The following is a 576,716-nucleotide window of genomic DNA, read 5'->3' as shown; positions in this document are numbered from 1 at the left end:
TCATATGAGGAGTATAGTGAAGAATCATTTAAAGAGTTATAAAAATATCAGGATGAATCTCTTATTTCCATAAAAATGTCAGTACAAGATTTGACAGAAATGTACAGTAGATCCCAAAAGACAAGGATGCAGTTGGTGCACACACAAAGGTTCCAGTGCTTTAACTCTTAGGTATGTAAAATGCTCTGGTCCATTTCCTTATTTTTTCCTTTCATATACACTCAAAGAAGCCAAGTAGAGAGGAAAAAGAGGAGAATGAAAGAGCAGTGAGAGAGAAGAGATGGGAAAGTATAGGGAGAGAGAAGGAAGAGGAAAAGGGAGAATGAGGAAAAACCCATAGTAGTTGTGTTTTGAGGTTTTAGATAATCTACTAAAAGTTACTAACTCAAAGAGCATTTCCTTAATTCCTCCCTTCTTGAGAATAGGCTGTGGATTCACACATGTAAGAGGCATGGCTGTCCCTGGTTTTGGGCAAGGGCCCCTGCCTTTGTGAAATGATTTAAATGGCTCCAAGGGAACTCCTTGGTAGAAACACAATCTCTCCTCCTTGCCTTCTTCACCCTGCCCTCCTCAGTGTCTACAGTTGTACACCATAAGGTCACTTTTTTTTTGGTTTAGGCCCTTGGGAAAAGGAATGTGTATTTGGAATCACACTTTTTGAAATAATTTTCTCATTTGCATTCCTTTATACTGACCACCCCCTATTCTGCCAAAGGCATCTATTTGCCTAACAGAAGTTTATAATTATTACAGCAGGAATTCAAGGAGAACAGACACATTCATATTTGGTTTATAATGTCTGATCTGGGATTTAGCTGGAAGACAATAAATGCTGAAGCCAGGCTTTGTTGAGAGAGATGGAAATTTCTAAATTCTTTTAGCTCTCAGATGATAGAATTTCCTCTGTAGCTGGAGAGATGCCTTCACCATGCCATCCCAGTCATGAGACTTACTTCTTTAAGAAGAGGAGGATATTTATTCACTTGTTAAACCACTTAGTGTCTGCTATGGGCTGGGCATCACTCTAAGTGTTAGGGATACAGCAAGAGAACAAAAGAGGCAAAAATTCTTTGTTTGTTAATATACGTATACATATTATATTCTGGTAGGTGTCTAATAATTGGCTCTCTGGAGTAAAAGTCCCTGCTGTGTACCTAATTTCATGCTGTAAATAAACCTGCTGTGCAACTAAAATAATATTACTAAATGTGAAGTTGGGAAGATGTGCCCACAGTTGGCTCTCTTGAGCTGGTTGCAGCACACCAATGCCTATATATGACATAAAGCTGTGGGTTTCTGTGTATGAGTGAGAGGGAAGGATGGGGTCAAGAGTTAGTTATTGGTAATGTTTTAGTTATTGTGTTGAGTGGTGTTTCCATGATGTGCATTATATTAATACATGAACAACTAAAATGAAATAAAAGAAGGACCTGCTGAAATCAATGAAGACTACATTATAAAACAAAGATTCTGATTAATCCAATTCTCTACACCTATAGACCATAAAAGAAAAGTGAGACATGACACAAAGAATGTCAAAGAACCCAAACATCCCTTTTTAGCCAGAGGAATGGTATGAAAAATGTACAGTAGCTATGAACAAGGATGGGCACAGGCTGGTATGCAGTTCCTTGTACTTCCCAAAAAAGTCCAACTTGGTGGGTGCTGTAGAAACATTCCAGTAGATCTGAGAGAGCACAAGAGCATCAGGGCACATTACCCATTTCCTCAGAAGAATCAGAGAGAAACTGTTCCAATCACCACTGGGAAATGGTGATTCTGAGGAGAATATGGGAAGGGTGGAGACAGATGGCCCTCCACTGCTCTCCACTGTACTTGCAGCTCCCCACAGATTGCTGTGGAATTCGGAGGATGGGAAGTTCTCATGTGCCCCATGAGAGACTACGAGGTGCTGAAAGCTGCCCTGAGCCAGGATTCTAACAACAAGAGAAAATGGTGTGTGTCCAGCACTTCACTGCCCTAAACCTCCATAGAATAGAAGCAACAGTGAGAACAGAGGGGACAGTGCTGGGAACCACATATTCCCCCACCTCCAATCACTATCCTACCAAAAAGGCATGAAAGCCACATTCGGTGCCCAACTCTGGAGGAGAAGCCGGAGGAAGAGGAAATCTGAGTACTTGAACTCTTTAATGAGATGGAGGAGTCACCTACAGGGATTACCAAAGGTGTGCAGCCAGAGGAACTGCAGGGTTGGTTTAATGCTCTGCTGTTGCAATCTGAAATTTCTTAATAATTTTTGTGGTGGTTTGGAGCTGTATGTACCCCAGAAAAACATGTTCTTAAACTTAATCCATTCCTGTGGGCATGGACCCGTGGAACAACCATGAGGTTACTTCAGTTAAGATATGGTCCTCATTGATCAGCATGGGTCTTAATCCTATTACTGGAGTCCTTTATAAGCAGAATGAAACCCAGACACATATATAGAGAGAGCCACAGGAAACAAGAAACTGAAATTTAGTGGAACCCTGAAGAAAATGGAGAGGCTGCCGTGTGCATTGCCATGTGACAGAGAAGCCAAAGACCAAGGATGGCTGGCAGCCAGCGCCAGGAACACCAGTCTTCATGAAGAAAACGTCAACTTGATGATGCCTTGATTTGAATTTTCTCTTAACACCAAAACTGTAAGCAAATAATTTCCCATTGTTTAAGCCAATCCATTGCATGCTATTTGGTCGAGCAGCCAAAAAAACTAAAACAATTTTTAAACAATGGGTCCTGCATTTTCATTTTGCACTGGGGACTGCATATTACAATAAAATTGGTCCTTCTTATTACAATGTGCTAAGTTTACTTAGCGAGTAAACGAAAATTCACAGATTTTTCTTTCCTGTTTAGGGAGTAGGGTCCTGAAGAAATTGAAATGATTTGGAGAAATATAAAGAAATATTTTCTCAGCAAAGTCTGAGTATAGTTGGAGAAACTTGACCTTGTCCCGAGCACCTGAAAGTGAAATCATCCATTAACAACTCTTCCAACTCTTGGATCTCAAGACTCTTTCTTCGCCATCTTGTTCTTGGCCTCCATTCTCATTCTGGATCAGCAGCACATCTGCATATTCACCCCCTGGAACTCATCATGAGATTCCAGAATTTACATTGACTCTCAAGCCACAACATTCTTATACACATACATCTTCCAACCCACCACCTGTGTGGAACTTGCTCTTCCATTAGATCCTCTAATCATCCAGCTTCAGTCATTACTTACTCTTTTTTTTAAATGCAATTTTATTGAGATATATTTATGTACCATACAATCATCCAAAGTGTAAAATCAGTTGTTCAAAGTATCATCATATAGTTGTGTGTTCATCACCACAAGCAATTTTGAACATTTTCATTACCCCAACAAATAAAAATAAAAATAAAATAAAAAAAGAATGCCCAAAACATCTCATACCTCTCCACCCCCCTATTATTCATTTACTTTTTGTTCCCAGTTTTCTACTCATCTGTCCATACACTGGATAAAGGGAGTGTGAGCCACAAGGTTTTCACAATCACATGGTCACACCGTGTAAGCTATATAGTTATATGATCACCTTCAAGAATCAAAGATTTTGGGATGCCGTTCAACAGTTTCAGGTATTTCCTTCTTGCTATTCTAATACACTAAAAACTAAAAAGGGATATCTATATAATATATAAGAATAACCTCCAGAATGACCTCTCAACTCCATTTGAAATCTCTCAGCCACTGAAACTTTATTTTGTTTCATTTCTCTTTGCCCTTTTGGTCCAGAAGGCTTTCTCAATCCTACAATGCCAAGTCCAGGCTCATCCCTGGGAGTAATGTCCCATGTTGCCAGGGAGATTTACACCCCTGGGAGTCATGTCCCACATAGTGGGGAGGGCAGTGTGAATTTACCTGCAGAGGTGGCTCAGAGAGAGAGGCTACATCTGAGCAACAAAAGAGGTTCTCTGGTGGTGACTCTCAGGCACAGTTATATGTAGGCTTAGCCTCACTTTTATAGTAACAAGCTTCATAAGGGCAAGCCCCAAGATCAAGGGCTTGGCTTACTAAACTGGTAGCCCACAATGCTTACAAGAATATCAGGAATTCCCAAGGTGGGGGAGTTTAATATTTCCACATTTTTCCCCAGTCCCTAAGGGGGCTTTGCAAATACTTGTTATTCTCTAACCAAATTACTCTGGGATGTATTGGGGCTTCACACTAACCTGTACAAACCAACCAGATCTCGCCCTCTATTCAAGGTTCCATGTAATTATGGTGTTTGAATAAACTGACCATATGAGTTAAATTATATAGTGTGCTACAGAAAATATAGATTTTGCACCAAATAAACATCTCTTCTCTTGGTCTCATACAGAAGTTGAAGTTTTAAAACATAGTCAATATTATCCTTTACCCTTTAGTCTGATTTACCTTACTCCCAACAAAGTCTATTTCATTCCTATCTCCAATTGAAGTCTGATCTCTTTTTATTTTAGTATTTAACAGTTGCTGTATGCAGTAGTGCTGACATTCATACTGCCAAACTCTGACTCTGAGTCTCAGGTGTCACATAGATACCTGAAGTTCCAGGGACTGACCAGATTATATACAAACAGCTCAGCATCTCAGAATCTATAAATAACTTTTACAATTCATTAATGGATGTGACTTCTGTAAGCACATACAATCTAGGAACCTTTACAATAAGGCTTCCTCTGATAACCTATACTCTCAGATTCAATTCTCAGATGTCTAGTATCGGAAATAAAGCGGTACCTGTAAGGGAATAAACGCTCTCTCAATTCTGGAGGAGAAAAGAATTTATTTACGATCTTGCAAGATAGGGCGTCCAGCCAAACACGTGGAAGGCTGGCGCGCCAGAGGAAGAGAATGGCGATCTTTAAATCTCCTACTCCTAATTCGCAAGTCCCTCCCCTGTTTCCCCATTGACTGGGTACTACAGAGGTTACAGCCTATCCGAGAACACTAACTAATTCATCTTTTGAGATTTTAATTTGTACGGCCTATCCCGGAGAGCCAACTAGCTCATTATTGAGATTTTGAACTGATCAGCCTATCCCCCTCAAATTTTTATTTTTTTTTTGCTGTGAGTTCCCACCTCTGATATTACCTCATATCTCTTTACATTCCAGTAACTATGGTTACTTTTCCATATAAGGAGCAGGCAGATTCTCTCTTCTCTTTGTCTGCGGCTTGTTTAAACTGGTTTTGCCTCCATTTCCCTTATTCCATGCTGTCTCTATGAGAAAACGAAACTTATTCCTTTCTTACATCTAGGTGTCTGGTTTCCTTGATTACCCAATCAGCTTTTTCCAGACTAGATGGGCCCAGGTCTCAGGAGGAGGGTGTAATCAGTATCAGGTTTCCCTGAGGATGAGACACCCAAGATTGTTAGACTTTCCTCTGAGGCCTCTAGACTCTGTGCTTTTCCTGTTCTGCCCAGCAAGTTATGCTTTTCAGCCCACAGCTCCCCACCAATAAAGAGGTGTGGTACATTTAATTCTCAGCAGACCCTGTCCATGCCAGGGACTGAAGTTAAATCAGAAGCCAAGATTAAACTGTTTCTGTTCCCCTCCCCCGCCCAGGCCCTGAGGTCTGAATTCTCTGTGGGAGGGCAGCCCCTTGAGCTGGGCCCTGCTTGCTCACTCTTTTCTTAGGGAAGATAAGCCCTTTAGGGAATTATCTCCTTCACTTGACTTCTTCCTTTGTCTCTTTAGTTATCTTTTAACTCCATCCTTGCCTGGGTCAACACTGACAACTGAAAATGCCTGAGGCTTTCTCTAATGAGCTACTTAGAATGAGAGGGAAAAAAAAGAAAAAAGAAATAAATCTCCTTTTCAGAGCCAATCCCCAGCCTCCCAGTTTTGCTGGTTGACCGGAATGGGTACCCAGTTCTATATGCCCCTTTTCGTGGGACACAGCCCTTTTCCAGTATTCTGAGCTCAGCCAACTCCAAAAGCCTTTTTATTTATTTGTTTGTTTATTTCCATCAGCCCTGCCTTCTCTCTGCTGAGAGAGACCTCAGGGTTCCTTTCTTGCTTGCTTCCACTTTATCTGTGTTCATGGCTTGTATTCAGTAGTTAAAATTCATTAATTAAAACCACAATTGGAGCTTTGATTGAGCTACTTTTCCTTGCTCCCAGCAGAAATTGCTTCTTTTTCCCACAGGGAAGTGTTCCAATTCAACCTGCCATGCCAGTGAGGGGTGGGTGGGACCAGCTCCACAGTTTGGGGATCTTTGCTTACAGTTCTGTGCTGCAATCTCAGCTGTTCCACCCATTCCAGGCTGGTGTGTGATGTATGTCTGGTCATAGATGTTCTCCAAACAGTTGTTACAGACTATTTACTAGTTGTTCCTGTCTATATACTAGTTGCTCTAGGGGATTAACTAAATTCCACACTTCCCTAAGCCACCATCTTGCTATTGTATCTATTACTTACTCTTGACCAATGACAAGTCAACACTAGTCTGGCCTCCCTGAAAATCTTCTCCTTTACCCACACTGGATTGCCTACTTTTCAATACTCATGGTCAAGTAGGAGATCAAGCCTGACTTGTGCTCCTAGCTCACATTTTAAAAAGTCATTTCCTATTGATCGTTGGAAGACAAGGGGCTTCTTGAGGAAAGAGACCATATTTTATTCAATTTGTATAAGTAACACCTAGTATTGTGGTCAGTGCAGAGCAAGAGCTCAAGGAATTGAACTTCCATAACCTGCTGGCAAACCCACAATCCTAACCTCTCCCTTGCCTTTACCATCATCAGATGACCTCCTCTCTTACTTCATGGAGAAAATCAGGCATGGGATATGATACACATACCTCCACCTTCTTCCTCTCAGCTCCTGAGGGTCGAAGCTTACCAAAGTTCTCTCCTTGGTCCTCTGTTCATTTTTCCTCGTGATTCCGTCCACTCATGTCTCTTCTCTACTCATCACAACACAGTTATGATAAGTCTGGGCTTCCAAGGACCTCCAAAATATGGCTTTATTATCCTTATGCAACCTAATTTCCTGCTGCTCTTCTCTCTGATCATGCTGCTTTCCCTCAAACCCTCTACACTCATCTGTGCCCCGTGCCTGGAATGCCTTTTTCCTCTTGCAACTCTGTCCTTTATTCTCCATTCTTCAGTGCCAATACTGAAGAGGAAAAATTTATATGCAGCAAGCATCCCTCTTCTAAATTTCATGACACCTTCTCAGCCCTAAATTTTCAAGCATGTAGGGATGAAGAACTGAAAGAAATGAAAACAGAAAATTCCAATCCCGTTGTTCTTTTCTGTTCTCTGCAGCCTTCTCTGCATTCTTGCTCTCCACCTCCAAACACAGTAACAAATTCTGTGGGTGGAATCCCTGAAGAGGATGGAATTATTTAGGACTGTGGGGAATTTAAACCCACAAACTCCTCATGCTTTCTTCCAGCTCTGACTCAGGTTATTGTTCTTACTCTTACAAGACAGAGTTGGCAACAGTGTAAGGGAAGGGTGAGATATTAGGAGCTGAAAGGAAGCAATTGGAAAGCTGGAATTATTAAGAAATTCTGGAAAAGTGACCCTAATAATCCCAGAGATGTATGCTATTGTTCACAGTGACTAATAGGGAAGGAAATGTCATATCATTAGAGCTCCTTGGAGAAAGGAATTTTGCCAGCTTTACTAGCAATGAAAATTGCTATTGATTTGTAACACCTCAGTTGGAGATGAAGCATCGATTTCCCTTCTTAATACCCATAAAGAGAGGGAGCCAGATTTTAGTGTGTAAAAGACATAATAATTTCTGGCTAAGCCAGAGAGAGAAGAGAAGCTGTGTCTCACACAGCTCATTATAGGGCCAGTCAACTTATCCTGACAAGCTTGAAATGGAACATGGGGTGTTGAGATCTCTAGAGGGACTATCTGGCCATCCTACATAAGCTAGGAAACTTCCCTGAAGAGCATTTTCACAGTATCCCAACACTGACCTGCTCCCATCCAACCTTTAGAGGCAGACCATTCTAATATCTTTATCTCCCTTGGAGAAAAATAACAGGCATAGTCATAGAAAAGGAAAAATAAAGCCAAACGTAAAATTCATTCTGAAAGATAATGAATTTCATATCACAATATGAACTAAATTTAGTACCAAAAAAGAGAAAGGAAGGAAAAAGAGAAGATAGAGAAGTGAAAAAAAAAAACTATAAGGAGAAGGAGGAGACAAAGGAGGAGGAGGGGATGGAGAAGGAGAAGAAATGAAACTGTTTAGATGAGCAATAGGTCTTTAAAAAAAATCTAAAACAAAAACCAGGGCAGCCGTCCAGGATGAATCAATAGGTTGGCTAAGCCCTTTTCTAGTAAAATGACATTCCGTTGTAAGAAAACCAACCACAAAGGGCTTTTTTTCTTTTCTCTCTCTCTTTTTTAACTTATGATTTGTACACTGTCTATTTCAAAGCCTCATTTAAACTTTCTATAGTGAATCATCCTCATCACATTTTTTCTTGGTTATGGTGGTGAATCACTCTTTTCAAATGTTTCAAGTACTCAATGTTCCTTAGCATTCAAAACACTTAATAAATATTCTAAATTATACTATTTCTTAATGCTGCTAGATAGCATTATGAGATAAATATTTTCCATAGAATTAAATGAACATTTAAATGAGGTAAGAAAGAACAGTGTCTGATTTTTGACATTCCTGCAAACATATTAAGAGTTTACAAGAACAGAAAGGAAACAGTATGGTATAAAAAGCCCTGAACTTGAATTCAAAAGACCTAGATCCTAGTCCCAGCTGAGTCCCAGTTTCATTTTGGACAAAGCTGTTTGTTATCTGTGAACATCAGTCATGGTCTTACCTGCAATAGATGAAGATTATTAGTAGTATTCTATGAGAGATATATTTTATGTGGGAGTGCTTGGCTCATCTACGTTGGTGGTATCTAGGGAGGAGTGGAATCAATAATGTTATATATAGCAAAAATACATGGCAAGAAGAGTGACAGAGTCAAGAGTACGTTGCAAGGGTCTGGCCCAGAAACCCTGGGCTAAGAACAATGTGGTGTGAAGAGCCAGTTGACTGCTCTGGGCTGAGAGGAACAGCTATCACTGGGCCAGTGTGGGTTTTCCCTCCAACCTAGGCTCAGCGGGAGGGGCTTGCGAAGTCTGGCTGCAGGATGTGGCTGAACCCAATGAGAAGTCACTCGTGGATGAGGCCACCTTCCTGAAGGTCCTTGTTCTCTCTGATGGCAAGGGGCAGAACTGAGCCTCTGGCCTGCAGGACCAGAACCGCTGGAAAACTTATTTCTAAAGGAGTCCCAGCTCTTCAGGGAATGTTGCCTGTGGAAGAAATGGTTCTTGATATCAAGAAAGTCATGTGCAGATAAAAATACACATTTCTGAATTGATGACAGGATGATATGTGTAAAGGATTTAGCACAGTGCTTGGGCCATAGTAAACCCTCACTAAATGATAGCTATCATTATGTTTACTGCTAACATTATACTTGTTAAGTGAGAGAAGAAAGTGAGGGAAATTAAAGCCCATGGGAAAGAAAAAGGAGGGCCCTATGTAGATTATTTCTGAATTACTCGAGAAAGAATTTAAAAACACTTGGTTTTCTCTGGATGAGCCGAACGTAATCATAATCTTCTGCAGGGACTCATGTCAGATGTAGCTCAGAAGATTCGTCTTCATTATCTGAATTGCATCCAGGGGTGGGGCAGGGAAGCCTCCAGATCTGAGGCTTCTAGAATTGTCAGGGTTAGGGGCTAATGACCTCTACAGACCCATGCTCACCCAGCTCAGAAGGCCCAAGTATGTCTAAGTGTGCACATGCAAACGAGTAGATGATTGTGTTACAGCATTTAATCAGCATATACTTACTTAATCATTAATTTAAGTAGAAATAGTAGAAAGGGTAACTCAGAAGTTCCTCTAGAGTGCAAGTTCTGCGCTTAGTGCTTTACCTATTTAAACTTATTTGCCACTCATAACGATCTTATTAGGCACGTATCCTTACTCCCGTGTTATATTCAAGCAGACCGAGGTGAAGAAATTTTAAGAGCCTTTTCCTAGCTGGATTTTGAAACCTGGAATGAAGCCTGGGTAAGTTTGTTTGCCAAACCCATGCATTTTCCTCCACACTGTATAATTTGGATTGTGTAGGCTCCTTTCCATGCCTTGCCTTTCTTGATAGAATTATTTGTTCAGCATTCCTCTACTTAGAAACATTTTTTATTCTATATGATGCTTTACAGTAAAACTGTCCTCTTGCAAACACTGACCTAAGTTTTTGAAGTGATTTCCTCCTGATTGTCATTGACAGTTAGTGTGTAGCCTGTTGCTTCTCAGAGTGCTGATGAGCATTGTTGACCACACACAATTAAGCAGTTGGCACTTTCTTTGGCGGCAAACCGCTTGTACCACCAAACAGAAGAAGAAACAAAGGCAAGCCATATATACAATAAATATGCAAGTGTTACATGCCCCAAATTCCTTGTTTTACCTCTGGTGGAAACTCTTCTATAATGTGCTCCACCTTCACTGTTTTATTTACAGATGTGTCTTACTTCATTTACCCACTAACATTAAACATATTTTCTGCTCACTAAATTGGATATTTTTTCTTCATTTAAAATAATAATGTATCCAAACTGAATATGTTGTTTAAATACTTAATATAGTGCTGATCATTTCTGCAACTCCATGTACTGTGAATATAAAAATGCAACCAGGCAGAAAAAAATAAGTTCTAGTTAAATTGGCAAGAGTCATATCCTTTTTAAAAATGAAGAAGAAAGTTAAATATGAATCTTCATATTGTTTTTCATTAATTCTCATTTCAACATTACAAGAATTAGTTGGAAAGAAACTGTCTTTTAAGTACTCTGTAATTTCAAATATATTCATCTTTAATTAGAAATATTTCCAGTTAACTAAAATTAGGTCACACCAAACTTTCCAAAATATGGCACTTAGAATTTTGGTTCACTTTTGACATACCCATAACTTCTCTATGCAAGGTGAAGAATAAACCTTATCATACATTTCAGTAATTTTTATTCTGTAAAAACAAAGCCAAACATTTGCTGTAGTTCCTAGCGCTTCCTCTACATGTTCATAAAAGAATTACTTTTTGAGAGAAATGTTCAGGGAATGTATGAGTCGTTTTCCAAGCAATCACCCACTTCTTTCTCTGATGGTTGGGAGCTGTATTTCACAAGTAAAAACACCACTTATTCTTATTAGTATACAACCTGGATTTTGAACATCGAGGCTCAACACAGCAGATTATTGTTGGTAAAGGGTGAAATGCTAGAAACCATTCTACTACCTTTCACGGCAGTGACTTCCCACCACTTTTTTCACTGATGTATATGCTATGGGTGCCGCCTTCACAACTTTCCACTTGCGTGGAATTCCATCTGTTTAATCAAACCGAAACAAAAGGTAGTGTCAAGGTCCTTGTACCTTAAAAGATTTCCTTCCTGATATAATATCTTGTTAACCCATTGCATCATTCAGAAGAATAAATACCCCAGCTCAGCACACAGGAAATGTAACCTAAAAAAAGGAAATAGAAAATATTATGATATCTACATGTGTGTATCACACACACACACATGCACACACACAAAATACATAGCCCATGTAATAGAAAAGTCAATAATATATGAAATGTATGTAATGATATTTTCCCAGTGCATTTAAAATTATAAATCCTGCCAATTAGGATTTGGATTTTTTCCTCATTTTTCAAAGAAACTAATACATACTCTTGAATTTGTGGTAGAATTGTGTCAAACAAAAAATATGTAGGAGGCTTCCAAAATCACTGACAGTACTCTAAGATGTGCAAAGAAAATGTAACTTCTTCATTTCTCTACTGCTGGTATCCTCCTAGTGAGCTCCCGTCCTGCTGGATGGATCAGAGAATTTAGACACATCAACAAATAATGAAACAGTATCCTTTCAGTTTAAATTTCAATATACTCAAATATTTCCCAATCTGGGCTGGTTTTAATGGTTTCTGTTTGGTGATTCAGTCCTTTGGAAAATACTGACTTTCTGAGTTCTGCCAGCTGACTCCTCTCTTACCTGTAATAGCTGAGTGTTAGAGGGGTTTACTGTGCAATTAGGGCATTGTGACGGGGTGGGCTGGGGTGGGGGAATAGAACATCATGGTCGCTAGCCATGCCGTGGCTGTATGGTCTGTGATGTGCCTTCCCCTGGGCGTTCTGCTGGTCCTGGTCCTGAAATCTGAGGCTGGTATAATTAGCGGTTTGTGCTCCCTTAGCTTGGCCGGGTCCCATGGCTTCTTCCTGTTGAATTGGCCTCACCTCCGGTCTTGCTGGCACTATGTACCTCCCTGAGGGTTGCCTGTGACCTGGCTTCAGAGCCATTTGCTCTATCCTGATGTTTTCTGCCAAGTTGGACGACCAGGACCACCAGTTTCCTTCCGCAGTCCTCTCCTGCCAGCAGGAAATTCTGAAGACTCTCCACTTGTCTGCGTGCCAAGGGCAGCTCAGTAGACTAGTTCAGACTCTGCCTAAATGCACAATAGCTCAAGGTGCACTGCATGCCGGTCTTCTCCCATTGTCACAAATGGGAGGGAGGCTGCTCAGCTTATCTAACAGGTCTTCCCTCTCTGAGACTTCAGCCCAGAGGAAGAGGCCAGGACGCAGTCTCTCCCCACCTGCCTCCCTTCCTCTACCCTCATCCCCTTCATGTCTTTCCACAATCCTTAGGCTTTCTAAGCCCCCTTCCGTTACACCAAACCTCATGATCAAGCCACTAGACCAGGCTCTTCCTATGTTAATACGATAAAAAGAAGTTTAGAAAAAGTGTTTTCTTTTTCAATAAAACTAGACTTTATTTCCTCAACTAAAAAAAAAAATCTTATTTTGGTATTCAGAAGCTGAACAGTAAATCTTTTTCTTTGCCCTCCTGCTACAAAAAGTTCCAATACACACACACACACACGCACGCACACACACACACACACACACACACACCGCCCTGTTTCCCAGCACCGAACAGGAAAGTGCATTAATACCCTTCCAAAAGATATTATCCACATTCCATGTACAAAAAGGGGGTGGAATGGTAAGGGTCTGTCAGGCTAATAAACTCATTAAGGGGTCACATTTTATGCTGAAAGGTAGCTCGCCTTAAAATTTGAGAGATTTCTAATTATAGTCCTTGGATGTGTTCCAGCATTTAATGTGGCAGCGGTAGAGAGATGGCTTTTGAGAATTTGACAGCTGATGTAATTGCTGTTTTTCATCTTACTTTTTGGATTACTTTCCTCTTTTATGTCCTGTTTGGGTATCCTAAAATAGCTTAATGACTTCCTCCATACTAATAAAAGATGAATTATATTTTTTTAAGCAAGAAGACTTCAAAATAATTCAACATTTCATACTGTATTTGGGAGGTGATCTCAGACTTTGACACCGACATAAGATTTCAAATTCATTCTTTAAACACAATATGAGGCTTTAGGTAAGTCCCAAAGACTCTGTACATAATTTCCTAGTTAGAAAAAAACTGTTAAAACAAAATAAAATTGTCACTTGATTGTCTATATAATTCTTGAACACAGGAATTTTTTAGAGTCCTGTGAACCCCTGGAATTGTATGCAATACTTTGTGAGAAGCTACATTTTTATGGGAGAGAACTCCATAGCTTCCTTCAGCTTATCAAACTGGAGATTGTGATTTCCATACAAGTTTAGAATTATTTCCATGCTTTGTGCCTAACAATATTCAGTGGGCAATCAATTACTTGAGAGAAATAGAATATAAATGACAAGTATCACTTTGCAATGAAATATGTAAGTAAAATAGGTCCTTATTGTAAATAAACCATTAATATCCATGTAGCTATATAATTTTTCCTTCACCAAAGATGCAAAATCAAATGAACTCACTCTCATCTTCCTTAAGCCCTTACAGCCAACTGGACAAAAGTCCAAACTCCTTAGCAAAGGAAACATTGCCATTTACAATTTAACCCTGTCCAGCCTTTTCAGGTTTATTTTGGTCACTTGGCCCTCACTCTGTACTCCAGCCAAACCCAACTACTCACTGCCATCTGAATCTCCCACGCATCTTCAAGCCTCTCTGCATTTGCACACACCACTCTCTCTTGAAATTTTTCTGTCTGGCAAACTCCTACCCATCCGTCAGTGTCTCTTCCCCGTCCATTTGCATAGTTAGTCATCTGCTTTAATGGTCAACATACTAGATTGCAATAGCTTATTTCCATGTCTTTCTCCCCCTACAAACAGTGAATATCCTGATAATTGGGACTGTACCATCTTTATCTCAATCCCAGGACCCAGCATAGTGCCTGGCGTAGAAGACAGACTCAATAAATGTTGGTTGCCTTAACAAATTAAACAGGAGGATTCAAGAGAGTCGATAAAGGACTACGAACAAAGTACAGTCCCGTGGGAGGTGCTCTGCCTCTGGACAAAGAGCCTTGAATTCACGATAGTCTCATGAAATTACCTAGAATGACACTTTATTGTCCCAGCAAAGTTTTTCACACGTCAGCTAGGAATGGGGGAAGTTATGGCAACCTGGACCTCTTGCCAGGGTGGGGTAACTCTCCACAAGGAGGCCCGACTACATCAGCGCTCCACAAGGCCTCCCACCCCTGCCGCAGCCCCATCGCTAGCCTGAACTGCTCTCCCTTGTCATTTCTTCTCTTCTTGCCCCCATTACTTTCCCTGTCATCACAACCCACCTCTCCTCATCACACACACAAGCATGCACACACACACACACACACACACATCATCTTTTCAAATACAAGCTACTGAAGAGGACCAGAACCTGCATGATTTCAACCAAGTTGGGTAGTTCTGGGAATTCCTTGACAAGCCAGTGTTATGGACCCACATGTAGGAGTTTACAGTTTTCAAAGCACAGTCATATATTATCTCCTTGGATTTTAATTTGGGCCCAGTTATCTCAGGTTAAATAGTCTAAGGTAGGTGCCCTGATGAGCCCAACCTGGAACAAGGTCTTTTTTTTTTTTTTTTTTTTTTTGAGGAAATTTATGAATTATTGGCTAGTCTTTTTTAATCAACTTTTTATTTTGAAATTAATTCAAACTTATGGGATGGTGGCAAAAACAATACAAAACCCATACAGAGAATTCCAACATACCCCCCTCCCAGATACCCAGATACACCAACTTCTAACATTTTGCCACATTTGCTCTATCTCTCCATCCAACCATCTGTCTGTCTGTCCTTACATCTGTTTGTCCGTCCATCCATTCATCCATTCATATCTATCAATTTATCTATCTTCCTAATCTTCTAAACATTTAAGAGTAAGTTGTAGAATAGTTGCATGTACTTTTCCTAACCTTAAGTACAGTTATCAAGTTCAAGAAATTAACATGTTTATAAAGTTTACAATCTACACTCCAATTTTTTATATGCCCCAATAATGTGCTATTGGGCATTTTCTCCTCCATTATTAGATCCAGTCTGTGGATCATGTATTGTATTTAGTTGTTATTATCCCTTTAGTCTCGCTCTGTTTTTTTTTTTTAAGTTGTGAAAACATATATAAAGCATGAACTTTTTTACCATTCCCTAAACAAGGTCTTTTAACTCTATTTGTACTTTGGAGTTCACACCGGCATACAGATGGTGGAATCCTTAGCATAGTCAAGCATTAAGTTAAAAAGTTCTGTTGTTTTAAAGGCAATAAATGGATAGTGTAAAAATTTAAAATATATGAAAGGCTAAAATAAATAAAATGTTTCAATAAAATGAAACACAAATGAAACATAAATATTCCCTTCCCTACTCCAGCCCAGAATCCCCATTCCCACTCCACCAAGTAACTGCTAAGAAAAATTTCTTGTGTATCCTTCCAGAAATGTCCTCAATGTGTATATACATATACAGATATCTATGTATTCTATTAAAATATTTATTTATATGTATAAGTATATACAAATAAATATGCATGATATATATTTACATATAAATTATATAAACATTATATATAACCAAACCTATATGTGTGTATGAATACTTATTACATATATAAAATCCTATATGTCATGTATATATAAATGTAAATATATTTATATATAAATATAATGCTACCCATGTACACAGCAGTACACTAGGTGTTAAAGGGGTGGCTGGTGATGGGAGGATGGTGATTTTGCAAAGAGGAAGAGACAGTTCTATACAGACTGTGGCATTATTTCTGATGATATGCCAAAGTTGGTGACGTCAATCAGGTGGCAGTTTTTTTGTTGGTAAAAATAGCTGTTTTTCAGTGCCATAGTCCTTCTTGGGCCCAAACTTGTTTGGTCAGAGGATCCTTTTCCCCAGGATGCTAGGTCTTTGACTCTTTGCTTGTAACAGCAACTACTTGTGACCATTTGACCTCCAAGTCTGCCCTGCTGATCTTTGAAACACACCCATCCAAGTGCTCAATGGAGTTGTCTCTGGTGGTATTTGACTGTTTATTGACTCATTTCCATCTTCTTGCCCTACCAGCCAGTGACTGGAGGGCAAAGACAACATTTTATTCATCATTGTCTCCCCAGCACAGACTCACACCTCAATAATCAGTTGTCAAACAAACCTGAAGCTGCAACTGGCACTTAACACAAGGTCTCACTTGCAAGGTCTCCACAGACTCATGTGGAGAGGTAGATGCCCTTTCTTCCTGAATAGTTATCAAGAGTATTCTCTGTTCTAGACACCATTTGGAAGTAGGTAATCCATCTCTAGTGCCTCTAGCTTCCTCTTTTACCCTCATGCTGCTTTTGAACTGTCAAACTAAAGCAAGCTATTTGGTGATATCTATGCTTGGCACCCAGGTTATTTAGGGTGGGGTTAAAGGGACAATTTATTGCACCATTGCTTTATGTTCTGAAACCTTCATGCAGAGTCCAAATGTTTACTCTGCTGGGAAAGAAATAGTTTAGGGTCCCTTAGGAAGTATGCAGTGACAAAGAACAAAAAACCAACAGAAGGAAAGATAGAATACCAAGAACTTCAAGACTATACACTTATATACACACATTCTTTAATAAAACATCTGCTAGACTTGCAAGCAGTTTGATTTGACTGGAAAATATCAACTGGAAAACCTGCTTTCAGTCCTGGCTCAGTCACAGATTCACCAGGTGGGAGTGCTAATCTTCTAGCTTCCACCACCTCACCTGTGGCACGAGTTAACTGTAAAAGAGAAGACTGAGAGACGCAGCAGCTGGCATTGACTCTGGTGTAGTTCCAGGTGGAAGAATCACCACACTTATCCTGTGCATGGAGACTGAGGAGAAGTCACAGGGATACGGATTTTTTGACTCAATTTAAGGATGAATGTTCTAATAATAAAGTTTTCCAAAAGTGGAATAGGTCACTTTATAAAGTGAGACACTTTCTGGTACTGGATATATTTGAACTGTCCTGAGAGAAAAATGTATTAGGTGGTTTCCAAGGTCCCTGACATCTCTTAAGACTATGATTCTGTGACTATTTGGTTCGTAAGACAGCACTAACAGAATTTTCTCTGGTGATGGATATGTTCTACACCTGCTCTGTAGACCCTACTCATGTGTGGCTATTGAGCACTTGAAACATGGCTAGAATCACTAAGGAACTGAATTTTAAATTTTATTTAATTCAAATTAATTTAAATTTAAATAGTCACATGCAGCTAGTGGCTGAGTACTGGACAGCGCTGCTCTAAAGTCTTTCCCAGCTCTAAAATTCTCTATTACTCTTCTAGTTCTCATGATCATTGTCTATCGTGTTACTAGAACATACTCTGTCCTGTTCATTGTATATAAAATTGCTGTTTTAAGACATGCCCTTGCCTTAGAGAAAATTACCTCTGAGAGAGAAGTAGAGCCTATGGAAAAACACTGAACTGGGATTGGGAAGAAGACTAGATAACAAATAAACTATTGTCAAATTGGAAAGTGCACAAAGCCAGAGGGTCTACTGGAGAGCCCCAACAGAAACACTGGTGTTTCTTAGAAGCTTAAAGGTGTGAACAGCAGCTTCTGTCTTTTCAGTCTTGCTAGAGAGGTGGGGGGGGGGGGCAAGGGGGAAGAAGGAGCACGGAGTTCAGTGCTCCCCCTGAAGTGCTGTTGTGCTGAATCGTAGCTCCTTCTCTGGGTCGGCACTCAGTGGGCGGCTACCTTTTTTCCTATACGTTTTAAGAGTGATAGAGATTTAGAACAATGTGCTAAATTAACCTCAGGCTTCATGTTACTTCACCAGAAAGAGGAAGTTGTTTGAATTAGAATTTATCATTTTAGAGCAGGAAGAGGACTTAGAGATTATGGAAGCTAGTCCCCATATTTTACAGAGTAGAAAACTGATGCCCAAAGCCCAGGAGAGTCTTGTGTCTTGCCAAGGTCATACAGTTATTTAATAGAACACGTCATTTGTGTGAATAAATTAATATGGAGTAGATAACAAATGGTTACCTATCTAAAATGCAACCTTCTTCTTAAAAATAAAGCAAAAAGAGCGCTTCCTAAGAGCTTAGAGTCGAAGGAGAGTCAAGGAGGTCATCCAACCGATTTCCAATGGACTGTTTCCTTCTCATGTTTCTCCAGGGTGTGACGGAAAGTTTATCAGAAACCCAGTTTTGGACTGGTCTGAACTTCTGCTGTGCTTACCTCAGCTAAGACTGCATCTCCCCACACTTGGTCCAGAGAAAAACCACCACATGCTCACAGTTCGCTTTGGGGCCATATTCTCTCCACACATCTCCCCGCAGCAATTCTCAAGAAGATATTCTTCCCCCTCATAGTTGATCGAACATCCTTACAAGTCCCCCGGAGAATGCCAAAATCTAAACAAACAAGTTCTATTTTCTATTTGTCTTCTTGAAAACCATCCTTCGCCCACATGAAACTAGCTAGCATACCTCAAATGCTGAAGGCTTCTAGGTACTTTCTGAGTTTGCTCTGACTCATGTCTTACCTACATATTTATTCTCAATTTAAAAAAATAAAATTAAACAGTGAAGTGAGGGTTCTTTTTCAATGGAAACTATTTGATTCTTCCCACATTCCCATCTTGTCTCTGTTACCATCTCTAAACTCTTTCTCTTTCCTTTAAAAGGACTATAGAAACCAGATATCTAACACATTTGGAAGAGACTTTTCATGGAGTATTTAGACTTTAGAAGCACAGCAATTTAATAAAAGGTCTTATGATCCAAATAGAGTTCATCTCATAGTGACTAATAGATTTTCATAATGTCATTTGCCCATACAAAAACCTAAATTGGCTTTCTACTGTGATCCTTTTGGATTAAATATGACTTCCTAAGCCTGGCAGCCTAGTCTGTCATTCACTTTTTCTTCACCTCTACCTATCAAACTACATCTTTTATTCCCCCTACAGCCCCCATTCTAATACATTCTCCTTTTCAGCCCAGGTATCATGTTCCCCTCCCTGAAATTCTTCTTGTTTATGATTTTCCTTATGCCTGCCTTGCTTAGCATTCCAGCCTCATTCCCACCATTCAGGACCAGCCTCTCCTCCAAGAATGGACTTAGAGCTGCTCCTCATCTAGAATTCTTCCCATCTAATCCCACCCAAGACTTGTGTTCTATAACTTGTCCATTCTGAATTTTTTTGGTCTTACCTCTATGCAAAAAGCAGTAAACTTTTGGAGCTGTGGATGGGAGGGTGACTCCACAGATACCAACTGGCTTTAACCCCCTCATCCTGCAGATGAGGAAACCAGGGTTCAGATTGACTGAGTGATTTGTCCAAGATCATACAGGATTAGAAGCCACATCTTCAAGACCACTGTTCTTTTTCACATACCATATTGCTCTCAGTTTCATATCTGTGTCATACTAAAAAAGGAGAAAAATATGATATTATATAACATATAGAGAAGAATTCATAACTGCATTGTCTAGAAAGCTGCTTAGGTTCCTATTACTAAAAATTATGGCTTCTACCAGTTTTGGTCACTTACAGTGAAGAGGAACTGAGCCAATTGCTTTACAGACCTTTATTAATTGGTGTACTGCGGCAAAGACTGCTAGACCGTATTTCCCAACCTTCCCTGCAGGTAGATGCAACCATGAGTCTGAGCTCTGGAGATGGAATCAGGGTGGAAGTGATGTATGCAGTCTCCAGGCCTGGTTCATAAAAATCTCCTTCCCAAACCTCCACGCCCTCTCCACCTGCTCTTTTGACTCGATGTTGCACTCCAGGATAAGCCAGAGGTTGAAGATGGTGGAGACACAAGCCTGTTCCCAGAATCACTGCTAGGAGGAGAGCTGCTCGATGACCAGAAACATTCACTTGATTGTGATGTGAACAAGAAATAAATTACCACTATATTAAACCACTGAGATTTTAAACCACTATATCCTAACTAATTTGCACTCACTACTTAATTCTTAGACATTCTTATGAAATAGATATTATCCTCAGTTTACAAATGAGTTCTGACTCCATGTTCCTTACTTTTTGATTTTTAAAATCAACACAGAGATTCCTATTATGAAGTTTCAACTTAAGGACTTTGATAAATATGAACCAGTTTACACACCTATGCAGAAATGCGTCAACTCTGCTCACCACCAACAGATGGCAGTAGCAGCGCCTGTAGACTATCACTGAGAATTTATGAATAAATGGATTTTAGGAATATCATAAAAGAAAACATAACGCATACTAGTATAGAGGAGTTTCTGCCTTTTCTCTAGTGAGGGATAATTTTACCTTCTTGAAAACTATCATTGCAAGTTATTCAAAACCCTGTGTGTCTAGTTTTCTCTGGAAATAAGGAAGTTGGCCTAGGATCATTTGACAATCAGTGCATTCCCTTCAGACTCTGACATTCCATTGTGCCAATGTGAGAAAATACCAAGAGCTGGACCTCATCAAGAAATGTCAGTCATCCAATCCACAGGCGGCCATCCTTCTCTCCCTAGGAGAGAAAGGGTGAGAAGTGCAAGGCATTGTAAGTTATATTCTGTGATTCCTCTTGACAATGGGTGGATCAGGTGAAAAAACAATGCCAAATTTAAGCTCCTTTTCTTTTTCCTTTTTTAATCTTTGTTTGAAAATTTCTCCAATGAACACGTTACGGGGTACTTAAGATAATATTTTAAATAAATCTCACACATAGATACACAAAACCGAACCAGCAAAGGTGAGGAACATGTTATAAAGAATGAGCTGGTAGAGCAGAATAATTGAAGAAATTGGATCACAACAGACCTGGTTCCAAAGCTCTTCCCTGCCACTTACTTTCAGTGTGGCATTGGGTTAAGTTTTCCAGACTTTCTAAGCCTTTGTTTTCCATATGTAAAAAAGAGATAGGGGAATAAATCTATACCATAGACTTTATAAAGATCAGATGCTTTGTGAGCTAGAGGGCCTGGGGATGGAAATGTGAGGGTGCTGAGAACCAGGTACATGGGTTTATGTTAAAATGGTTTCAACTGACAATAAAATCACAAAAAGCAGTTATGTGCTAATTATTTTCTTTAATATTAACCCAAGTTATTTCTGGAGAATTTTTGGTGCAGCCCAAATTCTCTAGTTTTTGCATTCTTCAAAACTGAAGTCAGGTTTTCTTCATTTTCTCCTGCAGCATGCCTGGTTTATGAGAACAGGAACAGTGTCAGTCAGTCAGGAAAACAATTAAGAGGCCATTGCCTTAGTCAGGACATAATAAAGGTAGGCGAAGAGTCGAATGGTGGAGATGGTAGAAATAGAAGAACATTTAAAGGAAGAAGAGTTATTATTCAGGGACTATTTGGATTGGGGAGAAAGGAAAAGGGAGGTGTGTTTTCCAGCCTCTAAGATGACCCCCAATGGAGCTGGCTTCCTGGCATTCATGCTTTGGCGTAGCCTCTCCCACATTAGCAGTGACTTGGGTGATCAGTAGACTGTGTGGAAATGATAATGGTGAGTACCAAGGATAGGTCACAAAAGACATTTCAGCTTCTGTCTTGCTCTCTTGGAGAGAGCCCATGCTGGGGGCAGCCAGCTACCATGTCTCAAGGCCACTCAAGGAGTCCTGTAAGGGGGGCCACCATGGGGATGAGACTGCAAGATGTAGGAAATGTTTATTACACATTTAGCTGCTAAGTTTTGGGGTGATTTACTATGCAGCAATAGACATCTAATACAGAAGGTATTAGACTATTTCATGATTTCAAGCTTAGGTGGCTGGTGGAGATAATTATGCAGGTTCCTTCCTTTCAAATCAGAATCCATACATGCAAGCCAATTGTGACCCAGTCCCATATGGACTCCCATTCAAAGAAACAACTGTTTGGCAGCTGAATAGTAGATAAACACCATCTGCAGCTTTACTGCAGCCTTTCCTGAAAGTGCCATAGCGGGGATTACATTCAAGACACTCAGCTAAATTTCTTTAAAATCTTTCCCCATCTTCGCCTCAACACCACAGTAGCTCCCAAATCCATCCCCAAGATCTTCTGAAGAAACTACACCATAAATTCAAGCCTAGAAGGCTTTAATCACTCTCTTCTTTGATTAGATTGGTATTATGTGGATCTATCTTAACCTCTGTGTTTCATCTCCCATCTTCTTATTATTTGTATTTTGTGCAACAAAGGAAAGTCCAGAAACTATATCTGAAAACAAAGGATCGTTCTTTTTGTGGTAGGGGGAGAAAGAGAGAGTGAGGTTGTCCTTGTCACAACTACAAATAAGCCGTCAAAAATTTACTACAATTTTTTCTCATATGTATACTCACCAAAGAAACCTGTCACAGGAGACAGCCTGGTTCAGGCCAGTCTGTTTCCTACCTGTGTGACACTGAGGATGTTGGATAGTGTTTCTGTATTTCAATTTCCTCATTTACAAAATGACAGCATCTACTTGCCCGTTTGTGGGGAGGATGAAATGAGTTGAAGCATATAAGGTGTCTCACACAGCACCTACCACTACTGGAGTCTAAGTGTATCTAAGCTACTGGAAATTCAGCATCCTTAAATGTCACCCACAAAAGGTAGCTGATTTCAGATACTGTACTTGAGCATCCCTTCTGAAACACGATCTCTTTGCCTGTTGGTATTTTGAGTTGGCTTCTGTCATTGTTAGCACAACAAGATGGCCATGTGAGGCTGGTGGCTTGATCTCGGTGTAGCATTGAATAACATCCTTCACCTTGGACACAAAAGCTGTAAGAACTTGAATTCTGGTTTATATGTTTGCCATATATGACAGATAACTTCTATGACCTAGTCTTTTTTTAAAAACTTCAGTGTTCTTCAGCTATATTCACATACCATACAATCATCCATGGTGTATAAGCTACTGGTCATAGTACCATCATATAGTTGTGCCTTCATCATCCCAATCCATTTTTGGACATTTTCTTTACACCAGAAAGAATAAAAATAAAAATAAAAATAAAAGTAAAAAATAACACCCAAATCATCCCCCCCCATCCCACCCCAATCTTCATTTAGTCCCTGTCCCCATTTTTCTACTCATCCAACCATGCACTCAGTAAAGAGAGTGTGATTCCCAGGATTTTCACCATCACCCTGTCACCCCTTGTAAGCTACATAGTTATGCAGTCATCTCCAAGAGTCAAGGTCACTGGGTTGGAGTTTGATAGTTTCAGGTATTTACTTCTAACTATTCCAATTCACTAACACCTAAAAAGGGATAGCTATATAGTGCATAAGAGTGCCCACTAGAGTGACCTCTTGACTCCATTTGAAATCTGTCAGCCACTGAAACTTTGTTTCGTTTCATTTTTCATCCCCCTTTTGGTCAAGAGGATGTTCTCAATCCCATGATGCCAGGTCCAGGTTCATCCTCTGGAGTCATAACTTGTGTTGCCAGGGAGATTTATACCCCTGGGAGTCAGGTCCCACGTAGGGCGTAGGGGGGAGGGCAGCGAGATCACCTGCCTAGTTGGCTTAGCTAGAGAGAGAGGGCCACATCTGAGCAATAAAGAAGCACAATTATGAGCAAGTTTAGCCTCTACTTGGCAGCAAGAAGCTTCACAAGGGCAAGCCCCAAGATAGAGGGCACGGCATACTAAATCATCAGTTTATGAGAATATCAGCAATAACCCAACGAGGAAGTCCAACCCTTCCACATTTTCCCCCAGCTCCTCATATATATTTTTATTTGCCGCCCAAATTACTCTGGGATGTGTATGACCTAGTCTTTTTCATATCTTTTTGCGCATTTGTTTTGGATGCTGAATATATCATAACAAAGTCCATTATCCTACAGCTGCTAAATCTCATCATCTTGCATTTAATTCAACTCCACAAGCATTTATTGAGTCCCTACTATATGCCAGGCACACTTCTAGTTACTTTGGATGCATCAGTGTACCAAAAATCTAAGATACCTGCCCCCATGGAGCTGACATTGTAGTATGAGGATACAGACAATAAACAATAAACATAATACATAAGTAAATTACATAGGATGTTAGAAGGTGATAATTGCAAGGGAAAAAAGAAAAAGTAGAGGAGAGTAACGGGGGATCAGAGATGAGGTGGCTGGTGGAAGTTTGCCATATAATAGGGCTGTCAGTGTAGCTACATAGACAAAGTACAATTTGTACAGAGTCTTGCAGGAAGTGAGGAAGTTGGCTAGGCAAAGGGAACAGCTAGTGTAAATGCCTTGGGGAGGGAGTGTGCCTGGCATATTTGAGTAGCAAAGAGGCCAGTGTATTTGGATGAGAGTGAGAGTCAGAGATCTAACGGGTCAGATTGTGTGGAACCATGTTGTTCCTTACAAAAATTTTAGCTTTTACCGTGAGGGAAAATCATTAGAAAGTTTTGAACAAAGCAATGACAGAATCTGACATATTTTATAAGAATCCCTTTGGCTGCTGGGTGCTGTGAATAGATTATATGGGGAAAGGTAGAAGCAGGGAAACCATTAGGAGGTTACTGTAATGCTCCAGGCATCAGATGATGATGGCTGGAGGGGGATAGTATCAGTGGAGGTCGTGAGACATAGTCAGATAATACTTTCCAAATAGTGCTTAAACTATTAGTGCCTCACTAAAGTGCTTTAAAAAGTCTTTTGAGGTTAATGGACATGAATGTACTCATTTGTCATCTGGTTATGTAGCTGCTTTTTATAAATCATTGATTTCTAGATAATCAGTTGACAAGACAACTTTCTGATACTCTAGGAACGAAGTCATAACCTATTATCTTAACATATTTAGAAAATGTTCATACACTCGGGAGTCATTCTCATCCAATTGGAAAAAAACATCCTTTTAAACACATGCGGTGATTGTGAGCTATGCTTCAAATTTTCATTTCTAGACCAATGATTAGACCAATTTCAGTGTCACTCCTCTGAATATGCCTCTCAGAGAAAAGACACTCACGGTTAGCTGGGGTGGAGTTATGAAGGAGACTGGAATTGAAGTCTACGGAAGGTTGTTGGCTCTCGGTAGCATTCCCCTCTGTGAATTACCAGAGAGCCATCTGGTGGTGGGCTTGGGATCACTTTCGGTCAGCAGGGCTGGCAGTCAGGAAGGAAAGCTTGGGAAATAGTGAGGAAAAACTAGAACCACAAGGATAAACTAGAATTCACGAGGAGAAATTGGAACTCAGTTTTGGCACTCACTGCATCTAGCCCTCATGATCAGCACGAAAAGCTGGTACTGTTAGCCTGCGAATTGCACCCACCCTCGGACCAGCACCTGGAGAAGCTGAAGGAGATGGGTGGGAGCTAGAGAAGCTCTGGGTCGGCTGTTGCCCAGGTGAGCCAGCAGATCAGTGACAAAATGATGGCGGCTCTTTCACTTCCGCCTTCCGAATCACACCCAAATGTCTCTTGTGGCCACCTTAACCCAGCTCCATACAGGAAAGAAAATTTGGGGAAATATAATTCTAGGTTAGCTAAGTAGAGTACAAAGCCAGCACACCCATTACATATAATTGATTTTGATTCTTACAGGTTTCTTACATATGTCCTTTCCTATTCTTCTCTACTGCCTGAGAAGTAAAGGACATGTTATCCTTCTCTAATACACTGAGAACCTTGGCCTTTTTCTCTCCTGGCCTATTGGCATAGCAGAGATACAAAACATTTGACGACTTTCAGGGTCCTGGCTGTAGGCACTTCAGAAAGTCAGGCAGCTAAGCTAAGAGCTGCTGCCTCACCTAGCTGCTTGGGGCACCCAGAAATCTCTGGAACACCTTTGAGATTGTTTGGCTTCACCATTATTGGTGAGTATCTTTGGCATCAACTTCTCTCTCCTGCTGACATATAATCTTGTTAGTACACACACACTCAAACTCATGTGTGGACCAGAAAGGAGAGGGAAAGCAGGTAACAATAATAGCTAGCATTTACTGTGCTAGGCATTTCATTTTATATATTATCTCTTAGCTTCATAACAATGTTTCAATTAATTCTCTCATTTTATAAAAAAAGAAAACAACTCATAGCAGCTGTCTTAGTTTGCCAAGGTTGCTGTAACACAGTACCATAGACTAGTTGGTTAAACCACAGAAATTTATTGGCCCGTGGTTCTAGGTCCAAATTCTAGGTATCAGCAGGGCCGTGCTCCTCTTCAAGGACAGCATCTGTTCCATGCCTCTCCCTTGGCTCCTGGTGGGTGGCTGGCAATCTGTGGCATCCCTTGGCTTGTGGTGGCATCACCCAATCTCTGCCTCTGCCACATGCCCTCTCTCTCTGTCTCTCTGTGTCCAAATGTTCTGTCCTTACAAGGACACCAGCTTAATCCAGTTTGTCCTCATCTTAACTAATATCATCTCTAAAGATCTTATTTACAAATAAGTTCACATTCACAGGACCAGGGGTTAGGACTTGCACATGTCTTTTTGGGGGGCACAACTCAACCCATAACAGAAGATAAATAAATTGCTCAAAGTTAAATTATTGGCAAGTAGCTGAGTTTAGATCTGGACCCAGAGGTGTTTGTTCCCAATGTAGATGCTCTTTATACTTTACCCAAAGAGCCTGGTGCAGCCTAGACCCTGGGCTGCCCTTCCTTTTAGGTCTTCACAATTGCCAGCAGGGTAAGATAGTGCTTTGAATTGGGGTTCCCATCAGGCTGGGTTGAGTTCCATTTGTGTCAACTCGAGAGAGATGCCTGTCTTAGTTTGCCTGAATTGCTATCACAAATACCACACAATGGGTTGGCTTAAACAGCAAGCATTTATTAGCTTAAAGTTTCAGAGACCAGAAGTCCAATATCAAGATACCGGGAAGGCTTGCTTTCTTCCCTAACACTGTGCCATCTGATGCTGGGGCTTGCTGGCAATCCTTGGGGTTCCTTGGTTTTTCTATCACATGTCCATATCCTCTCTTTTCCCTTCAGGTTCCCTGTGACTTCCTGCTTCTGGCCCCTTATAAGGACTCCAGTAATTCAGATTAAGACCCACCTTCACTTAGCTGGGCCACACCTTAACTAAAAATAACATCTTCAAGTAATCCTTTTTACAATGGATTCATCCCCTCCCCCCAGGAATGTGGATTAAGAATGTGTCTAAACAGGGATACATAATTCAATTTACCACGGCGCCCAACATAAATGCTTCCATGAGCTGTGCAAGAAGCATAAATGAGAGAAGAGGCAGGAAGTTGGGGATGGATAAAGAGTGGTGGGAACTGTAGCAAACTGGAGAGACATACACTGTTGGAGGAGCACAGGACTTCACCAGCTGTAGCCAATGACTGCCCTGCTGGAAAGCAGACCCAGTGTGACATAAAAGAAATTGTGAAGCCTCCCAGTTTTGAATGTTGCTTCCATTAAAAAAAAATAATGTAGCCCCAACAATATTTTTACAATGCTAAACAGAATACTGACCAGAGGCAACTAAGTGCTGCTTATTTGCAACTTCCTCTCCAGATGGCATTGTCTTGAATTCCTTGGATTTATGTGTGTTGTTGTAGGATCCTCCAAAAGTTGGTCCAAATGCTATGTAGGGAGCCAGGAGGGTCACACAGCAACCGAATCCTGTGGTTGGTTTGGCTGCTTTGTACTCAAAGAAGCTTGCAGTCCTGTAGACTACTGCTGATGAGAATCAGACAAAAGCTTAAAACCAAGGCAGCTGGACAGAAAGGGGCACATTAGGAGTGCACAGTGAGTAACTGTGTGGGTGATTGCGAGAACGTTAAGTCAGTGATTGGCATGTGGGAGTGTGAGGCAAGTGTGAGTATGAGAAGTTAGTGTAGATGACTATAAGCAGGAAGGCAAAAGGGAGGAGAATGACAGCAAATGATGAAGGAGGGAAAGGAGAGAAAAGGGAGAAGCCACATGCACTTTCATCCTGTGTCTTCTCAGATACGTTCTATCTGCCAATATTTATTTTCCCCTAATACATGCAGAGGCCTTCAGGCATTAATGCTCATTAGGCCAGAGATGGGCAGTTGCACACCCAAGTGAGATCAATTCAGGAATTTCTTCTGGTTACTGCTTTCACCAGAATCTTTTTATCCTAACAATTTATAAATTGTTCCCCACTGTCTTTGTTCGGCTGCCTAGAAAAGTCATGGGCTTGGGTTGGGCATCCCAGAAACCCAACCGAACAGAAAGAAAGGGTAGCTTAAAGATGGAGAATTGATTTGAAGACATTCCCTGTCTTCCCAATCAAAGGGCAAAAGGCAGCAATGAAGGAAATAGGACCATCTAAGTGACATTGGCAAGCATTTTACTAACTGAGTAAATTTATAAAAACCAAGTACACTAGGGGTCTAGTTCTCACACGGAAGTGAAGGAGCAGGAGAGTGGGCACTGCAGGCAAAGTCGAGGGGCACTTCACAATCACAAAGAGGGCAGGTAGCCTCAGAGTCCGCCGACATCCGTGACCCCATTTTTTTTAAAAATTCAGTTTTATTGAAATATATTCACATACCATACAATCATCCATGGTGTACAATCAACTGTTCATAGTACCATCATACAGTTGTGCATTCATCACTCCAATCAATTTTTGAACCTCTTCCTTACACCAGAAACAATAAAAATAAGACTAAAAAATAAAGGTCAAAAAAACACCCAAATCATCCCTCCCCCATCCCACCCTATTTTTCATTTAGTTTTTGTCCCCATTTTTCTCATCCATCCATATACTGGATAAAGGGAGTGTGATCCACATGGTTTTTACAATCACATCATCACCCTATGTAAGCTACATAGTTGTAACATTGCGCGACCCCATTCTTAACCCACCTGGTTCCTACAGAAGACCAGAAGAGGTTGAATGCATATTCTGAAACTTATTTTTTCCACTTTGTGCAAAAAATGATACAATTTGAGGTAATGCTCATTTGGTGGATGTGCAGTTTTCAGGGTATAAAGATGCAGGTGCTAAGTGAGCCTGCTGTGTGCACCACTCCTACGCAGAAACCAGCAGTGAGAGAAAGCCCTGGGGTGGGTTCCCCTGCACAGTCTGCAGTTTTAGAGTACGGCCAGGGAGTTCAGGAAGGATCTTGGATGCACAGAGCACTGGTCTAGCCTCATGGAATCTACTTCATGGGTATTTCATAGCCCTGATGATGTTTTAGAAAGACATCATCAATTTTTACTCAATTCCGTATTCTCCTTCCCAGATTTTAACCAACTCCCCTTTTCCAATTTCCACTTCTATCCCCAGTGAAAAAGATTTTGAAAATTAATGAAGCTATTTTTTTCTGATATAAGAAATAAGAAGCTTAGTCTTAATCTTCTTGGGTCAGGAATATTTTCAGGAATATGATGACTATAGACCATTCTCCATAACAATGCACAGGCTCAGACACACTCAGACATTGTCAAACGATTCCCCAGGGCAATGTTTCTTAATTTGCCAGCTCATTAGAATCACCTGGAAAGCTTTAAAATATTACAGATACCTGGGATACACCCAAGAACAATTCCATATCCAAATAATTTTACAAACCTCTAAAGATCATTCTAATGCGCAACCAAGGCTGAGAATTCGTGTTCCCGGTCACTAATTTGGTACAATAAGAAAAAAGTTCAGAAGAAAAGAAAAATAAGAAGCAATATGTTCCTAAAATACCTATCTGGAAGGGCATATAGACATTGCAAGGGATAACGAGGAATGGAGAGAAGATGGCATATGACTTGCTCCTCATTGCCAATTCTAGACAATTCACAAAACACCTGCTTTGAATTGAATGACAAAGGCCTGTAGCACTAGCTACTTCTTACTTCAGTCTTTTACATTCCCCCACTGCTGAGGTCACTTTCCCTCATTCCTTAAAATTTTAGCTCCTGGCTAACTACATTAAAGAACTCCTGGCTAACTATCATTCCCTTTCCAAAACTGCTCTCCACAATTCTTTGTTATTTAATTATCCACTAGATAATCTTCCATATATTCTGGCTTCTCATTCCTTGACCTCATCTGTTTCAAAAATCTTGTCTACATCTTTCCTCTGCCCCCCACTTCCATGACCGTAATCTTCTACACCTTTGTCATTGGAAATTGTTTAAATCCCTCCCTAACCTCAATTCTAAGCTTTCCTGTGCCAATCAACACCTCTGACCATCTTTTCAATGTACTCTCCCTAGGACCCCAATTCCAACAATCCTTCACTCCACTAATGACAATCTAATGATCCTTTGACCTATGGATTGTCCCTTACCCCCATCATCATGTCATCACATCCCTCCTTATCTCCCATTATCACCACTCCCTTTTTCACTTCATTGTCTTAACCAGGCAAAAGTATAACTGTGGTTAGATCCAACCTCTCCACCTACTCCATGCCCACAGGCACACAGCTAAGCTTGGCTGGAGAAAAACATACATCCAGGCGAACTGGTCTCACTTAAATGCACAAACACCAACCTCCAGTGGACCCTAGGGCTGCTTGATAAACCCACTAAATTCCCTAATCCATTCAGCCTCCCCAGGTCTTACATGATTATTTCACTTCTTATCCTTTCTTCCAATACCTCCTTCCTCATCTTCAGTCTCAGCTAATGACCTTGCTTCCATTCTCTTTGAGAAAACAGAGCAATCAGAAGAGAACTTATTCATACTCCCACCACCATACCCATGCACCTGCCTGCATCTGTGTCTGAATATTGGCTTTCTCTCATATTACACTGTAGGAATTCTTTATGCTCCTGTCTAAGGGTGAGCCCCTAACTTGTGCACCATATCCCATCTTCACTTAACCACTCAAGGACATTGCTGCAGCAATTCTCCCCTTCTCTTCTATATCACCAATTTTCCCTTGTCAGCGGGTCATTTCCATTAGCATAAAAAGGCTCTTCTTTTCCCATGTTTAAAATAGTTTTGACAGCTCACTCCTCTCCATCTACTGCTCCATTTCTTTGCTCCATTTCAGCAAAATGCTGAAACTATATCTTCTTGCTGTTCTCTGTTTTCTTTCCTCTCATTCTCTCTTGAAGCCACTTTTAAGTGAGATTTTGCCCCCTCCTAATTCACTGAAATAGCCCTTTAAAGTTCACCTATGATTTCCACATTGCTATATCCACGCCACTTTGCAGTCTGCATCTCACTCTATCCATCTGCATTCCATCCCTCCCTCTTTCCTCACTTGGCTTCCTCTCTTGGGTTTTCTCCTTTGTCAGTGCCCACTCCTTTGGTTTCCTTTGCTGATTCCTCCTCATCATGCCATATTTTAAACTTTGAAATATCCCAAGGCTTAACTCTTATACCTCCTCTTTCCTCTGTCTACACTCACTTCCTTAGTGATCTCAGCCAGCTTTTCAGCTTTAAACACCATACGCATGGTGATCACTTCCAGATTTATGTTTCTAGTACAGAACTCTCTCCCAAACTCTAGACTTGTACCTTCAGGTAACTGCCTACCCGACATCACCACTGGCTATTCCCTCTGCTTTTGAGATTCTTCCAGTAGATATTAGCAAGGCTTTCTTCCTCACTTCCTTATCTGTAAGGCCTTTCCAGTGCACGCTATGAAAAATAGTACCCACCACAGCACTCACCCCCATTCCATATCCTCCTCTGCTTTTTTCTCTCCCAAGTGATGATCAGACCTGATATACTGAATATTATCTTAGTAACCATTCATTATCTATCTTTACAAATTACACTAGAGTATCCATAAGGAATGGGATTCTCAGTCTATTTTATTCACTGATCTATTTCCAGAGTGTGAAATGGTGCCTGACACAAAGTGTAGATTCAATCAATAGTTGTTGAATGAATGAGTGATGACCTAAAACTCTAGATTCTGAAAATTAATGGGAAAAAGTTTAGAAAGCTGGGAGCATGCTAGATCAATAAAAAAGAAATCTAAGGACGTTTAATAGAATCTCCCTATTTGAGTCTGAGTGGTGGCAGCTGAAAGTCAGCCTGCTGAGACCCAGTGACTACAGGAAAACCTGGCCAGCACCCCTTGGGAGCATGTGTGTGTGTGTGTGCGTGTGTGCGCGCGTGTGCATTCTACATCTGTGCTGGGGATGAGACTTTGACAAATTGGACCAGTGATTCTCAGAGTAGATCCTGTGCAGGACTCTTTTTTTTTTTTTTAATTAAATTCAGTTTTATTGAAATATATTCACGTACCATACAGTCATCCATGGTGTGCAATCCACTGTTCACAGTACCATCATATAGTTATGCATTCATCACCACAATCTATTTCTGAACATTTTCCTTCCATCAGAAAGAATCAGAATCAGAATGAAAAATAAAAGTAAAAAATAACACCCAAATCACCCCCCCATCCCACCATTTTTCATTTAGTTTTTTTCTCCATCTTTCTACTCATCCATCCATACACTAGATAAAGGGAGTGCTATCCACAAGGTTTTCACAATCACACTGTCACCCCATGTGATCTACACTGTTACACAGTCGCCTACAGGAGTCCAGACTACTGTGTTGGAATTTGATAGTTTCAGGTATTTCCTTCTAGCTATTCCAATACATTAAAACCCAAGAGGTGTTATCTATATAGTGCATAAGAATGCCCACTTGAATGACCTCTCAACTCCATTTGAAATCTCTCAGCCACTGAAGCTTTATTTCATTTCATTTTGCATCCCCCTTTTGGTCAAGAAGATGTTCTCAATCCCATGATGCCAGGTCCTGATTCATCCCCGGGAGTCATATCCTGCATTGCCAGGGATACTTACACCCCTGGGAGTTAGGTCCCACATAGGGGGGAGAGCAGTGAGTTCACCTGCCGAGGTGGCTCAGTTAGACAGAGAGAGGCCTGTGCAGGACTTTTACCACTCAGTGCTCCTGAGGAAGGGTCTCTGTGGTTACACACCCACTGTTGGAGAGTCACAGACATAATAGCATATTAAATGGTCAGGAAAGTCCTGCAGTAAAGGAGCCTGTTTTAATACATATTTAATCATAATAAAACTTTTGTTCATAACCCATACTATTTACTTGAAATACACTTTAGAAACATCAAATTAGACAAAATAGGATGAAATATATTAGAGGCAAGTATGTAAAGCAGGACCTGTAGAGATATCCCTCCTCTACATCCACACAACCAACCCACTTCAGTTACTTTTGTGAGAAAATACTAAGGTGGGAGTAGTTAAGAGAAGAAAAAAAAAAAAAGTGGAGGTGGGGGAGAGGAAGAAGAAGAAACAAGGAAAAAAGAGCTGGGAGCTAGAATAATCCAAAGCTGAATACAGAGAGCACTGGAGTATTGGAGAAACATGTGTCAGGCTGCATTATTAGAAGGATGACTTGAAAATTGAAGATTTATCCATTGCCATTATCAAAGTCTTAATAGATTTTGATTACCACCTGGGATTATGGTGGTTGGTGCATCAAGATGGGAGAGTAAATCACATCATTTGGTGCTGACTTTTAGTTTACAGGTATTCTCTTGTTAATAGTGAATATTAGGGGTGAACTTGGAAGGGGAAAGGAGTCTTAGTTGGACACATGCATCCTGAAGAGTCTGTGGAAAGAGGAAAGGCTGTGCTTCTATCTTTGCCTTGATAAGGATGAAGGATGTATTGACTGAGTACGCCTATGTACGAAACCCTCAAGTTTTTTCCCACACTCGCTGCTGGAAGCCTCTTCTTGCCCTCCACAACTCGCCCTCCTGAGTCATTTCCAGGCCACCTGCATTATAATGTGGGGGACAGGAGTAGGGCCTGGGAACTGTCCCACTTTACCATACCTGGGAGTAACGCGGTTACCACATTTAAGAGCATGTGTGGCAGAAATCTGCCAGGTCTGGAGAAAAGCAAGAAAAAATGATGGTATTGTTGGAAACTAGGTCTTATAAGAAATAACTCTTTTAAAAGAGTTTGGTTAAAAGGTTAGAGAAGAGCAGACCACATGGTGTTTTCAAAAATGTGAAAGTTTATTTAAGGATCTGAGAATTGCTTTGCTGTGACAGAATATGGAGGCACTGGATAAATTAGATGATAAAGTTGCCAATTTTGATAGCATTTTTGCAGATCCTAGAATTGAGGTTCAAATGAGAATTATAAAAGACAACTTACACCTTGGAGAACTTGCAGGTCATAATACCTGTGGTTTTGCAAACCAGTTGGAAACAGCTCTTGGATAGATGCCTTCCTGCCCTCTTGGAGTTCGTTTCTGTGTAGCCAAGACAGTTATGAAAAGGGGAGCTCAGCTTCCACACTGTATAGAGGCATTTCATAGCAAGCGAGTTAACTGCATAATTCATTGCTTCAATCTTACCTCAGTAGGAAAAAATTCACGTTTTTTTTTTTTTTTTTTTTTTTTTTAATCTACCTTACAAGGACTTTGGCAACTGATTTCTAAAACTTCAAATTCGAGGATGTTCATGAAGAGAACTTTGTCAGATTTCGCTCAATCTTTAACACGCCTTAAATGCCTGTCTATTTTCTTCCTTTCTGTTCTGAGTCTCTTGGGGGCAATCGGTGGCTTTCCCAGACTGAAGCCTCCATAAGAGCAAAGTATTAAGCCCAGGGAAGCCATTTGGCTGCTCTGACTGCTGGTGGCAATTACACCTTTGTGACAACCACTGCCACGAGGACCCTAACTAAGCAGTGCAAGGAAGGAGAAAACAAAATAGAATTCTTCAGACATGATTTTATCATTTAATTATAGATTGGGACCTCATTTTTGGGTTTTGGGCTGCTTTTCAAGATATTTCCTGTAGCTAAAACAAGATAAAACTAGTATATATATAAACTATGATAGCGACTGAATATTGAAACTATGAAGCAGATCACTAGATGAGTTTATAAACTAGAAATCTCTAAAAAACAATATTTATCTTGCATGGCAAATTATAATAATGGCCCCAGTTTTTCACACCTCCTTGTATCCATACCCTTTGGTGGCTTCCTTCCGTGCTGACTCTGGATTGGCCATGTGATTCGCTTTGGCCACTGAAACATTGGTAAACTTGACACAAGCAAAGACTTGGAAAAGTGCATGCCCATTTCCACTTCCTCTCTTGGACATCTGCCACCACCAAGAGAACATGCCCAGGTAGCCTGTTGGAGGGATATAGAAAGCCATGTTAAGGATACCTGAGTCATCCCAGCCAAGGCCAACCTAGACCAGCCAGTCTTCAGCCAATCTGCCATTGATCGCAGACATATAAGCAAGCCCCCCAAGATCCGTCAAGCCTAACCCAGATCAACAAAGCAGTTAAGACATCCCATAAACTCATGAGAAATAATAAATGACTGTTGCTTTTAGCCACTAAGTTTTAGGGTTGTTTGATACACTGCAATGGCTAACCGACATATTGTGCTGCTTCTTAGATACTTCAGGAATTCATCTACTAGGGGGATAATTTCTTAAGAATTTCTAGAAGCCACTTTTGCAAAAGCATGTAAAGTGTCAGGATTACCACCAATCATTTTATTCCAGAAAAACTGTCTGCCATTTGACTCTCCCCTAATGAAATGTCACATATGCGTAGGTTGATAATGATAGTATTAGGAAAAGGAGGGATTAGCTTTGTAAAGGCTTACAAAATGCCCTTATTTACTATAGATAAGTGACCCAGACAGTATCGCGAGTGGGTGAGTGACAAGTGCGGATAAATTGTCATATGAGTGATGCTAACTCTGTTGGGTAGAAGATGGGGATTGTTAGCCCTTAGTTTTTTGGCAATGTGGAATCACATTGACTAATAATTATAATGATAATAATAGCCAATAATTTTTGAGCACTTACCAAGTTCCAGTCATTGTACCAAGTACTTTATATGTATGACCTCATTTAATTCTCATGAAAACTGGATGAGGTAGGTGCTATCATTATCTCCATTTCACAAGTAAATTGAGGCTCGGAGAGAGTCTCCAAAGTGAAATTGCTCTAAGTTACAGAGCCAGGACTCAAACTCAGGCAGTCTGACTTCAAACCCATTGCCCCTAAACTCTCTACTACGTAATCAAAATACTGATTGTTTTAGGGCAAAAACTAAAAGGAACCTTGTCTAATCCCTTCATTTTGTAGATGGACAATTGAGACCCGGAGGTCTTTGGTATAGAGATTCTTTAGCTAATGTGGGCTGAAGGGACTCTTCCTCCTCTTGGTCCAAACCACCCACAGCTACACAAAACCCAAATTGTTCTGTGAGGCTTCACCTTAGACTACCCTCCTCAGACAAGGATGCCTTTCGTGTACTGCAAAATGGTGCCCAGGATAGACACAGGTAGAAGCTGAAATCCAGAGCGCACTCCCCTTTTCAAGCGCTGTGCTCTAACTCAGGCCTTCTTCTTCCTGAAGGAAGAGGTACTTTTGAAAATAATTCTTTTGCATAGAGAGGGAGGTGTTCTCACCATTTCTACAAAAACACCATATGTGCTAAAGCACTTGCAAGTTTTGCCCAATAAGATGCAACTAAAGAGAATCCAGAAGAAATATGGAGAAAGAGTAACTCGGTGATACTTAATAAATAATTGCCAATTGAATGAATTTTAGATAAACAAAGATGTCCTCCCTGTGTACACTTACATCGATTCCCTGCCCAGGGACCAAAAAGCAAGGGGCCTAACAAATTCCTAACTGGAGCCCAAATCTATGGCACCAAATTATCCATGGGACTTGATTTACACAACTTAATTTTATGCACACTTTTAAAAAATAAAAAGTAGTGTATACTCTGCTTTCCTGAGGTATCATCTTATTTCTATAAGTGAGGCTTTCATGAAATTCATACCCAAAGAAGTTTTAGGGCCATATTTAGTCCCCATATGAATGTCCCCCATCACCCCACCCGTTCTAGAGCAGAAGAAACCAGTCACCCCCGCCCAGTTATGTGGTGTGCAGTGCAAATTTTAATGCTTCACAAGAAACTGAGGCAACCCAGTTGCCTCCTCCATTCTCACATCCTCCCTTCATGCCCACACCTCTGCTGACTGCAGCAATGCAAAGTGAATGCTCACGAAGGCCACTCTTCCCTCTCTGCCTCCAATAACCCTCATCTAACAAAAGTGGTGAGTAATTTCCTTACCACTTCTGTTGTTAACAAACGCTAATAATGCTGCGTGATACAGCTCCGAGCATGGCTACTGAAAAAGAAACTACACAAATTATTTTTTAAAGTTATCATCAAAAGAGATGCTTTTCTGTAGGAAATTCTTTTTAACTGCTCAGGGTGTTTGCCTAGCCTTGCTTAAGTGACCGCTCCTCTTGTTAATTAACAAACGCTTCTGTTTCACAAATGGAAATAGCCTATCTTATCTTGGGTTCACTTGAAGGCTTCTTTGGGTGGCTTTAATTGCAGGGAAGCCATCATCCCTTTTAAAGAACCTGCGTTTCTGATTTCCTGATGCCTAGACTGTGAGTGGTCTCTTCCTGTTTTGATGCCCACTAAATATCATTCTGTTTGCAGGAATTAGGGTTGAGCTGGTGATTAGTTTCCTGCTATATCTATTCATGCCAATAATCCATTCATTCATTCAACCAATTGTCATATATTCAGGCAACAAATATTTTTTAAGTGCCTTTCTGTGTGAGGACTTGTGCCAGGCCCTGGAAAGACAGCAGTGAGCAAGACAGACAGACACACAGGGTCCTTACACTACACAGTGGCAGGAAGCAATGATCTGAAATTCTCCTTTCTAAAAACAAGGATGGTGATGGGGGGAGGGGGCAGATGACCAAGGAATTAACCCAATCCTATCAAGATGAATTCTAGTGCAAAGGAATTGCACAAGCATCTTAAGCAGCTGAAGTTCTTGTTCCAAAATAATTCCCCCAATTGATCCTCTCAGATAGATTAATTCAAATCTAACTAATATTGTCATGGACTTTCACATCTTACTACCCCCTAATGTGTATTTTATAAGCCTTTCCCCCAATTCATATAAGATTATTTTACAGAAGCTTCAGTTGTAGTATGATGCTAAGTGCTTGCTCATGGTTCTAATTACTATCAAGATCTCAAAGACAAAACCTGTTTTTATGAACAAAGGCTGCACTTCTAACTTTTGCTAATCATCTCAAAATGATGACATGGGTCACAAGTAGTATATGTGCTACAGAAATCATGGAAAGAAAACTCAGTGCAACTGAAAAGCAACTTCAAATACATCTTTGTCTGATCGTGATTTAGTGTCATTTTCATACATAAAGGCCCATTCACTTTCATTTTCTCAAGCACACATATGTAATTAAGGTTTGTCTTGTGCCTTATGGAAGTGATATGTCTTTCCCTAACACCGTGACCTGATGGTGTCTGGAGAAATATCAGACCCACACGAGCTCAATCAACATTTTCTGATGATGTAATGCTTCCTATCTACTGTTTTAAATAGCAAATCATTTTCTCTTTCAGATGGTAAATTTTTACACTAAATTCTGAAAAATGAATTCAAGAATCCTCAACTTTGAGTTAAAAAAAAATTCCTTGAAAGCAGTTCTGTACCTTACCTCTGAATTTTCAGCATGCTGTTTAATCTCCCGGTGACTAAGCTGTAGGAAAAATCTCTTTGTTGTTATGTAAAGGAAAATGTGGGTGGAGGGAATCAGGCCTGGTTTGTATCTGCCTCATGATTTGGACTGTCAGAGACAGAGGAAAAAGGAAATCTCAGCCCTCACCAGGTAGGGATATGAGGTTGCTTAGAATTCCATTTTTGGGGAAGTCCACGATCAAGGTGGTGTAAATTCTAAAGTAACAAGTTGACTCAGCATGTTCCTAAGCCACAGACCTCTTGGGTGACGTATGCTAAATACACGTCATTTGCCCATTTGCTCTTACTAGGTAACAGGGAAACCATGTATTTTCCCACCTCATGCACACACAAAGCAGAAGTACACTGAGTTGCTCTAGTTCTTATTCATGTTTCTAACAATCCAGACATTCTGCACCTGACTATGACTATTAAATTTACAATTTTCTTCAACTTTCCACCATGGTATTCTGGCATTCTTGTGGTAAATGACTGAAGATGAACCTCCTTTGTCAAGAATGCTTTTCCTATTTCTTGTGTATTTAGGAAGGCTGTTTGATATATTATGAATCTGTTTAGAAATCACCTGGGATTGTCGAAGCTCTAAATCCAATATTCCCTAATGCACACACTTCTTTTTAGCTAATAAATTTAACACTAGAGGTAGCAGCCACCCATTAGCACATTTTTAGTGTAGGGACCACAAGAAAGTTGGATTATTATTTTTTAAATCCCTGAAAAAAGAAAGGAAACTAAGATTTAGCGAGTTCCTGCAAGGCACTATTTTAGTGAACTTACATATGTTATATCCTTTAAAGAAAGAAATTTGCTTGTCAGCCTTTTCATGAAAAGACTCATAATTTTGACCAAGAATAATGAAGTTAGTTGGAGAGGGCAGAGTTGATAGAAAAGAGACATCTTAGACTTTTTATTCCCGCAAGTTACACATAATTTCATAACATGCCAGTGATATATCCCGACCCTCTTCCCAGCTCCCATCTCACATCATTTCTATTCCCAACACTAACAGGAATCATCCTAGGCCATCTCATCACCTTCCCAATAGCAATCTGGGTGTTTTTCGCCGTGGCTGTCACCACTTAGAAGTGTGACCTTGGGCAAGTTTCTTAAACTCTCTGGGCCTCCATTTTCTCAGTGCTAAAATGGATGATTACAGTAATTGCCTGACAAACATGAGGATCACACAGCTAATTATACCTTCTTGACCCTAAGTCACCATTGATTTTAAGAGGCAGCCTGGTTTCAGAGATACTAATACATGAACTTGGTATCTAAGAATTGAAGAAATACAGTAGTACATAATATATATAATAACAAGTATTGTGCCCAGACAAATGTTAACTGTAATTATCTATTAACAACCATGGGCCACAGCATAAACATAGACTTGCCAAGTATCCTCCCCTCCCCAAATCCTGTAGGCCATGTTATGGCTTCTTCATCGGAGAGAAAACACTGAGTCCTTCCTTGTTGTGTCAGCCCAGGCAGGTGACTCCACCAATCTGGGCCTCTGTAAATAGGGGGGGCTAGATCAGACATTTCAAAACTTTTTTTAGCAGGTAAAACTTTTTTTAACATAGGACCCAATGCACAAGACAGATAAAAGTGCTGCTTTGAACAAAGCAGGGTTAGAGGGGCACAAACTCTGCTAACCCTCTCTCCCCAGGTCAAGTTTCACCTAGCTGAGTGGAATTACTTATACCTCATAAGAGCATCACACAAAACACACTTTTAATTTACTTTTCTCACCTTCCTCCACTTTGGTCTCCAAACTTCTCCCAATCCGCCACATGCAAATGAGACCATTCTTCCATCTCAACCAAGTCAATGCATGTCCAAAATTTGTTTAATGTTCTCAGAGGAAACCACATCAAGGATGCTAAACTTTTTTTCCCCTAGCGTGGTGGGTGGAACCCAGGAGAGTGGCCTTGGTTCCTAGTTTAGCTCTGTCCCTGAGTTATTACGCAGTTTTGGCAAGTCTCTGCCCTTCTCTTTCTTCCTGCTCCAGTGTTCTGTGGTTCTAAGCTCGTGGTATGGAACTTCGCAACTTTTAGCAGTTTCTGCCTCTGTTAATTCCACCAATAGAACAGGATGAGGTGATGAGCCAAGAGATGCAGTCAGGGCTAGAAGCCAGGGCTTTCAGGCCTCCAGCTGAATATATACCTTCCTTTCAGAAAACCCCCAAACCTGGTCATGCCCCACTTATTCCCCAGTGAGGTAGATGATTAAGACAAATTCAATTATTTTTGAATTTGTATCAAGGTAATACCAGAGGATAATTAAAAAAAAATCCAATAATAAAGGAGAATTTATAAAGAAAAGTAGCAGTCCTTTCCCCACCCCTTTCTAGCCCAATCCTGTTACTGGCAGGCACTCACTTTAAACTTTTATGGCTATTGTAAATGCATTTTTTTTTAAACTCCAGTATTTGTCTGCTTTGGTTTGGGGACCAGATTTTAACTGGAGCATATGTGGCAGCCAGAGTGCTGGTCTCTGTGCACATTTTCATCCTGATAAGTTTTAGGGCCAATTGGCTGGTGCAGCCCACAAGCAAGGGACTGAGGGCTGTAAAGCATTTGGTTCTGTGTCCTTGGATCCATACATTTTGGGCCTTGTGTACTTCTCTTGGGGAAAGTGCAAAGTGGTGAGGCCAACAGAATCTGTAGAGCATCCGGACTCTACAGAGCCAGGCCCTGAATTTTGGGTCTCCCGGAAATGTAAGCTGAGAAGAATTTTCTGGTATGAAGTCCTCTCAAGGAGGGGCAGCTAGGCTGCACTGTTCAGTTTGGTTCACAAGGGCTCCAGCTCATAATCTTCTCACAGTTGTCTTCCAACTTATGAAGGCTGAGTTGGGAAAGGTGAGCCGGATGGACATGGAGCTTTAAATGGGATTGTTTCGCTTCCACGTCTCTTTGGTCTCCTCCTTTTTTTTCTTTCTTTTTTTCTTACATGGATGTTTCTTTTTTTTGTTTTTTTAAATTAATTTAATTTTAAGATTTCCCAAATTTACAAACACTCTACACCCACCAAGCAGCAACTTTCTCCTTCCCCCTGCTTCCATCCGCTTAATACTTCTAGTCTACTTTCTGTCTCCATGAATTTGCTATTTCTAGATACATAAGTGAAATCTTACAGTATGAGTCCTTAAGTGCCTTGCTTATTTCACTCAGCATATTTTTTTCAAGGTTCATCTATGTTGCAGCATATCTCAGAACTTTATTCTTTCTTATGACTGAATAATATTCCATTGCGCATGTTTCATTTATCCATTCATTTTCTGATGGACACTTGGGTTAGTTTCACCTTTTGGCTATTGTGAATATTGCTGCTATAAACACTGGTGTGCAAGTGTCTGAGACACTATTTTCACTTTCTTTGGGTATATACTCTCACCTTCTTTGGGTATATATTTCACTATCTTTGGGTATATGTAAGTGGAATTACTGGGTTGTGTGGCAGTTCTATATTTAACTTTATGAGAAACCACCATATTGGTTTCCGCAGTGGCTGCACCATTTTGCATTCCCATTAACAGTAAGCTAGGGTTCCAATTTCTCCACTTTCTCTATGTTTCCCCCAACACTTGTTTTCTGCGTTTTTGTTTTTGTTTATAAAATAACAGCCATCCCTGTGGGTGTCTTATCCCATTGTGGTTTTGATTTGCATTTCCCCAATGGGTAATGATGCTGATCATCTCTTCATGTATTTGTTAGCCTGTATATCCTCTTTGGAGAAAATTTTTAGTTCAAGTACTTTGCCCATTTTTTAATTGGGTTGTTTGTCTTTTGTTGTTTAGTTGTAAGAGTTTTTATATATTCTGGATAGTAGGCCTTTGTCAGATACATGATTTGCAACTGTTTTCTCCCTTTCTGTAGGTTTTCATTTTTTTTGAAAATACCATTTGATGCAAAAAAGTTTTTAATTTTGATAAAGTCATATTTATCTATTTTTGTTGTCATTGCTTGTGCTTTTGGTGTCATATCTAAGAATCCATTGTTGAATCTGAGGTCATGAAGATTTGCCTGTTTGTTATCTTTTAAGAGTTTTCTGATTTTAGCTCTTATATTTAGGACTTAGATCCATTTTAAGTTAATTTTTGTATATTGCATGAGGTAGGGGTCCAACTTCATTCTTTTGTTTGTAGATATACAGTTTTTCCAAAATCATTTGTTGAAGAGACTGTTCTTTCCCCCGTTGAATGAACTTGGCATCCTTTTCGAAAATCAATTAGCCATAGATGTGTGGGTCTATTTCTGGACTTTCAGTTCTATTCCATTGATCTATATATTTATCTTTATGCCAATACCACAATGTTTTGATTACTGTAAATTTGCAGTAAGTTTTGAAATTGGGGAGTCTGAATCCTCCAACTTTGTTCTTCATTTTCAAAATTAATTTTGGCTATTTGGGGCCCCTTGCAATTCCATATGAATTTGAGAATTGGCTCTGTCATTTCTGCAGAAAAAGCTACTGGAATTTTGGCTGTGATTGTATTGTATCTGCAGATTGTGTTAGGTAGTATTGATATCTTAACAGTATTGTCTACCAGTCCATGAACATGGGATGTCTTGCCATTTATTTAGAGCTTCATTAATTTCTTTCAGCAGAGTTTTGTAGCTTTCAGTGTACAAGTCTTTCACCTCCTCGGTTAAATTTATTCCTATATATTTTATTCTTTTAGACACTATTGTAGATGAAATTTTCTTAATTTCCTTTTGGATTGTTCATTGTTAGTGTATAGAAATACAACTGGTTTTGCTGTTGATCTTTTACCCTGCAACTTTGCTGAACTAGCTTATTAGCCCCAGTAGCTTTCTAGTGAATTCTTTTGGATTTTCAACATATAGGATAGAATCTTCTGCAAATAGAGATATTTTTACTTCTTTTCCAATTTGGATACCTTTTATTTCTTTTTCTTGCCTTATTGTGCTGGCAAAGGATGTTGAACTTTTATTTCACATAAAACTTTCTGCTATCAAAGACTTTTTATTCTAATGTATTTGTCTTGAAACCTTCCTTTGCTCTGTCTCAGGAAGTCTCCACCCAATAGTAAATCCAACTGAATTAACTATTATTATATATAAATTATGTGCTTATGGGAAACATAAGCCTATAAAAAACCTTATCTTCCTGGATTATCCACATGAAATTTAGTTGATGAGGGAAATAAATGAAAATAGAAATACTATATTTCTATTGTACACAAAATTGTACAAAGTTTTTCTTTCCTGATGGTGTCTGCTGCATATGTGTGTGTACAAATGTCTCAGGTTGGGTACATATTATATGCAATGTGCAATGTAGGAGTGAACTGCATGGAGATTCCCACTGAGGTACTTAGTTGTAGCATGTCACAGACCTTTAAACCCAGGGCTCCTTCCCTTCCAAAGATCTAATGGTGATTTTTGTTTGTTTGCAATTAACACAAGGTAAGAGAGCTCTTTCTAAAATAACCCCTTATAGATTCAGAAACTAAACATAAGATACTCCCAAATTATCTTTTCCCCAGGTACTATGCAGATATTGCCTGTTTACAGTTTTCCCAACTTACTTACCATAAAATCAGGAGAAGGTAAGAGTGTTGTTTGTTTCCTATAAAGGATCATTGATTTACAAATGGAAAACTCAAATATCAGATACCAAAGGCAATTTTAAAGAGGCGCTCCACACTCTTTATGGAGCATATAGCATTTACTTCACTCTACTTCAGTCTAACATTTAAGGTAGAGACTAGGAATCTTTATTTAATAAACCAATTGCAATTAAATATATTTTGGTTTCATTTTATGAGGCATTAACAAGAAACGTATATTCCAGGATGGAAGAAATAGCTAGGAAGAGAGAAGAAAAGGGGAGAAGAAACCTGGAATATATGAGCAACAAAAAGAGAAAGGAGAAATAAAGAGATCTAGAAAGGAAGCAAGAGGGAGTCAGAAATGGAGAAGGAAGTGGGCACTCAGAATTTCCCTAGGTTCTGTGGTTCATTTGAGTTGTTACCTACTGGCAATTATCCTGTTCAGTAATTAGTGTTGACCTTCTTCAACCACTTTCACTGACTTGAGTCCTTCTCCAGAACACATGTAAAAATAATGTGTAAATATGACCCATATGTCCATAACAAGGGCAATTTCTTCTAATAGTCCAGTTTAATGACTCCAAGTCACCACTGTCCATATTCATGATAGAATATTTCTTTCCTTTCCAACCTCCTCCCTCTCATGTAATCAGTCTGCACATGTTCAATAATTAGATCATCTCTAACTTCATCTCCAGGCACTATACTCATCCTAAAACCTGCCCATGTTTTGATATTATAAAACTATCAGAGTTACTGCAGTTCAGGGAGATAGATTGTAGACTGATAGGTCGTCTGTTCTCCTTGCTTCATGTAGCAATAAATTCTTTCTCCCTTTAAAACCCTGGTGTCAGAGGGGGTGATCTTCCCAGATGCACCAGGGACTGGACAAAAATTCAGAACATACACAATGAAATGGTTTCTTCTATGTGAAGGACAGTAAAAATCACCTACAATTCTACTACCCAAGATGACCATATATTGAATCCTACTTATCTGAGAAATGCAGTTAACACATCAGCTGGAACTAGTTCCTGAATGCAGAGTAACCCTTCTATTATTTGAAGATTTAAAAAATGCTGGAGAGTTGAGAAAAAAGGGCATGGAGGATGCCATCAACAACTCATTAATAAATCCTACAGTGATTGTCGATCCATTTCAGATACTTGTGACAGCAGATGAAGCAGTTCATCTCTACAAACTGGGAAAAATGAAGGCAAGAGCTCTATCTACCAAAATCATTTTCATCCTTTTCCCAAATAACAATACTTCTGAGGCTTTGAAAAAAATTATCTCAGCAAATGACACTTCAATTATAATTGTTACTTTGAAGAGGGAGAAAAACAAATGCATCAAGAATATCTAATAGCTCAAGTAGATGGTCATCAGATTTCTCCAAAAAATCTACCTGAAATATCAAATATTACAGAAGTCAAAAAGACATACAAACTTTCCTCACAAGAAGAAAGTATTGGGACGATATTGGATGTTATTTATAGAATGTCAACAAAGACATTTTGTGAAGTGTGAGAAATATTAACACAAATTTCAGTATTAAAAAAATTGATTGATTTTCCTTACCTGGTTTTAAAATCAATATGTTCACTGTAGAAAAATTTAAAAGCACAGAGTAGTATTAAGAAAAAAACACTCTGTAATTTTTTAATATTTTAAGAGATAGTCAGTTTTGTTTTTATTTGTTATTGTTTTCTAGCCTTCTGTTTCTATTCAAATATATTTTATTTTTATGTAACTGGAATAATAATTGCAAACATTTATTGACTCTTACAATGTACTAGAGTCTTGCCTTATTGATTCTATATCCACCAGCTCACATTCCTACCCTTATTTCTGGCTACTCCAGTATTTCCCTTCCAAGCCTCTGGCATTTGTCTGATCCTGTTTTAAGTGTTGTACATACAAGAATTCATTCAATTCTCATAACAACCTTATGAGGTATATACTGTTACTATTCCTTTATTATACACGAGGCAACTAAAGGATTACAGAAACATTAAGTAACTTGCCCAAGGTCATATGCAGTCATGTTTTATAAATGATTTGCTATTTTTCTTTACTCAAAAAACAAAACAAACAAACAAAAACAAAATCAAAAAAACCTGGCATCATAGATTAGCTGTTAGGCATATTGAGCAGAGAACCCCACATTTGATCAGTATCATTATCACTGGAAAAAATAAATGAAAATGAGGCAATTGACTATTCCAACCCAGATTGGAAGGTGGCTGTTTAACTAACCCAGACAAGACATATATTTAAATTCTGCATACCACCAAGAATAATTTTACAAAAGGAATCCCCACCTTACCCCAAACCCATGTATCAGAGGCATCTTCTTTTGGGGTCCAATCTCTTTACACGGCCTCACAAACTGCACAGGCTGCCCTGATACAACCAGAGTGACACTGGCAATGGAGGCAGTTTCCTGCTGTGGAGAGAAGTGGTCGGGCTCTGGAGGCGGCTCTCCCAGTCCACCGGCTCGGTGACGCCTTTGTGCCTTGGTTTCTTCATCTGTGAAGAGGGCAATCATAGTACTCAGTTCATACACTGGTATTTAAAGTGAGATGTTTGTAAAGCCCTTAGCTATTTAAGTGTTATAATTACTACTAATACTATTAACTTTTTGATTGGTTAGCAGCAGAATAGTTTATCAGGTATAACTATTTCTCAGTTCAAAGGCCAATTCCAGGGCAGCCTTTGAGCGCTTTGGACAAATTTCACAGAGTCTGTATTCTCCTAACCTCTGCTTTAATCAGTTACTCTCGATTCTAGAGCTACGATGCACATTGTGCGTGGGGAATCCGTATTTAAAGAATTCAAGTAAAATGAAACGTAAAGCACTAAAACTATAGTGAACACAGTTGACATTTGGTGGTCAGATGCCAATTCAGGATTATATGGTGCCTTGTACCCTGAGTGTAGTATAAGATTGGATTTATATATACATGATAATTATGTATTATATCCAATCTTTGTTTTAAAATAATGGTCATCAAGGGGCCCAGGAATCCATAGATGTGCAGGACATTTGTCTATAAACTGACTAAACCATGTCCAACCTTATGTATATTATTATTTTTTCAAAAAGTATTGTTGCTATTTTTGTGATGAATAAAATGTAAATTCATTTAAAGCACTACTAATTCATAGTAGCTCCTTGTCATTATGCTTTCCTTGGTCAAGAAAAACACACTAATCCAATTAATACCATTTACTATTGTGGGAGCAAGGTCAAGAATTTTTTATATTAAACAAGGGTTCATTCTATGAAATATAAGGTGGTCAGAGACAATAACATATAAAATTGAAAACTCTGTATAGCAAAGGATATCACAGTGAAAATAATTTCAACATATTTAACATCTCTTTAATAGAAAAAGAGCCCTTAAAATAAATAAGAACAACCCAACAGATGGGCAAAGGATATGAACAAGGAGGTTTTCAGAAAAAGAAATACATTGATAAACATATGAAAATATGCCATATCTAACTGTTGATCAAAGAAAGTCAAAGAAAGACTAACGACAGACCAATTTGCCTTAGCAGGTTGGCAAATATATAGAATATTTGTAATATAAAATGTTGATGGACGTGTCAAGGAAAGGAAACTCTCATGCTATTGGTGGGAGTGTATGACATGACACACCCAAGGGCAATTTGGCAACTTCCATCAAATTTTTTAAAGGATATAATCTTTCCATTCGGGAAATTAAATTTGGGCCATGTATACTAAGGAATGTAACTCACATATGCTTAAAGATATAGATGTCTAAGGATGTTCACTGCAGGATTGTTTGTAAGAGGTAAAAATCAGAAACAACCTAAATATCTGCCAGTAGAGCTATGGATGTATAAATTACGGTACAGCTGTACAATGGCATATTAACCCAGTCATTAAACAAGATCACCCTGCGTATAAATGCTATATGGATTGCCATCCCTGATGTATTGTTGGGTGAAAAAGTAAAGTGGTAGAATATATATGATATGACTAAATTTTTATGTAAAAATGACACATTTCTCTGTCTGTATCTCTATGTCTCTTTATTTATATGTTTCTATCTCCAGATATAATGCTATTTCCATCAATCTCTATGCATCTATTAAATACATAATTTATATAATATTTATCTTTACTGCTCTATGGACATAGAAAAAAAATATAGAATAATATATATCAAACTCTCAAGAGGACCCCCAAGGAGGGAAAATGAGGTGGGGAAGAAAAGGAACTAATTTTATATTTTGCTCTTCACTTTCTCCAATTCTATGTTCTTTAAATTTTTGTCTTACAACACACATATTACTTTTATAAATAAAAAGATGAAAAGTCATAATTTTACAAGAAAGAATCCTCATTCCTAGAAACAGAAATAACAGAATGTGGGGCCACATTGTGCCCTGGACTTGCCTCTACAAGATCCTGCTGTGATCCCTCGGGAGAACGTGGGAGGAGGTTCCTTTTCAGGTGATTAGCACGGGCTCGGCACATACCTTAGGAAGAGGACACAGCCAAGGCCAATGTAACATTTAAAAACTTTCATGACTGCATTTTGGGGGCTGCAGGGCCAAGACAAAAGGTGTTGCATCCACCCATCACCCCAGGGAAGGAGATGGGGGTGGCCCTTGAATCTGGAGGAGAGCAGAGCTTCTCTGGTCATAGATACTAGACAGGAAGTTTGGAGAGGCTGGTGGAACTCATCTCCTCTTGCAGTATTAGGTTGGGATGAAACCTGGAAAGATCTTCCAGTTCCTTCTCCCCATCCTTCATGCTTGCTGGTCATGGAATGAAGGACACCTGATCTTCAGCCTCACTGATGGGTATCAGAGGAAACCATCAGAGGATGAGTGGCGGCTGCTGGAACTCCTCATGACACAGCACTTAGGCTGCAGGGCTGAGTCAGAGAAAATGACTGTGTGTGTGTGTGTGAGAGACCTGTGTCCCCAAAGGGCCCAGACTTATAGTATCACAGGGTAACCAGCCTGGGTCTAACACTGGGATAGACACCCACACTTCCCCCAGAGAAGCCACTGCAGGATTAGCAGCATGAGTGTGTGCCCTTCCACTGCCCCACACTGACCGTACAGTCACCGCTAAACCACAGGTCACTGCAACAATAGCCTGAGAACAGAGCAGCCTGAGAAGACTTTTGTTTTTCTCTCTTGACATAGCAGTGATCAGGACTGACCCTTTGGTCTACAAAAACCTCTGGCCTTGTTGGAATTACACTGAGAGGGAGGACTGTGGAAAGGAAAGAAATATTCTATCGTGAATAGGGACAGTGGTGACTTGGAGTCATTAAATTGAACTTTTAGAAGGAATTGCCCTTGTTATGGACATATGGTTATATTTACACATTTTTTTTTTTTTTTTTGATTTTGCCAATTTTTATTGTTTGTTTTACAATGCACATGTATTTTATAGCTAGGAAAAAAGCCTTATCAAAAAAAAACCCCACCACGCTGCCCTCCGGAGGGGCTGCACCGTTCTACTTCCCCAAAAAGAGTGAATAGGTGCATCTTCCTCTCCTCTTCTCCAACACTTGCATCTTTCTGTTTATTTTTAAAAAGTTTTATTCGCACACCTACAATCCATTCTAAGTGAACAATCAATAGCTCCTAGTATAATCACAGTTATGATTGCATCATCCCAATCTATACGGAACATTTCTTTCATCAATAAGGAGAAAAAAAAAGAAGGATAAAGAATAAAAAAAATAGATTGTAAGCTCTTACAGCAGTCATCTATTCCTGAGTTTTCACTATTACTTAAGAGGTGTTTATTTGGTACAAAATTTATATTCTCTGTAGCTCATTTTCCAATTTAACCCGTATGGTCAGTTTATTTAAACAACATAATTACATGGAACGTAGAATAGGGAATGAGATCTTGTAACTCTGTACAGGATAATGTAATACCCTGATACACTCCGGAGTATTTTGGGCAGAAAATAAAAAAGTTATCTGCCAAGTCCCCTTGAGGGACCAGAGAGAAATGTGGAAATACTAAGTTTTTTCACCTGGGGAATTCCTGATATTCTCACAAAATTGAGAACTACCAGTTTAGTAAGCCAGGCCCTCGATCTTGGGTCTTGCCCTAATGAAGCCTGTTACTGCAAAGAGGCTAAGCCTACTCACAATTGTGCCTGAGAGTCACCCCCAGAGAATCTCCTTCGTTGCTCAGATGTGGCCTCTCCCTCCAGGCCACCTCTGCAGGTGAACTCACTGCCCTCCCCCCTACATGGGGCATGACTCCCAGGGGTGTAAGTCTCCCTGGCAACGTGGGACACGACCTCCAAGGATGAGCCTGGCCCTGCATCATGGGACTGAGAACATCTTCCCGACCAAAAGGGAGAAAAGAAATGAAACAAAATAAAGTTTCAGTGGCTAAGAGATTTCAAAGGCTGGAAGTTATTCTTATGCATTATACAGATACTCTTTTTTAGTTTCTAGGGTATTAGGATAGCTAGAAGGAAACACCTGAAAATGCTGAACTGCAACTCAGTAGCCCTGACTCTTGAAGACAGTTGTATAACTATATAGCTTATGCGGTGCAACTGTGTGGTTGTGAAAACCTTGTGACTGACACTCCCTGGATGCAGTGTATGGGCAGGTCAGTAATAAAATAAAGATAAAATATACATAGCTATAAGGGGTAGGGGATGTTTGGGTGTTCTTTTCATTTTTATTTTTTTCTTTATTTTGGACTAATGAAAATGTTCTAAAATCGATTTTGGTGATGAATGCACAACCATATGATGACACTGTGAGCCACTGATTGCATACTTTGCGTGGACTATCTGGTGTGTGACTATATCTCAATATAATTGCATTAAAAAAAAAACAAAACATAAAACCAAAATCTGTCCACATCCATCCCCTCCCTGTTGGCTTCCAGATGCCCTTCTCTCAAGAGAACTCTCTCTGCTCCTTCCCGTCGTGTCCCTGGTCCCACGAGGACGGTGGCAAGGGCCTGCCTCCTGCCCTGACAGAATCCCAAGGAGGTCAGGAGTCTGGACGAGTGTGTGCAAATCCTTTCCCTCGACAGGTAAAAAATGAGTTCTGTGGGCGCTGAGCTGGGTGGCCGGGGGCTCCATCTTGGGTCTGCACAAGCCGTTCCCTAACTTGCAGTGTGACCTTCAACACGTGCCTCGCCCACTCTGGGCCGAGCGCGTTGGGCTGGACGCCGGTGAAGGGCCGTTGGAGCTCTGAGTTTCCATGAGACCCCTCGCTTGAGGCCTCCCGACAGGAGGTCAGGAGTCACGGATGCGGCACTCACCCCAGCCCGAGGATCCGGAGACGGAGCAGGCCGGGAGCCCCAGCGCCGCCATCTTGACCTGGGCTTCACTACACATTATTTTTACATGTGTTCTGGAGAAGGAAACAAAGTGATATCATCAATAACTGTGAAAATCACAAAAGTGATATCATCAATAAATGCCCTGAGTTCAGAGGAAGGAGTTAAGTTAGAATAGTGAGTTCAAAGCAGGCTTTGCAGGCAGGGCTTTAGCAAATCCTTGAGGGTTCTCCTCCTTGATTTCTCTCCCTGACGTCAAACAAGTTTAGATATTTTCAGCTGGTCCCTAAGAAGTACAAGGAAAAACTAAATGTCCTCCAGTTAGACATATAAGGTTCATATCAGATTAGAGACAAGCTCCCTGACTATGTAGGAGTGTTCACTATTATAATAACTTAATATCACTCTAAACACTGGAGGTCTTTCCTCCCAGAGTTATCTGTGCAGAATATCTAATTCTATCCATGTAGGGCCAAAGGTAGTAAAAGCAGAGAGTATTTAATGCACGAGTCACAGTGAAGAGCTTTGAAGACAGGACTAGGGAGCTAGGTGCAAATACTATCCAACACAGTTTTATATCCAGCGCAGCTTTCCCCATACATAACCATGAATTGGCAGCATTTCATTTTCAGATTTCAACTCCTTCCCTTTATTCCTCTTACCCCAACTTGCCTTTCCTGGCTTTCAGTTCCCTGACCTCATTCCTACCCTGACCAGGTATTCTGTAAGTATAATCCATTACAGAAAATTCTTGAAATATGTCCATGAAGCTCCTTGGGTAGATGAATAAGGTTTCAAGTTTTCATGATGATGACCTGGGTTATAGTCCTGGAAAGAACCCAAGTAGCAATCTCCACCACTTCACTCCAAGGCACCAAACAAATGTGAAAGCTAAGGAAAAGCAGCATGCTTGCCATAGAAATGTGGCTTCCAACCAGATGGCTCTTCCCAAGCTTCCCCTTTGTAGAATTTCTGGAGCTGTCACACTCATGTACCTGGTGTGAACATGCTAAAGAAACATGATAAGCACATGCTTCGCAGAAGTCTCTGGAGGTTGGAAAATGAAAACCACAGTTGCATGACATTTTCGAAAGCAGTAGTTCTTACCCTTAGAGAATCTGATAAAAGTTAAGTTTCTCCTCTTCCCACAAACATAAACACAAAAATTTGCAAATGATTTCAGGAGGCTCAAGGATTTATAGAACCTGGGGGGCCACAGATCTCAAAAGAAGCTTCTCAGTGCTGCTGGGAAGGAGGAGGAGTGGCCATCAGGGCTTTTAAATACTTGGGTAAAAATATAAAATAAATAGTTTGCTTTTCATTTTATCTCCCTTCCTCCATCATCTCCATTTTCTCTCTCTGCACTTAAAAATAAATCCTAGTCTTGCTCTTTACTTGGATGTAACTAATTGCCATTGATGCTTATGTGTGACTGCTTCCAGACAAAATAGTCAGTTCTGCTATAACACAACATATGCGTTCCTAAAAAAATCACTGCACTAGGTAAAACCACACAATAAAAACTACAGCCTTATGGGGAAAATGGGGCTAGGGTTATGTTATGGGTTGAATTATGTACCCCCCAAAATTTGTTGAAATCCTGCCAGTATGTCAGAATGTGACCGTATTTGGCAAAAGATTGTTATAGATGGAATTAGTTAATATGAGGTCATACTAGAGAAGGATGGGCTTCTAATCCAATATGATTGGTGTTTTTATAAGACGAGAAGACATGGACAGATGCCAGGAGAAGGCCATGTGAAGACAAAGGAGGCAGGGATTGGAGTGATGCATTTACAAACCAAGGAACACTAAGGTTGTCAGCCAATGCCAGAAGCTAGAGAGAGAAGGAAGGATTCCGTCCTATGGGTTTCGATGGAGCATGGCCCTTTTGATCCGTTGATTTTGGACTTGCAGTCTCCATAATGATAAAAGTTTAAATTTCTGTGGGTTTTAGCCACCCAGTTTGTAGTATTTTGTTACAGCATCCCTGTAAGAAAGGGATAAGTTTAGTTTTCACATAGAGACAGCATGGAATAAGGGAAATGGAGGCAAAACCAGTTTAAACAAGCCCCAGACAAAGAGAAGAGAGAATCTGCCTGCTCCTTATATGGAAAAGTAACCATAGTTACTGGAATGTAAAGAGATATGAGGTAATATCAGAGGCGGGAACTCACAGCAAAAAAATAAAAATTTGAGGGGGATAGGCTGATCAGTTCAAAATCTCAATAATGAGCTAGTTGGCTCTCTAGGATTGGCTGTACAAATTAAAATCTCAAAAGATGAATTAGTTAGTGTTCTCGGATAGGCTGTAACCTCTGTAGTACCCAGTCAATGGGGAAACAGGGGAGGGACTTGCGAATTAGGAGTAGGAGATTTAAAGATCGCCATTCTCTTCCTCTGGCGCGCCAGTCTTCCATGTGTTTGGCTGGACGCCCTATCTTGCAAGATTGTAAATAAATTCTTTTCTCCTCCAGAACCGAGAGAGCGTTTATTCCCTTACAGGAACCACTTTATTTCCGACAGTCCCTCAGAAACTAAGACAGGGCACAACACTTAAGAACCTCATCAGTGACCTATAAAAAAGATGAGAACCTAATAAAAAAGATAGCACAGTTTTGCATTTGTTAAATGGTTAAGAAACACATAAATATTGCCATAAATATGGCACTTCATCTAGAAAAAGACCTGTGTTTGCTTGTGGAGGTGGGTGTAAGAAGAGTTGTAGCTTGTGAGTTGTTGAGAAATGGTGGAAGGAAGGCTGTCTGGGATGGAAAGTTGTAACACCAGATGTGGAGGGAGTTCACAACCTTTCTTACACCCACCTCCACAAGCAAACACAGGTCTTTTTCTAGATGAAGTGCCATATTTATGGCAATATTTATGTGTTTCTTAACCATTTAACAAATGCAAAACTGTGCTATCTTTTTATAGCACACCAATGTTCTGAGGTGCTGGAAGTGTTTGGGGTGTGTTCATGCGCATTTTGCTCATTCCTGTGTGGTTCAGTTGAGCTGGGTGCTACTTTCTGCATTCACCACGTGTTTCTTGTAGAGAAATCACACATAAGCAAACACAAATTTCTCATTATACTCAGATTGTTCCCTAATATTTAATCACATTGGTTGGGATAAATTTGCATTTCTAAAGTAAGTGTCATAGCAGAACTGATTATAAAAATGATTTTAATTAAAGAATAAAAAGCCATTAAAACCCCCCAAAAAATGACGCTGTAAAAGTAGCAATAGGGTTAATATTTCTTAGCAGAGAATAATCTACTTTATCTATAGAACTCAAATAAACCCAGGCCTCCTTGCTTCCCCAACTAAGGCTAATTGGGAAATGCCAGTTAGTCTTCATACCTTTGAAACAGCTTGAGCAAAGGCTTCTCAGGGCTACGAAGAGGTTGTTATAACTTGCACCAAACTTCCTGGAAAGTCCTCAATATGCATTTTTATCCCTAAAATCCCACACCATGTAGCAGTTGCATTAATCTTACTTTCTTTATGTTTGACTTGTTCCTGCTCCTTACACCCTCCAAAACCCAACAGACAAAATTTCAGCCTTTGTTGGTTTTCACTTCATCATTCTTTCTTCTCTTTCCCACTTCTGCTTTTTTTCCAAGAGTAAAAACTCCATGTAGCACCAACTAATTATTTTACAGTTCTAGAGGTCTGAAGTCCACAATGGTTAGACATCATTTAGTCAGGTTACAGACAATATCCCACCCATCTGTGGATCCATGGGCTTCTTGAACACCATGGTTTTAGAACAAAGATCGGATATAATATATAATTACCACATATATATTCATCTGATCTCATACCACAGTGTCCCAGGGTGCACAATCCTGAAATGGTGTCTGAGTCATCAAAAGTCAATTGTGTCACTACAGTTTTAGTTCTTCTGCACCCTCTTCCAAGATCAGCATGCAAAGTTCCTGGGATTTTATCATGATGTGCACTGAGCCCTTATCTGGAATGTCTCCTTTAAGCCTCATGATAACTCTATGAGTAGATACTATACTTATTTTCCTTTTACAATAACCTGCCCAAGGTCACATGTCCTATTAAATGTTAGGATCTGGATTTGAACTCAAGCCCTTTGCTTTAGTAACTGAGCTCTTAAACACTGTGGTTAGTGTCTTCATGGAGATGTAAATCTATTTAGGAAGATAAGGAAAGCATGTGCAGAGAACATGCCAGTACTGTAGAAGTGACAAGGGGCAATCCCTAGCCCATGTACACTCACAGGCTTACATGACCCTCCTCTCTAGAATTTAACTGTGGTAGGGAGGACTTTTTGATCACATTGTAAGAATTCTTATCCACTCTGTAAGACCAAACCTATATACTCTTGAACAGATATTTTATGATAAAAAGATTAGTCAACCTTCAGAGCAGATTAAGTGCAAACTTCAATGTGTCTTGGCTACATAAAATTCTAGAGTAAATTATGGTTATAAATATATCATTAAATAGATGTCTAATAAGTGAATAAATAAAATCTATACCAAGAGTTTTATTTGTAAGACATGACTGACAGTGGTACAAGATTTCATTTCTTGCTGAAATATTATATTCAACATTCTCAAGTGGGTAGAGTTGCAGAAGGACAGTCACAGAAAAGAGGAAGATGATAAAACCATTTCTGGGCTTTCAGTCTTTTATTAGCCTCTCCCTGAGCTTAGATACAGTTAGAAATGTGTCACTCATACCCTTAAGAAATAATAGCTAAAGAAATAAATAACACTACCCAAAAATAAGGAAAACATTTATGTGTGTTTTTGGTTTTGTTATTTGAAAATATTTTTGGATAGGAATGAGTATTATAACTTTTCTCTCATTTAATTCATACATTATATAGAGCAGATGGACATTAGAGTTTTATTTTTTAAATGGAGGTAGAGTGATATCTAGATTTGGGGGGTAGGATGGAGATAAATGTTCTATGAAGTCCCTTAGAATAATTTATATTTAGACATCAAATTATTAAATAAAATGTTAGAGGTCAAGGTTAATGTTATTTAAAGATGTTTTGGTGAAGAGTTATAAGCAAATTCCATTTTAAACTCTTATAAATTGGTAAGAACCTAAAATATTCTTGCTAATTTCACAACAACCCCAATATAAAGTTTCCTAAAAGGTAGCTTCTCCTTCTGGCTTTACAATGGAATACCGGATGAGTTCAGTCAAAAGGCATCTTTATTACCATAAGAAAAAGTCCTGCAAGAAAGCACATGCCGCCACTTTACTCATTATTGAAGTGCCCTTATGAGTGTACATCTTGACTGTCAGATACAACAGGTAAGATGCTAGCAGAAGCAGATAAAAAGAGATCAAAGTGTTTTTATTTACTTCTTTGAAGTTTTGCAATACCTACTGTTTACCATGCACACTTCTTGATTCATGCTGAAAACTGGAATTCACCCAGTTCTCTCTTTTTCCTGTCTAATGTGCAGAATGGGCACATTTCGTTGACTCCATCAATCCCTGCCCCCCACGCATTAGCACATGCACACGTATACCTAGCCAGTGGAAAAGAAAAAAGAGTTACTCACATTCATCCATTTTACAAAGATTTCCAAGCTGCAATGGGAGGGCTTTACCTCTCCCTGAAGGATGAATAAATAGGTAGCTTTACTGACAACCTGTTCACAGTTTAACTGAAGTTTCATCAAGGTCTTGTTCTACCATTGATACTTATGAGATCCAGTACTGGCAATATGGAGAGAATAGTTATCTGCCTGATAGTCGTCTTCTCTGGGACAGTGGCCCATAAATCAAGCTCCCAAGGGCAAGATCGCTTCATGATTAGAATGCGTCAACTTATAGACATTGTTGATCAGCTGAAAAATTATGTGAATGACTTGGTAAGACCATCCTTCTCACAGCAAAATTTGAATAATATTTTTCAATTAGTATAAAAAGAGACTTTTGACTTATAAAAATAATTCAGAACTGATTTCTTTTGCTCTAGGATCCTGAACTACTGCCAGCTCCACAAGATATAAAGGTAAGACCAGTTAAATTTATTTCTGAAAAAATTTTTGATATAATTTTAATGCAATTAAGGCATTAACATGATTATGTAAGAGGATATTTAATTTTAATGAACTTTGGGTTTAATAATTGGTAAAAATATTTATTTCTATTTTGCTCAACTATTCTTTGATTTACCCCATAAACCAACAAATAAAATGCTACATTACATTAGTTCTAAAATAAATGTTTATCTTCAAGTATCTCTAAGAGTACACTCAAGTAGTACCGTTGAGACAGAACAACAAAACTAGAAACTAGTGTATACTACGATCAGATTCTGAACAATGAACAACTAATTGCACTTCAAGAGTCTTTAGGCATGAAAGTTCCCAAGCCCTATTTGTAATTCTATTAGAAAAATATGGATACATCCATAAGAAGCAGAACTCATGTCTGAATAGCAAACTAAAAGGTAAAAGAATTAGATTAAGGGGCGATATCGAGGAATGGTGGTGTGCAGATCAAAGCCCTCCTTTAGAATAAGTATAATTCGCATATACCTTGGTCTTAGTGAGTCTTGTCTTCTGAGAAGTCTTTGAAAGGACCATTTTGAATAACTCATCCCATTCTCTTAAGCCATTGAAATCCATTAGAATCACAGGAAGGAGAGGCCTGGTAGATAGATCAAGAGGGCTGGGTGTAGATCTTCCACGGAGCTTACATCTAGGCTTCTGGTTTGGTACCCTGAGAGTATAAATGCAAATGGGCAAGATGTTTTCATTGTCACAGACTTTTAACTGCATAAATAAGCATACCTATAGAAGTGCTGCCAGTAATTAGGATGCAACAATGAAACTTATGAGGATACATTGCAGAGAAAACAATTATTGTAAATGACTATAATGTGTAAAAGTTTAGAAAGTGAATGAGTCACAACTATTGCTTTTCTCTAATACTCTCTAGCTCTGAATCTGAACCACTCTCATTTACTAGGCCCTTTTTTGAATAAGCAGCATCTAAAATGAAAGTAGCACATTCAGTTTTTTGGAAAGACTTTTCCAATAAGTGAAGATATTTCTTAATCAATGTGCCTAATTATCAAAACAAATATTTTCAGCATCTCATGCACCCTGTTTAACTGCTGTGGTTTGAGTACTTTCTGGAGTTCCACAGTTGTAGTTTAAAACTTGCAAAATAAGAAGGCTATACCACTTCCTAACCCATGAGCACTTCCTTTATATGCTTTGTTAATGAAAGATATTTTTTATCTTACATCATAATGAGAGGATTTTGTCTCAGGAACACTGTATCCATCTGATAGTCTAATTGAGCAATGCTAGCTATGATACAAGTGAGTAATGCTATAACTGAGATCTTGAAGCTGTGCTGGCAGGCACACTCAGGAAGGAAGAAATAGTTTAAGGCTTCACTAGCATTATATCAAGTTTTCCAGGGCTAGCATCAAAGCAGTGTCTGTAAGAAATTTAAAGAGAATAAAAAGTTTAATGAAAATAAAACCTTTTAAATGTTGCATCTAAGGTATTTTATTGGCCGAGTCAGGCATCTTTTTCTTTCTTTCAAATCATATAAACCAGGGGTTCTCAACTGGTGGTAATTTTGTCACTAGTGAGGGGACTTTTGGTATTTTCTGGAGACAGTTTTGGTTGTTGTAATTGGAGAGTGGGTGGTGCTACTGGCATCTAGTGGATAGAGGCCAGGGATGCTGCTAAACATCTCACAATGCACAGGACAACCCCAACAGCAAAGAATTTCCAGCCCAAATTGTCTATCATGCCACTGTTGAGAAACCCTGATGTAAGCATAGTTTGTGTGGGGGACATAGGTAATCTTGACTACTTAGCAAGACTTCCTATTGTCAATGGTGCCTAGGGCTTTTTTTTTTTTCCCCCCAAAAGACATAAATGTAAGTAGGTTAAAAATAGCCTTTAAAGAGGGAAATAGTTCCAAATATTCAATTGCAAAAAATCAAAACCTAGTATGCCCCTTTGCAAAAGCAGCTTTTGACTGGTTCTCTGGCTCAAGAGAGGAGTGGTTTGTTACTCTAGCTGTTGACTTCCTTACTGCTCCCTGTATTCTCCAAAACTAAAATAGGACCAGATAATTCTTTGTGTTTTCATGTGTTAAAGGACAAGGGAAACCCAAAGTCTTGCCCTTAGAGTCTGTTGTCACCAAGGCACAGTAAAGAAAGCAATGGTTGTTCTCGCAGGCAGTGCTAAAAATGAACCTGTCCCATCCTGTAAATCCCTCTGTGTCAACACCTGAGGCTGTCTGAATCAAGAAAAACATCTCCACTCCCTTTCTCCGTACATCCAAAAGCAGTTTAACAATGAAAGTTTCTTGCCTTCTTTTCCCCTTTGATGTGCATCTAGAGCCAACTCCAGCAATTATTTGTCCTGACTCTTCCATTGCCAGCGACAGCTTTGCCTGCTTGCAGAACAAAAGCAAATAAGACACCAATTTCAGGTTGACTCTTAACCCAGGTGAACAAAGAAGGGTGGGAGAGACAGCTGCAGCTCCATCAATATGGCTTCGGTGTCCAGATGCTATTCAGATGCTTTCAAAAAGGCTTTCTCAGGGGTAAAATTTTTGATCACTGCTCTTGACCATTCCTGGCAACAGAGTAGGGAGTTCATTCAGCAAGGCCCTCGTACTTCTTTGGAACCTAATTTTCTTTCAACATGCACATGCAAATGTTAACTCAGCAAAATGGGCCTCTGTGAGAAATGCTGGTTTCTCAGATCATCACGGATGAAGCAGTTAGTGTTTTCAGTTTCAGCTGGAAAATTTACCTCTTTAAATATGAATATTATTTTTTTCCAGTAAGTTAAGCCGGTTGTGGTCAAAAAGAAGAGAAAAAAAAAAAACTTCAACAAATATGAACATGTGGTTTTCAAGGAAAAAAAGTGCTATAATGAACATTTATAAACAGTTTCTATTAAATAAGCATTTTGGCAAACATATGGAAAGGACACCGCCTTACCCTGATGAGAGGCAAGCTGCACTGATAGAAGGAAACCAGATAAGCTGGTTCTGGGCTTGTGGCTATATATGCAAAGCAAACCTGATGGTTTTGTGTCTTAAAGATGCATGTTATTAATCAACATTCAAATTGGGTATATATATGAGTTGGAAAATGCAAAGCAGGTCAGATGCTATTTTCAGCTGATTGCCCTCGAGAAGAGTCAGGTAATATTGCTATATATGGGACTCCCTTGAAGGGACTGGGAGGGATTGGGATTTCTGGTTATATGGCAGTGGCTTCCATACACATTAGTGAAATGAATATATCACAGCCTCAAGGGAGAATATCATCACATACACATATTCACTGAAAGAAAAAAGTAACTTGGACACAAATTCTTAGATTAGCTTTAAAATGTTTTCAATATGTCAATATAAATTTTGCTTTTCCAATCAATTGCATTTTCTCTTCAGTTTGGTTTCTAAGATTTTTGGCTTGTTCTGATAAGTTATTTAACCTAAACAAGAGACTAGTCCTTTGTTTCCTGTTCTGTCCACTTCTCCGTTCTCTGAGACACTGCTCTTCCCCTTCTAAGGAAACCGTTTTTCCTCCCAAGGTTGAGCAAGCCTCAAATTCTGTTCCTTGATGGCTTGATTGAGGCACACTCCTACCCTAACTGACTTGAGAGTGCAAATAGGATTTTAGAGGAGTCGTGCACGTGCTATTGCAGGTATATTGAAGCTTAGATGTGGGACATGCCATCAGAAGTAGGTACCCTACTTCCTAGCCCCCAAAAGAGGGACTCTAATTCATTTACTTAATTTACTCATCCTACAAATATTTGTTGGACATTCACTAGCAACAAGACACCATGTCAGGCATTGCCCAGAATAAGATGCTGCACAAGACATAATCACTGAGAGATAGTCCTATATACATTGCAGAGGAAACAGCAATCCAATGAAAAAGATTCTTAACTAGACTGTAACACAACACACCCAAAGCTGCCACCAATCCACGGTGTAACTTTCAGAGACTCATAATTCAGAAAATGTGTTCTTAAACCAAACTAACTCTCCTTTGTGAAACACAAAGGTCCTCAATATTGTCCTCAGTGCAGCATTAGGAGGAAAAAAATCTGTGGGAAATCCAGGGCAATCTCCTCTATTCTCTGTGACACAGGGAAATGTCCCTTCTTCCCTAAGAGAGCGTGAAATTTTACACACAAGGGTCTCCATCTCTTCAGCCCCAAAGAGTAAGTGGGAGGTGAAATCATTCCTCACTAATCTGCTGAAATGAATGTGATCTAAGACACCGGAGAGAAAGTAGAAAAACAGGATTGGGAAGGTCATTTTTACTTTCTGAATAATTGTCGTTAACATATATACAAATGATTTCTCTTTCAGAAACATTGCGATCGGTCAGCTTTTTCATGTTTCCAGAAGGCCCAGCTGAAGTCAACAAACACAGGAGACAATGGAAAGATAATCAATATGTTAATTAAACAGCTGAAGAGGAAACTACCTTCCACAAACACAGGGAGAAGACAGAAGCACAGACCAGTAAGATTGTTGTTTGTCAACTCTCTTATTTATATTTATTAACTATTTTACATTACACATACATACACACATATTTGTATCAAGAGCCTCTAGCACCTTCCTTTATAGTTACACCTTATTATGCATGGGATATTTTGAGAAGTGGAGTCCCGCATTTTAAGTGCACAGACTTGAAGGTGCTTAGAAATCCAATTAGAAACTGCTAATTGTCCCTGGTAGCTGGAAAAAGTTATGGCTTCCCAGAGTGAAGGAAGTCATTTAGGCAGAAAATCTGATTATGATTTAGGAGTTAAGAAATATTTTACTCCTATTACATAGTCACATATAATTTGTATTCTTATTAATAGAGGCTAGATCCTAGTTTTCCTACAAGAAAAGAGACAGACTTTAAGGAACCAAGATGAATCTCAGACTTTGCTTTCTTTTCTTAAAGAACATTACTGTCCTGTACAATAGCAGATTCAGTATTGAATTTAAATAGGTAGGCACCATTACTTGGCTAAGGAATTTCAGTAGTCCCTCCTTCTTTGGGTTCTGGAAACCATCTTGTATATCTGTTTTTCTGCCTACTCTTAAGCAATGCCAATACTCAAGCACTAAGCAATTTCTTAATTAAATCAGTGGATAAACATGTAAAATAAATGACCTTTTTTTTGGTCACTTCTCCAAGGAATTTCACATGTGAGTTCAAATGAAATCTTAATCCCATTATCAAAATGATTCTTATTTCTTTTGGTTGCTTGGTCTTTTCCCAGGTTGCCATGTGAAAAACATCCCTCTGAAATATCCCTCAAAAAGAAAGCAACTGAGCATGTCTTTGAAATCTAATATCAAAGGCTCTTATAATGGTAGGGTTGACACTGAACTTAGATCTACTCATTAAGCACATTCATTTTACAAATGAGCAAACTGAGAGCTGCTAAAGAGGTATCCTGAGCTGCCCAAGTCCCATAAATACTACTAAATGGTAGAATGAGAGCTAGGGTGTATGTCTCCTACCCTTACGTCAAATGCTCTCACCACAACATCAAACTGACATTTGAGAGGCCAAATAACTGGTGTTTGGTATCTCAACAGGAATATGGGCAAGGAACATAAGCCAATACCTTCATAAAAATAAATATAAATGGGCAATACCCATATGAAAAATCACTTGATTTCACTAGTAATCAAATAAATGTAAGTTAAAACAAGGAATTCCTATTTTTTGCAATTAAAATTTTTAGTAATACCTAATAATTGTAAGCATGCTCTAAGTGACTAGAAGTAAAACTTCTTGGCAATGTATGTGAAATGCCTTAAAATTTTTAGTCCCCTTATTCAGTAATTCTACTTCTAAGAATTTATCCAATAAACTCAACAGAGATGTACATGAAAAATTACTCCCAAAGATGTTCTTTGCAGCATTGCATACAACAGTGAAGAGTTCTGTCTAAAACAGCAACAGTTCCCTCTTATGTTGGAATACAAGGTAATCATTATATGGCTTGCGTTTGAAGAATATTCAACTCCTAGGAATTGCTTATGATATGTTAAGTATAAAAAGAGCAAATTACCAACACGTATAAACTAAGATAAATGCACAGAAAAATAATTACTGGGAGGATAGCCACCAAAACATTGCAGTGGTCATCTTCTAGGGCTGGGATTGCAAATGAGTTTTTTTTCCATTGTTATTTTTGTATCCATTTTCTTCACTTCCCAAATGTTCTTTAGTGAACATATTTTATTTCTTTAATCTGAAGAACTAAATTTTAAATGAAAGTTTTATCAACTAGGAAAAATGTTTTTTAAAAAGAATATTACTTTCTCAATGACTTCTAGGCATGTTCTTCATGTGATTATTATGAGAAAAAACAACCCAAAGAATTCCTAGAAAGACTGAAATCACTTCTCCAAAAGGTATCTCATTTTATACGTCTGATTTTCGATCTCATCTTCATCTACGCAGGTTGTGTATTGTGTTTGGGTTGCTCATGGTGTGCTATTTCCACAGATGATTCATCAGCGTCTCTTAGAGCACGGGATGTGAAGGTTCCCGAGGATCTCTCCTGAAGCTGGACACTATATTACGTACTCTAAAACAGTAACAAAACTCACTTCTTGATATTACCAGTGGAGGTACACAATATACTAATAATGAAAAAAGACTCAGATACGGGTTCAAAGTCAGGATTCTTTTTCCCAAGTAATTATACAGTACTTAAATTCAATCCACATGCTCTGTGTTGGTTAACTTGAAAAAACATTCTACTCAAAGTGATTTTCTATGTAACAGATTTCTAGGACTTCTGAAATGTTTACTTTATCCTAATGCCCAACAATAGCATTTCTTGACTGGAGGAGAAGGTTAAAATTTTTAACCAAACATATGGTTTGGGAATTTTTTGATCTTGTGTTAACCTTGATCTTGACTACCATAAGGAATTACCAATGAAGTCTCTTGTGATCATAACTTAAAAGTTGTATACCTTCATTCAAGCCTGAAAAGTAGAAGCACAGTGTTGAAATGAAAGTTGAAGCCTTTTTTTCAGGAAATGAAAACTGAAGTTTTAAAAAATTATATCCCAAGAGTTTATTCTCTATCTCAGCATGTGCAACATATACAGTATGTAATTTATTTATGCACCAGGGGAATAGCTTTTCCAGATGGCTACTAGAAGCCTCCCTTCTTTATTGGGATTTATCAAAATATTTAAAACTGTAGATATGAATGTATTTACGGAATAGACTCTTTTAAGTCTTTTTTTAAAGGCAAATAGGATATTAAGAAGTAGGTATAGTATTATCCTTCCCTGATCCCAAGTCCCCTTATAAGCTGACATTTCAAGCTTGTGGAAATGGCAATTAAAAGCTATAGAGGGACATATGTAAGTGGTCCTCTGAAACCAAACAGAGGTAAAAAAAAAAAAAAGTCTTGCAGCTCTTTCCAAAACTGCTATAATGATGGTATGTGAGAGAGCTAATAACGCCAATGTCTTGTCTTCCTTCTTTCCTGTCCCCCTCCCTCTCTCCTCCCTCTCATCCTCCCTTCCTTCCTTTTCTTTTTTCATGAAGCTTCTGCTATGAAGAAGAAACTTCAAAACATTTTATGCATTTCACCCAGATAAAACCAAAATCAAGAGACAAATCAAGTGGCCAGTACTGTTTTCTTAATGGAAAACAATTTCATGCCTAAAAATTCTAATCTTTCAACCACGGGTAGTGAAAACAAGCAGCCTGCTTTATTTGCCATTTCATATCAACTCCAGCAGTTTATTTAAGTATGAAGTTGAAAACTCTAGAAAAATAAATCTTTTGCCAGAACATTATAAGCTATTTGAGAATCTCTTCTTGTTAAGATGGCTGTGAGTGTGCAAGAGGATGTGGGACGGGAAATGCCTTATGCTCTGAGAACAAAAATTATCTACTTAAAAGTGTTTTTTAAAACAAGTACAGGCAATTAAGAATTTGAAAAGATAAATTAGTAACAAATGATTTCATCAAATCTCAAGGAAATGTTTTATCATCAGAAACAAGATACTCAGCTATGAAGTTTTAAAATAGGTTATTACCAAGGAGATAAGTACCTAATAACAATATGCAGCTAAAATCTGCCTAAGCGTCAAACAGCGCCAGCCCAGAGTGTTGACATGAAAGTTGAAAGTAGGCACGAAGTTGACTTGAGAAAGAGTCTGTATATCTTGTTCCTGGCTTTATAGTGGTTGATTTCTTTAACATTGTGATTTTATGTTTAAAATAATGTATTTATTTTGGTGTGTTTACTGTTAGAAATCTCTGCTCTAATCCTTTTTGACTAGGTCTCTACTACAAAAATAAAAGTTATTTAGTGGGAGCATTGGCTAAGAGCCTTCACTAAACTGAATTTAAAGACACAGGTAAAGATGAGATGTGGAAAACCTCACCAGCATCCCAGGAAAAGCAATGCATCGGAATAAACAAGGTGAAAAAGGGAGACTGAACAGCACCATCTTCACTGCTCTGTGTTCAAGACTTAGCCAGCCCTTAAAGGGGATAGAAGGATAACCTATAAATATTACCATTTACCTTATGGATGGTGATTTAGGAGTCCTAGGAGTCCCAAATTCTTGTTGGGTATGAAATCATGGTCAGTTGCATAAACATGTTGGATTCCCTTTCCTTTTTTTGTAGAATGAGGGCGTTGGACTTAATCACAAAGCTCTATTCTGCCATGTATGTCTGTGAATCTCTAAAGTTCTGGATACTCTTCTGACCACACTTCTGAGTGTGTGGTAAAAATTTCTACTGACTCTGATGTTCAGTTGCTCAACAGTATTTCAACAGGTTTTGTAGCAACAAACCACTGCAGAAACAAGGGAAAAAATATTTTAGCTGAAGGTGTCTTCTTTGGACACATATAAAATGGTAGCATTATTATTCTATATTATTGCTCTGTTGTATTTACATTTGCATCTGAGAATTTAGTTTTGATATGAACTATGTACATTATAACTTAATGATTATTTATTATATATTTGGTTTTAAATGTTTATGTTCATGGCTTCTTATTTAAAACCTGATCATATTAAATACTTCCCAGTCAGTACAACTGTCTTTTTTTATTCTCTTGATTATCCTCTCAGTTTCTGGAAGCATGTAATTTTTTACATGTACATAATAAAGACTATCTTCTCTCCTTACTGCTTTTCCTGTCCCTACCTCAAGGGTTCCAGTTCCTTTGAAGCCCTCCCAAATGTACAGCAGGTCCAAGAGGAGTCTAAGATACTCTTCCCAATGCCCACTGCCACCATTACATGCACATTCTTGTGCAAACCTGCCCCCTACTTTGAAGTTTATCCCTTCTAAGTTTTCTGTCCTTTCACTTCTTGTTGCTGTCATCCTCCATGTTCACTGAAGGCATAGGCACGATCTTGCCCTTAAATCTAACTTCTGCCATCAACCTGGGTTATTTCAGTGCTGGTGAGGATTCCACAGACAGCTTCCCGGGCTCTTAGCTTCCTCAGTTTGGAGGACCTACATCTTTATACCCCATCATCAATCCATCCCCGAGACTATGCCGCAGACATTATCACTTGGAACCATCCTCTCTATGAAATCTTTGCAAACATAAAACCACCACCTGCTAGTCTTTTTGCTCTCAAACTGCCCTGTTCTACTATACTTGTTCTGAGAACCCATCATGACAGCCAGGCTTTGCCCTTCTCCATCCTCTCAGCTCATTTGTTTCCCACCCTGCCCCCCCCCCCCCCCCCCCCCCGTTGAACTATGTGCCCAACAACACATGCAAGCTCTTCCCCTGCCCATTTTTCTTGAGTACCTGCTTACAAACTCCCTATCTAGCTGTCTTATACCTGGTCTCATGATCCAATTTCAGGCACTGGCACTGGCCCCCCACCTACCTTACCAGAGTCGCTTTCACACTTTTCTCTCAGCTCTGAACACTCACCTGCTCTCAAATTTGCCACAGCTTTGGATAAGAGGCCCCTTCTATCCACTTCAGTCCAAAGGTCAGTGAATACATAGCCTCACCTTATCTAGAGGAGAGGGATTTGGATATTCACAAAGTCATTGAAAGATTAGTCTAAACAGGTATCTATACTTGTTTACCTCCTATTCATTCATCAAACCACTATAATCTGATGTCTACCTATCCCACACCCCAACACTCTATCACTGAAATTGCCCTTTCTTTATTCAGCAATGACTTCCTATTTACCCACCTCATTACTGTATCTTCTCTTTATCATGCAATTTATGTAGTGTTTATTTTCCCCATTAAAACTTGTCCTACATCTCTGGGTTTCTCGTATTTTCTGCAAATTATTTCCCATTCTCTTATCATGTGATCATACCTCTTCTTTGTTTCTGAAATTGGCCCTTAGCAATTTGGAAGATAAAAATGGAAGCATTCTCCCACTCATCATTAAAATTTTAACAAATATATTTTTCTAAAGAAGTCTTCTGGGTTTGTATTGTCTAGAGTTCTCTTGCTGACAGATAAAGCATCTTGATGTTTTCCAATTGTACAGCCAAAACTCTTCCATATGACATCTCTAAACCCCTTACAAAAATAGAAAATTCAAAGTGCCCGTACATCCACTTATGAGTCTCCAAACATGTCTTTTCCTACATTCATTCATAATGAAATATTACTCTTTTCAAGAAGGCTCCCTCACATGTTGTAAATTATTTTATTGTTTTCTCATTTTCTTTAGTTCCCCTTTTCTTATGCATTCTGAATGAGAAGCAAAAGTTCTATGGAGAAATGCTATGGAGAAACACAAGCAGGGAAGGCGGACAAGGAGAGGCCATGTGTGGGGTGGGTGAAGAGAGCAATTTTAAATAGGATGAAAGCCTACTTCCTATGGAATCTTTGTTCACTCCAGTGAGGTTAAATGATGAAGAACATAAAATTGAATGGTAATCACATGATTACAAAAAAAGATCTGAAGGGTAATTGTTTCAGACAGTGCTGAAATGGACCTCAGTTCGAATGAATTATTTATCAAGTGTCAACAAATTGCCAAGAGGTTCTTAGCTCCAGTTATACATTATAGTCTTCCAGGGAGCTTATAAAAAGTACTAGTGGGTATTTAATTAAAATAAAATCAGGATGCTTGAGGATAGGGCCTTGGCCATTGGTGTTTTGTAAAACTCCCCAGGTGGTGCTAGTGTTCAGTCAAGGCTGAAATCTAAGGCTGACACATTATAACCAGGAGAGCGATATCATATGTACTACAAAACTATTGTACATTAATGTACTTTTTGCAAGTCATTTCCTTTTGTGCAACAATTAAATTCTCTTTAAGGTCCTCACAATACAGATAGCATTCAAAAGAATGTGTTTATACTTTATAACAGAAAGATAATTTTGGAGATTTTTTTTAAAGATTTTTTTTTCATTTAAAAAAAGATCAATAGATTGTAGAACAATCATAAAATGGAATTCAACACAGCAATAAATAAATGAACACCAGTTACATCCTGATTCTCAGAGGCATAATTTTGAACAAAAGAAGCTAGACAAAAAAGCATACACATCTTATGATTCCATTTATATAAAGTTCTAAGTGAGGTAAAACAATTTGACAATGTTAGAAGGTCAGTAGTAATTATCTTTGGAGAGGAGAAAGGAGATAGTAATCAGAAGAGGATATGAAAGGGGTCTTAGTTTGCCGGGTTGCTATAACAAATACCACACACAGTGGGTTGGCCTAAAGAAGAATTTATTGGCTCATGGTTTTGAGGCTAGAAGAAGTCTAAAATCAAGTTATCAGCAAGACATGCTTTTTTCCAGAGTCTGTATGTTATGATGCTGGCTGTCAGCAATCCGGGTTCCTTGGCTTGTATCTCTGCCTCCCGTCACAGGGTGATGTCCTCTCCTTTCAGGATTCTGTGACTTCTGGGTTCTGTTTATAAAGCCTCCTGTAACCTGGATTAAGAAACACCCTCATTCAGTTGGGCCACACCTTAACTAAAAATAACAAACACCTTCAAGAGGTCCTTTTTACAATGGGTTTACATACACGGGAATGTGGATTATAATTAAGATCATGTGTTTCTTGGGGTACACAATTCAGCCAACCACAGTGGGGCTTCTGGGGTGCTGGTAATGTTACATTCTTGACTGAGGAACTAGTGCTCACTTTGTGATAACTCACTGAGCTGTGTGCACTTATGATTTATACCATTGTCTCTATGTATGTTATATGTCAATAAGAAGTTGAAAATAAACAATATTAAAAGTTGTTTTAAAAAAATCCTATCTTATGAATGATGACACGGAAGTTCTAGAATTGAAAAGTTGAAGGCGGCTATGGACAGTGGAAAGGGTTGGCTGAGGGCAAGGAGAGTGAAGGAAGAATCCAATGGTTCCACAAAAGAAGATTCTAAGATGTGGTATTTTTTTACCTTAGACAAAAGTAAGCATCTTTAAAATTATCTTTTTAAACTAGCTCTGATCCTGTCGCCATTTCCTTATTAGACTGAGAGACAGTTGACTGGAGAAGAAAAGTTTGTTACCAAAAAAAGAATGAAAGAGTAGTGGGGAGGAGATGAAGGAGAAATAAAACAAACAATGTGTCCTTGGTCAGTGTTATGGATCGAATCAGGTCTTCCACAAAGACATTTTCAAGTCTTAACACCCAGTCCTGTGGTTGTGAACCCATTTGTAAATAGGATCTTTGGAGATCCTATTATTTAAGGCAAGGCCAAACTGAATCAGGGTGGGCCTCAATCCACTGAGACTGGATTCCTTATAAGCAGAGGAAATTGGATGTAGTAGTAGAGACAGATGGACAGAAAGGTGGTTATGGGAGGAAGCAGAGGTTGAAGTTGTGGATTGCCTACAAGCTACCGTTAGAACACTACAGACTTCAGAGAAAGCATTATCCTGCCAACACCTTGATTTTAGAATTCTAGTCTCCAAAACTATGAGATAATAAATTCCTGTTGTTTAAGCGAATTCATCTGTGTGTTTCTTATATCAGCCCTGGAAATCTGTGACAGTTGGGTTCTCCCAGAAATCGACCCTGAGCCAAGGATTCAGGTGCAAATGATTTACTAAGGAAATGTTCCCAGGAGAAACCAGTAAAGGAGAGGGGAAAGGGTAAGATTTCAGGGGAAGCCCCTGCTGCAGGGAGCCCTGAGCATACATTATACCTGAATTTGCTTCTCATCCAGTCAAAGGGACTAGGCCTTTTACTCCCACACTAGTCCGTCACCATCTAACAAACTTCCAACATCTGTTCCCGGTGAAGCTGCTCTAGTGCCTGAGGGCAATCCTCTGAGTGTCTCAAGTGTAAGCTGTCATCAAAGCATGCAGAAGATGGGAGATGGACCTATGGAGCTGGTAAGGGTATCCGGACAGTCTGCTACAGTAAGAGTGCTTTTTGTTTTCTTTTTAAAAGTTTATTTTTAAAATAAGAAGCAGGAGTTTTAGTTTCCTAAAGCTGATGAAATGCAAAATTCCAGGAACAGGTTGGCTGTTTTGATGGGGATTTATTAACTTACAAGTTTACAAATCTGAGGCCATGGAAATGTCCAGTTCAAAGCATCAACAAAATGATACTTTCTCCCTGAAGACTGGCTGCCTGTGATCCTCACTCAGCAACACTGTCACACGGCCAAGCATTTGACAATGTCTGCTGGTCTGTTCCTTCTCTCTCGGGTTTCTTTGCTTCAACTTCTGGTTTCAGTGGCTTCATCTCTGAGCTTAATGTGTCCTTGTCTCTCAGCTTCTCTAGGGCTTCTTTCTGTGTCTACTTTCAGCCTTTTATCCTCTTATAAAGGACTCCAGTAAGAGGTTTAAGACCCACCCTGGGGCATGATTCAACCTAAACAACCTAATCTAAAAGCCCCACCCACAATAGGTCTACACCTATTGGAATGGATTAAAACATGATCTTTTCTGGGGTACATACAGCTACAAACCATCACAGCAGGTTTAGGGCAAAGTTTAATTTTGTTATCACAGTAGAGGGATCTTCATTAAAGTTAGGGTACATAGGCTCACATACAATGATTTATAATTATTTATATTCATTACATAACTTTATATAGGTTATTTCCTTTTTGGCTGCAACTTAATTCCCTTTAAGCCCATTTAACCCAAAGGAACCCATCTTGTGTAGATAAACATATTTGCAGCACAAAGAGCGAGCACTCAAGCGAGAGACTGCGTCTACCAATGTGAGCCCCATGTCCTACGTACCAAGAGGTCCTGCTAACCCCTCCTCACATACTCGCCGTGCCAAGGCAGCATTCACTCCCACGCCTGAGAAGGACATTCATTCACATTTTTAGGCTGTAGGGCGGTCATTTCCACTTCTAGTTTTTAAGTCTGTCTTTTTCTTGTTTGACTCCGTTGGAATCAACCATTCCTGGGAAGGTCCCTTGAGAGAAACTCCATTGTGAATGGAACTAAAATATTTGCATCTGTTGATTGATAAATCAATCCTGAAAAGAGACAAGAGACACAAACTGGTCACTCAGGAAGGTGGAGTAGGAAGGGTGTGGCCAGGATGGAGATAGGATGGAGAATAAGCCACAAAGCAGTGTGGTGGGAAATGCTCAACAGGCTTTTGCTGTTCCAACATAGCAAGAGTCTTCAATGAGGAGAGTAAACTGAATAGCATTATAGTCTGAAGCAGAAGTGTCAGTGATACATTTTTTCTAAAGTTACTGCTAATGGATCAAAACCTGTTAAGTAACTTGATTCATGACCATGACCAATACATTCATGGTGTATTACAGGGAACATTTTTATTGCTAGGAGGTCTTACTATTTTCCTTTATTATTATTATTTTAATTTCTGAACAGAAACCTTTCACTTAATATGTTCTTTTAAAAAGATGCCCTTTAAATGAAAGGACATGCTGCCACCTATTGAAACAACGCAAAAATATATAAGTAAAGATGCCCAAATTCTAATCTAGGTGTCAACCCACGCTCAGCATAAAGCAAATGGTACATAGTCTAAAAGATTTTCTCAGCTCTTTCAGTTCTGGATTTTGCAAAGATTTTCACTACCAAGACCATTTCTAAGAGCAGCGTCACAAAAACCTTTTCTCCCAGGACCCACAGAACTCTGTGAAAAAGGAGAAACTGGGTGCTTGAGCCACTGAGCAGCTGAAAGGGGGGGCTGGCAGGAGCCTGCCATAGGGAGGCCTACCCACTGGCTCCCAGTAAACTGACCTAAATCTATTTTGGGGTCCTCTAACCAGAGAATTATTATCCTTCATTTAGGTTGATGCCAGAAACACAGTCTGCAGATTTCCTCAACTGTGAAATAGTTGTAATAATTTGAGACCATCTAACATCAGAGAATGATCATGGAGATAAAATGAAGTAAGACAAGGGAAAGTGCCTTGTAAACTGTAAAGCATTGGACAATATAGAAACTTGTTTTCAGAATTCTTTTGCCACTAGTGACAATAGCTTGTGCTGAATTTTTGCTCATCTCATTCTGCTTAGGGAATTTCTCTCTTGACAAATAGCCCATGTAGGAACTTCTTTTTTACAGCCTCACTGAACTATATTTTAATACATAGTTTCCTTATAAATAAAGATCATTTAAAAAAATATTCCTAAGGATAGACTCAGAAGAAAGGTATGAGATTGTAGCAGATGAACACATCAATTAAGTCATCTGTTATAGCTATAAAAGGAGGCCTCTGACAATGCCTTCTCCTTCCAAATGGTCACCATTATTCTCTGGGTAATACAGGTCTCTTCAATATAGTTCTGTTGTTTCACCTAATTCAGTATGTGGTTTCTCTCATTTGCATCTGCTCACCTCATCTGCTCCAGCCTAGTAATGGCTCAGAGAGTCTGACCACGGCTACTTCTACTTTTAATACTGAAACTTATTGCTTTCTGTTAAAGAGCAACAGACAACCAGGAAAAGAACAGAATTCTTTGTTTTCACATGCCTAGCATCCATTCTCCTCTTTCCAGTATTAGAAATCCTCTTACCCTTTGGGAATTCTCCCTCCCTCAGCTCTCAGTCCATGTGGCCAATGGGTTCTGGTCTCACCCCACCCCCAGCTCCAGGGATGGGAACACATCACAACCCAGAGCAACAAGAGGCCTCCTAAAAATTTCTTGTAATTATTCAGAGAGAGATCTTCATATAGGATAGCCTATATGAATAAAGGAGGAGATATCAGGTTCTACAGACATTAGAAGAATAATAATATCATGAAAAACTTTGTTAATAAATTTTAAAAAATTAGATTAAATGCATCAATTCCTTAGAATACAGATTTGCCAAAATTGACAAATAGAAACAGAATATCTGAAGAACACTTCTTCTTTAAAGAAATTAAATTCCTAATAAAAATTTTCCCACAAAGAACACCACATGGTTCCCCTAATGAATACTTTCAATCATTTATGGAAGAAATGCTATTATGCTTACACAAACTCAGAAAACAGAAGAAGAGGGACTATTTCCAACTCAGTTTATGAGGCCAACATAAACTTGATATGAAAATCTGAGAAAAAATCTTTCAGGGAAAGAAAATCATAGACCCAGATCCCTCATAAATATACATGCAAACATATTTTTAAAATTAGACAGTTTTATCCAGCAATATATTTTAATAATTTATTGAAGCTGAAAATGTTCAAAAAATTGATTGTGGTGATGAGTACACAACTATATGATAACACTGTGAACAATTGTACACTTTGGATGGTTTGATGCTATGTGACTATATCTCAATAAAATTGTGTAAAAAATGTATTACAGCACAACCAAGTGCAATTCATTTAAGGATTGTTTAACAATTTAAAAGCAAGCAATGTAATCCAACACAGTAATAGAATAAAGGGGGAAATGCCACAAATTATTATTTAAATAGAAGCAGAAAAGTATTTGGTAAATTTTAACACCCACTTCATGATTAATAAAAAAAAGAAAAAAACCTCTGCAAACCAGAAATAGAAGATGTCCTCATTCTGATAAAGGGCAGTTTGAAAAATCCTACTGCTCGTGTTATACTTAAGAGTGAGATACTAAATTCTTTCCCTTTAATATCAGGAGCAAGGCTATCTGTTCTCACCACTTTTATTCAAAATTGTTCTGAAATCCAACCCAGTACATAAATATTGGAAAGGAAGAAGAACTGTTTCAATTTACAGATGACATGATTGATTATAGAGTAAACTCTGTGGAATCTAAGAAGTCTACTGGAGCTAATAAGTAAATACATCAAGATCCTAGGATACAAGGTCAGTATACAAAATCAATTCTATATATATATATACTAGCAGCATAAATTGGAAAATGAAAAATGTTCAATGTCATTTTTACTGGAATCAAAAATATAAATTGCTTAGCAGCATATTTAATAAAATACATATAAGACCCCAACATATCTCTATTCATTTCTCCTATTTGACCTGTGCAAAACACAGATACATTTTGGAGGATGACAGTGGATTATTGTAAATTTAATCAGGCAGTGACTCCAAGTGCAGCTGCTGTTCAAGATGTGGTATCATTGCTTGAGCAAATCAGCACATCTCCAGGTAAATGGTATGCAGCTATTAATCTGGCAATTGTTTTTTCTTGATTCCTGTTAGTAAAAACCACTAGAAACAGTTTGCTTTCTGCTGGCAAGGCCAACAATGTACCCTCACTGTCCTACCTCAGGAGTATATCAGCTCTCCAGCCCTATGTCATAATTTAGTCCACAGGGACCCTGAGCGATTGTCTCTCCCTCCCACAAAACATTACACTGATCCATTATATTGGTGATATCATGCTGATTGGACCTAGTGAGCAAGAAGTAGCAACTCCTCTAGACTTAGTGGCAAGGCATTTGCATGAGAGGGTGGGAGGAAAACCCAACAAAAATTTAGTGACCTTCCAGCTCAGTGAAATTTCTAGGTATGCAGTAGTGTGGGACATGTTGAGATTTCCCTTCTAAAGTGAAGGATAAGCTGTTGCATCTGGCCCCTCCTACAACCAAAAAAGAGGCATAACACCTAGTTGAAGCCTTTGAATTTTGGAGACAAGTAATTTGGGTGTGCCAATACAGCTGATTTACTGGATGACCTAAGAAGCTGCTAGTTTTGAGTGAAGACCAGAACAAGAGAAGGCTCTGCAACAGTTCCAGGCTGCTGTGCAAGCTGCTCTGCCACTGGGGCCATATGATGCAACAGATCCAATGGTGTTGAAAGTTTCAGTTGCAAGTAAAGAGGCTTCCTGGAGCCTTTGGCAGACGCACATAAGAGAACTGCAGTGCAGATCCTTATTATTTTGGAGCAAAGCCCTGTCATCAACTGCAGATGACTACTCTCCTTTTGAGAAACATCTTTGGCCTGCTACTGGGCCTTGGTAGAGACCACATGCTAAACCATGGGCCACCTAGTTACCATGAGACCTGAGTTGCCTATCATGAAATGGGTGTTTTCTGACCTACCAAGCCATAAAGTTGGACACACACAACAGCACTCCACCACAAAATGGAAGTGGTATATGTGAGATCAGGCTACAGCAGACCCTGAAGACACAAGTAAGTTACATGAGGAAGTGGGCCAAATACCAATAGCCCCCACTCCTGCCCCATTTCCCAGTCTATGGCTGCGGCCTCTTGGGGGAGGGGGAGGGGTGTTTCAGTTTGCTAAAGCTGCTGGAATGCAATATACTAGAAATGGATTGGCTTATATAAAGGGGATTTATTAGGTTACAAATTTATAGTTCCAAGGCCATAAAAACGTCCAAACTAAGGCATCAACAAGAGGATTCCTTCACTGAAGAAAGGCCAATGTTCTGGAGAACGCCTCTGTCAGCTGGGAAGTCATGTGGCTGGCATTTGCTTGTCCTTTGCTCCTGGGTTATATTTCTTTCAGCTTCTGATTCCAGTGGCTTTCTCTTTAAAGCATCTGTGAGTTCTCACTTAGCTTCTCTGAGGCAAATTCTGGGCTTCACCTCCTAGCTTAGCTTCTCCAAATGTCTTTCTGTCTGCATCTCCAAGTCACATCTCTGTGGAAATAATCTAATAAAAAAAAATCCCACCCAAAATTGGGTGGGTCACATCTCCATGGAAACAACTTAATTAAAAGATCCCACCCATGTTAGTTTTGCCCCCAGAAGAATAGATTAAAAGAACATAGTCTTTCATGGGGTACATCAGATTCAAACCAGCACTGGGGGTAGGTGAAGTTCTCTATGATCACTTGACTGAGGAAGAGAAAATGTGGGCCTGATTTGCAGATTGTTCTTCATGATATGCAGGTACCACTTGAAAGTGGACAACTGCAGCACTGCAGTCCCTTTCTGGGACATCCCTGAAGGACAGTATTGAACCAAAATCTCAGATATTAAGAGAACACATATCAGAGTTGGGTTCCTCTTTTTATTCTGTTTCATCATTGCTATCAGATGTGCCTCTTCATTTTCACTTTGAAACACTGCTTTAAAAGACTGAAATAAATGGGGATCTTACTGAAAACAAATTTGTAGGAGAGTATTTCATATCTCCATCATCTGGTATATCACATTTACAAATCTTGCACTTTATATACCTTTTCACATCTTTCATACTTGTTACTTCTGCTTTTTAAGGAAATAAAATTTAACAAAAGAATTTCTTTTTTAAAAAAAGGAGTGCGAGAGGCGGGGCAAGATGGCGGACTGGTGAGCTGTATGTTTTAGTTACTCCTCCAGGAAAGTAGGTAGAAAGCCAGGAACTGCGTGGACTGGACACCACAGAGCAATCTGACTTTGGGCATACTTCAGACAACACTCATGAAAACGTGGAACTGCTGAGATCAGCGAAATCTGTAAGTTTTTGCGGCCAGGGGACCCGCGCCCCTCCCTGCCAGGCTCAGTCCCGTGGGAGGAGGGGCTGTCAGCTCCGGGAAGGAGAAGGGAGAACTGCAGTGGCAGCCCATATCGGAAACTCATTCTACTGATCCAAACTCCAACCATAGATAGACTGAGACCAGACACCAGAGAATATGAGAGCAGCCAGCCCAGCAGAGAGGAGACAGGCATAGAAAAAAACAACATGAAAAACTTCAAAATAAAAGCGGAGGATTTTTGGAGTTCTGGTGAACATAGAAAGGGGAAGGGCAGAGCTCAGGCCCTGAGGCGCATATGCAAATCCCGAAGAAAAGCTGATCTTTCTGCCCTGTGGACCTTTCCTTAATGGCCCTGGTTGCTTTGTCTCTTAGCATTTCAATAACCCATTAGATCTCTGAGGAGGGCCCTTTTTTTTTTTTTTTTTAATCCTTTTTTCTTTTTCTAAAACAATTACTCTAAGAAGCCCGATACAGAAAGCTTCAAAGACTTGCAATTTGGGCAGGTCAAGTCAAGAGCAGAACTAAGAGAGCTCTGAGACAAAAGGCAATAATCCAGTGGCTGAGAAAATTCACTAAACACCACAACTTCCCAAGAAAAGGGGGGTGTCCGCTCACAGCCATCATCCTGGTGGACAGGAAACACTCCTGCCCATCGCCAGCCCCATAGCCCAGAGCTGCCCCACACAACCCAGTGTGATGGAAGTGCTTCAAATAACAGGCATACACCACAAAACTGGGTGTGGACATTAGCCTTCCCTGCAACCTCAGCTGATTGTCCCAGAGTTGGGAAGGTGGAGCAGTGTGAATTAACAAAGCCCCATTCAGCCATCATTTCAGCAGACTGGGAGCCTCCCTACACAGCCCAGCAGCCCAGAACTGCCCTGGGGGGATGGCACTCACCTGTGACATAGCACAGTCATCCCTCAACAGAGGACCCAGGGTGCACAGCCTGGAAGAGGGGCCCACTTGCAAGTCTCAGGAGCCATACGCCAATACCAAGGACTTCTGGGTCAGTGGCAGAGACAAACTGTAGCAGGACTGAACTGAAGGATTAGACTATTGCAGCAGCTTTAAAACTCTAGGATCACCAGGGAGATTTGATTGTTAGAGCCACCCCCCCTCCCTGACTGCCCAGAAACACGCCCCATATACAGGGCAGGCAACACCAACTACACACGCAAGCTTGGTACACCAATTGGACCCCACAAGACTCACTCCCCCACTCACCAAAAAGGCTAAGCAGGGGAGAACTGGCTTGTGGAGAACAGGTGGCTCGTGGACGCCACCTGCTGGTTAGTTAGAGAAAGTGTACTCCACGAAGCTGTAGATCTGATAAATTAGAGATAAGGACTTCAATTGGTCTACAAATCCTAAAAGAACCCTATCAAGTTCAGCAAATGCCATGAGGCCAAAAACAACAGAAAATTATAAAGCATATGAAAAAACCAGACGATATGGATAGCCCAAGCCCAAGCACCCAAATCAAAAGACCAGAAGAGACACAGCACCTAGAGCACCTACTCAAAGAACTAAAGATGAACAATGAGACCATAGTACGGAAAATCAAGGAAATCAAGAAGACCCTAGAAGAGCATAATGAAGACATTGCAAGACTAAATTAAAAAATGGATGATCTTATGGAAATTAAAGAAACTGTTGACCAAATTAAAAAGATTCTGGACACTCATAGTACAAGACTAGAGGAAGCTGAACAATGAATCAGTGAACTGGAAGATGACAGAATGGAAAATGAAAGCATAAAAGAAATAATGGGGAAAAAAATTGAAAAAATCGAAACGGACCTCAGGGATATGATAGATAATATGAAACGTCCGAATATAAGACTCATTGGTGTCCCAGAAGGGGAAGAAAAGGGTAAAGGTCTAGGAAGAGTATTCAAAGAAATTGTTGGGGAAAACTTCCCAAATCTTCTAAACAACATAAATACACAAATCATAAATGCTCAGCGAACTCCAAATAGAATAAATCCAAATAAACCCACTCCGAGACATATACTGATCACACTATCAAACACAGAAGAGAAGGAGCAAGTTCTGAAAGCAGCAAGAGAAAAGCAATTCACCACATACAAAGCAAACAGCATAAGACTAAGTAGTGACTACTCAGCAGCCACCATGGAGGCGAGAAGGCAGTGGCACGATATATTTAAAATTCTGAGTGAGAAAAATTTCCAGCCAAGAATACTTTATCTAGCAAAGCTCTCCTTCAAATTTGAGGGAGAGCTTAAATTTTTCACAGACAAACAAATGCTGAGAGAATTTGCTAACAAGAGACCTGCCCTACTGGAGATACTAAAGGGAGCCCTACAGACAGAGAAACAAAGACAGGACAGAGAGACTTGGAGAAAGGTTCAGTACTAAAGAGATTCGGTATGGGTACAATAAAGGACATTAATAGACAGAGGGGAAAAATATGACAAACATAAACCAAAGGATAAGATGACTGATTCAAGAAATGCCTTCACTGTTATAACGTTGAATGTAAATGGATTAAACTCCCCAATTAAAAGATATAGATTCGCAGAACGGATCAAAAAAAATGAACAATCAATATGTTGCATACAAGAGACTCATCTTAGACACAGGGACACAAAGAAACTGAAAGTGAAAGGATGGAAAAAAATATTTCATGCAAGCTACAGCCAAAAGAAAGCAGGTGTAGCAATATTAATCTCAGATAAAATAGACTTCAAATGCAGGGATGTTTTGAGAGACAAAGAAGGCCACTACGTACTAATAAAAGGGGCAATTCAGCAAGAAGAAATAACAATCGTAAATGTCTATGCACCCAACCAAGGTGCCACAAAATACATGAGAGAAACACTGGCAAAACTAAAGGAAGCAATTGATGTTTCCACAATAATTGTGGGAGACTTCAACACATCACTCTCTCCTATAGATAGATCAACCAGACAGAAGACCAATAAGGAAACTGAAAACCTAAACAATCTGATAAATGAATTAGATTTAACAGACATATACAGGACATTACATCCCAAATCACCAGGATACACATACTTTTCTAGTGCTCATGGAACTTTCTCCAGAACAGATCATATGCTGGGACATAAAACAAGCCTCAATAAATTTAAAAAGATTGAAATTATTCAAAGCACATTCTCTGACCACAATGGAATACAATTAGAAGTCAATAACCATCAGAGACTTAGAAAATTCACAAATACCTGGAGGTTAAACAACACACTCCTAAACAATCAGTGGGTTAAAGAAGAAATAGCAAGAGAAATTGCTAAATATATAGAGACGAATGAAAATGAGAACACAACATACCAAAACCTATGGGATGCAGCAAAAGCAGTGCTAAGGGGGAAATTTATAGCACTAAACGCATATATTAAAAAGGAAGAAAGAGCCAAAATCAAAGAACTAACGGATCAACTGAAGAAGCTAGAAAATGAACAGCAAACCAATCCTAAACCAAGTAGAAGAAAAGAAATAACAAGGATTAAAGCAGAAATAAATGACATAAAGAACAAAAAAACAATAGAGAGGATAAATATCACCAAAAGTTGGTTCTTTGAGAAGATCAACAAGATTGACAAGCCCCTAGCTAGACTGACAAAATCAAAAAGAGAGAAGACCCATATAAACAAAATAATGAATGAAAAAGGTGACATAACTGCGGATCCTGAAGAAATTGAAAAAATTATAAGAGGATATTATGAACAACTATATGGCAACAAACTGGATAATGTAGAGGAAATGGACAATTTCCTGGAAACATATGAACAACCTAGACTGACCAGAGATGAAATAGAAGACCTCAACCAACCCATCACAAGCAAAGAGATCCAATCAGTCATCAAAAATCTTCCCACAAATAAATGCCCAGGGCCAGATGGCTTCACAGGGGAATTCTACCAAACTTTCCAGAAAGAACTGACACCAATCTTACTCAAACTCTTTCAAAACATTGAACAAAATGGAACACTACCTAACTCATTTTATGAAGCTAACATCAATCTAATACCAAAACCAGGCAAAGATGCTACAAAAAAGGAAAACTACCGGCCAATCTCCCTAATGAATATAGATGCAAAAATCCTCAACAAAATACTTGCAAATCGAATCCAAAGACACATTAAAAAAATCATACACCATGACCAAGTGGGGTTCATTCCAGGCATGCAAGTATGGTTCAACATAAGAAAATCAATCAATGTATTACAACACATTAACAAGTCAAAAGGAAAAAATCAATTGATCATCTCAACAGATGCTGAAAAAGCATTTGACAAAATCCAACATCCCTTTTTGATAAAAACACTTCAAAAGGTAGGAATTGAAGGAAACTTCCTCAACATGATAAAGAGCATATATGAAAAACCCACAGCCAGCATAGTACTCAACGGTGAGAGACTGAAAGCCTTCCCTCTAAGATCAGGAACAAGACAAGGATGCCCGCTGTCACCACTGTTATTCAACATTGTGCTGGAAGTGCTAGCCAGGGCAATCCAGCAAGACAAAGAAATAAAAGGCATCCAAATTGGAAAAGAAGAAGTAAAACTGTCATTGTTTGCAGATGATATGATCTTATATCTAGAAAACCCTGAGAAATCGACGATACAGCTACTAGAGCTAATAAACAAATTTAGCAATGTAGCGGGATACAAGATTAATGCACATAAGTCAGTAATGTTTCTATATGCTAGAAATGAACAAACTGAAGAGACACTCAAGAAAAAGATACCATTTTCAATAGCAACTAAAAAAATCAAGTACCTAGGAATAAACTTAACCAAAGATGTAAAAGACCTATACAAAGAAAACTACATAACTCTACTAAAAGAAATAGAAAGGGACCTTAAAAGATGGAAAAATATTTCATGTTCATGGATAGGAAGGCTAAATGTCATTAAGATGTCAATTCTACCCAAACTCATCTACAGATTCAATGCAATCCCAATCAAAATTCCAACAACCTACTTTGCAGACTTGGAAAAGCTAGTTATAAAATTTATTTGGAAAGGGAAGATGCCTCGAATTGCTAAAGACACTCTAAAAAAGAAAAACGAAGTGGGAGGACTTACACTCCCTGACTTTGAAGCTTATTATAAAGCCACAGTTGCCAAAACAGCATGGTACTGGCACAAAGATAGACATATAGATCAATGGAATAGAATTGAGAATTCAGAGATAGACCCTCAGATCTATGGCCGACTGATCTTTGATAAGGCCCCCAAAGTCACTGAACTGAGTCATAATGGTCTATTCAACAAATGGGGCTGGGAGAGTTGGATATCCATATCCAAAAGAATGAAAGAGGACCCCTACCTCACACCCTACACAAAAATTAACTCAAAATGGACCAAAGATCTCAATATAAAAGAAAGTACCATAAAACTCCTAGAAGATAATGTAGGAAAACATCTTCAAGACCTTGTATTAGGCAGCCACTTCCTAGACTTTACACCCAAAGCACAAGCAACAAAAGAGAAAATAGATAAATGGGAACTCCTCAAGCTTAGAAGTTTCTGCACCTCAAAGGAATTTCTCAAAAAGGTAAAGAGGCAGCCAACTCAATGGGAAAAAATTTTTGGAAACCATGTATCTGACAAAAGACTGATATCTTGCATATATAAAGAAATCCTACAACTCAATGACAATAGTACAGACAGCCGAATTATAAAATGGGCAAAAGATATGAAAAGACAGTTCTCTGAAGAGGAAATACAAATGGCCAAGAAACACATGAAAAAATGTTCAGCTTCACTAGCTATTAGAGAGATGCAAATTAAGACCACAATGAGATACCATCTAAGACCGGTTAGAATGGCTGCCATTAAACAAACAGGAAACTACAAATGCTGGAGGGGATGTGGAGAAACTGGAACTCTTATTCATTGTTGGTGGGACTGTATAATGGTTCAGCCACTCTGGAAGTCAGTCTGGCAGTTCCTTAGAAAACTAGATATAGAGTTACCATTCGATCCAGCAATTGCACTTCTCGGTATATACCCGGAAGATCGGAAAGCAGTGACACGAACAGATACCTGCACGCCAATGTTCATAGCAGCATTATTCACAATTGCCAAAAGATGGAAACAACCCAAATGTCCTTCAACAGATGAGTGGATAAATAAAATGTGGTATATACACACGATGGAATACTACGCGGCAGTAAGAAGGAACGATCTCGTGAAACATATGACCACATGGATGAACCTTGAAGACATAATGCTGAGCGAAATAAGCCAGGCACAGAAAGAGAAATATTATATGCTACCACTAATGTGAACTTTGAAAAATGTAAAACAAATGGTTTATAATGTAGAATGTAGGGGAACTAGCAATAGAGAGCAATTAAGGAAGGGGGAACAATAATCCAAGAAGAACAGATAAGCTATTTAACGTTCTGGGGATGCCCAGGAATGACTATGGTCTGTTAATTTCTAATGGATATAGTAGGAACAAGTTCACAGAAATGTTGCTATATTATGTAACTTTCTTGGGGTAAAGTAGGAACATGCTGGAAGTTAAGCAGTTATCTTAGGTTAGTTGTCTTTTTCTTACTCCCTTGTTATGGTCTGTTTGAAATGTTCTTTTATTGTATGTTTGTTTTCTTTTTAACTTTTTTTTCATACAGTTGATTTAAAAAAGGGAAAGTTAAAAAAAAAAAAAAAAAAAGAAAAACAAGGAAAAAAAAAAGATGTAGTGCCCCTTGAGGAGCCTGTGGAGAATGCAGGGGTATTGGCCTACCCCACCTCCATGGTTGCTAACATGACCACAGACATAGGGGACTGGTGGTTTGATGGGTTGAGCCCTCTACCATAGGTTTTACCCTTGGGAAGACGGTTGCTGCAAAGGAGAGGCTAGGCCTCCCTATGGTTGTGCCTAAGAGCCTCCACCCGAATGCCTCTTTATTGTTCAGATGTGGCCCTCTCTCTCTGGCTAAGCCAACTTGAAAGGTGAAATCACTGCCCTCCCCACTACGTGGGATCAGACACCCAGGGGAGTGAATCTCCCTGGCAACGTGGAATATGACTCCCGGGGAGGAATGTAGACCCAGCATCGTGGGACGGAGAACATCTTCTTGACCAAAAGGGGGATGTGAAAGGAAATGAAATAAGCTTCAGTGGCAGAGAGATTCCAAAAGGAGCCGAGAGGTCACTCCGGTGGGCACTCTTACGCACACTTTAGACAACCCTTTTTAGGTTCTAAAGAATTGGGGTAGCTGGTGGTGGATACCTAAAACTATCAAACTACAACCCAGAACCCATGAATCTCGAAGACAGTTGTATAAAAATGTAGCTTATGAGGGGTGACAATGGGATTGGGAAAGCCATAAGGACCACACTCCACTTTGTCTAGTTTATGGATGGATGAGTAGAAAAATAGGGGAAGGAAACAAACAGACAAAGGTACCCAGTGTTCTTTTTTACTTCAATTGCTCTTTTTCACTCTAATTATTATTCTTGATATTTTTGTGTGTGTGCTAATGAAGGTGTCAGGGATTGATTTAGGTGATGAATGTACAACTATGTAATGGTACTGTAAACAATCGAAAGTACGATTTGTTTTGTATGACTGCGTGGTATGTGAATATATCTCAATAAAATGAAGTTAAAAAAAAAAAAAAAAAAAAAAGCAGTGCACCTGGTTGTTCATTTTGCTTAGAAGAAGAAATGGCCAGAGGAGAGCTTGTATACTGATTTATGGACTGTGGCCAATGGTTTGGTTGGATGGTTAGGGAGTTGGAAGGAACATGATTGGAAAATTTATGTCAAAGAAGTCTGGGGGAGAGGTATGTGGGTAGACCTTCCTGAGTAGGCAAAAATCATGAAGACATTTGTGTCCTATGTGAATGCTCACCAAAGGATTACTTGAATAAAGGAGGATTTTAAAAATCAAGTGGATGACCCATTCTGTAGATATCAGTTGGGCTCCTTCCCTAACCACACCAGTCATTGCGTAATGGCTCATGAACAAAGTGGCCATGGTGGTAGCGATGCAGGTTATGCATGGGCTCAGAAACTTGGACTCTCACTAACCAAAGCTGACTTGGCTATAGCCACTTCTGAGTGCTCAATTTGCCAGCAGCAGACACCAACACTAAGTCTCCAATATGGCACCATTCCTCAGTTGATTATGTTGGACCACTTCCAACACGGAAGGGGAAGCATTTTGTTCACACTAGAATAAATAAATATTCCAGATATGGTTTTGCCCTCCGTGCATGCAATGCTCCTGCCAAAACTGCCATCCATGGACTTACAGAATGCTTTATCCACAAACATGTTATTCCACACAGCATTGCTTCTGATCAAGGAACCCAATTCATGGTAAATGAAGAGTGGGAATGGGCACATGCTCATGGAATTCACTGGTCTTACTACGTTCTCCATCATCATGAAGCAGACAGATTTATAGAATGGTGGAAAGGCCTTCTCAAGATTCAATTATGGTGTCAACTGGGTGGCAATACCTTGCAGGCCTGGGACAATGTTCTCCTGGAGACTGTGTACACTCAAGATCAGTATCCATGCTATGTTTCTGTTTCTTCCCATAGCCATGATTCACACGTCTGGGAATCAAGGGTTAGAAATAAGAGTAGCACCACTTACCATTACCCCAGGTGATCCACTAGAAAATAGTTTGTTTCCAGTCCCTGCAACCTTAAGTTTTGTTGGTTTACAGATCTTTGCTCCAAAAGGACAGTGCTTCCACCAAGAGACACAACAATGATTCCACAAAACTGGAAGTTAAGACTGCAAGCCAACCACATTGGGCTCCTCATGTCTCTGAATCAACAGGCAAAGAAGAGAATGATTGTACTGGCTTGGGTGATTGATCCTGATTATCAAGAGGAAATAAGATGGCTACTACACAATGGAAGTAAAAAGAAGGGTTTTTCTGTAATGCAGGAGACCTTTTAGGGCCTTCGTACTATCATGCCCTGTGATTAAAGTCAATGGAAAACTGCAACAACTCAATCCAGGCAGGAGTACCTATGGCATAGAGCTTTAGGAATAAAGGTTTGGGTCACTCCACCAGGCAGAAAACTATGGCCTGCTGAGGTGCTGCTGAGAATAAAGGGAATATGGAATGGGTAGTGGAATCAGGTAGTTACCAGTATGAGGCATGACCATGTGAGCTGTCAGAAAAATGAGGACTGAAATGGTTATGAATTCCTTGTTTTGTTATGACTATGTTTGTATATATATTTAAAGCAAATATCTTTGTTTTTCCCTAGCATATCCCCTTATCACATAAATTGTATTAACTTTATGCCATTGTATTTGCATTATAGGATATCAAGTTTAAGAATGAATATTACCCAAGGATTTGCACCCTCTTCTGGGGAAAGAGCTACATTTCTGGTTGTACATAGGAGCATTGTTAGGTAAAAATATGCCTGTTATTATTTTCATTTAAAGACTAAGTATGGTCTAAAGAGATGTGTGTGGGTGCTGAATTGGCAAGGGGTACACTGTGTTGGTTAATTTCATGTGTCAACTTGGCCAGGTTATGGTATCCAAATGTAGACAAAGATATCTTAGGATACAATAAGCACTGATCATAAAAGAAAAAAATTGATAAACTGAACTTCATCAAAATTAAAATCTTTCTTGCCTCAAAGGATAGGTCTGAGAAAGTGAAAAGGCAGGTCCAGGATTGGGAGAAACTATTTTCAATGTTTATATCTGACAAAGGAATTATATCCAGAATACACCCTAAAACCAACAACAAAGATTTTTAAAATGGGCAAAAGATTTGAAAATTCACTTCTCTCTCCTCCCCTTCTCTTCCCCTCTGACTCTCTTCTAACACTCATAAATACACAAAACACCACACACACACACACACACACACACACAGACACACACAGACACACACACACATAATAAGCACATGAAAAGATTTTCAATATCATTAAGCTTCAGAAAAACGTCAGTTAAAACTATAGGACTGAAATAGCTAAAATCAGAAAGACTGAAAACACCAAATATTGGCAAGATTTGGAGCAACTGAAGCTCCCATACATTGCAGGTGAGAATGTTAAATGATCTAACCCCTTTGGAAAACAGTTTGGTAGTTTTTTAAAAGTTAAACATACATCTACCCCATGACTTGTCTAATTCCACTCTTAGAGAATTCCACTCAAGAGAACTGAAGACTTATGAACCAAAAACTGCTAAGAATGTTCATAGTAACTTTATTCACAATGTCTAAAAACTAGAAACAGCTCAAATGCCCATCAACAGAAGAGTGTTTCACCAGATTGTGACATATTCATACAGTGGAACTCTACTCAGCAATTAAGAAAAGACAATGAACGACTGAAACATGTAACAACATGGATGAATTTAGTGACATTAGGTTAAGCAAAAGAAACCTATAGCTCATGTGATCTATTTATATGAGGCTCTAGGACAGGCAAAAGAAACCATGATGATAAAAATTAGAAGAGCATATGCCTGTGAGAGGGGTTGGCTATTGACTAAGATGGGGCACAGAGGAGTTTTATATGGCTTGATTGGGGTAGTAGTTATACGGGTGGATACATTTATGGAAACTCTTTAAACTGTACACTTAAGATCTGTGCATTTCACTGTATGCAAATTTTCCTTAATAAACAATATCTACTATTGGAGCCTAGGGAGAAAAGAATGCTTCCTGGAGGAAGAAGATGTTTGAAGAACAGTAGGAGTAGTTGGCTAAGTAAAGACGGAGGAAAGGAATTTGCAGCAGAGAGTGTTACATGTGGAAAGGCTCATAAGTGTGAATTAGCACCATGCTTTCAGGAGGTGGGGCTGGGAGAGGAGAAGGCAAAAGAAGGAAGAAGGGGCCAGTTTAGAAAAGACTTCATAAAATAAATTTGAACTTCATCCTGATAGGTAGAGGAAGCTGCTGAGGCATTTTATTTTGCCAAGATCAAACTAAGAGCAGAGTAGAGGGTGGGTTTGAAGAGACAACATCCAATGTCAGGGAAGTCAGACTCCAAAGTGGTACCAGAGAAGAAGTGATGAGGGACACAGCAAAGGCAGAGAAAAGGGTGGGTAGGAAAGGGAAATATTTAAATATATTAAGGTAGTAAATCTGCAAGGTTTAATGCAGGAGATGATAGGCTTGGTGAGAGGGAGGTGATAAGGTTGACAGAGGAAATATAAGTCCCAAAGGACTTCATTTCCCCCATTTTTCTCTTAGCCTATAGCATTCAAGACTTGGCACCACGGTGTAGGAGTTGTGAGAAAAAACTGGACAGCAGTTGGGTTTCTCAAGATATCTATAATGTCAATTAAGAGGAAAGACTTGGAAAGCAAAATATATTTTGCCTAGCAAAAGTTAAAGTTTGTACTATAATAGAAGAAAAAGAAGCATTATTGTAACATAATATCTAATTATTTTTTTTAAAAAAGCAGTGGTCAAATAAAGCTAACATTTACTGAATACTTACTATCGACCAGGCACTGTATTAGGCATGTTTTATGCATCATCTTAATTTATCCCGGCACCAACCTTAAAAGAAGTTGATGTGATCATTATCCCATTTTTCAGAGCAGGAACTGAGATTGCCCAAGGTCACAAAGATGTTGAAGCAGGAGCCAACAGTGAATCAATATCTGCCGGTAGTCACCTAAGTTGGTTGTTATCTCCGATGTTACACCAGGTAATTTGCATTTGCTATTCTCACAGTCCTCAAACAGTGATTTGGAGGTAAAAGGTGGGGAGGCTGTTGAAGAGAAGCCAGTATTTAAAAAGGATCAGGATCTTTGATAAGGCCCCCCAAACCACTGAACTGGGACGTAACCATCTATTCAACAAATGGGGCTGGGAGAGCTGGGTATCCATATCCAAAAGAATGAAAGAGGACCCCTACCTCACACCCTACACAAAAATTAACTCAAAATTGGTTAAAGACCTCAATATAAGAGATGGTACCATAAAACTCCTAGAAGATAATGTAGGGAAACATCTTCAAGACCTTGTATTAGGAGGTCACTTCTTAGACTTATACCCAAAGCACAAGCAACAGAAGAAAAAATAGATAAATGGGAATTCCTCAAACTTAAAAGCTTCTGTACCTCAAAGGAATTTATCAAAAAGGTGAAGAGGCAGTCAATTCAATGGGAAAAAATATTTGGAAGCCATGTATCTGTCAAAAGACTAATATCTTGCATATATAAAGAAATCCTACAACTCAATGACAATAGTACAGACAGCCCAATTATAAAATAAGCAAAAGATATGAAAAGACAGTTCTCTGAAGAAGAAGCACAAATGGCCAAAAAACACATGAAAAAAATGTTCAGCTTCACTAGCTATTAGGGAGATACAAATTAAGACCACAATGAGATATCATTTCACACCAATTAGACTGGCTGCCATTCAAGAAACAGGAAACTACAAATGCTGGAGAGGATGTGGAAAAATTGGAACTCTTATTCATTGTTGATGGGACTGTATAATGGTACAGCCACTCTGGAAGACAGTCTGGCAGTTCCTTAGAAAACTAGATATAGAGTTACCCATCGATCCAGCAATTGCACTTCTTGGTATATATCCAGAAGATTTGAAAGCAGTGACGTGAACAGATATCTGCATGCCAATGTACATAGCAGCAATATTCACAATTGCCAAGAGATGGAAACAACTCAAATGTCCTTCAACAGATGAGTGGATAAATAAAATGTGGTATATACACACAATGGAATACCACGTGGCAGTAAGAAGGAACGATGTTGTGAAACATATGACAACATGGATGAACCTTGAAGACATAATGCTGAGTGAAATCAGCCAGGCACAAAAAGAGAAATACTGTATGTTACCACAAATGTGAACACAGGGAAAAATGTAAAATAAATGGTTTATATTGTAGAATGTAGGGGACCTAGCAATAGACAGCAAATAGTGAAAGGGGAATGATAATCTAATAAGAACAGATAAGTTATGAAAAAAAAAAATAAAGAGGATCAAGAGAATTGTTCTTCCTCAACTGGAACATATTCCTAAGGAGTTTAACCTCAGTTTGTTAGAGATAATAGAAATCCACTCCTCCATCAACCCATCCACCCATCCACCCATCCATTCATCCATCCATGACACCAGTCAACTATTTATTTAAAAAATTTCTAACTTACAGAAAACTTGCAAGAATGATAGAATAAACACCCATTTAGCCTTTGTCCATGTTCCTTGGCTACACAGACATTTTGCTATGTTTGCTTTCTATCTATCATCTATCTGATCTCTCCATCTGCTTATATATTTTGCTGAATCATTTAAGATTTAGTTGTAGATATGGCACTTCATCTCTAAATTCTTTAACATGACTCTCCTAAGAACAAAGGCTTTTCCTCCACAACTATGATTATAACTCTTAGGAATTTGACATTGAAATAATACTACTATTTAATACTTTGTTACTCAAAGTGTGGCCCCAGGGCTAGCAGCACCCAGCATCTCCACTAGGAGCTTGTTGGAAACGAAGACTCTCAGGCCCCACCCCAGACCTACTGAATCAGAATCTGCATTTAAAACATTTCCAGGTGATTTGTGTGCATATTCAATTCTGCGAAGCTCTGATTTAATGTACAGTTCATATTCAAATTTACCCAATTGTCCCAATAACATCCTTTATGGCTGACCCTGCCCCCAACTCTGAATCTAGTCAAGGATCACACCTTGCATTTAGTTATCACATCTCTTTAAAGTCTTTTAATCTGGAACTGTGCTTCTCAAACTTTATTGTGCATCAGAGTCTCTTGAATGGTTCATTAAAACACAGATCACTGCTCCTGCCCCACCAGAGCTTTTGATGCAGTAGGTCTGAGGTGGATCCGAGATTCCACATTTCCAATAAGCTCCTTCATGGTGCAGATGCTGCTTATCCAGGACCTACATTTTAAGAACCAACCCGGAACAATCCCCAGCCTTTTGATTTGTTTTGTAATGCATTGATATATTTGAAGAGTTCTGAAAGAGCCCCTGTAACCAAGAAGTTAGGATTTAAGGAATGATTATAATTACTAAATCATTATATAGATATTCCTTTGTTTACTTTCTGGTATATTAGAGTAGACAGAGTGAAATACCTGAAATCTCTGAACTGTCATCCAGCTGCCTTGATCTCTGATAATGATTGTAGAGCCTTTATCTTGTGCCCTTGTGATTGTGAAAACCTTGGACTGACCCTCACTTGTACCCCTTTTATCTGGTTTTTCAACTTTGGAGTCTTGAGATCACTAAAGACAGCCCCTAATGTTTATTAATGAAGGGTCTTGGGTCATCCCAGAGCTAACCCACCCCAATTCCAAGGTTATCTTGATAACCAAACCCGGGTCTAACCAAAATGGGCCACCTGACATGCAGTAGCTTAGACTTTAACCTACAAGTCACCTATACTTCATTATAATACTAGAAATCACACCCATCATCATATTAAGGCCACCATTTTCTTAACATTCATTCTGTGAATAAGTGTGTAATCAACCTGTGCATACTCAATAATTAGATCACTCTAATTACATCATCTGGGGCCATTGTACTCAATATCCTAAAACCTGCCCATCTCAAACTATCAGAATTACTGCAGTTCGGGGAGGCAGATTTGGGGGCCAACAGACCATCTGATCTCCTGCTTCATGCCTAGCAATAAACTTTCTTTCTTTGAAATCCTGGTGTCTCAGGAATTGGTCATTTGAGTGCATCAGGCAGAGAATCCACTGCCTTTGTCCAGTGTCACCCCTGCAACCAGGTCTCTAAGTTCCTAGCTTTGATGACAGGAACACTGTGTTAATCTTTGTAAAAGCCCACTGTAATTAAGTTCCCTAGTCCCCAGCGGAGATGATAACACTATACTGTTATCTTTAACCTCTCCCAGCTATAGCTGACCTTCTGCCAAAGGGAGAATTGGTCAACCTGAACAGTAAACAGACTTCCAGGCCTTAATCAAAGGTTTCCTGACCAATGATTACCCCTATGTATCTTAGTTACATTTTAGCAAACCCAAATAGGAAACTATACTTCATCCCCTTAAACTTTTGATTACAATCCCTGACTTCTCTCATTTGCCAAAGAGTCCATAAATGTCATCTCCCTGATTTTCCTTTGTTCCTCCCCAATTCTCTTTGATTCAAATAACACATATAAACCTGATTCTTGCAGTTCTTTGGAGAGGCAGCTCTTAGACCATGAGGTCCTGGCCTCTGTTGGCTATTAAATCATTTTCCTTTGCAACCAAACAAGTGTGACGAGTCATATAGCTGGACAAGGACCCAAAGACCTGCAGGGTCCCCTTCAGTTCAAGCCAGCTGTTTTGCAGAATGTCTCTCAATTTGGATGAGTCTGATTGTTACCATGTGATTAGATTCAGGTTAAATGTTTTTTTGGCAGGAATAAAATCTAGGTGATATTATTCCTAGATATTATTCCTTACTGTGAAACACAGTAAGGAATATGATTTTGTTACTTTTCAATGCCCAAGAAGCTTCAACTTTCCAGCCTGTCTTCCTCCCCAGCCCACCCACACCCCGAAGCAGGCATGGTGTCAGAGACGGCCAAGGGGACCTGAACCTGTACTCACACTCTTCCTGGAGCTGTTGACAGCAACAACAGTGAAGAACTAGTTGGAAAGTTGAATGTTCCTGGAGAAAGTTCTTTGATCTGTCTCAAACCCCAATGATACAAAATAGTAACAGCCGTGTTTGTGAACGTGGCTCCCGTAATAAAGATGAATCACTGGTTTGTCTCAGAAATGAAAAGGAGGCTGATTCAAACAAGCTCTGTTGCCAAAAATACTCTATGGAGGATGTTAACACCAAAAAAACAGAAAGCAAGCAGAAGCCAACAGAGAAACACCAAAGGTGTTATGATAAACCTGCAAGAGTGCTTTTGAAGTTAAATATAGGTAACAGGATTTGAACCTCGACTGGAAAGTGGCAACCATTTCAGCAAACACCCTTGATTCACTTTCAAAGGGAATCAAAATAGAATGAGAATCTTTAGGTCTAAAGACACATATTTCACATAGAAAGAACCAAAGGTATGCACTGATTGAAGACCAAAATTAAGAATACACTATGTTGTGATGAACAAAACATTATTTCAGAATACACTAATACTGGATATTTTAGGGGCAAAAAAGAAATCAAGGGACTATCAAGACAGAGTTGCAAAACTCACAAGCCTCACAGGCTCACACACAGGCTCAACCACACAGGCCGGGAGCAGGAGGTTACAGTGGACTTGGGGCTGTGCCTTTCTAATGTGCGGGTGGAGCAGCAGCGGTTGGTCAAGTAAGAGTGGGGACTGGGGAGTCTGTATTTGACTTCTGTGGAGGTGTGAACCTGGGCGGGATGCAGGGAGGAAAGGGAGAAGCTGTTTATCTTGTGCAAGCAGGTGTCAGGGGGGTCACGGAGGGACCTAACAACAGGTGTCACAGCAGTATGAGAAGCCCCAAATATCTTTTGATTCTCTACACCCATCCTCTCCTGCACTGCCCCCATAGCATTCTGTTTCTTGGCATGTGTGTCCGTCTCTCCCACTAGACTATATACTCCTTAGAGGCAGAAACCCTGTCTTGTTCACTATTGGAATTCCAGCGTCTGGCCCAATGCCCACCACACGGTATTAATGATAGTGATGAAAACAATGTGCTTTCACCCACTGCTCTAGGTACTTTACAGTGATTTATTCATTTAAAGCTCACAAAAACTTTATGAGGTTGCTACTGTTACTATCTTCATTTTACAGGAAATGGAGACAAAGTATTTAAGCAACTTATCCATGGTCCCATAGCTAGTAAGTGATCACAATTTGAACCCAGTTGGTTTGGTTCCTTGGTCCATGGTCTTAAACTCTAAACTCTATTGCTCTTTTTTTTTTAAATTCAATTTTATTGAGATATATTCACATACCATGCAGTCATTCAAAGTATACATTCAGTTCACAGTACCATTATATAGTTGTGCATTCATCATCAAAATTAATTTTTGAGCATTTTCATTACAAATAATAAGGATAAAAGTTAAAGTGAAAAAAAAAAAACAATTAAAGTAAAAAAGAACACTGGGTGCCTTTTTTTTTTTTTTGCCCCCATTTTTCTACTCATTCATCCATACACTGGACAAAGGGGAGTGTGGTCCATATGGCTTTCCCAATCACATTGTCACCCCTCATAAGCTACATTGTTATACAATCGTCTTCAAGATTCAAGGGTTCTGGGTTGTAGTTTCAGGTATTTCCTGCTAGCTATTACAATTCATTAGAACCTAAAAAGGGTTGTCTAAATTGTGTGTAAGAGTGCCCACCAGAGTGACCTCTTGGCTCCTTTTGGAATCTCTTTGCCACTGAAGCTTATTTCATTTCCTTTCACATCCCCCGTTTGGTCAAGAAGATGTTCTCCATCCCATGATGCTGGATCTACATTCCTCCCCGGGAGTCATATTCCACATTGCCAGGGAGATGCCAGGAGATTTACTCCCCTGGGTGTCAGATCCCACATAGTGGGGGAGGGCAGTGATTTCACCTGCCAAACTGGCTTAGCTAGAGACAGCGGGCCACATCTGAGCAACAAAGAGGCATTCGGGAGGAGGCTCTTAGGCACAATTATAGGGAGGCCTAGCCTCTCCTTTGCAGCAACAGTCTTCCCAAGGGCAAGTCCCGTGGTAGAGGGCTCAGCCCATCAAACCACCAGTCCCCTATGTCTGTGTAAACTCTATTGCTCTTAATAAATATTAGATGGATGGATGGAGATGATGCATGCAAGGATGGATGGATGGACGGATGGATGGATGAAAGGATAGGTCTCTAGCCAGTTAAAGAAGTCAGTGAGCACATGAGAAATGTGCCCACTGTAGGCTTCTTCTAAGGAAGACCTAATTAAATGCAAATTTTTAGATGCAAACTTTTTCACACTAAAACAGGAATCTGTATCCTGGTGAAATACAAATACACAAAAATGGACAGTAAAGAACCCATGAAAATAGCATGAATTTTAGAACCAGATGACTAGAGTTGAACCACGGCTCTGCCAATTTCTATCTGTGTGATTTAGGAACAGTAATATTAGACCAAAGCAGTCTGATAATACCTACTCCACCAGTGGAGTGCCTGGAACATGGGAGTCTCCAATAAACTTTAGTTCCTTCCCTGCTCAAGAGAAATGACCATGTTACAGGGATCTGATTTATCTTAAATGCTGAGGAAAGGACTGAAGGAGCTGGCTCACTGGAGGACAGGGAGGCAGGACTTTTCTGGATTCTTTGCCTTCTTCCTGGGATGGGGCTTTGGATTTTTTGAGGAGAGAGGTGGACACAAAGCTTTCTAGGCTCTATCAATTCTGTAAATTCTAGAATTGGTAGGCAACTCACATTCCAGCTTGGGAAAATATGCCTGTGTATACAAATGTGAAATCCTTGAGGATGGAATGTTAGGTATTTATATTTAAATACTTTCTCTTAGATAATAAAAGTAATTAAAGGCCATTAAAAAATTAAAGGCATACAGAGAAGTATAAAAAATAAATGAAAGATCAGTCCATTGTTAACATCTTGGAGGATCTTTCTTAATTTCTTTGTATGTATGTATACAAACTTTTAAAAATAGGCAGAAGTAGGATTAAACTGTACATAGCATTCTATTGTTGTTTTCACTTGGTGAAACAGGTCCTATTGTGGACAGGCGCTCTGCTCCTCCCCACTTGACACACAGCTGCATCTTTTTGTGCAGTGCTAGCTGAATCTCTGAGACATGGTGGTGAAGGGTGGAATAAATGTATTTGGCCGTATTGGGCCCCTGGTCACCAGGGCTGCTGTAAACTCTGGCAAAGTACAGGTTGTGGCCATCAATGACCCCTTCACTGACCTCAACTACATGGTTTACATGTTCCAGCATGATTCTACCCATGGCGAGTTCAGAGGCACCATCAAGGCTGAGAACAGGAAGCTTGTCATCAATGGGAGCCCCATTACTATCTTCCAGGAGAGAGATCCCACCAATATCAAATGGGGTGATGCTGGTGCTGAATATGTTGTAGAGTCCACTGGTGTCTTCATGACCTTGGGGAAGGCTGGGGCTCATTTGAAGGGTAGTGTCAAAGGGTCATCATCTCTGCCCCTTTGGCCGATTCCCCGTTTGTGATGGGCGTGAACCATGAGAAGTATGACCCGCTTCTTCACCTTCCATTTCATTCTCCCATTTATCATCCTAGTCCTCGTACTAACACACTCTTCCTACACAAAACTGGGTCAAACAATCCACTAGGCATCTCATCGGACTCCAACAAAATCCCATTCCACCCATACTACACCGTAAAAGATATCCTGGGCCTATTCCTCATAACCCTCATCACACTAACACTAGTACTATTCTATCCAGATCTCCTGGGAGACCCTGACAACTACATCCCCGCAAACCCACTCAGCACCCCACCACATATTAAACCAGAATGATATTTCCTATTTGCCTATGCCATCCTACGCTCTATCCCCAATAAACTTAGAGGTGTCCTAGCCCTTATCTGCTCTATCCTAGTGCTAATAATCATCCCTATACTCCACACAGCAACAACGAAGTCTGATGTTTTGACCAATCAGCCAATGCCTATTCTGAATACTAGTAGCCAACCTACTAATCCTAAAACGAATTGGAGGACAACCAGTGGAACACCCATTCACCATCATTGGCCAACTGGCATCAATCTCATACTTCTCCATCATTCTAATCCTAATACCCGCAGCAGGCCTAATTGAAACAACTTGATAAAATGATAACAGCCCTTGTAGTTTAATAAATTACACTGGTCTTGTAAGCCAGAAATGAAACACACGCTTCCAAGGGCACTTCAAGGAGAAGGTCGCTACTAACCCCACCATCAGCTCCCAAAGCTGAAATTCTCATTAAACTACCCCCTGGTTGGTTACATAATAGCCATAACCCCAATGTGCTATACCAGTATTAAGACATCCCACCTGTTCCTGCACCTAGTTGGGCACGGGAACGGCCCTATGCTTTATTGTGCATACATTTATATTCCCCATGGATATCATCTATATACTACATATTATTTACATTACATAGTACATTAAATTCTTGGTTGTACATAGCACATCCCTTGAAATCAGTCCCAGTCACCATGCTTACCCCTCCCCTTATCTTTCCTTAACTAGCAAGCTTCGAGAAACCAGCAACCCACCCTATAAGTACCCCTCTTCTCGCTCCGGGCCCATCAATCGTGGGGGTTTCTATAATGGAACTATACCTGGCATCTGGTTCTTTCTTCAGGGCCATGGCCTTAATATTCGCCCATTCGGTCCCCTCAAATAAGACATCTCGATGGACTAATGACTAATCAGCCCATGATCACACATAACTGCGGTGTCATACATTTGGTATCTTTTTTTGGGGGGGGAGGGATAGCTATCACTCAGCTATGGCCTAGGTATAGGCCTCGCAGCAGTCAGTTAACTTGCAGCCGGACCTAAATTGAAGGGTCGACGCGGTCAACATGTGCAGCCCACAGAACCACTGTCAGTCAGTGGAGCCGGGAAATCTATTTAATGGTCACAGGACATCCGTTTAATGGTCGCGGAAAAGTCTGAGTTAATGGTCACAGAGTATTTATTCAATGGTCGCAGGACATACACACGAAGCGACGCACACGCACACGCACACGCACACGCATGCTCAACAAACCCTCCTACCCCCCATACTTGCAACCGCATCCTCGTACTACCCTCCGTCCTGTCAAACGCCAAAAGCAGGACAATAGCACAAGTGCTTTAGCAAGCAACTACACTCCTATTTTTTATTTCTATCATAGCAATATTTCCATTTACGCCAATACTGACATAGCACTCAAGCATTTTGAAATTTCTACTGTGAAAAAAGTCTATGCCTTGATGAAATTATAATTAAATTCTAATAAAAATTTTTCCGCCCCAGCAATACCACCGACACCAATGCACCTCGGAATTTTGCCACAGGGAAACTCACCCTAGACCGCAACCGAACCTCAATGGGATGTGTCACACAGGTTAATGTCGCTTAAACACAAAGCAAGGCACTGAAAATGCCTAGATGAGTCCACCACAACTCCATAAACACACAGCTTTGGTCCTGACCTTACTATTAGTTCTTAGTAAACTTACACATGCAAGGATCCACGCCCCAGTGAGAATGCCCTTTAGGTCCACCAGACCGAAAGGAGCAGGTATCAAGCCCACAAACCCAATGTAGCTCACAACACCTTGCTCAACCACACCCCCAAGGGAAACAGCAGTGATAAAAATTAAACTATAAACGAAAGTTTGACTTAGTTATGCTAACACACAAGGGTTGGTAAATTTTGTGCCAGCCACCGCGGTCATACGATTAACCCAAATTACTATTCACCGGTGTAAAACGTGTTTAAGGTAACTAGACAAATAAAGTTAAACCAAAACTAAGCCGTAAAAAGCTACAGTCAAAATAAAATAAACAACGAAAGTGACTTTAATAAACCCGAACACACGATAGCTAAGACCCAAACTGGGATTAGGTACCCCGCTATGCTTAGCCCTAAACCTAGACATTTAACAAACCAAAATGTTCGCCAGAGTACTACTAGCAACAGCCTAAAACTTAAAGGACTTGGCGGTGCTTCACATCCCCCTAGAGGAACCTGTCCTATAATCGACAAACCCCGATAGACCTCACCACCCCTAGCCAATACAGCCTATATACCACCATCCCCAGCTCCTTCAAGATCGTCAGCAATGCTCCCTGCACCACCAACTGCCTGGCCCCCTGGCCAAGGTCATCCATGACAACTTTGGCATCGTGGGGACTTATGACCACTGTCCATGCCATCACTGCTACACAGAAGACTGTGGATGGCCCGTCTGGGTAAATGTAGCATTGTGGCCATGGGGCTGCCCAGAACATCATCTCTGCGTCTACCAGCGCTGCCAAGACAGTGGGCAAGGTCATCCTGGAGGTGATTGTGATGCTCACTGGCATGGTCTTCCACATCCCCGTTTCCAATGTATCCATCGTGGTTCTGACCTGCTACCTGGAGAAAGTGGCCAAATACAATGACATCAAGAAGGTAGTGAAGCAGGCACCCAAGGGCCCCCTAAAGGGCATCCTGGGCTACACTGAGGGCCAGGATGTCTCCTGCGACTATAACGTGACACCCAGTCTTCCACTTCTGATGCTGGGGCTGGCACTGCCCTCAATGACCACCTTCTCAAGCTCATTTCTTTATGATAATGAATTTGGCTATAGCAACAGGTGGTGGACCTTATGGTCTACATGGCCTTTAATGAGTAAGAGCCCCTGGCCCACCAGTCCCAGCAACAACATGAGGGGAAGAAGGGCAGTCAGCTGCTGGTGAGTTCTTGCCCCAACTCGATCCTCCAACACTGAGAAACACCCATCCTCCACAGCTTCTCTCCTAGATAAAGAAGGGGAGGGGCTGAGAGCCCTACCTTGTCATGTACTGTTGATAAAGTGCACCCAGCCAATATCTATATATGGTGGACAGCTATCCTAACATAGGTATACATTATTAACCACATAGCATTCCACTGAAAGGATATACCATAAATTAATTAGTGCTATAAATGACATTTAGATAAAACTGTTGTTATAAACAATACTTCAATGAAAATCCTTATATAGACATCTTTGAGCCTTTTTAAAATAATTTCCTTTGTATAAATTGCCCAAGTGAGAATGGCTAGTTTAAAAGAGGAATTTTTATTTTGATACATATTGCCAAATAGCAAGGTTCTATTTCAACAATAGTGTGGGAAAGTGGCCCCACACCATCTCCCGCTCTCATACTGGGTATAACCATTGTTTTTAATGTTTTGTCAAATAGAGTGAAAATATATGGCTTTTAATTTTAATTTACATTTCTTGAATTGTTAGTAAATTACACATTTATAGGTCTATTGACCATTTTCTTTTGTAAATTTTAGTTCATGTACTTGGCACATTTTCCTATCAATTTGTAAGAGCATCTATCCATCTTTACATATGGTTCTTTGGCATGGAACCCAGAACATTGCAGTCATCCAATAAATATTTGGTGAGTCCCCACTGGCTGGCTGCAAAGGCATGTTTATTCGCACGGGAAACAGGGCCAAGGGATCTAAGATTGAATGCTGACTGCCAAGAAGTTGCTCTGTGTCTTTGGGGGAAATCACGTTCTTGGAATCTGAAAATGCTGAGCACAGTCAAACTCCCAGTAAACCTGACACATGTCTCCCCCCAGGCTGACACTTCAGGGAGAGCAGCTGCTGCAGATAAGCTGAAAGATGCACCAGCAGGAAGAGCAGGGCCCAGCTAGAGGTACCGGGGCTGGCCTGTCCTCAGACCTCCCTCTTTCTTGGTCTGCCAGGAACCCTTGACATCCTTCTTCTAACAGACCTTAATGAGTCTAAGAGAACTTAAAGACCTTAACCTAAAGACCTTCATGAAGCTAAGAGAAATCAAGAACTCTTGTTTTCTATGGGATATTTACTAGGAAAAGAAGACAGTGTTTTCTAACAAAATCTCATTGGATTCATGTTGTAAGAAGCCTTGGTCATCCAGACCATGCAGAAAAATCATAAAAATAAAACATTAATTAATGCTATCTTTATATTAAGTGTTTAATTTTTATATTTGTGAGGACAGACCTTTGCTTTTTTCTCTTTTGTTTTAATAATCAAAGTATTTTTATAATACAAAGTGGTTTTCTGAGAACACAACCCAACGTTCTAACATTGTGCCCTTAGGAATGAGGGGCCCATTTGCCCTTTGTGCAGGAACCTATGGGGATGTAAGTTGGGGATCATTTGAATCATCATCCAACAGACAGCAGGCCCTGTAAGAAAACGTCCATGGTATTTTATTTGTCAACATTTATACACTGTAAAGTTCTTTCGCAAGAATTATTGCCTGTGAGGTAGTGCAAATACTATGTATTTTTTTAGTTTTATGAGGCCATTAATTAGAAGATACATCATTGATTTAGTAACAGCTTTTTGGGATTACAAAAAAGGTCACACGACCACATTAAATGCACACATCTAAAAATGTCTCCAGACTTCAGAAATGTTAAAATGCAAGAAAAAAATATGATTTTTGCCTCAGGGACCTAGAATGGCAGTAGCCCCACTTTACATGAGAAAACAGAGAGAAATGGCATGCCTTACCCAAAGAATCAAGATGTGAGCCCACCCCTCCTTGGTTCGGTGCTCTTTAGATGAAATGTTTGCTGGAGCAAAGGGGTTAAGAAAGAGTTTGAGGTTAAGTCAGCCAGAGTGGAGGAAGGCCTGGCCAGGAAGGAGCAGGGGGCTCAGAGATGGGGCCAAAGCCAGATAGACTCTGTGCAGATTGTGGGATTTGGCTTTTGGCCACCTGTTTCTGATCATGGGTTCTTGAACTTATTCCAAATATTCCATGTCATAAATTCACTCTGTTTTATTTCCCCTCTTTTCTTCTCCTTTATCATTCTGTTCTCTTTCCTGGCATCCTGCTCCACCTTCGGATACCTGTTGTTTTTCCAAATTCTTCCAGATTCACTCACCAGAATGTTTGCATTCTAAGAAAGATCAAAAATACTCAAGTCAAAGAAGGAAATTTCCAATGGTGCAACTTAGGATCCATGACAGACAGTGGGAGAGACATCTTTGGCTACACATTCAAATTTATATGTCTATCTACAGACTTAGAGTTATAAGTAAAAGCCATTTGTGGCCTTGGTACTCTACATAATTGAGGGGTGGGGATTGCACAACTTGTTTAATGGCACTGCTACAAGGGGTTGAGCAGAAACACTGGGTAACTTAGCTTCCCTCACAATGTTCTGCACATGCCCAGTTTAGCCTTGGAATCTTGCTGCCATGGACCTCAAACAGCTGAGCTAAGCCGGGCAATCCAGAGCCCAGGGGCTTAAGATGGGGCTTACTTCAGGGAGCTTTGCCTTCTTCTCTCTGGGGGCCTTCTGTTAGTTTGAGCATCAGTCAGCAATTGACAGTGACACAAACACCTATGAGGCATCTATAGCAGCATGGAGTTGCCTGTATGATAAGGGAGAACTCAACAAAAACGTGGTTTTTGTTGTTGTAAATTCTGCCCCGATTTATTGCCCAGCTTCCTCCCCTCTCACCCCAAATGTCTTAAGAGAACAGAGACTTTCTTTCTGATAAAGTTCTTTCTTTGCCCACATGAAAGGGATGTGTTTGCCTCAGGGGAGCGATTGCAAGCTTGCTGGAAAAGAGCAGTTGTCTGTGGAGACAACCACAGCTTCAGTTTTTGGGCCACCAGACCCCATGGCTGCCCTTCTTCCTACCTTCCGTTTGAGCAGGAGCAGTAGTTTGTGCCAACTCCAGAACTTCAAGCATGCCATTTCTGAAACCACAACAAGTCTCTTAAGCTTCCTGAACAAAGTGCTCAGAGTGTAAAGCCCTGAAGCTCTTTTGGGCCTCCTGAAACCACAAAGTTGATTACCGAACAAAAACCCAGAGCATCTGAGTTTGCAGCTGTCTTCTTTGGAGCTCATCTTAGAACATGAAAATCAGTTATTGAGGGTAGTGATTTGGGGTGAGGTGGGAGTCTGCCTTCTTTATTTAGAGCAGTAGCACAATTGAGAGTCCATGGCCTTTCCGAGCACAAGTACCTACGCTTAATATCACATTTTAAATAATTGTATTATTACTAGAATCGAATTAAGAAAATATATAACAACCAAAAGCTGTTGTGAATTCAAGAATTCTTTCTACTCATTCTACTCACCCTTATATTTTTGAAAAATATTGGTATATTTGCATGAAAAACTATTTTTTCACTCCTGAAAGCATGCATTTCATGTGCACTTTGCAATACCTCCACAGCCCACTTGAGGTCCTGCCAGAAGTTGAGAACCACTGAAATGGAAACTACTCATCACAACTTGTATATAAGAGGTGTTTAGTAGGTCTGCCGGCTCACATGGAAGAGGACAGACCATGTATTTGGATGCCTTTTAATTCAGTAGTTATTTATTGGTCTAGGATTACTGAGACAAACTCCTCTTGGAGTGTAATGCCAGGAACTATGTATCTCGGATGGTTATATTTTCTCTTTCCAGGCAATTAAAACTATACAACTTCCTGTATTTCCAGTTTTTCCTTGGTTATGAGAAAATTTAGAACTAAATGCAACTCTTAGTGTGGTAACCACAATTACTGAGGCTACATTTCTCTGAGATGACAGGGAGTGCAGGTGACAGTGGTGGGCTGAGCGACATGACTCATATCACAGCACCCACCCAATAGAGGATGGCAAAGCAAAGCAAAGCAAAACAAAGGAAAGCATAACAAAACAAAACAAAACCTCTTCTGCCGAGGAATTCACGAGAGCTGACCAATGTAGATGGGCAGCAAAAGCATTCTCACAGGCGGTCTCCTGACCACCCTTCCAGGAGAGTTATCTCTTATCTGACTTGTTGCTCCTTTCTTGTTTCAGTCTCTGTTACCCCCAACCTGCTTCTTTCTGCCAGAGGACTAATGTCATGTGTTATTTGACCACCAGGGGGCAGTGCAGAATAAAGAAAATATGGATCCCCAGTCTTGCTGCTCCAGGCTGAAAATTTTCGTTGTAAAACCATTCTCTACGCTGTGCTTCAGAAACCTGTCTTTCTCCATGATTTTTTCTCTCCATTTAAAAACTCATATTCTGGTGAGATGCACACATGTAAATCTATATTTTAATCAGTATTTCTATAAATAGGCTGTGCCTTGGTGTCTGTTGAAGTCCTCTTTACAATAAGGGGTCACTTAACACATGGTGCTGTGACATGTATATCAAACTAGAGCCCCAGAGGCCATTACACTGGAGTAGGGCCTCCTTTGGGTACATGCCACAAGGTTGTTATGAGGAAGTATGTGGGTAAGAATTACTTACCTACAAATATCCAGTCTGCTTAGCAATTTCCCTCGGTGTTATAAACAAAGACCCTTGGGATCTGATCAGTGTATTGTGAATTTGGTTAGTGTGAGTTTGGTTAGTGTGAGTCTGGTCCCTGAAGTCAGCTTTTCTTAGAGTGCTTTACAGGCTCGAGCTGCTGTCCTGCCTGAGATGCAGCTTCCTGGCTCCAATTTATCCAATTGTCTGCCCTCATAACATGAATCCAGTATTTGCTTTTTTGTTTTGTTTTACGAGTTTGTCACTATTAATAAAGGTATCGGCAAAGGGGGGAAGGTGTGTGGTAAATATTATGATGCATATGGTCACTTCTCAGTCATTAATTCAAACTGTGACTATTATTTAATCTTTAATGAGCACAAAAGGGTTATTAGGCATTTTCTAGAAAATAGAGATAAATAAAAGGCCTGCAGATTCATCTTTAGATCAGAAGACAGCACCAGTTGCCAGTAAGGAATTTGACCTTGGCTTCCTTAGAAAAGAACCTAAATTGACCAAGAGACTTAGAATTTCACTAAGGTAGGGGTTCCCAGAAAATCTTTTGGAAATATTTGAAGAAGAGTGTAAAAATGATTTGATATTCAAGCACGGTGAGATTTTCCAGGTATCTTACATTGGTATATAAAGATTTATTAAGATTAAAAAGAAAGGATCAAACAGTTACATAATATAGAGCAGAGCAAAGAAAACAGGTTAGGAGTGTACTGAATATGAGCATGTCCTAAGCTGTGGTAGGTATTATTATTATTATTATCATTATTCCCCCTATAAAATGAAGAAATTGAGCCAGGAAAGGTAAGTAATTTTCCCAAAGTTTTCCAGTGGAAGAGGTGGGATTCCAATCCAGCCCATGGTCTTACAGGCTACAGTTTTCTCCTGACTCCAGGGTCTGCGTTCTTAATGGTGATGCTGTCCACTCTCCGGAAGGTTCTGGGATTCCAGAACAATCTAAAGGAAAGCAGGACGCAGGCTCCACGGAGGCTTTCCTGAGTCTAGCTTCAGAGCATTCCTGCTACACTGATAGATGAGTATAATTTATTTTACTCTCCCTGGTAATAAATCTGTTTCTTTATTCCAGGATGATATGCTTGAGGGTCTCTCAGCCCAGTCATGACATTACTTCTCAAATGAATCAGACCTCAGCCTATAGAAATAATTCAGGAAATATACTGAGTTTTGCCAACCAAACTTGGGAATAAGGAAATCTATAAACAGTTTAATGGCAAGTATACCTCTGGGAACTAAGATAAATAACACCCACCTTCCTCAGTTCAGTCAAAATTATGCAAATAAAACTGCATGCATTATGGGAGAAGGCAAACACACTATTTAGTGAGACTGAAATGTTTATTGAAAGAATTCCTGTTAGAAACAATTGTAGTAATTCAGAATCTGTATCAGAAATAACAGCAGATCCATCCAATGAAGGAAATCTTAACAGCAAGAATGCACAGAGGTTAAAGAAACCACAAAAGATAGAATTAGGGTGGCTATAGGTTATTCTAACTAGTATAATGATGGTCACATATTATTTCTCTAGAGTAAAATTCAATTTAACAAGCATAGAGTGAGCCTAGTACAACATCCAATGGCTCAGAATTATTGTCACGAACCACTGGGGCATGTGAAGCCACTGTCTTGATGCTTTGTCATACTCTTAAATCTTGTGTCTGTCTTGTAAATTGGTTTTTTCTTCTCCTGTTGCTGACAGGCTTCAGCAATGTGCACCTCTCTAGCAGTTGCTGCCAGCAGTAGACACATTGTGTGAGGACGGCCTAACTCTGTGGGAGAACTCCTTAACTCCTACCTGATCCGCAAAAAGTGGTCCCTAGAAGAAGACGTGTTTGCTTATAATGACCCTGCCCCTGTTAACACCTGATTGGATGAAAGGTGGGCACCTGGCTCCAGCTGGACCAATCAGGGTTCCTCCCCAGGTCACGTGGAATCTGGGGCCAGAGAGAGAGTTGAATTCTCTGTCTGACACTAACCAAAACACATGAAGTTGGGAGCGGTGAGGGGCTGTCTTTGCCCAGTATGTGTGGCCTGGTTACTAGAAAAGGCAAACCTCAAAGGAAAGAAAAGAAGTAGATGCTTAAAGAGGACAAATAAGGGGCAATGGCGAAGTATGCCAAGGATTCCCAGTGTACTTCTCCTTGCCGTTCTGTTCCTTCTTGAGGCCCAGATCATTCCTGTCCGGGGTGCTACAAGGCGTCTCCATATCCTGATAATACATTCTCCTTTTCCCCCTTTAGTAGAGTGGACATTTATTGGCACTTCTCCAGCATCTGTTCTTTACTACTCATTCCTAATAGCTCTTCAAATTTCTGAGAATGTGTTTTGGGCAGACTTGATCCCAAACCTTGGCTCCAGAGTGGGCACAGACTGAAGCCAGTTAGCTCACCCCATTCTCCTGGCCGTGGTGATTGGTTCAGGGGTGAGCACGTGACCTAATTTGGGCTGTTTGAGCTATTCAGAGAACTTTCTGGGAGCTTCTGAGAAAGAAGTTTCCTTTCTTAATCTTCAGAGTTAGCAAAAAAGAGGCTCTGAGTTTTCAGTGGACATAAATGAGGAGCTACTTAAGTGTCAGGTGTTCTGATAGTCATCTTACAACAATAAGGGGGTCAGATTTAAGATAAAGTCAAAACTATGCAGAGAGGGGAAAAAAAAAAAGTGGGTCCTTGGTGAGTATCTGAATTAAGCTTTACCTGAAGCCTCTAGACATATTCTTAAAATTGAGTTGATTTGAGTTAGGTTTTTGGTTGCTTACAACTAAAGGCATCTTAATTGATACGCCATTTCAAGAGGATTTCTGTCATTTGTAACAAAAGTACGCTAACTTTGTAGCATTGTAAACCCAAATTTGCTATGACCAGTATATAGAAAAGTCAGACTAATTAGGCACTGAGGCGGGACCCAAGGGTATCCCCTATAAGGTAAAGTACTCAGGCTTTAGTGTAGAGTTTTTAAATACTATCTTTTTTCCATTTTTAAAATTGTGAAGTTTAACATATATACATAATGGTGATAACTTCCAATGTACGATTTCACAAGTTAGAGAGCAAATCTCGAAGTTAATACTATTTTTACCTGTTCTCAGTCCTTTGGGGACTTATTTCCTGATTCTTGTTTGTTTTCTCAATAAGCAAGACTACTAAATAAAGGACTTCAGGATCAGCTTCAGCATATTTTAGTAACAGAGGATACCTTTGAAAGACTAACTAATTCAACTTCCTCATCTTATATATAATCCCTGAAAATTCCTCCTCTCATATATAATCCCTGAAAATTACTGGACGTCTTCGAACATAAGTGTAGCAGGTTGTGAAATGGGTCTTTTCCCATTGTCTTGAAATTTCAGTGAAAACTGAAAGCTGAGGACAGTGAACACATCCCTCTACTTTCTAAAGAGAATCACTGGGCACATCCCAGCATGACTTGCTGAGCAGTGTCCAACCTAGTCCGGTGGCTGTCACCCCCTATGCACTCTATAAAACAAATCTAAGGATTCCCTGGGAGGAGGATTCCTTGCAGAGTTCATAGTAGAGAACATATTTCTCTTTCCCTCCCTTGAGGGAAGAGATGGGGAACGTCTCCCCTAAGCCTAGAGGGAGGCCCAAGAGCAGCACTCCTGGAGGCTGGGCTCACCTGCCAGAGAGCTTCTTGGCTGAGGCCTTGCTGAACTGCAGAACCCCCAGGCCTGCCAGGTGCTGCCACCACCTGAGTGCACATGAGTGACTTTTGGGGTCAAACTCACCTGGCTTCCCAGGAGTTTGGGAGTACATGTGAAGAAGAGACCAGAGTAGCCCAAGAGGCAGGGCAAGAGGAGAGGGCAGCAGTAGAGGTGGGCAAGGCAAGGATCACACATATTCCCTGAGCTAGTTCTGAGTGACAGTGTGGTGGGGCAGCCACAAGAGAGCTGGTCTTAAAGGGCTCCAACCCCAAAGGCTGCCCGCTGGAGCAAGGGGATCCTGCAGAACAAGGCTGCATGGCATTACCCACCAGGGACCAGAAGCTGAAGGGCTGTCACAAGAGGTCATCTGGAGAGGGAATAGCCTAAGTCAAAAACTGGTGCAGGGGGAGGCCTCCGAAGAATTCACTGATGTGCTCTCTGCTGGTTTGAATCTGTTATGTACCCCATAAAAAGCCATGTTCTTTAATGGAATCTTGCGGAGGCAGACCTATTGTGGGTGGGACTGTTTGATTAGTTGTTTCCATGGAGATGTGGCCCACCCAACTGCGGGTGAGACCTTTTGATTAGATTATTTCCTTGGAGGTGTGAGCCTGCCTATACAAGGTGGGTCTTGATTAGTTTACTGGACTCCTTAAGAGAGCTCAGGGGCCCACACAGACCCAGATGCTTGGAGATGCAGACAGAAAGATGTTCGGAGATGCTAAGCTAAGAGATGAAGTCCAGAGCTTGTCCTGGAAAAGCTAAGAGAGGACCCCCAGATGCTTAGAGAGAAACACCCTGGGAGAACAAGCAAGGATGCACAAGAGCTGAGAGAGAGAAGTTAAGAGAGATAGAAGCCCAGAGACATTTTGCAGAAAGCCATTTTGAAACCAGAACCTGGGAGCAAAAGACAAGCAGATGCCAGCCACATGCCTTGCAGCTCACAGAGGTGTTCTGGACGCCATCGGCCTTTTTTCAGTGAAGGTACCCTCTTGTTGATGCCTTAGTTTGGACACTTTCATGGCCTTAGAACTGCAAATTTGTAACCTAATAAATCCCCTTTACAAAAGCCATTCCATTTCTGATATTTGCTTAATGTCAGCTTTAGTAAACTGGAATATGCTCCATGAAAGAGCCAGAATTTGAATTCCCATTGTGGGAGGGCACAGCTAACAGCACAAACTATTAAAAGCACCAATGTTCCCCTTTGTTTCTCATCTCTCCCCTTGCCCCTGGCCCTGAAAGAACCAAGGGTAGCAAAGATGTATGTGTATTTGTAGAGTGAAGAGAAAAGAGAATGAAAGAATAGAGTATCCCACCTCTTCTTTTGCCAGTGCCGGTTTTAGGGCCAAAAGTCAGTTTTAAGCTGGGATAGGAGAAGTTTTAATTAGGCAAAAGATTTAAATTTTGATATTAGATTGGACTTGACTTATTAACAGCTGAAAACAAGATTGTTCTGATATCCCAGAATGATTGGAAAAGATTTGAAATTTCAGTCTTCTATTTTCCAGAGGTGGGGAAGGAATTGCTGATACAGTGTTCAGGGGCAGTGATGGGAGAAGAATAAAGCCATTTAGCCTGCTAAATAAATCAGTCATAGTGTTGTAAATATGCACCAAGAACATATTGTACATTTTGGGACAGAAATAACAATAGATCAACAAATTCAAGCTACTAATTGGGAATCTTAGTATAATAGAGCAACCTACCGATAATGCTGTTTTACTAAAACAGAGCTAGTCCAAAAAATGCAGCAAAGATCAACACAAACCCCTGGCAGAGACGCCTTCCTGCCAAATGCATAAACAGTCATCTTTTAGGGTACCAAAATTCTTACCATGTGAGTATTCTCTCTCTCCCATATCCTGCCCATTATAAAGGAATTCTGGCTTCTCTTTCTAGAAGGTTCTTTGAGGACTTTGCTGTATTACAGAATGTAACATCCTATTCTATGGTCACCAACCTATGAGTAATTCTGAATTATATTATGTGAGAGAGAATGAATATGACTCTTGTTTACATGTATGAGTAAGGAAAAAGATCATGATTAATGCATCTATTAAAATCAGAATTCTTGTGTTTGGTATTTTATTTTAAACTGTCCTTCCTGAGATCTTGCACTGTAAAAGATAACAGTAGTTTATTTTGATAGCTGGACAAATCTATGCCTTATTGTGAATGTATATAGGTATGCAGGCATACATGCATGTATGTGCATATGCCTTTGACTTTTCAGGATCCCAGTTCCCCATCTGTAATATAAAGCATTGCATCTGAGGTTCTGATCTCCATTTCTACTATAGTTATAGCTCCAAACAAGTTATTCTTAAGGCACTGCAAACTCAGCATCAACTTATGCAATTACAGATGCAGTATATTTTGCTCTAAGTATGAAGGTTGGAAAACGTAACACATTTTACAAAGCCTTTCAAGGACCACAAGTGAAATGGAAATCCTGTTTTTGGATCCTAGATTGTCCAGAAAATTCAGTTAACTAGGACATTTTTGGACACTCTGAGTTTCATATACTTCTAGAAATGGGTCATTAGTAGTATAATGGATTTATAATATGGTTACTCCAAATTAATATGATGAATACAAAAAACAATAATATGAAATTATGCTTTGATGTAACATTCTTGCTGATTTAGAAAATCTTTTAAGTTTCAGTTCTTTGTACTGCATGAGATTTTTAATCCACTTTTGGATTTTAAGCGATTGAAAACTCTCCCTTAACAAAATTCTATTTTAGCCAGTATCTTCATTTTAAGAGAGGAATGCTGTCAACAAGATGTATGTACATTTCTTGTCACAGAACAAAGACACTGCAAAACAAACAAAAATCCAGTACTGTAGCATAGTCCAGAATAGATTAGAAATCACCACCATTAACTTCTTCAGAGATTTATAAATTCCATTTTGCAAACGTAGAGTTTTTGATCACCTCTTCACCTTAATAAGGTCAATTATTGTCAAACATAAACATGAATACAATTTTCAAAATTTTGTGGCTCAGATTAGCCCCAGTTGAAAGAGAAATAAGAGGTGTATTATAAAATGTTTTAAGTAATACAAAATTGTGAACTTTAGTGTTTTTGCAACAGCAATTGATGCATAATCCATTAGGTTAATAAATAGATTTTCTTTCCTCACCACAAATTTGGTAAGAAATATAATCATCCTCTCCTCAGTAATTAACAACATTAATCCCCCTTCCATCTTTTTCCCCCGCTGGTCTCTGAAACGTGCTGCCCCAATCCTCTTAATTCTCAGATCTTTCTTTCTTTGTCTTTTCTTTTATCAGCGCTTCCTTTCTTCACTACATGTTAGTATTAGTTATGTTACATTCAGCTGAAAGGAACAGAGACCCAACCATGGTGGCTTAAACACAAAGGGTTTATTTTCCCTGTTATAAAAAATCTGGTTTCAGAATACCCAGAGCTGATATATAACAGTGCCGCAAAATCAACAGGCCAGGTCCTTCGACCCCTTTGTCTGCCATATGTAGCTTCCATCCTCAAGGCTAACTCGGGGTCACCGTGACTGTTGTAGTCAGCCATCACCTCTGCATTCCAAGCAACAGGAAGGAGAAATGGAGAAAGAGGGCTTGCCTCTTCCAGAAGTCCCATAGAACACTTCTGCCCACAAATAATTGACCAGAACTTGGTCATGTGGCTAATAGCTTCATGAGAGACTGAGAAATATTGAATTTTATTCTAGGAGGTGATGGGCTCAGCTAGAAGTTGACATCCTATTACTAAGGAAAATAAGGAAATGGATATTTGGATAAGTAGCTGGCAGTCTCTGCAAACCCTCTTTTATCTCACTGTGTATTCTGTATTGGTAATCTTAACGAATCCCACAATTTCATGGATGGTTTCTCAAATCTCCTCCAGTCTCAATATCTCTTCTACTCTTTCTACCTCATTTGCAAATTCCTGGTAGACTTTTCCAGACCTTCCTCTAGATTAGAATCTCAGATGCGACGTTCTCATAATCGTCTTACTAAACTCCCCAACCAGTTTTCACATTGTTCTCTGAAGCTTAAGGCCTACATCATACGACCAGCTAGTAGCATATAAAGCAGTTTTCCAATACCTCTTAGTGTTTACTGCTTTAGGACTAAACAGCTTGCTGTGACCTGTATCCCACTTCACATCACAATTTGCTTCTGATTTTCTGTGATTCTTGTGTTTTTGAAAAATAATTTTTTTTTTTTTTTTGGTAAATTTTCTGCATTTAACAAAGCCTCTTCAAGATTCAGGACTAGCCCCTTCATATGACTCGCCATTATAAAAGTAAAATATGCATTGCTGCCTGGAAGCATGCAAAACAAGTGGCTGGAAATATGGTTTTGCAAACCAGTTCCGCATTTCTACCAATTTGTCTTTTCAATCAAATTGCTTTTAACCAGATCATCTGGCCTGTACCACATGGCCTTGTGGGTGGGGCAAGGGTCCAATGTGGGTACTATTTGCAAAGTTGATTCATGCAAATTAGAAGCTGTCCACCAGCTCAGAGAGCTTCTATTCAGACAACAGCAAAGTTCTTACTAGAATTTGCTGTGCACATAAGCCAAGAAATAGCAGCATCTCCTTTATGACACACAGAAATCTGTTGGAGGAGAGACCAATAATACTTCACACAGGAGGGAGATAAATCTCAATATGTTTGGGGAGGAGAAAGGAGAAGGAAAAAGGGAAAGTGAAGAAATCTGCTTCTGGTTGTCAGAAGAAGCTGACACAAATAGAAGCTCTAGAAGGTAATGTCAATGCCCTACTTTCATGGCTCCTAAGGAAACAGATTGAGGTGAGTACAAGAACATACTCGATGTCCTTCGTCCACCCCTCTGCTGACACTGATATCACCAAGGTCATCCATGCTGAAGGCTCTTGTCTTTATCCATCGACCTGACCTCTCCACTCTATAAATTGCACCTGCTCCTTAAGCATCCTCTCTTAGCTTCTGAGAAACATTCCCATTTCATGCTTCTCTTACCTCTCAGGTTTCATTGTCGGTTCCTTCTTCTTAACCCATTTATTAAGTCCTACCATTTCTGGCATTTTATTCTAAATTCACCTCTCTTCTCTCTTTCTATTTTCCTGCTGATCTAATTGATTCCCACAGCTCCAACTTTATGCATCAACTACCTCCAAATCTGCATTTTAGTTCTGATTTCTTTCCTTACCTCCAGACCATTATTTCCAACTGGCTGCTACATATCTCCACCTGAGCAACTCAGAGGCATTGTGAATTCAACATAAATCTGTTATTGCCTTCGCATTTTCTGTCTTGGTTAAATATGTCCCATCCACCTATTTCCCAGGCTGGAAAACTGGGAAGCTTGGAGTCATCCTAGATTCCTGTGTCTTGTTTTGTTCCCATCATCCATTTCATCAGTCTTGACGTCTGTAGTTCTTATAACACATACCGCACAGATAATTGTTTGACCTGATCTTCCCCATGCCCCACTTTCACTCCATGAGCAACTTGAGAGCAGAAACTGTGTCTACTTGATTATGGATCCTCAGCTCATACCACTGGACCTGGCACATGGTACGCTGACTGCTCTGTAAACGTTTCTACATTGTTGGCCATTTTCCTGGGCACATACACATTTACAATTCTCAGCCAATACCTGGTCCAATAAGGCATTACAGGTGAAGAACACTCTCTGATATATTTGTTTTCTCCTAACAGAAATACATAGGATATATTTGCATTTGTTTAGTGAATTATTATTCACACAGCTATATTTTAATTTATGAAGAGAAGTCAACCTACTTTCCCTTCAAAAGGGAGGGTAAAGAGAAGGATCCTGTGGAAATGCCAAAAGGTAGAAATTATCATGATCTACTTAAAAGGTTCACTTTAGTTTGGCTTACCCCAAAAGCAGAGCTTGAGACAAGGACACGGGCACAGGTCTAATCATGATTTGTTTGGTGATCCCAGGAAGCAGGAGTAAGGGAGAAGGAAGAGGGAGACAGAGGAGGAAAAACCAATAAAGAGGGATTTATAAAGCTGGTCACCCTGTGAGCAACTGGGACTCAATCCTAGTGGGGACCCTCTAAGGAAGCATGTGGATGCCCCTCAAGATTGCTTGTTCAAGTGCAGGAGATTGGGGCATTTATCCACTTACTCTCATCCACCCTTAGAGAAGGGTTACCACCAGGGAAAACAAATCCTCTACACTTCTGGGCTGCTCCTATGTGGGGGCCAGTAAGTTCCTTTGGCTTGGATGAAAACCTTGGGGCAGGAAAGTGGAGAGATTTATGGTGGGTGCAAGAGGTGGAAGGTTGATGGCATGCATAGAACTGTCCACCATGGCTGCAGGTGAAATCCAAACGGGGCTGCAGGAAAGCACATATGCTGCAAGACTGAACGGTGGTAAAACAAGAGAAACAGATTCCTTGAACAGATCGGGTAGTGCAAGATGAGGTCTTGAGTGGCTATTTCCACTAGAAACATCCTTGAGGGCTCTCTACTTTCTTTTTAGTTGTAATTGTGGTCAGGGGGAAGGGAGAAAGTGGCGAGGAGTGTGTCAGAGCTGGTGGCGGAGATAACATAATGGAGAAAAGAAAGGACTAGAAAACATTAAAGCTCCTGCTCCTTTTCCCTTTTCCCCTCACCTCAACTTCTAATCAGTACCAGAATGAAGCCTGTCATCAGCTTCCTGAAGCCAGCCTCATTTTTCCAAACTGTTATAGCCACCGAGGAACAGGAAGGACCCTGAGACAAAGGTCCTTCTCAGCTACAGTGCTATGTAGGAGAAGCAAAAATCTAGACAAAGCAAGGGGTAAGAAGTTTGTAGGCTCTTTTCTTCAGAAATCACCCTACTCCTTTGATGTTCCATCCATACAAAAATAAATACTTTATTAAATTCTAAGGTTAAAAATCTGAACAAAGAGTTAATATTCTTCCTCTAAGAGAAACCCACAGAAGCCACAAGGGTCAATAACTTGTAAGCCAGTCATCCCCTGAAACACACTTGAGTTAATTCTCCCTCCTCTCCTATGCACTTATCTCCCTGGCATGGGCAGCAAGGGCAGGGGGTTCCATTTCTTTTGTAACCCACAAGAAGCCAAGCCCATTGTAGGAAATCAAGAAAGCTTTAATGAGTTGAGTGTATAGTGTATCACCTTCTTCACTCCAATATGAACATCTTTCAAAGTGATTTAGGCCACTTCTTAAACAGCAATATCCTGAGATGGTGATGGAAAAGTACTGCTCTTTGGTGTTTCATGGGCCAATGTGAAATTTTATGGTAGGTGGTTTCTGTTTAGTTACTGTAGGAAGACAACTTTTCTTTCTGAAGGTATTACCTTTTACAGTAATTAGCACTCCTGGTGTTTTTGGCTGGGAGGCTGAATGAGTCACGGAGGCCTTAAGTCACAATTGAGGCAGGTTTAAAAACCACATGGGAAAAACATTTTACCCAAGGAAATCGAAGTGTATAACTGTCTATCATGATGTCATCATCATCCATCTATTCTTTTATTCATCCAACATATAATTGTGCACCTACTGAGTGATAAATCCCATGCTAGACATTAGGGTACAGTGATGAATAATTTGTACAAGTTCTCTGCCTTTTAGCTTACAGTCTAGTAGTAGATACAGATGAGTAAACAGGAAATTTCAGTAAAGCACAATTACAATATAATTAATAGGCAATTATGTACAGTATAAACAAAGCAAGCCCTGAGAATCCCTATCTTTAAAAATGAGGATGATGGCATACAAGTAGACCAGCTCAGAAGAGATGCAGTAAGAAGTTCTGTGTTTTTCCTAATAGCCAACTAATCACAACAGTTCTTCTTACTTCCAAAGCGCATGAGTTTCAAACTGTTGTCATGTATTATCTCATTTAATCCATCTAAAAACCTTTATAAAATTATTTTATTATAACCCTTTACAGAAGAGGAGACTGTGGCTTAGGGAAGCTAAGACACTCTGAAGGACGACTCACTTTTAAAATGACAGCAGACAGCACATGGCACTGTTTTTACTATGGACATGTTTTGTACTAAATGTATTTCATCATTATTATCTAGCTGTAAATTAAACCCCTCTATTCATAAACGCCATATAAGACTTCTTCTTCCATAAACAGGGACACAATTTACCAAAGTTAAAAGCACCTTATGAGAAATGATTTGGGGACTATGACTAAAAGGCTCCCAGAACTACTTAGAAATTTCAAGTCTCACTTTCTTTTATCTTGGAATTCTTTTTAAGTTTCTCAATTTAAAAATGTTCCACTCTCTCCTACATGGGAAAAAAGTAAAACCCGTCTTTCTATTTTAAGTCTGTAAAAAACATGTTCAATAATCCTTTACCTTGCAGGCAGTGTTCTCAGGCGCCACAATAAGCAAACAACAGCCGCATCCAGCCAGCATTTCACTGCCCAGATGGGATTAAATATACTAGTTACATGAGACACCGTTGTTCCTCAGAACACCACATTTTATAATCACGGTAATATCAATATATATGTATTTTTCAAATTCACTTTTCTTTCAAAGCATAAAGAGAAGCAAAAATCGGTAAATTCTATTTGTAGTGCTATTAGCAGTAGTATTCATAGTGCTGAATGTCCAATATGTATACATTCTGATTCTAGTTTGAGTACTTTCTTATTACCTGTCAAGTCTTAAGTTTTCTTTTTTTTTTTTAAATGGATTAAAGGTTGTTTTCTTAAAAACAGCAACTAGGATACCATATTGTCAACATATAAGTATTTCAATTATTTTAAAAGTTTTTCAGTCACTACTGCAAATGCAGTGGACACTTCACAATGAAAATTTATCTGTAAAAATACACAGTTGTTTTACAGAATCATTTGTCACTATACCTTAGAGGTCACTCAATTTTGAAATAGCAGGAGGAGAGACTAGTTTATATGCAGGGTTCTCACAATCTTTTCCGGGGACTTTTATTAGTCTGTCTCTTTGCTCTTTTAGGCCTGAAATGAGCAAATAACCTGTTTCTTATATTAGGAAATTTGCCTGATTTTCTGAAGGGAAAACATGCTCTGATTTTTACCTTTGCTTTTCTTACTTGTCATAATGACAAAAGTCAAATCATGTTGTCAAGGTGGTGGATTTGCCATGACGTAAAACAGGTTAGGCCCCAGGGCCTTCACATGGGAGGGTCACTACCTGTGTATTCACATGGTCCTGTGTTTCTCGCCCTTCCTACTTGCCCTCCATTGCAATTTTCTTGGGTTCAGTGGTATTCCAATGCATGTGGATGAATATAATGGGGGTATTTTGCTAAGGGCTGGATTCTCAGTGGGGGCAAGAGTACTCTCAATGGTGGCAAACAATCTTGTATTTTATGTATAAAGCGCGCACACACACGGGGTGGGGGTACATAAACAAATATACTAAAATTTCATGGAGGGTAATTAGGAAAAAACTATTTAAGAATGTTCCTAAAGGGATGCAATAATGAAAAAGAGGTTCAGATATACTGGGCTAAGGGGAAGTTGAGCTGGAGATACATTTGGTATGGGTTTAGGCATATGCTTACGTGGTTTGCAATTCCTTTTAGTTAAGCTGTTGTAGGAATGGTCTCTAGGAGTGCTCCTATTTCCCCCTGTACCAACTTTTCTGTGTCAGAACATGAAGAAGCAGAGCTAGAGGTTGTGTCACCATATGAGTGTACCAAATCATGCCCAGCTTCAGAAGATACGGATAGCAGAGGAGAAAAACTGTTTGTAACAAAGTTAGAAACTACTTTGTGAAAAATTCTTCTCATCACCATATATGTAAATGTGTAAATGAAAGACTTTGTTCTTATATAGACAGCTTTAGATTCCTAGGCTGCTTAAACAAATACCATGAAATGGGTAAGATTAAACAATGGGAATTTATTTATTCACAGGAAGATGTCCAAATCAAGGAATCATTAAGGTGATGCTTTCTCCCGGAAGACTGTGCTGTTCTGGAGCTGGCTGCTGGTGATCCTTGGTCCATGGCTTCTCTACCACATGGCAATGCACACGGTGGCATCTCCTGTTCTCTTCATTCTCTTCTGGGTTTTGTTACAGCTTCTTGCTTCCTGTGGCTTTCTCTCTCTGTTTCTGAATTTCATTCTCCTACAAAGGACTCCAGTAAGAGGATTAAGACCCATCCTAATTGAGGCTGGCCACACCTTAATTGAAGTAACCTTATCTCAAAGTCCTACTTACAATAGGTTCACACCCACAGGAATGGATTAAGTTTAAGAACATGTTTATCTGGCATATGTTCTGCTTCAAACCACCACAGACACTAAGTCAAAAATGGAAGTTTTTCCTACAAGAAATGTATCTGACAATGCAACATGTACAATTATAAATGTACCATACATTTTTGTGGGAATCACACAATTAGAATTTACCAGAATTCCCAGATGTGTGGAGCTTAACCTGTAGCAGTACTATAAATGGTAATTATGCCTGTCGGGATATAGTAAGTCTCAGGTTTATACATCGTGACTATCAATAATAAAAAAAAAAAATCAACTATGCTAAGGAAAGAATGAATTATCTTTTTATTTTCTCAATAGAGAACAATTTTAAAAAAGTCATTGTTGAGTATTGTTGGGAACTGTTTCACTTCTATTATTTCCCTGTTTAATCCAAATCTCTCACAGCTGCTGAGGAACTGATGGAGTCCGTTTCATTGGAAATAAGTATGAAGCAATACTTCCCTTGAGTCTGGTGCCCATATCTCTCACTCCCAGGAAGACAAAGGGGGACTGCCCTTGCCCAACTCCACAGACCAGCAATTTGGGGGATTGCTTCTCCCTTTCAAAGTTGCCCTTTTCACTAATGGTGGAATCAGCAGTGAGTTACGAGCACCGGCCCTGGCGCTTGACTCCTTGGCTGTGAATCCTGCATCTGCTACCAAACAGCCACATGACCTTACTTATTGTTACCTATACGAAAGACTCCATTGAAAGAAAGGGACACACACTGTAAATTTTTGTTAGTTTTCTAATAGCTAGTGCATAGCTATACTTATAGCCAGAGAACAGATACTGTGTAGGGACCATTGCAATGTCATTCAAGGGTTCATTCTGCACCAGCTAAAATGCTTGACCAGAGGGGCTGGGTAGTACCTGCGCAGATGTTGTCTGGGTCCCCTCCCTGTCTTCCCATGCTAGATTTGTATCACCTCCTGACTCACTTCTGCCTTCCTTGCAGTCCAAGTCCCTCACTGACCCACCCTGAGTTGCCTCAGCCTGCCACTTCCATAGGCCAAATATCTGGCCCTATTTCAATTGCCTTTAAAATCATCATAGGATATTAAAATCATATTGAATGCATTTGGATTTAGGTTATAAAAATGTAAACATTTAGGCTTATGATTTATTGTTTCCTGTGTATAATTGAGGGGGAGAAGTTATGCTTCTCAGCAGATGTAAGCCACAAAGGTGTTTTAATTGTAGTGCTTCCCTGAGTAAGAAAAAGTAGTTATTAAATGTGGATTTTTGTTTCTAATCAATGGGCTTTGTAGGAAAGTGATCAATAATAAAAAGAATACACCTGACAGTTAATGAGTGCTCATTATGTCAGGCACTGTTCTAAGCATTCAGGTATTCACTTATTCTCCACAAAAACCCTAAAGGAAGACATTACTCTTATCCAATTTTATAGTTACTTGAGCTCTGAGAGATTAAGTAATTTACCCAAGATCACAAAGCTAGTGAGTGTTGGAGCTGGAATTGGAACCAGGCAGGCTGGCTTTAGAGCCTGTGCACCTAACCAGTACATGTGCTGCCTCTAAATAACCAGGTGCTATTTTGTGAATAACAAATCATTTGATAAAATTGAGAGTGGTCAAGTGACTCTTCAATAATTGATGGACTGAGGCTCACCATGAAACAAAGGAAAATCATCTCAAGCGGAACTCGGGCATATGGCTACATCCCAAATAAGGATTAACGTCCACTTCCTCTGAGGCATCTCGGGGAGGTGGACCTGTAAGTGGAAAGCCTCAGAGATAAGAGCGAGGGACTGGAAAAAGACCAAGCACTAGGGCCTCTCAGTTATGCCTGGGCTTTAGAATCATCTGGGGAGCTTCACCAACAATTCCAGTGCCCCAGCTCCACTCCCAGAGAGAGTAACACGGTTAGTCTGGGAGGGGCCACCCTTTGGCATTTTTTTCATAAGCGCCCCAGTTGATTCTAAAGTGCAGACAGACGGGATGGAGACACTGCAGGTTCCTGAAATTGCTATGTTATACGTTTCTTGTCCTGATGCTGACCTGAAGCTCTACTCAGGTAGGCAGCCCGGGCCTGGGGAAGCCCAGCCCACCCAGGAGCAGCTTCTGACACAATATTGAGCCCACCCACCGGGAGGTCGGACCACAGGGAGGAGAGACAGGGAACAAGGAGGGCCCTCCTCCCTACTTACTACCCCTCTGCCCCCAAATGGATTTCACTTTAACTGAGCTGGGTATTCTCAGGGCTTAACTCAGTTTTCCCTGCCACTAGAAGAGAAGCGGATGAGCTGCTGAGAGAGCCAGGACTTCCCCTGAGCCTGGCACCCAGCCTAGGTTTGTAGACTAAGTGGGAAAACCAGGATTCAAACTTGGGGCTGTCTCCTACTTCCCAAGGAAAGGCCATTGTTCCAGTTGTGTTCCTTCTGATTGACTATTTAAAAAAAAAAAAGAAACCCTCTTTAAAAAAATCCTAATAATGTAAGCCACATAACCAAATTACTGTTTTCACTCTCAGTTGCAGAATTTCAACTCCCCCTCAAAATCTCCCACAGTTAATTATGCGTGTTTTGGGCCTGCCGCACTTTCTCCCTTTGCTAGTGTTTCCTTTGGCAGTGACAGTCCAGACGGCCACCGAGAGGAGCATTATGTGGCCCCTCATGAGTCAGTCCTTAGGGCACCACAGCCTTGCTGGGATCCACAAGGAGAGACATCTCTACACCTTGGTGCATACTTTGTCACCAGGTCTACCAAAAAACAGATCCTTTGACTGCTGGCTTTCTCCTTGTACTCAGTCTAAGAGGTGACAGAGAACAAACACCGTCTGTCTCCACTCCATTACCTTGGCTCAAATCCAGTCCAAAGACCTGGACAGGGGGCAGATGCTATACCATCACTCCATTTGCTCAATTTATTTCTTCTGCTATGGCCCAGACCCCAGAAAATTTGCCCCCATCCAGCCACCCACCCAATTCTCCCACTTTTCATTGGATGCTAAGAACCGCTGGGAGACTTAGATGGGAATGACAGGGGAGGATGTTGTCTATGTTAGCAGGGACCAATCCTGGGTTCAAGCAGTCAAATGGCCTGTTCTTTTAAACACTAAAATGCCCTAATCGGTTCCTCAGTCACTAAATAGTGCCACAAGCCATCTTAGGATCTCAGTTTTGAAAACAAGATTGCTGGAGCAGTTGCCAACTCACCCTCCACTGAAATCTTCAACCATGCTTCTGTTTGTATGAAAAAAGATGGGATTTTCCCAATCACATGCAATACCACTTTGGGAATGCTCCTGAGAAAGAAGTGCCAAACCTTGACCAAGCTCTGCCTTCCCAGGTCTTTTACTACACAACCCACCAGGCCTCCAATTGTGGTCAGGTTAATGGCACCTTAAGTTAATGCCAATGGCCCCCAATCCCTACCCCAACTGCTCTTATACCAAAAGCAGACTTTGGAAGACAACACCAAAGATCTTCTTGGGACAGCTTCTGAGCATAAAGCTAATCCAATGCAGTTTCCATGACCACCATCCCCTACCATGTTTGAATTTGAATTTACAAAACAAATTCAATTTGTTTGAATTTACAAAACAATTTGTTTGAATTTACAAAACAATTTGTTTGAATTTACAAAACAAGCAAACAGAAATCCCTGACTTTATTGGGGCCTTTCCCATCTGCCTGTAAGTCAGATGAGCATGTTTTTTCTACATTCCCTTCCCCACCCCATCTGAGAAGTTTTTAAAGGATGAGGGAGAGAGAATGAGGGAACAGGGGCAAGAAGCAGATAAAGCAAATACAGGGATACAAGGGGGTACAGTATAAGTGTGAAAAAAAAAAAAGAAAGTGAGAAGCTATAAAAAAAATATCTTAATTTCCTCATACAGAGGAAATACTTCTAGAAATGCTGATTCAAGTGCTTCTTTAAAGTAGAGAGCCTTGTTCCCAAGACAGGACTCTAGGGAAGTGAGTTTTTCTCTCTTCCCTTGTGGCCACAGACATGGCACTCAGGGAAAGTATTGTCTACTTTGTTTATTTTTATTCTCCCAAATAACTCTACAACTAGATTTAAATTCTCTCATTAAGTGGACCCCATTAAATACAGCCCTAAATCTGGTTGTTGAAAAGTGAAAAATTCATTAGCAGTGAAGAATCGTTTGCAGTAGTGGTTAGCTCCCAAAGAAGAATTTCTCTTTGCTTGATCCTCACTTTCTTTCATGCAGTCACATACACTGACACAAGCCAGGGCACCTGGCTGTGGTTCAAGAAAATGTTTATTGGGCATTTCTTTATGAAAGAAAGTTGTTAACCTGTAGTAACACCCACAGTTCTCTGAGACCAAGAATGAATCAGAAGGTTATAAATAGTTATACAACCCGAACATTTCCTTTTCTGTGTCATCTACAGAGAGGGTGAATAGGTTAATACATTTCAGAGGGTTAAAAACAGGACAGGTAGGGAGCCCCTGAGAACTCCTTCCTATAAACATGTGTCATCACAATGCAGATTACCAAGTGATGGGAAGGGTATTTTTTCTAGCTGTGAAATGGTGCAGGGTCATAGAGCCAGAAACCACTTAGTGAGAGTGATACCTGAAGTCCACCACTAACAAAATGGGCCATGCCCTTCCAAAGATCTCCCTCCACCTCCTTACTGATTGACCTTTTCTTATTGGGGTTCTGGAAATAGCACTACATGGTACTTGCCTTCTCCAGAGGGTGGTAACACCTGGTCTTAGTCTGCCAGGGCTGTTATGAGAAATATCACACCTTGGTTGGCTTAAACAATAGAAATTCATTGGTTTACAGTTTGGAGGCTAGAAGTCCAAAGTCAAGATATGGGCAAGCTATGCTTTCCCTGACGTCTGTAGCATTCTGGTGGTGGCTTTTGGCAATTCTCTTGTCATATGACAATCTCTTTCTCCTTCTCTGGCTTCTCCTGACTGTGTCCCAGTTTCTCTGCTTATGAAGACTTCAGCCATGTTGGATTCAAGCCCACCTTGATTCAATTTGACCTCATCCAAGTAGGATCTTCAGAGGTCCTATTTACAAATGAGTCCACACCCACAGGACCTGGGGTTAGGACTTGAACATGTCTTTGTGGGGGAGATGATTCAATCCATCACACATTGCTAGGATTACACAAACCTAGGATTGCATAAGTCAACGAGACAATAAAAAATGTACAAATCTGAGAGCATGCAAGGTTCTAGTATCTGCTAAGACTTGAGGCCCTCGGGATACCTGTTGTTTCAGTTTGCTAAAGCTGCCAGAATGCAATATACCAGAAATGGGTTGGCTTTTACCATGGGGATTTATTAGTTTACACATTTACAGTTCCAAGGCCAGGAAAATATCCCAATTAAGGCATCAACAGGAAGATACCTTCTCTGAAGAAAGGCTGATGACATCCAGAGTTCATCACATGGGAAGGCCATGGCTAGCATCTGCTGATCCTTCTTTCCTGGGTTTCATTGCTTTCAGGTTTTGGTCCTTTCAGCTTGTGTGGGTCCTTCCTTGCTTCTTCCAGGGCTTTTCTCTCAAAGCTCTCTGTTTTTTTCTCTCCCTGAGCTCTCTGATTGTTTTCTGTTCTTTATCCTCTCAGAAAGGACTCCAGTAAAGGATTAAGACTCACACTGAATTAGATGGGTCACATCTCAATTGGAACAATCTAATAAAAAAATCCTACCCACAATAGATCTGCCCCACAGGAATGGATTAAAAGAATATGGACTTTTCCTGGGTACATAACCGCTTCAAACCAGCACACCTGCTTACTTCCAAGTTTAGTGCGTGGTGCAACTACACCACCCAGGCACAAAGGAGCCAACTCGATGTAAATAAATGAGATAGACAAATATTTCTGAGGGGGTGGCACCATCAAGTACCCAAACTATGGTAAAAACCATAGTTTGGCTCTGTTTGTATCAATTCATGGGTAAAAGGAAACCTCTTATTGCTTCCTTCCCAGAGTGGGGACACTTGACTGAGAATTTCATCTCCTTTTTGGAAACTGACAGCCATGATAAACACTAGTCTCTTTCTGGAAGTCAGATATTGTGCTGGAAATACAAAAGTTTGCTCTCAGACTAGGGAATAGGGATTTATCCTGAGGATCATGATCTTCTGCATTGGGCTGTGACATGTTGCAAAGTTGGGAAATTTCTTCCTTTGATTGAATCAAATACATTTGTGAATTCTAATTTAGCAACATTTCCCCTGACCATATGGGCCTCAGACAGCGATCATGTCCCATAACTCTATATAAAATATCACTCTGGCCCTGTGGAAGCTTATTCTTTTTTTTTTTTTTAATTGATTCAGCCTCAAGACTGTACTGTTACAAGGTAAAACAAGGTGTTATTACCTTCAGCTTAATTCTCCACCACTCTCTTGACTGCTGCTGGCTTGGGTATTCCCTGGGTATTTTTCCTTTTTGTCAGTTTTTTAATCGCACGGAATATATCCAATATGTTAAAATTTAGCCTGCTTTGTTCACTTCATTAGTCAGAATTTTAGGAATCTGAAGCTTAAGGGTTTAGTCAGGCAATTTTTCATTATTTGTTACAGCAAATCTCCATTAACTTAACAGACAATGACCATTATGTGATACTTCCCTCTATATAAAAGACAGGAAACCACAAAGTACCTCATTTTGCATAGTAATTCTGGGCTCTGACTTACTTAGGTTTGATTAGAATCACAGAATCTAAATCTTAAGGGAATAGACAGATCATCCCACTGACATCATTTTTTTTTTTTTTTTTTTTTTAAATTCAGATTCCTTCCCACTTCTCCTCAACCCCAAGGTTCTCACTTTCTAGTTCTGACTTGGAGCTCAGGAGTCTGTACTTTAAAAAGTTTCCCAAGGTGCTTCAGAGAATCGGCTCCCACTGGGAACCACTGGTGGAGTCCCATTTCCCCCAAACGGTGGACTATTTATTTTAACATTCTCGATTTGAGAACATCCAGCTTTGGTAGGAATAGTGTAAGAAACGAAACCTTCCTTGTGGAGTTATGTTCATCACTTCACACACTGACCGTATGGTACATTCCTTACTCACTCTTTCTGTAAGCTGAGTACTACTATTGCTAGGAACTGTTTGTGGAGGTTCTACAATAGGCAGGCACCACACAAAACATTTTATAAATAATATATTTATCTCCTCAACAGTTCTGCAAGGTAGGTTTGTAAAATTGTTCCCATTTTAAGAAGAGAGAATTGAGGAGAACTAGAATTTAAACTCCCATCTCCTAGGGGCTCTATAGATCATGTGTTTTCCAATTTATCAATTTATGGTGCACTTACATGATAATTCCATAGATAAGTAGATACCCTTGGATTTTTAATTAATAGAAGTTTAATTTTCTTAGTCCCAGGAAAGATTTTTTTTCCTAGTCATCTAGATTACGCAAATAATAATCATAGCTAATCATTATTGGCCACTTACTGTGTCCCAAGAACTATCCTATGCAATTTATCTGTGCTAATTCATTTAGTTTTTAAAGAAATCCTATAAGGTAGGTCTTGCTATTATTCTCAATTTGTAGATGAAAAAATTAAGGTTCAGAGAGGCTCAGTAACCTGCACGATATCTTGACTAGCAAGTGGTCAAGTGGAATTTGAATCCAGGGCATCTAGTTGTAAAGCTTATGCTATACTGTCTCTCAACTATAGTGCAAGTAGACACTAGTTATTATGGATTAGAATATAACAAGACATCATTATTAGTAGTAGTAATTATTATATTTACTCCACCAATACTGTCAATCCCTAAGAACCCCATAACGCAACAATGGTAACTGTGCCAAAGGTGAATCAAAGTTTTTAAAGAGCTCAGAGTCTCTGGGACAAACACAAATCAGGGGTCAGGGAGAGGAAAGAAGACTTTTGACATGAAATTATCCTGAGGACAGGCAAAGCCTCAGATGGCATCCTGGGCTCAAGGAAATGTTTGTGGACACGGGTGAAGGCTGGTGTGAGCACAGCCTGTAACTGGTGCCAGGAGTGGCTCTGGGCCCTCAGACCCAAGGACAGAGGGGGGCTTTGGGAAGGAGCTAACGCAAAGAGTCAGCGTGTCAAAATAGACTCAGCCAAATCAGAGGGCTTACCCCGTAGGAAGCTTTTCCAATAATTTCAAGGATACAGACAACCAAGACACTCAAATGAATCTAGGAGGATCTGAGACATTGAGGATTGCTTCCTAGGCCCTATCTTTCCTCTTCAGACATGTGCTCTCTGGCCCAGAATAATGTGAGATCTACAGTTGAAATTTATAGGGTTTCTTTCACACAGCAGGAGGAGCATTTAAGTTATAAGATATCTCCATTTTATACCTCAAAGAATGATATTCTACTATAAATCATCCTAAGCCAGGGATATCCTACTAAAGATATTCAATAGAAGAGTTCTCTCCCTGCTAACAGATATCATCAGTCTATTTGCCCACAGAGCCAGTTGACAAGGATGTCAGACTGGGTCACCTGCCTTCTTTTCTTTCTCCCAGCGGTTGCCCTCCCAATAAAGGGGAAGAATGGATCACAGGCCAGCTACTTTACTTTCTTCACCCCCAGGACATAGTGACTGAGCAAGGGAAGATAATTTGAGAAAGCTGGCCCTGGACCAGCACAAGCATCTCTGAACAGTGGATAAGTGTCATTTTTCAAACTGGGTTGAACAAGGCTTCAACAGAATTTCAGAGGGCTAAACAAACTCAAGTGATCTCTTAAGTTGTTATTTAAAAGAGGTCAGATCCCCTTTGGACTGAGTAAATGAATCTCTGAAAAAGCAAATATCTGACCTTATTTGTACTCTACCTTGAAGAAACAGTTTATGCTTTTTATATTTGCAAGTGCAAATAAATAAATTCATGTCTACACATTGTACCAGCTCTTCATACCAATTTCATAGGCTAGTGCAGTGATTTTCAAGTAAGGGTAACACCACTGCCCTACGGGCATTTGGAAATGGGTGCAGGTATCTTTTTAGTTGCCATAATTGGGGAGCACTGCTAGCATTTACTGGCTAGAGCCAGGAAGACTAGAAAAAGAATAATTGTTCCCCCCCAAATGTCAACAGGTGCTCCATTGAGAGACTCCCACACGTAAGCCATTACATCCTATAAAGTGATGTGCACCACATTCCATCTAAGAAGCACTGTGGTGTGCTGATTTCACCCCAAGACAAAGGGAGAGGGAATTAAGAGTAGTTATGTACATTTTGCAAATCTTTAAGATAATAATCATTTCCATTTCTTCATATGTTACATTAATTATAGTACTGATGATCCCTGTGAGGGATACTATTTATTCATGTCTATAAAAGTCTTTATGATTTGAAATTTCCACTTTTTAATAGACCTTTTTAAAATAGGATAGATTATTACCTTTTGGGGATGGTTCAAACACTGCACAGAGAGTAGATTGATCTCCTGAAGTCCCTACTAGCTCTGCAGTTCTATAAGTAGACTATCATTAGCCTGGAGAGGTCCTGTACTGCAAAACTTGCTATTTCCTGTCAAATTCAAAAATGTTGCTAGGGTATTCACAGATTGAACAGGCACTGTCTGATCATGGTGGTTCACTTTTCCCATGAGTTCAATAGGTTATCTTTAGTATTTTTTGAAGCCAGAAAAAGAGTCACCCAAAAATCCCAACAAACCCCAAAGTGCTCATTTTCAAAAGGGAGTTTTTTTTTTTTTTTTTTTTTTTTTTTTTTTTTTGCCACAAGCAGTGAACTACTTTTCAAGTGATTATTTGGATTATTTGGAGTAAAACTCAGCTCAAGTTAAATTTAAGGTATTGTCTTTTTGTTCCTTCCATTCAGGCTAAGAATGTTTTCAAATGTCTAGATAAACCAGAAATAGTTCTTAACTCTCAGAATAATTGCATGTTTTTTTTAACTGTTTGATTCCATTTATATAAAACTCCAGAAAACAGAAACACATCTATGGCAACAGAAAGCAGATCAGCGGTTGCCTGGGCACGAGGCAGGGCTGGGGGTGGGAGGGGTTTCCAAGGGTCAGGAGAAACCTTGGGCATGACAGATATATTCACTCTCCTGATTGTGGTAATGGTTTCTTGGTGTAAATAAATGTCAAAACGTATCAAATTCACTATTTTATATATGCACAGCCCACTAAAACTGAACAAAGCGGTGTCAAAATCTGTGTAAGCACTCTCTAAACCACCGGAATGACCATCTTATGAGAAGGCACTGCTGTGTCATTCCAGGCTCTGCATTTGTGCTTGTGTCACAGACCAATGAGAAGAGAACAGAGGTGGATTCAGTCACCCCACCTGAAGTTCAAATGGCAGGTCAGTGAAGGTTTGCCCTTGTTTGAATAAATAAAAATGTCGAGAATACAGATCCATCATGTTGCACACATAAGCATGCTAAAAATCAAAGAAATGAACCCTGTAGTTGTCAAAATCATATTCACATTTCTATTAGCAACTTAATTTTACAAAAATATCATGCCAAGTTAGTTAATCTGATGATTTTATTTGTAATGGTTTTATAATTTTGCTTGTATGTAATTTTGAAAAGTAGTTTTACAAATGTAAGTACTATAACAGTAATGATGTTATAATCAACTTTAAGTTAACACATTTAAGTTGTTTTAAATAAGGCAACTGGTTAATATTTAGTGAGAGGGTGGTTGAGTGACTCCCTTAGATGAGATACAACTCTCATTGCTTTGACATACAACCCCTACCCCAACACACTTTGTTCTTCTTTTTATATATTTTACTTGATTTGGATTATTGTTTCTCATATACTTGTCTAAGTTTCCTTTTTGTGCAGGATCTCTCTCTCTCTCTCTCTTTTTAAATTAAATTCAGTTTCATCGAAATATATTCACATACCATACAATCATCCATGGTGTACAATCAACTGTTCACAGTACCATCATATAGTTATGCATTCATCACCAAAATCTATTTCTGAACATTTCCCTTACATCAGAAAGAGTCAGAATAAGAATAAAAAATAAAAGTAAAAAAGAACACCCGAACTATCCTCCCCATCCCACCCTATTTTTCATTTAGTTTTTGTCCCCATTTTTCTACTCATCCATCCATACACTAGATAAAGGGAGTGTGATCCACAAGGTTTTCACAATCACACTGTCACCCCTGATAATCTGCATTGTTTATACAATCGTCTTCAAGAGTCAAGGCTACTGGGTTGGAATTTGGTAGTTTCAGGTATTTACTTCTAGCTGTTCCAAAACCTAAGAGGTGTTATCTATATAGTGCGTAAGAATGTCCACCAGAGTGACCTCTCGACTCCATTTGAAATCTCTCAGCCACTGAAAGTATTTCATCTCATTTTGCAACCCCCTTTTGGTCAAGAAGATATTCTCAGTCCCATGATGCCGGGTCCAGATCAGTGCAGGATCTCTCTGAAGTGAGGACCTGTGCCTGGCATGTTTCTCTACCTTCCACCATGTTGCCTCATGCATAGCAAATGTGTCGTAGGTATTGTTTGTACTCAGGACAGGCGTGTGGTGGTGTGGAGCTAGGTACCCCAGGAAAGCATGTTCTTAAACCTAATTCATGCCTGTGTTTGTGAGTCCATTGAAAGTAGGATCTTTTGATGATGCCTCTTCAGTTAATGTGTAGCTCAACTCAATCAGGGTGGGTCTTAATTCTATTTATGGAGTCTTTTATAAGCAGAATGAAATTCAGATATAGAGAGGGAAAGACATGGGAAGAAGAACCTGAAGCTCAAAGGGACTTGGGAAAGAAGGGAGAGGCCAGGAGAGGCCAGGAGAGGCTGCCATGTGGCTGCCATGAGTCAGAGGAGCCCAGGACCAGGGATCACCATCAGCCAGCCCTAGAACATGAGCCTTTGGGAAGAAAGCATCACCTTGCTGAAGCATTGATTTGGACTTTTCTGAGCCTCAAAACCATGAGCTAATAAATACCCATTTCTGAAGCCAACTCATTGCATAGTATTTGCTAGAGCAGCAAAGAAAAGTAAACCAGCCCTTTTTCAGGATAGCTTTGTTCAGCTCACAGGAGTCTAATGCTTATGAATAGCAATGAGGAGAACAGAGTCGTTTTCATTTACTGGATGCTCCAGAAACAGAGGAAGGGGCTGGATTCAGCATTGGGAGGGCTTTTTGTAGAAGGTGAATGGACACAGAAGATGAACCTTGAGGACATGAAGGTCCGGGTCAGGGCAGGGCAGCATTATGGGGGAAGATGAGCCAGCAGGGTAGAAGCAGCCAGGTCTCTGTAAATCTTCACCAGGAGATGATTTGTTCCACCACGGCAGTGGGCAGGGAAAGATGGAAGTTAGCACTCTGCCATAATTCACTTTTTAACTTGAATCTTTGAACATAATTCTAAACAAACCATAAAGTCATGTATATAAAGTTAGAGAAAAATACAAGATAATGAAAATTCAGAATACACTCCAAAGTTTTCATTTTTTGAATGCTCTTTAATATATGAATGATTCCTTTTTCAGTAAACATTTCTTGAGGTCCTATGATGTGTCAAAAATCATGTGGGCCACTGGGTAAATTGATGAATAAGACAAGGCCCTGCCCTGAAGAAGGTCAGAGTACATTTCTTTCTTTCTTTTTTTTTTTTTTAACCATTTTATTGAGATAAAAAACACACCATACAATCCATCTGAAGTATACAATCAGTGGTTCACAGTGTCATAACACAGTTGTGCATTCATCAGCACAATCAATTTTAGAACATTTTTATTACTCCAAAAAAAAAAAAGAAAAAAGAAAAACAAAACATTCCAGAGTGCATTTCTTCTTTTATTTTATTGTGTTAAATTCTTTATATTCTCTCAAATTTACCAATATTTTGACCTGCAAAAATGGCTATTTCATATGGTTCAACCTATCTAATAGTTACTATATTATATTGCACTAATTTATCATCAGCAAGATAAGCAGGCTTCCCTGTAAGGAGAAGTAGAGTGGGAGATGCTAAGACTTCCTTGTGGCCACGCTATGGAGATTTGACTGGAGTCTGCAGCCAAGAAGAACCCTGGGAGGTTGCTACAATGTCTGGGGCAAAGAGGTGGGGGTGGAGAGCACTATTGGTCTGTGCTACTGAAAAGTCAGGTAATTTGGGTGATAGTTTAAGAGATGAACCCAAGAAAGAAGTTGGAGATCATGAGATTTTTTTTTTATAAATCTCTTCCATCAGTTTAGGTGAAAAAATGATGAGGCCCTGAATTAGCTCTATCTACAAATGTGGCAGAAAATATGTATGAAAACCACAAGACGGCTTTTGCCATTCAGCTGATGAAAATAATGAGCAAAGAACTTTAGATGTTTTGGAGATGGATATATTGGAGTTCTATTTAGGAAGATAGCTGTCCTGAAATTCAAATCTGACAGCTTCCCCCGAGACAGGTCTGTTATATAATTTAGAGACAAGTAGCTATGCAAACTGATAAATTGTTCAGTTTATACAACTGCCATAAAAAATGAATTATATATTTGTCCAGAAATGAACATCTATGGTATGTCTAATCCTTAATTTAGATGTTGTTAAATATTTTTGAAAACTGAATTGGTCCAAGTGTTAACTCACAAGACTAGAAAAAAGTTGGATACTTATTCAAATGATACACAGGAAGCCATTACATTTCATGCCAACAAAAGGCTCATTTATTATTTATCATTATTAATTAAGCAACTTATTGATTAAGCAACTATTAGATGTTGGGGATACAGTCCCTGCTCTCATTGAGATTATAATCTATGGGGGAAGACAGGCTTTCAAATAACCACAGGCACAAAAGGTGAAATTATAATTGCTATAAATAACTATGAAGATGTACATTATGCACACATTTGAAAGAATGTGACCTATTTGAAGCTTTAAGGTCATGTGCTTAATCTGAAGCTTGATCTAGCAGTGTACATTTTAAAATCAAGACTTTTCCTTCAAAATGTTCTTTCTCCTTTTGCTCTTCTAGTATCATTTTGACTCTGGAAGCAAGGTGGAGGTGGGGGCCACCAGTAGCTCTCCTCCAAGGGTGGGGAAAATAAGAGTAACTCTCCGCCTGTTAGTTGAAGGCAGTGAAATTCTACAGAACGGTTTATGTGATTGTTTGTACAGACCTGCCAATGTGGCATAGATGAAGATACAGTCACTGGTTAGAAGGCAAAAAAAACTTGCTCTTAGTCTAACCTCGGCCATTAAATCTCTCTACCTCCCTGAGCAAGTCATTATCCTCTCTTGGCCTCAATTTCCTCTTGTATACAATTAGAGGGTAAGAATATATCAGTGCTTTAGAAATTCACATGGCTATAATATTCTTTCTTTTAGTCATAGAGCCTTTGGTTCAACCAAAATTCTTTGTGAATGCAAAAACAAGTGAAGAGCTGCAGTTTCGTTTCCAACAATAAACTAAAAGTCTTCCAACCACCAAACAAAAAGAAACAGTGGTAGAAATATAACAATACCTTTTCAAGTGTATAGAAGAGCACACCCAAAAGTAAAAAAAAAAAAAAGAAAAAAAAAAGTGTTCCCTGGGAATAAAAAATGAAGATAGATTTTACTGCTTGGACTATCTGGGGCTTGCTGACTGTATTAATTTTCTAATGTTGCATAATTAATTACTACCCACGTTGCAGTTTAAAACAATGCACATTTCTCATCTCATAGTCTGTAGATAAGAAGTCTGGGCACGGCACGGTTATGTTCTCTGTTCAAGGTCTCACAAGGCTGCAATCTGGGTGTTGGCCGGGCTGGGGTCTCATCTGAGACTCAGAGTCCTCTTCCAAGCTTACTCACATATTTTATCTCCTTAAGGATGTAGGACTGAGATTCTTGTTTTCCTGCTGACTGTTGACCACGGGCCTGTCTCAGTTCCTAGAGGCTGGCCATAGTTCCTCACCATGGTACCCCATCCACAGGCCCTCTTACAGTATAGCTGGTTGTTTCTTCAAGGCAGCAGGAGAATTTTTCTCACAGTTTGAATCTCTCTGATTTCAGGAAGGGTCCAGTCCCTTTTACAGGGTCATCTGATCAGGTCAGGCTCACCCAGATAATCAGCTGATTAGTAACCTAACAGTGGGAGTGATAATCCATCATATTCATAGGTTCTGCCTGTACTCAAGGGGAGGATTTTTTAATAAGGCATGCATACTTCAGGGTAGAAATCTTGGGGGCATCCTAGAATTTTTTTTCACTGCAATCTAGGGAGGGCTACAAAGAATCAGCCCACCATCACAATGCTGGGCATGGCAGGGAACACTCTCTCCTCTGAGAATTAGTATCACAGGTCTGCTCTAACACTAATTTAAGACACATTACCTTTGTGGTTCAGGAACTCCCAAATGAGAATTTAATATAAAAATGGATTTTTCTGGTAAACTCCGGGGATATCTGGCAGAAGTAAACACCAAATGGCCTGGAGAGACACAAACACGACCTAGGCTAACAGAAGTCTTATAGGATTCTGCTCAAAATGCAGTCACCATTCAGAATTGTGAAATACACAAGGAAACATTCTACCATGAGGAAATTTCATCAGACAAAATAAATAGCCATGTTAAGTTCTTTTCAAGAACTTTTTATAATAAAATTATCAGAGCATCATTTAAAATATATGTTTAAAATGGTTAGAGAATCCAAAAAAGAACTGGAAAGATAAGACAAGAACAAGATTCTAATTTTTTTTTTTTTTCAGATTTTTAAACTTTTAATTGTAGTAAGAAATATACAACACAAAATTTCCCATTTTAACCACATTCAAGTGTACAACAGTAATATTAATTATATTTACAAAATTATGCTGTCATCATTGACATCCATTACCCCTCCTTTTTCATCACCTCAGAAAGAAACTACTCATCCATTAAGCTTTTTTTTTTTTTTTTTTTTTTTTTTTAGCGATTGGTCATCATCTTTATTCTCCTCAAACAGAACTGGGCACATACATCACTTCATTGTGTATGTCATAAAGGTTCCATTGCAAAAGTCTTTACAACTTTAAATTGCAGTGTCATTTTGCACAATAGTACATGCATTTTATTTTTTTATTTTTTTAATCATCATTTTATTGAGATATATTCACATACCACGCAGTCATACAAAACAAATCGTACTTTCGATTGTTTACAGTACCATTACATAGTTGTACATTCATCACCTAAATCAATCCCTGACACCTTCATTAGCACACACACAAAAATAACAAGAATAATAATTAGAGTGAAAAAGAGCAATTGAAGTAAAAAAGAACACTGGGTACCTTTGTCTGTTTGTTTCCTTCCCCTATTTTTCTACTCATCCATCCATAAACTAGACAAAGTGGAGTGTGGTCCTTATGGCTTTCCCAATCCCATTGTCACCCCTCATAAGCTACATTTTTATACAACTGTCTTCGAGATTCATGGGTTCTGGGTTGTAGTTTGATAGTTACAGGTATCCACCACCAGCTACCCCAATTCTTTAGAACCTAAAAAGGGTTGTCTAAAGTGTGCGTAAGAGTGCCCTCCAGAGTGACCTCTCGGCTCGTTTTGGAATCTCTCTGCCACTGAAGCTTATTTCATTTCCTTTCACATCCCCCTTTTGGTCAAGAAGATGTTCTCCGTCCCATGATGCCGGGTCTACATTCCTCCCCGGGAGTCATATTCTACATTGCCAGGGAGATTCACTCCCCTGGGTGTCTGATCCCACGTAGGGGGGAGGGCAGTGATTTCACCTTTCAAGTTGGCTTAGCCAGAGAGAGAGGGCCACATCTGAGCAACAAAGAGGCATTCAGGAGGAGACTCTTAGGCACAAATATAGGGAGGCCTAGCCTCTCCTTTGCAGCAACCATCTTCCCAAGGGTAAAACTTATGGTAGAGGGCTCAACCCATCAAACCACCAGTCCCCTATGTCTGTGGTCATGTTAGCAACCATGGAGGTGGGTTAGGCGAATACCCCTGCACTCCCCACAGGCTCCTCAAGGGGGCACTACATCTTTTTTTTTTTCCTTGTTTTTCTTTCTTTCTTTTTTTTTTTTTTTAACTTTCCCTTCTTTTTTAAATCAACTGTATGAAAAAAAAAAGTTAAAAAGAAAACAAACATACAATAAAAGAACATTTCAAAGAGACCATAACAAGGGAGTAAGAAAAAGACAACTAACCTAAGATAACTGCTTAACTTCCAACATGTTCCTACTTTACCCCAAGAAAGTTACATAATATAGCAATATTTCTGTGAACTTGTTCCTACTATATCCATCAGAATTTAACAGACCATAGTCATTTCTGGGCATCCCCAGAACGTTAAATAGCTTATCTGTTCTTCTTGGATTATTGTTCCCCCTTCCTTAATTGCTCTCTACTGCTAGTTCCCCTACATTCTACATTATAAACCATTTGTTTTACATTTTTCAAAGTTCACATTAGTGGTAGCATATAATATTTCTCTTTTTGTGCCTGGCTTATTTCGCTCAGCATTATGTCTTCAAGGTTCATCCATGTTGTCATATGTTTCACCAGATAGTTCCTTCTTACTGCCGCGTAGTATTCCATCGTGTGTATATACCACATTTTATTTATCCACTCATCTGTTGAAGGACATTTGGGTTGTTTCCATCTCTTGGCAATTGTGAATAATGCTGCTATGAACATTGGCGTGCAGATATCTGTTCGTGTCACTGCTTTCCGATCTTCCGGGTATATACCGAGAAGTGCAATCGCTGGATCGAATGGTAGCTCTATATCTAGTTTTCTAAGGAACTGCCAGACTGACTTCCAGAGTGGCTGAACCATTATACAGTCCCACCAACAAGGAATAAGAGTTCCAATTTCTCCACATCCCCTCCAGCATTTGTAGTTTCCTGTTTGTTTAATGGCAGCCATTCTAACCGGTGTTAGATGGTATCTCATTGTGGTTTTAATTTGCATCTCTCTAATAGCTAGTGAAGCTGAACATTTCTTCATGTGTTTCTTGGCCATTTGTATTTCCTCTTCAGAGAACTGTCTTTTCATATCTTTTGCCCATTTTATAATTGGGCTGTCTGTACTATTGTCATTGAGTTGTAGGATTTCTTTGTATATGCAAGATATCAGTCTTTTGTCAGATACATGGTTTCCAAAAATTTTTTCCCACTGAGTTGGCTGCCTCTTTACCTTTTTGAGAAATTCCTTTGAGGTGCAGAAACTTCTAAGCTTGAGGAGTTCCCATTTATCTATTTTCTCTTTTGTTGCTTGTGCTTTGGGTGTAAAGTCTAGGAAGTGGCCACCTAATACAAGGTCTTGAAGATGTTTTCCTACATTATCTTCTAGGAGTTTTATGGTACTTTCTTTTATATTGAGATCTTTGGTCCATTTTGAGTTAATTTTTGTGTAGGGGGTGAGGTAGGAGTCCTCTTTCATTCTTTTGGATATGGATATCCAACTCTCCCAGCCCCATTTGTTGAAAAGACCATTATGGCTCAGTTCAGTGACTTTGGGGGCCTTATCAAAGATCAGTCGGCCATAGATCCGAGGGTCTATCTCTGAATTCTCAATTCGATTCCATTGATCTATATGTCTATCTTTGTGCCAGTACCATGCTGTTTTGGCAACTGTGGCTTTATAATAAGCTTCAAAGTCAGGGAGTGTAAGTCCTCCCACTTCTTTTTTCTTTTTTAGAGTGTCTTTAGCAATTCGAGGCATCTTCCCTTTCCAAATAAATTTGATAACTAGCTTTTCCAAGTCTGCAAAGTAGGTTGTTGGAATTTTGATTGGGATTGCATTGAATCTGTAGATGAGTTTGGGTAGAATTGACATCTTAATGACATTTAGCCTTCCTATCCATGAACATGGAATATTTTTCCATCTTTTAAGGTCCCCTTCTATTTCTTTTAGTAGAGTTATGTAGTTTTCTTTGTATAGGTCTTTGACATCTTTGGTTAAGTTTATTCCTAGGTACTTGATTTTTTTAGTTGCTATTGAAAATGGTATCTTTTTCTTGAGTGTCTCTTCAGTTTGTTCATTTCTAGCATATAGAAACATTACTGACTTATGTGCATTAATCTTGTATCCCGCTACTTTGCTAAATTTGTTTATTAGCTCTAGTAGCTGTATCGTCGATTTCTCAGGGTTTTCTAGATATAAGATCATATCATCTGCAAACAATGACAGTTTTACTTCTTCCTTTCCAATTTGGATGCCTTTTATTTCTTTGTCTTGCCGGATTGCCCTGGCTAGCACTTCCAGCACAATGTTGAATAACAGTGGTGACAGCGGGCATCCTTGTCTTGTTCCTGATCTTAGAGGGAAGGCTTTCAGTCTCTCACCATTGAGTACTATGCTGGCTGTGGGTTTTTCATATATGCTCTTTATCATGTTAAGGAAGTTTCCTTCAATTCCTACCTTTTGAAGTGTTTTTATCAAAAAGGGATGTTGGATATTGTCAAATGCTTTTTCAGCATCTATTGAGATGATCAATTGATTTTTCCCTTTCGAGTTTTTAATGTGCTGTAATACATTGATTGTTTTTCTTATATTGAACCATCCTTGCATGCCTGGAATGAACCCCACTTGGTCATGGTGTATGATTTTTTTAATGTGTCTTTGGATTCGATTTGCAAGTATTTTGTTGAGGATTTTTGCATCTATATTCATTAGGGAGATTGGCCGGTAGTTTTCCTTTTTTGTAGCATCTTTGCCTGGTTTTGGTATTAGATTGATGTTAGCTTCATAAAATGAGTTAGGTAGTGTTCCCTTTTCTTCAATGTTTTGAAAGAGTTTGAGTAAGATTGGTGTCAGTTCTTTCTGGAAAGTTTGGTAGAATTCCCCTGTGAAGCCATCTGGCCCTGGGCATTTATTTGTGGGAAGCTTTTTGATGACTGATTGGATCTCTTTGCTTGTGATGGGTATTTCTTCTCTGGTCAGTCTAGGTTGTTCATATGTTTCCAGGAAATTGTCCATTTCCTCTACATTATCCAGTTTGTTGCCATACAGTTGTTCATAGTATCCTCTTATATTTTTTTTTAAATTTCTTTGCGATCTGCAGTTATGCCACCTTTTTCATTCATTATTTTGTTTATATGGGTCTTCTCTCTTTTTGATTTTGTCAGTCTAGCTAGGGGCTTGTCAATCTTGTTGATATTCTCAAAGAACCAACTTTTGGTGATATTTATCCTCTCTATTGATTTTTTGTTCTCTATGTCATTTATTTCGGCTTTGATCCTTGTTATTTCTTTTCTTCTACTTGGTTTAGGATTGGTTTGCTGTTCATTTTCTAGCTTCTTCAGTTGATCCATTCGTTCTTTGATTTTGGCTCTTTCTTCCTTTTTAATATATGCATTTAGTGCTATAAATTTCCCCCTCAGTACTGCTTTTGCTGCATCCCATAGGTTTTGGTATGTTGTGTTCTCATTTTCATTCGTCTCTATATATTTAGCAATTTCTCTTGCTATTTCTTCTTTAACCCACTGATTGTTTAGGAGTGTGTTGTTTAACCTCCAGGTGTTTGTGAATTTTCTAAGTCTCTTAGGGTTACTGACTTCTAATTGTATTCCATTGTGGTCAGAGAATGTGCTTTGAATAATTTCAGTCTTTTTAAATTTATTGAGGCTTGTTTTATGTCCCAGCATATGATCTATTCTGGAGAAAGTTCCGTGAGCACTAGAAAAGTATGTGTATCCTGGTGATTTGGGATGTAATGTTCTGTATATGTCTGTTAAATCTAATTCATTTATCAGATTGTTTAGGTTTTCAATTTCCTTATTGGTCTTCTGTCTGGTTGATCTATCTATAGGAGAGAGTGATGTGTTGAAGGCTCCCACAATTATTGTGGAGACATCAATTGCTTCCTTTAGTTTTGCCAGTGTTTCTCTCATGTATTTTGTGGCACCTTGATTGGGTGCATAGACATTTACGATTGTTATTTCTTCTTGCTGAATTGCCCCTTTTATTAGTACGTAGTGGCCTTCTTTGTCTCTCAAAACATCCCTGCATTTGAAGTCTATTTTATCTGAGATTAATATTGCTACACCTGCTTTCTTTTGGCTGTAGCTTGCATGAAATATTTTTTTCCATCCTTTTCACTTTCAGTTTCTTTGTGTCCCTGTGTCTAAGATGAGTCTCTTGTATGCAACATATTGATGGTTCATTTTTTTTGATCCATTCTGTGAATCTATATCTTTTAATTGGGGAGTTTAATCCATTTACATTCAACGTTATAACCGTGAATGCATTTCTTGAATCGGCCATCTTATCCTTTGGTTTATGTTTGCCATATTTTTCCCTCTCTCTATTAATATCTTTTATTGTACCCATACTGAATCTCTTTAGTACTGAACCTTTCTCCAAGTCTCTCTGTCCTGTCTTTGTTTCTCTGTCTGTAGGGCTCCCTTTAGTATCTCCAGTAGGGCAGGTCTCTTGTTAGCAAATTCTCTTAGCATTTGTTTGTCTGTGAAAAATTTAAGCTCTCCCTCAAATTTGAAGGAGAGCTTTGCTGGATAAAGTATTCTTGGCTGGAAATTTTTCTCACTCAGAATTTTAAATATATCGTGCCACTGCCTTCTTGCCTCCATCATGGCTGCTGAGTAGTCACTACTTAGTCTTATGCTGTTTCCTTTGTATGTGGTGAATTGCTTTTCTCTTGCTGCTTTCAGAACTTGCTCCTTCTCTTCTGTGTTTGACAGTGTGATCAGTATATGTCTCGGAGTGGGTTTATTTGGATTTATTCTGTTTAGAGTTCGCTGAGCATTTATGATTTGTGTATTTATGTTGTTTCGAAGATTTGGGAAGTTTTCCCCAACAATTTCTTTGAATACTCTTCCTAGACCTTTACCCTTTTCTTCCCCTTCTGGGACACCAATGAGTCTTATATTTGGACGTTTCATATTATCTATCATATCCCTGAGGTCCATTTTGATTTTTTCAATTTTTTCCCCCATTCTTTCTTTTATGCTTTCATTTTCCATTCTGTCATCTTCCAGGTCACTGATTCGTTGTTCAACTTCCTCTAGTCTTGTACTATGAGTGTCCAGAGTCTTTTTAATTTGGTCAGCAGTTTCTTTAATTTCCATAAGATCATCCATTTTTTTATTTAGTCTTGCAATGTCTTCTTTATGCTCTTCTAGAGTCTTCTTGATTTCCTTTATATCCCGTACTATGGTCTCATTGTTCATCTTTAGTTCTTTGAGTAGCTGCTCTAGGTGCTGTGTCTCTTCTGGTCTTTTGATTTGGGTGCTTGGGCTTGGTTTATCCATATCGTCTGGTTTTTTCATATGCTTTATAATTTTCTGTTGTTTTTGGCCTCGTGGCATTTGCTGAACTTGATAGGGTTCTTTTAGGGTTTGTAGACCTATTGAAGTCCTTATCTCTAATTTATCAGATCTACAGCTTCGTGGAGTACACTTTCTCTAACGAACCAGCAGGTGGTGTCCACGAGCCACCTGTTCTCCACAAGCCAGTTCTCCCAGATTTCGCTGATCTCAGCAGTTCGACATTTTCATGAGTGTTGTATGAAGTATGCCCAAAGACAGATTGCTCTGTGGTGTCCAGTCCACACAGTTCCTGGCTTTCTACCTACTTTCCTGGAGGAGTAACTAAAACATACAGCTCACCAGTCTGCCCAAGATTCGAATTTAAAGAAGAGAAATAAGGAGAAGGAGTAGAGGAGGAAGGAGGAATAGGAGAAAGAAAAAAAAGAGGGAGGGGAGAGAAGGAGAAGAAAGCAGACAGAATTGAAAAAGAACCAAATAAAACTCTTAGAAACAAAAAAACAATAAAATCCAAAAGCTAGATTATGCCTAGCTAAAGACAGAATTAGCGAACAGGAAAATATATCTTAGGAAATTACTCAAAAGGCAGCACAGATCGGAAGATATGAATGTCAGTATTAGTGCATACAGCCACTGTCAAAAAAAAAAAAAAAAGAAAAAGCTGAAAAAGAGCCCAGACTTCAATTAGTGATATGAATGAAGCAGGTCTGGTTAAGACCAGGGCAAGCCAGGCCAAAGGGTAAAGTTTGAAACTGATTGTGTTTTAAAACTTCAACTTTCATATGAGACCAAGGGAATAGATATCTATTTGGTACAGGATCTAAATTTTCTAAGTGGTACAACTCTACAGTCGATTTGTTCAAACATCACAATTGCATGGAACTTTGAATAGGAAGTGAGATACGGTAGGTTAGTATAGGCTGGAGTGAAATAGTGACACATCCTAGAGTAATTTGGGCAGATAATAAAAAATATATTTACAGCCTCCCCCTCCCCAGCCCCGAGGATCTGGGGGAAGGTGCAGATGTGTTGGACATCCTCACCTGGACTGGTGTTGATGTTGTCACAAACATTGGGACTGGCGGTTTGATGTGCTGAGCCCTCGAGCATGGGACTCGCCCTTATGAAGCTCATTACCACAAAGGAGAGTCTAAACTTGCATGTAATGGTGCCTAAGAGTCTCCCCCTGAGTACCTCTTTGTTGCTCAGATGTGGCCCTCTCTCTCTCTAACTGAGCCATCTTGACAGGTGAACTCGTTGCCATCCCCCCTACGTGGGACCCAACTCCCAGGGGTGTAAATCTCCCTGGCAACGCAGAGTATGACTCCCGGGGATGAATGTGGACCCGGCATCATGGGACTGAGAGTTTCTTCTTGACCAAAAGGGGGATGCAAAATGAGACGAAACAGTTTCAGTGGCTGAGAGATTTCAAATGGAGTCGAGAGGTCACTCTGGTGGACATTCTTATGCACTATATAGATAACACCTCTTAGGCTTTAATGTATTGGAATAGCTAGAAGTAAATACCTGAAACTACCAAACTCCAACCCAGCAGTCTGGACTCCTGAAGACAATTATATAATAATGTAGATTACAAGGGGTGACAGTGTGATTGTGAAGACCTTGTGGATCACACCCCCTTTATCTAGTGTATGGATGAGTGGAGGAATGGGGATAAAAACTAAAGGACAAATGGGGTGGGATGGGGGGATGATTTGGGTGTTCTTTTTTCATTTTTAATTTTTATTCTTGTTCTGGTTCTTTCTGATATAAGGAAAATGTTCAGAGATAGATTGTGGTGATGAACGCATAACTATGTTATCATACTGTGGACAGTGGATTGTATATCATGGATGATTGTATGGTGTGTGAATGTATTTCAATAAAACTGAATTTAATTAAAAAAAAAAAAAAAAAAAGGCAGCACAGAGACCTAAAACAGAAAAGGAAAAAAGCAGACCTGGTCTCTAATGCTAAAGAGGAGGTAGGGCTGTAGCACTCTCATTTTAAACCTTATGCCCTTGTTCCCCCTCACCCCCCCCCACCCCAGCAACTCCCACAGCTCAGTTAACAACAAATTAGACTGGGTGATCCCTAAAGCATATTCTAATTCTTAAGTTCTAGGAATCTAAGGGCCTTCTATCTAGTCAGAGATTATAGTAAAAAAAAAAAAAAAAAAAATCCCACAAAGCTTCTACTGCCACACATATAAAAAATATCAGGTATGTTCCATTAATCCAAAAGAAAGACCACAGAATTTCTACATCTGATAAAATGTGGACAACATATTTTCTGGTTTACACATGAATACCCTTCCTGAATATGAGCATGATATGTATAATTAAGTTCAATGGTTCTTCATTAATTTTTATCTTCTTTCCCCAAATTATTTTATCTTTAAAGTAAAACTTGAAATAACAAGAAAACCAGAAAACTAATCCACTTTCATCCTGTGTTCCTGCCTCTTTTCACTAGCAGGAAGGAGTGCTGAAGGTAAAGATCATATCCATTATATCAGTTAATATCCAGATAGGAAACAGACAATCATACATAAACTGGGTAATATGAGGAGGGTTCAATAAGTGTTCAAAAATGTGAGCAGTTGAGAGAGAAGGCACAGGACTACCCTACCACCCCTAGGCCTAAAAGAGTTAGGAAGGGGACAGTTACTGAAAACTGGAGAGACAGCTGTGGGAAGAGGCCCACTGGAAACTGTGATCTTCAACAGGAGAATTCAACCAGCCTCCTTGCAGGGAAGGATCTGGGGAGTGAATACTCAGATTTCACTCTCCTTTTGTCTAATCTCCTCTTGATACTCCCCGTTGGTAGAAGTCAACCAGAAGTCAAACAGCAAGGGAGCCTATTGATGTAATCAATAGAAGCCACCTCACAATGCAGGACATGGAGACAAAGGGGTAGTTAGTGGATCTGGAGAGATTAACGGAAGATGTGTAGACATGAACAAATCACAGAATGGACAGGACAGCCAAAGACGTGTAATTGAATTCCAGCTTCAGGCAAGAGCTTAATATAATCAGTCATCAGCTTAGCCAACAATACAGAAAAGTCTAGAGTATAACATAAAGACCAGAATTTCCTAAGACTTCTAAACACTAATCAAAGCAGTAAACAGAATAAACTCTCAATTTCTCTAATATGAGCTCTGGTAGGTGAAACCAAAAATTATCTCAACTTTGAGCCCTCAAAATTTCAGAAAGCCCAGGAGTCTAGATTGAAAGTTGTTGCTTTTGTTTTGTGGGCCTCCTTGGTTAACCTGACTCTTTCTTCCCAGCCAGTGGGAGAAAGGAGAATATCAGTAAAATAATAATAGCAAACATTAACCTTAGTAAGCAGTCTTGTGTACCAGACACTTTGTTAGGAACCTTATGTACATGAGCCCACATTAGTCTTGAGGTAGATATTATCATCTCCACTTACAATTGGGAAAGCTCAAGCACAGAGAAAGTGATACCTTAGCTAAGGTCACTCAACTAGAGCTAGGGTTTGAAGCCAAACAGCCTGATAGCAACATCTTCATTGTTTAGTGACCATACTATACTATATTTTTAAAATTCCACATGACAAATGTTAAGATCTCCCTTTTATCCCTGCTATTATTATTAAGAAATTTATATTTCTCCTCACTGAAAAGGGATGAGTGTGATTGGAGGGGTGGAGGGATGAAGCAAGTTGCATAACCAAAAGGTGCTCCAGTTAAATGGGATTTAGTCAAGTTAAATTATTCTAAAAATTAACAATAACAGAGAAGGTGATCTAGGACATTTCCCTTTTTAGAGTCAAGACTTCTAGAGGTAGTATGGTGGATCCCTGAATAGGACTAGGAGAAATTATTTCCTTTATTTCTCACCCCATACCAAAATCTTTCATTTTTTTAAGTCCTTAAAAAAAGAGTTGGTTTAAAGATCTAATTTTCATCAGTAATTCATTGTCCAAGTTTCCCTCCTTCCCACATGAATCATTTCCTCTAATTCCAATCCTTAAAACACTTAGTCTACAGAAAACAGAATTCATAGCATCCTTAAAGTGATCAGATCACTATTTCCTGGAATAGCTAGAGAGTAATTTCTTAATTTATTTTCAAGGGACTCTACCATCTGTTATGATAAAAGCCTAAGTAGTATGAGGGTCAGTCTGGTGGACTCTCCTCATAGATGCTAATGAATCCACTAGTTTCCCTTTTGAAAGCTACTTCCTCACTGGCTAGTAAGCAGAAAGAAGGAAATAATAAAGATAAGAGCAGAAACTAATCAAATATTAAATGGACAAACTATAGAGAAGATCAGTGAAACCAAGAACTGGTTCTTTGAAAAATCAATACAATTCATAAACCCTTAGAGCTACACGGATGAAGTGAAAATAAAAAGGGAAAACAAAACTCACCAATATCAAGAACAAAAAGGAGACACCAGTATAGACCTTACACATGTTAAAAGAGTAATTAGGAAATGCTATAAACAATTTTATGCTGAATAATTTGACATCTGGAAGAAATGGACAAATTCTCTGAAATACACAAATTACTAAAACCTTTCCAAGAAGAAAAAGGGAACTGAATACTTACGTATACTATAGAAATTAATTTCATAATTATAAACCTCCCCACAAAGAAAGTTCCAGGCCCTATTTCTTTACTGAAGAACTCTATTAAGCATTTGGTAGAATCTCTTTCAGAAAGTAGAGGAGGAGGGAACACTTCCAAACACATTTTAAAAGGCCAGTATTAATCTGATACTAAACATATCAGAGTAATCACATAGTGTTTACACAGAGTAATCACATAGATCACAAGAAAAGAAAAATTAAAGATCAATAACTGTCAAGAACATAGATGCAAAAAATCCTTAACAAAAAAATATTAGCAAATGAAATCTAGCAATATAAAAAGGATAATGTATCATAACCAAATTTGGGTTTATTCCAGGAATGCAAGGTTTGCTTAACATTCAAACAAATAATCAATGTTAAGTCACTGTGTTAATAGACTAAAGGAACAAATCATGTCACCATCCCAATAGATATAGGAAAAGCATTTATCAAAAGTCAATACCGTTTCATTATAAAACTCAGCAAACTAGGAATAGAAGAGTACATTCCTTTTCTGATACAGGACACCTATGAAAAGCCTGTATCTAATATCATACATAATGGTGAAAGTCTGAATAGCTTTCCCTTAAGATCTGGAACAAGGCAAGAATGTCTGCTTTTACCACTACTATTTCATATTCTAAGAAGCTTCTAAAGGCTTAAGTGTTTCTCAAACTTCATTCCTTATTCAGTCATCTTCAAAATCTTCATAATTCATGTAAAACTATTTGCTAAATTTCTCATTTACAATCTTTTTCTTTTTTAAAAGAACATTTTTTCATTACCTTCAAAGGCAATAAATAACTACTAACATTTAAACTATCTCACATACCATCGGTGGTGTGTGTGAAAGACTTTGGAAATGGCCAAGATAGAAAAATAATGGAATTTCAGGGGCAGGAAGTTTCTCAAGGACAGCGATTGTCTGAAGGCACATGCACACATAGTATCGACAGTCTTATACATAGTGGCTAGTTAGTTGTCTTAGCCCAGCTTCCTTAGAAAATAGAATCTGAGGTGAAGTTCCACGTGAAGGCTTTATTAGGAGGTCCAAGAACAGAGCAGCAAGTGTGAGGGAGAAAGGAATGTGAGGGAAGGAGATAGAGAAAGCAAATAAAAGAACTAATTATTGTGGGTGATTTCCTAATAGTTTGAAATACCAATTTAAAGTTGGCATGTGTTTTCTGAAATCCTTTGAGATACAGTTTCTCAAAAATGTGTCACACGCTGCTGTTTATTGGCAATACACCTAAAGAGCTGCTTGCTGAGTTTTCTCACATGCTGCCTGGAATAGAACTGATCTAAGAATCAAATCATTTTCCACGACCATGGTCTGCGGCCTTTTCTCCCCATTGAGATGCATGTGCTGAGTGTCCCCGGGCATCACACACTGCCATGGGCTACCCTAAGGTTGGCTGTAACTTCTGCTCTTCTCATGGTCACCTGCTCTGTCTCTCCCTTTCTCTCCTACTGAAGGGAATATCTACTGGGAAAGTCATATAGGAATAAACACTTCAAAAAAATATATACAAATCATCTCTAACAATTATTAGTATTATTAAAAATCAAGTATGGCCAGTAAGCATTGAGACCCCAGGGTTCTTCAGACATTCAGTTGCACATTCTGTGATGTTGGGCAAATACCTCTCTTGCTTCATTTTTCTTATCTATTAAACAGAGATAATAATGATATCCACCAAATTTCATTTTGTGGCAATTAAATGAATTCATCTCTTACACTACCAGTGAGAATCACTGAGACAGAACAGTGCCTGGCACATAGTAAACAATCAATAAACGTAACGAGTAGCTGCAGCTAATTACTTGTAACTATTTGAAAATCATTATTAATGACAAATGACTTGATTTACCAGTGTACCAAAATCAGCACTATGAATCAAAACCACTACTCTATAGGAGAGGCAGGAAATGTGTATTTTGAATTTGCTACAATTTTCTTGGCAGCCAGCAAAAGGTGAAAATTTAAGTCATGGCCTAGTTCAGCATCATCCCCAGAAAGGTATATTTCATTTCTACAAAGTTGTATCTTTAATTCTAATTTTTATCAAGAGCTGCTGTATTCTGGGTTCTTTATTGAAAAGGTTATTCTAGAGTTTTCAACTGATTTTATTGTTGAAAGACAGGATAAGGTAAAAATTGGAAAATATCAGAACCATTGATGGAAATGAACTTGTGTACACAAGTAGGTGGGAGAGCTGCAGAGCGAGGTTAGACAGTGTGGGTGTAAACTTCAGGTTCTCTGAGTGGGCGTTTGTCTTTTTCACATGTTTGTTTTCTTCCTCAGTGTGCATGGTTGTGAAGAAATTGTTTAGTAACAGCCACTATCTGGGGCAACTAATTATACATCTACCTTCTCTGTCAGCAGCAGCTTTATTCTTTGGGACAATCTCCCAGGACAGAAATCATGGTCTGGCTTTTGTTTCATCCCCTTTAAGCCCTGCATTCAATTTGCCACTGTATTCTTTAGTTGTTTTCTCTGATTTACCCAAGACCTCATTCCTTGCATAATTGGTTTTTATCAGTTTCCAGAATATAGTGAAATTATCTGTTTATGTGTCTAACTTCCCCAGCAGATGCAAAGCTTCTCCAGGGCAACGTTGTCTTCAGCTCTGCACCCCAGCACTTAGCACAGTGCCCAGCACGGAAAACTCTCAATCCTTATTAATTGGGCACTGGCTTCCTCTCTTTAACCTCTTTTCTCGGGCTTCTCACAGTTCCCATCCAAGGACCACCAGCCCCAGAGAACAGGAGGAGCTAACTGGCCGCAGGAGCAGAACCTAAAGCCATTCTGCAACAGGAATATCCTTTCTCTGAAGTCTTAGGTTTTATCATATTTGTTTGATATAAAAATAATGTTTTCAGTTACTTACAAGTTAAATTACCTTTCCCCCCAAAAAATGTCAAGCAAAATTAATGCTCAGAGAACGTAGGCTTTGCACCCTACTCCTCGTCTATTGTCATGGATATTTTGGTATGAGAATGTGAGTTGGAGAAGCACAGCTCAATTTTATTCAGTGTGCATCTGTCAGATTAGCGCTTCCCTACATATTCTAATCAGTCCCTCCCTGCTTAATAATCTACAAAATTTCCATGTGTCCCCTAAATCAAGATAAAATTCTCAAGTCCAGCTCTGAAGTGCCTGCTGCATCAGTTCTTCCTTTCCCGGGGGTATATACCATCTAAGCAGGTAGGTCTGTTCACAGTCCCTCAATTTTATCTCTGGGCCTTTGAACTAATTCTCTAAAATGCCATCTCTCCTTGGTTCTGTTCTTCTATATCCTTCAATGACCAACTCATACAATTCATTCCTTAGGGAAACTTCCAGCTGAGGGGTTTTTACCTTCTCTAAAATCCTCACTAAAACAACTTATTACACGGTTACTTTCTCATTGTCTCAGTGTTTCCTTTATCTATTCAGTGACAGTACTTCTAAGGCAGGGAACCAGGTTGTTTTCATATTACATAATAACTAGTGAAGAGAGCATCCTAAAAAGGCAGAGCATTAGCATTCTTCTAGACTTCCTGTGGTTACTTGATCTAACCTATCACTCAGGAATACATTCATTTATTTACCAAACATGAATCAAGTGCTTATTAGGCATAAGTCATTGTGTGTTAGAATCTTCACACTAATAGTCCTCAAGATGAGTTACTGGCCTTGTGCAAACACATGTTGCAACAGAAAGCTTAGTTCCTCACAGGGAGATTTAGTTTATTTTCAGACACCTGTAAAAAGTTCTTTATGATGATCTGGAACCTGTTTTTCTGATAGTAGCACTCTTTCTGGAACAATTCAGAATAAATCTAACACATCTTCCTTAGATCAAGCAGCATGTTGATGTTCATCTCGATTGATTTTTTCACAGTTCTATTTCCAGCTGACATTGACATCCTCTTCTCCTGTGCATCCTAAACTCCAACTCCTTGTATCCTAACCCTTTCCCATCCTGGTTGTCCACTTCTGAACATACTTCAGTTTGTCACAGTTCTTCTTGTAACTGAATGCAGGAGTACAACTGTAATATTACTAATCCAAGTATCTGTGGATTAATAAGGGAACTTTAACATCTTAGCCTGGAGACCAATGATACATAGGCATGTTTTAGTTACCTGTTACCACTGTGGTGGTCTGAAGCTGTTATGTACCCCAGAAAAGGCCATGTTCTTTTAATCCATTCCTGTGGGTGCAGACCTGTTGTGGGTGGGACCTTTTGGTTAGTTTATTTCAATTGAGATGTGAACCACCCATTCAAGGTGGGTCTTAATCCTTTCACTGGAGTCCTTTATGAGAGGATAAAAGACAGAGAAGCCCCCAGAGAAGCTAAGAGATGAAACCAAGAGAAGCTCACAGAGAAAAGCCCCAGAGAAGCTAGAGAGGACCCACAGAGAGGAAGCTACTGAAACCAGAAGCTGAAAGCAACAAAACCTGGGAACAAAGGACCAGCAGATGCCGGCCATGTGCCTTCCCATGTGACAGAGGTGTCCAAGATGCCAGCAGCCTGTCTTCAGAATCCAGGTACCATCCTGTTCATGCCTTGATTTGTACATTTACTCAGCTTAAGAACTGTACATTGTAAGTTAATAAATCCGCATTGTAAAAGCCAACCCATTTCTGGTATATTGCATTCCGGGAGCTTTAGCAAACCAAAACAACCATCAACCTGGTATTGGGTTTCTTCTCAAAGTCAAGCTTGTTGAGAACAGTCAGATCTCAAACTATTCCTTTATTATAAAAAAAAAATGAGTAACAAAAATGTCTTCTCTTTGGAACAGATGGAAATCAATATGTGGCAGAGTTTGCATTCAAAGAGAGGGTCATTCACATTCCATATTTGGAACACCTGGCACTATCCATTCTAAAAAAAAAACATAAATGAAAAGAAGGATAATCCAAAACAGTCACTGAGGCTGTGCCCCTCTGCTCCTTGGAGTAGAGCAGTAGATCCAGGGCTTTTTCTGTGTTCACATAATTAAACATTAAAGTTGGTCAGGAAAACAGATTTTGGTTCATAATATGAAAAAACTTCCCTATAACTGACTTTGGAGGAACTAAGCTTCCCATCTGGACAAATAACCTGTCAAACTCTCGGCCTTCACTTCTTTTTACCTAACACTGGCCTAGGGGTATCAAGAGGATCCCTTGTTTTGTTTTTAGGGACTTGAGAAATAAAAATTGCATCTACCTATGCTCAGCAAGGAAATTAGCACAACATCCTAAAGTTGATGCTTAAAGCTGTGCTTTAATAATAAAGATCCGGAGAGGGATGTTAAGATATTTCAATTCTGTTGATAACAGAGATTGATTTTGTCATCCTTTGACAAGATTCTTGAATATCCTGTGACTTTGTTTACCTAACTGTTAAATGGTTATAAAAATCAATGGTTCTCTTTCCCCTGTGGTTTGGTAACAAATTAAAAATCTGGAAAATCCCCAAAACTGGAAAGGAAAAGTGAGAGAAAGTACCTAACAGTCAAAAAAGGAATGAGGGTTGTCAAAGCACCTGGCAGCATTAAGCAATCATGACTCAATTAGCAGAGAAAATCAATGAGTCAAAAATGAACAGCAATCCATGCCCCTTCCTCTCTGCTCCAGCCACACAGCCCCGTTCACGCCCCACCCTCACTCTCCACACCACCCGCCGTGGGGCACCAGGATATGTTCAACCCCACATCTAAACCTTTGTTCACGGTTTCCTAAGCCTGGAATGCCCCTTTCCCGGGGCAAACAAATCCTGCACATTCTTCATGGCCATCAATTCCTGTTCCCTCCCCTACAACTTTAACCTCAACTGAAAACATATCTTGTCTGTATCAATTTGTTACATGATACAGCATCTTTATTTGATCTAAATCTAATTTTCCCAACCAAATTGCAAATTTCCTGATAGTAAAGACTATGTCTAATGCTTCTTCCATATCTCCTACAGAGTCTATCGCTGAATCAATCACAAACTGGGGACCCATAAAAACACCACTTGACTTGAACAGAATCTCCACTTGAATTGGAACTTTCTGAAACCACCTTAGGACATTCCATGCAGATGGCACCAGAAAAGATAGAGACCATTTTTGTACTTCCCCAAAGCCTCCAATCATAGCTAACTATTTAATGACTTATCCCATGTGCCACACCTCACACAAGGCAAAAATACAGTGAATGCTTCCCAAAATCTATTATTATCTCCATCCTATAGATAAGAAAACTGAGAGAGATTAGGTAATTTTCATCAGGAGTCATTACTTTCAAGCATGGATTTGTAGTTTTCCCTGCATTTAGTTACACATTGTATGGCAACTCCTTTTATCCACCAGCCATGTAACAGAAATAGTCTGCGTTTGTTTAATTTCTTACGTGGAATCTTTGTAACCATAGTAGTCACACACCAGCAATCCACAGTCAAATCTGGCTCACACTTAAAAAATATATATATTTTAAAAGCAGACATTTAAAGAGCAGATTAGGGAGTTAATACTTAAAATGTACAGAGTTTCTATTTGGGATGATGGAGAAGTTTTGGTAATAGATGGTGGATAGTAGCACAAAATTGTGAATGTAATTAACAGCACTGGATTATATATCTGAATGTAGTTAAAATGGGAAATTATAGGTTGCATATATATTACTAGTATAAAATTAAAAAAAAAACTACATGAAATTGTACAACACAGTGAACCCTAAATTAAACTACAGATTATAGTTAATAGTACAATTATAAATACGTGCTTTCAAAATTAAAAAAAAAAATCAAAATGTGTCCTCATGAATTGTAACAAATGTATGACACTAATGCACTAATGCAAGGTGTTAATAATAGGGTGGTAAAGGTAAGCCCACAACTTCTTTAATAAAAAGAAAAGCAGATGATTTCACATAATTAGCTGGATGCCTAGCTTCTTTTGAGTAAATTCAAGTTGGATCAAATATTTGAATGCAAAAAAGCCCCATAAAAGTACTAGAAGAAAACAAATCAATATTTGTGATAGCCCTCTTCAAAATATGAAATCCAAAAGTCATAAAAATGTTCTAATACAAAAATTAAAAACATCTATATAGTAAGAGAAAGAGAGGAAGAGGAGGAGGAGGAGAACTCAAAAGACAAATTAGGAAAAAAATATTTGCAATATACGTAGCAGACAAATGTTAAACTATTCCTAATATATAAGAAATTAATAAGTCAATGAAAACAATAATTAAAATCCCAATAGAAAAAGAAGTAAAGATAGAATCAAGAATTTACAGAAAAAATAACACAGCGGGCCAATAAAAATATGAAAAGATGCTTTAACTCACTGACAGTGAAAGATATTCCAATCAAAGTGAGATACAATTTTCCACCCATCATATTGGCAAAGCTTGAAATGATTAATGATAGCCAGGAGTGGCAAAGTTGTGAGGAAACAGACACTCGCTTACCCTCGTGATGGAAGTGTAAAATGGTCTGACCTTTTTGAAGGGTATTTGACAGTAGCCATTAAAATTTTAAATATACTTTTGCACAGAAATATTTATGGTAGAATATTTGCAATAATGAAAAATCTGAAACAAATCTAAATGTCCAAATCAATAGAAAAAATAGATAACTAAATTATGGTCTAGTCATACAACAAAATACAAAGAAGTCATGAAAAGAAATGAGTTGTTGATATGGAAAGACACCTATAGCATATTATTAGGCGAACTGTATGGTGTGCATATTTGGATCCCATTTAAAAATAATTACATATTTTTATACGTGGGGAAAATCTGCAAGAATATATGCAAAGTATTGACAGTGACCTTCTCTGGTAGGATGGTTCTATATATTTCTGTATTGTTTGAATTTTTACCTAGGATATATTTCTTTTGTCATCCCTTTCCCCCAATAACTATATAGATATTTTATGTCTCCTTTAGTTTCTGCTTCTGCCTTATCTCTCTCTAGAGAGTCATTTCAGGAGACTAGTATATTGGGCAATCTCGACAACAGATTTATTATTTTCTCCATTTCCTTCTCCATTGAAGGACCCCAGGCACCTATATCTTTTAAGTCATGCAAACAGGTGGGTAACAGGGTGTCTCCAGTCTCACATACTCAATATACGAGATAGAGGTGTGCTTTTCAGAAACAAGTATAACATAGGCTGTGCAACCTTGGGCAAGTTGCTTAATATTTCCTAGACTTGGTTTCCTTCTAGGCAGAATGGTCATAATATCAAAGTATTAGAGTTGTTGTAGGGATTAAATGAGAATATAATGCATGGCACATGGTAACATACCTGCCAAGTGATAATTGCTAGTACCACTGTTGTGATCAACTGTGCGTCTTAGCATCAGGATGGTGCCTAGCTATTCACTCAGTTTAGTTTTTCATGTAAATAGGTGCTAAATAAATGTTCCTTGATAGTTATGGCCACAGAGTTCCAAATGATTTCTTTTCACATCAGTTTGCATCACTGGTGAGTCTTGTTATATTTTTCAGATTAGAGACTTCACTTTTATGGGTTGACCCTAAGAAACCTTGACCGCGACTATTCAATGGAAGACTTAATTGCTTAAATGCTAAAATTACCCAGGATTGACTAGCAGTGGCCTGGGAATGAAGGAATGGAATACAGAAATGCAAAAATAAATCTCTCTGCAGACAGAGCATTGTAGAGGGGTAGAGAGGAAGAAACTGTGTTTGCATAAACCCCAACCCAATCTTCCTTTCAGTTTACTCATCGTGATTTCACTAAAGATAAAGGCTAGACATGTCTTTACTGACTTACCAAAAAAAAAAAAAAACCCAAAAAACAAAAAAAGTTAAACCTGTATGCACGTCTTTTCAGGTTTGAGATCTTAGAAAGTTTTTGTTGTCTGATTTTTCTTGCCAAAGGAGTCTCAAAGAAATACGTGAACACCCTTAACTTAATGAGACTCTTAAAGATTTGATTTTTCAAATCTCTTCATGATTGTGTGTATGAGAGATAATGATAATCTTGCATGACTTAAAAGATCTGTTACAGGGAAGAGATTGTTTTTGAGCATGGGCAGGGGATTCCTGAAATGATTGAATCATTAGACTATGTTTTCTCAGGTTTGTGATATAAGAAGGAATTTCATTTCCTCCCCAGTGAGTTTCCTTGCCTTTGTTGATTGCTTTCGATCTTAATGCCATTAAAAATTGAGTTCTTTTTTTTTTTTTTATGATTTCTGAATGTGGAAAAACTAATTGCTTGCTCATTCTCATTTTCAGTGGTGGAAGGTATGACTGAGGTCACTGTGATACACACACCTCCCTTACTTTCAGTTTTTCCCTTGTTAAGATATGGAAAGTAATAAACACAGTAATTTGAATAAAGGTGGGAAGACCAAGTCCCGGGCAAGTTTCTCCATTGCTTTTGCTTACATTATCAAGTTGATGTGAATAAAAACTCCAGACTTTCAAGGTAAAATGAATGCCAGGATTTTAGCATTCTTTCCATTGTATCAACTCTAATCAACCTTCATCTTCCCTCTTCAGAAGGGGAAATACATACCAATGCTTGATGCAATGCTTTGTAACTCATTAAAGTTTCCCATTATTTTTCCCAAGGGTTGAAATTTTTAAAAACCTCACATCATTGTGGTTCTGTCAAAAACCGAGAGCTGAAAATGCACTATGGAAGTTCCACAGCAAACTTCACATTTGATTGGAAGGAAAGTTGTTTGCTTGTTTGTTTGTTTTTGTATGTGCATCTCAAAATTATTACAAACACTACCATCACCAAAAAATAGTGTTTATTTCTTAACTCATAATGTATGGAGGGATCATCTGGTTCAATTCCCACATCTCACAGATGAAGAAAGAGTTTGAAATAGCTCAAAAAGCCTAGCCCAACGTCACAGAGACTCTTGGCAGCCTCGTGAACTCTGCCTTCTGAGTTGCAGTGCTCTGGCTGATCCTCTCCACTAACGAGGGGCCCATCAGGGAGCCGCAGTTGAGGGCAAGAGAAAGGCAAGCATATGTCTCAGGCCCGGCCAGAAGAGCATCTCTGCCTGGCCCAAAAATTTAGCCCAGAACAGATGATGGTCAGTCCAGAAGGGCCGGGCAAACAAGGAGAGCTGAGTTCTGGAGACGGACTCAGATCAAAGAACCAGAAATCACAGCACAAGAACCGGTGAGTGGCACTAGCCAGAGAGGAGACAATCTGGATTAATTCTAAAGACTTGTGCAGACAGGTCCAGCTTATAAAGAGGCCAGGGTAGGACAGTCAACCATATGAGTTCCTACTTTTAAAACCCAGCATTATTTAATATTTTATGAATTAAAGTTAAAAGTATCAATCTGCAGCCTCATTGGAAGCCCTACATTTTTGTGGGCAATATCTCAAAATTAACTAAAGGTGACTGGGCCTTTTCTCTCTGCACGTGTTACCAATACAACTGGTTTTATCAGCTTAGGGTTTCAAAATCAGTCACATTGCAATAATCTTAGCAGTTAATTGTTTTGGTCTCACCTGCCCTCCTTATCAGGAAGTCCAGTATCTCAAACTTGAGCCCTTTCTGTTTCTCTCAGCTGCCTCCCACCCTCGTGAATTACCAAGAAAATCAGGGGCTTCCTCAGTTCAAAACAGTCCACCTTGATTCCCAGCACCAGGCTTTGGTTGTTGCCGGGAGTCCCACACAGGCTCTGTTGGACTGAAGCTCTTGCTGTTCCCACACCCTGCCCAGGCCAAGGTGCTGCCACCTGGGGCTTGAAGGTGACAGCCAGCGCAATTCACTCATACAGAGTTGTTCAAAAGCCGAGCACTAGGCCAGAAGGGCTCACTGGAAAGGTCTTCTAGCCTCAGCTACATACTCTACAGACCTCTCTATTGCCCCAAGAACCCATCAGACCAGACTCCTCTTCCCTTATGGTGTGTGCCCATCTAGGACCTGTTCATTCTTTCAAACTGCAGGAAAATCTCAGTCAGAACCTTCCCAATCCATCCAGTTCTAGAGACACTGAGCCACTCCTTTTCCCTGTGGGGTTGCATGGCATCTATACAAACCTACCTAACTTCTCCAGCAGCTAGCTGTGCACTTCAGGAGTCTTGAGAGAGGTCTCATGGTCAGGCCACATTAAGATTCTGTCTCACCCTTCTGCAGGGGCAGTGGGTGCCTATATGCCTTTTCTTTGCATAACAATTTGGGGTCATTCCAATGCCTACCTTGAAGCAAAAGACCCACTAAATTCTTATGTTTCTACCCCACTAAGCATCTCCTTATATCTGAACCCCAGATCTAAATTTGTGGAGAGCCAGGTGGGAGGTTCTAGGTTTGATACCTTATGCCTCATTCGTCTTGGAATTCAGGCATGTCTGAGCTATCTAGAAGGCAAGCAGGATGGCCCCCAATGGGATTATTTGCCTAAAGTACTGAAGAGCCTTTGGGGGCACAAAGAACTTATCCAAAGATATGCACAAGTCCACCTGCCCAAGTTTGGTTCAAGGACAAAGGATGAGAAGTGCAGGTGAGAGATGGGAGAAGATTTTGAGTAAAGTGTTTATCACTCAGATCACCTTTTTGTCCAACCTCCCATGGACCTAATTCCTGTGTCCAAGGTGAAAGAGGCTGCAATAAAGTGTGAATAAAAACTAAAAGAGCTATTTCACTAAACATCGTGGACCTTAAAAAAACCAAGGCAATGCTTTCCAGAGGAAAACCAGGAACAGAGAGAAAGTTTTGTCTGGCATCAGATGCTTTGGTGGAGACAACAGGGCCTTGATAATATTGACAGCTGCAAGACACAGTAAGCCAGAGAAGAGAGCAGGAATGGCAAGTGCCAGGCGGGAGCAGAGAGCGAGAGTTACCACGCACTAACGAGCTACCACCCTTTCATAATGAGCTGGGAGGGAGGAATTTGAGGGACCAAAAATTTCTGCAAAGCAGGTAGGAGACCAGTAAGACAAACACTGTTCTGTGAAGGTTACTTTGACTTGACTCTTATCTCACACTGGGCTGAGGGCATGGAGCCTAAGATAGAATTGAAGCTTGAATGTTTGCTTCCTAGAACCCATCAGGTCTTCTGCATTCCACTTGTTTTCCATAGATAGCAACAATAAAAAGTTGTTTTCTTTGGGGGAGAAAAACAGTTTCAGCCTTCCCTTTGGGGTCCCTGGGTTGTCCTCAAATCTGATACTCTTCTGCTTTTTCCTATTCAAAAACAATTTGACAGGAATCCTTACAAATGGTAGAAGCTGCCTGGGAACTCCAGGGAGAAATCAATCTGGATAGCAGGCATATATTGTTGAGTAAGAAAAAACCCTTATGACCTGCCTGATGAGGCCATGGGTATATGTATTCAAGATGCTCCCTGTCTTTATGGGAATAGGAGTCTGATGGGACGAGGAGCCCATCAGACCAGGCCCCTCTTCCTTCATGGTGTGTACCCCTCTGGGAGATGTCAACCTTTGGGGCTATTTGCTTGCAAATTTCCCTGGCAAAGAGTCTGTTTATAAAATCCTGAGTTAACATGTTTCATTGTTTTCATTGCTTACACTCTAAACCAAATCTAAATCCAAACTTGTCCTTTTGTGATGATTTTGAACAGTATTGTAATTTGCTTTTTTGAAAGAACTGTTTATTTTGATTCTTTTTGCATTTTTACTGAGCAGTCTTTTAGAAGATTCTATCTTCTTTCTCTTAATTCTCTGTTATTTTTCTTTTGCAAGTGGGGAATAGGAAGAAGCAGAAGAGTATCAGATTTGAGGACAACCCAGGGACCCCAAAGGGAAGGCTGAAACTATTTTTCTCCCCCAAAGAAAACAACTTTTTATTGTTAATATTATAAAGGTAATACTATGATGTTATTTAAAGTATTTATGTCAAAAAATTAAAAAATACATGGAAAGATATAAAGGAAAAGTAAAAATTATTTCCAAATCATACCATTTAGAGATGATCACTATTAACATTGTAGTAAAAAATTAGAAAGAGATCCTTCCTAGGTCCCCCAAGTAAAACCCTGCACTGCCCCTCAACAAACCAGTACATAAATGTTGTGGGGAAGACACACAGCTAAGCAAACCCTATGTTTCAAAATTACCCATATCGCAGCAGCTCCACAGATCAAATTAACCACACAGGACAGCCCTAAAGATCAGTCAGGAAAATTGCTAGAACCACACTGTTATCTTGTTTCCAGAACAATTCAGAACGACTGTGAGGAAACGCGCAAACTATAAAGCATTGCCTTTGACGTAGTCATTTGCTAGGGGCCACAACTCCTGAGTGGCTCAAAATACCACAGAAGTGGGTGGGGAGTGTTTCTACCCAGGGAGCATCCTCTAACTCATTTTCCTTCCTCTGGTCCTGGAGAGGCCAAATAGTTTTAGTTAACCTCTATATTTGGAGGTAGGCATCACAGAACACCTCTAGCAGAACTTTTGGAATCCCATTATTTGTTGCCCTGCATTCAGGATAAACTGACTTATTTCCCATCCAAGCCAGACTTCTAAAGCAAAACAACATAAAATGAAACAAAACAAAACAAAACAAAACAAAAAAACATTTATTAACAGGGGAAGAGGATTAGGGCTGGGACAGTCCTCACCAACACTTTCAGGAGAGGAGTGGTGTTCCCTCATAGTGGCAGAAAAGAAAGAGTTGGACTCTGGGGGGCACAGAGTTCTGAGTCAAATGTCACTCATTTAGGGATGTATAAGCATGTCCACGCAATATGTTTATTGTTTGTGTATTTTATAGTGTTATGTATGTGTCATTTATCTAAAATTCAAATTTAATTGGCTGTTCTATATTTTTATTTGCTAAATCTAGCAACTCTATGCTCATTCACTGTTTGACCTTTATTTCCCAGACCCTCCAGCTCGAAATATATAAGGTGGGGACAACAATAACTAATTAACTCTTAGGTTATTGAGAAGAAGTGCCTAGGATTCATTCAGTAAATATTTAGTGAGTTCCTGGTATGGAGAGGGCTCTTGCCTGGGCCAGGGAATCAGCACCTGCCCTTCTGAAGACTGCATTAAACAGTTAATCTCACAATTAATTATCTACCTTAAATTGTGATTAGCACAGCAGAAAAGTATAGGGTGCTCTGAGAAGGGGGCCTGTACCCTGTAGTTGGAGGTGTGACCTGATCAGGGTCAGGGAAGCTTTCTTTGACAATGTGACACCTGAATTTAGATACATATATCCAAATGATGTACTTGTGTGCTTCAAACTCAAAATGGCCAAAACTGAACTTAGTACCTTTTCTCCCCCAAACTGCTTTTTGTCCTATGTTCTTAAACTTCAGTGAAACCATCCAATGGTCGTCCATGCCAGAAACCTGGGAGTCATTCTGAACTCATTCCTGACACTCACTATCTATATTAATTCAATGAACAAGTTTTGCACATTTTACCTTTCAATTATTCTTCAAATCTGCACTTTGTTCTCCATGTCCACTACCACTCCCTTCATTGTGACCTGCATGGGCAATTTTAATAACTTCCTAACTAGTTAACATGCTGATAGCCCCACCCCTTTAAGTCCATATTTTACACTTGAACCAGAAGAAGCTATTAGATTTCCCTGCTCAAAACATTTCAGTCACTTCCTTTTACCAAAAGTCCAAGCTGTTTAACATGACAAATAGGGTCTTTTCATGAACCGGTTCCTATACTCTCTAAACTGTTTTGCACCGACACTTATATTCTAGGACTGGAAGTTTCATGCATATGGCCTGATGTTTCATGTGTCTGTCTTTATTCAAGCTGTAACCTCTGCCTGATATCTCTTCCCTCCTCAATCAACTCATACCATCCTTTAAGAGTCTGCTGTATTGTCATCTTCTCCAAGAAATCTTCTCTCGGTTGAGTTATGTGCTAGAAAGGGACAGGCCATGCAGGGTGATGGGCAGTTTCACAGACTCCCTTGGGAAAGCTTCAAGGTGTCTGTCTCCCATTCTGAGAGAGGCTTCTTAGCATAATTGCCTTAGTTATTAACACAGGATCCACCACCATGGTTACAGTTGATTGCATTAGGGATGACACCACTCAAAGACAGTCATCAATAGGCAGTGCCTTAGCCAGGAGGCCCGTCATGTGAGCTCCACTTGCCCTAGTGCAGAGCTCAGCAGGGATGAGGAAGGGCCAATCTAGTCAGAACCTCAATCATGTGGAACACTCAGCATCGGAATCAGCAGTCAACAGTCAGGGCAAAAGCCAAAAGACCGGGGGCAGGAAGCAGAAACCATAATAGAGTAGAAGCCACAAGCAAACAGACACCATAAGGACACAAGGGTCAGCTAATGGTGAGCAGCAGGAGCCACAAAAGCACAGACAAGAAGCAGCTGAGTCTCCATAACAGGGGATCAGTCAGGTAAGGGGCAGCTAATGCCTGCTACAAGGAAAAATAAAATTTCCAGTCGCCAGGGCAGCACGGTACCCTCCGTGAGCTTGCTGTGCCTGTTTTTGAGGTCTGACTGAGGGGTTGCAGTTTTTTTCTCAGTCATGTTCCAGTCTTCATGGAACTGCTATGCCTGAGTGCCCCTGATTTGCCACTTGTCCTTTTAAGAAGCCCCTATCTCTTGAAGCAACCTATATGTGTTCTTTGTGACTTGCAAGGGCCAGAGGAACTCAATGCCCTTCTGCAGGCTCTGTGGGCACTTGGAATAGCCTGTGAGAGTCTGTACATTTTCCCATTACAAGAACACGGTCAGCAGTGCTGCTCCCAGCCAAAGCCTTACTTGAGATAATGAAATGAAAAAAGGTCAATGGGATACCACAATCACAAGCATATAAAATTTGTAAAATAAAACCACTCTCATACACTGCTGGCATATTTCAAATAATTACAGGCCTTTTTCTAAAAAACAATTTGACCATATTTATCAGGAATAATCAGATACCCCAAACCCTAAAATGAAAAGAAACCCTTTGGAGCATCTATTCTAAGGCAAGAGTATAAAACATGGAAATATTTATATCATAAACCTGGCCATCATGGAGTTATTTATAAGAAGGAAAAACCCAAAGCAATAAAAATATAATAATCTGAAATGGCTAAGTAAGTTATGTTCATGAAAACTCTATCATGAAAAACGTTTATGATCTAAAGCTTTGTGGAAAAATTTCAATCAGAATTTTATGTAATGTATGATTACACATATGTAAAACATGCAAATTTAAAAGACTGGAATAAGATATGAAAGTTAATATTGGCTAGGTGAGGTCAGGGTTTAACGTAGAGTTCCTCTCGCTTGACATTTTTCAAAATGCTAGTAATGTGTTTGTATTTCTTAGATAATTTTAAAAATGAAACATTTAAAAAGTGGTCAACTGTATTACTATTAAAGACTAGCTAAGGCAATTGATACACATATGGAATTTCATAAAGAAACATTCTTTTTTCAAGGTTCTCCAAGCTTTATTACCTCTGTTTCAAACCATCCATTGATGGATGATATTTTTCAAACTTTATGCTAAATTCTTTGACTTCACATAGCATCCCTTGCTTCCTCTGGGGACCCATAATAGAAATGGAGATGTGCTGAAGATTTCTGAATTTTCCACAACAGTGCTATTGAGAACACTGCCATTCAGGACCAGAAAATCTGTTCCTCCTGGTGAAATGTAGTTTCCATGAGAACATGTCTAGTTTGGTCATCATTGTTTCCCAGCCCTAACTCAGTGATTGGCACATGGTATGTGCTCAGTAAATATTGTAGACTTATTGTGGAGAGAATAAGTGAATTAATAGAAGAATAGTCTTAGGATAATAAATGCTGTGTCGTGTCTCCTCCGCTCACTGCAGCAGTTTTTCCTGGGTTGGGTTTTGTGGTTTCGTCGGTCTCTTCTTCCTTCCTTCCTTCCTTTACGCTTTATGACTTGGTTCCTACCATTTTCCTCTTAGAACAGTCTGACTTTCATTGTAGCTGTTTCTTTTAAGTTGCCCTATATGATTTTGGAAAGTAGAAAGAATATAAAATAAAGTAGTATTTAAAAATAATTAATTGTAAGTACTAATTATTTTAAATTGTAAGCTGTATATTTGAGCATCAAACTACATTTGATCCTCATTACTCACAGATTTCATGTTTGCAATTTTGCCTACTCGCTAAAATTTGTTCAAACCCCCCAAATCAATAATCGCAGTGCTTCTGCTTCATTGCTGGATACGCGCAGAGTGGGGAAAAATTTGAGTCACCCTAACACGCCCATTCCCAGCTGATGCTGAGCAAGGCAATGCTCTGCCTTCTTGTTTCAGTGCTCAGATAAGAAAGAGGCATCATTTTTGCGTCTATCTAGTGCCACGTTTTTCACATTTTGTGATTTGATTGGTGATTTTGATATTTAAAATGCCCCCCAATTTTCAGCACTTGTGGAAAGTGCTGTCCAAAGCATAAGAAGGCTGTGTGGGGCCTTAGGAGACTATACATGTTAGATAAGCTTTGCTCTTCAGACATGAGTTATAATGCTGTTGCTTGTGAGTTTAATGTTAATGAAACAACACCTTATTTAAGGAACTCCAGTTACCTGCCCCACAATGCAACTTATGATCAAAGTACTTTAAAGTTATGTTCAGAGGCTTTGTTTAAATGTTTCTCAAAAATGTTGTAAAGACAATGAAGTTGTTTCAAGATGGGGTTGAATGAGGGCAGTCTTTAAAGGTTGGTGAAAGGAAGAACTTCCCATGGAATTACAGCATGCAAATTTAAGGAAGAAGCAAAAGATATAAGGTGTCTTTAGACTGAAACACACATAAAGCAAGGTTATGTATTGATCAGTTGAGTAAATGTTGTGAGCAGAGGCCCAGGAACCTGACACCGTATTTCTCTTAGGAAATACAGTTCACTATTTGCTAATTCAGTATTTGCTGTAATTTTATAGAACACAACATTGTCAATAATGAGAATCAGTTATATAGGTTATTCTTGATTTCAAAAATCTCACACCATAATGAAATTAAAATCTGTTTGAGAGCAGAAAACAGGCCTAGAATTCTTTATATGCTTTGTAATAATTAGCACAAGACCTTGAACGTTTCATATGTTCAATTAAAAGTCTTGATTAGTTTCATTTTAATCTAGATGTGCAATGAAGGTGCTATAAATGCTGCTAAAATTTGTTCTGAAAAGGGATGGATTGTTATGAGGAGAATGATTAAGTAAATAAATTATGACACACACATCTGATAAAAAATACTAAAATTATTAAGGATGTTTATGAAAAATATTGATTTTCTGAGAAAAGAGTCATGATATAATGTTGAGTGAAAAAAGCAGAATACAAAATCCTGTAGATGGGATGAAAAGGGGAGTGGAGAGAGGGAGGGAACCGGAAAGAGGCACATCAAATTGTTAATAGTGGTTATTGCTGAGTGTATGGGACTGCGGATGTTTTTGTTTTCTTTCTACTTTTTATATTGGCCAAAATCTCTACAGCAAACAATGACATGTTCAAAGTTTCCTTCCCTTTTCCCCTTGCAGTGCAGTGCACTTGATAACCGATTCAGGGAATCAGGTCTGTGTTTTAACACCCAGGACATGCTACATCTCTCCAGCAGTAGACAGTTCTGACAGACTGTTAGAGCTATAACTGCTGTTGAAGTGTTTAGAAAAAACAGGACTGGTTCTAAATAGAGCAAATGTGATATGCCTAGTATTAGAATGAACAAGGCCCCATAATAATTCTGCCTTTCAAACAATCCATGCCTATTAAACTCAGGCCTCCTGGACACTCCAAATAGCCTGTGAGAACACCTGAGGTGTTCAGAGAAAGGAGCACAGGGAGTCCTGGACAGGCAGAAGGCTGTCATCACTTAGCTTCTCTGCATCTGAATACTTCCTGCCTCATAGTCCTCACTAATTGGAGGCTATATTGGCTCATAAGATCTGTGTGTGGATTTCTCAAAATATATGTACTTTCTATTTGTATATCACATAACCATATGAATGCCCAGTTTCCATCAAAAATGGAAAAATGTACCATTTTTCCTCAAGCCCCAGTTGTGAAACGCTGTTCGCTCCCCAGACTCAGAAATCCAGGGCAGTTTTCCGCTTCTCTTTGCCTTAGCACAGAACCACTAGTGTGGGGGAGAAAAAGTTCCATGGCAGGATCCACCTCCCAGATGTGTGGGAGCAAATCACGGCTCAGTGAAAGGCCCAGCTGAATCCTCTTTGTTCCAAACCTGCCTCCCTCCACTGGCATGTTCAGTGCCCCTAACCCCCACCCGTGCTAACTTCCCCTTCACTGCCTAATCAGTAAGCTGTAGATAGGACAGGAGAGAAGATGAGAGAGTTGAAACAAAGAAGGGGACAACCCTTGAGGCCCAGGCAGGAGCAAAGTCCTCTGCATATTCTGCCAGCGTCTGACAATCCTAAAACAACAAAAGCCTCCCCTGGGGTCAGAGGAGGAAAGGGAAACTCAAGGAATCCCTGACCCCTCACACTGGACAGCGTGAAGGGGTTATGACAATAGAGCATGTAGACTATTTGTGGGATAACAGGAAGCCAAGTCAACCACAAGCTTCCTGCAGCCTCTTTTGTGACCCACTTCTCCAAACCAATTGGACTCTTCTGGACAGGAACCCAGGAAGTTGGGCTGAAAACCACGGAGTAGCAGGAGGCATGGAGAACACTCTGTCTTCTGAGTCCAGGGGAGCTGCCACAAGTAGACAGCCTGAGATACTCCTACAGATTGGGGCAGCTGGATATCTGGGCGTATCTAAATCCTTATGCCCACTACCACCCGTAAACTAGCTTCCAGCTTCTGGAAAAAAGAATGTTTACACACTTTATCTAGATTGGGGTATGTGCTTGGCTTACCCAGATCCCTTCTCCATAATCACCTACCAGCTGGGGGTGGCCATGGGATTTTATTTCCGGCTGATAACATGTAAATAAAAGTCTGATGGCTATGGCTTCTGACAAAACTATTCAAACTTGGATGACATTTTGCCTATTACCCTTCCCTCTTCTTCCTTCTTAAAACATGAACTGGTTGTCTGAAATTGCAATAGCCATTTTGTGACCATGAGTTGACACACATATATAAAAAAGGCTGAGAATCACATATGCTAGCCTTGGTACTATGAAGCTGCTGAACCAACACCAGCAAGTACATACCACTAGCTTTCTTATATTATGCAAATAAAACCCTATTTGTTTAAGCCGCACACCTTAAAAGTTTCCTAAATGATACAGGGTATCCAGCTAGCTGTATTGCAGTATTAAAGTGTTGGTTGCTAACAATGGTTTAAGTCAAAAGTGAAATGACAGATGCATAGTTTTGTCAATCTACCCATGCAAACAATGGAGTCTTCACTCTAAGATCTGAGGTGTAGGTGACCACAGGGAGAAACATGGCTAACACTGAAAGAAGAGGTATTAGGAAGATATAAGGACCTTCATTTGTACATGAGCACACACTGGTAAAGGCCTGGTTATCAAGGGTGTTAGAGCTGATGCCCCAATATCCATTCTATCCCAGAGGATCTGTCTAAGCCAGTCATGATAAGTGTAGTATTCTCCTTGGAACTGGTTAGTTGAGGGATGGGCAGGCTTAAGCCAATTTGGGTCAAGGACCAATTTGGGTATCTGGATGGAAAACCCTGTTTTACTAGTTTTACTCTCCTGCTGGATGTGAACAAGGAAGCACAACACTCTCGGTGTGGCCGGCATCTATCGTATGGATGTGAGAGTAGCCAGACTTTTCAGGAAGCTGATTCATCATCTAGCTGAGAACATGGGTCCTTGATGACATCACTGAGCTCCTATGCTCTGGAGTCTCCCTTACCTGTAGAAGGCCTATTATGTGAGATAAATGTCCTCGGCTTTCAGGCAATTCAAAGCAGGGTTTCTGTTACTCGTGGCTGGGAATATCCTATCTGACATGGAATATGGTACCTGAAACAGGTGCTACAAATCTCAGGTGAAACAGTTGAGTGGAGAAGGTGGTGCCAATGACAATGGGCCCCCTTCTATTCCTGGCTGAGAGGTTCTAGAAACTTGGTTGGACAGCAGTTGGTTAAATTGTTTTAGCTTGGGGGACAAGTATATGCTTGCTAAGGCAGTAGTATTCAGGGAAAATGGTAGGAAAAAAATGAGATGTTGGCATGTTTCGGCTGCTTCTCGCTGTCCTAGTAAACCCTACAGGAAAGAGAGAAGCTGGGTCTAAAGATGGCCCATCTGATAGCAGAGAAAGAAGAAAATATAGCTCTTCTCTCAGATGGGCCCTTTTTGGCTATGGCATATGATCCAAGTTCATTGAGAATTCAGTACTTTGAGCCTTCATGTTGAAGAAAACAGAGAGGTGGGAGATTTAGATAACATGGTTACTAAAACAAGCATGAAAACCCCATCTCTTACCAACACCTCTCAAGAATCATTCTCTTCACCTAAAAAGGATCCAGTCTGACTATGAGGAGTAGGTTATAGGCTGAGAAGACCGTTGTTAGGAGACAAACTCATAGACTCAGAGATTTACTTAGGCAATATCTCTAACTATGGTGATTAGCCCATGAAATTGGCCAGAAGCAAGTAGACTAGAAGTCTACTAGGTATGTTAGAAAGCAATATTGTCAAAGAAATAGTTAGGGGCCCTCTTCTTCTCTAGTTCTATCAGCCAGAACAAGGAGGCATATTGCTCTACTGGAAGTTAAGATCATGACGTTATCTGCCTTAGCGTGAAGATAACTTTGTAGTCATCAGAATAGAAAGATGGAAGGAAACTGATGGTATCACTGAACTTCTGAGTTAACCAGCCCTGAGACTTGATCTGCCTCTGGACTTCCTGCTATGGGCGATAAGGTATTTCTTTACTGTTTTAACCATTTTAATTTCTCTTACTCACAGTCAAATTGCATCCTAACTGATATATTGGCCAAAAAGTCCTTTCTTTATCCTTATCTCCAGGGTATCATCTTTCATCTGCCTCATGTTAGCAATGCCTGAAAATCATTTGTATTCTTAGAAATTAGGTTCAAATATGATTGAACTATCCTTTTCATGTGGTTGACAATAAAATGTAAAATAATTTTTCAAATGAAATGATTTGTCCATGAAACAATACATCTAGTTAGGGAAGATTTTTGAGTTATGCACATATTACAGACAGAATGAAAAGATAATGATTGTTTCTAGGAATACTTGTTCATAGAGTATCTATGCCATAGGTTCATGATTTTATCTTTTCTTCTTTCTCAGATCTCATAATACTGACTTAAAATTGTGAAGAGTTACTATTTCTCAGAAAGATTAAATATCCCCAAGGAGGAGCACTTGAGTAATGGGAATTGGGTTTATTCCATGCTCACTAAAGCTGATTTCTCCCCTAAACCCTCCCTGTGTCTTAATGGGGAAACAGAAGAACTAGCAGTGTTTTCAGTTTTTTAGATGCTAAAACAAATACAACACAATGGGTTGGTTTAAACAATGAGAATTTTTTGGATAGTGGTTTTGAGGGTAGAATTCCAAAATCGAGATATCAAGACAACGCTTTCTCCCAGAGTATGGTGGCCTTCTGGGGCTGGCTGCAGGCCAGCCTTGGCCCCTGGATTTTCTGTCACATGGCAATGCACATGATGGTGGGGTCTTTCTCTTCCATGTTCCATTGACTGCCAGATTCTGGCTGCTCCCCATGGTTTCTCTCTCTGTGGCCTTCTCTCTGAGGCCTCCAGTAATAGAATTAAGACATATCTTGATTAAGGGGGCCACACCTTAACTGAAGTAGTATCTTCAAGAAGTCCTATTTACAATGTGTTCACACTCACAGGAATAGATTAAGATTAAAAACATGTTTTTCTGGGGTATATAACTTCAATCCACCATAAGAAGGCCATATAATTTGGATTGAAAGCAAAGATTTTGTTAAAATTTTAAGGCAGTGAGAGGTTAAGCATTTTCATGGACTTAATTTAATAAATGTAATGTTTTACAAACTTTGTTTCTAGTAACAGACTTATTTATGGCTTGGATAGAAACTTCTAGTTCAATCTATGTTACACTGAAATCCAGTGGAATGGTTAAGGGCTGGATATTTGAAGGAATGTAAAAGATATTAGTATGGGGATTTTTTTTTCCTAAGATGTTGCAAAAATTGCAGATGAAAGCTTGGCTTCTCTCTGCATTGATGAAACAGATAATATTTCATCGGAGAAACAGACTATTCCACAGAAATAGAAGAGTAGTAAATGAAATTTCTCTTTTTAGTTCTTTATTTAGTCTCTCTCTGTATTCTTGTGTACATCTGAAAGCACAAACTTTAGTCAACATAACTTGGGAAATCAATTTAAAAATAGGTGTCTCTTGACAATGCTAATACAAACAATTTAATAAACGTTATTTTCTCTTATCCATGAATCCAGTATTACCATTCCACTCTGGAAATAGTACTTTAGGAAATTAAAATAAAAATAATTTCCATGGTATTTACCATGTAAACTCCATGAATATAAGGAAGAACAGGTACAGAAAAATAAACCCAAGGATAAAAGCTCACAAATAAGATAAGTATTCAGGAAGCTTTCCTTTGATGACTATCTGTTCAGCGATGGCAGAAACAAGTTTCTCACTCATCTGATTTTAAACAGTTCTTTCTGTTCTTTTTGGCCATAAAATTCACAAAATGTAGATTAATACAAAGTACAAAAGTATGGAATAGGTTATATGTCTCACCAAATGGTAATTGTGAAATATATATTTGTGAAATATAAACTTTATCTATGTAAATACATATGATGACATTTCTCAAAGTATCTAGCTTAACTACATGAAGAAAATAATGAAAGCATGTAATTTAATTATGAAGGTTAACTTCCAAGATGGAAGAGTTCCATGGAAAGTCCAAAGTTTCATTTCAGATTATGGATAATTATCAAAAGAAAAACATGAAATGAAAAGAAAACCTACAGATCAGGATTAAATAGTTGCAAATCATCTATCTGCTAAGGGCTTAATATCCAGAATATATAAAGAACGCCTACCAACAAGACAAACAACCTGATTAAAAAATGGGCAAAGAACTTGAACGGATTTCTCCAAAGAAGATACACAGTGGTCAATAAGCACATGAGAGATGTTCAACATCGTTAGTCATTAGCAAAATGCAAATCAAAATCATGAGGTACCACCTCACACCCACGAGGGTGACTATTATTTTAAAAAATGGAAAATAACAAGGGTGACAAGGCTGCAGGAAAAATGGAACCTCATATATTGTTGTTTGGAATATCAAATGGTGCAGCCACTGCGGAAAATAAGTTGGGAGTTCCTCAAAAATTTAAAGAGAATTACCATATGACCTGGCAATTACACTTCTATGTATATACGAAAAAGAACTGAAAATAGGAATTCAGGCAGATACTTGTATACCAACGTTCATAGCAGGAACATTCACAATAGTCAAAAAGTGGAAGCAACCCAAATATCCAACAACAGACAAATGGATAAACAAAATATACTATATATATGTACAATGGAATATTATTCAGCTGTAAAAAGGAATGATGTTTTGTTACATGCTACAACATGGATGAACATTGAAGATATAATGTTGAGTGAAATAAACCAGACACAAAAGGACAGATATTGTGTCATTCCACTTATATGAAACATCTAGAACAAGCAAATTCATAGAGACAGAAAATAGATTAGAGGTCACCAGGGGTTAGGCAGAGAGTGAATGGGGAGTTCATGCTTAATAGGTACAGAGTTTCCGTTTTGGGTTATAAAAATGTTTTGTAAGAGATAGTGGTGATGGTAGCACAACACTGTAAATATAATACCACTGAATTGTACACATAACAATGGTCAAAATAGAAATATTATATTATATACATGTCACCAAAATAAAATTTAAAAAGGCAAACCATGCAACATATATTTGACCATACACTAGTGGTCATCAGCTGAAACACAAAAGGGGGTTCTTTGTGATTGTAAGAACCTCAAAACTCGAATCTGGTCAGAGGACACATTGTTCTGCTGCCTTAGAATTTTTTTTGAGATGCAGTAACTTTTTTCATTCAGAACACTATAAAAAGGACATCAACCAAAAGGTGTTTTTTTGCCCCAATAAGAAAAAAGAAAAAGTCGATGTCTTTGCTTACTCATGATAAAACAGTGTGCCGGGACTTTGGGTGGATTACGGCACACATCTTTCTCCCCTACTCCAAATCTCTGCACCCAAACTTTCAAAACTCCTGGTGAATCCACACTACAAGACAGCGTTGCTCCTTTCCAAATCTCTCAACACCCCATGATAAATTTTTACAGAAACCTAATGCTGAACCTCATAGGAACCTCTCTCATTAGCAAAATTTTGATATGAGAGAAAAGTCAACCCATTCTGAGTCCCTCTGATTTCCCCTCCACACTACTACTATTGGACTCTCTATAAAATACAAATATAAATGTATTTATATGATGATGATGCTAGCTCAACATTGTGAATGTGGTTGATGCAACCGAATTGTATATTTGAATGTGGCTGGAGGGGAAATTTGGGGTTGTATGTATGTTACCAGAATAAAAATTAAAAACAAACACTGATAGCTTTCCATTGTACTCAGGACAAATCCTACCTCCTTAGAATGACATACTGCAAATATTTATTGACTGTCAACTATGTGTCAGGTACTGATACAGGTTCTAGGGATATAGCAACAGGTAAAACAAACCAAAATCTCTGCCTTCATAGAGCTTGTATTATATTGGAAGGACACAGGCAATTAATGAATAAATAAGAAAAGTATGCAGTATATTAGAAGCTGATGTTATAGAGGGGAAAAAAGCAGGAAGGTGGGATAGCTATTTCTAGGAGGTAGATAATAAGATGATGGGAAATGGTTTCACCAAGAAGAAAACATTTGAGCAAAGACTTGAAGAAAGTGAAGGAATAAGTCAAGTGGATATTGGGTGGCAGAACTTCACACAGAGTGAACGGCAATGCACTGGCCCTGAGACAGTCACAGCCGGTTTTGTTCAAGGAGCACTAAGGAAGCCAGTATGAGCAGAGGTCATTTAGTGAAGAGAATAGTGGGCCATGAGGTTACTGAGGTCAGAAAGGGGGGTTCTATGGACACTTTAATAACTTTGGCTTTTGCTTTGGGTGGAGATGGGAGCCACTTGAAGCATCTGAGCAGAGTGACATAATTTGATTCAGATTTTAGAAGGATTACCCTGACTTCTGTGGAAAAGAGACTTATTGTGGAGCAAGAACTGGAGAAGGGACATCAGTGAGGAGAACTGCTGAAATATTCAGACAAAAGAGGATAGTGCCTTAGATTAGAGTGCTAGAGATAGAGGAGGGTAGCAATGGTGGAATTACTTTAAAGTAAATTCGGAAGGCAGAACCAACAAGGTTTGCAAACAGATTGAATATGGGGTACAAGAGAAAGAGGGATACAACGATGACTGCAACCTTTTGTGGCATGAGCAATTAATAGAACATGGGATTCCTGTTAATGAGGGAAAGGAAAGAAGAAGTAGGTTAGGGGGCAGGGGAATTAAAAATTTGATTTTGGATATATTAAATTTTAAATGTTTATTATACATCTAAGTAGAGATGTTGATATGCAGTCTACAAGGCTAGAGTTTAGGTAAGAGGTAGGTGCTCGAGATATAAGTTTGGGAATTGTCAGTGATTATGGGTTTAGCGTATTGGGGCTGGATGAAATCCCTAGCAAGTGAATGTAGACACTACAGAAAAGAGGTCCAAGGACTGAGTCTTGGGGGCACTTCTACATTTAGGGGCTGGAAGAGGAGAAGGAGCCAGCAAAGGAGACTGAGAAGGATCCTCCAGGGAAGTGAGAGAATTGGCAGCAGAGCATGTTGTGGAGGCAGGGGGTGGGGAAAGTGTTTCAAGAAGGAGAGAGTGCATCACACATCACTCATACATGGAGAAGCACAAGGACTGAGAAATGACCTTTGGACCCGGTAACATGGCAGCCAGTGGTGAGTAAACACATTTAATTCAACCATGAATGGAATATGACGGTTATAAAATGATGTTTTAGTAAAATACTCCTCAAAATCTATTTTACACATGATTTTCAAGTTGTTATATAAAAACAAATCTCCAAAGAGAATCAGAACTATTTTTTTGTGAGGAAAATCCAGAAGAGATTTCATACATTAGGAAAGATGTTCTATAACACTTAAAAACATGTCAAGTGAATAAATTATGTTACAAAACAACATGCACAGTATTATGCCAATTTTCTTTAGAAAAAATGTTTATTGCTTGTATAGGAAAAAAACTGGAAGAAATACACTGACTGTTGAAAGTTGGAATGTAGGTGACTTAATTTTCTTCTTTGTGTTCTTGCTTTCTACAATAAGCATTTATTACATTTACACTCAAAACAAGTTTTAATGTTTTAAAAGAAATTTCAAGTTAATTTAGCACTAAATTATTAACAGTAATAGTCTTTGGGAGACAAGACTATAAATATATTTTCATTATTTTCACTTTATTTTTACATCATTGAACTTATCAAATGATCTTTACTGCAAAAAATATTTTTAAGGTTTGTTTGCTCTCTTTGCCGATACATAATAGCATTCATCTTTCAAGTTAACTGGATATTTTCCCTTTGGAAATACTGGCCTAGAGACCTGACTGTTCTCTCCTTTAGTGCCCACTGAGGCAGGAATTGCAGGAGGCAAAAAGTACGAGTAGTCAACAAAAGAGAAAAGCCCCTGTCCCCAGGAAGTCTGTAAGGGAGGCGGGAATTCAACGAACAAACACTAACAAATATGTTCTTATAAATTATGAGAACTGCTGAAAAGAAAGACAAGGTCTTTTGAGAGAAAATTAGACTTTAAATGGAATCTTGGAAAGCCTCTCCCAGGAGGTAGCTTCTAAGACCTGAAGGATGACTAGGATCCCTCCAGTCTTTAGTGCACTTATTTGTATACACCCTTGTTTTCCTCCTTCTATGCCTAATGTGCCTTTTCATCCTGAGTTTAGCCCCGTGCCTGACATTTGTTAAATAGTCCACAAATGATGAATTAACAAATTAAATTGTAGAAGTATAAAGGGATGATACCTTAAAATGTCAATATTCATTTTAAATTATTTTATAAAGGTCTCACAGCTATTCCACTTCACTCTTCCTTCTAACTCAGAACTGTAATACCAAACAGGCAACTATAATTCCTTTGCACAAATTATATCCTATTAGATTTTTCTGGGAGTAGACCCTGGCTTCTTAATGGAAGACAGGTGTTCTGCCTAACTAACACCTTGTAACAAACCAGCTCCAGGTCCCTGTCTGTGCCGGTTTGAGTGTATTGTGTCCCCCAAATGCCATTATCTTTGTGGTCTTGTGTGGGGCAAAAGTTTTTGGTGCTGGTTGGATTTGCTTGGAATGTGCCCCACCCAGCTGTGGGAGATGATTCTGATGAGATGTTCCCATGGAGGTGTGGCCCCGCCCATTCAGGGTGGGCCTTGATCGGTGGAGCTATATAAATGAGCTGGCTCAAAGAGAGGAAAGAGAGTGCAGCTGGGAGTGATGTTTTGAAGAGAAGCAAGCTTGCTGGAGAGGAACGTCCTGGGAGAAAGCCGTTTTGAGGCCGGAGCTTTGGAGCAGATGCCAGCTGCCTTCCTAGCTAACAGAGGTTTTCCGGAGGCCATTGGCCATCCTCCGGTGAGGGTACCCGATTGCTGATGTGTTACCTTGGACGCTTTGTGGCCTTAAGACTGTAATTGTGTAGTGAAATAAACCCCCGTTTTATAAAAGCTTATCGATCTCTGGTGTTTTGCATTCTGCAGCATTGGCAAACTAGGACACTGTCCTTCAGGGGTAAACGGTAAGAGGTGGTTCCTGTTTCTTCCTGGACTGTACACATCACAAAAATGATTTTTATTCGTGGAGTAATTTGGCATGTATATTATTAAATCTAGTGGTGCAACATCAAGCAAGATGAAGTTTTTTGAAAAATTATTTTCTTTTCTTAAGAAAGACTTGCATCTAGATTCAGTGCAGCCAAATCAAATGTCCACAAAGCCAGGATCACAATGTAAATGAGAAAAGTAGCTGGTTGTATGTGCACAGGTACCCACTGCATAAGGGATCGGGATGGGGAGAATGGGAGTGTGGATTTGCCATTTAAAGAGGGCAGCAAGCACTCAGCTTCAGCAGATACCAGTGCTGCCACATCTTTAGATTTTTCAAGAAAGGCTGCAATCCAGATTTATTGGTTAAATCTCACAAATTTTAAATATTGGATCAATTAAAATACAAAAATGCAAACAAACAAACAAAATGTCCTTCCTGAAAGTTAAACACATATAGGCCACCATCTGCACCCTCTGACCTGGGTCTTCTGCTGCTTTTCTCTGTGTTCTGCACCGGTCGGGGCTTGGCACACCCTCTGGTGCCCAGATCCAGGTGTACTTATTACCTAAGGTCAGGTCTGGCTGTTTAAAGGCATCCTGTGCCATATTTTTGCTTCCATCTTTTCCTTGAACCATTACCACATTTCTGTAGTATTTTTTAGCACAGTTAATTTTTAAAATATTCTTTCAAGCATTCAATGATATTGAATTCAATGATATTGAAAATATCATTTCAAGCATTCACATATTGAAGGATGCCATTTTCATTTCATACAAAAGAAAAAGTATTCCTACTACTTCAATGTTTGGGACTTAATTAGGTGATGAAAATGGCAATAGGAGTAATGATTGACTGCTATGAAGTATTTGCTATTGAACAATTTAACCCACTGATTTCATTTTTCCTAATGTAATGATATAGTTGTTTCAGAGACACTGGTTTTTATACTCAATTCTTAGAGATGCAGCTAGTTTCATTATGGGACAATATCTATTTCACTATAGCCACAAACCAAAAGCATGCCGAATCTGTTTCGACCACAATTGTGAAGCTAGCAAAAAATTTTTTAACAGCTTTGAGATATTTACATAATTCAAGTGTACAATTTAGTGGTTTTTAGTATATTCACAGAGTTGTGCAAACACCACTGCTGTCTAATTTTAGAACATTTTCAACACCCCAGAAAGAAACCCCATACCCATTAGCAGTCATTTCCTCTACACCCCTCCCATCTAGCTCTGGAAACTATGAATCTACTTTCTTCTTCTATGGATATGGTTACTCTGGGCATTTCATATAAATGGAATCACATAACATGTGGCCTTTTGTGACTGGCATAATGTTTCACTTAGTGTAATGTTTTCAAGGTTCATCCATGTTGTACTTATCAGTACTTCAGTCTTTTTATCGACAAATAATCATTGTAAGGATAGTCCAAATTTTGTTTATCCATTCATCAATTGATGGACACTTGGGTTGTTTCTGTTATAAATAATGCTGCTATGAACATTTTCTTCATACGTACATTTTTTTTTGCATGGATATATATCATCATTTCTCTTGGGTATATACCTAAGAGTGGAATTGGTGAGTCATATGGTAACTGTATGTTTAATATTTTGAGGAACTGCCAAACTGTCTGTCAAAGCAGCTGCCCCATTTTATATCCCCACCAGCAATGCATGAGGGCTCTATTTTCTCACATCCTTGCCAATACTTGTTATTGTCTTTTTATTTTAGCTATCCTAATGGGTGTGCAGTGGTATCTCCATGTGGTTTTGATTTGCATTTCCCTAATGATTGATGATATTGAGCATCTTTTCATGGGTGTGGTGGCTTGGAGCTATGTACCCCCAGAAAAACATGTTCTTAAATTTAATCCATTCCTGTGGGTGTAAACTCATTGTAAGTAGGAACTTTTGATGAGGTTACTTCAGTTAAGGTGTGGCCCAAATGAATCAAGATGGGTCTTAATCCTATTATTGAGGTCTTATAGGGAAAGCCACACAAAGAGAGAAAGCCAGAAGGAGCAGCCAGAGCTGAAAGTCAACAGATCCCAGAAGAGAAGAGAGAAGCCAGGAGAGGCCACCAAGGACCAAGGATCACGCTCAGTCAGCCTCAGAATGCCACAATCTTCTGGGACAAAGCATTGCCTTGATGATGCCTTGATTTTAGACTCCTCCTAGCCTCAAAACCATGAGCCAACAAATTCCCACGTGTAAGCCAACCCATTGCATGGTGTTTTGGTTTGCTGAAGCTGCCGGAATGCAATATACCAGAAATGGATTGGCTTTTTCAATGGGGAGTTATTAGTTTACAAATTTACAGTTCTAAGGCCATGAAAATGTCCAAATTAAGTCATCAACAAGAGGATACCTTCTTGGAGGAAAGGACAGTGGCATTTGGGGTTCCTGTGTCACATGGGAAAGCACATGGTGATGTCTACTGGTCCTTTTCTCCAAAATGTCTCTGTGGGCATTTTTTTTTCCTCTCTCTTAGCTTCTCTCAGCTCTGAGCTCTCTCCAAAATGTCTCTCTCTTGAAGGACTCCACAAGGGGACTAAGAACCACCTTTAATGGGTGGGATCACATCTCCATGGAAACAACCTAATCAGAAGGTCCTACCCAACAATAGGTTTGCCCCACAAGATTGGATTAAAAGGACATGGCTTTTCTGGGGTACATAACAGATTCAGACCAGCACACACGGTATCAGTTTTAGCAGCCAGGAAATGAAAACAATGTGCTTATTGGCCATGACTTTTTTTTTTTTCAGAGAAATAAATATTCAAATCATTTTCCCATTTTAAAATTAGGTTGTCTCTTAATTGTTGAGTTGTAAGAGTTTATATATTCTGAATACAAATCCTTTATCAGATATATGATTTACAAATATTTTCTTCCATTCTGTCAGTTGTCTTTTCACTTTCTTCTTGGTGTCCTTGAAGAGGAAAAACTTAATTTTGATGAAATCCAGTTTATTTGATTTTTCTTTTTTCACCTTTGCTTTTGGTGTTATATCTAAGAAACCACTGCCTAATCCAAGGTCATGAATATCTACTCCTGGGTTTCCTTCAGAAGAATTTTAAGCTTTAGCACTTATATTTAGGCAATTATACAGTTTGCATTAATTTTTGTATATGGTGTGAAGCAGGGGTCTAACTTCATTCTTTTGCATGCAGATATCCAGTTGTCCCAGATATCTGTTGAAAAGACTATTCTTTTTCCACTGAATTGTCTTGGTACCCTTGCCAAAAATTAATTGACCATAAATGTAAAGGTTTATTTCTGGTCTCTCAATTATAGTCCAATGATCTATACATCTATTCTTATGCTAGTAAAAGTTAATTTTACAATTGGCAATTAACTGCTTATGCATCCCCTTGCATTCATTGTCTTATATTAGAGCATCCCCATGTAAGTGTTTCCAACTAAAATATAAAATTCTGGAGCTAGGGTTAGCTACTATGTGCTCCCATAGCCCATGATGGATAATGTTTCTTAAATATTTTGAATTCAAATAACAAATAGGACTTTCTAAAAAGAATATGGCCCAATATACTCATACAGTGTTGCTAGCTACATATAAAGAGAAACCCAGAATAACAATGGCTTAAACAAGATATGCTTGTTTCTCACATGAAAGAATTCAGGAACTAGGCAATCTGAGCTGATATGACAGCTCCAGAAAGTTAACAACATCTTAGCTCTCAGGTCTACCATCCCTAGGGTGTGGTCCCTGTATTCAAGGTCCAGAAGAGCTGCTAAAGCTCCAGCCATTATATCTGCATGTCACACCTCACTGCAAATGGAAACTTAAAAAGTTTACTGTGGAGTAGCAATGTATAAGGATTCTTATTCTAAGTAGGAAGGAGAAATGGCTATTTATTAGGAAATTAGCATTCTCTGAAGCATAAATAAGGGGAAACATTTAAAAATCCCTTTGAGTCTGAAGAAAGTGAGGTATTTAGGAAGCTCCAAGGTAATTAATATTTCAAAGCTGTCCTGTAGGACTGGACTTAGATGAGCATGGGGTGGATGTGGAGCTTGCCCTTCCTTTTCTTAGGTCCTGATGCCCTAGCAACCTGGAACCCTCAGTGGTCCCACCCTCTCCCTTGGAGTATGGCACTTGAACCTATATCCACTAGAAAATAGTACTACACAATCTAAATCCACATCTTCCCTAAATGCATAACCCATCAAAACTTACCTTCCTGGTGTTATATTTCCCTAAGAACTTATTTTAGTATAGAGAACAATCCTTTAATCTCTTGAATTTTAAGAGATGCTAGGGGTACATTATATTAATTCTTCTAATATATGAGCATGTTAATGGAACTTTCAGTGACATTTTAATCCCAAATGTATTTCTAATAGTTGGAATTTTTGCCATCACAGCCAACGTAGCCATCCACAGATGATGAATGTGTGAGTAAAAGAGTGTATTTTACTGGATTACACAGTCTGTTTCCAATATGAGGTAACAGAGAACTATTCTTTGTCTTCTGTATATTCTATACAGATAACACAAGTTATCTTTTGCTCACATGTATGTATACTTTCAATTCTCAAGAACTTTTTCATATTTTTATGCTGCCTCTTACCATATTCATAGGTTGTTTAAAATCAAACAACAAAGTTTCCTCACTTTAGGAGGAATTAGAATTCTGAAGCTTATTATTTTATCTCCTCTATATTCAAAGTATTTCATCGTCACTCTGGTCCATGGAGCAGCCAACCTGCAGCCACTCCTTTTAACACTGTCCTCACAACTCAATCAAATGATTGATCCCCTCTGAGAATTCTTCATGATGTTGCTTCCTCAATACCGTACCCAAACTCAGAATAACCAAACTGTAAGAATATCCATTACCCCCATAGCATCTATGGTGCCTACCAGATGGCCCCTCTCGCCAAGGGTTTACTCAATTACCTTAGAAAAGAAGGAATGCTAGAAACAATTACATGTTTTCGGTATGCTACAGATTATTAAATTAACTCAATGGTTTTGCAAGAACTGCCCTATTTTGCAGAACCACAATGTGGGAAATTTGTAAAAAGTGAACACGAGAGAGATGGGGTGTGGGAGAACTTAACTTCCTCCAGGTTAACTTAGAACAGAGTGTTAATATGAATATTTTCAGTGACTGTGTATCTTCAGGACGGGTAGACTCTTCCTCATATTCAAGTGCAAGGGCTGACACAATGATTGTCAACAAACTGACTTGAAGATTTTATTCCTAGATTAAAATACTCTTTCTTGTCTATTGATGATGATTATGACTCACGATCTATGGCTCAAATGAAAAGGCCCCAGAGATGTGTCACTGCCTTTAAAATCCACAAGACATTCTTACCCCATGGATAAAATTTAACTCAATCCTTAAGAAATAATTATGGAGAGGCCCATGCATGTATGCATCACAACCAGCGGGGGATTCTCTTCTGCATTCTGGTGCTGTCAGCTACTATATTAAATTTACCCAAGATATTCAGTCCTGTCATCTCTTCCCTCATGTTTACCTGAGGGGCCTGCCATAGTTGAAGGTCAATGATTGGGTCTTCTGGGAAAAATATACCCAAAAACCCCCACCAAAAAAAAAAGCAAACAAAAAACCCAGTCTTTGAACCTCAAGGGGAAGGAGGGATTAGGGATTGAGACCCAGAATTTCCAAGACTCTTTCAGACCAGAAATGCAATTTCCTGATGGATGACTGCTAGCCCAAGATCAGCATATTAATAAGTAGATGACTTCAAGAGCTAGACTGCTAACTCAAGAATATCAGAACAGAAATTATGTGGACTGAGTGCAACTGATGAGAAAAATCTGGTTGTGATTCTTTGCCTTGCAAAGTTTTTGTTACTATTAATGGTGTTTTGTATTCTAACAATCTCAGATCATGAAATCCTTCTTAAAATTTCTTCTGTTTAATTCCTCACATTTAATTTGGCAAGCTATCTCTAGTAAACCATCATGTTAATAGTCCATTTACTTGCTGTTACACTACTGTGCTCAACAACTGGACTAACAGTTTATCTTCACTGAGAACTGAAATAAAATAATCTAAGAAACTTTATCCAATTAGGCTAACCTGTAAGGAACAGAAGATCCAACCCTATCAGCAATGGGTTTTCTGTGCAGCTCAGTCTGTAAACAATTTTGGCTTAAGCAGGGAAATGGATTCTACAGGAATCCTAACATCAAAAGAATATTTGACAAATATTCTGGGCCTAGAACTATGCTAGGCTGGTGGTCAAGGATTGGAAAGACAATCAAGAATGGGGTGCATATCCAGAAACACACACACAGAAAAACAGTTTTAAGAGGCAAGCTTGGTGCTAAAATTAGCTACCTGTATAACAGCTTCTGGAAGCTCTAAATTGTAGGCAGCTTCGTTACCACAAGGTTGGTGTGAAAGCTCTCCCTTTTTTTCTAGTCATGGAAACTACAGGTGCTTCTGTTTGCAGAGGCTGATTACTGTCTGGTTTCTCCTCCCATCTGCATGGGTTGAATGAGTGAACACTGGTAGATGGGTTGATCTGCCTTTGTCCTCTTCTTTAGCATTACTATCTTCTATAATAAAAATTTTGCCTTGATATGCAGAAGTTTGAAGTGCTCTCATTTGCATATGTTGAAACAACAAATTTGTTTTATATTAACTATTTGAAATGGAAATCTCTCCCCCTAATATTACATATACTCTAACTTCCTAAACAAAGTAGACATAATTTCAACAGGTTTTGAAGAGGCAGTGTCACCACCACTGTGAGAATGAGCCATTATACTCTGCTGATATGAGTTACCCTCAAGACCTACTGGGGTGCATGGGGTGATTTGACCACACTCCAAGACTTCCAGAATGCTGTGCTTTTCTGTGGCTATATTTACTTCACAAAATGTTTTCTATTTTCATGTCTACCTCATATCCCTTACCCTTTAAAACCGTTAGTTATAACTTTTTTTTTGCAAGCAGACCATGGTGTCTAATCTACCATGTTCTTGGAGATAAATAACACAGCTGGCTAGAGTTGTGCCTAAAGAAAGCACAATAGCACTGAGCAGAAATGGTAAACACTTGGTGTGCAGCCTGTGACTCCATGCTCCAGAGACTACTGCAGACTAAATGTCCATGGCACACTTCCCCATGAGGCCGAGGTAGCTTCAGATTCTTCTCAACATAGCACTTCAAGAAGCCACTGCCAGTAATTCAGCTGAGAGGAAATGCATTCACCATCTTCAAGATGAGCTTCTGTACACCAATTTTTGCTGTTTGGAGGATATTTTTATTCACTTTCTGGTTTCTGGTTGTTTTAGAGAAATGAGTTGCCCTTCAATTCAGATAAGGATAGGTCTATTTTGTTAGGCAGGGATCCCCTTAGATGGAAGTGATATATTAAGGAATAAAATCTCTTTTATACCTCACCTCTAGTAACCTTGTAGAATGATTCAAAATAATTTGATTAAACTCATTTTTTTTAACTTTTTTTTATTCATTTTATTGAGATATATTCACATACCATGCAGTCATACCAAACAAATCGTACATTTGATTGTTCACAGTACCATTACATAGTTGTACATTCATTACCAAAATCAATCCCCAACACCCTCATTACCACACACACAAAAATAACCATAATAATAATTAAAGTGAAAAAGAGAAACTAAAGTAAAAAAGAACACTGGGCGACCTTGTCTGTTTGTTTGTTTCCTTCCCCCACCTTTCCACTCATCCATCCACAAACTAAACAAACGGGAGTGTGATCTCTATGGACCCCCAATCCCAGTGTCCCCCCTCATAAGCCACATTTTCATACAATTGTCTTCAAGATTCATGGGTTCTGGGTTGTAGTTTGATAGTTTCAGGTATCCACCACCAGCTACCCCAATTCATTAGAACCTAAAAAGGGTTGTCTAAATTGTGCGTAAGAGTGCCCACCAGAGTGACCTCTCGGCTCCTTTTGGAAACTCTCTGCCACTGAAGCTTATTTCATTTCCTTTCACATCCCCCTTTTGGTCAAGAAGATGTTCTCCGTCCCACGATGCCAGGTCTACATTCCTCCCCGGGAGTCATATTCCACGTTGCCAGGGAGATTCACTCCCCTGGGTGTCTGATCCCATGTAGGGGGGAGGGCAGTGATTTCACCTTTCAAGTTAGCTTAGCCAGAGAGAGAGGGCCACATCTGAGCAACAAAGAGGCATTCGGGAGGAGGCTCTTAGGCACAATTATAGGGAGGCCTAGCCTCTCCTTTGCAGCAACAGTCTTCCCAAGGGCAAATCCCATGGTAGAGGGCTCAATCCATCAAACCACCAGTCCCCTATGTCTGTGGTCATGTTAGCAACCATGGAGGTGGGGTAGACCAATACCCCTGCATTCTTCACAGGCTCCTCAAGGGGGCTCTGCATATTTTTTTCCTTGTTTTTTTTTGTTTTTTTTAAACTTTTTTTTTTCTAAATCAACTGTATGAAAAATAAAAAAAAATAAAAAATAAACCATAAAATAAAAGAACATTTCAAAGAGACCATAACAAGGGAATAAGAAAAAGACAACTAACCTAAGATAACTACTTTACTTCCACCGTGTTCTTACTCTACCCCACGAAAGTAACCTAATATAGCAACATTTCTGTGAACTTCGTCCTGCTATACGCATCAGAAATTAACAGACCATAGTCAATCCTGGGCATTCCCAGAACATTAAATTTACCCATGATAGCTTATCTGTTCTTCTCGGATTATTGTTCCCCCTTCCTTAATTGCTCTCTATCACTAATTCCCCTACATTCTACATTATATACCATTTTTTTTACATTTTTCAAAGTTCCCATTAGTGGTAGCATATAATATTTCTCTTTTTGTGCCTGGCTTATTTCGCTCAGCATTATGTCTTCAAGGTTCATCCATGTTGTCATATGTTTCACAACATCGTTCCTTCTTACTGCCGTGTAGTATTCCATCGTGTGTATATACCACATTTTATTTATCCATTCATCTGTTGAAGGACATTTGGGTTGTTTCCATCTCTTGGCAATTGTGAATAATGCTGCTATGAACATTGGCGCGCAGATATCTGTTCGTGTCACTGCTATCCGATCTTCCAAGTATATACCGAGAAGTGCAATCGCTGGATCGAAGGGTATCTCTATATCTAGTTCTCTAAGGAACTGCCAGACTGACTTCCAGAGTGGCTGAACCATTATACAGTCCCATCAACAATGAATAAGAGTTCCAATTTCTCCACATCCCCTCCAGCATTTGTAGTTTCCTGTTTGTTTAATGGCAGCCATTCTAATTGGTGTGAGATGGTATATCATTGTGGTCTTAATTTGCATCTCTCTAATAGCTAGTGAAACTGAACATTTTTTCATGTGTTCTTGGCCATTTGTATTTCCTCTTCAGAGAACTGTCTTTTCATATCTTTTGCCCATTTTATAATTGGCCTGTCTGTACTATCGTCATTGAGTTGTAGGATTGCTTTATATATGCAAGATATCAGTCTTTTGTCAGACACATGGTTTCCAAAAAATTTTTCCCATTGAGTTGGCTGCCTCTTTACCTTTTTGAGAAATTCCTTTGAGGTACAGAAACTTCTAAGCTTGAGGAGTTCCCATTTATCTATTTTTTCTTTTGTTGCTTGTGCTTTGGGTGTAAAGTCTAGGAAGTGGCCACCTAATACAAGGTCTTGAAGATGTTTTCCTACATTATCTTCTAGGAGTTTTATGGTGCTTTCTTTTATATTGAGATCTTTGGTCCATTTTGAGTTAATTTTTGTGTAGGGTGTGAGGTAGGGGTCCTCTTTCATTCTTTTGGATATGGATATCCAACTCTCCCAGCCCCATTTGTTGAAAAGACCTTTATGACCCAGTTCAGTGACTTTGGGGGCCTTATCAAAGATCAGTCGCCTATAGATCTGGGGGTCTATTTCTGAATTCTCAATTCGATTCCATTGATCTATATATCTATCTTTGTGCCAGTACCATGCTGTTTTGACAACTGTGGCTTTATAATAAGCTTTAAAGTCAGGGAGTGTAAGTCCTCCCACTTCGTTTTTCTTTTTTAGAGTATCTTTAGCAATTCGAGGCATCTTCCCTTTCCAAATAAATTTGTACCTAGCTTTTCCAAGTCTGCAAAGTAGGTTGTTGGAATTTTGATTGGGATTGCATTGAATCTGTAGATGAGTTTGGGTAGAATTGACATCTTAATGACATTTAGCCTTCCTATCCATGAACATGGAATATTTTTCCATCTTTTAAGGTCCCCTTCTATATCTTTTAGTAGAGTTATGTAGTTTTCTTTGTATAGGTCTTTTACATCTTTGGTTAAGTTGATTCCTAGGTACTTGATTTTTTTAGTTGCTATTGAAAATGGTATCTTTTTCTTGAGTGTCTCTTCAGTTTGTTCATTTCTAGCATTACTGACTTGTGTGCATTAATCTTGCATCCTGCTACTTTGCTAAATTTGTTTATTAGCTCTAGTAGCTTTATCGTTGATTTCTCGGGGTTTTCCAGATATAAGACCATATCATCTGCAAACAATGACAGTTTTACTTCTTCCTTTCCAATTTGGATGCCTTTTATTTCTTTGTCTTGCTGGATTGCCCTGGCTAGCACTTCTAGCACAATGTTGAATAACAGTGGTGATAGCAGGCATCCTGGTCTTGTTCCTGATCTTAGGGGGAAGGCTTTCAGTCTCTCACCATTGAGTACTATGCTGGCTGTGGGTTTTTCATATATGCTCTTTATCATATTGAGGAAGTTGCCTTCAATTCCTACCTTTTGAAGTGTTTTTTATCAAAAAGGGATGTTGGATTTTGTCAAATGCTCTTTCAGCATCTATTGAGATGATCATTTGATTTTTCCCTTTTGATTTGTTAATGTGTTGTAATACATTGATTGATTTTCTTATGTTGAACCATCCTTGCATGCCTGGAATGAACCCCACTTGGTCATGGTGTATGATTTTTTTAATGTGTCTTTGGATTCGATTTGCAAGTATTTTGTTGAGGATTTTTGCATCTATATTCATTAGGGAGATTGGCCGGTAGTTTTCCTTTTTTGTAGCATCTTTGCCTGGTTTTGGTATTAGATTGATGTTAGCTTCATAAAATGAGTTAGGTAGTGTTCCATTTTCTTCAATGTTTTGAAAGAGTTTAAGTAAGATTGGTGTCAGTTCTTTCTGGAAAGTTTGGTAGAATTCTCCTGTGAAGCCGTCTGGCCCTGGGCATTTATTTGTGGGAAGCTTTTTGATGACTGATTGGATCTCTTTGATTGTGACTGGTTGGTTGAGGTCTTCTGTTTCTTCTCTGGTCAGTCTATGTTGTTCATATGTTTCCAGGAAATTGTCCATTTCCTCTACATTATCCAGTTTGTTGCCATACAGTTGTTCATAGTATCCTCTTACAATTTTTTAAATTTCCTCGGGATCTGCAGTAATGTCACCTTTCTCATTCATTATTTTGTTTATAAGGGTCTTCTCTCTTTTTGATTTTGTCAGTCTAGCTAGGGGCTTGTCAATCTTGTTGATCTTCTCAAAGAACCAACTTTTGGTGTTATTTATCCTCTCTATTGTTTTTTTGTTCTCTATGTCATTTATTTCTGCTTTAATCCTTGTTATTTTTTTTTCTTCTACTTGGTTTAGGATTGGTTTGCTGTTCATTTTCTAGCTTCTTCAGTTGATCCATTCGTTCTTTGATTTTGGCTCTTTCTTCCTTTTTAATATATGCATTTAGTGCTATAAATTTCCCCCTCAGTACCACTTTTGCTGCATTCCATAGATTTTGGTATGTTGTGTTCTCATTTTCATTCGTCTCTATATATTTAGCAATTTCTCTTGCTATTTCTTCTTTAACCCACTGATTGTTTAGGAGTGTGTTGTTTAACCTCCAGGTATTTGTGAATTTTCTAAGTCTCTTAGGGTTATTGACTTCTAATCGTATTCCATTGTGGTCAAAGAATGTGCTTTGAATAATTTCAATTTTTTTAAATTCATTGAGCCTTGTTTTATGTCCCAGCATATGATCTATTCTGGAGAAAGTCCCATGAGCACTAAAGAAGTATGTGTATCCTGGTGATTTGGGATGTAATGTTCTATATATGTCTGTTAAATTCAATTCATTTATCAGATTGTTTAGGTTTTCAGTTTCCTTATTGGTCTTCTGTCTGGTTAATCTATCTATAGGAGAGAGTGATGTGTTGAAGTCTCCCACAATTATTGTGGAAACATCAATTGCTTCCTTGAGTTTTGCCAGTGTTTCTCTCATGCATTTTGTGGTACCTTGATTGGGTGCGTAAACATTTATGATTGTTATTTCTTCTTGTTGAATTGCCCCTTTTATTAGTATGTAGTGACCTTCTTTGTCTCTCAAAACATCACTGCATTTAAAGTCTATTTTATCTGAGATTAATATTGCTACACCTGCTTTCTTTTGGCTGTAGCTGGCATGAAATATTTTTTTCCATCCTTTCACTTTCAATTTCTTTGTGTCCCTGTGTCTAAGATGAGTCTCTTGTATGCAGCATATTGATGGTTCATTTTTTTTGATCCATTCTGCAAATTTATACTTCTTAATTGGTGAGTTTAATCCATTTACATTCAACGTTATAACCATATAGGCATTTCTTGAATCAGCCATCTTATCCTTTGGTTTAGGTTTTAAACTCACATTTAAGAGAGATGAATCTGGGCAAAACTAGCACAGTTTATTTTCCTACCTGTTTGTTACTCAACCCTCAGATTAGGCAGATTGATAAACTTGGATGACATCAAGAAATTGTGCAAAGCAAATGCAGTCTTTTTTTTAATTATCTTGGAATAAAAGGGTGGGGATAATGTATCAGAAATACATCATTCAAAGTTAACAGGTTAGTGCTATCTTTCATTTATTCTCTCTTATTCGCCATTCATAAGAGTCCAGTGCAGTCCATATTCACATTTTAGAAATAAGAAAATTTAGGCTCATGGAGGGTAAGTGGTTTATTAAGACTCACACACAGATTTTACTGAATCCTAATCCCAAGTCTTTCTTCTATGTAAGTATAACCTCCAATTAACACACATTTTACTATTCCCTCTCCTTTCTCTCCTGCCCTCTCTCTTATTTGATAATTTGGAAACAATATAGGAGGTTCAGAAAATAGGCTCATATTGCTGATGGGAGTGTTATTACAACATTTCTGAATAAACATCATAAACCTTAATATATCCATACACTTTGACCTAATAATTCCATTCCTAGGATTTTATCCTAAGGGGACAGAGATATGCACAAATATATATGTGCAAAGGTATTAGTAAATTACAGCACTATTTATAACTGTGAATGATTGGAAATAATGTAAATTCCAATAATAGGATGCAGCCATACAGGAGAATGCTATGCAGCTATTAAAATAATGTTTTAGAAGAATACTTAATGATATGTGAAATATTTCCAATACATTATTAAGAGAAAAAAGCAAGTACATATGTACACAGAAAAAAAGACTAGATGGATGTGCCAGTTTGAATGTATTGTGTCCCCCAAATGCCATTATCTTTGTAGTCTTGTGTGGGGCAGAAGTTTTGGTGTTGGTTAGATTTGCTTGGAGTGTGCCCCACCCAGCTGTGGGAGATAATTTTGATGAGATGTTCCCATGGAGGCGTGGCCCCACCCATTCGGGGTGGGCCTTGATCGGTGGAGCTATATAAATGAGCTGACTTGGGGGGAAGAAAGGGAGTGCAGCTGTGAGTGATGTTATTTGAAGAGGAGCAAGCTTGCTAGAGGGGAATGTCCTGGGAGAAGCCATTTTGAAACCAGAACTTTGGAGCAGACGCCAGCCATGTGCCTTCCCAGCTAAGAGAGGTTTTCCGGACGCCATTGGCCGTCTCCAGTGAAGGTACCCGATTACTGATGTGTTACCTTGGACGTTTTGTGGCCTTAAGACTGTAACTGTATAGCCAAATAAACCCCCATTTTATAAAAGCCTATCCATCTCTGGTGTTTTGCATTCTGCAGCATTAGCAAACTAAAACAGATTTTGGTACCAGAGAAGTGGGGTGCTTTTGCTGCTGAGTTTGCAAATACCAAACATGTTGGAACAGCTTTTTAAATGGATAATGGGGAGTTTCAGGAAGAGTTGTGAGAAGCTTGACAGAAAAGGCCAAAACTGCTTTAAAGAGACTGTTTATGGAAATATGGACTCTAAAGATACTTCTGATGAGGCCTTGAACAGAGATGATCAATGTGTTGTTGTGAACTGGAAGGAAGGCGAACCTTGTTTTAAAGTGGCAGAGAATTTGGCAAAATTGAGTCCTGGTGTCAGATGGAGGGAAGAATTTGGAAGCAACAACCTGGAATACTTAGCTGAGGAGATCTCCAGACTACATGTGGAGGATGTATCCTGGCTTCTCCTTGCAGCTTATAGTAAAATGCGAGCAGAGAGAGATAAACTTAGAACTGAAGTCTTGGGTTCAAAGAAACCAGAAGCTGATGGCTTAGAAAATTATAAGCTTCCAGGGGGTGGAATCCCAGAAACTACAGCCCAACATGAGGATGTAACCAAACATGGAACACAGCTGCCATTTCAGTACAAGCCAAGATTGGAAAAGGAGTTAAGCAGAAAGGATTTGTGGAAAGTCCTATTGTCTGATGGCTTTGACCCCTGCGTGCTTCATGCAAAGCCAACAGAATTTTTGCGAGACCTTATAGACAGAGCCATTGCCAGTCTGGACTGGAGGAGACAGACAAGGAACAAACTGAAGGAAAAATTTCTTCAAAGACAGAGCCATGGAGGTTGAGGTCTGGAGTCAAGAGGTCTCGGACTGGGAGAGTGGAGTGGCCCACATGCATGGCAAGGGTGAGTTTGCCCCAGAAGTCGAGGGTGGGCTTTCCGCCTCGATGCTCTGGAGGAGTTTTGCCACCCCAAGCCCCAAAGAGGGTGGAGCATATTCCCTGGGAATTGGGGAGAGCCTGGCTGCCACCACACTGTTCTGAAGGGGTTGAGCGTGTGCACCGGAGATGGAAGGGAATCCGGGAGCTGCCCCGATGTTTGAGGAGGGTGGGGCCGAGAAGGTGGTCTCCCCAATGTGTGGATATGTTGGAACACTCACCCAAGCATTTGGAGAGGAAAGGGCTGCTACAAAGGCCCTTAGGAAGGTTTAGACTCCCGCTCTCTCAAGCCCCAAGGATGCAACGTTGTTCTATAAATGACTCTCAGACTTTGAAATCTAATGGAGTTTGTCCTGCAGGTTTTAGGAACTGTTTTGGTCCTGTTAACCCTGTTTTTCTTACTCTTTCTCCTTATGGGAATGGAAATGTTTATCCTATGAATGTCTCTCCTTTGTATATTGGAAGCATATAACTTGTTCTAAGTCCACAGATCCAAAGCTAAAGGAAAAGTATGCCTTAGGACTGACCACGCCTATATTTGATTTTGATGGGATCTTGTACTTAACTATTGTTACTGAAATGATTTAAGTTTCTGTGGTATTGTGGGATGAATGTATTTTGTATTTGGAAAGATAATGTCATTTTGGGTTCCAGGGGGTGGAATGTGCCAGTTTGAGTGTATTGTGTCCCCCAAATGCCATTATCTTTGTAGTCTTGTGTGGGGCAGAAGTTTTGGTGTTGGTTAGATTTGCTTGGAGTGTGCCCCACCCAGCTGTGGGAGATAATTTTGATGAGATGTTCCCATGGAGGCGTGGCCCCACCCATTCGGGGTGGGCCTTGATCGGTGGAGCTATATAAATGAGCTGACTTGGGGGGAAGAAAGGGAGTGCAGCTGTGAGTGATGTTATTTGAAGAGGAGCAAGCTTGCTAGAGGGGAATGTCCTGGGAGAAGCCATTTTGAAACCAGAACTTTGGAGCAGACGCCAGCCATGTGCCTTCCCAGCTAAGAGAGGTTTTCCGGACGCCATTGGCCGTCTCCAGTGAAGGTACCCGATTACTGATGTGTTACCTTGGACGTTTTGTGGCCTTAAGACTGTAACTGTATAGCCAAATAAACCCCCATTTTATAAAAGCCTATCCATCTCTGGTGTTTTGCATTCTGCAGCATTAGCAAACTAAAACAATGGACATACACCAAAACATGTAAAAGTTATCTTTAGCTAGTAAGATTACAGATGATTTTTGGTTTTTGATTTTTAAAGTTGGGTTTTTTTTTTGAGCTTCTCTGTGTTTCCCAAATTTTCTATACTATGTATTATTTTGTAATCAGACAGCAATGTTGTAAATTTTTAAACAATCAAAGTAGGCTATAATCTTTCAAAAATACATTATTTAGGAAATATGGAACAATGGACTCTATCAATGGTACATCCAAAGTCACTATTGGGGAAGCACAGAACAAACTGTCAAAAGAGAACTTAGAAGCAGGTAAGGCAGGAAAACCAAGTTGATGAAAATAACCTTAAATGTATGTAAATGATAACTATTTTCACAAGGTTTTAATGAAGGTATTTATCTTGGCAGAGGAGAGTTAGTATTTATCTGTAAGTTGCAAGGCTTAATTTTCAATGAAAGATGAAAATAAAGTTCTTCATGAAATATATGCAGACAGAAAACATATTTATTTTGTGGTGAAAGGAGACTAAAAGACATGAAATAAGATAAATGGATGTGAAAATGCTTTATAAATTTGAAGTGCTTTGCAAATCTATTATCATTGTCAGAAGACCAATGATGACATTCCACCTCTAGTCACCACTGTGTGACTTGTCATAGGGGCTTTATATTTACACCAAAAGTAAAGTGCCAGAAGTTTTGAAGATACTCCCCTGCCAAATGCAGGCAACTGCCTAGTGCAATATTCCCCATGTCAGCCTTAGAACACTGCCCTCCTAAAGGCACAAGGCAGCTGACGCCACAATGGATGCAATCATTTCCTTACTTTAAAAACAGGAGAAACTGTTAAGAAATAGCAAGAGCTCTAGTGCTTTTTAAAAAATACTCCAGAAAGAGATTCAAAACCATGGCAAAAGTCCGCTTTCGTAGGTATTGTGTGAATTCATTCTAAGAATGTCTTAGAAATCCTAAAGCTGCTCAGAGATGGGTATTGGTTAAATGAGGATGGATGATGGCTTGCCTGACTCATTGCGTATCACCGATAGTGATTTAGCTTTCACCTTTCAGCCTAATGGGCTTAGAATATGACATTCCTGCTTTACACTGGAAAGAGATTAAATCATGAGGGATCAAGAGGCTTGGGTTTTTGCTGTAATTTCTCTACTAATTAAGAGTGTGATTTTGGACAATTCACTTAACCTCTGCAGACTTCAAATTTCTATCAGCAAAATGTGAATCAGTGAGAAAGTGGATAATAGTGAATTTGCCAATTCAAAAGTACTAAGCAAAGGGCTTCCACCCCAAAAGGCTATGAACATCATTAAAATTTACCACACAGCAGCAGCAGAAGAGCAAACAAAAATGAGACTTAACTATGATCATAGACAGATTTACAGAAGTGTTATTACATTATGGAGGAACAGAGGTCTCATAAAGACAAAGACTGTGCATCAATCTATGCCCGAAGAAATTCATATTTTCCGGGGAAAAACAGACCTCCTACTTGAATTCTCCCTGGTGATATGGAGTTTACCTGGTAATATGTCCTAACTTTAAAGAGAGAACTGAATCTTGAAATGCTAATAGACCTTTAGAGACACTGACAAGAGATGCATTAATATAGGCATCAAGCGCCACACTAAATTCAAGTTTTGCAAAGCTGTTAAAGAGAGCCAGAAAAAAGAAATTCAGTGGAGGGAGTGGGGGTTGGGAAGGGTCCCCGAGAATCAGCCTTGAGGGATGGGCAATAGTGCAACTGACTGACCAACCTTTTTGGTAGACAGCTTCATGAAGTGGGTCTTCCCTTTTTAAAGGACCTGGGCTACTCTTGAGTCTAAGAGACTGAGTCACAAATAATGCTAAGCAACTAAAATAGCTTCTTGTTGAATAGTGAAGTTTTATTTCCAGAGGGGAAGTAGGGGATGTGACACATGTAGTAGTTAGCTGTCTACTACTGACTTTGCAACTACTACAACCAGAAAAGCCCACTATATGTCAGACATATTAAAAAGTGAAAGTACAGTGGTGGCTTTCTCCCTAAGCATTTCAAGAAAGAAATTAATAAGGCTGATTTCCTATTATGCCAGGGGCCCAGAAATGTAGCCATATATTGTCCCATTCTCTAATGGAAATTGCTGCAGAAACATAAATCTCAAGACTGTGGCGACATCAAAGACCTCATTGGAAAAGCCCCCACACAGGAAAATGCGTGGGCCTGAATTCTTCCATTCTGGAAGGGTGAAGGCCTGAGCTGATGATGCTGGGATGAGATGCTGAAGTCTTTAGAGAAGCAAAACGAGTGTAATCAAGTTGACACAAAGATGGCCAAATAGCCTTCCCCTGATACCTCATGTAAGTTTGTGATTTTGATTTGAAAGGTTTGGAGATATATTTTGCATATTTAACAAAAAGAATGTGTTCCTAATCTGGTTCTTCATTTTTACCTTAGTTTTTAAATTTTATGATGTTATATATTCTTCAGAGTATTGCCTAATACATAGGTAAGTATTATTGAACCGTTTTTCTCTGTTCTTCACAAGAGAATACAACTAAGTGTTCTTGGAATGCTTATCACGTCCTGCACTCCTACCCTTCTCCTAACACGAAATTCATACATTTACAGCTTAACCATGGATCAAAGCCCAGTTTAATGTAATTGTTCCTTCTACAAAATTCTTTACATCCACCTCTTTTGTGGCAGCAGTCACCTTCTGTCCAGGACTACAGTTGTCTATGTACATTCTTACCTTTCCTGTTACATACCATGTTCTTTGGGAGAAAATACAAGTCAAAAGAAGGGGCTTTGGAGTCAAAATATTCTGGTTTCAAATCCTTGTTCTGCCCCTTATTGGCTGAGTCGTCTGGAACAAATTACTTAACTCCTCTGAGCCTCAGTTTTCTAATATGCAAAACGGGAACCATCACTTCACAGGTTTGTTGGGAGGCTTAAATTAGACTGTATGCCTGGCACTCTATTCTTTTTACACCCTTTCTATATGCCTGAAGGCATTATAGGTATTAGATAATGTCTGTTTAAAGACAAGGTAAGAAATGATTAAGGTAAAAATGGAGGAGTTAGAAGAAATCTGTTTGATAAAGGGTCTCCTCAACTCTCCCCAGGTTACATTAGAGGTATATACATAGGCCACTGTTCAGGCAGCGCATTGTATCAACTAGGATGAGTTGAACACATATCCTAAGTATCCTACCCAGTATACTGACTAAAAAAATGTTTATCTGATCATATTTCATAGCTATAATCTTTACACTCATTGTATCCCTGCTGTTTCATTGCATAAATCCCAATCTATTAAAGAGGTGAAAACATATAAAGTAGAAACTTACAGATTGGCTTACATACTGTATATATAAGGTCTATTTTTGAACTAGCATCAATACTTTTGGATACAAACCCTTTCCTGAGTATTTGTTTGTTAAACACTATACCCTTTTAAAAAGACATTAAGAAATTTAAACAAATGCAAGAAACATGTTAAAAATAAAAACTGCATAAAATAGTACCTCAAGCTCAAGGAGCATTTTATATATTCTAATCTTAATATTCCTCTAGCTAATTGTATGAAAAGTAATCTATTGCATTGTATGCATTAGCTCGGTTATTATGTAGATAAAAAGTAAAACCTTCCTGAAACAGGAAACCAATATTCTTCCTGTTTAATCAACAAATCTAAAAATTTATTCTTTTCATCTATTTACTCTTGCTCTTGTCCACCGCAACATGCTGCTCCACATGTTCGCATGGTTTTATGACAAAGAGAAAATTTTCATGAGCCACTTTTGTATCCCCACCCCCTAAATGAAAGAGGGAGGAAAAATTGTTTCATACAGAAGGCGTTAGTTATATGAATTAGAACTGCCACCTAAGTGTGGGCTAACATAACCAAGAGGGATTTCACCTACATCCATTCAGTCAGTTTATGGGGGTTTAAAGAAATTCCAAAGAGTCATCAGAAGAGGAAAAATAAAGGTAATGCTTTTTGCCACACAGGTAGAGTCTTTGAAAATATGTGTAATATGTAAAACATTTTGTTTGACACCCCCATAATATTTTTTCCAGAATTAACAGTATAAATTGCTTCTCTTGTTCAAGAGCTTCATATCAACCTCTCTAATCACTACTCACAGTAACCTCAACTCCTGCCACAATGTACAAGATGCAACTCTTGGCTTGCATTGCACTAACTTTTGTACTCATCACAAACAGTGCACCTACTTCAAGCTCTACAAAGGAAATGCAGCAACAACTGGAGCAATTACTACTGGATTTACAGATGCTTTCTAATATGGTTAATGTAAGTATATTCCCTTTCTTATTAAAATTATTACATTTAATTTTTCTAGCTTGAGTTGTTCATTTTAAAATAACAATGTGCTGTTCTTTTTCAGAATTATAAGAACCTCAAACTCTCGAGGATGCTCACATTTAAATTTTACATGCCTAAGAAGGTAAGTACAATTTTCTGTGTTCCAATTATGTTTTAAAATTCAAAGTAATATGAAATGTTTAACACATTGACTTAAGAGCAACTCATCTGAAAGAAAAGAATTAGTAAATTTAGTATCTTGTTTTAAAAATCCAAGCTTGATAATGGAGTTTCTGTTAAAATGGCTTTGCCTACATTTTTTAGATATAATTATGTGTATTTCAGGGGCCAGGGGCAAGGGGGAAGTGGTAAGGAAGAAAAAGAACAATATTCTCACTTTATGGTTGGGACAATTTAAAAAGAGTTTGTTGATTTACTGGTTTGTTTAAAAATGCAAAATTCTAGAGATATTTTATCATTGTACCATGCAAAACATCAAAATTGATTTCAGAGGAGCCCACTTTATTGTTTTAGGAAAGATTCCTAAGAGTCTATTTTGAGAGGTACTATAGCACAGTAATTAATAGCCACATGCTCTAGAGCCAGTCTACCTGACCTGAAATTCCAGCTCTGCCATGTACTAGCTTGTGATCTTTGTGACTCAGTTTATCTTTTTATGTGAATAGTATTTACTTCATAAAGTTTTTGTGACAATTAATAAGTAAATGTAAAACACCCAGATATAAAGTAGTATTTTGGCCTTATACATCTTTTATGCCAATAGACCTGAAGATTTATGGTGCTATATGATTCATTTCCAAAATTCAAACTTCATTTGATTGTTTTGGGGTCCAGAAAGTTAGATGAGCATAGCTCATCTAAGATCTTAGAGCTGTAATAAAGGTATAAAGTTTTCTACTAGTTGTCCCAGCCAGCAGAGAAGGAGCAAAACTTTGAAGAAAGAGCTTGGCCCAGGGTGAAACCAAGTCAAGAAAAAAAAATAGGATTTAATGGGACATAGATATAAACCGGTTGATCTACTTTTATTAATTTAAGAGAGTTTTGTTTCAAACTACTCTTTAGAAGGGTGAAAAGAGACTCATCCAGTTTAATCAGAGCCACATAACCCTTACCTCCAACAACATAAACGTTGGACTGTTTTCTGAGGGAAATAGCTCCAAGTTGATCATGCCAAAACTTAAGCCTTGTAGTAGCAAGTTGAAAAGGCAATAGATGGAAATACCAGAAGATATGTATTGTGTAGTCCTACCTTTCTCTCTAAAAATTGTTAGAAAGATAATATGAGATTATGTGTATAATTGGGGGATGGAGGGTGGAGAATTCTTTGAAATCTAATAGTTTCTAAATGACAACTCAAATTCTATTTGAAACCAAAAGTAATGTGGTAAACTCCATTCACTTGTTCACTTTACTACCATTCCACATTTGCAGAAGACTTCAGAAAGCCATAAAACATTTAATTCAAAAAGATGCTCTGTTAATGTTATAAAGAGAAAGAATTGTAACTTAATCCTGACTCTTGTGCCTTGGGGAAGAGACTTAGTTTCTGAGATTCAGTTTCTGTATTTGTGAAATGGGTACTGTCTACCTCCAAGGGTGGCTATGAGACTTAAATGAACTTAATGAAACTATAATGTACCATAGAAGTATGAAGTATTATCATTAATAAAAAAAATAGGGATAGTTACTTGCAGTATTTCAGGAGGCCTGGGCAGAAAAAAAAATCCTTCAAATATTGTAACCTTTTACTTGGTTTGGGCAAATAATAAAGAAATGCACTTTAATGTCATTGTAGTAGAAAAAGTAAAAAAATTAAGATACAGTTTTATGTAACTTGCTCCATGCTATATTGAGTGTCATTACTCTAGCTAGTTACCTGATCTGTAAAATGCTGGGACTGTGATAAATGGCATATAAGGTCACGTGTTCCTAACAGTCTATGATTCCCAGGTCTTAGATTATCAAAGTTTAAAATTGTAGAATGTGATTTCTATACTTCCACATTCTGACTGCTCTGATTCTAATTATTTCTATGTAGTTTAGAAGCAATAGCCGATAGCTGTGATTTGCATTTAGGTGCAGAAATGTTGACTTTTTACAAAGTCAGACTAAACAGATTGACTCCTTAGTTGTTAACTAACAGTTAATGCTAGTCATGGTTGGTGGAATTCTAGTTTTTCCAGTCTTATAATGTTAGCTATAATATTGGTCCATCTCTACAGCAATGCTGAAAACAGGGAAAATGGTGAAAACTATACAATGTCATAAATAAAATAAATTGCATATTAATTTCTGATTCTGACCTTCAGTCTAGGGTGACTGAGATGATAAATATTTTTTATCATTATTCTAGGTCACAGAGTTGAAACATCTCCAGTGTCTAGTAGAAGAACTCAAACCTCTGGAGAATGTGCTCAATTTAGCTCAAAGCAAAATGGTTGACTTGAGACATAACAGGGACTTAATCAGTAATATCAATGTAACAGTTCTGGAACTAAAGGTAAGCCATTTCTTTATTGCTCTCCCAGAAATAAAATAAATGGAAGCGGGGGGGGGGGGAGAATACTGCCTTTTAAAGTGGTATAACATTTTGGTATTGGTGAAGTACCAATGTATTTGATAAGCTAATATCTAAAATCCACTGTGAACACTATTTTTAATGTTAGATGATGCCTTGTGGAGCTGGGAAGTGTAAGCTAGACGTTCCCACCTGTGATCCACTCTGGGACAAGTCCCAACCCCATATGAATATTCACCTTTGGCTGATCAGCCACACTCCATGCCTGGGCAGTGGGAGAAGGCCTTGAACTGAACTTCACAGAAAGCAGACAGATTTTATTATATATTTTTCAATTCCTTTAGATCATTTACCAGAATAGCTAATACTGATTACCTGAAAGGCTTTCTAAATGGCATCATTTGGTAGAAGGACTAACCATAAATGATTTGTCTCAAAAAACGGCAGCCATCAAATACAATGGCCAATGGAGTAGATAATTAACTCTTGATTTAGAGGTAATGTCCACTTTCAGGACTGTATTTTTAAAAGTACAGGAAGTATAAATTATATAAAGGACTCAGATGATGTGAAAGAGATTCCTGGCTCTCTTTTCTCATCCCACCTGCCAAAGTACAAAATTTATGAGTCAACAGGTATCCTAAAGAAGCAGCATATTTTAATTACAGTAATAGAACCAAATTTCTCCAAGTATGTAAATGCTAGTTGTTTACAGATGAGTTTAGTGGAATGTTTTCAGCCTAATTTTTTAAAAAAACCAACATACTAACATTGAGAACAATGTCTTCTAGACGCCTGTAACTGTTAAGAGGTTTGCTCTAAAATCTTTGACCAACATTAGAAAACTCATGCTAAACCCCTGATAAAAGATAAAGTTACGTGAAAATCTGCAAAATTGTGGCCCAAAAGCCAAAGACTTTCATTTTAATTTAAAAAAGTCCAAGAATAGGGAGTTAATGCTTAAAATGTACAGTGTTTCTATTTGGGATGATGGTAAAGTTGTGGTAATAGATGGTGGTGATGGTAGCACGATATTGTGAACTTAAATTAACAACACTGAATTATATACTTGAATGTGGTTAAAAGGGAAAGTTTTAGGTTGTAAATGTTACTATAAGAATAAAATTTTTAAAAAATCATGGAACTGTACAACATAGTGAACCCTAAGTTAAACCATGGACTATAGTTATTAGTATAATTATAAAAATTTTGCTTTCATCAATTGTAACAAATGTACCACACCAATGCAAGATGTTAATAGGGTGGTATATAGGAGCCCTGTATTTTATTCATGATTTTTCTATAAATCCACCGCTTCTCTAATAAAAAAAGAAGAGTACAATATTTATATAATTGTGTAAGAAGGTATATAACACTACAGCAGTGTTTTTAAAACTGCTCTATCTACTCTATCACACCTGTTTTGTGTTCCCAAGATAGGAATTACTTAAAATGGGAAAAAGCCCTCCTTTGTGTCTCACTATATCAAAATATTTCTTAGCTAAACAGCTTAGAGGCATGGTTGAAATAGCTCCTTTCAGCAAAGGAGATTAATCTCCAAAAAGTTAGTCTGCAGAGAAAAATTTCTAGTGTTTAATTTTTATAAATTGGGAGGCACTGGCATTGATACTGGGGTGGGGTAGGGATGGGTATGAGCAGTTACGAAGATTCCCTAAACAGAAGCTCGTCATGACCTTCTCTGGGCAGGGTCTATCCTTGGGTTCACTCAAATAGAGTATTAGAAGATAGAAAAGAAAGCGTAATGTGCATATCACAGCACACATGTAATCTACATATATAGATATACAGATACACAGTGAAAAAGAGGCCAATCTATTTTTGATGCAGCATTTAATGCAATATTTGTCTAGAACTGTTTTTTTTTTTAATTTATTTAAAATGTTTACCTGAACACAATCCAGGAAAAATTTCCTGTATTCATTGAGATGAGAAAAATCTCAGGTTGCATGTTACTATCATTTGATATCATATAACACAATTTTGACACATCATTTTGATCATTTCAAAAAAAATGTGAATGACTAATATTAACATGCTTGAAAATAAAGGCCATGGGCCTATAAAACTTCAACTGAGGATAATTATGTAAAAGGAAATTACCCTAAACTAAAAAAAACCCAAATTTTCTTTTATAGGGATCTGAAACAACATTCATGTGTGAATATGATGATGAGGCAGCAACCATTGTAGAATTTCTGAACAAATGGATTACCTTTTGTCAAAGCATCATCTCAACACGGACTTGATAATTAAGTGCCTCACATTCAAAATACATCAGGCTTTCTATTTATTTAAATATTTAAATTTTATAATTTATTTCTGGATGTCTGGTATGCTATGTTTTATAACTATTATATATCTCAGATGATGAATATGGATCTTTTAAGATTCTTTATGTAAGCCCTAAGGGCTCTAAAATGGTTTCACTTTAAATTATTTTATCTCAAAGTATTTATTATTATTTTGAATTGTTAAATATAATGTCTATGTTGATCAGTTAATAAAATTATTTAACAAACTTAATAAATGGAAACAAGCCTAGGTATTTGTTATTTTGGGAAGAGCACAGAGTAAACACTAAAATATTTGTGAATTACGTGAATTCTAAGATTTTTACAAGAGTCCTCTTTCCATAGTGAGGTATGCAGACTAAGGGAATGGGCTTTTCAAAGCCCTTGTTTTCTCTTTTCAGGAGCTGATCAGATCCTATCATCTTAGTTCTGGTCTGAGAAAACTTCCTTATAAAATTACTATCTTTTCCTTCTCCAGATCATGCCTTAAATTTAAACCAAGTGCCAAACACTAACATTCTTGAAGTTCTTCATACAACTGGTGTGCCCCTCTACCCATTCTTCACCATCTTGCAGTTTACTCTGTGTCCGCAGGAGGCTGACCTATATTAAAGGCCTCCCGTGCCTTCTGGCTTTCCACTGGGTCTTGTCATTGGGGAGCTCTGATAGGAAATCTAAGTGACAGAGGAGATTCCCTTGACTCCCTTCTGGTAATGTAATTTCTGGATGGTTGTGACTTTTGACCAAAGAATTCAGTTTGTCTCAAGGTGGCCCTCTTAATACTTTTCCTTCTGTGTTCTGATAACTCTTCTCTTCACTTGTCCCTCAAGCTACCAGCTCCAGAGTACTGTACTATCTCTTGCAGGGTCCGTATACTACAACTATAGTTTGAATTGTTCTACTTTGAGTGTGCCATCTGTTTCCTGTTTCACAGATACAATAATTATAGTAGCCCCAGAAGGCAGATCCTCAGAATTGGATTCTGGGATTGGGTTGTTTATATGTTCATTATTAGGAGATCAAATGGCAATGACATTTAGTTGCTACAGCAACAAGAGTTATTAAAACAATAGTGATTATCACCTAGATTCTTATGACGCCCTTTAGTCAGAAAACATGGAAACATACATGGAGAACCAGAAAGTTTTCAAGGAGCCCCTCATCTCCTGTAGTCACAGGGAGATATGGCAAATAACGTGGGGATGAGGTGCAGTCCTACAAGATGCACTGTACGTATTAAACCAGCAGCCAATATATGGTACAACCTCCCCCAAAGCCAAAGTATACAGTTCTGGGAATCGAGGAGTAAAAGTAAGAGTGGACCGTCTCATCACTACACTTTATAACTCACTTGAAGATTACCTCCCATTCATGAAACCTTAGCCTGGTCAGTTTTAAGCCTGAGGCATGCTTGTACCAGGAACCTTGTCTTCTAACAGAAAATGTCTAGTCATTTGAGTGCTTTTCATGCAGTTGAACCAACAGGCACATAAAAGACCACTGCACTGGCCAGTATTATTTATTTTGGTTATGAGGGAGGAACTGAGTTCCTGCTACCCAAGAGGGGGCAATAGCTACATAATAGGTAGCACTAAAATTGGAACTCAAGAAATTCAACTGGGCATTACTGAGATCTCACTTCCTCAATAATACATGTCAACAGAAAACTGTAGCAACCCCCAAAATGCAAGAACATCAAAGACTCAGATACTACAGGATTGAGATTTGGAGTATAACACCAGGTAAAGAACTTCATCCAGCCACAGTAATGGCGGAGAGTAAAGGGAAACATGCAAAGGGTAGTGGAAGAAAGGAGTCATGATTAGCCATTGTCATGATCAGATACCGAGCAAAGACTCCAGCAGTTATTTTTATGTTACTTGTTTTTACCACTTTTTTTTCCTCAACTTTATGTGAAGAATATTGTTGGTGGTTAACATGCTAGGTTTCAGGAAAAGTACTGCTGAATTGACATTAACTCACAGTGATATGAAATCGATGGGATCTTATGTATCTGCTTTGCTAGGTATAAAAACTTTTCACACAAATGAAAAGAATACATGCTAAGAAACAAAGGGGGTGAACTCTGCCAGATATCTTCTATTTTCCCCTACAGAAAAACTTTTCCCATCCTCTCTGATAAGGTGATCTTACATGACTACATCAATGAGTTTTCTTCCATTCTCATTTCTATTTAGGGTTAGTCAAAGAAGAGGCTTCATAAGAGTTGAGCTAAGTGCATAGAATTTGAGGGGCAAAACCCACAGAAGAAGGAGATGCAGAGGAGCCCATACATCTACATACAAATCCTCTCAATAAAATGTTAATATATCAGCTGAACAAGCATAGATTAAGATACCTCCGAACTCCAAGAGAAATGGCAAGAATCAGCAGGTAGAAGACAACTGAGCTATGTAGAGATCTCAGCAGCTGTGTGGTGCTAATGAGATACAGGTAGATACATGGTAGAAGGACCTTGATAAAGACACTAGGATTTAAGATGAGGAAAAAAGGGCCAAGCATCTAGGTGAACTGAAAAATACAATATCTAAAATTACGAAATCATGAGATATGCTTAACAGCATATTGGGCATAGCAGAAGACTGAACTAGTGATCTCAAAGACATATATATATATAATGAAGAAGGGAGAGAGGAAAAAAAGGTAAAACCAAAAGAACAACAATAACAACAAAAAAAGGTGGAACATAGAAGATCTAACCTATAGGTAATTGGAGTCCTAAAAGCATGGGTCAAGAAGCTGTAATTTGAAGAAGTAATGGGTAATAATTTTCATGACTAATAAAAAGACATCTACCTATAGATTAAAGAAGCTCTGTAAAACACAAGCAGAATAAATAGCAAAAAATAAAATAAAAATTCAAATCCACACCTAGATGAATCATAATCTAAATGCTGAAAAGCAAAGACTACAAGAAAATCTTAAAAGCAGCCAGTGGAAAAAAGACACAATGCCTTAGCAGAACAACAAGCCTGTCGGAAGCTGGAAAACAATGGAACAAAATGTAACATGCTAAAAACAAAACAAACTTTCCAATCTAGAACTGCATCCAGAATTCAGACAAATGAAAGCTGAGAAAACTGGTCAAAGATGTATTGAAAGATAAGAAATATGTCCGGTAGAGGACAGACAGTCCAAGCACCTTTTCCTGAGCCTGCCATCTTTCCCTGAGACCCACAAATAAACCCTGTGTTCAGGACTGTGTTAGTTTGGCTTCTAGGATGGGGTGGATGGGGACAATAGGACTACTGTTCCTGGTGGCAGGTACTGTTATGCTATTTGCCACCCTCCATGCAGTAAGCCCCTCTCCTGGAGTTGTTAATAGGAATCTATTTCTGATTGATAGTTTGGCATAGCAAGCTGGATGCTGACAGTTTGAGACAGTGAGCAGGGTGCTAACAGCCTGACAATACTAAAAGAATTTCTTCAGGCTGAAGAACAATATTCCCAGATGAAAGCACAAAACTGCAAAAAAAAGAATAGTACCATATAGAGTAGATATTAGATAATTAAAAAGACAATATGTTTTTGGTGGTGTTATATTTACAAGTAAAATATTTGCTAACAAAAGAAGTAAGGGTAAAGGATGGTTAAGTGGCATTAAAACACAGGATTCTTGCATTGACTGGGAAATGCTAAAAGAAATGATTTAAGATAGACTGTGATATGTCAAAGATGCATATTATAATATACGGTAACCTCTAAAAGAACAGAATAAAAAGTGGTAGAGGAGAAAATGTAATACTAAAAATACCTAAAAGAAAGCAAGGAAGGAGGAATAAAGGAACAATGAACAAATGAGAAAAACAGAAAGCAAATATGGACTTAAACCGAACTCTGACAATAATCTCATTAAATACAAATGAACTAAAAACTACAATTAAAAAACATTTAAAAATGAAATAAAAAATCAAAACCAATTATACACTGTTTATAAGAGGACAAAGAAGGGTTAAACATAAAAAGATGGGAGAATTGTAGTAAGATAGCAGAGAAGGGAGCTCCAGGACTCAGTCCTTCCACCAGAACTATTAAGCAGGCAGAAACTGTCTGAAACAACTATTTTTGAAATTCTGGAGGCCAGAAGAACACTGCACAGCATCTAGGGAAGACTGGGAGGAAGAAGCTGATAAATTACTGCAAAGTACAGCAACTTGCTCTCCCTAGGTAGCAGCTACTGGAGCCCATCCCCCACTCTGCTGGCAGACTACCTTGGGGCCCAACCCCTGGTTAGCCCACTGGTGACAGAAAGGGACATAAAAATTCTCTTCCCCAAGAACAGGAGAGGGCATAGCTGATCATTGATCAAGTCTTTTGATTAGTGAATTCAGATTGCTGGGGGCCTGGCTCTGAAAGCAGCAATTGTTTTCAGCCACCCCACACAGGGGCAGAGGTGGTGGTGACTTCAAGATGCTGTGCTTCCTCTGGGCTACAGGGGACAGTTAACTGAAGGGTTGCATTTGCTGGGCAGGCCAGTGAAGCTCAGCTTTGGAGAGCCATCGGAGAAGCCCTGGCATCCTTCGATATCCCCTTCTCCAGGGCACTTTGGAGCTAGTTGGCACCCCATTTGTGGGGCCCTGGCCCTGTATTGACTGGGAAAGACTTACTTGGGAAACTCCTCTAAGTTGTGCCCTTCTCCCAGAATCTGCCCTCCAGGCAAAAGCAGCATTAGACAACAAAGGAGTGTAAACAACTATAGAAGTGGAGAGTCTGGGACAAAGGCCTGATGGCATCAAACACCTGGGAAATAGAGGGCACAGTCAAACTCTTGTAAACAGGGCACTCCAAAACAACTAACAAGCCAAAGTCCAGAACAAGACAGAGGCCCAGAATGACAGGAAAACCCTGCACATTGCATTCTGCTTTGGGCAGACCTTCCTGATAGGAGGGCTGAAGCTCAAGAAAATCTCTGTCTTATCACCAGCTGGTTACAAAACCAAGAAACAGACATACCAGCAAGTAAAGCCCAGTGTTAACATTTCAAAATATTAAAATCTACGGAGTGCAGCAAAAGGATATAAGACAAAGAAACAAGAAATGATGATCCATCCAAAGGAAGAGGATAAAAACATAGAAAACACCAATGAAGAAAATGAGAATGTGGATGCACATAACAAAGCCTTTAAAAAATGATCTTAGAAATGCTCACAAGATGAAGGAAAGTTCAGAGAAAGAAGTAAAGGATATCAGGAAAACAATGAATGACCAATATGCAAGTCTTAGTAAAGAGACAGAAATTTTAAAAAGGAACAAACAAAACCACTGGAGTTGAAGACCACAATAACAAAAGAACATACCCAAGAAACTTGAAGATTTAGAGGTGGCAGAAGAATCAGTGAACTTGCAGACAAAACACTTGAAGTGAGTCAGGCTGAAGAGCAGCAAGAAAAAGTAAATATTAAAAATGAAAATAGTCCAAGATAGCTATGGGACACCATCAGGCATATTATTGGAGTCTGAGAAGGAGAAAAAAGAGAGAAAGGGGCAGAAGGAATAGTGAAAGAAATAATGACACAGAACTTCCCAAACTTCGCAAAAGACATGAGCCACGTACATCCAAGAAGCTCTGAGAAAACAAAACGGGATAAACATGATGACAAATGTATCCCATCATATATTGATCACATTATCAAATGCAAAGGACAAGGAGAGAGTTCTGAAAACTGCAAGAGAAAAGCAACATGTTACGTACAAGGGAGTCTCAGGTTGAGTGCCAATTTCTCACCAGAAACCATGGAGGCAAGAAGAAGGTGAACTGAAATATTAAAGTGCTGAAAGAAAACAACTGCCAGCCAAGAACTGTATATCTGGCAAAAGTTTCTTTTCAAAAATGAGGGACAGATTAAGACAATTGGATAAACAAAGCTGAGGGAATTTGTCACCAGTAGACCTGCCCTACAAGCATCACTAAACAGAGTTTTTTGGACTGAAAGGAAAGCACCCTAGATAGTGGTTCAAAGCAGTGTAACAACAACAACAACAAAAAGACCTGCAGTAAGGGTAACCATTTGGTTCATTATAAATGCCAATATTATTGTAGTGTATTATTTGGTATGTAATCTACTTCTTACTTCCCACAAGTGCCAAAATGCAAATTCATAAAAAGTAATCATAAATCTAGGTTTCTGGACATACAATGTACAAAGATTTAAGTGGTAACAGTACAAATGTGAGGGGGCACAGGGTTATAGCAAAAGTATATATTCATTCTATTGAAGTTAAGTTGGTATCAACTAAATATGATTGTTATATATTTAGGATGTGAAATTTAACCCCACAGTAACCACAAAGAAAATAGATGAAAAGTTTATCTAGATAGAAGTGAGAAGGCACTCAATTTGGTACAACACAAAAAAGCAAATAAATATAAAAGTAGGCTTTAACAGAAGTGAGGGACAAGAAAGGTATAAGGAAAACTTAAATAGCAAAATAGCAGAACAGAGTCCTGTAGTATCAATAGCGACTTTAAATATAAATGGATTAAACTCTCCAGTCAAAAGGCAGAAATTGGCAGAATGGATAAAAAGGCATGACCCAACTATATGCTGTTTATAAGAGATTCAACTTAAAATCAAAGCTACAAATAGGTTGAGTGTGAAAGGATGGCAAAAAAAAATATACCATGCAGTAGTAACCAAAAGAGAGCTGGGGTGTCTATACTAGTATCTCTATAGATACTATTTTAAAAAATAGACTTAAATTCAAGAACAGTTACAAGGGACAAAGGGGATAATTATATATCAATAAAGAGGTCAACTCAACAGAAAGTTTTAACAATTATTAGTATATATGCACCTAACAGCAGAGCCCCAAAATATATGAAGCAAATACTGACAGACGTGAAGGGAGAAATTGATGGTTCTACATGAATAGCAGGAGACTTTAATATACCACTCTCAGTAATGGATAGAACATCTAGTCAGAACATTAATAAAGAAGTACAAGACTCGAAGGATCCTATGAACCAACTAGACCTAACATACATAGAACATTTCACCCAACAAAAACAGAATACACATTCCTCTCAAGTGCTCACAGATCATTCTCCAGGATAGACCATATGTTGGGTCACAAAACAAGTTCCAATAAACTAAAAAATACTGAAATCAAACAAAAATATTCTCTAACCACAATGAAATCAAGCTAGAAATCAATAGCAAGGGGAGAAATGGAAAAATCACAAATACGTATAAATTAACAAAATACTCTTAAACTACCAATGGGTAAAGTGGAAATCAGAAGTAAAATTAGGAAATATCTTGAGGCGAATGAAAATGAAAATACAACATTCTAAAAATTATGGCATGCAGGGAAGGCAGGGCAGAGAGGGAAATTTATAGCTCTAAATTCTTGTGTTTTAAAAAGAGACTTCAAATCAGAGACCTAATCTCAAAACTGGAAGAACTAGAAAAAGAAGAGCAAACTAAACCTAAAGTGGGCAGAAAGAAGGACATAACAAAGACTAAAGTGGAAATAAATGAAATAGAAAACAAAAAAGCAAAAGAGAGAATAAACAAAACAAAAAGTTGGTTCTTTGGAAATATTAATGTTATTGACAAAATTTAGCTAGAGTGACAAAGAAAAAAAAGAGAGAGGATACCCATAATTAAAATCAGAAATGAAGTAGGGGACTTTACTACTAACCCTGCTGAAATACAAAGGACCACAGGAGGATACTATGAACAACTGTATGCCAGTAAATTAGATAACCTACACAAAATGGACAAATTCTTAGAAACACTCAAACTACCTACATTGACTCAAGAATAACTAGAACATCTCAACAAACCAATTAGTGGTAAAGAGATTGAATCAGTCATCAAAAAACCTCCCAACAAAGAAAGTCCAGGACCGGGTGACTTCACAGGAGAATTCTACCAGACATTCCAAGAAGACTTAAGCCCAATACTGCTCAAACTCTTCCAAAAAATTGAAGAGGAGGGTGTACTCCATGCTCATTCTACAAGGCCAACCTCACCCTCATATCAAAACTGGAAAAGGATACTATAAGAAAAGAAAACTACAGACCAATATCTCTTACGAATACAGATGCAAAAATCCTCATCATAAACTAGCAAACTTTAATATCCAACAGCATAGTAAAAGAATTATACACCATGATCAAGTGAGATTTATCCCTGGTATGTAAGGTTGGTTCAACATAGAATCAATTAACGTAACACACCACCAATAAAAGAATGAAGGAAGAAAAAACACATGATCTCAATTGCTGTGGAAAAGGCATTTGACAAAATACAGCACCCTTTTCTGGAAAAACAAAACAAAACAAAACACTCAGAGCCCTAGGAATAGAAGGAAACTTCCTCAACATGATAAAGGTCATATATGAAAAGCCCACAGCTAAAATCCTACTTAATGGTGAAAGACTGAAAACTTTCCCTCTAAGATTAGGAACAAGACAAGGATGCCCACTGTTACCTCTGTTATTCAACATTGTACAGGTAGTTCTTGCTACAGTTATTAGGCAAGAAAAAGAAAAAAAAAAGGGGCATCCAAATTAAACAAGAAGAAATAAAACTTTTTCTTTTTACAGATTATATGATCTTATATACAGAAAATCCTGAGAAATCCACAATAAAACTCCTAGAAGTAATAAATGAATTTAGCGAAGTGGAAGTATACAAGATCAACATTTCAAAATCAGTAGTGTTTTTGTACACAAGGGATGAACAATCAGAAGAAGAAATCAAGAAAAAAAATTCCATTCACAATGACAAGTAAAATAAGCAAACACCCAGGAATAAATCTAACCAAGAATGGGAAGGACTGTACACACAAAACTACAAAATATTTCTATAAGAAATCAAATGGGGGAACATTCCTTGTTCATGTATTGGAAGACTAAATATCATTAATATGTCAATGCTCCCCAAAGCAATTTATATATTTAATGCAATCTCAATGAAAATTCCAACAACCTTCTTTGCAGAAATGGAAAAGCCAATCATCAATTATTTGGAAGGGTGAGGGACCCCGAAGAGCTAAAGCCATCTTGAAAAAGAATGAAGTTGGAGGACTCACACTTTCACAATTTAAACCTTATTACAAAGCCACAGTAATCAAGACAGCATGATACTGGACAAGGACAGACACATAGACCAATGGAATCAGATTGAGCGGTCAGAAATCAAACCTCACATATATAGCCAAATGATTTTTGACAAAGGGCGAAGATTATTTAATTGGAAACGAAAAGTCTCTTCAACAAATGGTGCTGGGAAAACTAGATCTCTGTTTGCAAAAAAAAAGGGGAGAACCCCTATCTCACACTATAAACAAATAATACAAAATGGCTCAAATACCTTAATATAAGAGCTAGAACTATCCAAACTCCTTGAAGAAAATATAGGGAAGCATCTTCAGGACCTTGTAATTAGGCAATGGTTTCTTAATAGAAAAAACAGATGAATGGGACCTCATCAAAATGAAAAACTTGTGTACCTCAAACAACATTATCATGAAAGTAGAGATAACCTACACAGTAGAAGACAGTATTTGGAAACCACATATTAAAGGCTTAATATTCAGAACATATAAAGAAATCCTTCAATTTAACAACAAAAAGACAAACAACCTAAATTAAAAATGGGTAAAAGACTTGAATAGACACCTCTCCAAAGAAGATATACAAATGGTAAGAAAGCATATGAAAAGATCCCCAACATCATTAGCTATTTGGAAATGCAAATCAAATTCACAACCACAATGAGACACCACTTCACACCCATTAGAATGGCTGCTATTAAAGAAATGGAAAATAACAAGTGTTGGAGAGGAGGTTGGAAAATAGTAACATTCATTCATTGCTGGTCACAATGTAAAATGGTGCAGCTGCTGTGGAAGACAGTTTTGCAGTTCCTCAGAAAACAAAGTATAGAACTACCAGATGACCTAGCAATCCCACTACTAGGTATATGCCCCAAAGAACTGAAAGTAAGAACTCGAACAGATATTTGTACAACAATGTTCATAGCAATATTATTCACAATTGCCAGAATGGATATACAAAATGTGGAATATACATACAATGGAATATTATTCAGCTGTAAAAAGAATGAAGTCCTGATACATGACATGGATAAACTTTGCAGACATCATATTGAGTAAAATAAGCCAGACACAAAAGGCAAACATTGTATGATCTCACTGATTTGAAACAATTAGAATAAGCAAACCCATAAAGTCAGAACCCAGAATACAGGTTACTAGGAGACTGTGTGGGGATAGTGTAAGGAAATGTAGGGCTTTAAATGTACAGGGTTCCTATTTGGAATGATAGAAATGTTTCGGTAATGGATGGGGGTGGTGATAGCACAACATTGTGAACGCAAATAACAGCACTGAAATATGTATCTGGACATGATTAAAGGAGGAAATGTTAAGAACATATACATGGAAACAGAATAAATATTTTTTAAAAACTAGTGCGTCGGACTTTTACTTCCAGGCAATATGGAGTGGTAGAGAATGGATTTGCCCTCCCTTATGAAACAATTGAAAAAAAAAACAGGTCAACTATATGAAACAGCGATTTTCAAGACACACTGGCCATCGGGCAATAAAGGACAGCGAGTTGGAACCTAAGAATTGGAAAACAAAGGAATTAAGGCCTTTGAATACCCTAATTTACTGCCTTGAAAGAGTTTCCAGGGTGCAATACAGGCAGGGAGAACAACCCAGGCACAGCCTGGTGGAGTTCCTGTGTTGAGGATTCAGGGTTGCGAGTCTAGGGAAACCAAGGGGGATAGAATTCACAGGCAGAGTACCAAAGAGGAAAGAGGTACAGAGAGAATGAACTCAGGACATCTGCAAAGGGTCCCTGTGGAAGACTGAGCGTTGTATCCCAATTTAGTCATGTTCTTAATCTTAGTCTGCATTTCTATGGGTGTAAACCCACTGTAAATAGGTCTTCCTGAAGGTGTTTATTTTTAGTTAAGGGGTGGCCCAACTGAATGAGGATGAGCCTTAATCCATATTACTGGAGGCCTTGTAAAGAGAAGAATCCAAAGCCAAAAGTTGGAGAAATTCATCCAGGAAGAAGCTGGAAGTCATGAGAAACCAGAAGAGTTGATAAAAGGAGAGGACACTGCCATGTCATGGGAAACAGAAATAATAATAACCATCGACTGTAGGATTTATAATATACTAAGAAGTAAACTTATGACAAGAATAGCATAAAGGCTGGGAGGAGAGAAATGGAAGTATTCTATACTACTGTAAGATTCTTATACTATATGTGAAGTGGTTTAATATTTGACTGTAGACTGTGATAAGTTAACGATGCATACCTTAAACACAAAAGCAACCACTAAAATAAAAATTGTCTCTAATCAGACAAAGAGCAGTAAAGAAATCATAAAAAATAGCAACAGAAAAGAAGGAAGAAAAAGAGAAAAGGGAAACAAGTAATAAATAGTTACAAATAGGATCACCAAAATGATAGACTTAATCCAAACAATATCAATAATAACATTAAGTTAGATTGGATAAAAAAGTGAGACATTGTCTGTTAAAATGCACTTTAAATATAAAGACATGAATAGGTATAAAGTAAAAAGAATGAAATGTTATAACATGCTAACACTAGTTGAAGATGGAGTGGCTATATTAATATCAGACAAAATAGATTTCAGAACAAAAATATTACCAGAGATTTAAAAAAAGGTTTTCACAGTGATAGACTAGTCAGTTAATCAAGGAGACATAATAAATGTAAATGTTTATACCCCTAAAAAACAGAGTTTCAAAATACATAAAGCAAAAGCTGACAAGTGCAAGGAGAAATAAACAAATCAACAATTATATAGTTGGAGATTGTTCAATAACTTTCTCTCAATAATTGATAGAAAACTAAACAGAATACAAGCAAGGATATAGTAGACTTGAATAGCAATTATCAACCAACTTGACCTAACAGACATATATAGAATATGCCACCCAACAACAGCAGAATGCACATTCTTCTCAAGGACACCAAAACAAGGTATACCACATTCTGGGTGGTAAGACAAGTCTTAACAAATTTAAAAAGATTTAAGTCCTACAAAGGATGCTCTCTGATCTCAACTGAATTAAATTAGAAATAAATTTCAGAAAGTCTAAGGAAAATCCCCCAAAATTTGGAAATTAAATACATGCTTATAAATGAAACCATGAGTCAAATAAAAAAGTATTCTGAACCACAGCAAAACAAAAACAAAAAATATAAGAATTTTCTTGGATGTCACTGAAGCACTACTTAGGGGAAAATTTACGCCACTAAATCCTTATATTAGAAAATAAATTTCTCAATTCACTGACCTTAGCCTCAGCCTTAAGGAATTAGAAAAAGAAGAGCAAACTAAAGCCAAAGTAAGCAGAAAAATTAAATAATAAAGTTCAGTGTGAAAATCATTAAAATAGATCACAAATATAATAGGAATAAAATCAATGAAACCAAAGCTGGTTCTTTCAGATGATCAATAAAATTGAGAAATAAGTATATAAATTTACAGGAAAAAGAGAGAAGATACAATTTACCAATATCAAGAATGACAAGGGATATCACTATAGAATCTACAGATATTAAAAGGATAAGGGAATATTATAAACTTTGTCTATTCTCGACAACTTATATATGAGGTGAAAAACTTCTTGAAAGACACAAACTACCAAACCGCACTCAATGAAAAAAATAGATAACCTGAATAGTCCTATAACTATAAAAGGAACTAAAATTATAGTTAGAAACCTACCCCCAAAAACAACAGGACTAAATGGCTTCACTGGTGAATGATACCAAACATTTAAGGAAGAAATAACAATTCTATAAAAACTTTTCTAGAAAATAAAAAAGGAAGAAATACTTCCCAACTCATTCAATGAGGCTAATACTACCGTAATATGACAAACTATACAAAGACAATAAAAGAGAACTACATTTCAATATCCCTCAGGAAGAAGATGCAAATATTATGAACAAAATTTTAATAAATAGAATCCAACAATATAAAAATAAACAAAAACTTATGACCAAGTGGGGCTTATTCTAGGAATGTAGGGTCAGTCCAACATTCAAAAATCAGCCAATATAACTCAACACACTAACAAACTAACAACAAAGAAACAACACAAAAAACGTGATCATCTCAACAGACACAGAATGAACATATGACAAAATTCAACATTCATTCCTATTAAAAAACACTCCGAAAATTAGGAATAGAAAGGGAATGTCTTCAACCTGGTAAAGGGCATCCGCAAAAAACAAAACAAAACAAAACAAAACAAAACTCTACAGCTAATACCATGTATAACAGTGAAACAATGAACGCTTTCCCCCTAAAATCAGAAAAAGGAAAGGATGTCCACTCTTATTCTTAGCCAATACAACAAAGCAACAAAATAAAATAAAAGGCTTATGGATTGGAAAGGAAGAAATAAACTGTTCCTATTTATAGATGGCATAATTGTCTACACTGAAAACTCCAAGGAATCTACAAACAAACAAAAGCAGTAAATATCACTAACTATGGCTCCAAAAGAATGAAATACTTAGGAACAAGCCCGACAAAACACGTATAGGCTCTGCACGTTGACAACTACAAAACCCTGATGAAAGAAATCAAAGAAGATCTAAATAAATGGAGACATACTGTGGTCATGAATTGGAAGACTCAACATAATAAAAATACCAAATGTCCTCAAATAGTTTCAACACAATTACTATTAAAATCCAAGATTTCTGTAGATATAAACAAACTTATTTTTAATTATACGGAAAAGCAAAGGAACTAGAATAGCTAAGATAATTTAGGAAAAATAGAGTAGAGGAATCACACTGCCTGATTTTAAGATTTATTATACTGCTACAAAAATTAAGACAGTGTAGTACTGGCTAATGGATAAATACCTAGAGCAATGGAATATAATAGCAAACCTATAAATAGACCCACACAAATATATCCAAGAGATTTTTGATAAAAAATGGAGGAAAGATAGCCTTTTCAAAAAGCGGTGCTGGAATAATTGGACATTGTTAGGGAAAAAAATGAACCTTGGCCTAAACCTCACACTTCATACAAAAATTAAGTTAAAATAGTTCATAGGTTTAAATATAAAATATAAAAATATAGAACTTTTAGGAGAGAATATGGGAGAAAAAACCTTTATGACCTAGGATTAGGAAGAGTTCTTTGACATGACACAAAAGCACAATCCATTTAAAAAAAATCAATAAATTGGGCTGTATCAAAATTAAAAACTTTTTCTCCATGAAAGACCCTGTTAAAAGAATGAAAACACAAGTAACAGAATAGGAGAAAATTCTTGCAAATCCACACATCCAACAAAGGACCCGAACTGTATCCAGAATATATAAACAACTCTAAACCCAGAAGTAAGAAAACAAATAATCCAGTTAGAAAATGGGCAAAGGACTTGAACATACACTCACTAAAAAAGATATCCAGACAGCAAATAAGCACATAAAAAGATATTCAATTTATTAGCTATTAGGGAAATGTAAATTAAATTCATGATGAGATACCACTAAAACTCTTATTAGAATGGCTGAATAAAAAAAAGGCTGACAGTACCAAATGCTGGTGAAGATGCAGAGCACAAGGATCTCTCATACATTGTTGGTGAGAATGTAAAATGTTGCAAGCCACTCTAGAAAAGGTTTGGCAGTCTTCAAAAGTTAAACAAAACATGCCACTTACCATGTGACCCCAAAATCACACTTTTCTAGGACATTTATTCTAGAAAAATTAAAACTTATATTCATTGAAAAATGCATGAATGTTCATTGCAGCTTTATCTATAATAGCCCCAAACTGTAAACAATCCCAAAGTCCTTAAATGGGTGAAAGGATAAACAAACTGTGATAATCCATATAAAGAAATACTTCAGCAATAAAAAGGAACAAACTATTGATACATACAACTTGGATTGATTTCAAAGTCATCGTGCTAAGTGGAAAAAAGCCAATTTTCATAGGTTATATAAAACATTTTATATAACATTCTCAAAATGACAAAATTTTATATAAAAAACACAGATCAATGGTTGCCAGAAGCTTTGGGACAGAGGGCACAACTATAAAGAGGCAGCAGGAAAGCATTCCTTTGTGGTGATTAAACAATTCTTTAATCTTGATTGTGGTGGTAGTATATGAATCCACATATGTAAAAATATTACATAAAACTGTACACATACAAAAAATGAGTGCATGCAAAAACTGATGAAATCTGATCAAGGTCTGTGGTCTAGTTAATTGTGTCTTGCAAGCGCCAATTTCCAGATTTTGAGAAAATACTATAATTATGTAACTGAGCCACTCATTGAGGGAAGCTGGGTGATGGGTACCCAGAACCTCTCTATCCTATTTTTGCAAAGTGTGAGTCTATAATTATTTCAAAGAAAAAATTCAAAAATTCCGATAAAAAAACAATTGCTTTACTTATAAAAACACATCAGACTTGATGTCACATAGCTTCTTAACGCACCAGGAAATTCTTGGTCTGTAAAAATTCAAGTCATCTTAGTAAAAATGCACTAATACAGCAAGTGTTATCATTAAAATTTTAGTAGTAGATGATTAAATGAGACTACTCATTTATAAGAATATATAGTTGAGGGATCGATCCAGAACAACTAAATTTCAGCAGAAATAAATTTAGCTCATCCTTGGGGAGAATTAAGCATTTTTTTAAAGATCTCAATAAGGGAATATTTATTATGTACTTATTATAGGACAGTTATTGCCTAGGAAGCAATAATAAATAAAAATTAATAAATTTATAATTAGTAGCAGTGATAAGATATGTAAAAATAATTGTTAAGAGAGGGATATAATATATGAAAGTTTAAGATAAGAGCAATATTTAAGACTAGGGGGTTTTGGAGAAAGTGTCATGGAAAAGTCATTTCTAGCTGTCCACAGAAAAAGAGGAAGAATTTGGATAGGTAAAGATGGAGTGGAGGAGCTGTTAGGACTTGACAAACTGAGAAAAAAGCATAAGCAAAGACAATACAGAAGGAAAGCACAGTATATATTCAAGAAACATAGAATTATCCAAACTGGCTAAAGAACAGGGTATTTTTAAAGAAGTAGGAAGCAGTAAGTACATCGGAAAACTGATTGTGGTAAACTCCAAAAAACAAAATCATCATGGAATTTCCTATGATACAGAATATATGAAATGATTTTTTAAAAACCTGTATTTTTCAGATCTCAAATTTTGGTAAACTTTGCCTCCAGGCTAAAATATACAAAGTTTGATTTGAAAGTGATATAAAACTGTACTTTAAAATATTTTTCTGCTAATGAAACAATTCAAAGAGAGTTGATGGAAAAAACATATAAATATTAAAATTTTGAGAAAGTATCAAGGGATACTACATTAAAATCTTAGAACGTTATCTGTCTAAACAAGGTACATATTAGAATGTTTCTACAACACCTTTTCACTTCTCCCATCACTTAACAAAAATTAGTTTCTATGAAAATAGAAAATAATTCAGACTTTATAAACCATAAGGAGAGGCAATTCAAGTTTAGTGTATTTTTAACAATAGAAACATGTATGTTATTTCCAAGAACAAATAATGTTTTGGGCTCAGGGTACTATTTTGGTACTTCTAAAGCTATTAAGGCAGTGACAGAGTAGTATGTTGTATTTGTATTTTAAATCGACTTAATTTATAGAATGGTATCAGAATCAAAAGGTTTCTAAAGAGAAATTCACACACTTCCTGTTTACCTAACAATATTCTTCCTCCTTTCTCACATCAAAGAACAATATCTAGGAGCCATCAACTTCAGCTCGTTCTCAAACAAAATAAACTTGCATTTGACAGCCATAGTTCCTTTATTTACTATTGATGTGAAACTTGACAATGTTGATATCCAGTACCATTATTTGCAAAATATATACATATTTCATGTGAATATTATACTTTTAAATTATCTTTCACAAGTTTCATCTAAGTCATCCTTAAAATAATGGTCAGTTATGTCAACTTACCCCTATGGGTCAGGGGCAAAATGAAATAAATACATATCTAAAAAATATCTCCCAACTTGAAAATTCTGTTTCTAGAACAGATATAATTAAATGTCTGTTCTACCCCTTGGAGGCACTGCCCTAACACATCATGAACAGCACCACATTTTTAAATTAAAAAGCTCAGAGCAGTGCTTTTTAATGTATTTCATGCCATGGCCCAGGTAAGAAAATGACATTATTGCACACTGGGGTAAATGGAATAGGTTGCCTGAGGTTAGAGCTGACTGTCCAGGGCTTCAGCTGTTCCATACCCCACACAAACACCTCCAAGGCAGAAGGGATTCAACCTCGGTTCATAAACCATCACTCATGCCTGCTTTCTGCTAATAACTTTTAGCACTATTTCTCCTAATAACTGAGTTAAGACTATGGTAGGGAGAAGGGAAGGGTAGCATGACAAAATAAAAGCCAGAGTTAAATCTCTGAGAACTCAGACTTTCCAAATGTCTTACATACAGTCGCCTGTTCTTTCACAACTGCCCCTTCCCCAGTGAAACTGCTTTACTTGTACTTAAGTCCTCTCTTTACTCTTAGTTTATTTGCCCCATTTCAGTAAAGGAATACCAGGAAGGATAGAATAAACATCTTCAAAAGAAGAATGGATAAGCACTACAAAAAGATTCACATTACCCTAAAATCCCTAATCACAGCTGAACCTAATTTCATCTGAACCAATTCTGTGATCTATCCCTCAAAACAAGTCATAAAATCACGTTAGGTGGTTCCACTCTGAATTCATCCATACTCGCAAAATCTCGTTTACCTTATAAACACATATAATAAAAATACCCAATGACAATCACAATAATTCTTATTACCAAGCTGCTAGAAAGAACAAAGTACAACCATTCCTTCCAAATCTTCATCTCCCATTCACTCTTTAAGTGTGTCCAATCTGCCACTACCACCATTTAATGATTTTTTAAGGTGGTGTTTTCAAAGTGTGGTCCAAGTACCACCTGCATCAGAATCACCTGTAATAACTTGTTAAAATGCAAATTTGGAGTGGTGCCTTACTTGAGCAACTGGGTTTGAGAACCACTTTTTTAGGGTTGCCACTGGACTCTCGTTGCCAAATGCAGTGATCTTTTTGTAGTGCCCATGCTTCCTTCTTTTGAAGATGTTTATTCTACGCTTTCTGATATGCATTTTCTGCTATTGCTATCCTCACACTTCACCTACTTATCTAGCAACTCTGTATGTTACTTTTTGTTTTTCCAAATCCAAAATACAAGTGTTCCTTTAGGTTCTAGCCTTATCTTCTTGTTCTCCCTGGAAAGAGGAAACTTGAATAATTACATCTTCACAAGTGATTGTCAACTTTTTAACTCACTTAAAAACATTCTGAGGGTAACTATGTTTCTAGTAACTGAATATCTCCACTTAAATATCTTATTACCACCTTTAAAATGTATATCACAACTTCAAATCTTCTTTAGCCAAATCAGATAATATTCTTGACTTCCCTACTTCTAGTAATGATACCTTCAATTGACCATTTCAAACCATGGCATCATCTTTGATATGTCCATCTCCTTTACCCTCCTATTCTATATTCAGGTCCTATCCCAAACCATTGCTTGAATTTATCTTCACCTTTATAATCTTACTGTTACAGCCCTGGTGTGGGTCATCATTACCTATTAACCAAGCTATTATAGCCTTCAGACTTTCTAGTCTCTTCTCCTACGATCAAGATAAAAAGAGGCACTATTATGATAGGAAAAAGATGGAAAACAACCCAAATGTCCATCAATAAGGCTCCCTATTGTTTGGGTAAAATATGGTAAGTCACACAATAGAGTGCTGCAAAATACAATAAGGAATATCATTGTATGTTGTTATACAGCAACCTCCAGGATATACTGTTAAGTGAAAAAAAGTAAGGTGCTTTAAAGTGCATAAAGTATGCTACCATTTATAAAATACAGGACAGATGCATATATGTATGTTTGTATATCTGTATGGGTGTGTATATACTTACACTTAAAAAGTAGTGGAAGGATAAACAAAAACCTACATTTAAAAACTAGTGGAAGGATAAACAAAAACCTAATAATTGTATTGTGCATAGAGTGTGTAAGAAAGAGCACACACGTACTCTCAGAAAGGAAGGAATAGAAATAAAAGCTAGACTTTTCCATGCTATAGATTTGACTTTGGAATCACGTTATATTTTACATAATATAACAAAACTCATTTTTTAAATACCAAAAGCTTAATTAAACAAATAATGCAAACTGTGTCTTGAGTTGGAGGCATAACTACATAGAGAGGTTTTTTAACTTTCTTTAAAACACATTAATCTGATTGTACATATCTGATGGGATATATCCTAAGGACAAAACAATTTTCATTGTCATATTGCTGATGATGGTGTTGGTATCATTATTCTGAGACTGTTGTGTGCATGTTGTGGGAAAAAGTAAACTAGAAGTTATATTGTTTTTACTTGGAATCAGGATTTGGGTGTGCTAGAAAGGAGACAGAGATATAAGTACTGAAGAGGTTAACCTGAATTTGAAATAAATGAGTCAATAAAAACTAAATATATTATTTTATCTAAATAAATAAATAAATTTCTAGATTTGTTCTCTGAAAAGACCTAGAAAAAAAAAATCACTAACCCAGTATCAACAGGTACTCCTAGTATCCAGACTGTGGTTTCTAAACACTGTTTTCCACTAAAAGGAACTAGGGAGCCTTAGAGAAATGGCTGATTCCAAGTCTGGGGCAACAAATGCATGAGAAGATTCAGGCAACAGATGCCCAACATGAGGCAGGAATGCTCTGTCATAACAGAAAGCAAGGAAAGTATCAAAGACCACTGGGGTCATGTTCAAAAGACACAGGCATCAACATGACAAGGTTCCCATAAACGGCAAGGACACAAACTCACTACTTCTATTCACATTATACGAAGTCACAGATATTGCAAAAAAGCAAGGCAAAGAAAGTGGAAGGTAAAGATGGGACAGAAGATAGGGATCATAAGATAACCACCTTTATCATCATATGACATGATTATATATGAAAAAAATCCAAAATGCTCTAGAGATAAAACTATTAAAATTAATTTAGCAAGATCACTGGATGCAGGGACAACCTTAAGAAAATAAACTGTATGTCTATTTATCATCAACAAATAAATAGAAAATAAAATATTCAGTGACATTACTTAAACTAGCATCAAAACATCAACTATGTAAAAGAAAAATATTAAAAGATGTTTAAATAATGACTCCTGCTGACCAACTACAGAACAATGTGTCAATACGAATATTAATTATAATGGACTGAATCACAAACATGTTTAAATCCATGAATTAATAATGTTACAAAAAAGTTCTCATTGGTCAACTATGAAGTATGACAGGAAACCAACTAATTATTTTAAAAATGTAAATTAACAGAAACAATCCTGCCTTTTCTATACCAAATACACCCCAAGGTAACCAAACAAACAATTTATAAGGGAGTCTTTTAGTAGAAGCATTCCAGCTAATGAGAGCATTTGAATATCACCTGCAACCCCTAATGAAGTAATGTATTTAGGCAATGATCATCTATGGCTGTAAACATCACAAAAAGAAAGACAACCCAGATATTACATGTCTTCTCAGTACCATATGGCCTATGAAGCATTCTTGCTAGGAAACTGAACCTGAATCTGATCAAACCTCTAGATTTAACTATCAACTTCAGAGGACAGAGGAACATATTAAATGATATCAAGGAGATGTAAGCAGCAGAGTCCAGATTGTGGGAAATTTTGCAGGCAAAGGATCCAACTTATCAACAATTAAATTATAAGAAACAAGTGAGAGGAAATTTATGGATTAAAAGATACTTAATGAACATACCAACAAATTGCAACATATAGACCTAATTTTGATCCTGAGTCCAACAAGCATTTAAGAGATAATGGGAGAATTACTATTAATTTGTAAGGGTGTGATAATAGAATTGTGTATTAAAGGCATTATATCTTATTATTTTCAAAAGAAATAATATCTGATATTTGCTCTAACATAATCCAGTTTAGAGGAGATATAAATGAAATAATATTGGCCATGTTTTGCTAGTTGTTCAAGCTGAGTGTTGGGTATCCGGAATTCATTACTATTCTACATCTATGTATGTTTGAAAATTTCTTTAATAATATTTAAACAAATAAATGTGGTGGAATTGTGTTTACTGTTTGACACTTCCCTACATAAAAGCTTTCAAGGACTCCCTTCTGCCTACCCCAATTACAACATCTGCTAGACTCAACTTTCAACTTTTCTACACACTATCTTATACTATAACCTTAGACACATGTAACATTTTCCAGCTAATATCTACTTTTGTAATTTATTAACTGGAATGCATTCTTTCTCCCACTTCGGTTACCATATTCACCCATTCCTTTAATGCTTGTTTCAGATAATAGAACCAAAGAGCTAAAAGAGGGCTTGAATTTAGATCCAACCAGCTTAGTGTTTTTTAAGTAATTTCATAAATTTCAATTTAGAAGTTAGAACTTAGAAGTGTGCTTCTCTTCAGGCAAAATATTATTATGTAGAATTCCAGTACATAATATATATGATTTCAATGTAAATTGACATGAATATTTACAAATTTTCAGCAATTTTTAGACATCACTGTTGCAAGACCCTGATTTTGAAAGCTGAAAAATACCAGTATTTTAAAAACATTTTTACTAGTCAAAACACACCAAAAAATACAAGATTTTTAATAGGATAATGGATTGTCTAATTCACATACTAAATTGCTCTATACAAGGAGATTTCACAATCCAGGAGCCATAGCCATGTTGCTTTAAGTAGGATTTCAACAAAGTTTTAGCTTCTTGATAGGCTCCAGACATACTCTAAAGAGAGAAGAAAAATTGAATTATAGAATATAGGCAGAATTAAGTAGCCCTAATTTTGCTTTTCAGTTTGATCTTTTTAAAATTTGATGAAAACACTTTTGAATTCCCATTTTTTCCTGAAAATTATTTTTGAAGCTTAAAAATTTCCTTCCCTATACTTCTACAGGCAATTCTTATTTTTTATTATCAAATTTTAAATTAAAACAGTAATGATACACAGAACAGAAAATTTGAAAAAGAGAAAATATAAAGAAGGAAATTTAAAAAATCACCTATAATCCCCAAACTGTAGATAACCACCATTAATATTTTGGTGTATTTCCTTCTATTCTTTTATAAACAAACATATAGTTGAACTTAAAAGAAACAATCACCCAATGAAGTGTTCAGTTTGGACATTTTTAGTAAATTTATACAGGTATGGAAACATCACTACAACCCAGTTTTAAAACACTTCAACCAACCTCCAACAGTTCCACTGTGACCATATGCAATCTGTGTTCCCAGCCTCAGTCACAGGCAAACACTAATCTACCTTCTTTCTCTAGTGTTTTGCTTTTTCTAGAATTTTCATATAAATGGATTAACAGGATGTATTCTTTGATATGGGACTTCTTTAAGTTGGTATAATGTTTTCAGGTTCACTCATGTTTTGTGTATCAGTAGTTTGCTCCTTTTAACTTCTGATTAGTCTTTCATCGTATGGCTACATCACATTTTGTTTATGCATTCACCAACTGATAGCCCAATTTTGGGCTATTATGAATAATGCTGTCATAAACATTCATATGAGTCTGTGTGTGGATGTGAGTTTTTGGCAAAAGGAAGAAAGGAGAGAAAGAAGAATGGAGGGAAGGAAGGAAGGAGGGAAGGAGTGAGGAAGGGACAGAAGAAGGGAAGAAGGGAGAGAAGAAAGGAAAGGAAGGAAGGAAGGAAGGGAGGGAGAGAGGAAGAGAGGCAGAGAGGGAGGGAAGGAGGAAGGGAGGGAAGGCAGATGGACTCAATCAATAATGAGTTGAAAATTAACATTTTCACTAGATAATTATAATTCAAAAGTAATATAGGGGAAGATGTATCCCTGCAACATTCTCACTCTTCTTTCTCTTGCCTTACAACACTGGCTAGGATCTCCAGATTGATATTGGATAGAAGTGGTGAGAGCAGACATTCTTGCCAATACTAGAGGGGAAGCATTTAATCTTTCATCATCAAGTACAGTGCCATCAATAGGTTTTTCATCAATGCCCGTTATCAGGATGAGGAAGTCCACTTTCTATGTGAATGAATACTGGATTTTGTCAATGCTTTCTATACCTCTTTTAAGATGATTATGTGTTTTTTCAAGCTTTGTTCTATTCATATAGTGTATTACACTGAATGATTTTCTGATGTTAAATCAACCTTGCATTCCTGTGATAAAAATGCTCTGTCATGGTATATGATCCCTTTTTATATAATACTTGATTTGGTTTGTCAATATTTTGTTAGATATACACATCCATATTCATGAGTTATTGGTTTGCAGTTTTCATTTCTTGTGATGCTTTTGCCTAGTTTTGGTATCATGGTTATAATGATCTCATAAAATGAGTTTAGATGTGTTCTCTTCTCCTCTACTTTATGAAATAGTTTCTGTGGGATTTGTTTTATTTTTTCCTTATATGTTTGATAGAAATCACCAGTGAAGTCATCTGCACCTGGGTTTTCTGTGGTGCTCTGAAGCTGTTATGTACCCCAGAAAAGGCCATGTTCTTTTAATCCATTCCTGTGGGTGCAGACCTGTTGTAGGTGGCACCTTTTGGTTAGGTTATTTCAATTGAGATGTGACCCATCCAATTCCTGGTGGGTATTAATCCTTTTCCTGGAGTCGTTTGTGAGAGGATAAAGAGGAGAGTAGAGAGAGAAAAGCCCTGGAGATGCTAGGAGAGGACCCACAGAAGCTCAGAGAGGAGGCCACTGGAGCCAGGAGCTGAAAGCAACAAAATCCAGGAGCAAAGGACCAGCAGACGCTGGCCATGTGCCTTGCTATCTGAAAGAGGAACCTCAGATGCTAGTACCCCTTCTTCAGAGAAGGTATCTTCCTTGTGAAGCCTTAATTGTACATTTTCACAGCTTTAGAACTGTAAATCTGTAAGCTAAAAAATCCCCACTGTTAAAAGCCAGTCCATTTCTGGTATATTACATTTCGGCAGCTTTAGCAAACTGAAGCACTTTCCATTATAAGAAGAATGTTAACTGCTAATTCATTTCTTTACTTGATTTATTTCTATTCGGATTTTCTATTTCTTCATGATTCAGTTTTTGTAATTTATGTCTCTCTAGGAATTTGTCCATTTCACCTAAAACATCTTATTTGTTGGTAAAGGTTGCTTATAATATTACCTTATAATTATTTTAGTTTCTTGGGGTCTGTAGTGATGACATCTCTTTCATTCCAGATTTTCGTAATTTGTGCCATCTCTCATTTTTTCTTGCCCAGTCTAGTTAAAAGATTTATCAATTTTCATTTTTTTTTAGTGAGCCAACATTTGATTTCATTGATTTTCTGATTTTTCTATTTCCTACTTCAATTATTTCTGCCTTGATCTATATTACTTCCTTCATTCTATTTATTTTTGTTAGGATTTACTCTTCTTTTTCTAGTTTCTTGAGATAGAAACACCACTTTTTGAGAACTTCTCTCAGTCTTTCCATGGTGCTCTAATCTCTGAAATTGATTTTAGGACTCTCTTCCTTTCTAATATAAAAATTTAAAGCTACAATTTTTTTCTCTTAGCACTTTATTTGCATCCCATAAATTTTAATATGTTGCATTTTCATTTTCATTTAATTTAAGGTATTTCCTAATTTCCCTTATAATATCTTCTTTGACCCTTGGGTTATTTAAAGGTATTTTGTTTACTTTCCAGACATAAGGTGATTTCCCAAGTTTCATTCTGTTGTTGATTTCTAATTAAATTCCATAGTGGTTAGAACAAAACTTCATATGGATTAATCATTTTACACTTACCGAGACTTGTTTTATGGTCTAGCAAATTGTCTACACTGGCAAATGTTTCATGTGCACTTGAAAAGAATGTGCATTCTGCTGTTGTGTGGAGTGTTCTAAATAGGTGAGTTGGGTTTAGTTGGTTGATAATGTTGTTCAAGTTCTCTATATTTGTCCTGATTTTCTGTCCAGTTGTACTATCAATTACTAACAAAGGAATATTAAAATCTTCAACTAAATTTATTGAGTTGTCTTCTGTATTTGAGACTCTATATATATGTGCGTGTATGTGTGAGTTTATACACATATAAATATATCTTTCTAATTTATTCACCTTTTTATCATTATCTAATATACCTCTTTTTGCTAATATATTTTCCATCTGAATGTTTACTTGTTTTATATTAATATAAACATTCCAGCTCTCAGATGGTTACTGTTTGTATGACGTATCTATTTTTATCCTTTTATTTTCAATCTATCTGTGTCTTTGAATCTAAAATGTGTCTCTTGTAGACAGCATATAGTAGGATCTTGCTTTTCTACCCAGCTGACATTCTCTGTCTTTTGAGTGGAGTCTGCAGTATATTCAAACTGTAATTAATGATATGGTTGTATATATGTCTGATATTTTCCTATTTTTCGTATCTCATGTCTTTTAAAAATTTCTTTCTCTACTGCTTTCTAGTTTTAAAAATATTCTACTGATATTTTAGTCCTAGTTTTTTCAGTTCCTTTCTTCATCATTACTTTAGGGATTACGTTGAGTTTATGATGTTCTACTTCAGATTCAGACTGACTGAATTCCAGCAAAATAAAGCAACTTCACTCCAAAATAGATCCATTTCTTCCCCCTGGCCTTTGTCATATTATTGTCATATATATCAGATCTTATAAATTATAAACTCAACACACAGCATTAAAATGTTTTTCAACAACTTTGTATTTTTTTAAGGAAAATAACAGAAAAAAACATAGGCATACAGAATCTTTTACATCTATCCACAAATTTACTATTTTCTATGTTCTTCATTCCTTTCTGTGGATTTATTATCATCTGGTATAATTTCTTGTGAGCCTTGAGACTTCCTTTTGAATTCCTTTTAAGGAAGTTCTGCTGACCACAGATTTTCTCAACTTTTATTTATCTGGGAATGACTTGACTTTGCTTTAATTTTTGAAAAATTATTCTGCTGGATACAGAATTTTTAGTTACCAGTTTTCTTTCTTCCTTTTGGCACTTTCAATAGGTCATCCCAGTGCCTTCTGTTACTGAATTGGAATTTACGTACCATAAAATCCATCCTTTTAGAGTATACAATTCAATGGTTTTTAGTATATTTACAACGTTGTGCAATCATCACACTAAATGTAATGAGAACTTTTTCATCTCCCCAAAAAGAACTTCATACCTTTTAGCAATCATTCCCTTTTCTCCCTCCTCCCAGTCCCTGGAAACCACTAATCTTTGTCTCTATGGATTTATCTATACTGTACATTTCACATAAATATAATCACATATGTGGCCTTTTGTGTCTAGCGTTGTGGTGGTTAGGTTCACATGTCAACTTGGCCAAGGGATGGTGCCCAGCTGCCTGGGCAAGCAAGCACTTGCCTATCTGTTGTTGCGAGGACATTTCCTGGACTGAAATTATCAGGACATCAATTGCATCTGTGGCTAATTACATCTGCAGTCAGCCAAGCGGAAGTCTTTAATCTAATCAGTGAAAGGCTTTAAGTAGGAGGTGATAGCTTCAGCCGACAGAAGAGAGAACTTTCTTCTCTATTTTGCCCAGCTAAACTCTCCTGGGGAATTTATCGAAGACCTTCATCCGAGTGCCAGCTTGCAGCCTGTCCTACAGAATTTGGACTCATGCATCCCCACAGTTCGTGTGAGACAGCTTCATAAAATCTGATACTATTTACAGATATCTCCTTTGGTCTGTTCCCTTGAGAACCCTGACTAATACAAGAGTCGTTCACTTAACAATGCTCTCAAGGTTTATCTATGTTGTAGCATGTATCAGTACTTTGTTCTTTCTAATAGCCTAGTAACATTCCACTGTATCAGTATACCACATTTTATTTATCCATTCGTTAACTGATAAAAAGATTTTCCCCATTTTTTGACTGTTATATTCATTCATATAACAGTTTTTGTGTAGACATATGTTTTCAGTTTTCTTGTGTATATACCTAAGGATGGAATTGCTGGGTTATATAACTCTATGTTTAATTTTTGAGGAATGACCAAACTTTTTCTAAGAGGCTGTGACATTTTACATTCCCACAACTACTGCATGTGGGTTCCAATTTTGCTATACCTTGCCAAGACAAAATATTGTTTGTCTTTCTTATCATACCTATAACATAGTGGGTGGGAAGTGGTATATCACTGTGCTTTTGATTTTTCATTTCCCTAATGACATTGAGCATCTTTTCATGTACTTATGGGCCATCTGTATATCATTTTGGAGAAATGTTTCTTCAAATCCTTTGCTCATTTTAAAATTGTGTTATTTCTGTTTTTATTGTTGAGTTGTAACAGCTCAAATATTCTGGATACAAGTCCCTTATCAGATACATGATTTGCAAATATTTTCTGCCTGTTTGTAGCTTTTCATTTTCTTAAGGATGACTTAGGAAAAGCAAAAGTTTTAAATTTTTATGAAGTCCAAATTATCATGTTTTCCTTTAATGGCCTGTGTTCTTGGTGTCACATCTAAGAAATCTTTCACTAACTTAAGAACTGAAATATTTTCTGTTTTCTTCAAGAGATAGTTTTAGCTTTTACATATGAATGCTATTCTTTTGCATGTGGATATCCAGTTGTCCCAGCACCATTTGTTGAAAAGACTCTTTTCCTTCATCAAATTATCTTGGCATCTTTGTCAAATATCAATTGACTATAGACGGAGAAATAAAATGCGGTTTTACTTCTGGGCTCTCAATTCTATTCTACTGATCTATATGCCAGCAAAACACTGTCCTGAATATTGAAGATTTGTAAAAGTTTTGAAATCAGGATGCATGAATCCTTCAACTTTGTTCTTCTTTTTCAAGGTCACTTTGGCTATTTGGGGTTGGCCTCCACTGTTTCTAATGAGAAGTCAGCCTTTCAATGTGTTTTTCTCCTTATAGGTGATAACCCGTTTTTCTCTAGCTGCTTTCAAGATTTTCTCTTTGTTTTTGGTCTAACCAATTTGACTATTATGTGCCTAGGTGTGGAACTTTTTTTATTATTTTTTTCTTTCTTGGAGTTCATTGAGTTTTTTGGAACTGTTAATTAATGGCTTTCATCAAATTTAGGAATTTTTCAGCCATTATTTCTTCAAGTATTTACCCTGCCCCTTTGTCTCCTCTCCTTCTAGGATTCCTCTTGCAAGTATGCTGAAATGACTACTGACCAACAGATTTCTGCAGCTGTGTTCATTTTTCTTCAATCATTTTTCTCTGTTCTTCGATAGAATATTTTCTATTGATATATCTTCAAGTTCACTGATAATTCTGCCATCTCAAATGTGCTATTGAGCCATTTCAACATTTCGACCCTTCAGAATCAGTTTCTATTAAGTACTATTTTTCCTGAGTATGTGTCATACTTTCCTGTTTCCTTATTTATCCCATAATTTTTGTTTGAAAACTATCTTTTATATAATATATTGTAGCAATCCTGGATTCTATTTTTCTAAGGTATTTTATTTTTAAGTTAGCTCATCTCGACTTAAATTATGAAATCTCTCTTTCCCATGGTGTACAGATGCTGATGTCTCTTCTTAGATTTTTAATCTTATTTTCATGTTTTACCCTGGCTTCCTAGTGGTTACCCCTGAGTTTGCCTAGCTTAGTGATAAACCAACGACTTCAGCAAAGGTCATGTTCAAACACCTCAAGTCCATAAAAACCTTCCCCTTTCTGTTGATCAATCTGTGTGTGAGGTGGGAAGGTATTTAAACACTGCAGTCCTTTCCAAGTATTCCTTGGCTTTCACTCTTTGCTGGGCTCCCTTGGGTCTGCCATGAACATGGGCATAGTTTCTGTCAGTCAGAAACATGTGAGAATTTACTTCAGTCCTTCCATGGCTCTCAAAAATCCCCCTGTCAAGTTTCTGGTTAGTCAACTGCTTACCCTAACCAGGATGCAACCTTGGGCCATCAAAGTTGCTGGTTTTCCCCTTATGTTTTCTACCAAGTTCAGCACTTTTTGATGACAAAGTCACAGATTTTCATCCCCTGCCCTAAATCAAGTCCCCACCCTCTAGCAGCAAAGCTACCAATTTTGGTGGCAGCCTCAATCTGGTATTAACTATAGTTCTTGCCAAACTGGCAGGTAGAAGGGAGAGAGAACAGAACAATCCTGAACAAGGCCACCACAGATTCCACTATTCTTATCCAAAGCTCTACCAGTATTACAACAAGACACATGTTTCAATGTGTTTTCTGCCTTCGGTCAATTTCGAGAGTTATGAAATCCTTATTTCTGACAATTACATCCAATTTTATATTTGTTTTACATAGAGGATTTGCAAACTCCTTGTGCTGCCCAAACCAGAAATCTTCTAATAATAAGCTTTTATATTTAAAAATGTGTGTACCCCAACCCAAGTACTCGTGGTTAATACAATTGCTTTATAGATTGGGAATATACACTTTGAGCAGTAGAATGCTGGTGAAATTAAGAGACTTTCATCCTATATCATTGCTGAAATTAGGTTTATAGAAAATTTATATTTATTATTATTTAATAACAGCAACACAGAATTGGATTCATGTCATATTATGTCAAGTGAAAAAAGATTAAAAACAATATACAATCTTGATATTTTAGAAAAATGTATACATGTACACATATACATACATGAAGAGACTGAAATAACATGCTTACACTAAAAGATTAAGACTGTCATCTTTGAATGGTAGGTAGGATTACAAGTAGTATTTTCCCTCTGAATTTAAAAATTTTTCAGAATTGTCTACTTAAATATACATTATATTTAAAATAGAAAAAAGGAATAAATATTTCTAAAGATAGAAAAAGACTATTTATACCACCTACTTAATCAGGACCAAATAAGATACTGATATTTTAGGTATTTCAAAACTTCAAGACAGGAAAATTAATTTATATGGCTATCTTACATAATGCAGTATTAGTAAAATATTTACATTCCATAAGAAGCACAAATTGAGTTCATCTAAAGAAGAAATTTCATTATCATTTTATTTCTCTGGGTATGACAGAAAAGTTTTGAGCAATATTGTCAAAAAAATACATATCCTACTGAGGTGATTACTTTAAGTGGCAATACTTATTTACACACTCAATTTCTGGCATATTCATTTCAAAAGTAATTTACCATTCCATGGTAATAGTTTGTATTCAGAAATTATTCAACAAACTTGCTATGTATCATCATCATGAAATTACCACATTATGGCTATCATTCTGGTTTTATTTACATGATCAACTTTATTCCCTTAAGGACTTACCTTAGCTGTATGATATGTACTAGCTTCAAGTAAATCTGCTTTTTTAGCTTCTTTGGCAAGCAGGTTAAATCGACTTAACATTGCAGCCTTGCAAAGCCGACTTGCCATTGACACACCACTTTTAAACGGGGAACTAAAACAGAAGAAAATAAAATATTCATTAATTATTATTAAAGATTTAAATTGACAATTAATTTCAGGGACAAAATTAACAGATATTCTACAATATTTATGGATCCCAAATTATGTTCAAAGCACATACAGTGCAAGACATTACTGAAACAGAATTTTTTACATAAAAATTACTCCTAATATTTAATTACTTTCTGAAGATACTTTCTTTTATACAATTTCAATTTAAAGCATTATAGTATTGCATTAGAAATTGAAGCAGAAGAACGATGTTTGAAACCACTATTTTCTGAAGCAAAATTAATCTAGCAGTGATATAAAATCAAAACAGTGATTCTAGTAAAAATTAAATGGAAGGGGACAAAAATACTTTCCGACATGATGGAAATGTCTTCATTTTCACTGTGGTGATAACTGCAGATATATACATATATCAAAACCCACAGATTTGTATACTACATTTCACAATATGTAAATTTTATCTCAATAAAAAGGTTATATACATACCCACCCCAACTCCTCATATATATGTGTGCGCACACATTTGTATATTTCTATGTTTCTAATAAAAGTGGGTTCACAGATCATGAACCTTTTTTGCTACTGTAATATTTCTTTATTATATCTTAATTGTTGTTTCTTGTTGTGACAGATTACAAAAATTGCCATTATCCATCATTCTTCCCTGTATCCACAGCTCTTTGCAACGCAACCTTTTGGATCCTCCCATCGAGAGGTGTGGCTGATTTCCTCCCTCCTTGAATTTGGGCTAGCCTTGTGACTTGTTTTGGTGAAGAAAATACAGAAGTGTCGATGTGTCAGTTATGAGTCTAGGCCTTAAGAGGTCTCATGCTCTGAATTCTCATGGGACCCCTACCTCTCCATCCGAGCAAGCTGGGACTAGCCTATAAGAAGGTGAGAGAACACATGGGCCAGTGCTCAGTCGTCTCTTTAAGATGAGTCAAGCTGACCTGCAGGTGACTCACAGATGATCCCAGGTGCATGGATCCAACCAAATCCAGAACTGCCTAGCTGACCTAAGGACTTGTGAACAATAACAAATGACTGTTGTTCTACAATAGTTAACATACACTTCTGTGTATGAAATCTCTTCATCTTTATAGTTGAATTTTCTACCCTGATATATCAGGGAATTATCCTTTGTTTTGGTAGTCCTTTAGATAGTTCTCTGGGCTTTTCAGGTATAAACTGATATCATTTGCAAAGAGTGGTAGTTTTACCTCCTTTTCAGTGCTTTATATCTCTCAATTCTTCCTCTTGTTCAAATGTATTAATTAGCATTTCCAGCTCAATGTTAAATAATGACAGTAAAGAATCATGCCTTACTTTGGATGTTAGTGGTAATGCCTCTGAGATTTCATTATTATTATATTTTAGACAAATAAAGATATATTTTATCCTATTACTAAAATATCTAAATATTCCTTTTTTATTATCTTTATTTAGAATAGTTGTGGAATTTTATTAAATGTCCTCTTAGAATTTATAGAGGTGAATATATGGTAATTCTCCCTAGAACAATATGAAAAATTACATTAATAAGAGTTTCTAATCTGCTATTATTTATCTTATGTTACTATTCTTGCATTTCTAGAAAATAAGCCAATTGGCTTTGTTGTATAAAGCATATTATTTTAATGTGGTATTAGATCCTGTTTCCTCATTTTTATTTGGAATTTTGTTTGGATATAAGTGATCTTGTTCTACAACTTCTGGGGAGGCAGCAATCTTTTATCAGGTATAGGTATCAACGATACACTTGCTACATAAAAATATTTGATACATTCCATCTTTTTAGTTAGTGTTGGAAGTGTTTGCTATTCAAATATATTAAAAATTCCTCTATGAAACCACCTCAGAATGGTGCTTCCTTTGAGGAAGAGTTAGGGTACCTTCTTGACAACTTTCTTTATAAAAAATCAATTTGTTTAGATTCTTTCTCTCTTCTGCCCCAGTTTTAGAAATGATATTTTCATAGAATTTTTTCCATGTCATCTAGGTTTTCAAATTTATTTGTATGGTTGAGTAGTTTCTTATGATTCTTTTAATATTCTGTTTCTAAGCTATTACTCCCTCATCATTTATTAATTTATAAGAGATTGGTTAGTGATATTTTTTCAGAGAATCAACTTTTTACAATTAAATTCTACCTCTTTCTATTTTCTAGCTCTTTAATTTATATTTATAGTTTTAGTAATTCCTTCATTCTACTTAATTTACTTTTATTTTTATTGATATAAATATTTAAGGTTTTGACTTGTACTCTCAGCCCTGCTTTAATTATGTATCTTACAAGTTTTTACATGTAGTGCTTTTAATATCCTTGTTTTCTCAATATTTTGTCATTTCAGTTTATATTTCCCCTTTGAGCCTTCTTTTTTCCCATGTAAAGAAGCTTCTAGTGTGTTGAGTTTATTTACAGGTTACATCATCATTAGAGATTTTGTTTTTTGTTTTTTGTTTTTTTTTTGGAATTTGATAGTTTGTGGACTAACATATAGTCAGTTTTTGTTAATATTGTATAGGTTCTTGAAAAGTAGGTGTATTTTATATTTTTCTGGTGCAGAGTAAATCAATCAAACCTACCTGTTATTTAAAACTGCTATATTCTTGCTTGTTTTGTCCATTTGAATTATAATCTGTGCTACTGGTGTGTTTCTGTTTCTCTTCATTCCTTCTGTAATTTCTGCTTTATTAATGTTGAGGCTATTGACATACTGCTGCAACATATTGCTGCACTGATATTCATAGTTGTAACACAGTAATGTTTTTGCATTTTCCAAAATCCCCCAACTCTTCCAACTTTGTCAGCAATTATGCACATTCCTGCACACACTCTCTCAGCTCTGTGCCTTCATTATCTTTCCCCAAGGTTAACTTCATGGGAAGTTGTGTACAGAGGGACAAACATTAAGGAACAGTCAACTTTGTTAGCAATCATGTGCATGCACTCTCTTGGCTCTGTGCTTTGTCTATGCCTTGCCTTCAGCAATGATCAATGATCAATGCAGACCATCATAGTAGGGAACTGCTGTCTCTCCTCCTGCTGCCGAGGACAAGGACCACATGAGCCTTCAATAAATGCTCCATCTTACTTACCAAGCTGGACTTGTCCGAGTTGATTTTTGGCCTGTCACACCGATCGTAGTTTGGTGGAAGAATGTCTTATTACACAAGCCCTTGCCTTACTAGGAACAATAGTTAATCATCTTCAATGTGAATTATACTCTTTATATTGCTAAGGTGTCCTTTATCTTATATAATGCTTTGGGGGCTAAATTCTACCTTGTAAAGTATGATCACAACTTCTGCTTTTTTTTTTTCTAATCACTTGGCATACACTGGGCCAAAATAAATGACTTAAGCTCATATAACATTTATTAATAGTGACAGGTGTATTTCTTTTTTGTTCTGCTATTATTTTACATGTTACTGTTTTCAATAAATGGTTTTTTAAATATCTTTAATAGAAGACCAACTTGTCTTCTATTAAAAGTGTATGTGTATGTGGATGCAGTTCTTCTGGATTTAGAAATACCTCTATTTTAGTTTTAATGGTCATCTTTCTATTTTAACTCATTATAAAATATGTATTCACTTATTTCTTTAGAAAATATTCATTAGTTCCTTCCTAGAACACTGATAAAATCAGTATATTTCCTCTTAAGCTCTCTACCTGCTACATGGCACAAGTTTTCTGGAGAATGTTCTTGTCTATTAGTAAGTTTTGCTGGAGTCCTTATCCTTTTCTTCCTTTGTCTTAGTGTTCTGCCGGTTCTACTTATGCTATTCATCAATATGAATGAGCTGGATTTTCTTGGATCAGATATTTCCATGAGGTTCCTGACAGAAGGGCTAAAGAAGTCTTGAAGAGTAGCTGGTTTTTACAACCAAACTGCTCCTCTGTTGCCACAGAAACAGACTGATTCCTGCAAATGATGGTTTATGAGTCATCGGGTAACCCTGACTGCTCCACATCTTTCAAAAACTAGATCATGAAGGGTTCCCGCTGTCACCTTTCCCAGTTTCCATAGCCATTGCAGCAAACAAGGGATGATGCTTTTGCATTTCAGGCCATAACCTTCAAAAAGAGTAATGTTTTTGGTGCTTTCTGAATCTGATATAGAGAGGCTCTCTTGATACTCTTTATTTTTTTTCATTTCCTTTTGGGAAGCTCTATGGCATTTCAGCTGCTTTTGGAATCCCTTATTATATTCTGAAGTCTGTGGATTACATCTGTGCTAGTTTTGCTGAAAATGGAGATGTTGGGTATTTTTTTTTTATTATTATCTTTGTTGCTGTTGGATGATTTCCATGAAATGAAAAGAAAAATGCTGATTTAATAGAGTTATATTCAGAGTTACAGTTCAGAACCCTAATTTCTGGCTGGGAATATTGCCACCTGGAATAAAAGACTACATTTACCAACCGTATCTGAAGCTATGTAACTAAGTTCATGCTAATGAGATTTAAGCCAATGTGTTATGTAGGATTTCCAGGAAGGTTAGTGGAAGAAATCCTTCTTTGTCTTTCTGCTTTTCTTCCTTCTCCTAATCTGACATGTAGACTGGTGTTCCAGGAGCTATCAAAGAACAAGAAGTGACTTTGAGGATTCAAGCCATGATCTAAGATAGTAGAACAGCAAGCTAGTTAGAAACTTCAGTTTCCCAGGACACTTTAGAATATGACAAAGCAGACCTGGGCTGCCTACCTTCAGGTTTCTTTTACCTGAGATTAAACATTTGTGTATTTCAGCCTTGTGCAGTCGAATTTGTTATTAACCTTGAAACATTTATGCTGATCTGAATCTTAAATAGCATAACTCATCCTAGTTGAAATAATCAGTATTATGCTTGATTAAATTCATAAAAGAAACATTTGCGTGTCCTTAATTTAAATACATTCTTCACACAAAAAAAGCAATTTTAAACATTTAAACTCGTAACATCATTTCTTATCTCATTCCAGTGGATGCTCACATTCACTAAAAGAAGGGTTCTAGCATGAATCAATAATCAATAGTAGGGCTATTACAAAGAAACATCTAGGAGGCATGAAGCTAGCTTGAATCTAATTTTCTTTATCTATACCAACTATCCCACAAAAGGTTATCATAAGAACTAAATGAGAAGGCAGTATAATGGTGCAATGGTTCTCACACTTCAGTGTACATAGGAAACAGGAAATATTTGGGAAAGTATGTGAAAAATACAGATTCCTAAGACCCAGATCCAGAAATTCAGATTCAGTAGGAAAAACTGAATTGTTTTAACTATCACATTATATGACTCTAATATTAATGGTCACCTAACAACAACTGGAGAATCACAAGTCCTGGAGCCAGACTGCCTGGGTTTAAAAGGTGGCTCCACAATTCATTACATAACATTATTAAGTTGGTTAACTTCTCCAAGCATATTTTCACATCAGAAAAAAAAAATTGTCTAATGCCTGCAAGAAAGTCACACTCAATTAATACTTATCATTACTATTCAGAATTCAATAAATGAGAGTTAAAAAAGTTAGACAATTAAGCAAATTGTCTTCTTTTGCTTAAATAAAATATGATTTTAAAAGAAATTAGTAATTCTAACCTTTCAGTGATCTTTCCACTTAGGCCATCCACAATCTCCAAAGAAATGTCCCCTTGTGCCCAATTGAGACTCAGGGATTTATATTCCAAGTTCATTTGAAGTGGAAATGCAGAAGGTACTAAACTAATGTGAGGTCTGTTGACTAAGTAAAACATGGGAAGTTTTGAAGTGAAAACATCATCAACACGTTGCTTTACAGCTATTTCTAGTCCTCTAGCATCACTGCAATTCCCATCACCTAGAAAGTAAAAACAAACAAAAAAAGACTCCAGTTCTATATCTAAAGAAAAAGACTATACCAATTGATAAATAAATAATGGGAAATGGCCTAAAGCCCATTTCTTTATCATTAATCTTGCAATATCCTCCTACTTCTACTCTCTCAGCAGCTACTTCCATATTCTTTGCCATACCTCGCACAAGTTAATGTCAGGCAAAATTTCATTCAAAAAAATAATCTTCTGTAGAGAATGATGGAGAGTGAATAAAAACAAAGAACAAGAACTGACCTCCCCCCCACCCCCCAAAAAATTGGTACTTTTTACAGAGTTCTACCAGGGAGAATTGGCTCATTCTATCTTGATTCCCTCTGATTACAATGTGAAATTATAGAAAATGCAGAAGAAAAATCTGACTTAGAAATGGTTAGTGAAAGTGAGTTATTTTTGCCACATCTGAAGGCCACAAATTACAAATGTTCCTGTAGCACAGCTTCCAGTTTCACAAAACAAAGTAATTTACAGAATGGCCATTTCTGGTTAAAATTATGGTCAATGTCAAAAGCTTTCACTCTCAGTTATCATAAACTGTTAAAGAAGAAATCACAGAAAAGATGCAATGTTATAAATATAAAGTAAAGCAGCTATAAAGCTTAGAAGTTAGGAAGTAGTCCTTCCTATATACAAAATAATAAAAAGGCACGTAGATATCCTTTCTCCGTAGGAGGTTAGAGGTTCTCACACAAGAGAATTTTTATAAGCACCAGACATATCACAAATAAATTTTGTTTCCATATCACTGGAATTGTTAAAATGATTACTAGAACTTACACTCATGACTACTTGGGCTCTAGAAAACAATCTAACAAGGAAACGACTTTACTTTTAACCTCCTTTCTCTAAGCCCTCATTTTACTTGAGTGTTTATAAGATATACTGAAAAATGCAGGTTAGTGAAATTAAAAATATACTCAGGGACAAAGAAAAAAGTTGGGAAGAAATAAGGTATGAGGAATAGGCATTGTATCTACCATGAACAAAAGAGTTGGATTCAAAAGAAAATGTAGACAGAAGCTTTGAACATTCAACAAGAAATGGCAGAAACGTCTTTCTTGAAGCTCAGAAAACAGGTAAAGGCTTGCAGAAACCAATCAAGTGCTGAATCAGGTAAAAAGCTAGTCAAAAGCGATAGAATCTCCTGTTGCCCTGGCAGCCCCTAGCCCATTCCCTCACTGACTCAGCATGGAGCCAGGCTGTGCTCCAAGTGCAGGTCCCTGGTCCTAGTTCTGGAGGCAGCAGAGTAACCCTTGTGCACATACTGGGAGTATGTATGTCTGGCACAATTTGGTGTAAGCCTGAGGAGCTACTCTTTAAATTCACTGAAAGAGAATTTAAAGACAGCACTCTCACAGGTTAATCAGCAAAGACTGGGAAAGGGGTTTTCTTTTCTTCCTTTCTTTTTTCCCTTCTGGCATTCAAGTCAAGTTCGGTCATAACATTAGCTGGAGACAAGTTTAAGGAATAGACACTTCAGAGTCTAAATTCTAGCAAGGAAACACTAAAGTATCAAAATGTCCAGGTTTCAACAAAGATTATAAAACATACAAAGAAACAGGAAATCATGGCCCAGACAAAGGAAAAGTTTAAAGAATTAGAAATCATTGATAAGGAAGCCAGACTTAGGACATACCATACAAAAGACTCTTAAAAAACTGGTCCTAAAGATGTTCAAAGAGCTAAAGGAAAACATGGACAAAAAGTAAAGAAAATCAGGAATAAACTGGGTGAACATAAATAGAATATCAATAGAGAGAGATGGAAATAACAAAAAGGTACCAAACAGGGCTGAAGAACACAGTAACAAAAATGAAAAATTCCCTAGAGGGATTCAACAGAATATTGGAGCTGGCAGAAGAAAGAATCAGAGAACTTGAATATAAGACATTAAAATCATTCAGTCTGAGAGCAGAAAGAAGAAATAAAGAAAAGTGAAAAGCCTGAGGAACCTGTGGGATACCACCAAGCATACCAATATGCATTTTGGGACTCACAGCAGGAGAATATTTGAAGAAAAAACGGGTGAAAACTTCCCAAATTTAACAAAAGACATGAATATCTATATCCAAGATGCTCAACTAACTACAACAGGATAAACTCAAATATATATGTAACATGCCGTGTTATAATCAAACTGTCAAATACAGGTAAGAGACTTCTGAAAGCTGCAAGAGAGAAATAATGTGTCATATACCATGAAGCCTAAGTAAGACTAAGTGCCAATTTCTCATCAGAAACCATGAAGTCAAGAAGGCAGTGGAATAATATAATTAAAGTAATGAAAGCAAAAAATTTCCAACCAAGATTTCTATCTCTGGCAAAACTGCCTTTCAAAAGTGAGGGAGAGAGTAAGACAATCCCAGATAAACAAAAGCTGAAGGAGTTTGTCACCACCAGACTGACACAAAAGATGATAAAGTTCTGCAGGTTGAAAGGAGAGAACAATAGACAACCAATCAATGCCTCATGAAGAAATAAAGCTCTCTGGGTAAGGGTAATGATGTGGTTAAATATAAATACCAATACAACTGTATTTTTGTTTTGTAGCTCCAATCCTTACTTCGTACAGAACCAAAAAGATAAGGGCATAAAATGTAATGACAGGGTACAGGGCAAGACGGCGGCATAAGGAAGTGTGGAATTTAGTTAGTCCTCTAAAGCAGCTATTAAATAGCCAGGAACTGTCTGGAACAACTGTTTGGGGGACATCTGTGGCTGGAAACACATTGTTCACCAGTATGGGTGGAAGGGAAAAGACCACAGCACAGAACGGTAAGTAAAACCCCCATCTGCTGTGGGTGCCCTTCCCCCACTGGCATGGCAACTGAATTGGAACACTTTCCTGTGGGTAAAAGAAGCAGTCTCTACTAGGAACAGGGGAAAGTAGCTCAACCAAGCTCCAACAGTGGTTTTCATTAGTAAATGTGGACTACTGAATATAAGCTATGAGCAAAGATAAACCAGGAGCAAGCAGGAAAGGAACCCTGAGGTCTCTCCCAGCAGGGAAGAGGTGGGGCTGAGGGGAAAAAAATAGATATATATATAAAATAAAATAAAATAAAATAAAAAATAAAATAAAATAAAATAAATAAAATAAAATAAAATAAAAAAATAAAATAAAACAAAAAATAAAATACAATAAAATAAATGAAATAAAATAAATAAAACAGAGGCTTTCAGAGTTGGCTAACCTCAGAATACTGGAAAAGGGCTGTGCCCCAAGAAAAGGGCACATACAGCTGGGTACCAACTCTGGCTCTTGACTGGTGAACCCTGCGGGGGGGAGGCTGAGGACTGGCTCTGAAAAGCAGATATCGATTTCTTTTTCTTTTCCCTTTTTTTTAAAATTGTTTAATCTCATTTTAAATTATTTTAAGTAGCTCATTAGAGAAAGCCTCAGGTATTTTCAGTTGTCAGCACTGACCCAGGTAAGGGTGGAGTTAAGATATGTCTGCAAGATAAAGTAAGTAGTCAAGTGAAAGAGATAATTCCCTAAAGGATGAATCTGACCCAAGAAAATAGGGGATGGGAATGGGGGAAGGTAACTTAAGTTGTGGCCCTCCTTCAGAGAATTTAGACCCCAGGAGTAGGAAAAAAGAAACAAACAAAAACAGCTTAAACTTTCCTCTGGCTCAACCACTACCCTGGCAAGGACAGGGTCTGCTGAGAATTAAAGGCACCACACCTTTTTATGCCAGCAGGAAGCAGCAGGCTGACGAGTGCCACCTGCTTGTGTCACACAGAGTCTGGATGCCTCATAGCAAACTCTGACAACCTTCTGAGTCTCATCCCCAGGGAAACTTGATGGTGATAACACCCTCCTCCAGAGACTTGGACCTGTCTATTCTGGGAAAATATGACTGGGGTCAACCGTATCCTTGGAGAAAAAAAAAAAAAGTTTCCATACAGGCAAGGCAAGAACCAGAATAACAAGAGCTGAAAAACTCTGATCAGTTAAACAGAAACTATGCCAGAGGTCTACAATAAGTTGAATGGAACACCAAAGAACAGATAGAGAACAAAGACAAACAACAAGAAAACCTGAGGTAAAACAGTGAAAATGACGTCTAGAATAAACTAAGCAAGGAAACCAGATGCCTAGACACTAACAAAAAATTATGAGTCACACTAGAAAAAAATGAAGATATGGTCCAAATGAACAAACTAACAATTCAAATGAGATACAGGAGTTGAAACAACTAATTGAAGATGTTAAACAAACATGCTAAATCAATTAAAATATCAACCAACAAATTGAGGGAAGATATAGCAAAAGAGATGAAGGATATCAAAAAGACACTGGACAAACATAAGGAAGAGCTTGACTGTTTGTAAAAAACAATTGGCAGAACTTATGGGAATGAAAGGCACAACAGAAGAGATGAAAAACACAATGGAGATTTACAACAGCAGATTTGAAGAAGCAGAAAAAAGGATTACTGAATTAGAGGACAAAACCTCTGAAATCCGACATGTAAAAGAATACATAGGGAAAAGAATGGAAAAATATGAGCCAGGGTCTCAGGGAAATGAATGACATTATGAAGTGCAGAAATATAAGTGTCATGGGTATCCCAGAAGAAGAGAATGGGAAAGGGACATAAAGCATAATGGAGGAAATAATAATTGAAAATTTCCCATCTCTTACAAAAGACATAAAATTACAGATCCAAGAAGTGCAGTGTACCACAAACAGTATAGATCCCAATAGACCTACTCCAAGACACTTAATAAACAGATTGTCAAATGTAAAAGATAAAGAGAGAATTCTGAAAGCAGCAAGAGAAAAGCAATCCATCATATACAAAGGAAGCTCAGTAAGACTGTGTGGATTTCTCAGCAGAAACCATGGAGGTGAGAACGCAGCGGTATGATACACTTAAGCTACTAAAAGAGAAAAACTGCCAACCAAGAATTCTATATCTGGCAAAACTGTACTTCAAAAATGAGGGAGAATTTAAAATATTTACAGACAGACACTGAGTTTGTGAACAAGAGACCTGTTCTACAAGAAATACTAAAGTGAGCACTACAGGCAGGCAAGAAAAGACAGGACAGAAAGGTTTGGAGAAGAGTGTAGAAATGAAGACTATCAGTGAGAGTAAATGGAGAGAGAGAAAAAAATGATACGACATATTTAACATCCAAAAGACAAAATGGTAGACGAAAATACTGCCTATACAGCAATAATATTAAATGTTAATGAATTAAACTCCCCAATGAAAAGACATAGACTGGAAAAATGGATTAAAAAACAGTACCCATATATATGCTCTCTTCAAGAAACCTACTTTAGACCCAAGGACAAAAAGAAGTTGAAAGCAAAAGGCTGGTAAAAGATATTTCACACAAACAACAACCAGAAAGAGTGGGGTAGCTATATCAATAACAGAGAATTTAGACTTCAAATCTAAAACAGTTAAAAGAGGCAAAGAAGGACATTATGTATTAATAAAAGGGCCAATAAATCAATGAAATTGATGGACCATTATCTAAGTGGACAAAGAAAAGAAAGAGAGAGTATGCAAATAAAATCAGAAATGGAAGAGGGGACATAGTAATGACCCCATAGACATAAAAGAGATAGTGAGAAGATACTATGAGCAATCTTAAGCTAGACAATGCAGATAAAATGGACAACTTCCCAGAAAGCATGAACAACCAATATTGACTCAAAAAGAAATAGATGACCTCAATAAACCAATCACAAGAAAAGAGACTGAATTAGTCATCAAAACCTCCCAAAAAGAAAAGTCCAGGACCAGAAGGTTTCACATGTGACTTCTACCAAGCATTCAAGAAAGAATTAGAACCAATCCTGCTCAAACTCTTCAAAAAAACTGAAGAGGAGGGAAAGCTACCCAATTCATTCTATGAAGCCAACATCACCTTAATGCCAAAGTCTGACAAAGATACTACAAGAAAATTACAGACCAATCTCTGATGAATATAGATGCAAAAATTCTCAACAAAATACTTTCAAATTGAATCCAGCAGCATATTAAAACTATTATATACCATGACCAAGTGGGATTTATTCAGGTGTGCAAGGATGTTTCACCACAAGAAAATCAAATAATGTAATATACCACATCAATAAAGCAAAGGGGAAAAAACCACATGATCAGCTCAATTGATGCAGAAAAGGCAGCTGACAAATTTCAGCATCCTTTCTTGGTGAAAACACTTCAAAGGACAGGAATTAAAGGGAACTTCCTGAACATGACAAAGGTAATATACAAAAAACCCACAGCTAACACTATAGTCAATGGGGAAAGAGTGAAAGCTTTCCCTCTAAGATCAGGAACAAGACACGGATGCCCACTGTCACCACTATTATTCAACATTGTGCTAGAAGTTCTACCTAGAGCAATTAGGCAAGAAAAAGAAAGGGTGTCCAAATTGGAAAGGAAGAAGTAAAACTTTCACTGTTTTGCAGCAGATGACATGATACTATATGTAGAAAATCCCCCCAAAATCTATAGCAAAGCTACTAGAGTTAATAAATGAGTACAGAAAAGTGGCAGGGTACAGGATCAACATGTAAAAATCAGTAGTGTTTGTATACACTAGTGATGATAAATCTGAGGAGAAAATCAAGAAAAAATTCCATTTATAATAGCAACCAAGGGATCAAATATTTAGGAATAAATTTAACCAAGGCCACAAAGGACCTACACATAGAAAACAATAAAAAAATTGCTAAAAGAAATCGAAGAAGACCTAAATAAATGGAAGGATATACTATGTTCATGGATTGGAAGACTGAATATAGTAAAGATGTCAATTTTACCCCAAATGATTTATAGATTCAATACAATACCAATTAAAATCCCAACAACTTACTTTGCAGCAATAGAAAAACCAATAACTAAATTTATTTGGAAGGACAGGGTGCCCTGAATAGCCTGAATAGAGAAACCTAGCATGGACAATGATGATGACTAAATGTACAAATGTAAGAATGTTTTTACATGAAGAATGACTGTCAACACTGCAAGGTGTTGAAAATGGATGGTATATGGAAAAATACAAAGTAAATTATTCTATAGATAATGGTAACATTGTAATATGCCGCCATGAAATGTAACAAAGGCAGTATACAAAAGCTAAATATCAGTAACAGGGGGATGTAAGAAAGGGGTGTGGGATTCTTGGTGATATTGTTGTTATTTCTTTTTATTTTTTATTCTGCATTTTTTTTCCTCTTCTTTCTTTGCAGAAGAAGTGGAAATGTCCTCATATAGACTGTGGTGGTGAATGCATAACAATGTGTGATTATACCAGGAACCACTGATTATTTACATAGGATGGATTGTATGGTATGTGAATAAAACTGTTAAAAAAAAAAAACAACAGAAAGATAAACTGCTGGAGAAAATGTGGAGAGAGGGATGTACCTATTCATTGTTGGTAGGAAGTAAAATGCCCACCATCTAGAAGGCAGTGTGGTGGTTCCAGAGTAGGATAAGTACAGAGTTGCCGTATGATCCTGCAACCCAGTTATTAGGTACATAGTTGGAAGAACTAAAAGCAGGGACAAGAATGGACATTTACACACTGGTGTTTGTGGCAGCAGTATTCACAATTGTCAATGTGTGGAGGTGGCCTAAGGGTACATCGACTGATGAACTGAAGGGCAAACTGTGGTGTATACATACAATGGAATATTAAGTGACTACAAGAAGTAATGAAGTCGTGAGGCATGGAACTAGGTGAAAGAATCTTGAGGACAGTATGTTGAGTGAAATAAGCCAGAAAGGAAACAAAAAATAATATAATGCCTCACTAATATGGACTAAATATAATGGGAAAACTATGAGAATTGAATTCAAGACAATAGGTGATTAGGGAGAGGCTTATTGTAAAGGTTCCTAGATTGTAAACTCTTACAGCAGTCACATCTATTCCTGAGTTGTAGAAGTTATTTCAAAATCCTGAGAAGCTGAGCACTTTATGTAAAACTTGGCCGTTCCCTAGAACTTTGAGTATCTGTGTAACACCTGAGACTCAGAGCTTGAGTTCTGCAGCTATGAAGGCAACACTACCCCATGTAGCAATGGTTAAAAAAGCTGAAAAAGAGATCAGACTTCAATTAGAAATATGAATGAAGCTGATCTGGGTAGAACTAAGGCAAATTGGACTAAAGGGTAAAAGACAATATTGACTGTGTTTTAAAATCTGTATTTCTCTGTGAGACCAAAGGAAGAGATGTTCATAATTTATAGTTTCTGTGCACACTATCTAATTTAATTTGTATGGTCAGTTTATTCGAACAGCATAATTATTTGGGAACTTGAATAGGGAGTGGGATCTTGTTGGTTTGTACATGTCAGGTGATACCCTGATACATCCCAGAATAATTCGGGCAGAGAATAAAAAAGTATTTGCAAATCCCCCTTAAGGTACTGGGGGAAAATATGAAAATATTAAACCTCCCCACCTGGGGAATTCCTGATATTCTCTCAAGTATTGTGGACCACCAATTTAATAGGCCAAGCACTTGATCTTGGGGCTTGCCCCTATTAAATGTATTCTTGCAAAGGAGAAGCTAAGCCTACTTATAATGCCTAAGAGTTACCCTCGGAGAACCTCTTTTGTTACTCAGATGTAGCCTCTCTCTCTCAGCCAACTCGGCAGGCAAACTCACTTCTCTCCCCACTACACGGGACACGACCCCCAGGGGAGTAAATCTCCTTGGCAATGTGGGACATGACTCCTGGGATGAACCTGGCCCCAGCATCAGCATCGTGGGATTGAGGAAGTCTTGCTGGACCAAAACGGGGAAGAGAAATGAAACAAAATAAACTTTCAGTGGCTTAGAGATTTCACATAGAGTCAAGAGGTCATTCTGGAGGTTATTCTTATGCATTATATAGATACCCAGTTTTTGTTTTTAATGTATGAGACTAGCTAGAAGGAAATACCTGAAACTGTTGAAGTGTAATCTAGTAGCCTTGATTCTTGAAGATGACTGTGTAACTATATAGCTTTTATGGTGTGACTGTGTAATTGTGAAAACCTTGTGGCTGACACTCCTTTTATTCAGTGTATGGATAGACGAGTAAGGAAATAAAGACTTAAAATATATAAATAAATGGGGTGATAAGGGGTATGGGATGTTTTGGGTGTTGTTTTTTATTTTTATTATTTTATCTTTTTTTGGAGTAATGAAAATGTTCAAAAATTGTGGTGTTGAATGCAAAACAATATGATGATACTGTGTACTACTGGTTGTATACTTTTGATGATTATCTGGTATGTGAATGTATCTCAATAAAACTGTATTTAAAAAATGTAATGATAAATCAGTGGTTTGGGACTCATAGGGTATAAACACATAATTTGTGATATGAACTACATAAAGGTGGGGGATAGAGGAGTATAATAATTCTGTATATACTATTGAAGTTAAGTTGTTATCAATGCAAATGAGATTGTTATAGGTTTACGATGTTAAATTTAAGCCCCATGGTAACTACAAAGAAAATATCACAGAATATGCAAGCTCAAAGAAACAGCATTTAGAGTACAGGGGCACTGAATGGGCAGGGAAAATGGGGAGTTAATGCATAATGGATATAGGCTTTCTTTTTGGGGAGATGGGAAAGTTTTAGTAAGGGAAGGTGGTGAGGGTGCCACAGTATTGTGAATGTGATTAACCCCACTGAGTTGTATGCTTGGGAGTGGTTGAGATGGCAAAGTTTATGTTATATACATTGTACTCACAGTTAAGAAGAAAAAGAGCAATGAAAGAGACAATGACAAACATAAAACATGATCTTGGATGGGATCTAACAATAAAGGACAAAAGGCTCAAAATTATAATATTGGGACAAAAAAATGGAATATAGACTGCAAGTTTCATATCAATGTTAAATTTCTTGATAACTTCAGTTAAAGTGGTTATATAAGTGATACCCTTGTTTTTAGGAAAGGTACATGGCAGTATTAAAAGTATTCAAGGAGCATGATGTATACAATCTTCACTCAAGCGTTCAGAAAATGGACTGATAAAAAGATAGACAGATAGATGGATAAATGGAATGATATGTCAATGTGACAAAATATAAAATTTGTTGAATCTGGCTATTCAGTGTGTAAGGAAATGTTGGATTTCTCTGCATTAGACTTGTATTATTTTTGCAACTTCCCCGAAATTACAAAAGTATTTCAAAATTAAAAGTTTTAAAAAACTGAATGTAATATATTAACAACAAATGATAATGGGATAATGACACTGGTTGGGCCTAAGAAAGTATGACACATTTGGAAAAGAAAAAATAAAATCTACAGGTCAAATTCCTCATAAGATTCCTTAAACATCAAGTAGTTTCACCTACATGTTTTAATGGTGTAAAAGCTAATTGAATAGAAAAAATGAGGTTTACTAATATTCTATGAGAAATGTCCTTTTTTCCTCTCTCTCTCTCTCTATATATAAAGTATATGTGATTTTGGTTATATCTCAAGGCTAATTCTTGGTCCTGGAAAAATATACCCCTAAAATTATGTCATATAATTTGGAATTTTTGATTTGATTCATTCAAAAAGATTTAAAATGATGACATAAAACTCAGAGGTAAAAGTTAAAGGCTAAATCTAATCAAAGAATGTAGGAGACCTGACCTAACAACAATTCATATAGTAAAAATCTCAGAAGCTTATTCTACCATAAGTTCAATAAAAGTTAATAAAAAATGATTGCTGAAAGAAGCCAATAGAAACTGAAGCTGCATTAATAGAAACACAGTGACTAGATCAAAGACAACAACACTGTTAAAGAATTATGCATTGACTATATTACATATGGACCATCATATTTAGTGTGACATTAAATTTTAACACCATCATCCATATACTACAGAACACCTGGGGGAAACAAAGTATGTTCCTATGAATAACAACTGATGTTACAGGAAAATTAGTCTGGGTAGAAGAAGATGACACAAAGGAGACACTTTGTCTTTGTAGTTCTAATGCTCACTCTGCGTTTTATTTGAATGATGTCCCCCCTGAGCTGTGTAATAGTGCACAGCACCTGACAAAGTGAAGGACAAATACCTAATGAAAAAGGAATATAAAGATTATCAAAGAGCAGTACTTATCAACCCTGGATGTACATCACAATCACTAGGGTTGGGATCTTAATACAATGCTACTCCCAGTATATTTTTTAAAAGCTTCCCTGGAGAGAAGAAATTGCAGCCACGGTTAAGAACAGATACTATTTATTTTTCAAGTGTCCCACACAGCAGAATTAGTTTTAAACTAACTAACTAAATACATAAATAAATGCACCTTCAAAAACAAAACATGCTGACTCAAAGACCATCTGTACCAGAATCACCTGGTGGTGCTTTTTTAAAATGAACATTCTTGGGCCTCACCTCCAGACATACAGTAGAGATATTAAGAGGTCCAGGAATCTGAATTTTTAACAACTTAAACACACTAAACTCTGTTTAGGTTATGTAAGATAGTTCATCCTTCACAGACATTTATTAAGAACAAGCAAAGAAAAAAAGCCTTTCCTAAAAGAGACTCAAAAATTTTCAGTGTCTGAAAATGTACTTGAACTGACTAAAAGAAAACATGGCAAAGAAAAACTTTATTAACCAAATTAAACCTAAGTCACTGTCTGAAACAGTGATTCCTCATATCCCAGGATACAACTTTGGAAAAAGTACAGTTAGAAATAACAAATTTTGAAGGTGCAGGACAACAGGCATGAACTCTCGTATAATGCTATTGGGAATGTGAGTTGAAGGGCAATTTTATATTTCAAAATTGCAAATGCACACATCTTTGACCTTCACTTCCACTTACAGGAATGCATATTATAGATATTCTTCTATGTATGTAAATAACAAATGTAAAAGATCATTCACTATAGCATTATGGTAGCTGCAAAACATTATAAACCATCTACAAGTCCATTAACCTTGAAATATTTAAATAAAATATGTTACATTCATACAAAGAAATACAATACAGCCATTAAGAATAATGAGGAAATTCTTTATATACTTACATGGAAAGACTTCCAAGATATATTATAATGAAAAAAAGCAATATGCAGGGAACTATGAATTGTATAATCCATATGTTGTTTTTTAAAAAAAGAACGTATGCACTGACTTTTATAAACATTATCTCTGGAAAGAAAAATGGGACTCTGGTAACACTGGATACTTCTACAAAGCTAAAATGGGTGCCTAGGATGTTAGGATTGGAAGGAGACTTTTCACTGAATATTCTTTTTAATCTTTTGATTCTGAACCAGGTAATGCATTTCCTATTCAAATAAAATAAGCTTAATATTAAAAAAAATAAACAAATAGTAACCATTTCCTTTTTTATAATTGATTTAAAAGCCAAAAATGGCAAGAAAATACAAAATCTTGTATGCATATGGAATAGAAAAATAATCACCTAAAAGAGAAATTCCTAAAGAAATGGTAACAAAATATACAGAAACAAAACAAAAAACAAAAAAGAAAAAAATAACAGAAGTAGTACAACCTAAAATAAATATTGCCTAGATAAGGACCTAAAGCTTACACATGCAACTGGTACTAAAAACAAACAGCAAATAAAAGAAGAGTAGAGTAATAATAGTTTTAAATAGTTTTGTAATGGTAACTGAAGATTTGAAACACCAGGCTTTGTGAAAGATATAGAAATTAGCCCCAAACAGTTTCTCAATGAGAAAATATTGAAATACCAATCCAGCATTATGTAATGCTCTCAAAGAAAGAAGTAAACTACCAATCTACATTTACCTTGTGTTCTAGTTACTTCCTACTCACTTGACAAATTAAAAGGATCTAGATCATATCCAAATGTACAAAAAAGGAAAAAGGGTAAGAAAGACCCAAAATGGGCACTTAAGAAGGACTATACAGACAAATTTTCAGATTTGAGAAGTTCAAGGAAGCATCTTTTCCCAAAATAAAGGGGAAACAATGGAATATTATGCAAACTAAAGCTTAAGTTAGATGGAATGCACATAGTTGGCTAATTTAAATATTAATTCTTGTTTGTCTTCTTGGAAAGATCACAAAAATATTATACCAAGTTTGACTACAAGTTGTCATGAAATGAACATTCCCAACAAAACAGTGGATCTGTGTTTTGATCTTAAAGCTTCATGAATGCAAAAGCTGATTTTATACTGGTAAATAAAACAGTGAATTTATTTAGTGAAAAGAAGCCAGGAGGTACAGAAAATTCCACTCACCAACAAGCATACTGCTGATATAAACTGGCTGTATAAAATGACTCAGTAATGCACCCTGTACACCAAGCACCTCCCATCTTGTCAATTTGTCACTTGATGACATACTGCTTATTCTATTAACAACATCAGCAGGGCAGTGAACAGTCAGATAAATTTTGCCTTCAACAGCCACATGGAGACTAAGTTCTTCATTAGCTTCAAATGCAGATATAGAATGTGGATTAAGACGTCTAGAGAAAGAAAATAATTTTCTTCCTTTAAAAAACAAAATTATCGAGTAAAATCTACATGTATTAAGAATTGTACTCTAAAATATTTAACTTTCTAGTACACACTTAATTCCAAAAACAGATGCAAACACAAAGCAAGGTAGGAATGGAATGACTTGGTTCCAGAAGATTAATAACAGAGAGAAATTAACCATAATATAGCTTTACCAGCACAGATAATTTTCATATTAACACCATACTCGATGTCCATTACAATCAAATAAAAAAATAATCCTGTCCCCACCATAATTTGTGAGTTATTTCCTCCGAATGAAAATTTTAAAGAAATACAAAATGAAGGAAATGAAAAAACCAAAACTGACAGCTTTTATTCAAGAACTGTCCCCAATAAAATATGTTAAACAATAAAATATGAAATTATTTTTCTTGAGGTTTCTCTCCAGGGAACACTCATTGTTCTTGTTTCAAAGGGATTACTGGAAGGATGTTTGCCACAATATTAACTGTGGCTATCTTTGGATGGATGGACTTGAGGTGAATTTCACTTTCCTTTTTCTGCTTATCTATGTTATTTAAATTTCATGCTACCTCATGCTAACCCATTCATCAAGATAATATTTTGCCCATAGTGTGCCCAGAAAACCAGAACTGCTATTTTAACTGTGGTTTTTATATATGAATAGTGTATAAATCCATACTGTCCTAATGTTTATGAAATCTTAAAAGCAGGAAGGAGTACATGATTTCCAATAACATAGAAAAGAAAATGGTGATGTGCATGGAATTTTTAAGTAGTAGTAATAGACCAGGTTGGGTGGATGGGAAGAGGAAGTGATTTGAGGGTTGCTGCAGTCTACAAATAACAACTCAAGGCTAGAGGAAGAATATGGTTATTTATGAACTTACTTTTCCTATTTTTTGTAGGGATTCAGAATATATGGCATAGCCAACCTAGTTGCTTTTAAAATTACTTCCATACTTACAATTGTGACTTAATCTGGGCCGATCCTTTAGGCAACTGGTTCATATAGAGATAAATGTTGATATTCTGTTTGAGAGTTAGTAGATTAGAAGCTGGTTCTGTACAAAATATTGATCTTTCCATCATAGCAGGATTTTTGCTGTAGAAGAGTAGAAGTTGTCTATAAAAGTACCTAAAACGATTAAGAGTTACAAATTTTTCCAGTGATAAAATTTATAAATGATGTATCCTAATGAGCACTGTGTCATATGGGTCATGAGCAATGTCCCTGTATGTCAAAACTTTTTGTATTGGTAAGAACTCCTAAAATAGTCTAATGAAATCTTAAATGAAAAATTAAATCCCTGAAGAAGCCCCCAACTGAAGCCCAGTCTGTTTTCTGACCTGCTTTAAAATGCCATTCCTTGACTACCTCTCCACACCCATTTCACATTTGAGTACTCAACTATCATCATATCCTGCAAATGCAGTTATGCATTCAGCCTCCCCAGTAGAAGAGCCAACTTCTTTTGCCTTGCTTCTACCCCTCTCCCGTGTCAAAACTAACCAAACAAACAATAAAAACTGTGGTTCTTGTTCCTTAATGGTTTTGAAGAGAAAAACCCAATTATGTGGTCTTAAGAGAAGCAGATCTTGTAAAAGACTAAAACTAATCATAGCAGGGTATGCATACTAACTGCTTACTAAGAAAACTATGATTTTAAGATGCAGTACCTTAAATGCTATCATCAGAAATATGCAACAAAAATAAGAAGCATCAGTGTAGAACAGTGCCAAGTATGGGAAGAAGCAAAAAGAGGTAGCTTTAAAGAGATCCAAATGATTCATTAAGTACAAGGTGGGGGGTGGGGTGGGGGAGACACTGAGTTGCATTACCTTCCTGGACTTTTCCAATAACTTTTAAGATTACAGGATCCTTTCCTTATTATTAAAGATACATACTGACTATTTCATACGTCTAAGTTTATTTTTCAATATTCCAGCAAAGAAAACAACCACCACAAAAAGGATGCATGGATTAAACAAGAACCACAGAAAGCTGATTGTTGAAGCTGGGTGATGGGCTTCATTATCGTATTCTCATTTCTTCTGTGTATGCTTGAAAATTTCCATAATAAAATGTTTTTAAAAAGCTCAATGCTTAAGGGAACAGAAAACTGGGGGATATTATGGGAAGTAACACTTATTTCCCACTTCACATGTGTTCATGTGAAAAAAACTCTCAAAGACAAATATTCTTGGCCTTCCTCCCACTTCTGATGAGTTTGGAAAAAGAGACTAGGTGTGTTCATGTGAGCCCCTTGATAAGATCTCTTGCTGAAATCTGCCAGTCTGAAGAACACCTTATCCATACTCTGGTAAATTTTGCACGGACCTTGTGAGTGAAAACTTGTCAGTCTCTAGTGCTGACTTTGGATAAGTATGCCTAATTCAGAGTTGAACCCTTACCAAGCCTACTTGGTCCAGATCTAAAGTTATACTCTACAATTACTTTATTCAGTAATAAAGATGGTATTGTTACCTTAAAAAAAAGATTCTAGACTCTTAAATGAGGTCTCAAGGTCTTAATATTAAGAATGGAAGACACTAAAGTCCACAGACTGGACATTTTATCGTAGCTACTATGATTAGGTTTCCAAAAGTGCAATGGAAATGATCAGAGGACTTGGAAGAGTAAAACAACACAACATTTCTGACTAAATGATTAATAAATTTCTGTTTGTAAATAAAGATATTTGTATGTGGTTACTTTGGACAAGAGCATTAATATTTGATGACATGTAAATATACTTCTTCCCTTACCTAAGGAGAGACCTTCTTGCTGTAACAACAGCATGAGTGTCGTGCAGCACTCTTCCATTTGGCTTAATGCACTGGCTGTAATTGTATTCACCTGTGCCTATGGCCACAACTTCATGCTGTCCAGCTGAAAGACAAAGGTAAACAGAAGTAAGTCAGTTTGACCTCCTTCTTCTTCCTATCCCACCATTTTAAAGTTAGTTTCTATGATTTCAAATAAGAGTTTTAGAGTCTACTAAGAACCAAAAATATTTAAAGCACTTCAGTAATATCTCAATTAACAAAGCAAATGTCTTATGATACTTCACCTAAATTTTTACCATAGATTCTACAAAATATCCTTGGCTTTCATATATTACACTTCTATTTCTTCTATATCTAGATATATGTGACTTGCTAAGAGACTTTATTTGCCATTACTTCTGTCTTGAACAAACTGTCTATATATGCCTCCATTTTTTTCAATCTACTTGAATGCTCTATAAACCAAATTAGTTTCTTCCTCCGCTCGACTGAAACTGCTTTTCTGAAGAAACAAGAACCATATGCTTTTTCCAGCAGCAGCTTTGTGCCATTTTTTTTTTTTTTTTTTTTTTGCTATGCTCATTTGACACTTACTTACATTCTATGTTCAGAAAATATATAAATCAAATTGGCAGTCTCTTCTCCTCTCATACCCTAACTATGGGGCCTTTCTGTAGTTCAGTTGCTAGCCCACTGCTGTTTTTTTACCTCTAAATATTCTCTAATGTCTTCTTATTCTGTCTTTTACTTTTGTGTTAATGACATCAGAAAAATCTTAGGTTCTAGTCTTTCAAACAAAGTTAAGTTTCACATTTGCAACTATCTAAAGGACTTTGACTAGCTCAATAAACACTTTTGAGATGCTATGAAGTACCAGGTTGAAAAAGATGCTGTGAATAAAATGGTGAGCAAGACATGCCCTCAGCAAGCTTTTAGGAGACAGAAGAAAAAGTAAACAAACCACAAATTAATAAGTGGTTTGAAGGAAACAAATATGGGGCTGCTGTAAAGAATAATGTGGAAGAATTTACCTCATGCATACTAGTTGCAGATATCTCCCTAAGAAGCTGAAGTTTATTCTTCAGCATGAGAAATGAGGAAGACAGCATTACAATCAAAAGAAACAACATGTGCAGACCCTGGGCAAAGAGAGAAGACTAGTAAGACTGCGCCAATAAGGGGGTGAAGGAAGTGGAAATAAGATGAGGTCAGAGAGAGAAAGAAGCCTTATAATCTATTGTAAGGAGTTTCTGGATTTTACTGAAGAAAGCTATAAGAGCTATGGAGAAGCTACCGAAGGTAAGGGAACACACTATTTTGATTTACATTTTAAGACCACTTCTCTCTGTTGGAGAATGCTATGTTGAGGGGTTAAGAAGTCTAATTAGGAGAACTGTTATAGTAGTTCAGGTAGGAGATAATGATGGCAGTTAATGGAAAAGAATGATCAAATCTGAGATAAGTTTTGGGGATATCATCAACAAGACTTGGAGATGAACTGCCAGGAGTTAAGGAAAGGGAGAAATAATGGATAACTCCTAGATTTTTAGTCTGAGCAACTGGGTTGATGCCCTTTACTATGATGGAGAAAGCTAGAGGAGGAGCAGGACTAGATGGGAAAAGCAAAAAGCTCCTTTTTGGATGCTCACAATAATTAGAAATTATTATAGTAGATACGTCAGTCTGGAACTCAGAGCATATGATAACCTTTAAAAGCACAGAAATATATTATCCAAGGGAAGACCATACAGAAAGAAAAGAGAAACTAGAACAAACCCAGATAAACACTAACAGTTAGAGACTGAGTAAAGGAGCAGCAGCCAACAAAGGAAACTAAGTGGCCCGTAGGAGATGTGGGAAGAGGTGTGGGGGACAGCTAAACCAGGAAGTATTGGTGTCACTAAAAAGCAAGGTGTGGTAAACTGTCTTTAATGTTTCTGGGAAGTTGAGTGAATAGGTAACAGTAAAGCCTTTACTGGGTTTTGCAATATGAAAACAGTGAGTAGCTCTGGTAAGAGTAGCAGAGACAAGTAAAGCAGGAATAAAGAGTAGACATAGTGGATTGTGACAGCCTTTTAATGAAGGGTGGCTATGTAGCCAAGTACACATGACTTTGGAGTTAAGCTGGAGGGTACCATGAGTTTAAAGGAAGATTTCTTTGTTTTGTTTTTAGGCTAGAGGTTTGGTAAGCCAGGCTTTCCCGAATACTAGAGAGAAGAAAGTAAAGATATACTATTCAGTGACATTGGGCTTGGCTCTGCATTTTTCTCCACAACAGACATGTGACCCCATGAAAGGTAAATTTGATTCAAGAACCATATGTTTGTAAACCTTCCCTTAAATGGAATTACATAGTATTCATGTAAGTTCTGGAATGGTGACATAAGCTCTGAGTTATAAAGGGCAACACGTTAGTCAAAAACGCAGCTTCTTTTTCAACTCTATAACTTGACTTGCAACTCTTTAATGAGTTCGATAATGCAGGGAAAAAAGAGTAACCAAAAGAAGGAATTAATCAAGATATGAATATGGAAGGGATAAGCCTTTTATAAGAGGAGAGATTTCTTTCTGCTATAACAGTAGAGAAAATGGATACAAATGCAGAAAAGTACGTAGATTTCGTGACAGAGGAGAGAAAGGAGTTTGGATTTGATAGCTTCTTACAGATCCCATTAAAAATATATATACCCGAGTATGATTAAAAGGGGAAATGTTAGATTGTATATATAGTAACAAAATAAAAAATTTAAAAAAATACATGGAATATACTACACAAACAGTGAAACCCAAATTAAATCATGGAGTTTAATGAATAGTACAATTATAAAAATGTGCTATCATCAATTGTAACAAATGTTCCACAACAATGCAAGGTGTTGGTGGTGGGGTGGTGTATGGGAATCCTGTCTTTTTTGCGTGATTGTTCTGGAAACCCACAACTTCTCTAATGAAAAAAAAATTATGAGGCAAGGTCATTACTTGAAAGCAAGGATGGAAGAGAAGTTGCAGGATAAATGACGACAGAGGAAAAGTATGAAATGGCCATTGCAGGGAGTGAGTGACCAATCAATCCTATTGGAGACACATACTGGCTGGGGGTAAGGAGTACCCATTTGAGGTTTCTGATGATACATTTTAAGTATGTATGTACGTAACTTTCCCAACATCATGCAAGTAGCAAAGCTGAGTCTAATGGCAATGCTAATGTTAACCCCTGTTCAAAACCTTTCATGGTTTATTACATATTTCATTAAATCTAACTTTTGCCTGACTTTCAAGACACTCCATTATCTGGTACCATTTTGCCAATTTATATTTTCTAATATTCCTCTATACATACTCTTTAGCCCTAGCAATAAACTTCTTTCCTCACTGTCCCAGAAACAGTTTCTCCCACAGCTGCTCTCTTCCCTCATGCTTGTCTCCCTCTGAGAGTGTCTTCCTTTCCTCTATTTATCCAAAGTTTATTAACCTTTAAAGTTTCAGTTTAAGTCTAACCTCTTCCAAAAGATTATTCTAATTCTATCAGTTCTTTCCTATTTAAAAATTCTCACACATTTTTGGATTAGAAAACAACTTTAAATTTTTATCTTCTAGGATGGTCAAATAATATGTTTATCTTCTCTCCCACCTAGATCATAAACATCCCTTCAGAACAGAAACAAAATTTCAAACTGTTTTTATATCATCCATAGTACTTAATTCAGAAATTAATATAAAGTACTCAAACATCTTTAATCCAGAACATCAAAGAAAAGGCTAAAATAAAGAATCACATCAAAATATCCTCAAGAAAAACCAGGGGTTCATGATTTTCTGCATTTTAATTTTTTCTTTCTTGAAAATGAAGATGTTCATTTTTATAGGCCCCTTCTCAATGTTTATTACCATGGTGATTAGACTTCAGGATGATAGCAGTTCTGAAAGAGTAATGGTTTAAAATATTAGGCATTGTTACCATTCTGCAGTTCTTTAATGGTTCCTGGTCAGTATATTTTCTCTCTACTTTGTGTTTAATGATCCACACCTACCAGGAAAGGACACTTCAAATCAACGCAACACCATTGCAAACAGGGCAAAGATAGTCAAGCAAGTATAGTTCAGATCATTAAGATATTTAATAGTTTTTCTATATACTATCACATCCCAAATATTTGGACTTACCTCTTTCAATTATAAAAGCAGCCAATGAATTGCTACATTTCAGATATTCTGAATTACTAGAAATTAGTTGATTAAATGTTTCTTTAACAATCTGTGAGATCTTTGCATACTGAATATGTCTTCCTTCTAGGAAAAAGAATCAAAAGCAATATGAACTTTGAGAACACTGTGCTTTCTTCCACTGTGCTTTTTAATATCTTATATTGAATGCATTAATCATAGAGATATGTAAGCAAATTTATAATTTATGCCATGACTGAGATTTTAAAGTATTTAATTATAAAAGAATACAGGTTATTGAGCTTTTTGGATAACCTCTTGTAAAATGGAGCTTTAGTATTATGCACTAGAGTACCAATGATTTATATTTGTAGTTTAGCCTGACAAACGTCATATGGAATACAGGACAAGTCTTTGTTGTGTCCCACACACTGAAGGGTGATCAACATTCCACTAAATGCCAGTAATCCTTCCCAGTCACTGTGACAACCAAAATACATTCCTTGGTATTTTCCCCACTGAGGACCACTGCAAGGGGCTCCCAGTATCCCTCTCCAAATGCAACTACTATTACCAGTATATATGGATCTTTTGCTAAATAGTCTATGAAAATAAACATATATATTTTAAAAAACAAAAACTGGAGCAAACTAAAACCTACACTTTGCATTTACTTGGTCTTGGACATCATTTGATGGTAGCATGTTAGTACTATCTCATTCTTCTATATTATTCCATAGAATTAATGTACTATCATTTATTTAACTATGTCCTATATAGTTAATTACTTGTGGAACAAAAGAAGTTTTGAATGGGAAATAATTCCATAACTATTTTGCAGTTTATGTTTGATCTGAATAAGCAGAACTGACAGCTTAAGTTATCCATCATGGTTGTTTTGGAAAGCAAACAATACCATCCCTCTCATGCAATTAACTTGTAAAATACTGATTTATGTTGATTTAAATTGAATTTTTTTTTGAGAAATTCTGCTTACCCATTAACTTATCAATAGATGCCAAAAATCGGAGAAATATTGACATAATAACTCAAGGTTTCAATATTCTAAGAGTACAATGAGAAATGGATTTAAAATCATATCATGAAAATTTAAGAATTTATTTAAGAGTGTAAGCTGACCTGCATGGGAAGCAAATTCTTACTTGCTTGATGACGTTAAACTTTGAAAAGGTGTTCTTGGCATGATTCGATCAATCGGCCAAGCACCAAATTTATTAAGCTAAAAGAGTGTATTTAGCAAATAAGGAAAATCGGGCCCTCAGAAAAGTTGTAAAGCTAATGTAAAGCCCGTGGAAAGCTTCAGAGTCAAGGTAAGCACTGGGAGCTCTCTTTAAAAGCAATAGTATGAATGACAACTTATAAAACCCATGTCACTGAAGAGAATCATCAGCCTTTCAGGTATTTTTTTTGAACCATTAGGAAATAGAGATGCTATCTCCAAACTGAACATACAACTTCCTCATTAACTTCCTAATAAAGTACTAAAGTGAACATATGAGTTATCATCCTAATTGGGATATTTTTCAGAATAAAAAGGGGAGTTGTTGCAATCATGCTAGGACAGAGGTGTAAACCAGGACATATGATCACTGTATTTAGTATTCCCTTTTGAAACTTACAAATCTAATGCTTCAATAGAATATGGACAAGAAATATAAATACAAAGGGGTATTTATATCAAGGGCAGCCACTGTCTTGAGCATTGAATAAAGACGGTGAGAAACTCTGAGAGGTTGGGACTAATGGAGAGTCACTTTGCCTTTATTTCAACACTAAAGTTGATTATTTGAGGCTTTCTGAAGAGTGTCTAAGATTTAGTACACACTTAGCTGAAAAGGAACAGAATAAAACATTTAGCAATGCTATGGATGGAACATAATGTGATAATTTTGTAATCAGACAACATTTCTGTCAGAGCCCATCATCTAATCAATGATGTGAAATGGAATGTGCTGGTATCTTCAAGTTGACATGCTGCCTTATTTATGAAATACTCTTAGAATATAATATTACTTGTAAGTATCTTTGCATATGCTAATTAACCATAAAAATATGAACAGACATTTCTAATTCACTTAAAGCCTTAAAATAGTCTCTAAATTTTGCTAAGTTCAATTCAGCTGCTTGTGATTCTGTTCTTCACTTTCCATGAAAACTCAATGCTTCTAGAACTAAGAATTTGATTGAGATTCAATGCAGCAGGGGGAAATTTGGAGACAGAAATACAAATGGAGAGTTATTCCTGTAATGTCTGATTTAAATTGCTGCTTCAGATTTGATCTTTGGTTCTGTAAAACTGCCAAGAAGTACCAGGCCTAGACACCAACTCCTGAACATATTACACAAGAATACTAGTAAAGGCCACTGAGAATAATACATTCCTTGAGAAATAACAATAAAGCATGAAGAAATATTTAACTTAATATGAAATTTCTAAATTCAAGTTTAAAAAATAATCTCTCATCTTGGCAAAGATCATCTTTAATTGACTTTTAAAGAAACACTGAAAAACGTACAATAAAATAGGTAATCTTCTCACAGGTGACAGAAATACTTTATGTGGTAAAACTCTACTGGAAAGTATTTTAGCAATAAGTATCAAAAGTTATAAAACAATGGAGAAAAATGTTCATATGCTTTTCGGCACAGTAATTCATCTTCTAGGAATCTGTACCAAAAAAGTAGGAAACATGGTAAAAGGTTTTTCCCTAAAGAGGTTAAAGACATTACTTATAATAGTAAAAACCTGGAAATGACCTAAATGACCAATACTAGATTAATGGTAAATTTTGGTATATCTTATGATGGAATAGCTTTAATAACACGTAACATAGTCACATAAACAAAAAGCAGAATTCAAAGTTTTGACTGAATATGTCTATATATAAATGTTGAATTATATATACACACAAAATATGTTCAATATATACTGAATTGAATACATCTCATAGACTACATTGTATGGAATTTAACCATCCCAGATAACATTCGATGTTTTAAAATAGTATGACATCAATTATGTAAAAGAACAAAGGAAAAGGACAGTAAACAATATGCCAATATCATCAAAGTGACGGAGATTTTTGAAATATTTTTTTAAAATTTTGCTTTATTAGCCTCCAAATTTTCTACAAGAATGTATTGCTTTTGACCAAGAGAGAAAAAAGAGAGAATTTTTTTTTTCCAGCTGAAGGGGGATATTGTAAACTACAGTAGGCTTCATGAAGTGGTCTGGTCAGACTATTTTGTCTTAACCAGGAGAAAAGAGCCTGCTTTCCATATGGTCTGGTTAGAAACATACAGCCTAGCAGGCTGCAAAATAGTGACTGCCTTGTCTAACAGGCCTAGCAGGAGGTGTTCAGGAGATTTTTGTGGTTTTCAAATCTTTTTCTTCAAGAATAACATCTACTCCTGTTTCTACCCATAAGCCTGAAGGGTGATATTTGCCGTCCATTTTCTGAGCCTACCAAATCTGACTTTAAACTGGTATTTCTTTAAACTTACTATTAACCACATATTTTTTCTTCTCATGGATTATAATGTGTTTTCCCAGGCTAATCACAATCTATATTATTTGCCAATCCCTGATCTGGGATTTTATACTCATTAAAAATTACCACAGAGCCGAAAGGAAAGACAAAAGTCTCTTCCCATGTTAAGAGATCACTGCTGTCAGACTGATCCCTTACGACCCTTTCCATTCATCAATTCTTATGGCTGTTAGGTCAAGAAGTTAAAAACATTACTCATAATAGTAAAAACCTAGAATATATATATATATCTTGGTGGATTTTGCCTTTGGGTGTGCCTAATTTCCCTGGGCTGGTCCTTTTCCTCTCCACGAGCAAAAGATGTGCAAGACCTTTTTCTTTCTCAGAAAGGCAATGTTAAGACCAAGCTTGAAGAAGCACAAAACTATTTTCAAATCCTAACCTCCAGCCCTGGATAAGGAGAAGGAAGAAAGGCTATTCTTTTTCATTTTAATTCTACAGACACACTGAACTTTGGAGTCTGAAATGTGCCTACTCTGTGGACAGTGTAGAAATTAAGAATAAAAAAAGGTACCTGCCTTTCAGGGTATTATTAATTTAATGGGAAGAGTACACATAACTACCATATAATCTTGAATGTTACAAGGTGTAAAAACGAAATAATAGCAGTTAATATGCACTGAGCATCTAATGTGTGCAAGGCACTAATAAAAGTATTTTACATGTTTAATTCATTTAAATCTCACAATAATCCTTGTGAAATAATTACAGTTATTGCCATTTTAAGAGAAGGAAATTAAAGTGCACAGAAAATAATTGGCAACTGGTTCAAGGTCACAAAACTAGTAAATTTCAGAGGTTGTTTTCAGTTACAGAGGTAATTTTCTTGGGCTTGAGTGAGAAATAATTGCCATTAAAAGGAAAGAAACTGATTATCTGAAATGGATGCCCTAAATGACCACCAACCACCATTATTCATTATTCATTAATGGCAGACCCACCAAAGTGACAGAGTTTCTAAAAGAAGCTATATGAAATGAATAAACCATCTTTTTACAGGGAAAAAAAAAAGCCCTCTCTTTAATCTTTCCTTTCTATTGCTTATTTCTCTCATTTTCAGCACAGTATAGATAGAAATTATCTTTGTAGAAGTGTGACAAGTTTAAATGATTAAGATGTTAATAGGTATTTTCATTATATTATATAAATAATATCAAAAACACTTTCCTACCATAATGTACTTTTGAAACATAGGCTGGTTCAGGTGAAACAACAACAGGTTCTGCAGGGATAGGAGGAGGACCTGCAAATAAAACAAAAACATAAGGAATCATGAAACTCTTAAGGTTTCAAAGAGCTCTATTCTGTGATAAAAAAAAAAAGCAATCCAAGACTGATTATTTTTCTGGTATATTTCTTCCAACTCTAGGCCATCAGATGCCCACCAGCTTGCTTTAGATCAGTGGCTTTCATATTTTAGAAACTGCTTATGCAAACAAACTTCTGGATTTTCCTAATCTTAACCATACTGACATAGCTTGCTTTATAACAAACACAACATTCTGAAAAGCTGATAAAATAGAACACTTTGATACTTGTGAATAATTTTCTATTTACAGTAATACTATGTAAAACATTTAAAATTAATATTCTATTAAACATTTAATGAGCCAAAACTATCATTTTGAATGTTATTTTGCTAAACTATTTTCTAGAGGAATACTACTCAAATTTTTCAAAGATTTGTGTCCCATTCTTTCCAATGGCCTTCCAGTTTGGTTCCCAAGTGAGGGAAACAAGAAAAGAGCAGGACCCTAAACCCAGATGGACAAAAGGGATCAGTAAAGCTTAAATGAAGAGGCCAAGGGAGCTAATGTACAAACCAAAATAGCCAGTCTCTCTTAAGAATCATTCATAAAGACAAAAAGAGCATATAGAACTACTACTTTGGACTTAATTTTGAAAAAGATGGGAAAGTGCTTGAAGATATAGAAAGAAGAACAAGGAAAGCATAACAATGTCACCTTGGGGTTCATGTTAGTAAAGAAAGAAAGTGCTGGGTATCGTTTTAATTTAGATAAACTGAATTTAAAAATTCAGAGAAAGATGCCCTTAATTCCATCTAGTCAAGTGAGATAACCCAAGTAGAATGACAAGATATTAATCCTAACTGTTCCAGTTGGCTTGAATTTTAAAACAACATATATAAAAGATAAGAGACACACATGAAAAGATAATTTTAAAATAGTGCTGGTCAAAATTAGTTCCAAAATTAGTTCAGAATTTTTACAAAAACTAAAGATAAATAAGTTTTTTAAGTTTTATATCGTATATAAGAATAAGGAGAAGACTAGAAAAACTAAAGTTAACATATGGCAAAGAGAAGAAATAAATACCCAACTCAAATATTGTGAAAATGTCTAGGACAAACATTTTAAAGGAGGAGAACTTGTAGAGTAATTAAGGCACTATTACAACTTTTTGAGAAAATAATAGTGAACACAGAAGAAGCAGCAGTAAAAATGGGAAAATACTAACTTATTTTTTCACAAAGGAAGGGAAAAAATAGATGTTTAGAAACTAAAGATTGATGACCACCAGGTAAAACATTTGTATACCTAGAGTAATGTCTTGAAAACACTTAGGGAAAAAGCATGTATCATGAGAAGCCAAGAATAAATATCTTTTTTTCTGATAATCATACTAGATGTTCAGGAAATTCTGTGGATATATTTTAACTTGATTTCAACAAAGTATTTTAGCTTTTTAAGAGTAGACAACAGGTCTTATTTGATTTTAGAGCCCCTATACTTGCCAAGGTCTCTGAACATAACACATTCTCAAAACATGGATTGACTGACTCCACTACATGCTACAGTTGGTAGAAAAATTGGAAAATATTCCTGGGACCACAATATAATTATATATATTGATAGCTGATAATCATTAAAGGATTTCCATTAACAAACTGAAGGAATGTCTTAAGACTATTACTTAACACAGGTTCTGCATTTCATGTTTTCCTGTTAAAAACTCTGGAAAGGCAAAGGAATAGCTATAAAAATTTTCTGAATAAATCATTAGTCAGGAAGCTCCAGGAGGGTAGGAATACTGCTTATTTTGTTCACTCAGAACTAAGTACAGTGTGTAACACTGAATAAATGAATAATAAACTTGAAAGCTGGAAGATAGCAAAATTACTAAGTGATTAAATCAGGATTTAAAACTGTCAGAATTGACTTCACATTAGAAAAATAGGTCTACTAGGTTAAAGTCACTACCTTCCAAATACTGAAAAAAAAAAAAAGTAAAAAAACACGTTATCCATATGACAAAAAATGTGAAAAACAGGAAACAAACCATGTAACATGCATGATATTTATCAGTTGTTTATGATAATAAATACAAATGTTAAACTTATCTATTGAAAGACTCTGAATATGTCAAAAAACAATATAATTCTATAACTAATAGAAAACGATTTTTTTTAAAAAGGATAGGCAAAGATATTGGACAAATATAAAAATAACTAGAAATGGCACTATTAGTATGAGAAAACATACAAGACTAAGTATATATGTTAAATAGAACAAAGGGATAATTTTATATTGGATAATATAATTTTATATTGGATTTAAAAGTTATATTTTACAACAAATATAAATCACAGCATCCTGCTCTTTGTAGCTCAAATAACATATAAAAATATTTAAGTCAAAGTACTATAAAGTAGTGATACAATGACATTTATAGTGCCAGCACTTTTAAGACATTTACAAAAATCAGCATACCTGGCCTCCCAAAATTAAAAAATCTGTAAAAGCAATATATGAACAGAAAATAAAACGAAAATTAACAAAATACTCTCCTATGTACTCATTAAACCCAAAGTATTACAAAGTATTTGGAAAATAATGAGAAACTACATATTAAAATGAGATGTAGTCAAATGAACATTTTTTAATGTTTTAATTATTAAACAAAAAAAAATATATATATGAAATAATTCAACTTAGAGAAAGAATGAAGTGACCTGAAGGGAAGTACTAAGGAAGAAAGGAAAGAAAATCTGAACTTAATAGATTAAAAACAAACAAAAACCCAGGAGAACAAATAAATTCAAGCGATGATTTAAATTTTAATTTAAAAAGAATAAATTTACATTCACTGCTTACATCAAATTTAAATGTTTTTCTTTTTTAAGGTTCTTTCATTTACAGGTATTTTTCCAAAACCAACTGAAATCTACCATGATATGATTATTGACAGAAACTGCTTACTATGCTAATATATATAACATAGTAGGCTACCGCATTCCTCAAACTGATTATTAATAATAACTACTATCGTTAGATACTATTCTCCAGGCACTGGTTTAAAGATTTTGCATGCATTATTTATTTAATACTCCAGACGGCCAAAGCAAGGTAATAACTATGATTGTCCTCACTTCTCAAATGATGAAACTGAGGTTTAAAAGTTAAGTAACTTAATTTGCCTGCCCAGGGTCAATATTCTAACTTGAGCAATCTAATTCTGGAGCTTACACTCTTAACATATTTGCTATCTGCCTAAGACCATTATTTTCTCAAGTAATTTTACCATTTAACACAGGCCAACTTCACAAAAATCACACTGAAAATCTCAAGATTAAAGGCACAATGTTAACTGCTTAGTAACAATCTACTAAATTAGAGAGAAAACAAAGTTTTACAGGGCTCCTTCCCAGTAACAACCTGACAAGTTATCAGATAGTTTATCATCATGATTATCTTTTGGTGCTGAAAAGATATGACCATTATTTATCTACCATTAAATAAGTTAGCAATCAGACAGCAACAGAAGGAAATTTATTCAAATTCTGTAATTTCTACCTTGTAGTTGTCAAGTAACTCTTCATCAACATAAATCTTTCACATGATTCCTTTTGGAAAATGATACTTTTACAAATACTTTAAAATCAAAAGTATTTACCTGATGTTTCTAAAATTCCTGGTTCAGGTTCATCCAACTGTAGAAGCTCATCAAGAGCTAATTTTGCTGCGTTGGATCTAGACTCCTTTTTATTTTGTCCCAGCCCAGTCTTGTATTGAACACCATCCACCACAGCACAAAAAGCAAAATATGGTCCCATAACATTACCTTGAAAAAGAACTCAGAATGAATGCTAAATACTTCACAGTATGATCTTGCTAAAGATGTCTGTTAGAGAAAACATCCCAGATGAAAAATTCTGCAACACATTTACTTTAAGAATACCAACTCTGGATACCAGTCTTTCCTTAGGACCCACAGGTTAAAAGCAAAGATGGGTGGGCTTCTGACCCAATTTTGAGGAATTCTTCAAGCAGCTAGATTGGCTCCACATTCAGGGTGAGCAACAAGGCCAGTATAGGTCACACATGGGGTGACAGTGAGTGTCTGATACAATGCCTGAATGATAAGCACTGAAATAGTTGTCGAATTACCAATGAGAGGTATAATGTGGAACCTCCTGGCAACATGCCTCTTATTTCAAACTCAAACCCAATAAAGTTGATTTTCTCCCACCCTTTGAGAGTCCTAAAATTCTTATAAGTTCCAGAATATAAGGTATTCCCCCTGAAAAATCCTGTGTACCTAGCAGGGCATATTTATTTCATGGTAAGCAATTCAATGCATTATAATCTTAGGGCAGGTGGAGGGGAGGGTATCCACAAGGAAAACCAAAACATAAATAATAAAAAAACCTATCCCAAAGAATTAACCTGAATGCCCAGTCATCTAAAATTCCTAGAAGGATTATTTTTACCCTATTGCCTTTACTTAGCTTTCATATTTGCCTTATGAATGAAACAGAATCATCTCCTAAATTTACAGACCAAGGGTTTTTCTGTTTCAAGTTTTACTTGTTGAGGTTTGGACTTTAGGAGACCCTCTTATATGTGCTTTCAACCTCTACTCTTTGGTTATGGATGGCAGGTACCCTTGCTGTTATACATAAACTTCAGTATCTTATCTCCTCATAAGTCTCTACATGTTCACAATAACATTACACTACAATTTTTTGTGTTTTTTTTTTTAATGTAAAGATATAAATCAAGGTTTTACAAGCAATTCCTGACTACATCTAGGTAAACTGCTTTTCCCTTACTATCTTATAATCTGGTTTCCAAAGTTCCTTCCTGGGCTCCAATCCAAAGTTGCTAAATCAGAATATCCAGCAGAGAGTATTTTGTATATTTCACAAAAGGCCAAGAAGATTTAATGTGTGAGATATTACCTATTAAATATGTTCAGAAGTTATATATGACAGAATGTGGAGCCTTTAAGTTCCAACCTATCTATATACCAGGTTCTCAAGCTTTAATATGGATCTATATCACCTGCAGAGCCTGTTAAGTATACTGATACTCTGGTCTCAATCCCAAACCTACTGAATGAGATTATGTAACTAGGCCTATGCACATAAAATGAACACTGTTAACAATTAAAAGGCCATGTTTTTTAGTTGCTTTTGCTCAAAGCAGTGAAGATTTGCTCTGATCAATTTATATATATTTACTGAGACCAACAGCTAACACACCCTTGGAGGGCAATTTGAGAAGAGAGGAAAGATAACTAGGTACATGGAGATTATTAAGCCCATAGTATTGATCTCATGAACTAATCTAACAAAGTGACAGCATATGAGAAAAATGCATCATATACATTAAGACCCTACTTGTTGGTTTACTGGTATTTCATTCAAAACAGACTGGAAACTTGATGTCACTATGACAGTCTTTACTAAAGTCTCAATAGCTTTAAACTCTGTTGCAGAGTGAAGTATTATTCCTGCCCAGAAACGCCTCACCAAAGTGCCAACTTTGAAATCCATATTGGCAAAATTCAGTACCAGGAAGAAAAAATTAAAGAAACCACACACAGACATATAAAGAAATTTTAAAGATTATGCTTCTCAGACTCTCATACATTCATTTGTCAGTGCCTCTTAAGAGCGCTTTTTGTCTTATTCCTTTACTTTCCTAAAGTTCTTCCTAATCACTGGTCATATGGTGAAGGGATCAAAAGCTACACTCTGCATTCCACTGAGCTGTACTTCTATAGCCTTCCACAGCTACAACTGTGAGCACAATGTGGTAACCTTTGGTTGGGGACTTTAAGGTAGAATGGAGAAAAGAATAACAGACAAGTCTACACATAAAGTACCAATCATGTAAGTGATACTTTCATATTTTATCCCTGGATTTCAGAAGCTAAATAGACCATAATTTTTCTTGAATATCATCACAGTATGGATATAAAAAAGCATACTTATCAAAGCTTCCCAGTAACCCTATCTAACATACATCTAACCCTAATGTTAAGTGAATACAGAAAATAACCAAATTTAGCACCACTTATATGTTCTCTTTATGAGGGTAAAATATTTTACAGTCCTATAATAACCAGGCACAACTTTGCACTTGCCTGTTGTTACAGTTTCCTTAAGGTCGAGCTGAACCCGCTGCATTTGTGCAAACTGATGCAAGGCTGACACAGGATTTATCTCTCCACGTTTGTATTTCATTATAAACTCCTTGGGTATTTTTTTTGGAGGAAGGACAGGATTTGAAATAGATGAAAGTCCTTTGGAAAGCAATGGTTCTGGAAAATTACCTAAAAACAAATGTTTGCACTTATCAGTTTGGTAAAATAAAATAAAAAGACACACAAAAACATTAAATCATCTTCTAAAATGGAAGACACAATCAGTTACGTGTGTTTTGCCATTGCAAATACATTTCTACTAAACAGTTCTGGCTCACATGGCAAACAGAATCTGCATATTGCCTATGTCTTTTGTAGTATTAAACCTATTTTGCAGAGAGACATCACTGTCATACCATTTAAGTAATATCAAAGAATCATGGAATATTAGTGATGTCAAGGTCTTCAGAGGCTCTCGAAGCCAACTTTTTTACAGATGATGTCACAGGCCTGGGATGGAGCGAGAGACAGAGCTGCAAGTAGAACCTAGTTTCAGGCTCCCACCCACTACTTTTATTCTGCCATTCACACTCAATTTAACTATATTGTTAAAATTCATTTGTCCCTGCTATGATGCTAAATGATATGTGGAATACAAACCAGTTTAACTTCAGTCCGTTCCCTGAAGGGGCTAAACACCGACTTGTCTGAAAAAGGCAAGACACACTTGCAGTGGTTGAATGTACCACAAGACAGTAAAAAAAGAGTAAAGTGAGCAGCACAGGAAAGAAGTTGTACAGCACTCCTGCCTGCAGTGTTGGGAGTCAGACCTGAGTTCAAGGTGGAACACGGCCACTGGTAGTGGGTATGCATGCAATAGACCTGACTGGCCATCCCAGAATCTTAAATAACTGAGGCATATTACAAATGAAAAAGCAGTTGTACCCGTCACTTGCGTAACCTTGGATGCCATATTTGACAGGCTGTAACTTTCTGAGGAGTATCCCGTGGGTGTAGTTCCTGTCTGAGCAGATGTTTGAACTGGCAAGTTCTTTTTCAGCATCTGAGCAAAGCTAGGGACCCGGGAACTCGGAAACCAGTCATTGTTGCTAGACATTTTCTCGCCTATAAATCATCAGAAAATTGAGGAAAAGGAAAAATGAATTACTAGGTAAACTAAAAATACTCTGAAAACAAACATTCCCAAAATGGTTTAAACACACACTCTCAACTAGAGACAAATCCCTCTTTGACCTCATGACCCTTTTGTGACTAGTTTTAATAGACACAGAACGACTCTCCTAAATCTCTTCCCTAAATTCTGCCTCTAAAGGCGCAAAGAAGGGAAAGAGAGGTCTGTGGGAAAAACCATTTAATCTACCCATGGGTTAGAGGAGACTTTAACAAGGTCAGGAGAAAAGCAGGGAAAAAAAAAAAAAAAAAAAAATTCAAAGCGCCAGCGCCTCCAACCCTGCCGACCCTACAGCGGCCCCACCCGGCCTCATGCCTCCAGAGTCCTGCCCAACTCCCACCGGCCGGAGCTCCCCTTCCCGCTCTCTGCCGCACCCCGCGGGTGGGCGGATGGGGGTCAGCTGCAGGCTAAGCCGCACGCCAGGGACTCGCCGGCCACTGCCGCCGTTGCTTCCTCCTCCCGGATTCAACCTCTCGCCTCGGTGGGGTCTGCGCGAGAGACACGAGGCCAGGGATGCGTCTTTCAAACCGGGCCTCGCCGAACCCAGGCAGGCCCTGGGCTCGACGCCCCGGCGCCGCCCTCGTCCAATCACTAACCGTCCCCGGGGCTGGCTATGCCCAACCCAGGCAACCGTGCCTGCGCCTGCGCTTGCGCCTGCGCCCACTGTGCCCCTTGCTGCTGCCTGGGGCGAGGGATCAGATGCCAAACGTTGCGTGCATTCCAGGGGTAGGAACGCTGGCCTTCTGCTTTGCTCTCGGGCACTTGGGCCCACTGGCTGCCCTCTTTGCTAGAAAAGTAAGGTTAAATCACCCCGTACACTGTTTCACTCTGCTGCCCAGGTTGCTTTGCCGAATGGGTGGTCATCTATACTGTTGGTGTTTATACCTGGGGGCTTCCTTAGCTGGGGTGCTTGGAGGCTTCCAAGGGATACATGTGCGAGGGTAGTTTCATGGCCTCCTGTCACTATATCCTCACCGTATATTCAGAGAAGAAGCAGTGGATGAAGTTTGTTCATAGTGTCCGCCCTGTTTACAGAAAAAAAAAAAACATCCTGGGACTTGCTGAACTTTGAACAGGGGATCCAAACAGGGAAATTATAAAAATGGGAGGGGTGGGGTGTTGAGAGGAAATACTTCATAATACCTGGGTGATAAATCCATTTCGGGTGCTTTAAATTTTTTGCTCTTGTACAAGTTGAAAGACTCTCTAATAGAAGTGTTAGCTGATTGATCATTGAAAATATTTTATTTTACTATTATTCTGGTAACATGCATACAACCTGAAATTTCTCATTTTATCCACATTCAGATGTATAATTCAGTAGTGTTATGTGACCATTACCACCATCCATTAACGAAAGTTTTCTATTGCCCCAAACAGAAACTCCATACCGATTAAGCATTGACTCCACATTTCCCACCCCCATCTGCCTCTGGTAACTTGTATTCTAGTTTTCTGACTGTGAGTATTCTAATTATTTCATATAAGTGAAATCATACAATATTTGTCCTTTAATGTTTGGCTTATTTCACTCAACATGTTATCTTCAAGGTTCATCCATGTTGTTGTGTGTATTAGAACGTCATTCCTTTTTACTGCCAAATAATATTCCATTATATGTGTATAACACATTTTGTTCATCCATTCATCAATTGATGGACACTTGTGTTGCTTCTATCTACTGGCAGTTGTAAATAATGCTGGTTTGTACGTTGATGTGCAAATATATGTTTGAGTCCCTGCTTTCAATTCTTTTGAGATATAACCAGCAGTGGGATTGCTGGATCTTATAGTAATTCTATATTTAAATTTTTGTGGAACAGCCAAACTGCTTTCCATAGTGGCTGTACCATTTTACATTTCCATCAACATGAATGAGTTTTCCTATGTTTCCACATCCTCTCCAACACTTGTTTCCATTTTTTTTTTTTAAGTAGCCATTCTAGTGGCTGTGAAATGGTATCTTATGTGGCTTTGATTTGCATGTTTTCATGTTCTTATTAGCCATTTGTATATCTTATTTAGAGAAATGTCTATACAAGTGTTTTGCCCATTTTTCAACTGGGTTAAGTTCGTGCATCAACTTGGCCAGGTTTTAGTGTCCAGTTGTTTAGCCAAGAAAGCAGTAGTCTGATTGTTACTATGAGGATATTTTGTAGTCTTAAATCATTAGTAAGCTGATTTCATCTATGGCTGATTACACCTACTGTCAGATGAAAAAAGTTTTCTCCAATCAGTTGAAGACTTTATAAGGAGAAGTAATGATTTCAGCAGTCAGAAGAGAGAATTTCGATGTCTACGTCAGCCAGCTAGCTTCTCCTGGGCAATTCATCAAAAACTTTCATCAGTATTCCCAGCTTGCAGCCTGCCCTGTGGAATTTGGACTTGTGCATCCCCACAGTCACACTAGTCAATATCTCATGATATTTACAGATGTCTCCTGTTGGTTCTGTTTTCTTAGAGAAGCCTGACTAATTTGAGCTGCTTGTCATTTTGTTGTTGAGATGTAGGTCTTTTTTATATTATGGATCTTAAAATTTTGTCAGTTATGTGGTTTCCAAGTATTTTCTCCTATTCTGTAGGTCATCTCTTTATTTTCGTGTGGAAGTCCTTTGATGCAGAAAAGTTTTTAATTTTGATAAGATCCCATTTATCTATTTTTTTTTTCTTTTTTTGTCATGCTTTTGGGGAAAGTCTAAGAAACGATTGCCTAAGATAAGCATCTGTAGATGCTTCACTATGTTTTGTTTTCTTCTAGGAGTTTTATAGTTTTTGGCTCTTATATTTAGGTCTCTGATTCATTTTGAGTTAATTTTTGTATATGGTGTGAGGTAGGGGTTGACCTTCATACTTTTGTACATGAGATCCAGTTTTTCCACATTTGAAGAGATTATTTTTCCCCACTGAGTGGTCTTGGTACCCTTGTCAAAAATTAGTTTGCTAGAGATTAGATTATTGTGGCTTTGTAATAAGTTTTAAAGTTGGGAAGTTTGAAACATCCAACTTTGTTCTTCTTTTTCAAGATTTTTTTCTTTCGAGATGGCTATTTGTGGTCCCTTACCTTTCCAAATAAATTTGATGATTAGCTTTTCCATTTCTGCAAAGAAGGCTGTTGGAATTTCAACTGGGATTGTATAGAATCTGTAAATATCTCTGGGTAGAATTGGCATCTTAACAATATTTAGTTTTCCAATCTATGGACAAAGAATGTCTATCCATTTAGTTAGGTCTTCTTTGATTTCTTTTAGCAATGTTTTGTAGTTTTTTGTTTACAAGTCCTTTAGAATCTTGGTTAGCTGTATTCTTAAGTATTTCATTATTTTAGTTGCTGTTGGGAATGGAATTTTTTTCTTGATTTCCTTTCCAGAGTGTTCATCACTTGCATAGAAAAACACTACAGATTTTTGCATGTCGACCTTGTACCCCACCTTTTTGCTGAATTCATTTATTAGTTCTAGTAGCTTTCTTGTGAATTTTTCTGGAATTTCTATGTATAGGATCATGACATCTGCAAATCATGAAAGTTTTACTTCTTCCTTTCCAATGTGGATGCCCTTACTAGTTTTTTCTTGCCTAACTGTTCTGGCTTCAACTTCCAGTACAATGCTGGATAACAGAGGTGACAGTGGGCATCATTATCTTGTTCCTGATTAACTTAAAGGGAAAGCTATCAGTCTTTCCCCATTAAGTAGGATGTTAGCAGTGAGTTTTTCATATATTCCATTTATCATATTGAAATGTTTTTATCAATAAGGGACACTGGATTTTGTCAGAGGCCTTTTCTGTGTGAATTGAGATAATCATGTGTTTTTTCCCTACATTCTGTTAATGTGGCATATGACATTAATTGATTTTATGTCAAACCACTCTTGCATTCCTGGGATAAATCCCACTTGATCATGGTATATAATCCTTTGAAAATACTTTTAATAGTAAGTCACTAAACAAGTTTTGGGTTGTAACCAAGAAGAAATTCAAATAATTGAGTGACACTGTTAAAATAAAACTTCAGTTCTTTTTTTATATATGGACAAGATTTTTCAAGGATTAAATCTCTAAAAAAAGAGAAAAGAAACAAACAAAAACAGCAATAGAATTGATGGTATTTTACCTCATGGTAGCAAGATAATATCCATCCACAAATATATGCACTAATTTGGAGAAATACAGCCCCATCACTCTCATTAAGTAATACATTTCAGTAAAAGTTTATTTTTATTGGTGATTATCAAAATGTTTTGATTATGTTGCTTTGACCAAGTGCTTATTAATAATTGTAATGATAAACCAATACAGAATATTTTTCTCAACTTGTAGAGACTTCTGGTTACAGGAAATTTTTAAAAATTCAAATGTTGCTGACGCAAAGTATGATGAAGTTGATGAATAAAACTTTCAATCACAAAAGTATATTTACATCAGGATCCAATTTCACAGGAGACCTGGGATGCAAATAGAAGCTCAAGGAGTTAAAGAAATGAGGTAAAAATTTCCCTACTCTTAAAGAGAATATATACACATGCACACAGGCTCACATGCCTTGATTATATTTGAAATGTTCTGTTTTGAAATAATCGCAGATTTACTGAAGAGTTGTACAGATAGTACAGAGAATTCCTCTGTACCCTTGTTTCAGCTTCCCCTGATGTTAACATCTTATATAACGATGAAACATTTCTCAAAGTAATACTATTAAATATTCTACTGACTTTATTCAGATTTCACCAGTTTTTCAACTAATTTATCTGTTCTAGGATTTAATCCAGAATATCACATTGCATTTAGATATTATGCCTTCTTAGTCTCCTCCAAAGACAGTGTCTCAGTCTTTCCTTGTTTCATGACCTTGAAACTTTTGAAGAGTGCTGGCCAGGTATTTTGTAGAATGACCCTCATTTTGGGTTTGTCTGGTATTTTCTCATGTTCAATATCAGTGTTATGGATTATTTGTGTGTACTTTATGGGAACAATTATAGCATTTTCTTATTATCAACTTAATGTCTATGAGATCAGTAGTGATATATCGCCTCTTTTATTCCTAATACTGAACTTGTGTCTTCTCTCTTTTCTTCTTCTTGTACCTGGATAGAGGTTTGTCAATTTTATTTTTTCAAAGAACCAGTTTTTGGTTTCTTCAGTTGTTGTTTTTCTGTTTCAATTACTTTGATTTCTGTTCTAATCTTTATTATGTTCATCCTTCTGCTTGCTTTGGGTTTATTTTGCTTTTCTCTTCAGTTTCTTGAATTTCATGCTTAGGTAACTTAGTTTCTGCTTACTTAATATAAGCACATAATTCTATAAATTTCCCACTAAACACTGCATTATCTAATCCTGCATATTTTAGTACATTATATTTTAATTTTCATTTAGTTTAAAATATTTTCAATTTCCCTTGGGACTTCCCTTTTGCCCTATTATTGTCTTAGTTTGCCAGGGCTGCAGTAACAAAATATCGCTGATTAGTTTTATTAAACAACAAATATATCATCTCACATTTCTGGAGGCCAGAAGTCTAAAATCAAGGTGTCTCCTGAGCCATGGTTCCTCTTAAAGGGGAGAATCCGTTCAAGATGTCCTGGCTTTTGGTGGGTGAGTGGCTGCCAATCCATGGTGTTCTTTGCCTTTTGGCAGCAAAACTCCATCTCTGCCTCCATCACATGGCCTTCTCTCTCCCTCTCTCCCCCCACCTCTTTCTTCCTCCCTCTCTCTCTGTCTGTCTGTTTCTCCAAATTTCCTCTCTTTATATGAACACTAGTCATCTTGGATTAGAGCTCATCTAATCCAGTTTGGCCTCCTCTTAACTAATAACATCTTCCAAGATCCTATTTACCGATATGTTCACATTCACAGGATTAGGTCTTGAAAAGGTGTTTTTGAGAGACACAATTCAATCCATAACAGTTATTTAGAGTGTGTTGTTTAATTTCTAAATATTTCAGGATTGACCCGGTACCTTTATGTTACTGATTTCTAGTTTAATTCATTACAGTTTGAGAACATACTATGTATGATTTCTACATTTTTTAAATGCTCAAAATATGGTCTATCTTGGTAAATATTCCATGTGCACTTGTAAAGAATATGTATTCTACTATTATTGGTTGGAGGGCTCTATAAATATCAACTAGGTCAAGTGGTTTATAGTGTTATTCTGGTCTTTATATCCTTTCTGGTATCTGCCTACTTTCCTATCAATTTCTGATATGCATGTTTGATATCTCTAGTTCTAATTATGCATATATTTGTTTCTCTTTTCTTATCTGTGATGTTTTAAAAATATGTACCCCAGGAAACTTAATCCATTGTTAAACCTAATCCATTCCTGTGGGTGTGAACCCACTGTAAGTAGGAACTTTTGATGAGGTTACTTCAGCTGTGTGGCTCAAATCAGTTAGGATGGGTCTTAATTATATTACTGGAGTCCTTTATAAGCAGAATGAAATTTAGACAGAGAAAGAAAGCACCAGAGGTAAAAGCCAGAAGCTGAAAGTCAACAGAATCTAAAGAGAATGGAGTAGCCAGGAGAGGCCACCATGTGCACTGCCATGGGACAGAAAAGCTAAGGACCAAGGATTGCCAGCAAACAGTCCCCGAGTGCCACACTCTTCTGGGATACAGCATTGCCTTGATGATGCCTTGATTTTGGAGTTTTCCTAGGCTCAAATTCATGAGCCAATAAATTCTCATTGATTAAACCAACCCATTGCATGGTATTTGCTTTGGCAGCCAGGAAACTAAAATAATATCAGTTTTTGTTTCATATATTTTGAAATTCTGTTGTTAAAGTGCATACACCTTTAGCATTATTGTGTTTTCTTGGAGAATAGACCACTTTATATCATGTCCATCTTAATTTTTGTGAAATTCTTTGTTCTGAAGTCTACTTTGTCTGAAATTAATATAGCTATTCTAGCTTTCTTTCAGTTAGTATTTTCATGGAATACCTTTCTCCATCCATTTACTTTCAACATGTCTTTATATGTAAAATGGATTTATTTTAGAGAATGTATAGTAGGTCTTGCTTTATTATCCATTCTGATAGTCTCTGTCTTTTCACTGGTGTGTTTAGACCATTCTCATTTAAAGTGATTATTAATACGAATGGGTCAAAATCTTCCATCTTGCTAGTTGTTTTCTATTTGTTCCATATTTTTCTCTTTTTTTTCCTTTTCTTTTGCCTTCTCTGGGTTTAATTGTATATTCTTTTACAATTCCATTTTATCTCCCCACTGACTTATTATTTTCACCTCTTTTAAAGAGGCTTTAATGGTTGCCTTGAGGTTTACAATATGTATTTTAAAATAATCTGAATCTAATTTTAATATTATGCCATTTAATGTGCACATAATAATTTTCTAACAGTATATTCCCAAATTCTCCCTCTTATGCTATAAGCACAATACATTATTATATTTTTTGGCTTTACACAGTTATTTATCTTTTAGAGCAATTAAAATTTTAAAAAGATACTTTTATCTTCATTTATTCCTTTTCAACACTCTTCGTGTCTTTACATAAATGCAAGTATTTTACTATATCATATTTATTTATTCACAAGCGTTCCTGCCTCCTCATCAGATGTAGTGGTGGGGCTAGCAGGTACTCCTGCCTCTCTCCCAAGGGTAGAACTGTATTTTTCCTTTTCCTCTCCTCTAACTGTAGTGGGTTTCCACCAGTTCCCTCAGGCAACAGTTTTGTTGCCCTCTTTTTTCAGATTATTCCTTGAAGGCTATAGAGGACATGGGTCTGAGGTGAGGGTCAGTGTTGGCTGTTCTTCCCAGTCTCCACCCACCAACATGGAAGCTTTCTCAGGATTCACCTTGATCTACCCTGGATTCCTGGAGAGAAAGGCTACAGAAAGGTGCAGAAGACCCTAGGTCTGTGGCCCCCAGGGGCTTCACCGTCTTATGCTAGCTCACATTCAGCCTTTAACAATGTGTTAAAAATTACTAGCTGAATCTTCTTACTGGCTTATATGACATTTCTGTGTGTCTGTCACAAATAAGCAAATGTTGATGAACTGTCCCTGTGCCTGTCTCTCCAGATTTCAGGTTAGTTGTTTACCCTATGATCTGTTTTCTGATGTGCTCAAGAAAAACTGTTAATTTGTAGTTTGTCCAGTTTTTTTCTTGTAAGGTTGAGAGCAATGCTTTTTCCAGCTTGCTACCTCTCCAAGCAGAATCTGTAAGTCCTCTGTTCATATATATATGTATATTTTTTGTGTGATTTTTTTTTCTTTTTTTCTTTTGAAATAAATTCAAAGTTATAGGAACAGTTGCAAAAACAATACTAACCCCATACAAAGAATTCCATCATACCCTGACCCCCCTCCCCCGATAGCTCAATCCACCAACTTTAACATGCTGTCACATCGCTATTTCTTTCCCTCCCTCCCTCCCTCCCTATCTGTCATCCATCATCTATTGCTCTGTCTTCTGAACATATGAGAGATAGCTGCACACATCCTTGAACATACAGTATAATCCACATATACACTTCACATGAACAAGAACATTCTTTTATGCAATCCCATTAAGCGCCGCTATGATGTACAAGAGATTCAACAATGATACAAAGCTTATGTTCTATATTTCCTTTACCTTATGTCTCAACTGTGTCCCTTTGAGCCACCTGTCCTCTATCCTCCAAACCCATCCAAGTTCATCCTTGGCATTCAGTCGTCATCTATTTAGACTTTTTTTTTTTTTTTTCAGTTGTGGAAACATATATACTGCCTAAATCTTCCCATTCCACCCCCTCCCTAGCCTTCCATTAGTGGGATTAATCACATTTAGAATGTTGTAATGCTCTTTCCCACCATCCATTACTAGAAATTTCCCTTCAACTCAAACAGCAACTCCACACTCATTTCTTAACTCCCCATTTCTCTTAATCCAAACTCTACATTTCATCTCTATGGTTATATTCTCTGATAATTTCTTTGTGTTTGCTGTGGGGGTTAAAATTAACCTCTTACATCAATCTTGTTTTTTTTTTGATACCGCCTTCACTTCAATAGGACACAAAACTGTGTTCTATACTCCTCCATTCCCCCACCTTTATATAGTTGTCTAAAATTACATATTTTACATTGAGTTCAAAACCACTGATTTGTCATTAGAGTTCATGTAATTTATATCATGTAGGAAGTAAATATTGGAGTTACAGTTCAAAAATTATTGACTTCTATTTGTATTCCATTGTGGTTGGAGAATGTGCTTTGAGTATATTCAATTTTTTTTTTTTTTAATTTCTTGAGGCTTGTTTTATGTCCCAGCTTATGGTCCCTTCTGGAGAAAGATCCATGATCAGTAGAGAAAAATGAGTGTCCTGGTGATTTGGGATGTAAGGTACTATATATGTCTGTTAAAATTCTCTATATCTCTTTCTCCTTTCTTTGTTTCTCTGTTGGTAGGGCTTCCTTTAGAATCTGAAGTAGGGCAGGTCTTTTATTGGCAAAGTCTCTCAGCATTTGTTTGTCTGTGAAAAATTTAAGCTCTCCCTCAAATTTGAAGGAGAGTTTTGCTGGATAAAGTATTCTTGGTTGGAAGTTTTTCTCTCTCAGAATTTTAAATATGTCATGCCACTGCCTTCTCGTCTCCATGGTGGCCACTGAGTAGTCACAACTTAGTCTTATGTTGTTTCCTTTGTATGTGGTGAATTGCTTTTCTCTTGCTGCTTTCAGAACTTACTCCTTCTCTTCAGTACTTGAGAGTCTGATCAGAATATGTCTCGGAGTGGGTTTATTTGGAGTTATTCTATTTGTAGTTTGCTGGGCATTTATGCTTTGTGTATTTGTATTGTGTAGAAGGTTTGGGAAGTTTTCCCCAACAATTTCTTTGAATACTCTTTCTAGACCTTCACCCTTCTCTTCCCCTTCTGGGACACCAGTGAGTCTTAAGTTTGGACGTTTTATTTTATCTATTGTATCCCTGAGATCCATTTTGATTTTTTCAATTTTTTTCTCCATTCTTTCTTTTGTTCTTTCATTTTCTGTTCTGTGGACTTCTAGGACACTGAGACATTGTTCATCTTCCTCTAATCTTGTATTGTGAATATCCAGAGTCTTTTTAAATTGGCCAACAGTTTCTTTTATTTCCATGAGATCTTCTATTTTTTTATTTACTCTTGCAATGTCTTCTTTATGCTCTTCTAGGGTCTTCTTTATGTCGCTTAGATCCTGGGCCATGGTCTTCTCGATGTCCTTTAAATCCTTTGCCATGTTTTCGTCCCTCGATTGTAGTTCTTTGATTAAGTTTGCTAAGTACTGTGCTTCTTCCGATATTTTGATTTGGGAGTTTGGAGTTGGATTCTCCATATCGTCTGGTTTTATTATATGCATTAAGATTTTCTGTTGTTTTTGGCCTCTTGGAATTTGCTTTGCTTGATAGGGTTCTTTCAAGTTGTAAAAAAAAAGATACCAATCTAATTTTTCAGAAACACAGTTTCTTGGCATACACTTTCTCTAACTAACCAGCAGATGGCGTCTGCAAGTCACTTATACACCTCCAGTCAGTTCTACCCAACTCTGTCTCTGTGGTGTGTGGGGAAATGATTCTTGTGGGATTCAGTTGGAGAACTCAGTTTGGGTGTGTTCTGGAGCCGTCCGCCCTGAATGTGGGGCACGTGTACGGGTGGCCAGAGAGGAAGGGCAGCTTTAATATTCAAATCCCCCAGGTTCCTGGAGATTCAAGGCTGCCGCAAGAGTCTAAGCCTTCATTTCAGTTTTGCCCCAGATTTTCTGTCACTGACCCACATACCACTGGCATTGACATAGCGTCCCTGGGTTTTCCAAGTGGGTCCCCCTTCTCAGCTGTGATCTTCCAGGACCTGTGCTGAGGGAAGGCTGTGCATGTCGTCCCTCAAGCTAAGCCCCGGGCTGCTGGGCCGTGCAGGGAGGCTGTCTGCCTGATGCAAAGATTAGCCTATAATTCTTGACTGGTGTAAGTTCTGAATGAAAGGCAGGCAGTAAAGCTGGGCCCCACCCCTTTCCTCTTTAGAGAAGATGGATGCCTTAGGGGGAGGTCATTAGCATTTCAGTGGTTTCTCTCTGCCTGTGCCACACCCTTGTCTGGGTCACAGAACTGGGAACTCAAAATGGCTGAGGCTTTCTTCACTGAGTTGAAAAAGGAACAGAGCTAGTCTGAGGAGACCCTCCGGCTTTCCAAGTTTAGTCATCACTCAAAGCCTCTGCCTGCTTGTTGGGGATTCGCACCTCATAGTGAGCAGTTCACACTCACTAATTAAAACCCCAGTTGGAGCTCAGCTGAGCTATATTCACTTGCTGGGAGAAAGCTTCTCTCTGGCACCACTAGGCTTTGTAGCTCGGGCTATGGGGGAGGGGTCTCCCAATTTGGATCCGCAGTTCTTACTTACAGATTTTATGCTGTGATCTCGGGCATTCCTCCCAATTCAGGTTGGTGTATGATGATTGGATGTTCATGTCTGTCCTCCTGCAGTTATTCTGGATTGTATGCTAGTTGTTTCTGTTTTTTTTTTTTTAGTTGTTCCAGGGGGACTACTTAGCTTCCACTCCTCTCTATGCCGCCATCTTAGATCTCTCCTCTGTTCATATATTTTTAAGTCAACCATGGTGGGCCTCAAATCCCTAGGGATACTTATATTCTATTAGATAAATTAAAAAGGGTGATATAACAGACTAACATCCTCAACCTAATTCCGGCCTGTTGCAAGTTAGGGTAAAGAAAGGAACTACCATTTTGTACCCATTATTTTATGAAACTACACATCTGCTTTGTGAGGTAGTATTTTAATCATTTTACTGGAGAAGTTTGCAAGACATTTGCCCAGTAAGTACTGAGGCAAGAATTCACATTCAGTTCTAACCCAAACCAAACCCTTTCATCAGTCAAATGTGTGGAAGACTGGAAAGCCTTTGGAGAAAAGTCCTTATGATGCAAAGGAACTCCTCAAAGAGAAAATATCTTCAATACAACCAAACATTTTAAGTAAGTGTTGTTATTACGTATGCTGCTATGGTAGGCACTAAACAGAAATATATACACAATCAAATATAACTGCAATCAATTTACTTATAATCTTGAATGACATTAATGAAATCATTTAAAGAATATGGTAAGAAAGAAAATTCAATATAACAATAAAAGTAAGTGCATTTTATGTCAGAAATGGGTATTTTGTTATAGATAATTAATCTTTGGGGGTGGGAAGGAAACCCTGTAGAAACAGCCTTCAAAATATTGTGTATTTAGAATATGACTTATTAGTACCTTGAATGTTACCACTCTAGTCCAAACTGCCATCTTCTCTTGCCTGTATTACTGCAGTAGTTTCCTAACTGGTTTCCTGTTTCATTGTTTGCTCCCATTCTTATCCTACCCTCACCCTACTGCTGTCCCTTCTAGTTTATTTTCCTTAGAGTAGACAAAGGGATTCTTTTCACCCACCTGGAAATATTAAGCCAGTATCCTCATAATGGCCCATGAGTCCCTACATGATCTGCCCTTTTCCTCCTCCTTGAATTCATTTCCTACCACTGCCCCCTTGTTCACTTCACTCCAGCTGGATAGTCTTTTTGTTGTTGGTCAAACGTGCCAGGCTGGCTCCTGCCCCAGAATCTTTGCTCCCTTTGGGAACATACCCAATGTCCCCTTGGTTTATTCTTTCACTCTTTCAGAACTCTGCTCAAATGTCATCTTCTAGGAGAAGCCTTCCCTATTTAAAATAGTACACACGTATGCACAAGTACATAAGCACACCATGTCACATATCACTCTTTATATCCGTCCCTGTTTACTTTTTCTTGATATCCTTTATCACCACTTTTCTTTATACTATGGATTATGTTTGTATGTATGTATGTCTATATTATTTTCTGCCTCTTGTAATTTCATGCAAAGTCTTGATCTATTCTGTTTTTCTTTTCCCGTGAAATGAAACTGAGGGGAAAAAACCTTGAAAATATTCAACACTCACTCATTCTATAATATTAAAATATTGTTTGCATACCTACATATAGTCAGTAACCAAGTTGGAAGCTGGGGATACAAGGGCTGTTAAACATAGTACGATCTTTGAGCTTACAGTAAAGAATAAATACTATGGTTTTTACCTTTAAATTTTTGCCACAGAATTTAACACACAAAACTCCCATGATATAGCATTGATGAAAACGTGCATAAATGGTGTGCTTTCATTTCTGCAACTACTCACCAGGCTGTTAGAATTTATGATTTACCTCCTGCATCACTCCTTCCATGTTAGTTTGCCTTCAGTCAGTGGAATAATCTTTCAAGAACTGTGAAGTTTTAAGATTTGACTCTATTTGAAAACCTTAAAGTTAGCCTGGCACAGTTTCATGGATGCTGTCAGAAACAAAGGACTTTATTACTTATAGCACAGCAAGTGGTACAGGCACTAGATATTTGTACAGATTAACTTATCTCCAAATCCCATGGGAGTGACATGCATGCACCCACATGAATGCTATGCACATAGTGTGTTGCATTATAGGAGACAATCTCTAAGCATAGGGAACCCTAATATTTTATAATGGGAAGATGAAGACACTCCAGAAGGAGACACTGTATCTTTCAAGTTTGTTGGTAAATCTGCCCTTTGCTTTGGGGAACGATTCTATCTGTTTTCTCAGGCTGCTTGTTATACAAACATACTTGAAAATATAATTCTGAACAAACTTGTTCTGCCTCACTTGAGAGATGTGCATAAATGAGAGACATATGGAGAATGTCTCTCAACAATCTAATCTTAATTTCTGAGTGTTCTGAGCCTTAATGGACTGCCTACATATGGTTACTATACTTTTCCACTAATTTAGGAGCTCTAAGAGATTTATCCAGGGGATCACCTTGGAGCCATCCATTCTCCTTCCTGCCTCCGTTGTGTAGCAGCAACCCATTTCCCCCTTATGTCTAGAATCGTCACCATGGGCAACACCTTTTTACCAATTCAACTAGTTGACATTTGGAACCCTAAATGGCCAGGTGGCAGTCTCAGATTCTAATTTAATGGGATCAATAGTGTTTCCCCAGTGGAACTATTTCTGTCTTGCATACTAAGAGCTCTTGCCAGCAGAAATTGACAGAACATTAAGCATAATAGTGAGAGGTGCCACTTCTTTCATCCTTGGGTTACTGGACCCCTGACTTTTCTTTATGGGAGAAACAGCATATGAGATATGGATCACTGGTTTAGAACATCTACTACATCCCATAGAGCAGCACCAAAACTATTTCTTTCCAAGAGTGAGGAACTACTGAATCTTCAGTAGACTATTCCACTGTTCTGTAAGTCTAACTGCAGCTGGGTTATGATAAAACTAGTGAAACCCATGGCTTTCTTTCACTGTAAAGTATATAAATTTTTCAGTCTGTTAAATGATGAGTAAACATGTTAAAGAGAAATTGGGTAATTATTCTGTTGGAAGTAACTCCAAATGGAAACATGAGGCCAGGGAAAAGGAGCTTATCAAGGAGAATTAGTTTAGTGACTTGTCTATCCTGTAATGTTTCACTAACCAGGTGACCTGATAATCTGACCAGTCGATCTGTTCATTCTGAGCCTTTTTTGTTGTCGTCATCATCTCCCAACACCACTCTCCACATCTAGATCAATGGACATCCACCTAACATCCTGGTCTACCTGCCATCATTCCTGAGAGCATTTGTTCTCTTAAGTGCCTTTTAACAGTACCCTCCAAAAATGCTTTCCAACGTTTGATAGTGCTGTAAGAGCCTTCCTGAGGGTTTGTCACATCTTATCTCAACTTGAGTTCAAAGCCTTTCCTGGCCTTGAGTTGCTTGACTCCGTGACTTAAACAGGTAAAGCACATAAAAATCACAAAACCAGCATTTATCAAGTATTTCTCACATGAGGATTCTGGAATGATCTGTCAGACAACACCTTTGGCTAAGGATTCTCTCTTCTTGAGGTCCCAAATGGAAAACAAAACAAAACAAAACAGAAAAGAAAAGGCCCTCCTTTACTCATTTTAGAATGTGTCAGGGAAATGGGTGTCTAGATCTGTCAGCTACACAGGGCACACACATTCTGAGTTGTTCAAAGAAAATGACCTGTCCACACAGGTAACCAGGTTTATTCCATTGAACTATAGGTGTCACTACTCCATAGTGAAGATGAAGAATGTTCTAAAGCAGTTCTGTGACAAGTAAAGAAATTGAGAAAATGTGTTTAGAAATTCTTATAGAATTTGATAGAATCTGACACTTGAATCTAATAGTAAAATTGAATCTAATTAAAAATTTGAACCTGTATTTTCAATCTATTTTTTTAAATTTCCTATTTTGAGCTATTCTTATTATATTTCACAAGAGTATTGATCTATGGCAGATTGGAAATTTTAACAATTGTTTTTTCATGATAGATAATTTGTGACTCACAGCTCTAAAGTGAGCCTAGAAGCACAATCTTAACATATAGGAGAATAAAATCCTTCAGGTTTTGTTATGTATTATTGGAATTTTAAAGACTCTCTAGGTATATTGTATGAATTACTGGAATAGAACAAGGTACATGAAACTCATATTAAAAATAATTTTGATAGACTATCCAGAAATTTTGTAATCCAGATAGCTTGCTGAATCTTTTTAAATTGAAGAATAAATCTTAGAGATCACACCCATTTTTCCCCCTACAGTTGCATATGATTCTACTGAATTGATGTGTCATATTTTATTTAATGTCTTTTGTTGATCGACAATTGAATTATTTCTATTTTTTATTACAATAAACATTCTTGTGTAATTATTTCACACATATATAAGTATATCCAGTAGTGAAACTATTCAGTAAGGGAGGACATGCCTTTTAAATTTTGACATCTATTGCTTAACTAACTTCCATAGGGTGTGTACCAATTTACATTCCCACTAGCAATACACGAATCTGCTTGCCTTTTCCTAACTTTGTCAGAGCCACAGAAGTATTGAACAGATTTATTTCAGATTGTCATTTTCTTTTTGTAGCATTGTCATGATAAGTGCCAGAAATAGGGTAAATGTGTATGTATGAACTTTTTTTGTAATTTCACATAACATTAATAATTTTCAAAATGAGACATTTTTATCATTTAGTACTTATTGGTATACTGTTTTTTTTTCAGATTTTTTTATTATTCATGTTATTGAGATATATTCACATACCACGCAGTCATACAAAACAAATCGTACATTTGATTGTTCACAGTACCATTACGTAGTTGTACATTCATTACCAAAATCAATCCCCGACACCCTCATTACCACACACACAAAAATAACCAGAATAATAATTAAAGTGAAAAGGAGCAACTAAAGTAAAAAAGAACACTGGGTGCCCTTGTCTGTCTGTCTGTCTGTTTCCTTCCCCCACCTTTCCACTCATCCATCCACCAACTAGACAAACGGGAGTGTGATCCCTATGGCCCCCCCAATCCCACTGTCCCCCCCTCATAAGCCACATTTTTATACAATTGTCTTCAAAATTCATGGGTTCTGGGTTGTAGTTTGATAGTTTCAGGTATCCACCACCAGCTACCCCAATTCATTAGAACCTAAAAAGGGTTGTCTATATTGTGCATAAGAGTGCCCACCAGAGTGACCTCTCAGCTCCTTTTGGAATCTCTCTGCCACTGAAGCTTATTTCATTTCCTTTCACATCCCCCTTTTGGTCAAGAAGATGTTCTCCATCCCACGATGCCGGGTCTACATTCCTCCCCGGGAGTCATATTCCACGTTGCCAGGGAGATTCACTACCCTGGGTGTCTGATCCCACGTATGGGGGAGGGCAGTGATTTCACCTTTCCAGTTGGCTTAGCTAGAGCGAGAGGACCACATCTGAGCAACAAAGAGGTATTCGGGAGGAGGCTCTTAGGCACAATTATAGGGAGGCCTAGCATCTCCTTTGCAGCAACAGTCTTCCCAAGGGCAAATTCCGTGGTAGAGGGTTCAATCCATCAAACCACCAATCCCCTGTCTGTGGGCATGTTAGCAACCATCGAGGTAGGGCAGACCAATACCCCTGCATTCTCCACCAGCTCCTCAAGGGGGCTCTGCATATTTTTTTCCTTGTTTTTTTTGTTTTTTTAACTTTTTTTTTCCTAAATCAACTGTATGAAAAATAAAAAAAATAAAAAATAAATAAAAAATAAAACATACAATAAAAGAACATTTCAAAGAGACCATAACAAGGGAGTAAGAAAAAGACAGCTAACCTAAGATAACTACTTTACTTCCAACGTGTTCTTACTCTACCCCAAGAAAGTAACCTAATATAGCAACATTTCTGTGAACTTGGTCCTACTATACCCATCAGAAATTAACAGACCATAGTCATTCCTGGGCATTCCCAGAACATTAAATTTACCCATGATAGCTTATCTGTTCTTGGATTATTGTTCCCCCTTCCTTAATTGCTCTCTATCGCTAGTTCCCCTACATTCTACATTGTAAACCATTCGTTTTACATTTTTCAAAGTTCACATTAGTGGTAGCATATAATATTTGTCTTTTTGTACCTAGCTTATTTCACTCAGTATTATGTCTTCAAGGTTCATCCATGTTGTCATATGTTTCACAACATCGTTCCTTCTTACTGCCGTGTAGTATTCCATCATGTGTATATACCACATTTTATTTATCCACTCATCCGTTGAAGCACATTTGGGTTGTTTCCATCTCTTGGCAATTGTGAATAATGCTGCTATGAACATTGGCGCGCAGATATCTGTTCGTGTCACTGCTCTCCGATCTTCCAAGTATATACCGAGAAGTGCAATCGCTGGATCAAAGGGTATCTCTATATCTAGTTTTCTAAGGAACTGCCAGACTGACTTCCAGAGTGGCTGAACCATTATACAGTCCCACCAACAATGAATAAGAGTTCCAATTTCTCCACATCCCCTCCAGCATTTGTAGTTTCCTGTTTGTTTAATGGCAGCCATTCTAATTGGTGTGAGATGGTATATCATTGTGGTCTTAATTTGCATCTCTCTAATAGCTAGTGAAGCTGAACATTTTTTCATGTGTTTCTTGGCCATTTGTATTTCCTCTTAAGAGAACTGTCTTTTCATATCTTTTGCCCATTTTATAATTGGCCTGTCTGTACCATCGTCATTGAGTTGTAGGATTTCTTTATAAATGCAAGATATCAGTCTTTTGTCAGATACATGGTTTCCAAAAACTTTTTCCCATTGAGTTGGCTGCCTCTTTACCTTTTCGAGAAATTCATTTGAGGTATGGAAACTTCTAAGCTTGAGGAGTTCCCATTTATCTATTTTTTCTTTTGTTGCTTGTGCTTTGGGTGTAAAGTCTAGGAAGTGGCCGCCTAATACAAGGTCTTGAAGATGTTTTCCTACAATATCTTCTAGGAGTTTTATGGTGCTTTCTTTTATATTGAGATCTTTGGTCCATTTTGAGTTAATTTTTGTGTAGGGGTGTGAGGTAGGGATCCTCTTTCATTCTTTTGGATATGGATATCCAACTCTCCCAGCCCCATTTGTTGAAAAGACCTTTATGACCCAGTTCAGTGACTTTGGGGGCCTTATCAAAGATCAGTCGCCCATAGATCTGGGGGTCTCTCCAAATTCTTGATTCCACTGATCTATATGTCTATCTTTGTGCCAGTACCATGCTGTTTTGACAACTGTGGCTTTAGAATAAGCTTCAAAGTCAGGGAGTGTAAGTCCTCCCACTTGGTTTTTCTTTTTTAGAGTATCTTTAGCAATTCGAGGCATCTTCCCTTTCCAAATAAATTTGATAACTAGCTTTTCCAAGTCTGCAAAGTAGGTTGTTGGAATTTTGATTGGGATTGCATTGAATCTGTAGATGAGTTTGGGTAGAATTGACATCTTAATGACATTTAGCCTTCCTATGCATGAACATGGAATATTTTTCCATCTTTTAAGGTCCGCTTCTATTTCTTTTAATAGAGTTATGTAGTTTTCTTTGTATAAGTCTTTTACATTTTTGGTTAAGTTTATTCCTAGGTACTTGATTTTTTAGTTGCTATTGAAAATGGTATCTTTTTCTTGAGTGTCTCTTCAGTTTGTTCATTTCTAGCATATAGAAACATTACTGACTTGTGTGCATTAATCTTGTATCCCGCTACTTTGCTAAATTTGTTTATTAGCTCTGGTAGCTGTATCGTCGATTTCTCGGGGTTTTCCAGATATAAGATCATATCATCTGCAAACAATGAGTTTTACTTCTTCCTTTCCAATTTGGATGCCTTTTCTTTCTTTGTCTTGCCGGATTTCCCTGGCTAGCACTTCCAGCACAATGTTGAATAACAGTGGTGATAGCAGGCATCCTGGTCTTGTTCCTGATCTTAGGGGGAAGGCTTTCAGTCTCTCACCATTGAGTACTATGCTGGCTGTGGGTTTTTCATATATGCTCTTTATCATATTGAGGACGTTTCCTTCAATTCCTACCTTTTGAAGTGTTTTTATCAAAAAGGGATGTTGGATTTTGTCGAATGCTCTTTCAGCATCTATTGAGATGATCATTTTATTTTTCCCTTTTGATTTGTTAATGTGTTGTAATACATTGATTGATTTTCTTATGTTGAACCATCCTTGCATGCCTGGAATGAACCCCACTTGGTCATGGTGTATGATTTTTTTAATGTGTCTTTGGATTCGATTTGCAAGTATTATGTTGAGGATTTTTCCATCTATATTCATTAGGGAGATTGGCCGGTAGTTTTCCTTTTTTGTAGCATCTTTGCCTGGTTTTGGTATTAGATTGATGTTAGCTTCATAAAATGAGTTAGGTAGTGTTCCATTTTCTTCAATGTTTTGAAAGAGTTTAAGTAAGATTGGTGTCAGTTCTTTCTGGAAAGTTTGGTAGAACTCTCCTGTGAAGCCATCTGGCCCTGGGCATTTATTTGTGGGAAGCTTTTTGATGACTGATTGGATCTCTTTGATTGTGACTGGTTGGTTGAGGTCTTCTGTTTCTTCTCTGGTCAGTCTATGTTGTTCATATGTTTCCAGGAAATTGTCCATTTCCTCTACATTATCCAGTTTGTTGCCATACAGTTGTTCATAGTATCCTCTTATAATTTTTTTAATTTCCTCGGGATCTGCAGTAATGTCAAGTTTCTCATTCATTATTTTGTTTATATGGGTCTTCTCTCTTTTTGATTTTGTCAGTCTAGCTAGGGGCTTGTCAATCTTGTTGATCTTCTCAAAGAACAACTTTTGGTGTTATTTATCCTCTATTGTTTTTTGTTCTTTATGTCATTTATTTCGGCTTTAATCCTTGTTATTTCTTTTCTTCTACTTCGTTTAGGATTGGTTTGCTGTTCATTTTCTAGCTTCTTCAGTTGATCCATTAGTTCTTTGATTTTGGCTCTTTCTTCCTTTTTAATATATGCATTTAGTGCTATAAATTTCCCCGAGTACTGCTTTTGCTGCATCCCATAGGTTTTGGTATGTTGTGTTCTCATTTTCATTCGTTTCTATATATTTAGTAATTTCTCTTGCTATTTCTTCTTTAACCCACTGATTGTTTAGGAGTGTGTTGTTTAACCTCCAGGTATTTGTGAATTTTCTAAGTCTCTTAGGGTTATTGACTTCTAATTGTATTCAATTGTGGTCAGAGAATGTGCTTTGAATAATTTCAATCTTTTTAAATTTATTGAGGCTTGTTTTATGTCCCAGCATATGATCTATTCTGGAGAAAGTCCCGTGAGCACTAGAGAAGTATGTGTATCCTGGTGATTTGGGATGTAATGTTGGTATAGTGTTTCTTTAAAGTGGAGAATCAATACCTGAAGTGGAACTCCAATATGGAACTAATATCTTTAACTTTTAGTTACTTTGTTTTATGAAGTAACTTTCTGGCACTAATAGCTCAAGACACTAGAACCAAAGTAGGTGTAAGATTTGCTTCTCTGGTAAGCTTGACCAACACAAAGAATGTATTTATAACCTCCAATTACAGAGGCAGTTAGGAGAATTGAAAGATTAGGCAGGTGACTAGCAAGATGGCCTAGCAGAAAGAATACAAAATTAAGAGTTTAAACACTAAGGTTTTAGTTTTAGTTGTTACAAACTTGCTTGTGTGATTTTAGACAGCAATTTAAACTCTCCTACCAACACTTAATAGGTTTATGACTTTGGCTAAGTATCTTAGCTCTTCTGGATTTTTGTTATCTATCAGAAATAATCCTGCTTTAATTAACTAAATGCAAGAGTCTGCACCAGAGACTTTCTAATTTAGGTGTTTTCTAACTCTAGGTTCTCCAATTCTACTCTTTATCTAATCTTTAAATGGACTGTGCTGACTTGTCTAAATTAAGAATAGCTGCCTTTGAGTATTATTTTAGATCTTACCTTAAAAAAAATATTTTTACTATATATTATTTCATATGTACAAAAATACAGATAAGCATATATGTAAGGAATATAGTATAATAAAATGAATAGCTGTGTACTCACCACACCTAATACTTCTGAAGCCTCTGATGTGCCTCTCGCTGATTGCCTCCTCCTTGAGCTGTAATTTTTACAAATATTTATCATATGCTATGATGGCATTCAATAACTGTGACACAGGATGAGTATTATTAATTATAAAATAAGCTATCAGAAAGAAAAAGGCATAAACACAGCTACAGACTGAAACCAATTATTGTGACTTTATTACAATAGTTACAAACAGTATTTTAGTGATTTGCAATCATATCACAATTACTTAAACTATATACAAATAGATATTTATACAAGTCTACATTGAAAAAAGAAAAAGCAATTAATGACCCCCCCCCAAAAAAAAAATCACATTATCAACAAGATTTTTTAAAAAGTTATGGCCAATAACAAAGAAAATTCACAGTTATTCTGAAAATATTTTAAAGATGCAGGAATCATATTGCACATAATAATAAACCCTAAGGAACAGATTTATACATTTTGATCTATTTTTGTTCACAAAATATACATTATCATGCAATACTTCACTGTATACAGAATGGTAGAAATAGAATAAACAGGTTAACTTACAAACTTTTAATATAATGGCCACAAAGTTAGAATTCTTTTAAAGTTATATTTAAAATAATTTTATTATACAAAAAAAAAAAAAATCTAAAACACTCCAGTGTAATAAACTTAACGGACACAATCATAATTTGTTCACAGATTAAGTTACTTTTTTAGTGTTCTTCTTTGTCTTTTCCTTTCTTTTCCTTTTCATCTTGTAGTGCAGTACCAAGCTTTTTGATGAGAACTGACAGAACCTTGTCCAGTGGGTCCATGACTCCTCTCTGAAGCCATTTAGGAATAGTAGTCCTAGCATGATGAAAGCCCAACTTTTGAAGAATATAATCAACACCTACTGGATCAATCTTTCTTCCAGTCCAAGAAATTAATCTAAAATAGTTGTAAATAATAATAATTATTAAGGAATATAATGCCATAGCACAGTCCTAAAGTAGGTTCATTAGAACATCAGTAACCCTGCATAATATGCTCACAGACATGAAATATTTTCAATAGCTGCATTTAAATGATCTATTCTATGGTTAATTTTTTTTCTTTACTTTTAACTTTATCAAAAAATTAAAAAACAAACTAAAAAATTGATCTACTCTAAATTCCTGGATTCACTATAAAAATAGCATTCAAAAACAGGAGGGTGGGGCAAAACGGCAGAGTGGTGAGGTGTGGAATCTAGTTACTCCTCTAGGGCAGCTGGAACTGTATGGAATAGCTGTTTTCAGGGACTTCTGTGACCAGTCATGCATTGTACACCAATGTGGAATAGGTGGAACGACTGAGATTGCAGCACAAAACTGTAAGTTTCCCCACCAAGGGGCTGGTGCCCCTACTCCCAGGTACGGAAGACTGTCTTGGAGCTGGTTCCCCAAGGGAAAAAGAAACAATCTGAGCTGGGAGCAAAGGCTGGGGGCGGGGGGAGGGAGGGGCGGTATTCAACCTGGCACCAATAAAAGAATTAATGAACACATGGACTGCTGAATAAAAGCTCCAAGCACAGATAAACCAGGAGAGGGCATGAAAAGAGCCAGGAGGAATCTGTCTGGCAGACAGGAGGCGGGGCTGACAACCATAATAACAAACAACAGAGACTTTTAGAGTTGGAGGTGTTAAGAATCTTGGAAAAGGGCTGGACTCCAAGCAAAAGGGGCAGCTGGAAATGGGTACCAGCTCAGGCTCTGGCTTCCAAACCTGGGGAGCTGGGGTCCAGCTCTGAAAAGGGTTTTTTCTTCTTCTTCTTCTTCTTCTTCTTCTCTCTTGTTCTCTGATTCTTTATCTTTTTACTTTACTTTTTTTTTTAATTAACTTTATTAGAAAATAAAAAAATTAAAAAATCATTTCCAGACAAAATAAAACAAAGGAATAGGAAAAGCCTCTTGATCTTGGGGCTTGCCCTTATGAAGCTTGTTGCTGCAAAGGAGAGGCTAAGCCTAGTTATAATTGTGCCTAAGAGTCTCCCCCAGAGAACCTCTTGGTTGCTCAGATGTGGCCTCTCTCTCCCTCTAAGCCCACTTGGCAGTGAACTCACTGCCCTCCCCCCTACATGGGACATGACTCCAAGGGGTATAAATCTTCCTGGCAATGTGGGACATGACTCTGGGGATGAGCCTGGACCTGACATCGTGGGACTGAGAAAACATTCTTGACCAAAAGGGGGAAGTGAAATGAAACAAAATAAAGTTTCAGTGGCTGAGAGATTTCAAATGGAGTTGAGAGGTTACTCTGGAGGGTATTATGCACTATATAGATACCCCTTTTAAGTTTTTAGAGTGTTGGAATGACTAGAGGGAAATACCTGAAGCTGTCGAACTGCAACCCTGTAGTCTTGATTCTTGAAGACAATTGTATAACTATGTAGCTTACATGGTGTGACTGTGATTGTGAAAACCTTGTGGCTCATACTCCCTTTATCCAGTGTATGGACAGTTGAGTAGAAAAATGGGGTCAAAAATTAAATGAAAAATAGAGTAGGATGGGGGAGATGGAATGTTTTGGGTGTTCTTTTATATTTTTATTTTCTTTTAGAGTAAGGAAAAGGTTCAAAACTTCATTCTGGTGATGAATGCACAACTATATGATGGTACTATAAATAAACTGATTATACGCCATTGATGACTGTAGGGTATGTGAATATATCTCAATACAACTTATTAAAAATAATATATGTATAAATATAAGTATTCTTAAGAGCTTACACACAGGTATAAAATTTACCAAAATTCATTCTAATTGATTTATTTTCGGCCTAATTGGTTACATGACCATCTTAAATATTTAAAACGTCATCTCATTAATTCTTAAAGATTTCACAAGCATGTGGCATATGAGGAAAAAAAGGGTAAAATTCACTGAGTATTTGCTATGTGGTAAACATATTTGAACAAACCATTTTCTCCCTATTCCAGATATTTCCTTCTGTGAGAAGGAACAGCCCTTAGTGAAACACTCATGGCTTTCCTCTGCCTTAATCCATGACTTAATCTGATTGGCAAGGTTAAGAGCGGAACTGAGTAGTGTAGTGCTGTACCCTCCTCTCTCTTCTCTTGGAAGCCACTAATTTTTGTCCTATTCTTTAGGTTTTTCAGCAGAAAGTCTCTAAAGAAGTTAGCAAAGATGGTGTTCAGTGCAGCCTGTGGCTAGGTGAGTAGGGGCTGATGACTGAACAATTCTGGGGGTTCGCCCCTTGATTTCTGCAACAGTGAAGCCCTGTAAGTTAAGTCCAAATGGGGGCTTTGTAGCAGAAAGTCACTGTTGCCAGACATCCAAACCACATTCTTTGTTATCAGATTTATCAGTATTAAAGCTATTATTTGGTCCTGAACTCAGGTGGGGAAAAGAAGTGTGTTGGTTTTTGAAACTGTTATGTATCCCAGAAAACACCATGTTCTTTTAAGCCATTCTTGTGGGTGCAGACCTGTTGTGGGTGGGACCTCGCCTATTCAAACTGGGTCTTAATCCTTTACTGGAGTCCTTTAAGAGAGCTCATGGAGAGAGAGAGCTTAGAAAGAAAATGCTCTGGGAGAAGCAAGAAGGACCCACAGGAACTGAGAGAGAAAAGTCCAGAGACCTTTTGGAGACAGCCATTGAAACCAGAAACAGGAGAGGACTAGCAGACATCACCATGTACCTTCCCATGGGACAGAGGAACCCTGGATGCCAGCAGCCTTTCCTCATAGAAGGTCTCATCCTCTTGATGCCTTAATTTGGACATTTACATGGCCTTAGAACTGTAAATTTATAAATAAATCCCCATTGAAAAAGCCAGCCATTTCTGGTATAGTGCATTCCGGCAGCTTTAGCAAACCGAAACAAGGGGTTATTAAGCACGGATCTCTTTAACTCCTATAGTTAGAAGCACTTTGGATTAATTAACTCATTTAACAGTGTAACAACACAACAAGGTGGATAACAATATTTTCCAAATTGCACATAGGAGGCAACTGAAGCAAAGAAAGGTTAAGCCCTTTGGCCAAAATCACTTACCTACTAAGTCATCAACCTGGGCTTAGAGCCTGAGTACATAACCATGCTCTCCACCATTACACTCATATTCTTTAACTATTAGTTTGCTAAATAAAAGAATATATTTATGGCAAATTTAACTATTCTAATATTCATTGTAAGTTAAATTCATTTTATATTCAATTTAATTTTATTCACTCTTAAAGATTTCAGTCATTTCCTTTATATTTATTTAGATTTACAAATACAAAACAGATTTTCCAAAAGCTTTTCTGCATCAGGACATTTGCAATATTTTAATACTGCTTTTGAGTACAGACACTGTTAATATTTCTCATGAGTGTGTGTATTACTAATTAATATTAAACTGTTATTTGAATGGTTTACATCAAATTTTACTGAACTTACCACTACTTTCTCCTTGTACAGGAGTCTATTATATAATGAAGATTTTGTTATTTTGGAATAATTTTGTGGCTTAACTATGTCTAAATAATAACTTAAACTAAATAAAATCTGCATTGTTTTGCAGAATTTTGTGCTGGGGTATGACAGACTTCTTTTGATATTGTTTTCCAGGATTCAGACAGTTACAATTTGCTTAACAAAGCAGACAAGAGGAAAAGAAAAAAAAAAAAAAAGTAGGAAGGCTGAGGTGTTAGATCACAAGACAGAGCAAGTACAACTAGTTACAGCAGCAATCAGAAATAGAATAAAATTAGAAAATACTTTAGAAATTTTGATAGAAAAACAAGTTGATATTATTGGGATCCTGACTGTAGTAGAATATAAGTTGGTAAAGATAAATAGATCTAATAGCATTAAATTAGACATTTCAGACATGGTTTTATATTGCTTAGTATGCAGAAAGAAGGGCACTGTGACACTGTAGGTTCTATTACATTGTCATGACATATATAGAGTGAGAAATTGTATCAGTTTCTTAATGATGATGTATGACTTCTATATCTTCCCAAACTAAATAACAAAATTAACAGTTTACTCTAGCCACTACAAAACATTGAAAATATCATCCTGGTGAGAAAGTGAAAAAAGGACAGAAACAGTGGAAGAGGAGTTATTCCAGTATTTCAGTGATTAACTGACAGAAGTTACACAGTAGACAGCTAATCTGCTCTAAACTATTCTCAGTGTTTGTAAGCACTTCTTTTGCCTCACCTAGGAGCACTTTCAAAAGCAGAAAGAAGCAGCAGAAAATAGCAGTCAGGAGTTATAGAGATTACAAGTGGCTAACTTCTAAAAATATTTTTTGGTAAACTATATTTAACTTGATACATTATTCGTAAACTTGTTTCTCATGATAATTCCACAGTCTAGGGGGTAAAATATCTATGCCTACTACTCACCTAAGAGTGGGTTCTAAATGCCATGTGTTGCACATAAAATCCCTCCAGTCCACAGTAGTATAAGCGATGCTATCTTCTCTGTCTTTATCAGAGGAATTGTCATCATGTATAATAATTGGACTTTTCTGTCCCGGTCGAGTAGATAAAATCCGAGGTGGAAAAATGGCTATAATGAAAATGATATATTAATACTGCAAATACACATCTTATAAATTACATTTTCTAAAAAATAATAATTTAAAATAAGCTGTAAATAAGTAGAAATTATTGGTATTTCTTGGAGAAAAACAGAATGACAATGTTATTTTATTCTCTTACAAACTTAGAAATAGCATGTCATCATTTATTTGGGGGTAATAGCATATGTTTTATATGTGGTTGTGTGCCTAAAACTAATGGTAAAGAATGCTGCGATCATTTACTTGATAGCATAGGGCACACATGAATTGCTTTCATATGATCTTATTAATTAAATACAGACATTTCTCTTGGGACACAAATTTTCAAAACACAAATCAGACAAACAGCATTTGTTTAATTAGGTAATATAATTTGCATTTAGTAGCTCTGGTTATGACTTTGTTGGGAATCGGACCTAGGGATGACATATTGATTAGGAATGAGCCTAGGAATGAAGCTGTGGTACCACTCTATATAAGAACATAGATGCCTTCAGTTACTGCCTGCTCAATTGTGCGCTTCTGTTTTTTACTGGTGGTGGTTATGGTGCTACAATTTATCGTGATGTTCTAGAAATATGTTGATTTTGTGTTAAAGTTTACATGATCTTAAGAATTTTCTCAGGATGTTTATGCTTATTTTGGCCCAACTCATTTGCTTTAAGTTTGTAGTAACAAAACATACTTACAGCTATGAAAATATCTTTATTTATAATTTAAATCCTCACAGGTAACACTTTGTTATTGGAGATCCAAAGATAAAGTGCCCTATCTCTCTCTTCCAACTGCAATTATGTTTTATATCAGTTTATATATATATAAAAAGAGAGATATTTTAGGAATATAGTTTGTAGCAGACCAAGATTGACATGATATTTCATAAAATGACAAAGATTTCATATTTTATCTGAGGTTAAGACAGAAATCTGATAGGCTTTCAATCTAAGTAGACTAGAAAAGAATTCCAACTTCACAGGTTTACCTAGGATCTATTTTTCTCCATATTAAGTTTTAATATTAAGGCAGAGGGTAAACAAAGGGATTACCATATAAAAGTACTGATATATATTGGCACTGGACATGAAGACTAGGTCCATTTATAACTTGTTTATTATATGATTTCACTCAGCTTATCTGAAGTCTCAACGTAAGGTCTGATAGACTTCTCCCAGGTATAATTACTGATTTTGCTCTCTCACTGAATTTTTGACACATCTAAATGGAAGAGCAATTCAGTCTATGCTATGCCATCTTTGCACTCTCTCTACATGGTCTTTTGATAATCTATTTTCTTTACTCAAGAACCATTTATCAAGAGGCTATTTTGAAATATCTGTAAGACAAATTTTATATTTTTTCTTCTTAAAGTACCATGATAATTTATAGTATGATCTGAATAAATTATATTTATTCCAAATACTGTCTGAAGGAGCCTATCTGTTGTTTATTGTAGGTATGCAATATTTACTGAATGAACAAATTACGAAATATTTGGGAGAACATTCCATGGCCTACATTTCAAATTACCTCATTCTTTTAAACAGCTACAGAATATTCCATTGTATGGACATGGCATAATATATTCAACCAATTCCATATAGATGTTAGGGCCCACCACATGTTTCTTAACGGACAAACATTTACCAATGTCAGCTAGCTCATAAAAACAAAATGCCACCACTGAAATCTAAATTTATTTTTAAAAAGAAAATATTTCCCTGTATTCCAAATAGATTAATCTTATCTAAATCAGTATTCCCTTCCAATTATGAATATAATTTCTGCTACTTTCTTATGTAATTCTTTAGTCATTTCACTTACATTTGCAATATTTCCTTAAAGCAGTCTTCTTTTCTACTTTGCTAGAACATCCTACAAGGCTTATTTGAATCATGTACATAAGATAATGTATATAGAAACACTAAAGTATAAAACACCATTTGGTGTGAAATATGGTTAGTAAGAGTGAAGTATACCTAGCAGATACTAAGTCTACTAAATAGTCTTACTAATATGCTATCAATTTTTGCAACTTATAGAGGAAGGAGACCAATCTATTCATTTTATCACTAGACCATAAAAATCCATATAAATGGCATGGACAGCTTTATTTCCTAGAGATGGGGGTAGGGGAGAAACAATGAGAATATGCTACCCACCTTTTTCTTTTTCTTTAAGATAAGCTGATACTAAATCATGAAGAAACATGATAAGCTCAGCATCCATAGTCACGCAAATGTGGTCAGTGAACTCTGTCACCACACTACATTCTACCTTTGGCTTCAAGTTGGCATCTGCAATGGTAAAGTTCTTTTATGGTAACAGATTTAATGACATAAGTTCCTTCTTCTTCCCATTAATAAGGGATTTATATAGGTCTATGTATCCACTTCAAATGGAACTATATGTAAATGAGGGATTTCTATATGTGATTTACAGAATAATGATGATGATGATAGTTTACTAAGCACTTTTCCAGTATGTGCCACTCATTCCTCATAACAGCCCTATAAAAGAAGTCCTATAATTATTTCCCCATTTTACTGAGGAGAAAGAGGCATAAATAGGTTAAATAATTTGCCAGACATCATGTAGCCGGTAAGAAAATCAATTTGACCCAGAAAACCAATTTCATTATGTTACATTAGAATTACAAAATAATTTGTGGGAAAACAGCAGTAGTTGAAACTTCTCTTAGAATTTTCTTAGTAACTGTAGAAATTAAAGAGTGCTTATTCACATACCCTGTAATGGAGGTTCCTGTGGTTCTTGAACATGAATGGATTTAAAGTCAAGCTGCATCCTTGGTAAAGCAAAGATAGTCTCTGTTTCATGATTGTAGCTAGAACCTCCTCTGAATCCACTTAATAAACTAGAGTTCTTCACAGTAGTGCTACTCTCAGTATTGTTAGCATCAACATTGCGTAGTAGGTTTAGCTCTACATGCATAACAATAAAGATAATAAAGAAGAATCAAATTAAAACCAATAGGCATTGATAAGCATATAAATTTCAAGGCATGTGATACATAGCAATTATCTCATATTGAGATGGAAAATTAAAAATTCCATATTCAAAAAAATAAAACATAATACATACATTACTATTCTCACAACTAAAGCTTTGAAATGTGATTTTAGATAAATTCATTAAATTTTGTTTTTGGTTTCTCTGGTTTTAAAATGAATATTATTCTCAATTGAATTCATGTCTGAATTTGAGTTTAATTAAGACCAAAGGTGTCCATAGATCAAACACTCTACTTCTATAAAATTTGGGATTAAATATGATCCTGACCATATGTTCTATTGTTAGACTATGACTGTCAATTATGGACTGAATTACATACTCCCCCAAAAATGTGTTGAAACTCTAATCCCCAGTACCTCAGAATGCAATATTATTTGGAAATAATGTTACTGCAGATGAAATCAGGCAAGTTAAAATGAGGTCATACTGGGATAGGGTGGACCCTTAATCCAGTATGACTGATGCCTTTGTAAGAAGAAAAAATTTGGACGCAGACAGTGAGGGAGCTCACTATGTGATGACTGACACAGAGAACACTATGGGTAGCTAGAAACACCAGAAGCTAGAAGAGGCATGGAACAGATCCTTCCCTACTGACTTCAGAGAAAGCATGGCCGTGCTGACACCTTGATTTCGGACTTCTAGCCTCTAGAACTGTGAGACAATAAATTTCTGTTGTTTTAGGCCAGTTTGTTATGGCAGTTCTAGCAAACTAAGATATTTGAATAAAAATTAGCATTTTTAGGTACTCTAACAGTGGTACAATATGCTAACAGCCCTTCCAGAGCATCACAACCAAAAAGTCTCCTCCCCAATACCTATTTAGAGGTAGACTACTTAAAACAGGCATAATCTTGTAATTTACTTTCTTATCCTTTGTTATCAGAACATTTTTTAACAATCTCTAATCTCTGGGATCTCCTATTCCTTGGTAGCTATTTTCCATGGGACGTAAGTCATCTTCTTTTCCATTTTGAGAGGTCGTTTTTTAAGTAAAATATTCATCTTCACATGTCTCGATCTAGTCACCTATTCATTGAAGATGACATAACTGATAAAAGCAATACTGTACACTAACACCCAAAAACAACCACAAAATAAGAGTTCCCACAACTGCATTATTACAAGACTGATGAATCTAATCAAATGAAGAAAACTCTTCAAAAGCACTCCCCTGAAACTTATGTCTTAATGGGAATAATGGTATTTAATTTCAGATCTGAACCTTAAATTTATGGCATTCCATTATTTAGCTGTGTAATAACTTTCCCAATTTTCCAATTTTTAGCTTTACTACAAAAACATTTTCCCAATTATAAAAAGTAACTTAGTTTGATTTTATTTATTTAAAACCAATTTTATTTTGAATGCTTTCCATTAAATCCCAAAATAATGAGATGTGTTTCTACCAGAGGGGTGAATCACATACTAAATAACTGTTACTTGTTTTAGGAAGTAAAATGAAACTTGCTTAATTAAAGAAATAAAAACTCAACCTCCATTTAAATTCTAAACACAGTTGACAGAACCCAAAATAGAAAAAACAAACAAACAAACAAAAAAGAAATAAATCTCTCCAAAGAATCAAATGTTAAACCTTCATTCCTTGTGGCTGTGACATAATTGAACCACTCTTTGACACTTGCTACTCCATGGGGTGGATTTTCATGGCGACGCCTTGTTATCTTGGTTATGGTTGCCATAGGACTTTCCAGAGCACCACATGGTTTGGTAACCATGGTATTATGACCCAGATGAAAATCCAATGTTTGTACAATATATGTAGAATGATCACAAGAACCTAGAGCAAAAAACAAAGTTTTTTTAAAGTAATTATATTTAGATGCAAGAAAGTAGTTGTGGTTCCAGACCAATAGATTTAGCTAAGTCATACACAGATAGGGAAGGTTGTAAAAATGAGGAGTAAATAAACAAGAAAAAAGGCACAAATAACTTTCCTTTCTTTTACTTATAATTGGACTTATCTCCAAGAAAATTAAAAGCAGCAAACATTCCTTCCTTCACCATTAAGAACCACTGAGTAGGCTGGATTTGTCACTGTAAATAGAGGTATATAGTAGAGCCTTGCCTATAAAGACTACAGTATAGTCTTAAATGTCAAATAATTTCCTCATACTATCACTATGAGTTTATTCTTCATGTTTTTATAATAAATATTTATAACTACTACTATTATGACTGTGGCCAGCCACAGCAGTAGAAACTTTAATTGCCTCAGTAAGAAACAGGGAATAAGAAGACAAGTTCAGAAATAGGTTTTGAAAATGTTCTAAACTTTATAGATATCAAGTCCTTTGCAGTGAACTCCTTGACATGTAAGGTACATAACAACAGAGATGAGCTACAGAAATTTTATAGGAAAAATAAGACAAAAGTATGAAAAAAGAAAATTACTTTGTAGTTTATAATCATATCAGAAGATTAGACAAAAAGTAAAAGCTGGAAATTTGTCAGTTTACCATCTTCCCAGATTTTCTGAGCTTCAGTCCAAAAAGCTATATTTGGTTCTTCTAAATGAAAAAGGGCCCAGGATTTTGAACGGAAATTTGGACCATGAAAACAAGCAAGTGTCATATGATTTCCATGTAAGCTCATTGATCCTCCAAACTGCATTCCATCTTCTGGTAATGGAATCTGAAATAAGGATATGTGGCATCCTGAAACCACCTTCAATACTCCAGGCCAGTGACGATGATGAGCTGCGTCAAGCACTGCAAGAAAGCCAAAACACTTTTATCCTGAAGTGCCTGATGAACATCCTGAAATGGGGGTGGGAAGGCAGGAGGTGGTTACTTTCTACAGCTGCAAGTGACTCAGGTAAGATGAAAACAATTACCTTACATTTAGTTAACATTAAGCAGTAAGTAGCTAATAAAGAACATTAGGCAGTAGCTAATAAAGAGTCTGGGAAAAGATGCTAAATGAGGAAAGACAAAGCTAAGGAAACCAGTACTTGCTAATGATAGTTACAACCAACACTCCTGTAATAATTAATGATTTACAAGGTATTTGTATGCAATTTTATAAAATTCTTACAATAAAATTGCAAACTAGGTATTTCATCTTGACTCTTTTCAATCGAAGAAGCGTAATAGAAAAGCTAAGTGAACCCAGTGACTGGAAGACCTAGAAATCAAATGCAGATTCTTGATTTTAAGTCTGCTGTTTTTATTCTTCTGTATGCTTGCTACTCAAATTGAGGTCTGAGGACCAGTAGCATCAACATCACCTTGGGAACGTGTTATGACTGCACACTCTCAAATCCACTCCATACTTTACTGTTTCAGAATCTACAAGATCTCCAGGTGTTTCAGATGCACATTAAAGTGCATAAATTCATATTTATATTTTCCTGCTTATCCCAGTAGTGTCCTTTTTGGCTATTTCCACACCTCTCTTCCCAGATCCAATCAAGGATCATTCAAGGATCATGCATTGTATCTAGTTGGCATGTCTCTTTAGTTTCCTTTAATCTCATTGTTCCTTTGTTTTTCATGACAAGGACATTTTTGTAAGACTCTAGGCCAGGTGTTCTGCAGAATACGCCTCCCATTTGTATAAGCCTGATATAAACTCTAGTTTAATGGAAATACAAGGGCTAGAGGAATGAAATAAATGGTATCACAGGGAAGCAACTGAAAAATATCTAGAAAGCAGGACAGGACATTTTGCAGGACAATTTGCTAGGTCTCTTCAACAATCTAGGTCATAAAAAATGGAACTATGCTAAGTAACGAGAGAGTGAAGGAACATAACCAGATTTAACCTATGACCCTGGATTGGAAACTGGTTTGGACAAATCAGTTGTAAAGGATACTTTTGGATTAACTGTAGAAATTTGAATTGGTCTGAAGATTAGAGGAGCGAATAATTAACAAAATGGGAAGTTGGAGATTGTTGACTGGAAGAAGGTTATGAAACAATATGAACTAAATTTTGGTACAAAGTGCACATAAATGCACAGAAAGGTATCTGGAAGTATATGCTCTAAGGTGGTAACAGTGGTGATTTCTGAGTGGAATGTAATGTTTTTATTTTTTTACTTTTTGCTTGTATGCATTTTCTAGTTTTCTTCAATGCCATGTGTCCTGCTTCTGTGATGATAAAACATTATTAAAAATTATCCTGATTCTGGCTACTTCTCACCCCTCCTAGTCAAAATCACCATCATTTCCTGCCTGGACTACTGCAATGTTCTTCTAGTGGTCTCCTTACTTCCATTCTTATCCCTCAATAGTCTGTTTTCTACATTGCAGCAATAGTGATGCTTTAAAAAGGAATATTTTAAGGAAAAGAAAATCAAAGGATCTCAACTCTGCTATCTCCAATAGCGTCCCATCCCATCTGTGGCCCACCTGTCTGAATTTACAGCTAGTACTTTCCTCCTTGCTCACTCTGCTCCAGTCACAGTGGCCACTTCAGTGTTCCTCAAACAAGTCAAGTGTGGTCCCACTGTAGAAGCTCTTCCCCTAGATCTTAACTGAGTTCCTTCAATTTATTCGCACTTCCAATACAATGTCACTTCAGAAAAGCCTTTCCTGATCACACTAACTAAAATAGCTTCTCCCACACCCTGCAATTCTCTGTCTCCTCCTGCTTTGTTCTTTTTTCTCAGCACTTTTCTCTACCTGAAATTATCTTAAATATTGAGTTAGTTATGGTCTGTCTCTCCTATTAGAATTAACCTTCCTGAGGGTAAGGACTGTATCCACCACTAGTTCTCTTATGCCTGGAACAGTGTCTAAGTACATGGTTGATGCTTAATAAACACTTGCTGATTAAATTACTAAGTGAAAAGACGATCTGTCTAATCCATACAACTAACAAATTCAAACCCAGACATTCTAACTCCACAGCCCATACTGTTAACCAAAAAATGATACTATTGCAATTAGTATTCAAGAGAATGGAGGTGGTATAGTTACAGATGAATTGGTGGCAGAGGGAGAGGATAATGAATGATAACTTCCAAATTGATGGCCTCTATTTCCATTGGGAGGTATGAATTCAGATCTGTTGATGAATGAAGGGAAGAGGGACATGGGATAAACGGCCTATGACTTACTTTATGAGTATGGTATATAGATTATTGTTGTTACTATTATTTTAAATTAAAATTGTGAAACATATTTAATGGAAGATAAAGAATATATACAGGCATAACTCCAATTCTTACATTGTTCTTGTGAACTTTTTTCTAGGTTGTTAGCCACTGTCTTAGGTGGAAGATAAGGAACCGGTCCCCAGGTAGACAGAGCTCGTTTGCTGGTATCAAACTGTTGTGTGAAAAATTCTTGGAGCTTCATTCCTATTTTTATCAGGTCAGGTGTAGTTGATCTTGATATCATTACTTGGAAAATATCCCACTTCAAGTCTCCATGGACAAAAATTTCACTAGAGCATAAAACAAAATCTTCATCACAGATCTTATAGAAGATTGTTGGAAAGAACCGGAAATATTCTCTTACCCCACCCTCACCTATAATAGTTGCACTATATGAAATCATTTTGTAGGAAAAATGAATTGTGGTTTCTCACTGGATAACAGAAAATATGTTAAATGGAATCATGTAAAGTGTTCAAAAAGTTATGTTTTGCTAAATACCTTTTATCAGTCATGCTTGAATCCAACATGTTATACAGATTTACTTTCCATTCATCCTGAAGCTTAAGATCAGCATTACTGAAGATACCCATGAGGATACTTGAGCCCATGTAATCAATACGAGCTTCAGTAGAACCCATAGTAATTTGAATTTTGTGACTGGGTTGTTGATTTGGATGTTCAGAAATATGAGCTAAAATAGAAACAATAATTAGTTTTCACAGAAATGCCTAATAGGAAAAATTCATCAAATCTTTTCAATGTAGTTTCTGAAGATACGTTAAATCAGCTGTAAAATTTCAACATACCAACCATCTCCAAAGCATTGACATCTATGGTCCCTCCAACTACTCCTCCTTTAGAATCTAACTGTGATCTTCCCAGACCTACAGACATGCTAATTTCTCGATCTCGATTACTTCCTACTGATAGACGGCCCTGGCTCTTCAAACCACTAGTTGTCCAACTGGAAAAAAAAAAAAAAGAAAACATTACAATTTAGACATACAACTTCTAATGTCTTGAATTAAAATATGAGTTAAATCAGATGATTTTTTAAAAAAGGTTAAGTTTGACAAAGAAACAACACATTTCTTATAGAAACCATGTGGTAAATATTTGAATATTAACACTGAGAATGACATCTTCCTTGCTAGAAAATTACTCTATTTCTTGTAACTTTCCCCTTTTTATAAGACATTTCATGCTGTTTTATATTATGGCACCCTTAAGATTAAGCTATTTTCAGGATAAAGCAAGTTACATATTTTATCTACTCTTTATTGTCTCAAAAATTCACCATAAAAAAGGCTTTGAGTTGCTTTACTAAAATGTAAGAAAAATTACAACTAATAGATTTTTTTCTTTGCATCTAAATAGCTTACGTTGTATTTCCCATCACATTGCTCATATTCATTTGAACATTTAATTGCTTCAGGTTGATAGCAAACACGACAAGTGTTTCCCATGGGGTTCCTTGTTGGCTTGCTGCTTTGTTTGATTTGTTAAAAGGAGCTGACGTTTTTGAAAGTGAATCTAAAAACAGAAAAATCAAATGCATGTTCATTCACAAATATTCCCAGTCAGTTGGAAAGCAAAAAGCCTACACCACTATAATCTAAAAAGTAAATATGACATTCTTGTATTATAACTTAACATTTAAAATTTGTCATATTGCCTCTATAGTACCAGCTACCATTTACTGAATGTTTAGTAAGTGCTAGCAGCCTTACTTCTTGAAAGCATAAAGTTCTGTATAACACTTAGTTTATATGAGGAAATTCTGATGTGTATGGGATATAGCTGCACAGATAATTCATCATCCTGGGATTTTCTTAACAAAGGCGAAAATCATAAGAAACTGCTGCCAAATAGAGGGCTTGAAGGCAAGAACTATTCTGAAACACAGAATCTGACTGGGGTGCCTGTCTTCTAGCTCAACGTATATCTTCAATCCTGCATTTGTTCATTATGCTCTAATCTTACCTCGTGACAGGACATATCACTCATTTTTATATGTTCAGGCACAAGTACAGGGCCTGGTACTTAAAAGGCTTCAAAAACACTGCCTGAATAAAAGAATGACTGAATAAACACAAAGATTAACTTTCTTAATATCAAAGCATCTTTTGGGATGCTTTCACAACACTATAGATTTGTTTCCTTTCTAAAAGTAACTATACCATATAGAACACTAATATTATGCTTATTCCTTTCTAACCCTTTTCAAAGTTACCAGACATCTAGTTGTCCCCAATGCTGGCAATACTTTAGAGTGTTTTTTCAGTTGTTTTCTGATCTATCATAAAAACTTGCAAGAGTATATCTCCCTGAACTTTCGGCAGAGATCTGGGAGTAATTAATTTGGATTTTTATTAGGGCATTGGCAGGTTACTGATAACAAAAAGAATGATGTTACCTCTTTGAGGAACTGAAGAATCAGACACACTCCTTGATCTGACAGAAGCTGGGGATTTTAGATTCTGCGCTGCTGTCCCTGGTGACATGGTGCTATTTATTATATGCTCATTGAATACATTAGGTGACTGAGGCATGTGGGTGAAGGAGGCTGACTGACTAGGCTGCTCCCAGGTCCTGCAGTAAGCTTTTCTTGATGATTCAGGGGAAAGGTGCTGGCTTACCCCTTCAATGGAATCAGGCGTCCCTGGGCCAGATGCTAGCAGAAAAGTAGGAAAAAAGTAAAAAAAAAAAGGCAGCCAAATAAACAGGTAAAATCACTTTGTTATAAAATAATAAATTTCACCCATGCACCACTGCTAATTAGATTATAAATTCTTTCTAGTTCTCTATTTGGCAAATGTACAGCAACTTAAAAGTTTGCAAAGCACATTTTGGCATGTTACTTAATTCTCCCAGAAATCCATGAAATGGGCAGGACGGGTATTCTGCTTGCATTTTAAGAAAACAAAATAGACCCCAGTCCCAGGCTTTCTAATATTTTCCACTGTATCACACTGATTTCTACCTTTCATTTCCACAGCTCTCTTCTTGAGCAAAAAATAAGCCAAGAGGAAAATACAGGCAAGATGGTAGCATGTCCCTAACATTTTCTTTTCCCCCCTTAACCAACTATGATTAACTTGGATAGCTAAATGTATTTCTACACTTTCAAAATTTCCAAAGACACAGAATAATTATTATAGAATAAAATGTCAGCTAAAATGTAATCTCCAAGAAGGGAAGCTTTTGTCTATTTGGTTCTGTGATATATCCCCAGTGTCAATGAAGGGCTCAGTAGATATTTGTTGAATGAGTACATGAATAACATGGTACCACTTACCAAATAAGGCAAAGTTTGTGTTACCTATCATGGATATTGTTATTACTGTAACCTAATTATAATTATGATGACATGACAATCTTACTTGGCAAATTTATAGTTTGGTCTCCAAGGAAAAGGCGTCTTGCAATGCTTCTCCTATACCAGGCTCTTGGAAATGCCAGAATTTCACTGAGTCGGCGCATATCATACTTAAAGGAAGCAGACCCTATATCACAAACAGCTGATAATAAATAAATAAAATGTATTAGAATTGAAACAGATTTTTCAAAACTTCTAATATTTTTACATAGTATGTATAAGACACGATATTATACAGGTAACCTATAATTATGTTACTACAAATCATGAACTATCAAAATAATTTATACATTATAGTTAGCAAGTGATAAATATGATCCTTCCACAAATTACAGAAATAGCACATTCTAACACTAGTAATTTCATTTCCTTTTTTGAGGTGAAGTGAGGTTGGAATTCTATTATCACTTTATCATGAAATTCTCAGAGGTTCTAAAGATTTATCTTACAACCAGCTTTCAACTTTAACACGAGGCTCTTAAATACAGAAAACGAAGCAGGATGAGTTTTGATACCAATTTCCTCAAAAGTAGTTGCAAACCACATAGCTATATGTTTTCCTTTTAGACAGAGCAGTGACTTGTCAGTCTGAAAAAATTCTGAAGGCTTTTTTCCGGGGTTCTTCTCTGGGCACTCTTCTCTGAGCACCCTTCTGCTCTGCTTTATGTGTTTTTCTATTCCACCGTTACTTTCATAGGATTTACTTGCCAATGACACCCACATCTCAAATTTCTATTTCAGCCTGAGCCAAGGTCCATACAGTCCATCAGTTAATCACCTACTGGATAATTCCACCTAAATGTCCTGTTCATGTCCTTCTTTATTTTCTAAATTAATGGCAGCACTGTTCCTAAGTTAAAAGACTAAGGCATTCTTGTCTCTTCTACTGTCCCTCACACAGCTTGTCCTCAAGCTTGTGGATTCTCTAATTCTCTCTTGAAATTATCACCTCCTCTCCTTTTTTTCTTTTTTTACTGTCAGTTTAGGCCTTCATCCCCTATTGTTTGGTCTATTTCAATGGCCTCCTCAAACATCTTTCCTTTCCCATCTTTCAGGCTATCATCAATTCCTTTTTAAAATACCAATCTGAAAGCACCATTCCATGTCTTAAAAACTTCTATTGGTATTCACTGCCCAAAAGATCAGAACCATTTCTTTAGCTTGGTGTACAGTCTATTTTATCAGCTCTACTTCTAGCCACTCCTGTTTCTGTCTGTCCCTGCCTACTCTGTAAACCAATTAAATGTTCCTTTATACCTATACTTCAGCAACAATGAACCAAAGTATGTTCAAAAGCATTCTTTTTGATGCTTCTGGGTCATTGAATACCATGTGGGTAAAGCCAAGTATGTTCCTATTCAATTTTCAAGATCTGGCCCAAATAGTACTTCTTTTGTGAAACCTTCTCTGATTTCCCATATAAGACAGAATTTGTTGTTTCCTCTTTTTTTGGTAAACCTCCATTTATAGCATTTATCACACTTCACTGTCATTTATCTGTCCACACATAATAAGATGTTGTCTTATTCATGCCTACTGTCCTCAAATCACCTAGCATAGTGCCTGGCACGAGTTTACAGTAAAATATGGGCTCAATATATGTTTGCTGAATGAATACTGGGCTGGTTGTGCATACCATATCAGTCCAATAAAGAATTACAAAAGTTTGCATTCACCTTGTACTCTGAATTATTCAAAATGTTTCACATGCATTTAATTTTAAATATTCAAATCACACAATGTAAAGATGAAAGAATAAAAGATTTGTCAATATTCACATAGCTAGTTAAAATGAGAAATTTTATCAATTCATGATAGAGAAGTGAAGGAAAAAAGCAGTTTTCAAGCATTTAATTAGGCATATTTTGGCCGTTGTAGATAACATTTCTAACATTGATCACCTGGATTGATCAAGTGGACTAGGCTGGATTGTCAAACTTTTCCTTTAAATAAACTTTCACAAAAAGCTTAATATTATTCAATGTATTTAATATGAAAACACTGGTAAAAAGGAGGCCATTAATTCTGAAAGATAATATTTTAATTTAAAAACTATAAAATTATGTACCAGATATATTTATTAATGTAGTGTCCATTTTGCTTGCAGACTTGCTTACAGACTGACTTTCAAAAAATGAGGTACCTCCTGAACGCCTTATCCGAGACAAACTCACTTTTACAAATTCAAGGTTTATACTGAGGGAGTCTTTCCGACCAGTGACTGAAGTGGGTTCCTCATCCACATTTCCTAAAAAGAAAGCAAAACAAGACCCCACATATATATACATATATACACATATACATATATACATACACATGATTATTTAGTTAATGAAAATTATCCAATACAAAGGAAGATGCCATAAATTAAATTCATTTAAGTAAGGTAAAAATTTAAGCAGAATCATCTAATGAGTATTAGAATTTCTAACAATAGCTGGATAGGTTCAATACCATAAACATAATTGATGATTTTTAAAACAGTTCCCCATGACAAAAACTAATATTTACATGGTGTCTATGTCTACATTATCTATCTAAATATTAGTCAAGAGGTTTTCACTAATTTCAAGACCACATGCAGTTTTAATAGGTTCATCTGCACTTTAAAATGCCAGTAGAATTTAAGTACAATAAACAACTTAAATAATAGTATTATATTAAATTTAAAAATGTGACCCATTCACTTTAAAATTTTACTATTTATAGATAATTTCTTATATAAACAGAATGATTTGGTAAAACACTTAAACATTAAGTAACACAAGTAATCTTTAATCTCCAAAGAGATTACTGTACTGTGTATGTCATCTATAAACTATTCTGAATTTTTTAAATTCTTGAGTAATCAATTTACTATAATTACTTTTTTATTTTCTACTTATTACATAGGGACAAGACATATTATTAAAAGGGAAAAGTAATAGAAGTTTCTGATCTTGGTTTGTATCCATTATTAAAGGTTTCATGGTTTCTGAAAAGACAACAACTTGAAAAGGTGCTATAAATTTGGAAAAGACACAGTATACCTAATCCTCCTGATCCAGGTGTGAGACCAGAAACGGCAGTTTTTTGTTTCCCTGCTCCATATGGATGAAATACATAAAGGGAAAAGTCAGACATGCATGCTGTGAAGCTCAAGCCAGATGAACTGCTGCTGGAACTGGTCAGATCTGACTGACTACTACTATGTCGACTTCTGCCAAGAGGACTGCCTAATCCTGATGAACCTATGTGAACACAAGAAATACAAAATAATTATAAACCACAGAATATAAAAAAAAAGCAGGACACTAATATTATGTTCTCAAGGACCAAACATGACTGAAAAATAAAATGGAAACAAAACAATCAATAGATTTAATTCCTTGATATCAAAGTGAGGACTTTTAAGTATTATAAGCAGTAGAAGAGGTCCAAAATAATTGGGGTTTAGGCAAAAGAGGAGAACAAAGTGAGGGAAAAAATCCAAATCATATAGATGGAGTCTGGGTTTCACTATGTAACAGTGAAGTCAGAGCAGGGATGAGAATGGAGAAAGGAAAAGATATCTCAGAGAGCCAAGTGTACTTATCAGCAACATTTGCTAGTGCTGAACAAAGCCAAATTCAAATATGCTTTAAACTAAATATTATGAGACCATTTGAATAGAGTATTATATGATTTTTCTGATAATTCTAAAATATATATTGCCAGCGCAGTTCTCCTTTGGATTCATGTTTTGCAACTGATAATCTGACATCCTACTAGAATGGGTCACAGGCATCTAAAAAGTATATCATGTCCAAAACTGAACTCTTGATATTTCCATCCGATTTTGCTTTCCTTCCAGTGTTTCCCACCTCCAGTAAATGATGCATCTATGCAAATAGCTCAGTCACAAACCTGGGAGTAGTTCTTCTCATCCTGACTCCCTATCATGCAATCTATCATTTCTATATCTAACATTTATCAAGTCTGTCAGCTTCCCTCCATCCACACTTGCTGCTGTTCAACCTAAGCAATCATCAACTCTGTCTGGACAGCTACAATGGCCAACTGCTCTCCCTTCTTCCTACCATTCTTGTTCCCCTCAAGTGCCATACTACAGCTGGTCTGGTGTATTAAAGTGTAAATCAGAGTGATGTCCACTTCCCTGCGCACCCTTTCATTGGCTTCCTGACATGACTCAGTTCTTTCCTATCTATTGAACCCTTTTCTCAGGCCAGTCTATACTTTCTTCACAATGCCTCACTTAAACAGTTCTATTTTGTTTCAAAGTTGCCAAACTCCCTCCTCATTCATGGATTTTGTATGATCTGCCTGGAGTGTTCATTCCTCCAGTTCTCTGCTTGACTAACCCATATTTAACCACTTCACCTTTCTACTTAGAATGTGTTTGTTTGCTTGTTTATTATTGGTTTCTCCAATTCAATTTAAGTTCCACATTAATAGCCTTTTAGGTTCGCCATTGAATGCTCAACCCCTAGCACTGAACCCTGACCACATAGGCATTCAATAAAGATCTATAAAAGAATGGATATTGTCATAACATATACTTTCTGTAAATTTATTCTCATCATCACTCCTTCTTGAATGTTTTATGGTGATAAAATGAGGAGTGGTATTTGATTTTTTCCATTTTCTAAAGAATCATAAAATAAGGGTATAAGAAAGAAGTGCTCCTTTTCATATTCCTTTTACTACATATTCCTAGCATGGTACGTATGTAGTGCTATAATAATTTAAGCATTAATAATTTATGTGACATTTTGTCATTAAGAAAATGGTGAATGTGGCAACAGAAAAACAGGCAATGTTTATATATTTGTTATAAAGTAATAAAATACAAATTAAAATAAATTTAAAGCACAATGTTGGGAAGAGTACAGTGAACTTGGTTGTCTTGTGATGAGTGTGTAGAAATTTTAGTCTTATTAGTGAGCAAAACAGATCAAATGCTTTAAAATGTTCACACTCTGACATAGGATTCACTTTTAAGAATTTATCCTAAGGATATTTATAAATATTTATATACAAAAATGTTCATTACAATATTATTTACAAACTAAAAACACAAAACAAAAAGCCCAAGGCATCACAAATATATATGATCCACATGATGGAATATTGTGCAATCATTAAAGTTATTGATTTGAGAAAGTTAATGATTTGGGTAAATAAAATGATATTTTATATTTTAAAAAGTTACACAGCAGAAGAGACCATATTAAATCTTGCCTGGGAAAAAGACTGTATTTCTTCAAAAATGCTTGGGAATAGGGCTGATAACACTGGTTATAAAGAAAGGGATATTGTTATTTTCACTTCATTCTTAGTACTTTTCTATTCTCTATATTTTCTATAATGAATGAATAACTTTTATAATAAGAAAAATATGCTTTCAAAAACCAACACTACCATCCCAATATATGGCTCACTATAACACAATTACAGCAATATTTTGGAGCTACTGTAAGACAATGGGCGATCACATTAGCAAAAGATTTTCTTCTAAGGAATTAACATTTTCTGTTTTGTGATGAAACTTTCAAAGAAACAAAGAGCCAAACAAATGTTTTGCTTTAACCATTTACCCAGTGTTACAAGTAAATACTAGGGAACTAAATAATTTCTATTTCTCCAAGAAAAAAATAATTTTTCCTATTGATACTTGATTATTAGGATAAAGTTTCAAATCCCAAGGTGACTGATCATAAACAGGAGCCAAAACCTGAGCTGCATTTCCTTCCAAATCAGAGAGTTGTTTCGCTCTCCACTGTCTTCATACTTCTCTTAAAAATGGAGTTTTTTGTTTGTTTGTTTTTGTTTTTGTCACTCTAATTCAGGCTTTCTAAACCTTGACGCTGTTATTTTAGACCAAATAATTCCTTGTTTGGGGTAGGGGTAGAGAGGTAGGGGAGATATGTCACGTGCATTGTAGGATATTTATCAGCATCCCTGGCCTCCTCACTAAATGCCAGTTGAATTGTCCCCTGACATTGTCAAATATCCCCTGGAGGTAAAATCACTCCCAAATAAGAACCACTGTTTTAAAGATACACCAGTTCTTATGAATTGTCATTTAATCTTGTTTTTTTTCCTTTAAAAGTATTCAATTAAATCTTTATCATTTGTATTTGTGATAGCTATAATTTTTATGGCAGAGATGACACTGAGCTTTAATATAGTGAACAGTGATGATCTCATCAGCATGATTATTAGTTCTGTTTTTAAAACAAAACCTTTCGTGAATCACATTTGGGTAAGGTAACAGAATTCACCATTTAAATATATATATCTGATACAATTTTAATTCAGCTCTTATTTTCCATTTGCAACACTGATTACTCTTACATGTAAAAATCTAGCATAAAATAAAGCATTCAAAAGTACTTGAACACTCTGGCCAATTGACTTTTGACAAGGGTAGCCAAGTCTATTCAATGGAGAAAGAATAGTCTCTTCAGCAACTGGTGCTGGAAAACTGGACATCCATATGCAAAAGAATGAAAGTTGACTACCTTAAACCATATGCAAATTTAATTTAAAATGGATCAGTAACCTAAGTATAAGAGCTAAAACTACCACAATATTAGAAAAAAACAGGGGAATATCTTCAGGACCTTGTATTAGATTAGGCAATGAGTTCTTATGTATGACACGAGTGCCAGAAGAAAAAGTAGATAAATTGGACTTCACCCAAATTTAAAACTTTTGTGCAAAGGATATTCTCAAAAAAGTGAAAAAACGACAACCTACAGAATGGGAAACCATAAGTCTGATAAGGGTTTACTATCCAGAATATATAAAGAACTCCTACAACTCAATCAAAAAGACAAACAACCCAATAAAAAAAAATGGGCAGAGGATTTGAACAGATGTTTCTTTAAGGCAGATATAAAATGGCCAATAAGCACATAAAAAGATGCACAACTTCATTAGCCATTAGGGAAATGTAAATAAAAAACACAATGAGATACCACCTCACAATCAGTAGAATGGCCATTATTTAAAAAAAAGAAAATAACAAGTGTTGGTGAAGATGCAGAGAAATAGGAACCCTCATCCATTGTTGGTGGAAATGTAAAATGGTACAGCCACTGTGAATAACAGCTTGTTGGTTCCTCAAAAAGTTAAACATAGAATTACCATAAGACTTGGCAATTCCACTTTTAAGTTGCATACCCAAAAGAGTATTTAGTTTTTAGCAAGGACTAGGTCAGATATTTGCACACCGAAATTCATAGTGGCATTCTTCACAATAGCCAAAAGGCAGAAGCAACCTAAGTGTCCACCATCAGATGAATGCATAAACAAAATATGGTATATACATACAATGGAATACCAATCAGCCCTAAAAAAGGAATGAAGTTCTGATGCTTGCTACAATATGGATGAACCTTGAAGACATCATGTTGAGTGCAATAAGCCACACACAAAAGAACAGGTACAATTACATGAAATAACTAGAATATGCAAATTTAAAGACAGAAAGGAAATTAGAAGTTACCAGAGGAGGAGACAAGGGGGAAAGAGGAGTTAATGCTTAATAGATACAGAGTTTGTGTTTGGGGTGATGGAAAAGTTTTGGTAATGGACAGTGGAGAGAGCAGCACAATGTTGTACATGTAATTAACACCACTTAACTATATAATTGAAAGTGGTTAAAACAGGAATTTTCTGTTGTATATATGTTACCACAATTTTAAAAAATTACTTGAACACTGTATTATTAGATGACAGTTACTTTATGGTGCATGTAGTGTGTACATTCAAGCCAACAACAAAATGGTATCCAATTGTCATTCAGTTAGAAATACAAACTAAAGGATATACAAGTTCTAGTAAACACATAAAATATACTGAAAACTTTGGTCTACTATAGATTGTTTTTTTTAATTTAAAATAATCTCCTTTTTCAAATGTATTTTAAAACCGCGTTTATTAATTACTAATAAAATTTTATTTATTTAAAAATAGTATTTGACTTTATACCAGAGGAATAAAAGAATGTTTCTAAACCTGGCATTCCAGTTTTGCTTGCAGAGGTCTTTGTTCCACTCTGAGCAGCATTACCTCCAGGAGATAAAGTCTCTGCAGGATATGTAGTTCCTAAAGTCTCGAGTTCTCCTCGGTTTGAAGAAAATACCAAGTCCAGGGACGGCAGCTTTAGCATGCATTCTACTCTTGATACTGGTAAACAGCTAAACTTGATCTGTGAGGGCTAAAAAGTATAAAAAAGACAAAAATACTGGATCCCAAAAGTTCCATTTAATTTCAATTCACATATACCAAAATTTTTATCATGTTTACTCACTTGACACTTAATAGTGTTTTGTGTTTAATGTCCTAGTTTTTTCAACTAGAAGGATAATACATGAACCGGAATATATTAACAAGATGGCATCATTTTAAAAAAAACAAGTATCTGAGGAGTCATCTCTAAGCAATACATTTAAATATTTCAGAAATTTAAAGATGTTTATACTCATATTATACTAATTCATAATCAATTCTTTTAAGGAAGTAACTTCCTTTATATTTTAAATTGAAAACTCTGAGCAATAATTCTAATAAAGGTATCATTGTGACTTCATATCTCAATTACACATTTTGACTGCCCAGAGAAAGGAACATAATGGCAAGAAATAAAGGTGTCATACTAACAAAGCATACAATGCTAAAAAAGGGTTTTAACTTACATACTGTATTTTTATTTTTGCCACAAACGTATGAAATTAAAATTTTGAAAACCTAAAGATCTGTGACACTTCTCAGCAAAAACGTAAATATACACATAAAATTTCACATATACTTCTTGACAGTTCAGGTAACCCACAAAACATCATAGCCATCCCAAAGGTCCATGAACTTATAAAGTTAAGAAAACTTTAAAGGGAAATCAGCTGAAAATGTTCAAACAAACTCAAGAATGACTTTTTTCTTTAAAATAAAAAAGACTAGACAATGTATATCACCTGAACTCGTACATAAACCACAACATCTACAGGGAAGGAAGAGTAAGCAGACGTTGAAGATGATACTAATGATGTTGTTGACTCTTCCATAGGATCTGGTATTTCAAAATGTCCCATATCTTCATCTTGTGAGCTGATAGCTGTTAAAATATTTAGTTTTAAGTTTTATTATGAGTACAAATGCAAACTATTAAAAAATCCTTTTCTATTACGCTAATACTGAGATAAGGGATATGGACACCCAGAAACATTTGCTTCTATATCCCATCATTCTAATATGTTTCTTGATTCAAACCTCTTGCGCATGCTTCCAAACTCAAATTTGCCTGCTATTATACCAAAAATGTACAAAGAAAGCAACATTGATTATGTCTCTGAGAGACACTTATGTAGGACCTATGCAAACCAGGGAAATGAATGGTTACTCTCAAACTGGGTTTAGTTTTAGAAACCCGTCACCCAATGTATAGCTCCCCTTCGCAACACTGTTTGGGTTTCAAATCTTTCTCCCAGATCTAGGGCCTTCTAGCCATGCCATTCAATGCCTCACTTCCTGTATGGGATCTTTTTTCACCCTAAGTCCAGATATAGTGTAACAGATATAGCTCAATACTAGGAGTGTGGAGATGTTAATTTTGTCATTAAGTAGCTGTGGCTTTAGGAAAATCATAGAATCTCACCAGGACTTAGTTTCTTCTTTGGTAAATGAAGACTAGATGATCTCTCAAGTTCCTTTTCAGTTTTATAATTCTTCTATACTTATCATTGACTATACAGATCATATATCATACCATATATCATATATATCATATCATATTATATCATATCATACCTTCTAAGTAATAGGCCCCCAAAATATATGTGATGGGAGAAGTAAGTATATAAGAAGGATTTAAAGGAGGATGCCTACCTGTATAATTCCGTTCAATTGGTGTAATTGGGATAGTTTCCAGAGCCTTTTCCAGAAAGTCTAATAGGCAGGGACTAATAACCATTTCTTCTGGCAATGACTGAAGTGCTACCCAGGCATATAACTTGGCTGTTTTTACTCCTCCACTTCCTTTGCCTTTGGCTAGAACATTTACAAATGTGACATACATTCAATGGAATTTGATAAATAGGTCCAATGAAATATAACAAGACAATTTAGTGAGAAATTAAATTTATAAGACAATTTAATCAGATGAAGCACCTTATACTCAAGACCATATGAGAAAGTAATAAGAAGATTAGGTTGATAGAAATGATACATTAATGTTAGAATACAAAGATGATTAATGATGTATAATAAAAGTTATTCCTACTTGCTCTAGATCACAAATTTGGTTCCATTGTTCAACTTTATACTTTGCTGAGTCTCTCATTAACATTAGTCCTTCTGTCCACTTCAGAAATAAGATATAGAAAACTCTAACAATGTTTAGTGGCAAGTAAGGAAAAACCTCATTATTTTCAGGCTTTCCTATTTCCTTGCAATTCTTAGCTTGTGCACAATAATAATGCTTCCCTTCTTGAGTCGCCACCTCACCTTCCTTCTACCTAATGAAATATTTTCATTTAAGTTGAGTGAGTAGAATAGCTAAGAATTAGCTGCTTTGGCTTACAATTCCAACTCTAACATTTATTAGTTGTGTAAACTTAGGAAAGACATTCAACTTCTATGAGGCTTAACTTCCCTCATTTATAAAATATGGATAATAATATCTGTCTTGAGCTCAATGGATACAGATGTGTCTCATCAATTGAAAACTGACATAAAAATATTAGGCATTGGTTTTAGTTACTCCTCCAGGAAAGTAGGTAAAAAGCCAGGAACTGCGTGGACTGGACACCACAGAGCAATCTGTCTTTGGGCATACTTCATACAACACTCATGAAAACGTGGAACTGCTGAGATCAGCGAAATCTGTAAGTTTTTGCGGCCAGGGGACCCACGCCCCTCCCTGCCAGGCTCAGTCCCGGGGGAGGAGGGGCTGTCAGCTCCAGGAAGGAGAAGGGAGAATTGCAGTGGCTGCTCTTACCGGAAACTCATTCTACTGATTCAAACTCCAACCATAGATAGACTGAGGCCAGACACCAGAGACTCTGAGAGCAGCCAGCCCAGCAGAGAGGAGACAGGCATAGAAAAAAAACAACACGAAAAACTCCAAAATAAAAGCAGAGGATTTTTGGAGTTCTGGTGAACACAGAAAGGGGAAGGGCGGAGATCAGGCCTTGAGGCGCATATGCAAATCCCGAAGCAAGGCTGATCTCTCTGCCCTGGGCACTTTTCCTTAATGGCCCTGGTTGCTTTGTCTATTAGCATTTCAATAACCCATTAGATCTCTGAGGAGGGCCGTTTTTTATTTATTTATTTATTTTTTTTAAATCCTTTTTGCTTTTTCTAAAACAATTACTCTAAGAAGCTCAATACAGAAAGCTTCAAAGAATTGAAATTTGGGCACGTCAAATCAAGAGCAGAACTAAGAGAGCTCTGAGACAAAAGGCAATAATCCAGTGGCTGAGAAAATTCACTAAACAACACAACTTCCCAAGAAAAGGGGGGTGTCCGCTCACAGCCACCATCCTGGTGGACAGGAAACACTCCTGCCCATCGCCAGCCCCATAGCCCAGAGCTGCCCCAGACAACCCAGTGTGACGGAAGTGCTTCAAATAACAGGCACACACCACAAAACTGGGCGTGGACATTAGCCTTCCCTGCAACCTCAGCTGAATGTCCCAGAGCTGGGAAGGGGGAGCAGTGTGAATTAACAGAGCCCCATTCAGCCATCATTTGAGCAGACTGGGAGCCTCCCAACACAGCCCAGCAGCCCAGAACTGCCCTGGGGGGACGGCACTCACCTGCGACATAGCACAGTCATCCCTCAACAGAGGACCCGGGGTGCACAGCCTGGAAGAGGGGCCCACTTGCAAGTCTCAGGAGCCATACGCCAATACCAAAGACTTGTGGGTCAGTGGCAGAGACAAACTGTGGCAGGACTGAACTGAAGGATTAGACTATTGCAGTAGCTTTAAAACTCTAGGATCATCAGGGAGATTTGATTGTTAGGGCCACCCCCCCTCCCCGACTGCCCAGAAACATGCCCCACATACAGGGCAGGCAACACCAACTACACACGCAAGCTTGGGACACCAATTGGGCCCCACAAGACTCACTCCCCCACTCACCAAAAAGGCTAAGCAGGGGAGATCTGGCTTGTGGAGAACAGGTGTCTCGTGGACGCCACCTGCTGGTTAGTTAGAGAAAGTGTACTCCACGAAGCTGTAGATCTGATAAATTAGAGATAAGGACTTCAACTGGTCTACAAACCCTAAAAGAACCCTATCAAGGTCAGCAAATGCCACGAGGCCAAAAACAACAGAAAATTATAAAGCATATGAAAAAACCAGACGATATGGATAACCCAAGCCCAAGCACCCAAATCAAAAGACCAGAAGAGACACACCTAGAGCAGCTACTCAAAGAACTAAAGATGAACAATGAGACCCTAGTACGGGATATGAAGGAAATCAAGAAGACCCTAGAAGAGCATAAAGAAGACATTGCAAGACTAAATAAAAAAATGGATGATCTTATGGAAATTAAAGAAACTGTTGACCAAATTAAAAAGATTCTGGACACTCATAGTACAAGACTAGAGGAAGTTGAACAACGAATCAGTGACCTGGAAGATGACAGAATGGAAAATGAAAACATAAAAGAAAGAATGGGGAAAAAAATTGAAAAACTCGAAATGGACCTCAGGGATATGATAGATAATATGAAACGTCCGAATATAAGACTCATTGGTGTCCCAGAAGGGGAAGAAAAGGGTAAAGGTCTAGGAAGAGTATTCAAAGAAATTGTTGGGGAAAACTTCCCAAATCTTCTAAACAACATAAATACACAAATCATAAATGCTCAGCGAACTCCAAATAGAATAAATCCAAAAAAACCCACTCCGAGACATATACTGATCACACTGTCAAACATAGAAGAGAAGGAGCAAGTTCTGAAAGCAGCAAGAGAAAAGCAATTCACCACATACAAAGGAAACAGCATAAGACTAAGTAGTGACTACTCAGCAGCCACCATGGAGGCGAGAAGGCAGTGGCACGATATATTTAAAATTCTGAGTGAGAGGAATTTCCAGCCAAGAATACTTTATCCAGCAAAGCTCTCCTTCAAATTTGAGGGAGAGCTTAAATTTTTCACAGACAAAGAAATGCTGAGAGAATTTGCTAACAAGAGACCTGCCCTACTGGAGATACTAAAGGGAGCCCTACAGACAGAGAAACAAAGACAGGACAGAGAGACTTGGAGAAAGGTTCAGTACTAAAGAGATTCGGTATGGGTACAATAAAGGATATTAATAGAGAGAGGGAAAAATATGGCAAACATAATCCAAAGGATAAGATGGCCGAATCAAGAAATGCCTTCACGGTTTTAACGTTGAATGTAAATGGATTAAACTCCCCAATTAAAAGATATAGATTCGCAGAATGGATCAAAAAAAATGAACCATCAATATGTTGCATACAAGAGACTCATCTTAGACACAGGGACACAAAGAAACTGAAAGTGAAAGGATGGAAAAAAATATTTCATGCAAGCTACAGCCAAAAGAAAGCAGGTGTAGCAATATTAATCTCAGATAAAATAGACTTCAAATGCAGGGATGTTTTGAGAGACAAAGAAGGCCACTACATACTAATAAAAGGGGCAATTCAGCAAGAAGAAATAACAATCGTAAATGTCTATGCACCCAATCAAGGTGCCACAAAATACATGAGAGAAACATTGGCAAAACTAAAGGAAGCAATTGATGTTTCCACAATAATTGTGGGAGACTTCAACACATCACTCTCTCCTATAGATAGATCAACCAGACAGAAGACCAATAAGGAAATTGAAAACCTAAACAATCTGATAAATGAATTAGATTTAACAGACATCTACAGGACATTACATCCCAAATCAACAGGATACACATACTTTTCTAGTGCTCACGGAACTTTCTCCAGAATAGATCATATGCTGGGACATAAAACAAGCCTCAATAAATTTAAAAAGATTGAAATTATTCAAAGCACATTCTCTGACCACAATGGAATACAATTAGAAGTCAATAACCATCAGAGACTTAGAAAATTCACAAATACCTGGAGGTTAAACAACACACTCCTAAACAATCAGTGGGTTAAAGAAGAAATAGCAAGAGAAATTGCTAAATATATAGAGACGAATGAAAATGAGAACACAACATACCAAAACCTATGGGATGCAGCAAAAGCAGTGCTAAGGGGGAAATTTATAGCACTAAACGCATATATTAAAAAGGAAGAAAGAGCCAAAATCAAAGAACTAATGGATCAACTGAAGAAGCTAGAAAATGAACAGCAAACCAATCCTAAACCAAGTACAAGAAAAGAAATAACAAGGATTAAAGCAGAAATAAATGACATAGAGAACAAAAAAACAATAGAAAGGATAAATATCACCAAAAGTTGGTTCTTTGAGAAGATCAACAAGATTGACAAGCCCCTAGCTAGACTGACAAAATCAAAAAGAGAGAAGACCCATATAAACAAAATAATGAATGAAAAAGGTGACATAACTGCAGATCCTGAAGAAATTAAAAAAATTATAAGAGGATATTATGAACAACTGTATGGCAACAAACTGGATAATGTAGAAGAAATGGACAATTTCCTGGAAACATATGAACAACCTAGACTGACCAGAGAAGAAATAGAAGACCTCAACCAACCCATCACAAGCAAAGAGATCCAATCAGTCATCAAAAATCTTCCCACAAATAAATGCCCAGGGCCAGATGGCTTCACAGGGGAATTCTACCAAACTTTCCAGAAAGAACTGACACCAATCTTACTCAAACTCTTTCAAAACATTGAAAAAAATGGAACACTACCTAATTCATTTTATGAAGCTAACATCAATCTAATACCAAAACCAGGCAAAGATGCTACAAAAAAGGAAAACTACCGGCCAATCTCCCTAATGAATATAGATGCAAAAATCCTCAACAAAATACTTGCAAATCGAATCCAAAGACACATTAAAAAAATCATACACCATGACCAAGTGGGGTTCATTCCAGGCATGCAAGGATGGTTCAACATAAGAAAAACAATCAATGTATTACAACACATTAAAAACTCGAAAGGGAAAAATCAATTGATCATCTCAATAGATGCTGAAAAAGCATTTGACAAAATCCAACATCCGTTTTTGATAAAAACACTTCAAAAGGTAGGAATTGAAGGAAACTTCCTCAACATGATAAAGAGCATATATGAAAAACCCACAGCCAGCATAGTACTCAATGGTGAGAGACTGAAAGCCTTCCCTCTAAGATCAGGAACAAGACAAGGATGCCCGCTGTCACCACTGTTATTCAACATTGTGCTGGAAGTGCTAGCCAGGGCAATCCGGCAAGACAAAGAAATAAAAGGCATCCAAATTGGAAAAGAAGAAGTAAAACTGTCATTGTTTGCAGATGATATGATCTTATATCTAGAAAACCCTGAGAAATCAACGATACACCTACTAGAGCTAATAAACAAATTTAGCAAAGTAGCGGGATACAAGATTAATGCACATAAGTCAGTAATGTTTCTATATGCTAGAAATGAACAAACTGAAGAGACACTCAAGAAAAAGATACCATTTTCAATAGCAACTAAAAAAATCAAGTACCTAGGAATAAACTTAACCAAAGATGTAAAAGACCTATACAAAGAAAACTACATAACTCTACTAAAAGAAATAGAAGGGGACCTTAAAAGATGGAAAAATATTCCATGTTCATGGATAGGAAGGCTAAATGTCATTAAGATGTCAATTCTACCCAAACTCATCTACAGATTCAATGCAATCCCAATCAAAATTCCAACAACCTACTTTGCAGACTTGGAAAAGCTAGTTATCAAATTTATTTGGAAAGGGAAGATGCCTCGAATTGCTAAAGACACTTTAAAAAAGAAAAACGAAGTGGGAGGACTTACACTCCCTGACTTTGAAGCTTATTATAAAGCCACAGTTGCCAAAACAGCATGGTACTGGCACAAAGATAGACATATAGATCAATGGAATCGAATTGAGAATTCAGAGATAGACCCTCAGATCTATGGCCGACTGATCTTTGATAAGGCCCCCAAAGTCACCGAACTGAGCCATAATGGTCTTTTCAACAAATGGGGCTGGGAGAGTTGGATATCCATATCCAAAAGAATGAAAGAGGACCCCTACCTCACCCCCTACACAAAAATTAACTCAAAATGGACCAAAGATCTCAATATAAAAGAAAGTACCATTAAACTGCTAGAAGATAATGTAGGAAAACATCTTCAAGACCTTGTATTAGGAGGCCACTTCCTAGACTTTACACCCAAAGCACAAGCAACAAAAGAGAAAATAGATAAATGGGAACTCCTCAAGCTTAGAAGTTTCTGCACCTCAAAGGAATTTCTCAAAAAGGTAAAGAGGCAGCCAACTCAATGGGAAAAAATTTTTGGAAACCATGTATCTGACAAAAGACTGATATCTTGCATATACAAAGAAATCCTACAACTCAATGACAATAGTACAGACAGCCCAATTATAAAATGGGCAAAAGATATGAAAAGACAGTTCTCTGAAGAGGAAATACAAATGGCCAAGAAACACATGAAAAAATGTTCAGCTTCACTAGCTATTAGAGAGATGCAAATTAAGACCACAATGAGATACCATCTAACACCGGTTAGAATGGCTGCCATTAAACAAACAGGAAACTACAAATGCTGGAGGGGATGTGGAGAAATTGGAACTCTTATTCATTGTTGGTGGGACTGTATAATGGTTCAGCCACTCTGGAAGTCAGTCTGGCAGTTCCTTAGAAAACTAGAGATAGAGCTACCATTTGATCCAGCGATTGCACTTCTCGGGATATACCCGGAAGTTCGGAAAGCAGTGACACGAACAGATATCTGCACGCCAATGTTCATAGCAGCATTATTCACAATTGCCAAGAGATGGAAACAACCCAAATGTCCATCAACAGATGAGTGGACAAATAAAATGTGGTATATACACACGATGGAATACTACGCGGCACTAAGAAGGAACGATCTGGTGAAACATATGACAACATGGATGAACCTTGAAGACATAATGCTGAGCGAAATAAGCCAGGCACAAAAAGAGAAATATTATATGCTACCACTAATGTGAACTTTGAAAAATGTAAAACAAATGGTTTATAATGTAGAATGTAGGGGAACTAGCAGTAGAGAGCAATTAAGGAAGGGGGAACAATAATCCAAGAAGAACAGATAAGCTATTTAACGTTCTGGGGATGCCCAGAAATGACTATGGTCTGTTAATTTCTGATGGATGTAGTAGGAACAAGTTCACTGAAATGTTGCTATAGTATGTAACTTTCTTGGGGTAAAGTAGGAACATGTTGGAAGTTAAGCAGTTATCTTAGGTTAGTTGTCTTTTTCTTACTCCCTTGCTATGGTCTCTTTGAAATGTTCTTTTATTGTATGTTTGTTTTCTTTTTAACTTTTTTTTTCATACAGTTGATTTGAAAAAAGAAGGGAAAGTTAAAAAAAAAAAAAAAAAAGAAAAAAGACAAACAAGGAAAAAAAAAAAAAAAAAAACGATGTAGTGCCCCCTTGAGGAGCCTGTGGAGAATGCAGGGGTATTCGCCTACCCCACCTCCATGGTTGCTAACATGACCACAGACATAGGGGACTGGTGGTTTGATGGGTTGAGCCCTCTACCATAAGTTTTACCCTTGGGAAGACGGTTGCTGCAAAGGAGAGGCTAGGCCTCCCTGTATTTGTGCCTAAGAGTCTCCTCCTGAATGCCTCTTTGTTGCTCAGATGTGGCCCTCTCTCTCTGGCTAAGCCAACTTGAAAGGTGAAATCACTGCCCTCCCCCCTACGTGGGATCAGACACCCAGGGAAGTGAATCTCCCTGGCAACGTGGAATATGACTCCCGGGGAGGAATGTAGACCCGGCATCGTGGGATGGAGAACATCTTCTTGACCAAAAGGGGGATGTGAAAGGAAATGAAATAAGCTTCAGTGGCAGAGAGATTCCAAAACGAGCCGAGAGATCACTCTGGTGGGCACTCTTACGCACACTTTAGACAACCTTTTTTAGGTTCTAAAGAATTGGGGTAGCTGGTGGTGAATACCTGAAACTATTAAACTACAACCCAGAACCCATGAATCTCGAAGACAGTTGTATAAAAATGTAGCTTATGAGGGGTGACAGTGGGATTGGGAATGCCATAAGGACCAAACTCCACTTTGTCTAGTTTATGGATCGATGTGTAGAAAAGTAGGGGAAGCAAACAAACAGACAAAGGTACCTAGTGTTCTTTTTTACTTCAATTGCTCTTTTTCACTCTAATTATTATTCTTGTTATTTTTGTGTGTGTGCTAATGAAGGTGTCAGGGATTGATTTAGGTGATGAATGTACAACTATGTAATGGTACTGTAAACAATCGAAAGTACAATTTGTTTTGTATGACTGCGTGGTATGTGAATGTATCTCAATAAAATGATGATTAAAAAAAAAAATATTAGGCATTATTAGCATGATTTTTGTCTGCTTTTAAAGATCTATATACCAAGTTCCATTTCCAAATGAAACTTTTCAAATAATTCTTATCTACTCTGGTATTCCCTTTTAGGAAATTCTACCATATATATAACATATTATCATGTGGTGTGATAGCTTCCAAGATGGCTCCCAATGATCCTTGCCAGCTGGTATTCATATCTTTATGTTGCTCCCTCTGACACCAAATAGGGTTGACCTGTATTACCAATAAGATACAGTGGAAGTGATGATACGTGACATTTGAAGCTAAGCCAATAAAAGGTATTGCAGCTTCTGCCTTGTTCTCTTCTAGATCAGTTCTTCTGAAGGAAGTCAACCACCATGTCATGAGAACACTTAAGCAGCCCTGTGGAGAAGCCCAGGTGGAGAGGAACTGAGGCCTTGGTTTGCCAGGCATGTGAAAGGGACACACTGAAAAGAGATTTTTCCAGTCCCAGTCAAGTGTTCAGATGACTGCAGCCCTGGCCAGTATCTTCACTGCAACATCATGAAAGACCTTGAGCCAATTCACACAGCCAAACTGCTCTTGAATTTCTGACTCACAGAAACTGTGTTTGTGTTTATAAGCCACTTAATTTGAGGGTAATTTGTTACACAGCTACAGTTAGATAATAGATGTGGTTAAGCCTACCATACTCTGTCTTAAATGTGTATGTTTGATATCTCCATCTAGATCATGAGTTCCCGAATTTGAACAACATAAAACTATCCTTTTCTAAATATATACACATCTAAACATTTAATTAAGTAAACTACTTAGTATATTAAGTTTATTTTAAGAACTGGTATTCTGAAATTTGAAAAATAGCCAAAAGTTGGCCCCCACTTCCATATGTGACTTCTGTATAGTCATTATTGATAAACTTATGTCTTTTTAACTTAAACATTTAAATTTGAAAGAAAGTCTCAATAGAGCAAGTAGGAGGTGACTAACAAGTTACAGAAAGAAAAAAAATCAACAACAAAAACTAGAGTATATTCTCCTTAAATACCTGAAGGAATAGGTGGGGTTTGGGGAGGAAGTAAGGTGTTAGTCTTGCTCTGGACAGTGCAAGGTAAAGGAGGAGAAGGAGGAGATGTTGCACTATCTTTCATACCATACAGCTTGGACTCTTTAGAGAGTGTTCTTGGCAAGGAAGATCCTCTGGAAGCATTAGGTGATTCAGTCTTTAGAGTCTTGGAATTGTAATGCAACTGTTAATGAAGCAAATAAACTTGTAAAATTAAAATTATACAGATGAGGAAAACCAAGAAATGTAGAAAAATGTGGTAGAAGAAACACTGGTCCAGGAGTTAGAAGACCCAGTTCTAGCTCCTACAAGTTAGCTCCGCGGTCCTGGCAAGTTTCTTAAGTTTTTCACTTTTAAAATGAAAAAAAAAAATCTTTAAAGTTCTTCCCAGCTAAACACTGTGGGATTCTACAAGTCTAGAATCTAAAAAAAAAAAAAAAAAAATAGCTGCTTAATAAAGTTGCATTAGACAAAGTTTAACGAGTACGTTAGCAATGAATAGGAGTATACAAAAGAGAAAACAACCATGTGATTCTTCTAGGTCTCCTCTGGAACCTAAGACACCGCAATACTTATGGGAGTGGAGGGCAGCACCAACAACCATACAGTAAGTCCCTAGAATTACCTTTTGTCAAGTTCTTTCTGCCAAACTTTCAAGGAAAAAGCTGGGTGAAAGAAATGGCAACCTGCAATGTGGACATTCTTATGATCAGACTGTTTGGGGAAAAAAGTCAGAAAATCTCATTTAAAAAAGAATGGTCAAATATTATAGAAAATAAACATTGCTACTAATAATTTAATCCCTTATCCTAGTCAATTAGGTTTATACCTTTACATCAACTCCAGGAATGTAAAATACTGTTGTTTCCAAGTCAGTAGGCTTTGTCTGTAGAGATGATGGCACTTTCTTGCCAGTCATTAAATGGGTAGTAGAAGCATAATTGGTCTGAAACTTCTTCTTTTTTGAAGGGGAATCTTGATCTAAGCTCCTGGAACTTCGATCATAACTCCTAAAAAGAGAAAAGTATTTTGTCTTTTTCAGAAAAGACACATTTATCTCCTTTTCTTTTGTTTAAAAGCAAACTTTCATTTAGTCAGAAAATGGAATGTAATGCTTCATTAATAAAGTTGAAAAAGTAGACCTCATCAGTGTCTCTAGCAAGAATGAGTAATACCTTGCACTGATAATATTAATGTTGTATGTTCCATAACCATATAGAGATGTTACGTTTATTTTTTCCTTAGGTCACAACTGTTCCATTTGAACACTTCAACATATTAGGTTGAACCATATGAAATTGCCATTTATAAAGCTAGAAAACAGCTGAATATCAGTAAATTATTACAGTTCAACCTAAAATATGAAATGCATTGTAGTAGTCATTCTATCATCATCAATGTATTTGTAAGAGATTTTAACTGTTCAAAGTGACTTTCTATCTTCCCTCTCATTTTATAGAATTCCCATTAGACAAACAGACCATTCAAAAAAAATCTTTTTATTATGGAAAATTTCAAAATACAAAGTAAACAGAATGGTATAATGATCTCCCATGTACCTATCACCCAACTTCAACAACTGTCAACATTTTGCCATTCCTGTTTTATCCATCTCTCTATCCACTTCCCATCTACCCACTTAATTATTATTATTGTCATTGTTGTTACAGTTCTTTTTTAGATTAGGAGATAAAAGCAAAAAATGAAGATTCAAAGAACAAATAATCTAATGTTAAGCTGCTTATATTATCTTCTAGTTAATGATCGAAACAAATGGTAAAACTGAATTTATATCCTGAACAACATTCCAGTCTACTGAGGCCTCTTTATGCAATTGTGGATTCTGTTTTCCGTTCTTTCTTATTTCCTTATGAATTCATCAAAACTCTCAATAAATAATATACCTCTGAGTTTTGTACTGTTCTTTAAAATTGAAATGTATACAATACACAGGCAGAGACTGTGAAACGTGCTGTTTCAAGGAGAATTTCAAAGACACAACTACTTTAACAAATTTTTCAGACTCTAAATCAGATATCCATTTCTAGTTGTCAGAAAATATTATACAATTATTTAAAGAAATTATATGTTACACAAATAACCACTCAACCATTTAAACTATTATTAAATCCTAAAATCTGTACTTTGGGACTTTGGGAAAAATTATTCATTATAATTCAGTGATATCTGAATAGTATCTCTAAGAGATGAAGTAAATATCTTTTCAACCATTTTCTTACCTTCTCAAGCTTATATCATCATGTTCCTGTAAAAGGGTAGTTGGATGGAGAACACATTTTCCACTATCAATTTCAACCCGTATATCAAGTTCAAAGTCAATATTTCTCTCTGTAGCTGTGCCACTAAGACTTCGGTTGACTGGTACTGTTGGCCAGCGTTCTGTAAACAGTTGATGAACAGCAGCAAAGCCTGTTGCTTTTTTACGAGATGTATGTCTACAGAAAGAACAACTGTTCATTACACATTATAGTAAAACAGGAAGACTTTTTAACAAACCATTTTTCAACATGTTATAGTAAATGACAGTCTGTAAACAAATTGCATTATTATATAAATTCATACAATTTACTCAATTAGCTCATACTAATTGAGGTTTTTCCTAAGTTTACTGGAATCACATTTTATTCAACAACTATGTATTGGGAACTATTCTGTGCCAGGCAATGTGCTAGGTCTTGAGGACACAGACACAATCACTGCTATTAAGGAGTTTGAATACCGGTGCATATATAATTTGGAGGAGATTTCATTTTCCCAAATTGTAAAATTTAAGCACTATTTTTCAGATTTTAGTAAGAGACAGAAGCACAGGGAAAGGAAGAAAAAGAATACCATATGAAGCTAAATTAGTAAACCATGAATACATCTCTTAGTCTATCTCAGGCTAGATACATTAAGATTTTTTTCTATAAAAGTAATGAATCATACGTAAACCTTTAAGCTCAGTTCCAGATTCTGAAATACTACCTAAAGATCTTAAAAAAAAGTCTACTCACGAGGGTTTCCTGTAAATATAAAACCTTTCCCTCTCGTGCTCTTCTTCCTTTTCATCCTTCTCGGATTCTTCGCTGGTAGAAGACAAACTGTCATCCCGTCGGCCCTCCTCCGGCTGGAAAGGAATGCCTGGTGAAAAGCCTCCTGGAGTTTTGGGAGAACTGAACACGGAACATGATCCTTCACTATTTGATGAATAATGGGATGGACCATCAATGGTTACTGACAAAAGGTCCAGTTCTGTCTCCTCTGGAAACTGATTGTAAAGGAAGAAAACACGATTCAGGTTCATATTACAAGTCCTGTCTCAATTAAATATATATACATATAAAGTTAAACATTTTAAAATGCTCTCAAGATTTGAATTTCTTGGCTCTGAACCGAAAGGCCAGATTTATGAATATACGAAATGGCACATCAAGAAAGGAAGCAGAATATTAAACCACAGAAAGTTTCACCACTGACACAAAAAATTAGAGTTAAGTTTTACTTTACATAAACAAATGCTAGCTAGTACATACTGTAAGTCTTTAAAGTATAAGTTAAACATGATTTGGATACCAAGGTAACAATGTGATCAACTGTAAAAATCAGAATGGAAGAGCAATTAGTGATAGAAGAGCATGCAGTGTCAGTAGAGCATATCGTCATCTCATACTTGTGATGTTTTTTTGTGGGTACAAGTAAAAAAAAAAAAAAAGAGCCCCTAAAGGGTTGAAAAAAAATACAGAAATAGTTGGGTAATTAAATATGTATCAATCAATCAAACTTAACAATGCTATATTTTAAAGCTAATAAAGTTTGTATAAATACCATGTTACTAACTCAGGACTGCATTGGGAGACCATTGTATTTAAGTAGGTCAAAAACCAACAGAACTTCCTATGACCTAATTGCTATTTTAAATTTCATATGGTTGCTTGAATATCGCTTGAGAATATGGTAACCTTTTGTAAAGTACAATGTGTAAGATGATGCAATTCATTTAAAATTACTGAATATTACTAATAGTGAAATCCTCAGTCAAAATTTCAAACGTTTGCAGAATCTTGCTTTTTATATAATATACATGCTATTGAGGAAATATGTAAATTGGATTTTATCAGAATGTCTTCAATTTTTAAAACTTGCGGTAAGAGTTAATGTAGACAAAAATTCCTTCATAAAATATTTAATCATGCCTTAATTATCTATTTTTTACTTTATGATTTTTTATATGCCATTTTTTTACAGGTAGATACACTGCTATTTAAAACTAGAGCTTGAATCAATTCAAATATTAATGCCTTTAATCATCACTTAATTAGTAGAATCCATTTGATTCAGTGTAAATGATCTATTTCAAAGTTCTTTTTTAGAAAAAAGGACATGTTTGCTAAGCTTGCTCACTAGATATTGCAATCTGAGAGTTCTAAAACAAAATTCAGTTTGACTGAATTCAGTGTGATTATGGAATATATGCTGAGACTCTAGCTTGAGAGAGAAGAGGAATGGAAACAAAATATATGTGCAATAAATGCCAATTTTTTTATGTAACTTGATAGAAAAATTTTATAGGATTTATATATTTGGTTATATTTTAAATTCATTTTTACTTTTATGAAATTATTCAGCTTATAAAAATGTTAATTCATTTTGTGAGTGATTTGTAGCCCATTTCCACACTGTTTTGAACATGAGGATAATTTTTAAAATATATTGCTTTATACATGCTCTTTTATACCAGTAACTCAAAAGAAATAACAGTCAATGATTAATGTGTTGTTCGGAGTTAGGTTTGAGTCTAGTTTGAACTAGTCCACTAATCTTTGTTTTTTAAAGAAAAGATTCATTTTATTGCTGAATGGAGAATAAAAGAGATTCATTTAAAGATTCAGCAAGTAACTAATAAATTTTAGTTTTTAGTTCATGATTGGGTGAGTTGATTTGATGAGCTGATTTTGTCTATTTTTTGTAGTTTTAAAGAGTAAAATAATATTAAACTATATGGAAGTATAGAACTAGAATATAGGCATGCAAAGGTTTATGCAATATATACCTAAAAAAGAATTCAAACAATCTTAAGTCTTTATGTAAAGTATTTTGAGTTCAGTTTGAAATCAGAGGAAGAATTTTAAAAGCAGATTTTCAGGTGGTTAATTACTTTTAAAGCAAAATTTACGTTGTTCTTAATAAGTACCTGAAAATACCCTTCCCCAGGACAGCTGGATTGTGGTGTACTTCCCCATACTGTATTTTTCAACTTAATTAAAACAACAGGAAAATTAAAAATAAATATTCATGAAAAACAAAAACAAAAATGGTTTAAAGGTAAACAAATACACAAAAATCAAAACAAACATTTTAACATAAATTTTAACATGCTATGAAATTAGAATATAACTTTGAAGCTAACTTTCTTACTTTTGGTTCTCCTACTATCTCTATAAATTCAGAACTAAAACACATAAGTACAAATATATCATATTTATACTTTGTATAGACCTATTTTATTGTGGATTCTCATTTGAAAGAAAAATTAACAAAAATATTTCTATCACAGAGCCAGCTGTTATTAAGTCTTTATTCTACATGCAAAACATTAACACCTAAACATTGCTCTCAAAAGATGGCATGCGGGAATACCCCATTACTGGGTAATATACAGACATTTCAACCGTCACAACCCACACCTTCATTTTAGGCATGCATCAGTGTTTCGAAATTATAGAACTACTATAATTTTATAATTACTAAAAACTATTTAGCAATTTGTATCTCTAACAAAGAATATCTCCCTTACTGTATCTTGGATATTGAAAGTTACTCTGGGTCCGGGAGATGCTGCATCCACACGGATTTCTGGGAGCTCCTCAGTTTCTCCTACTCGAGAACTGTAAATAAAATATAAAGTAATAAAGCATTGATATTCTAGGCTTTAAATATTCCTGGACTCTGTAACAGTCTGAATAATGACATTAACATTCTATTTCTAAATCTTTACCTTATCCAAATATTTAACTTTTGCATTCCATTTAGCATCCCACAAAAAAAAGACATATTTTGACTGACACAAGATTTTCTACAAGTAAACCACATAAAAGAATTTATATTTCTTACTTTATAGTGCTGATTTACTAGCAAAACAGTATTTTACTTCAATAATATGTAAAACTTCCATTTTTGTCATATGCCAAATGTGATTGTGTGTAATCACTGATAATTCAGAGCAGCAGCTACTAGTATGCACATTTTCATTTTTTCAGATAGACTATAAGCTTACACATAAAACTTCTCTAAATAGGAATGTACTTTATTACTAAAGAGCACACAGTGCACAAACTGCACTAAGATATAAATGTGATCAGGAGTCCCTCAAATAAACTTCTTTTGGTATTTGATTAATAAGGTCCATTTTTGCTATCTTACTGTAATAATTTCCCTAATTAGAACACAATAAATAGGTGGTGAACCTTGATAAAGGATTCAGTGATTTTTAATACTTGTTTCATTGGTTGAACTAAATATTACCTTGCCCTTTCCATTCGTTTAAGAGGTGGTCTTCCAGAAGCAGAAATGCTTTTTGATCGGCTGTAACTTGGTTTGTAACCCAAGCCCCACTTATCCTTTAGAGAAGCAGCCTAATGAAATGGAGAAAAAGGTGACTTTAGGTAATTGTTTATCATTGTTATAACAAACAAAAGCATTCTACCAAATGTTAAATAAAAACATTCAGATAAACAAAAACGTTCTACTATTAAAGTTAGTTTTCCCCTGGTCAATAACAAGTTACTTTAAATTGTGACTTTAAATGTCACTTAACAATATAGGTGGAGCAAAGTAGCAGGGAACAGCTACTGTTTAGTCCTAAGGTCAATTAGGAGGGCTGTGCAATGACTGAGAGAAAAGAGAAAAGGAGAAAAGATAAAGATTAGGGGTAGGGAGTGGGGTGGGAGACACAGAAACACAGTAAGAAGAAAAAATTAAAAAGGAAAGAACAGAGAGAAAAACTGAGAATTAAAGGTAAAGAAAAGGCTTTAGGAGAGAAAGGAAACTGAGAAGCTAGGTGAGGGGTGGGGAAAAGAGTCCAGCAATCATCTCAAGTGATACCCAGAGGCATCCTGCCCAGACTCCTCTTTAGTATAGTAAAGGAAAGGAAGAGGTGACAAACACTCTTTCTTTCTCTAGACTCCTCTTCTCTAAACTTTTCGCAAGGGAGCTAGATGTTAAGAAGTCTCTAATACAATGGAGACTTGGAATGCAAGAGGGATTCTGATACAGTGGATTGTGGGGGAAATGCTAAATGAGACAAAGTATTAAGAACTCAGATGTAGTTTCAATCACTTCTCTAACCCACTCTACCTAGTTTTATTTTTAACAGTCAGTTACCAAGTACAAACCACCAAACAAAAAGCACACAAGCAATATTTTAATTACATACTAAGAGTATATAAATGGTATTTAAATAGTATATTGAAAGGTGGTAGTAGCAAAAATTTAAGGTACAGAATTATGCATTATCGGTCACCATTATTCATTATTATCAGGGCCAGTGATGAATAAATCAAATTGGATTTTATGTTTAATTTAAATAAATACTTTAGAATGGTATTCAAACTAGTTTCTCCGGGAGTTTGGGGGTAGTTAAAGGAAGGTCAAGAAGGCAATGGCCCCTTGCAGCCTATTCCTCCCCCCGCTTCCTTTGACCCCAGCAGTTCTCATTTAATCTGTTTTTTTATGAATTGGGGTACCACCCAAAAACCTCATTCTGGGAAAAAAGAATTCTGCTGATTAACAAAAAAAAAACCTTACAAACCGATTTACCTTATTTAAAACAAAAGACAGTTTTTCTACTAACATGTAAGACCAGTTGATTCAAAGCAGCATTGCAACGTATCTACATTTGAATAAGTTTTAGAATTATTTCTACTACATTTTTATAGTATCTTTATTTATATATTTATCCCAATTTTTCAGCATTTAAACTAAATCCCAGGTAATAAAGCTAGGCAGTGGGGTCACAGATGAATAACCTGTTTTTCAAGAGACTCGAACTCTAGTAGGGGCAACCAAACCTGCAAATAATCACATTAAGAACAAAGTGCTGAGTGTGCATAGTATCTGAAAAGTAAATCTGGCTGTGGAGAATGGGATAGAGACTTTATATTTCAGCTAGAGGCTAAAAATCAAGTATGACCTTCATGAAAGGCAGTGAAAGGCAGACAGAATATGGTTATGGGTAGAGTCTATAGAGTCCCACTACCTGGGTTTGAATCCTGGCTCTACCTAAATTATTGGCTGTATAATCTTGGTCAAATTACTTGACCTCACTGTGCCTCAGTTTCCTTATCTTTAAAATGCAGAAAATGATACAAGCTACCTCAAAGGTTTGTTGTGAGAATTTAAAGGAGATGCTATACATAAAGTAAGGTGCTTAAAATAGTGCCTGGTATATAGTAGATACGGTATTTACAAATCAGATGGTATTATGAACATTGCAAGGACAAAGAAAAAACATAAGTATCATCATAAATAAGTTTTGTAAAGTAAAAAAAAAAATTATTAAGTAATCTACATGAATAAAATTCTCCTTAATGTTGACTCACTCGCATACTGGACCTCCGTAATTTTTTACGAACATCTCTTCGAATGTCATTCACAGCAACAGATTCTAACTGTTGGTACCGTTGAATTTCCTGGTTTATGGTTCCTTCACTTGCACCCAATTTTCTAGATACAAACAAATATGGCAATTAGTGTAAAGAAGTAACAATGTAAGAGTGATTTTTACTTACTCCTTTTTAATTCTTTCACATACCAGAATACCAAAGATTACATATGGACAGAGCAACACCTTCCATATGGTTAATACTCCTAAACCTGGCAAACTGTGAAAAGCTCTCTCTGTAGTTTGTGGAAATGGTTCTTATCTATTTTGGCATTAAGAGCCTCTGACAATTGCATGAATGCTATTGGCCTACTCTGTGGGAAACTGTATATATTTAACATCCAACATATAATTAAGCCTCAGGTAACTATTTTAGAGGAAGAAGTGTATTTTGCTTCAAGTCATCTTTTACCCCAAAAGAACAAAACTAAAAGTGTAATGTAAGCCAAAAGAAAAATATGAATCACTATATAATAATTAATTTACAGACATGGTTTTAAGTAATACCCTTCTTTACGCAAAATGCACATAATTGTGTAAAATCTTTGAATGCAAAAACCAGGTGCAGTTGTAGAAGACTCGAAAAGATGACCATCACTTTTTGGGAAAACACAAAAACTTCAAAGTTTGGCAAGGTGAATATTTAAACTTCCTCACAGAGGAAAAATTTACTTAAGTTAATCACTACTATATAGCAGGCAACAGATACGGAAGAAGATTACCACCACTTACACCCCTCTCTTGACTCACCCCTACCTTCACCTTAGTTTTACAGGCAGGAAAACAAAAAGCATAAACTTTTAGTTCAGACACACACAAGTTCAAATTTTAATTCTTTAATTTCTCTGAGCTCATCTGTAAGGTTTGGATAATGCCACCTAACATCACAGAAATGTTGTGAGGATTAAATTGAGATAGCATACTTCAAACTCACAATAGGTACTTAAAAAGTGCTAAATATGTTTTCTCCCTTAAAAATTTGCATTCCAGGAAAAACTAATGTAAGCAAAAACTAATACCTATAATTTATATGCATACGAAGATACATACATGTACACATGTGGAGATACGTATATGTGATAAAAAGTCAGTCATAAACTGCTCAGAAATGGGGATTGTCAAGAATGTTAGACCAGGATCCCAGGCCTAACTTTATTCCTAACAAATTTATGATCTCAGGCAAATTACTAAACTTCTCTTGACCTTGATGTCCTCAATTGGCTACGCTGGTTCAAATTCAGTTTCCTCCATAATTAAAATCTTATGATTCTATTATTAGAGAACATTATTTATTAAAAATCATTACACATACTTGAGATCATCTATTACTTTGGCCTGTTCATTTAGTTCTCTGATATCCACTATACGCTTCATAATTTTTCTTCCTCTAAATTCTCCTGGCTGGCTACAAGATGTACCTTGTCTACGATAATCCACAGCTTCCTGAAAAAAATCAAAAGTATATCTGTCAATGCCACCTTCAAGTTATGCAGAAAATCTATACTATCATAAAATTAACACCTTAAATCAAAGGAAGCATGCAAGAATCAAAGCCATCTACATTAAGTACACGATTGGAATTCTCCAGTGATTGAAATCCCTATATTTTCATAATGAATCTATTTAGTTGCTACCTACATTTCCCCATGAGTGAGCTCTGCATGCTTTCAAATGAGAATGGCTAGACTGAGGGGAGCCCCACATCTCTGGGTCACACAGATACTCTGCAGGAACAGAATGGCGCTGATTTGGGGTCGTCAGGCCTAGAAGGTGATTTACAAGTCGCTGCCCAAAGGTGAGCTTGTGGCCATCTCCACTTACTGAACTTCCATCTGAACTCTAAATGATAAACAGTAATGTTATTTATCTATCTATTTTTTAACTTTCTTTCAAGAACAAAACTATTCCATGGCACAACAGTTAAAAGATGTTTAAAATAATTTAAAAATTCAATACCAGAAAGAAAGCAGATATTATCTTTATTTTTGACTACCAAATAACTTGATACAATAGTATTATACTATAAATGGACACACATATTTTAAAAATGTGTACTTCATTTTGCATGTATGTGCTTTGCTTTGTTTCATTTTTAACATTTTACTGAGATATAATTCATATTCCATAAAATTTGCCCATTTAAAAATGTACAAATCACTGGTTTCAGTATATTCACAAGTTTTGCAACCATCATCACAATCTCAGTTTAGAATGTTTTGTCACCCCAAAGAGAAATCCCATATCTATTAGCAGTCACTCCCCATACCCCTCCTCTCCACTGCCCCAGCCCTAGGCAACCACTAATCTACTTTCTGTATCTATAGATTTGCCTGAACTTTGCTTTTAATGTTAGTACATTACCTGTAGCTTAGGGCACTAGTTGACTGACAGTCATTATGAAACAGAGAACTCAATAAAAAGACATTATTATGCAATGTAGACACAGGGCACCACCACTCCCTTCCTCCACAAACAGTTACTATGGTGTAACAAATAGCACTGAGTTAATAATATTCTTGTCTCAGGGTAAAACCCAGATATGGTGAGTTTACTTACAGTATGGATGGTGGGAGACATAGTATCAACTTCGTCCTCATCTGACAGGTCAGCTATGTTTACTGAATTTAGGTCAGCAATGTCATCTATGTCCTCCTCTCCTGTCAGTGTCGTAAGGGTATTGCCCAGAGCATTAAGTCTTTTCCCAATGTTAGGATCCATGTGGACATCAATCCCACACATTTTCCACAATACATTGAGTGTCCAGGTTCCAGCACTACTACTTTCTGTTTAAATAAAGATGCAGAATTTTTGGTAAGTCCTGAATATAGGAACTTAAATAATTGTACATTTAAGGAAGAAAATGGGTAATGGCCATGTATAATAACCAATGTCTCTCACAGCTAGATCTATCAGATAAATTAGACTATGGGACTGATTTCAGTATGTATATAGTGCACATCTACTGTTTTTCTGTGCAGCACCCTTCTTTCTTCTGTGAACCAAGGAGTTCCTCCTCTATTCCTGTGACAGTTAAGTTCATGCGTCAACTTGGCCAGGTTATGGTGCCCAGTTGTTTGGTCAAGCAAGCACTGGCCTGTTACTGTGAGAACATTTTGTGGATTTAAATCATCAGTATTGATTGCATCTATGACTGATAACATCTACAATCAACTGAGAAGACTGCCTTCAGCAATGAGACATCTCATCCAATCAGTTGAAAGCTTTAAACAGAGAAGTGAAGATTTCAGCAGTCAGATGCTACTTCAGCTACCCAGTTTCTCTTGGAGAATTCATCAAGGACCATCACTGGAGTTCCCAGCTTACAGACTGTCCTATGGAATTTGGACTTGTGCAACCCCACAGTTCTGTGAGACAATTCTTATAAAAATCTCATAATATTTACAGATATCTTGTGTTGGTTCTGTTTCCCTAGAGAACCCAGACTAATACAGTCCCCAAGCTGATTCACCCTTCCATGGTCATGGCAGGAACTACCATGACCCCAACTCATTAGTCAGAATTATAATTGGTTCAGGTGACAGTTAAGGCTGAAAAAATAAGAACCCTTCCCTGGACTTGAGAAAAGGTCAGTCCCTCTCTAGAGTTTAAGGGTGGGGGGAGTGAGGCTTATGAGCTATTGATAGCCATGTTTCCTGCATCTGACAGGTCAGCTATGTTTACTGAATTTAGGTCAGCAATGTCATCTATGTGTCAGGAGGAGATCAGAAGTAAGAAAATAGGAAACAGTCAGAGAGGAGCAAAAACAAGAGCCAGAAAGAGTCCAGGAGGCAGATGAAACCTTGCTTTCAGTAATTCCTGAAGGCCCCTAAATTGACTGGTTCCTTTTCTTCCCTGAGAAAGCTATTCTTATGTTGAAGTGTGATCTGAAAATATTGAAAATACTCTTTTTAATAATCTCCCCATTTTTGGCTATGCTAGCTTGCATGGATTGTTGTCACTTAAAAACAAGAGTCCTACCAAAGACTTTTATGTGACCTCTTCCCCAATACGTTTGCCCTAGTCATTCCCCTTTCCTCCTCACTTTGATGCTTGAATTTCCTGATTTTTTCAGTTCTCTGTCAGTAGGGACTGTAGGTCTTGTTGCTTCCTGAGATAACTTATTTAGGATAAACACTGAGGCCATCCTTAAGAAGGATAAGAGAGAATATTATGGGGAGAAAGGAAATCTACTAACCTTATTCAGTTTCTTCAACATTTTAATAGACCTTAAATATTTTCCTTTAGCTTACCTTGTCCAACTCTTACCAAGTGAAATAAAAAATTATGTGGTGCTATCATCTTAGTCAAGGCATTATAACTTCTATGATTATCTTCTTAGGTTTTTCCCCTCTAATCCTTGAAAGTGTTCCCTTTAGCAGTATCACCAACAGCCCTCTTGTTCAAAATACATTCAATGGCTTCCTATTGCTCACCAAATCAAGTCCAAAATCCTTAGTTTGACATTTATGATTTTTCTCATGTTATTTTTCACAAACTGTTCCAGCCAAATTGGACAACTCTGACTAGACACCGTGCTCTGACATTATGACTGATGTTATTCTCTCTGCCTGAATTTTATCTGACCCATGTCTTCCAGTCTTTGCTTAAGAAATGTTTTATCCATCCTTCCAGTCTCTGTTTAAATGCTCATTCTTCAAGGAAGCTGTCTCTGATCCCCGTATCCTCTCATATTTGGAAATTTTCTATCCCATTTGTAAATTTCAATGGAATTTTGTATTTTCTTTTATTTATCATTTATCACAGTGTAATTTCTCTGAATATGTCTTAACTTTAAGTTATCAGAATTTAAATTTATTGACGGTATAAAGTATATCTTATTCATCTTTGTTTTCCCCAAAACATTTTGCAGTGTATTTTATACACAATAGGTGTCTAATTAATAACTGTTGAATAGATAAAAATGTTAATACTATTGCAAAGTAGTTTAAAAAGCAGGGACACCAGAATTAACTAAAAGATCCTCTCACCATTAAAATCAAGGCAGAATTCGACTTGACACATGTAGGAAAAGTTATACCGTATGTGAACTTACCAGCTGCTGCTTGTCCTGTAGTCCTTGAACATACTTCATAGGTGCCATCTGGAACTACACCTAGACAAAAATCACCCCAAAAATAGTTTTCAATAAAAATATGCTTGTGATTAAATATTATATTCCAATTTTCACCCATAGACTGTTATCTAAATACAAATAGGATTACTGGCTTCTGTAAGCCTCAGTTCCTAATCTGCACAATAAAAGGGCTACCTTAAATGACTTATAAGATATAGTCCATGTCTCATGAAATCTTATTCTCTGATTTTAACAATTGAACTGCAGTTTCATCTTTACAATCTACATGTGAATTACCTATATGAGTGACAAAATCTGGGCAATTCTGAAACACTAGTTGGCTTTCTGTCAACATCCAGGATGCTACAATTCTCGCCACCACAAGTGAATGACACTTAAAGAATGTAAATGATTTAAAAATTAATTTTTAATAACTAAAACCTGCCACATTAGGTCAGTCATGATTCATCAGTCCTGTCTTCATCTTTGATAAGGAACATTTTAGAAGAGAAAATGACTTGACTGCTATGATGTCAATCTTATAAGGTCAAGGATGTATGGCCAGAACATATCTGACTTTACATTTGAAACACTTTTCTATCACTTAGCTTTAATTTGATAACATCAGCTCAAAAAAGAGATTAATTAAATTCAACAATTTTAAACAGTAAAGAACATACCATTCTTGAAACAACTTCTAAACAAAGTAAACTCTAAAGAGAGAATTAAAACTCTTTCTCAGTAATCCTTAATGGAAACCATGTATCAATATGAACCAGACAGCATAAAAGTCTTAAATAAATTCTTTTCTAATACACTCTGAATCTTAAGTTGGTATCAAATGTTACTGAATTTGGGCTTGCTATTCCTTTTCTAGGTACTTTAGTATCAAGTTTCTGTCATTCCTTATTTTCAAGAGAAAAATCTTTCCAAATTATAAAAACAATTTATTTTGAGAAAAAGGGTCTATTTGTTATTAAGTAATAGTTCACCTTATGTGGCTTGTTAAGGTATTACCAATTACTTTAAAATCTAAATTATATTTTTGAATCATCTGGTACAGGTACTTCATATGCAAATTCTAAATTAATAAAGAACTAGATGTGATATTTGGGTAAAAGATGGTCCAATTCACGTGTATAGTTATGGATAGAAATCAGAGCAAAAGAAACCAAGATTTCTTTATCAAATCCAAGAATGCTAGAACAAAAAGAAAACCCTTTGAAATTTGAATAATATAATTGAGGCCAAGTAAAAGGAAGAACTAAATAAAAAAGTGATAGAAAACTTTTGGGACTTCCTGTCCCAAAATATGGCAAATAATTTTTTAAAATTAAGTTTAAAAAAAGATATAAATTCATGGAATACAGAGCCATAATGGATAAGAAATATTAAGATTTTAAAGGATGAACTCAAATCTTGAAAGAGAGGTCTAGGAAACTGACTAGACTCCTCCCCAAAGCACCTGTGGTCTCGGTGTCAGAGACAAAAATGCTGGGTTGGAACAATCATTAGTCTGAATCCAGGATGGCAATTCTGCTTTTATGGCCAAATGCCACTCAGGTTTTAACAGAGCGCTTGGAGATTTTCAAACTTCAGATAGCTTAAAAAATTATTTTAAATACATTTTAATGAACCTGGTCTATATCCTTGCTTTCTACTTACATAGTGCTTTGAACTCTTCCTACAAATTGTCCCTAAAAATTTCTACTGCATCTCCCAAAAAACATCATCATCTAAGGACAAAATTTCACTGATCAACCTTTTTTCTCAGTCATACTGTTTTCTTAAAAATGCAATTTTATTGAGATATATTCACACATCATGTAATCCATCCAAAGTATACAATCAGTGGCTCACAATATCATCATATAGTTGTGCATTGATCACCATAATCAAGTTTAGAACATTTTCATTACTTCAACATAAAGAAAAAAATAAAAATAAAAACACCCAAAACATCCCATACCCTTTATCCCCTCCATTATTTATATATTTTTTGCCATCATTTTATTACTCATCTGCCCATACATGGATAAAGGGAGTGTGGGTCACAAGGTTTTCACAATCACATGGTCACATGATGAAAGCAATACAGTGATACAATCATCATCAAGAATCAAGTCTACTGGATTACAGTTCAACAGATTCAGGTATTTCCTTCTAGCTATTCTAATACACTAGAAATTAAAAAGGAATATCTATATAATGTATAAGAATAACCTCTAGAATGATCTCTTGACTATTTGAAATCTCTCTGCCACTGAAACTTTGTTTCTTTTCCCTCTTTTGGTCAAGAAGACATTCTCCATCCCATGATACCAGGGCCAGGCTCATCCCTGGGAGTTATGTCCCATGTAGGGGGGAGGACTTACAACCCTGGGAGTCATGTCCCATGTAGGGGGGAGGGTAGTGAGTTTATTTACAGAGTTGGCTGAAAGAGGCCACATCTGAGAAACAAAAGAGGTTCTCTGGGGGTGACTCTTAGGTATAATTATGAGTAGGCTTAGCTTCTCCTTCGCAGGAATAAGTTTCATAAGGGAAAGCCCCAAGATCAAGAGCTTGTCCCAGTCACATTTTAAAAATGATTTGTAAAAAAAGGACAGCCGTAAGGCATAATCCTACCATTCCTTATTTCTCTGCTCAATATTCATCTCTCTTTTCAACAACATTAAATGTCAATTATATCAAACTATGCTCACTACTAGTAAATCTTCACACTAGTAAACTAATTTGCCCATTTTATAACTTGCAATTCCTATAATTATGTCAATAAAACAATTATTCTGTTCACCTCATCCACATTCCTTAAGTCCCAAAGGAAACCAAAACAATGGTCATGTTGCAGAAACAAGTCTGTTAGTACTCTCTAGAATCCAGAATACATTATTCTGATCACTACATCAACATGGTAGGGTTCTAGTTTGTTGGTAGAATATATTACTGAGGTGGTTGAGAGTTACTATTTGTTCATGCTTTTTAATACATGTTTTTGATTTAGAGTCAGAGGCAAAGACCCAGAAATTATTTACTATTTCTTATGCATTTTCACTGTGGTTAAGACAAACTATTAAGAAAATGGTGTACTTCCTTTGTTCCTAAATATATTTTATGCATCCTAATGGCAAGGATACCATCTTAATAAAAACCAGTAAGTTTAAATTCATTTTTGCCTTTTAATAAGAAAACAAAAACAAAAACAAAAAGACACAAGTAAGTTACAATGATTTTTGTAAACATAGATAATACAGCTGGGTGAAGTGATAATTTGTAAAGATTTTCTATGAAAGATTTTTTTGGTTTTCTGGATTTTAGACATGAGTACTTGCCTTCTTAGTGATCTGAAATATTTTAAGGAAACCTTAATGTTTTATCAATGAATTTTCTAAATGCAAAGCATTCAAAGCCAAGAATTTCACCTGTAATTCTGCTCTAATTTTTAGTCAACATTAAATCCTAAACCATCAATTTTTGATGTATCTATAGTTGAAAATTTTCCCATTCCTCAAAGAAACCCCAGAACTGGAAAGATTTCCTTCTAGTGGAGAGGAAAAAAAAAAAAGTAAGCAGTGACATATCACCTTCAAAAAGTAATTACATATTAATTTTGGCTTACAAGATACAGTGAGGAATTTTAGTATACAACCACAACCTTTTAATTTCTCAAGTGTAACTTTTCTTCATTATTAAGATTAATGATAGCTTATCAATTCTAAAATATTCAGACACAAATAAACCCCCACACTTCCAAAATAGCCCATAAACAGCTTCAGTTATTTCCAACTGTGAGTATTACAGAACTGGAGGAATTCCTTAAAGCTATACTACAGATTCCTTCAAATCTGGATATGTTGATTTATTCATGTCAATATTAATTAGGGCTGAAGTTCCTGGTCCTGGTTATTTACAACCTGTTTAACGTTATAAGAGAAATTGAATCGTACACATTCATCGCTTTCTTTCAAAATTCCCACAGATCAAAGATGCCTTATCTGGTCATTCATAGATCAATCACAGGAAATATCAGGAAGTAAGCAAACCTTCAGATGTCATAACATCACAAAAAGAACAACTTATGCAGTTGGTGCAACATTATTTACCAAAACTACTGAAAGCTTCAGTTTTTCACAAATATGTTGTGGTACCTTTAATAATTAATAGACCTTCTTTCACAAAGTCTGAAAACATTCTTATATCTGCATATTCTTTAGTTTTACAAATGGAGACATTTTACTTATTTTTAAATTCTAAACTTCATATAGAAAACAAAGGAGACTCACAGGCATTCATCACTAGATCCCCACGAATTTCTGGCTTCCAGTCATCCCATGAAGTCTCAAAACCATCAGCAAAACGGATACAGAAGTTTTTAAAATGTCCTTTACTAACCAGAGACTCGGAAGAGCAAGCAGTGATGAGAGTACTTTCAATGGTCAGTACTAAAGCAGAACCAGTGTCAAGGTCTCCAGTATGATTAGACTGCAAAGTATATTAAAGAAGAAATAAGACAAAAGGTGATGAATTTTTGACATAGAACTCTCATAGATTCATAAGAACAAAACTCTAGGAAGGACTAAGCCTGGAAATCTTTATTAAAAAGCAACCTAGGAAGACAGTTGCTTTTAAAAATTAAATTGCTCAAGTGAAATCTATTTGCCATGTGTATTTTTTTTTTTTACTAAACTTGCCAATGGGCTAATTATCTCCTTCTGTACCCTAAACCTGTTTTATAGTTGTAGGGAGCTCTCTCAACTATGACACCCACCCCTAGTGCATATGGCCTTCCTGAGCCCTGTCCATCATGCCACGAAAAACTACCATTTTTCAGTTTCTGAAAATGCAGTGGTCACATGCTGCCAATGCCTAATTCAGTTTTGTCTTGCCAAACAAAACACTAAAGAAATTTATTCAATAGCTGGCTACATGTTATTGAAGGTAATTATAAAAGTTAAATTAGATCTTTGTATTCTACTGTTACAGTAGTTACTTCTTTTTCTAACAGGGATTCATAGCCTTTTCTCTCTCATAACCACGTGCACGCAAATTTGTAGTCCTAAGATTTGGCCCTAAGTTATGAAGGAAAATATTCTTGCTTTATCCAAGTATACACATAGCTTGGAAGTTTCATTATCACTAAGTATTACAGCTTAAAACTGTTTTGGAATTCCTTGTTCTATTATAGGTGAAGCTATTAAACATTATTGTATAGTATTCTTAATTGTTGTTTTGCTTCCATTTTATAAGAAAGTCTATGCCAAAGACTTTTTGGTTAAAAAACAAAACAGTAAAAAGACTCTGAAAACTAAGCTTTTTATTTGATTTTTCTTTTGTACCTGTGCAGTACTGGTGATAGGCAGGCAAATTCCCAGATCATTAACAGTGAGTTGGAGAAAGAGAGTCCCAAAGGCCTGGGCTGATGTTTGCTGAATACCAGGTAACATATCTACTACTTCCTTTGTTGCCATATGAATATCCTTATGTAAAGCCATTCGTTGTTCATTCCAATTGTCATAGGCAGCCTTATAATTCAGCCAAAACAGCACAGCTTTTAATAATTAAGGGAGGGAAGAAAGAAAACCAAAATCAACATGGTAAAAGTTATACAGCAAGCAAACCTCAAGAGATGCAAAATACTACTGAATAATAAAAATTACTCCCAGAAGAGTGTAGCATTAGAATTAGAAAAGATCTAAGAGGATATAGGCAACTTGATAGATTAAGAAATAGAAGTGTAATGACAGAAGGAAGAAGAAAATCCAGGTCTATCCAGTCATTCATTCCTTCAACAAATTATCTGTTGAATGCCTATCATATGTGAGGCAGTAGGATGGAGTAACAAGCAAAAAGAGACACAGTCCCTGATCTCATAAAGCTTATTGCTACCATCATTAAAAAATTCTTGAAGGACAGGTACGTAATGCTAGTAGTATATATTAAAAGGATTTGATTGAGAGAGAAAAGTCAAATCAGAGTTCCTTGTAGAAATAACATCTGAGTTAAGTCTGAAGGAAGTGAAGAACTAACTAGGTTGGGAGGCATGTACAAAGGGAGCTTGAGACATTGCCATAGAGATGAAATGCAGTCGAGATATGGTGGTATGAAATAAGGCTGGAGAGTGAGGCAGGCAGAGCCAAACTTTGCAAAGCCTTGCAGGCCACACTTAAGAGCACTAGGAATCAGCTGTTTTTTCCTGTTTTGTATTTTTTGGGTGGTGATGGCAGTGGATTCAGATCTGGCTGAATGTGGAAAACAGATAGGAAGGGAGTTGGGTAACATGAAAAGAGGCTACTAACAAGTGCAGGTGAGAGATCATAGGAAATTTGGCCAGAATGTTGAGGGTAAAAATGGACAGGTATAGAAAGATTTAGAAGATATTTAGCAGTTAATATCAACATTATATCTTGGATAGGAAACTGGAGGAAAGTGAGGTTTCAAGCATAAAGCCTGCATTCCAGCTTAGCTAAGTAGACAGATGGTGGTGCCATTTATAAGACTGATACTACACATTGATTTTGAGGTGTCTTTTCATCATCCAAATGGAGATGTCCTTGAGTTCAACTTAAAGTCATAGCAGTATGTGTGGCAAATGAAGCCATGGACATAGTTAAGGGAGAAAACATGGAACAGAGGTCACAAACAGGAGGAAGTTCTGGCTGGTAGATCTGTTTTGTTTGGTCTACAGGGGATTTTTTCCCAAAGGTTTAACTTTGCACTCCCTAGTTTGACACAGCTTATAACACTCCCTAATGGGTGATTCATACACATTTACCTACATGGCTCATATAGACATTTAAGTTTCTTAACCAGAACAAAGCCTTAGGGGAAAATCTTCATCTAAAGGTAAAGTATAGAAGGAAGAGTCTAAAAAGGAGATAAAGACGGCCAGAGAGAGAGAGAGAGACAGGAGGAAAAGCAAGAAAGTATTGTGTCATGGATGCCAAGAGTAGAAAGTACTTTAAGGAGTTGCTGAAAACTGATGAGAGGTAGGTAAAATGAACGAAAAAAACGTGCACTGGATTTAACAAACAACAAAATGTTATCCATCACACTGCCAAAAGAGCAGTTTTCTAATAAACACATCTAAGCCTATGCCCAACTCCACTCTAAATCTTAAATGGCTTCTTAAGTGGATTCTCATTACCTCTGTAATAAAATTCAAACATATTTGCCCAACACATATTAATTAGACCCTGTCTACCTTTCAGCTTTATTTCCCTTTTGCTTAGGCCTCTGTGCAACTTTATATTCATTCATTCATATTCTTTTCTCTCCCTCAGCCCCCACCCCTCCCCTTCCCATTTGGCAAATATTTACTATATGCCAGGGACTGTTCTAGGCCCTGGGAGACAAAAGAAAATAAGAGAAGCTTTCATTTCATGTCTCCCTGGTAAACTCCTAACCCCAAGTCATATCTCAAATATTAGTTCCTCTTCTAAGAACCAAAGGCAAAGACAGAGGCTCCTCAGCTCCTGAAATACATCTCTAGCTCCACTCTGTACTCTCCTTTGGTCTCTTTCTCACTGGACTGAGAGTTCCTTAAGGACAAGGATCCTGTTTTTCATCTTTGTATTAAACTTCTGGAGAATACATAACAAATGTTTGTAGAAACAATGAATAAACCTAGTCCCAAAACACAAATGGGTGTTATTAATTGTCTAAACCAAAAAAATGTAGCATTATAATTAAAACTCTGAATCAGAGACCTCTGCATATCCATGTAGAGAGCAAAATCACTTTTAAAATGTAAAATAACTTAAAAAAACTGAAGTGAATAAGCAAGAAATATATTTTGATTGTTCATATTTCAGAGTTGGAGGACATTTAGTTGTCAAGCATTTACACTGGTAAACTACTGATGATTTTTATTCTGCATTAGCAAAGAATTTCTAAGTCCCAGAAGATAGTAATGATGGACATTATCCTACCTCTATCAAAGGCCACAGGCTGTGCATAAACAATTGGTCTATTCAAAGTAATAAGCACAGCTTCTCTATCTGAGGAACCACTGATTTCTTCTCGAAGGGCATTTCTTAATCCGATTCTGGTTTTAAAATAGGCAACTTGATGAAAATCAGAACCAGCTTCCTCATAAACCTGAAACAACATTTAAAGCTCAATAAAATCAAATAGAAAATGTTTTAAAATTAAAAAAAAGTTTTAACATCATTAATGGTATTGCTTACCAAAGAATTATAATAAGTTTTCCTCAATTTTGTTTTTCAATGACATATTTCTTATATTTTTCCACCATATAACTTGAAATTAAAATACAATATGAATGGTCATAGAAGAAAGAAATATGAATTCTATTTTAAGCTTATACAAAAGATAGGGTGAGGTTCATATTCTGAATGGCAATGTATTATTAAATGTTTCAAAATAATGAAATCTTCTTTCCTCCTTTTAATATTTGTTTCCATTTGAAAAAACTGTTTTTCTAAATATGACAAATTTTTGTTCATTTTTCCCCCAAATTATCTATAAAACAGCCATTCAATCTTGAAAGTGTGACTGGTATTCTTTTAATTAGTTCTTCAAACTAAAGGGGGAATTTGTTAAATATACATGACAATTTTTAGCAAAGTAAAAACAAACAATGGAAAAATCCCAATGATCTGAGAAAGTTAATTTTTATAAAATAAAGAATCTGAGTAGCTGCTGTCTCTTGTTTTGATTTTACATGCTTAACATCATGATATGCAAAAAGTTGACAATATTCTACAGGACATCAAATGAACTTACTAAGAGTTTAAGAACAGAACAATGTTAGCACAAGGTATTGAAATGAAAAATAATGTTTAACAAATCAAGAGAAGAATATACTCAAATATTTATGAAGACACTGGATTACATTTCATATTATTGCATTTGCACTAAACTATATCAATATGCTGCCAACAATACTCTATAAAATGCCATGGTAAAACTGTAAAGGACTTACTTATTAAATGAGTATTTATTAGAATTTACAATCAGAAACTTTAGGAACTCACACTAAATACTCTGGTAAATACAGAAATAAGTAGGTTAAAGTAGTTCAAACTGATGTGCAAAATTAAAAGCTACAGTTCTACTGATAGCAACATTTATGAACTTACCTGATGTTTGACAATTTGTCCTAAAGCCAAATTTAAATCCACTTGGCATTTACCAAACAGTTTCAGGTAACTGCTACTTCCTGGTGAAGCCTTGGTTTGAAGCCGGTTTGAGAGTTCCAGTTCAATCAATCCAGTTTCAAATCTCACAGCTCTCATTGATGGAGTTGTGGCCGTTACTTGAATACCCTAACAGATTATATGTCAGGAGGAAAAAAAGTATCATAAATCAATAATGCACCAACCATTCAAATTCAAATTGTGCCAGTCTTTGAAAAATTCAAATTCCAATCTTTCAATATATAATAAAGTCATGCTTTAAAACATGCATAGGATATGTCTAATAAGCTGATAAAGCTGGCAACATTCTTTAATTTCTCATGACAGTAGGAAATTTTTTAGCTATTAAATTTCATTCAAGTATTTTGTATTTAAAACCCAGAATGCTCATTAGTTTAATACATTAACTACAACTAAATGACTATTTGGTAAGAACAAGCTTTCTTTTTAAGAACACTAATATCTAATTTATCTTTAGAAATGCTAATAAGGTTTCTAATACGGCAGATTTGTTAGCTGGAAAAGTATACAAAAATATTTCTTGCAGAATAATTTTTAACAGCAATAAATTAGAAAAACTAGAAATGTTCATCAGAAAAGGAGAGGTTAAATAAACTGGTATTTTTGTATATACACTCCTGCTTAGTGTGTGTGTGTGTGTGTGTGTGCGTGTGTATGTGTGTGTATAAAAACAGGAATAGAAAAAAGTCCTGAAGGATATTCAACCGTTTAATTGTTAAAGCTTTTTCTATGAATGGATGGGATTACAGTTCAGTTTTATTTTCTATTTGGTACATTTATGTATTATAACAGTTTTACTATAAGAAACTTACATTAATTAGTTAGAAAAATACTTTTAAACATTATTATTTATATGTTACCTTAAACTGCAAGTTCAGGGAATAGAGGAGAATTTTAGGTTTATCTCCATCTGCTGTTCCATCATGTTCATTCCAAAGAGGAATAGGCTGCTCCCCACCTAGAAGAAGTTAAATATTTGAGGGTTTGGGGCAATTTCTTTCAAAGAAAACAGTAACTGTTTTGTACATTTTTTAAAAAACCCTCACAAGATAGTTTTCTTTCTACTGGCTACTAACCTAGTCTTTAACAGAGATTTTTGGCCAAATTACATTTCACTGAAGCAGGTATATATATATATAGAGAGAGAGACATATAAAATAGTGAAAATTCAGCACATAGAGACATTTATTAAGAACCTTATAAAAGACTCAAAGCATTATACATATAATTAAACCAAAGATGTGATTATACATCTCAAAAAATATATTTATATATTTGAGGGGAAAAAGTAAACCAGACTGATTTTTTTTCAATCAAAAACATGAATTTTGTTGTTTACATTTAGAAGGGCTGAAAACAGAATGAAAAAAATAAAGGTAGGGGAATGAGAAACAAGATAATATGTGCTAATAATAAAGAATGTGACAGCAAGAGTTTGTCCTGAAATTCAAAAAAATGGGTGGTATCTCATAGGGGTAAAGTTCCTATTACATCACTGCTTCCTGAACTCACTTTCCTAAAATGCCTCTGTCGCCTCAGTCCTGTGCTTTTCTTATTCATTTCCTGCATTTTTGACCATGTATTTACCCTAATACCTAATAATAGTACACTTAACATTTACTGAGTGCTTACTATGTGCCAAGGGCTCTTCTAAGTGCTTTATCAAATACTTATTCAGACCTCTTAACTGCATAAGGTATGCATTATTCATCATTATTAATATACTTAGTCTAGGAATTGAGGAAACTTAGGTTGGGCAACTGCCCAAAGTCTCAGAGGCAGCAGAGAAACCTAGGCAACAAGGCTCTAGAATTTATACTTTTAAGCACGTGATTATACCATCTCCCAAGCCCTCTGCCTACAAACAATTCTTCATCTTGACTTTCTCTAATTCAAAGACTTCTCTCAATTGCCTAATACTTTAATTAGAAAGAAAACTTACTACCTAATGAACATGGTCAGGTGCTTTAACTCTGTCCTCCACTAATGTGCTAGACCAGCTCTTTAACCTCTTCATCTTCAAATGCTCAAAAAAAGGTAACTTTGGGCCACATGCTCATTTTTCTCCATTTTTGCTTTTAAACTACAAAGTGGTCCTGAAGAAGATACTGGACCCATGCTAACTTTACCCATGACTCTTTCTGTTCCCTCTTCTCTCAGATCAAATCAGTCATCAAATTGTTTCTGTTCCATCCTGTTTTCTTATGGCAAAATGAAGATAACTTTCTCATAATGCTGTTGTGAGGATTAACTTAGTTAATACCATAACATGCTTAGCCTGATGGCTGACTTGCTAAGCCTAAGCATGATGTAAGTGTCCAACAAATGCTAGCGGTTATTTCCTATTAATTTTAACTTCTAATGTCTCTTAACTTTGTCCCTCACTCATCATCCCAGTTTCTACACCTTTATTAAATTAGGACTCATCATCTTCCACTTAGGCTACACTACAGTGGTGCTGTTACTGGTCTTCCTCTCTCCCATCCAATCTGTATTCTAAACTAAAACTGCGGTTATCTTTATTTGTTCCACTGTCTTTTAAACTCTAACCTCAACACATCATTCTTTGCTTTGCATAAATTATAACATGAAATAAAGTCCAAATTCCTTATAAACATGTTACAAAAGACCCTGTATAGTTTGATTTCCACTTACCTTTCCAGCTTCTTCTCCCACCCTCTCATACACATGTTGTCCTGCAAGTAGGCACATCACTTTTTTATGCCTCTGTGCCTATGCACATACTGCTCTTTTTCTGTTTTATACAACTTGCACACTGTTTTTTAAGACAATGCCCACACTATTTTTCACTCCAGCTCCTCTCCAATACACCTCAATGAAAATTTAGTTATTCCTTCCATCTCCTTCCATCTATTATGTATGCCATAAAATACACCTCTGTTTTATTATTTGTGTGTTTATTTACATTTCTATCTCCTAATTAAACTGAGTTCCTAAGGGTAGGAACCATGTATCTTTCATATCCTAGCAAACTGTACCTTAGTGACCCTCACTACATGTTTATTGAATGCAATTAGGCAACTTATGGTGCTTGGTGATCCAACTCTTCATCTTCCGTCATGTCTCCAACACACACCTCACAACTACTGCAACTCTTCATTTTCCTTATGCCCTCACAATTCTTTCCTCAGTCTCACCAAATAAGTATGCATTACTTTCCCAGTTTCTTGCCATTTTCTTTCCTCAAAATTGTCCCTCTCTTTTAAAATGTACTCCACCACTGAAAAGAAGAACTTATTCAAGGATAAGTTCAAATCACTCCTACAACCATAAAACCTTCAATGATAACTCTACCCAGGAAGCTTTCTCTTTCCTTTAAACTCTTAAAATGCTTAACTATCTCATTCATTCACACTTAGTTTAAAGCCCTGTATTATTAAATTAGCAACTATCTAAGAATTAAGTTATACCTACACTTCTTACAACTTCCTCATTATCTAATGTGGAACCATATGTTTTGTAAGTTCTCAATAAACAACTATTGAATGGATCTGAAATCTCTCTTCTTTCATATGCTCAAAGATATAGAGACATAATTTCCTACTATAAAATACAGAGTGAATCATATTGTGTTCTAGAAAGGAAAGGATTACCTAGAATGATGTCTACATTTTTCAGAATTTTTAGGATACTGACACCAAAAAAAAAAAATGTTTGTAACTACTCACATCTTGATAATTTCTAATAGAATAGGTGAGATTAAGCCACAAGTCCTTAGTCTCTCCCATGGCTTTATAGGCAAGGGCATGTTCCAGGTGATTCAAGACCAATCATGAGGTACAATAAACACAACACAATGTGAGATCAAATAAAATAAGAACTGCAAGACTCTTAGTTTGAAGGTTGGTTCTCTTTTCTTTTTATTCAATTAAATAATGAATAACTTTGGTATTTTTTCTAAGTAACTAATAAAAACAAAAACAAGTCTAAAGAAAATCTGAATCTACGGGTATACACTTCCTTAAAAATCCTATCACATCTTGGCTACTTCTGTGTTAATCAAGTATTTAAGGCTATGGCATAAATATATAATCTTAGGTATATCACATCTATTATACTTGGCAAGCTATTTTGAAACTATAGTTTGACAAATTTCTGAACAATATTACTATTCCTTAACAAAAACTGTGTTTAAGAAGGTGTTGTTAGAAAGCTTTTTCCCAAAGACTTACATGCCATCCTAAGAATAAATGGCCAGGTATTTTGTTTGGATTAGCCAGCAGGGTGTTAATTCCTTGGAAGTTCCTTCCTATCCTTTAAGTTATGTACTGTATTTTTCCAGTCTTCTGGTACCTCTCCTGACTCCTATGACTTATTGAAGTACATTCTTAGATGTTCAAGAATTCCTCCACTAGTTCTTTTAAAACAACTTGGATGTGTCTCATCTGGACTTGAATATTTATATGAAATTTAGTCAGACAGGCTTATTAGCATTTCTTTCACTATTCTTGTACCTTGACAAATATCATCTCTATTTCTATTCTCTTAATATTATTCCTTTTTAGTTATCTTTTTTACTTAGATAAAAGCAGATTTTCTTTTGAATTTTCACTTACCTCAGCTCAAGGAAATTTTAATGCCATTTTACTTAAGAGTGTATTTATTTATTATTCTAATTTCTTCTGATAGTCTAAATGTAAGCCTTTCACTTTTTCACATTCTCTTAAATCATCTTAAATCACCTTTGCTGATGTGATGTTTTAAGCATATTTTAAATAATCTTAGATTTTTACATTGTTACATATTGCTATACTTTGAAAATTCTAATACTCTAAACAGACACTAAGGATTTGTGTAGATTCTCATCAATCTTAACAGTCAAGTTACCTAGCTAGCCATGATAGGATGATGTAATGGCTATGCTCCATCAGGCCCTGTGGCCAGCCAGTTGGTACACGACTTACATTTCAGCTGTATTCTCAAGGTTCATGGCTGTCTCTACAATCAGGAAGGAATGTGGTTCACAGAGCAGACCCAGTCACTAAATGACTTTGGCACCACAATCTCATCTCCCTATTCATTGTGATTAATAAGTTTTCATGGTTAGAATATTACTTTTTAGTCTTCTTTGCTAACACATTCATTCTTTATACCAACTAGTAATATACTTGTATCTCCTAACTGACTGCAGTCCAAAGGTAAAGAAAAGCCTTTGTCTTTTCAGTGGCTGAGAGATTTCAAACGGAGTCGAGAGGTCACTCTGGTGGACATTCTAATGCACTAGGTAGATAACATCTCTTAGGTTTTAATGTACTGGAATAGCTAGAAGTAAATACCTGAAACTATCAAACTCCAGCCCAGCAGTATGGACTCCTGAAGATGACTGCATAACAATGTAGCTTACAAGGGGTGACAGTGTGATTGTGAAAACCTTGCGGATCACAATCCCTTTATCTAGTCTATGGATGGATGAGTAGAAGAATGGGGACAAAAACTAAATGAAAAATAGGGTGGATGTTCTTTTTCACTTTTATTTTTTATTCTTATTCTGATTCTTTCTGATGTAAGGAAAATGTTCAGAAATGGATTGGGGTGATGAATGCATAACTGTGTGATGGTACTGTGACTAGCTGATTGCACATCGTGGATGATTGCATGATATGTGAATATATCTCAACAAAACAACTTAAAAAAAAAAAGAAAAGCCTTTCTCTTTGTTCAAAACAACCTTAAGGGAAGCTTACAGTAACAATCTGATACTAGGAACTATATAATGCTAGACTTTTCCCATGAGAGATACAAGGTTAATTAATGGAAGAGTCTATTTTTAAATATACATATTTGGTAATAAAGTCTTGAAAATATTATTTAGAACTCATAAAAATTTGCCAGCCTGAAATATTCTTAATTTTCATATCATAGACAATGTTCTAATGTGATATTAACCATGTAAATGAACCACATCAAAACGTGTATATGTTCCCCAAGTAGAGGCACTTTTGGTGGCAAAAAGGTCTTTTGTTACATATTTCTGTCTTCCTTAGTGGTTTCTATTCAACCATTTTCAGAGGAAATTCAAGACTACAAATTGATCTGATTTCTTATGACTTAATTTGTTAAGTTCTACAGCTATGATGGGTCTCTTCAATGCAACCATTAAGCAGCTTCCTGATCTCAGATGCAACCACAAGAAATAAGGAAAACTGAAGCTGCTACGTAATTGAATTCCCTAACACAATGAGCTCTGTCCCACTTCAGGGACTTATATCAGATACTGCCCCTCACGCTCTGCCTGCAACCCCACTACATCTTCCCTCTTGCTGAACTAGGCTTCATTCTTAAGGTTTGGGGTATCAGTTCAGCTTAGATGCCTTCCTTGATTCCTTAGACTAGATGAGGTTCTCCTGTGATACAGACTCATAAGACCTTGTTTTTGTCATACACAGAACTCATTAAAATTGAAACTGAATACCTAGATACTTATTTAATATCTGCCTTCTTGGGTAGAAAATAAATGTCAAGAAAGCAGATAATCATAGTACCTGTCACACAATAGGTACTCAATAAATTTGTTATGAGAATCAATTACTCTACAATCATGAGGTAAACTCCTCTTGATGCCAATGTAGTCTTTTAACATGATTATATTCATATAGCCTCAAAAGCTGTTATACAGACCAACTTATTTTCCACCCACTTCCTCTTAATACTTTAGCTCCTGAGTTAAAAGTCAATTAAACATTTTTTTAACAGTCTGGGAATGCAGGCAGGAATGGGGAGCCAGAAGGGCCACACAATTTTCTCTGCTGATGGGCAAAAAGAGCCTCAAAGTTCTTCTTAAAAGAATAGTACAAACGGACAATGTTGGCCAGGTGTCCTTAGAATGAAGACATAATTGGCAAAACCAGATGCTGCTGCCGACACCACTACCTCCATGACCACCACCACATGCACTCGAGAGGAAAGGGGGGAGTTCAGGACGAAAGTCTCTCTGGGAGTCAGGGTGACTCCAGTGGGAAGACATGGGCAAGGCCCAGACAACATGGGATAAAGAGAGAAGCCCTGGGGGGAGCTAGGAGACCCACCTCTGCATAGCCTGGCCCCTGACTTGCCCAGTCTGGGTGCTCTCTTCCCTGCCCTACCTCCCCTCCTGGCCTCTGGGATGAGGGAGCAGACCAGGATGCCAAGAGCTCTGACACTCATGATTCTGGGGATCTGTCTGCCCAGGCTGCTCTGGGAGTGCTTGGTACTAGACTCCTGACTGGAAGAGATGAAAAGAGAAAACACAGACATCACTGAAGTGTTCCCTGCACACCCCGAAGCCCTGCCAGGGGGGTTGCAGTGGTATTTAATTACTCAAACATTCCCTGGATTATTTTTAAGCCTCATTTTCCCTGGTTTTTTTTTTTTTTTTTTAATTTATTTTTTATGTACAAACACTATAAAATATAAGCATTTTGTATTCAAACATATATTTCTTGCTAAAATGTAAAACAGTTACTAGGAATCTCAAAACTTACTCCTGAGACTTGGCAAAAACATAATAAAGTTGCTAGAGACAACTAGCAACAGGTAGCCAGCATACAGTCACCATCTAGTATAGATAAAGGAAGAAATCTTATTAGTAATCTAAATTTTGTTCCCAGGTAATTAAGAATCAGACTGGTCAAAAGACACACTTTAAACTTTTTTTTTTTTTTAGGGGAGGCATGGAAGAGCTTTGTGGTTTATGAATCTTAAATATGCAAATTGAAGTAAGCAAAGAGTCTGTAGGTGGGAAAGCCAGAAAAGGAATCCACAGTTTCCAGAGAATTACTTGACATTTATATCAAAATGATTTGATCCATACTCAAGATAATACCACAGATACATGGAATATCATGTAGTCAATGAGACCAAAACCTGCATCTATACTATAAGATACCAGATCATCTTACCAGAAACTTTTTGTATTACTTCATTAACTTCCTTCATGAACACTTTTTGAACAAATACCAAGTGGTTTAGAAGATCAGTTGTGAGATTATGTTCAAAGGAACCAACCTGCCAAACAAAATCAGAGTATTACATTAACATGACTGACCATATTAGTTTTAAATTCACCTTTTTCTCATATAAATCAACTGGAATTCTGTGGAAAAAGAATTTGCTACCTACCTTTTGGAATCAATATACCCAAGGAGAGTTACAAATATTCAGATTACCTAATATTTTACTGGCCTTCTGACATCATTATGGGCCATTCTCAAAATCATTATTTTTCCATCAACATAGTCAATAAGATGTGAGAAATTTTTTTAAAACTAATGAGAATTACATTTTTTTGAGTTTTTTTCCCCATGCATGTTTATTTTATTACTCACCCACCCATACAATGGATAAAGGGGGTGTCAGTTACAAGGTTTTTACAATCACACATTCACAAGATTAAAGCTATATAGTTATACAATCATTATCAAAGGTCAAGGCTACTGGATTACAGTTCAACAATTTCAGATATTTCCTTCTGGCTATTTTAATACACTAGAAACTAAAAAGAAGTATCTATAGAATGAGTCAGCAGTCATAATCATTTGCTAAATCCTAACTTCTCAGTTACAACTCCTCCCTCTCATTTGATCATTCTCTCAATCTTCAGGGATTTCTACACAAAGACCATTCTAACTTCTTCTCACTGAAAAGGGGTATCAACATTATGGGGTAGAGGAATGAAACTGGTTGATGTTCTTGGAAAGACTGGTACCTCTGGGTTTCAGGGGAGAATTACATTTTAACTATGCAATCTGCTAGATTCAAAATTTAAATTTTGTCTAGAGTAAAATTTGTTTTTAATGATGACATTTTTGGCCTTAGAACCATGGACAAGTATCATTAAAAATGAGAGTAAATTAATTTATTCAGTAAGATATTTATTAACCAAATATTCTGTGTATTATATAAGGTGCTAAGGATACACTGTGAATAAAAATGACAAAATCCCAATTCTCATAAGGCTTAGGTTTGAGGTAATCAGCCGATGACATAAAACCAATCAAGGTTTTTTATAATATGTGTATACATATATTACCACTAATATAAGGCACTACATTTCTAGCAAGAATCACTTAATAAACACATTATATAGAAAGCAGGCCCTCATTGATGTTGAAAATTATGGGAAAGAGAGATGAAACATCCTTTATGATTAAGGTGCATACTTTGATAGGGTTCATATTTTGATCAAAAATTGAAAGCAAAAAATACTCGGCAGTCTGTTCCTGCATGAGAAGTTATATGAAGCCTAAGTTGTACTGGGCACTTTTATTTTGTATAGAGTAGGGTAAAGGTGATTTTTGTGTGTGTCCACTTCAGGCCAAAATAAAATAGGAAACCCTAAGAGGAATGCACTTTAAATTCTTTCAGAGGTTCAAATTTAACTGCATTCTTACTAAACTTGGGATTGTGTTCTACCCAAATAGCAAATATTGTGCCTTTCTGATTTCTAACTTTAGTAAAGAATTTTGCTATGCACTGCATTAGATTTGCTTTAATTTCTGTCAAATGAAGCAGTAATAAGAGTATTTCTACTAGAGTTTGGGGCACTTATTTTGCAGAGTGAAAAGCACAAATGAAACATATTTTATAATCTATCTTTTAAATAAAGCTTTGAAATAGAATTGTGTACACTATTGTTTGTATACTTTTTTTTTCACATACAGAAATTCCAATTCTTAGAGAAGTGCTATAGCAAAAAGATCTTCAAGAAGATGAATCAGATTTAAATTAAATATGACCTCTATATCTATAATATTTCCATCAAAGAACAAAAAGAGCTTTCTTAAAGATCCTTCAGGATTTAGAGAACAAATTTTTTTTTAATTTGTGAAGTGTTTTTTATTACTTGAATTCTTCTATTAGAGAAGTTGTAGGTTTACAGAAAAATCATGTAGAAAATACAAAGTCCCAATATACGCCCCCACTCCATGTGTAGTTTTCCCTATTATTAACATTTTTGCAATAGTGTGGTACATTTGTTAAAACTGATGAAATGATTTTAACACTATACATATTTAACTATCGTTGTATAATTATTAACATTATACATATTAACTATAGTTCATAGTTAACATTAGGGTTCCCTCTTTGTGTCATTTAGTCCTATGGTTTTGATGCTTTTTTTTTTTTTCTTTTGTATTCTAGTAATATATATATATACAACCTAAAATTTCCCTTTTAATCACATTCAAATATTTAATTCAGTGGTGTTAATTACATTCACAGTATTGTGCTACCATCACCACTATATACTACCAAAACTTTTCCATCACCCCAGACACAAACTCACTTTGTACCGATTTATCATTAACTCCCCATTCTCTATCCCCATCCCAGACCCTGGTAAACTGTATTGACTCAAAAAATTTGTATATTCTAATTATTTTACGTCAATGAGACCATACAATATTTGTCCTTTTATGTCAGGCTTATTTCACTCAACACGACGTCTTCAAGGTTCATCTATGTTGTCACATGTATCAAAACTTCATTCCATTTTACAGATAATATTCCATTGAATGAATATACCACTTTTTTTTTTTTTTTTGATTCATATATTGATGGACACTTGGGTCACTTCCATCTTTTGGCAATTGTGAATACTGCTGCTGTGAACATTGGTGTGCAAAAATGTCTTTGAGTCCTTGCTTTCAACTCTTTTCAATATATATCTATCATTGGAACTGCTAGGTCATACAGTAATTCTATACTTAACTTTCTGAGGAACCCCCAAACTGCTTTCCAAGGCAGCTGCGCCATTTTACATTCCCACCAGAAAAGAATGAGCGATCCTATATTTCCATGTCCTCTCCAACACTCGTTTCCATTTTTTTTAATAGTAGTCATTCTAGTGAGTGTGACATGGTATCTCATTGTGGTTTTGATTTGCATTTCCCTAATGGCTAATAATCTTAAGCATCGTTTCATGTGTTTATTGACCACCTGCATCTTTTCTTTAGAGAAATGGTTATTCAAGTGTTTTGCCTGTTTTTCAATAGGACTGTGCCTTTTTGTAGTTGAGTTGTACGACTTCACATATTCTGGATCTTAAACCCTTAACCAGATATGTGGTTTCCAAATATTTTCTCCCATTCTGTAGTTCTCTTTATTTTCATGCTAGGTCCTTTGATGCACAAAAGTTTTTAATTTTGATGAGATATTTATTTATTTATTTATTTATTTATTTATTTATTTATTTGATCACGCTTTTGGGGAAAAGTCTAAGAAACCACTGCTTAAGACAAGGTCCTGAACATGCTTCACTGTATTCTCTTCTACGAGTTTCACAGTTTAGGTTCTTATATTTAGGACTTTGGTTCACTGTGAGTTAATTTTTGTAAGTGGTGTAAGGTAGGGGTTGACCTTCATCCATGTGTACCTGATATCCAGTTTTCCCAGCACCATTTGTTTGAAGAGACTATTCTTTCCTGATTGAGTGGTCTGTACTCCCCTGTCAAAAAATCAGTTGACCACAGATGTGAGGGTATATTTCTGAAATTAAAATTAGACCACATTGGTCTATATGTCTGTCCTTGTGCCAGTACCAAGGTTTTCAGTTACTGTGGCTTTGTAATATGCTTTAAGATTGGGAAGTGTGAGCCCTCCAACTTTACCCTTCTTTTTCAAAATGTTTTTGGTTATTTGGGGCCCCTTACTCTTCAAAATGAATTTGATGATTGGCATTTCCATTTCTGCAAACACGGTTCTAGAATTTTTATTGGGATTGTGTTAAATCTGTAAATCAGTTTGGATAGAATTGACATCTTAACAATACTTACCCAATCCAAGAACAAAGAATATCCTTCCATTTAGTTAGGTCATCTTTGATTTCTTTTAGCAATGTTTTGTAGTTTTCTGCCTACAAGTCCTTCATATCCTTGGTTAGAAGTATTCCTAGTCATTTCATTCTTTCAGTTGCTATTGTATATGGAATTTTTCTTCTTGATTTCTTCTTCAAATTATTCATTACTAGTGTACAGAAACACTACAGATTTTTGAATGTTGACCTTGTAACCCACCTTTTTGCTGAATTAATTTCTTAGCCCTAGTAGCTTTTTTTGCGGATTTTTCAAGAATTTCTGTATAAAGGATCACGTTGTCAACAAATAGGGAACGTTTTATTTCTTCTTTTCCAATGTGGATGCCTTTAATTTCTCTTCTTACCTAATTGCTCTGGCTAGAACTTCCAGTACAATGTTGAATAACAGTAGTGACAATGGGTATTCTTATCTTCTTCCTTGTATTAAAGGGAACACTTTCAGTCTTTCACCATTGTGTCAGTTTGGATGTATTATGTCCCTCAAAACTCCATGTTCTTTGATACAATCTTGTGTGGGCAGACGTATTAGTGTTGATTAAGTTGGAACCTTTGGATTAGGTTGTTTCCATGGAGATGTGACTCACCCAACTGCAGGTGATAACTCTGATTAGATAATTTCCATAGAGATGTGACCCCGCCCATTCAGTGTGGGCCTTGATTAGTTTACTAGAGCCTTATATAAGCTCAGACAGAAGGAATTCACTATTGCAGCTGAGACAGACACTTTGAAGATGGCCGTTGAAAGATGGCATTTTAGAGAACACCATTTTGAAATGCAACCTGGGAGTAAGCAGACACCAGCCATATGCCTTCCAAGTTAACAGAGGTTTTCTGGACACCAATGGCCATCCTTCAGTGAAGGTACCCGATGGTTGATGCTTTACCTTGGACACTTTATGGCTTCAGACTGTAACTGTGTAACCAAATGAATTCCCTTTATAAGAGACAATCCATATCTGGTATTTTGCATAATGGCAGTATTAGCAAACCGGAACAACCATTAAATATGATGTTATTGGTGGGTTTTTCATATATTCCTTTGATCATGTTGAGGAAGTTTCTAAGTGTATCTATGAAGAAGGTTGTGCCTTTTCTGCATCAGTTGAGATGATAATGTGTTTTTTCCTCCTCATTCTGCTAATGTGGTATATTACATTAATTGATTTTCTTATGTTGAACCAACCTTGCATGCCTGGTATAAATCATACTTGATCATGGTGTATAATTATTTTAATATGCTGTTGGATTTGGTTTTGCTAGTATTTCATAGAGGATTTCTGTATCTATATTCAAAAGGGATATTGGTCTGTAATTTTTGTTTTTACTTGTGGTGTCTTTATCTGCCTTTGGTAATGGAGTGATGTTAGTTAGCCTCATAGAATGATTTAGGAAGTATTCTCTTCTCTCCAATTTTTTGTAAGAGTTCAGGTAGGATTAGTGTTCATCCTTACTGGAATGCTGGATAAAATTCACCAGTGAAGTCATCTGGTCCTTGGCTTTTCTTTCTGGGGAGGTTTTTAATCACTGATTCAATCTCTTTGTTTTTGGTCTGTCGAGTTCTTCTATTTCTTCTTGAGTCAGTGTAGGTAGTGTGTGTGTGTTATTAGGTTTTGTCCATTTCATTTAGGTTATCTAGTTTGTTGGCATGTAGTTGTTCATAGTATTCTCTTATTGTTTCTTTTATTTCTGTGGAATCAGTAGTAATGTTTCCCCTTTCAGTTCTGATTTTAGATATTTGTGTCCTCCCTCTTTTTTCTTTCAGTCTAGCTGAAGGTTGTTGATTTTTCTTATTTTCAAAGAACTAACTTTTAATTTTGTTGATTCTATTGCTTTTTTTTTTCTTTATTTCATTTATCACTGCACAATGGAAGAATAGCTGGCTCCACACATTGCCAGAGAAGGGACGGAGGAGGGACGAGCAAAATTCCATAAGATTCTACTATTTTTAAAGCTTCATTTTCTTGATTTAGCACTCACTCAGTTATTGCAAACCTTTAACTGTTTTCCAGCATTTTGAGGAAGACGGCTCTGCTAGGTTTTCTACTTGTCCAAAGGCTTGTAAGGGAATATCACCTGGGAACATTTTACACCACCATCTTGATCAGCTGAAGTGCAAACTGCTTTTTGATCAGGCTGCAATTGTACCTGACACACTGACAAAGTAAGCTGAAACAGCAGAGTGTGCCTGGAGGGAGATCACCCTTCTGTGACTCCTACATCTCTCACCTGACAGCTGGAAGACATGAGGAAAGTTGTTTACTCTCTCTGAGTTTCAATTTTCTACTTCATCAAATTAGGGTAATAATAGATGTCCTGCCTACCACAAATCAAGTAAAAACTTGTATCCAAATGCTTTCTAAACTTTTGGTAGTTACGCAAATATAAAGTGAAAAAATAATGGTGGAATTAGATAAGTTGGCTTTCAACTTTGCTTAGTAAAGGAATTACCATAATCATTACTATAGTTATTTTACCTTTCTATATGACCTTTTGATTGCTATTAATAATTCTGTATATGTGAAAAAATCATACAATCTCTCCAAGGCTCATTTTCCTCACTTTTAAAATGGCAACAAATATATCTTGTTTTAAGGACTGCACAAGTCCTTAAAACAAGGACTCAATGACTGGTAGCTGCTATTAGCTTTTTATAATCAAACGAACCACAATAATACTGCAGAGATGGATGTGAAACTCATTGTAAGAAATATGAATTCAAAGATGACTACCATGAAAGAAAAGCATGTTTAAATAAAACCACAAGAAGAGAGAGACAGACACACATGTACACAAAATTCACACATAATCACAACTGATTCAGCATAGAATTCTTCTGTAGGAATAAATGATCTACCTTAAAAATGTGGATCCCTACTTATTTTGGTACTCCTAAAGCTAAAAGACTCCTAAATTATAAAGAGCAAGAAAGTGAAAAAGTAAACTTACTTCTGCCACACAACGTAGATAATTTCCCTGTAAATAGTACCCTTGTTTAGAAGGCAGTTCATCTATACTCCACACCTGATCTGAATAACTATCATGTTCTTCCATTATATATTTCCCTGACATAGTAACAGGAGGAAGGTTAAGACTGGCAGAAGGAGGAATAGTTGACATATCTGTGGCAGAAACTTTTGAAGTAAAGCGCAATCTATGATTTGGCAGCTCAAATGTAAACCTTGTCTGTGCACCTGGAAGAAATAAGAGAAGTTATGTTTGTTAGTTTTTTGCTCATTGACTCATGCATTCCTCACTTTGTTCCAAAAATGCTGCCTATAAAAAATGTATGACTATCCCAAAACCTAACTTTAAAGTTATGAAAAGGATATTTTTAATTTGCTTATACAATATTTCCTAGCTATATTTAAATATATGTATGATTACTATAAAGAATCAGTCAGTAAATATTAAGCTCACTAGGCATAATGGGCATTATATACAGTGTGAGAGGAACATGTACAAATGTTCTTTATTTCATAGAAGGTAGCAGAATAGAATTGAATAGAAATAATCTGCCCTTCCAATAGAAAAGTTAAAAGAAGTTACTCAAATACCAAAGGAAAAAAAAAAAAAAATACTCAAGCCACACCACAGTGCTTTATTCAAAAAATAATGAGCAGTTAACAACTTGCCTCCTGGCCCCAATTCAGTGTAGAAGGATAATAATGAAAACTGTCACAATAATTAAATTGTACACACTGAAAACATTCATAAAGTATACAATTTTGCAAACACACATATCTTCGACCTTAACAGTAATTACAAAACCATATACCAAATGGATATGAATTTTAGTGTAAATAAACAATCTGGCAAGATTGTTCAAACAATTATGAACACAGTCGACACAATTATTCAGCTCATATTTCTCCAAATATCTATATAAAGCATGAAGGAATAAAAGAAGCCTTATTAAAATCAAGATCTATTATAGCCCATTACATAAACTATGTATTGTATATGTGCGTCTCCAATCAAAAAAATTTACTAACACCCTTCTGTACATTATCAATTCCCTCCAATCAAACATTAAATGATCTACCTTGCATGTACATAGATATTATAATTTATTACATATTCCTAGTGGTCTCAACTGAGTCAAATATAATCCTTTTTTTCAAAATACTAATCAAGGGTCACCTCCTCTGTCTCACATTCACCACACCGTACAATAGTGTTTGCAGTTGGCAATGAGTTAACCATAAAGAGAGCAATTCACTAACCAACTGGTGAATCTGTTAATGGCCAGATAGGTCACAACTGCCCTGACTACCTCTTACTCAGTACTCCAGGCAGACTCAGTGACTATCATTGCAAGTGACTATCACTTGCAAGTTACAGTCTACCACTATTGCTACTTCTACCACTAGCACCAGCATCAGCAATAAAAACACCAAGGCTGAAGTAATCCTAAACCTCACTTATGGGATTATCTTTTATCATTAGTGCAGTTGTTTTTTTATTGCTTTGTTCTTTTCCTTCATCTCGAGCAGAATTTCGAGTTCCTACCTATCTGGATATTTGACAATAAGTTTATTTGACACTAAACATTTATTTCCTCCTAGTTCTAAACTATCCATCTGGCTTTTGACTCGCTGCTTACTGTTAATCCTTTTATTTCATGGATACCCTAAACAAATGGCCAAAATGAGTCTGACATTCTGGCCTCCTTTATCTAGGAGGACCAATATGTCTGACTCTTCTAAATCTGGAAACTAACATTAGGGTGTTTCTGTTTCAAGTAACATACAGGCCCAGATGTTCAGAAAAAAACTCTCCTAATAAAGAAAACCTAAAATGCTATGGGTAGAAATAAATACATATGCATATACATAGATAAAAATATAAATATATACATGTATATAAGCATTAGTATGTGTGTATTAATGTTTTTTAAACTATTAATGCGATTTATCATGGTAACAGAATAAAGGAAAAATTTTTTAGTTCAGTAGATGTAGAAAAAGTATTTGACAATATTCACCAATTATTCTTCAAAGAAACTCTTAGCACACTAGGAACAGAATAAACTTTCTTAATCTGACAAAAGGAACCTAGCAAAAACCTACAGCAAATCTAATAATCATTAATGAAATGCCAATTTACGTAAAAAACAGGAGTAAGACAATTTTCACAACCCCTTTTCCTGAATATTGGAGTAGAATTCGTAACAATACGGGAAGAAAAAGAAATAAAAGTCATTAGGTTGAAAAGAAGAAACAAAAGTGTCATTATTTGCAAACAGTATGATTCGCTCCATAGAAAACTCCCAAGAATTCACAACTTATTAGCTATAATAAAGTAGTTTAATATGCTTGCCAAATATAAGATAAACATAAAAGTATCCCACACATTCTACCTACCACCAAACAACAATTTAGAAAATGCCATTTTACAAAAGACATCAGTTATATTACAGGTAGACCAACAACACAAGTTACCTAGTTATCTGAAATGTATTTAAAAATGAAAAATAAATCTTTCAATAGACACACAAAATCTTTAGGTTGAAACAGTTAACACTTCATTGGAAAACTTTAAAAAAGAGCTAAAGAAACAGAGAAATAGATATATTTAGGTATTGGAAGGTTAAATATTGTAAGTTGTCAATTCTCCCCAGGTGTATCTATAGATTCAATTAAATGTCAAAAATCCCAACAGGCTTTTTCAGGGAACTTGACAAAATGATTCTAAATACATATACAGAAGACCAAAGAACCAAAAATAATCAGGACAACTCCTATAAAAAGAAAAGTCATGTAGCAATGTGACACTGGTACAAAAAGAAGGCAATGAAGTAGAACAGAGAATTCAGAAATTAAGACCCCAACATAGATGAGAACTTACATGACAACAAAAGGATTATGTATCACTGAAAAAAAGGACAAATTAGTCAATAAATGGTGCTGAGAGAATTGGTTATGCATACTATCTCACACCAAATTTTAAAAAATTATAAAATTCCAGATTGATTAGGAACTTAAATGCTGAAAGCAAAACTTCAAAACATTTAACAGAAAACATAAGAGAATATCTTTATTTTCTTGTCAAAAGAAGAATTTCTTGAAGACAGAAAATACAAATTATAGAGAAAAATACTGATAAATTTAATTACATTAAAACTAAGAATATCTGTTCAGCAAAAGACAACAACAATGAAAAAGAGTGAAACAACAAGCCTCTGAGTGATGATAAATTTTAAACATGTAAAATGTAAAGATTTAATATATACAATATACAAAGAATTCTTGTGAATACATAAGAAAAATGCAAATGACTCAATGGTAAAAGGGACTAACAAACAAAAACCATGAACAAGTATTTCACGTAGGAAAATTTTAAAGGAGCTCCTAAACATTTAAAAAGATATTCAATTTCATTAGTAATCACAGAAATATAAATTAAAATGAGATACCATTTTATACTCACCAGACAAGCAAAACTGAAATGTCAGACCATACCAGGTGTTGATAAGGAGGTGGAGCAATATGAACTCTCATTTAACACTAGTGGGAGAGTCAAGTGGCATAAATGCTTTGGAAAACAGTTTTGAATTTCCAGTGAAACTAAAGGTGCATTTACCCTACAGTCTAACCATATCATTGCTAGATAATGTCCCTCTAAAATTCTTGTATATGTGTACCAGCTGATGTGTATGAGACAGCAAAAAGTCAAATGACCCAAAGATCCATCAATAGTCGAATGGATATATTGTGATATATTCGCTTAATGGACTGCTGTATTTCGGTGAAAAATGAATGAACCAAAAATATACAAATGAACATAGATGAATCTTAAACATAATGTGGAGAAAAACAAAATCCAAGCAAAAAATATGTTAGTGGGATTACACATAGAGTTCAGAATCAAAAGCAAGCATTACATTGTGTGCCAGTTTGAATGTATCATGTCCCCCAAATGCCATTATCTTTGATGTAATCTTGGTGGGCAGACCTATCGTGTTAATTATATTGAAATTCTTTGAGTGTTTCCATGGAGATGCACCCCACCCAACTGTGGGTGATGACTCTGATAGAATAATTTCCATGGAGGGGTTGGCCTGCCCATTGGGTGGGTCTGAATTAAATTACTGGCACACTTTATAAGATCAGACAGAAGGAACGAGCTTGCCACAGCCAAGAGGGACACTTTGAAGAAAGCACAGGAGCTGCAGATGAGAGACAGTTTGAAAACGGCTGTTGAAAGCAGACTCTTTCTCCGGAGAAGCTGACAGAGGACAAATATCCCAAGTGCAACTGAGAGTGACATTTTTGAGGAACTGCCGCCTAGAGAGGAACATCCCGGGAGAAAGCCATTTTGAAACCAGAACTTTGGAGCAGATGCCAGCCACGTGCCTTCCCAGCTAACAGAGGTTTTCCGGACACCACTGGCCATCCTCCAGTGAAGGTACCCGATTGCTGATGTGTTACCTTGGACACTTTATGGCCTTAAGACTATAACTGTGTAACCAAATAAACCCCCTTTTATAAAAGCCAATCCATCTCTGATGTTATGCATTCCAGCAGCATTAACAAACTAAAACACACTGCTTACAAGAATAAGATCAAGAGGACAAAGTGAGACACTTCAGGGCTCTGTCCCCAACAGAAGCACTGAACAACCAATAAGAACTGGCAGAAACAGCTTTCTAAAAGTTCCAGAGAACAGTTAAAGGACTGCAGTAACAGGATGAGTACCAAATCAAGAAAAAGGCCACTTAATAGGGGCAGAATCTCATGGCTCATTGGCTGCTCCTTCCCCATCTCCTAAGCAGCTTAACTGGAGCCATCCCAAGCTCCCAGTGCAGATCCCTAGACCTGGACCTTGGGTGGGGGTGGGAGAGCAAAGTAATCCTCATGCACATACTGAGGACATATATTTCTCGTCCAGTCTGTCTGGTGGTGGCCTGAGGGATCCTCTGCCCCAAAAGTTGCCCTGCGTATAGAAGGCAGCTCACTAAGCTCTCCTATAGAATGCTATGGGAAAGCAATTAAGTTAAAAGTTGTACTGCCTGGGGTCAAGGGATAGCCGGCTGTAGGATATATAGCACAGTGCCTGGGACAGTGAGCAAACTGCCCATGTACAAGCCCAAGACAAGAGGCATGCACAGAATGGTTCAGGGAAGCCTGCACTGTTTGGCCTGGAGCTCTTCTCCCAACTCACTGAATAGACAAGCCCTGGAGGTGAGCATTAATCCAAGTCAATCTTCAAAGACTAAGAAAGGTATTTTGTTTTTCCCTTCTTTTCCTTTCTTGAATTTTTATTAGCTTCTGGCAGTCAAAGGAAGTTCTATCATCACACTAGTTGGATAAAAGCTTAAGAACAGATGCCTCAGAGTCTAAATGACAGTGATAACACACTAAAATATAAAAATGCCCAGGTTTCAACAAAAGATAAAACATACAAGCAAACAGGAAGTGATGACCCAGGCAAAGGAGATTAAAGCATTAGAAACCATCACTGAAGAGGATCAGACCTGGGACTTTCCAGATTAAGACTTGGAAAGAAAAAAAAAAAGGTCCTAAATATGCTCAAAGAGATAAAGAAAAACATGGACAAAGAACTATCAGAATCAGAAAAATGACAGATGAACACAACTGTATCAATATAGAGATGGAAATTATGAAAAGGAACCAGAGCTGAACATCACACCAACAGAAATTAAAAATTTCCTAGAGGGATTTAACATCAGATTGGACCCGGCAAAAGAAAGAATCAAAGAACCTGAAGTTAAGACAGTTGAAATCATTTAGTCTAAGGTGCAGAGAGAATGAAGAAAAGTGAAAAGAGCCTGAGGAACCTGTGGGACATTATCAAGCATACCAATATACTCATTATAAGATTCTCAGAAGCAGAAGAAAGAGAAAAAGGGGAAGATAGAATATTCAAAGTAATAACAGCTGACAATTTCTCAAATTTAATGGAAGACATGAATATATACATCCAAGATGCTCAACATACTCCAAGCAGAATAAACCCAAAGAGACCCACACCACACCATGTTATAATCAAACTGTTGAACTGTTGAATACCTAAGATAGAGAGAAAGTTATGAAAGCTGCGAGAGAGAAGCAAAGTGTAATATACAAGGGAGGCTCAAAAAGATTAAGTACCATTTTCTCACCAGAAACCACGGAGGCAAGAAGGCAGTGGGGAGATATAATTAAAATGCTGAGAGCAAATAAATTGCCAACCAAGAATTCTGTATCTGGCAAAATTGTCTTTCAAAAATAAGGAAGGAATTAAGACGGTCCTATATTCTAAAAAAACCTTCATCACCACTAGACTGGCCCTACAAGAAATTCTAGAGGGAGTTCTGCAGGTTAAAAGGAAAGGATACTAGACAATTGGCTGAAGCCACATGAAGAAATAAAGATCTCTGGTAAAGATAAAGAGACAGGTGTAAATATAAATGCCAGTACTAATGTATTTTTTATTTCTAACACCACTTATCACTTCCGATAGGATCTAACAGGCAAATGCATAAAATGTAACGATAAATCAATGATTAGGACTTGTAATGTAGAAATATATAATCTGTGACAAGAACTACATAAAGGTGAGGGGACAGAGGTGTATAAGGACATAGTTTATGTTTGTGATTGAAATCGTTAAAAGTTGGTATCAAAACAAGAGAAATTGTTACCGATTTAGGATGATAAAATCCCATGGCTTAAAGATCGATGGTAATCACAAAGAAAATAGAGAATACACAAACTCACAGAGACAAAAAGAAGAGCGCAGGTTATCAGGGGTGGAGGACAGGGGCATTGGGTAGTTAATGCAAAATGACTGTAGGGTTTCTCTTTGGGGTGAAGGGAAAAGTTCTAGTAATGGATGGTGGTGAGGGTACTGCAACATTGTAAATGTGATTAATCCCACTGAATGGTACGCTTTGGAGGAGTTGGGATGGGAAGATTTATATTATATATATGTTTTCCAAAATAGAGAAAGGAAAGAGGGGGGCAGGAAGGAAGGAGGGAACTAAAGAAATAATGAAAATTAAATGCAATAAATAATACTGGATGGAATCTAAGAATGGAGGAGAAAAGACTCAAAAGGACATTACTGGGACATAGAAAAAAATGGATTGTAGAATATAAGCTTTCTATCAATGCCGAAAATCTTGTACTTGATAATCATGTAAGGTGATTATATTAGTGAATATCCTTGTTCGTAGGAAATGTACATGGAAGTATGTGTTCAAGGAGTATGATGTGTGCAATCTGCTTACAAATGTTAAGAAGATAGTTAGATGGGGTGGGCGGAAGAGAGATGATATAGACAGACAGACTGACTGATATGGCAAAGGTGGCAAAATGTTATAACTGGTGGATCTGAGAATCTAGGAGTTGGAGTTCTCTCTATGGGGTGGGGTTGTATTATTTTTGCAATTGTCCTGTAAGTTGGAAAATTATGTCAAAGTAAAAACTTAAAAAATTAAAAGAAAATTGAAAAATTATATACATATACATAAAATTATAAAGAGAAGCAAAGGAATGGTTAGGGCAAAATTCACCATAGTGGTTATTCTGGGGCAGTTGTGGGGAATAGGGGAATATTATCTGGTAGTGAGAATATTCCTTGAAGGAACTTCCAAAAGTATTGGTAGATTCAATGTCCAGGTAAGTCAGCAGAGTAGGGAACTCCAGGATTCATTTTGTCCTTCAGGGCAGCTAGTAAACATCCAGGAACAGTGTGAAACAATTGTTTGGGGACTCTGGAGACCAGAAGAACACTGTACACCATCCAGGGAAGAGCAGAAGGAAGAGACCCCTTCTGAGTCTCCTCCCCAGGGCACTTTGGAACCTTTGGGTAAACTGCGGTGAAGATCTCTGAGAGGAGCTCTCCTCACAGCCAAGGATGGTGCCCATCCCACACTCTCACAGCATGCCACCTCAAGATCCAATCCCTGGCTGGAAATAAAAGTCCTCTTCCCCAAGAACGGGGTGGGGAAATGGCTGAACACTGATCACAGCTTTTGTTTAGTGAACTCACATCACTGGGTCCCGGCTCTGAAAGCAACTATAGTTTCAAACAGATGAGGACAAAAAGCAGCTAGCAACTTCTGTTACAATCCCACTCTGGACAGGAGTGGAAGCAGGGATATTTAAAGACACAGTGCCTTCTTGGGACTGCAGGGAACAGTTTCCTGAAGGGCGGCTCTTCCCCAAGAATGGGATGAGGGGACACAGCCAAGCACCAATCGCAGCATTGATTAGTGAATTCAGTATGCTGGGTCCCAACTCTGAGGGCAGTTTCAACCAGCCCAGGACACAAAGCAGCCAGCAGCCTCTGTTCAACCTTGCCCCAAACAGGTGGAGGTGGAGGTGATTTTGAGACACAGTGTCTTCTAGGGGTTGTGGTGAACAGTTTGATGAAGGGTAGCTCTTCTCCGAGAGAGGGGGAAGAGGGGCACTACCCAATAATGTTTGTGACTTTTGATTAGCAAATTTAGATAGCTGGGTTCTGGCTGTTAGCTGTGGTTCCAACCCACCTGGGACAAAAGTGGCTGGCAACCTCTGTTTCAACCACACTCCTGACAGGGGCAGAGGTGGTTAAGACTTAAAGGCATACTACCATCTTAGGACTTCAGGGAACAGTGTGCCGAAAAGCACCATCTGCTGGGCAGGCCAGGAAAGCACAGATTTGGGGAGCTGTCAAAGAGAAGTGTGGCATCCTTTGGAGTCTTCTCCCCAGCAATGCTGGAATTGAACTACACTCCCTTTGTGGGACCCTGGCCCTGTTTTGGCTGGGAAACACTAATTTGGGAAAGTCCTCTCCAGAATTTGCTCTCCAGGCAAAAGCAGCAAGAGATAATGAAAGGAGTGTTAAAAAAAAAAAAAAAAGAAAAGAAAAGAAAAGAAAAACTATAGAGGCAAATCAAAAACAAAACAGATCAACATTTCCAGAGAAGGAACAGGGGAAAGAAAGTATTCTCCTGTGGTTGAAACAATTGCACAAATAGTGAAATCTCAAAAATTGTACCATATATCCAGGGTAAGAATCAGATGATAAGAGTTGGAAAACTCTGATCAGTTAAACAGGAGCTATTCTACGGGTCTAGAATAGGTTGAACCATGTATCAAAAAAGAACCTTAGCACAAAGCCAATCAACAAGAAAACCCTAGGCAAGAGAGAAAATAACCTCCAGAGTAAACTCATCAAGAAAATCAGATGTCTAGACACCATCAAAAAATTAAAAGCCATGCTAAGAAACAGGAAGATATGGCCCAAAGGAACAAATTAAAACTTCAAGGGAAACACAAAAATTGGAACATCTAATCAAATATGTTTAAACAATCTCCTAAATCAATCCAAAGAGATGAAGGAAAATATGGATAAAGGGATAAAGGATATTATGTGAGCACAAAGAAGAATTTGAAAATATAAAAATAAACATAACAGAAATTATGGGAATAAAAGACAAATAGAAGAGATTAAAAATACACTGGAGATAAACAACAACAGATTTGAAGAGACAGAAGAAACAATAAGCAAGCTGGAAGACAGGACAGTTGAAATCTTACGGACATAAGAACAAATAGAGAAAAGAATGTGAAAATTGAGCAAGGTCTCAAGGATTTGGATGACAGCACGAAGCATGCAAACATACATGTCATGGGTGTCCCAGAAGGAGAAGAGAATAGGGGCAGAAAGAATATTTGAGGAAATAATGGCCAAAAATTTCCCAGGACATAAGTATACATGCTCAAGAAGCACAACATACTCCAAACAGAATAAATCCTAAAGACTTACCATGACACACATACTAAGCAGAATGTAAACACCAAAGATAAGAAGAGAATCCTGAAAGTAGCAAGAGAGAAGCAATTTGTTACATACAAGGGAAATACAAACAGGCTAAGTGTCCATTTCTCATCAGAAAATATGGAGGCAGGAAGGCAGTGGTATCATATATTTAAGATACTGAAATAGAAAGGCCAGACAAAAACTCTTTATTCAACAAAACTGTCCCTCAAAAATGAGAGTTTAAAAATTTACAGATAAATAGAAACCAAGAGAGTTTGTCAACAAGAGACCTACCCTACAAGAATTAAAGGGAGTTCTGCAGGCTGAAGAAAAGACAGGAGAGAGAAGTTTAGAAGAGAGTAAAGAAAAGAAGACTATCAGTAAGGGTATCTAAAAGGGAAAAAAGAAAGACAAAAATAAGATATGACATATAAAAGCCAAAGGATAAAATGACTGAAGTAAAGTACTGCCTATATAATAATATCACTGTATATTAATTGATTAAACTCCCCAATCAAAAGACAGATTGGCAGAATGGATAAAAAAGTATGATCAAACTATAGGCTATCTATGAGACTCATCTGAAACCCAAGGACACAAAAAGGTTGAAAGTGAAAGATTTGAAATAAATAGTCCATGCAAACAGTAACCAGAAAAGAGCTGGGGTAGCTATACTAATATTGGACAAAGTAGACTTTAAATGAAAACCTGTCAGCAGAGACAAAAAAAGGACAACATATATTAATAAAAGGGGCAATCCACCAAGAAGAAATAACAATCATAAATATTTATGCACCTAACACGGGTGCACCAAAATACATGAGGCAAACACTGGCAACACTGAGGGTAGAAATAGATCTGTCTACAATAAGAGCTGGAGACTTTAACATACCACTCTCATCAATAGATAGACTATCTAGACAGAGGATCAATAAGGACAAGAGAACTTGAATAATATGATAAATGCTCTGGATCTAAAAGACATATAGAAGATGTTGCACCCCCCATAGCAGAGTATACATCCTTCTCAATTACTCATGGATCATTCTCCAGCATAGGCCACATTTTGGGTCACCAAACAAGTCTCAATAAATTTAAAAAGAGTGAAATTATACAAAGCACTTTCTCTGACCATAATGAAACAAAGATGGAAATCAATAATAGGCAGAGAACTGGAAAATTCACAAATACATGGAGGATAAACAACACACTCTTCAACAATCAATGGGTCAAAGAAGAAATTGCAAGAAAAACCAGGAAATCTCTCAAGACAAATGAAAATGAGAACACAACATATCAAAACATAAGGGATGCAGCAATGGCAGTGCTGAGAGGGAAATTTATAGCCCTAAATGTCTACATTAAAAAAGAAGAAAGAGCTTAAAATCAAAGACCTACCTGTATACCTGTAGTACCTAGAAAAAGAACAGCAAATTAATCCCAAAACAAGAAGAAAAGCAATAATAAAGAATGGAGTAGAAATAAATGAAATTGAAAAAAAATAAAATAAAACAGAGAAAACCAACAAAATAAAAATTGGTTCTTAAAGATCAATAAAATTGACAAACCCTCAGCTAGACTGACAAGGAAAAAAAGAGAGAAGAAGTAAATAAATAAAATCAGAAATGAGAGGAGGGACATTACTATGACCCCACAGAAATAAAAAGGATCATAAGAGGATACTATGAATAACTATATGACAACAAATTAGACAACCTAGATGAAATGGACAAATTCCTAGAATCACATGAATGACCTACACTGACCCTAAAAAAAATAGAAGATCTCAAAAGACCAATTACAAGTAAAGAAGTTGAATTCATCATCAAAAACATCCCAACATGGGAAAGGCCCAGGATCAGATGGCTTCACAGGTGAACGCCATCAAACAGTCCAAGAAGAATTAATACCAATCCTGCTCAAAAAAAACTGAACAGGACTGAACACCACCTAACTCATTCTATGAGGCCAACATCATCCTAATACCAAAGGCAGATAAAAATAATTCAAGAAAAGAAAATTACAGACCAATTTTTCTTATTAATATAGATGCAAAAATCAACAAAAATATTTGCAAATTGAATGCAACAGCACATTAAAAGAATTATACAACATGAACAAGTGCATTTTATATCCAAGTTATGCAAGGGTGGTTCAACATAAGAAAATCAATGTAATACAACACATATAAAAAATGAAAGGAAAAAACCCACACAGTCATCTCAATTGACACACAAAAAAGGCATTTGACAAAATCCAGCATCCTTTCTTGATAAAAACTTAGAAAAATAGGAATAGGGCACTTCCTCAATATGATAAAGGGCATACAAGAAAAACCCAAGCAAATATCATACTCAAACATGATGAAAAACTGAAAACTTTCCCTGTAATACCTGGAACAAGAAAAGGATGCCCACTGCCACCACTGTTATTCAACATTGTACTTGAAGTTCTAGCCAGAGCAATTAGGCAAACGAAAGAAATAAAAGGCATCCAAATTGGAAAGGAAGAAGTAAAACTCACCATTGGCAGATGACATGATCCTATATATAGAAAGTACAAAAAAAAAAAAAAAAATCTACAACAAACTCCTAGAACTAAGAAATGAGTTCAGCAAAGTGGTGGGAGAAAAGAATAACATGCAAAAAATCAGTACTATTTCTATACACTAGTATTTCTATACACCAGATGAGCAATCTGAGGAGGAAAACAAGAAAAGAATTCCATTTATTATAGCAACTAAAAGAATCAAATATCTAGGAGTAAATTTAACTGAGTATTGCGTAAGAGGACTTGTACACAGAATACTACAAAACATTGCTAAAAAAAAATCAAAGAAGACCTTAATAAATGGAAGGACATTCCATGTTCATGGATTGGAAGACTAAATATCATTAAGATGTCAATTTTACTCAAATTGGTGTACAGATTCAACACAATCACAATCAAAATTCTAAAAGCCTACTTTTCGAAAAGCTAATCATCAAACTTATTTGGAAAGGCAAGGTACCCCAAATAGCCAAAAACATCTTGAGAAAGAACAAAGTTGGAAGACAAACTTCCTGACTTTAAAGCATATTACAAAGTTACAATGGTCAAAATAGCATGGTACTGGCATAAAGATAGATATATTGATCAATGGATTAGAATTGCGAATTCAGGAATAGACCCTCACATCTATGGCCAACTGATTTTTGACAAGGTTGCCAAGCTCACTCAAATGGGACAGAATAGTCTCTTCAGCCAATGGTGCTGGATGAACTGGATACACATATCCAAAAGAAAGAAGGAGGATCCCTATTGCACACCTTTTACAAAAATTAACTGAAAATGAATATAATAGCCAGGACCATAAAACTCCTAGAAGACAATGTATAGGGAAGCATCTTCAATATCTTGTGGTAGGAGGTGGTTTCCAAGACCTTCCACCCAAAGCACAAGAAATGAAAGAAAGAGCAGATTCATGGAACCACCTCAAAATTAAATCCTTCTGTGCATCAAAAGACTTTGTCAAAGGGAGAAAATATTTGGGAACCACATATCCAATAAGGGTTTAATATTCAGAATATATGAAGAAATCCTATGACTCAACAATAAAAAGACAAATAACCCAATTTAAAAATGGATAAAAAACTTGAATAGGTATTTTTCCAAAGAGGAAATACAAATGGCTAAAAAAAAAGCACATTAAAAGATGCTCAACATCACTAGCTATTAGAGAAATGCAAACCAAAAACCACAATGAGAAATCATTTCACACCCACTAGAATGACAAAAAAAACAAACAAACAAAACAAACAAACAAACAAAAAAAACCCTAGAAAACTACAAGTGTTGGAAAGGATGCAGAGAAATAGGAACACTCATTCACTGCTGGTAGAATGTAAATGTTGCAGCTGCTGTGGAAGACACTCTGGCAGTTCCTCAGGAAGCTAAGTATAGAACTGCCATATGATCCGACAACTTGCCAACAGGTATATAACCAGAAGAATTGAAAGCAGGGATACAAAGACATTTTCACACTGATGTTCACAGTGGCATTATTCACCATCGCCAAAAGATGGAAGCAACTCAAGCGCCCAACAACAGATAAATGTGGTATATACATATGAAGGAGTATTATTCAGCTGTAAAAAGGAATACAGTCCTGATGCATGTGAAAACATAGATGAACCTTGAGGACACTATGAAGGTTGAAACAAGCCAGACACAAAAGGACAAATATTGTAAGATCTCACTAATATGAACTAACTATAATAAGCAAACTCATAAGAGTTAAAATCTAGAATATAGGATACCAGAAGATAGAATGAGGTAGAGAATGGCGAGCAGATGCTTAATTTGTGCAGAATTTTTAATTAGGTCAACTGTAAATATTTGGAAATGGATGTAGGTGACGGTGAGAGTAATTAACAGTGTTGAATTATGTGTGTGATTGTGGTTGAGAGGGAAAATTTAGGGTCGTGTAAGTCACTAGAAGCAAAGCTGGAGGGTAAAACAGTGATCCCTGTTGCACAAATACAAGAACGTTCTTTCATGAACTAGAACAAATGTATGTCCCTTTTACAAGGTTTTACTACTAGCAAGGTTTATGGGAAAAAACACACCTAATGCAAACTATGGACTACAGTTAATAGTGATATTTTAATCAATTCTAACAAAAGTACCACACCAATGCTAAGGGTCATTAATGGGGGTATAAGGGATATAGGTTTTTTTTCTTTTTGGAGTAATGAAAAGGATCTAAAATTGAGTATGGTGATGAATGCACAACTGTGTGATTATCCTGCAAACCACTGATTGTACACTTTGGATGGACTGTAGGGTATGGTGAATATAGCTCAATAAAACTGCTGTTAAAAAAAAAAGTACTGGTAATATTCCAATTTTTAGGTTGTGTGGCAGATTAGTGGGTTCATAGGTCTTTGTTACTATGTGTACGTGTATGTATGTGTAAGTTATATTTTTTCTATATATAACAGTTCACAATAAAGTAAGAAACGAACTTTGGGACATTCAAGAATCAATAAACCCTACAGAAGTAGATATTGTGAACTAGTCAAATTACTTCTGATTTGCGTTCATTGCACCCATGTGAAAATAAATCAAGGATTTAGGCTATAAGAATCTAGCTTTCAAGATGTAGACACTGGTTCAGCTTAGTTTAAACTGGAGAAATGGCCTCAATATTTCTGAATGACTTTAAAGAATTCAAATGAAAGCAGGGTCCATTCTGGCAATTCAAGAAGATTAATTCATATTTTCACTTGACTGGAGAACAACATTAATGAAATTTAAAACTGTTGGGATAAAAATTATTTACGTTTTCACAGAACATTTAGAAAATCAAATTTACTGTTTTATAAAAAAAGTTACTAAATTATCAAATTAAATTTTAAGGGGCTGAGTTTAAATTTCGTGTTACCTGTCATTCCATGACTTCGCATTCTTCCCATCTTATATTCTGCTCTCAGAGATGGTAAGAGTGCTGCGCCAATGGCTATACCATCTAACATGGCACTGAATTTAAGAACAATAGGCTTCTTTTCTAAGCCTTCAGGTAGCTGAGGAAATTCGTTTGTTTCAACAGGAGTTTGATTGACACTCGTTGGGGTTTTTTCTGAAGGTAGCGGGGTTGCAATGTCTTCTTTTACAGGTTGTGGGCTATAAACCAAAAGAAAAAAATAATAATAATACAAAGATAATACAAAGACCCACAATTAGAACAGTTACCATTTTACTGTATAAGATTGTTGGGGTTCTTAACAAAAAATAACAAAAATATATTGCATGCAATTTTCTTTCCAATACCAAATCACATGAGACTTCTCAGAAATCTATAAAAGTAGTAAAAGTAAAGAAGTAGCAGTAGTAACAATATAAACTCCTGGAATATTATATTGCCAAGGCAATTTATATCATTAATGCAAAACTGGGATTTAAACTCAGGTTTGTCTGTTTCCACATACCATGACTTAACCAGAATGCACTCTACTGTTGACCGAAAGACCATTACTGTTACTGCCACTAATGTTATTTCCACTATTAATACCACCAACAATAACACTAATCATGTGATTGTTTTCTGTGTACCAGGTACTATTCTTAGTGCTTTGTGTGTTTTATCTTATTCATTCATTTATTTCACAAAATCCTTTGAGTAGGTACCGTACCCACTTTGAAAATGAGAAGCATAACTAGTAAGTGGCAAAGCCAGGATTTGAAATTATTCAGTCTGACTCCAGTCTGATTTATTAACTACTACATTCTACTGTCAATACATTATAATAAGGGAAAATTCCATAGGATATTTTAAAACTAAGGCTCATGTACACATTCACGATTCCATATTCCATACACAGGAGAAAGTTTTAATTCATTGCTATTTAAGCCAACTTCAGACATGAATAAATATTACATCAGAATTAAAGATCTAGATAGAATAATTGGAAATAACAAATCACTGTTTTAGGACACCATCAAAAGACACACTAATGTTTTTCCACTTTATAGGATGGGAAAAAGGAAACAGAAAAAATTTTAACCGTTTTTACATATTATTTTATTAGTTCTTCCCTAGTCATAGCTTTTGGAGACCAGAATAAGGCTCAGCAATGCAGACCCATGGTCAAGGGCCATAGAGAGAATAAAGGTTAAAAGGCAAAGGTCTGATTTTACTGCCCTTTGAAATACATGTATGTGGCATGATCAAATCCTGCCTTGAACCATGTATAATAATTCCATATCAAGGAAAGCACAAAACCATGAGTGGGACAGAAATGACCATTGCAATTTTTTAAACCTGTGCAGTCATAAATTTCAGTGAGTTCAAAGTAAACTTGGATTAATACAGTCTTAGAATTTATCAGGTTGCTTTCCAACAGTACCTCTTATGATGTCCAAAAATCTCTAGGATGACTTAAGCTTTATTTATGCAATCTGGAACACTGACAATGGCATTCCTGACATAGTTCTTGAATGATATCCAATATGATTCTCCCATGATTACAACCTAGTTACTCTCCACCTGACCCACTGTCCATAATAGTCAATAATTAGAAGTAACCCCTCATCTTCCTCCAAACTTTTGTTAACCCAGCAAAGAATGCACTGAAGTATTACACGTAATTATAGAACATGAAGAAATACTTACACTGTCGAAGGTTGTCTGATGAGGTCTGAGATCTGTTTAGATAGTTGGTGAGAACTTCGAACCATCATGCTATGTAACGTGGCAGGGTGCTGAGGTATGTTGATGCTGATAGCCCCTACTTTGAATACGGCAGCATTGTTGGTCTTCAACCCTCTCTGGGCACTGTATAGGGCTTGAGACTTGGCAATACTACATTTCACTACAGTTCTATCAATAGAGAAGGAGGACCATTAAAACACACCCAAATAAAGAGTAATTTTGAAAAAATATTTTGAGAGGAAGAGAAATTCTATTGCATCTTTTAATGACTTAAACAGCTTAAATTTTTTATGCTTTAAAATCATATATTGAAGAAATAATGTTTTCTGAAAATAATGACAGAAATTTACTTTACACTGTTTGTACTGAATAGTAGTCTATACTTTAATAGGCAGAATTTATGGAAGAAAATAATTATGTACTTACATGTAAGTAAACTCATGAACATTGACACATTACATACATACATACACACACATACACGAAATTTCATTTTGATTATTTTTTTCACTCAGAACTCCTCTTTTCTTCTCCAACTTATTTTACGGAATTGTATAACCACTAAAGAGATTACAAACACTGAATATGAAAAGAAAAAGATTCCATCGTATTTCTTAAAGCCTAATCAATCAGAAAGAGCCCAAGAAATTATACTAACAATCATCCAATATGTTAAAAGAAATTGACAGGAAAGGAGAAATGAAACTTGCATTTTCAGTTTTTACTTAATATGTTTTCAACAAGAGGAAAAGAAATGACAAGTCCAAGTTATAATGAGTAAGGTTACTATTCTTGGTTATGAATTAGTAACACTTACTGGTACAGATTTTATAAATGCAGAGATATTATCTTTCTTGATTTCCTGCATTGTCTGTCCAGTGCCTGGAACATGGTAGACACTCACCAAATATGTGTGAAATGAATAAACAGAAATCAGTAAAGGAGAAAAATGGGTCTCAACTACAAGTGTGGGATTTCATAGAGAGCACGTTATAGGACATGTATGCAGAAGCCATGATGAAGCAGTCTTCGACATATACAATGGAAAGGTCCATTTCAATGAATCGCACCATTAAATGCCCAGATAATAAAAGGATAGCTTTTAAAATAAATATTCTTCAAATGGGCATGGATTCCTGACAACAGATTTAGCAAACACACAAAAAATGCAAATTTCATATTAACTATAGATCAGTTCACATACATTTATCTCTACCCAGGCTGCAGAGGATTCATCAATAATGAATTTGTAGTCTCAAGACAATAAAAAGAATAAATTTATCACAAATAACTCCTGTTAGAATAAACTCTGAGAACCACAACAGTGACTTTATCAGAGGTCTTGATTATTCGCAGACAGTGAAATCCAGACAAAATTTAAAAAGGATTACTAGAGATCTACACTGCTTTCTTTTACAAAGGCAACTGTTTCTCAGGGATAATTGCTGATTGAAAAAAGGCTGTTCTATGGAATTGGTCTAGTCAGCATAAGGGTAGGCTCTGGGATGTTTTACATCTTTTCTAAAATATTATAATAAATAAAACCACTTTTTGATACCAATGACATTTCATTTGATGCTCAGGTTCAACATGAGCCAGAACACATGAGATGGTGCTGCTACCAATCACTTCTTTACTAGTTATGAACAGTAGCCCTCTATTGAATGAAACTAAACACACTTTTACAAAGAAATCTGTCCTGTTACCATAACAGTCAAGAAATTTCACACCTATCTCAGTTTTATCTTTATAACCTACAGAAGTCTGTTATCCTATACTTTCAATCATAAAACACATACGCAACACTTTTTAATTACATGGCAAAAGTCAAAATGGAAAGCTAGTGGGGCTGATTGTTCTTGTACTGTAGATTCTACTGGGATATTTAAGTGGAAAGTTTGATGCTAGGGACTTCATGGGCTCCGTGTTGCCCAACTCTGGAAGGTCCCATTCATGCTGTAGTCTATATAAATGATGTCACCACTATAATGTGAGTGGTGTACCTTGGAGTTGGACAACATGGTGGTTGATCAAATTGAGCCAGAAATTGCTGAGGGTGTCTGATTAACTCTTAATAAACTAATGTGGAAAATACAGAAGGAGATCCTGGCTGAGTAATTAAAAGTTTACAAGCTGCCAACAAATTATCTATTCATAATTATAATTCTTGAATAGAGTTGTCACCTTATCTAGGTCATACAACATGGGTATATACAAGACTTTTCACAAGAAAGCAGTGACCAAAATATCTCTAAAGGTAAAACTATAAAAAATTGTAGCATGCCAGGCATGCCTAATATATGTGAAAAGTTCATGGCAAGTGAACAAGATGTCCAGTTAAATAATTCACTGATAGTCGTAGTCTACTATGCAAGGTCCTTCTAGACCCACTGTGAGCCTCCGTGACAATGACCACAGGGCCTTATCAGGTCAAGGCTTTTTCCTACCTTCTTTTACTTCCTGAGTCCAGGTAAAAGGGCCTTCAAGGCAGGCCAGCCATCCTTGTCCATGCAACAGGTTGAGTGAACAATTAGAGGGTGTGTTTTGGGAACGTGTCATCTCTCCCTCTATTGCCACTCCCCCCACCCCCTCCATCTACTTGAGCATACATGTCCCAAAATTTAGAGGTAGGGTGAGAAAGTAGACTAATTTATGCATCCTGGCCTAAGCTGCCCGCCTCAATCCAATTTTGCCAGAAAATCTCTGCAATGGGGGCAGGGAGTGCAGTGATCACTTGTTATTCAGTCAATTATTAAAATCATCGGAACGTCTTTTCCCATTTGGTAACTGCAATTTACATGCTTAATTCTCCCAGTAGGACACCCTATGGGGGGGAAGGGTGAGCGAGACATCCCAACAGGTACCACTTCTCATTTGCTTACTGTTGTATCCCTGGATTCTAATATATTACCTAGCACATAATAAGTAACCTAATAAATAATTTTTGAGCAGATGAAAACGTGATCTTGAGCCATTAAAAAAGCATCTCCTCAAAAGTCATTCAGTATTGACATTTTTTTTGCTATACATGTAGAGAACTCAATGATAAAAATGAAAGAAACAATAAATATTCTCCAGCTACTATGACTACTGAGTAGAATTAGACATTTTTCCTACATCTGTTAAAATGACATTAATGTGAAGGAGCTGTTTCCAGAAAACATTCTGGAAATTAGAGAAGTAGAAAATTAGTTTTCTAATTCAATATTAGTACACTTATTCCTTATCAGTACTTACAGTTGGCTACTGAAATGGTAAAGATATTTTGTCTATGCTCTATTATCAGTACTCAGTGAAACAAATGTCACCAACTACGATTATCTTACCATAATATTATGGAGCTTAATATGCACATCCATCCATGTTCAAAGAAATGACTAGTCCTAACTAACATATAAAATCGTCATGTTGACAGACTCTTGATGAGTAATTAAATGTAACACCTCAGTATATCTTACTACCACAAAACATCAGATATACAATGGATCAAATTAAGCCACTTGAAATGTCAAAGTACATATAGTAAAAACCCATACTGTCACTGTAACAGTAAGCTTTCTCCATCTTAAAAACAGAATTATAAGGATGAGATGTACAGATATTTTCATGTATTAGTGTTTTAACAATTATTTAAATAATTATTTTTGCAAATAGTGAAAACTCCTTTACACAGTGAAGCCTTTTAGCTTCTATTACCTTGTCTAACATTACCAGGGATTTTTGATAAAAATTTTTGATAGAAATTTTAACAGAAACATATCTAAAAAGCACAAGCAATACACAATAGTGGTACAACCTTTCAACAACAAAACAATGTATGAATTACCAAAAAAGTCCTTACCTGCATGTCTTTCTTGAACACCTGTAAGCTTTAGCTATAAAGGGTCAGTATCAAAGCTATAAAATAATATCTAGCTACATACATTCACAGCCATGCAGATAATCTAAGTATTTATCTTTTAAACTATTCCGTACTATGTTAACCACAAAGCGATGAAAAAGAATAATATGACATACAGAAACTCTTGTTTGGCTGTGCTTGTAGGAGATGTAGGAAAATCCTCCAGTCTATGGAAGAAGATTGAAGAGAAAGCAGGAAAACAAAAAGGAAGCAAATAAACATTCATGCATCAATTAGTCACAATATGACCAATCATCTGAAAGCTTTTATAATTTCCTGTTTTTGAAATTTTTCCTCAAAATACCTTTTAAATTATTTTTTTAAGTTTTCTTTCCTTTTATTTGAAATTAGAAATGAAAAGCCAAGGAATAAATCCAGAAAAAAAATTACCCCATTTCACAGGATTGTTGTGAGGATTAAATAAAATAATCTATGTGAGGCTCCTGGCCTACAATAAGTACTTCTTAAGACTGTAATTATTATATAATAATACCCCTTCCCCATACTGAATGAACAAGAGAAAGATCTTATCTCTCAACACTAGAATTTCCTGGTCTGTCTTTAAAAGATTGCTGAGGAAATGTGCTCTGGATACCAGGAAGTCATTATGAAATATACTCCCTTTTTTCTAGATTTACAGATCCAAACTACCCCAGAAAGACTTAAATCTGACACTCTTTCCAGGAGGTCTTGAGAATACTGGACTCGGGACAATGATTTTAACCAGAACTCAAAGTAGAAAGCTATAGCCAGTTTATAAACATCCATTTAGGGAAATGTTCCCCAAGATAGATGTCATATTATCCAGATTTAAAAAATATTCTGCACCTATAACTGATCATACTTATTAGTCAATCCATGATTAATATTTAATTTTTATAGTGCTGAACCAATATCCTCTATTTAATTGGTTATTATAGCATGATGGACACTTTATGGGACAATGGAAGTGTAACATTAACTAGTTATTATATTGAGAGAATACATTCTGAAAATATGGCCTGAATTGTCAAAACATGTTTCGGAGTTAGAATGTAAAACTGCTCCACTGAAAGGAAGTTAGGAACAAAGACATATACTCTCAAGTGTATGAACAAATTCAAATGATTAAATGTATTGATAACAGATTAGTGATTTGAAAATCATGTATAAAGACACTCATTATCAGAGCAATTTTGAGCAGATCAAGATTAGAACTTGTAAGGAAAACGTAAGAGCAGAATCAAAAGATAAGCTATACATGTATAAAAAAACATGGTATACTCACTATAAAAGGCTTACCTATACTATCATAAGAATTAAATAGACATTGTTTTTACATTCCTTAAATACAAATACGGGAAAGTTGTGAAACACAGTGTTAATATGGAAAATGATTAGTTATAGTTAATATAAATTTAACAGCTGGTCTATATTCTTTTCTTATAATTTTGTTTTACTTAAGTATTTGAATTAAATGGGCTTCTGCATCTCATATATTGAAATAAACTTTGTACTGTGATCATCTTTTCTTGTTAGATAATCTTACAATGCATTGGGAGTCATTTTTTTGGTGGGTGGGACAGGTAGATAGTAAAACAAATTTTAAAAAGGGAAAAGAATTATTCTTCTAAAAATATTTTATTTTGTGATTTTTTTAAATGACTGTCAGAATCTCAGTATCTGGGAACACTGTGTATAAACCTCAAAACAGAGAAGCCATGGATTCATCCAAAGGGCTTAAGCTTCCACAAAATTATATCAAACAAGTATGAGAAAACAGTAAAAATCAACACACTTACTGTATATTTGGTGTAATTCCCTCAAGCAGCACTATATTAACACCACCAATATGAGCAGTGGCACATGTTTCAGTCATCTTTTGGTGTAAAACATCTTAAATGTAAGGAAAAAATCATTTGAATTCTGGATAATAAGTGCACTTCAAAATATATTCAATTCAATTATGCCCATAATATACATAATGACAAAACTTAATTTTAAAGTTGTGATACAACTTGTTAAAATATTTCAGAAATATTTTAAAAATTTCTTTGAAGTTTTTTATTTCTATGCATTCATATATACATACCTATTGCATGCCAAAATTGGAATAACACTGAATATACAAGTTTAGAATGCCATTCAAGCATTAAATACCCTAATGACACTTTAAATCTCAAAAGTAATACCTCCTCAATGTGCAAACCTTGGAAAATTCAAAGAAACACAAAGAATAAAAAAAGAACCACATAAACGAGCAATCTTGCTCCATATAATTCCAGTGATTTTAACATAAGGTATAAAATAAATATTTTTATGACTTACAAGAGTCTAATCAAATCACACATACCATTTTTGCCTATTTTTCATTTAGCAATATGAACATTTTCCCATATTAATAAACTCTTCAACATGATTTTAAATGGCTACATTGTAAACTGTCATGGATATAACAACAACTTGACCAATCCCTTAATGGCAGACATTTGGTACTTCTTTGTACAGAAATCTTTTCACACAATTCTGATTTGTTCTTCTACCTAGGTTGGTAGACATGGAACTGCCAAGTCAAAGTCTGTGATTTAAAGAGTATTGATACAAGATACTGAGTTACTCTTTAGGAGGATCAAGCCAATTTATATCAATTTAGAAGTGAATGAAAACGTCCATTTCCCCCATTATCACTAAAACTGGGTACTGTCATTTTTAAGTTTTGCTAAACCAACAAATGAAAAAACTGATCTTTTTTTTTTAACCACTGAAGTTGAGCAAATTTTTATGTCAATTTAGCCATCCAAAATTTTTTGTGTGTGTTGTTTATATCCTTTACCTATATTTCTAAGCAGAGTTGAGGATGTTTGCATTTTTCTAAGCTATGATTTATGATCCATCTAATTTCGTAAAAGAAATTTCTTTAACGGTATATAATTTTTCAATTTAAAATTAGTTTTTAAGTATACAATACATGCTCAGGGTACAAAATACAACATACAAATAAGGGTATATAATGAAAAGTAATTTGAAGGCAATTTTTAATTAAACTTTGCATATTTGGCAATCATAAAATTAACAATAACAATACATGATGAATCATAATTTCCTTTATTCATGTAACATAATGTATAGGATTATTTACACAACCAGAAAAAAAAGAGAAACTGGTGCAAGTGCAATCCTGCATCTTCACTTCCACGCTTCTCAGTTTCTAAAGCTGTCTTCATTTAACAGCTTTAAAATCCCTAACACAGGGGGCAAACACTGTATCTCCTGACTATAATAAGAATTTACTTTTTAACGTCTCTGAAATCGTTCTGCATCTTACAATCAATGGCATCTAATCATATCTAGCAGCATTATTTCCTTTTTTTGTGATACATAAAATAATGGTACTTCTTCAAATTGATGCTGCCTTAGATTTGATAAAATTCCATAGGTTGCAGGATCATACACAAGATGTATGGTTCATTTTGGCTAATCTAGGAAATGTTATATCAACTAAGGGATCTCTTTTTATAGAGCTATTAAATGAACACTGGATTATAAGATTTCTATAGCAGTAAAAAAGAAAAGCAAACATTTTACAAATTTCATCATTTTGATAAGATTTTCAGGTATTAGAGACATCTTACTAGTTTATATTAAAAGACCATCAAAGAATAAGTGCCACTGAGTATGAAGTATATTATCTTACATCTTTATGTGTCCAAATATTTTCATTATTATCAAAGCTGCCTCATAATTCACTGATCTTCAATTACATTCAGAACTCTTGGCACCCTACCTTGGAATTTAGGAATTCTCATTTTCTGAAGAAATATTGCTAAGTAGGAATTTTGGAGACATGGCTTTGGTTTTTCAGAAAAGTAGCACTACAGAATTAGAAAACTGTCATACCTTTCATTTTTTCCTTAAGGGTAAAACTGCCATGAATTCTCTTCAGTTCTGATTCCATTGTTAGCCCACCAATGTCTGCCTCCAGGTGTGTGCGGTTCACCATGCCAATCCCAAACACTATTAGAGTAACATGCTGAGGTTCAGAAGTGACCAAACTACGTTTCCTCTGCGTCTTACTCAAACTGCTATTGTCTTGTTCATTCTCAAACACCACTTTACATGCTGGTTCTGTGGGGCTCCGAACTCCTTTGTAAGAAATGGAAATAAATGGGGGGATTAGATATGAAAACTGTAAAATGGAAGAATATTACAAACTCTTACCTTTCCTTTTACACATTCCCAACCAGCCCGCTTCTCTTCTTCCCAACAAAATGAATTGAAAATGTTCAACATTTTCCCAAGGTCCTAATGAAAGTAAATAGTAGAGCCAAATAATTGAAATCAGTCAGTCAGAGTTCCCTAAATGCACACTGTGTAAGAGTAGGAAGGGCAGGAGACGGATGGCAGGATATCTGAATGCCATTATTATTTTCTCTCTGTGGCAATCGCCAATTTCTGTGCATTTCAATTACCCACTTTTAAAATTAGGAAAACACAACAAATAGCCTGTTGTCTTTTTTTACATTACTGCTATTCTGAATGGGAAATTAAGACATGAAAATATCTGTTACCTGCTGGTCCAAATGTTTCTGAAGATTTTTCCAATATTCCTGTTGGATCAGAGATAAGTGAATAGAAGTTAAGCAATTTATACATATTCTGCCAGCACTCTGCTGAAGGTTCACTTTGTTCTGACACCGTAATTGAATCAGAGTCATCCATATGAATGGTCATGTGATCTACCACATCCTTTGAACCTTTCCTAGACACTTTTGAAGTTCTTCTTTCAGATCTTCCTAACGAATTTTTGTTTCGAGATTCCTTTTTGTTATTCTCATTGTTGCTCCTCTTGTTCTTTGCATTATTTACTCTATTGCCACCATTAAGACTTCCTCTGGAACTGCGGCTAAAATCAGATGAGCGAAAATCCCGGTGTTTTCTGGTTTTGAAAGTAGGTGTTGGGGAAGCTGATCCAGCTGTATATCTACTAAGTTTAATATCAGTCTGAGTAGCTTTGATGTCATCTATCATTGTACTAAACTGATGAATAAGACGAACCAATGCCATATCCACATGCTGACTTATTGATTGACAGGAAATAGTAAAGTTGCAGTGAAAGGTATTATAATAACGCTTATTGAGATCATGAAAAGAAAGGGCACTGGTAGAGTTCTGAGGGGTGTACACCGATTTTTCCATTACAACAGCACTGATGCTAAAGGTTTCCAACATTAATGCTGGTTTGAACTCAAGTGGAGGCAGATTCACATGGCCTTGCCTAAAATATTAAAAAAAAAAAAAGAAAATGAAAAGGTTTTACTTCTTTTCCAGAACTACATACTCTTCATTAATTTATAAAGCAAAATAATCTCCAGGTTGAAATATGTGACAAACTTTTTAAATAATGTTTAAGCAAGAGACCAAGTGGACTATACTTTTTTTCCACTAAGCCAGCCTTTTTATAAGTTGGAAACTGAGCTTTAATTCTTCCTTCTCCATCTCACTCTAAAATTAGCTAACCTAGTTTCAAAATCAGTCTTATGTTAAAAAATTATTTCAGTAATGTGATAAAACAATTTCTCTTGTTATCCCTACAGTACACCACTATGGCAATATGGCAGAGGCATAATACTACCTAATATCTGAAGAGTGCTTTAAATTCCCTCAAAGTGCTTTCACATCTATCCTAAAACCCTTTACTTTAAGTAACCAAGGCAAACAAAAGGGTTTAGACTTTATTAAGAGTAAGTGACTCGATTAAGAGTAAGATCTAACAAGCTCATTAGTGAGGAAGCCAGGATTAAAAGGTACTCTAAAAAAGGTCGTATAATTCAACCATAAAGCTGATGCTTGAATTTCATCTATAACAGTTTGTGAAATGGCTCTACAATTAATGCTTGAACACTTCCAAATCTGGGTTCTCCCTAATTATGAGCTTCTTATAGAGCTTTTAATGACACCAAACTTAGAACACCCACCTTAACCCTTCTCCCCCTCTGGAAAACATATATTTAATTTCTTCAAATTTTATAATTTTATTTGCTATTAGAAATGAAAACCTCATAACATACTTAGCCAAGTTGAAAGATGTGAGGAAAGCAATTAAAACAAACACAAGAAATACACACACAAAATTTTAAAGCCTTTTACAAAAATTATTTGGCAAATCCTCCTGCTTGTCTAAACATTTCTATGGTAAGAATATCAAAACCAAATTTAATATAAAAAGTCCAAATTAGCTCAGATTTCCACAAGTCAATTACTACTAATAACAATAAACCTCATGCACCAAACAATAAATGCAAGCAGTAAATCTTTAAAAAGGTATTTTTTCCTCTCTTTCCACATATAATATGAATATACAGCTATATAGATCACAGTAAACACAGGATTTTTTTTTCTATAAAAGAAATTAGAAGCTGCTTTGATGTTCTCAATTTAACTTAAATAATTTACAATTAGAGGACAGTAATTCCTTAATGAGTACTATTAGTTCTTGTTTATTAAGAAAAATCCCACATTTTAGTATAATTAGTGAAAATGTATTAGATCACAGAAAACTTACAATCAATATTAAGCATATGATCAGAGAAGGAAAAACTGGATTTTGAGAATTAGAACAGAAGGGAGAGAAGACCCAAAGAGGTAAAAATAGTCCACAACTGCAGAAATCAGAAAATAAAGCAAAAACAAAAATCTAAAACATGTAAGAGTGGCAAGAAAACCTTAATGAAAGGAGATTCAGGTAAAGGAAAAAAAATCTGGGTATATGATGAACCAGTTGTTCAAGACAAAAGCAGCCAGACAGGTAAAGAACTGTTATGGGCATTAGTGCCAAAGGTTAAAATATAAATTTAAAAACATTTATTAAATCTCTAATATGTGCAACTATTTTGATTGGAGACAACAAAGAGATAAGGAAATTGATATTTATGAGGACTTACTACATGCCAGAACTTACGCTAAATTATTTAATAAATGTCTTGACTTTACAGTCTAGCAGGAGAGTTACACATGTTTAAACAAGAAACTACAACCCAACAATGATGTACAATAATTAACATAATGAACAATGTGCTACCAAAAAAATAAAAAACAAAACACCTAGACAAAACTGAAATTAATGACTGGGAAAAGTCTGGTGTGGCCAAGGTCTCCAAATAAATAATTTAAGGTGGAATTACAGCAGATCTGAGAAATGAAAGCTAACCACGGGTTAGTAATAAGAATGTGGAGGACTCAGAGCTGCTGTGATATCAGTTGACTGGTGGTTTGATGGGTTGAGCCCTCTACCATAGGTTTTACCCTTGGGAAGACAGTTGCTGCAAAGGAGAGGCTAGGCCTCCCTATAATTGTGCCTAAGAGCCTCCTCCCGAATGCCTCTTTGTTGCTCAGATGTGGCCCTCTCTCTAGCTAAGCCAACTTGAAAGGTGAAGTCACTGCCCTCCCCACTACGTGGGATCAGACACCCAGGGGAGTGAATCTCCCTGGCAACGTGGAATATGACTCCGGGGGAGGAATGTAGACCTGGCATCGTGGGACGAAGAACATCTTCTTGACCAAAAGGGGGATGTGAAAGGAAATGAAATAAGCTTCAGTGGCAGAGAGATTCCAAAAGGAGCCAAGAGGTCACTCTGGTGGGCACTCTTACGCACATTTTAGACAACCCTTTTTAGGTTCTAAAGAATTGGGGTAGCTGGTGGTGGATACCTGAAACTATCAAACTACAACCCAGAACCCATGAATCTCGAAGACAATTGTATAAAAATGTAGCTTATGTGGGATGACAATGGGATTGGAAAAGCCATAAGGAACACACTTCACTTTGTCTAGTTTATGGATGGATGAGTAGAAAAATAGGGGAAGGAAACAAACAAACAAACAGACAAAGGTACCCAGTGTTCTTTTTTACTTCAATTGCTCTTTTTCACTTTAATTATTATTCTTGTTATTTTTGTGTGTGTGCTAATGAAGGTGTCAGGGATTGATTTAGGTGATGAATGTACAACTATGTAATGGTACTGTGAACAATCGAATGTACGATTTGTTTTGTATGACTGCATGGTATGTGAATATCTCTCAATAAAATGAAGATTAAAAAAAAAAGAAAAAGAAAAAAAAAAAAAGGAATGTTAAGTTCAGCTAGACCAAATACAATAAATTCAGAGAATCACCAAAGAACCTATCTAGGAACATAAAAAAGGAAATGCAGTCAGATGAAGGTCTAGCCTGTGGTAGTATTACAGGGCATTTAGTAGGCTACTAAGTAGGCCATAACTATAAACCAACTAACTTTTCTTTATATATTTATATATATACATATGTATTTGCATATATAACTTGTATCTAATCAAATAATATATATGAAGCTACATACACTATTTATGTGTGTTTTCATGTCACATACATACATACACATGCTTATTTATACTATATTTTATATATATAGGAAAGTTGGCTAAAACTTTAACTCAAATATTTTAACTCTAATTAGGGAGTGTATAATATAGATATTAAATGTTTTGTTGTTGAGGTTTGCGTGGTTCCAATATGAATGAATTTCAGTTACCACAGTTTAGTTAAATAACACCAGGCCCCCAACAATATGATTCAAATTTTAATTGCCACAGACAGTAACTAAAATTAACTGTAAGTGCATAAAGTACAAATGTCATTGACAGCTCTTTAGTCCACAAATCATTATATAAATAACAGATGCAAATCATGGTCATTGACCAGTCACATCACTTCTTTCAAAGTGTGCCAGTATATGGACATTTGTTATTCAGCCTGTTATTCAGTCTATGCACACAGAAAGCAACGCATGCAGCACTGTTGCCTCCTTGCCTTCTAGTGATAAACCATGTGATGCTTTACAAACATGGATAATCAAAAGAGAGAACTGGCCAACAAAGATGAAAACACAGAAAAGAAACAAAAAATGATAATGCTAGAAGTAAAATTCAATTGAACATAAATGGAGTCATAGAAGAAACAGTTGACTGGAAATGTTGACACTTTCACTGTTTGAGAGACTTTAGATATGCAGCTACAGGAACTCAGTGATGGAGAACTTATCGACATAAAGAAAGAAATTGTGAAAAAAAGCAGGAAGATATCCCAGAGGAAGTGAAGCTAACAAAAACTTCAAAGTAAAGGACTTCTTGGAGATATTTCATGACACTGAAAGTGCAAAGGAGAGCTGATCCATTCTTAGAAAGGAGTGTGACATTTCACCAAGGCAAAGAAAAGAGGCTCATTCTGTATTGTACATTATAGGATGAGAAGGCAAGCACTGTTCAAACTATCCTTGATAAGTTTTGTTACAAAGAAATAAAACACTTAATTCTCTATGTTTCTAAATGTTTTAAATTACAATGTACTAAGTAAATACTAGTTTTACTATTTTTTCATTTCCCCATATACTTATAATGAACAATAAGAGAGATTTTAATGTTTTGACAAACATTTTTAAAGGTCACAGAACAACTGTAATTTTTCCCATTGATTACTAATATCACTTTGCATAGTTTCAGCCTCCACAGTCATATGTATGTTCCACACTATTGTAAAAAGCACAGAACACTTGTATATAATAGAAAAGACAATGTAATTTCCAGGTGCCTGTGTCATTAGAAAATCTTCAGATATTTAGACCAAAAAAAAATTTAAGCTACATTTTTTCTATACATTAATTACCACAGAATTTTATAAAAAGTAATTGTGTTAAATTATTTAAAATTTTAAATAGAACTTTCCAAATGAAGAATATATGTTACTTAAATATATATATTGAATATAAGTTCATTCTACTTTTAATCTACCACCTTGCAAAAGCACAAATAGGATGAAAGCAAGAATGATGTAAAAACCTTTTGTCATAAGTGCCACCTATGTTCATATTCTACTATGCTTATACACTTAAGCAAGACCCCAAATGTAATTCCAAGTTTCCAAAGATTAATTAAAGCCTGTTAGGGGGAATATTATTTCCTGTACAAACAGTAAAGAAACTGAAGATCTATCCTGGCAATAAAGAAGGGCAGTAAAAGATAGTTCTTACCATGCTACATTTAGCATTCTTATATGGCTAACACTCTCAATATGATTCCTACCATGTTCCCAATACAAGATAGTACTTGCTACAAGTCAACTCAGAAAGGAGGTTAGGAATAAATTCTAAGTAAATATATAAAATCAGGATCCATAAAATCATAAAAATTCACTCACTGTAACGGCCAAGTAAGAAAATGCTGAGGGCATATATCAAATGTACACTTTGACACTCATACATGATCAAACATGGCATGAAAATATATCTGAAAATAGGCCTTGTTATCTGTTGATAAAAATCAACAGGTAATTAATAAGAAAATGTGATTACTATTTTTATTAAATGTAAATTACCTTTCCATTAATATATTAAAATTACTTTCTTGTTAGGATTAGAAGAAAGCAAAGTTAAAAAACAGATATTATAACTTTTGTACAAAATTTTACATAAAAACAATATAAAAGACACCTTCTTGCTCTTTTGCCTTTTCTCTCTTTAGCTGTGTCTGAATCCACGATATCTGCTCTGAGGCAATCCAAAGTCCCTGAAAATGAAAGGTGTTCTCCGAAGTACATTCGGTAGCAGAGAGGCATTGCATCCTGTGACTGGATCCCTGTATGACTCAAAAGAGGTTTGAAAACAACCTAAAAGACATAAAAAATTCATATTAGCTCAATTTATACTTCATCATTTACTTTTTCTTATACTACCTTGGTAGATATTATTACTATAATGTGAAGCAGGAAAAATTCTTACATAATAAATAAGGCTCCAATTTAAAAGTTAACCAGTACTTTAAAGCACCTATTATATGCCATTCATCTTCAAATTAATCATAAGGACAAAGATTCCTTGATCCTGCCTTTTTGAAACTACAAGGAAAATAAATTATGAATTAGTTTAAATCATTCTACTTCTTGCTTTTAAAAAAAGGTATGAATAACTAATGTGTTTCCATAAAAGTCTGCTATATTAGATTCACAAAGTAGTTCCTCAGCTTCCTGTTTTAATATTAAAACATATCAATGTTATATTAAGAACATCTGACCTATTTTTAAATGGTATCACTTGGTTAACAGTTGTCGAACATTTGTTTTCTGACAAAATTTCCTTTCATTTTTAGTATCACACATGCTTTTGAAAACACATCACTCTGGTTAAATCTCTAGTTAACTGAATTTCTCAGTTGCTAAGAGCTAACCCAAACAGAAGCAATTATATTTGTTTAATACTGGATCAGTACTATCTACTCATTCTCTGTTGCATGGTTCCATTTCCTTTCCTGTGTCCTAAATATAGGTGTTACCCAGTGTTTTCCTTGGCCCCCTTCCAACTCTTTCACTAAACATTTTCTCTGTGTGATCTTCTTCTGAAGCTTAAAACAATCCTATCCAAATGGACAAGTGCTATTTGTGTAATGAGAGCCAAGTCCACAATTTTAATTGTCTCCAGGTCATCTAATTTGGCTGTGCTTGGCAATAAGGCCATACTTGTGAAGGTCTGAGTGCCTAGAATGAGAGAATGCAAACAATTTTACTTTAGGCTAGAACTTAGGGGGAAGTTCTCTCTCCCTTGTATACTTGCTTGGCATACTTTTTCTTGGGCTTATTCTTTCTCAGATTTGCTATATCAAAGAAAAATTTCGTTCATCAAGGTTCAAACCATCCTCCATCCTTCTGCATCTTTGTCGTCTATTTATGCCTCTGGTCAATTCTCCATACCTACTGAGACTTTGGTTCCTGACTTATTTTCTCCCTTTTATTTTCCATCCCAATTTATTATCCTGAATGACTTCACTGGTTACACAGGTGACCCAACTGACACTTCAGATCCAAAGTTACATGACTTCCTTGTCTCCTTCAACCTTGGCTTAAACTGCATTTCAGCAACTTTCAAGACACTTAATTATATTTCTTCATCTCATTTTTCTTTCTACATCTGCCCTGAATCAATTCTCATCCATTCCTACAGCTAAGCTGCTAAGGACAATGTGAGCCATAACTGCATTCATTGGTACATCAACAGTAACCTAAACCCTTAACTAGACCCTCAGCACTATTTGACAATCCTTCTGAGGGTCTGTGGTGAGCTCTCTTTCCCATTCACTTCAACACTTACAAGTTTCTAAATTACCTTATACTAATTTTCATTTATTACTTAATATTCACATTCTTGGTGGATTTTATAGTCTCATACATATATATAGGAAATAACGTAGTTATCTCTAAAAACATATATTAAATGCTAAGAAATCCAACAAACTTACACACATAGAAATATAAAATAAAACATTTCTTTTCCCACTCTTGCTTTTTTAGAAAATAGAGGTATTCCTAAAAATTACTCTAATGTACTGGAGAAATTAATCTCAGGAAAATTTAAAAGTGCCTGACACATTTCTAACATTAAACTGCCTTCTGTAAGTAAAAGTGTTAAACTTACCAATTTGCAAACTTATCACAATAGTTGTGAACTGTTCTTATTGCCACCCCAAAAATTCTCAGAGGAAAACATATGTTTCTTGTCTAAAGCATCTCTCTGTATAATTGACTCAAATTCTAGTACTTCTCATCTATAAGAATCTTGCTCCACAAGTCAGGCTCTTTTTCCTATTGTACTGAATATGATTTTCCTAATTCCTAATAAGTATATAAATATACTCAAGACTCTTCCTTCCTGTAAGAATAACACCTCTCAATATCCATGCCCCACTCTGGCAAGTCCCACTCTCCCACTTATCTTCTGGTCATTCACACTAAAAAATAAATTTCAAAGGCCTTCCACCTTCACTCTCCATATTTAATTAATTAAATAAAATCTCCACAATATTTTTTTATCTAATCAGAGTCACAACCACCTAAGTTTAGAACCTCACTACCACATGTGAACAATTTCAATGACTCATCTCTTCCTTTCATCTCTAGTTTCTCTACTTCAATCCATTCAACACATTTCTCCCTATTTGATATTTTTACACATACAGTTCCAGTCATTCTATTTATTCCTCTGCTCTAAAATCTTCAAGCCTCCCCATTACTCCCTCAACAAAGTCTTAACACAGCACTAAAGACTACATGACATATTTGGATTTATCTTTCTAGTCATGTTACTTAGCCAATCTATCTCCGAATAACAAAACTATTACTACATTTGACAAAGAACTATATACGACTTTTCTGTTAATAAGCATCCATAGGTACTTAATTTGCATTTATAATTAACCCACACACTATTTTAAATGTTACATGTAACATTTTAAAATGCTAATTTACATTTATAATTGACCCACATACTTTTTAAAGGCTCCTCCTTTTTTTCATGAAGGCTTTAGGCAGATTAGGCAGAGAATAGGGACCGTCACTAGAATTCTAAGATACATATTGCCTGATGGTTCTGTTGCTAAATACTACCTAATGAGGCATTACTATAATTACAGAAAAAACAGACTAGCTCACCTGTGCATCAGCAAGCTGAACAGCAGGAAACCCCTGATTCGCTTCTTCTACACCTGCCACATCATCCTGACTAGTGCTATGCTGAGAATGTGTCCCATCCAAAGTATTCTGGTCACTAGACAAGACTGTGTTGAAATCTGATGCTGAGGGTATTGTAGGAAGATTGGGTGCAACACCTAACAGAGTAAATTTCAAGAATAAAATGTAAATTATTAGGAAAGAAAAACAACATAAAGGGCACAGCTAAGTAAATTTATGAAGCCTGTATTATAGCACTGTTACTAGACCACTTAAATTGAAAAGAAAAAGAAATTAGTACTTACAGGTTATTTTACAGACATGATCTATTAATGAGAAATGCAATTAAATTTTCAGAAAACATCAGTCATCCTCATACACCTATATTAGAGTTAATCAGACCAAATGGGGAATTTTATACCCAGAAGGTCTTTGAAAAGCATGTGATGTCCCATCAGCTTTCCAATGAAGAACAGAGTAACAGACAGTAGCAGGAATACAGAAAACAGCTGTAGTAGGGCAAAAGCCATGCATGTCACAGAACCACACATACACATTTCTTCCTAACTATGCCTTCCCGAGACAGAACAAAAATAAAATGGCATCATTGCTTTCCTCTGTACTCCTTTTATGCTTTAACTCCTCAGGCAAAGGACCTATGATAGAGAGGAAATGCTCCTTTCCGGTTCTCAAATTTAAACTATATACAATCTATACATTGGTTTAGTGAGACTAGTACCAGAAAGGTGCCAAGAGCTGGCAAAAGAATCATCTTTCTACCTTCCTCAACAAAGGCCAAGGCTAAGAAAGAGCAAGTAGTTAGTATTAGAATCAGTTCCAGATTCAAAAGCACTCCATATGCCAGCAAGAGAAAGGACTGAGTAAACAGGAACATTATCAACCACTTAAAACTTTCATATTGTCTAGCCTAACAAAATTTACTATCAATCCAAATAGGTGTTACATATATTACTTCTAGCTCTCTTCAGTAACTAGCAAAGGCTGCTTCGCGTGTTCCTTTAAATATATACATATTAAAATATATATATATATATATTTACGAGAAAATAATACATACGGTAAACTTGGAAAAACAAAAAATAAAAAAACAGAAAAACAAAAGAACAGAAATGAAGGGTGGGTTCACTTTAATTCTGGAGACAATGACCATTACTAATTTTAATTCTCTGCCAGTCTTCTTTCTACTTACATATATTCTTTTAAAATTAATAAACGGCACTCATGTATCTTCCTCCTTGAGGGCAGGGATACGTACATAATTTGCAATTACATTCTGTATTTCTTCATTTTTCTTCATTTATTTGAAAATTAAACCAGCCACATTAATTGGAAGCTTTAAACTCTTTCAATTATATACTACCTCATATATGACATATTTGGTTTTCCACGGAAACAGTAAGTACTTACTATTCTATTCTCTCAACTGCAATACTATCAAAAGTATTTTATAAATGGCCAATTCCAGCTAAACAGTAATTAAAATGTTTGAAATTTTTAATCATCCTCTGCAAAGTAGGATTCTGCCTGAATTTTCCATGTTCCCCTTATTCAGGGGAACATGTAATGTCATCACTCAATACCTGTTGCAATAATGTCATCACTTAATACCTGTTGGAAGACTATTGTGTCCTGGTTTTGTAACAGGAGATTCTTGTACCACACTTCCTCGATTACCCACAGCATTTGACATCCAATTATAGAAGCTTACAGATGATGGTTCAGACAGCAAGGGATGTTCTGATAACATATCAGTGGCCACTGTATTTCCTGAAATAAAGTTTGACTGAGTATAGAATTACTTAGGTATGAAAGAGCAGAGAATGTGATTTACACAATTACTTTTGAAAAATCACATTAAAATATCCATCTTTGCAGGTGTTTTTGACATCTCACTGCATAATGTTGGTATTGGGATATTACATACATTAATAAATAATTTATTTTTATTACAATGGGGGAAATTTCTATATTGGCTGCTCTAGACAGCACCTCACACCACACCTTGGTTGACACCAATGTCAATGCTACCATTCAAAAATGTAAACTAAAGACATGAAGATACCACGAATTTAAAAGAGAACAAAAGTTTCCTAAATTTTCTCAAAGACAAGAGGTAACATGAAAGATCAGTGTTGCAACCAAGCATATAATTAAATAAACTTAAGTACTGTCTTTTTTTTTAATTCCCCCTTAAAAATATAAATTTATTTTTAAATAAATTATAACTTTGTCAAATCTAGAGGATGTACCTGTTCTTGTTAGGGAGCTACTTTTCACAGCTGCACTACTTCTCTGAGGAGTCCCTTCCAGAAGATTGTGTAAACTTGGGAAGCTTCCAGTCAGGTAACTGAGTAGGCTCTCCTTCCTTGGACTCTCCTTTACTGGCATCGCAGCACGTCCAGTATGCACTGGAGAATCTGTGGCAGTATCTCCACTGGTATAGCTCAGAGAATGATATGGGTGAATGCCCTGTGGAAGGAACAACACAGGGCTCATTTTTACGCATATAAAAACCACTGCTAATACTATAACTACTATTGCTGCTGCTATTACTGCTACCTATTTGTCACATTAATACCAACACCAATCTACCAGGATTGTGGTAAATCTTAAACATGTGAAAATGTTTTATAACCCTATAGTACAATACAAAGGACAGCTTTTATTATCATTATTATATCGATGCACAGTCACTGATTTTTACCATGGCTCATTAATTCCCTTCTAAATGTGAAGAGGGGGTCCAGTTGCAAGACATACAGACCACAGTACAGCACATTAAATAGATGATAGAAAATAAAACACTAGTTAACACCTAAGGAGCAGGAGACAAAACACTAGGACTTCAGAAAGTTATGGATAAGATTGTTTGTGGAGGATCTAAAGAACATCCCTATGGATAGCAAGGAAAAAAAGCAGCCTGAAATGATTCTTTTTGTCACTGCTTATTTACTGAGCTAGCAAATGATATCCAGACACAATCCCTCTTACAAAAAAATAATTCCTCAAGAAATTACTGAAAAATATACATACCTAAAATGATCTGTAAAATGACATACCACCAAAAGTAAGTTCTGGTCATAGAAACTGCAGAGAGGAAAGCTATCTGCCTTCAGCAACTGTCCCTGTAGTTTCTCATTGAGGATCAGCAAAGATAACCTGAGAGGAAACTAGAAGCTCTTTGATAAGAGTAAGGAATACAGGGGCAAAGGCTCATATTGGTGTGAAGACTACTGAATTCTTAGCTTTCCCTGGAAAACACAAAGGTCTGTACCTTCCCTCATGCCTTACCAATCATCCTCATTTAGCTGGGAGAAGGTGGAGGAAGGTTGATAACCCAGGAGGGAAAAGAGCACTTACTAAATATCAAACACCTACCAAGCACGTTTCATTTATTGTCTTATTTAACCCTTAACAAGTTATAAAGGTAGGAGGTTATTTGTATTTTGCAGAAGAGGAAAGATCCCTTATATACCCAGGAAGGAAAAAGTCAGATTTTTAATCCAACTGCTTGATTTATATTTCCAAATACTTGACACTAGCCTTCCTAGTGCCCAGTTAATATATTGTTGTTTCATTCTCTGGAGAGTTTTTAAATGCCAAAAAGAATTTCCAGTAATTCTTTGAGGAAAGAGAAAAAAGAAGAAATTACAGGATTGTTCAATCTCTATCTGTTCTGTCACCTCCAAGATAAGAATTTCAGATCAGTTTAAAACACAGTGAAAAAAAAAAAAAAGATCAAACAGGAAGTCCTCAAAAAGCAGTGATCTAAAACTAAGGATCTGAAATTCCAATTCTTTGGAGGACTTTTATAACCCATAAACAAAAGATTTTTTTCGGAAAAAAACTTTTTTTTTCCAAAAGAGATCAGCATTAATAGCAAAACACATAAATATGATCAGAGGGCATTTTAAAAACTGTCAATCAGGAAAAAAGCTGAAATAGACTAAGAACTTAAGAATTTAAAGTGTCCCAGCCTTTAAACTAGACTGTGGAAATAGAATAAACCATACTGTCCAAACTCTTAAAAAATGTATATCAAACTATCATCATATGTTTTGTTTAAAAGAGCAATACTTATACAGAATAAACACTTTAGAAGTGCAAAAGGCTATTCAATCAAAATTAGGTCTTCCCTGTGCCCAGTCTTTTGGCCCACTTAACTGTTTCTTGTCTATCCTTCCATAAATCATCTAGGATTATCTAAACACATATACATAACTTGTCCTTCTTAAGATACAAATACATATTGTTCTATATTTTTCTTTACTCAATGTACTTTGGGGATCATTCCATATTTACTTATAGATCTTTTTAAAAGCTTCACAGTATGCCTCCGTATTGGTGTACACTAATTTATTAACCAGTCCTCTAATGGTTAGCCAGTTAGGATGTTTCTATTATTTTCCTATTATGAATAGTGTTGCAAAGAACATTCTTGGATCCCTGTCTTCAAGCATTTATGAGTATTTCTACAGAACAGATTACTGGAAATAGAAATGCTGAGTCAAAGGGCATAACATTTAAAATTTGACACATAGGTAGTCAAACAGTCCTTCAAAGAGGTGACAACAATTTACACTCCCATCAAGACTATATGAAAGCATCTGTTTTCTCACATCTTCACCAACACTGTAAAGTATCAAATGTTTTAGTTTTGTCAATCTGATAGGTGAAAATGGAAATCTCATTTAAACTTACATTCCTTTAATTATAAGAGAATAAATTTTCATACGGTTGTATGTATTTCTCTAAGAACTGCCTATTTATTTTCTTTAACCATTTTTCTATTTGATGCTTGGTCTTTTTCTTAATGATTAGGAAAAGCTCTTTATTAGGAAATTAGCCCTTTGTCATGTCTTTTCCATTTTGTTTACATTATTTTTTCCATGCAGAAATTTTTATTTTAATATAGTGAAATGTATGAAGCGTTTATCTTAAGGATTCTGGGTATCAGTGTAAGTCAATACCCAAACCTTCCAAAAATGTTAAAATATTAACTGTCTGTTGTTTTCAGTGACCGGAGAAGCAAACTTACAATAACCCACAACAACAACAAATAATTTACTGAGTGCTTACAATATGCCAGATAGTATTTTAAGCATTTTTCATTTATTAACTCAGCCATTTTTCACAACAACCCTCTAAAAGAGTTTACTATTATAACTCTCATTTTACAGATGAGGAAACTGAGGCACAGTGCAATTAAGAACTTGTTCAATTGCAGAGCAGGCAGTGTGGCTTCCAAGGCTGTAGTCTAACCACTTTGCTATGAATGCCTCTCATCAAATACAGGTCAAATTTCTTAAAATAAAAAAATGTAATTAAAACCATAAAATAGGCTAACCCAAACATACATTAATCATGCACTGCATCAAAGGCTTCTCATTAAAACTGACATTTAGGAGATTACCAACATTTTCAATATTGCATTTTACAGAATACAATACTTAATACAATATTCAATGAATTGAAAAGAGAGTGCTAAGGCTTGATGTTTGTTAAAGTAGTCTATATTGATATTAATTACTGATTACATAATTTCAAAAAATGTGTACAATAAAAGTCACTAATCAAGTTAATTTCAACATAAAAATACTCTTTGAATATTTAGGGTGGATAACTAATATTTAAATTTGATATAACAAAAGTTTAGGTCTTCTTTGTGAATTTGAGTAACTAACCAAAAGCAGCAATAATATACCTTTATTTTTAATGCCGAGTCACTATGAGTATGAGTCTTAGAAAGTTTCCTCATTATCTCAGCTCCAGTTACAGGTCCAGAGCCACCAGGTGGGGGCCGGTTAGCTGTCCCTTCTAGCAGCATTGTGTGTTCACTGACTGTGGCTGAAAAGTTCAAAAGCATAAATGAGCTACAGATAATTGTTCATTTTCTTAAACTATCAACCTGTTCTCTTGGTGGTATAACTACAATCAACTTTAACAGTCCTTGAAATTATAAACATGTAATTTGCTATCATTAGGCCCACTCCTCTCTCTCCCAAGCCCAATCACAAACCTCTCATTCAATCTCATAAAAGGCACAAACAATTTCTATTCGATCTTTCACATATGACACTCAAACTACACAGACACCAAACACCAGTTCAACTAAGCTCAAAAGAAAAGAATTTTCACAGATTAACATGGGTATCTGCAGATAATTAACCAGAAGTGATGTTCAACTGTACTATTCTTTTCAACTTTTGTATGGACTTGAAATTTTAGAAGACAAAAAATAAGTAAAAATTCAGACTCAAAACATGCTCATTTATTAAATACATTTACATCCAAATCCTGCAACATATTTTGGTGAGCCAGCCAGGAGACACTTCTCCTCTCTGACCATCTGGACTGGTAAGTCATGGTTATCAACTGGGAAGCTTGGTCGCATGCTTTCACTTTTTCTTCTAGCTTGGCTCATTGCTATCCTCTCCTATGTCCTCATGCAACTGTGTCTCTAGAAATCTAGGGGCTCTGATCCAGCTCCCTCAGGACATAAATTTGGCCTACTCTAAGCCTCTGGCTCCCTCCTTCAAGGTGGCAGGAGCCAGTCTTCATGCTGTGAAGATCCATGGAGGCTCAGGGAGGTGGGTGATACCACCCTTGGAACCTGACTGGAGGCTTCTCCCCATATCGAGCAGGAGTCCAATGGAAGCTAAATCAAGTCCCTGTGTTTCGCGCATGCTCTCTCTTTCTCTCTCTGTCTGCTTGGCACTCTGAGACTCTGCACTCACCCGGCTTCTGTGTCTTTAGGAATCCAGGGGCCCTGATTCAGCTCCCCTAGGACATAAACTCGGTCCACTCAGTCCCTTCTCAGAGGTCAGATCCAACAAGGCTCAGGGTGGTGGGTGATACTGCCCTTGGTATCTGACTGGAGGCTTCTCCCCATGTCGAGCAGAAGTCCAATGCAAGCCAAATAAAGTCCCTGTCTCTCTCTCTTCCTCTCTCTCCTCAGTTCTCCGAGACATCCCCACACTTTCCTTTCTTCCCCTCTAAGGACCATCTCTTGATCCTCGCTTGTCTAAGAAGATTTCCTGGTCCCTCAGAGCCCTTCCTCCTACTGAACCTGTTTCTCTTTTCCCCTCTTCCACAGAGATCCTATACTCTGCCTCCATGAGAGTCTCCTTCTTTCTCCTCTGTCTGGCTTTCAACGCATCCTGAGACATTCCGTCTTTTGCAACACACGATTCCAGACTAGTGATTCTTGTACCAAACAAGGTGTTGCCTGACATTCTAGGAAGTCATCTCTGGTTTAGGCCCATGGGAATTGGGTACTTCCCAATGGGAGTGTCTCTCCTTCGGGCCTTGATCGTTTAGCCTCTACTGAATCCTACTGTGGCCAAATATAAAAGCTTCTCTTCTAGAGCATGCTCTCTTTTTAACCCTTAGGAAACAGGAAACTTACAGGACAAAGGTATTCCCAGGAGTATTGTCCTAAACTTCTCTCAGATGGGGTGAGTACCCCCACAAGAGCGTAGGTCTAGACATCTCCTGGGTAGGAATGTCCTGGGGATGCCCAGCAAAACGTCCCTGGGACTCTCGGGAACTTTACTCCCCATGTTCTCAAGAGATTGGGCTGGCAGAGAGGAAGGGCTCCTCAAGAGCATTGTCCTGGAATTCTTTTGGACAAGGCCTGCGAAATCACCAGAAGCATAGGTCCAGACATCTCTCAGGAAAGGTGTCCTGGGGATGCCTGGTGACTGTACTCCCCGTTTCGCAAGAGAATGGGCTGGTAGAGAGGGAAACGCCCTGCTCTGATGCACATCGGGATGCCATGCAGTCACACTGATACTAGCATTTCCCAGAGAAAATGGGAAATGCCAACAGTCAATAAAGCTAAACAAAGAGGAAGCACAGCCCTCCAATGAGACTTTCAATTACAATACAATCCTCCAGTATGTAAAAGACAGGGAAAGTAGTCAGAAATTCCCTAAGCCTGGATATTATTGGCTCTCTATCAAGACAAGGACCTGAGAGGGATTTGTTGCTTGTGTTATGCCAATGTCTCAATTTTTATTAGAAAAGAAGATCTTCTTCAGGATCCCCTTTTAAAATCTGTTTGCTAAAAGGCATGAGAAAACGTACCACCAAGACAGTTATTGTAATAAGCTAAGGGAGATCACTCAGGAGAAAGAGGAAAACCCAGCCTTGTTCCAGGGGAAGTTGGTAGAAGCCCTTAAAAAGTATATTAATGTAAGCCTGGATTCACGGGAAGGTCAGATTTTGCTGGGCACTCATTTCACCAGCCAGCCTGCCCCTGACATTTGGAGAAAGCTGCAAAAGCTCTCCATGGGCCCACAGACTCCCACTAATGACCTACAAAAATTGCCTTTTCTGTCTAACAGTTGAGACAAGGCCAAGAAGGAAGAGAAGGTAAAGAGAGCTAAGCCAAAAAAAAAAAAAAAAAAAAACAGAGAACAGGCTCAATTACAGTCACTGTTAAAAGTGCTCTGCCCCTTCAAGGTCACCCAAATCACGGCTCCAAGAATCAAGGGCCTTGCTTCAACCATGGGTCAGAGGCTCCTGGAAGAGAGAGTGCCAGAAACCTCAAGCAACCCTCAACCTTGGGACCCACTGGGGCCTTGCCCCAGGTGCCACCAACATGGGCATTGATCTAGGAACTGCACCGTCTCCTGAAGGGGGTGGGTGGAAGCACAGCCCCTAGAGCCCTGCTCGTGGCAAATGAAGAAGACTAAGGGTTCCCAGGCTGCTTATGGCTCTGCTGACTTCACATCAGCCCATCAACCTAGAGGAGCCTCGGCTGATGCGCGACGTGGCAGGCAAGATTAACTTCTTAATTAAATAATGGAGCCACTTACTCTGTTCTGAAATGCCACTCTGGACTTGCCTAGCTATGGAATTGACAGTAAAGCCAAAACTAGAACCTTCATTACTTCTCTCCTTTGTAAGCTTAAGGACCTTCTAGTATCCCATTAATTTCTCATTGTCTCTGAATGCCCCATTCCCCTTCTACGGGGGCTCTTCTTCACTCCCTGGAGGACATCTTAAGACTAGTAAACCCAGCTAGCATTTACCCCCTTGTTTGCACTTTGGCCCCTAATGGATTGAGGCCTCTTGGCATCCTTAAGCAAAAAAACCCATCCATATGGGATGAAGGCATCCTGGGCTGAGCCCGCTGAGTAGCCCCCATCTGTGTTCAGGTTCTCCATCCTAGATCTTAAAGATGCTTTTTTTTTGTTTGGTTTGGTTTGGTTTGGTATCCCTCTTCACCCTGACTCTCAATACCTATATGCCTTTGAATGGCAGGGATTTAAGAAAAGATTCCCACCCTGCTCACTTAGTGCTGTCCCAAGGGTTTGAAAATAATCCCCATATCTTTAAAAGAATGCTTTAGCAGCAGACCTTACTGACTTCCAACCACCTCAGAGCAGTCTTGCAATATGTTAATTTTGTGAACTAACATATTCCTAGCATGAAAGTGAATCTTGTTTATAATCATTGCTGACTAAAAGCCCTAGGCGGATACAGAAAGTAGTGGAAGGTTTGAAAAAGTGAATTCTGTTAAAATAATATAAATTGTTAGTCTACTCTTAATGAAAGGTTACAAAAGGTTTTCTTAACCATCTAAATATTCTATTTGAAAGATAAAGGTTTTATGTTTATGTTACCTTATCCTTTATTTCAAAAGGCAAGTCTTCACACTCTTAAAGGAAAACTGTTACAAGGGATTTAGTCTTTCACCTTGTAAAAATAAGGTGCTACACTACTTTACTCTAAGGCTTCTCTACAAGTACATGTGGTCAGCTATAAGTCAGAACTCCATCTTCAACAAAAAGGGCTTTAAAAGAGAAACAAGGCAAGTATAAAAATTACAGTAAAATTAAGTATAACAAGTTCTACCTGTTAATTAACTTAATCCTGGTAAATAAATGTATAGAAGTGAAACAGGACAAAACTTCTGCTATAGTCTGTAGTTGATGACCCCAATATAAAACAACTGTCAAATGGTTTTATTTCTCGAAGTAATTTCATTTACAAATGCTTATAAAAAATTAAGAAATTGTAAGCTCTTATACCCTAAGCTTCAACTGTTACTTCTAAATTCTAAGATGCTTTGCTCTTTATATAATCTAGTAGTTTCCTAAAACTTTAAATATCTGTGTAAGCTGAAAGTCAGCATTACTCCCTACAGCAACATGTAAATGATGCTGATCTAGTTAGGATTAAGGCAAATCAGAATACAGGGTGAAGGATAATACTGTCTATATTCTAAAACTTTAACTTCCATGTGAGACCAAAAAGGAGCCAAAGTATTTAAAAATTTGCAAAGTCCCTTAAAGTATTAAATAAATTAAAATAAATAAATAAACAAACAAACAAACTGTTACCAATTTAATAAACCAAGCCCTCAATCTTCAGGCTTACCCTTATAAAACTTAGCTCTGTAATAGCAAAGCTAAGCCCACTTATAATTAATGCCTAAAAGTCACCCCAGAGCTCAAATGTTCTCTCTCTCTCTAAGCCAAACTCTACAAATAAACTCACTACCTTCTCCTCTACGTGGGACACGACTTCCAGAGGTGTTAAGTCTCCCTCACAACATAAAACATGACTCCCAAAGATAAGCCTGGCCCTTGCACTGTAGAATTAGTTAACCAAAAAAGGTAAATGAAATTTTGGTGGCTAAGAAGTTTCAAATAAAGTAAAAAATTACTCTATGCAAACTTCAGCCAAATATTGCACTGCCACAGTATGCCAAGCCCCATCCAAAAGGGTTCATAAAAACTCTAAAGAACACCCTGAGCTCTATCTTGCTCCTGCTTCTGTTCAGACCGTGTATACAATTTCTTACCTAGTTTGTTTCTTCCAGATTAAAAGGCTTTCACAACAAACTTCACACCAGAGGCTATACTCCTGTTCCCCATGCTCAACTAGCCATACTCAGTAGCATAGCCAGAGACTTTTAGACTCCCACAAGTAGGGCCTGCGACCCCAATGACAGCTTGAAGCAGCTACAGAAGACAGATCATTGGCCCAAATTCCCTTAAGGTTAAGGGAGCTAGAAATCTCTGAGGAGGATATGAAGTAGGGTTAGAATTAGGGCGATTGCAGGATAAACAAAAGGGAAAATTTCCCAGAAGTGGTCAGGTTCAAGGAGAAAGCAATCTCTGAGAAGAACAGCAATAAACAGTACCTGGGGGTTAAAAGACTCCCACCTGAGTGAGTCATCTAGAGAGAAGGGTGGCATCAACCAACCCTGCCTGAGTGAGTCATCTAGGCTCCAGCATCAACAGAAGAAAGGATAAGGGGAGAATAGTAAAATAGTTAATAAAAATTTCAAAAGAAACAAAAATCTATAAAAGCAGATTGCCCACAGTGTCGGGGCCTCTCACCTCTCACCTCTGTGTGAGAGTGCCCGCATGTCCTCTCACATGTGTTCTCAATAAAACTTTCTACCTGCTTACTTAAAAAAGAAAAGACTGTGGTATAAGAAGGCTAATAACCTGAAATATACAAATATAAATTTTTTAAAAGGCGATAAGGTATGTCACTGAGAACTTTGCAGCTATGCAAAGTTGCCTCTGTTTGTACCGGATAAATCAGAAGAAATCTATTATTAATTTATTTAGACTAATAAAAAAATCACACTTCTATAAAGAAGCCATGACATTTTCAAATTTGAGACTCTAATTATTAAAATTATCACAGGTACTATGTTACAAAGTACATAATACAATAATCTAGCTAAAATATTTGCTTATTAATAACTTACTAACAAACAGTTTATAAATATGGAGAAAATCAAAGGGCCTTAATATCTGTTCAAGGGGTATATTACCATTATTAATAGAAGCTGCACATATCTAAACAAAAAATATATATTAATTGTGAGGAGGAAGAAAACATCTTAATTGTGAAGGGTGAAAGAACATTCAAGACAGATTTACAAAATTACCTGCATCAAACTCAAATTCTGCTCCATCAGCACTGGTATCACTTTGAAGACCAACCCCATTGTCTAGCCCAAGTCCATCTTCATGTTTGTGGTCCACGGCTGCTTGCGGTTTCAGAGGTTGAGCTGGTCTATGTAAGCTAACACCTTTAAAGGCTGGTGTCACTACAATAAACTTCATCCATTGCCTTGCCAGTGCAACTAAACCTTTCTTTAAAGTTACCAAAGCAGGAAGTCCATCACTCTGTAACGATATGGTCAGAAGTAATTGCAAAGTTACAAAAACAGTTACTACTTAAGTGCTTTGCATGTATTTTTTCATTTAAATCTCATAAACATTTTAGAGATGAGGAAACTAAAAATTAGATGTTAAGTAATTTGTTCAAGCTTACACAAGAAAGCCAGAATTTCAAGCTGACTTCAGAACCCATTCTCAAAATACAGCATTACATCTTTTTGTCATAAACAAGACAATAGTACCATGTGAATAAAATATAAACCAGGTGCAAAATTGGGATTCTCCTCAAGAAGCATTCTGTCCACTTTACTTTTTTGGCCCCAAAGAAGAATCTAATGTATTTTGACCTACTTGGAATACTCACTAAACAGAGGAAACAAAATTCTCTTTTCCAACATTATTTCCCATCATTCATCCATACCAAATCTTATGCTTCAGTGATATGCCATTCTATTTCAAATGTGTTGTTCTATATTACACCTCTACACCTTTATATATTTGCCATTCTCTTTGCCTGTAATGCACTTCAACATCCCCTCTTTTGTCAACTCTTCTCAACATTCGTCTAGCAACATCTATGCAGTTTTTAAGACCTAACTCAGGTGTCTGCTCCTCTGTAATACATTCCCTAATCTACTTTAACAGAAGGGAGCATGTATCATCCCTTTCTACCACACTAAACCTAGGAGAGCTCTCTACTACTGGGCTTATGTTTACCACTATTGTACTCTATTTGGGGAGCTGCCTGAGTGCCTAGCATAGCCTGTGCCACTAAACAGGTTCTTAATAAAATGCTGCCTGACTTAATGAGATGGCTACATGATGGAATACTTTTACAAACTGGCTGGCCTTAGTTTCTGATGCTCTCTGTGGCCACAGAACACATCCAAGCTAAATGGTTTAAATGGGATTAAAATCAAATGACTTTCAATTCTTTAATACTAGTCCAATAAATGGACAATAAAGGGTATATTCTATTAATGGTAAGGATATATTTTTGTAACTATGAACTTTGCCCCAGATGCAAGAATAAGTGATCAAAAATCGGTATATTTTAACATATTTTTTTCTTTTGTTTTAGTAAAGTATAACTTGAAAGTACCAAAAAGATGTAGCTCTCAGATCACATAAGAATTAGACAGTGGTACCTTAAATTATAATTGCTATTCTATTTTAGGTTTTAAGTTTCACCAACAACCAAGAATTAATCTAGTTTGCCACTGTACAAGTATGGTTGCAGTTACACTCAATTCGTAAAACTGAGCGTTTCGTCTGTTTCAATAATTCATTAAAAAAAAATCAACAAATATTCCCTAGATTAATTATTCTTTGTTCCCCATGTACAAAAATAAATTAAAATAAAGGAAGAGAAATAGTACTTAAAAGTATTTCAAATCTTAAATACTAATTAAGTAAAGATTTGCGATTAGAGACATTGCTACCATTAAAATTTTTAAACTACCTGTAAGTTTAAGTTAAAAATTTAACACCAGAAGTCTTTATATATTAAAAAATACGTATATGCTTCTGAAATTATTTTCATTCCATAATAATTTAGCTACTACCATAAAGACCCTATTTCCTTTTTTGCTAAAAAGAGTTAAAATACTACCTGGCAAAAAAAAAAAAATCAGTAAATTCAGATGCTTCACAACTTTACACTAATTATATACTGCTTGTCCCTACACTTAACTGAAAGAATATGGAATTAAGATTTTTTTAAAAACAGTTTATTTATAAATTGAAATAAATAGCATTTTCTTCATTAAAAAAGTTTTTATTCTAATTAATAAGTAATGCATGCTCACTACAGAAATTTTAGAAAATGCAGAGGAGAATAACAATAAAATAACAAAATAATTCACCCATAATTCCCTCACCACAAGAATATCACTATTAATGCACCATTGTTTTGAAAAAGCTGGGATCAAATTGAAAAAAGATAAAAATCAGACAAGGATGTGACCTTTATATATCTCCAAAAGCTATTAAATTATTTAAAAACATGTCCATGGCTCTCAGTTTTATTCCACATGATTTTCAATGTTCTATTTTTCCCCTATGAGTCAGTGTCCCCTCAACAGAACAGAGACTTCTTTAGAGCTAACATAAGGTTTCAGGAACTCACCATGGTAGCATCATCAATGATGGAGTAATTTGCCTGGTGCAGATAGTGGTGTAGTATGTTGCACAGTAAACATGAAGGATTTTCTTGGAGAAAGCGGGCAAGTTTTGTAAGTCTGTTGTATTTACTTCTTAGGGGAAAATGTACACTTTTATTCTGAAACAAAGCAAAAATAACAGATTTAGAATGGTATATACCAAAGATCCTACAAATTTAAGATATCAAGTAATTAAGAATTTGCAGACCTGTTTTCCAGCAATGATTAACAACAGGGATCAATTTCAATAATAAAGTTTGCACACTACCTCTAATGCTTCTGTCATTATGCATCCCATAACAGCACAAATTCTCAAGGTTCCCTCAGTGTCTAATTTGTTTAAGGATGATTTGAGTTGATCAATGGGAACAAGCCAGGCACCAACTGCAGGGGTTGCAGTGCTTAAAAGGTTCAGCTGCCTTAAAAAAAAAAAATTATAAAAGCAAATGTCAAGATTTGTTTTTCAAACCTGTTGCATACCTGCTGTACTTGGTGGCTTATTTCCTTCAGGCAAAATTACTTTCTTTTCCTTTTGACCACCTAGTAAATTATGAAAATATAACTAGGAAATTCAAAGAATGGACAAAAGAAAAGAAAGAAAAATTGAAAAGCCTGCCAGCAGTGAAAAGAGTAAACAAGAATCCAAGGCAGGGTGACATGTAAAAATAAAACTGAAGCACTAGGAAAGAAAAAGGTGAACAGAAACAAGCTGAGAATAATGTCTAAAGAAAGTATGAAGTAGGAGAGATGGAAAAAAAGTGCAGCCCTATTATTATATTCAGAAAAATAATTGGAAAATATACGAAACCGAATTATATGCTACTTGAAATAGAAAAGAAACATCATTTTACCTAGAAAATGCATGTGTAGGAGATCTCACATTTGTGGGAGCTGCAAAACTAAACCAAATTTCTTTGATGGTCAACTTCATGCTACATGAATCTGGAGGTGGAGGCATTAGAGGTAGATCTTTTTTCAAATCATCGGATTCAACTCCTTCATCCTATACAACATAAAATGCCAGAAATTTATTAGCATACAGCCCATGACATATTATACTGACTGTGATACTCTGGGGAATATAAGCTTTAGGAAAGGGGAATATAGAGAAGTGAAACAGGGAAGAAAGGCTGGGGCCTGGTCATGAGGGGCCTTCCATGACAATGCTAAGGAATTTGATCTTTACTGTTTAAGCAAGGGGGAATAACATGAACAAATTTACCTTCGAACATCTTTGGGAATGATGTAGAAGATGGACTAGTAGGTTCAGACTTTCAAAAAAACAAACAAACAAAAAAACTAAGAGAGGATAAGATGCTAAGGTGTGGCAGAGGATGGAATAGAAACAAAGAGACTGAATACAAGAGATAGGTCAGAAATAGAAATAGTAGAAATCGGTTACCAGCTGGCTATATCAGGTATATGGGAAAAGAAGAGCTAATTTTGAGATACTAGCTTAAGTGAATGGTGTAGCTATTAGCTTAGAAGGAAAATGCAGGTGGAGCCATAGGTCTAAGCAAAATAATAATAAATTGATTTTAGACTGACTGAATGTATGGTCCCTATGGCACATCCAAATGATGATGTCTAAAAGACCACTGGAAATACAGTTTTGGAGCAGGTGAAGAGTTGGTGCTAAAGGCCTTTGGGGAAGAGACATGTCATCAGATTATGGAACTAGCCTAGGAAATGAGAGAAGAGCTGAGAGCAGAACCTGGGGAGAATACCCACATTTAAGGAGAGAGAAACTGCATAAGGAAATAATCTGAAAAAGTCAGAGAAATCAGAGAACCCAAAGAAAGTAAGGTTAGAGAATTCAAGGAGGACTTCCAGCAAGTAGAGTAAGATCAGAGAGATCAAGAACAAGACTCTGTCAAGTATTTTAGAAAGTGAAGGATAGGGGAAGTACAGCTAGGCTCTTCCCAGTGAACAGTTATTTTCCCCCAATACCCAAAAACACTTCCAGAGACCCCATAAGAAAACTGTGATTAAACTCTTAAAGTATGCATCCACACAAAAATAAATGTTCTTTAAGATATCCATCAGATCCTAGGGTTCAGAGGAGAACAGACCAATGAATATTGGATAACAATGACATCTCTTAATTAAAAGTTAGTATCTCTGGAGACGTTTTTCTTTCCTCTTTTATAGGTCTAATTTTCAAAATGACCAAGTGTATGCTTGTAAAATGGACAAATTTATGTTGTATATATGTTACCACCATAAAACAAACAAATATAGAATGAACCCTAATGTAAACTATGGACAATTGCTAGAATAATTATAATAATATTGTTTCCTCAACTGTAACAAAAGTACTCTGCTAATGCAAAGTGTTATTAATAGTGAAACTGGATGGGGGGGGTGGTATATGAGAACTCTGTACTTTCTGTCTTATTTTTCTGTAAACATACAACTGCTCAAATTTTTTAAAAAGTGGATACATGGATGTGTGTTTAAGAACATTTACTAAGTTCTTACTAGGTGCCAGGCACTAAGTTAAGTATTGGTTCCTGTAATCTTCACAACTCTAGAAGTCAGTATCATTACCATACTCCTTAAAGAAATTCAGGTGAAGAAACTTAGAAGAGGGTAAGTAACTTGCCCAAGGCCACCAACTGGTTAATGCACATTTATTCTGTAATCTGGAATTTTGAGTATTTTTGTTGCTACTGTTACTGTACTCAACACCATGAACTTCCACCATAATAAAAACAATCGAATTGCATGTAAGTTTTCTTCAGCACTCATTGAAATAAGATACTGCCAAAAATATTTAATACTTACATGAAATACCAACAAACTAATTATTTTTTTAAAAAATGAATTCTGTTAAAAATCCTTCAAGTGACATAAAAACAGTCTATTTTTCTTAAGTTCTATTAATTCCATAAGTATTTATTAAATGCCTCATATGAGCAAGATATTATGTTTGGTACTGTGAACTTAGATAAAACTATATCTATGATATGGGATCTAAATTTCAGAAATTATACTTTAGTATAATTATTATTAGAAATTCACCAACCTGTTCATCTGAAACAGAATTGCCATTTAAGTCTGAGGAAGGACTTATTCGGTCACAAGGAAGATTATCATCAGAGACATCAGTATTGTAGCCACTGCCGGTTGGAGAATCAGAAGAATTATTGGATGTCAGCACTCCACCCCGTTCTGCGACATTAGCTTTACCCATTACTCCAAAAGAATTATATAAAACAGCACCAGACTGTCTTCCTCCTATAAAAATGAAGGAATTTATTTAGTGAAAATAGTGGATAAATGTCTCAACATTGTACTCTACAATATCTGCATAAAATCTCAAAGATAATTGTTTTTCTTTCTCACCAAGATTTTGCCCTTATCTATCAAAATGATGTCTCATTGCATTATCAGGTATGGAACTGCAGGCATATGCAACTACAATTATATATGACTAAACATAAAGTTCTTATGCACAATTGAACCTTTCTGTTTTAAAATAATACTCAGTAACTTAAAAGAAAAACAAATATACTTGTAAGTCAACTTTTCCACTGGAAAAAAAGATTTACAGTGCTTTCATCCTACCTGACAAAGTTCTACTAACCAAGGTTCCAAGTTTTAAAGACGCAAACTTCCAAAGACTGGGTGACTCCGTATTTTATTCAGGAATTTTTTTCTGAATTACAAATTGTTTTGTTCAGGAATTGAGGTTTGTTATTTTCTGGATGCCGTGACTGAATCAAACAATGAAGGGAAAGTTCCACTTACACAAGTGGGATAGGGTAACAAACCTTGGTAAATAATCCCAGGAACCACACTTTCTGCTTGAATATGATTCAGGGTACTGAAAGTCATGGTAAGGGAATACCCTTAGACATTTCTTTGTTCAAAACACTTCAGCAATGTGGGACCAATTTGCACCCTACTTAGGCAGTAACTTAAAAAGAACAACAAAAAAGGTTACCTTTTATGGTTAGATTTTCAAGTCCACATTCAAACATTATCCAACCCCATTTTTCTTGGCTGGGACCTATTCGAGTTACATCAGGAACAGCTTGCTGATCAGTTTCATCTACAAAAGTAAACTCATCCAGTTCTTCAAGAGTAAATAAAACTTTGGACTTCTCAAACGGAATAGCAGTGATGATACAAGTCCCAATGTCTATTACCAAAAGAGAACAAAATGACCATTTTTAAGGACAGAGATTTATTTTTAAAAATTAAACATTTGGCATAGTGGTTGTCTTAAAAAGAAGAGTTTAGCATTCTATGGAAAAGACAGAAAAATAAAATTAAATAAACAAATGAACCAACTTTTGAAACAATGCTGCCTACAGTCTTACTATTTAAAAAGTACCTTAAGCTTCTTAAAGTGTTGAAGAAAAAGAGAGAAAAGAAGGTTTCATAATTAGGAAATACTTGCCCAAAGGTAATATGAGTTTATTTCAGAAAGATAATTAGGGTACTCAAAAAATCTAAAGTTACAAAACTCCTGAATAATTTAGCTTCATGGTAAAACTAGTTTTAAATACTTTCTCATCATTTTACAATGTAAAAAAATATTTAAATTACTCAGCCTTAGGGAAAAAAACATTATTCTCTAGGTAAATTATAGCTTTTAGTAAGACTGCTGCATGCTAACATATTTTATATAACTAGAATCCATCATAGAAATCATCATTATTCCAATGCTTATAGATGCAATAAGGAAACCAACATCTTGATTGCCTGAGAAAGGTTTTTATTTTATCTTATTTTTTTTCCCATTTCTTTCTCAGATAATAGCTAATGAATACAGAAAAGTATAGAAAAGGAAAAAGAAGACACAAGTTACATGTAATTTTATAACCCAGAGGTAACTTCTATTTATATTTGAAATAAATTTCCTTTTATCCCTTTAGAGATCATTTTGAAAACCCCACTTTGATTCCCATTTTCATTTAACAGTAAACCATGATATTTCCCTCAGGTCATTAAAAATTCCTCAAAAGATATTATTTCAATAGCTATATAAATAATACCATACTTTGCATTTATGATTAGAAAGTCTTCGGTGATCAGAGAGTAGATATTCACCTGTATACTTCCTATAATTTTGTTCTTTTTATATTTAAGTCTTTAATCCCACAAATTGATTCTGTTTCATGGTGTAAGGTTAGGGCTTAACTTGAATTTTATTTAAATTTCTTGAAAATATAATACTGTCACATAGAACAAAGTTCCAAAAAGTATCAAAGGGTATACAATGAAAGCCTCTAACCCCATCCCCAGCCACCCAGTTGCCCTCTCCATAGATAACAAAGATCATTAGATTACTGACCTTTCACAGATAACTTATGTACATAAAAACAAAGACATTTATATCTCTTTCTTCCTACATTTTTAGACAAATGTCCACCTTGGAATTTCAATGGAAGTTTTGCCTTTGATGATATGTCTTTCAAAATTATGAAAGTTATTGCTTATGAACTGTACAACACCCAAATACAAACTGATTACTAGTGCAAACTGCATAACTGAGAAAATTCTTTTTATACTCAAGTCACTGTATCTTGCCCCAGATTTAGGGCTACAGATACCAGGTAGTCACAAAGAGTCTTTTTACTTGGAATCTTCAGGTCAAATGCTTTAACCTCAAACTCAAGAATAGTGAAATACACATTAAAAGTCACAGCAGTTACAGAGACCCAAAATGCAAACAGAAATCATGGAAGCCTCAAATCACAGAAAACAGTGAGCAAATCAAGGAAATCATTTATTCCTTCAGCTAAGAATTGCGCACTTGTTACATGTCTAACACTGCGGCTGCTAGAGATAAATAGTAAATAATACAGGCTTGGGCACTTTTCCCCCAAAAAGATTTTTAGAATAGCAATCATCTCAAATAAGACTAACAGACTCAATTTTATCTGGATTAAATCCCTGACATTCTGAGAACATTTAAGTCTTTAAATAAGAATAGCATTGAATAAAGTAAAAAAATTGTAATGGGAAGCATCTCTACTTTTCTCTTTTACCTTGCCAGGGATCTTAAGTGAAAAGGCCATGCCTATCACTCTTACTGTTGCTTCTATAGTTTACTGACTTGACTACATCGGTTCATGATTAATATTGCAATTAATTATTTTAAACGAAGTTTTAAAAACAACAATTGAAAAAGAAAGAAAGACTGTCAAGGTCACATTCTCTCTGTTCTATGATGAAAAGTAGGTACCATGAAGAAAACAGATGGGAGATAAAAAACAGTTCCTAATTTGGGATCATACTATTTATTTTCTTACCAAAATTTACCTTCTATTCTGCATAGACTATGAGTAATAAGCAAATACTATGTGTTCAATCTATGTAGAACTACTTTTCTCTTTCTTTTGGAATACTCGAATGTGTGGCAATACTCAAAGGAAAAAAATCATCTTTCCTTCTTTCTTTTTGCAAAAACCTCTTATATTTATACATGTCAAAGAAAACATACTTGTTTTAGAATCCTACCTGTTGTATCAAGACCCCTAAGTTGACCATGAATTCGATGAATATTTAACTTGGCTGCAATTTCCTTGCCTTTTTCTGCTCCAGCATTTGATCTGAGAGAGCCAGATGACTGAGGCTGCATCTTAGTGGCATGGACATATCTATCAAAATTTGATGTTCTACCAGGTTCTGCATTATTTGAAGTCTCTTCAACCACACCTCTTTATGAAAGAAGAAAAAAAGTATGAGGTTTAACATTTAAATAATATAGTTTATTAAAAACATTTAACTGATGAGCAGTTTATATTTTTAAAAACCATTCCGCACTTTTAATTAAAACAAGACCAACAAATTCTTCAATGTTTATAGAAAAATGTTATGAATAAAAACAGCACAAGCTTTTAAAAAGCTACTTTGCTAAACTATAAAAATCTGAAAATCCAATAGCAGTTATGAGTTTCAACATTAGAATTTCCAGAAACATTAAAAAGATGTTCAAGACTTGCTTTTACATCCATCAAAATACTCATGGCTCAAATTAATAAAATCTTTCTTACCTGTTCATACGAACTTGTGTAGCAATTCTATCAAAACATAAAGCTACGAGGGAAACATGAGTCACACTTCGACTAGGAACTGTAGTTGGTGATTCTTCCACAGAGGCTTGTAACAAACATAAATTCACCTAGCGTACAAAATGTCACAATGTCAGAATTGAAAAAAATGAAAAGTTATCACTTCTTCATAAAGTATACAAGAAAAAGAAAAAACAGTTGGAAATGCCGGATCAATATGTCTGAAAGTAATGAAGACAAAGCATATATAGACTCTCATGAAATAATAATCACAATTAAGATTCTTACTAGAGGGGTGTGGGACATTTTGCTAAATATTATCCAGTACTCTGCTTAAGTAGTTTACTTCTTACATCAAAGGAAAAACTTACTTTCATTGATATTACAAAGTGTTCCACCACCATTCAGTTTAGTAAATACAGAGGATAAAATTTCCAAAATGTTCTCCTCTCACAAAAACTTTAAAAAATATTAAACTATTACCTTCGGTATGCTAACATTAGCCTGAAGACCTTTAATTGTTACATTGTCTTGCTTTGCTATAAGATTTGTCTGTGCTTGCCCTGGATTAGTAGTTCCTATGGGAGGATGCTCTGTTTTTGTAGCTCTAACATCTTGTTTGGAAGATAACTAAAAAGACAGAAAGTAGAATTATTTCACAGACTTTTCATGATTTCCATATCATCTGCAACAACTTTCTCACAGGACCCTCTATGGCTATCTTTGTGCCAGCAGCATGTGGTTTAGCACCCCAATATTAAAGTCCAAACTTTAAAAAGCTAGGGAATATTCTGATAGTGTCAGTGTTGAGAGAAAGTAATACATATTAAATTGAAATTAGCCTAAAGAGAAACAGTCAGAAAAAAATGGTAATAAGAATTACAGGCATTTTTTAGGATCGTTAAATTCAACTAACTTGAGGCAGACCTGGTTTCTGAAAATAGGCTCCTTGTTGGCTGGAAAAATTTTCAAATTTATTTTTATTTGCACTCAGCTAACTACCTCTCACATTTCCAATATACTTTGACTAACTGGTTCACTAAAAATAATCAGCCTCACTTTTTAACCTCTTCTCTGGTCCCCAGTCCAAATATGAGCCACATAAATTTAAAAGTCAAATGGAGAATCACCAGAAAAGCACCAGGATACAATTCCTAAGCAACTGGCTTGACTAACTAGAACCACAGCATGAGTAGAACAGCACACACTAGGGGGCAGAAACTTCATTCATTTAGGCAACAAGAAATAATCTCAAAATTATTATGATACCCCAATTCTGCTTTAATTATTCCTCAGAAAAGTATGTTTTAGAATTATACACCTTTTACAGATACTGAAAGTGCCTCCTTTTGTGGTGTAAAAATCAAATTATGGTGCAAAAAGTAATCAGTAGATGGAATACATGAAGGTTTTTTTGCTTTTTGACATATAGAAGTGTCAAAAGAAAGGCCAAAGTTTTGTACTTTTTCACTTAACCTATAAAGCACTCCTTTTTACTTAAACTTTTCTGTCTAATTAGATTTAATGAGATAGTGGTATTTTTAAGGCACTGTTTATGCAGAATGGTTTTGATGAGAGTAATTTAAACTATTATTGAGTACAAGCGTGAAGAGGAGTATGCATTTTTGCTAAAGAGATCACAAATGACCATCCTTCCATGAGCAAAAATAACAAGGTTTACTAGATAAGCAGAAAAATAAATCTCAAATGCACTGCTATTTACTCTTTTCAGAAAAATTTTCAGTTTCTTAAGCACATAGTTCGTTTCTACAGAATCTGTGTTTATTCTTGCATGCTGAGGATGGTACTTGCATATGGTGAATTACTGTTGACAGTTTCCACAGATAACTATTTTCGATGGACCAACATTGTGGCATTGCAGCAAATGCCAACATATTGGGGAACCACAGCAAATCTACCAGGGAACCTGTGTTTTGCTTTGTTTTGTTTCCTTTCCTGAATCAGCAGGGATGGAACGAGGGTAGGGAAGTTATGAATTACTCCTCCCTCTAGTAGTAGCTCTGAAGTGTCACATTCAATATCAAAAATTTTTTTTTAAACATCACTCTAGTTAAATGTAGACAAGAGGAAAAAGAAGAGGAAGTGTTCACTTTTTTAATACACTGATTTAGAAATTTCATGTCATATCAGCAGTTCTGAGGTATTAATAGCATTCTTTATTTCTGCTTTTATGTTGACAGTGTTGAAGCAGGGTGAATAACTAGGACATGTTTTTTCCTAGTAAACGGTTTCATGATTTTTTTTTTTTTTAAGTTTCTGGATAAGTTCAGGAAAACATTCTGCATGTTGTATTTAGTCTGATGTACTTTTGCATCTCAGTAAAAACAAACACATAGATTGCATTTTGTAGCACTGTAATCCCTGAATACAGAAGTAATTTCCTTCTTTCCTGACTTTGACTTTGTAGCTCTAATGTTTTCATTTTGATTTCTACAAATCCTTTGGGTCTAATTCTGTGAGCCTACCTATAGCACTGCATTAAAATGTCTGTATCATTTCTTTAGTTATCCAATTAACTTTAAAACTGTTGTAAAAGTGTAAACCAGCCCATGACAGTTTTTTGCACGTTAGAGAACTTTTATTGTTCAGTTTTCATGATTATTGTGTAAGGAAGACTGATATAGATGCTGTCCTGGACCATGCTAATTATACTTATGATGTATTTTGGTTCCACATCACAATGATTTGTTCCCAATGACCCTTTTATCCTTCTTAGGCACATTTTTTTGTTGTTATTGTTGTTGCAGTTTCCCTTCATTGTATTGCTTTGACAACTGTAATTTGAATCAGATCTGAAAGAGGTCCAGAATAAAATATATTTTGATATTATGAAAAAAAATATTATTATGATACAAGCTAATCATAGAGGAGAGTCAAAAATAGTAACAGCTTTGCTTTCTTAGAAAGCAAATTCTTGGAATTAACCTACTTTCAAAATAAAAGAAAAAAGAAAGCTACATTTTAAAAAATATTTGTACTATTATTTAATCCATAGTATAATTACATATGCTATCTTTTATGCAGCCAATAACACATAAAGACTATTTAGAACATGCCCATGTATTTCAATTTAACTTGCTAATAAACTTTTGACACATTCAAGTTTTTCAAATCTGAACATTGTGTACACATGAAGAATACTCATAATTTGCCATGGCCATTAAATAAAAAATTCTTACATTTTCTGAGAAGGTAGTCTTGCTATTTTGGACAGCCTCCCTGAGAACTTTGGCATGAAGATCATCTACAATTGTAGCTGGATGTCGGGTATTAACACAATGAACCATTGCTTCAATATATCTGAGGAAAGAAAAAACAGTTACTGAAAAACTTAAATATCCCTTTACCAGTATGATCTAGTTTATCTAAACATACCAATGAAATTTAACATTATTTGGATATTTACAACAATTCTTCAATACTGGTAGGAGAATGCCTAAGCCACCTTTTTAGAAATTATATGAGAGAAACATTCCTGGGATGTTATCTTCCCCCTCTACCATCCTGATAAAGCATTCCAGATTGGGCAAAGTTCTTTTCTTTTACAGTCTCCTCAAGACGAGTTCCTACATTTTTCATTCTACTTATTTGTATTAAGTCTTATATAGTATGACATAAGAATGTTTGCAGTATAAATTATCATAGAAAACTGTATCTTTGCAGTAAAAGCAAGACTTCTATTTGTCCCCACTAAACTCCTTTTCATCTGAACTCCTTTAGCACTCAGTATTTACCACTCAACTCCGTACTTTGTTATCTTTGGATTTTTTTCATGTAGTCTCCCTAGATAGACTATAAGCTCCTTGCAGGACAAAGCATCTATTACTTCCCCTTTTTCCTTTCATTAGGTAGCTAGTAGTAAAAATGCAAAACATAACAGCTAGTTACAGGGTGTTTGATCATTTTGTTCATCACTTCAAAAGCAAAAATAGAAAATATATTGTAATATAATTACTTTAGGCTGAAAAAACATAAGCTAACTTAAACATAGACCTTTTTAAACATACTTTTTTATTCAATCAAAATTGCCACCATTAATATTCTTCTAAATGAACATATTTATCATTTTAAAAATAATAGCTATATTTTTAGACAAAATTAATACCTGTCTAAAGCTTCAGCCACCAGAGGAGTCAGAACAATATCAACAGTTCCTTTTACTTCAACTATGGCTGTTGTCCTGGTCTGACAGACTGGTTGATCCAAGGTCCACTCCTCTGTTAATGTTTCATCATCTGTGTTATCAATGGCTTTCTTTTCGAGAGGAGTATACGGTGTACTATATAATTTCATAAGCAAAGCATATACCATGACAAATAATAGATGTTGGTGACCACTTAAACCTACATTTATTTCAACTAATAATTTCATAGAATTAACTAAACATTTTATTCCCAAAATACTTTTCAAAGACAGATCAAAGAATGCACTAAAATGAAAAGTGACCAAAGATGGCTAATGCATAGAATGAAAAAAAAAAAGATTTGTTTGATATATTTACTTGATGGAGCTTTTCCAAAATACGGAAAGTATAATACTGAATTCTTGTTAGTCACAAGTTTTGATATGCCAAGTTATAGCTTGCCCAGTATGTCTAACAGAACTACTACTGACTATTTAAATGTAGTCAAAGCCATTATAGAAAAAAAGAGCTAAATTATTCTGGGTGATTTAGTCTTCAAGTCAAGGCTATGCTTAAAAAAACAAAAACAAAAACAAAAACAAAAAACTCTATGTATTTCATGTCAGTCAAGAAAGACTGACTTTAAACTTTTTAAGTATGTCATTTTTACTTACTTTAAAGTTGATCCTGAAAGTTGCATGCCTCTGTCTAGCAAAGAATTAGCTGTGAGTCCCTGTTTGATAACCTATAACATAAAACATTACATATGGTCTAGAATCTTAATATTAATTATTTCTCTAATTTTATGATATCTACCAGGTACCAAATTACCTGGTTAACGTGATTTTGATATATTCAATATAAATATCTGACAAATAGAGAAAATCATAGAAAATAGTCAATAGGCAATTTCATTTTCTGTTTCTTCCAACAAATGGCAGGGCATGGTCGTGAGGGTTAAAGAATGAGAGTAAAAGACTACAATTAAAGTTTAAAAGCAAGTGCTTCAAATGTCTTTCCTCTAGAGTTTCTTTTTAAATTCATCTTTTTATATCCAAAACATAACAAATAAAATAAATGATGTACTTGAACAGCCAAATTGAACTGTTATAAATGCTAGTCATTACCTCCTTTGTTCTACTTTTGAAACTGTTTAAAGACAGGAACTCCATGACCTATCTTTTCCAAAGATTTGACTGCCTAATCAAAGTAGATTCATTGAAAAGTAATATTAAAATAATTCTAATCTTTCAGTTACTATGCTGCACATCCAGTGATACCATTAAATTTTATATTGGAAAATTCATATGTCAACATATTTCCACATGGAAAAGCAGAATATTTTAGAATCTTGACATGGACAATTTACCTTAAGTAAGATATGAAATGGGTACAATCTAAGTACTACTACTATTTCTTCTTACTTCAATATATACTCAAACCTATACTTCAATATGTACTCAAACACCTACATAGATCTGTAAGGATAGTCAACACAATTTACCCATCTCCATCATTATCGCTATGTCTTAAGTCCAAGGACTCGTCATCTCTTACACAGATTGCTGCAAGAGACTCCTAAGTGATCATCTCTCTTGACAATTCACTTCCACTTAGTAGCCAGCCATAGGACATGAGAACACATCATATTTCCTTAAAGCCTCCAGAATTTCCCAATGAAATTAAAATAAAATTCTACCTCCTGGTCCAATGGTCTCTAGGTCCTGAATGATCTGGCCCTTGTTTAGGTCTCCATCCTCAACATGAGCAACTCTCTCCCCATTCACTTACTATGCTTTAGGCTCATTGGTCTCTTCCCCACTTTAGGACTTTAGCACAGGCTGATTTCTGTGTCTGTAACACAGTGCCCCCAGCAACTACCATCCTCAGTTACACCCCTTCTTTCGAGTTTCAGCTTAAATATAACCTGCTCAGACAGAACTTATATGTCAATACAGTCTACTAGCCCTGCCATCCTGTTATTCTCTAGCCCAGCAGCCTTTGATTATCTTCATAAGACATATTAATTTGTAAGCATATACTTATCTATTTACCTATTAATTGTCTTTCTCTCTCCCTTAAGACTGTATGTGCCATGCCTGTTTCCTTCACCACTGTGCATCAAATGCCTGGCATACAATTGTATATAATACATATTTGAATAAAGAATGACTGAATAAATACAATTTAGACACCTGAAATATGTATACGTATGTATATACCACATAATATTCTTGCATATTTTTAATCAGATCCATAAGATTTTATATGCCTAATTTTGGTTTTTATCATAAAAAAATTCTCTTATAATTCATAATTTTACAAATAGAGTTTTCATATTGGCTACTATCACTATATTTACTTTGACACATTTTATATTTTCAGGTTTCCTAAAAAGTCATTTACACAATATATTACAGAAATAGACGATAACCACACTGATAGTAAATAATAAAATTTCAAATGGCAAGTGAGTGGAATTGGATTTGCACAGGCATGGCTATGGAGTAGCAGAACTATTAAAAACAACTTTAAAAATTTATTTTTAAGATACAGAAAATATGAAGTTACAGAGAGAAAGACTTGATCCTAATCTTGGAGTAAAATGTCAACACATTATATGTTAATCAGATCATCATTGTGACAATCAAGTCTTCAACTATTCTTCAATTTGATACACTTCAATTTATAATACTCATCAATAACCCTGAGACTTACTGTAATATATGAAGCCATGACTTCAGAAATACTATCTTTCAGAAAGATAACTAAAATGACAGTAATTTTGAAAACTTCCTAAAAATCTATTATCCAAAATAATTGTATCAGTGGAAGTTAATGGTCTACTTTATACCTTAAAAGTTGGAACAGAAAGCTGTTCAAATGACGATGAACTTTCTTCACTGGTTGGTGTATCCAGATCGAGGGGACGATGCAATGAGGACTTAGAGGTTCTTTTGTTGGCTGGGTGCTTAACTGACCAATTAATCACCTGGAACTGAGTAAGGTAAGTCTGATAACAATTCATCACAGGTTGCTGAGAAGTAATCTGTTCACTCTCTACTGTTTTCTCGCCTTCTACAATATACAGATGTTCTATAAGGTCATCTTCTCCACCTAATGCAGAAACAAATGAAGCCTGGGAAGGATGAGCTTTGAATGGCAGAGTTCGGGGATCCTGACTGCTTTCTCCATGGCCAGTAAGTGGTCCTTCTACACTGTGATATATGGAACCCCTACTGTAGTCAATCTGCTGGGTCTGCTTTTTTTTCTTTTTTCTACCTGGGTAAGTTCCAGGGCCTTCATCACTGCTAATGGGCTCAAATTCTTCGGCTGCAGAAAAGTAGGCTTCACTATCAGCCATTGACATGCTGGAATCCATTGATCGATACTGATGAAATGAATTAGAGTCTGCTGATGGTGTGTATGGGAATGAACCGAAACTCCTTCTCTGCTTTGGTGAGTCTAATACATTCTCATCACTTCGAGAGACATCACTACTAAACTGAACGCCAACTGTAACAGGCTGCTTGTCCCCATAAAAAGCAGCAGTAAGGCTCTTGGTACTTCCAAGTCGGGTGGAACACACAGACGCTTGTCGTTTCAAGGGAGATCTAAGAGGAGACTGACCTACTGACTTATCCTGAGTATTAGGAGACACGGGACTGTTTCCTGAAACTTCTGTAAGAACACTAAAACAGAAAGTAAAGCTATTATCACTTCTGTAATCATACAATTTACTCTAAGCATAAACAGGACCTATAAAATCTTTTTAGTATTTTTAACCATTTATTGTCCAAATAAAGCAAAATCTAAAAGTTTACAAAATGATATTTATATAAAGTAACAAAAAAGCACAGTATGTGTTCATTAGCCCACATAGTTCCAAAAGAATTTGAGGCAGCTTACAACACAATAAAACTTTAACCAGAGAATAATCTTATATCCACAATCCATGGAAACAATTACACTCATAAGGTTTTACTTCACATCCTTTAAAAGCTTGTCCAGGGATAAGCCTGGACCCAGCATGTGGGATTAAGAAAATCTTCTTGACCAAAAAGGGGAAGTGAAATGAAACAAAATAAAGTTTCAGTGGCTGACAGATTTCAAATAGAGTCAAAAGGTCATTCTGGAGGGCATTCTTATGTGCTATACAGATATTCCTCTTTAGTTGTTAGTGTATTGGAAGAGCTAGAATAAAATACCTGAAACTGTCAAACTGCAACTCAGTAGCCTTGATTCTTGAAGTTGATTGCATAACTATGTAGCTTACATGGTGTAACTGGTGGCTCACACTCCTTTATCCAGTGTATGACAGATGAGCAGAAAATGGGGACAAAAACTAAATGAAAAATAGGGTGGGATGGGGAGGATGGAATGTTTTAGGTGTTTTTTACTTTTATTTCTTTTGGAATAAGGAAACTGTTCAAAAATTGATTCTGGTGATTAACACACAACTATATGATGGTACTGTGAATAACTGATTGTGCACTGTGGATGACTGTAGGGTATGTGACTATAGCTCAACAAAACTGTATATTTAAAAGAAAAAAAGCTTGTCCAACAAAATATATCAAGGGTCTCTGATTAAATGAGAGTGACTGAAAGAGAAGTAGTCATGGAAAACCCCAATATTTCTAACTTCAGTAACAGATGTAGTAGTGCCATTTACTGAGGCAGAACAAGTTAAGAATGACAGACATAACGTCATGTTTGAGCTCTCCAGGAAAAATCCAAATGGAAATACAAAGAATGTAGGGGGATAATGGGGACAAAGTGGGTTTATGGGACCTTAGCTAGAGCTTTACATTTAAAATATGTTGGCTACAGACCATAATTGAAGCATTTATTGAGACTGTCTGAGAAAATATATAGAATAAGTGGATAAAAGGTGCAGAACAGAACAGAGTTTTAAGGGATAACATTTAACAAACAGCTGGCTATAGGAGAGAGAGAAAGAATAAAGGGAGAAAAGCATGGAGGACACGGTAATGGACACTAAGAAGGAAAAGCCAAAAAGGTGGGAGAGAAATGGGAAATGGGCTATCAGGCCAAGAGGAAAGAGCATTTCAAGAAGGGTGTAGCCAAGGAAGACCAAAAAATTATCCACTGCACTGGAAATATAATATCCAAATGTTAAGAATGGTTCACTCTGAGGGCTGGGATTATAAGAAACACTTATTTTCATAATACTTTTCTGTGTTTTGCCAATATTGGAATAAGTATATAGGTATTACTTTTATAATTGAAAAAACAACAGCAAACAAATATTATTTAACAATATGTCAGGTAGAGAAAAAAAATTTTCTAAAGTAGGAGGAGTGGTAAAGAAGAAGTTTTTCTTGCCTTAATTTTAAGCAACTATAATCTTATGATTAGGTTCTAAAACTAACTGAATACTAACCTTACTTGGCCATCATCTCTTTTCGTACCATGCAGGAACTGTTTTTGAACCAAATGGTCATCAGCAACAGAAGAAGGGCTTTCCTTTTCACCTGCCAATAAAGGTTGTGCAGCACTAGAACTACTATTCTCTTCTGAGGAAGAGGATGAACTATGAGATCGTAATGGTACTTGAAGACTAAGGTGTTGAGTTTTTCTCTCTACTTCTATTCCCATTGACTTGCCTTCCCATTCTTTCCTTTTCACGTTACCTGAACAAACAAAAAAGTGGATTAAGTGAACACAAAAAATTCAAAAACAAATGATAAAAATTAGGAAAACTTAATTTTTAATTCCGTTTTTACATATAGACATCTTTTTAAAATTCAAGGACTTAATTTCACATAGCAATATGCTAAACACTACAGAAATATGTCTACATAGGTATAGATCCAGAGTCCATGGACAGTGATGTTTTTTTCATTCTTTTTTTTTAACCTTTCATTTGAAAATTTTCAACTCACAGAAAACTTTCAAGAATAGTACAAAGAACACCATATATCTTTTACTCATATTTACCTATTTTAAACATTTTGCCCCATTTTGCTCATTATAATATAACATACACAGCACTCTTTGAACCATCTGAGAGTAAGCTGTAGACACTGTGGCCTTTTATCCTAGGCACTTAAAAGTGTATTTCCTAGCAACAGTAGTAAGACATAACCACTGCATGGTTATCAACTTTAGTAAGTTTAATACTGATACAATACTTGAAACTAATCTACCATGTGTTTTTCAATTTTTTCAATTGACCCAATAATGTCATTTAAAGCACTTTTGCCCCCTCTAGTACAGGATCCAATCTAGGATCATACATTACTATATTTGGTTGTCCTATCTTCTTTAACTGAACAGTTCCTCAGCCTTATTTTATCTTTCATGGCATCAATATTTTTTAAGAATATGGCAACTTTCCCCCCGCCATACACATAAGATATAAGTTCGGTGATGTAGGGATTGCATCACTTTTCACTCACTGATGTACTTCTAAGCATCTAGAACAATGCTTGGCACACAGAAAGCACTCTATAAATTTTTTTTTGAATGAATAAATGATTATATAGCCAGAGTAGAGTGAAGCTCCACTGTTTCAGAGTTTTAGAAAAACATTGTGATATGTTATATAAATCTGGAAAGTGGGGGGGGGGGGGGTGAGGAGAATAAAAGAAGAGTTCTATAGCTGCCTAGATCCAAAAAATAACTCCCACCCAACTACCCACATTCACACTCTGAGCTACCTCTGTGATACCCAAGCAAGGGAACCTGCCAGCAAAAAACATCTACCCGAACAGAATGCAGTTCTTGATTGAATTTAAGAGGTAAGAAGACTTAAGAACTTAGAATATGAGTAATATTATTTGCTTCTACTAACACAAATATAAAAATTAGAGCAGCAAAAGTCAAAAGTAAAATGGGTTTGATTCACTTCTAAGTGATAGGAAACTAGTGTTCATTGACTTTCCAAGGAAATCCTTGTTCTACCAATACGTCTTCCTTGATTCTATTCTGACACTGTACAACATCTATACTTAGTTACTGGCAGACTCAACAGTCAGAAAGTCAGATACTTATGTAGGGGTTAATTCTGATCCTTCCTGGACAAGAAACTTAAGACAATTTAGCAATTACAATTCACTACTGAGAGAATCATCAAGAGTTATAGACACTTCCTATTGTACATTATAAGAATCATAATAAGCTTTGCTCTCCTCAGTGTTAGAGGATCTACCATTTTCTCCCCTATCTTTTCCATTACGTGTAAACGTCCTGTAGATTTTCTTTCTTGAATTTGCAATGGTTAAATTTTTGAATTGAAGATCAGAAAATCAAGTCAAGTCTTTATAATTAGTGCCAACTGTAGTACAGCAGAAAGAGAACCAAAGTAGCTCTGATGGCCCTGATTCTCATTTTTACTAAGCCATACACTTGGCTGGATGACTTTGTGCAAAGCAGCCTCAGTGATGAGCCTCAGTTTCCTCGCTATAAAATGGTTAATATCCACCTCACATAGCTGTGGGGTTTAAATGAGAAAATGTCTGTGAAAGCCTTTAAAACCAACATTATTCAATGTGAGAAAATAATATTGTAAGAAGGCAGCTGAGTTAAACTTTATTTAGCATCATTCTTACGTAAATGCCAGCTGAGTTAAACTTTATTTAGCATCATTCTTACGTAAATGGCTGAAAGTTTGGTATTTGCTATTATTTTAGATAATCTGCTGTTATTCTAGGAAAACACCCTTAAAACAACATATTCATGTTTACATATTAATAGTCAGTAAAAAAATCATTTAAACAGGAATCTAGCAAACACAGCTCTTTCCCCTAAGAGCTCCTTATATACGGAAACTCGATCTGATAAACTCTTAAAGCTAAAACTATTTATTTCCTATCTTTCTTTGTTTACTAACAAAAGGCAAAGCTAATGTTTTCAAAAGGATCAAGGAAGAAAGACTAGATATTGGTGAATTATCAAGACTTTTCTATATTTCACTTCTTTACAGCATGGCAACTTCAGCAGTAAATAATGCCCTTAATTGTAGGAACAAAAAAACTAAGAAACCCAAAGGAAAATCCGTTTTTCAAGTCTTTAGAGGAAAGCCACTACATAAGCGTAAATCTAATACATTTAAAGCCTCCATTCATTGCTTATATCAAACTAACATATTTACAAAGTTATTTTAGAGGCTCTAAGGGAAGACCAGATTTATCTTGCTGACACGTTCAATTTCAGTGATAATGAAAATAATCGTGAAAAAATATTTTGCAAAAGAAGTTCGTAACATGGGGAACAATAGTATAAATGTTACTATTGATAAGCCTGCCTTCAAAAGTAAGCTAGTAAATCAACTGTTACCTTGAAGCACAGCCATTTCTAAGTATATGTCTGGAAGCTAGATTACAGGAAAATAATGATACGTAAGGAAACATTGAGAATAGTCTTAGATAGGAAAAATCAACAAGTTAACAACAGGAGATATGAATACTAGATCTACTTTTTTTGCCTTGTGTAACTGAAGAATTCACTCATTTTATTTGGCACCTGCAAAACAAAGGTGGATTATACTGAACCCCATCCATAGGGCTGCTCAAAAAAACTGAGTTGAACAAAGTTAACAGTGAACTTCCCTTGGAAGAACAGTACAGGGATGAAGGTAATAAAAGATTAGCACACACAGGTGACAAAATAACACATTTTCTTACCATCAACAATTTTGGGAATTTCTTTAGTAATAATCCATTCTCCAGGCTGTAGCAGGGACTGTCCATAATACATATCAGACTCTGCACTCGTACTTGAAAATGCAGAGCTACTGGAAGGTGTCAACTCTTCAAGTTTGAAGAAATCTAGGCCTGTCACTGTGCCACCAAAGAATCTACAGCCCCCGAGACAACCACACTTGTTCCTACACCTCTTATTCTTCAGGGTATCATCTGGCCATAAAAACCACAACCTAAAAAGAACCCAAAACAAAAAAACAAACAAACAACAAAAATTCATTAAGAAAGGAAAAATTTTTTGGCAGATAATGATAAATGTAATTTAATTGCTAACATTTCTCCAAGACAAAGTTAACACAAACAAAAGGCTTATTTCTACTTTTTAATCATTTTGCCTTTCTAAAAAAATAAGTCTCACCAAATGGGTGAGACAAAAATGAGTAGGAACAATGATAATACAGTATACATAAACATAAAACAGAGTTCAAAAGAAGAAAATATAAAAATCAGATATTTAAACCCAGTTTTAAAAAGCAGTAAATATTTGCAAAAGGACTAAAATTTTAAAATATCAATTTAAAAAATAAACAAAACTATTAATATAATTATGTTTAGCAGATAACTTACTATCTTTAGCATTCCAGGACATATTTCAATGGCAAATTTAACACATCAAAATATTATAAATATGGGGCAAGTAAGAAATTATCTATCAATGAAACCCAAACAATATACGATTTTATGTTTTAGAGAAAAATATAAATAGGTCTGTGAAGGGCCTGATTATGTGAATTTCTAACAACTTCCCAAGAGATGTTGATGCTGGTGGTTTGGGGACTACACTCGTAGGAAACATAAATCTAATGAAACTAACAGCGTGTGTGTGTTGTGTGTGTGTGGGGGGGGGGTAGCTTTTCCAGTAATATCAGGAATGAATACACCTTTTCCCTCAAACTCCTCAAACATGCACAAAGGTAGCCATGCTGAAGATCAGTGATTTAGTAGGTATATAGGAGGCAATCCACCTTGGGCCCTAAGCACCCTCCCATGTTCTTGCTGGGTACACAAGGCTCTGCTACTGTTTACAGAGGTATTTCTCAGGGTTGTGGTCACAGCAAGCAACCTGAAGGAATGAGGTAATATTCCACACCAGAGAAGAGCAGACTTCCACTTACTATAAAAGTATTAGATTCCTTAAGCTCAATGTTCTTCTCCTGCAACACAACTTACTGTGTGTGCACACATCCAATACTAGCCCTTTGGGTCATCCCCACAGGATTTAGGGATAGGGTTGCCAGAATTAGCAAATAAAAATACAAGTAAAAATACTGTCCTATGCAATATTTGAGACATATTTATACTAAAACATTATTCGTTATTCATCTGAAATTCAAATTTAACTGGTCATACTGTATATTTCATGCAACCCTACTTAAGAGGCATGGGGAACTAATGCAAATGCATATGGAATTCCGGCTACTGCTGATGCTTTTCATTAAGCAATGAAACCAACTTAAATGATCCATATTAAGCAACCTGAGTCATCTGGAATCACCTTCCTCAGCTTCATTAGCACCTTGCTTCACCACCTGACCTAATCAGACATAGTTTACCCTAACTGGCTTCCTGAGCAATAATTAAGTAACAAACCCAGATTTTTTTAAACAACATTCTCCACAAATGAGCTTACATACTCAGATTTACACACTGTTACGTCTTCCTACATTAATATAGATGATTAATGTAATCTCAATCAAAACCTCTTCTAAAATTTCTTCTAAACTGAAAAATAATCCTAAAGTTCTTTTGGAAAAGAAAAATATATGAAAATACCTAAAAATTTTGTGGAGAAATAAAGAGGGACTAGGTGTAAATTTTTTCCTCTGTATTTAGATAGATATTTGCAGAAAAATCTTACCTACATTCTCACACACACACGCCCCAGACTGATTAGTGTTTTACATTAAGGAAAAGTAAAAGAAAAAAATGAAAAAAAAAAGGGGCACTATCTGATTTCTAGCCAAAGAAGCATTTCTAAAAGAAGTGGAAGAAATCATAAAGGGAAAGACTGTCACTTGAAAGTAAAAATTAAAACCTGTACATCAGAATTTAAAAGTCAAAAAATAAAGCACACTGGAAAATATTATTTACAGGGATCACAGTATGGGTGATAATTTATAAACAGTTCTTAAAATTGGTAAGAGAACACTAGGAGTCCAATAGATAAATGCAACAAACAAACAAAAAAACCAAAACAGTTAATAAATATATGTAAAAAAATATGAATCTCGAAATAAATGTAAAATAAAACAGAGATCCAAGTTATAAAAAAATTTAAAAAATAAACAAAACACTTAAAAGATAGCAAAGGTTCAGTGAGACAGGGACTCACCTAAAAAGCCACTGGAAACATAAAATGAAAAAATCTTTCTGAGAAGTAAACAGGAAATGCATTTCAAAATTCTTAATCTTTAAACCAATAACACCCCCTTCTAGGAAAGCATTTAAAGGAAATAATCAGAAAAGTGTGGAAAAATGACATTATGTGTGAAAAGATGTTCCTCTTACTATTATTTATATGACAAATTTAGAAACAATTTCAATATTTAATATAAGGACAGTGGTTAAGTAAAGCATAGTATATCTTTTTGATGGAGTATCATAATTTGGTTAAAAAGATCTTTATAAAATTTTCAGTCATATGGGCAGATGCTTAGGCTATAAGTTTAATGCAAGCATGTAGAATTAAAAAAATGTAAATACAAAATGATCTCAAGTATAAGAAAAACATTAAAATACTGGAAAGAAATATGATAAAAACTGTAGTAGGTTTATTTTCCTTTTTTTCTTGATCGTTTCTTGCATTTTTAGAATAAGCATGTATTAACTTTATAATGGAGAGGTAGAAATGGAAAAAGTCATACAGTTATTTCACAAGAAGTGATTCAGGAAAAGGCTCTGGCAACTTTTTAAAAGGCAAGTAAAATCATTTCTTAAAGACCAATGGAAAGAGGTCTATGTGCACTCACTCTTCCTGCAGTTCTGAAGGCCCACAAATGGAGGACTTTTAGAGTGCATGGTGATAGTAATGATGATTTCTAGGAATGATGAGTTGGAAGTGGAAAGCTGGTGTGAGGGTAGTGCTCTACAAAATATTATTTCAGGACTAGTAATTTAAACATGTTTCACTTTTCACAAACACAATTTGAGCTTAGAAATGCATTAGAACACAGCGTCATCTACAGCAACACACCATCACCAGAGAGGAGATATATAAAGTATTTACTTAAATATCGGGTCCTTATACATTCCATTGAAGTGCAGCAGAACAATCTTACTAGGCTTTTACTTAAAATGTTCTTATTCCATTTTTAACAGCACAGTTTCCTCTAAATTACCTAGTTATTTTTCATCTTAACCTGAGACTACTGATATTCTTAAAATTTTCACTTACCTCTTAGTTCTGGCATCATGAGTTTCTAAGAAATGTCTTTGTGCCTCATGTTTAGAATGATGATCAGCAGCTAATGCAATATCAACAGTAATAAGTCCTAAATTGGCTGACCCAGCTTCGAGCCAATAGGCTCTCCGTAGCACTGCAGGCTGAAGTCCACCTCTGCAATTGTTTAATTGCTCGATGTATTGCCTCACTTGAAAATCTTGAATTGCAGCACTTATTCCTTCCCCAACCGACTGATTGTGGAGATTACAGTTTGCAACCCGAATTGCGCCCATCTAAAATTGAATGAAGTAAATGAAACAAAATTGTGTTTTTATAAGCAGCTTAGAATAAACTACCAAATAGGTGGTCCATTTCAAAAAGAGGGAAAGGCAGGTAGTGGAAGGAAAGAAGTATACAGAAAAGAAAAGGAAATGGAAAAGGAAAGGCAACAAGTGGAAAGAAAAAGGTAAAAGAAAAAAAGAAAAAAAAGCAGGGAAACAAAAGATAAACACAATAAATAAAACAATTAAACTTTCAATAGGAAATAAGAGGATAAAAGGAAAAGTTTATAGTTTATATTCCTGCCATAAAGAAATGTTGTAATAATTTAGTTGGAGTAAAAAGGTGGTCAAAAACATGCCTTAAAAAAGTAGTAGTCGAAGAGAACATGGATGAATAAAAAATTGAAAGCTACCTCCTAAAATGCTGTGATATTCTGGGATGGTAAACTATAAATGTGAGTGTATTTCAAGAAATAGAGTTTTGGTTTAATAAAAAGGAGAAAGAAGTACAGTGACCAAAAAAAGACAAATTTTTTTACCTTTATATTTGTAGCACAGCCATGCTCCACAATATAAATATCAGCTCCATCTATGGCTAAACGAGTCATAGTATATTTCAAATCATCTGAAGTTGGACAAGGCCCAGGAATACAGTTCAACTAAAATGATAATTAATTATGACCAATTTTTTAGATACTTATGTCTCATTATTTAAATAAACGAATACAAAAACAAAAAACCCCAAGATTCCAGTTGCATGTGTATTTTATTCATAAAAATCAGTCTATTAAACAGTATATTTTTATAACAGCAAATGGAATCATTAGTAATTAGTTACCAATTAGAAAACTAATCACAATTAACCATGTAACTATTTTCATTCAAAAGGGGCAAGTGGCAGGTATACTTAATAGAATAAGCATACAACCTGTCATCAAAACTATAAAATAATAATTAAGACTGTAAGTGACAATGTCACAGGTTTAGAATTGTATAGGAATTTAAACTCAATGCTCTCTATTGATGTATTTCCTCCATGCAAAAATAAGTCTAAACAAAATAATCTGAAGTGAAAAAAAGCAGATTAAATGTCTGCCTGGAGTAGGGGACTGACTACAAAGGGACACAGGAATTTTCAAAAGTAATAGAAATGTTCTATATCTTCATTGGTGATATGTTACAGCAGTATAAAAAGTATTTGTCAAAACTCAAACTGTACACTTAAAAAGAGTGCATTTATTGTATCAAAGTATGTCTCAATAAAGTTGGTATTAAAAAAAAAAAAGAAGATGGGGCACCTAAAGGCATGTGTGAATTATCTATAGGCAACTAATTGCCTGACATATGCCTGAGGAACCAATTCCCTGGAGCCTGGCAACGTGCTGATAATAAGAAAAAAATAATTTTATCATCAATTATAGCTGTTTCCCTTATTGTCACTAAATAAGCATATATTTCAGATTCTTTTTTTGCTGAAAATGTAAAGCAGGATGTATTACTTTCAATGCACAGGAATACAGTGAGGTAAACAAATGTAGTTTGTAGAGCAAAAGAAGAAATAAAAAAAGAAGGATACCTATGAGAAGGAAGTTAGAAAAAAAATAAAATGTTAACAACCATTATTATTTCTGAGTTGTGGAATTAGAATAAGTTATTTTTCTTTTTTGAAACTGTGATGTTTTCCAGGTTTTCTGAAATAAGCATATTTCCAAAATCGGGGAAAAATGCCCCACCCATCCAATTTATAAAAGGAAAGTAGTTGTTGCAAAACAATACTCTACATTTTACTGCCACTGCACATGGTTTTAGGGCTTAGCATCTATTACAACCCTTGTGAAGGTACTGAAATGAAGGCACCTGTGTAATGTAAGGCAGTGTCACACAGTGGAAACAGCACAAGATTTGGAGTCAGGAAACATGTCAAACACCCAGAATTTGGGAGTCACATTATAGGATAATAGGCATGTTCCAGAATGGTCTGCAAACCATCTCATGTAAGGAATTTGACCTTCCCCTTGTTTCAATTTCCAAATCTTCTACATAAATATACAGCCATATGCCAAATAATTAAGTATAATAATGTAATAAGACATGAGTGTTAGTATAAAGGTAAAAGGCAATATACAACTTTTTATATTCCATTTATTTGGGAATATATATATTCATAATACATATATGTATATAAGATATATAAGATATTATATTCATAATATCTTAATCACTTGGGACTAAATAACTGGTTCAGAATTTGGAAAATAATTTTATTAAAGAAAAAAGTGTACTGCAATGTTTACTTCATGGCTATGTGCATTAAATTTAAAGTTAACATCCCAATCTTTCATTTTTAAAAATCCATAAATGTTTATAATACTGATAACATATTTGTTAACATACCTTAGAGTCACAGAACCGACGATCAATTCCATGCTGACATATTATTACTGACTTTGGTCTTTCCAGTTCATACTCTCGACATACCACATGAAAAACAAATGTCTGTCCCCACTCCAAGAGAGATGTCAGCTACAAAGAAGCAGTGACAGGATGACAACACTGCTAGCACTTTAAACAACTGTTCAGAGTTTAAAACCTTATTAAGAATATTAACACAGCTTGAAAGAACCCAAAAGCTATCTTAAGACCTGAAGCTACATTTTGTTGTTAGCCAATATTGTGATTTTTCTACCTTGACATTATTCATAAGCTTCTGTCACATGTCAGTTGTGAATGACAAAATGTATTGCCAAAATGAACACTCATTCTGATTGAAATATTCCACTTAGCATATAGCAAATACTTTTCTTCAAGGTTTTACATGACAACTGGAATCATCTGTGCAGAAAAGCATCTAAAATTCTCTACTTAATAATAAAGCTTTAATGTGAAATTTTTTAAGTACAGTATCTAGTTATCATATTGAGGGACAATTTTAGAAAAATAGATATTTTGAAGATAAAATTACTTTTGTCTATGTAAATAGAAGCTTAATTAAGCATGTATCAATTCTTAATCAAGTCTTGGGTTAAAAAAAACGTTAATTTTGTAACTGATTAGAGTTATTAACCATAAAAACCAAAGGAATAGGTAGAAATTATGTTATCTCTCCAAAAAGTACATAATTTAAACTCTTGGAAAACATCTTTAAAACGTACAAAGAATGAAATAAACATTAAAAACACCTATGGATTCATGAACATCTCAGGAAACAGTGATGCCAAAATTCTAGTGCATAGAAAGAGAAATGTTTCATCTTCTAATGAGGGCAATTTATAAGAATATGAGATTCTAGTTACAATAAAGGAATTGTGCCCAGTCTTACAGGGCCAGCCTAGCTTTATTCTTTTGTCAGAGAATAAGGTGCTTTGTTATACGCTTCAGCGATTATTGTGTATTTAGAGACGGAAAATGGGAGATAATAAAGAGAGGATAGTTACAAGGCCAATCAGCACTGAACATTTCTTTTCATCCATTTTAATGCATACCCTTATACATTCTAATATTATGCTGAGATGCCATTCAACTCCAAAATGGACCTCTCAATCCTATTCCTTCTCCTGCTGTTTCTAGAATCTTAATTTTTGCTACCCTCCAGCAATTTCTTTCAGATACACAAGATACCTAGATTCTTTATTTACTTTCTTGTTGCTACTACATGCCTCTACTTTCTATGCTTCATATTCAATCTGTAACTTTTTATCAAAATTGAGTATGTGTTTCTACCACTTTCCAATTTTTCTGAAATGCCACAATACATATTCACATTAACATAAATATATAACTCAACAGGTAAAATGTCACAGTAATACAACCAATCAAATAAATTTCAATGGTCTATTTCTAGAATGAAATAATCCTTAAGGCTTCCGAGTCTTCTAAAGATAAAGGGTGGAAGGCAGAGAGGAAGAATTTAATCAAAAAGTTCACACGTAGCACCTCTGGACCAGAATTACGTATCAGTAAATTTATTTTTCTGTTTTTAGACCAGTAACAACATCATTAATAGCAAGTACAAATGAAGTTATCTTGCTTTGGGGCCTGATAGGTTAAGAAGTATTCTACTAATCCTTAGCATCATAAGAACTACTTCAAATCCTACTTAAGAAAGCAAAGAAAACAAGAAAGCAAAGTTCTTGGAAAATTATTCCAAATACTGGTAAAAGATCATTCCAATAGCAGAAAGCCAAATAATATAATTTGAGGACTATTCTAACTTGATTTCCAGAATAGTTTTCATCCTGAGATTTCCCCTAAGAAAGTCTTGAATTCTTGAAAGTATTATGTAGAACTATATATCATTACAACCGTCAAACATACGTAGCTCAGAAAAATGAAACCGGTCTCATCATTCACTGCTAGCAAACTTCTGAATGGCAAGAATGGCTTCAATCCAAAAAATAAAAAATAAAAAAAGGTTATCTGGCCATCAGAAAGCCTTTAGTTGAGATGCAATGCACATCTCTAACAGTCATACAAGTTACTGTTGAAGATGTGAGAAAAGCAAAAAGAAAATAAGTAGTAATACTATGAGAATCATACCTGTGGTGCTGTGACCTTAGCTGTAAGGCTTCCAGCCTGCACATCAATTAGCCATGCATATTCTAAGGAATCACTTCCCAAAGGAAGACCTTCTGCTGAGAACATAGCATGTGCTCTCAGCTGCAGACCTGACAAACTGATGTGACCTTCTCTGAGTACTTCATCCACAGGGGGTCGCTGCTGAAAACAACAATATTGAGACCGTAAATACAAGAAAATAACACAGTTTACAGTTGCTTCTCCACCCCTGCAATCCCCTCAGAGATGAACAGTAAAACCACGCTATCTGAAAAATAGACTTCAGAATCCACATGCTCCTAACACAACCTTGGACCTATAAAAGTAGTCTGAATTAAATTTCTTTAGTGACAACATCTATAAGTCCAACTACAAAGCAAGATTCACAAGTCCTAAAAAGCCGATTTTCTACAACTGGTAACTGCATCTATTAATAAGAAGAAATTAGCACTCTGACAAGAAATGTAAGAGGCCAACTTTTGTATAGAAAGGTTAGGAATCATGAGATTAAAATACTAAAAAGAAGAAATAACAGGGAAAAATGAAGACTATTAAGACTGTTAAATGAAAAACTGGGGAAAAAAGGCCAACTTCCATATAGATTTTGAGGGCTGCATAAACATACAAGGGATAAGAATTTTATCTTATAGAAAATAATTGTAAAAGCAGTATATAATTATAACAGAAGTATATTATTTGAAAGAGGAAAATTCTGAGACTTATTCAGAGATAAAGGATATGTCCTAAAATAGGGTGTTCCATGGAACACTAGTTCTTTAGAATATTATTAGGAATAACGAGTCATGTAAGTTTGGAAATTCCCTACCATCAGTCACCAAGTGCTATTGAATCTACTGCCCAATCTCTATCAAATGCATTGACTTCCTTCCATCTCCTCTGCTATCATCCTGGTCCAAATATCACCTCTTGCCAGGAATTTTGCAATAACTTCTAATTGGCCTCTCAGCATTCACTTTTATATCTCTTTGCTCCATATTCTACAAATGCCCACAGAGATCTTTGTAAAATGTAAATCTGATGTCACTTCTCTATTTAAAATCTAATACCCTTAGAATACATACACATCCAAAGTCCTTAAGTTCACTTGCTCCCATTAATCTCTTCAGCCTCATCTCTTGCCATACCCCTGTTCCATCTGTTTCAGCCATAGCATACTTTTCTTGGTTCTGCAAACACATCCACCTGCTTCCTCCCAGACCTCAACCACAGAGCATTTCTTCAAGATGTGCTCTTTGCCTAGAATGCAATTCCTTCTCTTGGAATAACTAACTCTGCCACATCCCTCAGGTCTCAGGCATTACTTTGTCAAAGGAGACATCCCTGCTAACAGACCATTAATGCTACCAAGACAGCTTACACCTCTTCTTGCAGCACTTGCACAATTGAAATGATCTAATTTTAATGTCCCCAGCATTTACTTCTCCACCAGCTTCATTAGGGCAAGGACCATTTCTTCTGTCGTGTTCAACATGTATCTTACTGCTCCTAACAGAATGACTACACAGAGTAGATGTTGCTAATTGACTGACTGACTATATAGATTTCTTCATAGCAAACATTCTCAGAGCCTTCAGTATAATAATATACATTGTGACATTCAACAAAAATTTCTCAAGGTAATTTTATTTAACCTTTTTATTTAATGTGTGCACAGGGCATTTCACAGTGTGAGTACTAACTATCTCAGAAATAAAATATCCACCAATACTTCTACTAGTACCTTGATATTTCCACTTCATGAACTCATTCTCTAATCCCCAAATAAATGATACTGTATGATTTATTTCTCAGTCTCTCTAGAGTTTGCGATACATCGATAACAAGGGTTGATATTAACCCTCATACTGGGCTCAATAATTTTTTTTTTTAATATTTGGTAAAGCCTTTTGAATATACAGTGGATAAAATAAAAACTGAAGTGCCAGCCAGTACTCAACAAACCAGATATTCATCTAAGATTCTCAGAACTCATCCTTAAGAACAGATTTCCCCTTTCCCGTTTATCAATTTCCCTAACAGACCACAGCATAAAATCTGTAAGTAAAAACAGCAGATGCAAGCCGGGAGACCACTCCCCCCACAGCCTGAGCTGCAAAGCCTCATGGTGCTAGACAGAAGCTCTCTCCCAGCAAGCGAATGTCACTCAGCTGAGCTCCAACTGGGGTTTTAATTATCAAGTGTGAACTGCTCACTATGAACTACGAATCCCCAGCAAGCAGACAAGGCTTTGGGTGACGACTGACTTTGGAGAGCTGAAGGGTCACTGTGGACTAGCCCTGAAGGGGACTTTCTGTCCCTGTTTCAGCTCAGTGGAGAAAGGCTCAGCCATTTTCAGTTCCTAGTGCTTGGACCCAGACAAGGGTGGAGATAGCACAGGCAGAGAGATCATTGAAATGCTAATGACCTCTCCCTAGGGGGTTTATCTTCTCTAAGACAAAAGGGGTGGGGCCCAGCTCTACCACCCGCCTTCAATTCAGAACCAGACCCCAGAGCCTGGGGGAAAACAGCCACAGGCCACACCTCCTTATAACAGTCTGGAATTAGAGGCTGACAGGCACCACCTGCTGGGCAGAAAAGCACAGGGACCTGAGGCCTCACAGAGTATACAAATTTTCTAAGACATACCCTCAGGGAAATCAGATACTGAATATTTTTTTCTTCTGGGACCTGAGCCTGTTCTGGTCTGGGAAAACCTGAATGGGATATTCAAGGAAACCACACCTAGACAACAGAAAACTACAACCTACACTAGGAAAAATGAAGTTATGGCCCAGTCAAAGGAACAAACTTACACTTCAACTGAGATACAGGAATTGAAACAACTAATACTAAGTCAATTCAAAAAGTTTAGGGAAGATATGGCGAAAGAGCTAAACCGTATAACAAAAACACTGGGCGTACATAAGGCAGAAATTGAAAGTTCAAAAAACTAACTGGCAGAATCTACGGGAATGAAAGGCACAACACAAAAGATGAAAGATGCAATGGAAACATACAACAGCAGATCTCAAGAGGCAGAAGAAAACACTCAGGAGCTGGAGAACAAGGCACCTGAAAGCCTACACTCAACAGATAGAGACAAGAAGGTAAAAATATGAGTAATGTCTCCGGGAACTTAAGGACAAAACAAAAAGCAAGAATGTATGTGTCATGGGTGTCCCAGAAGAAGAAGAGAAGGGGAAAGGAGTAGAAGCGATAACAGAGGAAATAATCAATGAAAATTTCCCATCTCTTATGAAAGACATAAAATCACAGATCCAAGAAGCGCAGCGTACCCCAAACAGAATAGATCTGAGTAGGCCTACGCCAAGACACTTAATAATCAGATTATCAACATCAAAGATAAAGAGAGAATCCTGAAAGCAGCAAGAGAAAAGTGATCCATCACATACAAAGGAAATTTGATAAGACTATGTGCGGATTTCTCAATAGAAACCATGGAGGCAAGAAGGAAGTGGGGTGATATATTTAAGATACTGAAAGAGAAAAACCACCAACCAAGAATCCTATATCTGGCAAAACTATCCTTTAGATATGAGGGAAAATTTAAAATATTCTCTGACAAACAGACAATGACAGAGTTCATGAACAAGATACCTGCTCTACAGGAAACACTAAAGGAAGCACTGCAGACAGAAAGGAAAAGACAGGAGTGAGAGGTTTGGAAAACAATTTTGGGAGATAGTAGCATAACAATGGAAATACGCCGAACAAAGATGACTGTGAATATGGTTGAAAGATGAAGGCTGGGAACATGTGAGACACCAGAACAAAACACGAATTATAAAGATTGGGACTGTGTAACTCAGGGAAACCTGGGGTGCTCAACGATTGTAATAAAAGGTACAAATATGTTTTTACATGAGGTAGAACAAATGAATGTCAACATTGCAAGGTGTTAAAAAGAGGGTGGGATTGGGGGGAAAATACAGTCAATGCAAACTAGAGACTATAACTAACAGAAACATTGTATTATGCTTCCTTTAATATAACAAAGGCAACATACCAAAGCTAAATGCATATGGGGGTGGGGGTGGGGATATAGAGGAAGGGTATGGGACTCCTGACATTGGTGATGTCTGACTCTTTATTCTGCTTTAGGTTTATGCTATCTTTCGTTTTGTCACTTTCTAGCTATCAAGTTTTGTGGGTTATATGTTTGTTTGTTTTTCTCTCTTTCTCTTTTCTTTTTCTCTTGCCTCTCTGCCTTCTTTGACTCTTCCTCGGTCTTTGTGGAAGAAATGGAGATGTCCTCATATAGACAGTGGTGATGGTGCTGAATATGTAAGTACGTGACTTTACACGGGGAACCAACAATTGTTTACTTAGGATGGAATGTATGGTGTGTGAACAAAACCATCTTAAAAGAAATAGGTTGATGAAGAAACCTTGAGGGCACTATATTGAGTGAAATAGGACACATACATAAAGGCAAATATTGCAGGGTCTCACTGGTATGAACTAATTATAATATGTAAACTCATACACATGAAATATAAGTTACCAGGGTATAGAATGAGGCTAAAGAATAGGGAGCAGTTGCTTATTATGAGCAGAATGTTCAACTAGGCTGAACTTAAATGTTTGGAAATGGACAGGGATGATGGTAGCATGTTATGAAAATAACTAACAGTGCTGAAAGGTGTGTGAAGGTAGTGGAAAGGGTAAGCTCAGAGTCACGCATGTCACCTGAAGGAAAGTTGGAGGTTAAAAGATGGGAATGTATAAAACACTGAATCTTGTGGTGGACAATGTCTGTGATTAACTATACAAATATTAGAAATCTCTCTCACGAACCAGAACAAGTGTATGACACTATAACTAGAAGTTAATAATAGAGGGGCATATAGGGAAAAAATATATATCTATTGCAAACTGTACTACAGTTAGTAGTATTTTAACATTCTTTCATCAACAGTAACAAACGTACTATACCAAAACTACGAATCAATAATGGAGGGGTGCATGGTTAGGGGTATGGGAGGATTTGAGTTTCCTTTTTTTGGCTTCATTTCTTTTCTGGAGTAATGAAAATGTTCTAAAAATTGAAAAAAAATCAATTGTGTTGATGGATGCACAGCTGTATGATGATACCATGGGCAATTAATAGTACACTTTGGATCTTTGGATAGTTGTATGGTATGTGAACAATCTTAATAATATATATATATATGTATATATTTTATATATATATAGAAAAGACAGAGAACTATACACTATATATATATATTTATAAAAGACAGAGAACTACACACTCACATTGTAACAATGTCAATTTCCTGGTTTTGATATTGTACTATAATGATGTAAAATACAACTATTAGGGGAAACTGGAGGAAGGGAACAAGTTTTAGTTATCCCAGCTATGCCATGTATATACATGAAAAATAAAAAGAAGTAGAAAAAAATAAAATTTTATGAAGAAAAATAGACTCAGCTATGGCAAAAGAGTGAAAAGGGGGTATGTTATTTTAAATAAGATGATCAGGTGCTACATATGATTCTTAAGTGAACATTCATTAATAATTTTTGGTTTCAGATTCATTTTCCTGTTTATAGTTTAATTTAGGCTTGCATTAAAATCAGTTTATTCTTCTAAAGCATACAACTTGACTACAAGTAGGGAAGGAGGTCCTTAAGTAGCGGAAGACGCCAAGCCATTTGGGCACTAAAAAAAACAAAGTGATAATCTACAGAGACACATAAAATATTCCCATTTGGTAAGTATCACTGGTTCCCTTCCAAAAGAACACCAGAGAGATCTCGAAGGAATTAAAGTATCTTGCAGGTAAGTTGGATGAATAAGAATAAATCACTGACCATGTAGATATTCATGCTTCAAAGATTTATGGTACTGGTAAATATTAATAATTATGTTGTGATTTTCAGTAGAAACTACCAACATTTGATACAATTAGTTTCTTCTTCCTATAAATATAGTTATATATTTATAGAAAATTATAAAGTATTTCCATTTCTAAAACCAAAAGATATTAGGATATAATTGTTTGGGATCATATCAATAGGGAGCAGCAAGCAGAAAAAGAATAAAGAAGACTGAGATTCCTGAAATACAGTTCATTATCAAGTCCATACTGTGTCTGTATTACTCATATATATACACACATTTACTCATAAAATTTCTTAATACAGTTAAATTATAAATCTATTAAGTGCTATGTATTCCACTCACAGAGGTTAACACCTTGTTTTGACGCCACAAATATTAATAAAACTCTACCATAACTCACTTTCACATTACCTGATAGTTATCACTGACAAACACATTTAAAGGTGAAAGGACAAGTTGCAACATTGTCTCCCTAAATCCTTTTTTCATTTCAAAACACAGTCTTTCCAAGAAAGCTGTAGGGCACTCAGGACCATCAGTAGTTCCATGCTAAAATTCAAACAAAATACCATAATCAAGATACAGAAAAAGTGGAGACCAAAGAAGTACAGAAAAATAAAAATTACATTTATCATGTTTAACAGAATTTGATTTTTAAAAATCAATAACGAAAATTACTGATAAAAATAACTATTCGGTACCCCAATAAGGACTGACAAAAGTAACTATTCTGTGTCTCAATAAGGACATCAGATGCACTAAGAAAAAGGCAACTTCTCTACAGTGCAACCCTGGATATATGACACAGATTCAGCATACAGCACAATGCTCTAGAGCCACCCTCTCCCTATCTGGCCTGGCTCCAAAGCCCTGGATCCTTGGGGCAATATGTCACTACAAGTCAGTTCCAATAGGTCCAAGAGGTATCCTGTGAGTGAACCAGGATACTGTGTTGAATCCAGATCCCTGATACAATACATCTCCAGGGTCAAGTCTGGAACAACATTTTGAACTAGGTCCACCATCAGGACCCAACCTCATCCAGGGTCTACACATCAAGGTTAAGAAAATGTAAATCCCAGAATATCCATCAGGCTAACTATAAAGCCAGCAATTCAAAGTCATGACAAAATACGCTTAAGTTACACAGAACAGCAAAGGAGGAACTAAAGGGAAAGCAGAAAAACAGAAAATAAAATTATCAATGATCAGGCAGTATCATGAAGAAAATAATATGCTAGCTTTATAAAAGTAAAATGATAAATACAGGAGTTTTTGAATCTGATTTTTCCTAAGAGTATGCACACACACACTCATATATAATTACCTATGCTATATGTATTTCATAATATACTCTGGACTATGTTGATATGTGGACACTTACAATAGGAAGACACCCATGAACTTTGTACAAATTAACAAGTACAGTAATAACCCAAGGACGCAAGGTAAGCGGATGCATTGACTTGGCTGAAGTTTCATTCTTTTTGTCACTTTCCATTCCAACAGCAGTCCACCCCGAGCTGGATGATGTTGACAATGACAGAACAGGACTTGAAATAATCTCTTCAAAATCCATATACATGTCATCTTCTCCAAAGTAATTTTCCTATAAGAAAAAAACAAACTGCTATCAAAAGAAACATAAACAATACATTTTCATCTAAGAGCCCTAAATTTCTAACCTGAGTATCCCCTTAACCTATTTATTTAGTAAAAAGCATCATGTCTAATTCCTTATAACAAAATATGTATCTATGTATCTAAGTATTTACTTAGCTGCATAGCAAAAAACTATTCTGTAGCAAGCAACACAATAAGTTTCAGAAGTTTACAGTAAAGCTTCATGATAGCACTAACCAATTACAACAAACACTTATAATCTTGGACATACGAGGGAACTTTGAAGATTTGTATGGCTTGGTGGTTTTTTGATCTGTGCTCCTCAGAATTCTAAGGCAAGACATACAGGACATCCTTCTGTGGAAGCAGACAACTACAATGAAAATCAATTTGGCTAAATTCAATTAGCTAAATACTAGAATTCACATTTTCCAGAGCAATAACTAACAGGAATGTTTTAACAGCTTTAATAAAAATATCCAATTTTGGTTACTGAGATAAAAGTATGTGTTATCAACAGTTATCAAAACTTCTTTTCACATAGTTCATTTTGGTTTTTGATATTGGAGTGTTTTAACTATTAGTATTCTGATTTCTTTTGGATGTTTTAAAATTAAATTTAAATTTGGTTTTAGTTGAAATTATTTTTCCCACTGATTGTGAATTTAAATTTTGTCTATTTGATCTACGAGGAGTAACAAAAAGTTATTAAAATATTCCTAATGACAATGTTAACTATATCTGTTAAATATTACAACCAAGTCTGTATTTTGGTAATTTTTTCATTTTAGTTATTAACAAACTGATTTTCTGCCTAGGATTCTGAACATGAGACCAATCATTATCTTTTTTGAAGCAAAAGATGTTGAAGTATCAGTTGGGCTTAAGGGCATACCGTTAATTAGTGGCAAGACAAAGATTAAAATCCAAAATCTACTGACCAGTAGGACTGGTGCTTTTCCTTCTGTTTTCTACTGTCATCTACCAACTTCCTTGAAAACCACTTGAAACCTTGATAATTATCTTTATAATACAACTCTGAAGCATGGACAAATTCGAATACTTATATAAAGGCAGATAAACATCAGATTACATCCTAAATTTCAACATTAAATTTTAAAAACTGAAAAGAAATGTCTAATTGATTTCAATCAACATTAAAATCGTAAAGGTATTCAGAGCCGTGGTTCAACCTTAGATCATTTAGGAAGACTTTTTAAAATACGAATGCCATCCCAGACTTGGAGACTGGTTCAGTAGGTCTGCAGTGAGAAAGGAGTCAAAAGTTATGTGTAAAACACAAAGTTTCTTTGGTGATTTTTATCTGCACACAGTCTCCAAACCTAATCATCTCTGTCCCACCCTCACTCCACACAACTGATCTAAGGAATCAGTATACACTGCAAGTGCTTATTAGTTATCAACATGCTAATAGTTACCAACAAATCATTAGAAATTCTGTTTTTAGTATTTATTTCAGTTAATTTTTAATAATTCTAGCCTTCAAATCTTATTTGTAAAAAAGAATCCCTTGTAGTCTATAACAGTTCCAAGATTAATTTTTTATGTTAAAAAAGACCCCTTTAGATTATTACAATTAAAAGGAAAAAGATTCTCTTGGGTCTAAAGTTCAATCTGCTACTAAACTAATCTCCACTTAATTATCTGAAGCAGAAATAACTCATTTCATATTCTTTAGGGACCACTGAATGCCCAATATAGTAAACGACATTCCCTAATTTTTTTAAATGTGTCAATGACTGATTTTAAGGAGTAAGGCTGAGTCTTTTTACATTTTTATCTATTGAATATTATCAACTAAATGTACTTCTAAAATTATAACTCCTTTAAAAAGCTAGTCTAATGTTAAATGTTTAATACTGGGCACCTGATTTGAGTTGTTGGGTCTATTTTTTTTTTTCCTCTATCTAATATGTGAATTCCATCTAGAATGGTTAACTGCTTAAGAGTTCACTAAAAAAAAAGTGGGGGGGAGGTGATTGGCCAAAGTATACAACAAGTGGTAATACATCAGGCAAACTTCGAAGGGGTTTTAAGATTAACGAATATACAAAAAACGTTTACACACACAAACAAACTTCCATTTGCATTCTGTTTTAGGTAGCACCCAAAATTTAAAATCAACTCCAAACAACCTTAGAAAAAAATCATTGATTTATAAATCTGGGAAAATGTGAACCCAGTACAGATAGGCTTCACTAACAACAAACCTTTTCCCTGACCAACCCTGATCTTCCTTGTACCTTTCCAGAATTAATTACTCCCCTCACTGTAATATTACAGAATTCCATGTTAGCTGAGAATTCAATATTCAAACCTTCGCAGTTGTGAAACTGCAAAAGGAAACAAAAAAGTAGGCACTTATAAGTACCAGATGAACATCCCTCAAATAACTCTACTATTCATGATGTTATTATTTTGATAATTAGGCTCTCTTACTATCAGATGTAATAAACATCCAACAGAACCATGAAAATCAAAAGCAAATTGAATTTGTAAACTCCAGAAAAAATGCAAAACTTGATGAAGTTAGTGAAATGATGTTGGAGAATGGCTCAAACCACAGGCAAAACTGTCAGTGATTCATTAGGATCTGGAAGAATCAGAGCAGTTAACAATAAAGATGAGTAAATCAATAAAAATGATAACTTGCCAGGGACCTTTTAAAAGTAGGATTTGAATATCAGAAGAATAAGGTATTCTAGAAAATTGGCACAGTTCTCAAATATTTTTCTAAAAATAAACCTTCTTCATAATCGTGCTACAGAAATCAACTTAAAGTGCTATCATACTGTGCAATCATATAACTTCAGTGGAAAAATTACACCAAAATGAATCAACACTGTTTTGGCCTTTGTTCTAACAATTAGTGCATATCTATTCATAACCTAAATGTAATTTACTCTGAGAAAAACTTATTTTCATATATTTGCTTCAAATTTAAAAATAAAGCTACAAACAAATATTTTGCTCATTATTGACCATGAAATGTCTGTTTTCAAAAGATTCATCCGAAGTAGACTTTTCTTGGTACCAATTATCCAATTGGTTCTCTTGTACTGCTATTGCTGCATTAATTATGATGCATACAAATGTGTCCATATATTTGTCTCTCCCTCTAGTCTATACACTCCTTGAGAATAGATGCTATATCATCTCTGTATATAGAATCATTCCTGAAACATACTAAAAGCTCAATAAAATGATGCATTGAAGAGTGTACTATCTGTAATAAAGAATTTTTTAATTGCTTCTATCACCCCAAGTCCAGTCAGTACATATAATAGTATCTTCATCACTTCAAATCACCCAACTGGTTATTTCAAACGGTCTCAATGTTCAATTAGATTTTAAAGGCTTTGCCTATGTTCAAATATATATGTAAGTTATTTTTAAAATCATACCTTTATACATAGAAAACCATTTAATAGAGGTCCGTAGAGAGTTATATGAGAATCTGGGGAAAGTTCCATTTCTACATGAAGTTTATCAGGTGCAAGTTCTGAAGGATCAATAGGTGGGCGTGAAGAAGTAGATGGAGAAGAAACAACTCTGTCTGAGATCTTCTGGGATGGTCTTAGTACAGATAGCATTGTTTCTTCCATTTCTGACACTGGAATAAATTGAAGAAGAAAAAGTTAATGTTTGGAAAAGGGGGAAAAGCACCTCTTAGAAGTACTTCAAGGAAATACTAAGAAATTATATTTTCCAAATACGAAAGCAACTAACTTTGATACAATACATATAGTATACAAATAAAGCAGATCTAAAAGACCAATAATTAAGAAAGCAAACAGAAATAGACTTAATTGAAATAGGTAAAGAAATACATAAGTCAGTGTTCTAGTTTGCTAATGCTGCCGGAATGCAAAACACCAGAGATGGATTGGCTTTTATAAAAGGGGGTTTATTTGGTTACACAGTTACAGTCTTAAGGCCATAAAGTGTCCAACATAACAAATCGGCAATCGGGTACCTTCACTGGAGGATGGCCAATGGTGTCTGGAAAACCTCTGTTAACTTGGAAGGCATGTGGCTGGCGTCTGCTCCAAAGTTCTGGTTTCAAAATGGCTTTCTCCCAGGACGTTCCTTTCTAGGCTGTAGTTCCTCAAAGATGACACTCTTAGTTGCACTAGGGGTATTTGTCCTCTCTCAGCTTCTCCAGAGCAAGAGTCTGCTTTCAATAGCTGTCTTCAAACTGTCTCTCATCAGCAGCTCCTGTGCTTTCTTCAAAGTGTCCCTCTTGGCTGTAGCTCCTCTTCAAAATGTCACTCACAGCTGCACTGAGTTCCCTCTGCCTGTCAGCTCATTTATATAGCTCCACTGATCAAGGCCACCCTGAATGAGTGGGAACACGCCTCCATGGAAATATCTAATCAGAGTTATCACCTACAGCTGGGTGGGGCACATTCCATGGAAACACTCAAAGAATTCCAATCTAATCAGCATTAAAATGTCTGCCCCACAAGACTGCATCAAAGATAATGGCGTTTGGGGGACATAATACATTCAAACAAGCACATTCCACCCCCTGAACCCCAAAATGACATTATCTTTCCATAAACAAAATACATTCATCCCACAACAATATCACAGATACTTAAATCATTTCAGTAACAATAGTTAAGTACAAGATTCCATTAAAATCAATTAGAGGCATGGTCAGTACTAAGGCATAATTTTCCTCTAGCTGTGGATCTGTGAACTTAGAACAAGTTATGTGCTTCCAATATACAAAGGAAGGACATTCATAGGATAAACATTCCCATTGCCATAAGGGAGAAACAGTAAGGAAAACAGGTTAACAGGACTGTTCTAGTTTGCTAATGCTGCAGAATGCAAAACATCAGAGATGGATTGGCTTTTATAAAAAGGGGGTTTATTTGGCTACACAGTTACAGGCTTAAGGCCATAAAGTTTCCAAGGTAACACATCAGTAATTGGGTACCCTCACTGGAGGATGGCCAATGGCGTCCGGAAAACCTCTGTTAGCTGGGAAGGCAGATGGCTGGCGTCTGCTCCAAAGTTCTGGTTTCAAAATAGCTTTCTCCCAGGACATTCCTCTCTAGCAAGCTTGCTCCTCTTCAAAACGTCACTCACAGCTGCACTGAGTTCCTTCTCTTTGAGTCAGTTCATTTATATGGCTCCACTGATCAAGGCCCATCCTGAATGGGTGGGGCCATGCCTCCATGGGAATATCTCATCAGAGTCATCACCCACAGCTGGGTGGGGCACATTCCAAGAAAATCTAATCAGCACCAAAACGTCTGCCTCACAAGACTACATCAAAGATAATGGCGTTTGGGGGACACAATACATTCAAACTGGCACAAGGACCAAAACAGTTCCTAAAACCTGCAGGACAAACTGCATTAGATTTCAAAGCCTGAGAGTCATTAACAGAATGAGGCTGCATCCTTGGGGTTTGAGAGAGAGGGAGTCTAACCCTTCCTAAGGGTCTTTGTGGCAACCCTTTCCTCTCCAAATGCTTAGGTGAGTACTCCAACATATCCACACAATGGGGAGACCACCTTCTCGGCCCCAGCCTCCTCAAACATCGGGGCAGCTCCTGGATTTCCTTCCATCCCCGGGGCACATGCTCAACCCCTTCAGAACAGTGGTGTGGCAGCCAGGCTCTCCCCAATTCCCTGGGAATGTGCTCCACCTTCTTTGGGACCAGGGAGGGGCAAAAGTCTTCCAGAGCATGGAGGTGCAATGCTCGCCCTCAACCTGTGGGGCAAACTCACCCTTCCCATTTGTGTGGGCCTCTCTGCTCTCCCAGCCCAAGGCCTCTTGACTCCAGACCTCAACCTCCATGGCTCTGTCTTTGGAGAAATTTTTCCTTCAATTTGTTCCTTGTCTGTCTCCTCCAGTCCAGACTGGCAATGGCTCTGTCTATAAAGATCTTGCAAAAATTCTGTTGGTTTTGCATGAAGCACACAGGGGTCAAAGCCGTCAGACAATAGGACTTTCCACAAATCCTTTCTGCATAACTCCATCTCCAATCTTGGCTTGTACTGAAACAGCAGCTGGGTTCCATGTTTAGTTAAATCCTCATGTTGGGCTGTATCTTCTGGGGATCCACCCCCTGGAAGTCTGAAATTTTCCAAACCATCAGTTTCTGGTTTCTTTGAACCCAAGAGTTCAGTTCTAAGTTTATCTCTCTCTGCTCGCATTTTACTATAAGCTGCAGGGAGAAACCAGAGTACATCCTCCACACGTAGTCTGGAGATCGCCTCAGCTAAGTATTCCAAGTCGTCGCTTTCAAATTCTTCCTTCTATCTGACACCAGGACTCAATTTTGCCAAATTCTCTGCTACTTTAAAATAAGGATTGCTTTCCTTCCAGTTCGCAACAACACATTCATCATTTCTGTTCAAGGTCTCATTAGAAGTATCTTTAGAGTTCACATTTCCACAAACAGTCTCTTCAAAGCAGTTTAGGCCTTTTCTATCAAGCTATTCACAATTCTTCCAGAATCTTCCCCTTATCCATTTAAAAAGCCGTTCCAACATGTTTGGTATTTGCAAACTCAGCAGCAAAAGCACCCCCCTCTCGGTACCAAAATCTGTTCTGGTTTGCTAATGCTGCCAGAATGTAAAACACTTGAGGTGGATTGGCTTTTATAAAAGGGGGCTTATCTGGTTACACAGTTACAGTCTTAAGGCCATAAAGTGCCCACGGTAACACATCGGCAATCGGGTACCTTCACTGAAGGATGGCCAGTGGTGTCCGGAAAACCGCTGTTAGCTGGGAAGGCATGTGGCTGGCGTCTGCTCCAAAGTTCTGGGTTCAAAATGGCTTTCTCCCAGGACGTTCCTCTCTAGGCTGTAGTTCCTCAAGAATGTCGCTCTTAGTTGCACTTGTGGTATCTGTCCTCTCTCAGCTTCTCCGGAGCAAGAGTCTGCTTTTAATGCCCGTCTTCAAACTGTCTCTCATCAGCAGCTCCTGTGCTTTCTTTTTTTTTTTTTTTTTATTAAATGCTTTGTATACTTTGACATTTTATTAAAAATACTATAATGTAAGGTAGAATGCTTAATAGATAAACCATTTGAAAAATCTTTTTTTAATAGAATTGGACAGATTTATTATTTTCATTTTTATAATACTTGAGAAGATGGTTTTGATTGAAAACTTATGAATTCATAATTTAAATAAAATAGATATTTATATTATCATTAAATTTTTGTACTTCTTTTTCTTACTGGGTATATCCTAACTTTTTTTTTTTTTTTTTTTTTTTTAATCTTCATTTTATTGAGATATATTCATATACCACGCAGTCATACAAAACAAATCGTACTTTCGATTGTTCACAGTACCATTACATAGTTGTACATTCATCACCTAAATCAATCCCTGACACCTTCATTAGCACACACACAAAAATAACAAGAATAATAATTAGAGTGAAAAAGAGCAATTGAAGTAAAAAAGAACACTGGGTACCTTTGTCTGTTTGTTTCCTTCCCCTATTTTTCTACTCATCCATCCATAAACTAGACAAAGTGGAGTGTGGTCCTTATGGCTTTCCCAATCCCATTGTCACCCCTCATAAGCTACATTTTTATACAACTGTCTTCGAGATTCATGGGTTCTGGGTTGTAGTTTGATAGTTTCAGGTATCCACCACCAGCTACCCCAATTCTTTAGAACCTAAAAAGGGTTGTCTAAAGTGTGCATAAGAGTGCCCACCAGAGTGACCTCTCAGCTCCTTTTGGAATCTCTCTGCCACTGAAGCTTATTTCATTTCCTTTCACATCCCCCTTTTGGTCAAGAAGATGTTCTCCGTCCCACGATGCCAGGTCTACATTCCTCCCCGGGAATCGTATTCCACGTTGCCAGGGAGATTCACTCCCCTGGGTGTCTGATCCCACGTAGGGGGGAGGGCAGTGATTTCACCTTTCAAGTTGGCTTAGCTAGAGAGACAGGGCCACATCTGAGCAACAAAGAGGCATTCGGGAGGAGGCTCTTAGGCACAACCATAGGGAGGCCTAGCCTCTCCTTTGCAGCAACCGTCTCCCAAGGGTAAAACCTGTGGTAGAGGGCTCAACCCATCAAACCACCAGTCCCCTATGTCTGTGGTCATGTTAGCAACCATGGAGGTGGAGTAGGCGAATACCCCTGCATTCTCCACAGGCTCCTCAAGGGGGCACTACATCAAAGTGTCCCTCTTGGCTGTAGCTCCTCTTCAAAATGTCACTCACAGCTGCACTGAGTTCCCTCTGCCTGTCAGCTCATTTATATAGCTCCACTGATCAAGGCCACCCTGAATGAGTGGGAACACGCCTCCATGGAAATATCTAATCAGAGTTATCACCTACAGCTGGGTGGGGCACATTCCATGGAAACACTCAAAGAATTCCAATCTAATCAGCATTAAAATGTCTGCCCCACAAGACTGCATCAAAGATAATGCATTTGGGGGACATAATACATTCAAACCGGCACAGTTGGGTTACACAGAATCAAGAAAAGTTCCTTTTAACATAGGCAACAAACATTTTCATTAAGTACCGCAATATAAATTTGGGTCACAATTACAAGTTAAATATATTTGGACATTAAACTACAAAGTTATTTTCACACAAATAGCTATTCAAATACAATGTGACATTAACAAGCTACCATGCTTATCAACAATAATGAAAACTATTGAAAATTTACACTGAATAAATACAAAAAACTTTCACTTGACTCAAGTTTCTTTTTGGACCCAGATTATATGACAAATTATATTCAAGGGAACTATAAATTATGTGATAGCTGTTAAAATGCATTCAAGAATCTAACTTTTCACACAATAAAGTCCTTTATATAGATGGACATAGATTCACACAGACCTTGTTTCATATTTTATCTCTGCTACTTCTAGGGAAAATTACCTACCTTCTCTATTTCCTCAACTCCAAAGTGAGAATAATAATATATTCCTCATAAAGAAATGAGATAACTCAAGCTTGGAAACTTCTTGGCCCAGTATTTGACACATAGTAAATATACAATAAAAATTAGCTATAATTATGCCAAAATCTTCAAAAGTTTATAAAGGTATACAAATATGTCAGAAGAATATATTTACTTTCAAAATGTTGTTAATTCTTTCTTTATATCTTTGATGATAATCATAACACCAGAGGTTTTAAAACACAAATTATATAAAAAACTTACATGATTGTTTTAGCTGTTCATCTGCTTTTTGTGGATAAATTGGATGCCATGTATAATCAATTGTAAGCATGACACTTGGGACAGTCCAGCATTCAACCCAACCAGCCCTTTGAAGAGTAAAAAACAAAATTTCTAGTTAAGCATTTATTCCTTTAATTGTACACAGATACTAATTAATCAAATTTTATTGTTTTTCTTAAAAATATAACATTAATAATAATGATGAAAATTATTTCTCCACATATAAACACAAAAAATGCTTAGGTCACTAATTTCATGTACTCACGTTTCTTGAGTAATATTCCGCCATTTTGGTTTAACTGTTTTTTGGCCACTTTGACACTCAGCAGGAATACCAGTATCATGAGTCATTTTATGTGGGTGACAATCTTTTACTAGCATAAATAATGAATATTTACTAGGATGACAATCTGGTAGAAACAAATGAAGATCAACATCTTCTCCCTATAAAATAATTTATAACCATCAAAATTTTAAAAATTGGTACATAAATATGTTAAGTTATTATTTACAGCCAAATATAGCTTCCACAATGTTGAAAGTAAACTGGGAAGATATAAACATGATAAGTCCAGCCTCATCAAGAAATGCAGAGAGAGAACAGCAGCCTCTGAGGCCTTGAAGAAAACCAGCCCGCAGCAATAAGAGATTAACCCCCTATCCAGGACTGGCATCAACAAAAAACTTTTTGCTACAAACTTTTCTTCCTTCTCCTCCTCCTTCCACAGGTTCCCATGTGCGTGAACCTGCCTATATAACGCATTCTCCCTGCCACGGCCGGTACAGACGCCACTTTGTGCGCTGCCCAGGCGGGCTCATTTCCACTCTCAGAATAAATGCCTCTGCCTGAGCTCCTCAGCTGTCTCTCCTCTCTGGCGATTGGGGGTACCTTTCACATAACTTTCAAATGGCAGATTTTACACTGAATAGTCACATAACTGGAATAAGATTTTACACTGACTAAAACTAAATTCTGATTCAAAATAAAGAGGAAAAAAAAGGCAAGAAAAGAAACAGCATACTTTCCATATAATTGTGAAAAAGAAAAAGGCACAGAATATCTTCCAAAGGTATCCATGGAATATTTCACATCACCCACTAAAAAAAAAAAAAATTACCTCACTAACACAAGCTCAAATAAAAGCTTTTTATTAATTGAAAAATTATTAGTATCTCTTTTGATTCTAGTAAATTTTGTTTCTTTAACTGGCTTTTAATCATTGTGAATTGACATATCTAAGAATCTTCATTTGGTTTCACTTTCTTTCTTCTAGGTCCTCTGATCTTTGTTCTTGAGGTCTGACTTCTTAACAGGCAGTAGAGTACAGTGGTCAAAAGAATGGATTCCTAAGCTATACTGCCTGAGTTCAAATTCCAATTCAGCCACTCACTAGCTGCATGACAATTTACATAAACCCTGTTCCTCAATTTCATAATCTGTAGATGCAAATAATAACTACTTCAAGCACTTGTAACAGTATCTGACAATGGAAAAGGTTTAATAAGTTTTAGGTTTAGTCTTACTACTGTTTTATTTGTTACCACCATAACCACCGCTAGTACTGTAATTACTATCTTTCCCATGCCCTAAAATTAGGTGTTCTACAAAATTTTGAACTTAGAAATACATAAGAGTGGCTTTCAGATAAAAGAAAAAAGGTGTTTGTGGTTATTCCTTGAATTCATGTTTACAAATAAGAATTAAACATAGACAAGTATACAATCTAGTTCACAGACCTACTGAACATTAGGGCTAGAAGTAGTACTTAAAAGTATAGATTAGCCAACAGAGGCTAGAAATGAGCCCTAAGAATATAACTGACTAGGAAATTTTTTTCAGTTGTCCTACTACTTCTTAAGGGCAGTAAATGACAAAAAGGAAACAGCAGCAATTCTGTTGCTGAAACTAGTAAACAGTGGAGGAAAACTAAAATACATCAGAGCAGCAATGGGATGGGCATAGGAGAGTAAAGATATGCTTTGAGAAATCAAACTTACTAATAAATCTTGTGGTATAAACAATGTATCCAATTATACGTACTCGTAAAGAGAACTTGGTATTGCATGTAGCTGGAACAAAGTCCGTAAAAGGCAAAGAGAAATCAATATTTAGTGTTTCCCCACAGGCTGCCAGGTAAACTACAAAAAAAGAAAAAGGAAAAAAAATTTACTTTTAATTTCAACATAATCTTAACTAAAAATTGTCCTAAATGCACACATAAACAAAACTGAATTTAAGACAATATGCTTTGTGTAATACAAACTCTGAAATAGTCCTCTCAGAGTCCTATGAGATAATGGGGGGGTGGGTCAGTTCTGGAATCTATTTAAACTACTAAATCAATACTAACTTTGTTAGCATTTGTCTTAATGAACAAAATACTTAATTTTTAAAAATTTCTTACCATTTTCTTGTTGTTTAGTGGAACAGTCAATCCAATTGTGTTGGTTAGCAGCCCAAATCATTTCAAACTGATGAAACATGATTTTAAAATTCCATGTATAAGGAACAAATGAAAAAATGTCCGGAGCACTATCACTAGACCAATCTTGAACTAAATCTAAAATTACAGGGGTGGGGAATGGAAAGTTAATTGAAATTCAGAAATCAAACATAAAAATTCTAATATCAATTAAATATCAATTTTTCTTTTCTAACTAAAAAGAATTTTTATACTGAAATATTTGAAAGGTGATTAAGATGTGGATAAGTGATTTGACAATAAAAAGATGTTTACTAACTAAATTACAGTTCCAATAAGAAAAATGTTATACATATCACATACCTATTGTTTTTTAAAGAAATTATAGAAAATAAAGAAAACAGGAAAAATATTACCTGATATTCCCCTACTCAAATATCCAGCACTGTGGATACATTTCCTTCTAAATTTTTTATATAGAGACTTTTATACTATTTTATAGACATGTGTTTTATAAGTTGCTTTTGGCACTGAACTTAAGTATTTTCCCATATTATTTCATACATATTTACATAACTTTTAGATAATAATTAATTAGATACATTTTCCAGAATTCACTTAATCATTTCCTATAGTTGGATATTTAGACTCTTTCCAAATTTTATGTTATAAAAAAGGCTATCATTATATTTTGGGGCAAGATATTTTTCATATTTATGATTACTTTCTCAGCATAGATTCCAGAAGTGGAATTGCTGGATCAAAGCTTAGGAATCTTTTAAGGCTATTTTAAATTAACGAATTGCTTTCCAAGAGAAATGAATCCATTTATATGTATGCTTAACTACCCTAATTCATTATACCTTCTACCTGCCTTGTATGTTTTTTTTTTTACATGATAATTGGTAACTGTAAAATGGTATCTCAATTTAATCTCATTTCTTAATTAGAAGAACCATTGCATATTTTCATGTTGTTTTATTCATTAAACAAATATTTACTGAGTGCTTACTGTGTTCCATGCTCTGTTCTAGACTCTGATAATATAATGGTGAGTGAAACATAGACTCAGCATTCTTAGAATTTATAGTCAAACATCTTTGTTGACTGTTGACTGTTGTATGTTTTAGTTGCAGCTTCTTAGAATCTTGTTTCTACCCTTAGTCTACTTATCCTTTGTTACCTTAATTTATTTTAAATCTCAATATAGTACATATAGTACATACATAAAGATATTAGTCTTTGTCTATCACAATAGTTTCCTCAACTTTTACTTCTGTTCTCTACATCGTTTACATGCACTGTATACTTGCAGTAGTAATATCTTTCAATAAAAGGTCTCTTCCCAGAGGTGTCAAATTCATCTTTGTATTTTCACAGTACATAACACAGTGTCATGCATATAAAATTAGAACCTTAGAACCTTGTGAGAGAAAGTGTGTGTGTGTGTGTATGTGTGTGTATCTCTATGTGTTTGTGTATATGTGAGAGACAGAGAGACAGACAACTGGAAGCAGTATTGTTGCAGCATAAACTGTGACACCAGATAGTCATTAGGTTTCAATCCTGGCTTTATTCTTTAACTAGCTATGAAATATCTCAGACCAATGATGTAAACTCTATCAGTTTTCTCTTTTTACAATATGATGACAACTTCACAGACTTATTGTGAGGACTGAGATGATACACATGAAATTTTAGCACAATATCTGGCAAGGATAAGCACACCCACAAATGGTAGCATTTATTATTACAGATATCCTAAGGATAATAATAGGTAAAATTATTAAATGTTTAAAGTAGTTTTCTCTGCATTTTAAAGGGGATATTTAAACTGAAAAATATTAAATTCAGTATTGAAATCAGAAATCAAATTTATCCTTCATAATATCCTATGAGCTCATTTAAAATTTAGCTACACATATATTAGGAGAGAAATTCGTCACTCTAACATGGCAAAATAATGTATTTCATATCAAAGTTCAGTAGTAATATAAATTAATATTAATTAGATATAGCTTTACCTTCTCAACAATAAAAGGAATAGGGCATATTAAACTGTTCTATTAATAGAAAAAGGAAAATTCCACTTATTAAATTTACTTTAAATATATTTTCATTTCATTTAACAAGCAGTCACAGAAGTTCATCATGCCTTATAGTATCTATGCTTAATTCTACTCTTTCTCTTCTTTTAACTAACCTGATTCCATCCTTACTTCCTAACTCTATTCTTTAGCACAATGTCTAGCACGTAGGAGATGCCAAAAATTACCTGTGGAATTAACCAACACCACAAAATAAATTCATCACTCATCAGGCTGACTTCCTCACTTTTCTACATCATAAAAATTTTTGGTTCAGCATTTACTTAAGCTTCTCATCCTATCTAAAATAAATATGCTCTTTCATAATCACTCTGTTAAAGGAAAACCCTAGACATCTCAAAAAAGCACAATACTACATAAAGAGCACAGTATCTGCAGTCAAAAAAATTGTTCTCAAATGTCTCTTTCACTTACTAGCTTCATGAATCTGGCTAAGTCATTGAATATCTCTGTGCACCTCAATTTTGTCATTGTTAACTCAAAGATATTAACAATGCCTCTTCCTTTTTGGGGTCATTATTAAAATAATATAAGTGAACATGCTTTGTAAATGGTAAATCTATGCAAATCTCAGTTAATATCATTGAGTTCATTATCAAAGACATATCAGACCTTAAGGTCCTTCCTTACTTTTTTCAGATTACACTCAGATCATAGAAATGTCTTCCATATTCAAGTCTTACAATATGCATTTGTCAGCTTCACAATTCATACTTGCATTTAATACATTCTGTTTTGTATTGTTTCATTTGTCTATTTTTTGTGCACATGCCAATATACTTGAGACTGATAAACAATACAAAACAAGATATGCCCGTAAGTGACATGCCCATAAGCTCTCTGAAGGGAGAGATAATGTTTAATGTCTGTTTTGAATCATCAGCCATATAAAAGATTTTCAATTTTTATCGCTTACATTTATCTACTTTATACTTCTACTAATTATAAGCTGGAGATATAATAAACGCCAGTAAAATAAGCACCAATTCAAATAATCTACCACGTATCTCAGGAAATCAATGAAATTTTATGTTATTAGTTATTTCTATTTTAACAAATCTTATTAGATTTTTCTTCAATAACTTATTTGTATTTCAACATGTCATTATTCTAAATTATGGTTTTCCTATCAGCTTCTACAATACCTTAAATGCTAAATATTAAAAATTATACTTTCAGGCCCTGTGGGGCTCCCCCGGCGTCACAACCGGGTCTTTTCCCCCGATTGGGCCACTGAGCAAGCTGTGGAATCCGGTGCCATGACCACCTTGGGCCTTGCGGGACTGCTCAACCGTGTTCCGGCCACAGCCTGGAGAACCGCAAGATCACCCCTTTTGTGGCATTCTTTGAGGAAAACGAGTTCTCTAGGAGGAAAGTCTGAACCTGCCAAACGATCCCTTAAGAAGCCAGAGTTACCAGAAGGTCGTTTTGATGTACCAAAAGGTTCCCATTTAGAGAAAGAACCACTGGAAAAATTTCCTGATGATGTTAATCCTGTTACCAAAGAAAAGGGTGGACCCAGGGGCCCACAGCCTACTCGATATGGAGATTAGGAACGTAAAGGACGTTGTATTGACTTTTAAGTCACATATAATTTTTCTGAATATGTACATCTGAATTAACTTATTTTTTATTATTTTATTTCTTACATAGTTTAAGGCATCTGATTTCTATAATGTGTTTAAAAATATATATGATGGCTTTGGAAGAAAATATACTACTATAAATTGGGAAAGAAAATATTTCTACATTAGCACATATGACTTTAAATCTATTGAGGTATGGAAGTGATCAGAGCTGCAAACTTTTACTTCAGCATTTTTCAGTTTAAATTAATTAGTTACTTGTAAAATGAAAATAAAATAATTTTTTAAATTCCATTACCGTGTGCTAGGTAACAGTGACTTTTTAAATGTGAGTTAAATAATGCATTATAGTTTGAGTAGGCCATAGTAACTACAGAAAATCTTTTAACAAGGAGCTGGATTACTTGCTTCAAAACCTGGCTCCACTTCTTACTAGCCATGTGACCTTGGGTAAATTACTTACTTTCTGTATGCATTAGTATCCTTATGTGTCAATTTGAAATAATAATAGTTCCACTTCATAGGGTGGTTTGAGGGAGACTTAAATAAACAAACATGTAGACCCCTTGGGGCAGTGTATAACACATATCTCTCATTAAATGCTAGCTATCCTTAAATCATATATTTTTCCAGGTATTTAGACTATCTGGGGAGGAAAATTAAGAAACAGTAATTTGAAATACTTCAGTTGGAATTGTTTTATATATATGCAACACTTAAAAATCATTAGTTGAAAAATAGTGATTATTTGCTTGGGTGAACTGAGATGAAATATGTTAAATTTGTAAAACATAAAATTCAGGTACAGCGGGCAAATATGAGAAAAGCAGAAAACAGAATCTGCCAATCTAGTCAGATTTGATGACTCAAAAGCTCCTATGCTATGGCCTTGATAACTAGGTCAGGAAAAGTCAAGTCCAGTTTACAGATCTGGAATGAGGGAAGGTAAGGAATTGCTGGGCTCCCTTAGGTGTCCTTTGTTACAGATCCTTGACCTCATGTGGATAGAGATTGGGCCTTCAGCTCCGGGCTACTCTTGAATTACCTAGGAAGAAAGGGTTAACAGACCCTATGGAAAGCAGGATGCCATGGGCTGATAATTTTGTGACATTATTTCAGAAGATTGTAAGGAGACCTATTTAAGAACGTAAATTTTTTAAAAAGTATATTCTACCCAGAAACATACTAATAGTGTGCAAATAAGGACTAGTCATTTGGCCTTTATATCAGTTGTCTCTCAGTCAGTGTTTGTTCTGATGGCAGTTACTGTATATGGTGTGAAGTAATAACCACATTACTTTTAAAATATCCTATAATTTAATCAGCCTCCAATTAGCCCAGATTAGTGAAGGTTTTTATTAGGTTAATTCAAAAATAGCACTTCAAATTATTTTGTATTGTATAGTCTTGCTTGTGTTTTGTTACAGTCATCATTATATGTGATAGAGAAAAGACAATTTATATACCAAGAGCTGATAAAACAACCAAAGAGTTGTATAAAGATAATATAATCTTTCACCTCTGTTAATAGTAATGTATTTCACGACAGTTACCGAAATATTTATGGTCTTTATTTCCATCAAACATTAACAAGAAAACTTGAGAACTCTCAATTTGGAACACGAGATAATGTGAGCTTCCTGGAAATCTGTTGCTCACATCTCCTCCTTCAGAAAGAAAAGTTGACTGAGAACCCCAGCTGCTGCCCTTTGGCATCCACTACTATGTTCTTATTGAGGCCCCCACCAATGACTGAGCATATAGATGCTATTAATGCCAGCCCTTTCCTGTGATGGGTGAATTTGGTTCAACAACTCCCCATAGGCCTGCTCAAAATTTTTTTAGGACTGTGCTGCAGTCCAAGACTTCCTACCCAATTCTCATTTTCTTTCCTCTCCTTCACCGTTTTCAGATCCTACCTGCTCCTCCCTTTTACCATTCACAGATATCTCCCCCAATACATCTCTTTCACTTTTAATCCAGTCTTGGCATCTGTTTCTTAAAGAACCCAAAATAACATGGATGATGTTTTTTTTTACATTTTTTATTATGAAATATAATGTTATATATTTCATATTATTTCAAATATATGTATAACATATACTGAAAAGTGATGACTTTCAAGTACAATTTAACTAGTCAGAGAGTAAATTTCAAAGGATGTTATGGGTTACAGTTAATATGGATGATTTTTAAAACACACTTATAAGCAGGTTTTCAGAAAATGTCACTGGCTTTTTCCAGTATAATCATAGTTTAAATAATTTTACACTGCTTTGTGTTATGGATTGACTTGTGGCCCCCAAAAAGATATGCTGAATTTGCAATCTCCAGTACCTCAAAATGTGACCTTATTTGGAAATAAAGTCATTATGCATAGAATTGGGCAAGTTAAAATGAGGTCATACTGGAGTAGGGTGTCTCTTAATCCAGTATGACTAGCGTCCTTATAAGAACAGAAAATTTGGACAGAGAAGGGACAGCCATATAACAGAGGCAGAGATTGAATTATTCCACAAGCCAGAGATCACCATGGTTTGCTGGCAAGCCAACACCAGAATCCTATAGACTTCAGAGGAAGTGTGGCCTTGCCAACACCTTGATTTTGGACTTCTAGCCTGCAGAACTGGTAGACAATAAAATTCTGTTATTTTGAGCCACACAGTTAACCATACTTGGTTTCAGCAGCCCTAGCAAACTAAGACTCTGAGGGAATTTTGGGAAATAAGTTGAGCTTTTAGATGTAAGACTCATACCATGAAACCTTGTACATAGTAGGGATTTTGGTTGAATTGAATTATGTCCAGCATTTTCTCTTTCTTTGATGTCAGTTGCTGTGACCTACTATCAATCAAAATATAATGTTAACTATTGAACTTTTAAGAACAAACTGAAAAGCCATATTCTGGTAGCCAATAACAAATATTAGTTGGATGGCTAGAGTAGTTTACAGTGAGTAAGTTTTGTAATAGCAGTTGTTAATGACGTGTCAGCAATTTTAATAATTTCAGAAGAGTAATTTTTTTAAGTACAACATAAGAATGGCAGAGGGCAATTGATTGATTGATTGATCAATTGGCAGAGGGCAATTGATTGATTGATTGTTGATTGATCAATTAGGAAAGAAAGTAAAATGATGGTATATGTATCAAAGAGTGCCTGGAAAGTTCACTCATTCAACTGATTCACTTAATCAATGTCAGTTGCCCACTTTGTGCCAGATACTATGCTAGGCTCTTCAAATTTGATGATGAATGAAACAGAGCCCCTCCCATCCTGGCATTAAGTCTGGTGGGTTTGATTTGCATTTAAGAACAGTTCCAGAAGGCAGCTGAGGACTAAATGCATTACAGGTACTTCACCCCAAACAAACCAAAGGGAATTTCATAAGTTTGGTGAGACTATTCCACTTCTGGGGCTTTTGGTACTAAACGACTCTTCAAATACCTGAATTTTCACCTCTTTAAATTAAAACTGACTCTGTGGAATATTTATTAATTAAATATTCATTCCATGATCAAACATGTTCTGATTTTGCTGTAATCCTCCCTGGACATTGATCAAGAAGATATGGAGCAAGCAGAGTGATATAATTAAGATTCCTGGACATATAAATAGCCCTGAGAAGAGCATTTTTTGGTGGGCATCTATCTCTGCACAAGACTGGAACTAAAGGTGCCCCCATCTTCACTAAGCTAGGAATGGTTGACCTGAATGAATTATAAAGATTATTGTACTATCCATGAATGTGAGGCTGTGTTCTTGTGAATATTAATAAATATTTATGATTAATAAATACTTAATATCAAAAAATTATACTGTAAAATATTCTTAATAAGAGTCATAACAACTATTTTTACTACGTATTTCTCTTTAAACCAAAAACTGCTCTCATTACTAGTTGGTCTTATCAAATATTGTGAATGGAAAAAGGAAGCATTTTCTTGTCATTTAGACAACAAATTAAAAAATTATTAAGGTGGTAATCTAAATTCTAGTCTGAAAAAACCCACCTACAACACACTTTATAATCTGTTGTTAGGTAAACATCCTATAAAATGCCAATCAATTGGTACCAGAGCTTTGCAATACTATAATATTGTTTTCTTCTCCCACTGATCAGAGTAAATCTAAGTCAATTTCATTATTCCAAGAAAACACTTAAGCTTCTGCATTTGTTTTACATCTTTCACTCCTGAGGCTCTATATTTATCAAAGCTATTTTGTCCCACATTGAAATTTTGTGAGAACAATTTTATATCACCAATAATTGGCATGAGAATAGCTGTTGAGGAATATTAGGCATTCCCTCCCACCCACAAAACAGATAATTTCATGTCTGCAGAATTCTGCCACTAGAGAAATATAAAACTGTGAAAAAAGGAAAACAATTCAAACACGATAACCAAGTGTGTTCACTAGAAGGCTAAACTAATATTACTCTCTAATATACATCCTTTTAAAAAAATAAACAATTTAAGAATAATTCTAGAGTTATTTGTAATGCTGTATGTCTTTTTAAAGCAGAAGTAATATGATCAAATGTTACAGCTGTTAAATCTGGGAGATGAGAATTTAGGTGTTGGTTATGTTCCTTTTTGAACCTTTCTGTAATTTTTAAATTTCTCCAAATAAAGTTTAGGGAAAAAAAAAAAAGTGAATTTCCATAAGTATAAGATAAAGGTAGACAGTTAAAGAAAATAATTTAGTTAGAAAAGTACAATTATAATTCAGGAAATGTGTTCTTAGCTATTAAATGTAACTAACACAATATTTAGTCTAAATGTGCTACTACAAAGCACTTACATGATTTAAAAATCATGAAGAACTTATACTTCCATTCCAGCTAGTCCTAGCACTGCTAAAATCTGAGGCTGTGAAACATCTAGAGGAAAAATAATGTGAAGGATTAAATGTTTGAAAAAAGGAATCTATTTTAAACTATTAGCACAGTAAGAATTACAAAAGCGTAAGTGTGAGGGAAAACTCTACAGTCAGAAAGGTTCAACAACAGATTCTTGAGCCGGAAGTCTACTTGGTCTTAGGTTGACCAATTTACTAGTCGTGTGACCCTAGACAAATTGTTTGACCTCTCTCTAGCTTACTTTCTTCATCTGTAAAACAATATTAACAATAATACTGATCTCATAGAGTTATTATGAGGATTCGATGATTTAATATGTACAAATTGCTGAGAACACTTCCAGATAAATAATACACACTGTATAGCTTAGTTGTTAGTTTTTCATAAATCTGACAGTTAATTCGAATGTTCAGCTGACAAAGGTTAACTTCTGTCGAAATTTCTATTACTGAGATCCTGACACAAGCCTTAGGGAAGAATTACACACCAACCCCAAGAATGCCGAAGCACTTAATGTAATACCCCAAATAAGGGTCCCAGTCAAACTGCAACAAATATAAATCACTTATGATTAGACATCCTGTAGTAATGACATTATAAAAAATCATAACTCTAGCAATACCAAAATTAGTGTAGAAATTGTCATTCCTATTTCACAGATAAGGAAACTGAAGCTTAAACAGTAAAGTAATTTGACTAACATCACACTGCTAGTAAGTAATGTGAGAACAGGATTATTTATACCTTATTCAACACTATACCCCCAAATATCTGAAAATACTCAGATGCTTAGTAAATGACTGTGCAGAATGCATGACTGATTAAATGAGGGAATGAAACAAGCAATTAAACAAAACTTAGGTTGCTCTGATGTAGCCATTCACCCTGACAGATCAAACCAACTCTGTTTGGCTAAACTTTATAGAGGAAGACTCAATAAATGCTACTTACTTTTATGCAGTAATAATATTTACATTATTCACAGACCAAGACAAGCTGTTCCTATCCTCGTGAAAAAGAACCAGCCATGCCTCAAGAAATAAAAGAATTGCTTCCAAGTAATGATAGCACCAACCCAATTATCCTTGCTAATGGAATGGAATGGAGTGTTAAATAGGGGCTCCAAATGCAAAAAATAACATAAACTGTTTACAAGTTACAATAATTAAAACAAAATAATGAAGCCACACTGATGCCTAATTCAGGAAGTAAGAGAAATTAGTTCATCTTCCCATCTGATCCCCACACTAGACTAGTAAAAAACACCAGTCTAAGATGAGTTCTTTCATTTATTTCTAAGTTCAATTTTTGGTTCACATTTTTCTTGTTTGGGTTAGAAAAGAGCAAAAATTGTCTTTATTTAAAATTTCCCTTTGACAGACTCAGTACAAAAAAAAAAACGATTGAAGGAAGTATGAATGATGTCATCAAATCACAATGCTGAATTAAAAGCAAAATTTACTGAATGTAAATAAGTTCATTCTGACAAACTTCATTGTATTTACACTTATGAGAAAATTACCTGTAAAAAAGTTCTTCTGTGCAAAGATGAAGTGGTAAGTGGCCTTATAAACCTCCAGTTCACACTGCCACGTCTGAGGCATGTTCCATATTCGGGGGTAGCTGGCATTGATGTGGAACTGCAAGCCAAATGTTAAGTAAAAACACTAGAACTTAAAAGGTGACTATGAACAACATAAGAAATGAAGTCACACATGCCAGTAAGTAATTAAAACTTATTTTTCTACTGAGCAAAACAGAAGGCCCTCAAATTTTTTAATCTTGCTGTGGCTAAAGGTCAGTATCCAAAGTTACATCGAGCTCCTTAAAATACTAAGCTATGATGTGGTGAAAATGCTGAGAACAACAAATCAGGATACAGTTTTCACCATGCACTCCAGCTAAGCTAATGGAGTAGCAGCCGATGCCCCGAATTCCTCCTTAAATGAGAGGCTCAGGGTGAAAGATGCAACATATAGTGTCGCAGAGAAGTCTGGCTACCTGTGTTCCTGGGGCTCCCATTTGACAGCATGGTAGTTACAGATCTAACACAGCACTCTGTTGACATATTCCACCTGACAAAGCTTGGTATTTCTGCAAAAGCAAAAGCTGCCTGCCCAGGAATACGATTGTTATGTACCACTATTTATAAGCAATAGCTCAGGAATTCATTAAAATACTGAACATGCTGTTTAACAGATACTTATGGTGTTCAATAAATTCTTGGTAATTGCAAGTTTCCTCTTAATTTACATATATATCTTGTGACGTCTGTGACAAGTGATTAAGTACCTATGGTACCATCTCATATGAAAGAAACTTCTCTGTGAATATCAACCATTCTACATAGTGGCTTTTGGTATTGTTGTGGTACCTGATAAAAAATAATAATCTGTCTGATTAATGGCTCTCCAATCTGCAATTTTAATCATGGACATTCCCATAGTGTTTGTGTTTCTAACATGAAGCATCTAGAGTATCAATAAGATTGTTTTCCTTTTACCTTATTCATCATGTTAAAAACACAACAAATTATTTAAGCCCTAAGGAAATATCAAATTGGTCTAGAAAACATATGATAAAAAATTATCTTACTTACAACTTAGGAGAGTTGTAGTTTAGCCATATAACAAGGTTTAAAAATAACATTCTAACAACTTTAGGATTTTTAAAGGCCAAAAAACCATGTATCTGCTTTTTATTCCCTTCCCCCATATTAGAGACAGAACAACAGAGAGATGCCAAAGGAAGTCCACAGAGCACTGGGAATCCACTCCTCCCAAAGATAGGGCCAGCAGTACCTGGTGGTTCTTGAAGGAGAAAATGGACCATTCAATGGCTTCCTGGTTATTTAAATTTTATATTAAAAATTTAAAATTAAATCTGTATTTTATGCATGTGTGCATATTATCATATGTTCTAGACTTACTGCTAACATTTCTGCTTCTAAAAGAGTCCGGTATTGCATGCTGGTGGTGGCATCAACATGTAAGAGTTGTCCTTTAATTGCAGGGGTGTAACCTAATAAATGAAAACATAACAACTGAAACATAAACGAGAACCTAAAAAATTATATGCAATTGACAATGTGAAATGGAACCAACTCCCACCACTGAAAGAAGGAATCCCTAAAAAATGGTGATCAGTCACTATTTAAATGCACTCCAATGACAGGGAGGTTGGTACCTAATAGCTTTGAAGGTAAAAGTTCCATCTCTATATAATGTCCATCCATTAGTCCTAACTGGCTTTCCAACAGAAAACTACAAGTCTACTCTCTAATGATAGTACTCAACTATTTAAGACAACTCTAGTGTCTTCTCTTACTCTACTTGCTCAAGAGTATGTATTTTCATTCTTTTCAACTACTCCTCATGTAATGACAGTTTCTAAAGAACATTTACTCCTTATGTAATGAAAGTTTCTAAATACCATAATCTTATTCTATACAAAAGTAAAAAAGTTTAGGGCATTACACCTACTTTCCTGATGGGATACTGTGCTGGTTCGAGTCTGTTATGTATCCCATAAAAGACTATGTTCTTTTAATCTACTCTTGTGGGGGCAGCCCTATTGTGCTTGGGATCTTTTGATTAGGTTGTTTCCAGGGAGATATGACCCACATTTGGGTGGGACCTTTGGATTTGATTATTTCCACAGAGATGTGACCCCACCCATTCAAGGTTGGTCTTTATTAGTTTGCTGGAGTCCTTAAGAGAGCTTAGGGAGAGACAGAGAGCTCAGAGCCAACCCAGACCCAGATGCTTGGAGATACAGACAGAAAGACATTTGGAAATGCTAAGCTAAGAGATGAAGCCCAGAGTCTGCCCCAGAGAAGCTAAGTGAAATCCACTTAAAGAGAAAGCCACTGGAATCAGAAGCTGAAAGCAATGCAACCTGAGAGCAAAGGACCAGCAGATGCCAGTCATGTGCCTTCCTAGATGTCAGAGGTATTCAGGACGCCATGAGCCTTTCTTCACTGAAGGTATTCTCTTTTTGATGCCTTAGTTAGGACAGTCTTATAGTCTTAGAACTGTAAATTTGTGAAGTAATAAACCCCTACTGTAAAAGTCAATCCATTTCCGGTATATTGCATTCTGGCAGCTTTAGCTAACTGGAACAGGTGCCTTCCTATGAACACTAACTCTGCAATCACTATTACACAGCTAGTTCAACATGCATCCTGCTCTGAGAGCTTTCTTTCAAACACCTGGATTTCTGGAAAAAGTTTTAAATTAGTTTATTTAGAATTATATTTTATTTTTGCCTGAGACCTAGGTACATTTTTCCCTTTGGCTTTTCAGACAACCATGTTAAAAGCTACCTAATCTTTATATCCAAGAACTTTACGGGAACTTCCTTAGACCCTTAACTCACAATCAGTATGCCGTGGCACTTTCATAACAGGTATACTTGACAAATTGATCCTCTCAGCGTTTCGGTGGCCTTTTTACCCTAGTGTGTCAGACAAATATTTCCTGTATGTATCATAATGTTAAAAAAAAAGGTGGAAGCACTCCTTTAAGTGAACCATTCTCAATTTTGTGAAACCTGGACTGTCTTCTCCCCCCCCAAATATATCTATAATTAACACTTCTCTAAAAGCTGCTAATATCCAACTATCTACTCTAAATCAGGCAGTTCTCAAGAATCTCCTTAAAATTTAATATGATTTTTCTTTTTAAACTAGCTAAGATGAGCTTTGTTTATTCACTAAAATAGCCCGAAAGTTAAGGTGAAAAGATACACTATTGTATTGCCAGTCACTTTTGCACTTGATTATTTAAGTAGGTGGGTTCCACTGCTACCATCTTTTACAAGCAAATAGGCCTAGTCAATGTCTCTGCCTCCCTTCTTCTTATAGCAGCACCAAAGATAAGTGACAGAACAAAGAGGAAAGCTAATAATTATATTTTTAAAACTCTATGTTTGTGATCACAGCATTGCTGGTTAGTGATTTCAAAGTATAGGTCAGTTCCTATTCTCTTTTCTCTCAGGAAAGTGAATAAGTAAGGCAGAATTTCATCTTAACTGCTCTCAATTACAAATATAGTAAGAGAATGGTAGGAAGAAGATAAAATGAAGATGGTTATATAATAATTTGATACATTTAACAAAAAGTATTTAATCATGTTATCAATTAAGTTGTATCAGTGCCCAAATTTCAACTGCATAACAAACTTAGATTACCTCAGCTCAGATGGAACTATAGCTACCAGGACATTAGTTAATATTTTAAATATGAAATGTTCTGCTTTCTTCAAGTTATGTTTTTCAAAGTATTTAATTTATTTCATGAAAAATCTATTGATATAACCTAAAACAAAGCTTATTAGTCATTAAATCAGTTCAGCCATGTACCACGTGCCAGGCACTGGGTGCAGCACTGGGGATACACTAGTAAAATACAACAGCTGAACTGGCAAAATGTACATTAAGAAAATTATTCTCTGTCCCACAAAAGAGATGTATAGAGCATAACGAAAGCATAGAATTGTAAGATTAATTGTGAGTAGAAGTTTTGTCCCTTTTCTTTAGGTGTTCAAATAATTTAATTACATAATATCCACCCTAACAACCACAGTTACATCAAAATATAATTTTAAAAATTGAAAAATATAACACTATTAATGTTAGTCCAAAGTGATTTTAATAAACTGCATTATTTATATATTATTTTATTGCTAATCATTTAAAGTGAAAGGTAATAATCTCAGCTTACCACTTTCCTCAACTGTCATTGGAATATTAATTTCTAAGTATGAACCAGCTCCTACATTTACATGTACAGCATTCGTCTCCTACCAAAAGAAAAATATTAATTCATATAAAACATTTATTAAAATTACACTCCTATCATCTTTATTTTCAGTTATTATTTCAAATAAGAAATACCATTATGATGATCCTAATATGTATTAAAAGCTTCTAAGACAAAAAGTTCAAATTTATACCAAAAATACACTAAGATTATTTGGTCAGATATAAAAGGTAAAATGAACCATATTATAGTATAAACATCTACTATTAATAAATTTCCATTATTCGGTATTTAATAAAAGTCTAATGTAAGTAACATATATACAATTAGTTGGGGAAAAAGAAACTCATAGAAATGAATCTAAGTATCTAAGTATAGGACGAGTCACCATAAAAGTACTCTGGAAAATAATGTTAAGTTTTAAACACTAGTTTTTTTCTACTATATTATTTCAATAATTACCCTGTTTTTTGTAAACAGCAAGTCAATTGTAGCATCTGCAATAATATTCATTCGTAGTTCAAAAGCAAGAATTTGTCTTGGCCTCCCAGGCTGTGCAATTTCACAAACTTTCAGAACTTGATAATCAGGTGGAAAAAAAAACTTCCATAAACAATCTCTATATAAGGAGGTAGAAGGAATAATGACATGCTATTAAACAAAAGAGTCCAACACCCGTATTCTAACTTTATAACTGCTATCTCATTTGACAATTAGACAAGAAATAGACATTTTTTAAATTCTCAAAATGGTAACACTACCATAAACTCTAATTTCTCAACAAGACTGAAAGATGGTTTTCTCCAAGGTTTTCTACTTCCAGAGATCAATGAGCTTTGAGCACATAATAGATAAATTATTATCAAATGAGACACAGGTAGGACCAATCTGCACCATCCAAGTGTATCGTGAGAAATTAAAGACATTTCACAAGTACTTCAATTGTTCAAATGTCGAAGGAAGAAGCGAAATAAGATAGTCTAATTAGAATCATCATTCTACCCCAAACAAGCTACTTAACGCTTCTGAAGAAACTTGACCTATTTCCTCTTCTGTAAAATAGAAATAACATAGCCTGACTCATAGAATGGTTCTAAAGATTAAAGAACAACACATTTGGAAAAGACTTGACAATGTGTGGCACATGCAATAAGTGGCTGTTACATATATTATTTTCATAGTAATTATTTTTAATCAATATTATTATAAGAGACTAAAGAGAATAATAGATTTGTGAAAAGTAAATGGATATCCTAAGGCTAAAGCACTAATGTACTTGCCTTCCCTTATCATTTGAAAAAATGAAAGAACTTCAAAAATTTTCCAAGTCTTCTATGTGAGCAAACATTAGTACAATGTATCTCATGCATTCAGGGGAAGTGCCACTTTGTGGCTTTTAGACAGCAAGAGTTGAGAAAGGAGTCACCAGTGACAGGAAATGCTGCTTGGAATACATAAGAATAGGAAAAATAAGATGAACAGAACAAAATATGTAAACTGAGCCAGCATAGATTATAAATTGCCATTATTAAATTAAAATATATGAAAGGAAAATGTAGCTCTGCAAGTGTTTTGGCTAAAAGAAACAAACATAAAAAAGAATATTAAGGATAGAGAATCCAGTTGACTCTTGTCTCTAGACGCTGTAGCTTTACTATCTTGCCCAAATCGCTGCATCTCTCTGAATGTTATTTTTCCCTAGGCATAATGAGTTAACCGCACCTGTCCTATGTCTCTCACTGGCTTATAAGGAGCAAGTGTGAAAATATAAATGAAAGCAAAAAAAAAAAATCACATAATGTGAAGACTGTTTGTATTATTATGATAATCATCTAAGGATTAGGTTCAGTTTTAATAAATTTATATTTCAACTGTCATGAAAATCTTAAAAAGAAAGTATCACAAAAGAAACACTCAATAATATCTTAAAGATTCATAAAATCATATAAAAGTAGAATAGCCTAAAAACCTATAAAAGGTCTGTCATGCTACATCAGAGATCAGTAAGTTCTACAATGCTGACAGAGTGAACTACCCAATAGCAAAACAACTGAGATTTCCTCCTGTATTTCTTACATTAATAGAAGGATGTTAAGAAAACAGACTTCAATATTCACTTCTGGTTACAGCTCATATTTGTGAAGAAATTTAGTATGCGGAAGGAGGAAAAGAAATTGTCACATTAGAGGAATTGCACAATCTGTACATGTAAGTAAGGAGACAAATATCACTCACATTACTAAAGTAAACACATGTGAACACAACTTTTTTTTTTAATGAACTTGAACAGTTTTGTTAAATCCAGGTGAAGAAAGGTATTGCTGTTCTCTCTTGACACTGGCATAATCAACTAAAGGAAATGTGGTAAACTGAATTCCTCTTTCATGTTAACTTCAGTATCATTTCTCAATATAAAACAAAGACCACCCCCAAAGTGAATATGACTATATAGTGTAAGAATTTTAGATTGGTTCTCATGTAAATACACTGTAATACTTTTTTGAAATATATAATAAAGGTAAATATAGCTTAAGAATCACAATTTACTCAAGTACTAAAAACGCAAAAATATTTCATGTGTCTGTGCTTGTGCCAGTTTGGACATATTAGGTCCCCCAAAAAGCCATATTCTTTAATGCAATCTTGTGGGGGCAGATTGATTAATCTTTTTGATTAGGGTGTGACCTCTTGATTGAATGTTTCCATAGAGATTTGACCTCACCCATTCAGGGTAGGTCTTGATTAGTTCACCAGAGTCCCATAAAGGGAGCTCTCACAGAGAGCAGAGAGAGAGAAATGCCCGGGATATGCTAAGCCAGGACACAAAGACTTAGAAGCTTGGAAGCCAAGCAAAGCTGCTTGCTGACACTTTGAGATGCTAGCCCAGAGTTTGCTCCGGAGAAATTAAAAGAGGAAAAAACGCCCCAAGAGATGCTTGCTGATGCTTAGAGATTATTGGAGATGCAGACAGAAGGACATTTGGAGATGCAAAGCTAAGAGAAACCCAGAGACATTTTGGAGAAAGACATTTTGAAACCAGAACCCTGGAGCAAAAAATCAGCAGACACCAGCCATGAGCCTTCCCAGCTAACAGAGGTTTTCTGAAGGATGCCACCGGCTGTTTTCAGTGAATGTATACTCATGCTGATGCCTTAATTTGGACATTTTCATGGCCTTGGACTGTAAATTTGTAACCAATAAATCCCCTTTATAAAAGGCAATCCATTTCTGGTATTTTGCATAACAGCAGCATTAGCAAATGGGAACAGTGCTAAAGCATTATTTTAATTTTTCCTGTCAAATAAAACAATATATAACTGTTATACTGGCTAAAGAAAATGAGGTTTTTCTTGATATTTCCGGATATAGTTGAAATTGATTTAGCTTTGTTACTTAATAGGATATGAAAATACCCATTTTCGACTGTCTCATAGAGTATACAGCAAGGCTTATTGTAAGAAAAATTTTATCATAAAATGAAAATTAAAATCCAGTAATGTAAAAGCACTTGTTCTTTACCTTGAAAAGTTAAGCTGTTTATTTCCAAGTTTACTAAATCACCTGAAGTCATTTCATCAATTGTAACTAATGCAAGGTTTTAATAAATAGGGAGGTATATGGGAGCTCTGTATTTTATGCATGATTTTTCTGTAAATAACTTCTCTAATTAAAAAAATGCATGCTAATAAATAAATAAATAACCTAACCCAAAACTTTGTGAAGTATTTTATTAGTGTACTGCAAAAATTTTTCAAATACAGACTTATTCATTTACCATGTAATTGTTAAATAGCTACTTAGTTGCTAGGTATTCCTATATACCAAGAGTACCAAATTAACAGAACATTGTACTTAAAGTATACAGTTCTTCTAATAATGATAGGTAGGTAGAAGTTTATAAAACTATGAAGTATAAAAAGTCAGTACATCAAAAGTATTGGCACTCTTTGATTAACCCACCTATGGTCCAATAATATCTGCTGCAGTGGATGATTTGGCTTGCACTTTTTTCCATTCAAGAAAGCTAGCTCATAAATAGAAAACTAAGCTAACTCTAAGAGATGTCTACTTACATAAAAATTCTGACAGTCCCTCATAATTGATGGTAAACATCCCTCCTCTGTTTAAAATTCTTCAATCAGAAAGTAAAAATTACTTCGGAATTACCATAACTAAAAAATAGAGAACCTTTCAGATCTCCTCTTATCTTCAGTATAAAAATCATACTTCTTAACTACCTATAGAACTCAGAAAAGAACCAATTCTCCACTGTTCTCAAGCATTTGTAAAATTCCTCCCTTTGCCTCAATTATTTACCCTTCTCCTTTCCTAATTAACTTTTACCTATCCTTCAAACCCGCACCTCACGTTACCTCTATCAAAAAGTCTTCCCCAAATCTTTTCTTCCCTTAGAAATGTATCTTTCTAAGTTCTTCATCAGACTCTTTGCTTACCTTTATTAAAGCACTTAGTCAAATTCTTTTGCTTGTTTTCCTCTCCGACTAGAACTATATATATCCTTTACCTCTGAATCTCCATTACCCCAACAATCCCTGGCAACAGTAGGATCAATAAATTAACTTGTTGGTTAAATACGAAAGAAGAAAACAGAGAAATATGATCATTCACCATCTCTTTTATGAGTCTGCTCCTCTTTCAGTAAAAATTACAGTATTATCTCAATACATTTGAAAGATTTACTAGAAATAGAATTTACTCAAGTACCTCTGTCTATCAGCCCATGGTCCATAGTTGAAATCTGTTCCTTTACCACAAACTATATCCAGGCCCCAACATGGAGGCAAGTCTTGTAATTTGCAATCATCATTGCTCATTTCTCCCTCAATATTTTCTTCTGTTTCTTCTGGAACAAGTCCTGTATTGAAGAATATATCATATAAAGGTAGTTCTTTAAATGACCACGAAAAATCTTAGATCAGCAGTTCTCAAACTTTTTGGTCTCTTTATATTCTTAAGAACTATTGAGAACCCCAAAGAGTTTTTGTTTCTGTGGGTTACTTCTATCAATATTTACTGCATTCAAAATTAAAATTGTAAAATTGTAAATAACACTAAACCCATTACATGTTGACATAATAACACTTTCAACGAAAAATAACTATTATTTCTAAAACAAAACAAAATAATTTAGTGAGAAGTGTGGCATTGTTTTAAATTTTGGCAAATTTCTTTAATGTCTAGCTTAATAGAAAATATATGGATTCTTATATCTACTTCTGCATTTGATCTGTTGTTGAAGCATTTGAAGAAAATCTGGCTTCACTGAGGTATGTGGAAAGAAAAAATGGTATTTTAATCAGTTTTCCAGACAATTTTGACTATTTTCTTTGATACTATACTAAATCTCAACAAGTAACAGTTTCTTGAAGGTTAGTTGTAAAGTGGAATCTGAAACCATATAACAGAACTCTTCATACTCTGTTACCTTAAAATCAGGTCTCTTTTGTAATTTGAATAGATCTTTTACCATGCATGATTTTGTAACATCATGCATTGGTCATTTGGAAAAAGTTAGCTCACTTAGTCATGCAGATTTTTCCAAATGTTTGCAAATTTCATTATAAAATATTTTTTAAATCACAATTGTTAATAACACCAGTGATCTCATCAGAAAAGTCGATAACTATTGGGAAGCTGTGGAGCACATAGTGGCAAATCCAAGTTTTCCCTAATTTTAATTTTCTCTTGAAAGCTTGAAGCCATCATTTGTATGTTAGTTGTTCTTTCAAGTAAAAACGGTTTTCCATGAAAAAAGGCAAATAATTCAGCTTGCAACTCAATCACACAATTAATCGCGCAACACAAATGTACCTTGGTATGCAGAATTGCTTTAAGTGTACTGCACATCTTGTTAATACTGAAAAAGACTTTACTTCAAGTCAAGGTTTGATAAAAATAAATAATATTTACTTAATCAAGGACTTTACGTGAAACTGGCACTTTTTGTTTTATGGTGAGTATGTGACAGAAAAAAATAAAAGAACTACTAGTATAGTTTGGAGCCGTTTCCTTGATCGATGCTTTAAAGCACCAGTTTTACCCACCATTGCTTTTGCATCATCAGTGCAAATGACAACAAGGTGAAAAAAGCAAATGACATCCTAGTTTTATTATGAAAATAATTTTGACTTTGCAACCTCCAGGGATTCACAGATCATAGTTTGAGAACTGCTACTTTTAGTTAGCTTCAAAAATTTATATCCACACAGCTGTTAGGTCATTATTAGCATACAAAAACATAAGTTTTTCTTATTTGGGGGGGGAGGGATTGACATGAAATAGAAAGATTAGAAGTAGGAAAATAGGACTAAAATTCCAAAACATTTATAACTGAAGTCACCTGTAAAGCATTTTAACTACTGTATTTCACTCTTCAAATTTTAAGACTCAAATCTAATATACTGTGATTTTTCTTCCTGAGCTAAGATAGTTCAATCTTAACTATCACCACAGTCTCTAAATGTTTCAACTCACGGTCATTTTGCATTCTCAATTTTTCAGGAACTTCTTGAAAATGGAACTTGGGAAAATTAATATATTGTTCTCTTCTAATCTACAAATACTAAGTAGTATTAAACCTTTGAGAAATGACACACATATTTTTTAGGAAGGCATTCTTACCATTTATTAATATTCATTTATATCCTAGGTAAGTAGATTTAAAATATTATTAGACATCAGCATATAATAGAAGAAACAAAATTATAGCTATGAAACATACTTTCAGAAAACAATACCTGGCTCATCCATGTAGTAGTAAATGTCAACATCATTTGACTGCATCACTACAAAACCTTCTCCCATTAATCTCGGTGGCCTATAAGAAGTGGGAGGAGCAAACTAAATATATCTCCAGAATATATGATGTTCAGTATTGTAGTTAATGGTCAAAACAAAATGGAAAAAAAAAACTAAAAAAGCATTTAAGAGTAGAATCTTGAAAAGGGAAAAACATCTTTCATGTAGAAAATAATCACAATAAATTATTCCATAATTGTATTCTGTATTAGATTAAATAATTAAATGGTACTGAAATTTTTTTCAATAAAAGAGGACAAAAAAGGGGAAAAAAGGTTTTGGTTTTGTATTTTTCATTTTAAGCTTTAAATGAGAGAAACTTATTTAAAACAAAGTTTAATTAAATATAATAAAGGAATAATAATCATCGGAATATAATAATCGTAACTCTAACATTTGCAACAAAGTACAATTAGACTTAAAAGTCAACCATTTTTTTAGTCAACCCTAAAAACTCATTTTTTTAGTCAACCCTAAAAACTAAACAGGATATTTCATTTTATCATATAATAAAGTATAATTCAGAAACATTAAGAAAAATGTTACATCATTTTTATCTTTAACAACTTCATGTCATGCAATTCTAAGAACACTTAGTTGATCAACTTGAAGTAAGTTTAAAGCAAAATATCTTGAACTCAAACTGGAATGACTATATCTATGCCATCAATTAATTCTCACAAAACAGTCTTTATCTGCTTTGATTTAGCATCTTTTTTTTGTCATACACTGCAATATTTTCTTCCATATCAAAATAAACTTAATTCTCAATCACTAGTTAATAAGATAGCATATACTAATTCAGCAATCTTCTAAATGTACTAAATCACAAAGGTTAATGCTTATTCTCTTAATGAGTTTCTCTCTACACTTTTGAAGAGTGCAAAATACCAGTTAAAATCTTTTTAAACAAATTATTAATAGCAGAGCACTTGATTACATCTTACTTTCTAGTAATTTTCACAAAATCCCGATTTATTCAGCAGTGTAACCTTTACCCATAATTACAGTATTGTGTGCCTAGTCCACATCCCGGAAGATGCTTAGCAAAGTCCATAATCCTAGGTTATCAGGCAAGGTAGGCCCATAGCCAACATGGTACTTAATTAGGAAACACCCTCTCTATCATTCTAGCCAATTTCCAAAGAATCTAAGAGCAAGCCAGAAAGAGATTAAGAAGGAATGATTATACTTCTTGTAATCTCTTATACTGCTATGCAGAAAGAAAAAAAGCTGAGATATTACAATGAAGACTAATTATATGGGCACTTAAATTACACAAATTCAACTGCAGAGTTTCCTTCACAAAAAAGAAAAAAGATTGAGAAGAACATAAAACTACCAAGATCGCATCATTGCACTCATGAGCATGTGGCCTGGAGTCAGATGGAAATTATAAATCTGCTATTCTATCAGTGTCCCAGTCCATTTGTGCGTAAGCATCTCACAACTCTGAGTGTGAGACTAGTGTGCATTATTCATACAATATGTCCCCTAAATGCAAACAGCTACTTCACTAAAGGAAAAAAGTACCTGGAAAGCTAGAGGGGAAACTGACAGTTTTGCACTGAAAGAGGTGTCAAGTAGGTCTCAAAACTGTACTATCCTAACTATAGTAATTTTCCAAGAGCAATTTTGATTCAATTTTCAACTTTAACTCAAAATAGAACTCCACTGTAATGAATCTGTTTAACTCACTAATTAGTCATTCCTTCTGGAAACAAAAACCCACCTGTAATGTGTATTCCCTAACAAACCTACATCATGGCTTAATTGCCCAAAATAAGTTTCCCAAATACAGTGAGGAGGAGAAGGAGTAAAAAAAAGTCTCTGTAATCATACAGAAAAATATTTAAAATTAGTTAACTAATGCATAGTAGATCCATTTATCCTATAAAGCAGGACTACACTGTTAACTGCTACTATAGACAGAGAAATAAACCTAATTATCGCACAACTTGCAGCAGAGAAGTTAAAAGTATACTAAAGGTTCCAGTTGAAAATCTATATTAGATAGATAAAAGTGATATGTTATTTTACAAGTCTTTCTTACTCATCATTTTGAAGACCAACATATCTTGGACTCGGAACAAGCATAACTCGAACATTTTCAAGCTTTCCTTTCACAATATGCATAAACTGATCAAGATGACTTGAAGGAGGTTTTGTAGTATAAGTTAAGAAGGCATCATCAAAGTTGATGCATAAAGTTTGAGGTTGGTAATGATTCCCGAAGGCCAAACGTCCCTTTAAAAAAAAAAAGGATAAGAGAAATTATACCATGCATTTCTGGTCATATTTTTCCCCTTTAACTGACATAATAACAAGCATTTTCAAGCAACAACTAAATGATTCCACTTTAACACTTTATGCTATTTAAATTATTCTAGTGGTCAATTTGGACCAGTGTCCAAATTGTAAAAAAAAACAGCCTGTAAGGTCTGATAAATTTGTGCTAAAACAGTATTGGTGTTAAAATAATTCCTTCACACTTCATGGAAATAGGAACCCAAAAATCCACAAAATTACTATATTTTCCCAAGTGAAAATTACATTTGCAAAAATAAATTCCTCTATAAAAGTTCTAAATTAAGCCACCAAACATTAATTGTGGCACAATTTACTTACTGTGCTCACATTGACCTTTATGACTGGAATAAGTGATCTCCATGAAGATGTGGGGTCTTGAGATTCTGTTTTTACTTTAACTCTGAGGGAAAAATTAACATAAATAAGAAAAACTTAAATAACTGAGGAATAGTTGACTTCCTCACAATGTTCTTTATTAACATCAGCTGTAACTTTCTAATGGAATACTGATAGTACTAAAATATCTCTGGGAATGCACTCTATCATATCAATTTTCAGAATTACAAGCTATAATAACAAAACTATGTTTTTAAAAAGACAAGCTATAAAAATGCAACAATGAAGTATGCATATGCTGCCAAAACATCTATTATTATGCCCATTACAAAACCGTCAAAATTATTACCAAAACAATATGCGATCAAGGTACAAGTCACTTTGATGTTTTCCACTGTTTTCAGCACTTTTGAAAACAACCCAGCTGGGTCCTTTTCCTTCTCTCCCCAATCACCTTCTGCCAAAATAATTTCCCTCAGTGAAATGAAAAGAACATAGGTCAAGAGTAAGAAAAAAGAAATAGGGCATACATAAACTTAAGGAAATGAAAATTTCACAGAAATTCACTAAAGAATTCAGAAGAGAACTTGAAGTATATCTCCTCAACAATCAATAACCAGATGACTCCCAGATCACTTCTCTGAGGCCATCTTCAGTAAGGTGTCCCCCAATACTTAAAACTAAATTCAAAACTGACCTTATCACTTCCTACTAAACTCATCTTTCTACAAAGTTCTGACTCCACATGACCACCGATCAAGTTAGATATTTCAATTCACTCGACTCATCCTTCTTGCTTATTCTCTATAGCTAGTCACTGTATCTTTTAGATTCAATCTCCTAAATATATCTGGAATCCATCCACTTCTCACCCTTCCTCTCTACTGCTACCAAACCAGTTGATGATCATCTCTTGTCCAAATTTACCACAGCCTTCTAACAAGTCTGCCTGCCTCCAGTCTTGTCCTCCTCCAACCACACTGCAGCCAGAGTCAGCATTTCCTCACTGGCTTCCAGGTAAAGCCAGCTTCCTAACACTTGGCCCCCAAATACCTCTTTAGTCTAAATAATCTCCACCTCAAATAATCCATTCCAGTAAAAAAAAAAAACTACTTTGCAGTTTCCCTAATTATGATATTTCTTCTCTAAGAAATACTCTTCATTTCCTACTTTGCCTGTTTAACTCATTCATCCTTCAGGTCCCAGCCCTTCCTGATCCTTCCATGTGTGCCCAAAGAATTCTATTCTGCCCTTACAGTAACTGCATATTTACTAATCTAACTCCCTTGTAGACTAAAAATTCCCTCAGGACAGAACAGTTGCCATATTCCCAGTATCCCAGTAATTCAGAATAGTGCCTGGCACATAGAAAGTGTCCGCTAAATATTTACTGGAGGAATAAATGTCCTCGTCATCTACTTAAAAACAACTATTTTAGTTTGTTTTTTCCTTAGGAGTAGGGGAAGTTGGGGTTGATGTAAATGGTTGAAGCAAATAATAAAAGCATTTTGAATGGTATAGGCAACATAATGTTAGCCATAAATCTTGTTTCTTAAATACCAAATTTAATTCAAGAGGTTCTTTATGAAACTGTGTGATCTGTAAAAATCAAAATCATTTTAATTTGAACTAGAGATTCTTTAATTTATATTTTTCCTTTATTATATGTAAAAACTGTTAAAGAAAGGTCCATTTTTCCAGAATAGGTATTTAATGAATCATTCCACTTAATAATGAATTTTTAATTTAAATAAGCCTTATTAATTTTTAAAGATACACATTAAAATATAACATATATGTATAAAAATGTAGCTTATGAGGGGTGACAATGGGATTGGGAAAGCCATAAGGACCACACTCCACTTTGTCTAGTTTATGGATGGATGAGTAGAAAAATAGGGGAAGGAAACAAACAGACAAAGGTACCCAGTGTTCTTTTTTACTTCAATTGCTCTTTTTCACTCTAATTATTATTCTTGTTATTCTTGTGTGTGTGCTAATGAAGGTGTCAGGGATTGATTTAGGTGATGAATGTACAACTATGTAATGGTACTGTGAACAATCGAAAGTATGATTTGTTTTGTATGACTGCGTGGTATGTGAATATATCTCAATAAAATGAAGATTAAAAAAATATATATATAACATATAGACCATTATACTTATTCTCAACATCATTTAATCTTTCTTTAGTAGTTGATTATTTTAATGTACTTCTGTGCCAGCATTCTCCTCTTTCCTCTTGTTTTGGAAAAAGGTGTCCTTCTTTCTTTGCAAGATAGCCTCATCAATCTGTGCTTACTTCCCATTCCTCAAAGCCTTCTTCCATCAAGCATCATGCTCAGGACTACTCCTCACATTAACAAGCACACGAAGAGCAAAGAGCTTCCTTGATCATTAATCCCTAAAATAATCATTTCAATCTCTTCATTTTTCTGTAAATCATGAGGGTACGAGTGAGAAAAGGAATCTAAACTAGTGACCATCTTTTCCTCAGCAGTGATTCATTTCTAAGTCATTTTATTCACACTGTCTTCCCTATAACTCTATGAAAGTATTCTACACTGACCTAAATGCCTTCTCTTAAGATTTGGTTTTCTCTGACTTCTAAAATAAGAGACATTGTTTTACTCCTTAAAACTTCTTCCCTTGGTTTAGTGACAATTACTTTTATCTTTCTATCTGCTCCATCTCTGTCTCCTGCCTTGTCAACGATATATATGCACAAAGATATGCCATAGCACAACATTTTTAAGAGTGAAATACAGACATCAAGGTTAGAATGGTTATTTAAACTTTGGTAAACTGAATGTTATCTAACCATTAAAAATATTGTTATTAACACTATAAAACATGTCAAAATTCTTAGGCTACAATATTACATTCTGAGAGTAAAAAGTATGGACCTAACATTGTTAGAACTTCGTGAAGGTATGTGCATAAATTCCAAATTTACATCTAAAATTCTGACCTATCATCTCTTGATAACTTCACATTTTTAACTGAGAGCAGAATATCTCCACTTGGGTATCTTTCAGTCACTCCAAATTTACTCCTAACTCCTACAGAAGAGTCTCCCCTCTAGACTTTCTCTGAGATTCCCACCACAGTTTTGTTTTGTTGTTTTTTGTTTTTTTTCTGATTGCAAAGACTCAAAGCTTACTGTTATTTTGTTTGTTTGTTTACCCTTCCTTCCTCCAACCTGACCATTTCAGATAATCTATTACTAAGCTGATCTTCTTTCATAGTGTATCTTGTATTTCTCACTTCCTTTCCATTTCTACAAGTATCACCCTAGTTGAGACCCTTCTCACCTACCTGGGCCATGTGTTGGCCAATAGCACTAAATCTTATTTAACCAACTGTCTCCAAGTCTTTTGTCATTTATTCTGTACCAGGTGTCAGAAAAATTTCCTTGTAAAGGACAAAATAGTAAATATTTTAGACTTTCTGAGCCATGTAGTTTCTGTCCAAACTATTCTAACTCTTCCACTGCAGTACAAAAGCAGCCACAGACAATATGTAAACAAATGGGTATGGATATGTTCCAGGAAAACTTTATTTACAGAAACAAGAACTGGGCTAGATTTGGCCTATAGGTCAAAGTCTGCCAAACCTTGCTACAGAATAATACTGTATAGAATAATATAATACATACCATACGAGCCCACACGATTTTTTTAAATGCACAAAACAAAATCATATATTTGTACATGCATATGTATATGCATGTATATATTTAGGTATATGCACTCAAAGGATAAAAACCAAATTATTAACTGTGGTTATCAACGTGGAAGGAAACAGGATGGAGGAGGAGGAGAAGTAGAACTGGACTTTTTTAAATTATATAATTCTGTATTATTTGAATTTTTTAAAGAATTATATAATTATTTATATAACTAAAAGTTTAAATCTACAACGAAAGATTACATTGTGTTTAGGAGAACAGAGACAATGATACTCTGATAAAGGCAAATGTTTAAATGTTGGAGATTAATAAAATTAAAGTGTGACATTGAACCTTTCAATTTTGGACTGGGTTCTTGTTCTTCCATTCTCCCGTGTTTTATCATCCTCTTTCTTGGGTGGAATTATAGTTGGCTCCAAACCAAACAATTCTTGAAGGCGTCCATAAAGATCCGAACGATTGTAGACATGAAATTCAAAATCATTGACTGTGATGTACAATCTGGTTTCTGCCTTTGGATCTATAGATACAAGTTACAAATAAAGGAGGTTTTAGTCAATTACTTTCTTTCACAGCTAAGTAACTCACATGACTTAAAAAAAAATTGTATGTATAGAGATGTTATTGAAATAAATACAAAACATTGGCAAAAGAATGGAAAAAGTAGATGTTACTCTAGTTTTTTAATTTAGCATTCTGAAAGCAACCTGAATTTCTAGATTCCGGTTGTATAATGACTAAATTTTAATTTCATGCTAAGAAAATTTACAGGTAAAAGAAAATAAAATTATACCCTAATATAGCTACAAGTTTATATTAAAACATACATAGTGAAACAGTCAAAGAGTGATGCATTTAAACATCACATTGGTAACTGAACTTTTGTGGCAGAGAAACTAGGATTTTTCATAAACACCAATTTGTGTTTAAAAACTACACACTAAAGCAAAGGTTTTATGGATTTCAGGTTTCAAACAATTTTATCAAATAAAAGACATAATTATATTACATATGATAGTAATAGTAATTAATGAATCCATCCATAAGGTGATGTTTCTATTAAGGACATAATCTAAGATAGTGTATCTGTTCCCAAATAGAGGAAAATAATTAACATCACATGTCAACCAGAGTGTCAGAAGAAAGGCACATTTCCAGTGCTTTCTTTCTGTTATAAAATGAATCACACACATTTTTCTGAGACTACTCTTTTTCAACTTTTATCCATGTATCTCTATCCAGCAAATTCAGTTGAAAACAAATTAATATTAGATGTGACCTGTTAGAAAAGTTTAATTTTTAAAAAATGGGTGGAGGAAATGTTTAATTTTCATTTCAGTAGCTTAAGGTGCAATTTAAACATGAAGTACATATCCTTTATTAAGGTACCCAATTTCATCAAAATTAATAATTTCTTCTTAAGCTATTGGCAAAAAGACCTAAAGAATGTCAAGCACTTCAAATAAATGCAAATTTTAATTTAAACAAACAAATGAAAAAACACTGCAATGTATATTTCAAAAATAAACCAAGTAAAATAAATCAGCAACATTAAATTCTCTCAGTAATACTTTTACTAATGCTCCAATCTAGGTTTTTTCCCTCCTTACTTCCCAAGACAATTGAGAAAGGAAAAAAAAAAAAATTCCAGTTCTTCAAAAACTTAATGTTTAGGTGCTATAATTATCCTGGTATTTTTTAACTAGCTCTTTGACCTATGTTCCCTCCTGTTTCTTCAGATTTACTATATATATGGCTAACAACTAAGACAGCCTCTGAACTATTACATCACTTGTTTCATCCTTTTTTCTTATGTGGATCAAATTCTTAACATTAAAATAAAAATACCAGAAAACATTGGTTTTTAATATGTATGATGTATTCTAAGATCTGATAGGGATAAATATCATCATATATTTTAAAAAAGTAAATCAAACTCCTATCGCTTAGTAGGTTTTAAGCCTTTTCCTCAGTAATAACATAAATCTCATCCAGGACTTCTCACCAGAATGCCAGGGTCAAATATCCAGCTGCCTACTCAATATTTCCACCTTGATGTCTAACAGGTATCTCACACTTGAAATGTCTGGTCAAACTGATTTTCCCACCCAAACCTACTCCATAGTATTCCTCATCTCATTAATAGTGAGCCCATCTTTACAATTGCTCGGGCCAAAAAACCTGACTGCTCCCTTTCACATCCCAGATAGAATCTTTCCTGTTCCCCTCAAGACTAACACAAGGGCCAGATCTTTAAAAAATTAATTAATTAATTAATTAAAAAAAAAAACAAAAAACAACTAAGATCATGTCGCTGTCCTGTTCCAGCTTCCCATCTTACTCAGAGAAACACCAAGGTCCTTTAAATGACCTGTAACATCCCAAGGGATCTGAACTCCTTCCACCTCCTAATCTTCCGTCTCCCACCTTTGATCTAACTATCCTAGCCTCCATTTTGGTAATGAAACAGGAACAAACCAACTATGAAACAGTCTTACACCAAATATTCACAATGTCTCATTTCCTTACCTATTTCATGTTTCCTGCTTAACTTTCCCCAATCAATGAAGTTTTCCTGGATTATCTATGTAAAATCGCAACCTCTCTGCAAACCGGCACTCCCTAGTCCACTGACCTTGCCTTTATTTTCCTCAATGCCATTTTTCTTCAAGCATTCCTCAATGCCATATATATTTACTTGCTTATTATCTATATGCCTCCCCCCATTTGAATATAGTAAGCTCCACAAGGGCAGGGACTTTGTTTCACTGTTGTTTCCGTGGTGCCCAGAACCATGCTTATGACATAAAAGTGCTCATTTGTATGAGATAGTAACAGAGCACCTTCCTACAAGCTGTACTGCTACAAAAAAAATACCACAAACAGATCTTAGTTGAGAATTTTTGAAAACTCCAAGTAGAAGCCTAATAAATGCAAAATGAAATATTTTTCTCTTTCCAGGTTGATGTATTCAAGTAGAAATTAATTATTATACAATTCCTCAAGGTCATAAAAAAACTCAGAATGAAAATTTACCTCAAAAGTCATTTAAGTCATTTGTTTTCAAATTTACCTACTGAACGTGTACTAATGATCCCTGAATACACATGCCCTTATCATTAGGGATATGCTAGAAAGGCTGGGGTATAAGCTGCAGAAGCAGCAATGAGGGAAAACAAAGAGTTTTGGCTAGCCCCTAACTGAATCAGCAGCGATGAATAAACAAATGCTGATTGTATAAACATGGATGCACAAATACAATCAATTTCATCCCTAACTTGCTGGACATGAACAACACATTCTCTTCATTCAATATAAACAACTTGATAGCAGTATGATGACATTAACTTACTAAGGACACCAAATCATAAAAATGTAGGTGTTAATTTCTGAAAGTATTTTGACAACACTGATGACCACTAAATACTTTAACATCTATTTCAACGCCCTTTCAACATTCCCAATCCCATTTTCCTGACTTTATTACTAGTTTTTGCATTATTGTTTTTGTCTGCCTCACACTACTAAAATGTAAACTCCAGGAAAGAGGTTTGACTTGTGCTCACTATTATATCCCTGATGTCTAAAACACCGTCTGGTACATAGGAAGTGCTCAGTAAATATTTGTTCAATCAGTGAATAAAAAATAACAATCGGTATCTTAAAATTTTAAATAGGATTGAACAAAATGACTGAACCACTATTTCTTTCCAAAAATCACTTTAGGAAAGTATTCAACAAACACAGAATCTATCACATTTTTAAAGCACCTTTTGACCTCATATTTTAAAAGGAAAACATCTCACCTTTTAGATTTTTTCTATTATTTATATTTGCTCCATCTTCATTAATAAAATTCAAGCCAGAGAAATGTAAGATTAAATAATAAATCGAATCTCCAAGCCTGGCTGATCTCCAAGTTTACATGGCCTCTGCCCAAGGTCTTTTCTCTCAATATTCCTAGGCCTCTGCTACTCCAGGTGCATTCGATAAGGCACTATCCTTCCCCTCCTCTTCCAATGCACACACACAGATACAGAGACAGATTCATGCCTAAGGGCACACCCATAGAGAAACACAGGGAAAAGACACCGAGGTGGGCACACACAGAGAGGTGCATGTACATACAAGTACACTCATGTACACAGAGAAACACATTGACAAAGACAAGCACACACACATACTCTCAAAGACACAATACACACAAGTAGTAGCACACCCACAGTATCACCCCCATAGACATATGTACACACACAGAGCATACATGCACCCTTCCAGAGCAACAGGGGCAGGTATCTGTAAATAAACACCTCTCCTTCATACAAAACTTCCACAAACAAAACAGACTCTAGCTTAGAATTCCATGAAAATGCAACATGTGAAAACATAATAAATGCCAAGTAGAATAGTTTTCTATTTTGTCTACCCTCCACAGACAATCACTCCCCAGAAGACAGACAGGTCTCTTCCAAAGACAGACATCTCCCACATACAGACATATGCCACCATCACCCTGTCCCTCCCCGCACACACAAGGCTTCTTTCTAAGGAAAAAAAAAAAAAAAAAAGATGGGACTCTTGCATTGAATTCTCCAGGAGCTGGAGAAAGGAGATAAACAGTAGAAAAGACACAGGACCGGTTCCCTGTAACATCATTTACCAATGTTGAGTCCTAAGGCACGTACCTTAGCCACTATGATCCACATGTTCCTCATTTATAAAATAGGAAGACCTTTATCTACCTTGTATGACTGTTCTATGCAATAAATACTAGTTTCATTCTCTTTGCAGGTCAAATTCTTATTATTCATATAAATTATGTATTCAGTAAATTCTCTTCTTATAAATAATTTTTCATCATTCCATAATGCAATATAATATTAACAATAAAAGCAGCTCACTTATACTGATGCCTGCTATATTCCAGGCACTTTTCTAGGTACTCCCACAGTCTCATTCAATCTTCACCAACAACCCTCACAAAAGTAGCCCAAGGTTACACAGCTAGCAAGAAATACACTGAAGCCCAGGTTTCTAAACCACCTGCCCTTAACCACAAAACAAAATTTCCTATCAATTATATTAATGAATATGATAACAATTTTCAAAGCAAAAATTAATGTTTTTAGTGCCCCCAAACAGAAATTTATAGAAAGATTTCAGTTATTTCTTTATATCTTATAAAAAAATTGATCAATATTCAAAGCTTAACTGTAATATCTAAAATTGTACAATTACACTAACACTAGATTTCTCACTGACATTTACATCTCTAAGGGAATTTAGAAAGGACTTTTTATGGTTTTATTCATTCTGATTATACTAGGCGTCAAAGTGAAAACTTTATACATTGTTTAAGAAAGGTATCATTACTTTTTAAATCTTATCTCTACATTAAGGTTGCTCCATTCTTGAGGGCAGATACCTTCTTTATTTTCCATACTTTGTAAATCTCCTTACCATCCAACATAATAGCATTCACATAATACGCTCCCAAAAAATACATTTAAATAAAACACCTCACAGACACAAGATTTGGACATAAAAGGCTCTTGACTTAACAAGCAGTTAATTTATAGAACAAAAATTAAATGAATGTTGTAGAACAGCTAAAGCCTCCTGAGCAAACAGCTAATTGAGACTTCTTGTTTTCCAAATGGAAATTAGGAAAAAGGCACTTACTTAACTATGTAACTAGGACACAAGCTATTTGTTGTAAAAAAAAAAAAAAAAAAAAGATAAGGTGCAGAAGTGCTGCTAAGGCCTTGCAATATTTAGAATCAATATTTAATACAAAGCCAAAATAGTCTACTGACCTTTTAAAAATTGTTCACTGTAATAACTCAACAAATAAAATTTAGATGCTATAAATTTCAAAAGCCAGGAGGCGGGGCAAGATGGCGGACTTCCAGGAAAGTAGGTAGAAAGCCAGGAACTGCGTGCACTGGACACCACAGAGCAATCTGACCTTGGGCATACTTCATATAACACTCATGAAAACGTGGAACTGCTGAGATGAGCGAAATCTGCAAGTTGTGGCCAGGGGACCCGCACCCCTCCCTGCCAGGCTCAGTCCTGTGGGAGGAGGGGCTGTCACCTCCGGGAAGGAGAAGGGAGAACTGCGGTGGCAGCCCTTATCAGAAACTCATTCTACTGATCCAAACTCCAACCATAGACAGACTGAGACCACACACCAGAGAATCTGAGAGCAGCCAGCCCAGCAGAGAGGAGACAGGCATAGAAAAAAACAACACGAAAAACTCCAAAATAAAAGCGGAGGATTTTTGGAGTTCTGGTGAACATAGAAAGGGGAAGGGCAGAGCTCAGGCCCTGAGGCTCATATGCAAATCCCGAAGAAAAGCTGATCTCTCTGACCTCTGACCTTTCCTTAATGGCCCTAATTGCTTTGTCTCTTAGCATTTCAATAACCCATTAGATCTCTGAGGAGGGCCCTTTTTTTTTATCCTTTTTTCTTTTTCTAAAACAATTACTCTAAGAAGCCCAATACAGAAAGCTTCAAAGACTTGCAATTTGGGCAGGTCAAGACAAGAACAGAACTGAGAGACCTCTGAGACAAAAGGCAATAATCCAGTGGCTGAGAAAATTCACTACACACCACAACTTACCAAGAAAAGGGGGGTGTCCGCTCACAGCCATCATCCTGGTGGACAGGAAACACTCCTGCCCACCGCCAGCCCCATAGCCCAGAGCTGCCCCAGACAACCCCATGTGACGGAAGCGCTTCAAATAACAGGCACACACCACAAAACTGGGCGTGGACATTAGCCTTCCCTGCAACATCAGCTGATTGTCCCAGAGTTGGGAACGTGGAGCAGTGTGAATTAACAAAGCCCCATTCAGCCATCATTTCAGCAGACTGGGAGCCTCCCTACACAGCCCAGCAGCCCAGAACTGCCCTGGGGGGACACAGCACAGTCATCCCTCAACAGAAGACCTGGGGTGCACAGCCTGGAAGAGGGGCCCACTTGCAAGTCTCAGGAGCCAGACGCCAATACCAAGGACTTGTGGGTCAGTGGCAGAGAAAAACTGTGGCAGGACTGAACTGAAGGATTAGACTATTGCAGCAGCTTTAAAACTCTAGGATCACCAGGGAGATTTGATTGTTAGAGCCACCCCCTCTTCCTGACTGCCCAGAAACACGCCCCATATACTGGGCAGGCAACACCAAATACACACGCAAGCTTCGTACACCAATTGGACCCCACAAGACTCACTCCCCCACTCAGCAAAAATGCTAAGCAGGGGAGAACTGGCTTGTGGAGAACAGGTGGCTCGTGGACGCCACCTGCTGGTTAGTTAGAGAAAGCGTACTCCACGAAGCTGTAGATCTGATAAATTAGAGATAAGGACTTCAATTGGTCTACACATCCTAAAAGAACCCTATCAAGTTCAGCAAATGCCAAGAGGCCAAAAACAACAGAAAATTATAAAGCATATGAAAAAACCAGACGATATGGATAACCCAAGCCCAAGCACCCAAATCAAAAGATCAGAAGACACACAGCACCTAGAGCAGCTACTCAAAGAACTAAAGATGAACAATGAGACCATAGTACGGGATACAAAGGAGATCAAGAAGACCCTAGAAGAGCATAAAGAAGACATTGCAAGACTAAATAAAAAAATGGATGATCTTATGGAAATTAAAGAAACTTTGACCAAATTAAAAAGATTCTGGACACTCATAGTACAAGACTAGAAGAACTTGAACAACGAATCAGTGACCTGGAAGATGACAGAATGGAAAATGAAAGCATAAAAGAAAGAATGGGGAAAAAAATTGAAAAAATCGAAATGGACCTCAGGGATATGATAGATAATATGAAACGTCCAAATATAAGACTCATTGGTGTCCCAGAAGGGGAAGAAAAGGGTAAAGGTCTAGGAAGAGTATTCAAAGAAATTGTTGGGGAAAACTTCCCAAACCTTCTAAACAACATAAATACACAAATCATAAATGCTCAGCGAACTCCAAATAGAATAAATCCAAATAAACCCACTGCGAGACATATTCTGATCACACTGTCAAACACAGAAGAGAAGGAGCAAGTTCTGAAAGCAGCAAGAGAAAAGCAATTCACCACATACAAAGGAAACAGCGTAAGACTGAGTAGTGACTACTCAGCAGCCACCATGGAGGCGAGAAGGCAGTGGCACGATATATTTAAAATTCTGAGTGAGAAAAATTTCCAGCCAAGAATACTTTATCCAGCAAAGCTCTCCTTCAAATTTGAGGGAGAGCTTAAATTTTTCACAGACAAACAAATGCTGAGAGAATTTGCTAACAAGAGACCTGCCCTACTGGAGATACTCAAGGGAGCCCTACAGACAGAGAAACAAAGAAAGGACAGAGAGACTTGGAGAAAGGTTCAGTACTAAAGAGATTCGGTATGGGTACAATAAAGGATATTAATAGACAGAGGGGAAAAATATGACAAACATAAACCAAAGGATAAGATGGCTGATTCAAGCAATGCCTTCACGGTTATAACGTTGACTGTAAATGGATTAAACTCCCAAATTAAAAGATATAGATTCGCAGAATGGATCAAAAAAAATGAACCATCAATATGTTGCATACAAGAGACTCATCTTAGACACAGGGACACAAAGAAACTGAAAGTGAAAGGATGGAAAAAAATATTTCATGCAAGCTACAGCCAAAAGAAAGCAGGTGTAGCAATATTAATCTCAGATAAAACAGACTTTAAATGCAGGGATGTTTTGACAGACAAAGAAGGCCACTACATACTAATAAAAGGGGCAATTCAACAAGAAGAACAATCGTAAATGTCTACGCGCCCAGTCAAGGTGCCACAAAATACATGAGAGAAACACTGGCAAAACTAAAGGAAGCAATTGATGTTTCCACAATAATTGTGGGAGACTTCAACACATCACTCTCTCCTATAGATAGATCAACCAGACAGAAGACCAATAAGGAAATTGAAAACCTAAACAATCTGATAAATGAATTAGATTTAACAGACATATACAGGACATTACATCCCAAATCACCAGGATACACATACTTTTCTAGTGCTCATGGAACTTTCTCCAGAATAGATCATATGCTGGGACATAAAACAAGCCTCAATAAATTTAAAAAGATTGAAATTATTCAAAGCACATTCTCTGACCACAATGGAATACAATTAGAAGTCAATAACCATCAGAGACTTAGAAAATTCACAAATACCTGGAGGTTAAACAACACACTCCTAAACAATCAGTGGGTTAAAGAAGAAATAGCAAGAGAAATTGCTAAATATATAGAGACGAATGAAAATGAGAACACAACATACCAAAACCTATGGGATGCAGCAAAAGCAGTGCTAAGGGGGAAATCTATAGCACTAAACGCATATATTAAAAAGGAAGAAAGAGCCAAAATCAAAGAACTAATGGATAAACTGAAGAAGCTAGAAAATGAACAGCAAACCAATCCTAAACCAAGTAGAAGAAAAGAAATAACAAGGATTAACGCAGAAATAAATGACATAGAGAACAAAAAAACAATAGAGAGGATAAATATCACCAAAAGTTGGTTCTTTGAGAAGATCAACAAGATTGACAAGCCCCTAGCTAGACTGACAAAATCAAAAAGAGAGAAGACCCATATAAACAAAATAATGAATGAAAAAGGTGACATAACTGCAGATCCTGAAGAAATTAAAAAAATTAAAGGAGGATACTATGAACAACTGTATGGCAACAAACTGGATAATGTAGAAGAAATGGACAATTTCCTGGAAACATATGAACAACCTAGACTGACCAGAGAAGAAATAGAAGACCTCAACCAACCCATCACAAGCAAAGAGATCCAATCAGTCATCAAAAATCTTCCCACAAATAAATGCCCAGGGCCAGATGGCTTCATAGGGGAATTCTACCAAACTTTCCAGAAAGAACTGACACCAATCTTACTCAAACTCTTTCAAAACATTGAAGAAAATGGAACACTACCTAACTCATTTTATGAAGCTAACATCAATCTAATACCAAAACCAGGCAAAGATGCTACAAAAAAGGAAAACTACCGGCCAATCTCCCGAATGAATATAGATGCAAAAATCCTCAACAAAATACTTGCAAATCGAATCCAAAGACACGTTAAAAAAATCATACACCATGACCAAGTGGGGTTCATTCCAGGCATGCAAGGATGGTTCAACATAAGAAAATCAATCAATGTATTACAACACATTAACAAGTCAAAAGGGAAAAATCAATTGATCATCTCAATAGATGCTGAAAAAGCATTTGACAAACTCCAACATCCCTTTTTGATAAAAACACTTCAAAAGGTAGGAATTGAAGGAAACTTCCTCAACATGATAAAGAGCATATATGAAAAACCCAAAGCCAGCATAGTACTCAATGGTGAGAGACTGAAAGCCTTCCCTCTAAGATCAGGAACAAGACAAGGATGCCCGCTGTCACCACTGTTATTCAACATTGTGCTGGAAGTGCTAGCCAGGGCAATCCGGCAAGACAAAGAAATAAAAGGCATCTGAATTGGAAAAGAAGAAGTAAAACTGTCATTGTTTGCAGATGATATGATCTTATATCTAGAAAACGCTGAGAAATCGACGATCCAGCTACTAGAGCTAATAAACAAATTTAGCAAAGTAGCGGGATACAAGACTAATGCACATAAGTCAGTAATGTTTCTATATGCTAGAAATGAACAAACTGAAGAGACACTCAAGAAAAAGATACCATTTTCAATAGCAACTAAAAAAATCAAGTACCTAGGAATAAACTTAACCAAAGATGTAAAAGACCTATACAAAGAAAACTACATAACTCTACTAAAAGAAATAGAAGGGGACCTTAAAAGATGGAAAAATATTCCATGTTCATGGATAGGAAGGCTAAATGTCATTAAGATGTCAATTCTACCCAAACTCCTCTACATATTCAATGCAATCCCAATCAAAATTCCAACAACCTACTTTGCAGACTTGGAAAAGCTAGTTATCAAATTTATTTGGAAAGGGAAGATGCCTCGAATTGCCAAAGACACTCTAAAAAAGAAAAACGAAGTGGGAGGACTTACACTCCCTGACTTTGAAGCTTATTATAAAGCCACAGTTGCCAAAACAGCATGGTACTGGCACAAAGATAGACATATAGATCAATGGAATCGAATTGACAATTCAGAGATAGACCCTCAGATCTATGGCCGACTGATCCTTGATAAGGCCCCCAAAGTCACTGAACTCAGTCATAATGGTCTTTTCAACAAATGGGGCTGGGAGAGTTGGATATCCATATCCAAAAGAATGAAAGAGGACCCCTACCCTCACACCCTACACAAAAATTAACTCAAAATGGATGAAAGATCTCAATATAAAAGAAAGTACCATAAAACTCCTAGAAGATAATGTAGGAAAACATCTTCAAGACCTTGTATTAGGCGGCCACTTCCTAGACTTTACACCCAAAGCACAAGCAACAAAAGAAAAAATAGATAAATGGGAACTCCTCAAGCTTAGAAGTTTCTGCACCTCAAAGGAATTTCTCAAAAAGGTAAAGAGGCAGCCAACTCAATGGGAAAAAATTTTTGGAAACCATGTATCTGACAAAAGACTGATATCTCGCATATATAAAGAAATCCTACAACTCAATGACGATAGTACAGACAGCCCAATTATAAAATGGGCAAAAGATATGAAAAGACAGTTCTCTGAAGAGGAAATACAAATGGCCAAGAAACACATGAAAAAATGTTCAGCTTCACTAGCTATTAGAGAGATGCAAATTAAGACCACAATGAGATACCATCTAACACCGATTAGAATGGCTGCCATTAAAAAAACAGGAAACTACAAATGCTAGAGGGGATGTGGAGAAATTGGAACTCTTATTCATTGTTGGTGTGACTGTGTAATGGTTCAGCCACTCTGGAAGTCAGTCTGGCAGTTCCTTAGAAAACTAGATATAGAGTTACCATTCGATCCAGCGATTGCACTTCTCGGTATATACCCGGAAGGTCGGAAAGCAGTGACACGAACAGATATCTGCACGCCAATGTTCATAGCAGCATTATTCACAATTGCCAAGAGATGGAAACAACCCAAATGTCCTTCAACAGATGAGTGGATAAATAAAATGTGGTATATACACACGATGGAATACTACGCGGCAGTAAGAAGGAACGATCTCGTGAAACATGTGACAACATGGATGAACCTTGAAGACATAATGCTGAGCGAAATAAGCCAGGCACAAAAAGAGAAATATTATATGCTACCACTAATGTGAACTTTGAAAAATGTAAAACAAATGGTTTATAATGTAGAATGCAGGGGAACTAGCAATAGAGAGCAATTAAGGAAGGGGGAACAATAATCCAAGAAGAACAGATAAGCTATTTAACGTTCTGGGGATGCCCAGAAATGACTATGGTCTGTTAATTTCTGATGGATATAGTAGGAACAAGTTCACAGAAATGTTGCTATATTAGGTAACTTTCTTGGGGTAAAGTAGGAACATGTTGGAAGTTAAGCAGTTATCTTAGGTTAGTTGTCTTTTTCTTACTCCCTTGTTATGGTCTCTTTGAAATGTTCTTTTATTGTATGTTTGTTTTCTTTTTAACTTTTTTTTCATACAGTTGATTTAAAAAAGAAGGGAAAGTTAAAAAAAAAAAAAAGAAAAACAAGGAAAAAACAGATGTAGTGCCCCCTTGAGGAGCCTGTGGAGAATGCAGGGGTATTTGCCTACCCCACCTCGATGGTTGCTAACATCACCACAGACATAGGGGACTGGTGGTTTGATGGGTTGAGCCCTCTACCATAGGTTTTACCCTTGGGAAGACGGTTGCTGCAAAGGAGAGGCTAGGCCTCCCTATGGTTGTGCCTAAGAGCCTCCACCCGAATGCCTCTTTGTTGCTTAGATGTGGCCCTCTCTCTCTGGCTAAGCCAACTTGAAAGGTGACATCACTGCCCTCCCTTCTACGTGAGATCAGACACCCAGGGGAGTGAATCTCCCTGGCAACATGGAATATGACTCCCGGGGAGGAATGTAGACCTGGCATCGTGGGACGGAGAACATCTTCTTGACCAAAAGGGGGATGTGAACGGAAATGAAATAAGCTTCAGTGGCAGAGAGATTCCAAAAGGAGCCGAGAGGTCACTCTGGTGGGCACTCTTATGCACACTTTAGACAACCCTTTTTAGGTTCTAAAGAATTGGGGTAGCTGGTGGTGGAGACCTGAAACTATCAAACTACAACCCAGAACCCATGAATCTCGAAGACAGTTGTATAAAAATGTAGCTTATGAGGGGTGACAATGGGATTGGGAAAGCCATAAGGACCACACTCCACTTTGTCTAGTTTATGGATGGATGAGTAGAAAAATAGGGGAAGGAAACAAACAGACAAAGGTACCCAGTGTTCTTTTTTACTTCAATTGCTCTTTTTCACTCTAATTATTATTCTTGTTATTTTTGTGTGTGTGCTAATGAAGGTGTCAGGGATTGATTTAGGTGATGAATGTACAACTATGTAATGGTACTGTGAACAATTGAAAGTACGATTTGTTTTGTATGACTGCGTGGTATGTGAATATATCTCAATAAAATGAAGATAAAAAAAAATTTTGAAAAGCACTAGATTATATCAGGCTAAAACTTCTAAGGGGCAAAAATAACAAAGGGATATGTTTTGCCTTCATCTTTCCACTTCTTAACAACATAAAAATTCCTTCTGGATAAAAATAGATGCATGCCTACTTATTCAGATCAGTATTCACTTAAAATATGATGATATGAATATATCATCATATGTTAAGAGGCAACCAGTCCTGCCATGTAATTATTTTCCAAAAGAATGGCTTAAAATCAACTTCTAAAAACAAAGTGAAGGTATTTGACATATCCTCAACTGATTGGTCTTTAGCCAACAAATCTCTAGCAGATCATTGATTCCATGATCTAGGGCTAACTGTATAACAAAAAATTTCTATGGCAAACAAATCAGATATTTTCTGTTTTGTTTGTTTTTTTTTTTTTTAATAGAGCTGCACTGGAGTGCTAGGATTACAAATCTAACCATTCCTAGCAAAAATTATTCCAACCAAGCTCTATTGCACAGAATTTGGACGCTAATTCATCCCTCTTTTCTTCTAGTAAAGTAGTCCTAAATCTTCCTAACAAAAATCTTGGCCCTACTCACAGATAGCTCTCAGTCATTCTTAGAGGTATGGATGGCCATCTATCTATTCAGGCACACACCCTGGTTAGGCTTCTGAATTTTCCAACAAGAAATGTAAACCATCTCCTGTCTGCTTGGTCAGTTGTCAAAGCACATGGATTTGCCCATTAATCAACAGGAAAGACTATAAGGTCATACTAGAAGTCTCTATTGTCCAAAAACTTAGTTTGCAGGCTATTCCTTCCTTTATGTACTACATTCTAAATTCTGTACCCGAAATCATGCTGGATTCATAATGTACTTAGCCCAAACTTCTTATTTCTGCATTACTGTCTGGCACTGTGTGTTTACCTTTGAAGGGTATGACTATGGGCATGTTATTAAGGGTGTTGTCCTCTATAATCCAGTATTTCCTTTAAAAGCACCTAGAAGAGAAACTTCTCTGATCATTCACCAAAGCTGTTCCACTCTTGAGAAATACATAAATTTAAATGTTAAAATGTAATTAAAGCTATGGGCAAATAATTACTAATTGCAAAAGTAAGAACTGATAAGTCTACCAAACTTCTAATATCACCATAAACTGGAGGTGAGGAATATTTTTTTCTATTGAAAACCACTGGCACACACAAAATAAAAAAGATGCAGCAAAGACAGAACTTAAATATTTTTAAGTATTAACTTAAGAAAATTTTTAAAGATTTTGGAACTTTGAGCCTATTTTCCCATAGGAATAAAATGATAAATGACAGTAATATTTCTAGGTCGGCTGACAAAAAAAAAAAAAAAAAACCATTTAACTGAAAAAAGTTATATAGAATCTAGCCACCATTTCAGAATTTTAACCTGGGGTACCAGAAACACAGATTATCCTGAGATCTAAGAAAAGATGGAGCAGTTCATCCTCTTCTGTCCCTATACTCCCAGGCCCCTCCTACAATTTTCTAGTACAGCAGGTCTCAAAGTATTTCCCAAGAAGATATAGGGAGCCCAAGAACCTTTCCAAAACTATTTTCATAATAATAGTAAAATGTTTAACCTTTTAACAATCATTCTCCCATGAGGTGAGAGTAGAATTTTTCAAAGGCAAAACGACATACAGTATTTCAACAGGTTGGAAGCAGAAGCAGAGGTGAGAATAGGCATTGAAGAAATTTACAAAAATGTAAAACAATGCTACTCTTCTCACTAATGTTTTTTACTTTGGAAAGTAACTTTTTCATTTCAAACATTATTTTAATATATAATGGGTTTAATTTTTTGAATGAATTAAAAAATAAATGTTTCTAAAATTCTCAGATTCAATTTCTAAGGCAATATATTTAGATAAACACTATGCATATAAACAAAAGCTTTTTGGGGTTGTGCCGGTTTGAGTGTATTGTGTCCCCCAAATGCCATTATCTTTGTGGTCTTGTGTGCGGCAGGTGTTTTGGTGATGGTTGGATTTGCTTGGAATGTGCCCCACCCAGCTGTGGGCAATAATTTTGATGAGATGTTCCCATGGAGGCTTGGCCCCACCCATTCAGGGTGGGCCTTGATCGGTGGAGCTATAAAAATGAGCTGACTCAAAGAGGAAACAGAGTGCAGCTGGGAGTGCTGTTTTGAAGAGGAGCAAGCTTGCTAGAGAGGAACGTCCTGGGAGAAAGCCATTTTGAGGCCGGAGCTTTGGAGCAGATGCCAGCTGCCTTCCTAGCTAACAGAGGTTTTCCGGAGGCCACTGGCCATCCTCCGGTAATGGTACCCGATTGCTGATGTGTTACCTTGGACGCTTTGTGGCCTTAAGACTGTAATTGTGTAGTGAAATAAACCCCCGTTTTATAAAAGCCTATCCATCTCTGGTGTTTTGCATTCTGCAGCATTAGCAAACTAGGACAGGGGTCCTCAACAATTTTGAAGAATGCTAAGAGTTCTTGATATCAAAATGTTTACTATTCTAGAAAGTATAAACAGGGGCTATGTGCCAGTTTGAATGTATTGTGTCCCCCAAATGCCATTATCTTTGATGTAATCTTGTGTGGGCAGACGTTATCAGTTTTGATTAGATTTCTTTGAGTGTTTCTTTGGAGATGCGCCCCACCCAACTGTGGGTGATGACTCTGATGAGATAATTTCCATGGAGGTGTGGCTCCACCCATTTAGGGTGGGCCTTGATCAGTGGAACCATACAAATGAGCTGATGGGCAGAGGCAACTCAGTGCAGCTGAGAGTGAACTTTTGAAGAGGAGCTAAAGCCAAGAGGGATGCTTTGAAGAAAGGATAGGAGCTGCAGATGAGAGACAGTTTGAAGACGGCCATTGAAAGCAGACTCTTGCTCCTGAGAAGCTCAGAGAGGACAAATACCCCAAGTGCAACTAAGAGTGACATTTTTGAGGAACTGCAGCCTAGAGAGGAATGTCCTGGGAGAAAGCCATTTTGAAACCAGAACTTTGGAGCAGACACCGGCCACATGCCTTCCCAGCTAACAGAGGTTGTCCGGACACCACTGGCCATCCTCCAGTGAAGGTACCCAACTGCTGACGTGTTACCTTGGACACTTTATGGCCTTAAGACTGTAACTGTGTAACCAAATAAACCCCCTTTTATAAAAGCCGATCCATCTCTGGTGTTTTGCATTCTGGCAGCATTAGCAAACTAAAACAGGCTATTCTTCCTTGAAGCCAGTGGTCATGGTTAACATAGACTAGGGAGGTTAGGAACAGAGACAAGAGTACCTAGAAGGCAATGAAATGAAGATCCCAGGTGAAAACCCTAAGACAAAGGGTAAGGTTTTGATGAAAAGAGCAGACCCAGAAGGAAGCCTAGAGTCTGCATTTCCTCTGTTCTGTTCATCCTTACCAGGGCAGATAAATGAGAACAAGTAGCAGTCTTGGATAGACGTATGAATGAAGGCATAGAGACTGAAAAGTATGAGCTCAGTAGAATCATTAGGGTGTTAGAGAGGCCAGCTTAACCAGAATATGGGTTAAGTCCAAAGAGAGAGTGGCAGGAATGGCTAGACATGTAGTAGGGGTCATATTGAAGAGAATCCTGAATAAATAACAGGCTGAAGAATCTAAACTTAACCAGGCAGCATGAAAGCCACTGAAAGATTCTGAGCAGAGTGGTGATAAAATCAAAATTTTTAAAACTCCAGAGTTTTTAAAGATATTTTCATCTATTATAAAATGTGAAACATTTCAATATCCACAAATGAAAACTCTGATGACATGTTTGAACATTTTCAACACATGAAAAAATGAAACTCACCATGCTGTTTCTGTTTTGGGTTATACATTTTCCACCACCGAAAAATGATAAATCCATCTTGAATTCTAAGCAAGGTAAATTACAAAAATGAGAACTTAAGTAGCACTTTACTTAACTCACTTATTTATAAGTTGTTATAAAAGGCAGTTAATTGATACTGAATAAGGAAATACAAAAAATTTTTGAAAGACACTGGTAACCAAATACACACCTTTTTCAGAACTAAGAGTTTTGAAGTATAATGTCTCATAATCTAGTCAAAAAAGGAAAAGAAGTTTTGCATAGCTCTAAATTAAATTCTTCTAGTTGGGTAAAATTTAATGTCAGATTACATTTAACAGTAAAATGAAGTGCTAACAGAGAAACATTTTTGTTTCTTTTTTAAATAATATTTTCTAAATGGTGTAAAATTATATAAACTATAAGCCAAATCCTTAAAGAAGAATAGGTTAGCACACTAAAAGAAAACTTTTAAAGATCTTCCTTCCTTTCTAAAAATCATATATCACCCTTATGCACCTAAAGAATAAATCTTTTAACTTTATTTTTATTTTTAATTTTGAAATAATTTTAGACTCACAATAAAAGTTGCCACCTAACGTTTTAAATAAGGTATGGATGTTACCAAACTCTAGCACCTCTCAACTAATTTAAAAATTTCAAATACTAAGTCTCAAATTTTAAGAACATCACAAATACTAGAGTAGGTTTTTCTTTCAAGACTTAGGGAAGAGGCAACACTTCAAACATTTTATTAATTATCATTTCTCACTACATTCAGATTCACGTTTCCTTCTTAAAGTAAAATTGGTCACTAATAGATGTTAAACAATTCTAAAACCTTATTACCTCTAAATAAGGAGCTAATAAATGAGTGCTATCAACATCCCTTACCCTGTTATATAACAAATGACTACCATGAATCCTACAACAGAAATGGACACATAATTTAATGGTTCAATTTTTCATCTAGGAATGAAATGAGATCATTATTCATTTCTATGAGCTGCTATCTGATAAACTTTTTAAGCCCAAACTTTAGCTAAATTAACCCACTGATAAAAAGATTTCAAAATATCAACTGACCAGGTAGTATTCACTGAAAAACTAATTTTTGCTTTATGGTTTCATTTGAGGAAACAAGCCATATTAAATAGTTTATCACAATCAGAAAGTCTATACAATATTTCAAATTTGTGTTTTATTACAATGGGTTCTTTTTCATTTTTTTACCTGATAGACATGTCTTCTGTAATGTAATAGATTTCACGAACCATGACTTTTCCAGAAAGAACAGAGAAAGAGAAGGAACCTGATGTAGGAAAAACAATAGCAATTAATGTACTTGTTCATAGATAGCAGAGCCCCGAAGCGTCAAATAATCTTACAATTCAATTTATTCAATAATTAAATGTTCTCTCACCATTCTCTTCCTAACATCCTTTACTGCCTTACTAATTTTCTATCGTCCTTTCTCCAAAAGCAACACAAAGTGTCATAATTATCACCACTATGGAATGAGCTGCTAGATAACCACAAAGATATTAGTTTTCATAGCTGCTTTGTACAGATAATTTCCTTAACTATGCAATTATATGCAGCCATTAAATAAACGCAAAGCAGTGACTAATTCCCCTTTTTCCTCTATAAACTTGAGAGACCCCAGGAAACAGCCACTGCCCCAAATTAATGTTTGAGCAATGTTTCATTTATGTCCACTAAGAAGTATTCGACTAGATGGAAAGTGGAAACAGTTCTATCCAGTGACTCTCTTTTCCCACTATTTTAGGGCTTTTCAAAGCATACAGCTTCCTAAAACACCTTATTTACCTGATGGTTTCCCAATTATAAGTAACCAGAAATCAGATTATTGTATACTCATGAAATCAATAATAATGCAGGCTACCAAATGAAATATACAACATGATTCCAACTGTATAGCTATAGATTTTTTTTAAAAACTATAAAATTAAATTTAAAAAAAAGCAGAAACTAAATTGAGTATTAGAAGTATTCTTTGGATGGTGGAACCTTGAGAAATTTCTATTTCCATATTGTATATATGTCTAGATTTTTTTAATTCTTTTAATGAGCATATTTCATAAGTAAAAGAAAGATAAAGGTTATCATTACTATAGAAACACTGTAAGAATGGGGTAAAGCATGCAACAAAATGGTATCTCTTCTCTAGTCATGAAGTGCTAGGTGAGAAAAACTCCAGTCAGGTTGATGAGTTTAAACTTCATGAAACAAAGGTAAATTTTGAAAGTTACTATCAGTTTATAAAACATAAATTTTTAATATACATCTCAAAATTATATGGAGGGAAAAAATTCAGTGTTACTCAAACTTACCAATATGGATATAGCCATGTTTGTATAATCTGTTAAGAACCAGTGTTAAAATGAGACCAACATTGCGAGAATTATAATAGGTGAGATAAATAATCCATCCACAGGACAAAATGGTAGCTGTTGGGAGAAAAATGCAAAAGATTCTCAATATATGTTTCCTTTTGATCATATTAATATCGTAATAAAAAATTTGCTGGTAAAAAAACATATATCACATTCACAAATGTCAACATTTACTTCCATATGGTAATTTGTTCTCTTACAATTTAATACTTGGGATTTCAAAATCAGAGATAGATTCTACTTCATCCAACTTCCCTCAATCTCTTCAGTCATTATCCAGTAAAGCATAGATTCTAAACAGATCAGTCAGAACACCCCTTCAAGTACATCTGCTTTCCTTTTTTTCTGCTTCCTTTTTAATTGTTTTGCACTGTTTTAATTAATTACTGAACATAAGGAAAGATGCTCTAGAGGCAGAAAGCCCATATCTTTCACAGTGGGACCAAGTGACTGTGACAACCTTGTGACTGACACTTTCTTTATTCAGTGTATGGGCAGATGAGTAATAAAATAAAGACAAAAAATATATACAAATAATGGGGGGGTGGGATAAGAGGTATAGGATGTTTTTGGTGTTCTTTTTTATTTTTTTTTCTTTTATTTTGGAGTAATGAAAATGTTCTAAAATTGATTGTGACAATGAATGCACAACTATATAATGATACTGAGAGCCACTGATTGTATACTTTGGATGGCTTATATGGTGTGTGACTATACCTCAATAAAACTGCATTAAAAAAAGAACAGCAAAAAAAAAAAAGCTAAAAATAAGATAATAGAAAAGAAATGGCAATTTTTTACTAATCAAAGCCAGATCTATGCTAAACATAGGACACCTTAATTGATAAGCTTATAACCTGTTTTTAAAGAATGCCACTAAATATGCTAGAGTAAATGATATTCTAACTTTGATCATTTCCTCATGAAAAGTTTATAGTCATTTATAGACTTTACACTATTCCAAATGAAAATCCCAATTCATGAGTACACAAAAGGCAAAACACAAGAAAGCATTGTTTTGATAATAAATTTCCTTTATCCTTTTCAAAAGTATAATTATTCTCTAAATTAAGACAAATAATGTAAAGCAACAGCATATATAATCTTTTAGCAATATCAAATTAGGTTCTGAAAATTTTTTTTAATTATGTAATATAGACAAAACAAAGCAGTCACTGAGGGTAAAAGGGAAAAAACACATTTTTCAGAGTAGTTCGCATTGATGTTGGTAACTTTGATGTAGTAAGTGCTATATATTTGCCCATAAAAAAATCATTCCTAAAATAATTCTTTTGAAAAGTTATTTTGGTGATATGCTATTATGTTTGAAGTTTAAAGTAATTTTCTTTTAATTTTTACTCTAAATTACTGTCAACAGCAGTTTATTGTGAGTCCTTCATAAACTAACCAGTAATTGTGACCTTCTCATTATATCATACATGCCGCCCTCACCCCTTCAATATCATAAAGCCACTAGTAAAACAGAGGTATGAAACAAGCACTTGATGTTTGTCTGGTCTTTGTAGTTTGCTGTTGCTTCCTACAGAAAGTAACTGTATAGAACATTAAAAAGTCAGGAAGTTCTAGGCAATAGGAGAGGAGACAGATGGGAAGTAAGACAGAATTCTTCCCTTAATTAAACTGAAAGGTAATCTTCAATACTGCTTTTATGAAGTACTGTTTGGCATTTCGTTTTCTTCTTTCTGGCTTTCAATAACGGTAATTTAAAATAGTTCACTTTAGTCAAAAAGAAAACATGGAACTAGACGTTTATATGGTAACCCAATCCTACTCACAATTCATGAAGCATTATAATTCCTTCTATATACATTCAACTCTACCCCTATCCCCACCACACATCCTGTATTGTCATGAAAGCAGCACGAGTATGCACTCAGAAAAATCTGAGTAAATCATACAAGTTATTTAATTTAAAGTTATTTGGGTCTCAATTCCCCAACATGCTAAAAAGAAAAGAACAACATCTGCCTTTATAAGGTTGCTCTTACAAGCATTAAGTAAGACAATATATGCAAAATGCATGTGGTATTTGGCACACAGATGAGGCTCAATAAATATCATTCCCCTCCCTGCCTTCTCTTATCCCACCTTATCCTTCGTATTTCTCTTTCTACCTTTCCAAATCCTATCTCAAAATTCAAATCAAATACCATTCTTCCACAAAAATTTCCTGGGCAATAGCAGCCTACAGATACCTACCTCTTCCTTCCCAGATATTATTTTTGTATTTCTCCCTGTCATTCATTCACTCATACTCCCTACCTTCCCACCATTCAATTATACACTGCTTCATATTATTTGAAAACTAGAATATTACACATAAAATTATTAATAACAGAGTCCACTGCAAAGTACCTAAGGAGTAAGGAAGGAGATTAAAAGTTTAATTAAGCATATATATTCTACTTTACTATATTTAATAGGAGAATTTATTACTTTTATAATAAAACAAACAAATATGTTTGTGTGTGTGTTGGGGGGCTGGGAGGTATGGGACTGAAATGGGAAAGACAAGTGCAATATCTTTCTTCTTCTCCCACCTCCCCCAAATCAGGCCAGGGAGACAGCCGAAGACAAAATAAAGAGCATTCCAGAGCAGTTTCCAGAGCAAATCTTCACAGAAACATAGATAGATTAAAACCTTCTTTCCTAAAAATAACTAAATATATTATAAGCATTCCAACTTCAGTTAACCACTGTTTAAAACCTGTTAATCCATACATACAAAATAATAAGGTATAAGAAAATATATTCTACCTACCAACGAGGAGCCAAACAACATTGGAATTGTGCTCTGTAAGAAAATCTTCTAATTGAGTGATGCTAGGGACAATACTGTCATTCTTCCTTTGATCCATTATTGAAGTTTTTCCAGAGCACATCTAAAGGCAAAAAGTTCAAAAGTTAAATTTAAAATCACAAATTTATTAAAATGCAAGGGATATCATATAAAGGAAAAAAGACATTGTGCAAGTTTATTAAATCACAGTCTGGTTCCTTCAATGATGAGAATGCAAAAACAAACAAACAAGAACATACTTCCACATTTATAACTAAAATATAAGACAATGGATCATATTTTTAATGCCCTAATTTCACCATTGTAAATCTGAGTATAGACTCAGGTTCAGTTTTATACTCTAGCTCAGAATAAGAGGGATATGAATATTCTCAAATCTAATCAAAGACACCTATCTCAACAATAAGAAGGGACTAAGTATTAATCATCTACATTAACAAATTCATCTATATTTGCCCTAAAAACTGCCATTTAACATTATATTTATGTGTTAAATTGGATCAATCCTCTTCACCTCCATCAGCTCTGTGTATTCCCCATTATTCTATGGGGAAATAATCTTCCTAGTTCAGATTAACCCTGGGTAGGGTTTGGACAGTAGGCAGATCTACTGTTATCAGATAAATGCTCAGGATAAATCTGACAATATACTGTCAAACTATGATGAACAGACATGTGAAGAATGTATATGTATGCCCATTACCAGGATAGTATGAATATTTAGATTATTAAAAATGAGTAAAAAGTCAGGACTAAAAGTTTTTATGATCCAATAAACAAGAAATTAGTCTTCTGATACTACAATATTAACATAACAAACCCAATCTGCCATTAACAAAAGTATCTTGTTATAAACCAGAAAAATGTAAAAACGTTAGACTTAAACACAAAGAGAACTACACAGTTAATAATCCTTTAAGACCTTTAAGACCAAATAGCATAGGTGATTATACAGCAAACAGCCTATTTTGAAGCAGGAAAAAAAAACATGAGGACAACTTTCTAGGTGAAATTCAGTACAGCTGACATGTTTTCTATTTATTTACCACAGCTCTTCTCTAAGAAGATCACAAAACAAGTTTAAAAATTGGATAAGACACCATTGCCAGACACCAGGTTACATTCTTATTACAACACTTCATAACTCTACATTGTTGAAATCTTAATATAATTTACAGAGGCAAATTAAACATGGTTTTAAAAAAGTAACAAAGAGCTCAATAAAAAAGGGGGACAGCAGCTCTCAGTATCAAAGCCAGAGAGAGATGAGGAGGGTGTACTTGCAGGGTACACACAGGCACACGGTATTGGAGCCTGAGTGGAAGAAGGAAGACATCCATGGCGAGGATGGGGTGGGGAGAGGTGTGAAGCCAATAGGAGCAGTCCAACTCCAAGTAGAGGAGCCTGAGCTGAGTAAGGAGCCTGAGAAGAGCAATTGCACAGGCAGGGGGTGGGAACCCAAAAGGAGGGCATCAGACCCCAAAAAGCTAAGTAGGACATGCATGGAGGAGGACAGCCTGGTGTGGTGGCTGGAGCCAGGGCAGGGTAAGGAGGACATCCACATGGGAGGTAGCTCACATAGGGTCTGAAGGGAGTGGGACTGATCAAGTAAGTAAAAATATTAAGGATAATGGAAGCCAAGTTTCTCACTGTTAGAATGAACCCTATGGTGTCGGATAAGAACTGAAGGTATGGTTTACAATATGATTGGATATAGAAACAAATATAACTGTAAATGTATAGATATATATGTATGCATGTATAAGTATATATTCACTGACAGGTACTGGCAGCAGCAACACCCCAATAAAATAACACACCTAATGCCCAGAACTTTCCTTCTAAAAACCACTCTACTAAGAGGAAACAGGATTCCATGAAGAAATGGCTGATTCCACAGCTAAGGCAGGCAAAGTTAAGATAAGTAAGAAAGTAAGGAAGGGCTTGGAGTTTGATGTGGACATGTCAAAAGGACACAGAGACTCTCACCACTGAGAAGAACAAGAGAACTGCCCACCCATTCTGGGGGCTAAGGAAACCTACTGAGCCGTAGAAGCCCATCTCCCTAAACTATCAAGAATCTTCCTCCCACCAACCACCTCACTGATGACCAGTCCAGGCTGTCCATTGCTGGTGGGTTCCAGGCAGAATGTTGAAAGGTGAAGAGGATGAGAGTGATGCTGATGGAGGAATTAACTTCGCTGGTCTGAGAACTAAAGGAAGAGATTGCAAAATGCTTCAAACAAGATGAGGTTGGGAAATGCTAAAAACACTGGAGTCCCAAGAAGAGGTCATGAGAACCAACAGAGCACAAGGTCCTTTTCCATACCCAGAATGTGACCCCCTTACTCTTCTTGATGTTTCATCCTCCAGGAATGGGCCAGGTTCTAAAATCAGCAATGACCTCGGGTTCCACGCATGAGTCCTGAACCACTTGTCTGCATTCACCCAACCCACTGTCCATCTGCAGGTCAGTGAGACAACCATGGAAACCTACCCCATGGCCTAGAGTCCCTCTAATGTCACCTCCTGGACACACAAGCGATGTCCTCCATGGTCATTTCACCCTTCAATCACAGAATTTTGGACTTTCAGGAACACACCAAGAATCATTTGGCTTTCTCTGTACAGGAAGTGAAAAATCACTCAGCATGAATAAAGCTGCTACTAAATAAAAAATATTATTTATATATTCAAGGACTACATGAGAGTCATATTGATGTTTCTATGTATTTATTTGGTTATAATTTATTGATCTGTTTATGTATTCACATGTTGATAGGTACACCCAGTCTGTTTTATATATAAATATAATCTGCGTATATATACTTTAGAACAATGAGACTTTGGCAACTGAATTTTGCTTCAAATTTCAAGTGTAAATTTCCAACAGTCTCAAGTTTTAAATTAAGTAAAAATATTTTACCAAAGTATGTACTTGTAGAAAAAAAATTAAACCTGGGGCTATTGGCCATTTTGAAGGAAGATTGTACTTACAGGGGACTTTATAAAATTTAATGTTACAATTTAAAATAAAAAGGATAAAAATTCAAGTCAAAAAAAAAAAAAAAAAGGACACAGAAGCCAGCATGAAGAGGCTCCCACTGGCAAATCTGGGACAATTTAGGTATCAAAATAAATGATAGTATAATCTGCATTACAACCTATTAAATACAATAGGAATCTATGAGTACATACCAATATAAATAATAAACTGGAAATTTGATGAGCAACAGGATATTCACATAGTCTCAAAACAACTCTCACAAAATACTTATTAATGACAAAGTTAAAGTATTCAAAGTAAACACCATCAGCAATAGGATAAATTGAAATTGTGTGCCACTTGATAGAAAAGCACAGCCTCACTTCTTTGAGATTCCTGCCAAAGACACATAACCTGAATCTAATCATGAGAAATCATCAGACAAATTCATAATGAGGGACATTCTCCAAAATAACAGGTTTGTAATCTCTCAAACTGTCAAGTCACAAATTGAATATTAAAGAGAAATGACAACCAAATACAATACATGATTCTGAATTGGATCACTGTGTTATCAAGAACATCATTGAGACAACAGGCTAAACTTATAAGGGCTTTGAGGATTAGAAGGCACTGATTACCAATGTTATTTTTCTGAGGTGACAAATATGGTCAGCTCAAGTGTCTTCTCTCTTCAGCAGTCCCTGTCTCTCATGCCATTTTTTCTTAGCAAATTCCATAGCACTTCCTAAAAATCTTGATTACTGAACTTGTTAAATTGTATTATGCTAATGTAATGGAATATAACATACAATTATGCATACATATCATATATTATATATACTATATATAAATATATATAAATTATATATAATATCTTAGCAATATAAATTAATAAATGCTATAATAGAGGTACAGGTATTTACAAAATATAATATATGCATATAATAGGGATATAATAGGAAATTATATATACCATATATTATATTATGATATTTGATATTGTAAGTACTTTATATTTTGTCTCTCTCCCCTGACAGATTATGACCTCATTCATAGGAACTGTTTTAATTCACCTCTGTATTCACAATACCAATGACAGTGCCTTGATCATAGCTACTGCGTTCAAGTATTATATCATTTTAAATGGCATATTACTGATAATACAAGAAAATAATACAGATCTACATAAGAAATGCTCTCTTAATATTTTCATGATTCATCTATACTCTATTTATCCTTCCTTAAACCCATCATATGCATTTGCAAAACTGCTGTTCAGCTTTAGAAAAGATATCATAGCAATAATTATTTTAGCGATACACCAAAAAGAACATGAAAATGTGAAATAATTAAATCAGAATCACAGCACAAAACAGAGATTAACAGTTCCTAATTTACCACCATTCAAAATGAACTGCCTGTAAAATCTTTTAAAACATTAACTTTAAGCTATTTCATTTCTCTCCTCCTGGCACAAAGGAAATAAAATTATCCAACACCTAATACTTGTGTCAACAAACTGTTAAAGTTCCAAATCTTTATTTTGTCTTCAAAAACGGAGACCATTCTACAAATGAAAAATACAATCTGAAAAATACAAATAATTCAGTAGAAAAAAATGAATAAAATATATAAACAGGGAAAAAATGATTAACACTACTATCAGACACAAGCACCAGTTGTTATCCATTATATAAGTAAAAATTTTAAAGACTGCAAACAGGTATATCTGCAGTGGGCAAGTGAGCACTCATGCACAGCTGATGAGAGTAAACTGGTAGTCTTTGAGAAAAACAACTTATCAGATATTATAAAAACTATAAATGCTTTGACTTGGACATTTTGATTCTAGGAATCTATCCCTTAGAAATACTTCCTCAGCACAGAGATGTTCATTCAAGGACAGTCACTACCAGCATTATATAGCATACAGAAAAACTAGGGAACATGTCCATTAAAGGGAAAATAGTTAAAGAAATTATGGTAAATTCTTACTGTGAAATACTATACATCTTTCTCAAAGAATGAGATGACTCTATACCAGCTGATAACAGAGAAATGTCCAGGATGTAATGTTAGCATGAGAAGCAAATTAAGAAGCAAGATGGTATCATTTATGTTTAAAAAAAAAAAAAAATCAACTATACATTATGTATTTTACACATACACAAACACACATACACATTCCATATATATGTAAATATTTTTAAAAATCTTCAAGCACATCAGCAAAGCTCTAAGAGTGGTCAGCTCTGGGAACAATGGGAGATTTAGGGGGAAGGAGAAGAAAGAAACAGGACTTTCACTTCTGATACGTAAGCATGGCTCAAAAGTTTTACAACTGGCATGTAATACTTTAATAATTTAAAAAAGAAAAAAAGGAGAGTGATGGCTAGGGCCTAGGATGTGACAGGTGGGAAAGAGGATTTTCATACCCAAGAGCACACATATCTCTTGACCTCTCCTTCTAATCCAGTCCAAAAATACCAACCTGGCTACCTGCCATTCTACCCATCAAGTCTTTCTTTCTGTGGTTCTTAAACACTTAACTGTCTTTTAAAAAAATTAAAATGCAAATACCACTTAATATTATAAAAATCAGAAGCCTTCATTACATTACATCAGGAAGATCAGTTAATACCTTAGGAAGAACTACAGCATTTGATTTTATAGCCTTGGGCTTAAGAATGGAAGGAGGGAAGGAGGAATGGTTATACTGTTCTAGAATGGGGGGAAGGGTAACTGCAAACAAGAAAAGAGGAAATGAGCACTAAAGAAAGAGACTGGGGGAAGGAAAGAGAGGAGGCAGCTATCAAAGAACAACAGCGGAATCAAAAGGCCTTCCTTTAGACTATATTGTTCCAGAGGCAGCCCAATGTATGGATTAAGGGTGTGTACTCTATACTAGACTACCTGGGTTCAAATACTATGACCCTAGGTAACTTTCCTAAACTTTCTGTGCTGTTTCTTCCTCTGTAAAATGAGGACATTAATATTACCTACTTCACAGAGTTGTGTTGTGCATATATGTATAGCATTCAGAATGACTGGCACATAGCAGATATCACACCATATAAATGTTTTCTATTGGTAACCAATGCCATTGGTGTCTCGTCCATGTACCGTTGGCATTCATCTCTACACAAGAAAGCTGCTTATTTTCAACATTTGCAACACTCTGCTGAGAGTGCTTCCTGGTTGCAGGAACATGGTCAGCCTGTGCTCAGGGAAAGCCCAAAGTCCCGAGCTAATGCCAAAGATGGCTGGGAAGTTGGTGGATAAACACCTGCAACTTCCTTGCTCTTCAACTGGAATAACTAAGGCATAGTTCCTCATTGGGATTGAGCTCCAAATGCCCACAATGGTAACTACCACAATAATGCCCTTTATTGGCTTCATCCCTTTCCTGTCTTACTTCCCTATGATCACTTCCCAAATAATCTACTTGTTTTTGAATCCCAATCCAGATGTTTTTGTGAGGAAACCAAAACTAAGACATTATTTATATTATTTGTTACTGATCCTGTCATTTCTGAGGATAGCTTTCTTTTACAAGAAAATGACCCTTTGCTTTAGAAGACACTATAAAATCATACAATTTAAAGCATATAGCATTTAAGGAAATATTTAAGATTTTTACTAAAATCTCACTTCAATTCAGAGCATATATAAATATGGAAGAAATGTTTATTGACAGAGAGATACTTCCTTTACCTGAACAGGAAGAACAGAGAAAAGGCTGGATGCAGATGAAGGGAGATTCAGTGATGGAAAGATGAGGGACTATGACAGATTCTATGTATTTTTGAAGTACAAGTCAAGGTCATATTTGTTTAATTCTCTTCTTTTTTCTTTTTTTTTTTTTTTTTTTGGTCTTTCTGCTTATCTTACTCCCAGTTTTATTGTTGCTAATACCATAACCTTCTACCCTCCCTTTTTTCCTTCTATTTTTCCTCATTTTTAATTTGATGGTTGAAAGGAAACATGGATGAGAGGGCCTTCATAACCACAGCTTACCCCAATTCCCTCAATTCTATCCCACCTCAATAAGAATTATTTGATTGCCTCTAGGGAGGGAAGTGGGAAGAACTGGGTGATACCAATTCTTTCCACTCTCATCTGTATACCTACCCACAAACCCTAAAGAAAATTTCATCTACTAGTTAATCCTCTCCCAGGTCTACATCATTCCTCTAAACCAAATGTTATCCCATAATATGCCACAGGATTGTGGTATTGGGGATTGAATCATACTCTCCACAAAAAGCATGTATAGCTCCCAACCCCTGGTACTGTGGATGTGAACCCATTTGAAAATAGAACTTTTGAAGATGTTTTTAGTTAAGGTAAGCCCAAACTGAATGAGGCTGGGCCTTTATCCAATATAGCTGAAGTCCTTATAACCAAAGTAAATTGGACCCAAAAGGAGAAGCCACGGGGAGCAGCCAGAAGCTGGAAGTCAACAGACCCCAGAAGAGAAAGAAGATACCACCACATGCATTGCCATGTGACAGAAAAGCCAAGGACCAAGAAATGCCGGCAGCCAGCCCCAGAATGCCAGTCTTCAAGGAGAAGGCACTGCCTTACTGACGCTTTGATTTTAGACTTCTCTTAGACTCAACACCATGAGCCAATAAATTCCCATGCATCTGTTCTAGCAGTCTGGAAACCAAAACATGCAGAAACAAGGTTTTCATGTATCAGGCTTAAACTGCATTATATCTATATAAAATTACTTATAACTTGGGAAGACCTAGCTATGAAGAACCATAGCTTACCCTGGCATTGTCATGGGAAAGTATCTATTTGATTTTGATTATTTGGAGTGACAAAATAAGACAGTGCATGACAATGTAGGGTTGAATAATTAGTAGATTGTCTGACAATATATAAACTGAATAAATGGTGTCTAAATAACACCTATATCTTAGCACTTATATTGTGCTGTAATTATCAGCTTAGAAGTCTGTCATCCCCTCTAGACTGCTGCTCCTTAAGGATGGGCTTGCCCTATTATTTGAACATGCAGTACCCAAGGAAGTTCCTGGTATACAGCAGCCTCTCAATAAATATTTGCTTCATAACTGAATGAAATAAATGCATCATTATGAAAAGTGCATAATTATGAGCTATTGCCAAAGATAAGCAAGTATTTACAATGCACTTAGTACCAAAGAGACTCAAATGATCTTCCTCACCCTCATGAAAATTCAATTTTCATTTGCTTGAGTTTAAGAAATGAACAGGTAAATTAAAAAAAAGAAAAAGAAAAAAAAAGTGAAGAGGATATTCCACAGCCTTTTAACAACCTAATTTCAAATATAACAAAACTGAGAGAAAAAAATTTAATCATACTCAAATTCCTCATGTAACAATGAAATCACAATTTTCGTATAAAAGCTATTCACATATCTTTAGACCATTATATTAAAGTTCCCTGGATTTAATCACAGTTCCTTTTCTATAAAGCAAACTCCATGGGTTTTGAGGGCTGGAAAATAAATCAACTTTATAGCTCCCCTTTGAACTTCATCAACATTCACAATATTTTTATCAAGATTAAGCACCTATAAGCACATAGCAGCATTACTGGATACTAAGAATTCTGTGATTTACGCACTTCTTTTAATCATATGTCTGCACTGCCTACTCACAGAGTGAAACTTCACTGATCTACATTAAGTATTACAGGAATATATGCTTATTTGAAAACTTTTCAGCTCCTATTTGGTTCTGCACATATATTACAAATTATCTTGACATACCTTTGAAGAGTTTCCCAATTTCAAAATTACTTTCTCCTCCTAATGTCCTCCATAACAATTAAAGTAAGAAACCAGGTATAGACCCAAAGATCTCAAGTGAATACCACCACAGAGAACTGCCTAAGCAACTGCTTATCTTTCCTGGGCATAATGACATAACATAAAATTTCAAAAAAGACAAATCAGATCATAGTATTTTTATCCAAAATGAATTTTCAAACAAGTGTTTTATTCACTTGAACTCTGTTTCTAAAATGATCGAGGTAGTCTCAACACTGAAACAAATGACTTTGTGATACTCCTTCCAACTCTATGATGCCACACAAACAAATTATACAAAATATAGAAGTGCCTACTGCAATTGAATATCTCACACTAAAAGATATATGTAAACTTATACATTGGAGATAGTACTGGAATGTATAAAGATTTGGCAATACCCACTGATCTTATCGTGATTTGAAAAGGCCTTTGACTAAAAATTTTACTCATCGCGATACCACAGGCCTGAAAGTTCACCCATCCCATTCCTTTAGTTTAATAGAGTATCAACCAATATTCTCTTTAAATATGCAAAATGTATCTTTAGTATTTCAATAATAGCTTCCATTAATTAATTATAACATGTTATTAGTGTAAATTAATTCATTAGATTACTTTTCTCATTAACAAGTAGGACCTAGGAATATCTCAAAAGGGCTGAGATTGCTGAAGACAGAAAAATCTTAAAAAGGAGACAGTGGGCACAAAGCAAACTTAGCCACCTCTACAATTTTGACAAGGGCAGCTTGCGTCAAGTAAAATTATATAATTTTCTAATTCTGTTCAAATAAAAGAGGCAATTATCTTCTTAGGTCAAATAGATTAGGTAAATCTTCTACACCTAGGAAAAAGTCAATCCAGGTCCCTTTCAGTTCCAGGAGTCAATATTTGACAGTGTCACTTGTCAACTAACTGTAAAACACAACAGCATTAAGTTGTAAAATAACATTCAATCAGAAATATCAGAAATAGTCCGGTATCTTGGAAATACAGTAGGCTTTAGAGACAGATCTGAAATACAAAGCAATGGAAAGTTCATTCTATCCCTTCCTTAGCTCAGTAAGTTATTGAATCTCAGTGAGCCTCTGTTTCCTACTTGTAAAATAGCCATCCCTTCCTTGAAGAGATGCTAAGAACATAAAACACACAGAGCAAACATAAAACTCCTAGCACACTACTTGAGAAGCACATTATGGTAGTGGTAGCCACTATTATTAATGTACTAAATGAAAAAAATCAGTTCAACAAAAAAAAGTGGCAGCTAAAAAACAATAAAATGCAGTAAACTACAATTAAAACATTTCTAATTCTTTATACAATATATAAGAGAATATAGATACACACACTTAAATAATATAGAACTTCACAACCAAAAGAAATTAGTTGGCATAAATAACAATCAAGAATATATTAAGTTAATATGAGTAATACAGTTCTACAAATACCAGCAAGTATGGTTCTTAGAAGCAAACCAAATACCAAAATACACTAGTCACCAGGCAACTATTACAGAAGAAATATTTGGCTATGTCAACTGACAATTTAAACACTATAAATCAGCAACTAAACAAAATTGAAGTACTTTTTAATATCAATATCTATGCTACAAAATAGTTCAGTCTTGTTATATACAGAAGAATTTTTAAACATCTAACAAGTCATATCATCTAACAAAAATGCCGCACATTAGCAAACCTCACTTCTATAGCCAGAAATGTATGCTGGTGCACCTACATACTGAAATCAAAACATCCCTTAAAAATCTGTAGAAAACATATCAACCAAAAGAGTAAAGAGAGCTAACTTCAACCTCTCCAAATCTAGAAAAAAAAATTTTAACATTACTTTAATACTACTTGCAGCAGATTCCTTAATATGGAAAGCAGTACAAAGATATTAACAGAAATTACCAAGAATGAAAGATTTAATCCTCCCTCTTCTATATCCCATAAGCTGATTTGTGATGGGGTTTCATTTTCACTTTTCTATTAGCAGGTGAACACACTCTCCAAGTTTCTTTTAATCAAGAATGCAATGTCACTTCCATTTTGATTAAAAATACTCCAAAAGGCATAACACTAAAAAGCTAGCAGCAACAAAGTAAAATTCTGAAGATTTCTTGTAATAAAACTATTCCCATTTTCCCATCTGGTCCTTAAGCTTCCCTCAAGCCACTCCAATCAGCAAGTCCCCACCATACTAAATAAATAATCAAAACTAACCACCCAATAAAATAGGGTCCTGGGACTTGAGAGAGGGAGGAAGAAAGTGACTATGTGTGTTTACCAACACCCTCATCATATCAAGTCCAGAGAAAATATTTTTTTATTAGTATGTTACTACGCAGATCCATTTAAGAGCCAATCCCTTTGAGTTGAGAATATTGCTCAACTACAATTGAAAATTGAACTTTAATGTTAGTACAACAAAAAAAAAAGGCTACTTCAGGAGTTATTAAAGGGCTATAACCTGTATAATACTACCAGTGATATTTTGGCACAGTATATTTTAAATGGAAGATGAGCTAGGCACAAACTATTTTAATAATGCATAAAAGATGAAAAAGTACAGTAAGGGCAATAGTCTAAAGTTCAGACTAAATGTTTTAGTCAATGTTATCTTACTCTTTGAACTTTTCCTTCTATAGTATTAACTGACAATTTAGCATATAAAATGTAGCTACCATAATAATAATTAGCATTCATTCATTGCTTGCTATGTGCCAGGCACTATTCCAAACACTTTACATGTATTTACTAATTTAATTGACACAAGTAACTCCCCAATTACAATTCCCTGCCTTACAGATGAGAAAACTGTGGCACTGAGCAGTGAAGCCACTTACCCAAGTTCGCAGATTGCACAGACATAGATAAGAAATAGCAAATCTGGGATTTGAACCTAGACTGGCTCCAGAGGTCTAGGTTATGTTGCTGCTCATTTTTATGTTGACGGAATCAGTCAGTAATTATCTCTTAGCCTTCTGTTTCTTTTCTATGAAAAGTAGGTCCTTTTCTCCAGTTCTAAAATTCTGGTTTTGGAGCTAATAAAAATGTTACTGAACTTTATATATTGGTAAAAAAAATTCCTATTTTTCCAACATGGAATTTTTCCCCCAAAAGGATCCTCTATTAAATTCTCCATTAAATAAAAAATCAGCAATCCCTCTTCTTTGAATAAACAGAAGAGGTAATAAATCAAGCTATAGAGCATGATCAGTAGCAATAGAGGCCACATGGTAAAGTGAACCAAATCTGACTGAACCACCTCCTCACCTTTCTGCACCTCTTTCACCTCCTGGATATAAAAGCTATCTACACATTTTTAAAGAGCTCATTTGCCCCTAAAGAAACTGACAATTAGAAGGTATGTGGCGGCTTAAACATACTTCCAAAAGTTCTTTACGTCCCCTGTAAGAGGTAGAGCTTAATTCACCTCCTAAGTGTGGGCTGGACTTTGTGACCAGTTCTAAAAGAATACAGCAGAAATCAGTGGGTGACTAGGGTCAAAATGGCAATGCAGTTTCCTCTTGGCTCTATCTCTTGGATCAGTTGCTCCAGGGGAAGTTAGCTACCTGGTGAAGCACTATAGAGAAGGCCCCGTGGTAAGGAACTGAGGCTCCAGCCAACTGCCACATGAATGAACCATCATGGATGCAAGTCCTCCTGTGACAGCTGAGTCCCCCACAGCACTGTAGTTCTAGCCTACATCTTGGCTACAGCCTCATGAGAGACCGAGACAGAAACACCAGTTAGTCACTTCCAAATTCCTGACCCATAACAAACTCTGAAATAACAAATGTCTGTTGTTTTAAACCATCACGTTTTGTGGTAATTTGTTACTAAGCAATAGATAACTAATACAAAGTATAAAAAAAGGTAATTTTGCAAGATATTTTCAAAGGTATCTCTACTCCAATGGTTTAACCTGTCATGTTAAGCTAAATTACCCTTACTCTCCTCTCCCTTACCAAAAGATCAGGAGTCAGAATGCCAACACCAAGAATGGCTACCAAGCACATAAGTGAACCATTTTCTCTTCTGCTTAAGTAGGAGTCCTTTGCATGGTCTCTATAGAGCAACCTCTACCCTGCCTCCTCTAAATTTATGCATCCGTAATCCTTATTCCCTCCCACCTTCCATTCAGCAGAAGTCTATCTAAAGTACCCTTGACCTGTACCCTTGTATTCTATCTCTAGTCAGTGACTTTACTTCACCAGTTATGCTTCCTCATTCCTGTATCTTCAAATTCTCTCTCCGCTGGTTTTTTATTCTTAGCAAACAATATTGTAAACATGCTCATATCTCCCATGCTTTTAGAAACAAAAACCCTCACTCAAACTCCTACCTCTAGCTATCCCTTCTCTATCTCACTGACAACCAAACTTTCTGAAAGAGTAAATACTAGTTGTTTCATGTCCTTATCTTTTACCCACTGTGAATTAGTTCCACCTGTATAGCTGCTCTTGCTCAGGTCAACAAAGATTTCCTAATTGACAGGTCCAAGAGATATTTTGCTATCCTGGTGGTCATGTGACATCTCAAATGACAATACTCATTTCTTTTCTCTAAAATCAGTTCTTCTGGACTTTTGTGATTTTTGGTTTTCTCCTACCTTCCTTACCACTCCTTCTCCTCTGAGTATGTTTTCTCCACCTTATCCTTAAATTTTCGTGTTGCCTATCTTCATTTCTCTCCTATTATCACACTACAGTCTTCTCCCTAAGTGATTGCATTCATCCCCATTGCTTTTATTATAATCTGTAGCTGTGACTCCAAAATTTACAGCTCCAGCTGGGTCTTCCTTTTTAACTCAGATCCAACATACAACTGCCTAATAACATTTCTTGGAAGTCATACATGCCTCAAACAACCCCATATTGAACTCATCTTCTACAACCATGCTCCCCAACCTATTCCTCTTCCTGTACTGCCTACCTCAGTTAATAGCCCCAGAATCCATTCAGTTTCCCAAGCCAGATATCAAAGAATTTGTTTCATTAATTCCACAATATTTATTAATCATGAATTATGCAGCTAGAAATCACTCTGACTACACTTTTTCTCAACTGCACTAAATCCTAGTCAACCTCCTTCACCTCTATCTAATCCATTTCTGTCTCTTAATTCCCTTTTGCACTACTTTACTTCTGGTTCTAATTTTCCACCTGGATTACTGAAATGGCCACTAATTGATCACCGTGCTTCTAAGCTCACCTCCCCTTCATTCATCATCCAGATCATTGCATAAGAGGTCATGTCACTGCCATTTGTCCTACATAAGTTCCCCAACATTTTCTCAAATTAAAAGCTAGTTTCCCTAACTTTCCCATGAAAAATTTGAAATCCTGTCACTACCTTTAACATGAAAAACAGTATGCTAAAATGAAGTCTATAACACTCTTAGTTCTCACTGTACTTAAAGCAGCACTAGTAGAGTGACTTGGTTTATCAACTAAAATAATATGAAAGATTTATTATAATACATTTACCATGTGCTTAGTGCTAATTAGCTAAATTACTAAACTTTGATTTTTTTAAACTTAGCCAAAAACACTTACCCCAAGTTTTTCAGTCTGTAATGTTGTTTTTCCTTCTCCTTATCTTAGCAGGCCCTTTTACAGTGTTTCATCTTAACAAACCTGAAAAGTACATACATTTTAACCAATTATAGAAGGTATTCTGGCTTTATCAGCAGTGTCAACCATTTCCTGATTCAATGATTTAATTTCACACACTCACAAGGGAACACTTTTACATTACTCCAACATTACATTTCCTTCTTTAAAGTTTCCAAACAAATACTCTAAAATCTAGAGTAAGACCACAACGCCAAACTATGGCTTTCCAAAGGTTTCAAACCACAGCAATATGGAAAGAGTATGGGTTTCAGAGTCAGAGGGTTCCAGTGAATTCTGGCTTTCTTACATACTCAAAAGTGTGGTCATGGGAAAGTTTGTTCTCTCAAACTATACGATCCTTGCTGAAAAGGGCCGGGTGCCTTAGTTTGCCTCATATTTCCAGCACCTGGCACACTTTTCATCAAATGAAATCAGTATGCTTATGAAAATCACATCTCAAACTCTTAAGATCCTTGGGAGATGTATAGATGACTTGGAATCAGTAAGCTGGCATCAGGTTACCTGGTCTGAATCACAGCAACTCTGACTTTGGACAAATTACTTCAGAGCTGCAGACCTTAGTTTCTTTATGAATAAAATGTGAATACTAATAGACCGTACATAATAGGCTTGCTGTGATGATAAAATGAGATAATACATGTTCATAAAGCATGTACTATTCAATAATTATATAAAATAAATATTCTGGTCAATTCATCTATTTTTATCCTTTGTCTAGTTAACTGAGAATAAGTCAGCTTCATTACAACGCACGGTGTGAAAGCAGCAACATGAAACCGGGTGAAACGTACACACTTGGATAGTTATAAACTCTGATTTCCTGACAAGGAAATTACAAGAACTCTTGCCCTTTTAACAAAACGTCTCTCTTTCTAAGGCCACTTATGCTCTCTGGAAGGAAAATCCACTTCACCCTCCTCTGACCAAAAAATTAATATTTCCGTTGAAATGTACTTTTCCACAGTGGAGACAGAGCAAGTACCAATTCAGAATACATCCCCACTGGGAAGAAGGGGATTCTAAAACTCCATCGCCCTGTCACCTCATCCACCCTATGTTAAGCAGTATCCGGTAAACAGCAGCCAGGCGCTACTAGCAAGGCTGACGCCCAAGCCTGTGCACGCACCGTCGCTCCCACCGAGTCCACATACCGGCAAAAGGGCGCCGCCCACCATCGTTATCACCACTCGCAGGGGCGGCTCCTGCGTCCAGCCCCCAACTATCTGAATGTCATGGCCCTTCCAGGCCTTCCCACAGTACCCCCGACACCCGGTCTATAAGCCCCTCCGCGCTGCACATAAAGATGGAAAAGGAATACTAAGATGAGTCGCAGCCGCAGCCAGGCACTCGCGACGATGCCAAACCTCCCGGACTCCGACCCGGATGAGGTCCAGAGACGCTGGAAAATGTGCTGCCCAGCCCAACCCTGACCGGCCGACCTGTCCCCTCACCTGTGCGAGCACCGGAGCGGCCTGGAACCGCTCTGGCCTCTATCCAGGGGAGCCGAGGACCCGAGGAGGCAGCAGTAGCAGCGCCCAGCCTGACACAGCCCGCAGAGTACTGCTCACACCTGCACTCTCCAGCCCGGCAGCCAGGGCCCGCCGCCCCAGGTCCTGCCCGGGCCTCAGCTACTGACACCAAGGGGGCGGTGGAGGAGGGGAGGAGTCCCAGCGGAGAGCCGGGCAGCACTGCGGCTGCGCCAACCTGTAACGCCAAACGTCAGCGGCGCCAGCGCCGGCGCCCCAAGGCACACCGCTGAGCCTCTCCCAGGAACCCGGCGTCGCCCCGCCTCCTTCCTTCTTCAACTTCCCTCGCCTCCTGGCTGTGGGCGGAGTCAGGGTGGCAAGGCGGAGGTTGCCAGGTAACTTTAAAATCGCTTTGCTGCCCTCTTTAAGAGAAACGTTAATGGCCTTCCAGAGATCCGGAGACAGACAATCCCACGTGCGAAAAGGAGATTAAACGAAAAAGTACAATCAGACGAGAGCTATGAGGCGGAATGAATTGGCATGGAATACCGACAAATGCTTTTATATCCGTACCATCAAATGGAGCTAGATTGTGTGAAACGCTGTTGCACTGAATCTCTCACCTAAACCTGAGTCTATTATTATATTAATGAAAAGTGAGCTTGATGTCACCATTTTAATTTATTTATTAATGCATTTTTTTACTGTGAAGTTCAACATGCATACAGGACAGTGATAACTTTCAAAGCACTATTCAGCAAGTAGCCAGAAAGCAAATCACAAAGATTATGGGCCACAGTTCCACAACTTCAGTCATTTCCTTGTTCTGATATATGACATATATATAGAAACATGACAACCATTTTTACGGTGATGTCACCATTTTTAAAGAGAAAGGCTCTTAAATACTATTTAGTGAGTGACCAAAGACAAGGGACTTCCTGGAGTTAGAGGTTTACTACACATTTATTTTGTGCACCTCTTAGGTAAAAACTGTACTAGTAATAGAAAAGAGGAAAACAGTCTTTCTGTGGAAGATTTAAGATTGATGGGGGGGGGGGCGTGTATAACCTGCACATAAGACAACTAAAAGTGCAGAACAGTACTACACTAGTAATAGTGTTTAGCATAGGCCAGGCACTGTCTAAGTACTTTATGCTTATTGGCTTATTTAATTCTCTTAAAACCCTGTGTTAGGTACTCTTATCATGCCCATTTATTTCTATTTTACGAATTATAAAACGAAGACAGAGAGGTTAAATAACCTGGCAAACTGAAGAACCAGGCTTCGAATCCAAGAGTGGCTCCAAAATGCATGCTGTTAAGCATTACAGTATACTGCCTTTTAAATTCTAAATGTCTAAATCTCTAGTTCTGACTTACTTCCTACTCAAAGTACCACATCCCAAAGTTCCCTTATGGAGGTTCCACTGTTAACCTTAAAAAGGAACAGATATAAACCAAATTTAAAATAAAAGCTATAAAAGGTTAAACACAGGAGGTATAATTAACTTTTATTACATATGAAGAAATGGAGGCCTAGACAGAAGTGGTTTATGAAAAGATAGGATGAAAGCCAAGAGAGAACACACCTTATCTAGGTTACTTCCACCTGCCACTCCAACACTCCTACCTCCCTCATTTAAATAAACTCTTTAGAGTTTATTTCTTCAAATATACAAGAAAAACAATTAATTTTAATAGTCTTTGTCAAAGTCTAGAAGAATTTTGTCATTCTTAAGCTTTACTCAGTAGTAAGTTTCCAAAACCCCCACAAGGATTCAAGTCTGCTATGCCGAAACCACCAAATCTCCCCAGGAGGGAAATTGTCCCAGTACTAGTTCTTTGGACTAGAAATGTCAAAGACACATCAAAAACTAAACTGAAACTAAATTGCCCTGGAGGTAAGGGAAAGAGTGAAGAGGGGAGAAGGAGGTAAAATTCACCGTGGCCTCCATCTAACCACGTGAATGAACTGCAGGGATCTGGAGGTTTTTGCCTCTATTTCCTCTCCATTCCTATTTCTCAGAGCCTCCCTGTAATTATAGACACACTTTAGATGATATCATAAAAATGAATTACTTATTTTAAAAGCCTTTCCGTTCTAAAGGACTTTACAATTGTAAATATTGTTACACTCTTTGACATTTGATTTGGCTCACTAAATTAGCATTGCAATTAGAGATGTGAATGAAGCAGATCTGGTTAGGTCTAAGGCAAATCAGGCCAAAAGGGTAAAGGATTATATCAACTGTGTTTTGTTTCGTTTTGTAAAAACATATTTGTACCTTTTATTACAATCGTTGAGCACCCTAGGTTTCCCTGAGTTACACAATCCCAGTCTTTATCATTCATCTTTTGTTCTGGTGTCCCACATGGTCCCAGCCTTCCTCTTCCAACTATATTCACAGTCATCTTTGTTCAATGTACTTACTTACATTGCTGTGCTGCTATCTCCCAAAACTGTTTTCCAAACCTCTCACTCCTGTCTTTTCCTTTCTCTCTGCAGTGCTTCCTTTAGTGTTTCCTGCAGAGCAGGTATCTTGTTCACAAACTCTGTCATTGTCTGTTTGTCAGAGAATATTTTAAACTCTCCCTCATATTTGAAGGTTAGTTTTGCTGGATATAGGATTCTTGGTTGGTGGTTTTTCTCCTTCAGTATCTTAAATATATCACCCCACTTCCTTCTTGCCTCCATGGTTTCTACTGAGAAATCCACACATAGACTTATCAAGCTTCCTTTTGTCTTTGATGGATTGCTTTTCTCTTTCTACTTTCAGGATTCTCTCTTTGTCTTTGACATTTGATAACGTGATTATTGTCTTGGCATAGGCCTATTCAGATCTATTCTGTTTGGGGTATGCTGCACTTCTTGGATCCGTAATTTTATGTCTTTCATAAGAGATGGGAAATTTTCATTGATTATTTCCTCTATTATTTCTTCTGCCCCCTTTCCCTTCTCTTCTCCTCTGGGACACCAATGACACATATATTCTTGCTTTTTGTTTTGTCCTTAAGTTCCCAGAGACATTGCTCGTACTTTTCCATTCTTTTCTCTATCTGTTCTTTTGTGTGTAGGCTTTCAGGTGCCTTGAGTGTTTTCTTTTGCCTCTTGAGATCTGCTGTTGTATGTTTCCATTGCATCTTTCATCTCTTGTGTTGTGCCTTTCATTTCCATAGATTCTGCCAGTTGGTTTTTCAAACTTTCAATTTCTGACTTATGTATGCCCAGTGTTTTCATTATACGGTTCAGTTCTTTTGCCATATCTTCCCTAAACTGTTTGAATTGACTTAGTATTAGTTGTTTCAATTCCTGTATCTCAGTTGAAGTGTAAGTTTGTTCCTTTGACTGGGCCATAACTTCATTTTCCTTAGTGTAGGTTGTAGTGTTCTGTTGTCTAGGTATGGTTTCCTTGGTTGCCCCAATCAGGTTTTCCCAGACCACAACAGGCTCAGGTCCCAGAAGGAAGAAATATTCAGTATCTGGTTTCCCTGAGGGTGTGTCTTAGAAAATTTGTACACCCTGTGATCCCTCAGGTCGCTGTGCTTTTCTGCCCAGCATGTGGTGCCTGTCAGCCTAGAATTCCAGACTGGGGTAAGGAGGTGTGGCCCATGGCTGTTTTCCTCCAGGCTCTGGGGTCTGGTTCTGAATGGAAGGAGGTAATAAAGCTGGGTCCCACCCCTTTCCTTTTAGAGAAGATAGACCCCTAGGGAGAGGTCATTAGCATTTCAATGGTCTCTCTCTGCCTGTGCTAACTCCACCCTTGTCTGGGTCACAACACTGGGAACTGAAAATGGCTGAGGCTTTCTCACTGAGACAAAACAGGTACAGAAAGTCCCCTTCAGGGCTAGTCTGCGGTGACCCTCCAGCTTTCCAAAGTCAGTCATCACCAATAGCCTCTGTCTTCTTGTTGGGGATTCATAGCTCATAGTGAGCAGTTCACACTCGCTAATTAAAACCCCAATTGGAGCTCAGCTGAGCTATATTCACTTGCTGGGAAAGAGCTTCTCTCTAGCACCAGGAGGCTTTGAAGCTCAGGCTGTGGGGGAAGGGGTCTTCTTGCTTGGATCCACAGTTTTTACTTACAGATTTTATGCTGTGATCTCAGGCATTCCTCCCAATTCAGGTTGGTGTATGATGAATGGACAGTCACATTTGTCCCCCCCTCCTCCCACCACCACAGTTATTCTGGATTATTTACTAGTTGTTCCTGGTTTTTTATTAGTTGTTCCAGGGGAACTAACTCCTCTCTATGCCACCATCTTAGATGTCTCCTGACCATGTTTTAAAATGACAGCTTCTGTGTGAAACCAAAGAGATGTTTATTTGGTGCAGGCTTTATATTTTCTGTAGCACACTAAATAATTTAACTTGTACAGTCTGTTTATTCAAACACCATAATTGCATGGAAGTTTGAATAGAAAGTGAGATTTGGTAGGTTTGTATAGATTAGTGTGAAATCCCGATACATCTCAAAGTATTTTGGGCAGAGAATAAAAATGTATTTGCAGGGCCCTCCTGAGGAACTAGGGAAAAATGTGGAAATGTTGGACTTCCCCACCTGGGTTATTACTGATATTCTCACAAACATTTAGGACTAACAATTTAGTAGCTGAGCCCTCAATCTTGGAGCGTGCCCTTATTAAGCTTGTTACTGCAAAGAAGAGGCTAGGCCTAGTTTTAATTGTGCCTAAGGGTCTGCCCCAGAGAACCTCTTTTGTTGCTCAGATGTGGCCTCTCTCTCTCTAAGTGCACTCAGCAGGTGAACTCAGTGATCTCCCTTCTACATGGGACATGACTCCCAGGGGTGTAAATCTCCCTGGAATGGGGGACATGACTCCTGGGGATGAGCCTGGACCTGGCATTGTGGGACTGAGAAAATCTTCTTGACCAGAAGGGGGATGTGAAATGAAACGAAATAAAGTTTCAGTGCTTGAGAGATTTCAAATGGAGTCAAGAGGTCACTCTGGAGGGCATTCTTATGTGCTATATAGATATCCATTTTCAGTTTTCAGTGTATTGGAATAGCTAGAAGGAAATACCTAAAACTGTTGAACTGCAACCCAGTAATCTTGACTCTTGAAGATGATTGCATGACTATGTAGCTTACATGGTGTGACTGTGTGATTGTGAAAATCTTGTGGCTCATACTCCCTTTATCCAGTGTATGGACAGATGAGTAGAAAAATGGGGACATAAACTAAATGAAAAATTGGGTGGAATGGCATGAAGATGGAATGCTTTGGGTTTTATTTTTACTTTTATTTTTATTCTTATTCTTATTTTGGGGGGGAGTAAGGAAATTGATTGTGATGATGAATGCACAACTATATGATGGTACTATGAACAGTTGATTGTACACTGTGGATGATTGTATGGTATATCTCAATAAAACTGAATTTAAAAAATAATTAGCATTGAAAGGCTTACTCATCTCCATTTCCCCACCCACTTTCACTGATCAGCATACCAAGGCTACCAAAACAACTACCTCCAGAGAATTTGATAAGAAATGCTCTAACAATGAAAGCCCTCTAGTGATTTTTATGTGGTTTGTTTTATTTTGTTTAACATTTTACTTTGAAATAATTATAGAATTCACAGAAAGTTGCAAAGATAGTACAGAGAGGGCTCTTGTATCCTTCACCCAGGTTCCCCCAAATGATTACATCTTACATAATTATAGTACAATATCAAAACCAGGAATTTGACATTGGAACAATGCATGCATATAGCTCTATATCAGTTTATCACATGTGTAGATTTCTATAACAATCACCACAATCAAGATACAGAGCTATTCTATCACCACAAAGATCTCCCTATTGAGGGACATTTTGGATATTTCCAGTTTGGGGCCATTACAAATAAAACTCCTGTGAACAATTGTGTTTTCATGTGGTTTAATGAAAAATACATATATATTAAATTTTCTTTGTCTCTACTTTCTTTTGGCCTGCTGGAGAGCACTGTTTTGTTTGGTTTTGCTTTGTTTTGTTTTGTTTTGTTTTTAAGGTGGGCCCAAGATGAAAAGGTGAAGTTTATTTCTTTCAGCTTTGTCTTTCTCCCTTGGTCCTCTCATTTACCACTCACAGGATGATATCCAAGGCCAGTCTCTGAATCAGATTAAAGCAGATTCTCATGTTCCACCCTGAAGTTATCTTTCATATCTCCTTCTGGGGGATATTTCACTTTTAAGCAAAAATTCTAAAGACAATAAAAATCTTCAATTTTAAAGAGAGATCACTTTCAAAATAATCCCAAGGGTAGCCACCAAATTAACCAAACTTAGCTGCATTCTATTTGCATTGGTATTTTCACCAAGAAAATGTTTTACACTAAGGGTACAATAAAATGTGTTTCAGAAATAATATTAAAAAAAGTAAAGATTTATTAAATACTAAGTGCTAGGCCCTTAGCTAAGTTGCTTACGGGTACTATCTCATTTAACTCTCACAACAAGCCCATAATGTAAATACCACATTAAGATGAAGAAGCTGAGGCTCAGAGAAGTTAAGTCTCTTTCCCATGGTTACATGAGCTAGAAAGTGGAAACAGAACTTGAAATCAAGTGAATTTGGCTCTAACACCCATTGCATTTCACTACTCCATACTAGATCTAAGTAAAAAAAAAAAAAAAAAAAAAAAACCATAGTTTTCAAAGTAGTACTGTAATAGGACAATAATGTCAAACTACAAATACTGTACAGATAATATTAAAACAATGATGTTAGAGCAGCATATTGTTTGTACTTTTAATGAAAAAAGGAAGTTTATACAGTATTTAATGTTACTAAGTTCAATATATTAGTTATTTTGAACGCCTAATTCAATAATTAGTTTATTTTTACTACCATTTAATAATTTCTTAAAATTACCATGTCTTTAGATATTTAATTTAGAGTATTCCTCAAGTCATTATGTACTTTTTATAACCCAAGATATCAATTCTGTATCAATTCATGCGCGTGCACACACACACACACACACACACACAAATAATAACATCAATAAGTCCATAAAAACAAAACTGATTCCTATATAATTTCCCAATACACTTGTCAGCTAAAATTATCTCTTTTATTTCCCTTACCCCTAGAAAAGACAAGCCGCAGTTCAAGCTTTTGTCAAGCCACAAGTGTCCTATACACCACCATTGACAAAACAAGCAAATGAGAATTAAGTTGCACAAAATGCCAAATATATTTTAGGAAAACTACAATTGCTAACCAAAGAGACAGCATCTTATCTCTCTCATAAACTCTTTTTATTGCCTTTGTAGCTACAGTCTTTCTACAGTTCATTAATTATCTATCTCCTTATCTCAGTTCTTCAGGTTACAATGTGAAAATTATTTCAAAGTCTTTTTTATTTTGGTTCTTCATATCTCTATTTTCCTTGACCACTTAAGTCAAGAAATAGTTATTTAACATCTGACATGCCAGACACTGGACTAACCCCTGGAGATGCAGAAATATCAAGTTAGATGTAGCCACTGCCCTTGAGGAGCTTATGGATAGTGGAGAAAGATAATAAGCTAAAAGTTAAAAATTCTAACCTATCATTGCAATCTGATGATTCCTGCTATGATATTTTTCTTCCCCCTCTCCACCCAACCCCACAATAAGTTCAAATGCTTTTAATTGTATGTGATAGGGAACTAATATAAGCTGAACTAAGTAAACACTAGAAGGTGATTGGCTCCAGGCTAAGTGAGAAGCTCCAAATCATATCTTGAGGACCAGGCTTGGCTCTGTCTCTTTGCAAAGCTGTTTCTTACATTGGCTTCAATCTCATTCTTTCCATGGTAGCAAGATGGTGGCAGAGCCCCAGGCCCTATATCCTCTCTGGTTTTTGATCCAATAAGAAAGAACAAAAGTCTTTTTGCCAGAAATCTCAGCCAAAGTTTGTTTTGTCTTACTGAATCTTCTTGAGTCTGATGCCTATCCTTAATCCAATCACAGTGCCGATAGGGACTGCCATGGTGCTGACTGGTGTAGGTCTCCACCCCCAGAATCAGAGCTAGTTCCAAATTGACACTGAAGCAAAAGCACTTATAACAATATTTTGTGATTTTTCTGTTTTTAAATAGCTATTTGCCCTACTAGATTTTGAATTCTCTGAGGAAGGAGCTATGTCATACTGATCATTGTATTCAGGTCCAACACTGTGTCTGACATTAGGCAAATGGTCATAAGTGCTTATTTGTTTGTTTGTTTGCTTTTAAATGCAATTTTATTGGGATATTCATATACCATATAATTTATCCAAAGTATACAATCAAAGACTCACAGTATCACCATATAGTTGTGCATTCATCACCACAATCAATTTTAGAACATTTTCATTACTCTAAAATAAAGAAAAAAAGGAAAACAATACCCAAAACATCCCATACCCCTTATTCCCCCCCATTACTTACATACTTTTTGTCTTTCTTTTATTACTCATCTGCCCATACACTGGATAAAGGGAGTGTCAGTCACAAGGTTTTCACAATCACACAGTCACACAATAAAAGCTATATAGTTATATGATTATCATCAAGACTCAACTCTACTGGATTGGACAGTTCAACAGATTCAGGTATTTCCTTCTAGCTATTCTAGTGCACTAGAAATTAAAAAGGAATATCTATATAATACATAAGAATAATCTCCAGAATGACCTCTCAACTCTATTTGAAATCTCTTAGCCACTGACACTTTATTTTGCTTTGTTCCACATCCCCTTTTTGGTCAAGAAGGCATTCTCAAGGGAGGGGCAAGATGGCAGCATAGAGAGGAGTGGAATTTATTTAGTCCCCTGGAGCAACTAATAAACAATCAAGAACAACTAGTAAATAATCTGGAACAACTGCTGGGGAAAACCATGACTATCCACACATCGTGCACCAATCTGGATTGGGTGGAATGGCTGAGACTGCAGCACAAAATCTGTAAGTAAAAACTGCCAAGCCATTCTGGGAGCCCCCTCCCCCCACAGCAGGATGAGCTACAAGACCTTGCTGTAGGAGAAAGCAGAAGTTCCAGAGCAAGCAAATATAGCTCAGCTCATCTCTAACTGGGGTTTTAATTAACAAATGTGGACTGCTGAACACAAGCTACAAACATAGACAAACCCCTAACAAGCCGAGAGAAGCTTTTAGAGACAAATGACCTTAAAGAACCAAAAAATGCCTGTGCCCTGGGAGGGGAAGCCCAGAAGACCAGGTGTTCTCTCTGACAAATGGGCAAAACTGGGGGGCCATGGAATGGCTCTGAAAGGGGGCTTTCTTTCCCTTTTTCTCTCTCTCAACCTGAGTGGCTCAGTGGAGAAAGCCTCAGTCATTTTCAGTTCCCAACACTCTGATCCAGACAGGGGTGGACATGACAGAGTCAGAGAGACAAAGGAGCAATTCAAATGCAGAAGATAACTCCCTAGGGGGTGTACCTTCTCTAAGAGGAAGGAGGTGGGGCCCAGCTCTAGTGCCAGCCCTCCCTTCAGAACTCAAACCCCAGGGCCTGGGGGGAAAACAGCCAAAACATAAACTAAAGGGGTCAAACCTCCTTACACTGGTCAGGAGTGACAGGCTGACAGCCGCCACCTGCTGAGCAGGTTAGGAAAGGCACAAGGACTAGAGGCCTCACAAGAAAGTCTGTCATTCTTCTAAGATACACCCCCAGGGAAAGTCAAAACTGAATATAAGCCCATTTTGAGACCTGAACCCATTCTGGTCTGGGAAAATATGACTGGGGTGACCAAGGAAACCAGATTCCTAGAAAACAGAAAACTACAAATTACACTAGGAAAAATGAAGATATGGCCCAATCAAAGGAACAAACTTTACACCTCAATTAAGATACAGTTGAGATATTGTTTCACTTTAATGAAACAATCAAAGATTTTCAAAGAAATATGCTAAATAAATTAAAAAAACCATGTCAATGAGTTCAGGGAAGATATGGCAAAAGAGATGAAGGATATAAAGAAAACACTGGGTGAACATAAGGTAGAAATTGCATGTTTGAAAAAACTACTGGCAGAATCTATGGAAATGAAAGGCACAACACGAGATGAAAAACACTATGGAGACATACAACAGCAGCTCTCAAGAGGCAGAAGAAAACACTCAGGAACTGAAGGGCAAGACAAATGAAATCCTATACACGAAAGAACAGGGAAAAGAATGGAAAAATATGAGTAACATCTCAGGGAATTGAATGACAACATGAAGCACATGAATGTACATGTCATGGGTGTCCCAGAAGGAGAAGAGAAGGGAAAAGGGGCAGAAGCAATAATAAAGGAAATAGTCAATGAAAATTTCCCATCTCCTATGAAAGACATAAAATTGCAGATCCAAGAAGCGCAGTGTACCCCAAACAGAATAGATCTGAATAGATCTATGCCAAGACACTTAATAATCAGATTATCAAATGTAAAAGACAAAGAAGAGAATCCTGAAAGCAGCAAGAGAAAAGTGATCCATCACATACAAAGGACCCTCGATAAGATTGTGTGATGGAGGCAAGAAGGAGGTGGTGCAATATATTTAAGAAACTGAAAGAGAAAAACCGCCAACCAAGAATCCTATATCCAGCAAAACTGTCCTTCAAATATAAGGGAGAGTTTGAAATATTCTCTGACAAACAGACAATGACAGAGTTTGTGAACAAGATACCTGCTCCATAGGAAATACTAAAGGGAGCACCGCAGACAGATAGGAAAAACAGGAGTGAGAGGTTTGGAACACAATTTTGGGTGATGGTAGCACAATAATGTAAGTACACTGAACAAAGATGACTGAGTATGGTTGAAAGAGGAAGGTTAGAAGCATGTGGGACATCAGAAGGGAAGAGGAAAGATAAAAACTGGGACTGTATAACTCAATGAAACCTAGAGTGCTCAGCAATTGTGATAAAATGTACAAATATCTTTTTACATGAGGGAGAACAAATGAATGTCAATCTTGCAAGGTGTTAAAAATGGGGTGGTATTGGGGAAAAAAGACAATCAATGCAAACTAGAGACTATAGTTAACAGAAACATTGTATTATGCTTCCTTTAATGTAACAAAGGCAATATACCAAAGCTAAATGTCTATAAGGGGGGCCATAAGGGAGGGCTATGGGACTCTTGGCATTGATGATGTTATCTGACTCTTTTATTGTCCTTTAGTTTAATTCTATCTTTCCTTTTGTTGCTTTTTAGCTGTCATTTCTTTTTCTTTTTTTTTTGTTTCTCTACCTTCTTTGACTGTTCCTTCTCCTTTGTGGAAGAAATGGAGATGTCCTTATATAGACAGTGGTGATGGTGATGAATGCAGAAATACGTGATTATACAGGGAACCATTGATTGTTACTTAGGATGGAATGTATGGTGGCTGAACAAAACCATCTGAAAAAAAATGGGTTGATAAAGAAAACTTGAGGGCACTATATTGAGTGAAATAAGTCAGACACATAAGGACAAATATTGTATGGTCTCACTGATACGAACTAATTATAATATGTAAACTTATAGACATGAAATATGTTACTGGACATAGAACAAAGCTAAAGAATGGGGAGCAGTTGCTTATTATGAGCAGAATGTTTAACTAGGGCACTTAAGTGTTTCAAAATGGACAGAGGTAATGGTAGCACGTTATTGTGAGAATAACTAACAGTGCTTAATGGTGTGTGAATGTGGTGGAAAGGGGAAGCTTAGAGTCACATATGTCACCAGAGGAAAAGTTGGAGGTTAAAAGATGGGAATGTATAAAACAGTGAATGTTGTCATGGACAATGCCCATGATTAACTGTACAAATATTAGAAATCTCTTTCATGAACTAGAAAAAATGTATGATACTACAACTAGAAGTTAGTAATAAAGGGGCATATAGGGGAAAAATATATACCTAATGCAAACTATATACTACAATTAGTAGTATTTTAACATTTTTTCATCAACAGTAACAAGTGTACTATACCAATACTATGAGTCAATAATGGAGGGGGGGTGATTAGGGGTATGGGAGGATTTGAGTTCTTTTTTGTCTTTGTTTCTTTTCTGGAGTAATTAAAATATTCTAAAAAATTGAAAAAAAATTAATTGTGGTGATGGATGTACAGCTGTATGATGGTGCCTTGGGCAACTGATTGTGCACTTTGGATCTTTGCATGATTGTATGGCATGTAAATAATCTCAATAAAATTAAAAAAGAAGAAGAAGAAGAAGGCATTCTCAATCCCAGAATGCCAGGGACAGGTTCATCCCTAGGAGTCATGTCCTACATTGCCAGGGAGATTTACACCACTGGGAGTCATGTCCCATACAGCAGGGAAGGCAGCGAGTTTACATGCAGAGTTGGCTGAGAGAGAAAGGCCACATCAGAGCAACAAAAGAGGTTCTCTAGGGGTGACTCTTAGGCATAATTATAAGTAGGTTTATCTTCTCCTTTCCAGGAATGTTTCAGAATGGCAAGCCCCAAGATCGAGGGCCTGGCTTATTAAATTGGAAGTCCCTAATGCTTGCAAGAATATGAGGGATTCCCCAGGTGTGGAAGTTTAATATTTCCACATTTTTCCCCAATCCCTCTAATGAACTGTGCCAGTTTGGATATATTATGTCCCCCAAGAAAATGCCATGATCTTTTAACCCAGTCTCTTGGGATATTGGGATTAGGTTGTTTTCATGGACATGTGACCCACCCAAATGTAAGTGACACCTTTGGTTCAGGTGTGACCTCTGATTGAATGTTTCCATGGAGGTGTGGCACTGCCCATTCAACATGGGCCTTGTGATGGTTAGGTTCATGTGTCAACTTGGCCAGGTGACCCAGCTGTCTGGTCAAGCAAACACTGGCCTAACAATTGCTGTGAGGACGTTTGAGGCTGGTTAATAAACCAACAGGCTGGTTTATTAAATCATCAGTCAATTGACTGCAGCTGTGACTGATGACTCACCAAAGGGCGTGCCTTCCACAATGAGAGAATGCAATTGGCTGGATTTGATCCAATTAATCAGTTGAAGACTTATAAGCAAGACAGATAGAAGACCTTCACTTCTTCTTCGGCTGCCCAGTGAAGCATTTCCTGAGGAGTTCGTCGAAGTTGCCGGTTTGTTTCCTGAGGAGTTCATCGAACATGTTCTTCGAAGATCCCAGTTCATTTCCTGAGGAGTTCATCAGACATCTTCCTTGGAGTTGACAGTTTGTTGACGGCTCTACAGAATTTGGACTCGTGCATATCCACAGCTGTGTGAGTCACTTTTACAATTTGATAATCAGAGATACCTCTCATTGATTCTGTTTCTCTAGAAAACCCTAACTAATACAGGCCTTGATTAGTTCACCGGAGTCTTATAAAAGCTCACAAATAGAAGGATCACGGAGCTGCAGCTAAGACAGACATTTTGAAGATGGCAATTGAAAGCTGATGCTGATGCTCAGACATGCTTGGAGTTGTGGACCCTGATGTTAGCAGCAGCCAAGATAGACATTTTGGAGAATGCCATTTTGAAATGCAAACTGGGAGCAAGCAGACACCAGCCACATGCCATCCCAGCTAACAGAAGTTTTCCGGATGCCAACAGCCTTTCTCCAGTGAAAGTACCTGATTGTTGATGCCTTACCTTGGACATTTTATGGCCTTAAGGCTGTAACTTTTAACCAAATAAACCCCTTTGTAAAAGCTAATCCATTTCTGGTATTTTGCTTAACAGCAGCATTAGCAAACTGGTACAGGGACTTTGCAAATACTTTTTTATTTTCTGCCCAAAATACTCTGGGATGTATTGGGGTATTACATTTACCTGTACAGAATAACATGGTCTTGTTTCTTTTTCTAAGTTCATGTAAATATGTTGTTTAAATAAACTGACATACAGGTTAAATTAGATAGTGTGCTACAGAGAATATAAATTCTGTACCAAAAAAAACATCTCTTAAAGAACAATTAAAACTCAGAAATAGATATGACTGCTGTAAGAGCTTACTATCTAGGAACCTTTACAATAACCCTTATTGAACCTTCTGTACTCCTGCATCATTGATTGCCCAATCTCTGCCCACATTCTATCCCCTGATAACCTATTATGTGAATTCATTTGCTCATTATACTTAGTTTATATTAGTGGGGCCTTATAATACTTGTCCTTTTGTTTCTGGCTTATTTCACTCAACAGAATGTCCTCAAGTTTCATTCACCTAGTTGCATGCCTCACAACTTCATTCTTTCTTGCAGCCAATCAATATTTTGTTGCATGTATACACCACAGTTCACCTGTTGATGTACGCTTAAACCACCCCCATCCATTGCAAATCATGAATACTGCTGCTGTAAACATCAGTGTGCAAATGTCTATTCATGTCCCTGCTTTCAGTTCTTCCAAGTATATACCAAATAACAGGTTTGCCGGATCATATGGCAACCCTATACTTAGCCTCCTGTGGAACCACCATACTGTCCACCAGAGGGGCTACACCATTCTACTTCCCCACCAACAATGATTAGGTACATCTCTCTCTCCACATCTTCTTCAGCACTTGTATCCTTCTGTTTATTTTTTAAACAGTTATATTCACACACCATACAATCCATCCTAAGTAAACAATCAATGGTTCCTGGTATAATCACAGTTATGCATTCATCACCACAATCTATACGAGGACATTTCCTTTTCTTCTGCAAAGAAAGAGTAAGAGGAGATGTGCTGGTTTGAATGTATTGTGTCCCCCAAATGCCATTGTCTTTATAGTCTTGTGGGGCAGACGTTTTGGTGCTGGTTGGATTTGCTTGGAATGTGCCCCACCCAGCTGTGGGTAATGATTCTGATGAGATGTTTCCATGGAGGCATGGCCCTGCCCATTCAGGGTGGACCTTGATCAGTGGAGCTATATAAATGAGCTGACTCAAAGAGAGGGAACTGAGTGCAGCTGTGAGTGATGTTTTGAAGAGGAGCAAGCTTGCTAGAGAGGAACGTCCTGGGAGAAAGCCATTTTGAGGACAGAGCTTTGGAGCAGACGCCAGCTGCCTTCCTAGCTAGCAGAGGTTTTCCGGACGCCATTGGCCATCCTCCGGTGAAGGTACCCGATTGCTGAGGTGTTACCTTGGACACTTTGTGGCCTTAAGACTGTAACTGTGTAGTGAAATAAACTCCCGTTTTATAAAAGCCTATCCATCTCTGGTGTTTTGCATTCTGCAGCATTAGCAAACTAGAACAGGAGAAAAAAAGAAACAAGAAAAAAGAAAAAGAAATGAATAAAAAAGAGAAAAAATGAAATTAAAATAAAATAAAATGCGAAGGTCAGACATCACCATCACCACCAAGAATTCCATATCCCTCCCTTATATCTCCCTCTATTGACATTTAACTTTGGTATATTGTCTTTGTTACAATTAATGGAAGAATATTACAATGTTACTGTTAACTATAGACTCTAGTTCGCATTGATTGTTTTTTTTCCCCATATACCATCCCATTTTCAACACCTTGCAGTATTGACATTCAGTTGTCTTATATTTCTACATTTAATCACCATCATTGTCCACTCCAGGTTTTGCTAAATTATACAGCCCCAGCTTTTACCCTCTATCTTTCCTTCTGGTATCATACCTGCCCCTAGCCTTCCTCTTTCAACTATACTTACATATAGTATAATCAACTATGTTCATTATACTTACAATATTGTGCTACCATCAGATAGTATTGTGCTATCCAAATAAAAGGTTATTAAATGAATAAAAGAAGGAATGATTAGTTTCCAATAACAGAAAATCTATATGAAAACAAACTTACTTAGATCAAAGAATGTTTACAAATCACTAAATGTGACACCCTTCATTTGAATGTGAAATAGCACAAACTTCATTTCAATTTCCATTTAATGAACAATATTTAAAAAATAAGCTTACCATTATCTGGTTCTTTTGGTATTGGCACTACTTCTCAACTTGAAATATGATACAATAATCCAATCTTGTATTTTCTACTAACTCTACATATTCAAATTTGCTGAGTGATATCATCATAATAACTGCTTTACTTAACACATACTGAGCACTCAGCATGTGCTGATAAATTTTTTTTATACATATTATTTATTCATTCCTCAGAACAAGATGTGGCAATCTAAAGTCAGGATGGCATAAAGATGAAAACAGATGTCTATCAAACAATTATGTGACTAGGAGCCAGTGTTTCTTTTAAGTATATGTTAATTTGTTTGATTTAGATTAAACCTTTCCTAATCTAAAAAAATAAAATATAAAAGGCAATGGACGTGCCTAAGAGTCTCCCCCTGAGTACCTCTTTGTTGCTCAGATGTGGCCCTCTCTCTCTCTAACTGAGCCATCTCGACAGGTGAACTCGCTGCCCTCCCCGCTACGTGGGACCCAACTCCCAGGGTTGTAAATCTCCCTGGCAATGCAGAATATGACTCCCGGGGATGAATGTGGACCTGGCATCGTGGGACTGAGAGTATCTTCTTGACCAAAAGGGGGATGCAAAATGAGACGAAATAGTTTCAGTGGCTGAGAGATTTCAAATGGAGTCGAGAGGTCACTCTGGTGGACATTCTTATGCACTATATAGATAACACCTCTTAGGTTTTAATGTATTGGAATAGCTAGAAGTAAATACCTGAAACTACCAAACTCCAACCCAGCAGTCTGGACTCCTGAAGACAATTATAGGAAAATGTAGATTACAAGGGGTGACAGTGTGATTGTGAAGACCTTGTGGATCACACCCCCTTTATCTAGTGTATGGATGAGTAGAGAAATGGGGATAAAAACTAAAGGATAAATGGGGTGGGATGGGGGATGATTTGGGTGTTCTTTTTTCACTTTTATTTTTTATTCTTGTTCTGGTTCTTTCTGATGTAAGGAAAATGTTCAGAGATAGATTGTGGTGATGAACGCATAACTATATTATCATACTGTGGACAGTGGATTGTATACCATGGATGATTGTATGGTGTGCGAATGTATTTCAATAAAACTGAATTTAATTAAAAAAAAATCTATGAGATGCAATTAAGGCAGTGCTGAGAGGGAAATTTATAGCTCTAAATGGATATGTCAAAAAGGAACAAAGATGCAAACCAAAGATCTACCTGAACAACTGAAGAGGCTAGAGAATGATCAGCTAACTAACCCTAAAGCAGCTAGAAAGAAACAAATAATAAAGATTAAAGCAGAAATAAATGAACTGGAGAAAAGAAAAAAAAAAGAGTAAACAAAACCAAACAAAACCAAAAGTTGGTTCTTTGAGAAGATCAACAAGATAGACAGATCCTTAGCTAGACTGACACAGTCAAAAAGACAGAAGACCCAAATAAACAGAATCAGAAATGAGAGTGGAGTAATTACTATGAGACATGAAGAAAAAAAAAAAATCATGAGGATACTATGAACAACTGTATGCCAACAAGATAGACAATTTAAAGGAAATGGACAATTTCCTGGGAACACATGAACAACCTAGACTGACCCAAGAAAAAAATAGAAGACCTCAATAAACCAATCACAAGCAAAGAGACATAATCAGTCATCAAAAATCTACCTGCAAATAAAAGCCCAGCGTCTGATGTGACTCACCCAACTCTGTGTGATAACTTTGATTATATTATTTCCATGGATGTGCAGCCCCTCCCATTCAGTGTGGGTCTTGATTAGTTTACTGGAGTCCTTTAAAACAGCTGACACAAGGTGACACTTAGAGATGCTTGGAAATGTGAACAGAAGGACATTTGGAGATGCTTAGCTAAGAGATGCTAGCCCAGAGTTAGCTCCAGAGAAGCTAGGAGAGAAAAGCCCAGAATCTTTTTGGAGAATGCCATTTTGAAATGCAACTTGGGAACAAGCAGACGCCAGCCACATGACTTCCCAGATGACAGAGGTATTCCGGACTCAAACAGCTGTTCTTCAGTGACGGTATCTTCTTGTTGATGCCTTAGTTTGGACACTTTCATGGCCTTAGAACTGTAAATTTGTAACTTAATAAACCCCCTTTATAAAAACCAAGAAAAAACAAACAAACAAAAAGGCAATGGAAAACTAACCCCTAAATATGCAGTGGAATTCCAATGTCAAAAACTAGTTTAACTCCCTTTATCCAGTGTACGGACAGATAAGTAGGAAAATGGGGACAAAAAGTAAATGAATAATGCAGGAGGGGGGGGTGGGGGAGGGGCATGGGATGTTTTGGGTGTACATTTTTACTTTTATTCTTATTTTTATTTTTTGGAGTAATGAAAATGTTCAATAATTGATTTGGTGATGAATTGACAACTATATGATGATACTGTGAACAACTGATTGTACACTTTGGATGATTGTATGGTATGTGACTTTATCTCAGTAAAATTGCATTAAAAAAACTAGTTTAGTAGAAGAGTTTCAAGTGAAAACTTAAGTAGAAAATGTTGCAATAGTATACTATTCAGATGTTGTATCAAGATTTATGAAAACAGAAATGAAAACAAAAAGATCCATCCTTACAGAAACATTGGAATCTACTGGTAGCAATAAAATTCAAAGCCAGTAAGAGACACTATTTTCAATGAAAACAAGAAACATTATACATTTACCTCTTTTGAAATGCTTTTTCTTTCTTGTAAGTGTCATTTCCTTCTTGTCTGAATAGATTCTAGCAACTTTCTAATATAACTTCAAAAAATAGCAACCTATGTATGATTAAAAAGAAGTAGAACAGAAAATTATCTACCTGAAAAAATTATCTTACAGAAGTATGGTATATTCTGCCATCATTCTAAATGACCTCTTGCACACATTTAATCAAATAGGCCAACAAAGGATAAAGCTATAGACTTGAAAAAGAAGTTTTCAGTTTCCAGTTACGTACGTGTGTCCTGCATATTCCCTTACAGACTTGGCAACTAATGTTATAAGTTTCCTTCCCACCACTTAACATGTGACAGCAGTGAAATGTAGTCATCAGAAGTATTGGATTCCACAATTAACTGTAACATTTTCTCAGTGTTTTACAAAGTTTCTCTACTGCTAATATACAACTCAAACCTATTTGCATTTCTGCTTACATCCATTTATTTTTTGAACCAATAAGCAATTACTGTGTTTTTACTTAAAAATTATGGCACTATTCTTGGTGTTTGTTTTACAAGGATGAACAAATTCTCTGCCTTCAAGGAGTCTACATCATAGAAGTAGAAACAGACAACATCAAAAGTAAATAAATTACATCATTTTTAGATAGCTATGAAAATGAAAAAGAAATAAAATACAGTGATAGAGAATGTTTGGATTTAGCTTTGAATGGATGGTCAGAAAGAGGAAGTAAACAAACAAAAAACATAGATTATTGTACTGATGTTAATTTCCTGGTTATAATAATTTCTGTGGTTATGTAAGCTGTTGTCACTGGTAAACGAGATGTGGGAACTCCCTGTAATATATTTCACAACTACTTTTGAGTTTTAATTATTTTAATATAAAAAGCTTAAAATAAATAAATAATACAAACTTAAATAAGCTTAAAATAAATAAACTTACACATTGCACTCTGGCCTCCAAAGGGAAGGGTGATGGGACAGGGAGAGAGAAATGGAGACTTTAGGGAGGGTGATCAGGAAAGGAAGCTCTGATGAAGTGACATTTGAACAGAGATCAGAAAGATAAAAGTCAGCTGTGTGACGAGAAGAGGGGTAGCATTCCTGGCAGAAGCTGTGCACAGGTCCCAAGGCAGGAAAAAGCTCAGCTTGCACAAGCATTTGACAGAAGGTCAGTTTGGCTGGAGCACAGCAAATAGGTAAGCGATTGTGACAGGCGGATAAGGTTGATGAGATAGGAAAAGCACTCAGGTGCTACTGAGGCATTACACTAGCTGGATTTTGCTCTTTAATTTCAAGCCTCAAATCTAGCATATAGGAGGTGGGGCAAGATGGCGGACTGGTGAGCTGTATGTTTTAGTTACTCCTCCAGGAAAGTAGGTAGAAAGCCAGGAACTGCGTGGACTGGACACCACAGAGCAATCTGACTTTGGGCATACTTCATACAACACTCATGAAAATGTGGAACTGCTGAGATCAGCGAAATCTGTAAGTTTTTGTGGCCAGGGGACCCACACCCCTCCCTGCCAGGCTCAGTCCCATGGGAGGAGGGGCTGTCAGCTCCGGGAAGGAGAAGGGAGAACTGCAGTGGCAGCCCTTATCAGAAACTCATTCTACTGATCCAAACTCCAACCATAGATAGACTGAGACCACACACCAGAGAATCTGAGAGCAGCCAGCCCAGCAGAGAGGAGACAGGCATAGAAAAAAACAACACGAAAAACTCCAAAATAAAAGCGGAGGATTTTTGGAGTTCTGGTGAACATAGAAAGGGGAAGGGCAGAGCTCAGGCCCTGAGGCTCATATGCAAATCCTGAAGAAAAGCTGATCTCTCTGCCCTGTGGACCTTTCCTTAATGGCCCTAATTGCTTTGTCTCTTAGCATTTCAACAGCCCATTAGATCTCTGAGGAGGGCCCTTTTTTTTAATCCTTTTTTCTTTTTCTAAAACAATTACTCTAAGAAGCCCAATACAGAAAGCTTCAAAGACTTGCAATTTGGGCAGGTCAAGACAAAAGCAGAACTAAGAGAGCTCTGAGACAAAAGGCAATAATCCAGTGGCTGAGAAAATTCACTAAACACCACAACTTCCCAAGAAAAGGGGGGTGTCTGCTCACAGCCATCATCCTGGTGGACAGGAAACACTCCTGCCCACCGCCAGCCCCATAGCCCAGAGCTGCCCCAGACAACCCAGTGTGACAGAAGCGCTTCAAATAACAGGCACACACCACAAAACTGGGCATGGACATTAGCCTTCCCTGCAACCTCAGCTGATTGTCCCAGAGTTGGGAAGGTGGAGCAGTGTGAATTAACAAAGCCCCATTCAGCCATCATTTCAGCAGACTGGGAGCCTCCATACACAGCCCAGCAGCCCAGAACTGCCCTGAGGGGATGGCACTCACCTGTGACATAGCACAGTCATCCCTCAACAGAGGACCCAGGGTGCACAGCCTGGAAGAGGGGCCCACTTGCAAGTCTCAGGAGCCATACGCCAATACCAAGGACTTGTGGGTCAGTGGCAGAGAAAAACTGTGGCAGGACTGAACTGAAGGATTAGACTATTGCAGCAGCTTTAAAACTCTAGGATCACCAGGGAGATTTGATTGTTAGAGCCACCCCCCCTCCCTGACTGCCCAGAAACATGCCCCATATACAGGGCAGGCAACACCAACTACACACGCAAGCTTGGTACACCAATTGGACCCCACAAGACTCACTCCCCCACTCACCACAAAGGCTAAGCAGGGGAGAACTGGCTAGAGGAGAACAGGTGGCTCGTGGACGCCACCTGCTGGTTAGTTAGAGAAAGTGTGCTCCACGAAGCTGTAGATCTGATAAATTAGCGATAAGGACTTCAATTGGTCTACAAATCCTAAAAGAACCCTATCAAGTTCAGCAAATGCCAAGAGGCCAAAAACAACAGAAAATTATAAAGCATATGAAAAAACCAGACGATATGGATAACCCAAGCCCAAGCACCCAAATCAAAAGGTCAGAAGAGACACAGCATCTAGAGCAGCTACTCAAAGAACTAAAGATGAACAATGACACCATAGTACGGGATACAAAGGATATCAAGAAGACCCTAGAAGAGCATAAAGAAGACATTGCAAGACTAAATAAAAAAATGGATGATCTTATGGAAATTAAAGAAACTGTTGACCAAATTAAAAAGATTCTGGACACTCATAGTACAAGACTAGAGGAAGCTGAACAAGGAATCAGTGACCTGGAAGATGACAGAATGGAAAATGAAAGCATAAAAGAAAGAATGGGGAAAAAATTGAAAAAATCGAAATGGACTTCAGGGATATGATAGATAATATGAAATGGCCGAATATAAGACTCATTGGTGTTCCAGAAGGGGAAGAAAAGGGTAAAGGTCTAGGAAGAGTATTCAAAGAAATTGTTGGGGAAAACTTCCCAAATCTTCTAAACAACATAAATACACAAATCATAAATGCTCAGCAAACTCCAAATAGAATAAATCCAAATAAACCCACTCCGAGACATATTCTGATCACACCGTCAAACACAGAAGAGAAGGAGCAAGTTCTGAAAGTAGCAAGAGAAAAGCAATTCACCACATACAAAGGAAACAGCATAAGACTAAGTAGTGACTACTCAGCAGCCACCATGGAGGCAGGAATGCAGTGGCACGATACATTTAAAATTCTGAGTGAGAAAAAATTTCCAGCCAAGAATACTTTATCCAGCAAAGCTCTCCTTCAAATTTGAGGGAGAGCTTAAATTTTTCACAGACAAACAAATGCTGAGAGAATTTGCTAACAAGAGACCTGCCCTACTGGAGATACTAAAGGGAGCCCTACAGACAGAGAAACAAAGAAAGGACAGAGAGACTTGGAGAAAGGTTCAGTACTAAAGAGATTCGGTATGGGTACAATAAAGGATATTAATAGAGAGAGGGAAAAATATGGCAAACATAATCCAAAGGATAAGATGGCCGATTCAAGAAATGCCTTCACGGTTTTAACGTTGAATGTAAATGGATTAAACTCCCCAATTAAAAGATATAGATTCGCAGAATGGATCAAAAAAAATGAACCATCAATATGTTGCATACAAGAGACTCATCTTAGACACAGGGACACAAAGAAACTGAAAGTGAAAGGATGGAAAAAAATATTTCATGCAAGCTACAGCCAAAAGAAAGCAGGTGTAGCAATATTAATCTCAGATAAAATAGACTTTAAATGCAGGGATGTTTTGAGAGACAAAGAAGGCCACTACATACTAATAAAATGGGCAATTCAGCAAGAAGAAATAACAATTGTAAATGTCTATGCACCCAATCAAGTTGCCACAAAATACATGAGAGAAACACTGGCAAAACTAAAGGAAGCAATTGATGTTTCCACAATAATTGTGGGAGACTTCAACACATCACTCTCTCCTATAGATAGATCAACCAGACAGAAGACCAATAAGGAAATTGAAAACCTAAACAATCTGATAAATGAATTAGATTTAACAGACATATACAGGACATTACATCCCAAATCACCAGGATACACATACTTTTCTAGTGCTCATGGAACTTTCTCCAGAATAGATCATATGCTGGGACATAAAACAAGCCTCAATAAATTTAAAAAGATTGAAATTATCCAAAGCACATTCTCTGACCACAATGGAATACAATTAGAAGTCAATAACCATCAGAGACTTAGAAAATTCACAAATACCTGGAGGTTAAACAACGCACTCCTAAACAATCAGTGGGTTAACGAAGAAATAGCAAGAGAAATTGCTAAATATATAGAGACGAACGAAAATGAGAACACAACATACCAAAACCTATGGGATGCAGCAAAAGCAGTGCTAAGGGGGAAATTTATAGCACTAAACGCATATATTAAAAAGGAAGAAAGAGCCAAAATCAAAGAACTAATGGATCAACTGAAGAAGCTAGAAAATGAACAGCAAACCAATCCTAAACCAAGTAGAAGAAAAGAAATAACAAGGATTAACGCAGAAATAAATGACATAGAGAACAAAAAAACAATAGAGAGGATAAATATCACCAAAAGTTGGTTCTTTGAGAAGATCAACAAGATTGACAAGCCCCTAGCTAGACTGACAAAATCAAAAAGAGAGAAGACCCATATAAACAAAATAATGAATGAAAAAGGTGACATAACTGCAGATCCTGAAGAAATTAAAAAAATTAAAGGAGGATACTCTGAACAACTGTATGGCAACAAACTGGACAATGTAGAAGAAATGGACAATTTCCTGGAAACATATGAACAACATAGACTGACCAGAGAAGAAACAGAAGACCTCAACCAACCCATCACAAGCAAAGAGATCCAATCAGTCATCAAAAATCTTCCCACAAATAAATGCCCAGGGCCAGATGGCTTCACAGGGGAATTCTACCAAACTTTCCAGAAAGAACTGACACCAATCTTACTCAAACTCTTTCAAAACATTGAAGAAAATGGAACACTACCTAACTCATTTTATGAAGCTAACATCAATCTAATACCAAAACCAGGCAAAGATGCTACAAAAAAGGAAAACTACCGGCCAATCTCCCGAATGAATATAGATGCAAAAATCCTCAACAAAATACTTGCAAATCGAATCCAAAGACACGTTAAAAAAATCATACACCATGACCAAGTGGGGTTCATTCCAGGCATGCAAGGATGGTTCAACATAAGAAAATCAATGTATTACAACACATTAACAAGTCAAAAGGGAAAAATCAATTGATCATCTCAATAGATGCTGAAAAAGCATTTGACAAACTCCAACATCCCTTTTTGATAAAAACACTTCAAAAGGTAGGAATTGAAGGAAACTTCCTCAACATGATAAAGAGCATATATGAAAAACCCAAAGCCAGCATAGTACTCAATGGTGAGAGACTGAAAGCCTTCCCTCTAAGATCAGGAACAAGACAAGGATGCCCGCTGTCACCACTGTTATTCAACATTGTGCTGGAAGTGCTAGCCAGGGCAATCCGGGAAGACAAAGAAATAAAAGGCATCCAAATTGGAAAAGAAGAAGTAAAACTGTCATTGTTTGCAGATGATATGATCTTATATCTAGAAAACCCTGAGAAATCGACGATCCAGCTACTAGAGCTAATAAACAAATTTAGCAAAGTAGCGGGATACAAGATTAATGCACATAAATCAGTAATGTTTCTATATGCTAGAAATGAGCAATCTGAAGAGACACTCAAGAAAAAGATACCATTTTCAATAGCAACTAAAAAAATCAAGTACCTAGGAATAAACTTAACCAAAGATGTAAAAGACCTATACAAAGAAAACTACATAACTCTACTAAAAGAAATAGAAGGGGACCTTAAAAGATGGAAAAATATTCCATGTTCATGGATAGGAAGACTAAATGTCATTAAGATGTCAATTCTACCCAAACTCATCTACAGATTCAATGCAATCCCAATCAAAATTCCAACAACCTACTTTGCAGACTTGGAAATGCTAGTTATCAAATTTATTTGGAAAGGGAAGATGCCTCGAATTGCTAAAGACACTCTAAAAAAGAAAAACGAAGTGGGAGGACTTACACTCCCTGACTTTGAAGCTTATTATAAAGCCACAGTTGCCAAAACAGCATGGTACTGGCACAAAGATAGACATATAGATCAATGGAATCGAATTGAGAATTCAGAGATAGACCCTCAGATCTATGGTCGACTGATCTTTGATAAGGCCCCCAAAGTCGGTGAACTGAGTCATAATGGTCTTTTCAACAAATGGGGCTGGGAGAGTTGGATATCCATATCCAAAAGAATGAAAGAGGACCCCTACCTCACACCCTACACAAAAATAAACTCAAAATGGACCAAAGATCTCAATATAAAAGAAAGTACCATAAAACTCTAGAAGATAATGTAGGAAAACATCTTCAAGACCTTGTATTAGGCGGCCACTTCCTAGACTTTACACCCAAAGCACAAGCAACAAAAGAGAAAATAGATAGATGGGAACTCCTCAAGCTTAGAAGTTTCTGCACCTCAAAGGAATTTCTCAAAAAGGTAAAGAGGCAGCCAACTCAATGGGAAAAAATTTTTGGAAACCATGTATCTGACAAAAGACTGATATCTTGCATATATAAAGAAATCCTACAACTCAATGACAATAGTACAGACAGCCCAATTATAAAATGGGCAAAAGATATGAAAAGACAGTTCTCTGAAGAGGAAATACAAATGGCCAAGAAACACATGAAAAAATGTTTAGCCTCATTAGCTATTAGAGACATGCAAATTAAGACCACAATGAGATACCATCTAACACCGATTAGAATGGCTGCCATTAAACAAACAGGAAACTACAAATCCTGGAGGGGATGTGGAGAAATTGGAACTCTTATTCATTGTTGGAGGGACTGTATAATGGTTCAGCCACTCTGGAAGTCAGTCTGGCAGTTCCTTAGAAAACTAGATATAGAGTTACCATTCGATCCAGCGATTGCACTTCTCGGTATATACCCGGAAGATCGGAAAGCAGTGACACGAACAGGTATCTGCACGCCAATGTTCATAGCAGCATTATTCACAATAGCCAAGAGATGGAAACAACCCAAATGTCCTTCAACAGATGAGTGGATAAATAAAATGTGGTATATACACACGATGGAATACTACGCGGCAGTAAGAAGGAACGATCTCGTGAAACATATGACAACATGGATGAACCTTGAAGACATAATGCTGAGCAAAATAAGCCAGGCACAAAAAGAGAAATATTATATGCTACCACTAATGTGAACTTTGAAAAATGTAAAACAAATGGTTTATAATGTAGAATGTAGGGGAACTAGCAATAGAGAGCAATTAAGGAAGGGAGAACAATAATCCAAGAAGAACAGATAAGCTATTTAACGTTCTTGGGATGCCCAGGAATGACTATGGTCTGTTAATTTCTGATGGATATAGTAGGAACAAGTTCACAGAAATGTTGCTATATTATGTAACTTTCTTGGGGTAAAGTAGGAACATGTTGGAAGTTAAGCAGTTATCTTAGGTTAGTTGTCTTTTTCTTACTCCCTTGTTATGGTCTCTTTGAAATGTTCTTTTATTGTATGTTTGTTTTCTTTTTAACTTTTTTTTCATACAGTTGATTTAAAAAAGAAGGGAAAGTTAAAAAAAAAAAAAAAAAAAAAAACAAGGAAAAAAAAAAGATGTAGTGCCCCCTAGAGGAGCCTGTGGAGAATGCAGGGGTATTCACCTACCCCACCTCCATGGTTGGTAACATGACCACAGACATAGGGGACTGGTGGTTTGATGGGTTGAGCCCTCTACCACAGGTTTTACCCTTGGGAAGACGGTTGTTGCAAAGGAGAGGCTAGGCCTCCCTATGGTTGTGCCTAAGAGCCTCCTCCCGAATGCCTCTTTGTTGCTCAGATGTGGCCCTGTCTCTCTAGCTAAGCCAACTTGAAAGGTGAAATCACTGCCCTCCCCCCAACGTGGGATCAGACACCCAGGGGAGTGAATCTCCCTGGCAACGTGGAATATGACTCCCGGGGAGGAATATAGACCTGGCATCGTGGGACGGAGAACATCTTCTTGACCAAAAGAGGGATGTGAAAGGAAATGAAATAAGCTTCAGTGGCAGAGAGATTCCAAAAGGAGCCGAGAGGTCACTCTGGTGGGCACTCTTATGCACACTTTAGACAACCCTTTTTAGGTTCTAAAGAATTGGGGTAGCTGGTGGTGGAGACCTGAAACTATCAAACTACAACCCAGAACCCATGAATCTCGAAGACAGTTGTATAAAAATGTAGCTTATGAGGGGTGACAATGGGATTGGGAGGGCCATGGGGACCACACTCCACTTTGTCTAGTTTATGGATGGATGAGTAGAAAAATAGGGGAAGGAAACAAACAGACGAAAGGTACCCAGTGTTCTTTTTTACTTCAATTGCTCTTTTTCACTCTAATTATTATTCTTGTTATTTTTGTGTGTGTGCTAATGAAGGTGTCAGGGATTGATTTGGGTGATGAATGTACCACTATGTAATGGTACTGTAAACAATCGAAAGTACGATTTGTTTTGTATGACTGCGTGGTATGTGAATATATCTCAATAAAATGAAGATTAAAAAAAAAAAAAAAAAGAGGAGGTTGGTAGCTCCAGTACAAGCAAAATGGTATAGCAGCCAGAGGTTTAATAGGAAAAAAAAAAAAAAAAAAAAAAACAAGAAAGAGGCAGCAAAGAATAGCTTTCCTGAGATCATAGACAACTCTGGGGTCCAGAAAGTTGTGAACATATACTACGCTGCACTTACTCAGAAGTAATCAGAGCAAGACATGGGGCAGACTTGAAATCATTCTCCAAGTTGCACAAACTCATCAACCCAGGGCAAAGCCTTACTGGCACAAGGGGTTTAAATACAACATCTGACCAAACACTGACTGAACAATATGCTACTCTGACCCAGTAGTGAATACTAGGAATTCAGTATTTAAAACAACATCACAGTCAGCTCTGACAGTCTGGAAGGCTGTGTTCATGCCAAAAGATGTGAGAAAAAAAATCTGAGTGAGAACAAAAGAAACTGCACATTGTGGGGATAAATAGACTTCAGAGAATTAGTTCAGCTAAGTCTCTAAACAAAACAACAACAACAAAAAAGAACAAATGACCAAGCAAGCAACAACAATCTTTGAGGCAGAGTGGGAATTACTACCCAGAATTGCTACAATATATTTTCCAAAATGTCCAGTATTGAAAAAAAATTATGAGACATGCAAAGAAAAAAAGGAAAGTGTTACTCATACACAGGAGAAAAAAAACAGACAACAGAAATTAACTTTGAAGGAGCTCCCATGGTGGGCTTATAAGACAAAGACTTCAAAGCATCTATTCCAAATATGTTCAAAGATCTAAAATAAACCATTCTTAAAGAGTGAATGGACCGTATGGTGAAAATATCTCATCAGTCAGAAAATATGAAGAGATACAATTGATTTTTTTATTTTCAGTAATTATATTCTATAAAGCCACAGTGAATGCTGAATTAGCAGGTATTGAACCATTGTACCTACAGGAAATACCAGGTTAGGAGCCTCTGGTAACAATGTTTCATCAAATAATCAATATATTGTACTGTTTTATGTGTGGTTCCATTTAAATACACCCTATATCTTTTGCTTTCTCCTTAAATTTGCATGCACTGATTCCCTGAGAAGTTCTTTGTTTCACCAGTCTCTTTCAAACTGTATCATTTTCTTCAGAACATTTTAAAGCATTTAAACAAAGCCTCTGAACATAAATTTAAGCAAGTTTAAATATAAATTGCATTGGGAGAAGGAAGGTCATTGGAGTTCAATAAGTAAGGTGTTGATTCACTAATATTGAACTCATGGCCAACAGCATTATAACTCATGCCTGAATGAAGCTTGTCTAACATGTGTATTTTCTCTATAAGGCATATCATAGCCTTCTTGAAGTTAGGAACACCAGACAGTACTTTAGTACTATGCTTTGGGCTATTTTAAACAGAGAAATCAAACATTAAAATCACAAATGTGAAAAATGGGACCAAATATACCATGAAAAGGACACTTGTTTACATCACAAGAGCTAAATGAAGAAGGCTGAGCATCAAGTTGTTCAACCTTGACTAGGAATATATGCATTAGGCAATTCAAACTTTTTGCCACACCGTGCATGTCTGCAAATGACCACATAATTGCAGTGACTATTGATTTGGGGCTTATAAATATGTTTTAGTGAGTATATGAATTCATAAATATAAAATCCCTGAATAATGAGGATCAACTGTATAAATGATTTTAAAAGAGCCAAAAGGAAAACCAGGAGTTGAAAATTATAATAACTTAAATAAAAAATTTCACTGAGGGAATTCAATAGTACATTTGAGCTTGCAGAAGAAAGAATCAGCACACAGGAAAATAAATCAATAAAGAATATGCAATCTGATGCAGTTTGAAGAACAGAGGAGAAAAAGAATGAAGAAAAACGAACAGAACACCAGAGAAATGTGGGGTGCCTTTAAGTGCACCAACATGTGTGTGTGTGTATGTGTGTGTGTGTGGTGTATATATATGTATGTGTGTGTGTATATATATATATATAATGGGAGTATTAAAAGGAAAGGAGAGAGAGAAAGGGACAGGAAATATATTCAAAGAAATAATGACTGAAAACTTCCCAAATTTGATGAAAAATGTTAATTTAAATATACAAGAAGCTCAGGTAGCTCAACTGTAAGAAAGATAAACACAGAGAGATCCACATTCAGAACCACTGTATTCAATACGTTGAAAGGCAAAGTCTAAGAAAATGTCTTGAAAGCAGGAAAAGAAAGACTCATCATCTACAAGGGAACCCCAATGATATTAACAGCTTACTTCTCATCAGAAATCTCTACACTAAAGGTCTATGTACCTTTTCCTGTTAATTGATACAACCTGTCTGGTTTTCAACAAAAATTGACAAGGAATGCTAAAGTTAAGAGAAAACACGGTTTGAAGAGACAAAGTGAGCATCAGAACCAGACCTAGATGTGACATTTATCTTGGAAATATCACAGAATATAATGCAATGGTGACTAATATCTTAAAGGCTCTAATGGATAAAAGTAGACAACATGCAATAACATACAGGTAATGTTAGCAGAGAGATGGAAACTCTAAGAAATAAAAGGATATATTGGAAATCCAAAACATTGTAAAGGAAATGAAGAATGCCTTTGATGGGCTCATCAGTAGACTGGAAATACCTAAGCAAAGAATCAGCGAGCTTGAATACATATCAATAGAGACCTCTCAAAATAAAATGTAAAGAGAAAAAAGAATTTAAAAAAGAACAGAATATGCAAGAACTGTGTGATAATTTCAAAAGGTGTAAAATAGGCATAATTGGAATAGAGAAAGAGAGAATGGAGAAGAAGAAATATCTGAAGTAATGATGGCTGAGAATTTTCCAAAATTAATTATAACATGGATCCAGGAATCTCAGAAAGCACCAAGCAGGATAAACACCAAGAAAACTTCACCTAGACATATAATATTTAAATTGCAGTAAACCAAAGACAAAAAGAAAATCTTGAGAAGTCAAAGAGAAAGAGACAAATTGCCTGTAGAGGAAAAAGGATAAAAATTACAACAGAGTTATTTTTAGAAACCATACAAAAAAGAAGAGAGTGGAATGAAATATTTTAAGTGTTGAAATAAAAAAACACCAACTTAGAATTCTATATCCAGCAAAATAACCTTCAAAGTGAAACAGAAATAAAGACTTTCTCAGACAGACAAGTAATGAGGGAATTCATTACCAAGAGAAATACTCTGAAGAAATGTTAAAGGAAGTTCTTCAGGGAGAAGGAAAATGATGTAGGTCAGAAATTTGGATTTACACAAAACAGAAAAGCATTCAAAAAGGGATAAATTAATGTCTTAGTTTCCCAGGCTGCTCTGACAAACACTGCACTGTCTGTTGGCTTAAACCATGGGAATTTATTGTCTCATGGTTTTGGAGGCAAGACTTGCTTCCTCCTGGAGTCAGCAGCATTCTGGTGCTGGCTACTGACAATCCTTGGCTTCCTTGGCTTGTATCTCTGCTTCAATTCACGTAGTGATGTCCTCTCCTTTCTGGTTCTCTTACATCTGGGTTCTCTTTATAAGGCCACTAGTTATCCACATGAAGACTCACCCTGCCTAAATTGGACACTCTTTGACTAAAAAATAACATCTTTAAGAGGTCCTATTTGCAATGAATTCACAACCCTGGGAATATGGATTAAGATTAAGAATATGTGTTTTTGGGGGTACATAATATTGGGAATGCACAACCTAGGTACATTAATTATTTTATTTTTCTTATTCTCATGTGATCTAAGAGATAACTTTGTCTAAAGCAATAATAGTAATAATATATTGGGCAATTGTAGCATACAGATAAGTGAAAATAGTGATAACAATATCATAAAGGTTGGGAAAGAGGAATAGAGAATACTGTGTTACAAATTACCTGCACTATATGTGAAGTGGTATAATGTTATTTGAAGGTGGACTTAATATAGTTTAAAACACACATTGGAAACTCTAGGCTAACCATTCAAATTTTTTGTGCAAGCATAATAGGTATGCAAAGGAGGAGATAAAACAGAATCATATAAATGCTCAATTAGACCAAAGAAGGCAGACAAATTTGGGGGAAAAAAAAACAAAGAAAAAAGGCAATGAATAAAAAAAAGTAGTCTCAAACATGATGGATATTAACCCAACTATGTTAATAATCACCTTATATGTAAATGGTCTTAATACATCAGTGAAAAGACAGAACTTGTCAGATTAGTTAAAAATAATAAGACCCAATTATGTGTTGTTTATAAGAAACTCACTATAAATATAAAAACAAAATTAGGTTAAAAGTAAAGGCATGGAGAAATATATACCGTGCTAACATAAATAAAGAGAAAGCTGGGGTAGCTATGTTAATTCCAGAGAAACACTCTTGGGAGCAAGGAAAATTTTCAGAGATAAAGAGGGGTGTTACATAATGATAACAGTGTCAATTCTCCAAGAAGATATAACAATCCTAAATGTGTATGCATCTAAAACCAGAGCAGCTATCATCTAAAAACTGTTATCTATGTCTGTATCTCAAAGGAGAAATAGACAAAGCCACTACATGAGTAGGAAACTTCAAGACCCCTCTTTCAGTAACTGATAGATTAAATAGGAAGAGAATCAATAAGGATATAGTTGATCTGAATGGTACTATTAACCAAATTGATCTAATTGACATTTATAGAATATTCCATCTCCCAACAGCAGAATATATAATCTTCTCAAGTTCCTATGGAATGTTCACCAAGATAGACCACATTGCGGGCCATAAAAAAATCTTAAAAAATCTAAAAGAGTAGAAATAGAACAAAGTATTTTCTCACACCACAATGAAATTAAACTAGAAATCAACAAGAAAGACAACTGGAAAATTCCCTAAAAATTCAAAAATTAAACAACACACTTATAAATAACACACAATTTGAAGAGGAAGCCCTAAGAGAGATTTAAAAATAATTTGAACTGAATGAAAATGCAACTTATAAAATTTATGGAATTCAGTGAAAGCAGTGGTGCTGGAAAAGTCATGGATACACTCAGCAGCCATCTCCTAACCCTCACATACCCCAAACTCCTTTTCCCTTCTTGCTTGTTGGCATGCAGATGTTCAGTATGTCTCCATTTTGCAAAAAACTGCAAGCTGCCAGGGAAAGACATTAGATCTGAACTGTGAAAAAACAAACTTACCAAGAATGGCTTAACTGTACCTTGAACCCAAAACTGGGAACTAGCAGCCCCAGCTGTTGCCAGGGTAGAAACTCTGCAAAAAATTTACTTGATTCATGCTATTTGCTCAGTGATAAAGGAACACCTGCATGTCAGCAAACAAGAGGGAAAAATGCAAGGTTGTCCCCTTATACCACTCCTCATATTACTGGAAATCCTAGCTAGTGCAATGAAACCAGAAAAAAAAAAAAATTAAAGGTTTACAGATTGGAAAAGAAGAAATAAAATTGTCTTTATTCACATATAACATGATTGCTTATGTAGAAAATCACAAATAATCAACAAAAAAACTCTTATAACCAATAAGCAAGTATAGAAAGGTTACAGGATAAAAGATTAATATACAAAGTCAATTCCTTTCCTATATACCTATATACTGAACAATTGGAATTTGAAATTTAAAATTGTACAATCCACAATAACACCAAAAATAAAATAAATATATAGATGTTAAACAAAATTTGTACAGGATCTATATGCAGAAAACTACAAAACACTGATGGAAGAAAAACCAAAGATCTAACTGAATGGAGAGACATTCCTTCCAAAGTTTATATGGAAAGGCAAAAGACAAAGAATAGCCAACAGAATACTGAAGGAGAACAAAATTGTAAGACCCATGTTACCAATTTTAAGACTTACCATATAGGTACAGTAATCAAGACAGTGTGATGTTGCTGAAGGAATGGACACATAGATCTAGGGAAGAGAACAGAGAACCAAGATATAAGCCTGCACAATATCTTCAAGTGATCTTTGACAAAGTAGTAAATTCAACACAATGGAGAAAGAATAGCCTTCAAATCAAATGGTATTGGAACAATAAGATGACCATATGCAAAATAAATAAATAAATAAACTAGACACAGACCTTGTATCTTTCACAAAAATTAATTTCAAGTGGATCACAGACCTAAACTTAAACTGCAAAACTATAAAATTCTAGAAGAAAACATAAGGGCAAATTTTCATGAACTTGAATTAGGCAATACTTTCTTAGATATGACACTAAAAGCCCATGTAAAAAAAAGAAAATACAGGTAAATTTTAATACATCAAAAATTAAAGACTTTTGTGGGGCAAACGGTATCATCAAGAAGGGTAAACACAACTAAGGGAATGGAAGAAAAGTTTTCCAAGTCATACATCTGACAATGGACATGTACTCAGAATATAAAATGAATCATTATAACTTAAAAATACAAATAACCCAATTTAAAAATAGGCAAAAGATTTGAATAGACATTTCTTCAAAAAAGATATACACATAGCTACTAAGCGCATGAAAACATTCACAACTTCATTCATCATTAAGAAAATGCAAGTAAAAAATGAAGAATGATTCAAAAATACTGGTAGACCAAGATAGTAGAATAAGATGCTCCAGGTTTCAGTTCCCTGATAGAATCTTTGAACAACTAGTAAAAACTGGCAGAGTCATCTTCCTCTGAGCTCCAGAAAACAGTTAAAGGACTGCAGTCACTGGGCGAGTGATGATTCAAGAAAACACAATTTTAAAACAGTAGGAAAATCCCATGGTGCCCTTGCTGACCTCTTTCCCTTCCTCTCCCCAGTTGGTGTGGAGCCAGCCTGTGCTCCCAATGTGGACCCCTGAACCCATTCCGGAGGGAGCAGAGGAACCTGTATGCACTTCCTGGGTGCATGTATGTCTGTGCCAATATATCTGGTAGCAACCTGATCAACTGACCAAGAACACTTGTCTTGGTTCTTATCCCAGAACTTGATCTGCATGCAGAAGCAGCTTGCAGAAAACTAAATGAGTGAAACAAATATTCAAATCAAAGCAGACTGGGGCAAGGGATTATTAACTATAAGACATACAATAGAATATCCAGGAAGAGGAGACAGTCTCTTTCATCAGGAGATGAGGGGGAATTTGAATCCCTGTAAACAGGAGAATTCCTAAAACAATACTGTATGCCCAGGAAAAGACTCATGCTCAAAAAAGAGCACAGAAAAATAGAAGACCCTGTACTTTTGCCTCAGGCTAATCTTCTTAGTCAGAAGGTTAAGGACAGCACCAGCCAACACAGGAAATTTGCAAAGACTGTGAAAGATGTGTTTTGTCTTGGTTTGATTTTTTACATTAGGTCCTGGTGCTCAAAGAAATTTCTGCCATACTATTAGCTGATACAAATTTAAGTAACAGACAACTCAAAGGCAAAATTCAAGAGTTAATACATTAAAATGTTAAAATATACCGTATGCAACAAAAAATTACAGGACACATTCCTTTTTGATAAAAACACTTCAAAAGGTAGGAATTGAAGGAAACTTCCTGAATATGATAAACGGCATATATGAAAAACCCACAACCAGCATAGTACTCAATGTTGAGAGACTGAAATCCTTCCCCCTAAGATTGGGAATGTCACCGCTATTATTCAACCTTGTGCTAAAAGTTCTAGTCAGAGAAATTCACCAAGACAAAGAAATAAAATTTACCCGAACTGGAAAGGAAGAAGTAAAACTGTCATTATTTGCAAATGATATGATTTTATATTTGGAAAATCCTAAGAAAGCAACAACAAAGCTACTTGAGCTAATTCATAAATTCAGCAGAGTGGTGGGATACAAGATTAATGCACATAAGTCAGTAATATTCCTATACACTAGTAATGACCTAACTGAAGAGGCAATAAAAAATTCCATTCACAAAATCAAGTACCTAGGAATCAATTTAACCAAGGATGTAAAAGTCTTCCACACAGAAAATTACAAATTGTTACTAAAATAAGTCAAAGGGGACCTAAAGAAGTGGAAAGATATTCCATGTTCATGGACAGGAAGGCTAAACATCATTAAGATGTCAATTCTACCCAAACTGATCTACAGATTCAATGCAATTCCAATCAAAATTCTAACAAGCTACTTTGCCGACTTGGGAAAGCTAGTTATCAAATTTATTTGAAAGAGAAAGGGACCATGAGTTGCCAAGAACATTCTAAAAAATAAGAATGAAGTAGGAGGACTTACATTTACTTATACGATAAAGCCACAGTGGTCAAAACAGCATAGCATTGGCACAAAGATAGGTATACTGATCAATGGTTTGAACTGATTTTTGACTGATAAGGCCCCCAAATACACTAAACTGGTACAGAAAAGTCTCTTCAACAAATGGGGCTGGGAGAACTGGATATCCATATCCAAAAGAACAAAATAGGACCCTTACCTCACACCTTATACAAAAATGAACTCAAAGTGGATCAAAGACATCAATATAAAAGACAGCACAATAAAACTCTTAGAAGATATTATGGGGAAACATCTTCAAGACCTAGTAATAGGAGGTAGCTTCTTAGACCTTATACCCAAAGCACAAGCAAGAGAAGAAAAAAAATAGGATAAATGGGAACTTCTCAAAATCAAAAGCTTCTGTGCCACAAAAGACTTTATAAAAAAGGTGAAGAGGCAACCAAATGAATGGGAGAAAATATTTGGAAAACATGTATCTGATAAGAGACTGATATCCTGCACATATAAAGAAATCCTACAACTCAACAACAATAGTACAAGCAGTCCAATTGTAAAATGGGCAAAAGATATGGAAAAAAAACATTTTTTTCTGAAGAAGACATACAAACAGTTAAAACACACTGAAAAAATGTTAATCTTCACTAGCTATTAGAAAAATGCAAATCAAAACCACTATGGGATAACACCATCTCAGACCAATAAGAATGGCTGCCATTAAATAAACAGGAAACAACAAATGCTGGAGAGGATGTGGAGAGATTGGAACTCTTATTCATTGCTAGTGGGAATGTATAATGGTGCAGCCGTTTTGAAAGACAGTTTGGCAGTTTCTCAGAAAACTAGATATCAAATTACCCTATGATCTAGCAATTCCAGTTCTTGGCATATACCCAGAAGATCTAAAATCAGTGACATAAATAGACATTTGTACACTGATGTTCATAGCAGCACTGTTCACAATTGCCAAGAGATAGAAACAATCCAAGTGTCCTTCAACAGATAAATGGATAAATAAAATGGGGTATATACATATGATGGAATACTATGCAGCAGTAAGGAGGAACAAGGAACTGAAATATATGGCAACAGGGATGAACCTTGGAGATTTAATTCTGAGTGAAGTAAGTCAGACACAAAAGGAGAGATATGGTATGTTACAACTAGTATGAACTCCCTGAACAATATAATATTGAAGTCTTATAATGTAGAATATTGGGAACCTAGAGATAGACAGAAGTCAGTGAAGGCAGAATGATTACCTAATATGTTCAGATATGTTAATGAGGGTGAATTTACAGGTATGGGAATAGATAGGGTATGACTATTTGTTAATGGGATTATAAGTATCAGAGCTGCATTGAAGGTGAACAGGATCGAAAGGGGTTGTTAAAAGGCATGTATCCTACAGATCAGCACTACAAATATAGATAGGTGCTTACGTGATATACTTCAAATGTATGACACTGGTACAGAGAGTTGACAGCAGAGCGGTATATGGGAAAAATCTTACTACTGCATACTAGGGGCTATGATTAATAGGAATACCTTACTTGTACCACACAAATACAAGGGACAGATAATTAAAGGCTGAAAAGAGCTATGGGGTATTTTGGGTTATGAGAATTGTTTAAAATTGAGAGTGAAAAGAAAAAAAAAAAAAAGATTACAAGACAAATGAGATAGGAGGCAATGGCCATCCAGAGGAACAGTACAAAATATCAGAAACCATCAACAAGAAGACAAGAGTTTGGATATACCAGGCAAAGACTTCTTTTATTAAAAAAAAAAAAAGGTCTTAAATGTGTTCAAAGAGCTAAAGGAAAACAAAGACAAGAACTAAAGGATATCAGGAAAACAATATACAAGCAAAATGAGATTATCAAAAAAGAGATAGAATTTATAAAAAGAAACCTCAGAAATACAGGAATTGAAGATGACAGAGAAAATTTCAATTTCCTAGGGGATTTCTACAGCAGAATTGTGGCTGACAGAAAAACAATAATGAACTTGATGATAGGACAATTGAAATTGTCCAATCTGAGGAACAGAAAGAAAAAAGAATGAATAAAAGTGAACAAAGCCTAAGAGACCTATGGGATACCCTTAATCCCACCAATATATACATTATGAGAATCCCAGAAGAAGAAAAATAAAGAAATGTGCAGAAGGAATATTCAAAGAAATAATGACAGAAAACTGCCTAAATTTAATGAAAGATGTAAATGTACACATTCAAGAAGCCCAAAGACCCCATACAATATAGAGATTCATATCCAGATATATTATAATCAAACTGTTGAGTTCCAAAGAGAAAATCCTAAAAGCCCCAAGAAAAAGAGCAATGTGTCTAGTACAAGGGAGCTCCAATAAGATTAAGTTCCAATTTCTCATCAGAAACCACAAAGGCAAGAAGACGGCGGGAAGAAATATTTTAAGTGCAGAAAGAAAATAATTGCTAACCAGGAATTTTATATCTGCAAAACTCTCTTTCAAAAATGAAGGAGAGATTAAGACATTCCCAGATAAAACTTGAAGGAGTTCATTATAATTAGACCTGCCCTACAAGCAATGCTAAGGAATTTCCTCAGACTGAAAGGAAAAGACACTAATGAAATAAAGGACTCTGGTAAAGGTAACCAAATGGGTAATTATAAATGCCAGTACTATTTTATTATATTATTGTTATGTAGCTAAACTTTATACTTCTTACAGCATCTAACATGCAAATCATTAAAATAAATGATAAATCTATGGTTTCAGACACACAAAGTTTGAAGAAACCATTTATGACAAGCACAACAAAGAGGTGGGGAGACAGAGTGGTATAGGAATATAGTTTGTATATGCTATTGAGGTTAAGTTGGTATCAAATAAAATGAGATTGCCATGAACATAAGATTTTAAATTTAAGCCCTATGGTAACTACAAAGAAAATATCTGAAAAAATATGAAGAAGGAAATGAGAGGGGACTCAAAATAGTTTATTATAAAATAATAAATAGAAAATGGCAGTAATGAAAGTATTGAGGGACTAAAAGGTATAAGACTTAGAAAAACCAAAAAGCATAATGACAAAAGAAATTCCTGCATTATCAGTATTTACTTTAAATGAAAATGGATTAAATTCTCTAGTAAATGGTAACTATTGGCAGAAGGGACAATAAAACATCACCCAGCTATATCCTATTTAACAATAGACCCATTGTAAATTCAAAGACACAATTAGGTTGGAAGTAAGAGGATGGAAAAAAGTATTCTGTGCAAATAGTAACAAAAAGAAAGCTGGGGTAGCTAAACTGATATAGTCATACCTTGGTACTCAACTGCTTTGAAACTTGTTGAATTTGGTACTCAATGCATTTTGATGCAAAAATTTTGTCCCACTACTTGTGATTTGTTTGGTACTCAATGTACAAGCTAGAACTTGTCAGTGTTGGTTGCTTCATGACTCATTACCCTTTCCAGCCAAAACAAAGGGTCATGTGTTGGTCACGTGGTAGCTCTTGCCCTGTGCACATCTCCTTGCAGTCTTATCTTGCCTCTGTGCTTGTTTTGTGTATTTTTGTGCTTTTTATTACTCATCATGGGTCTTAAGAAAATGCGGAATGCTAGCACTGAGCAGAAAAGAAAATTACTTTGCACCACCATTGAGCAATAAAAAGAAATAATAGGCAAATATGAAAGTGGTATTCACATTACTGATCTTGCTAGGGAATATGATATACATAAAACTATGGTCTCCACCATCATTAAGAGTAAAGAAGCAATAAAAAAAGGCTGATGTTGGAAAAGGGGTTAAAGCAGTAACAAAGTAGCATTCCCAAACACTCTAGGAAGTTGAAAAGTTGTTATTAATTTGGGTAAATGAGAAGCAGTTAGTGGGCAGCAGTGTATCAGAAGCCATAATGTATGAAAAAGCAAAAGTGTTGCATGCTGCTTTTTTGAAAAACAAACTGGGGCCAAGTGATGAGAGTGTTGAAGTTTTTAAGGCCAGCTATGGCTCATTTGATAATTTTCAAAAGAAGACTGGGGGAGAACCTAAGATGGCAGCTAGGTGAGAGAGGGCAAAAAAATACCTCCGTGAAAAATACTAGATAAACTCCAGAAAGTGACCCAGAACACCATTTCCAGTGATGCACCAGCCAGAAAAGGTCTGCTAAATCCACAGGGACCGTGCATTTGGTGAAACTGGGAGTCTGCATTCTGAAATGAGTGAGCAAGCTGGCAGAAAGTCTGGCAGCCATGCTGTGGTGTGGGGAAACTGTGGGTTAGCATTTGGAGATGGACTAGTTCTTTAAAAAAAAAAAAAAAACAGGAACAGCTGTGGATACAGCAGCAAGAACTGTGCAATGAAGCATGGTAGGAATGGGCTGTGCCAATACCTCAATATCTGGCATGGAAGATAACCCTTCCCACACCCGCTGCTAATTGTCTTGGGGCCAGGAGGGCAGAGGGGAGCCAAAAGGAGAAAGAAACCATGCCCCTTGCAGCCATCTTCCCAGCAGGCTGGGGACACTCCTGACTGGGGCTGGAGCCAGAGCCCAGAGCCGTGCTAAGGGTCCCAGAGTTACAGGGAGTGTTTCCTGCAGCACCATGCACATGCCACGATATCAGCTGTGGACAGTGGCCTTTAGTGTCCCACAGCTAATTGTCCTGGAGCTGGGAAGGTGGAGCTGTGCAAAAAGGGGGAAATTAACACTCCTCATTCAGCCATCTTTACAGCAGGCTGGGAACACCCCTGCACAGGCCAGTGGCCGAGGGCTTCGGAGGGCTGGTGTGCACTTGTGATGTGGCACAGCCTTCCCTCAGCAGAGGTCCTGGAAGAGCACAGCTGAGAAGGGGGACCCACTCAGAAATCCCAGGGACCCTACACTAATACCAAGGACTTGTGGGTCAGTGGCAGAGACAATCTGTGGCAAGACTGAAATGAAGGCTTAGACTCTTGCAGCAGTCTTCAATCTCTGGGAACACCTGGGAGGTTTGATTATTAAAGCTGCCCTGCCTCCCTAACCACTCAGACACATGCCCCACATTCAGGGCAGACAGCACGAACACACCCAAACTTAGTGCACCAATTGAACCCCACAAGAATCAGACCCCCACATACCACAGAGTCAAAGTTGGGGATAACTGACTTGAGGAGAATAGGTGACTCACAGGCACCATCGTCTTGTTAGTTAGAGAAAGTGTATGCCACCAAGCTGTAGATCTGACAAATTAGAGATTGGTATTTTTCATATCCTGAAAGAACCCTATCAAGTAAAGCAAATGCCAAGAGGCCAAAAACAACAGAAAATTTTAAAGCATATGATAAAACCAGATGATATGGAGAACCCAAACCCAAACACCCAAATCAAAAGATCAGAAGAGACACAGTACTTGTATTAATCAAAGATCTAAAGACAAACAACGAGAGCATGGCACAGGATATAAAGGACATGAAGAAGAGCATGGCACAGGATATAAAGGACATTAAGAAGACCCTAGAAGAGCATAAAGAAGAAATTGCAAGAGTAAATAAAAAAAAGATGATCTTATGGAAATAAAAGAAACTGTTGACCAAATTAAAAAGATTCTGGATACTCATAGTACAAGACTAGAGGAAGATGAACAACTTAGTGTCCTTGAGGACCACAGAATGGAAAATGAAAGAACAAAAGAAAGAATGGGGATAAAAATTGAAAAAATTGAAATGGATCTCAGGGATATGATAGATAAAAGAAAACATCCAAATTTAAGACTCATTGGTGTCCCAGAAGGGGAAGAAAAGGGTAAAGTTCTAGAAGGAGTATTCAAAGAAATTGTTGGGGAAAACTTCCCAAACCTACACAATATAAATACACAAAGCATAAATGCCCAGCAAACTCCAAATAGAATAAATCCAAATAAACCCACTCCAAGACATATTCTGATCAGACTGTCAAATACTGAAGAGAAGGAGCAAGTTCTGAAAGCTGCAAGAGAAAAGCAATTCATCACATACAAAGGAAACAACATAAGACTAAGAAGTGACTACTTAGTGGCCCCCATGAAGGTGAGAAGGCAGTGGCATGACATATTTAAAATTCTGAGAGAGAAAAATTTCCAACCAAGAATACTTTATCCAGCAAAACTCTCCTTCAAATTTGACGGAGAGCTTAAATTTTTCACAGACAAACAAATGCTGAGAGAGTTTGCTAATAAAAGACCTGCCCTACTTCAGATACTAAAGAGAGCCTTATTGACAGAGAAATAAAAAAAGGAGAGAGAGATATAGAGAAATTTAAGAGGCATATATAGAACATTACATCCCAAATCACCAGGACACATATTCTTCTCTAGTGATCATGGGACTTTTTCCAGAATAGATCATATGTTGGGACATAAAACAAGCCTCAATAAATTAAAAAAAAAAAATTGAATTTATTCAAAGCACATTCTCTGACCACAATGGAATACAAATAGAAGTGAATAATTTTTCATTTGTAACTCCACTATTTACTTCCTACATGATATAAAATACACAAACTCTAATGACAAATCAGTGGTTTTGGACTCAATGTAAAATGTAATTTTTGACAAGAACTATATAAAGGCGGGGTAATGGAGGAGTATAGGAACATGGTTTTATGTGTCCTATTGAAGTTAAGTTGGTATCAAAGAAAAACAAGATTGTTATGGATTTAAGAGGTTAATTTTAAGCCCCACAGTAAACACAAAGAAATTATCAGAGAATATAACCATAGAGATGAAAATTAGAGTATGGGTTACAAGAAGTGGGGGAAGTGGCAATGGGGAGTTAAGAAATGAGTGTAGGGTTGCTGTTTGAGGTGAAGGGAAATTTCTAGTAACGGAGGGTGGGAAGGTGATAGCATTGCAATATTCTAAATGTGATTAATCCCACTAATGGAATGCTAGGGAGGGGGCGGAATGGGAAGATTTAGGCTATATATATGTTTCCACAATTGAAAAAAAAGTCATTCTAAATAGATGACAATTGAATGCCAAGGATGATCCTGGATGGGATCTGAGGATGGAGGAGAGGAGGCTCAAACGGACACAGTTGGGATACAAGAAAAATAAAGGAAATATAGAATGTAAGCTTTGTATCAATGTTGAATTTCTTGAACTTCTTAGCTGTGTTTAATGGGATTGCATAAAAGAATGTTCTTGTTCATGGGAAATGTATATGCGAATTACATTGCTTGTTCAGGGATGTGTGCAGCTTGCTCTCGTATGTTCAGAAGACAGAGCAATAGATGATGGATGATAGATGAGGAGGGAGAGAGGGAAAGAAAGAAATGGTGGTGTGACAGGATGTTAAAGTTGGTGGATCAAGGTATCGGGGTAGGAGGGGTCAGGGTATGCTGGAGTTATGTGTATGGGGTTTGTATTGTTTTTGCAACTGTTCCTGTAAGTTTGAATTTATTTCAAAATAAAATTAAAAAAAAAAAAAAAGAGGATCAGCATCCATAGTGTCGTGAGGCATGGCAAGGTGGCAAGTGCTAATAAAAAGGTTGCTGATGAATTTGTCAGTGAATTTCAAGACTTTGTAGAGGCTGAGGGTTTTATTCCCCATGAAGTTTCTAACTGTGATGAGACTGGACTTTTTTGGAAAAAAATGCTGAGTAGAACCTACATCACAAAAGAGGAGGAGGCATTAACAAACCATTGGCCACAAACCAATGAAGGACAGGCTCACACCATTGTTGTGTGTGAATGCTAGTGGGGACTTAAAATGGAAGCCTCTGCTGGTCTATCATAGTGAAAACCTGGGAGTTTTCAAGAAGCGTGATGTCATAAAAAGCAAACTACATGTGATGTGGAGGGCAAACAGCAAAGCTAGGGTCACAAGGCAATTTATCACCAAGTGGATAAATGAAATATTTTGTCCCTCCATGAAAAAAATATTTGCTGGAGAAAGATTTGCCTCTGAAAGCTCTCCTATTTTTGGACAATTGGCCTGCCCACCTTCCAGGTTGGAGGATGGCTTACTGGAGGAGTTCAGCTTCATAACTGTAAGGTTCCTGTTCCCCCCCCATCCCCCCCACCCCCCAACACTACTCTTCTCATCCAGCCCATGGACAAGCAGGTCATTTCAAACTTCAAAAAATTGTACACCAAGGCACTTTTCCAGAGTGCTTTGAGATCACTTCTGACATCCAGTTGACCCTCACAGAATTCTGGAAGGAGCATTTCAATATCCTACACTGCCTTAACCTTATTGATAAGGCCTGGAATGAAGTCTCTCTTAGGACAATGAATTTGGCATGGAAGAATGTGTGGTCAGAAGCTGTGACTCAGAGAGACTTCAAGGGTGTGAGGCTGACCCTAAGCCTGCAGGTACAGAGGGTACAGTTGTGCCAGATATTGTATCTTTAGGCCAATCCACGGGTCTGGAGGTTGATGCTGCTGGTGTTGAGCAGTTAGTGGAGGAACATCATGAAGAGCCCAGCACTGAGGTGCTTCAGGAACTACAGAAGAAGCAACAAGAGGTGGCTGAAGAGATTTCAGGAGGGGATAAGGGAAGATGTCCCCATTTCCTTGATAAAAGAAATGTGTGTAAAATGGGCAGAAGTTCAAAATTTTGTAGGGAAGTATCATCTGGACAAAGCTCTGACAAGCAGAAATGTGCATTTATTGAATGACCAAACAATTTCACATTTTTGAGGAACTCTGAAAAGAAGACAGAAGCAATCCTTATTGGATAAGTTTTTAGTGAAGGTGATGAAGAGTGTGTCAGAGCCTGTGGTGAAAGTTGAAAAAAGGCAGAAAAGAGACAGAACACTGAAGTGTAAGTGCCCAATGTTCTATTGGGGTGGGGGGGGCCCTCCTTCCAAGCAACCTCCGTGAAACCTCTCCTCCTCACCCTTCTCCTCTCACCATTCCTTGAGGCCATGGACTCTTCTCAGTACAGGTAAAGTGAAGTTTTTATTTTATTTAATCTAAGTATGTATTAATTTTTAGGTTTATTTCTCATGTAAAGTAATGATATACCACCATATCTTTTTACATATTTCCTTAAAAATGTGCATTGTCTTTGGTTTGTGAAGGCATTAAATTTATTTACATTATTCCTTATGGGAAAAATTTGTTACTCATTGTTTTTGGTACTCATCACGCCTCCCAGAACCAATTAATGATGAGTACTGAAGTACCACTGTATTAGGTAAAATAGGCTTTAAGTCACAAACTGTTACGAGGGACAAAAGAGGACACTGTACACTGATACAAGGGTCAATTCAACAAGAAGATACAACAATTATAAATATATATGTACATAACAAGCAGAGCTCTAAACCATATGATGTAAATATTGACAGATTTGAAGGGAGAAATAGATGATTCTACATTAATAGTGGAGACTTCAATATACCACTTCCAACATACATAAAACACCTAGACAGATTAATAAGGAAATAGCACAGGCAACAATGACAAAAAACCTCATAAATAGGCTTTCATCAAAATTAAAACTTTTGCACATCAAAGAACATTATCAAGAAAGTGAAGAGACAGAAAAGGACAACATATTTGGAAACTATATATCTGATAATGATTTTATATCCAGAATATATGAAGAAGTGCAACTCAACAACAATAACAAAGACAACTCAATTTAAGGACTTGAAGGCATTTTGCCAAAGGAGATATACAAATGGCCAGTGATGCTCAGCACCATTAGTCATTAGGGAAATGCAAACCAATACTACAATGAGATATCACTTGATATCCACTAGAAAGACGATTTTTTTAAAGGAAAATAACAAGTGTTGCCAAGGATTTGAAGAAACAGGAACCTTTGTACATTATTGGTGAGAATATAAAATGGTACAGAGACATGTGTTAAAACATTTGGCAGTTCCTCAGAAAGTTAAATATAGAATTACCATATGATCTAGCAATCCCCTATCTAGGTATATACTCAAAAGAATTGAAAGGAAGGACTTGGACAGATATTTGCACACTGATATTCATAGTGGCATTATTCACAATTTTCCAAAAGGTGGAAGCAACCCAAGTGTCCACAGATGGGAGAATGGGTAAACAAAATGTGGTATACACATAGAATAGTATATTATACAGCCATAAAAAGGAATGAATTTCTGATACAAGTTACAACACGGATGAACTTAAAAAATATCAGGTTGAGTGAAATAAGCCAGACACAAAAGTACAGCTATTTTATGATCCCACCTATACGAAATAATTAGTATATGAAAACTCGTAGAGTCAGAAATTAGAAAACAGGTTCCCAGGGGCAGTGGTGGGGGTGGGGAATGGGGAATTAAGCTTACTTGGTACAGAGTTTGTTTGCAGAGTTGGAAAAGTTTTGGTAATGGATGGTGATGGTAGTAGTCCAACATGTAATTAATGCCACCAAATTGGGTACTTGAAGGGGATTAAAATTATTAATCTTAGGTTATATGTATGGTACCAGATAAAAATTTGTGAAAACTCATAGTACTGTACAACACAAATGGAGAAACCCAAATGTAAAATATAGACTATTGTTAATAATGTAATTTACAGTGATATTGTTTCATTAATTCTAGCAATGGTACCACACTAATGCAAAGTATTAATAATAGGGAAAACTGTGTGTGAGGTGGGGAGTATATTAGAACTCTGCATTTTCTGAACGATTTTTCTGTAAACCTACAAATGCCTAATAAAAAGGTAAACAAAGAAATTGAAACAAAAAACATAAAAAGTACTGGAAAAAGAAAAAGCCATTCAAAACATGGGGGCTCTGGTCTACCCCTCTCCTCAAAAGGAAAATCTATTCATTTACTATTCATTCAATTAATATTTGTTGAATACCTTTCTTTGTCAGCCAGTCTTCCAGGTTCTGGGAAATAGAATAGAAAATTAAAAGCTTCTCAAGGAAAGATCCAGTGTAGAAGAGGAGAAATGGACAAAAATAACAAAACAAACAAACAAACAAAAAGAAATGTGATTTTTCTCCACAACCACTAGGTTGGCTATAACCAAAAAGACAATGACCAGTGTTGGGGAGGATATGGAGAACCCGCATACATTCCTGGTGGGAATGCAAAATGATGCATTCACTTTGGAAAACAGTTTGGAAGTTCCTCAAAAAGGTAAAAAATTGTTACCACGTGACCCATAATTCCATTTCTAGGAACATACCCAACAGAATTGAAAACATATGTGTGCCAGTTTGGATGTATTATGGCCCCCAAAACACCATTATCTTTGATGTAATCTTGTGGAGGCAGACTTATTCATGTTGATTAGGTTGGAATCCTTTGATTGTTTCCATGGAGATGTGACTCAATCAACTGTGGATGAGACTTTTGATTGGATAATTTCCATGGAGGTGTTTCCCCACCCATTCATGGTGGGGCTTAATTGGATTAATGGAGTACTTTAAAAAGAGCCACACGGGCCCAGATGCTAGTGCAGCTGTGCATGACATTTTGGAGAGCAACTGAGACTGACATTTTGAAGAGGAGCTGCAGCTGAGAGACACATTTTGAAGACGGCTGTTGAAAGCTGACATTTTGGAGAACACCATTTTGAAACACAACCTGGGAGCAAGCAGATGCCAGCCACGTGCCTTCACAGCTAACAGCGATTTTCTGGATGCCATTGGCCATCTTTCAACAAAGGTACCCTATTGTTGATGCCTTACTTTGGACACTTAATGGCCTTAAGACTGTAACTGTGTAACCAAATAAACCCCCTTTATAAAAGCTATTCCATTTCTGGTGTTTGCAAATGACGGCATTAGCTAACCAGAACAATATGTTTACAGAATAACTTGTACATGAATGTTCACAATAGTATTATTCGTAATAAGGAAAAAGGGGAAACAACTCAAACAGTTATCAACTGATGAATGGATAAACAAAATGTAATATATCCATACAGTGGAATATTCTTCATCAGTATAAAGGATTGAAGTACTTAAAACCATTATACTAAGTGAGAGAAGCCAGTCAGAAAAGACCACGTATTGGATAATTCCACTTATATGAAATGTCAAGAATAGGCAAATCCATAGATAAAGAAAGTATATTTGTGGTTGATTAGGGATGGAGAGGAAAGAATGGGGATTCTCTGCTGATGGCTATGAGGTTTCTTTTAGGGGCATGAATATGTTCTAAAATTAGAATGTGATGACCATTGCACAACCCTGTGAATATACAAAAATATTGAGCTGTACTTTTTAATAGGCAAATGGTATTATACATGGGTTATGTCTCAAGGCAGCTTTGTAAAGGAATAAATTTATAAAAGTGGCTCATTTCTCCTTGTTCCAGCAAAATTCTGCCTAAGGTAGACTTGCTCCTCCACCCTGCTGTGCTTCAAAATTCAGTAAATGCCTTCTAGGATGGAAGCAGCACTGGATGTTTACACACTTGTAGGGGCTTATCCCTCTGTGAATTTAGTTCATTCATACTTTGTGTCATTAAATAAAAATATGACTTTTTGTTTTGTTCAATGTCTTCTCATTTTTAAGATGACCTTCCATCCCTAACCATGGATATGCATTTGATAGTTGCATGCATATATTTGATTGTTCTCAGTTAATATAAACTAATTGTCTCACTATGAAATAACACAAATATTCATAAGATAACTGAAATAAGGCTGAGTATTTTGGAGTCTGAAAGTACCTTGAAAACCCTATCTTTTGAGTTAAGAAATGAGTCAGAATTGAGAAAAATCTGAACAAAAGGAAAACTTTAAATGCACATAAAATGCTGGCTATACGAGGCTCAAGGTCATTTTAGTTTTTTCAAGGGCATGCCCTAATACTGGGGGAAAGAAATGGTTGTTCCCAGCAAGGTAGAAATGAAGAAATAGAATTGGGTGTGGGATTTCCCGTGGAAGAAGAGAGAAATACACACAGACCGTGGTTTAAAATTGTCTTCATTTAACAAACGTGAGGCTACTACAAAAATTAGCCTCCTTTCAAAAGCAGTGATATTGCTTTTTACGGTGTATAAACTGTATAATGTATCTTCAATAGCTGATTATGATTAGAAATATAATAGAAAATGGGGCACCATTAACAAAGCCAACAAAACTAGGCATTAACTAAAGAATGTATAAATCTTTTATGAATAAAATTTTAAAGGATATAAAAGATCTTGTAAGAGGAGAGATAAGCTATGTTTATGATATTTCAGTTTTTCATGGCATGAATTATATTCTCCTTAAATTATTCTATCAATTCAATGCAATCCCCCCCCCCAAATATTCAACTGATATTTTGAGGAACTCAACAAACTCATTATAAATTTTATACTGAAGTACAGAAGTACACAAATACATGGATCAATTTTAGTAAAGAAGAGTAAAGAAGAGAGACATGACTTACCAGATATTAAGACAAAAAATCAAATCTTTACTAGTAAAACAAGATTATACTGGAGCAGGAACAAATAAGTAGGCTGGCTGGGTAGGTTGAATTATGTGCCTCAATTTAGACATGTTCTTAATCTTAATCCACCTCCCTGTGGGTGTGAACCCATTGTAAATAGGACCCTTGAAAATGTTATTTTAGTTAAGGTGGGGCCCTATCGAAGGATGGTGGATTTTAATTGGATTACTGAAGGCCTTATAAAGAGAAAGCCTTAAGAAGAAAGAAGTCAGCAGGAACCTGGACAAAAAAGGAGAGGACATTGCCTCATGACAGCAAAGCCAAGGAACCCCGAAGATTGTCATAAATCAGCACCAGAAAACTAGTCTTCAGGGAGAAAGCAAGACTTGCTGATATCTAGACTTTGTAATTCTTATAGCCTCAAAACCATGAACCAATAGAATCCCATTGCTTAAGCCACCCCATTGTGTGTGTATTTGTGATAGCAGCTCTGGCAAATTAAGACAGACAGTGAAAAAGAATATATTGATGTATGTTTGTCTATTGAGAATTTATATGTGAAAATTAAACCCCCAAACAATGGAAAAGTGAAAGCCTCTATTGTCAGGGGTGATGGAACAACTGGTTCATCATATAAAGAAATACAAAACTGGACCTCCACCTTATGGCCTATAATAGCTGAATGCTATTATAGAAAGATAAATTATAGAGGTAGATAAAAATATGGGACCGTCTTTGTGATAAGGGATAGTGTGCTAGTTTGGATGTTATGTCCCACCAAACATTATTCTTTGATGCAATCTTGTGGGGGCAGATGTATTAGTGTTGATTAGATTAGAATTCTTTGAGTGTTTCCATGGAGATGTGACTCAATCAACTGTGAGTGAAACGTTTGATAGGATAACTTCCATGGAGGTGTTACCCAGCCCATTCAGGGTCAGTGTTAATTGGATCACTGGAGTCATATAAAGGAATTCACAGACAGAAGGACCTCAGAGCAACTGAGAGTGACAATTTGGAGAAACTGCAGCTTACAGAGACATTTTGGAGAACGCAACTCAGGAGAAAGCCCATGCTTAGAGAGGGACATTGTGGAAGAAAGCCATTTTGAAACCAGAACTCCAGAGCAGACGCCAGCTATGTGTCTTCCCGGCTAACAGGGGTTTTCCAGACGCCATCGGCCATCATCCAGTGAAGGTACCCAATTGTTGATGCCTTACCTTGGACACTTTAGCCTTAAGATTGTAACTGTGTAACCAAATAAACCCCCTTTTATAAAAGCCAATCCATTTCTGGTGTTTTGCATTCTGGCAGCATTAGTAAACAGGAACAGATAGGGAAAGGATTCCTAAACACAGACAATTAG

At 36.6% G+C, this 576,716-nt stretch overlaps 4 protein-coding genes and 3 pseudogenes across 11 annotated transcripts; 5 read left to right on the top strand and 2 right to left on the bottom strand.

Annotated features, from left to right (window-relative positions):
• The first annotated feature begins 45,443 nt into the window (after positions 1-45,443).
• On the top strand, positions 45,444-45,970 carry LOC119530442 (annotated as a pseudogene).
• An 11,492-nt stretch (positions 45,971-57,462) lies between these two features.
• IL21 (interleukin 21) lies at positions 57,463-64,372 on the top strand. The gene is made up of 5 exons (XM_037829054.1): positions 57,463-57,630; positions 57,738-57,773; positions 62,132-62,287; positions 64,112-64,189; positions 64,284-64,372. Exons 1-5 carry the CDS (start codon positions 57,463-57,465, stop codon positions 64,317-64,319), a joined length of 474 nt encoding a protein of 157 aa, XP_037684982.1. The 3' UTR covers positions 64,320-64,372.
• A 31,950-nt stretch (positions 64,373-96,322) lies between these two features.
• Positions 96,323-99,883, top strand: LOC119530441 (annotated as a pseudogene).
• A 94,317-nt stretch (positions 99,884-194,200) lies between these two features.
• On the top strand, positions 194,201-199,177 carry IL2 (interleukin 2). The gene is made up of 4 exons (XM_037829053.1): positions 194,201-194,347; positions 194,442-194,501; positions 196,734-196,880; positions 199,055-199,177. The coding sequence occupies exons 1-4, from the start codon at positions 194,201-194,203 to the stop codon at positions 199,163-199,165; spliced, it is 465 nt and encodes a 154-aa protein (XP_037684981.1). The 3' UTR covers positions 199,166-199,177.
• Positions 199,178-221,066: 21,889 nt separating this feature from the next.
• ADAD1 (adenosine deaminase domain containing 1) lies at positions 221,067-281,520 on the bottom strand. The gene is made up of 13 exons (XM_037829051.1): positions 281,477-281,520; positions 269,168-269,307; positions 268,036-268,215; positions 267,091-267,279; positions 264,613-264,780; positions 260,870-260,941; positions 256,127-256,252; positions 251,942-252,065; positions 250,140-250,310; positions 248,927-249,156; positions 235,409-235,646; positions 229,662-229,794; positions 221,067-221,180 (listed from the first exon to the last, which is right to left on the bottom strand). Exons 3-13 carry the CDS (start codon positions 268,205-268,207, stop codon positions 221,067-221,069), a joined length of 1,737 nt encoding a protein of 578 aa, XP_037684979.1. The 5' UTR covers positions 268,208-268,215; positions 269,168-269,307; positions 281,477-281,520.
• Positions 281,521-289,926: 8,406 nt separating this feature from the next.
• KIAA1109 (KIAA1109 ortholog) lies at positions 289,927-526,297 on the bottom strand. 8 transcript variants are annotated; one of them, XM_037830586.1, is made up of 88 exons: positions 526,112-526,297; positions 524,581-524,660; positions 510,185-510,305; positions 507,340-507,456; positions 506,219-506,297; positions 504,986-505,050; positions 487,886-488,072; positions 483,844-483,925; positions 483,269-483,462; positions 481,155-481,234; positions 479,122-479,272; positions 474,859-475,015; positions 474,358-474,436; positions 471,565-471,656; positions 470,158-470,275; positions 460,060-460,215; positions 459,696-459,793; positions 457,920-458,098; positions 457,634-457,740; positions 451,867-452,075; positions 448,203-448,427; positions 447,230-447,367; positions 440,929-441,108; positions 438,787-438,915; positions 436,932-437,051; positions 436,124-436,404; positions 432,652-432,902; positions 429,408-429,657; positions 426,855-427,692; positions 424,675-424,745; positions 423,983-424,156; positions 423,057-423,177; positions 420,340-420,486; positions 419,839-419,966; positions 419,303-419,502; positions 416,778-416,975; positions 415,857-416,068; positions 413,680-413,831; positions 413,097-413,247; positions 412,795-412,947; positions 410,432-410,672; positions 404,216-404,358; positions 400,761-400,980; positions 400,120-400,278; positions 398,473-398,648; positions 395,486-395,661; positions 389,535-390,241; positions 388,864-389,109; positions 386,769-386,862; positions 385,104-385,154; positions 381,048-381,254; positions 379,320-379,558; positions 364,088-364,332; positions 357,225-357,330; positions 350,187-350,284; positions 349,249-349,434; positions 348,076-348,244; positions 345,484-345,695; positions 344,431-344,629; positions 340,130-340,189; positions 337,633-337,859; positions 336,715-336,915; positions 336,389-336,519; positions 335,015-335,138; positions 332,940-333,049; positions 332,212-332,302; positions 331,609-331,671; positions 329,432-329,685; positions 328,655-328,870; positions 327,244-327,424; positions 326,397-326,598; positions 316,695-316,856; positions 315,785-315,924; positions 314,829-315,030; positions 309,854-310,054; positions 308,893-309,072; positions 306,829-306,966; positions 305,862-306,119; positions 304,828-304,978; positions 304,252-304,409; positions 303,944-304,136; positions 303,515-303,732; positions 300,798-301,049; positions 299,915-300,118; positions 298,032-298,226; positions 297,447-297,581; positions 295,109-295,274; positions 289,927-290,654 (listed from the first exon to the last, which is right to left on the bottom strand). In XM_037830586.1, exons 3-88 carry the CDS (start codon positions 510,303-510,305, stop codon positions 290,438-290,440), a joined length of 15,294 nt encoding a protein of 5,097 aa, XP_037686514.1. In that variant the 5' UTR covers positions 524,581-524,660; positions 526,112-526,297; the 3' UTR covers positions 289,927-290,437. The 8 variants fall into 8 exon arrangements, with proteins under 8 accessions (XP_037686514.1, XP_037686518.1, XP_037686516.1 ...); XM_037830590.1 differs by having other exon boundaries at positions 314,883-315,030; XM_037830588.1 differs by having other exon boundaries at positions 440,929-441,105.
• On the top strand, positions 463,413-463,768 carry LOC119529826 (annotated as a pseudogene).
• Positions 526,298-576,716: the final 50,419 nt, after the last annotated feature.

This window comes from Choloepus didactylus, chromosome 3 (assembly GCF_015220235.1).
Source record: "Choloepus didactylus isolate mChoDid1 chromosome 3, mChoDid1.pri, whole genome shotgun sequence".
NCBI lineage: Eukaryota > Metazoa > Chordata > Mammalia > Pilosa > Megalonychidae > Choloepus > Choloepus didactylus.
Note: the sequence above shows the minus strand (reverse complement) of the source record. Positions and strands in the feature narration are given on the sequence as shown.

Coding starts and splice junctions, on each gene's coding strand:
- IL21 (XM_037829054.1), top strand. CDS start 57,463: ATGAGATCCAGTACTGGCAATATGGAGAGAATAGTTATCTGCCTGATA. Junction 57,774..62,131: donor CAGCTCCACAAGATATAAAG/GTAAGACCAGTT, acceptor TTTCTCTTTCAG/AAACATTGCGATCGGTCAGC. Junction 62,288..64,111: donor GAAGACAGAAGCACAGACCA/GTAAGATTGTTG, acceptor AATGACTTCTAG/GCATGTTCTTCATGTGATTA.
- IL2 (XM_037829053.1), top strand. CDS start 194,201: ATGTACAAGATGCAACTCTTGGCTTGCATTGCACTAACTTTTGTACTC. Junction 194,502..196,733: donor AATTTTACATGCCTAAGAAG/GTAAGTACAATT, acceptor TCATTATTCTAG/GTCACAGAGTTGAAACATCT. Junction 196,881..199,054: donor TAACAGTTCTGGAACTAAAG/GTAAGCCATTTC, acceptor TTTCTTTTATAG/GGATCTGAAACAACATTCAT.
- ADAD1 (XM_037829051.1), bottom strand. CDS start 268,207: ATGTCTAGCAACAATGACTGGTTTCCGAGTTCCCGGGTCCCTAGCTTT. Junction 267,280..268,035: donor CAAGGTTACGCAAGTGACGG/GTACAACTGCTT, acceptor ATTTGTTTTTAG/GTAATTTTCCAGAACCATTG. Junction 264,781..267,090: donor TAAGGAAACTGTAACAACAG/GCAAGTGCAAAG, acceptor TTCTTTTTCAAG/GTAATGTTATGGGACCATAT.
- KIAA1109 (XM_037830586.1), bottom strand. CDS start 510,305: ATGTGCTCTGGAAAAACTTCAATAATGGATCAAAGGAAGAATGACAGT. Junction 437,052..438,786: donor GTCGGTTCTGTGACTCTAAG/GTATGTTAACAA, acceptor TTATCATTTTAG/TTGAACTGTATTCCTGGGCC. Junction 427,693..429,407: donor AGAGATGATGGCCAAGTAAG/GTTAGTATTCAG, acceptor TTTCTGTTTTAG/TGTTCTTACAGAAGTTTCAG.